The sequence below is a fragment of the Meriones unguiculatus genome, chromosome 3 (assembly GCF_030254825.1).
Source record: "Meriones unguiculatus strain TT.TT164.6M chromosome 3, Bangor_MerUng_6.1, whole genome shotgun sequence".
In the NCBI taxonomy this organism is placed as follows: Eukaryota; Metazoa; Chordata; class Mammalia; order Rodentia; family Muridae; genus Meriones; species Meriones unguiculatus.
Window position 1 is genome coordinate 10,436,150 of NC_083351.1, and position 559,773 is coordinate 10,995,922.

General features: G+C 50.3%; 18 protein-coding genes and 5 long non-coding RNA genes across 57 annotated transcripts in view; 13 read left to right on the top strand and 10 right to left on the bottom strand.

Annotated features, from left to right (window-relative positions):
• Window positions 1-1,063: 1,063 nt before the first annotated feature.
• Window positions 1,064-10,569, bottom strand: LOC132652949 (uncharacterized). Its single transcript, XR_009590507.1, has 5 exons — window positions 10,339-10,569; window positions 5,038-5,155; window positions 4,297-4,345; window positions 2,433-2,502; window positions 1,064-2,340 (listed from the first exon to the last, which is right to left on the bottom strand). It is a non-coding gene; the product is annotated as an uncharacterized LOC132652949 (long non-coding RNA).
• Window positions 10,570-14,952: 4,383 nt separating this feature from the next.
• Window positions 14,953-25,104, top strand: LOC110545075 (chymotrypsin-like elastase family member 2A). Its single transcript, XM_021630924.2, has 8 exons — window positions 14,953-14,999; window positions 15,329-15,417; window positions 17,208-17,305; window positions 17,677-17,805; window positions 18,114-18,250; window positions 20,430-20,575; window positions 21,485-21,637; window positions 25,013-25,104. Exons 1-8 carry the CDS (start codon window positions 14,960-14,962, stop codon window positions 25,028-25,030), a joined length of 810 nt encoding a protein of 269 aa, XP_021486599.1. The 5' UTR covers window positions 14,953-14,959; the 3' UTR covers window positions 25,031-25,104.
• On the bottom strand, window positions 23,441-39,793 carry Casp9 (caspase 9). 4 transcript variants are annotated; one of them, XM_060379139.1, is made up of 9 exons: window positions 39,520-39,790; window positions 36,968-37,367; window positions 35,051-35,085; window positions 33,508-33,684; window positions 33,042-33,131; window positions 31,934-32,081; window positions 28,125-28,259; window positions 27,525-27,634; window positions 23,441-26,322 (listed from the first exon to the last, which is right to left on the bottom strand). In XM_060379139.1, exons 1-9 carry the CDS (start codon window positions 39,649-39,651, stop codon window positions 26,233-26,235), a joined length of 1,317 nt encoding a protein of 438 aa, XP_060235122.1. In that variant the 5' UTR covers window positions 39,652-39,790; the 3' UTR covers window positions 23,441-26,232. The 4 variants fall into 4 exon arrangements, 3 of the variants coding, with proteins under 3 accessions (XP_060235122.1, XP_021486584.1, XP_021486591.2); XM_021630909.2 differs by having other exon boundaries at window positions 28,125-28,304; window positions 39,520-39,786; XR_009590506.1 differs by lacking the exon at window positions 23,441-26,322 and adding an exon at window positions 30,910-31,051 and having other exon boundaries at window positions 39,520-39,793.
• Window positions 39,794-42,086: 2,293 nt separating this feature from the next.
• On the top strand, window positions 42,087-74,124 carry Dnajc16 (DnaJ heat shock protein family (Hsp40) member C16). Its single transcript, XM_021630899.2, has 15 exons — window positions 42,087-42,340; window positions 43,895-44,079; window positions 49,161-49,227; window positions 51,064-51,397; window positions 57,772-57,956; window positions 59,692-59,796; window positions 60,463-60,621; window positions 63,432-63,562; window positions 64,446-64,629; window positions 66,418-66,600; window positions 66,732-66,808; window positions 67,728-67,808; window positions 67,902-68,000; window positions 69,418-69,588; window positions 70,485-74,124. Exons 2-15 carry the CDS (start codon window positions 43,913-43,915, stop codon window positions 70,858-70,860), a joined length of 2,319 nt encoding a protein of 772 aa, XP_021486574.1. The 5' UTR covers window positions 42,087-42,340; window positions 43,895-43,912; the 3' UTR covers window positions 70,861-74,124.
• A 1,321-nt stretch (window positions 74,125-75,445) lies between these two features.
• Window positions 75,446-87,774, bottom strand: Agmat (agmatinase). The gene is made up of 7 exons (XM_021630888.2): window positions 87,335-87,774; window positions 85,317-85,519; window positions 81,055-81,103; window positions 80,033-80,228; window positions 78,678-78,857; window positions 76,354-76,438; window positions 75,446-75,705 (listed from the first exon to the last, which is right to left on the bottom strand). Exons 1-7 carry the CDS (start codon window positions 87,616-87,618, stop codon window positions 75,632-75,634), a joined length of 1,071 nt encoding a protein of 356 aa, XP_021486563.1. The 5' UTR covers window positions 87,619-87,774; the 3' UTR covers window positions 75,446-75,631.
• A 4,719-nt stretch (window positions 87,775-92,493) lies between these two features.
• On the bottom strand, window positions 92,494-97,910 carry LOC132652950 (uncharacterized). 4 transcript variants are annotated; one of them, XR_009590509.1, is made up of 6 exons: window positions 97,835-97,910; window positions 97,192-97,374; window positions 94,226-94,602; window positions 93,863-93,990; window positions 93,144-93,341; window positions 92,494-92,975 (listed from the first exon to the last, which is right to left on the bottom strand). It is a non-coding gene; the product is annotated as an uncharacterized LOC132652950 (long non-coding RNA). The 4 variants fall into 4 exon arrangements; XR_009590510.1 differs by lacking the exon at window positions 97,835-97,910 and having other exon boundaries at window positions 94,226-94,551; window positions 97,192-97,765; XR_009590508.1 differs by lacking the exon at window positions 97,835-97,910 and having other exon boundaries at window positions 97,192-97,765.
• Window positions 97,911-107,354: 9,444 nt separating this feature from the next.
• On the top strand, window positions 107,355-150,572 carry LOC110545039 (protein DDI1 homolog 2). Of its 3 annotated transcripts, none has more exons than XM_021630874.2 (9): window positions 107,355-107,724; window positions 115,925-116,054; window positions 120,902-121,138; window positions 123,828-123,954; window positions 126,619-126,746; window positions 129,719-129,847; window positions 133,245-133,348; window positions 136,662-136,851; window positions 140,099-140,161. In XM_021630874.2, the coding sequence occupies exons 1-9, from the start codon at window positions 107,587-107,589 to the stop codon at window positions 140,113-140,115; spliced, it is 1,200 nt and encodes a 399-aa protein (XP_021486549.1). In that variant the 5' UTR covers window positions 107,355-107,586; the 3' UTR covers window positions 140,116-140,161. The 3 variants fall into 3 exon arrangements, with proteins under 3 accessions (XP_021486549.1, XP_060235123.1, XP_060235124.1); XM_060379140.1 differs by lacking the exon at window positions 140,099-140,161 and adding an exon at window positions 142,967-150,572 and having other exon boundaries at window positions 107,359-107,724; XM_060379141.1 differs by lacking the exons at window positions 107,355-107,724; window positions 115,925-116,054; window positions 120,902-121,138; ... (2 more) ...; window positions 129,719-129,847; window positions 133,245-133,348 and adding an exon at window positions 142,967-150,572 and having other exon boundaries at window positions 136,776-136,851.
• A 14,873-nt stretch (window positions 150,573-165,445) lies between these two features.
• Plekhm2 (pleckstrin homology and RUN domain containing M2) lies at window positions 165,446-204,317 on the top strand. 3 transcript variants are annotated; one of them, XM_060379142.1, is made up of 20 exons: window positions 165,446-165,727; window positions 187,320-187,426; window positions 187,652-187,761; window positions 188,389-188,488; window positions 189,000-189,087; window positions 191,470-191,656; window positions 193,494-193,568; window positions 196,267-196,492; window positions 197,606-198,478; window positions 198,613-198,682; window positions 198,819-198,909; window positions 199,199-199,263; window positions 199,604-199,692; window positions 200,249-200,381; window positions 200,642-200,832; window positions 201,200-201,265; window positions 201,917-202,076; window positions 202,353-202,532; window positions 202,610-202,726; window positions 203,340-204,317. In XM_060379142.1, exons 1-20 carry the CDS (start codon window positions 165,668-165,670, stop codon window positions 203,475-203,477), a joined length of 3,126 nt encoding a protein of 1,041 aa, XP_060235125.1. In that variant the 5' UTR covers window positions 165,446-165,667; the 3' UTR covers window positions 203,478-204,317. The 3 variants fall into 3 exon arrangements, with proteins under 3 accessions (XP_060235125.1, XP_021486518.1, XP_021486523.1); XM_021630843.2 differs by having other exon boundaries at window positions 165,447-165,727; window positions 193,494-193,553; XM_021630848.2 differs by lacking the exon at window positions 193,494-193,568 and having other exon boundaries at window positions 165,449-165,727.
• Window positions 185,355-202,475, bottom strand: LOC132652951 (uncharacterized). 3 transcript variants are annotated; one of them, XR_009590514.1, is made up of 4 exons: window positions 202,339-202,475; window positions 201,569-201,742; window positions 190,214-195,291; window positions 185,355-186,916 (listed from the first exon to the last, which is right to left on the bottom strand). It is a non-coding gene; the product is annotated as an uncharacterized LOC132652951 (long non-coding RNA). The 3 variants fall into 3 exon arrangements; XR_009590513.1 differs by lacking the exon at window positions 185,355-186,916 and adding an exon at window positions 189,057-189,188; XR_009590512.1 differs by lacking the exon at window positions 185,355-186,916 and having other exon boundaries at window positions 189,627-195,291.
• A 2,350-nt stretch (window positions 204,318-206,667) lies between the features above and the next one.
• On the top strand, window positions 206,668-211,357 carry Slc25a34 (solute carrier family 25 member 34). Its single transcript, XM_021631149.2, has 5 exons — window positions 206,668-207,236; window positions 208,010-208,075; window positions 208,159-208,311; window positions 209,091-209,225; window positions 209,649-211,357. The coding sequence occupies exons 1-5, from the start codon at window positions 206,850-206,852 to the stop codon at window positions 209,829-209,831; spliced, it is 924 nt and encodes a 307-aa protein (XP_021486824.2). The 5' UTR covers window positions 206,668-206,849; the 3' UTR covers window positions 209,832-211,357.
• A 138-nt stretch (window positions 211,358-211,495) lies between these two features.
• On the top strand, window positions 211,496-215,779 carry Tmem82 (transmembrane protein 82). Its single transcript, XM_021630831.2, has 6 exons — window positions 211,496-212,079; window positions 212,256-212,328; window positions 212,492-212,666; window positions 213,407-213,824; window positions 214,870-215,060; window positions 215,313-215,779. The coding sequence occupies exons 1-6, from the start codon at window positions 211,992-211,994 to the stop codon at window positions 215,436-215,438; spliced, it is 1,071 nt and encodes a 356-aa protein (XP_021486506.1). The 5' UTR covers window positions 211,496-211,991; the 3' UTR covers window positions 215,439-215,779.
• Window positions 215,780-226,953: 11,174 nt separating this feature from the next.
• On the top strand, window positions 226,954-252,454 carry Fblim1 (filamin binding LIM protein 1). 9 transcript variants are annotated; one of them, XM_021630808.2, is made up of 10 exons: window positions 226,954-227,088; window positions 228,192-228,280; window positions 232,789-232,842; window positions 233,235-233,493; window positions 238,649-238,833; window positions 239,599-239,716; window positions 243,330-243,499; window positions 245,123-245,301; window positions 246,641-246,758; window positions 250,630-252,454. In XM_021630808.2, exons 4-10 carry the CDS (start codon window positions 233,253-233,255, stop codon window positions 250,741-250,743), a joined length of 1,125 nt encoding a protein of 374 aa, XP_021486483.1. In that variant the 5' UTR covers window positions 226,954-227,088; window positions 228,192-228,280; window positions 232,789-232,842; window positions 233,235-233,252; the 3' UTR covers window positions 250,744-252,454. The 9 variants fall into 9 exon arrangements, with proteins under 9 accessions (XP_021486483.1, XP_021486453.1, XP_060235131.1 ...); XM_021630778.2 differs by having other exon boundaries at window positions 232,792-232,842; XM_060379148.1 differs by lacking the exons at window positions 226,954-227,088; window positions 228,192-228,280 and adding an exon at window positions 228,713-228,758.
• Window positions 252,455-252,937: 483 nt separating this feature from the next.
• Window positions 252,938-273,171, top strand: LOC132652952 (uncharacterized). The gene is made up of 2 exons (XR_009590515.1): window positions 252,938-254,757; window positions 272,276-273,171. It is a non-coding gene; the product is annotated as an uncharacterized LOC132652952 (long non-coding RNA).
• Window positions 273,172-284,623: 11,452 nt separating this feature from the next.
• Spen (spen family transcriptional repressor) lies at window positions 284,624-355,230 on the top strand. Of its 3 annotated transcripts, XM_060379149.1 has the most exons (16): window positions 284,624-285,064; window positions 294,251-294,387; window positions 301,967-302,287; window positions 306,276-306,752; window positions 328,005-328,165; window positions 328,797-328,997; window positions 333,447-333,598; window positions 336,193-336,318; window positions 336,747-336,860; window positions 339,533-339,646; window positions 340,645-340,745; window positions 343,898-351,899; window positions 352,437-352,937; window positions 353,073-353,267; window positions 353,536-353,694; window positions 354,048-355,230. In XM_060379149.1, exons 1-16 carry the CDS (start codon window positions 284,726-284,728, stop codon window positions 354,177-354,179), a joined length of 11,232 nt encoding a protein of 3,743 aa, XP_060235132.1. In that variant the 5' UTR covers window positions 284,624-284,725; the 3' UTR covers window positions 354,180-355,230. The 3 variants fall into 3 exon arrangements, with proteins under 3 accessions (XP_060235132.1, XP_060235135.1, XP_021486421.1); XM_060379152.1 differs by lacking the exon at window positions 306,276-306,752 and having other exon boundaries at window positions 284,625-285,064; XM_021630746.2 differs by lacking the exon at window positions 294,251-294,387 and having other exon boundaries at window positions 284,841-285,064.
• An 873-nt stretch (window positions 355,231-356,103) lies between these two features.
• Window positions 356,104-379,626, bottom strand: Zbtb17 (zinc finger and BTB domain containing 17). 3 transcript variants are annotated; one of them, XM_021630684.2, is made up of 16 exons: window positions 379,475-379,626; window positions 376,694-376,780; window positions 361,502-361,708; window positions 360,694-360,882; window positions 360,000-360,140; window positions 359,614-359,736; window positions 358,910-359,151; window positions 358,686-358,828; window positions 358,299-358,599; window positions 357,908-357,995; window positions 357,705-357,821; window positions 357,503-357,623; window positions 357,251-357,381; window positions 356,769-356,978; window positions 356,571-356,660; window positions 356,104-356,489 (listed from the first exon to the last, which is right to left on the bottom strand). In XM_021630684.2, exons 3-16 carry the CDS (start codon window positions 361,704-361,706, stop codon window positions 356,206-356,208), a joined length of 2,385 nt encoding a protein of 794 aa, XP_021486359.1. In that variant the 5' UTR covers window positions 361,707-361,708; window positions 376,694-376,780; window positions 379,475-379,626; the 3' UTR covers window positions 356,104-356,205. The 3 variants fall into 3 exon arrangements, with proteins under 3 accessions (XP_021486359.1, XP_021486406.1, XP_060235136.1); XM_021630731.2 differs by lacking the exon at window positions 356,769-356,978; XM_060379153.1 differs by lacking the exons at window positions 376,694-376,780; window positions 379,475-379,626 and having other exon boundaries at window positions 360,694-360,959; window positions 361,502-361,641.
• An 18,385-nt stretch (window positions 379,627-398,011) lies between these two features.
• Window positions 398,012-399,847, top strand: LOC110544789 (uncharacterized). Its single transcript, XR_002476209.2, has 3 exons — window positions 398,012-399,291; window positions 399,457-399,581; window positions 399,713-399,847. It is a non-coding gene; the product is annotated as an uncharacterized LOC110544789 (long non-coding RNA).
• Window positions 398,892-402,357, bottom strand: Hspb7 (heat shock protein family B (small) member 7). Its single transcript, XM_021630585.2, has 3 exons — window positions 402,168-402,357; window positions 401,514-401,647; window positions 398,892-400,312 (listed from the first exon to the last, which is right to left on the bottom strand). Exons 1-3 carry the CDS (start codon window positions 402,355-402,357, stop codon window positions 400,133-400,135), a joined length of 504 nt encoding a protein of 167 aa, XP_021486260.1. The 3' UTR covers window positions 398,892-400,132.
• LOC110544012 (chloride channel protein ClC-Kb) lies at window positions 402,252-419,569 on the top strand. 6 transcript variants are annotated; one of them, XM_021630315.2, is made up of 22 exons: window positions 402,252-402,382; window positions 403,500-403,726; window positions 408,548-408,647; window positions 409,146-409,338; window positions 409,976-410,104; window positions 410,516-410,644; window positions 412,061-412,200; window positions 412,533-412,610; window positions 412,687-412,765; window positions 412,834-412,959; window positions 413,494-413,578; window positions 413,663-413,764; window positions 414,274-414,358; window positions 414,613-414,786; window positions 415,407-415,476; window positions 415,631-415,741; window positions 416,088-416,301; window positions 416,552-416,685; window positions 418,335-418,423; window positions 418,578-418,661; window positions 418,885-418,971; window positions 419,263-419,569. In XM_021630315.2, exons 4-22 carry the CDS (start codon window positions 409,239-409,241, stop codon window positions 419,308-419,310), a joined length of 2,064 nt encoding a protein of 687 aa, XP_021485990.1. In that variant the 5' UTR covers window positions 402,252-402,382; window positions 403,500-403,726; window positions 408,548-408,647; window positions 409,146-409,238; the 3' UTR covers window positions 419,311-419,569. The 6 variants fall into 6 exon arrangements, with proteins under 6 accessions (XP_021485990.1, XP_021486035.1, XP_060235137.1 ...); XM_021630360.2 differs by lacking the exon at window positions 402,252-402,382 and having other exon boundaries at window positions 402,595-403,726; window positions 409,152-409,338; XM_060379154.1 differs by lacking the exon at window positions 402,252-402,382 and having other exon boundaries at window positions 402,595-403,726; window positions 409,232-409,338.
• A 6,432-nt stretch (window positions 419,570-426,001) lies between these two features.
• Window positions 426,002-439,068, top strand: LOC110545216 (chloride channel protein ClC-Ka). Its single transcript, XM_021631163.2, has 20 exons — window positions 426,002-426,047; window positions 426,664-426,768; window positions 427,395-427,523; window positions 428,151-428,279; window positions 428,974-429,113; window positions 429,407-429,484; window positions 429,569-429,647; window positions 430,055-430,180; window positions 431,916-432,000; window positions 432,091-432,192; window positions 432,682-432,766; window positions 432,999-433,172; window positions 433,940-434,009; window positions 434,160-434,270; window positions 434,898-435,111; window positions 436,186-436,319; window positions 437,054-437,142; window positions 437,236-437,319; window positions 438,194-438,280; window positions 438,574-439,068. Exons 2-20 carry the CDS (start codon window positions 426,669-426,671, stop codon window positions 438,619-438,621), a joined length of 2,064 nt encoding a protein of 687 aa, XP_021486838.1. The 5' UTR covers window positions 426,002-426,047; window positions 426,664-426,668; the 3' UTR covers window positions 438,622-439,068.
• A 187-nt stretch (window positions 439,069-439,255) lies between these two features.
• Fam131c (family with sequence similarity 131 member C) lies at window positions 439,256-455,217 on the bottom strand. Of its 2 annotated transcripts, XM_060379157.1 has the most exons (8): window positions 454,992-455,011; window positions 445,734-445,849; window positions 444,816-444,877; window positions 443,844-443,879; window positions 443,497-443,590; window positions 440,923-441,105; window positions 440,604-440,714; window positions 439,256-440,078 (listed from the first exon to the last, which is right to left on the bottom strand). In XM_060379157.1, exons 3-8 carry the CDS (start codon window positions 444,819-444,821, stop codon window positions 439,819-439,821), a joined length of 690 nt encoding a protein of 229 aa, XP_060235140.1. In that variant the 5' UTR covers window positions 444,822-444,877; window positions 445,734-445,849; window positions 454,992-455,011; the 3' UTR covers window positions 439,256-439,818. The 2 variants fall into 2 exon arrangements, with proteins under 2 accessions (XP_060235140.1, XP_021486865.1); XM_021631190.2 differs by lacking the exon at window positions 444,816-444,877 and having other exon boundaries at window positions 454,992-455,217.
• Window positions 455,218-479,306: 24,089 nt separating this feature from the next.
• On the top strand, window positions 479,307-480,953 carry LOC110545197 (ERV-BabFcenv provirus ancestral Env polyprotein-like). The gene has a single exon (XM_021631139.1). It carries the CDS (start codon window positions 479,307-479,309, stop codon window positions 480,951-480,953), a length of 1,647 nt encoding a protein of 548 aa, XP_021486814.1.
• Window positions 480,954-491,112: 10,159 nt separating this feature from the next.
• Window positions 491,113-518,632, bottom strand: Epha2 (EPH receptor A2). Its single transcript, XM_021630116.2, has 17 exons — window positions 518,425-518,632; window positions 513,575-513,642; window positions 511,210-511,885; window positions 503,848-504,003; window positions 503,440-503,772; window positions 501,930-502,045; window positions 501,445-501,598; window positions 500,017-500,116; window positions 499,554-499,609; window positions 499,242-499,367; window positions 498,936-499,124; window positions 498,767-498,828; window positions 498,475-498,684; window positions 498,166-498,315; window positions 497,304-497,497; window positions 496,497-496,652; window positions 491,113-492,080 (listed from the first exon to the last, which is right to left on the bottom strand). Exons 1-17 carry the CDS (start codon window positions 518,504-518,506, stop codon window positions 491,975-491,977), a joined length of 2,934 nt encoding a protein of 977 aa, XP_021485791.1. The 5' UTR covers window positions 518,507-518,632; the 3' UTR covers window positions 491,113-491,974.
• A 35,461-nt stretch (window positions 518,633-554,093) lies between these two features.
• Arhgef19 (Rho guanine nucleotide exchange factor 19) overlaps window positions 554,094-559,773 on the bottom strand; it is a 13,330-nt gene continuing 7,650 nt past the window's right edge. For all 5 annotated transcript variants that reach the window (XM_021630048.2, XM_060379161.1, XM_021629993.2 and 2 more), the window contains exons 13-16: window positions 556,671-556,829; window positions 556,310-556,389; window positions 554,894-554,998; window positions 554,094-554,571 (exon numbers count right to left, since the gene is read on the bottom strand). In XM_021630048.2, the coding sequence (XP_021485723.1) occupies window positions 554,414-554,571; window positions 554,894-554,998; window positions 556,310-556,389; window positions 556,671-556,829 (502 nt within the window). In that variant the 3' untranslated portion in view covers window positions 554,094-554,413. The remainder of the gene's footprint in view (window positions 554,572-554,893; window positions 554,999-556,309; window positions 556,390-556,670; window positions 556,830-559,773) is intronic.

The following is a 559,773-nucleotide window of genomic DNA, read 5'->3' on the forward strand; positions in this document are numbered from 1 at the left end:
CAGCACAACTGACCCCTTGTCAACCTGACATACAAACATGCAACTGTTAAGCCACAATCTCTCCTTTCTTGTTCATCCCCGAGAGCACACGTTAACGTGAACATCACGATGTAAAATATTCCAAGTCTTAAAGTCCCACAGTCTTTACAAATTCAAACACTTTAAAATCCAGTCTATTTAAAAATCCAAAGTCTCTTTTAAACCCTAGAATCTTCTTTAAAAATTCAGTCTCTCAACTGTGGGCTCCTATAACATCAAAAAAAATTAAAATAAAAAAAAGTGAACACTTTCTTACTTCAAGAGGGAAGGACCGGGGCACAGTCACAATCAAATCAAAGCAAAATCAAACTCCAATTGGAAATAACTCAGTATCCAATGCCTGGGGCCCACTCACCATCTTCTGGACTCTTCCAAAGGGTCCGGGTCACGTCTCCAGCTCTGTCCTCTGCAGCACACACAGCTTGTCTTCTGGGCTCTGGCTGGCTCCACTCCCCTGCTGCTGCTGTTCTTGGCGCTCATCCCACAGTTCTGGCATCTCCAAAATGCCAGGGTCTTGTGCCACAACTGGGCTGAGCCTCTCCTGGGCTCTCTTCAGGATCTCTAATGCTACCACACAGTGCCAAGCCTCAGCTGCTCTCCTTGATCCCTTCAAACCTTCAAAATCGTCAGCACTGGGTGACTCTTACCCTTCCAGTTTGGCTGCCAGCATGAAATACAACCCTGGCCATGTCTGGAACACAGCTTCTGTGTACTGGCTCTCAAGAAGCACTTTCCTGAGACTTTCCTCAACAACACTGCTCTCTTTTAAACACCTCTAAACTCTCAGCTTCAGCCGACCAGCATTGAGTATCCCAGCAAATCAAAGGCTTCGCTGAGCGCTCAATACTCAATGGCTTTTCTAACCCAACGTTCCAAAGTCCGTCCACAATCGTCCCCAAAACATGGTCAGGTCTGTCTCAGCAATACCCCACTATGCTGGTACCAACTTGTCTTAGGGTTTCTATTGCTTTGATGAAACACCATGACCAAAAGAAACTTGAGAAGGAAAAGATTTATTCGGCTCACACTTCTACATCACATACACCACTGAAGGAAGTCAGGGCAGGAGCTCAAACAGGGCAGGAACCTGAGGCAGGAGCTGATGCAGAGGTCATGGGAGGATGCTGCTTACTGGCTTGCTCCCCGTGTCTTGCTCAGCCTGCACTCTGATGCAGTCATCAGATGCAGACCTGAGGATAGCAATCATCCCCCTCTGAATTTCTTTGCTGTGTGAAAAGTAGATAGATAGATAGATAGATAGATAGATAGATAGACCTGCATTTGTTTTAGCCACTCTTCATTTTTTTTCTTTCTGTCTTTTTAGACAGGGTCTTACTGTGTAGCTCTGGCCAGCCAAGAACTCACTATGTAGACCATTGGAAGTGGTGTGGAACTCACTAAGATCTACCTGCCTTCTACCTTCGAAGTGCCAGAATTAAGGCATGCCTGGCTAGTTCTCAGTTTCTTGCAGCTCAACAGAGTCCTAATGGGCACCAGAGTGGGAAAAGTCTGGCGGGAAGGGGGGTCCCTGCTTCCTGAATGAAGGGAACTCCAGCAGCTGCTGTTGCGAAAGCAAGAGGCAGGCAGGTGTGGTAGGAGGCAGGCCAGCCTGGTTTGCCCTGGACTGAGGAGTTTTCCAAGATGCCAGAGTGCTAAATCTAGAACAGCCCAGGGGATGCTTGTCAGCCCAGCAAAGAGAGCTGAGCAATGGTATGGACTACCTGGCCATACCTGGAGCCATTGTGCTATGCTGAAGGTTGGCCGGGTCTCGGAGGGCGATGGGGGAGCCCACAGGGTTTTAGACAGAGGAGTGATTGCTGTGGTCCCAGGCACATACTAAAGTGCTCATCTGCTCGAGAGGAGGGGGTGTTTGGGTGGGTGGAGAGGCTGTTGTCCAGCACTATCTGTGGAACCAAACAGACGCCATTTTCATGAGTTCAGCTGTGCCCGATGCCAAATCTTCTCTCAGCTAGACGTGTTGACTGTCTATGTTCCCTCGCAGGAGGAGGTGTGAGGTGTGTGTGTATGGAGTTAGGAGGAGGTGTCATCTGACCCTCAGTGAGTAGCTAGCCTCTCCTCCATGCCATTTGAATGTGAGTCTGCCCTAATTGCTTGCGGGCAGCTTTGGCATCTCGGAGAGCAGGAGCAGGCAGGCTGGGGAGGAAGGTGAGGGGCTCCATCCGCACAGGTCTGAGGAAGCCATCATCCATGCCAGGTGCAGACTTTTCAGTATGGTCGCACTGAGGCGGTCACCCACTCACCTTTCACGCATGCTCTGTAAGTGAGCCCCAAAACTTCATTCTGTGTGAACACGGTAGAATCAAACTGTGGTTTGCCTTTGGGAAAAAATGATAGGCACTGCCAAGTTCCTCCCCCGAGGTGAAAATACTCACCATAGAGGCCAAGCTCGGAGGCTGCTGCAGCAGGCCTAAGCAAAGGGTAATGTGACCCGGATGGTGGCAACTGTGGAAAGGAAAATACCAGGTGACTGAGAGCTAAAAATGTAGCTCAGAGGTAGACTGCTAGCCTAGCATTCGTGGCATCTGTCCAGTCCCTAAAGCCACCCAACAGCCTGTCAAGTGTTGCTGAGTAGGGAGCATGCTCTCGATCCCAAGCCACTGTAAACCTCTAGACTGCAGCTTAAAAGTTCTCTATCTGGGCAAGGTGCAGTAGTGTTTGCCATTGCTCTCCACACTCAGGAGGCAGAGACTGGAAAATCTGAGCTCCAGGACAGACAGGGTTACAAGTAAGATCCTATCTTTAAAAAAAGAAAAATAAAAAGTGTTCTAGCACAGTGTTAAACAGCAGCCATTCCAAGCCAGCCTCAGCTACAAAGCAAGAGCCTGTCTCCAAAAACTGGTAGAGTCTGAGATGACTCAGAGGTTGAGAGCGTTTGCCATTCTTGCAGAGGTTGTGGGTTCGGTTCCCAGCACCCATTTGCAGCTCATAGGTGTCTGTAATTCTAGCTTCAGGGGATCCAAAGCCTTCTTCTGGACTCCAAGCCTCCTGCACACACAGACAAGCTTTCTAAAGGAATTCAACAGAGAGATTGCTGTCCAAGGGGTCACTTGTGATTACAATGGGGGAAAAAAAAGCAGGTGGTGGTGCTGAAGAAGAAGCAGGCCTGCAATGGGCTGTCGTTGAGCGGTCATGGGATGAGGAAGTAACTCAGCTAAGGATGAGCCCTGCAAGAGTGCCAGCCAGCTCCTGGAGCCACGGGGTCGGCTGAGCACCACAGGCTGACTCTCCTGGGTTTTAAACACTGGCTCTCTGAAGCTTAAGTGAGGATTTCCCTGAATGAGTAGACTCTCACTTCGGTGCCTTGTCACAAGTTTGAAAACCTCACAGCTTTAAGGAAGCCATTTGGGGTCCATTTTTAACTTGGGTTCCTGTAACTGCTTCATGCAGTCTACTAAAGAAAGGCATTTAGAAAGCATCACACTTTCCGGTTTGGTTACACAATCCACTTATGCTGCCCAAGAATCAAGGCCTGGGTTAAATAAATCATGCTCTGTGAAAAGTTCACAACATAATCCCCAGAATCTACGAACATGGACTTCCCAGGGCTAAGGGGAATTTTCAGATTTGATTTAATTTTGTTGTTGTTTTTGCCTCTGCCTCCGTTCTGGGATTAAAACTCTTGAGATGGAGTGATCTATCAGTGTGTAAGTTTTACCATCACGTTGACATGGTAGAAACAGCTTAAAGTAGGGAAAGAATTACTTCATTTATGGTTTCAGAGCTTTGTGGCAGAAGAGCATGGCTAGATAGCAGAACATGAAGCAGACAGGAGCAGTAACAGGAAGGAGATAAAGAAAAACACGCCTTAAGGGCAAAACCATCCCAAGACCTCCTTCTCCAGCCAGGACTCCATCTCCCCCAGTGCCACCCCTTCCTAGTTACTCATTGAAATTTTGAATGCACAGATGAATGAAACTGTGGATAAGACCAGAATCCTGGGGTTGGAGAGGTGGCTCAGAGGTTAAGAGCACTGTCTGCTCTTCCAAAGGTCTGAGTTCAATTCCCAGAAACCACATGGTGGCTCACAACCATCTATAATGAGATCTGGTGCCCTCTTCTGGTGTGTAGGCACATAGAAGAGTACTTTATAAGTTATAAAAAATAAATAAATCTTAAAAAAAAAAAAAGACCAGAATCCTCCTGGCCATCCAGAAAGGTGCAGACAATGCCCAGGGGTGTGCTTCTATAATCTCTTAGGCAGCTCTCAATCCAGTCAGGTTGACAGTTAAGACTGACCATCACAGCCTGAGGTACTGGGCTGGGCCTGGTGTAATCACTAGGGTCCCTATAAAGAGAAGACAAAGAGACATAAGACATCAGAGACATAAGGATGAAGGATGGCCCTTCCCCAGGGGGTCGGGGTCAGGGAGGCATGAACCGGGAGAAGGATACATGAGACAAGAGACGCAGGCAGTCACCAGGAGCTGGAAAGGGCCCAGATCTAGGTTCCCTGCAGCCTGCAAAGGAAGCCAGCCCCGCTGACGCCATGACTCAGGCCTGTGGGATAAGCTGGACTCCCTGTCTCCAGAACTTTAAGGTGAGAAATTGACATGATGTGTTGTAGCCTGCTGCTATAACCAAAGCAACCTATCACTGCCTGTCAGAAGGAACCTGTAGGAGTCAGGGATAAAGGAGGGTCATGAAGGACTCCCTGGGACCACTTGGATGATAGCAGTATTGGAGGGGTTGGTCTGAGAGGTTCAAACTGGTGGCTGGAAGTGAGGGGAATCTGAACTCAGGCTTTAACTGTCTGCCATCCTCCCCCCCCCCCACTGCCTCACATATTTGAAACAGGGTCTCTGTTACGTAGCCCCAGCTGTCCTGGAACTCACGATGAACCAGGCTGGCCTTGAACTCAGAGATCTGCCTGCCTCCGTCTGCCTCTGCCTTCCCGTGCTAGGATTAGAAGTGTACACTACCACGCCTGGCTTTATCCCCCATTTTCCTTGTGATGTTGATAAAAGAAACAGCTCTCACCTTAAAGGAATAAAATACATGATTTATTCTGGAGCCAAATATGAGTGGACCATTACCCAGGAACATTGATGTCGGTCTCCTCAAATATCATGCTTCAATGAGGTAGCAATTTCATGACCTTTTTTTAGTAACAAAACAAAGAAAGCCGCAAATTAAGACACCATTCAAATATGTTAGTGGTGACATCAGGTAGGCAGGTTATAGCAAGACAGGAGGACTCTGCCGTAGGATCTCTCTGACAACCCTTTGTTTTCAGTGGAAAAGCAGGGTTTTGTTCAGTTAGTACCTTCCAAGCAGTTTTCATCTATTTGTCAGGTGTCAGGTCTGGGTAGCAGCAGGGCATCTGCTTAAACACAGAGCTAGAGCCAGGAATGGCTATTTACTGGGGTAAAGACCACTCAAGATAAACATAATTAGGCTCTAGTCCCACAGCATTCCCACGTTTCCACATCGCTCCGGCTCTAACCAGTCGGCCAGACACTGCTTCTTTCTAGGAATTCCCACTGGGTTGAGGGGTGGCTGGCTTTGGCTTCGAGAGCCCTGTGCCATTCCCCATGATGCTGCCGATGGATAACAGTAGCAATTACTCTGACCCACACACGCTGAGAACCACCCAATGCTAGCTTATTTCAGCCACAGAGAAGCCTGGCCCCTATCCCTTCTAGATGAGAACCTTGGGCTCTGAGAGACTTAATCCCCACCCTCAGACCACACAGCCAGGAGCAGGGCACCGAGATTTAAAGTCCAGCCACACAGCTGTGCCCTGGATAGTCACACTAGTTCAACAGGAGCCTAAAGCCACACAGACCCCTTCCTGTGCAGATATGCTCCAGTAACCAGGGAGGGGTATAGGTGGCAGGAAGCAGCAGGGAACCCAGGGAGACAGATGCTAGGAGGAGAATTACTGCTCCCCAATGAGCAAGGGAGGAGTTCAAGTATCTCTAAATATAAATAGTAGACAGATGATAGATAGATAGATAGATAGATAGATAGATAGATAGATAGATAGACAGATACACATAGGCAGAGAGACAGACAAACAGAAATAGACAAACTTCGCAGAAAAAGAGTGATCATTGGAAGCCAGGCATGGTGGCGCTTGCCTGTAATCCCAGCACTCTGGGAGGCAGAGGCAGAGGCAGAGGCAGAGGCAGAGGCAGAGGCAGAGGCAGAGGCAGAGGCAGAGGCAGAGGCAGAGGCAGAGGCAGAGGCAGAGGCAGAGGCAGAGGCAGAGGCAGAGGCAGAGGCAGAGGCAGAGGCAGAGGCAGAGGCAGAGGCAGAGGCAGAGGCAGAGGCAGAGGCAGAGGCAGAGGCAGAGGCAGAGGCAGAGGCAGAGGCAGAGGCAGAGGCAGAGGCAGAGGCAGAGGCAGAGGCAGAGGCAGAGGCAGAGGCAGAGGCAGAGGCAGAGGCAGAGGCAGAGGCAGAGGCAGAGGCAGAGGCAGAGGCAGAGGCAGAGGCAGAGGCAGAGGCAGAGGCAGAGGCAGAGGCAGAGGCAGAGGCAGAGGCAGAGGCAGAGGCAGAGGCAGAGGCAGAGGCAGAGGCAGAGGCAGAGGCAGAGGCAGAGGCAGAGGCAGAGGCAGAGGCAGAGGCAGAGGCAGAGGCAGAGGCAGAGGCAGAGGCAGAGGCAGAGGCAGAGGCAGAGGCAGAGGCAGAGGCAGAGGCAGAGGCAGAGGCAGAGGCAGAGGCAGAGGCAGAGGCAGAGGCAGAGGCAGAGGCAGAGGCAGAGGCAGAGGCAGAGGCAGAGGCAGAGGCAGAGGCAGAGGCAGAGGCAGAGGCAGAGGCAGAGGCAGAGGCAGAGGCAGAGGCAGAGGCAGAGGCAGAGGCAGAGGCAGAGGCAGAGGCAGAGGCAGAGGCAGAGGCAGAGGCAGAGGCAGAGGCAGAGGCAGAGGCAGAGGCAGAGGCAGAGGCAGAGGCAGAGGCAGAGGCAGAGGCAGAGGCAGAGGCAGAGGCAGAGGCAGAGGCAGAGGCAGAGGCAGAGGCAGAGGCAGAGGCAGAGGCAGAGGCAGAGGCAGAGGCAGAGGCAGAGGCAGAGGCAGAGGCAGAGGCAGAGGCAGAGGCAGAGGCAGAGGCAGAGGCAGAGGCAGAGGCAGAGGCAGAGGCAGAGGCAGAGGCAGAGGCAGAGGCAGAGGCAGAGGCAGAGGCAGAGGCAGAGGCAGAGGCAGAGGCAGAGGCAGAGGCAGAGGCAGAGGCAGAGGCAGAGGCAGAGGCAGAGGCAGAGGCAGAGGCAGAGGCAGAGGCAGAGGCAGAGGCAGAGGCAGAGGCAGAGGCAGAGGCAGAGGCAGAGGCAGAGGCAGAGGCAGAGGCAGAGGCAGAGGCAGAGGCAGAGGCAGAGGCAGAGGCAGAGGCAGAGGCAGAGGCAGAGGCAGAGGCAGAGGCAGAGGCAGAGGCAGAGGCAGAGGCAGAGGCAGAGGCAGAGGCAGAGGCAGAGGCAGAGGCAGAGGCAGAGGCAGAGGCAGAGGCAGAGGCAGAGGCAGAGGCAGAGGCAGAGGCAGAGGCAGAGGCAGAGGCAGAGGCAGAGGCAGAGGCAGAGGCAGAGGCAGAGGCAGAGGCAGAGGCAGAGGCAGAGGCAGAGGCAGAGGCAGAGGCAGAGGCAGAGGCAGAGGCAGAGGCAGAGGCAGAGGCAGAGGCAGAGGCAGAGGCAGAGGCAGAGGCAGAGGCAGAGGCAGAGGCAGAGGCAGAGGCAGAGGCAGAGGCAGAGGCAGAGGCAGAGGCAGAGGCAGAGGCAGAGGCAGAGGCAGAGGCAGAGGCAGAGGCAGAGGCAGAGGCAGAGGCAGAGGCAGAGGCAGAGGCAGAGGCAGAGGCAGAGGCAGAGGCAGAGGCAGAGGCAGAGGCAGAGGCAGAGGCAGAGGCAGAGGCAGAGGCAGAGGCAGAGGCAGAGGCAGAGGCAGAGGCAGAGGCAGAGGCAGAGGCAGAGGCAGAGGCAGAGGCAGAGGCAGAGGCAGAGGCAGAGGCAGAGGCAGAGGCAGAGGCAGAGGCAGAGGCAGAGGCAGAGGCAGAGGCAGAGGCAGAGGCAGAGGCAGAGGCAGAGGCAGAGGCAGAGGCAGAGGCAGAGGCAGAGGCAGAGGCAGAGGCAGAGGCAGAGGCAGAGGCAGAGGCAGAGGCAGAGGCAGAGGCAGAGGCAGAGGCAGAGGCAGAGGCAGAGGCAGAGGCAGAGGCAGAGGCAGAGGCAGAGGCAGAGGCAGAGGCAGAGGCAGAGGCAGAGGCAGAGGCAGAGGCAGAGGCAGAGGCAGAGGCAGAGGCAGAGGCAGAGGCAGAGGCAGAGGCAGAGGCAGAGGCAGAGGCAGAGGCAGAGGCAGAGGCAGAGGCAGAGGCAGAGGCAGAGGCAGAGGCAGAGGCAGAGGCAGAGGCAGAGGCAGAGGCAGAGGCAGAGGCAGAGGCAGAGGCAGAGGCAGAGGCAGAGGCAGAGGCAGAGGCAGAGGCAGAGGCAGAGGCAGAGGCAGAGGCAGAGGCAGAGGCAGAGGCAGAGGCAGAGGCAGAGGCAGAGGCAGAGGCAGAGGCAGAGGCAGAGGCAGAGGCAGAGGCAGAGGCAGAGGCAGAGGCAGAGGCAGAGGCAGAGGCAGAGGCAGAGGCAGAGGCAGAGGCAGAGGCAGAGGCAGAGGCAGAGGCAGAGGCAGAGGCAGAGGCAGAGGCAGAGGCAGAGGCAGAGGCAGAGGCAGAGGCAGAGGCAGAGGCAGAGGCAGAGGCAGAGGCAGAGGCAGAGGCAGAGGCAGAGGCAGAGGCAGAGGCAGAGGCAGAGGCAGAGGCAGAGGCAGAGGCAGAGGCAGAGGCAGAGGCAGAGGCAGAGGCAGAGGCAGAGGCAGAGGCAGAGGCAGAGGCAGAGGCAGAGGCAGAGGCAGAGGCAGAGGCAGAGGCAGAGGCAGAGGCAGAGGCAGAGGCAGAGGCAGAGGCAGAGGCAGAGGCAGAGGCAGAGGCAGAGGCAGAGGCAGAGGCAGAGGCAGAGGCAGAGGCAGAGGCAGAGGCAGAGGCAGAGGCAGAGGCAGAGGCAGAGGCAGAGGCAGAGGCAGAGGCAGAGGCAGAGGCAGAGGCAGAGGCAGAGGCAGAGGCAGAGGCAGAAGCAGGTGGATCTCTGTCAGTTCGAGGCCAGACTGGTCTACAAAAGGAGACCAAGGACAGCCAAGCCCACACAGAGAAACCTTGTCTCAAAAACCCAACCAAACAAACAACTAACAATAAAGAAAAAGAATGAACACCTGCCAGCAGCTGGGATTACAGATGTGTTCACTATGTAACCACCGGGTCCTTGGTTACACACTGATTTTTTAAAAAGTTATTGTATGTGTATGATATGAGAGGGTACATACATGCCAACTGAGGAAGTCAGAGGACAACTTTCAGGAGCTGATTTTTCTCCTTCCATCTTTACACAGCAAGCGCTTTACACACTAAACTGTCTTACCTGAACTTCATAGTGACTTTGGGGCCAGCCTTCCTCACACACACACACACACACACACACACACACACACATGCATACACACACACACACACACACACACACACACACACATAAACACAGGCCAAACACCCAACTAAACACAAAGATGCACACACAGAGACAAATAGACACATACACTTAACATACAGGTCATACAGACACATAAGCAAGCATACACATGTACACACAAATATACAAAATATATATATATATACATTCAAACATACATGTATACATACTCATGTACACTCACATGTTCATATACACACCAATATGTATACATACATAGACACATACACATGTGTACATGCTACACACATATGCACATATGTACACACTCAAACACATTTGTACATACACAGATACAGACACGCATGTACACATACATGTATATATGCAGTCATGTATATAAACACAAACACTCATATGCCCACTCCCACATACACAGACACACACATATGTACCCAGAGACATGCATACATAGACACATACACATCTATATGCATATGCACACACGTATACAAACATGCTTAAACATACACACGTCTCAGGGCACACTCAGACACAGAAACATTCCTATATACATGCATATCCATACACACACACATATATACTGATACACATACACATGTACATACACAAAGACACACTAAAACACACATAGACAGAAACATACATAGACATCTATACACATATACACAAACACATACACATAGAGACACACATACAAACACACACTGCTTGCGTAGTTCCCTTTCTGAGAACCCAGAGTGTCTGCCACAGTCAGGATCAACAACACTGGCTTTCAGACTGTGTAAAACGAACAATGAGATGACACGTGTCCCAGTGCCAAGCCAGTATCTCACCCGAGATGATGTGCTCGCTGCAAACGCTGAATCCAGAGCCCAGAGGTCCGGATGAGAGTTCTAAGCTCCCAGTCTGCTCCAGTGCTCCTGGTCCCAGCCACAGGGCCAGGCCGGGACCCCCGAGCAGCATGCCCACACAGAAGTGCCCATGCTGAGCCCAGGCCCTGCGCCAGGGAGCCAGCCACCTGGCTCCTCGGAGGAGTTGTCCAGGAAGAGTTGTGAGAAGGTCACACCTGCAGCCCTGCTCCGCCAGCAGGAGCTCAAGGGCACAAGTCTGGTACAGAACACGCTAGAGAGCCAAGCTATCCAACAGTGCAGGGGGAGATGGGACGGGGACTGGGGGCTCCGGAGCTCCTTGCTGTTCCCTCTCAGCACAGAAGCCAGGACTGGATCCGTGTGCAGTCCAGCCTCAGTCCCGGGAAAGTGGTCGGGTGAAGCTACCCTGCCAAGGCAAGAATGGAGCATGTACTGCCAGCCCCACCAGCCCTGCACTGGGCCCCCACCTCCCTTCCCCACCAGGCATTGAGTTCTAGTGAGGTCAGGGGACCAGAGGCAAGCCAAATCAGCTGGCTGGGAAGAATTCCCTTAAGTTCTCACTAAATGATCTGAGACTATGAGCACAAAATGGAAAGGAAACGGCAGAGGGGCGGCTTGTTCTCCAGGGGACAAGTAGCAATGCATAGAGACGGGGGTGGTGGGACAAGGACACTTTGAAGGCTCCTACAATAAAACACCACACATCACTCAGAGTAAAATAGAGGTGGTGAGGAGGGCATGTGGGTCAGCCGGCAGAGTGCTCGCCTGGCAGGCTGGAATGGTGGTTTCAGGCTGGAGAGACGGCTCGGCAATATCCTCAGTACAGGATGGGAGTCTGGAACTCAGGAATGGGTGCCTGCCTTGCCTGTTCAAGTCCCAGGTTCAGCTTGAGAGACACAGAGACCGAGACAGAAACTGAGCATATGTTTGCTTCCATTTTGTAGATAGATAACCTTCAAGGAGAGAGCTTGCCTGCTTTGCCCAAGGTCACACAGCAAGCTCTGGCATGTGCCAAACTGCTGTTGGTTCAATGATTTCATCTAGAGAAAATTATTTTGATATCAAAGCCAACACCCAGAAGAGAAGGCCACCTGCACCTTGAGCTTTAAGGGAAAATTGACACTTCCAAAATGGCTGCTTTCGTGATCTTTGTGACCATAAGCAAAGGTCCTACCTACCCCAGGGTGTTAGGGGCAGAGCTAGCACCAGAACACAGGTTCCCTGATTCCCAGTCCAATAGGATTCTGCACTCCAGCACCCCTCAGCTTTGCAAGACTCTTTTGCTCTGAACTTCCCACCCACACAACACTTCCCAGAACCATGCCTAGATTCCTCCCTCCTTCCCTCGCCCTTTCTCTCTCTTCCTTCCCTTTCTTTTTTGTCATGGTTTCATGTAGCCCAGGCTGAAGTTGTTGCATAGCCAAAGATGAACAGTGTATCCTCCTGCCTCCATCCCCGAGAGCCCTGGGATCACAGGCCTGTGCCACCAGGACCTACTTTTCTTCAGTGCTGAGATTCTAACCCAGGGCTTCGCTGGGTAAGCCCTCCACTGGCTAAGCTCCACCTCCAGCCCCTTGTTGCTGTTTTCATGGATGACACAAGTTAGTGGTTAGCTCTGAGCCACCAATAACAATGTATCTAGGAAAGAAATAAAAGCACTTTCCCTTGGAGCCATTTAACCAAGGTGAGTCCAGGTTTGAATTCTCTATTTCATGCTCCTGGAGCCTTCTGTCCTCTGTCTAATGTCTAAGTCAGAATCTGGGCCTGCCTGGAGGTCATCTTATGAATCTGTCTGTCCTTGTGTCTGTTTGTCCCTGTGTGTGGGACTGTCTCTTTCCTGTGTTCTGTGCGTGTGTCTGTTGTTGTTGGGTGACAGTGTCTGTCTGTCCCTCACGACAGGCTTCACTCTGTCTTTACTGAGCAACTGGGAAGCATCACATGGGGAAAGAAATGGTATACTGGTTACTGAAATCTTTAATTGATCTTTAATCTTACAAAAGATTCTGTCACTGCACCCAAATCATGCCAGCTGACCCAGGCAGCAAACATTATTGCTTACAAACCAGTATCCATAACTGGGTGCTCCTAACCTTTATAGTGGATTTAGGAAGTTGCCTTTCTTCCTTCCTTCCTTTCTTCCCTTGTTTTTTGATTCTTTGCTTTTTGTTTTTCAAGACAGGATTTCTCTGTGTAGCCCTGGTTGTCCTAGAACTCGCTCTGTAGACCAGGCTGGCCTCAAACTCAGAGAACTGCCTGCTTCTGCCTCCCACGTGCTGAGATTAAATGTCTGTGCTACCACACCAGCTGGGACCTGAATTCTTAACTAGGGGACTAAAGTGCAGAACCTTGACAACTTGTCCAAACTATGGCTCTCAGAAGTCACTGGCAAGGACTTGAGTCCAGGTCTTAGGAGTTGAAGCCAAGAGGTTGGAGAGATGGTTTAGTGGCTAAGAGAAGAGGACTGGAGTTCCAAGAGATCTGATGCCCCCCTCTGGCCTCTGTGGGTACCTACACTCACATGAGCATACTCATACACAAATACCCATAATTTAAAAATAGATAAATCTTTTTTTTTTAAGGCTGTCCCATTAGCTCCTAGTCTGCTACAGCTGGGAAAATGATAGCCTAAGCAGAGGGATAAACACCATTGTTTCTACTTTCTCCCTCAGGAACAGGAGTTGTATAAGTGTAGCCTTGGAATCGGGGTTTACAGCTTCATTCTGACACTCAGACATTGTGTGTCTTCAGGCAAGGCACTTTATTTCTCTGAACCTCAGCCTACTCATCTGAAATAATGAGGCAGGCTGTCTAGGCTTTGGATTAAATAAGAAACACGAAGGCACCTAAAGGTTTCCTGCCTGTCTCTGTTCGTACCCTTCCTAAAACAGTCCTGCTGAATCCCATTCAGAACACAGAGAAAATCCAAGCCATCAGTGTCTTGGGAGCAGATAAGAAAATACACCTGAGCACAGTGGCATACATATGCCTGTTATTCAGCACATAGGAGGCCGAGGCAGGAGGATTGTTATGAGTTAGAGCCCAGCCTTGGCTAGGATGAGAGTCTGTCTCAAACCTCTGCCCCAACAAAACAGCAAAAATAAACTACAGGCTAGAAAGATGAATGGCTCAGTGGGTAGGAACAGAGTGCCGTGCAAGCAAGAAGACCTGAGTTCACATCCCCAGCCCTGTGCTCATGTGAAAAGCCAGCCACAGAAACAATGCCTGTAACCCCAGCTTTGGATGGTGGAGGCAGGCAGAGGCTAAGAGTTTGCTGACCAGCCGGCCTAGTCTAAATGGAGAAGTTCAAGTTCAGGGAGAGTCTCTGTTTCAAAAAAAAAAAAAAAAGAAAGGGATGTTGGTATGAGGGTGCACACCTTTAATGCCAGCACTCAGGAAGCAGAGGCAGATGGATCTCTCTGAGTTCAAGACCAGCCTGATCTAGAACAGTGAGTTTCAAGCCATCAAGAGCTACATAGTGACTTCCTGTCTCAAACAAAACAAAGCAAAAGTATTAAGGAGAGAGCAATAGCAGAGGACACCAAAAGTCCTGCTCTGGCCTCTGCGCCCTGCATGAACGAGCAGAGCAAATACATGCACATAAACCACACATGCTAAATAATTACCCAATGAACATACCTCCAGTTTATCCCAACAAAGCCTTCCTCTGGCACATTCTCCCTCGCTCAGCACTAGATGCCTTCACTTGGTTCTGTTAGGCCCTTCTCTTAAACAGGGATGCTCTCTGTGGTTTGAAAACCTCCCCAGACACTGAGTAGCAAACTGGGTATACATTCCTCCAAGAGTCAGCCCTTGGGCCTAGAGACCCACACGGCTCACTCAAGGCCATATAGCTAGCCACAGCCTGGCCTAGGGCATTCTCAGTCCCAGCATGCTCGGTGATGGGAGCATGACGGTTCCTTTGTTGTCCTGTGCCCTACAGGATGCCCAGCGGCATCCTGTTCTCCATCCTCAGATGCCAGTAGAATGCGAGCCCAGCTACATCAACTAAAAACACCATCAGACATCATCAGGCGTCTGCGGCAGCTACACCAGCCCAGTGGAGAGCCGCAGGCCTGGAATGCTGTGTGCTCCACCAGCTGGTTTAGTGTTCCCTTCGGAAAATGCAACTCCAGGAACGAGCAGTTTTATTCTCCCTCCCCTAATGTACAGCATAGTCTCTTGAAAGCAAATAGAATCTACATTTCTATTGTTGTTGTTGTGGGGAGTGGGGATTGGAGAAACAGTCTTGTGTGGCCCAGGCTGGCCTCAAGCACTCTAGGTAGCCATGGATGATCTTAACATCATCCTGCCTCCACCTCCCCGGTGCTGGGAATTCCAGGTGTGTGCTGACATACCCAAGAAGAGGCCAGGCTTCAGTCCTTATCTTTGGTATGTTTCTCAATATACTTCCACCATGACAGGTGGAAAGAAATGAGGAAAATTTTTTTGGACTAGAGCCCTTTATTCCACTGGGCCTTGGGAAAATCTACACCTTGCACACTCCTTCTGTTTCACTGGCTGATAAGCCCACTCATAAAAGCAAAGCTTGGCAAGGACCAGACCTACAGACATCCACAGACACACCATGATCCGGACACTGCTGCTCTGTACCCTGGTGGCTGGAGGTAACCTCTGACTGGTGAAGCTGGGAACCTGACACTCTTGCCCTTTCCTCGAACAGATGTCCCCTCTCCGTGCCTTCATTTATCAGAAGCTTGGAGCAGGGCATGAGGACACACTCCTATAATCCCAGTCCTTGGGAAGGCTGAGGCAGGAGGATCACAAATTCAAGGCCAGCCTCAGTTGCCTAACAAATTCAAAGCTAGGAAGTGGAGGGATGGACAGGACTTGGAGGCCTCTCAGATCATTCCAAAGCAAGGGTTTCGTTTCCTCTTGGGGTTTGGGTGTGTCCACAGATACCAAACCCGACCAACACAATACTCTCTTTTCACAGCTCTCGGGTTCCCCACTTATGAGGTCCAGGATGATTTGGGCAGGGTAGTTGGGGGTCAAGCGGCCTCACCCAACAGCTGGCCCTGGCAGGTGAGTCAACCATACTGGTAGGTCTATCGTGCAGGCCAAGATGGGCACAGGAGGGAGCGCAGAGGGGAGCACGGGCAAAGTCACCAAAACAATACACTCCTGCAACCTTGGCCAACATGGGAGCCTAGGGACAGGTAGCTTCTCCAGGAGACTTCAAAGGGGGGGAGGGGCACTAGGCTGAGACACATCTGCAATGCCTGCTCATCTAAAGTTAGATGCTTTAGCTGCTTGCCTGCACCTTTGGTTACCCTGAGAGGCATCACTTCTCCTATACAAATTTCTTTGATTGAAGGGACAAGTCACGGCTATTTATGCAAATTAATTCTTAATTACACTGTTACCAATGAAAACAGCTCTTTCCTTACACTGATATAATCATAGCCACATCAAAACTGAAATTTGGCAACAGGCACAAATCACTAGATCTTTCATAGGACATTGTGACCTTTGCAATTGATTTTTTTTTTTTTAAATCTCTCACCAGTGGTGCCTTTAATCCCAGCCCTTGGGAGGCAGAGGCAGGACAATCTCTGTGTTGGAGGCTAGCCTGGTCTAAGATCAAGTTCCAGGACGGCCAGGGCTGCACAGAGAAAGCCAGCATTTTCTCAGTTGAGGTTCCCTCTTCCCAAATGACTCTAGCGTGTGTCAAGTCGACACAAAACTTGCCAGGGCAGCACCGGTGTGCATGTGTGCACTGTTTTGGATGGCGTTGTCATAGAAACTCATGGAGGAGGTGGCGTCACGCAGCGACCGGTAGGAAGTGGAGAAGGTTATGTTAACAGACTGCAAACGCAAAGACCCCAAGACAGTGGTGGGTCAGCCTACCCAAAAAACAACTTGATGGAGGTCCCTGTGGCTGGCACAGAGGGAAGTGAAGGCCTCAAGGTCAAAGAGATGATGTAGGACCTCACTGCACCATGTCATGTGACAGCAGCGTCTAGGTGGCCTGGGCAGAGCACGGTTTTCATCTGACTTACATTAAAAAGGGATTTCTCTTGGCTGCTGCACACCAAGAAAATACGGATGTAAAAGGAACTTTTATTCTCCTGTTGTGGGCGACCAGGTGTGGTGGATCACACCTGCAGCCCTTGAGAGGTGGATGTAGGCAGGGTTAGAGATCAGCCTGGGCTACTTGCTGTCAGAGATGAAAGAAATGAAAACATAGGATGAGGGGTGGGCTAAGGGCTACAACACAGGCTCACTGGGTAGCCCAGGCTGGCCAGGAATTCTCCTGTCTCAGCCAGAGTTCTGAGTACTAAGATTACTCACAGGCATACACCATCACGCCCAACTTCGTGAAATGTTTAATATTTTGCTTATCATGGATTTGTGTTTGGTTTTTGCTGTTGCTTTGAAACAAGGTTTCATATAAGCCAGGCTGTCCTGGAACGTGCCTCATAGCTAAACTTGTCCTTAATCTCCCTGCCTCTCCTTCCAAGCACCGTGACGAAAGGCGTGAACAGCCACAGCCGGTCTTTGTGCTGAATTTTTTTTTTCTATAAAGCATTAAAATGCTTTTATCTTAACTGGGTTTGGTAGCTCCCATCTGTAGCCCCAGCACTCAGGAGGGTCAGAGGCTCTAGGTCGTCCTTGACTAGGTACCAGAACACCCTGTGTGGCAGAAAGGAAAATGCTTTCATCTCCATGGCTGGGGTCTGAGGATAGGCCCTTAAGGATGGGACCTGAGTTCCGGCCCCGGCCACCTTGCCTGCCCCTGCCCTGCTGTCAAGCCACTGGAGAACTGGGAAACCAGCTCCTCCCACCCATGCCCCTGTGCTTCCCCCCCCCAGGTCTCCCTGCAGTACCTTTCCTCCGGAAGATGGTACCACACATGCGGAGGCTCCCTGGTGGCCAACAACTGGGTTCTGACAGCTGCCCATTGCATCAGGTAACTGAGCACCTTTCCCTGCTCACCCTATCATTGAGTGACTCTCAGCCCTAGAGTAGGGATCCCCAAGCTGCCTGATCCAAGCGCTATAAAGGAGCCTAGTGAGCATCGTCATGTGACTGCCTGAGGCACAGGCGCAAGTCTGTGTATGGTTCAGTGCTATTGAGTGCCCCCGTCCGTACATGGCATGCACTGAATGCCTTATGCCAGGAGAATGTAGAGGAGGGAGAAGCCCAGCACCTGCCTTCTTGGGGGAGGGGGGGGGAAACAGTGATGGTTTTGTACAGGGAATTGTTTACTTGACAGCACTCTGTTCCGGGGTGTCCTTGCTCGCAGAGATTGGTCACTGACCTGTCACTCTGCCCTCACAGCAACTCTAGGACTTACCGTGTGCTGCTCGGCCGACACAGCCTCTCCACCGCAGAATCCGGCTCAGTGGCTGTTCAGGTCTCTAAGCTGGTGGTCCATGAGGGGTGGAACCCCCAGCTGATCTCCAATGGGTACGCTCTGCCCTGCCTGGTGCTCTCAGGGCTGGGGTTGGCGGCCGCACAGAGAGGGGTTAACCCACCCCTTCTCTGCCCTTTCTGTAGGGAAGGGGCTCTGCCCTCCTCGAGATGGAGGCGCCCTCATAGCTGCTGGAGCCAAAATGGGAATGGTGGGGATATCAGATAGAGGGAGCCGCAAAGACTGTGGAAGGGCCTGCTACGCAGCCTGGGATTATACATGGAAAAAATGACAAAGGTTGGAAAAGAGCAGGCAGGAGTAGTCAACATCCTTGGTGTCCTCTACCTTTTTCCCCCTTGCCCAGAAACGACATTGCCATGCTCAAACTGGCCAGCCGAGTCTCCCTGACCAGCAAGATCCAGACAGCTAAACTCCCAGCTGCTGGCACCATTCTCCCAAACAACTACCCCTGCTATGTCACAGGCTGGGGCCGGCTGCAGAGTAAGTGAAAGCAAGCAAGGGAAACCCAAAGCCTGACAGGGAAGGGAGGTAATGACACTTCTGTCCCCAGGGTGTTTGGCTGCCTTAGAGGGGAGGGCTGGAGGAGACTGGTACGTATGCCTGGGTTCGAATCTCAGCTCTAATAGTCGTGTGATTCAGGGGCATTGCGGGACCCCTCCGGTGGCTTCCTCACCTGTAAATTGGGCTAGAGGACAGCAAAGGGAGGAGGTGGGGGCAGCTATATATAGTTGACAAGATGCAGAGAAGGCGAGAGAAGACAGTCAGTCCATAGAAGCACTTACAGCTAGTTATAGGGCACAGTAGCCACTGTGGAGGTTGTCCCTGTCTCTCTGATGAAGTGAGAGATGTCCAGACCACACTATGTCGTTTGTATGGCCCAAGGCCAGCGCTCAGAACAACATGAGCTCCTCAGGCTTCTAGGGCTCCACGACATCCCCAAGGTCCTCCTCAGATAGTCTTCTCACTGTCTAAAGCTGGGCCAGGTTTGGCCATGCTGTGTAGTCACATTTGATTGGTTAGTGTTCTGCTCACTGGTGATTGGTTCAGGGATGAGCACCTGACTCAAGCTAAGCCAATAGGCATTGGGACTAGAGAAGATGCTCTCCCAGACCAAGAACTGTTGCGGCTCTACTGTGAAGAGAGGAATGAGGCCTGTGTACCAAGCAAGGAAAGTGGGAAGGGGAGGCAGGGAGGTAGCTCAGGCTTCGATTCACACACATTGCTCATGATGGGGCCTTTGGAAAACCACTTAGAGCCTGTTTCCTCATTTGTAAAGTGGAAAGTCTTCCATGAAAATCAAAGATGTGTAAAAAATGCTTTGGAAGTGTCAACCGTGTGCTAATGAGAGCAGTCTCGGGCAAGATTCTTAAATCCCCTGAAGTCCATGTCCCATCTGTCCAACAGGAATAAATTCCTGTGAGGACCGGCCTGTTTAGAGAGCCTGATCAACTGCAGCTGAAGACTGACGATGAGTGATGCAGAGAATAGCTCATTTGGAAAAGTGCTTGCCCTTGCGAGCATGGGGACACACATCCTCAGAAGCCGTGTGAAAGGCCAGATGCGGTTGTGTGTACTTACAGCCCCAGCTCTGGGACGTAGAAACAGGGAGATCTCTGGGGGTCAATAACCATCCAGTGGGTGAGCCCTAAGCTAATGATAGACCCGGACTCAGAAGTCAAGGTGGAGGGCGCTAGAGCAGTGGTTCTCAACCTGTGGGTCTCGACCCCCGCCTAGATTGTGTGTCAGATCTCCTGTTATCAGATGCTTACCTTTTTATCCACAACAAAAGCAAATTATAGTTATGAAGAAGCAACAGAATACCGTTATGGTGGGGGTCTCACAACATGAAGAACTATACTAAAGAGTCAGAGCATTAGAGGTTGAACTCTGGCCTCCGCGTGGACACACACACAGCATGAAAATGAATTTTATCCTGGCCAACTGTGACAATGATGTTGACGATGTCACTGCGGCCTTGAGGAAAGCTGCCTTCACCACAGAATAGTATTTCCCAGCTAGACGGCTCCCTGTCATAGCAAAGTAAGAGAAACCTGTGGAACCAGCCAGCCCAGCAAAAAGGGGAATTCTAACCCAAACACAGCTGGGTGTCAGGAACATTCTAGAACAAGGAGTTTGAAGCCCGAAAGGAGCCAGAAGCTCTCCCTCAGAGCATCTTTTCTGCCTCACTGTTCTCCACGCAAAATGGCAACCACTGCCCACACCAAAATCCCAGAGGAAGGAGCTCGTTGGCTTTAGATTGAGTCAGGTGCTCATCCTGAACCAATCACCAACAGCCAGAACACCAACCCCTCAAATGAGAACCAAATGCAAACTAATATGGCCGCCTCCACTGTAGCTCTGTGGATGGGAGGAAGTGATATGGTCCAAAAAGGAAGGGGTAGACAAAAGACTCAGCAGTGATGGCTTCTCCCCCCCCCCTTCCCCCATTTTGTATGCATGGCTAAAAATCTCCAGAGATCCTCCTGTCTCTGTCCACACCGCCACAGCCTTAACTACACTCAGCTCTGTCCACGAACAATGGGGATCTGAACCCAGGTCCTCCTGCTTTCACAGCACGCATTTAACCGACAGTCCTGTTGCTTCCTTTTAACTTGGGAGTCGCTTTGGCTGCTCACGCCTTCTCTCTGATCTCACTCAGCCAACGGGGCCAGTCCTGACATCCTGCAGCAGGGCCGCCTGCTGGTTGTGGACTATGCCACCTGCTCCAGCGCTAGCTGGTGGGGGAGCTCCGTGAAGACCAACATGGTATGCGCTGGTGGTGACGGCGTGATCTCCAGCTGCAACGTGAGTAGCCAGAATCCAGGGCTACAACCAAACATGGCGGGGGTGTGGCAGAGACGGGATGGGGGCTGGCAGAGGGTGAGGTGGGGGTGAGGGTGTCTCGGGGCTGTCCTAGGTTCCGTCTTCTCCCCCTTTCCAGGGCAGGAGCTTTGGAAACGGTTCTGGAGGCTTCCCGAACCTGACTTTTGTTCTCATCGCCCCCAGAAATGATGGTGTAGGCACCATCTCCCTGTAGCATCCCCTCTGCCTGACTAGTAGGGAGTCTTTCATCTTTCCTGGGATCTCATCACTGTCACCTCACTGTAATGCCCCAAGGTGGCCCCTCGGGTAGCTGCCCCAGAAGTCTTCTTAAAGAAGGTCTCTGTGTCAGGAACCAAAAGACTTACTCCAGGCAGATTCTGCCGAGGAGGACGGAGAGGGAAGGGGAGTGCCCACATCTTCAGGTGCAAACAGTGACTTGATACATAGAGTCAGCCCACCCCAACTCCATGGCCTCGTGGGGCAAGACTCAGCCTTTTCCAGTGAACCCGAGAAACTCATGCTGGCCTCATGGGCTTCCATGAGAGTGACAAAAGAAGAGGCTTAGAAAGCGCATAGCTCCAACTTGGGACACATACTTATTGTGCCAGCACTAGGGAGGGTGAGGCAGGGGGACTGTTGCATGTTTCAGCTCAGCCTGGGAAGACCCTGTCTGGGGAAAAAAAGAAATGTGAGCAAAGCCAGCATGATACCTCATATGTGTAATGCCAGCATTTCTGAGGCTAAAGCAGGAGAGCCGTATCGTGAGGCCCTACGGTCATAAGGCTGGCTTGAGAGGACAATGACCTCATGGAAAAAAATATGAATATGTTAAGAACCAGGACCAACTGGGCATCCTCTTCCTCTCTTCATGCCCAACTCTGGCTTCCTCAGGGGGACTCTGGCGGACCACTGAATTGCCAGGCATCTAACGGCCAGTGGCAGGTGCATGGCATCGTGAGCTTTGGCTCTTCTCTGGGCTGCAACTACCCCCGCAAGCCATCTGTCTTCACCAGGGTCTCCAACTACATCAGCTGGATCAACACGGTAAGAACAGTTGCCCCTGAGTCCACAGTCTGACAGGGGGGCCCGAGGGCTTTCCCAGGGTCAGCAAGTGTATCTCATTTCTTCTCGAGGGTCTATAGACCCAGTCCGCACCCTCCAGGTGCTGTCAGTTATATTTATTTGCAAAGCCTACACCTAGGTGGAGAACCCTCCAACCTTAGTTTTTAGCACTTAGTCCCACTGAAGAGTGTGCCCTCGTAAGATGACCAACTGTCCCAGGAAAACGAGGCTAGGTTTATCTTCCTGTGCCTGTGTGATTCCAGAGAAGCCTCTCCTGGAAGCTTGATTTCCCTTTTACTCTAATAACCACAGGTTATTAATGAGTAATAGGGGGAATGTTAGGCAGTAAAGTCATGCCTTGCAGCTAGAAGAACCTGAGTTCAATCCCCAGGACCCTTGTAAAGAGCCAAGCATGGTGGCCAGTGCTTGTAAATCCCAGTGCTGGAGAGGCACAGACAGGAGGAACCCGGAGACACGCTGGCCAGCAGAGCAGCTAAGGATATAGGCAGTAGTCAGGGAAGTGGCCAGAACAGCAGGAAAATGGCACAACCCAGGGCCCTGGGTGAGGATGGAGGTGACATGGAGTCTGGAGAGGGGTACAAGGAGGGGAAAGGACTCTACCCAGTGTGTATTTTAATCCACTCCTGTGTAGGCCCCTCCTCCATTTGCTTTTCTATAAAATAGACTTGAGCTGAGCCAGACTCCTCAGTGGGTACAGCCAGGAACAGCAAGGATGGTGGCACTTGTGACAGAGCCCACAAAGAAGGGAAGCTGGCACTGTCTCATTGTCTCTGGTTCAATTTGCAAGGAACCTTAAATTGAATTAGATTGTTAGAAAACCAAATACGAACTGGCAGCTGTGAGCATGTGCCTGAGGGAGAGGGCTGCCAAAGCCAGCCTGAGGCTGCTTGCAAGTTTGCCTGCTCACCCTTGCCAGCTTGCCAGTCATTTGCTGGTTCTGTTCGGCCCACAAGCAGACTCAGCCCCAGAACTTCTAGGCAAGTTTGTTAGGGCTCAGAAATGGATCAGTGGGGTAAAATCGCGTGGTGCCAAGCCTGACTGACCACTCTGGGGCTCACATGGTAGGAGAGGACAGGCCTTTTTTCATTTTGGTTTGTTTTGATTGTGAATTGGGGAGGGGAGCCATGACTAAATTTTGACAGAGGGAAATCTAAAGCCAGCTTAGAGCATTTCAAAGGAGCCTTAATGACTGGATGGAAAGATGCTTGTGGGCTTTGTCTCGGCCAAATCCTAGGATCATCTTTTGTGGTCCCAGCTGCTGCATTAGTCACCGTGCAGCTGAGACTGGCAGCACCTTTGGGACCCAATGCATGACTTGTTGTCCCAGCACCTGCTATTCTCAGCCACAGGCAGACACAGCAGGGCAGATGGCTGGGGGCGGGAGTCAGGAAGACCAGAAGGGGAAAGCAAACTTTGCGGGGTACCTGGACAGAGCCCTTCTGTTCTTGGGAGAGTGGCCAGTAAGCAGAACGCTGGGAGGCCGGCAGAGGTGGAGAGCCGAGGAGCCAGCTGTTCCTGGAGAAGCCTGCCCTAGCAGCTGTAGAGGAGCTATAGGGGCTCACATGGTCCCAGCCAAGGCCACACTGTGCGTGTGCGTATATGAGACAGTCAAACAGCTGCAACCCTGAGGGTGCCTGGGAGCACCTGCCTAGACAGCTGTAGGAGATGAGCGGAGGCTACCAAGCTGCCAACAAAAGGCAAACCCAATGGGATTTCATCCTTTCAGCAAATGTCCATTAAAAAAGGCAGCGGCAACATGAGAGCTTTCAGCAATCACAGCTTTATTGTTTTGTTCGGAAGGGAATACATTTATTAAACATATTTCTTATAAAAGGAATATAGGAATCTATCAAGCAAGCAATGAAGAGCCCCTCGCTCTAACCTTTGTTCCCACTCTACAGAGGTAATCCCTGTTAATTACATGCTATGTGCTCTTCTGGGCCTTGTGTGCATGTAAGACAAAAATACAAAACAACAAAAAATAATCCTACATTGCCAGACATGGTGGTGTAGGCATGCAATGCCCAGTGTGTGGAAACCAGGGGCAGGAGGACTGTTTTGAGGCCAGCCTGGGCTACATATAAGACTGTCTCAAACAAACAAAACCATCCAAATGTAGCCAAGCATGGTGGTACCACATCTATAATAAAAACACGTAGGCGGAGGAAAAAGAATTATAAATTAAAGGCCAACCTGGGCTACATAGTGAGTTCCTGTCTCAAAACAAAGAACAGCCTCCAACCAGAAGCCAGTCACATTTTACTTGTTTAATGCACTGAGATGTCCCGCAGTCCTGAGCTGCTGTGAGGGGTCTGCGACACAAACATGAGGGGTTAATCAGGTTGTGTTTAAGGCCTACACTGCTTTAGTGAGCGACCTGGGGCGCGGTTCTTGTACTCCGATCTGTGCTTGTGCTACAGACACCAGCAGCACAGCTGGCTGATAGGGCCTGTGTGTGTAACTCACAGGGAATCCCGGCACAGGCGCAGGTGGGAGGCTCAGGAATTCAAGGTCATCCTTGGCTGCAGAGCAGCAATGAGGCCATCCTGGACTATGAGAAACCCCCACCCCTGTGTAAAAAAAAAAAAAAAAAGACCAAGAGCAATTGTGTAAGAGCAGGTAGAGAGTGTGTCCCATCCCAGCAACCAAAACCAAACCAGACACACCCCAAAAAGAACCTGATCCTGCTAACTGGCCTTGAAAAGTAAGGGACAGGGGCTGGAGAGATGGCTCAGAGGTTGAGAGCACTGGCTGCTGCTCTTCCAAAAGTCTTGAGTTCAATTACCAGCAACCACATGGTAGCTCACAATCATCTGTAATGAGATTGGGTGCCCTCTTCTGGCCTGCAGACACACATGCAGGCAGAGTACTGTATAAATAATATATAAATCTTAAAAAAAAAAAAAACACAAAAAAAAAAGACTTCTATGAAGAAAAAAAAAGTGACAGTTATCAGTCCCTACCAATATACAACGTTAGTCCCTCAAATAGTCATTTTAAGAAACAAATTAGCCCAGAATAGTGACTTTTAATCCTAGCACTCAGAAGGCAAAGGCAGGCAGATCTCTGTGTGTTCAAGGCCAGTCTGGTCTACATAATGAGTCCCAGAACAGATAGAGTTACAGAGCGAGAACCTTTCTCAAAAACAAAAAAAAAAAGAAATTACATCAAATGCCACACTCACCTGTACATTTTGCATGTAATTATCAGCAATTCATGGCCTCTTGGCTTGAAGCCCAAGCAGGATTCTGGGCTAAGACCCCCGTTTACAGGAAGGGAAAGCTGTGCCCACACCCCTTTCTCCCTGAGAGCCACTGTCTCCCGTGTGTCCCGCAGGTGATGGCAAGAAACTAACCAAAGATGTCTTTGGAGCTGTCATCTTGGAGTCACCGAAGGAAAACAGAAATAAAATGACTATATGAATCACATCCTGGTATGAGTCTCTTATTAACCAGACACCCTAACCTCAGGGCCCTGAAAATGAGGCCCGTGGAGGAGCCTGGGGTGGTGGTACATGCTGTAATTCCAGTGCTCAGGAGGCAGCAAGGATGGAGATTTTGAGGCCAGCCTGGGCTACAGAGTTAGAACCCAGCTCAAATACAGACAAACAAGGCTTGGCACTCCTACCATCTAAGCTCAAGTGGATGTTCACAGAGCAAAGATGAAATCAGAAAAATAAGTGAAAATCAGGACAGCTTAAAAGACCTGGAGACAGCACCTCCTGCTGTCCAGCACTTCCTATTGCAAGGTCACTGCCATCTGGGGACCAGGTTCCCCTGGCAAGACAGACACTGGGAGACTCGGAACAGCGGAGCTCTGTCCGGGTGTCTCCAGCGGGGTAACCTTGATCTGTGGGGACTCCTGGCCCCCACCTCAGTCACCTCCTGGGCTCAGGCAGGGATCTTAGAAGACACAGAGAAATGAGAAAAAAGCAAGTCTCCTTTGTGAGAAAGAACAGAGTGGGGGTAGGGACGACACTCCTTTTGCCTAAGGTTTATTTTTTAAGTATAAGCAATGTGCAAAAGGAAGAATTAAGCCTTCTGGAAGCTGCAGTGAGACACTCAGGGCCAGCTGAACTGTGGGTCTGGGAAGGAGAGATGCCGCCACGCTGTGGACGAGTTCTCCAGTGAAGGCTGTTATGTCCCCAGGGCATGTGTGACAGCATCTGAAGGTATTTCTGGCTGGCTGAACTCAGGAGGGGTGCTCCTGGCCGGCAGAGACCAGAGATGGCTCAGAACACACAGGACAGTCCCGAGACAGGATTACACCAGCCCGCATGTGAGCAGTGCAGCAGTGGAGAAGCCCTGTTCCAGAGAGGACCTGGGTGTCACAGGCTACAGGCCACAGATGAAGAGGCCAGGTGGCGTCCCAGCTCTCTGTCCCTGTCCTCCCACACTGCATCACTCTCTGAGCCGGCAGCCGCTGGGAGCCTGATGGGGAGAGCAGCCTGCTTCAGTTACAAACTCCTTGCTTTGCAGGACAGTCCTGGCTTCAGCCACCTCCAGGCCATGAAGGTTTCAGGACAATAATGAGGCAGTGAGCAGGCCCCAGCCTCATTAAGTTTTAAAAAAGAGTTTTTTCCGGAGAAAGTTAAAACAGCCAGGAATCTGCTTATAAATTCCTTTCTCAGAAACAGCATTGGATACCTGCAAAACAGAACCACAGGGAAATCTGTGAGTTCAGTGTCCTTGACTGAGGTGAGGGCTGAGAAGGAGCCTAAGGAGTGGGGCCGTCTGAAGGCGAGCCCGCCTACAACCTCCCGAGGTGAGTCACAGGACAAGCACCTCAGCAACTGTAAAAGAATGGAAAGTTCAAGGGTCGTTCTTCGTTTTGATGGTGGTGGAGGTGGTTGTTTTGGTTTTTCGAGACAGGGTTTCTCTGTGCAGCCCTGGCTGTCTTGGAACTCACTCTGTAGACCAGGCTGGCCTCAGACTCAGAGATCTTCCTGCCTCTGCCTCCCAAAGTGCTGGGATTAAAGAAGTGAGCCACCACCACCTGGTCAAGTTTTCTAATACAGAAATTCACAAAATTCCAATCAGATCAAAAGGTTGGTGGAAAGGAAGATGGGGGAAGATGACCCAGGGACCGTGTGTGCTGCTTGGCCCAGGCTGTCCCCTGCCCTGTAGGGCCCCCAGCTCGGGATCAGAAGTGACTCCTATAGCCCTGGTGTGTGCACCTGAGCAGAGCAGTGGAAACCCTCAGGGTCCTCATGAGGAACAAGTGCCCTGAGTAGGGGAGGGGCTGTTGTGAGGCAGAGTGGAGCATGGCACTGCTGTGCCTGTCCCTGTTCATTCTCACTGAGGCCTCCAGGGAGGGGACACATGAGACAGCATCGCAATGCTTGGTGGTCGAGAGTCAGTGACATGGGACTGTGGATTTAGCACAGCTGACACCCAGCACTACGTAAAATGGGTGTGGTGATTAACACCTATAATCCCAGCACTCAGCAGAGGCAGAAGGATCAAAAGTTCAAAGTCACAGCCTACTACATGGCAAGTTCTAGGTCAGCCTGGGCTACATGAGACCCTGCCTATAAAGGGAGACCACGGGCTCAGGGCAAGGCACACATACAGGCTTCAGGTTACCATGCTTTTGCCACTGAGCCATCCCACCTAGCAGTCAGGACCACTCTCCTCTGGGAACTGGCTATCTGCCTAGGCCGTCTGCTTCTAAGTAATCAGGGGAAGATGGCGTTTTGCAAACAGGACAAATGTCATCACATTGTCACGTTCCTCATGAGAGACAAAGCACTCCCTGATTCTCTGTCAGAGCCCATCAGCCTCTGCATCTGGCTACGGCCTGCTGCCCTGTTCTCCGGGCCTCTGGGCTCTCAGGAAGATGTGCTCACCCTGAGAAGGAGGGACAGCAGATCTTCAGAGCGAGCCCACTGCTCCAGGACGCTGTCCAAGGTCTCAATGTACCAGGAGCCACTCTTCTTGTCTCGCCAGGAGACAAAACCTGCAGGAAGAGGAAGGCTCAAGTCTGCCACAGAGCAGAGTGGCACACTCCTTGGCAGAACATGAAGACCCAGGCTGTGGCTCACTGGTACGTGGCAGGGGCAGCCCCATCCCTGGGGCTCCCTGCCACTCTTCACCCTCAGCACCACCCGACTGGCTGTGGCTTCCATATCCTCAGCGTGGAAATCAAGGTTCGGAGAAGTCAGGGGTTGCAAGAAGGTTCCAGGCTGCACCTTATCGCTCCCTTACCAGGCAATGTGCTGAGGGAAAGGCTAGCCCCTCCCTTGTCTACTCTCTAAAACAACCCCAACTAGAATTACTGTTCTTAATCTGCACGACAGTCTGCCTGCGTGCCTTGCCTGCTTCACCCTGAGGGGGGCCTGGGAGAGGGGAAGTGACTTGCCGAGGACCCCACAGACTGTGCCCGGAAGAAACAAGACCTCGGGGCATAGCTGCCCCCGGGTTAGGGGTGGGTGTATGGATGAGCTCACCTGGGAAGGTGGAATAGGACACAAGGATGTCACTGGGAGTGGGCAAACTTGACACTGCATCCAGCTGGTCGAAGGTCATTGGGCCTTCCTGGTATGGGACAGCATCTGGCTCAGAGTCACTGTCGAAGGCCCTGCCTTTAGAGAAAGTGTGAGGCACCTCAAAGCCATGGTCTTTCTGCTCTGCAGGAAGTGAAAACAGACACCCAGTGTCACTGGTGTCACTAAAGCACACAGTACTTCTCCTGGAAAGGGAAACGCCTGGACCTGCAGGCTTCACCTCTGACCTCTGCCAACACCAGAAGGAAACTGAAGCCGGTATATGAGAGAGTGCACTTGTTTTGAGATAGGGTCTCTCTATGCAGCCCTGGCTGTCCTGGAACTCACTATGTAGACCAGGCTGGCCTCAGAGGTCCACCTGCCTCTGCTTCCCAAGTGCTGTGATTAAGGCATGAGCACAGTATTTATTTTTAATTATGTGTGGAGATGGACTATGTGCACAGGAGTGCAGCTGTCCACAGTGGCCAGAAGAGGGTATCACAGCCTGATGTGGCAACTGAACAGGTCCTCTGCAACAGTATGTACTCTGCATCTCTCTAGACCCTGGCCTTGAACTTTGATCACCCTCCCTTGGCTTCCGAAACGGCTGAGATTACAGGCCGAACTATTTGTATTTTTTGAACAATCCTAATTTTATAGTACCCCAAAGAGGGAATCCAAACTATACCAAATAAAGGGTTGACAAGATGGCTCAGTAGGTACAGGCACTTGCTGCCAAGCCTGGGTCCCACATGGTGAAAGGAGAGAACTGACTCCAAGTTGTCCACTGACCTCCAGTGTTGCAGGATATTTGATTCTGTTGTGAACCTCGAGATTGTGAACTGTAAAAACCTGTGTCTAGTTGTGGAGGGGCTCAGCCCTAGCACACGCCTTTAGCTGACTCCAAGTTGTCCACTGACCTCCAGTGTTGCAGGATATTTGATTCTATTGTGAACCCCGAGATTGTGAACTGTAAAAACCTGTTTCTAGTTGTGGAGTGGCTCAGCCCTAGCACACACCGTTAATCCAAGAGCTCTATAAATAAGAGCGAAATAAAGTTAACCCTAGGTCAAGAGACGGAGCAAGACACCAGCTAACGGACTGAGTGGAAAAGAGGGACCCTGAGAGAAGCGTATTTAAGACAGTATGGAGAAGAGATAGCCTTTTAGCCTTTAGGCTTTTGGTTTTTGACTTTTTCCTTCTGGGACGTGAACTGAATAGAAAAGCTTTTTCCTTCTGGGATGTTGGCTGAGGACAAAAGTAAGTGGGGTGCTTTCTCTGCCTCTCTGAGCCAGCAGGCTTTCACCCAGCATCTGACTCCTGAGTCTTTAATGTTAAAATCGGACGATTGGGATTCTCGTTCTTAATAACAACACTCCACCATGAGATTGATGTGTGTCATTCTCAGTCTGCAAACTGGATGTGCAGCCCAAGCCTGCAGTCACATGCTGTCTAAATGGTGGGGCTGATCCCCCATAACAACACAGAGCAGGAGGCAGAACGTCCCTGGCCTGTATGTGGCTGCCTTCTCTGCATAAGCTCTAAAATCTTGAAGAGGAGTCACCCCAAGATCAACAGCTGGGCCTCTCTGAGCCATAGCTGGGCTCTGGCCAAGAGTATCACACTGACGACAGCACACCTGCTCCTGGCTCTGGGAGAAGTTTTCCAAGCCTGGTTCTGTTCCCTGTGGTAACAAAGGGTAGGTGACATGCTGCCCTTGAAATCGGAATGGTGAATCTGAAAACAGCAACAGTGGAGCCACCGAAGCCCTGGGCCGTCATTAGATGTGTGTGAACAGGACACCCAGCCAGGCAGGGAGCAGGGCTAGGCAGGGAGCAGGGAAGTTGCTGTTTCTATTCCTAGGAGACAGGGCACCATTAGATAGCAACAGCATTAACCAGCAGGTCATACTTCCTGGTGGACACAGATCGGACAAAGAAGAGACTGCAATTCCACAAGGGGGAACAATTAGGAGGGTAGACAGGGTCTCATAGCCAAGGATAGCCTGAAACTATTTTTTGGTCTCTCTATATAGCTCTCACTGTCCTGGGACTCACTATGTAGATGGGCCTAGCCTGGAACTCACAGAGAGCCTCCTGCCTCTGCTTCCTATGTGCTGGGATTAACCTAGTCAAGGAAGGGGGTATCTAGGGAAGACTTTCTGGAGACAATGGCAATAAACTGGAAGTAGAGGGACGGGAAGAGTTGGGGGTTGGAGAGATGGCTCAGCAGGTGAAAGCACTGGCTGCTCTTGCAGAGGTTCTATTCCCAGCATCCAAATAACAGCTCCCAACTATTCCTAAGTGCAGTTCCAGGGGCTGTCATGCCCTCTTCTGGCCTTCACAGGCTCCTGCACTCATTCAGTGCAAAATACCAAATACATAACTTAAAAAAAAAAAAAAAAAAAAGCCAGTTATAATGGCGTATTCCTTTAATCCCATTATGGAGGCAGGTGTATGTCTATGAGTTTGACAACAGTCTGGTCTACAAAGTGAGTCTCAGGACAGCCAGGGTTATATCTCAAAATATTAAATAAATAAATAAAGATAGATAGATAGATAGATGGATGGATGGATAGATAGATAGATAGATAGACAGGGAGCCAGGAGGAAGCCAGAGCCCAGAGCACCCTGGGAAGGCTGAGGTGTTCTGAGGAGATCATGGGGAGGTACAGTAGCACGGTCCAGGCCACTCCTGCTAAGAACTCTGACAAGTAGCACCATTCATACGAATGGGACCAAAATCCTACCTGCTGCTGAAAATGTGTGGGACTGGAAGAAGCAAAGACAGGCAAAGTGCTGCTGTCCTGGGAGCTGGCACCCACTCAGTTCTGTTCCCAGTTCCCTCTGTGTCTTTCAGGGGTTGGAGTTGGAGCATCATCTCAGAACACTCTAGTGCAGGGAAGGGGTGAACAGGAGGCATCTCCATGGCCCGAAAGCACAGCTGATCCCTCTCCATCTTGTCAATATTATGATGAAAGAGCACTCCCAACAAGACAGGGTGAGTGGTAACCCTGAGGTAGTGGCGGGACTGTAGGATTTCAGGGGTTTTTTTGTTTTTGTTTGGTTTTGGTTTGGTTTGGTTTAGTTTTCCAAGACAGGGTTTCTCCATAACAGCCCTGGCTGTCCTCGAACTCAAGAGAACTACCTGCCTCTGCCTCCAGAGTGCTGGGATTAAAGGTGTGCACCACTGCCCCATGAATTCTGCAATGACTTTGGTGTTCCTGTCGAATTATAAATCCTAGGGGGCAGACACGCTCCCTTCTATTTCTAGTGCCTGGTGAATAACACAGGCAACAATAACCACTTCTTGAATGCCCAAGGCCTGCTCTCCTAGATGATCGCAACCACGGAATGGGGCTGAGCAGTGACCAGCTCACCAGTGTGGCACTGGCCTGGCTGGCTAGCAAGCTCAAGAGGTCCTCCTGTCTCCACCTCCCCAGCACTCAGATTACAGGCAGGCACCACTGTGCCTGGCACAGACTTGAGAGCTCCATGCTTTCATGGCAAGCACTTTACAGATGGAGCTATCTGCCCTATGCCCACCCCCACCGCCACCCCCCCAACTCTGGAGCTGAAGTCATCGAGGTCACATGAGCTAGTGATGTCACTGCACCAAACTCCTCTGCTGCTAGGCCTGTGGTGTGAGGTGGAAGTCCTGCTATACACCAGTGATGTGTGAAGAAGACCATGGATGCAGCAGGGGGTAGGAGCAGGCAGGGAGTGGCTCCTTCTCTAGCAGCTTTGCTTGCAGGAGGCTTGAGGGCCACTTACCGCCACCGCACGCCTGGATGAAGAACAACTTCGGCTTTCCGCCCAGGCTGGGGCAGCTGGTCCCATTGAAGATGTTCACAATTTTCTCAATGGACACAGGGTATCCATCTGTGCCATAGACAGCACCTGGGAACTGGAGGTGGCTGGCCTAAAGGACAAGGAACCTCTGTTACAAAAACACCTTGTTTACTGAAGACTTGGGAGAGAAATCCAGGGATCTGTCCAGAAGGGACAGGGCTTTGTGTGGGGAGGTCCATATTCAGAAGCCTTAGGTACAGGCACTGGATTGACCGAGATGGGGCAGGCTGGCCAGCATCTATTACAAGGGCCTAGACTATGGGAGCCAAGGAGCCGGAGAGTGCAGGCCAGCTGTGTCTAAATCAGGTGTTCCCAAACCACCACTGTCACCACCCACAGGCTTATACAAATACTGATTCCCAGGCCTCACCTAGACCTCCAAAGTCAGCCTTTTGGTCCTCCAGTCCCCCGGAAGCAGCTAAACACAAGAAAGCACTTATCTTGTTCTTCTGTGCACATGCATATGGTGCCCACGTGCATGTGGGAGTCAGACAACTTGTAGGAGGAGTTGGCTCTCTCCCTACACCACGTGGGTTCCAGGCGCCAGGCTTGGCAGCAAGCACCTTTATCTGGTGAGCCAGCTCACTGGCCCCCAACCCCTCAACTTAAAAGATGAAGGATCTGAGACCTGGATAGGGTTAGGGGCTTAGCCACAATGAATTAGTAGATCAGTGACCAAGCACAAGATAGATCCCAATGTCCTGTGTCCCACACAGCAGTATAGGGCCTGGGATGTAGCCCATGGGCCACAGCACAAGTGGGGAACTAGGATCCCTGTGTTTGGTTTCTCAACCAGGGAAGAGAGCTTCCTGGACAGGTGCGTCTTCTTCCTTCCCCCACTGGGATAGGGCTTCCCCAGCCTCCTCCCACCTACAAATGCTACTGCTTGGAGGACCACAGGGCCCTGAAGACACAGCAGGAGGGAGACAGGCCACACCACTTTCTCTCCAAAGCTAAGGGTGCCATGGTCACAAAAGGGACGGGGCTACTGTGGAACCCGTCAAGGATCGGGAGGAGAGAGGCCTCCTACCTGGCAGCCATGAGAGAGGATGACCACCACAAAGCAGTCCAGGGCATGGTGGTCCTGGTGCGCCATCTCCATCAGAGCTGCAATCATCTTCTACAAGAGAAGGCAGGGGCACCAATGGAGAGCTGACCTGCACGATGCGGCCAAAAGCTGTGACACAGCACTCTGCTCCCAGTGCTAAAGCTGGATGGACATGGTCAACATACGGGCACCATCAGGAGGAAAAGGTGATATGCTTGGTCACTGGCCATTTTAATCCCCACAATAACTCTATGAGAACAATTACTCTTGATTCTTAACAGGGAAACAAGCCATAAAGGTCAAGTGGTAGGCACTGGGAAAGCCAGTCCTCATAGCCTCTTTCTCTAAGTCTGATGCTTGAGCCCATAACCAGCTGCCATGTCAGCTCTACAGTCCTATGGACACAGAGGCTTGTCTGGGGAAGAGTCCCATGGGACAGCAATCGTACCTTGGCAGTCAGGTCATTCATCACCTCCACCATGAAATGCAGCTGGCGGAAGCGGTGCTGAAGCTTCTCACAGTCCAGGTTGGAGCCAGTGCGTGTGCTGAGCCCCGAGGAAGGGCAGAAATTCACATTGTTGATGATGAGGCAATGGCCGCAGGGGTCCGAATCCAGGACATACGCCTGTGCAATGACAGGTTCCCTATGTCATCAGGGGGGCTCAGTGCACCCCTCAGGAGAGGCCGGGACTCCTGGATATCACTTATGCACTCAAGTCTGGAGAGCCAGCACAGGACTCAGGGTCTTCCTTTCTACTGAGGGGGGCAGTGGGGTCTCCAGCCAGCATTCCAGTGAGAAAATCCACACAGCGGCCAGACAAATGCCAAGGGTGTGCTGCTTAGAGAGCTGAATGCCATCTCAGTATTTAGGGATGGAAATCACGACCCAGCTGGGTGACTCCCATACACAGCCCTAGCCAGGCACAGCAGCACACACCTTTAGTCCCAGCACTTGAAAGACAAAGGCAGGTAGATCTCTGTGTCCAAGCCTGGTCTATACAGACAGACCTTGTCTCAAAGGAACAAAACAAAACCCTAAACAACAACAACAACAAATAAAATAAAACATGTAAATCCACCACCAGGAAAGTCGAGGAAGATTACCACAAGTTCAAAATGATTAGGGGCTTTATATTGAGTTATAGGACATCTTGGGCTAAATAATGAACCCTAATTTCAAAAATACAAAAATAGGGGGCTGGAGTGATGCTGCAGCAATTAAGTGTGCTGGCTGCTCTGGCAGATGACTTGTGTTTAAATTCCCAGTGCCTCATGGTAGCTCACAGCTGTCTATAACTCCAGTTCCAGGAGATGAGACACCCTCTTTTGGCTTCTGAAGGCACTGCACACACAGGGTGCACAGATATACATGAAGTCGGAACACCCATATACATACACTAATTCCTTTAAAATACCAAACAAACAAACCCAACCAGCCCAGATACGTTCACCCAAAGGGATTTTGTAACTCCATGCAACTCGGTGGCACTGGCCCAGGGGACCCACTGAGAGTCCTACGATAAGCTATCACAGCTGTCTCAGGCCAGGACCCACCCTCTAATTTCCTGAGGCAGCTTTTGCCCAGGCTCAGGCCCCTCAGCTTCCTTTTCCATGGCCTGTTTCAGTGCATGGGTCTGAGGAGTCTACTTGAAGCCTCCTCCGCCTGACTTTTTCCTCCCCAGCAGAGGGCTCTGCAGGATATGTGGTTTTGTTCCTAGCAGCACCTGGGAGCCACAGAGTATACACATGGGGAGGACAACCTGAGTGACTTGCCCTGGAGTGGACACCCCAGGGGCTGTAGGCCTTCTTCAGGCTCCAGCTCTCATTTCATAGAGGCAGATGGGAGGGATGGACAGAGTGTTCCCTCTGGGGTCAGGAACCACGGAGAGTGGTGACTGTAACCCCAGCCAGGCAGAGCTCCTTCAGGCTCCTAGCTCAGCCCCAGGGAAGAACCTGGGGGAAAGACAAACCCTAATCACACGCGAACTCACCATATCTGCATGTTCCCTGATGGTCTCTGGCGCACCTGGGTAAACAGAGGAAAGAAGAAACATGAGTGTTGGGGTTCAGCAGAGAAAGGCCAAGGAGCTGTGAAGACAGCTCCCACAACAAAGAGAAGCAGGGACTTTGGAATAGGAGAGCCAAGTGACACAGCCACCAGAGAGAAGCATCTAAAAGTTGCCAACAACATCAAACACACACCTACACTCACCAAGGTCTTGTTCAAAAGCCTCACACTGAGATCCAACCATTCAGGGGGATATCCTCAAGAGCCAGCTGGCATACACACAATGCCCTGGGTAACCCAGACAGCAAAAGGCTATGTTAAGAGCAAACAAGACAGCCACTGAAATACAGACATGATTCCATTCACATGAAACTCCACAGCAGAATGGAGTAAGGGAAGTAGGGCTGAAGGGTAAAGATAGTTCAGCAGATAAGAGCTGTTCTTACAGAGGATCCAGGTTCGGTTCCCAGCAAAGTCACTACCTGATGCCCTCTTTTGGATTCTGATGGCACTGCACTCATATAAATATACCCATACATAAACACACATAATTTTAACATTAGGACAAAAGTAAAATCTCAACAGATAATCCGTATGTTTATCAACGTAAGTGTATTAAGTGCTAGTCAAACAAGGTGAGGACCTGAGTTCCATCTCCAGAGCCCACACACACACACACACACACACACACACACAGAGAGAGAGAGAGAGAGAGAGAGAATAAGAACAGGCAATGGTGGCACATAACTCCAGTACTGCAAAGGCAAGACAGGCAGGCAGATAGATCCCTGGAGCAGACTAGCCTAAACTCTTCTTAATGAGTTCCAGGTGAGACACTATCTCAAAAATCAAAGCGGGGAGGGGGCAGGAGAGAAGGCTCAGTGGTTAGGAGACATTACTGCTCTTACAGAGGTCTTGGATGCAGTTCCCAGGACCCATATGGTGGTTCACAACCACCCCTAAACCTAGTTCCAGGAGACCTGTCATTGTCTTCTGACTTCTGTGGGTTACTGAACACATGTAGTACATATAAAATACTCCAGGCACGCGTGTACATACATAAACACACATACGCACGCATGCACAGAAGAGGGATTGAGGAGGAGAAAAAGAATTTAAATAACTTCAGGTTCTTTAGAATAGGGACTACTACCCACCTAGCAATGGACAAGAGACCTGTAGTCTGCATGGCATCACGAATGAAATAGAGACATGACAGGTGAAAAACGTCAGACTAAGGTAGTTTTTTTATCTTCACTGCTGTACAAAGACCAGCAAAAGTGACACCTGTCAGTGAAACCAGAACAGCAACTACCTCAATTGCAAGAGCGGGTACTGACTGAATAAAGACACGGTCTCCTAGGCTACTAGAATGTTCTGTGGCAGTGTGGACAGTGGCAAGCTGTACACACACCCATGCAGCTGGGAGGGGAGCATTTCGGTATAGACTGCTGCCCTGTCATCTGAGGTGGATTGTCTCACCTTCCTGGGGCTGTCTCCTTGCTGACAGGGCTGAATCTAACAGTCTCTGCTTTGCAGAGTTGCGAGGAGGTAGGAATGTGAGTCATGAAGCATATGCGTGTGCAGGGCAGAGTCCTGACAGCTTCCCCACACCTCCTGTCAGGCGTGGGTAACTTCAGTCACCCACCAGAACCCAAAGGAAAACTTTGGGCAACAACTGCTTCTGCAAACACTCAGAGAAGCAAGAAGCATCCAAAACAGACTCTTGCTGTCAAAATTCCATCTCCTCTAGACTGACTGGAATAGTCTACTCTTCTCCTATGAGCATTCATGAAGACAAATACTAGAATTAAATTCTGAATCTCAATCCAAGCTGTACCCAGACTCACACTCCAACAGCCTCATTGCACTACCCACGGACCATTCTCTCAGTACTCACAGGCATCATGAGCTCCGCCAGAGCCAACGTTCACTGGCCTAGGTGTTTCTGGTCTGAGAACCTCTGGCCTGAGCCGAGCAGGCCAGAGCTCTTTGGGCCCCAGCACCACTGGCGTGAGGTGTCCCGGGGCAGGCTGTGATGGCTCCAGCTTCCCTACTTTCTGTTCCTCTGGTTTGAATCCCATTGGTCCCAGGACCACAGGTTCCAGGTGAGGTAGGGGTTTAACAGGCTCTGGATCCTGCTTGGCTGCTTGCCGACTGGTGCGTAAGAATGAAGCCAGGGCGTCTTGGCCTGTGTCCTCCAAGCAGGAGATGAAGAGGGGAAGGGCCTGCCTCCCTCGGGTCTCAAGATCTGTGACCAGCTGCCTGGCCTGATCCCGCCGAGACCCACAGCCTGCCCGCTGTGTGGATAGAAAAACCAGACACTCATTATCCAGAGACATTCATGTGGCTCTCGCCCTATCTCCCACTTCTCATCTAGCATAAACTGGTGGGCAGGAATGAATCAAGCTGTGCACTGAAAGCACATCCCTCTGCAGCCTTTGCTTGTCCATCTATGAGACCTGCTATGTGTCCAGCACTGTGCTAAGTGCTAATTAGCCCTACTAAAAGTAGCAAAATGGTGGCCAGTAGTTTGCACAAGGTGCTTAAAATTGTCTAAATTTACTAACCTTGAAAGTTACAATATTGAAAAAAATAAAATTTAAAAAGTAATGATATTGAATACAGAAATCAATTTTCCAGCCTCTCCTTCTTGGGGGGGAAATAAGTTGTTTTTGTTTTTATGGGGGGGGGGAGGAGAAGCTTTCATATTTGTTTGGGGGGAAGAAAAAGTTCTCAGGTTGCCAAGACTGGCCTTCAGCTGAGAATACCCTGTGAACTTCTTATTCTCCTGCATGCTGGGTCAGCAGGCTTGATGTACAACTGGGGATTGGACTCGGGACTTCATGCATTCTAGACAGGCACTCTCCCAAATAAGTTATATATCTGATCTCTTGCTTTGGTTTTGCTTTTAAATATTTTATTTTATTCATATGGATATTCTATTTGCATGTATGACAGAGAGGGCATCAGATCCCACTATAGATGGTCATGAGCCACCATGTGGTTGCTGGGAATTGAACTCTGGACCTCTGGAAGAGCAATCAGTGCTCTTAACCTCTAAGTCATCTCTCCAGCTCCTTAAATATTTATTTGAATGTATTTATTTGTATCTGTGAGTATCTGTATGTGTGTGTGTGTGCCCACTAGGTGCCAGTTGCCTAAGGAGGCCAGAAGAGGGTATCAGATCCCCTGTAACTGGAGTTGCAGACAGTTGGGGGCCACCATGTGGGTGCTGGAAACTGAAATCAGGTCCTCTGCAAGGATAGCAGCCAACACACTTAAATACTGAGGCAGCTCTCTAGCCCTTGGTTTTGGTTTCTGAAGACTGGCTCTCATGTAACCAGGCTGGTCTCAAACTCTGTAAGTCGCCAAGGATGGTCTCCAACACCTGATCCGCCTGCCTCTACCTCCTGAGTGCTGGGAGTCCAGGGGACTACCCCTGGAACCAGCCCCTCCTTTCAAACAGTCTGCCACTGCCAACACTAGGCCAGAGCAGTGCTCTAACCACACTTAGCTGGAGAAGGGAACAAGACAGAGGCTGCTGCTGCCTCCTTGGGCAGTTCAGCTTATAAGTCCTCCTAATGGGCCCTTGAAGACTAGGACTTTTCCCTTCAAACCCCTTCCCACACTTTCTGAGGTGTTCTTGAGACCAATTTTGTTATTAATTGGTAATCGCATGACTCTAGACCACTTTCTTCTATTTCTCCTTTACTGGAGCTCACCAGCTTCCTGGATGATAATACAGATGCTGGAGACAACCTTCTAGACAGTCCCCAGGGCCTCTCAGGAAGAAATATTCCCTTCTCAGACCTGTGGTGAGGGGTCAACTGGGACAACGATGCTAAGATGTTATTTTTTTAATCAAATGTTTGACTTTATTCTTCTGTTACTATCTTAAATCCCTTCTTTTCCAAACTCCTTTATAAAGCATACACTTGATATATGAAGGCCTGACCAAAAAAGACAGGGCATGCTGGGTCCTGGAGTTGTGCCCAGCACAGAAATGCTTCACACCCATTATTTCACTAGAATGAAATCCTAGAACAGGACGACCACTACTCCATTTCACAGCCCAGGAAACTGAGGCTCAAAGAGGGTAAGTGACTGGTACAATGAGCCACCCCAAGGTGTCTAGGACCCTTACACTAGAGAAAGAAAAATACTCGCCTCCTTTCTCAAGAGAAACACAAGTACTATCAGAGTGGGAGCTACACAGTTGCTCTAGCAAACACTCCGCAAAGGAGATGCTTAGGGTTCTTCTGTTTATTCTTCTGGATTCCGGAAGGTTTTGAAAATGGAACTACCATGCATGGTTTCCCAGGGCGTGGGTCGCACACGGTGCAAGGTGGGAGAGGAGGGCAGGAGGTCGGTTCAGCGAACCTCTCCGCAGTCTCCCAGTCCCCACCTACGTCGCGTGAAAAGCGGGGGACACAAGCGGGGCATGCGCACCTGAATATCCTCGATCATGTCTCGCGTGAAGAGCTCTCGACTCAGCAGAGCGTCCCAGAGCTCGGCGACTTGCAGCTCGCCCACCAGGCGTACCCGGCCTCGCCGCAGGAGCTCCCGATCAGCCTCGTCCATGGCTGACCGATTGCGGGACCCCGGGTTCCGTCCGCTTCCGGCCCTCGGGTCCCGCCCCGGCCCCCACGCCCCGCCCCCACATCGCCTTCTCAAGAGTGACCGCTCCGGTCAGCAGTCACCCGGTCCACTCGGCTCCGCCCCGCCCCCAGGACCTCGCGCCCCCTCGGCCCCACCTCCCCAGCCACCCCACAGCTCCCACGCCATCCCCCAACCTCACTACCAACCCACACACTCCGCCCCCTGCCCCCAGGCCCCGCCCCGGCCCTTCCGAGCGCCTTCGTCCCGAGGCCCTCCGCCCCCGCCGCTCCTCTGCTCTTTCCTCTCTCTCTCCCCCGCCTCCAGGACCCGCCCTCATCTCGCTCCTCCGTCCCTCCGGGTCCCGCACTCAGGCCCCACCCCCACTCCTGTCCCTACGATTCCGTCACGCCCCTCGCCGAGCTCTCAGGTCTCGCTCCCGCCCCCTCGCCCCGCCTTTAACGCGCGTCAACGTAACGTCGCCACGCCCCTTCGGGCCGCCCACGTGCCTTTCCGTCCCGCCCTCGTAGCCCTGCGGCTCTCTCAGGGTTCCGAGCGCTGTGGTTGCTTCGCTGCCTCGAGCTCTGTTCGTGGCTCGACCTAGCGCTTGGTTGTTCCTTTTCCCTCACGGGGCGATTACTCTACCAAAATTCACAATGATCCTACTTCTACAGACACTTAATGGGTCACAAGAGGGGAAGGGAAAGAAAACCATGTCATTCAAGTTTCTCGCTGGCTGTGTGCCCTTCTAATAAAACCCCATCCGCTGGGGCGAACAGAACCTCAGATCCCATCCTCGCCCCTCCTCCCTTCTCGCCGCCCGCTGCTTCTCTCTATCGTGCCTCATCCAACTAAACCCAAGACTTCCATCTCGCTCTCCTCTCCATCCCTCCGCAGCCCCGGCACCTCCTACCGAGAAACTGCCAGGAATCTAGTCCTCTGTTCCCTCAGTTTTGTACCACTCATTTTCATGCCTTGTTTATTTATCCCTGCCACATTCCTAACAGGGATATAGTTATTCTTTGTTTGACAGATGTGGGCACGCCTCAAGGATCGCACAGCTTGACCCCAACAGAGGCTTTCTAAAATTCAAACCCGAGCCGGAATAGACCCAGCCAAAAATCCACTTTGGAATATCTCAAAAGATGATATTACACTTGATTCCCGATTTTAGCATCAATCAAATCCGGATGAGCACCTGAGGTGAATTTACAGACAGGAAATCTGGGGAGAGCAGAAACAAGAAACTCAAAGGGGATTGGTTGACTCAAAGCAAAGATTTAGCGTGTTGGCTAAAACTGACCAGTTTGGGTGTTTGGCAGTTATCACGCTCACCTGATTTCTCAGACAGTTAAATAAGCCAGTTTCAGCTTGGGGAAAACTAGCATGAATCAGTCCGTATTGGTGTTGTTGGCGATAGGGCAGGCGCTCGATCCAAAGCAACCAACCATGCACTCAAAGCAAGTAGAACTCAGTGGAAGAGCACTTGCCTAGCATGCATGAGGTTCTCACTTTGATTCCGCACACGAGCGGGGTGAAACAGGCTTTAGCGTCTTTTTTTTTTTTTCATTTATTTTGCAAATATTCAAATATTCACCGGGAGCTTGTACAATCCAAGGTCTGTGCAGACAGTGACACAATGCTGAACAAGACAGGTAAGAGACCCTACCTATGGGAGCTTACATTCCTAAAGAGCTGGGCGACAGACAATATGGAATAAATACATAAAACACACAGCCGGGCATGGTGCATGCTTTTAAAAAACCCCAGCACTCGGAAGGCTGGAGCAGAAGGATCTCTGCGCGTTTGAGGCCAGCCTGATCCACCTAGCGAGTTCCAGGCCAGCCAAGGGTACACAGTGAGACCCTGTCTCAAAAACAAATAACAAAAAAAACAGTATGCTAGATAAGTGATAAAAAGCAAACGATTACATAAGAACTCAACACGAGGCATGGAATAAAAAATACATCCCCAAGAGACCTTGGTCACTGGCGAAAAAAAAAAGTCAACCTGTCAACCTTATTCACCACACCCCTTTCTGTGATTCTCGCCTAAATCACAGTCTAGAACTTTTTGGGTTGGTAAACAGCATTTGGAGTCTCGGATTCTAAGCTTCGGGTGAGCCTTTGGCCCTCTCTGAGCCTTAGTGTATGGATAGAATCCCTGAGGCCGGCTCAAACTCTGACGTTCTAGGGTTCTATGAATAGGGATAAAATGAACTGGGACCAGCGACTGCGTCCCCTTCTTAGCAACTGTTGTTAGACGTGGGCCATCTTCTGACAACCAGTGGAAACTGCTCCCCGGTGCCCGGAGGTCTTCCTGGTATCCCGTAATGCATAGAGACTCCGCCTCGCTAGAAGGCACGTTCCCGCCTCGCTGGTCAAGATCTAGCTTTCGGACCTAGCCGAAGAGCGCGCTCCGTTCCCATAGCAACCGCGCGAGACCCACGCGCCTACGGTGGATGGCTGGGCCAAAACAGGTCCGCGGAGTGCGCCGCCCAAACCCGGTCCGTGCGCGCGTGTTCTGGGCGCGGTGTCTTTAAGTGACACGTGACTGCCCCGGGACTGGGCCCCGCCTCTTTCCCCAGGTGCTCCGGTGTGGACTGGAAGCGCCGGCCCCGGCGGATTCACTGGAGCACGGACGCTGCGGCCGGTTGGGCCGGTGCCCTTTCCCGGTAACTCCTTCCCGGCGTGACGCGCGGACGCGGCGGGGCCCGGCAGGCTGAAGGATCTCCCGTCAGCCCCTCCGCGTCCTCAGCCCGCGCTGGGCCCGGGGGACCCGGGAGCCGACAGGAACCGGGGAGGCGGGGGAGGGGGCCGCCTCCCGGAAGGTCGCGACCTGGGCGGGCGCCCGAGGCGGGGCTTGGTCCTGCGGAGAGTCCGGGGAGCCGCCGCCTCCTGCTCTTGGGGACGCCGGGGGCTACCTGTTGGCCAGCGCGCCCCCTGCCCTGAGGCCGGCCCCCTAGAGCTGGAGAATGTCAGCCAAAGAACAACCCCACCCCACCCACTCTGCGGGGCTGACCCTTCACCCATCCTGCTTGTGGATTCTGCTTAGGGAACCCCTTACCCATTTACTCTCCCCCACCCCCGCCATGAAGTTCCTGCTAGGTGCCAGTGTTCAGTCACATCAAAAAAAGGCTAGTTTAGGTCCTAGAGTGGTGGTGGACAGACCGCCCCCCCCACGCCCAATCTGGTCCCAAAGCCGGGTGAGCTTAGCCAGTACTGCAGCACAGGTTGTGTTAAGGGAGCAACTGGCCTGCTTGTCGTTTTTATCTTAGCTTGTGTGCAGTTCTAAACGGTGGGCATCTGCTTACAGACTCCCAAACAGTGTTTGTGTCTTGCATCTGTCAAAATCCACCCTCACCGAACCTTAACACTGTGAGGTCAAGATAAAGGTGATCCTTGAAAACAGTGTGTGGTCTAAAAGATCATGTGTGTGTCTGCAGCACCTCGCTCCTCATCAGTCAGCCAGGATTATTCCAAAACCCACACTTGAGTTCAACCGTTCAGTCGAGTTGTAGTTAAAACATTTTAGACCTATGCCTATTCTTCAAGACTTTCTTGTTCTCTTTAGATAGAAAAGTAAGTTTTTTCCTTAACCATTTTTTCATATCTGAAGTTTCTGTGGTCAATAACCAGATTGCTAACTGGACTGAAGAACAGCTTCCCATTTTTGTTTTTGAATGAATGTGATGAAAAAATAATAGCAGGCTTGCTGAATTTTACTGCTATTTTTTAAAGTGTTTTACTTTCATGTTTATTTAGTGCCCAGAAATGCTACAATGAACCCAGACTATAATTTGATACATGATAAATCATGATGAATTCATGAGTTTATTTAGTACATTCTCAGTGAGCTACTCTGAACCCAATTATTTTTAGTTTGTTGTTACAATACATGAAATTGTGTATTTGAGATTTGATATCCTGGTTATCCCAAATATATTCTTATAGTCAATCCTTATTTCAGTTCATTCATTTCCAGTGATTTTTAAAAGGGCTCTTCTAACCTATCATGACTTGTCTTTTTTTAATCGATAATAGTTTTTATGTGTGATATTAAAAAACAGTGGCTTTTTGTTATAGATAGGGTCAACTACTTTGACACAGTCCCTTTTCAAAAATCTTTTATTTAATTCTCATCTTAATATCTTTATCCCTTACCTGAGAAAGCAAGACTATTCAGGTTTCTGCCTCTTGAACTTAAAACTACCTCTTAATCATTTCAGCTCTGGGAAGGAAGAGAGATGGAGGTGAAAAAGTTGAGCATTTCCTGTCAATTCTTGATAGTTCTGGTTCTGATCCTGCAAAGTCTGTCTGCGTTGGATTTTGACCCATACAGAGTCCTAGGGGTCAGCCGCACAGCCAGTCAGGCTGACATTAAAAAGGCCTATAAGAAGCTCGCTCGGGAATGGTAGGTGAAACCAGGAATGGAAGCTTAATACATGCTAAGCAGTCAGTGGGTGGCTGAAGCCTATGATGGCTTGTCTGTTTCTGTTCCAGTACATATGTAGAGCTGTCTAGATGTCCACAGCTAACAGCCCATTTTTAGTGACCCACAGTCCGTGTTTACTTTGACACACACGCCCCTCAGGAATGCTATCGCTGAGAGCATTGTCTTAGATACTGTTGGGACATTTAATGTTAAGAAAGATGTAACTTTGATTTAAAAAAAAAATAAAAAAGTAATCAAAGTGGACATGGTACCATACACTTACAATACCAGCATTTGGGAAGCAGAGACAGGAGGCTCACCCTCTCTGAGTCAAGGTCAGCCTGGGCTGCATGGCAAGTTCCACGCAGAGGTTCTCTACCTGTGGGTCACAACCCCTTTGGAGTTTGAAAGACATTTTTATAGGGATCACCTAAGACCATCTCAGATAGATCACCTAAGACTATCAGAGTACTCAGATGTTTATGTTATGATTCATAATAGTAGCAAAATTACAGTTATGAAGTAGCAACGAAATATTTTTATGGTTGAGGGTCCCCACATCATGAGGAACTGTATTAAAGGGTCACAGCATTAGGAAGGTGGAGGACCGCTGCTCTAGAGCAAATAAATAAGCAAAGTAAGCAGTGATGAGCCACCCTTCTTTCAGTGTGTTATTTATAAAATAATTCTGTTTTTTAAAGACTCTGTTTTAGGTATGGGTATATATCAAAAGAGACTGTTGAATAACCTAGAGATGGAGTAACAGGCAGTTGTCAGTTGCCTGACATGAGCACTGGAACTAAACTTGGATCCTCTGTAAGAGCAACAAGTGCTCTTAACCACTGACCCATCTCTCCAGACCCTAGAAAACAATTCTTTATGGGTATAAATGTTATAGGGAACAAACACAGTTCTGGTCTGTAAATCTCTAAGATTTTTTAAGGGAATAGGGTTTCAAGACAGGGTTTCTCTATATAGCCTTGGCTGACTTGACTTGGACCAGGCTGGACTCAAACTCAGTGATCCGCCTGCCTCTGTCTCCTGGGGTGCTGGGATTACATGTCTGTGCCACCACGTCCCCCTAAATCTCTGATATTTAAGAAAATTTAGAATAAGTACTTTTGGCCTCCAGTATTTTTTTGCAATTTATTTGTTTTTACTTTATTTTCATTGGTGTTTTGCCTGCATGTATATCTATGTGAGGGTATCAGATCTTGGAGTTACAGACAGTTATGAACTACCATGTGGGTGCTGGGAACTGAAGCCAGGTCCTTTGGAGTAACAGTCAGTGTGTTAACCATTGAGCCATTTCTCCAGGTCCCTTGGCCTCCAATTTTAAAAGATTCCAGAGCCAAGTTTATTACTTTTATTTAAAAAAAAAAAATCTTAAGAGAACTATCCGATTTTTTTTTTTTTTTTTTGAGATGGAAGTCTTATTGTGTAGCCCTGCCTGGATTAGAACTCACGATGAAGACCAGGCTGGTCCTAAACTCACAGAGATCTCCCTGCCTGTCAGGTGCTAGGTGTGCACATAAGGACTCTCACAGTTTTACCTGTTGCTATCAGGGTTGTAATTATCAGGAGGGCGATAAGTGTTAGACTTACTTTGGGCAGACTTCTCCCAGGACAGCTTCAGCTAAGCCAAAGAGGCACAGGTGTTGAGTAGCTGCAGAGAGAGTAACAGGAGTACCATTATTGAGCACCTACTGCATGCTTAACTTCCACATTCTGTGTGTATCATTGTACCCATTTCATTAGCCCTTGAAAGAGACGCTTCAACTTGATTGACAAATGGGAATGTCAGGCTCAGACTTGGTTAACCCGTATTGCCTCTCAGGCCCACAGTTTGTTCTTCTGCACCATCAGTCAGTTCACGTTGGTACTTGGCTTTGCAATCACTTATCCATCTGCACATGGGTAAGGTTGAGCAGGTTAGTGCTTTGGTGAGAAATGGTGTCAAGTTGGGCAGCCACAAAGCTGCCCTGAGCAAATGAATCTGTAATCTTGCATGGCTCTGGCTGACACCACTTTTCCTTACTGAGCAGATTTAGCTTTTTTAAACAAATTGTGGTAAAGGGTGTAATGTTATGAATAATATTTGGGGCCATCTATATACATAGCATGAGGAATCTAGAATTGGATGCTGAAAACACAGTGTCGAATAATGCATGGCCTCTTTCCAGCAATTCTCTGCCAAATTGGTTTTCAGTAATATTTCAAGGCCCTGCCTCTCTGTCTCTGTACTTAAAGCAAAATGACAATCTACGGTTAGTTCATAAATGACAGCCTTCTCTGGACAGGCTCTCTAGCCTTGGCTGGGCAGAATGGTACATTAAGGATATGGGTTTACTGCAGTGGAACAGCTGTGACCTTTCTGTCTGGAGTTTTAAAAAGTGTTCTGCTGTTAGCTAAATGAACTGTGCCCTTCTCTTCCTGTTGGAGTCTCTTAGAGTAATCCATAACCGTACAAATTAACAGTATTGGCTATGTGCATTGAACTCCTATTTTACGTGCATGTTTGTGCCATTCTCCTGTTTTCTACTGATGGGGCCCTGGCAGTGTCTTCTCATTTGTTTTAGTCTGTGCTACCTCTCGAAGGTTTCATTAGCAACACTGAAAGTAGCATTATGTCCTTGCTTTACTTCCAGAAGATCCGTAGCAGGGGAAAATGTTTAGCACTTGGATCATATTTTGCCAAGTGCTTCCCCATGTGTTTCTTAAACCCCACAAAAAATACTTGGTGAAGCCATGTGAAATGGCTATTTTTTCTGCTAGGGAAACCATATTTCTCACTCATGACTTAAGTTTTGTGGTGGGTTTGCCATCTGTGTGTGTTATAGAATACCAAGGCCCGCTAGGAGAAGCAGACTGGAGTAACATAGTTTGTTCAGCCAAGGCATGTCAGTCCGGCTCATTCATAGATTATTTCATTGTATTTTCCGTTTTAATCATTTAGAGGTCATGCTGACAGTCAGTTGAGCCCATCTCAGTATTTTCTTCACTTTGCAATGGAAAGTTTGCCTGGCGTGAGGCAACTCATGAATCTGTCTCATTCCCTGAACATAGCATTGGATGGTCCTCCACCTTCAGGAAAGAACTCCTTGTCAGCTGAAACTGTTAGGTGCCTCCTGAGGTTCTTAGCTAACTTGTTTCCTGCCTGGCTGCCACTGGCAGAGTGTCTGCAAAGCCTCCCCTCTCCTTCCTGCTCTGTACAGCTCCTTGTGTTAAATCATCATTTGCAGGCATGCACAGTTTTATCCACCCATCCTTTAACCTGAGTTTGAATATTAAAAACTCTTTATTTTGGTCAGCCAAAAATATGCTTTGGAACCCTTCCCTTAAGTCTTGCTGTTTTTGGTGTACCTGCTTCATGTTTACCTTGTTTTGTTTTGTTTTTTAAGAGAAGGTTTCTCTGTATAACAGCTCTGGCTGTCCTGAACTCACTTTGTGTAATAGGCTGGCCTTGAACTCACAGTGATCTGCCCATCTCTGCCTCCCAAGTGCCGGCATTAAAGGCATGCACTACTGCCCGGCTTTGATGTTTGCTTTTTAACCTCACTGGTATTTACAGCAAGGATTCATTGGTTACAGGCAGGGTATCCAAATGCAAGTATTTGAAGTTCTTTGTTTTTAGGATAGAATATGGGATAAAACCCACTTAAACATCCCTGCTCAAATAAGTTTACTGAGTTGTAGGGTTTTTGGTGTTTTTTTGTTTTTTTTTTTTTTTATAAATCTCAGTGTGTTTGGTGTGTTGTCAGTCTCTTCTGCTTTGCTGTGAATTGTGTTTTGTTTTGTTTTGTTTTTTCTCCCAGAATGTCCCCTAGAAGAAATGTCATAAGATTAGCAGAAGTAATTATATGAAGAATAAATGGGCTAGGGTTTGCTGGTACACACCTTTGATCCCAGTACTTGGGGACAGAAGCAATAGATCTTTGTTAGTTTGAGGCCAGCTTGGTCCACAAAGAGAATTCCAGGAATTCCACAAAGAGAATTCCAGGGCTACATAGAGGGACCCTGTCTCAAAACAACAGCAAAGAATAAATAAGGGTCTGCATCATAGAACAGGCCTGTGATCCCAGTTCTCATGACGCCAAGGCAGGAGGATGAAGGGTTTGAGGCTAGCCTGAGCTACTTACTGAGATTCTGTGTCAAATAGTCACTTAGAGTCTCTTTATACCATGACTATTGTAAGTCTGATTTTGATCTTAGGGCACAGCAAGGAAGCAAGTTTGACTAGTCTCTGCTCCAGAAAATTCCCTGAGCTGCCAGTGGGAAGTGGTACCCCGCTGCAGTCCTACACTTTGAGATAGAAGCAGGGGTTCCTGAGTTTAAAGCCTACCCGAGACCCTGTCTCAAAAACAGTTTTAGTTTAGATAGCATTACTATAGAAATGAAAAGGTGTAGAACAACATGGCTCCAAGTGGAAACAGCAAGTGCCAACTAGTTCTGAGATTAACCTAAATAACCTTGCATGGACTCTCAGCTTCCTCACAGTTTAAATGCGTGGCCTTGGAACCATTAATCATGCGTAGGGAAAAGTCACCAGTCAAAGGCAGAGTGGGACCAGCAGGGCTGTGGCAAACCAGGATTCTGATCCGAGAGTGAGCAGCAGGTGTGGGAAATGTGACTATCACCTGACAGCCACAGCTTTGCCTGCACCCGCTGCCTGTGCTCAGAAAAAAAGCCCAAACACCTGCAAGGTGGACCTGACGCAAGGGCCATCATGAATAACTGACTTAGCCTTGACCTGCTTGAGCCAAGCTTGGATGAGGATGGGGGTCCACACGTGTCACCTCTCCTCAGTACATGCTTTGGTGCTGTCTGATGCTTTGAAAGCGTGCCCAGCTGGAGCATCTTGAGAGGAAATTGCCTGCGTTAAGATTGTATTTTTTTTTTTTATGGTCAGATGAAGCAACTGATTGTTCTTAAACAATTATTTTAGGAAACCATCCTAACCATCCACCCTTCCCTTGGCTTCTGATGTTGTAAGCTGTATATATAAGGTTATAAAATGACTGCACATAAAAAATTCTCACTGGCTACCATCTGTGTTTCAGGCATCCTGACAAAAACAAAGACCCCGGAGCAGAGGACAAGTTCATTCAGATCAGCAAAGCTTACGAGGTACCGTGTCATCCACTGCGGTGCCTCCCTGAGCTCCTAGAAAATGGGATGCAGGGACTGAGGGATGGCTCAGTATCTCAGCCATGCAAACAGGAGGTGCAGGGGTCAGATCTGCCGAACCCACACAAATGCTGCCTGCAAACTCAGTTCTCAGAAGGCTGAGAAAGGCTCCCTGGGGCAAGCTGCCTAGCTAGACTAGCCTTATCTGAGAGGTCTGGGTTCAGCTGAGAGACTGTGCCTCAGTGAATAATAAGGTGGAGAGGGACTGAGCCTTGGGTCTTGTGTGGGTCACACAAGCATAGGAGCTCATATACATGCAAACAGAAATATGCACACATACACAGGCTGAAAGGAAAGTAGGCCAGAGGTGAGGAGTACTATACCATCCCCTCAGCAGGGCACATTGCTCATACTTGGACCAAGTTTCCTTATGATGTTAGAAAAAATATCTGTCTCCTCCAACACGTTGAAGCAAGTGCCTGCACATTGCAGCTCCTGGAAACCTGGCCCATTTTAAAACCTTTAATTAGAATTGTGTACTTCCCAGACAGATGTCTGTTGGGTTTGTAGAGACCCAACAGGTTAAGAATTTGACACCAGTTTTCCTGGTTACACAAAGTTACAAGTCACTTTAAAACATAGCATTTTTTGGTAAGTCTCCAACATGTCGGCTTAAGTAGCATGGCCTAGAATCCACAGAAGCTGTGAGTCCCTGGGTGCCTGATTTGTTAGCATAATGTGCTTCAGCAGACGGTGATGAGGCTGTACGTGACTCATCACCCTAGATTATCGAATTCTAGTCTTCAAAGCTACGTTTCAGCAAAACAAAGTCTGTGCGGAGATGGCTCCTTGGGTTAGGACACCTGCTGCACAGCCCAAAGACCTGTATTCAACCCAGGAACCCATGTAATGGAAGGAGGGAAGTGACTTCTACAAGCTGTCCTGTGACCTCCACACCTGTGCTCTGGCAGATACTAAATAAACATGAATGCAAATACATGTTTATGTATGTCAGCTCATACATAAGGCACTGGACTCTTCTCTTTGGTTACTTTTTGACTTTCAAGTTTACCATACCTTCGTCCAAATGAGTCTAACTCCAAAGGTATGGCCAGGTTAACGTTATGTGATGGATCCTGGTGATGTCATTGTGTCAAGTCTCATTTAGTATTACTAGGATGGCTTGGTGCTCTGATGTCAACATTACCATATGAAGATCTCAGCAAATGAAATTTGAGGTTTTAATGTTTCTGTTTGGAAGTTTGAGATTAACTTCTGTGTTTTTTTGTTTGTGTGTGTGTATTTTGTGGGCCTGCACGTGCCACAGTACTCATGTAGAGATCAAAGGAAAACTTGTGTGCGTTGGCTCTCTCCTGCCATGTGGATTCTAGGAATGGTCAGGACATAGTCTCTCCCGTCTTTCCTCTCTCCCCATCCCTGCAACCTTGCTGGAGGTTGGACCCAGCATCCCTGCTATACGTTGATTAGAAATCTACTTCTGAGCCAGGTGCAGTGGTACGTGCCTGTAATCCCAGCACTAGAGGAGGCAGAGGCAGGTGTATCTCTGTGAGTTTGAGGCCAGCCTGGTCTACAAAGTGAGTCCAGGGCAGCCTACATCAGAGAAACCCTACATCAGAAAAGAAAGAAAGAAAAAAGAAAAGAAATCTTTTAGGCTTGATACAGAAAAGCCATTTAGAGCTGGGGTGTGGCTCAGTGGTAAAGAGTTTGCCAAGTGTACACAAGGCCTTTTCAGTCCTCTGACCCAAAAGAAAAGTGGTGAGAAAGGACAGTCCTTTTGTAAGCACTTCATCCTTTAGACTTGTCTTCTTCTTACAGATTCTGTCCAATGAGGAAAAGAGGACAAACTATGATCATTATGGTGATGCTGGTGAGAACCAAGGCTACCAGAAGCAACAGCGCGAGTATCGCTTCCGCCATTTCCATGAGAACTTTTATTTCGATGAATCGTTTTTTCACTTTCCTTTCAATTCGGAGCGGCGGGACTCAAGTGATGAGAAGTATTTGTTGCACTTTTCACACTATGTGAATGAAGTGGTTCCCGACAGCTTCAAAAAGCCCTACCTCATTAAGATCACATCAGATTGGTGCTTTAGCTGCATCCATATCGAGCCTGTCTGGAAAGAAGTGGTCCAGGAACTGGAAGGACTGGGTAAGTCATTTTTCATTAGGATACATTTATAGGCGGTGACGTGTGTCACGCTTTTTTTTTTCTTTTTAAAGAGCTATATATTTTGTGTGTATTGAGTGTTCACCTACATGTATGTATGTACACTACATTCATGTGACACCCATGGAGACCAGAAGAGGGCATTAGATTCTGGGAACTGGAGTTAGAGGTGCTCTATTTACAAGTATATACATGTATGTATATATGCTCTATCTGCATGTACACCTACATGCCAAAAGAGGGCATCAGATCCATTATAGATGGTTGTGAGCCACCATGTGGTTGCTGGGAACTAGACTCAGGACCTCTGAAGAGCAGCTCTTGACCACTGAGCCATCTCTTCAGCCACAGCAAGTGCTCTCTTAACTGCAGAGGCATCTCTAGGCCATCATTCTTTAATTTGATGGGGTACTGAAGAAAGGGAACAATCGGTGTGCTTCCTTTCCATACTGATTGATTTTCCAGGGATGTTTATAGAGAGAGTCGATATATTAAGCAAGCTACTTTTTTTTTTTTTAATATGTTTGAATGTTTTGCCTACGTGTGTATCTGTGCATCACTTGGATGCCTGGACGTGAGAATGCCTGAAGAGGTGAAGGGTTCTTGGGAACTGGAGTTACAGTAGGTTGTGAGCCACCATGTGGGTGGTGGGACTTGAACCCAGGTCCTCTTCAAGAACAAGTATTCTTATCCACTGAGCCATTTCTCTAGCCTCTATTTTCTAAAAGGCATGCACCACTATGCCTGGCTCTTTTTTTTTTTTTTTTTAATTTTTAAACTTTTTATTTATTTGGAGGAAAGGATAGGAGTCTCCTGCTGTGGTATTCATGTAGAGATCAAAGGACAACTCTGAGGAGTCAGTTCTCTCCTTCTACCTTTTGTGGATCCTGAGGACCGAACTCAGGTTGTCAGTTGCCTTTACTGGCTGAGGCATTTTGCTGGCCCATCACTGTCCTTTTGCTTGATTGATTTGAAGCTTTATCTGTAGTATCCAGGTCCTTCCTTAGAAAGCTGATAATACAGGTGAGAAACTAGAAGGGCACTGGCTAACTAAAGCCAGGCTCAAGCACCCACTAGAATGCCAGTAGTGATTGCAGATGTATGGAACCTGTGGCCTTACTTTATGTAGTAATTTGCTAGGGCTACCATATCAACCCCGTCCTTCATCATTCTTCAGCACTTGGGGCCAGGACAATATTAGTGATTCAGAGAGAATATTTGTTTTAGTAATTTCTCAGTGTTGATGTTACTGAGGGGGCGTGTGTGTATTCTATAGCTACCTATAGAGAGAACCATTGGGTAGTTTTATAAAGGAGCAAACTCAATCCTAGGAGCCATAGTTCTCTGAAAAAGAGTAGATGTCTGGAAATCATGGGGTCATTTGTTCCTAAGTACCTTCAGCGTGCTGTGCAGAAGCACTTGTGCAAGGGCAAAGGCGTGGGAAGTTGTTTGCCCTCGTGTATAGCACCCGAGCAGAGGGGAGGGGAGGCGCTGACCTGATAGCTTCCTGTATGTATCTGAAATCTGTGTCCTTTGCTGTGTTGGGTGGTATAGGGAAACTGATCTGGGAGCAGTGCGGAAGCCAAACCTCAGCACTGTAGGACCAAGGGCTATATTACATTTCATCGTTTACATTTTCATTTTGCATGTGTGTATGTGCATACACACAGCACACGTGGAGGTCAGAGGATGGCTGTAAGTTCTCTCCTTCCACAGTGTGGATTATGGGCATGGAATTGAGCATAACACTTGGCAGCAGAGGTCAGAAAGATGTGAACAAAGAGTAGAGACCACAAGGCAAGAGATGCAGGCAGTCACCAGGAGCTGGAAAGGGCCCAGATCTAGGTTCCCTGCAGCCTGCAAAGGAAGCCAGCCCCGCTGACGCCATGACTTAGGCCTGTGGGATAAGCTGGACTCCCTGTCTCCAGAACTTTAAGGTGAGAAATTGACATGATGTGTTGTAGCCTGCTGCTGTAGCCAAAGCAACCTATCGCTGCCTGTCAGAAGGAACCTGTAGGAGTCAGGGATAAAGGAGGGTCATGAAGGACTCCTTGGGATCACTTGGATGGTAGCAGTATTGGAGGGCTTAGTCTGAGAGGCCTAAACTGGTGACTGGAAGTGAGGAGAATCTGAACTCAGACCTTGATTGTCTCCCATCTCTGTCTGGTTGTTTGTTTTTATGAGACAGGATGTGTCTAGCCCTAGCTGTCCTGAAACTTGCTATGTAAATCAAACCGGCCTCAAATTCACAGATATCTGCCTGCTTCCACCTCCCAAGTGCTGGGATAAAGGGTGTGTGCCACCACGCCCAGCAAAAGCTGTCCTTTAATCTCCACATCCATACCATGGGGTGCACGGGGAGGAGCTCATGTGTGTATGCACATATCAACAACAATAATAACAGTAAGTGACGGGGTGGAAGGCTATAGAGAAAGACACCCAGTGTCAACCTCTAGCATCCACATGTAAAGTGTTGGTGAGTACACGCACATATATGTACATCACATAAGACATAGGCACACACACAAATCTGGGCACAGAAGTGGGAGGATCCTGAGGGTTGCTGGCTGGCCAATGTAGCATAATCAGCAGGTCGGAAGCCAAGAAAGAAACACTGTCTCCAAAACTACAGTGGCTGGCACCTGAGGAATGACAAGGTTGACCTCTGCCCTCCATATTTGTACACAGGCTCTTATATATGTGCACACATGCTCACACACACAGTATTAAAATGTCAAGTGTGACACTAGGAAAGCAGTTGGTTTTTTCCTGTCTCCTGTACAGCTTCATGTGTAAGAAAACATTGGTAAGCCTTTAATCCCAGCACTTAGGAGGCAGAGGCACTGTGAATTCAAGGCTAGCCTGGTTTACAAATCAAGTTCCGGGCCAGCCAGGGCTGTAACACAGAAAAACCCTGGCTTGAAAAACCAAAAAGAAAGAAGAAAAGAAAGCAAAGAAGGAATTGATCAAATAAACGGATGGTCAACTTTGATTGAGCACCTACTATGTGCCTGGCTCTGTTCTGATACCCCCCTGACTTCCTTGGAGCCTTCATTCTAGAAGGGGAAGACAGCTTGGAAATAATAAGCAGAAAAGAACTTGTGCATGCTAAGCTAGAGGCCGAGGAGCAGGCGTGGGGTGCAGCTGAGTGGCAGCGTGCTCTGCTCAGGACCCTGATGCTGTCCTCCGGGACTGCTATAGAAACAGTCAGCTGTGGAAATACAAAGCAAGTGGGTTTGGGGGAGTGCTGCATGTGGGGAACAGAGCTTTAATACAGGCTGATGTAAGCCTCCTGAGGACGATTTGAAGTTGGGGAAGGTTACAGAGACGCCAGTGTGCCAGGTTGCTGTAGCATCCTTGCATTGTCAAAGATGGCCAAGGATGCTGGGGCTGGAGGAGGAAAAAGACAGGACCGAGAAGCATGGCACGAAAAGCAAGAATCACATTGTCCTTTTTGTAGACCATGTTTTCCGTCCGAGCGGAGTGAGTACTTCTTTGCAGGGTTTGCACAGAGTAGTGTGTGATTCATGTAAAGGGAACAATCTGCTCCTTATGTTAAGAACAGGCTGCAACCAGAAAGACTGGTCAGGAGGTCACTGTAGCCGCTAGCCAGGATGGATAAGGAAGCTGAGTGCAGTAGTACACACCTGTGGTAGTCCAGGTACCTGGGGAGCCAGAGGCAAGAGGATCACTGTGTTTGGGGTTATCCTTGGCTACATAGTGAGGTAGAAGGAGGGGGAAGAGGAGGACAGTTATAGAAATGATCAAAGCTGCTGCGTTGGCATCTTCTGAAGAGAGAGCCAGGAGGTTTGCTGGCAGATTGGATGTGGGTGTGAGGGGAGGGAAGGGTGGCTGTCTGTCATTTGGGCTGTGTAATGGGAGGAAGGGAACTGTAATATTTGGACTGGCAAAGGCAGTGGTGGACCTGCTGTGCAAGGAGACCAGGATTTCAGTTTCAGGTGCTTGGCACTCAAGTCTACCAGACAGCCCAAAAATGTCTCCTTCTGGCTGTTCATCTTGCATTTGGGAGATATACCGGCTAAATGAAAGAATAAGAGAAGACACTGGTGTTAAGCGAAGCAAGTATCAGGTGAAAAGAGAGCTGTCAGGTGGCCCCACTCTGTTGCATGTGTCCTCATGCATAGGCAGAAAGGAGTTAACAGGTAATTACCAAACTACTAATAGCTCGTATGGTATGTGGGCTCTTGATGGTGTTAACTTTGTTCACTTTTTTTTTTTAATTAACATTCTTTTTTATTTATACAGTATTCTGCCCACCTGTATGCCAGCAGACCACAAGAGGGTACCAGATCTCATTATAGATGGTTGTGAGCCACCATGTGGCTGCTGGGAATTGAACTTAGGACCTCTGGAAGAATAGACAATACTCTTAACATCTCTCCAGCCCTGTTCACTTTTTTTAAAGTGTTTTTTTTTTTTAATTAATTTTGTAGGTGTGTGTTTGTGTCCATCATGGTATGTGAAATGCCAAAGAATGTGTGTGGAGGTCAAAGCACACATTTTGGGAGTCGGTTCGTGCTTCACACCTTGTTTTAAGGCAAAGTCTCTCTGGCTTCTTCCATGCAGTGTGTTCCAGGATAGCTGGCCCACTGGCTTCTCTGGTTCTCTCCCTCCTCTCTCTCCATAGGAGCACTGAGACTACAGTGCACACTGCTACATCCATCTTTCCACCCAGGTTCTGCAGGTCTGAACTCAAGTCATTAGGCTTCTGTGGCAAGCTTTTTACCCTCTAAGCCATCTCCTAGCCTCTTCTTTCACTTTGAAAAGAATGTGTAGCCTTGCTGGTGGCACACTTTAGTCCCAGCACTCAAGGGGCCAGCCAGGTCTACCCTAGGCTTATATATTTGAATACTCAGTCATCAGGGATTGGCAATTCTTGAGAAGGTATAGGAGGTGTGGCCTGGTTCGAGTAAGTGTGGTTTTGTTGGAGGAAGTCCATCACCATGAGTGGAGGTTTCAGAAGCTCCAGTCAGGCTCAGTGGTTTGCTCTTCCTGCTGCCAGCATCCGAATATAGAACTCTCAGCCACTTTTCCAGAACCTTGTCTTCCTGCATGCTTCCATGTTCCCTGCTGAATGGGCTAAACCTCTGAAACTGGATACTTTATGTTCTGAGTTGCCGTGGTCATGCTGTCTCTTCACAGCAGTGAACACTGAGACACAGTGTTTCTCTACGTAGCCTTGGCTGGGTGGAACTTAATGTGTAGACCAGGCTGGCCTCAAACCCACAGAGATCCACCTGTTTCTGCCTCCTGTGCTGGGATCAGAGGTGTGCGCCCTCATGCCTGGCCAACATGGACATCTCTGTACTACACGTGTGCCTGGTGCCGGAGGGGACCAGAGACAGTGTTTGATTCTTTGGAACTGGAGTTACAGACAGCTGTAAGTCACCAAATAGAGGCTGGGAATTGACCCTACATCCCAGTGCAGCCAGTGTTCCTAACTTCTGACCCATCTCTCCAGCCCCCAAAATTGGTATTTATTTTTATTTTATTTAATTGTGTGTAGGGGTGTTGGAGGGGGACATACATGCAACAGCAAGCATGTGGAGGTCAGAGGGCAACCCTATGGAGCTGATTCTCTTCTCCCACCAATGAGTGCCGGGGATTAGACCCAGGTGATCCATCTCACATATCAAGCACATGTACCCACAACCTTGTATTTTTCAGTGTCTTGATAAAGTAATGCGTGTAAAGGGGGTGTGTTGTTCCCAAGGGTGAGCTGTGACTGTCTCCTGTTGCTAAGTCATAGGCAGTGGTGTCGGGTGTTGAGTCGTTGGACCCTTGGTTGTTCATACATGTTTTTGGATAGGAATATGGTATACAGATTGCTCTCTCTTTTTTGCACTTACTTACTCTGTGTGTGTGTGTGTGTGTGTGTGCATGCTTGTGTGCGCAGGAAAGTGTACAAAGGTCAGAGGGCAACTTGTCAGAGCCATTTTTCTCCTTATATCTCGTGGGCTCCAGGGATGGACCTCAGGCTTGACAGCAAGCTCCTTTATCTGCTGCACCATCTCTTTGGTTATTGGGTTTTTGGTTTTGTTTTTTGTTGTTGTTGTTGTTGTTGTTGTTGTTTTTAAGAATTTCCTTGTAACCTGCTTCCAAAACTAGAAATAGCAGGCTTAAAAGGTATTCAGGTTTGCAATTATTTGTAATTGATGGTTCTATAGAAAAGCTGACTACTCTAGAATTCTAAGAGTAAAAGAATGTTAAACAAGCTATTAGAAAAGTATTTATTCCAAACTAGTTGGGTTTCGGCTTCCACTGTAAGGGAATTGTCAGCATCCCTCCTGCCAGAGTCTCAGAAAGGCTTCATGGAGCTCTTCCATGCTTTTCAGGTGTGGGGATTGGTGTTGTCCATGCTGGATACGAAAGACGCCTGGCCCATCACCTGGGAGCGCACAGTACCCCCTCCATCCTAGGAATCATCAATGGGAAGATCTCCTTCTTCCACAATGCAGTGGTTCCTGAGAACCTGTGGCAGTTCGTGGAGAGTCTTCTTCCAGGGAACTTGGTGGAGAAGGTGAGTGTCCTCTGAGAATGTGGCTGGCTGCCAGCTGGAACCTCCCAATCTTCCCTCTGAGCAGCAGAGTCACGTACATTTCATTACACCAAATCATATGGTGAAGCCTGAGGACACTGAAGGCTGAAGCAAAAGAACAGAGCAGAGAGAGCTCACTGCTGTTAATAAGCCACTCACAGGTCTTACATCACAGGAGCCTGATCTGAAGCCACAGTTCATTTCCTAAACAACAACAAAGTTAGCTCAGGTGGTAGAATTTATGGCTCATGCATTTGTTCATATGTGTGTATTTGTCCAGTGAAAATATGAAAATCAGTTTATACTTTTACATTTTTTAAGGATCATATTTACCAAAACCACCAGATTCAGTAAACCAGATGTTATTTCTGGAACTTTAAAAGCTTAGTGAGGAACCAGTCATGGCGGACATGTCTTTAATCCCAGCACTTGGGAGGCAGAGGAAAGCAGATCTCCGTGTGTTTAAGGCTAGATAGGACCTATATATCGAGTTCCAGGACAGCGAGGACTACATGGAGAAAATTTGTCTTAAAAACAAAAACTAAAAGCTAATTGAGGGCTGGGGAGCTGGCTCAGAAGGTAAAGGGACTTGCTGCCAAGTCTGAACCTGAGTGTGATGCCCAAGGACCTGCATGGTGGAAGGAGACCCGACTCCTGCAAGTTGCCCTCAGACCCACATATGCTCACAGAGCTGTTGTGCCCACACACATACACAAAGTAAATAAATGTAATTCTGGTGGTGGTGTTTGAGACGTGGGTCCTCTACAAAACTGCACGTGCCCTTACCACCGAGCACCCTCCAGCACAGCCTGAGCCATTTTCACAGGAAGAGCACTGCGTGCCTTCTGGTAAAGTGTGCTCTGGGGGCTGATGGCACGGCTGTGCTTAGAGATGCCCTGGATTCAATCCCCAGTGCTCCAACCAAAACCAAACAGGAAAGAACCAACTGGAGAAGTGACTTTATAATATGGTCAAGTAAGTCTTTCATGCAGATTTTAATCTGTAAGAGTTTATAAACAAACACCTGTGTCTCCATTCTTCTAGTGGTTTTGTCAAATTAAGACAAACCAATAAGTGGCAAGCCAGGCACAATGGCACACGTCTGCAATCCCAGCACCTGGGGAGGCAGAGGCAGGTGGATCTCTGTGAGTTCAAGGCCAGCCTGGTCTACAAAGCGAGTGCAGGACAGCCACGGCTACACAGAGAAATCCTGTCTCAAAAAGTAAAAAAAAAAAAAAAAAAAAAAAAAAGGATGAGTGGCAGAGGTGAAAGGATCTCTGTGAGGTCAAGCCTGGTCTACTTAGCGAGTTTCAGGACAGCTAGGTCCAAATAGACCCTATCTCAAAAAAAGACAAAAGAAGTGACTTGTCTGCATTTTTAAATAAACAACCTTTATATATAATGTATTTATCTCCTGACAGAAGTATAATACAGTTGTTGAGAATTAAATATTGGATGAAAAAGATGCCTCAGCAGTTAAGAGCGCTGGCTATTCTTGCAGAGTACCTGGGTCCAGTTCCCAGCACCTACATGGCAGGTCATAACCATCGGAGCTCTGGTTCCAGTTCTGGGGAATTTGATGCCCTCTTCTGACCTTTGGGAGCACCAGACATGTGTGGTGCTCATATATACATGCAGGCAGAATGTTGGTATCCAAAATAAAAGGAAATCTTTTTTAAATTAAGTATTACAACTAACCTTCTATTTCCAATTTAAGGTTACAAATAAAAACTACGTGCGATTCCTATCTGGCTGGCAGCAGGAGAATAAGCCTCATGCCCTCTTGTTCGGCCAGACGCCGGCAGTGCCCCTGCTGTACAAGGTAACTCATCTCCGGGAGCAGCACCTTGTTTTGGCGGGGAGCCAGCTGTGCACCACAGCTGTAGCCTGCTTGTGTATAATCAGATAGTGGAGCATCTCTAGTTTAAAGAGCTGAAATCAGAAGACTCTTGAACATCAGTGCCTTGCCCTGACCTCATGTGACGAGTCACAGTCAAGACATAGGCACACTAGGATGTATACAATTGTCTTCACACCGTGTATAGGAGCTGTATGTGTGACATACAGCTTTTGTGTTTAAATTTGGTGCTGTCCCAAGAATACTTCATTGTGGATATGCTAGTATTCCAAAGTCTGAAGGAGCCTGAAACATTCTGGACTCAAGTGTTTTAGATAAGGGTGCTCAGCCTGTGGTAGTTTATTGCTGGGATGGACATGAACACACAAATACACATACCTGGACTTGCACACATATACCCAGGCAAGATTTCAGCCTATGATTATCTTATTTTATCTCTTGAGAAATTTATTTTTGTGCGTAGACTAGAATACCATAGAATGTCTGAAGTAGATGTGTGGGTGAGGAAGACTCACAGGCTCCATAAACTGACAGCTCACGCCAGCTGTTGACACTAACAGGTCCCGCTTGGTTTGTAAGCTGGATGCCAGGCTGTCCGTTTCATTTCTGTCCTCTCTTATGCCCTTACAGCTGACGGCCTTTGCATACAAAGATTATGTGTCGTTCGGGTATGTGTACGTTGGCTTGAGAGGCACAGAGGAGATGACCAGGCAGTACAACATCAATGTCTATGTGCCCACCATGCTGATCTTTAAGGAACACATCAACAAGCCTGCTGATGTGATCCAGGTACGTGAATGTCACCTCATGTCCTTCATTTTACCTCTGCCTTCATGTAAAAAAGCAACAGAATTGAACTCTAAAGCAAGTTTTTAGTCTCAGCACTGGAAGGATCAGGAGTTCAAGGTCATTCTCAACTACATAATGAGTCTGAGGTTAGCCTGAGCTACCATGATGAGACTTTGTCTCAGAGAAGGAGGAAGGAAAGGGAGGGAGGCCTCAGGATGGCTCAGTGGATAACAGTGCTTGCTGCCAGCCTGATCCCTGAGTTCTATCCCTGGGACCCACGTGGTAGGAGAAAACCAATTCCTGCAAGTCAGGGAGAAAGACAAAACAGCCAACAAACAAGAGAAACTCATTTGGCATTTTTCTTTCTACCAATGCAATAAATTTTGTTTGTTTTAATCTGACACAATGGTGTTTTGCTTTAAAAAAATTTTGTCTCATGTGGCACATACCTGGAATTTGAGTACTCTGAAGGCTAAGGCAGGAAAATCTTGGTTTGAGAGAAGAGGTGTTTGTAGATTTTTGGGTTTTGTTTTCTAGACAAGGTCTCACTCACTATATAAACCAGGCTGACCTAGAACTCACAGAGATCTGCCTCTGCCCCTACCCCAGCCCCCTCTGCCTCCTGAGTACTTGGATTAAAGGTATGCACCACCATGCCCTCTGACCCTTGACTCTTAAGTAAATCTGCAGTAAGTTTTATTATGTGTTTTATTTGGGGTCTGGAGAGATGACTCAGCAGTTAAAACACATGGGTTACTCTGGAGGACCCAAAGTTCTAGAGTTCATTCAGTTCCCTGCACGTGTGTTGGGAGGCTTACACCCACCTCCAGTTCCAGTTCCAGGTTATCTGACAGTCTGCACCTGTGGTTGCCTTCAATCACATGTACATACCCACACAGATAGACACATAATTACAAATGAAAATAATGTGCTTCATTTTGGTCATTTCATTCCATAAACACTGCGTTGCCTGAGTGCTGTGTAGTGGGTACAGTACTCATTGGGCCATCCATAGTTAGACCTCTACAGTGGTTCAGGCGAGGGAGAAGAGACGGTCTCTACCCACTATCATGGGCAACTTGTTCAGTATACTGGAGGGTCTGAGACTGGAAGTAGGAAAGTTCATTTTGTGAGGTAGAACCAGACAGGGAAATGGCTGATAGGGAAAAAAGACAACAGATTCATCTTAGGCATGCTTAGTTAGAGCTGCCTATAGCAAATGCTATGGGTGACTCTTAAACAGGTAGACAGAGGACAGTTAGGAAAGGCAGGTGGAAGCTGGGTTCATGGCAGCACCTATAATTTCCACACTTCGGGGGCTGAGAAAGTTGGGAATTCAAAGCCAGGTCAGGGGGCGATAGGACTCTGTCAGCAGCTGATTTGTTAGGCGCTGGCCCAGCACTGTAGAAGCCAGGAAGGGCTGGCCTGTGATCCCAGCATTCAGGAGGTAGAAGCAAAAAGGCAGAAGTTCCAGGACATTCTCAACTGGCACAGTGAGTCCAGGCCAGCCTGGGTTACTTGAGCCCCTATCTCAAAATATTTTAAAGAGGTAGACAGGCAGGAGATAGAGGTTAGAAGGTTGTGAGGTTATCAGTGAGTGGTTGGCTTTTAATGATTACAGTTTTTTTTTTTTTAAATTCACATTTGCTTATTTGTGTATATCTGGCACATTCGTGTGTTTGTGTGAAGGTCAGAGAATATCTTGTGGAAATTAGTTCTTTGTTCCACCCCGTGGGTTTGGAGAATCAAACTCACATTGTCAGGCTTGCTGTCAAGTACCCCTATCAACTGAGCCATCTCACTGTTAGCTCACCCTTCACACTGGTGAAACAGCAATTCTGTTATACTCTCTCTGCTGATTTAAGGAATACAGTAGGTTCTCAAATATTGACCTTGTAGCACCCAGCAGCTTTGCAAACACTTCCATAGTCAGTCGTTTATCTGCTCTGTCTTTAGGGTTTGCTAAGTACGCTATAGCCTCTGGAGGCTGATGTCAGGTTAGCACCTCCTATGTGATGTCTGCCCTTTGAAATGAATGAAAGCCGTAACAACGCAGTCTGCTCTTCATTCTTGGCAACTGTTGGGGGAGGGGCTGGGACGTGACTGTACAAAGCCCTGACTTCACTACTGGCCAGACATAAACTGGGTGTGGTGACACAAGCCTGAAATCCCAGAACTAGGAAGGTAGACAGGGAGATCAGAGGTCCAAGGTCATCCTCAGCTACATAACAAGTTGGGTTCCAGCCTGGGCTACATAGGACTCTGGCTCTAAAGGGGTCTGGGAACTGGACATGGTGGCACATGCAGAGACAGGTGGATCTTTGTGAATTTGAGGCTATCCTGGTCTACATAGTAAGTTTCAGGCCAGCCTGCCTACATAAAGACCCTGTCTCAAAAAACAAAAGCTACCACTGTGCTGTTTGGGTGTTTGTTTTATCTTTTTGAGGAGACTGACTCTAGCGCTTTGAGTGTTAAACCAGTGTTCTGCTACTGAGCCGCTTCTTAGCCCTGGATTTATTTTGAATTGTTTAGTTTGCTGTCAATCCTAGGTGGAAATATATTTGTGTAAAATTAAACCTGACTGCCTCTTTCGAGCTGTTAGTGTAAAACAGTCTGCAGAGTAGAAACCACCTGACTTCCCCCGAGCATGACCTGGCCGCCTCATAACCTACACCTGAGCCTTAACTGACAGCTCCACACGTTTCTTGCCTGGTGATGCTGCTTTAGCCAGGGTCAACTGCAGTCTTGAGAAGCTTGGGAGGAAAGTCCATGTCAGTGTGAAAACTGAGTGCTTGTTGCTGTTTCTCCAGGCTCGAGGGCTAAAGAAGCAGGTCATCGAGGACTTCATAGCCCAGAACAAGTACCTGATGGCGGCCCGGCTCACCAGCCAGAGACTGTTCCATGAACTCTGCCCTGTGAAGCGGTCTCACCGACAGAGGAAGTAAGAAGTCAAGGCTCTGCCTCTCACTGAAGTTGGGGGGAGCAGCGCTGTCTTGCTTCGGGGCAATCAAACCTCTAAGGTGGGGTGGGGTACCATAGTCCAGGGCACCTTTAGACCACATGGTAAAATTATAGACGGGGCCACATTATCCGGCAGATACCTGGAGGGCCCAGGGAGGCACGGGCACTCGCTGTTGAGCCTGACCATCTGAGATCTGTGTGGTGCAAGGAAAAGAGTGACCCCCACACACCGAGATAGATCACACACAGCTTAGCCTGAAACCTCACTAATTTACCAGTACTGCTCTGAGCAGGCCTCCGCCATGTCCTGTGCTCCCATGCATTCTTTTACCCTCTACCTTTGGTCTCTCTAAGCTCTGGTCAGATCAAGTTGCTCCGCCCTCTTTTCTTCTCCTACAGCACTTCATTTAAGTGTCTGCTCAGACATCAGGTGGCATTTTCCTGGCCTGCATGAGTACGACTTCTGCCCCACACTGACCTCGGTCCCTTCCTCTCCTTTTTCTCACAGCACTCGTCAATACCCATTCATGTGTCTGTGTATCTACTGTCTGTCTTCTCCCCTGGAAAGAGGGTAGGAATGTTGCCTGAGAGCGTGGTGAATGTTAGGAGAATAAATGGATGAACTCTAGGCTTTTATTAGAACCTTGCAGAAGCAGCCCTTCAGAACGAGGTTCGGTTGCCTCTGCCCTAAGATAAGTCCTAACACTCCTCCCTGAGACAGGAGATCTGGACAGGGGCCTCTAAAAGCTTCCTGGTAGACAGGCCTCCATCCTGCAGGTGTGTCTCTCTCCCTTAACAGCCGTCGCCAGCCCTGGCCAGGCCCCGGGATTGGTTTTAGGACCTCCTTTCTTGTTTGTGTGCAGGTATTGCGTGGTTTTACTGACAGCTGAGGCTAGCAAGCTGAGCAAACCCTTTGACGCCTTCCTGTCCTTTGCACTGGCAAACACCCAGGACACAGTGCGGTTCGTGCATGTCTACATCAACCGGCAGCAGGAGTTTGCCAGCACCTTGCTACCGGACATTGAGGCCTTTGAAGGGAAGTCAGGGGTGAGCCAAGGACCCCAACCCCCATTCCCATTCCTCCTGTCTTGGGAGTGCTGAGTATGGCGTCCAGACATCAGGAACGCTCTTAGACCTGGTTGGAATCTTAGACCTGGTTGGAAACAGAGCCCTGGCTATCCTGGACTCACTCTGTAGACCAGGCTGGCCTCCAACTCACAGAGAGCCACCTGCCTCGGCCTCCTGAGTGCTGATTTTAAAGGTGTACACCACCATGCCTGGCCCATGAATAAAAAAAATTTTAAGAAGCAAAAATTAATGAAATTATTGTTCTAGGAAGGCCAAGGTTTGAGGATCTCTTGAGCCTCGTTGTTTAAGGCCAACCTAGGTAACATGAGACATTATCTCAAACAAAACTAGTTAAAGAAGAATTTAATTCAAAACATGGCTGCTCTGGCAAGAGATCACATCCAAATACCTTCTAGATCCAGCTGGAAAACACTCCTTTAATCCAGGAGGCAGAGGCAAGCAGATCTGACTGCAAGGCCAGCCTGGTACAGAGCAAGTATCAGGTAAAGAAAGGCATGATGGTACACGCCTTTCATCCCAAACAATGAAGGTGAAGTTACTTTGTAGAAGGAAGCACCCATGTTTGAAAGTGATGTCTAATTGAGTGGCAGAAAAACTGAAGAATCAGAGAAAGATTTGACAGACTAGGATATGCCCAACTTCACGGAAAAAAAGAGGAAAGGGAAGCTACTAAGGGGCAATGCAGAGAGAGAGAGAGAGAGAAGAGACAGTTTTACCTGGACAGTATTAGAGAGACGGGTTGCAGAGAGAGGTTGAAGGCAGAATAAGTCAAAAGACATGGAGCCAGACTTTTAGAAAGGATTGCTGGATTTAGTTTGAGGCCAAGCAGACAATTCAGAGGCTGAAAGAAAAAGCCAGATTGAATAAGTTAGCTAGGAGAGGAGTTTGAGCCAGAATAGCTGAGTTGAACCAGCCAGCCCAGAGCTCAGAAAGGACAAGAAAGGGTGAGCTTATTTAGCAATAAGTCTCAGAGGCTGAAAATGTTCTAGGTCTAGGGTAAAATGTATGGAGGCTAGAAGCTTCCAGGACTAGGCTAGGTTAGCATACAGAGGCAGTAAGCCTCCAAGACAACAACTGAAACGGTCAAATAAAAGTCCCTTTTATGGGGCTGGAGAGATGGCTCAGAGGTTAAGAGCACTGGCTGCTTTTCCAGAGGTCCTGAGTTCAATTCCCAGCAACCACATGGTGACTCATAACCCCCTATGATGAGATCTGGTGCCCTTTTCTGGCAGTTGTATATGCAGGCAGAACACTATATTGATAATAAAATAAATCTCTTAAAAAAAAAAAAAAAGTCCCTTTTACAGCCAGCTCCTGGGCCGAGGATGAGGTTAAGTTGGTGGACTGCTTGTCTGACATGCACAAGGCCCTGAGCTCCCTACCTGGCAGGGATGCTGGCGAGATGGAGACAAGTTCAGGGTCGTTCTCACAGCGACACAGCGAGTTCAGATAGTAATGATCCCTTTTTCCAGAAAGATCTCAGGACCTCCCACAAATATCATAGATACATCAATATTTGTGTTTTAGCCTAATTGCTAACCTCATGAAGCCATTTTGCCCATCTTCCCTGAAAAAAAGCACAGGTAGTTGCAGCTTACCTTTTTATGTACGAGATCCAGCTGTGTAAGTCCAGGTTGGGCTCAAGCTCTTGATTCTCCTACCTCAGCCTTTGGGGGCTGTGATTACTGGTGTCATTCTGTCCTGCTGCTTTTGAGACTCCTAATGATTTTTCTCTTTTTCTCCCAGGTGTCCATCTTGGAGAGGCGAAACACAGCAGGGAGGGTGGTGTTTAAATCCCTGGAAGATCCCTGGACTGGCAGTGAAAGTGATAAGTTCATCCTTTTGAGTTACCTTGAGCAGCTGCGGAAAGATCCAGCATTTCTGTCCTCAGAAGCTGTGCTCCCTGACCTCACTGATGAACTTGCCCCGGTGAGCATCAGGGTGGGGAAGGATGGGCCATGGGGAGGAGCAAGCAGGGATCACAGAGGCGCCCTGGTGGGAAGTGTGGGGGCCTCCCGCTGGGCTCAGTCCTGACGCACTGCCTGTTTCCTCTCTGACAGGTATTTTTCCTCCGGTGGTTCTACTCTGTTTCTGACTCCCTCTCAGACTTCTGGGAGAGCTTGCTTCACAGTAACTGGTATGGCCCTGTGGGGTTCCTTTTTCCCTATTAGAGCCACTCTAGGATGTCAATGAGCATAAGCTGCTGGGAGCAGAGAGTTCACAGGGGCCCAGTGACTGGCTCCCTTTTTCTTTGCTTTGCTTTTTACCATTTGCTGACTGGCACTTCTTGCTGGCTTTCCCGTGAGCAGAGCTGGCCCTGGTCCCTTCTTCATGGTGTGTCTTCTGTTCAGCACAGGTCCTGACACATATAGTCCAGTGTGTACATGCACAAACATATCCATCCATGACCAAAACAAACCTGAGGAGGAAAAGGCTTATTTTGGCTTAGAGGCCAAGGTAGGAGCTGAAGCAGAGACCACAGAGGAGAGCTGCTTACTGGCTTGCTCAGCTGCCATTCCTACATTTCCCAGCCCTGCCTGCCCAGAGTGGGACTTCCCGTAGTGGGCTAGGCCCTCCCATATGGATTGGTAATCAAGAAAGTGCCCCACAGGCCAGTCTGATGGAGGCAACTCTCCTTTCCAGGTGACTAGTTTGTGTCCACTTGACAGTTGAATCCGACTGTGACACTCCCTGTTCTCTCTGGGCCACAACTGATCATTCTGGCCTCAGGAGAGTCAGTTCAATCAAGAGCATTCCACAGACCCTGTAGCTACCGATAGATACCTTGGTGTCAGAGAGTCCTTTCATGTGTCCAACTTCAGTCCTTCATCTCCTTCTGCAGAAGATATGAGACATAGCCTAAAGCCGCCCTCCAGCATGCAGTGCCTGTGACTTGGACACTGAGGAAACAATCTCCCCCACCTCAATAACAGCCTGTCTTGTGATCATGTTTCTTGGTGTGGAAGGCTTTTGGTGTAGGACTTTTTCCTGCTGAGACAGAGGGAGGAAATTCCAAGCCCAGCAGATGTGGGGCTAATATCTGCCTTTGCTTGCAGGAGGGAGATGATGCCCCTACTGTCCCTCATCTTCTCAGCCCTCTTCATCCTCTTTGGCACTGTCATTGTCCAGGCTTTCAGGTAAGCCTAGGGAGTATCAATAGGAGCCCCAATATGCCATGGCCATTAAAAAAAAGAAAGAAAAGAAAAGCAACTTCTCTTTCCATTCTGTAGTGACTCCAATGAGGAACGAGAATCACACCCTCCAGATAAAGAAGAAGTCCCTGAGAAGGCTGGGAAGACTGAGCCAAGCTTCGCCAAGGAAAACAGCAGGTTCTTCTCCACACCACACACCTGCCCTCAGCCTCAGAGCATTGTGGGATGCACAGCGCAGAAAGGCCTCCCCTCACCTGGCTCTAAACTCTGTTGGCTGGGGAGTGGAGGAGTTGCAGTGCTAGGGATCAAACCTGGGCCTCCCACGTGCTAGATAAGAGCTCGCACTGAGCAACATCCTAGCCCCCAGCTCTAAACTATCCTGAGTGTGAAGCCATGGCCAGCAACGTAAGGCCACATGCAAAGTGTTCTGTAACAGCGAGTCGTGGTGGCACATACTTTTAATCTCAGTTCTTGAGAGGCAGAGGCAGGCAGATCCCTGTGAGTTTTATAGAGTTCCAGGACTACATATTGAGACCTCATCTCAGAAAAAAAAAAAAAAAAAAAAAGTGTGTACTTCATCCGGTGAGTCAGTCACAGGGCACATGCACCCAGAGTATGTATGTGTGAAGTCACCTTCAGGCTGAAGTACATGAACAGACATAAATGCCATGTTTTGATGGCTATATCTCAATTGAATGTTTGCACATCTTATAAAATGGGAGGGGGGAAGAATCCAAAACTGCAAAGTGCTTCTATTCCCAGGCATTCTGAGTTGTTGTTGTTTTTTTTTTTAACTGTTATTTTTAAATTGTGTATGTGTATATAGGTTTGTACCCTCAGAGGCTAGAAAGAATCAGATGCCCCTAGAGCTGGAGTTCAGACTTGTGAACATCTGGACCCAGGTGCCAGGGCCTGTGGAAGATCAGTGCACACTCAGTTAACTGAGTGGTTTCTCTGGTCCCTTCCCACTTGAATAAAGGGAAGTCACTGCTGACTGGGGTTCACTCAGACCTCTGCACATGGAGGTACAGAACTGATGAGTGCTCTGTGGTTTCAGATTTGCGATCCCAGCTTCAGTAATGAAAGCAGGGGGAGAAAGGAGAAAGCACAAGGGAGGTGGTAAATGAGCCAGAAGCTGGGGTAGCCTGTCCCCATGACTCATAACTGCTAATGTCTCCAGCAAGGGACCAGTCTGAGTTAGCAATACACTGAGAATTCACAGCCTCCTTGGTTCACATCTGCAGCTGTTTTTGCAATGGATGAAAAGCAGCAAGAGAAGGGCTGCTGTGGGCCAGAGCCACCCTACAGCCAGAAGGTTGCAACCCATGTTGAGTGGCAGATGGGGTCTAGCCAGGAGGCATCTTGCTTCACTGGTTTTGTTTGTTTTGTTGGGGTTAAGAGGAAGTTGGCATGTTTGTTTACTGTCCTAGCCCAGGCTGTCCTCCGATTCATTACACAGTTGAGGCTTACCTCAAGCTTCTCATCCTCCTGCTTCTGCTTCCCAGCTCCTAGGATTACAGGCATGGGCTACCATTAGTGGCTTCCTCTGGTTTCCTCTCCCCCGTCCTGAACTAAACTCCATGTTTCTCCACAGCAAGATTCCTAAAAAAGGCTTTGTGGAGGTAACTGAACTCACAAATGTGACATATACCAGCAACTTGGTACGCCTGAGGCCAGGCCACATGAATGTGGTCCTCATCCTGTCTAATTCCACCAAGACAAGCCTGCTGCAGAAATTTGCTCTGGAAGTCTACACATTCACCGGGTAAGCAGGGTTGTGTGTATGTGTGTGTAGGTGCAAATGAGGGGGGAAGGAGGTGTGGGGTTGTGGTGTGTATCTAAAAAAGAAGAGAAAAGCTTCTTCACTTGGGATAAGAGACTGGAAGACGGCTAGACACTCCCACTAGATGAGCAATACTTTATACCCTTCCCAGCCAGGCATCTGCATCTCTTGACTTTTGTTTGGTATGTATGTATGTATGTATGTATGTGTCTGTCTGTCTGTGTGTGTGTATTTAGATGTTTTGGGACAGGTTCTCTCTGCATAGTTCTGGCTGTTTGGAACTCATGCTGTAGACCAGGTTGGCCTCAAACTCACCTGCCTCTGCCTCCTGAGTGCTGGGATTAAAGGAAGGTGCCAGCATGCCTGGCTTGATCTTGTACTTTCTGGATAGCACTGGATGCTCTTCTTTTGGTTGGTTGGTTGGTTGGTTGGTTGGTTGGTTTTTAGGTTTTTGTTTTTGTTTTTGCTTTTGAGACAGGATTTCTCAGTGTGTAGTCCTGGCTGTCCTGGATCTCAATTTGTAGACCAGGCTAGCCTTGACCTCACAGAGATCCACATGTCTCTGCTTCCCACGTGCTGGGATTAAAGGCATGCACCACCAAACCTGGCTCCTAGGTGCTCTCAAACTCAGAACAAACCTCCTGCCTCTGCCTTCCAAGTGCTAGGATTACAGGCTCAGCACTTCCCTCCTCCCCACTCTCCAGTCGCTTTCAAGTGCTGCTGCTTCTGCACAGAAGAGTGCGTACCCCATCCCACCCCCAGCTCCTCAGAATCCTTTCCTGAGCACAAGCTAGTCACCTGCCTCGGGTGCTGACTCCCTCGATGACCTGCAGCTAAACTCCCAGACCTTCCTGAGCCCTCGTCTGCTCTTCTCGCAGGAGCAGCAGCCTCCACTTCTCCTTCCTGAGTCTGGACAAACACCGGGAGTGGCTCGAGTACTTGCTGGAGTTTGCTCAGGACGCGGCCCCGATCCCAAACCAGTACGACAAGCACTTTATGGAACGGGACTACACCGGCTACGTGCTGGCCCTGAACGGCCACAAGAAGTACTTCTGCCTCTTCAAGCCCCAGAAGACAGTGGAGGAAGAGGCTGTGGGCTCCTGTGACCCTGACTTCTCCCGAGGGAAGCCTCCCCTAGGCCTCGGGCCCAAGCCCCTCAAGGGCAAGCTGAGCAAGTTGTCCTTGTGGATGGAGCGCCTGCTGGAAGGTTCCTTGCAGAGGTTCTACATCCCATCGTGGCCTGAGCTAGACTGAGACATGGACTCTTCAGGTTTTTAACGTGCCCCAGGAACAGGGATTTTCAGAAGAGTCTAGATTTTAGATTTCTCTTCTAGAGCAATGGCTAGAAGATCTTTCCTTTGTCACCTAGGAGCAAAACACCGCAGGTTTGATCCCTAGATGAAAATCTTTCCCTTTGGGTTTTCTCATCCCTGTATGAATGCCTCACTATTTAACAGAGACTGCTCACCCCCTCTTCTTTGCTGTCCCTGTAACATGCTCACACCACTCTGTCCTTATGTTGGAGAAACCCAGGGCTTGACCCTGAGCCGTGCCTGGACAAATCTCAGGATCCTCATGAACCTGTCATTCAGGGTGGGCCACTCACCCCACCCCCGCCCCCTGCAGCAGGCTCCTGGCCTGGCCTCTGGGAGCTTCTGCCACGGCACATGCTCTCAACACAGGACAGCCCATCAAGCTTCTAGGTCCTGCATCTTCAAAAGAGGCCTAGTTCTTTGCAATTTTACATGTGACCATGCTTCTGGGAGCAAGCATTAAGACATTTTGGGGGTATCCCCCACAACAGTTGGCCAGCCACAGATTTGAAAGAAAAGGGGTGAGCAGAGGTGAGGGTGCAGCGTTGACATGCGGTCTTCCCCAGCAGAAGGAAAGGTTGAGCACTGACTGGAGTTGCCCAGCCCTGTGATCCTTCGTGAGCACCCCTTGGTTGCTATCCCTGTCCCCTCATTACAGTCCATTTAAGCACCACCACAGCCAGGGCAGTGTGCCCAGCCAGAAGCACTGCAGTGTCTGAGCCGCTGACCTGTTTCCAGATGCTTTTCTGCCTCTGGATTTAGAGTTTGATACTAGGAGCCATAACCTGTGATCCTGTTCTGAGTGTAGATAAGCTGCTATAGAGCCAGTAGATGTAAGATGGCAGCACTTACTCTGTCTGCCAAGAGCCAGGTGCAGGAGCCTTTCCTGCGTCGCTCGCAAGTAAAATGCCAGGCGTGTCTTCAAACCAAGAAACCTGACCTCTCTGACAATTGCATTTTGAACATTGTTATCCCCAAAGTGCTGAATCTTCAAGTCGTCTCTTGTGACTGAGCTGAGACTTGTCTGGATTCCTGTGCAGCAGGCAATAGCTTCTTTCTTCTGGCCTGCATTTTAGCGTCTCTGCTTAATTGTTTCCTCCTTCCCTTATTGCTGCTTCCTGCTGCCAGATCAGACCCATCAGCTCCAGCTTGCCTGGCTCCACACCCCTCGGGCTCAGGGCTGGATCATGCTTGCCCACTTCGGGGCATACCCTTTGTTTTTAGGGCCAAACCTCGAGGGGAGTTTGGACAACTGTCACGCGCGGTGTGTTCTACTGTCAAGCAAGTGCCCTCTTGTAAAGTGAAGGGCACAAATCAGGGACCGGACATTCACTCAGTTAGTATTCTCCAATTGTAATTGCTTTGAACCAAGTACCTCGGATCCTGACTACTTTAAACTTGGAGCTCCAGTGGTAAGTGATAAATTATTTGAGCCCAGGAACTCTGTAGTTTTCATAGAGTCTTTAGCTTTATTAAAAAAAAAAATAAATCACTGCCAGGCTTCATTCTTCCATCTGACCCTCTAGAAGAACCACTAACTCTCCGTGCTGCTGCTCGTGCACCTGGCCCAGCTAGCAAGGGTCAAGGCAGCCTTGGCTCCTCAGTGCCCAGTCCTCAACATGCATTTCTGGAGCTGAGGGTGAGCTGGGGTAGAACACTTGCCCAGCATGTGCGAAGCCTGAGTTCCATCCCTGTTATCATACATACACATGTATTTTTTCCTTATATTTTTATGGCCGGGCTCCTCTTATGAGTATGTTTTAACTCACTGATAGATTTTTGTCTTTACATATCTGGAACTCATAAAATTCCTTGACATGTAATTTCTGAAAACCAAAAACTCCCCAGATGTTTGTTCTTTTCTCAAAACTGTACCAAGAAGATCAGGGCCCTTCATTAGGAGTGGCGGAGGGAGTGGTGGAGGGATTGACACGGCTCCTGGAAGGGCTGATGGGGATGAAGGCGGGTATCCACCAAGGATACCAGGGAACTTTGGCCTCCTTGCTTACTTGCTTTGAGAACAGGGTCTCACTACGTAGCCTAGCCCAGGATGGCCTCCAGCTGAAGGTCCTCCTGCCTCAGCCTCCCAAGTACTAGGATTACAGGGGTGTACCCCACGTCTACCTTTGATAGTCACAGCCTTTCTTCCTGAATATTGTTTCCATGAGTTGTTTATTTTCTGTGTCAAAGATGAGCTATTTCTGTGCTCAGCCAGATGCCAAGGTTTCCCATCCTAATGAACGTAATCTCACAGGACCCGATTTCAGTTCAGATACTGCCCTGTGAGGAGAGGGGTTGGTGTCTGCTCAAGGCAGCCTCTGAGTCATTTTCAGGAGCTGAGGTGAAAGTAGTCTGTCTGGGGTGCTCTCTTCCTGCCACTCAGGACCAACTGCAGAGGTGATGGGCTGCCAGAGACATTGCAGGAAGCTGCTCTCCCTGTCACCTGCCAGCACCCAAAACAATTTGCTTGTTTTCAGGTGGGTTAGTCTCCTCATTCACAGCCTTTTATGTAATTCATTTGCAGCCACCATCAATGTGTGTTTTCCTGTGTTTTAAAAAAAAAAAAAAAATAGATCTGACCCATCTGCTTTGCCTGGGCTAGGGACTGGAAGCAAGCACTCAGCCTCTGTCTCTGGTTTTGTTTTGTTTCAAAGCAGAACTCCTTCTGGGGCTGTAGTTCAGTGGTAAAGCATTTGCCTAGCATGTGCGAGGCCCTTGGGTTGACCCCCAGTGATGGCGGGGGGGGGGGGGGCAAATTAGGTAGAATCTGTCAAATGTTGTTGCAAGGGGCGTGTAGCACAAGTGAGGCCCTGTGTTCTTCGACCCTAGCACCACAAAATAAGCAAGTAAATAGTTGAAGTAGAGGATGCAGATGAAATACAGTTCATGTCCACGATTCTGGCCTCACCCTGGAAAACAAAGGCAGCGTAGCCATACTGAATCTGCCTGTTATGTGTTAGAGAACATGGCTGCCCCCGGAAGACAGATCTGAGAGGAAGGTGAATATTTTGCACTTTTGATACTATTAAGAACAAGTAACTTATTTGACAAATTGTGTCTTTTATGTTTTATGTTTTTACTTTTCAGTTTTATTTGGTTTGGGGTTTTTTGTTTTATTTTTGTATTGTGAACAGGCACTAAAATTAATGTTTTGTTTTAAAAATATTATGGACTGGAAACAAATAAACTATTTTAATGTGTGATGGCTCTGGGGCACCTCTGGTCTTGCAAGATGACTTCCCTATGGACACTGTTAGAATTTTATGTCATGCTTTCAGTCATGCGGGCTTCGGGGGTGGAGGCCACTGGAAGGTGTCAGCCTGCAGTCACAGCAGGCTTTGGGGCAGAGGCCATTGAGGGTGTCAGCCTGCAGTCACAGCAGGCTTTGGGGCAGAGGCCATTGAGGGTGTCAGCCTGCAGTCACAGCAGGCTTGGGGGCAGAGGCCATTGAGGGGTGTCAGCACAAAAGCCATTGGGGATGTCAGTCTACACTCATGGCAGGCTTGAGGGACGGAGCCATTGGGGGGTGTCAGCCTAAAGGGCAGATACTGCAAAACTGAGTTGTGCAGAGAGGATTGGGAGGTTCTCTTGGCACAACTGACATCACCTGGTTTAATCTTCAACCCTAGCATTTAAAGTGAAAGGCAGTGATTTGGTCTAACTTTTAGACCAGGTTAGCCTCAGACTCCCATGAATTCCCCTTGTCTCGGCTTCTCAGGTGCTCGGGTAGCAGGTGGGATCCACCACACTGAGCTCCCAGGCAAGTGTCTTTACTAGGTTCTGCATGCTGCTTGCTTCCCTCTCGTGTATTCGGGACAGCCTAAAACCAGATGCTGCCCTGCTCTCCTCTGGGGAGGTACGCTCTGAGCCAGATGCTGTAGAGATGGAGTGCTTGTACAGTGTCGGTTCACAGGCCTTTTTCATTTTGTCTCCTGCTGTGCAACCCTGTCATCTCCTTCCCCTGCATCCGCCACCTTTTTCCATCAAAGGAAACAAAATTAAAGCAATATAGATGGGCTGGGGGACAGGCTTTGGTTTTCTGAGACAGCCTTGTATCCTTGCTATATAGCACTAGTTAGCCTCAAACTTATGGTAATCCTCCTGCTTCAGCCTCCTAAGTGTGAGGACTACAGATGCCAGGGTGCACCATCAGACCAGAGGCTGTTGAATTTCTCAGGTCAACATCTCTGCTTAGAGATAGATGTGAATCTTGGTGGGGTAATGTATCCTTTAATCCCAGCATGCAGGAGACAGAAACAGATGCATCTCTGAGTTCAAGGCCAGCCTGGTCTACAAGTTCCAGGACAGCCAAGGATATACAGAGAAACCGTGTCTCAAAAGAAAAAGAAATTGCAAGAGGGTGATGGCTCATCAGTTAAGAGCACTTCTAGTCCAGAGGACTCAGGTTTGGTTCCCAGTACCTGCTGTTGGCTCACAGCTATCTGTAACTCCGTTACCAGGGGCTCCTACACCCTCTTCTGAACTCCACACATGTGGTACACGTATATGCACTCAGGCACACAAAATTAAATAAATGTTTTAATGTTAGAAAGGAAAGAGGCGAGAGCTGTTTGGGTAACATTCTGAGTTGTCCTTACTTGCAGCCAGAAGTGACATTTCTCAGAAAGTTTTCCTTGGTACTTGCATTGCTTGCTCACAAGTCCTTGAGGCTTCCTCATGACACCGTCTGTTTTGTCCTCAAGAACACAGATTCAGGCAGTTGTGACTTTGGGGAGAGCACACAGCATCTCAAACAGCAGGTTGGCTGCTAGGAGGGCCGTGTTGCCTAGGAAGGAGGAAGAGAAATGCTATGAAGATGGTACATGCCTCCCACTCTCCATGAACTGTAGCCTTCTGGCCTTCCCAGGTTCCTTTAGATTCCCGGCTTCTGAACTCGGGGTGCCATCTGCCTATGAGCCCATCTTTAGCTGCCACCAGGCATCATTCTGAGACAGAATGAGAATTCTGAGGGACCACCTTTGCTGATGGCAGGTGCTGCTCATGGCCCACCCTCAGGCCAACAGACCTAACTGGAAGCTTTATTATTATTATTTATTATTATTATTATTATTATTCCACAATTAAAATTACAGGATGGCAATGTGCTTTGCCCATCCATGTATCAGCTGTAGCAATGTCCCACTTCACATAAGACGTGCTTTTCAAATTCACTTTTCAATGAAATATCAAAGGGGGATGCCCCTGAGCCACCCTGTCACTAAACAGCAGGCTGCTGGCTTTCTCTTTTCACTAGTAACACCTGGCACCTCCCAGGGGCTTTGTTCAGGTTCATTAGCTCCTGCTTGTCAGGTCTGTGGTAACAGGCTTCTTCGCTGCTGGACATTATCCACGTGATTCCCAAGATGAGCCTGGAGAGAGGTGAATCTGATGTAAACCGGCAGCTACCTGTAGATCATTCTTCCTTGTTACTCACCGGAGAGGTCATATGGCGGGGAAACCTCCACAAGGTCACAGCCCACCACATTCAGGCCTTGACAGCCCCGGATGATCTCCAGAGCCTGTCAGAAGGAAAGTGACAGCCACTTCCAATGAAAAGCAACCAACAGAGGCACGGGTACCCGTCCTTGACCTAGACACGTGCTGGCTATAGCCACACTGGTGGGCCTCCCAGGGACAACTCACAACACACAGTCCCTCTCAGAGTGTGATGTGGGGTCACGCAAGCCAGGCAATGTCATGTGTCAAGAGCCTCGAGACAGCAATCTTTAGGAAACAGCATGGGGTACAGACAGTTCAAGGGCCTGGCGAAAGAGATGACCCCAAGAGCATTCTAGGCAAAGACACAGGCTAAGGGATGGAGACAAGGTAAGCACAAGTAGATGGATATGGCCCCAGGGGTGGGGCGGGGCGACAGGCACAGAGGCAGTTGCCTGGTCCAAAGAAGTTTCCATCCTGCACAAGAAAAGCATGGGGCTTAGGATTGCTCCAGAAATGCTTCCGATAGGACAGAGAGTGTCTGTGAGAGAGACAGGTATGAGCACCCTCCTTTACCTACATGGTGGATGACCTGCCGTCCTACCCTGGCTCCAAGGACACGGTCGTGGAATTTGGAAAAAGGCTTGTAGATCTCTGTAGGGCTCATCAGGCGTGACCATGAAACGCTGCTGCCACCTGGGTGGGTAGTCTCCATGTGTGTACTGTACAGATTTACCCACCAGCAGCTGAGTGTGTTGTGTTTTGTTTTGTAGCCGGGAATGGCCCTTAGGACTTTGTTCATGCTAAACATGTGCTACCACTGAGTTACCCCCTCAGCCAAAGCTCAGCGTTCCTAAACGGGGACATTACAAAATGATCCCCATGAGTTGACCGCAAGTGAACTAGAGGCAGAAAGAATAATAAACGGCCAGGCGGTGGTGGTGCACACTTTTAATTTCAGCCTTGGGAAGATAGAGGCAGGTAGATCTCTGAGTTCAAGGCCATTCTGATCTACAGAGCAAGTTCCAGGACAGCCAGGGCTACCCAGAGAAACTCTGTCTTGAAAAACCAAAAAGAGGAAGAAGGGGTGGAGGAAAAATAAAAATAAAAAGGAAGGATGAAGAAGAAAGGAAGAAGGAGGAGAAGGAGGAGGAAGAGGACTCTTAGAGCTCTCAGGATGGTACCATAGTCCTGAAGTAGAACACTTTAGCGTTTATGAGGCCTGGGTTTAATGCCTACCTTTGCTCAAAGAGTGCCTCTCCACTCAGTCCCCAGAACCACAATCAGCCCTGAGGACATAGTCAGGCCTGCCCAACCTCATGACATTGTGGAATGACATTATGGTCTATGAATTTCATGCTCCTGAACCACACAATCCAGTTGTTTGTTTGTTTTAATCTCTTAATGTTTTAATGAAGTTTACAATTTTGTGTTGGGCAGTACCCACAGCTGTCCTTAACCAAATGTGACATGCAGCCCTCAGGCTGGAGACATCCAGGTGCTGTCTTTAAAGTCCTGCCCTGGTGGTGAAAGTGCATAGTCGCAGCACTCAGAAGACAAGGTAGAGGCCACCGTGGGTTATATAACTCACGGCAAGCCTGAACTACACAGTGAGACCCTGTCCAAAAAAACTATCCCAAGCCTGAACTCTACAGAGCTCAGGAAACTGGAGCGTTAAGAATACACCCTCCAAGCCAGGCATGCCTTTAAAACCAGCACCTCGGGAGGCAGAGGCAGGAGCACCGCTGTAAGATGGAGGTCATCCTGGTCTACAGAGTGAGTTCCAGGACAGCCAGACCTACACCAAGAAAGACCTACACCTGTCTTGTGGGGGGAAAAAAAAAAAAAAGAGGGAACTAGAGAGATGGCTCAGCAGTTAAGATCACTGGCTACCCTGCTAGGGGTCCTGAGTTCAATTCCTAGCAACCACATAGTGGCTCACAACTATCTATAATGTGATCTGATGCTCTTTTCTGGAATGCAGGTATACATGCAGATAGAGCCCTCATCTACATTAAATATTTATTTAATACTTATTTAAGTTTAGCAAAAAAAGAATACAGCCCTCAGGACTGTGAAGATGGCTCAGCGATTAAGAGCACTTGTCACTTTTACAAAGAACCCTAACGTGGGTTCCCAGCACCCACATTAGGTGGCTTCCAGACACCTTAAATCCAGCTCCAGGGAGATCTGGGAAATTATACACACAGATGTACCCCCCACACACACACACAGACTCACACATACACACAGAGGGACGGGGTGGGAGACACATAAGTAAAAAAATACGCACTCCAGGAATCCACGGCTAAGCCCACTTACCTGACTAGGGGTAAGCCCAGCGATTTCTGGTGTCCCTGTTCCCGGGGCATAGGCAGGATCCAAGGCATCTATGCCAAAGCTGATATAAAGAGGCCTGCCTCCCATCTGCTGCCTGATCTCTGCCATCAGGGGCACCAGTGACTTCATCCAACAGTCTTCAGCCAGAACCACACGGAAGCCCTGAGCATGGGAAAGGCAAGGAGCTGGAGATCATCGCTGACTCCACGCTTACCTTTACATGCTCATATCACATCTGACCTCATCTTCCACAAGGGGAGCCCCTTCCCTGAGCTACTGATGAACTTATGAAGCAAGGTCAAAGCTGACCTGAGTGTTGAGATCAGAAAGGAGCTTAGCTAAAACCAAGTATGAGGAACTTGTCACTTAAGCTTCTAGACCTCTGCACTCATGCTGTAGCACTCACACACAGGAAATAAATGGATGTCATTTAAAACAAAGCAAAATTAAGGACCAGATGTGGTGGCATCACTCAGAGGCAGAGGCAAGTGGAACTCTGCCAGTTTGAGGTCAACCTGGTCTACATTGAGAGTTGGAGGACAGTCGGGGCTACCTCATGAGACCCTGTCCCAAAGACAGAAAGGGTCTGGGGTGTTCATGTGGAAGCCTTGCACCAAGTTCAGATCAGAGCCTTCCGTCTGCTGGGTGCTACAGTCAACGTTAGGAAGGGCCTACACTCAGGTTCACGCCTGGTATCTTCTAAGCCAGCGGCCCCCAGGGCTTGCTTACTGCTTCACTCTGCTGCATGACAATAGCCTGCTCTGCCTTGTTAATGTCTCCCAGGCACAGTGGCTCACTCCTGTAATTCCAGCAACTCAGGAAGCTAAGGTAGAAGGATCAAAATGAGTTTCATGCAAGCCTGGGCTACAGAATAAGATGTAGTGTGTGTGTGTGTGTGTGTGTGTGTGTGTGTGTGTGTGTGTGTGTCAGAGAGACAGAGACAGAGAGAGAAGAAGAGAGAGAGAGAGCATGCAGCACAGGCCTGCACAAGTCATGGTTCATGTGTGGCGGTCAGAGGCCAAACTTCCAGAGTTGTCTGGGTGATGGGGATCGAACCCAGGTCATCAAACATAATGGCAAGCCCCTTTACTCCATGAACCATCATGCCAGCCCATTTTTGGTTTTGTCCCCAAAATGGGGACAAGGTCTCATGTAGCCCAGGCTTGCCTGGAATTCAATATGAAGCTGAGAGTGATATTGAATTCTTGAAGATTGGGATTACAGACCGGGGCTGCCACATCTAACCCAGCTCCACTTTCTGAACTTTTGAGTCCCTCTCAATGGAGAGGACATTTTAGGGGAGTGAGACGGGGGGGGGGGGGCGTCCAGCCTGTCACCTGGCTCCGACTGTATCTGTAGGAATCCAAGGTCCTGGCAGAGCCCCGGATGCCGATCTGCACGACTCGCTTACAGTCCAGCAGTCCGTCGTCCACGCTTCGGCGGAAAGCTGTGCGATGGTAGACCTTCTCCTCCAGAGCTCTGTCAGTTGTGTTGGTGTGGGCACCTACGTGGACTAGACCCACGGGGCCATGCCTGAAGACAAAACCGCAGCTCAGAGGTCAAGGGTCCCGGCATCAGCTGCCTGCCTTGCATCTGTTCTCTGGGCTCAGCTCACTCGGCACTTAGGAGGAGACCAGGCAGAAGCAGACACGACTGGCCTGCCACCCAGGATGTCCGAGAGAGGGACAATGCCACAGGACAGAACTCAGGAAAGGCTGAACCGCTCAGAGGCACCAGCTAAGGCAGCAACAGGATGTTCTGACCCTGCCCCTCTCTCAGTCAACCCTGCCAGACAGTCCACAGGAGTGGGAGGCTAGCGCAGCAGCTTGAGACAGGATGGACCCCACCCACCCCCGGTCAGGATGCTACTACCCACCTGATCCCCCCAAAATTGAAACTCTCACCTACCACTTCCACCCTCTCCCTTCCTCTAACTAAACTGGGTAAAGCTGATCAATCCATGTAGACTTGCACCTTCTGAAAAATCTAGTTTTTGTTGCCTGGGCAAGGATAGAGTCTATGGGGGAAGGGAGGAGGAGCCTCCCCCGTCAATGTTTGTATTTGACTTGCAAAGATAATGCAAACAGAAGGGACCGAGGTTGCATGTCTCACTAGGGACTCGTGTCCTAACTCAGAGGCCAACTGGAAAGGCAGAGTGTGTGCAGCACAGCGGATCCAGGCCAAGGGAAAGGGCGCCAGGCTGATGACTGACAGGACCACCTGGCGCCCAGCCTCAGTTCTGAGCCACAGGAACAGCTCAGTGGGGAACTTCCAATAACCCCTCCGTAACCCGAGCCCACGGTGGTCACTCGCTGTCACACGGGCCTTAGCTCCGGAATGCTGCAGCCCTGAGACTTACTCCTTTGCCACCGCCTGCAGTATGGGGTATGTGATGGTGTGGTCTCCGCCTGCAGAGAGGAAAGGGCACACGTGTCAACAAACGTGAGCAGGACGGTCGCGTGCAACAGTCCTCAAGTTCTCAACGCTGCCAACCTCTCCGGCACGCTCTGGAACTGCACGCTCATGTCAGGCTGCTCACAGACCATGGTAGAACTCCAACGCCAGGTGAACCAACGCCTCTGGCCTTCCCGGGAACCTGGCACTGGTCAGATGCGCATACCCACACTTGGACACAGAGGGGGAAATTACATGAATGGAGGCTCAGGAGTTGTTCTACAAAACAGCCCTATCCTACACATCCTCCTGAGAGGCTGTGAACGGCCTGTACCTGCATCACCTGATACCGTCGCTGAGGAGCCTGCATTCCAGTTCCATTTGTTTTAGTTTTTGTTCGTGTGAGCATATAATGTGTGTGGCTGATGGCCTGTGTGTGGACTGTCAGTTCCCTGCTACAGCAGGTTCCAGGGATCAAGTCCAGGCCATCAGGCTTGCACAGCTTGCACTGTTACACAGGAGTCGTCTCTGTGGCTCAAAAAGTTTAACTTTTTATAAAGATTCATTTTTGTCTTCATGTGTATGAGTGCTTTGCCTGCATGTATGTCTCTGTCCCTCTTTTGTGCCTCATGCCCTCAGAGGTCAGAAGGGGGTGTTGGATCTTACTGACTTACTAACTTTTGAACTGGAGACTGAACTCGGGGTCCACATGTGCCAGGCAAGTTCACCATCACTCTAATCTCATCATTTGTTTGTTTGTTTCTCTGCACAGCCTTGGCTGTCCCGAAACAGACTAGCCCACATTGGCCCCTGAGGTAGGTCTACCCACCTCAGTCTTCCGAGTGATAGGAGTAAAGATGTGTACCACCATGCTGGCTTAAGCTCATCTTTTTTAAGAAATAATTTTGAGCTAGGCATGGCGGTGCACGCCTGTAATCCCAGCACTCGGGAGGCAGAGGCAGGCATATGTCTGTGAGTTTGAGGCCAGCCTTGTCTACAAATCCAGTCTAGGATGGCCAAGGCTACACAGAGAAACCCTGTCTCGAAACCCTACCAGCGCCCCCCCCAAAAAAAAGAAAGAAAAGAAATAATTTTGAGGGGGCTGGAGAGATGGCTCAGTGGTGAAGGGCACTGACTGCTCTTCCAGAGGACCTGAGTTCAAATCCCTGCACCCACACAGCAGTTCGTAACTGTCTGTAACTCGAAGATCTGACACCCTCAGAGGCAAAACAGCAATGAACATAAAATAAAGGTAAATAAATAAAAATATATAATTTTGAGGACTGGCTGATGTGTGTACTGAGAACTGAACTCAAGTCCTCTTAACCACAGAACTGTCTCTTCAGCCTTGTACAGAGTGTGTGGATCATATTTACCTCTCACTCCCTTCTCTCTAGACCCTCCCACACCGTCTGCAACCCGCCTTTCCAACACACCCTTCTCCTAGCTTTGTGTCTTTTTTTTCCTTTTTTATTTTATTTTATTTTTTTTTATCTCACCAAGTTTAGTGTCAAATCCAAAGGAAACTCCATTTCCCCAAATTCTGGCAGTTAGACAAAAGCCAAATTTCTTCAGGAACTTGTGAAGCCTGGTTCCCCGATACCAAGAGGAGCCACTTCCCTTCTCGCTGGCAGGAGGAAGAACAGCCCTCTGTGGTGCTGTTATCATACCAAAGCACATGCTGGCCTCCAGCCCCCTCAGCACCACAGGTACCTGTTACACACATCAGAGTCCACGCTAACCTCCCAGATCACCTCCTCCATCCTCCCCTCCCCTAAACCTTTCCGGCGCATCGGCTTCCCTCCCTGCAGCTACTACTCTCCTTACAACCCTGCTATTTCTTTGGCTATACTCCTCTTTTGCCCACTTTCTTTGTCTTCCTCTCCTGGTCTCCCGCTTTCACTCTCTCTGTTTCCCCTTCTTTCTGCAGGTCACGTTCAGTCTTTTTATCACTGCTCTGGACTCTTCCAGATGTCTCCGCATGTTTCCTCTCACCTTCCCCTTAAACATACCGCAGAGCAGTCACGTCATCAGTCTATACATTTAGTGTTGCTTGCACATATCTAGGTGTGGAGGTATGGCATTGTTTGATGGTACAAATACACTCTCTCTCTCTTCCTCCCTCCCTCTCTTTCTCACTTTTTAAAATCTGTGACAGGGTCTTAACTAAGTTGCCCAGGCTAGCCTTGAACCCATTCTAAAGTCCAGACTGGCTTTGAACTTGTGGTCTCCCTGCCTTAGTCTCAGGAATAAGTAAGATCGCAGGTTACCCAATTGAGCAGGACAGGCTCAGGGCAAAAGTGGATATTGATAGTTATTGATAGTAACAATAGCTGAGTTTTATTGAAGCAACAATAAAAGTACACACCCTGCCCACAATGCAATGAGATAGGCATTGTCACTCTACCTGTTGACAGATGAAGACAAGCACCTAGCATCATGGACCCTGAGGCAGCTTGTGAGAGCTGGGTTGAGATGTCAAAAACTGAAGCCTCCCTCCCCAGTGCTGCCACATCTGGTAACTAGGCTATCCAAATTGACAAAAAATTAACAAAAATTAATAATAATAATAATAATAATAATAATAATAGTCCAGCCAGGAGCAATGGCAATGGTGCAAGACTGTAATCCCAGCACTCAGGGAGGCAGAGGCAGGTGGATCTCTGTGAGTTCCAGGCCAGCCTGATCTACTAAGCAAGTCCAGGACAGCCTAGGCTACTCAGAGAAACCCTGTCTCAGAAAAACCATGTAAAAAAAAAAAAAAAGTCCCACTCACATTGTTTTTATTTGTGAACCAAAGAAGTAGAGAGGAAGAGCAGACCACAGCTCTATAGATTGATACAAATCCTGAGCAGTCCAGTATGCCCTCTGGAGGGCGTACAAGATGGCTCAGCAGGTAAAGGCACTCGCTGCCAAGCGTGGTGACCTGTGTTTGAGCTGCAGGACCTACGCGGTGGAAGGAGACAACTCCAAAAATTTATACTCTGACCTCTGTATGTGTACCGCGACACATGTGTGTGTATGGACATACACTAAATAAACAAATGTAAGAAAAAAAGTGAGGAACAAACCAAAGACTTACTAAAAACATTTTGTGTTTGTAAAGATGAGAAGCTACAACTGAGCCTCTGTGGATAGCCTTCTCCAGGTCTGAGATTGAGGGCCGGGAAGACGGTGAGGGAGGTGGGTGACATACATGAAGAGAGACAACATTTGAAAGAAGCAAAAAAAAAAAAACAAAACTACAACTTGCTTAACTAAGATCAATACTACTGTAAAATAGTAATTTGGAGGGGTGGAAATCAATGTAAAAAGAAATTCTTGGATGAACAACAGAACTAGTAACAATGATTCTCTGAGTCAAACTGGGGCTTGAAGCAAAAGCAGGGACTAGGTTACTTATCCTGGTTTATTAATCTTGACTGTTGATTGTTTTTCTGCCCCAAGACAAATGACTCACTGGCCTTGCCCTAGGTAACCAGTCCTGTTTGTTGTTACTGTTGTTTTGTTCTGTTGTCCTGAGACAGGGTCTTACTGAGAGAACCAGGCCTGATCCCCCACCCCAAAAGTCACCAATTCCAGGAAGAAGATTCCCTACCCAAGGAATAGCCTGGAAGTAACCACAAGAATGGGAAGGTATCTTATCTCAGAGTGGGGCATCTGTGCTGGGCAGCCCACTGACCTCTAGTTAGAACTTTCAAGCACAGAAATACCTAACATTCCTGAGGTCTATAGATAGATTGCTCAATGTTAGTGAGCCACAATCACTTTGTAACAACCTTGCCCTTGCTAAATGTCACCCAATTGTGTAATTGATAAAATGTAATTTCCCAGTCCTCCCTGTAACCCAATAAAAACCCTCCTCCCCAGCTCAGGGCTCTAAACTCCAGAACCACTGTCAGTGATGGTGTGGGCCCTCCAGCTCCAGCTTGTAATAAAAAGACCCTATTGTGTTTGCATCGGAATCAGCTCCTTGGTGGCTTTTGGGGTCCATGAGACTTGGGCATAACATTACTATGTAGAGCCCATGCCAAGCCAACCAAAATGTCAAATATCCTCTCCCTGGGATTAAAACAAGTGAATTTGTAGTTCATTTTCCTTCTGTGTCCATCTCCACAGTAGCTTCCCCCGGAGAAACAGCTGCTCATGGGCCTCTATTGAATAACCACCCTCCCCCAGCGCCATGAAAAGGCTACACTTGCCCTTGCCCTTGCCGGCAGCCATTACCCAAGGTCAGAGGAATGCAGCCAGTTGCTACGACGTTCTGATAGGCCTCTCGAATTAGCCGGCAGCTGTCCCGGAGGTTGTAAAGATTGACGTTCACGTTGCCTAGGTCTGCAACCCTGAGGGACTGGAAGGGGAGGGCTCCCGTGCTGGGGTTGACAGTCCCCAGCATCACCGATTCCTCCCGGATGCGATGGGGTCCAAATCTGGAGAAGAATCAGAATCAGAAGAGTCAACTGCTGCAGAGCTCAGAAGGTTCTCTGTGCCTAATGCTGCTTCTCTCTCAACTCTTGGTGGGATTGCCTTTTCAGTCTGGAACCACTAGCAGTCAGGAGCATCTCTTCCCCCAATCCGCAAAAGTATGTCTAGATGTTACCAGATAGCGGCCCTGGGTATAAAACAGACCCGCCAAGAACCATGCATCTATGCATATCTGAGTCTTTTTTTTTTTTTAAGTTGGTTTTTGTTTTGTTTTTTCATTGTCTGTATGACTGGGTCTTGCCATGTTGCCCAAGCTGGCCCAAACTCACTGCGTAGCCCAAGATCACCCCAAAAGCTCAATCCTCCTGCCACAGCCTCCTGAGTGCTGGGATTACCAGCATGTAGGACCAGAGCAGGCTGACCATATTCTGATCACACTCAGTTCATTATTTTTCTACTGCTGTGATGGTCTCTGACGGTGATTTAATTTTTTTTTTCTATTAGTACAAGGATAGCTCCATCAGTTTGAGCCCTTGCCGAGTAAGGGGAAGGATCCAGGTTCGATTCCTAGAACCCATATACAACTGTCAGGTGTGGAGGCCCCCATTTGGAATCCCATGACCAGAGGGTCAGTAAGGGCTCTGTGGTCACCACAGTAGCCTACTCTGTGAATTCAAGGCCAGTGAGAGAGCCCATCTCAAACATGGTGGACAGTGATCTACAAGATGACTCAGTGAGCTGTCCTCCAGCCTCCAACCCATGTGCAAGCACATGGGCACACATCTGAATAAAACATTTTTTTAAAGGGGCTGGAGAGATGGCTCCTTGTCTCTTTGGGGCACTGCCTGGATTTCCAGCACCCACTCGGCAGCTCACAATTGCTCCAGTTCTCAGGGGATCCAACAGTATATAACCCTGTCCCTTCTGACTACTCAGCACCAAGCAGAGATGTGGGGTACGCACATACATACCGGCAAAAACATGTGTACACATAAAATAAATACATGAAAGGCCAGGCACGGTGGCGCACACCTGTGATCCCAGCACTCAGGGAGGCAGAAGCAGGTGGATCTCTGGAAGTCCAAGTGGCCTGGTCTACCAAGTGAATCCAGGACAGCCAAGGTTACACAGAGAAATTCTGTCTCAGAAAGACAAAACAACAACAACAAAAAAAAAAACCAACTTGAGTTTCTGTTTCCTGCTCTTTAAAATAATGATGCTGTTATTTATTTCATGGTAAGGTTGCAGAATTAAATGAGGTCATGTTTGCAAAATGTCCTGGGTTCATTGACATTTAATAAATGACAGCTTTTAAAATTCAGACCAATACAGTCAGATGTAATGAGCCAAAGCAGAAACTCCTGGTGCTTTCTAATTAAGAAAAGAGATCCTATGTCTCTTTGACTTTGATAGCTAGAGATTTGGGAGAGAGACAACCAACCCCTGTTCTCAAACCAGTGGTCCCTGGGATGGGACTTGGAGTGTGCGCATGCCTACCATCCCAGCAAGGCTGGGGTTTCTAGAAACTCTCCTGGCTTGCTAATGCAGCTGACTTTCCCGAGCTGCCTTGGCTTTCTGAGGTTGCAGGAGTAAACTGAACCCGTTCTTGAGCACTGACGACCCTGAGATATCGACACTGGCCTCCTAACCCTGGGTTAAGTCCTTGGCATTGCTTGTTGTGGGAGGAGGGAAATCAGTTTCTCCAAGGCCCTCCCTGACCCCAAAGCGTCCTGGAGAAAAAGTTGCAAGCCCATGTGCTCGCTTCACTTCCGGTTGCTAAGCTCAGCCACGTGTCCCCAGCCCAGGTGCTTCGGCCTTACCTCGCCCCGGGCCGGTTGGAAGTCCCAGTGTCCAGAGGCACACCGATGAACGCAGCGTCCAGCCCCTCGGCGGAGGACTGCAGGGGCAGGCGCATCATGGAGCAGATGCCCACCGGCTGCAGCAGTGACTCAGAGCTGGGAGACGGCTGACTCGGGGCGTCTGAGGCATCTGAGCCCTGCCGGATCCCGGGGCGCCCAGGACAGAAGAGCCCCACAGAGGGACGCCACGTGACCACCCTGGACCCTGGGCCCCGGCCACACCTGGATGTCAGCAGCCGCAGCATGCCGCCTATTGAGGAGTCCAACCCGGCCAGTGCGCCAGCCCCTATTTGCAGGGTTCAAAGGGCAAGGACACCCCCCGGATCAAAGAGGTGGGGAGGGCCCCAGGGCCCAAGCGTTTCTCCATCTGCCAGACTCTGGACTTCAGCCCCTGGATGGTCAGAGCGCCAGGCCAGCGCTCCCTATTCATGCCCACCTGCCCCACTCCAAGTCTGACGACGTGCAAGGAGCCCCCAACACCTGTAATTTTGTTTTGCTGTTGTGTTGTTCTGTTAACAAAGGCTCACTCGGTAGCCCTGGCTGGCCTGGAAGTTGTGTAGCCCAGCTTAACCTTCGGTGCTGATGATAACAGGTTCAACAAAAGTAAACACTGTTTTTGTTGTTTGTTTGTTTTATCACAGGGTCTCACAATCGCCCTGGCTGGCCTCAGCTTGTCATGTAGCAGAGGATGACTCTGAACTCCTGATTCTCCTGCCTCTGCCTCTCAAATCCTGGGGAAAATGTTATATTAAGAAATGCCTTCGAGGTCCACAGAGCAAGCTCAGAAGGAAAGAGTCCTTGCTGCTCTTGCAGAGGACCCAGGCTTGGTTTTTACCACCCACATCCTCAGGAGGCTCATAGCTGCCTGTAACTGCAGATTCCATCGGCTTCTTCTGGCGTTCCAAGGCAGTCACTCACACACACGCACACACACACAGGCACAAGAACATAGACATAAATAAAAGACGAGAAGAAACGATGAAAGAAATGTTTCAGGTGCTGATTCCAGGGCCTTGAGATCTGGTTACCGCCCTGCCATGGGCATTGTTATGAATTATCTCCTGTACGTGATGAGTATAGCCAATTATCCTAATTGGCTGATTAAAGGCCTATCCCTGGGCTGGGCAGAAGGAGGTAGTCTTGGCTAAGGTTCGAGGGCCCTGGGGACAGAAGGATCACAGGAGAAACAGGAAGAGGAGGAGGAAGGAAGGGGAGAGCTGCCTTGGGTTAGGTGGAGAGAAAAAAGCATGGCCAGCACGAATGAAGGAAGTGGTCCAGATGAGAGAATAAGCAACTAATTATGGAATTATGGGTAGGAGGCAGCCTGGGAGGAAAAGGTATCTGCCTTGCCCCACATAAGATACGACTATTTTAAGAATCTATCAGATGTCTGTGTCTTTTATTGATTATAATAACAGGTTAGATAATACTACCATAATAATTATCAGGCTAATAATAAACATCATTAGACCATACCTTTAAATTAGCCACAATACTTTTTATTTTATTTTTATATATTTTTGAGACAGGGTCTCTCTCTATGTAGAGAGTTCCAGCCCCAGCCTGGAACTCATTGTGTAGACTAGGCTGGACCTGCCTCAGCACAGAATAAAGGCATTTGACACCAAGCTCAGCATGTATTTTTTTAAAGGGGTAGTCAGGGTTAGAACATTTGTATCATCTCTGCAAAGACCTTCAGTTGCATTCTGAGTAAAAATGTATTACAGTAAGGGGTGATGGTGTTAGCCTAATTGAAGTACTCAGGAGGTGGAGGCAGGAGGGTCTCAGGGAGTTTGAAGTCAGCCTGGTTTACATAGGGAGTACTAACCTAGCTAGAGCTACATGGTGATATTCTGTTTTGTTTGTTTGTTTGTTTGTTTTTTCGAGACAGGGTTTCTCTGTGTAGACCTGGCTGTCCTGGAACTTACTCTGTAGACCAGGAAGGCCTCGAATTCAGAGATCTGCCATTGTCTGCCTCCCAAGTGCTGGTAAATGCATCAGCTGGCAAGTCGAACAAACTGAGTTCGATCCAAAGAAAACACGCTCCTGAAAGTTGTCTTCTGACCTCCATAGGAGCATCATGGCACACATGCACACACATACGCAAAAGAAATGTGAAAACCCAAAAAGCCACAGACAGATGTGACATGTGTTTTGGGGTTTTTCTCTAGAAACTGAGACTGGATTTAGGGAAAAAAAAAAAAAAAAAAAGAGGATTGTGGCTGGGCGTTGATGGCCCATGCCTTTAATCCCAGCATTCAGGAGGCAGAGGCAGGTGGATCTCTGTGAGTTCGATGCCAGTGAGTTTGGGACAGCCAAGACTACAAAGGGAAACCCTGTCTTGAAAAGAAAAAGAAAAAGAAAAAGAATTGTATGGCTTTATGCATGACCTCTATGTAAAGGTCACACATTACACTCCACATCACACACTCTAGGATGTACTTTGGAAGACAGAGCAAAGTTCTCTGAGGTCAGCAATGGGTATTCAGTGTTGGAACTGGCCTCTTAGGTAGGTCTGGGTATTTTTCAGAACAAAGGGAGTAATCGGTTGCTCTCTACCCCATATTCTAACAGAGCTTTTCCCCCATCACTTGTCCTTGAACACATCACTTTCTCACTGCTGGTTTTCTTCTCATTCGTCTCATAAACACTTACGGGTGCCCACTATGAGTGAGGCACTCTGTGCCCATGACGGGGAGACCCTCCCTCCTCTAGAAAGAGTGCCTTCCAAATGGATGTTCTGGTGTTTCTCCACCCCTGTGCTTCCCTCAAAACAATGTCTTTTCATACTGAAGTGATGGTTTTCTTCTGCAGACAGACAGTTCCTCATGTGGAAGCCTCCACAGTCCGACCTCCTGCCCTAGTACCCGCTCCACACACACACACACAAGGAGGCACCAGCTTAGCCTCCATATCTGTTGAAATCACTTCAGAGGCCAAGAGAAAAATGGATCTCGGTCATCTGTGAGGAGAGCCCTCGCTCAGCTCTTACAAGTGCTTACTGCTCTTGCAGAGGACCTGAGTTCGGTTCCCATGTCAGTGGCTCACAACTGTCTGTAACCCCAGCTTCAGGGAATCATGCCCTCTTCAGCCTGCTCAGGCACACAAACACACATACAGACACATGATAAAAATAAAGGGGCTGTAGAGATGACTCAGTGCTGGCTGTGCTTTCAGAGGACCCAAGTTCAGTTAGCAGCATGGTGGCTCACGACCATCTGTAACTTTAGCTCCGGATATCTGATGCCCTCATCTAGCTGTACCAAGTGCACCTGCTTGCTTATGTGCAGACAAAACCTTCATATGCATAAAAACAAGTTTAAAAATAAACTTAAAAAAAAGCCCACCTCAAGGTGCTTCTTGTCACCATTTAAAATAAATTAAAAAATAGATAAAAAGTTCTTACAAAAATCAAACAAGCCGGGGGAGGTGGCACATGCCCAGCCTAGCCTACAGAGTCCAGGACAGCTTTTCCAATTAACTAACTACACCTGGTGTCCTGTATAGTTTTCTTTAAGCAACAGGGCAGGGAGGTGGGGAAGGCGCTGTCCCTGCAAACTCTAGGCCCCAATACAGGCTTCACGCTCACAGCTGGCCTCCGAGGGCTGCTTTGAACCATGTAATAAATGTTCTGTGAGTGAGTGAATGATTGAACAGCTCTGGGGCTGCACAGAACCCTCTAGGGGTGACTTCCGCTTTGGAAAAAGAAACAAACACCAGCGATAGCCAGAGAGTGAGGAAACACCTGTGCGTTTCAGCGCCTGTGCGGATCCCTCCAGGACCTGCTCGGTGAGGCCAGCGTTCTGTAGGAGTCAACACTCTGAGCTTGTCTCTGCTTGTGGAAGCTTAGACCTGACCCTGTGGCAACACCAGCTTGATGGGCAGCCCAGGACACGAAGGGCTTTTCGCCATGCTCTTACACCAACGCCTCCTCGGCTTCAGCACTCTTGCTTCGCTTTGGTGGTTTTTTTTTTTTTTTTTTTTTTTTTTTTTGCTTAGCCCAGGCTGGTCTCTAACTCTCAATCCAACTGCACCAGTTTCCTCAGTGCTACAGCTAACACTGACACCTTTTTGTTTTGGTTTTGGTTTTGTTTGTTTGCTGGTTTTTTCAGGACTCAGTTTCCCTGTGAGGCACTGGCTGGCCTGGAACTAATTGTTCTGTTGACCATGCTGGCCTCAGAGATCTGCCTCCTCCTCCTGAGAGCAGGGATTGAAAGTATGCATTACCACACCAGGATATGTGTACCTGAAGCTCTGGAGACCCAGAAGAGGGTGGCAGATCTTCTGGAATTGGATTTACAGATGGTTATGAGCATATGTGGGTGCTTAGAATGGAACCTGTGTCCTCTTGAAGCCCTCTTAAGCACTGAGTGGTCTTTCCAGCCCCAATAACATTAAAAAACAAACAAACAAACAAACAAAAACAAAAAACAAAAAACCTGTTCTTAGTTTATTAGTCCTTTTTCTGCTGCTATAAAAATACCTGAAGCTGGTTAATTATAAAGAGGTTTACCAGCCTTGAGATGCAGTTAGCAGAGCACTTGTCTTTAGCACAAGTGAAGTCCTGGATTTAGTCTCCAGCACAGAACAAATCCGGCTCTGGTAGCTTTTGCCTATAACAGCAGCCTCTGAGAGGTAGGGTTGGGAAGATATGAAGTTCAAGGTTACCCTGAGCTATAGAGGGAGTTTGGGGGTAGCCTGGGATATAGAGACCCCAAGAGGGAGGAGAAATAGGAAGAAAGGAAAAACAGGAGGAAGTTGTTTATTTGATCCAGTTTTGGAGTCTGAAGGTCCAAAATTGGACTACACTATCAGGTCAGGCCCTCAAAGAAGCCTTTGTGATGAAAGGGTATCCAATGGTGGGCAGCATGTGGGAGTGATCCAACGGGAAGCAGAAAGCCAAAGGGTAAGGAAGGGCAGGCACGCTCTATTCGTTCCCAAGTTCGTTCCCAAGCTTATTCTCTTGGGAACGAACTAGCATGCCCTGAGAAGTCGTCTAATCTTTTCATGAATGACACAAATGACACCCCAATAAATGACTTACTCATTAGACCTGTGCCTCATAAAAAGCCACAGAGACACAGGAGCCTTCCAAGGACAAAATACACGAAACCAGAGCATCATGAATACGTTTTATTGTTCCATAAAAGGAACCAATCTTATTTCAGAAGGCATGAAAGGAAGACACCTGAGATGGGTCTAGGACCTGCTTTGACAGCTGATCCAGCAGCAGGAGAGGTCAGTTCAAATTTCGATACAGCATATCAAGTAGGAATTACACCTCCCCAAGGAGTTGGGGTAGGGAGTGGTCACTGGAGGGGAATTACCAACAGGAACTGTCTCGGGTTGGTCTACTTTCTTGCTGTTGCTGGTATAAGTACTCTGACCAAAAGCAACAGAGAAGAAAGGATTTATGTCAGCTCACAGGTCTCAGTCCATCACGGAGAGAACTCAAACAGGAACTTGAAAGCAAGCCTGCTTGCTATTCCACAAAACATTACCACTGATCACCGAGTTCACTCACAGCCAAGGTGGCGTAACAGAAATCATGGCGGGTACTACTGCCGATCAGCTCACGAGGGCTCCTGCTCAGCTGCCTTTCCTATAGAGCCCAAGACCATTTGTTTAGGAATGGTGCTGCCGGTAGAGGGCTGGGGCTGGGCCCTCCCCTCCCACAGCCCACACCCACAGGCCAATCAGAGCTAAGGAATCTCTCAGCTAAGCAATCTTCTCGGGTGAGCGTAGGCTGTGTCAAACAGGCTGAACTGACCTGACGGGATTCTCGCTGAAGAAGGTCGAGCGGTATGACATCACCGCAGGATGGTGGAGGGGGAACTAAGCGCTGATCAGACCCCCAGGGCGGGAATCCTTACTATGTCATCAGGTTTGTAGTGTCCTTTGCCACAGTTTGGCTTTTACACCTGTCATCCCAGGCTGAGGCAGGAGAATCAGGACTTCCAGGAACTGCCTAGAAACGAGAGCGGGGCTGCGGCTTGACTTGGTTTTTTTTGTTGCTGGTGGTAGTGGGTTTTTTTGTTTTGTTTTGTTTTGTTGTTGTTGTTGTTGTTTGAGACATGGTCTTACTGTGTAATCTCAGCTGGCCTGGAATTCTTTATGTAGACCAGTGACCAGCATTGCCTCAAATTCACAAAGATCCACTAGCCTCCATTTTCCAAGTTCTGGGATTAAAGGCTTATGCCACCACTCCTGGCCAGGCCAGCCAACCACTTTATCCAGGTCCAGACACCAAGTAATTGGCCTCCCCTTCCTTGCTTAGTCTGAAATGAGCTTCCTAGGGCATGAGAAAGTGAGGGAGCATGAATTTACATACAGGAAAGACCCAACCAGTGACGGGGAAAGATCACCATAGTTAAACATTGTTGGGGTCAGACTGGGAAGGGGATACAAAAGTTTCTGCATGGTCATCTAACCAAGAAAAGGAGGGTGGACTCAGCAGTGGGCAGAGCTCTCCTTCCATCACTCACTCACCTGGCAGGGTTTATGTTCCTGTTAAGACAGTTGATGCATGCTCCTTTCAAATGGTAGCCAAGGGAGCCAGGTACGAGGCAGGCAGCTCAGTGGGCGAGCATGTGCAGAGAAAACTCATGCCCTAGTTTCTATCTCCAGCCAAGTAAAACAAAACAACACAAAATGCTTCTTATTAGAGGTAACAGATAATGTTCCTGAGCCAACTTCTGGAGAGCCCCTAAAGCTGGGAGCCGCAAGCCTCCAATGCCGCCCAAAAAGAGCTGAGTCATCAGACTTCACCCTGACACCCAAACAGGTGCGAGCGCTACATTCTGAGGCTAGAGTCTCTGTGGCGTGGAATCTCTCTCCACTGAACACGTTTACCTGGAATTCCTGGGCTCAGGCAATCCTGAAGCTGCTGTCCCTCATCTGGCTGCTGGGAATCAAAGCCAGGGCTTTGTGCGTGTAGGGCAAAGGGCTCCAGCTCTGAACTGCACCGCTGTCTAGACCTTTTCATACGTCATTACAGTGGCGAGTCACAAGTGGCCATTTTGCCCGGCTTTCATTTGCTGCTGGCAGGAAGAAGTTGCTTGTCAACAGATGCTGGAGGAAAACTCCACAAGCCGCTCAACAGCTGTTCACTCAAAATAGTTCACCCATAGAGCCCAGCTTTCGCTGAGTGTCAGCCAAGTGGCAGGTGTTGGTTAAGTCTGTCGGGGATAAGAAGCAGGGTAATAGGTCTCTTCCTGAGGAGTAATTGGCTGTAAGGTCAATGAGATATAGTCTTAAGTTAGAGGAGGTTTGGGCATTTGCTTAGTGTTTTATGTGCATGAACATTCTGCCTGCATGTTTGTCTGTGGACTATTATGCCTGGTACCCAAGGAGGCCAGAGGAGGGCGTCAGAGCTCCTGAAACTGGAGTTACAGCTGGGAGCCACCATGTGGTGCTGAGAACTGAATTTTGGTCCTCTGCTGGTGCTCTTGACCACTGAGCCATTTCTCCAGCCCTGAAAGAATTTTAATATTCAGTCATATGGGATGGTAAAAATGTCATAACTGGTGTAATATTTGGACTTCTGCTTCTAGAATTGGGAAACAGATTTGGATCAGGCACGGTGGTGTATTCCTTTAATCCCAAGCACTGGGAGGCAGAGGACCATGTGTGTCTGAGTTCTAAGCCAGCTAGAGTTACATGGTGAGACCCTCTGTGTGTGTGTGTGCGCACACACACATACACATGCATTTGTGTGTGTAGAGGGGAAAAAAGTTGATTTGCTTTTTGCTCCCTTTCGCCTGGAACAACCAAATATGGTCAAGACACTGGACATCAGGCCACAAAGGATGGAAATGTTTGGGAAACAGACAAATAAGAGGATCCTTTTTATTGCCCAGCTCACCATTTCCAGGTCAGAATGCAGAGAAGGAAAGACAAAGGTCCTTAGATCAGCAGTTCTCAAACTGTGTGTCAAGACCCCCTTGGGGGTTGACCATCAGATATCCTACACATCAGAGATTTATATTAGGATTCATAAAAGCAGCAAAATTATAGCTATGAGTGGCCACAAAAATAATTTTATGATGGGTTAACACAGCATGAGAAACTGTATGTGGGTATATGAATGTATGTAAAATATATACTGTTGTAGTAAATTTAAAAGAATGAGTGTTGGGCTATATAATGGCCATTATTAGCCGTAAGATTATCACGGCAGTATTATTTAACCTGCTATCACAAATAGCAAGACATAGACACCTGTGAGATTTTATAACTGCCTTATTTACCTTGGGCCAGGCAGCTATTCCTACCTGCACTGTCTGAATCACCTCACCATCCATCTCCCAGCCCCCATCCAGTGCATCCTCCTTAACCATCCTAACTTCCATCCATCTTATAAATACTTGCTTTTATTCTTCATTTGGGTATTTTCATGCCATTGTCAGAATCCTTCCTCCTGGCCCCACGTGGTTTCTTCTCCAAGCTAACATGGTAGCATCCTCTCTCGTCCTCTCTTCCTGTCCCTCTCTTTCCAGTGATTATTTCTTGAACCCCCAAATCCCAGGAACCTTAGCCACACCTACTCCTTTCTGCCCTTCCCAGGTATAAGATGTTTAATCAACCAATCAGGTATGTTTTAGGCAGGTTTACAAAACAAAGATAAGTGTAACCAGAACTTGAGGGCCAGTATCATTCATCAGACCAACAATATACATGTGTGTATGTATACATATATATTTTATACACAGACACACACACACATATATTTATATATTTGGAGGGTTTGAGACATGGTTTCCCTGTAAAGCCCTGGCTGTCCTGGACTGCTCTGTAGACCAGGCTGGCTTTGAACTCACAGAGATTCACCTGCCTCTGCCTCCCTGTGTGCTGGGATTACATGTGCCACCATACCCAGCTGGTTTTTTATCTAAAACTTCCTCTCCTGTTTTTTTTTTTCTTTTTTTAAATCAATAATGGCATTTTCAATGTATATTTTATGGGAATTGGTGTTTTGCCTACACATATGTCTGTGTTAGCAGTAGGAATGTTCAAAAATCACTGCCTTAGATGAACAGAAGGCTGAGAGACTAGGAAAAGGCAGCTTGAGTTCAAAGGACAGCCCACCAGGAGGAGAGGGCTGTACACAGGCCATGGACAGAAGACAGCAGAGATCTACAAAGGATCTTTTTTCAGTATTAAGCACCTATCTGGGAGAAAAGCAGTAGTCCCAGCTACTTGTGGGGGCAGGGAGCTGAAGTTGAACAATCACTTTATTATTATGTTTTTATATCTTTGGAGGGTTTGAGGCAGGGTTTCTCTGTGTAACAGAGCCTGGCTCTCCTGGATTTGTAGACCAGGCTGGCTTCAAACTCAGCCTGCCTCTGATCCACCAACCTCTGCCTCCCAAGTGCTGGGATTAAAGGCTAAAGGCGTGCGCAGCCACCACCCAGCTATTGTGTTTAAAAAAACTTTTTCATTTACATGTGTGTATCTGTGTCAGTCTATGTGTACCGTGTATGTGAGGGTGCCCCTGAAGCCAGAGGGTCACCTGATGTAGGTGCTGGGAACCGAACCTAGGTCTTCTGTGGGAACAGTAGCTCTTCCAGCAGCAGTTAAAAAGCTGATGCTCATCTCTCCAGCCCCCATTCCTTTGAGGTCTTGTTACTGTGCTTTTTTTTTTCCCCCTCTCTCTGTGTAGCTCTGGCTGTTCCAGAACTCACTATGGCTGGCCTGCAACTCACAGAGATCTGCCTGCCTCTGCCTCTGGGGTGCTCGATGAAGGGCAGTCCCAAACTGGCTCTTCAGCTGAGGGTGGCCTGAAACATCTACCATTTCCCCCAGAGGAGTAAACTTACAGCTGTCTGCCACAACGCCCAGTTTACGGTGTTCTGGGGATCGAGCCCAGGGCCTTCGGCATACCAGGCGTGGAGCTACTTCTTCAGCCTTAGAGGAAGAGCGCTCGAGTCCAAGCGTTGAAGCCCTGGGTTCCATCTGCAGCACTCCACATGTTGGAGCATGCCTGTAATCCCAGCACTTGCCTCAAAAGGTGCAAAAAAATATTTTTTTAAGTACTTGAGGTTTTTGTTTTTCCTTCTGGAAGTCTTCTGCTGTTGCTGGAAATCCAGCCAACCTAAGGACCTAATAGAGGCAAGCGTTCTATCACTGAGCCACAGGCCTCTCAGCACCTTTGGGCTGTCTTTTAAAATCAGATGATTATTCTTGATTTAGTTATGCTTCATAACAACCATTCACGACAAAACCTCATTTGGACAAGCGGCCACAGAGTCCCTACAGCATAGCTTTTTTGGGTATGAGCAACCTTGCCCCAACCAAAGCAGTAAAGCCCTTTCTTTGAAACAGGAGAGGAAGTCCCTAAATGGGCACAGCCCAGCCACACCCCGGCTGAGTCCCTCAGGATCCAGAGCTTTCCAGAATGCGGAGGGGGAGACGCGTGGGTTCCAGGACTGAGTGGAGAGCAGCAGGATGGAGAAGCTGTACCTCATAGGGCTCAGGCTGGACCGTTACTTCCGCAGCATCCGCCCCGACCGCGGTCACTTAGCAACCGGAGCCACACACTTGCAGAAGGTAGACAGTGGCAGGAGAGTCACGTGAGCAGACAGAACTGGCCATTATACGCGTGCGCCACAGGCTGAGGCGACTGCGCAGGCGCAGAAGGGCGAAGGCCACTGTGGACAAGCGCTCCCTTGGCAGATGTGACTGCAGAGAAGCCCACATGCCTTAAAGAGGCTTTTCGTGAGTCTGCGTGGGAAGCATTTCCTTTGGACAAAACATGGCAGACTTTATATTAAAATCTGTCTTCCCTGGGAAGAAAAAGTTCTCAGCAACCAGTTTTACACCAAAGGAACTTTGTTGACAGAGGGTGAACTTTAAGGATGAGGAGTTGTTTCGGCCTGGAAAAGCGACTGTATCCCGGCACAGGGCTTGCTAGGGTAGTTGTTGCACTCCAGTTTATTTCTGAATGATGTTTTTAATGTATTTGTTTGTTTGAGACAGGAGCCTTTGGATGTAACCCAAGCTGTCTCAAACTCCAGATCGTCCTGTCTCAGCCTCCCAGAGCTGCCAACAATTATACTGCATCCTTGATGAATTTTAAGAGTAAGTCTGGTTTATAACTGTACCCACCTGACTGGTATTTTGCAGACCAACATACATAGTGACTGATGTGAAAGCGATTTGAGATTGGGATAGGGCAAGCTTTTAAAAACTCACTCGTTGGAAGGATCACATGGTCCAGGCCAGAACTCCTGAGCCTCTTGCCTCCAGCTTCCCAGTTCTGGGATTACAGGCTTGTGTCACGACGCTACGGCAATAACATCCTTTCTGACACATTTCCCTCCAGCAAGTGGAGGCCTGCACTCAGGCAAGCGTGCAATAAATTAATACTTTTGGAAAAAATGAATAAACATTCTACTCTCAACAGGTTCTAGCCAGGAGTGGAAGGGGACATGCCTGTAATTCCAGAACTCAGGAGGCTGAGTCAGGGAAGTGGGCGATGATGAGTTCAGAACAAACCCAGGTTACATAGTAGCAGAGGCCAGTCAAGGCTACATAGAAAAGACTGTCTCAAAACGGTATATAGTCTGAGCCAGGCTGAGGTAGCACACACCTTTAGTCCCAGCAGCACTCAGGAGGCAGAAAATGGCAGACCTCTGAGTTTTGAGATCAGCCTGGTCTACAGCCAAGGCTACAGAGAGAAACCTTGTCTCAAAATACAAAACAAAACAAGCAAGCAAACTAAACGTAGTCTGGGTGCCGGAGAGATGGCTCAGCAGTTAAGAGTACTGGCTGCTTATCTGAGGATCAGGGTTCAGTTCCCAGCACCTGCATGGCAGCTCACAGCTGTAACTCCGATTCCAAGGATCCATCCCACCAGGCATGCATGTGGTGCACATATCTGTGCATGCAGCCAATACACACACACACACACACACACACACACACACACACACACATCTTAAAAAAAAAAAAAGAAAAAGAGAAAGAAACATAGTCTGGGGATGCAGCTCAAATGGTGGAGCGTTTGTCTGGCATGTCCAAAAGCCCTGGGTTCAGGTCCTAGAACCACACATACTGAAGAGGGTAAGTAGAAGACTGTCATCGAGTATGTGGGAGATGGAAGAGGATCTTTGAGCTGAGTTTGAAGCCAGCTGAACCCATATGAGACTATCTCAACAAAAAAGCTCTATTCTATTGTTATGCCAAGTAACTAAAAACTTTCCTTTATATGCAAAATGTTGGTAGAGTCCACTCTGCAGAGGTAACTACTTTGTATCTTTGAAGTTGTGTCTTTTTAACTCTGTATTAAACAGTTTGAGTTTGGGCTTTATAAGACAGGGTCTCACTTTGTAGTCCAGGATGGCTTGGAACTCATTTTGGAGCCCAGGCTGGCCTCAGATGCATCATGAGCTTGCCTCTGCCTCCAGAGTGCTGGAATTATAGGCTTGAGTTACCCCATCTGGCTTCTTTATAGTCTTAACTTTGAAATTCCTTTATACTTACAATCAGTTTTCCCTGTGTTCAGAAATACTGTTTAACTGTTACTCTGGCTGCCCTGGAACTTAACTCTGAAGCGTCAAACCGGGTTGGTTTCAAATCCGTGGTCCTCCTGCCTCTGTCCTTTGAGTGCTGGGATTATGGGCATGTGCCATACCATACCTCATAGAAAGTGTTTCTTTTTTTATTAATTTTTAAAAGATTTATTTGTTTATTTTATGTATATGAGTGCGCTATCTGCATGTACACCTGCATGCCGGAAGGGGGCATCAGATCACATTATAGATGGTTGTGTGCTACTTTGTGCTTGACTGGGAATTGAACCCACTGCTCTTAACCACTGAACCATCTCTCCAGCCTAACAATGTGTTTCTTGAAGAGAAAGAAAAATATAGATTTTTTTTTTTTTTAACCAAGGTGGGGATGTTGAAGTAGGAGTGTCGAGAACAGAGTAACAAACTCCTGCTCAGGTGTCAAAAGTAAGTAGGCTCTTCTCAGCCGAGAAGTTTCCTCTAAGCCAACCTACAGACCTGCAGCCTACAAGTGATCCTTTGATTCTCTTATCAAAATTCAAACAGCCTAAGAAAAAAACAAATTATCAGCAGCCATAAAGATTAGGGTTAGTTCAGATCCTTTCCAAAGAACAGTTTTGCTTTTGTTTGCTTTTGAGGCAGGGTCTCTATGTAGCCATAGCTGACCTGGAACTAGCTCCCTTTGTATGCCAGGCTGGCTTCAAATGAATGGAGACCCACCTGCCTCTTCCTTCTAAGTGCCGAGACTCAAGGCCTGTACCACCACACTCAGCAACAGCAGGTTTTAAAAATGGACCTTAAGGATAGAAGAGAACAAGGAGGAGCAAGCAAGGAGAGTCCAGGAGCAGAGGAAGGAGCAACAAGGTTGAGTTTGCCACAAACCAACTCTGACCCATTTTGTAGTTTTGCCCAGGGCTAATTCTTGCATTCAAAATATGGATCTTTAGCTCCAACATTGGAGTTCAGCAGCAAATGATGGTGCCTGCTATCGCAGGGGAGCAAAGTTCAAGCTTTCCTGAAATGTTTCCACAATCCAGAGTGCAGGTGCACTGGAGAGAAGGTCCCCGGGAGCATGGCGGGACTGGAGTCTGACAAGGATGCTGCTGGGGCCCATGATCCTGGCCAAAGAAACAGAAAACTTTTGTGTAAAATCACAAGAGAGGCAGAGGCACATGTAGTTTTGTGGGTTCAAGGCCCACCTGGTCGACATAGTGAGATCCTGTCTCAACAACAACAATGAAACAAAACAGAAAAACCGAATAAAAATAAGTTTTTTTTTCAAGCTAGGTTTTTTTTTAACTTGCTTTGTAGACCAGGCTAGCCTCAAACTCACAGCGATCCACCTGCCTCTGTCCCCCAAGTGCTTGGATCACAGGCATGCAGCACCACGCCTGGCTTAAAATTAAGTTCTATCTACTCATTTGATAAGCTAGAAATTAAGAGGAATAAGTGTCTGCTTTGAGCAATCTGTAGCTGGTTGGCTGTTTCAAGGAGAGAAGAGTTAGGCAAGAACAGAGGAGGAGACGGGAACCCTGTTGTCAGGGACCATGGAGTAGCCAAGCGGTTTGGGAGCACAGCATTGTGACAGGTGTGGGCCTGTGCTCCAGCTGAGGGAAGAAATAGACGCTTAGCTTATTGTTTTATTATTAATTACATACATATGTGAGTAGGTGCCCACAGAGGCCGGAAGAGGGTTTCAGATTCCCCGGAGCTTGCGTTATGGGCTATTGGAAGCTAGCCAGCTTGAGTTCTGGGAGGGAGCTGGACTTGGTCCCCTGCAGGAGCAGCATGTGATCCTAACCACAGAGTCACAGCTCCAGCCTGAGAGTTAGATTCTTAGCTTCTTCCAATTTGAAAAGTCTCTTAATTACTAGCTGTGTAAATTTAAATTAAAGTGCCTCCTCCCCTCCCCCCAGTTTCCTGTCTTGAAATGAAAACGAGGCTTTCTGGGAACATTTTAAAGAATAAATTCCTATCTGAGGCATCTTAATATAGTGGTTAATACCGTAGGCTTGCTGGGCCTGGTGGCACCACAGCTCCCGAAACAGACTGTAGGCTTAGTCAGGCAGCACGCTCATGCCTCTAATACCAGCACTCTGGAGGCTGGGGCAGGAGGACTGAGAGTTCCAGGTGAGGGTAAATGACATAGGTCCTGTCTCCAGAAATATGCAAGACTGTAGGCTCAAGTCAGACTGCCTCTTTCGACTCCTGGAGCTGCTGTTCAATGTTTTTTGTATCCTTAGGTGAGAGGCTGACCCCGTCTCTGTAAAATGAAGGTAATAAATTCCTCACGGCCTTTTCCTAAGGGTTCAGTGACTGGACACAAAGTACTCAGAAGAGTTCTTGGCACACAGCCAGCATTCAGTAAACGCAGCATCACTTGAAAGCTGCTTCACAGCAGCCATCAATTAATGGGGCCCATTTTTGGTGAGTCCTGTTATTCTGGAGCAGGACTCAGGTTCAGAGACTCCCTCTTCTAAACCTTCATGTCACTCCAGCCTAAGTAGGGATGGAGAGCAGAAACGTCTCCAGTCATTTGTGGCAACAGGGAGGGAAGTACAAAGTCTGTCTTGTAGGCTGAGTAGGCAAAGGTCCACACTCTGGATCAAATCCCAAGAGCCAGCTGACTAGAGTCCAAACGGGCTGAGGCAGGAGAGGAACAAGAGTTGACTGGAAGGAGCTAGGAGAACTGTGCTCCTGGAGTTGCCTTTTTTTTTTTTTTTTTTTTTTTAAATACAGGGTTTTTCTGCATATCCTTGGCTTCCTTGGAATTCACTCTGTGGACCAGGCTGGCCTCAAAGCTGGAGACCCCAGTACCTCTGCTCCCCAAGTGCTGGGATCAGAGGCGTGCACCGCTGTCTGGCTAAGATAGGGTTTTATTCCGGTGCAGGCTAGCCTTGTGCATGCGGTCCTCTCGCTTTAGCCTCTTTAATGCTGGGATTACAGGTGGGCACCACAAAGATAGCTTGGCTCAATAGGGTTATATGATTTTCACCACAATCTTGGAACATTTTCATCATCCACCCTCAAAAGAAACTCTGTCCTCATCAGCACTCACTACCCAAGTACTGTTTTTTTTCCACATTTTTTTTTACATTGGCATTCTGCATCCATGTATGTCTGTGTGAGGGTGTCAGATCCCCTAGAACTGGAATTACAAACAGTTGTGAACTGCCATGTGGGTGCTAGGACTAATGGCATGTGCCACCACACCAGGCTTTAAAAAGTCAACTTTTTATTGTTGTGACCAGTTACCTGGAAAGGCCAGCTTAAAGGAGGAGCAGTTTCCTTTGGCTTATGGTTAAAAGGGCTTGGATCCAGGGTCTATTTTTCCCATTAGCATGGGGATATGATAAACCAGAACACCATAGAGGCAGTAGCATGTGACAGAGAAAGCTGTTCCCCTCTTGAAAGAAAGCTGAGAAAAAGAAAGGGATAGAAGTGACTAGGGGGAGGAAGGGAAGGGAGTGAGACAAACCTGGAGCAAGCTACATTCTTCAAAGGCATGACATCACCAACTCACCTCATCCAACCAGGCCCCACCTTCTTCCACACCCACCATCTCCCATTCTTGTGTTTCAGTCGGTTCCCCCAAAGACCACCACTGAATAGGAGCCTTTAGCAGCTGGTGAGGACTCTTCATTTACAAGTCCCCCCTGCCCTCCTCTGCACTTGCCACCATAGCCACCCTAGTGAGTGGGACCTGTTTGCGGTTTTAATTCACAATTCCATTTTATGATGGTCACAGATTGTGTGAGCCAGAAATTCAGAGTACAGCATACAGAGGAGACGGCTCCGAGATGTCTGGAGCCGCAAGTGGAAAGTCTCAAGGGCTGTCGATGACTCAGTGGCAAGAGCTGAGTTCATCTGGAAGTTTCTAAACTCAGACACTTGCTAGGTCTTCCTGGTGAGCTGCTTTGTCGTCAGCTAAGCTGTTACCTGGAGTAGCTATGTGTTTTCTCCATGGTGTCCTCACTTGGAGAGAGAATGGGCACTTCCTCACTGGATCCAGAGAGCGAATTGTCTAAGAGAAGCGGGCTAAATCTGAGCTGCCAGTCAGACAGACCTCAGCTCAGAAGCCACAAAGCTTTACTTACCCAGAGTCAATCTACACCACAATTCAAACTCGGGGACTTTTTCTCCCCTGAATTAAACTCGTCTCGTACTCTCTTTTGAGCTGAGAATGGCCTTCATCTTCTGAGGCTCCTGCCTCTATCACATGCCTAGAATCATAGGCATGTGTGCCCATGCTTCATTGTATGCAGTTCAGGAGGTCGAAGCCATGGCTTCGTGCATGTTACATAAGCACTCTGCCAGGTGATCTATAGCCCCGCTCTGACCCTGCCTTGACACACAATGTCAGTGTGTGCTCAGGTGCCTAAGACTGGCAGTCCTCTCAGTTCTGCCTCCCCGGTGTTGGGATTACACACATGTTCTGCATGTCCAGCTCACATACCACTTCTTTTCCTTTTCTTTTAACACGTATTGTGTGTGTGTGTGTGTGTGTGTGTGTGTGTGCACCAAGTACATTCAGTACCCAAAGACACAAGAGGAGGCCATTGGGTCCCCTACCTGTTGTAAACTGCCCAACATGAGTGCTAAGCTGTGTCAGTATCTTCTGAAAGAGCAAGCAGAGCTCTTAACCACTGAGCCATCTCTCCAGCCCCACATGGCACTGCTTATTGGAAGAAAAAAACATAGAGGATGGGGGCAATTGTTATGACCACCTTCAAAAAAATATGTTCTTGAGGAACCAAGAACCTGAGCACTAGTAGCAAAAACATCACAGAGAGGCTAGGGAGGGCTCAGCCACTAAGAGTGCTTGTCCTTGCAGAGGACCCAGGTTCGGTTCCCAGCACCCACATGGTGGCTCACAACTCTCTGCAACTCTAGTTCCAGGGGATCAGATGCCTCCTCCTGGCCTTTGGGGCATCAGCAGACACATGGTGCACATACATACATGCAGGCAAAACACTACATGCTTAAAATCACACACACACACACACACACACACACACACACACACCTGAAAAATCAGTCATTAAAAACTCCACCTCAGCTGATTCAACACCACTTGGAAAGCCTCTGGAATTTGCCTCCCTTGCTTCTGCTATTCTAAAGCTTCTTTGCTTTAGAAAGCGTCATGTAGATTCTACCTACCAATGTCTTCACCCCCCTTTTCCTGACAGTGACCATTGAAGCTTGTCGAAAATGCTAAACACCTGCTGTCCTAGCCTGTCTTCTAGCTACTTGGCACAGGTCTGTTCAGCAAGATACAAGCCAAAAATCTGTTGCCTGACTTCTAGGCAAGCTCCAACCTTGGACAAAATGACTCATAGTACGGAGACTCTGGCCACACTGAAATCTCTGAGGAAATGCCAGAAGAATTTTTGAATCCTTAGAGGCAGGTCAAAGTACTGGCCCTCCTACCATTGAGCTACTGAACCGGAAAAGCTGCCCGTCTGAGCCTCTAGCCTGTGAGGAAACAAACCCTTACTTGTGAAAGCTACAGATAACATCTATCAATTCAAGCTCAGAAAGCTAAAGGATGTGGCAATTCAAGTGTAACAGGTTCATAGAATGCAGACTCCACTCCGGGTTGCAAATAAAGAAGGCAGGGAAAAATTGATCTGAAATGGGTGACAAGTGAACCTCCATTGAAACTGGGAAAGAATTGTTGTTGTATGAAAGGGTGGGTCAATGTGACATGCTTTCAAGACAGCATGGTGGTGCATTCCTTTAATTCTAGCACTTGGGAGGCAGAAGTAGGTGGGTCTCTCTGAGTTCAAGACCAGCTTGGTCTACGTAGTAAGTCCTGTGGCTACATAGTGAGACCGTCTCTCAAAAAAGGGTTGGGGCTGCTACAGAGATGGTTCAGCAGATAAGAGCATTGGCTGCTCTACCGGAGGTTAGATCCAAGTTTAATTCCAGCACCCATATGTCGGCTCACAACTGCCACTGGCTCCAGTCCTAGGGAATTTGACATCCTCTTCCTCCTCACCAGCACTGCACACACTTGGTGCACAGACAAGCATGCAGGTAGAACACATATATAAATTTGATTTTTGTTTGTTTGTTTTTGAGACAGGGTTTCTCTGTGTAGACCTGCCTCTGCCTCCCAAGTGTTGGGATTAAAGTCGTGCACTACCACCAGCCGGCTTAAATTTTTATATTTTTAAAGGAACAATTCATACAATAATGACATCTTGATCCCATTAAATGTCAAGGCACAAGGTAGTCGTCTCTTTCAGATGACACAGGTGAAGTGTGAGGGTGACTAGAGTTCACATCCTGCAAGGCAACTGGCGTCCTCAGAAACCTTCTTAGATTTCCTAACTCCATTTTGAAAGGCGTTTGGAATCTTTAAGTGTTGTTTTCATTACAATTTTCCTTTTGTTTGCACAGTGCCTGGGCCTTCTGTCATCTGATCTGTCATCTGACTGTCCTGGGGACCCAGCTTCTCCACTTCTTGGTAAAACCCTACACCTAGAAATTCTGTCTGTTCTGCAAACAAACCGAAGTTCTCGCGGATCTGCAGTCATCCTGCTTCCTATTTCCTTCCTGTTATGCTGGAGGAGGCTGTGGAGCCAGGATTGGCAATCCTTGTCTTTGCCAGTGATCTTCCAGCCTCTGCTTCTGCCATACTGGGATTACAAACGTGGACCACCCTAGTGGGTCCGGAGGAGTTTCTGCATTTTAACCATTCTTATGTCGTGGTCTCTATCTATATCTCTGAATTTACAAGTACTTTTCTTTTTGTACGGCAAGGGATTGAGTGTCGGGCATGCTAGGCAAGTTATCAATGAACTAGTTAGCAACCCCCTTCTCAACACGTTGTTCAGACTGGCCTGGAACTCACGGCCTTGAGTTTGGGCCACCAGTCCCAGTATACTGCGTAGATTCTAAACTGTGCCCAGTAAAGGTCAGTGCTGGATGCTGGAGTGCCAAAGCTGGGAGAGGGATGCAATCCGAGAGTGAGGTAACTAAGACAGGAGAATTGAGCTGTGTGGCTGCCAGCACAGAGGCGCACTGCCCTAGGCCTCCGCAGGCTGCGATGCGCCCCATCAAAGCAAGGATCTAGATTTTTGTCCTACATTCATTACCAAGACGAAAACGAGTTAATATTACCGAATGCCATCTTCCATTTCGAAAAATCTGTTTTTAGAAAGATCTGCTTAGTTAAGTCTCCCACAGCAGATGGAGCGTTGAAGGCGAGGACCCGTGTCTTTCATCCAAGCGCACAGTAGGTGCCTGTTGGATGAACAACTGGGATGGTGGAGTACTCGCGAATTCAGTTATGAAGGTAACCAGCCCCGGCTTTCGCTCACCCCCACATTCCTCCCAGCAGCTCTCCCTGCCCCGCCCCACACCCAGCGCGTCGCGAAGGCGGCCGCAGCCTGGCGCGCTTTACGGCAGCCGCGTTGCGGCGGGGCGGGGCGCCGGGCGGCCGGCGCGCTTGACGGCAGCTGTGGGAGGCAGGCCGGCAGGCAGACGGCCTCGCAGGCGGGTGGCGGCGGCCGCGCTGGCTGCTGAGGGCGGGAGCGAGTGAGTCACTGCGCGCGTGTGAGGGAGGGAAGGAGAGAGCGAGCGAGCGAGCAGCCCGCGCCCGCCGCCCTCCCGCAGCTCCCGCCAGGCCCCTCGCCGCCGGCTGCCCTTCACCCAGAGCCCAGGCCGGGCCGAGCCGGGTCGGGTCGGGCCCGGGCCATGCTGCTCACCGTGTACTGTGTGCGGAGGGACCTCTCCGAGGTGACCTTTTCCCTCCAGGTCGACGCCGACTTCGAGCTGCACAACTTCCGCGCGCTGTGCGAGCTCGAGTCCGGCATCCCCGCCGCCGAGAGCCAGGTACGCCGGGGCAGCGAGCGGGGCCTCCAGCCGCTGCGGCCGGGGAGTTGGGGGGCGGCGGGGACCGAGGCGTGCAGCCGCCCGTAGGTGCACCCACTGCAGCTAGAGGGGCACGTGCACGGGTGGGCAGCCCTCCCCACTTCTGGCCCTCGGGAGCCCCGGGTCCACATCTCCTGCTTCTCCAAACCAGAAATACCAGTTTGGATCACTGGGAGATCGAGGCTGGTCGGAGGTTCGCTTATTTGGACCGAGTGCCTGTGTCAGTATGCGCAGTTTACCTGGGAGCATGCAGATTTGCAGTTGAAAGTGAGGGGGAAAGTTTGAGACTCGCTCTGCCTTTGACGTCTCTGGAAATGCTTCCCTACGGCATGCGTTTCTGGTTATTATTATTTTTCTGTTAAGTAATGGTTAGGTCAGCTCAGTCTGTTTGCTTCTCTCAGACCAGAGCTCTCCTCTTTTCTGGTCCCAGTTCAGTTGGCTCAGTTCAAAGCTCAGTGGTTTCGAAGGACATTAGCTTGAAAATGGCCTACTGTCTGGAGACCTCCGAGGGACTCGGTGGCGAGGAGCTAAGTCTCTGTTACGTTTCTAACAAGAATGTGTACTCCTAAAATGCTTTGGAGCCTTTAGTAGTCTTCATCAAACGATAGGTGGGCTACTGTCTAACCATTGCACTAAAACACTTAAGATTCTTTCCAAAGTGGGCCTCGCTGGGTGTCGTCTAAACACCAAAAAATTATAGATGCCTCCCAAGGCCCCAGAATGTAAATCCTGATTTCCTTCTGCAGTTATGAAATAGTTCCAAAATCTATTGCCCAACCACTGCTTGTTCTGTCCTGACTTATGGTAAACATGTGTCAGTATTTTGTTCAGAAATGTGATTCCTTTACACAATATGAACTTTAGTACCTTGGCGTATAACTTTTTTTCTGGAAGGATCTGTCGTAAGGGGCGAGGTGTCACTCACAAATGCAGTCTGGCAAAAAAGCTAGGGAATAACCAGTTCTCCAATTTCCATAGAAAAATTAACCCACAAAAACCTCCTACCCAGTTTCTGTTGGGCACCCTCAGTGGCAAACTACAGCTAGAGACTTTTAGAGGATTTCTTGTTTGGTTGGTTGGTTGGTTGGTTTTTCCGAGACGTTTCTCTGTGTGTAGCCTTGGCTGTCCTGGAACTTGCTTTGTAGATCAGGCTGGCCTGGAACTCCCAAGTGCTGGGTTTAAGGGCACCATTGTTTTTAAAGGCAGCGTCTGACCTTATAGATCAGATTGGCTCCCAGATCTAAACTCATGGAGATCCTTGTTGACTCTGCCTTCCAAGTGTTTGGATTAAAGGCTTGAACCATCACAAGCAGCTGTTTTGGGTTTGGGGGACAAGGTCTCAACTATGGGGTCCAAGCTGGCCTCAAACAGCAGTCCTCCTGCTTCAGGTTCCTGTACTGCTGGATACACTACCATGACCAGCTTTACTTTTTCAATTTTTGAAGTTTTTTTCAGTTTTGTGTGTGTGTTGCTGTTTTGATTACCCAAGTTATAATTGCCAATTGATTCGGAATAATTGTGAGTTTGTTAGTAGGACTTGAGATTGAACAGGGGTTGACTTTTTTTGTCATCATCGTGTGTGTGTGTGTGTGTGTGTGTGTGTCTGTCTGTCTGTCTGTCTGTCTGTGGCTGGCTGTATCTTATGTCTGCCAGGCAAGCAACATGCTACCACTCCCTGGCCCATGGCACTCAGATGTCTGTAAAAAACAACAACAACAACAACAAAACTTTAAGTAAATTAAAGGGGTATCAAATTTAATGATAATTGTACGGGTAAAAAGGGCTCTGTCTTTTGCCAATTTGGGGTTTTAGAGATAATGTTTGAACAATTAGGCTAGCTCTAAATTCTGCCTCTGCTGGCATCACCATTTGGTATTTACTTTCTTCTTAACCCAAATGAGTGTACAGAAACCTGGACTCCAACTAGTGTTAAGCCTGTATTAAATAGCTGTAAACAGCACCCTGTTTTTCAAGTTAGTGCTGTTGGCTCTCTGTAAGCTGACAGCTTAGTATCTATTTTAAGAGCTGATTTTTAAGTGGGGGTCGCTTGTCTAGTTCACTGGCTAGCCCTCTCAGGCAGGAACAGGATCCATCCCAGACACGTGAGTCACTTCCTTTCATTTGATCCTGAAAGTAAACATTATAGTTTTTTGTTTTTTAATTCCTAATCATTTCTTCTTTGAGCTCCCCAACCAGTTTTTCTGATTTGTCCCTTCTCAGATTTTTTTCAGTCTGTTTACTTCACTGAGCTAAAGTTTTTTCTTCCATCCCCATTTCTTCACCTCCTGTTTCTGACTCCATTTCTTCAGGATCCTTCCTTGCGTTCCTCACCCTTGCCATCCAAACGTGCAAGTGTGTTACTGCTTGGCTACTGAGTCAGTTACATTTGCACTGAGATGGAGCGTGTCCCACGTTAATCACATGTGCAGGTGGAGATGGTTTCTGTTCTAAACTAACTATCCGTACGTCATAGCACCTTATACATACATGGCTGTTTGATGTACTACTTGTACACGTGTGTGCATATTCTGTTGTGTGACACATAGCAGTTAGAGCTAACAGGTATTGATTTGTGCATACTATACATCAGTTATTATGCACATTAAGTAATAATGTACATTATAAATAGATACAAAATAGAATTCAAGAAAGATAAGCTAAGCCTCAAAGGGGTTGTATGCCTTTAATCTCAGAACTCAGGAGGCAGAGACAGGCAGATCTCTGAGTGCGAGGTGAGCCTGGTCTACAGACTAAGTACAGGACAGCCAGGACTGCACAGAGAAACCCTGTCTAGGGATGGGGGTTAAATAAGGATAAACTAGAATGACTAGAAATGAGGTTGAGACAGGTAAATTAAGAGCACTTGTTGCTTTTATAAAGGACTCTTTCAGAGGTTTGCTTTCCAGCACCCACACAGTGCCTCACAACTGTCGGTAACTCTAGACACACGCACATGTATATACATGCGGCAAAGTACACATAAATAACGCATAAATAAATAAATGCTCTCATGCCTTCTGTTTTCTTCCTAACCCTTGAAGAACTGTCTTGCGTGCCTGTCCCATACAGGGGGCACTGGTTTGGAACACCATCCTTCATTAGCATCATCTGTACACAAGATTCTTAGAAAAGGTGTTAATTTTTTAATAGCTCTAGTCTGACTATAGTAGTTCTAATGAGGTGACAATAAATTTAGAAAAGAAACCATCTCCACTTGTACTGTGATTAAAGCAAGACCTTTTCGGTCTCAGTGCAAGTGTGGGCTTGGCAGCCAGGCAGGCTCAGGGTGATGCTTTGATGCTGGCTTGGCTGGGCCAACTTAAAATAATTATTAGAACTTAGCTCATATTAAATTAATGTCTTGAGACTTTTGAAACTTACTTCTGTAGGTAGCATGGAGTAAAAGCCTGTACAGAATGCAAAAACCCTCAATGAAAGGCATGTTAAAGGGCAACTCACAGCAGTAACTATGACCCTGGAAATGCCAGTGTGTGGTTTATAGAAATGCTGTTTTAAACCATGGAAACTGAAAGTTTCTATTGTGACTAGTTTTGGTGTGTTTATTTCCTTAAATAATTTTCATCTTTTTTCCCCCTTGGCAAATGCTGAATACTCGTTATAGTAACACAGAAAAGAATAAAAATGTTAGCACTCATCAGGCGCAGTGGCACTGGCCTGTAATCCCATTACTCAGAGAGGCAGAGGTAGGCGGATCTTGAGTACAGCACGGCTAAGGTTATATACAGAGAACCCCTGTCTCAAAAAACCAAACCAAACCAACAACAACAACAACAAAAATGCTAGCACTTTCTAATTCCTCATAATCCAGAGATAACTGCACATTGAGTGTTTATTAGTTTGGTTTTGGTGGTGGTTTGGTTAGTTTTTGTTTGTTATTTGAAATTCACAGTTTAAGGCCAGCCTGGTCTTCATTTCAGGTTTCAGGCCAGCCAGGCTATATAGTAAGAACCTGTCTCAAAAAACAAAGCAAAAGTTTTTGTTGGAGTGCTGAGCGTGGTGTCTCAAACCTGTAAACCCAACAATTGGAGGAAGGCACAGGTGGATATCTAAATCCTTAGGCCAACCTGGTCTACATAAGAAGTAGTGAGACCTTGTTTCAAAAAAAAAAAAAATTAAGATCTTCTGGGTTGGGATAGCTTTGGTAGAGTGCTTTCAGAAACTAGGAAGCACCCTTCCCCCCAAGCCCCCAGTTTTTTGAGTCAGGGTTTCTCTATGTAGCCTTGGGTGTCCTGGAACTCACTCTGTAGATCAGGCTGGCTTCCAATTCAGAGATCTGCCTGTCTCAGCCTCTTGAATGTTGGGGTTAAAGGCATGAGTCACCCACCACATTCTTCGAGACCAAAGACATTTGATGTCATGCTTAAAGATTTGGAGTTGTATTAATGAGTCTGTTAGGTGTTGATTCAGGTTGGAATAATGTCTCTAGAATGTTTCTCTGGTGTGAGTACTAGCTGCTGTGCCAATTCTTGAGATTTACACCTTAAAAATGTACGTTTCTCCTGTAGGCTGTTCTGAATAGCCGGGCTCAGGTTTTTCTCTACCAGCTTTTGAGGAGAGTAACAGATGTGGTAGAGGGCTGCACCAGAGCCATCACTGGCTCGCCATTTGTTTGCCTAATAGAGACTTGAAGTCATTGATCTAGTCATTCCTGTTGAGTTGGAAGATGACATGGGTTTGCTTGAGACAGGTCTCAGATAGCTCAGGCTGGCCTTGAGCCACTTACCCTCCTGTCTCTGCTTCCCAAGTACTGGGATTACAGGCTGTACCATAATGTCTGGCTATAGGGTGATTTACTTAAGGACTTAAGATCCAAAGTTACTGCCTTTCTTAAACTTTGTTGAGCTAGGATCTCAATAGCCCAGGCTGGCCTTACCCCTAACCTTCCTTCCTTATCCTCCTGAGTTTTGGGATTTACAGTGTGTGTCCATGTTCCAGTTACCTGCTGATTTTGGTTCCTGTGACTATGTTCTCTATCCAGTGTGATGGCTAATTTTGTTGTCAGCACAGCTGAATTAGGCTTCCCAGAGGATTAGTGAAACATACCTCCAGATGTGTCCATGACACTTGGGCCAACTAAGAAGACTCCAAGCATTGCAATATTTCTTCCCCCCCCCGCCTCATCCTGTTCTTTGCAGTATTGCACCATTGAGCTTCATCCCCCCCATCCCCAGTCCCAGTATTACTTGATTTTTAGAATAAGGCAGCAGTTGTATGTGTGTCCTGTACCCCCATATTGAATTGAACCCAGGACCTTCACATAGCAGGCACCTTCACTGTCAGTGGGGGTGTGGATCCTTAGTTGGTGGAGGATGGCTTAGAGGCCAGTTTAGTTTCTGAGACTGCTTTGGGAAACTGTAAAAGAATATCATTCTTAATGTCAAGCACATAGAAAACCAATTTCAGTTCTCTTAATAGTTACATGGCCTTGGAATATTCTGTTCCATAAAATTGGACAAATGATCCCTGTTAAAACGATGTGACAACCAGTGAGAAAGCTCGCGGGTTAAGTGGGAGAATGGGAGCTTGGCATGTTACAGCCTAGTAGCTTCACTCAGTGGTAGCAGGGTGCTCTTTTAAAATTTGAATTTCCAGCCGGGCTCGGGGATGCAGGTCTGTAATCCCAGCACTCAGGTAGTAGAGGGAAGAGAATCTCTGTGAGTTTGAGGCCAGCTTGGTCTACAAAGCCAAGTCCAGAACAGCCAAGGCTGCACAGAGAAACCCTGTCTCAAAAACCAACCAACCAAACAAAAAACATTGGATTTCCATATTGTCCCACTGGAGGAGGATTCAGTGGTCTTGAGCTGTTCCCTTCCATGACAGGCAGAAGCTCTCCTCCTGAACCACAGCCTATTCCCTAAATTGTTCTGTTCTTCCTGAGTTTGGTTCTCTATAAATAAATACATTTTCAAATAAGAATGTAGTGTAGCTGGGTGTGGTAGCACACACCTTTAATTCCAGCACTTGGGAGGCAGAGGCAGGTGGATGTCTGAGTGTCTGCCTTGGGAGCTAGTCATGTGTCCTTACACTGACAGCTGACTCTGAACCTGAGACGTTTGAGTAGGCCATGGGCTATTTGTGAGCTCACACGGTGGCTGAGTGGTGTTGATCACCCAACAGGTATACCTCAACCTGTGACTGGTTCATGGTTGTTTACCACTCACACCCACAAATTATATGTAGTATTACTCTCTATTATATTACCAAAAAGAAGAAAAGAATCAATAGTTTTCTATCTCCTTTAGGTATGAGATCTGCACTTAGGTAAGTGTTGTGACAAGATGGCAGTGATGGTTGTAGTCATTTTTAGTCACACATAAAACTTATAAAATTGGACAGACAGATTCTGTTATCTTGTTTCTGGAAGGAGTCAATTTGTGGTTGTTTGTTTTTTGTTTTGTTTTGTCCATATCATCGCAAACTTGGGAGCAAAATGACAGCGAATGCTTGGAATAGTCAGTGTAAATGCCATCTGTTTGTTCTGTGCCCAGGAACTTTGCTAAGAGAGTATGTGGATAGGTGAGGGAAGGCTGGTTGTACAGCTCAGTGGTAAGACAAGTTGCCTAGCAAGAACAAGGCCCTGAATTCAGCATGGAAAAAGAACTGGAGAAGACATGTGGTCTGATCAGTCCTTGTGCTTGACAACAAGAAATTTGACTCCTGGCCCACCTAGTGACAGGGCCCTCTCACAGTTCCTGGCTGAGTTAGTGCCCAGCTCAGGTTGCTCAGTTAGCTTGTGACCCAGTGCAGAGTAAACGCTTAGTGAGCAAGCTGTGCCAAGCCCCAGTTTGTTCTGTGGAGTACATGACATAGGGACGGTTTCCCATCCCTACGTGGCAAAGTCTCAGTGTGCTTATGTGTGCTCTGTTCTTCCCTTCCCTCTCACTACACTTTGCTTCTGTGTTTGACACCACAGAAAGCATTTCTGTTCATAGTATTTAATTCAACATGGTTTTCTTTCCTATTTATATTTTTCTCATAAACATGAGAGCAGTAAAACTTTAGGGATGGTAAAAGAGAAGACCTGCTAGTGTCTTAAAGTACTTAAGTACTTAAGATTCCAACCAACTACCATAGTTGTGGGTTTGTTTTTCAGTTGAAAAACACAATTATCTTTTTTTTTTAGATTTAGTTATTTATTATGTATATAAAGTTCTGTTTGCATGTACACTTTCACACCAGAAGAGGGCACTCGATCTCACTATAGATGGTTGTGAGCTACCATGTGGTTGCTGGGAATTGAACTCAGGACCTCTGGAAGTGCAGCCAGTGCTCTTAACCTCTGAGTCTTCTCTCCAGCCCCACAATTAATCTTTTTATCTCGAGTTTCTTTTTTTAATTTAAGATTTAATTATTATGCATGCAATGTTCTGTCTGCATGTATACCTGCACGCCAGAAGAGGGCACCAAATCTCATTATAGATGGTTGTGAGCTACCATATGTTTGCTGCGAATTGAACTCAGGACATCTGAAGAGCAGCCAGTGCTGCTAACCTCTGAGCCATCTCTCCAGCCCCCTAAATTTCTTTATTATCACCTTTTCTTTGCTTTTTTAAACATTTATCTATCTATCTATTTATTTTTTGATAACTTGATCTTTGAATACTGTGTTTGATTATTTCTACCCCCTCTTCTGTTTTATAATTATTGTTACACGTATACTGGGCTTTAGTTTTGTGGTTTTTGAGACAGTATCTCACTGAAGTTCTGGATGGCCTGGTACTCAAGGTAGTTTTTCTACCTTGGCCTTTCAGTGTTGGAATCACAGGCATGTACCACCATTGCTAGCTAAAACTATACATTATTCCCCTTGTAGTGAACATACCCAGAGCCTGTTTCCCTGGCTGCTAAGATTCCCTACTATATGAACCTACCCATCCTTTACTTGAGCAAACTTCTCTGTTGAGAGGCTTCTTGAGAGGCATTTGTTATGTAACAGGCCTTATCCTAAGCATCTGTGATGGGCAGCTGAAGAAAATCATTGTTCCACATAGCCTATATATCATTTGAGCAGAAAGACCAAGGAGCAGATCAACATATAGCATATTATATGAGGAAAGTATAGTTTACTTCAAAATACACTTGTTAGGGATGGTTCCATGTTGCTTCTCAGTACTTTATACAGCTAAATCTTCCCTTGCAGATTGTCTACGCAGAAAGACCTCTCACCGACAACCACAGGTCATTGGCTTCATATGGCTTAAAAGATGGTGATGTTGTAATTCTACGACAGAAGGAGAATGCAGACCCTCGCCCTCCAGTGCAGTTCTCAAGTAAGACTCACCACCTTCCAATACAAACGTCAGTACGTAGAGCAGAGTTTGTATTTTAGAATCAGACTAGCAGAGTGTAGACCTGACTGCAGGGACTCTTCTTTCATAAGGTAGGTAATCATAACCCAGCCACGAGAGCTGGCACATGGCAAGCCCTCAGTCAAGGTTAGCTCTGCTGTTCTCAGTGATGGTTCTGTGATAATGTTCATTCCTGGGAAGGACTAGGAGTCTCCTAGTCCTGGGTAAGCTTGTGCTGCCTTTTCACTGACTTACTCCAGTATATCTAGCCATCAGGCATGTGAACCCAAATCTCATTGCTCTTCATGCTTGGTTGTGGGGGAAGTGATTCCAGTTTACTTATCAAGAGATGAAACTCAAGTTTAAAGATGTCATCAGAGTTGAGTAGCTAGTTAGTAAAAATAGTGATTGAAATGTTGCCTTTTCTGTTATTTTCCTTTGGTTTTTTTTTTTAGTTTCTTTGTGTAGCCTTGGCTGTCTAGGACTCACTTTGTAGACAAGGCTCGCCTTGAACTCAGAGATCCACCTGCCTCTGCCTCTGCCTCTGCCTCTGCCTCTGCCTCTGCCTCCCTGAGTGCTGGGATTACAGGTATGTACCACTGTGCCCAGCACTTTTTTCTGTTATTTCAAATTTGGCAGATTTAAGTGGTTGCAGCATCATGTTTGGGTCCCTCCCTGACACTGCTACTAGTCTTGGGTGCACCATTCATATTGGGGAATTCTCTTCCTTTTGTAAATATTTTTAAATGGTTTTTATATGTGTGGATATTTTGCCCCTTTGTTTGTGTGCTATGTGTATACAGTTTCTGTGGGGGCCAGAAAAGGGTGTCAGATCTTCTGGAACTGGAGTTTATTATTTTAATTATGTGGTGGGGGGTTGTACTCATGAGTGCAAGTGCCCACAGAGATCAGTGGTGTCAGAGCCTATAGAACTGGAATTGCAGGTGGTTATGAGCTCTTATGTGTGTGTTAGGAATCATCAAGAAATCACTCTTTACTGAGCTATTGCTCCTGGATTAACCCCCTCCCCCCGCGCCCTTCTCCATGGAACTCTCTGTATAACCCAAGGTGGCCCTCAGCCTCATCTTCCCAAGGTCTGGAATTACAGACATGCACCCACACACCCAGGCAGTCGTGGTGTTCATAGTCTGGAGCCTGCATTTAGGTTTAGGAGGTTTCAGTGTCTCTAAATATGCAGGACTGTGTGGGAGCAGGCGCATATGTGCTTGGTGCTAAGAGGGCCCATAGCTTCCTTTAGCTACTCACAGGAACTCATGACTCAGAATTTCCAAGCCCTGATGTAGAACTACATGGTGAAATGTACCCCCCCACCATATTTTTTGAAAAATTTCAAATAGTATGTAGGTCTCCTGCTTCTAAGATTTATGGTAATAGGCTGAGAGGTGTGTTAGGTGACACACACTGCAGCCTGGAGCACAGTGATAACCATTCAGACTACAAGTCCATCTTCAGGCACTCACTGTGTCCACTTGATTTTAATCCGTCCCTTGGGCTTCTGCTCTAGAAAGATAGCAGTTCTCGTTTGCCAGTCGGTAGAAACCAAATCTTCCCTCGGGAACTTTATGAGGTGGTACTAGAGACGCTGTATTAGTTTTGTTTTAGTTTCTATGTTTTGCTTTTTTGTTTTGCTGTTTGTATATGGACAACACAGTATGTTGCTGTGAGGGGAGAGGTATATGTAGAGATCTGTTGTTTTTTGTTTTTTTTTAAAGATTTATTTATTATTTATACAACATTCTGCCTGCACATCAGATCTTACTGTAGATGGTTACGAGCCACCACGTGGTTGCTGGGAATTGAACTCAGGACCTTTGGAAGAACAGTGAGTGCTCTTATTCTCTGAGCCATCACTCCAGCCCAAGATCTGGTTTATTAAGTAAACAAGTTTTTCAAAATTATTTTGAAGTGAATGAACTGGCATGATGGAATGTCAGTTTCTCTACTTATAGAGATAGCCCCACCCATGTTCTTTTGGTGGTTGGTAGAGACCACAGCTCCTCAGGCAGCCTGCCACCACTCGCCTTTACTTCACTCACTTTCCGTTGCTTAAATGTTTTGTTCTGTGTGCCCCATCTCTCACTGCCTGCCAGTTGGCCTCTGTTTTAAGATAATTACTAGTTCAACTTATATATGAGGATGGAACCTTGGACATGAATTTAAGCATTCCCTTTTTGTAGTTGAGACACAAAGAACTTCAGGACAAAGTTGTCTCAGTCTCAGGACAAGGTTGGTCGTTAAATGAGTTTTAGGGTTGAACATAAGGTGGATTTTTTTTAGGGTCATTGTCTCATTCTGGCTCTAGTTTATTTTAGTTTGGTTTTTTTTTTTTTTTTTTTTTGAGATAGGCTTGTCAAACTCCTAGGCCTCTTGTCTAAGCCTCTAGTGTGCTAGAATTACAGACATAAGCCACCATACTATGTTTTACTTAACAGATTTATTGAGATGAAACCACATTCCACACGATTCACCCATTTAAAGGATAAAATTGAGTGGCTGTTGATGTGTTTGTGGAGTTGTGCCGCTGTCAATTTGTCTCTGTTTACTTCATTCGTTGTGTGTAGTCATTCATTGTTTTCCCTCACACCCAGCAAGTTTGCTTTCTGTCTTTATGTTTACTTGTTGTGGGCATTTCATAGCAATGAAATCATGCATTGTGTAGGCTCCTGTGTGAAGACTGAGGTTGTAAAACAGTCCAAACCTGGGGTCAAAAATTACTTACTGCTCTTCAGTTCTTCAGTCTGTAAAACATTGTTCCCACCTACTTCCCAGGACCATGTGTGTTTGGGATGCACAGATGAAACTAAATTCAGAGAGGTGTGAAGAACCTCCCCACATTTCCTCATACAGTGCCTACAGTACTTTGTTATGTAGAATTTGATATGAAGTATTTATGCTGTTCACGTGGTACATACAGTATTCCCTCCCTGCTTATGTAGTCCTGGCTGTCCTGGAACCAGGCTGGTCTCCATCTCACAGAGGTCTGTCTGCCTCTGCCTCCCGAGTGCTGGGATTCAAGGTGTGCATCACTGCTGACCAGCTCATAAGTGATGCTGGAACTAGAACTTGGGTCTTTTGCAAAGGGCAAGTGCTCTTCACTACTGAGGCATCTCTCTAGCCCTAGCAAATCTCTTAAGAACGAGGGCCAGTAAGATGGCCCAAAGGGTAAAAGGTACTCCTGTGTAAGCTCTCACCTACTGCTCCAGCACCTGCCTGCATGCCGCCATGCTCCCTGCCATGTTGATAGTGACTAAACCTCTGACACTATAAGCAATCCTCAAATTAAATGTTTTCTTTTGTAAGAGTTTACTTGGTCATGGTGGCTCTTCACAGCAATAGAACAGTGACTAAGACAGCAAGTGTGCTCTGGGACACATGCCCACACTTAACATCACACACAGTAACAGTAAATTAAATTATTTTTTTTGAGACAAGGTTTCTTTATGTAGTTCTAGCTGTTCTAGAATTCACTATGTAGAGCAGGCTGGCCTCAGACTTAGATCCACCTGCCTCTGCTTCCTGAATTAAAAGCCTGCACCATCATGCCTAGCTCAGTATGGCTCTAGGGCCATACTAGAATTAGGCAGTTGCAGTTACTGAGACAATTTTTTTGTTTGTTTGAGACAGATTCACTCATCCCCAAGGTGACCAGACGTTTATTTTGTAGCTGATTATTTTGAACTTCTTTGGGGGCGGGGGAGGAGGTCCTGCTGCTTTTATTTTGTATATAGAACCACTGGGGATCTCACTGTGGCCACCCTAGAGGTTACTAATGCTGGCCCAGTGCTTGCCCTTTCCATATCTTGAATTTCTAATCCTGTTGCCTTTACCTCCTGTGGACCAGGATTACAGATGTACTGTATCCCACATAGCTTTATGTGGTGCTGGGCCTTGAACCCCGGGCTTTGGCATGTTGGGCAGCTGCTCTGCCTACTGAACCACATCTCCGCCCTGGATTTAGTTTTCTAAAAACTAACTAAATAAAGGGCCAGAGAGATGGCTCAGTGGGTAAAGGAGCTTGCTGCCAAGTCTGATCACCTAAGTTTAACCCAGAAGTTCACATGATGGGAGGAGAAAACAGACTCTTATAAGTTGTCATCTTACTTGCAACCCCTCTCTCCCCAACAGAAATCAAATAAATGTAAATGAAATTTTTCCTTTTATTTATTTAGTTTGAGATGGTGTCTTACTGAATAGCCTTGGCTAGCCTGGAATTCAGTATGTAGACCAGGTTGCCCTGGAACTCATGGAGATCTGCTTGTTTTATCTCCCTAAGTACTGGGATTAAAGACATGCACCACCACATCCAACTACATTTTTTAAATAAAGCCTTTATTTGATGTGGAACATTTTGTAGATTCCAAATTTGTAGTTGTTACCATTGCCTGATACAGAGGTTGGTTTTTTTTTTTTTTTTTTTTTTAAGATATTAAAAAAATGTATGTGTGAATGTTTTGCCTGAATGTATGGATAGTGCACTGTGTGTGTGCCTGTTGGTCACAGAAGTCAGAATAGGGTGTGGGATGTTCCTAAAACTGGTGTTGCAAGTTGTTTTGAGCTACCATGTGGATGCTATGAACTGAACCCTGGTCCTCTGCAAGAGCAACCAGTGTCTTAATCTCTGAACTGTCTTTCCAGAGTACCCTCTTCTCATACTCTTTTCTGCCAATTTACTCTTAGAGGAAGAACAGAGTGGCATAGTGTGTCTACAGTTATCCTTATGTCGAATGAGTGAGTGTTTTGCTGTGTTTTTCAATGCTTATTTTGATACTATGCATCATTTGGGTAAACTTGTTGATTGATCTCAACAGACTTACCCCGGATCGACTTCAGTAGCATAGCTGTGCCTGGTGCGTCAAACCCCCAACAGCGCCAGCTGCCCAGAGCACAGGCTCAGCACTCATCTCCTGGGGAAATAGCATCGTCTCCTCAAGGCTTAGACAATCCAGCCCTCCTTCGAGACATGCTGCTGGCCAACCCACATGAGCTGTCCTTGCTGAAGGAGCGTAACCCACCCCTGGCAGAAGCTCTACTCAGTGGAGATCTTGGTAAGCTCACCCACGTGAGGGGTGGCAGGATGACCTGAGGGGAAGTAGTTGTGCCAGAGCAAATGCACAAGACCCAGGCAACTGTCTCAGTCCATTGGCTCTGCGGTGATTCTTGTACAGACCCTCTGTTGATGAGAGGTGAATTAATGTAATCTCAAAGACTGGGTTAATTGACAGTCATGTTTGTATTTCATTGAAATCGTCTTGATTGTGGGGGAGGGGTCTTTTCAACCATTAGGGCCTCTGCCTCCCGAGTGCTGTGATTAAGAGCATATGCCTAGCTTCTTTTTAAAATTTCTTAATTTTGGGGCTGGAGCTATAGCTCGGAGGTTAAGAACACTGGTTGTTCTTCCAAAGATCCTGAGTTCAATTCCCAGCAACCACATGGTGGCTTACAACCATCTATAGTGAGATCTGGTGCCCTTTTCTGCTATGCTGTATAAATAAATAAATAAATAAATAAATAAATAAATAAATAAATAAATAATTTCTTAATTTTACCTAGGCATGGTGGTGCATGTCTTTAATCCCAGCACTTAATGAGGCAGAGGCAGGCAGATCTCTGTCAGTTCGAGGGCAGCCTGGTCTAAAAAGTGAGTCCTGGACAGCCAAGGCTATGCAGAGAAACCCTGTCTTGAAAAATGAAAAAGGGAGAAAAAAAATCTTGTATGTATCTGTACTTGTGGCCACAGCTTACATATATAGAGGTCAGAGGACAACCTTGGGTGTCAGCCCTCATATTCCACCTTGTTTTTGAGAGCAGGGTCTCTGTTGTTTGTCACTATACTGTCTATACCAAGCTAGCTGGTATGTGAGCTTCTGGGGGTTCTCTCACCATAGGAGCACTGCTATACAGATGTGTGTGACTGCATGGGTTCTGGGGCCTGAACTCAGGATCCATTTTCCACACTATACACATTTTGTATAGCTGCACAGCACACCCCACAGCCATGGTAGAGGACAGCTCTCATGAGCATGTTCTCTGCTGCCCCCTGTGGGGAGCCAGGGGTTGAATTCAGAAAATCAGACTGGTTTACAAGTGCCTCTACCACTTGAGTGTTGCCATTAAAGGCATGTGCCACCAGGCCTGGCTTGGCTTCAGTCTTTTTAAAGTTGGAGTTGCATGTATAGACCATGTGGCAACCTCAGGTAGCACCCTCAAGAATGTCATCTAGCTCCTCTGAGGCAGGGTTGCTTCCTGCTAGGCTGGGCTGGCTGGCAGCAGGCCTCAGGAGCTCTGGAGCAAGTGTGCACTGTCATCTCCAGCAGTCTTACGTCGGTATGCTTTTCACACGAGCACAGGTCCTCATGCTGGCAAGTTAAGCACATTACCCACGGAAGCAATCTTGGCCAGAAAGTCCCCCTGTGTTTCTTCTAGTCAGTTTCCTCTTCATAGGCAACACTTTACTGATAATCATTGATCTGTTTTATCTACTTGCAAACTTTATGCATTTGAGGTAGGAGAGTATACTCTTTCATGTCAAGGTTTCTTTTCACTTAATATTTAGGTGCATCCTGTTGAGAATGTTTGTAGTTCACATGACATTGCCTTGGTGTCCTTCATTCCTTTCTTTCTTTTTTAAGATAGTCAACATTATAGTCCCTGATGGCTTCAAGCCTACAGAGACCTTACTGCCTCTGCCTCTTTAAGTGCCAGATTTAAAGGTGTGCACAGCCATGCCCAACTCCTTAATTGTGTTAGCATATTAATTGTCAGAGACTAGTTTGGACACATTTACATACTGATTTTTGTTGTAATTACATCCTATAGTAGTAAGCAGTGCTCTCTGTTACCTTTCCTGCATGTTTTCCATCAAGAGCATGAAATGTGATAGACTGATTTCTACTTTGCTGATCCAGCTTAAGACCGACTGCGGTACAAAGGAAATGAGCACAGATGAGGAAAAGGGAATTATACAGGGCTCTGTTTTGTTCTTCGTGGTAAGGTAGTGACTACAGTTGGGGAGTGGAGGAGAGAAGGCATCTCTGCCTCATTTGGGCATATAGAGAAGCTGCTAAACTGAGTAGAAACAATGTAATGGAACTTCTAATAATAATAAAAAGGGGCAGTAAGAGTTGGTGAGGCAGCTGATCTGGTGAAGATGAGGAAGCAGGTTGGAGGCGAAACCTGACAATGCAAGTTCAGTCTTTGGAACTGAACCCACATGGAGTAGAAGGAGGGAGCTGATTCCCACAGATCAATTCTCTTCTGATCCATTTAGAGCCTGTGGCTGCACAAAGATACACATGGCTACACAAACACAAATGTAAAGAAGAAAAGCCAAATTCAGTGTTTAGCACAAACAGGTAATCCTAGCACCCAGGAAGCTGCAGCAGAAGTTTGAGGTCAAAATGTTAAGAAACGGAGACACATTCTTATCTTCTGACTTTTAAGCTAAGGCATACAAGATTGTAGCTGCGAAAATTCTGTTCACATACACATCTGAAGTAAAAGGTTTTTGATGATACTGTTTTACGAGATAGGGTTTCTATGTAGTCCTGGCTGTCCTGAAACTTGCTTTGTAAGCCAGGCTGCCTTTAAACTCAGATTTGCCTGCCCCTGTCTCCTGAGTGCTGGGATAAAAGGCAGGCACCACCACTACTCAGCTGAAATAAAAGCAGTCTTAAAATTATGGATTAAAAAAAATGAAAGTGTAGAGCTAAATATGTCTCTCCCTTATTTTTGTAGAGAAATTTACTAGGGTCCTGGTGGAGCAGCAACAGGACAGAGCCCGGAGAGAACAAGAAAGGATTCGTCTGTTTTCTGCTGACCCCTTTGATCTGGAAGCACAGGCAAAGATAGAAGAGGATATAAGGTAAGGTCCATTGACCTAATGAGCAAGTTCACAGCCTCCAGGTCATCAGGCATTAGCTGGACCTCTGCTTGGAGCAGCTCCCCTGTCTCCAGGTTGAGATAATAATCTCAGTCTTTTCAGGTAAATCTCTTTCATTGTCCTAACATTTTGATCCAGTATTTCAAATATGCTTAATGACTTCCTGCTCTCAAGTTTTGTGAACGCTTTCTGATTAGCAGACAAAACAACTTAAAGCTAGGTAGGTGACCCTAGGACAGACAGGAGAAACCCCATCTGTTGAGATCAGACTGGTTATGAAGGCTGATTTCAATCCTGATTAAATCAGAGCTTGAAGGTGATTGAATTAGAGAGCTCTGCACAAGCAGAGTCTGGTAGTCCGGTGTCTGTCTTCTTTCTTTTGGTTTTTTTGCTGTCTCAGTTGGTGGATAAGCTCTCTGCCTGGCACATTTCCTACCCTGAGCCTCTGATGCAGTGGTTCCCTGATGGGCCCGTATTAAAAGCATACAGTATGCTTTTAAAACTGCAGGTGCTTGAGTCTTTTCTGTAGTCTGTGAGTCAGGATCTTCCAGAGTAGAGCCTAGGCAAGTACAGTGATCCTAATGGCAGTGCTGGCTACATTGTTATTCAGAACCAAGATACTGTCTGATGAAATGGCTATCTGCTCCCCAACCCCAATTTAGTTTTTGTTGCTAATTGTGAAAATCCTGTAACTAAGAGGAACAAATCCAGTGATTTCCCTATTATACCAAGTAGGGTGGGAGCTTTCTCTTGTTACCTAATTTACTTGCTTTATCATACTCATAGGCTCTTGCCCACTCTTTTGCCTACATTGAGGACTTTGTCATTCATACCTGCTAGACTAGTCCTTTATTACCAGGCTGCATCTCTGACCCGCTGACTGTACTTGAAATTGAAGAAATATAAATTGTATTCCATAATTAATTGAAAGCCCTAAGCTATTTGCTCATATTCTCAGGGTTAAGTGTTCTCATTAACTGCATCACAAATTGCTATTTTCCCCCCTTTCCTACACAGTTAGGCAAGTGTTCTGCCACTGAATCACATCCAGTTCTGCTTTTACATTTTATTTTTGAGACAAGATCTCACTGAGTTGCTAAGCTGACCTTAACTCAGCTTCCTTCCTACCTTGGCTTCCCTACTAGCTGGGACTTTAGGCCTTAATCAGATGTTTTTGACTGTCTATGGACATAGCTTAACTAGCTGAGTGTGCCCAGAGAAATAAACAGTTTGTTCTTGCTAGGTCACATTGCAGCTGTAATGTTCAAGCATTGTCACATTCATCCTGGGAAAGGAGGTGGGAAGGCGTCATAGACAAACCGAAAAACCCTGGAAGTAGAGTGTATCATGCCCAGACAAGTCGTTTCCTACAAGGCTATGGTAAAGGAAACTGGGTAGCCTGAGGAAAGCAGAGTGCCAGGTTACTTAGTAACCCGTGTTGGCCTGACAGTGCTGTGTATCTGGGGCTGCCCTGAAGCTCTTTTTGCTTATTTGGTTGACTCATTGGGTTTTCTTGTTGTTTTGAGTCAGGGTCTCACTATGTAGCCCTGGTTAGCCTTGAACTCAAAGGTTTTCTTACCTCCAAGTGTGCCACCATGCATGGTAAATATTTATTTTAATTTTTTTGCAGTGTGAGTGTGATTACACCAATTTGTTGGTGTGTGTATACATGTGACGTGTGGCAGTCAGAACACAGTTTGCTGGAGTTGGATATCTCCTTTTTCCTTGTGGTACCAGGGAATGGAACTCAGGTCTTTAGGCTTAGAGGCAAGATTCTTTACCCACGGAGCTATCTCATAGGCTCCTTGCCCTTAAACAAGTGGTTCTTAACCTGTGTGTGGGGGGGGGGGGATTGAATGACCCTTTCATGAGATTCACATATTAGATATTTATATTATGATTCATTATGGTAGATTCACATATTAGATATTTACATTATGATTCATTATGGTAGCAAGTTTACACTTAAAAATCAATGAAATAATTTTATGGTTGGGGGTCACCAAATCATGAGGAATTCTATTAAAGGTTTGCAGTATTGGGAAGGTTGAGAGCCAGTGTCTTGTTAGCTCTGTGTTGTGGTACATTCCTTTAACTCCAGCACTTAGAAGGCAGGGGCAGGCATATCTCATGATATGCCAGCCTGGTCTACAGAGCTAAGACAACTAGAGCTACCCAGAGAAACCCTGTTTCAAAAAAGTCCAAACCAAGACAATAACAAAACCCCAAAATATAGGCGCATTCTTGCAGGGCATGCTGGCACACATTTTAATCTCAACACTGGAAAGGCTTACACATTCAAGTCCAGCCTGGGCTATGGAGTAAGAACCTGTCTCAAGTAGTATTCATGAAATGTCAATGTTTGGTAAGATACAAAGAGCTGTGGCCTTGCTTTCAAGGAGTTTACTTTTCCATTTCTGAGCTTTTAAAGAAGCATAATTGCTTTGTAAGAGGATGGTTTGGTCTTAGGTCTTTTGCCGGCTGTTTCTCATCACCTCCTGCTGAGTCACCTGTTGGGGAAAAACAGAACCAATTTCCATTCTATGATTCAGCTGCTACAGTTAGAGCAGAAACCATTTACAAATGTGTTTGTGGTGTTCTTTCCTGGAAACGGAGCTTTCAGTATGCTACTCTGGCTTGTCACAGGCAGCAGAACATCGAGGAGAACATGACGATAGCTATGGAAGAGGCCCCGGAGAGCTTCGGCCAGGTCGCCATGCTCTATATCAACTGCAGAGTGAATGGGCATCCTGTGAAAGCCTTCGTTGACTCAGGTGATGATGGGGAGAGGGGGGATTTTCTGTCTTCGTGTTGGTGATAGATTTCTTTTCCCAGTCATTTCTTATCTTGTTTTATATTGGAGTATCTCTGTCTTCTATTGTTGCTTACTGGTAGTCAGGACCTGGGAGGCATTTCCAGGTTCTTGGCCACATACCCAAAGAACTGAAGATAGAAACTGATGCATATGTTTGAACAGTGCCTACCAAGGGGCTAGAGAGATGGATGACTCAGCGGTTAAGAATACTAGCTGCTCTTCTAGAGAAACAAAGTTTGGCTCCCAACACCGATGTTAGGCACTCATAACTGTGTGTAACTCTAGCTCCAGGGCTCTCATCTGCCCTCTGCAGGCACCTGAATGCATGTAGCACACATGTATACATACATGTAAAGAAAAATTAAGTATTTTTTCTTTTTTAAATGCTTATCTAGTGCTGGGTACAGTGCCTTGGGTTGAGTGCTTAATGGTAAAGCCACCTGTTGGAAGCTTCAGGACATATATGTGAGAAACGGACAAATGCATGGCTCCCCAGTGCAGTCATCCCTTCCTGTACACCAAGCACCATGCTAGATGCCTGGTGCATTTTACAGCATTGCATTTCTCCTCAGACCGTCCCTATGAGTCATCCTGTGTTCCTGTTTTATGAGTAAGGACATGAAGGCCTAGAGAGGTCAAGTCCTTGTCCCGGAAGTGACCATTAGACTGCTCCACTGCTCCACAGGCAGAAGATGTGTGGCTGCGAGCTAAATTAACTTTCCCCACATTCATTTGTGGGAGCAAGGACAGAATTGCCTTCTAGATTTCCTAGACTTAGGACCTCATAGGAGTTTTGGCTTTTTTTTTTTTTTTTTTTTTTTTTTTTTTTGTGGAGGTGGTCAGGGTAGAACCCAGGGCATTGCCTGCTAAGCAGTCACTACCACCATTTTGTAGCACCTTAGTCACTGCTCTAACTGCTTTTGTGTCCAAGATCTGCCAGTTCCCATAAGGTATGGGTGCTTAATGCCCAGAATGTGCAGTGAATTTAGAAAACAGGGTTGGCTGTTGAGTTTGGAGCCAGGCCTAAGCACAGCTGAAACTTGAAGAAAATGAGATTAGGGGAAGGATCCTATATAAGAGGCCAGAGTGACTAGGAGACACATTCCTCCTATCTAGAAATGCTGTCTGGGTATAATGAGACTGTAAGAGTAGAGCTAGGATTGTTGGTAGATAGGATCTGAGTTTGATCTAGCACTCTGTAAATTGAACATGATAGCCCAGACCTTAACCCCAGCACTTGGGATGTAGATGCAAGAGGATCAGAAATTTAAGGCCATTCTCATCATTCATTGAGTTTGAAGCTAGCCTGTACTGTGAGACCCTGTACAAAAACAAGATGGGAGAATGTACAGTTGAAGATGAACAGGATGCAGTGGGCCTGACGTTGGAGCACTGTGACTTGACCCTGTTTTATAAAAATGGACCCTTTGAAGGTTATTCAATAGGTGAAGAAATTATTTGAAGGTGATAGTTTGGGGTTACTGCGGGCAGAGTCAGAGTTGGAAGAATTGCATAACTCTGAGGAGGGTCATACTTGCTTTAAATTACATATGCAGTTCAGAGCCAGAGAAGATTCCACTCAGGAGGAAGACGGACGAAAGCCAGACCAACAGCTGTGATGAGATGAGAGAAGGTCAGAAATAGCAGGCATTGCAGAGACCTTACTTGTAGGTTCAGGACAGTCGAAGGGCAGAGTGAAGACAGTGGGAGTCACCATTGAACTACACCACAGTTTCAAGATCGTGAGAAGGTCATTTCATTGGCAGAGATCTAAAATGAGTTTGGGAGGAGACAGCAGTCAAGGAAGAGGCTAGGGCCAAACAAAGATTACTGAAGTATCAGCCTGCTACAATTGAGGACATGCACCCTGAGAGAGAAAGTGCTCTCAAGTACTGCCGGTAGCACGGTTGTCTAACATGCACACGGCCCTGGATACGATGCCAGCACTGTATAAAACTTCATAGGAGTACAGTGGAGCGTGTTTGTGATCTTAGCGCCTCAGGAGGTAGACACAAGAGTCCTGAGCTGGACAGCACTGGAGCTGTGGTGAGAACTTATGCCAAGAAGAAACCATCCTATTTGCCCTCAGCCTTAAAAGAAAAGGGGAGCCATGTGTAGTTCATTTCTAACTTTGGGGAAAAATAGAGACTTTTTGTTGTTTTTGTGGGTGGTGGGGAGCAGGTAGCGGGTATTATTTATTTATTTGAGCCAGGATTTCTCTGTGTAGCCTTGGCTGTCTTGGAACTCACTCTGTAGACCAGGGTGGCCTCCAATTCACAGAGATCCTTCTGCCTCTGCCTTCTGAGTGCTGAAATTAAAGGTATGTGCCACCATGCCCAGCTTTTTTCTAACATGGTTTTGGGGTTCCTTGTCCATGTTAGGTAAGTGGTCTACCACTGAGCTATACTTCTAACTGGAGGGTTCTAACCTTTAAGTAAAATTCACTTGAATTTGTGTGTTGAAGTACACACCGGTAATCCCAGGAGGCTGAATGAGGATTGCATGTTCAAGAATACTTTGGCTACATAGGGAAAGAGACTCTGACTTAAACAAGAAACAAAAAGATGAAAGGTTCTAAGTGTAAAGAACTGTTTAACATAACATCGCTGTCTGTGGACACAGTGGCAGCATTGCGTTTTAGAAGGTCACTTCCTGATAAGCTCGTTCTCTGTTGGTGAAATTGTAGCTTTCATTTACTCCATAAACAACATACTCTTTTCTCAGTCCTGCTTCTATGCTGTTAGGTTCTGGTATGGAAATGAAAATTGAATTGAGCAGGGGGTATTGGTGCACCTCTGTAAAGTCCTGGAGCATTCTGGTGGAAGCAGGAGGAAAAGCAGGGGTTTTAAAAAATAAATCAAAGATCAACTAAGCAGGATGATGTTACGTGGCATATATATTTTACAGTCTGATACTCTTCTCTCCCTCCAGGTGCCCAGATGACTATTATGAGCCAGGCTTGTGCAGAAAGGTGTAACATAATGAGACTGGTGGACCGTCGGTGGGCTGGCATTGCCAAAGGAGTGGGCACACAGAAGATTATTGGAAGGGTGCATCTAGGTGAGTAAAGGCAGGCAGGTTGCTGCTTTTTTTTTTTTTTTTGTAGGGTGGTGAGTTTTAAAGTTCTTTCATAAGTATCTCTTGATTGATGTGGCAGGTGTATTGTCTTTGGGTATATCCGCTTCTGTGCAGGTTAGAGGACAACTTTAGGAGTTGGTTCTGGCTTTACACCCTTGCATAAGTCCCTGGACTTGAATTCAGGTTGCCAGGCTTTTGTGGCCAGTACTTCACTTGCTGAGACATCTGCTGACCCTAGAATATGGCTTCTTTCCCTCTAGCTTGGCTAGGTCAGAGGTCATTTCCAAAACAATGTTAGACAATGCATTTTAATCTTCTTGTTGTCAGTATTGCTGAATGCTCTTGGAATATATAGTCCTTTCTCCTTTCAGCTCCCCTTTAGAGTGTTTCCATATGCCTGAGTATGGGTCTCTTCATTTCTTGTACTCATGTCTTGGTGGCTTTTTCAGTCTGTAAATGCATCTTTCAGTTCCATCATGTTACCCAGTGCCTTAGCACATGCTAAGCACACTCCACAACAAGGCTGTCCTCCAGCTCCTTGATGTTCTTCACTGTGATCCAGTCAAAATAGTCATCTGTGCTAGGCTTATGCTCCACATTCAGAGGTTCATCCAGTTTGTGTGTGTGAGTGTTTGTGTGTGTGTGTGTGTGTGTGTGTGTGTGTGTGAGAGAGAGAGAGAGAGAGAGAGAGAGAGAGAGAGAGAGAGACTGACTCCAGGAGAGGGGTCCAAGATATTGATTGATCTAGAAATTAAAAAAATAAACAAAGAAACCTTTCTAGAACCCCTGTAGATATAGAGCTAGAGGTATATTTCCATAGTGATTCTAGATCCCATCAAGTAGGCTATAAGACTACCTTCACAGACCCTTTATTGTAAGAACTGGCAAAATATAGCAAGGGTAGTTTCCAACACAGACTACATGTATTGCATGGACCCAAAATAGCAGACTTATTTAAGATGTGAAATTTTTGTGTGTTTGAAGTTCTTTCTGGTTTTGTTTGAAGATTTAGTTGTTGAGTGGTTTTTTTGTGCTGTGTGTGTCTGGTGCTCTTGGGAGTTCAGAAGAGGATATCAGATCCTCTGGAATTAGAATTCCAGGTGGTTGTGATCCTTCATGTGGGTGCTAAGAGCCTAATCTGGGTCCTCTGAAAGAGCAACAAGTGTTTAACCTCTGAGCCCAAGCCATCTCTCCAGCCCAATTATGTGGTTCTTGATCATCAAAACCAGAACACCCCTTTCTAGCTATCATCACCAAGGGGATATCTGCAATCTGTGGAAATTAACATGGAAATTTTGGAGCAAGACTGCTGTAGTAAATTTTTAGAAAAATGGCTGTTGAGCTATATATTGTTTTTATTTGTTGTGATTATCACAGTGGTATTATTTAACCTGCTATCACAAATAATAAGACACAGACAACTATTAAATTCAGAATTGCCTTATTTGCTTTGGACTGGGCAGATATTTTTCTTATACTGTCTCAGTATCCTCACCATCCATCTCTTAGCCCCCATCTAGTGCCATCCACCTTAAGCCTCCACATCTAGTCTACCTTTCATCCATAATTTCATGGTACTTGCTTATATTCATCTGGGCCTTTCCATACCATAACTGGAGTCTATCCTTTTGGCCTATGAGGTTTCTTCTCCATGGTAACCCATTGTAGCGTCCTACTTCCTCCTTTCTTCCCAAATGATGCCCAACTAATTTAAGTATCCTCACACTTTAAGTCATACTTTATCTTAATTTGGTGGAAGAAATAAGCTCCCAGTAACTACACTTAAAACCTGAAAAATCTCAGTTCAATTACTGTTTATTTTCTATTTACTACAATACAAGACAGAATTTTAAGGTGTTCTGAGATAGCTGAATATCCATGTAGAGAGAGGAATTGGAAACCAGACCAGCTTCACAGCACACATGTATCAGTTGTCCAGATTACAGCCCAAATGTGGGGTTGAAGGATGGTTGAATTGGCAGAGTGCTTTCTATGCAAGTATGCGAATAGACCGGAAGATCTTGGGGGCTAGAAAGCCATCCAACCCAGCCAAAATAGTGAGTCCTTTGTTCTCTGAGACCCTTTTTCAAAAACTATAGTAGAGCGCAATAGAGGAAATGACACTTGGCATCAACCTCTGGCTTCCACATACATGTCCACACGTGCACCTACGCATGTATATACACTACTTGCTACTTTATAGTAGCAAAGTAATTTTAATTTTTAAAATTTTATGTTTATGTCTGTTTGCCTGCATTTAAGTCTTTGCAGATGTATGCCTGGACTATGGAAGCCAAAAGAGGGCATAGGACCCCTAGACCTGGAGTTAAAGGTGATTTTGAGCTGCCCTGTGGATACTGGGAATTGAACTTGGTTCTCTGCAAGAGCAGCCAGTGCTCTTAACTACTGAGCTGTACCTTCATCCACTAGTAAAGTAATATTTGTTATTTCATGTACCTTGGTGTTTTTCCTATATATATGTTTGTGTGAAGATGTCGTATCTCCTGGAACTGAAGTTACACACAGTTGTGAGCTGCCATTTCAGTGCTGGGAATTGAACCTGGATCTTCTGAAAGAGCAGCCAGTGCTCGTAACTGCTGAGCCATATCTCCAACCCCTAGTAAAGTAGTTTTTAGCCTGTGAAGTAGGAGATTGCAAGCAAAGCCAGACCTTACTTATGACTCTGATTTGATAAGTAGAAACATGATTCTTTAACAGGCCTTTTTTTGTATGAAAGTTTACTTTAAAAGGTTTAAAATATGCTGGTTCTGCCACTTTTAGGAAACTGTTGTACAAATTGTGTCTGAGTGATACAGCTTCATCTTCAACAGCCCATGTACACACATAAACTCATAAATACGCAGAGACCTTTTTTGTTAGTTTCTTTTTTTTTCCAGACAGGGTTTCTCTGTGTAGTCCTGGCTATCCTGAAACTCACTGTGTAGGCCAGGTTGGCCTCAAACTCACAGAAATTGACCTGCCTCTGCCTCCCAAATGCTAGGGTTAAAGGTGTGTGCCACTAATGCCTAGCCCTGTAGATCTTTTATAAGCATATAGAAAGCAATTGGTTAACATAAGAGAACTAACCTTATTGTTACTGTTTTTTGTTTGTTTTGTGTGTGTGTGTGTGTGTGTGTGTGTGTGTGTGTGTGTGTTTAATTCTCATAACACTTGCTTTCTTCACCAGCTGAGCTTGGATCCCAATGGCATTCAGAACAGTGGCTCTGCCCTGTCCACTTCATTTGCTTTGTAACCTGTTCACTTGTTGTGCCTTCCTGTTCTTGACTGGTTCCAGACACAGAATGATGAGTTCATTTCCACAGCTTGCCCTGGGCTCGTGGAGCCGACATCAGTAATATCTTCTCTTCTTGTGCTTTAGCTCAGGTTCAGATTGAAGGCGATTTCCTGGCGTGTTCCTTCTCGATTCTTGAAGAACAGCCTATGGACATGCTTCTGGGACTGGACATGCTTAAACGGCATCAGGTAATTAAGAGCTTTTCTATGTGTCTATACATACATGGGCACACATGTGCATGGAGGACAGAGGTTGACAACAGGTTCTTCCTTGGTCAGTCTTTATCTTATTTGTTTTAGAGAATGTCTTCCACTAAACCTAGAATTTACGAATTTGGGTAGATTGGCTGGGTGGCAACTCTAGGGATCTTCCTTTGTCTACTTCCCCAGTGCTAAGGTTATAAATATACACTGTTGCACCAAGCTTTTTACATGAATGTTGGGAAGATCCAAACTTAGGTCCTCATGCCTGCACAGCAAACACATTACCAAGCAAGATAGCATCCCAGCACTCCCTAGCCTGTGCTTTTGGTTTGTGTTTTGTTGTGCTTGTTGTTGTTTTTTAGTGAAGGTTTTGTTATGTAGCCCTGACTGTCCTGGAGCTCACTGTGCAAAGCAGGCTGCCTCTTATACCTGGGATTATAGGAGTGTACCATCATACCTGAGCCCGCCACTTTTGCTGTGTCTTTGGTATTCATATCAGTTCTGTTGTATGTAATGACAAACTAAGAACCATGGAAATGTCCTTGGTAGATTCTGTCGTCAGACAGAGTTGAAATGATTTGTCATTACAGAGTCTGCCAGCTGGATGCGGTGGTGCGTGCCTTAATCCACGCACTTGGAATAAAGAGGTGCCAGGCATCTTTGAGGCCAGCCAGAGCTACATAATGAAATGCCGTCTCGAAACAATATAAACTGGGCGATAGTAGTACCAGCCTTTAATCCCAGCACTTGAGAGACAGAGTCAGGCAGATCTCTTGAGTTCAAAGCCAACCTGGTCTACAGAGTGAGTTCCCAGAACAGCCAAGGCTACTCAGAGAAACTGTGTCCCAGAACAACACAAATCTCTCTCCTTGTAAAACCTCTAGTGATAAGTTAAATCTTGTCTGTTTTGACATTATAATCAGTTATTTTTTTAATCTGAAAAAAGTAAATTTTATTTTATGTGTGTTCTGTTTGTAAGAATTTCTGTGTGTGCCACATGCCTACCTGGTGCACTTGAAGGTAAGAAAAGAGCATTGGATCCCCTGGAACTAAAGTGTATATGGTTATGAATCGCCACGTGGGTGCTGGAAATACAGGTCCTCTGTAAGAACAAGTGTGGTTTTTTTTTTTTTTTTTTTTGAAAATGGGTTTTTTTTTTTCTCACAAAATATATCCTGATTATGGTTTTTCTTTCCTCTGCTCCCCCAGTTCCTTCTCATCTTCCTTCTTGTCCAGACCCACCTTGTGTCTCTCATTAGAAAATAAACAGGCTTCTAAGGAATTATAATAAGATATATGATAAAACAAGAATTGGACAAAACAAACAGAAAGAGAAGGCACAAGAAACAGACCCACTGGTTCAAACACTCAGGAACCCTATACAAACAAGCTATAATACACAAACGACCTAGTGCGTGCCTGTGTAGGCTCTGTGCATGCTGCCTCCGTCTCTGAGTTCATGTGAGCTTTGATCATGTTGCTGTGGAGGTCATCCATCCCTTCTGGCTCTTACATTCTTTTTCTCTCCTCTTTCACTGGGTTCCCTTATCCCTGAAGGGAGAGATGGAGTCACCTTGTTGCAGAGCTGTAAGAGTCAAGTATTCTTAACCATAACTAAGCCATCAATCTAGCCCCAGCAGTTTTATTAAGTTGAGCAATTTTAAGATTCTGATTAAAAATCAAGAGTTTTTTGATGGTTTCCTGCAGATGGTTTACTGCCTCCTTTTCTTAGATGGGGCAGTAGTTAGAAGGACCCTGAGGTTCTGGAGAATGGGAGCACTTTGTTCTTACAGGGAGAGTTATCTGACAGTACATTAATCGGTGATGGTACATTCTCATGTAAAGACTGAGGTCTGTGACATTGAAGAACATTGCTTAGTGACTTCTGGGTAATGAAATACCACTGGGTACAGCCTGAGTCCCACTGTGGGATTTTATGTAAAGTCAGAACCTTCATGCTTTTTTTGTGTGTGTTTTTCCAAACAGGGTTTCTCTGTGTAGCCTTGGACTCATTTTGTGGATCAGGCTGGCTTCAAACTCACAGAGATCCACCTGCTTCTGCCTCTGCTTCCTTGAGTGCTGGGATTAAAGTCATGTACCACCACTACCACTATATTTTAAATATTCAACCTGAGGATGTAATCAGTGGAAGAGCACTTGCCTCGTGTGTGAAAGGCTCTACATTCAGGTGCCTTAAAAAAAAAAGTCTTAAAAAATGTGTATTATATTAATTTAGCACTGTAAATAGAGGGCATGAAGCCAAGTTATAAATTTGTCACTGTCTTGCTGTTGTTTAGCATACACTGGTATTTTCTAACTTTACGGACATAAATCTCATACGTGGGCAACTGTCATTTCTTAAATAGAAATAAAAACACACAGAAAGGGATATTGTAAATAAGTAAAGTGGCCATGTAGCCCACACCTGTAATCCCCGCTCTTAGGGGCCTCAGGCAGATGGATCAAGAGATGGAGGATAGTTTAGGCTGTCGACCCTATCTCCAAACAAAGCAAAGCAAAGAAGGGTAGGGACATGCAATGGGCAGATAAAGTGCTCTTATCTGCGGTGGCTGTGCGAGCCTGATGACCCATACTTGATCTCCAGAACCCTTGATGGTTGTAGTGTCATCTGTAGTCTTAGCACTCCTACCCCAAGGTAGGATGTGGAGACAGTTGCCTAAAAGTTCATGATCCAGCTGGCCTGGAGTACACAGTAAAACATCAGAAACAAGAGATCAAATAGAGACAAGGATCAGAAGTTCAAGGCCAGGGCACTGTCTGCTTTTCCAGAGGTCCTGAGTTCAATTCCCAGCAGCCACATGGTGGCTCACAACCATCTATCCAGGGGTCTGATACCCTCTCTGCCATGCAGGTGTACATGTAGATAGAGCGTTCACATACATAAAATAAACAAATAAATAAAATCTTAAAAAAAAAAAAAAAGGAAAACAAGTTCAAGGCTAGCCTAAGCTACATGCTGAGTTGAGGGCCTACCTCTAAAATCAGAAAAATTCTAAGGAGATGTAGTAGCACACCCTGGAGACAGGCAGGAGGAGGGCAAGTTGGAGGTTGTCTTAGGCTACAAAGTGAGTTCAAGGCCATCCTGGATCATATAGCAAGACTATCCAAAAACCAGAAGTATAAAATTGATGCTTTTGGGTATATGGTAAGGTTCTGTTTGTTTTTATTTTTAAGCCATCTCTTCCTAGAAGTGTTCTTTATTGGCTGAATGTAGAACTAAGAATTGATTTTTCTGTAGGATGCTTCACCCACTGTTCTTTGCTTTCTTCTTCCAAAGTGTTCTATTGACTTGAAGAAAAATGTACTGGTGATTGGCACCACAGGCTCACAGACCACCTTCCTTCCGGAAGGGGAGTTACCAGAGTGTGCCCGCTTGGCATATGGAACTGGGCGAGAAGACATACGGCCAGAGGAGATTGCAGACCAAGAATTAGCAGAAGCCATTCAAAAATCAGCAGAGGATGCAGGTACTGGGACTGAGCATTTGAATAATGCTGTGCTATTAGTGAGGTAACTTTCTAATTTAGAATTAGCTCCACTGTTCAGCAGTAGATATGTTCACTGTCTTTTTACCTTTTCCTTCTATCTCAATACCATGATGAGAAACTCATTGGACTGGAGATGTAGCTCAGTAGTATAATATTTGCCTAGCACAAGTGAAACACTGGGTTCAGCCCCTAGTACTGCATAAGTGGGTGTGGTGATACGCACCTGGAATTCCAGCACTCTGGAGGTTTGGTTGGAATGCAAGGTTAGCTTGGAATATTTGAGACCCTGTATCAAAAAGGAGGAGAGAGGGTGGGCAGGGGGTTGCATTGCCACGGCACAGCAGGTAAAGCCACTTACTACAGAAGCCTAAAAACCAGAGCCTGTGAAGGTAGAAGAACAGCACCGACTCTACAGTTACCCTCGGACCTAGGTGTGCCCTCATGTACCGTCATAATAAAAAACTTTGAAGGACTTCTATTTGAACAGATCAAGAAAAAAGTACCTAGGTATAATGGGACATACCTAGCATAGCCAACACTCCAAGACCGGAGCAGAAGGATTACAAGTTTAGGCCCAGCTTAGGCTGAACATTGAGTTCCAGGCTGGTTTGGACCATATAGCCATACACTGTCAAACTTGAGGAGCCTGGAATGGTGGCACACACCTTAATCCTGGCACTCAAGAGGCCAAGGCAAGGCTGGACATGGTTGCACACATCTGTAATCTCAGCACTTAGGGAAGCAGAGGAAGGCATATCTGTGTGAGTTTGAGGCCAGCCTGCTCTACAACGCAAGTTCAGGACAGCCAAGGCTACACAGAGAAACCCTGTCTCGAAAAACCAAAAAAAGAAAAGAGCCAAAGGCAAAGTGGGTCTCTGTGACTTCAGGTCAGGGTGGCCTGCAAAGTGAGTTCCTGGCCAGCTGGACTACACAGTGAGACCCTGTTTCTGAAAAAACAACAACAAAAACCCAAACAAACAAAAAAAATGAGAGGAGTAAGAATCATTGCCGTGTTCAAGATTAGGTCATTACTTGCTTGGATGCTTCTAAAACATCCTGTTTTATCCATAAAGAAAACTCTACAGTAAGCATATACTTTCGAGATTAGCAGTATTTCCCTGGAAATGTGTTTCATTTTCTCAGCCTGTTTGAAGGAATGCATTATCACTGTGACCACACAGTAAAAACATTTACAGAAAGTGCTGTCCTCAAAGAGAAGAACCAGTGATGAATATAATCTTGGATTAATCAAATGTAGTAGTTGTGGTCTCTGAGGCAGCAGTGCCTCTGAAAGCAAGCTCCCTTAACACCTCAGTCTGAGGACAGAACAAAGTCCTCTGAGAAAAATGGATCAAGACAGCTTTGCTGAAATCCCTCACCTGTTACAGAACAGTGACTCTGGGGAGCATTTTCTAAAAACGGAAAAGAATTAACTTTTTAAGTGAGTTATTTTGGAGTCTTGGGTCAGGATTATTCATCAATGTGCTGGTCTCACTTTGCTTTTTCTGGTCAAGTGTCTTAGATTACGGGCTCATGGGATAGTTTTCTCCTTAAGAGAAAAGATAGTACATTCAAAAGTGAACTACGAGGTTTTGGTATGTCCTGGAGAATCCATAGCCGTGTTGCCTTGAACCTCTGGAATGGGAGCGAGTAGCTGATGTAGCTTCTAGGTTGGCCTTGGTCACAGTGCTCCCTGGAGTCATGTTTTACTCTGTGTAGACTGGGGCTTTTTGTTGAAACTGAGGTTTTGTTTTATTTTGTTTTGTTTTTAAAGAGGGAGAGGTTTGAATTACTAGCAATCATTTTAGTCTTCCCGTAAGTTCAGTGTGAACTCATTCACGTCCTTAGCCTATGGAATATAATTTGGCATCTTAGTCGGGGTGCTGACTTTTTGAGGTGTCTTCCCCTTGCACAGCCATGGGCTGTGATTAGAGAAACACTAGCTGATGGCAACAGTGTTCCTAACCCAGTAACAGCCTCCTGACATGGGCCTCTCAAATAAAGTTCAAGCAGCTAAAGTAGGTGACACATTTTCAGGATCAACAGAGGGACTGGCCAGTTTATCCATGGAACCTTGCTGCTGACATGTGGGACTTTTGCTGATTTTTTGTTTGTTTGTTTTTATAGTGTTTTAATGGTATGATGATTCTACAACATTAATTTTGTTATTTGGGGGACTGACTGCTTGGGGTCATTAAAAGTACACAATTCTGGAGAATGATATGTGACAGTATTTTCAGGAAATTATTTCTTTAGCTAATTATGAGGGTATTTGAAATCAGTAGGAGTGCTATCCTAACGTCTGTGTGCTGGTTAACTGAAGGAGAAGACAGCAGACAGCAATTAGTCAGACCTGGCTTTTCTTCTTCAGAAAATGAACCTTGAGTTGGTTGGTGGTAGCACACACCTGTAATCCCAGTATTCAGGAGGCAGAGGCCAGTGCACTTCTGAGTTTGAGGCCAACCTGGTCTACCAACCTGGTCTACTAGTGAGTTCCAGAATAGCCAGGGTTGCACAGAGAAACTCTCTCTTGAAAAACCAAAGTAGAAAGGAAAGGAAACAAAAGAAAGGAAGGAAGAAAAAAAAATGTGAACATGAGTTAGGTGTGGTGGCACCTGCCTATAAGCCCCACACTCAATATGTCAACTTCTAGGCCAGTCTGGTCTACATAGCAAGACCTTGTCTCAAAAACAAACAACAAATAAGACTATTGGGAAATTTGGAAAGCTACCACACTATTTGCTAACTTTGTAGAGTGGTCTTCGAGCAGCTCCTTTGATGAATTGATTCTGCCTACAGCATATTTGTCTCCAACATCTGTGCAGAGTTTGGAATAATTTCTTCTTGGGTGCAGTTAAAATATCTGTTGACTTGCCAGGCGTGGTGGCACATGCCTTTAATCCCAGCACTTGGGAGGCAGAGACAAACTCTGTGAGTTTGAAGCCAGCCTGATCTACAGAGTGAGTTCCAGGACAGCCAAGGCTACACAAAAGCAACTGTGTCTCAAAAAAAAAAAAAAAGTTGATGTAGAAACCTTGCTGGTTGCATTTGGAGAGAACTGAAGCAACCAGCAAGTCTTTGGGATGCCCAAACTGTGGAACCTCTTCGATTTTGACTCCTAGCTCCTGGTTTTACGGATGAGAAGGAATGAAGACTGCAGCCCTGCATGCTGTGTGGTTTTGCATTGTTAACCCACGTTTGCTTGTCTGTTTCCTAATCCAAACAGAACGTCAGAAGCCATGATGCATGTAGTGTGTGTGTACTGCAGCTGGAGTGGGCCCCAGACCAGGTATTTATAGACTCCACATTAACCTTCCATCCAGTTGTCGCCTGTGCTTTGAACAGTCTCTGTCTGGAACCATCCTAGAAATTTAAGACTTGCAGTCTCTGTTTCTCCTGGTTCAATCTGGTTACAACTAGCCTGTATATACACTTATATATGTATGTTGTCATATATACATATAAGCATAAATTCTTGTAAATTTTATCGGTTATGGGAATAGCCCAGGGGAAAGTCTTAGTAAAAAGTATTCATTTATCTTCCACCTCTGCCAGTTGAAAATACTGAATCAAGACTATTGGAATCACAGCAGTTTGTTATAGATAACTGAATTTCTTAAGCCATTTACCTTTGGAAAGCTGGAAATCCTCGTATGTTGGAAGTTTATAGAAGGGCAAACTTTTGTCTGGAAAAATAAGCCAAATGACTTATACCGAATTATAGTTAGTAATAGGTAGTCTGGGCATGGTGATGCATTCTTGCCATCACCCTTCTTGGGAAGTTGAGGCAAGAGGATTCAAGGTTTGAAATAGGCTGGACTGTATAGTGAAACTCTGTATTTGAAAACATAAAAATGTTATCAGGGTACAGTGGATGATTTCATCTGATGAAGAGCTTTTATAAGGGATTGGAGGCTGGTTGTAGTTAGACTCTAGCATTTCATCCTCCCTCTGTTTCATCTTTAGGACGTTAGGCAATAGATATAGTTAATGTCCATTAGCCTCTTTTTCTAATCCCCTATGGTACTAGCTCTTTCAGCTTCAAACATATATGCTGCTCCAATATTAAGTACAAAAAGTCCACGAAGGCTTACCTTCACTCTCACCTCTCCTGCTTTTTTGGGGTGTGCAGGTGCTTGACACTGGACCCAGATGGTACATGTTTTCCCGTGGTGCTGACATGATTATTCTATATGTTAGCATTAGTCCAAAATTGAACGTCTTTCAAAGTCAGCTTTATTGATGAGATTGATAAAACTAAGAACTTTCTAGATTTAGAAAGTGTAGTTTTAAGTAAGACAAAACCATTATTCTATTTGACACTAAACTGTATGATAAGGTAGTTCCTTAAGAAGTGCCTGCCTAAGAGGTGGTGGCACTCAGCACTCAGGAGGCAGAGAGAGGCAGATCTCTGAGTTCAAACCCTGCCTGGTCTATAGAGGGAGTTCCAGGACAGCCAAGGCTACACAGAGAAGCCCTGTCTCAAAAAAAAAAAACAAACAGAACAGTCTAGACTACATGAGACCCTGTCTGAACCCAAAAAAGAAAAGCCAAAATCTCTCATCTTCTCATGCTGTCTGATTAGTGTCAGGTTGATTGCATCATCACTGCGTTCTGCGTGTCTTCAGGAGTGGACATCCAGCCCTCAGTTGAATTTAACCCAGGAGCCAATTGTTTCCCGTCTTGATAGCAGTCTTTGCCATTTAAATAAAGACATGGTTATTTAGAGGCCAGTTTGTAATAGTGCCAGAAGGAGCTGAACCATTGTGGCTTCTGCCTTGAACTAGTGTTTGAGCCCATGATCATGTTTGAAGAGTTGTCGAAGTACGACGAATCTGAGTTATGTTGCCTATCAAAAACCTACTATACTGTTCCCACCCTCCCTCTACTGTATTTAGTAAAGCACTGAAATCTTGTTAATTTTGTACTCTATTAGACTTGGAGTGTTTGGAAGCTAGGCATGATGGTGTATATTGTAATCCCAACACTCAGACTGAAGCAGGAATGCCACAAGTTTCAGGCAGGACAGAAACTACAGGGCTAGAGGTATAGTTGGATCCGTAGAGTGCCTGCCAGGCACACACAAAGCCTGGGTTTGTTTGTTCTACAGCACTACATAAACTGGGAACAGTGATGAACACCCATAATTCTGGCACTGGGAGGCATTATCCTTACAGATAAGTTAGAGGCCAGCCTGGTATACATGAAATCTTGCTCAAAAATGAATAGTTACAATGGCTGATGAAATAAAATTCTGTCTGCTTCATTTTTAGGTTTCTTGTTTTTTGAGTTGGGTGCTTAGTTTTGCCATGGTTTTGTAGAAGCGTGGCTAGAAATAAAATGCGCTGTTTTTCTTCTCTATCATCTGGAGATCTCCTGGCATGTAAACTCCATCTCTTTTGGTTGCCCACTCTGTCCCCAGCATGCTTGCTTTTGGACTTCACCCTGTGCTCACACTTGAAACATGAGAAAGCACACTGGATCCATGCAGTGCCCCGTGCTATAATCCCAGCACTCAGAATGCTGGTATGCGAGAATCACTAATGGTTCAAGGCTAATCTGGGTATGCTGTAGTGAGTTGGCCAGCCTGGACTACAGAGTGAGAATCTGGTATTTAAAAAGGAGAGAGAGAGAGAAAGAAAGCCTTGTCTGAGAATCATCCAGTGAAGATACAAAAATTCAACAGAAATAAAGACGTGTAGGTGCACAACGTGACGATATGCTCCCACAGTCCAGCAGTCTAGACGCTGGGGCAGGAGTCTGTAGTAAGACCTTGTCCAAAATCAAAAATTGCATCAGTAAGTGTCTTAAGTGTGAGCATTGACCCAGCAGTTACACAGTGCATGTTAACAGCGCTTTCTTACATGTGTACTTTAATAACCTTTATCAAGGACATGACTGTCTCAGGTTCAATGGCAGATGCCACTTGTCTAACACAATGGGAAAGAGTCTTGTATTTTTTTAAACCTCATGTTTGCAAGAGAGATGTGAATTGAAAGACCTGTTTTTAATTCTGTTGAGACTTTCATTCACTGATAAGTTAGTGGTCTGCTAACTACTCTTTTTTTTTTTCCTTTATTATATTTTATTATAGAGAAAAGCAGTAAAGAATCTACCTCACTGGGAATGTCATCATTGCCAACTTCAGATGGATTCAACCATCCAGCCCCTTCTTCAGGGCTGAGTCCTGAGGTTGGCAGCCCTACGAGTCTTGCTCGCTCTGTCTCTGCTTCAGTCTGCGCCATCAAGCCCAGTGACCCCAATAGCATTGAGTCTATAGCTATGGAGGCTATGAAGGCTTCAGCTGAATTCCAGACAGACTCTAAGAAAACAGATCCTCCTCCTCCTCTGCAGGATCTTCTTGATCTTGCTTCCTCAGCAGACCAGAGTCCAGCTATGCCTTTGCATAATTCACCTGAAGAAGCATTTGTTGCAGGCAATGTGGAGAAATCTGCTGAAAGAAGAACGCAGGACCTCAGAGTTTATCTCCACACAAGACAGGATGCTAGTTTATCTCTCACAACTACTGGGATGCATGAGCCACAGGTATTTGTGGAGGAAAAGAGTTGGCTTTCAGAAAATCTGAACCCAAGCCAAGTAAATGGCCTTCAGCACAGAGAGGCAGGGAATGTGCAGTGTGAGGTTGGACAGCAGAGTGCTCCACTTGACCAGGTGTGTCTCTCTGACACGGAAGACCTTGAGCTTCAAGAGGAAAATGAACGGGACCAAGAAGAAATTGTCAATTTGGAAGCTGTGTTGAAAGGAGATGAACTACAGACAAATATTCATCTTGCAAGTGCAGAGGAATATCTTCTGGCTTCAGGACACTGCAGCTGCTCGTGCTCAGAAACCCTGATGGAAGTAGAGGCGGTTGAACACTCTCTGGTTGCTGTGTGCAGTTCAACAGGCAGGCAGAATACTATCATCAAGAGCCCTGATGTATCACATCTCACTTCAGATAATCCCTGGATGGAAATGGAAGCATCACAGTGTAACCCCTCCTGTGAACGTGTGGAACACGCCGTCTCAACACAAGATTTGCAGCCCCCAGAAGATAACATTGAAATGTCTACAACGGATAAAAAAAATGGCAGTTCCTCTTCCCCTCTAAGTAGCCATGGTCAGCCCTCTGTGGAATCAGCAGAAGAATTTTGTCCATCCGTCACAGTGGCCTTGAAAGAACTGCATGAGCTTCTGGTCATTAGCTGTAAGCCAACTTCAGAAGGTCCACCTGAAGATGCTGCCTGTCGGTCAGAGACAGGAGCTGAGAGCCAAACAAGCATTTTGGACCTTTCAGGAAGGAGGGCCCAAAGAGAACATCTGATCCCCAGTGACCAGTACCCACAAGTCTCCTGTCTTCAGGACACCTCTGAATCAGAAAAGACAGAAATCACAGACACCACACCTTGTGCTGGGGCTGGGGTAGAAGAAGAAGCATCCACTAGCTTCAGAGGTCTGGGTGATGGCTTGTCAACTGGCAGAGAAGGTGTTCCCAGATCAACTGAGTCAGTCAGGAAGAGCTGTTCTGTCGCCATAACCACAGCTAAACCATCTGATCAGTTGCATTGCACCTCAGGTGTAGAAATTTCACCCAAACTTGCAGCAGGTGGGGAGGGTGCCCATAGTCAGCCTTCTGAACATGTGCAGAATTTAGGCACAGACAGGCCGGAGACCAGCCCTGGAGCAATGCTACCCCTCCATGGATTGGACCCATCTGCCACACAGCCCTCATCTCCTCCCTCCGTTCTTCCACCTTTCATCTTTCCTGCTGCAGATGTTGACAGGATTCTTGGTGCCGGATTCACTCTGCAGGAAGCCCTCGGGGCTCTGCATCGAGTTGGTGGGAATGCAGACCTTGCGCTTCTTGCTTTGCTGGCAAAGAACATTGTAGTCCCCACGTAATTGTGGGAGAGTGGGCCAGACCGTGTTCCAGTCCCTCAGAAAGCCCTTCATACGAACACACTCACCACACACACAGTATATGTAGAAACCTGCAAGCAAAATGTTGAGCCAGATTTTTTTTTTCAGCCAAAGTAATTTATGCTCTTTTGTCTGATGAATTTGTCTATTTTACTTGTTGAAATCCGGGCCTTTTAAAATGTATTGGCAGTCTGTGCATACAAAAGCTTTTAATTCTCATTAAGATGATGTAACCTGGAATAAAATGGATGGTTTTGTGTATAGCATAACATTTTAAAAATGAGTGAATGCTTTGAAAGCAGGAGCCATGAGGAGCCTGCCACCTGTGCAGCTAGGAACAAATCAGCTGCCCACTATGGCTCTGGCTGTGCTATGTGCAGAATGTGGCTTGCGACAGGAAGCTGGAGAGAAATTCAGTGACTTCTGGAGTTTTATGTTTTTATTTGTGTGCTCAGGGTTGACATTTAAATAGGGTGACTGGGAGGGCTTAAAACTTGGGCTATCTTGTGTATCATAGGCTGCTGCATGGATTGATTGCCAAATACTTCATGATGGCGGGTGGGGTGTGGGGGATTCACGCTAGAGTGAAACATGGTGCTACTTGTATTTAAAAAGGGAAGGGGGAAAAAAAACCCTGATCATAATTCCATTTTTAAATGTCAAGGACTGTGAGTAAAAGATAATGGCTTAGACAAAACACTGGAATGTACTGGAGATAGGGTGTGAGGGCATCTCACTGACACCCCAACTCTCAGTGGCAAATGATGAGTCCATTAGTTCATGGGTTGGCTGCCAGGAGCCTACTGACTTTCTAAACTCATCTGCTAAGTTTGTCCCATGCTCAGTCTGAGCTCTGAGCTGAGCAAGACAGTGAGGTGGGGGAGCCTTTGTCCCTGTTCCTCTTGGTGCTTGGATTGGTCAGTCTGTGAGTGTCCTTCATGACAGTGAAAATACAACTGAAGTTCTGATTACAGTGGCCTTGGTACAGTTTTCATCCCTTTCTTTCCTCAGGAGTTTCTTTTCTAAGCAGGATCTATGTTTGTGTTTACCACATTGAATTAAGAGTGGGGCAGGATGTGTAGATATGTTTATTGTGGCCTTTTTAGCGTAAGCTCTCACCTTTCAAATTGCTGTCCTGTGGGCCCCACTGTGCAATAATCCCTCCAGACAGGTTTGAAAGCATCCTTTCCTGGAACATAAACTGTTGTCTTAGGTGTCTGGCAGGAATCTTTAATCTTAATTTTCTTGAAAAGGATTTTGAAGATAATTCCTGGTTCCAGGTGAGAGTTTGCAGTTTGTTGAAATCGATTTTTTGAACTTAGCATTGACTGATTTTTGTCTAAAGTCAATCTCTCTCTCTCTCTCTCTCTCTCTCTCCCCTCTCTCTCTCTCTCTCTCTCTCTCTCTCTGTGTGTGTCTGTCTCTTTCTCTTAAAGCTTGTTCTTTCCATTAAAATTGAAGTCATCAAGCACAGATGGGTTCATATCTCAGGAGTTTTTGAAACTTTAGGGGCACTTACAGGGATTTCTGTTCTCTGGTCCAGTTCTTTTTGCCATATTGTTTGTGTGCCGAGACTCTCTTCAGTGACATAATGGCAAGTCACATGATCCTTTCTGGAATTAGGAAATCGTTGCTGGAGGCCTTGTGGTTTCCTGCTCTCCGTTGGGCACTCAGAACATCAGGCTATTCGAGTTATCTTTGAGAAGTTCTTTGTCACGGACAAAGAGCTTGTCCACCCTTTACCTATCCTACACCAAAGATGCATGTGTGATACACTAGGAAACTGCCCACAGGGTTCTGTCACCAACTCAGCTGGGACTGAAGCAAGACCACGTAGCTGCACACTGAGACCTGGTGTTTACTTTAGGGCGACAGGCTAGGCTGTATTTTAGGGTCACAAATCTTTGGGGCCACAAGGTGGGGTAGGTAGAAGAAAGCACTGACTCTTCCCAGAAGACTGTCTTCTGTGTGAGCAGAAGAAAGTGGCATCCATGCCCAGTGGTGCAGCTCTGACTTGATGGCGTGGATGTTTGGGAGACAGCCCTAGGTGGAGTGTAGAATACCAGTCTGAAAAAGATTGCATTACGATAGCTTTTAATGTATGTACTTGTGTGTTTATTTTTAGAAGTAAATGGATAGGCCAGTAGTTACACAAATACTCTTCTTAGGAATACTTTGAATGAGCTTGACTCACTTGCCAAATATTTTTTTCCTTTGTTTTATTTTCAACATATAGTTGCTTTTGATTTTTAAAATCTGTCAAACAATAAATGAAAGGCCAGGCATGCTGGCATACCTTTAATCTTAAAAAGCAGGCAGATCTCTGAGTTCAAGACCAGCCAGAGGTATATTAGTGATGTTCTGTGTACAAAACAATCTTTTGTCTAACACTTGTGTAAAGTTAGGAACTGATTGGCTTAAATTGAGCAATTCCAGAACAGAGGACATTAAGGAACACCATACTAGTGGACTCATTGTCAGCTTTCATTTAGTCGATAACTACAAGAGTAAGATCACATCGTAGGGAAGCCTAGAGTTCAGTGGGTGATTACAGCCATAACAGCCTGGGGCAACTCCTTCACCAAACCCTGTGAGGAGGTGGTCGGTCGGCCCTTCCCTGCAGTAGTTTTCTTCATTTATGCACCAAAGAGGATTTTCTTGTAAAACTCATGCTGAAGCTGGTGTGTTGTACAGGGCTTAGTAGCCAGACACTGTGACCGCACCTGGAGACCTGGCCAGTTCCAGATGAGCTAATTGAGGCCCCTACACAGCCAGAGCCTTTCCCTGGCACTCCGGGCTGTAGGTAGATATTGCTTGGCAAAGGAAGTTTAAGTAGATGGTGATCACTGTTTGAGAACTTCGGCCTCAAAGCCGGCTCCCTCTGAGCATCTCTCCCTCCATGCAGGAAAAGGAAGACATGGCTTGCTGTGTCTATCCAAAGCATTTCTCTGGCAAGAGGGCGCCTAGGAATGGGATAGGGGACCTGGCATCATGGCTTTTATGACTAGCTTGTGTAGCATCTGCCTGTTAGTCCCTCTCTACAGCTTTCTATTTCTAGTGAAAGCCATAAGAATTTGTTTCAACTTTTCAGCTCATGTCTATAAATAAATATGTAAGCTATCTCAAATATAAGGTTATTGATAAATATTTTACATAGGTTGGAAAACAGCTTTTAATGTCTACAGATGTCTGCACGTCTGGTGGCTTTTCCTCCTACTATGTATATAATAAACTGCCTTGCAAATAGCTGTGCAAGAGTGTCAAGGCAAATTTTCCTTTGTTGTTTTGTGGGTTATTTTTTTGGAGACAGGATCTTGCCATGGCCCAGGCTGGCCTCAAACTCATGGCAATTCTCCTGCCTCAACCTCTAGAACGCTAGGGTTATAGGTGCATGCCACCTTGCCCAGCTCACTCAGTGTGTTCAGATTGCTACCTGTGGTGAGCATGAACAATGTGGCTGAACTGACTGGTGTATCACTAGCAATAGCACAGGGCTTTGGGAATGTGGCTGGGTAACGCTTCTACATAGCGTGTGAGGTCCCTGATTTGATCCTTACCACCAAAAACTAGTGCAAGCTAGTCTTGGGATTTAGTGGAGTGTGTGGCTGGCTAGAAAGACAGCAGTTATAATTTTCCTCCTGGAGGATGATGGTGTCTAATTAGTTAACAAAATATAGCATTTTGTGTTTCCTGCATTCCCTGAGGGCTGCTACTGAGCCCCTATGAGTTACATAACCCACCTAGTGTTGGTAGAGCCACAGTAAGGACTTTAGGGCGAGCCTTTGATGTACTTGCTTTTTTTTGTGCCTTAATTATTTTGAATAGCAGAAGCATCACATCTTGGGAGTATGGGATAAGGTTGGGCCAGCCCTCCTGGAGAGGGCTTGCCGCTGGGTGTGGTCCTTGGCTCATCGTCTCTTTGATTTAGTCTTACCCTACATCAAACATTAGGTCTCCCCAGATAGGAGTTTCCAAAAGTGGTTTCTAGGTGTTTCTTGGGTTTTCTGTTGCACATTTTGTGCTATGATAGGGAGGGATTGAGTCTTAGTTCTTGATAGGAAGTTCGTTCCTCCCATCAAAGCTATGCAGTATGAGCAAGAACCCATCGATTTGTTCGTCAAACATTGAGTACCCCTAAAGCCCAGGAGTTGAGCAACAGCTGAACCAGACCAGAGCCTGACCTTCAGTCTAAGAGAGACATGAGGCAAGTTTTAACTAAGACCTGTTTTTACCTATTGGCATGCCACCCACCCCACCCCTGCCATGCTTTTGTTTTTGAGAAGAGATTTACTGTAGCCCAAGCTGGCCTTGAACTAGCAATCCTCAAGTGGCTGGGATTGTAAGCGTATAGACACCTTCTATAATGTCTGGGTAGCATGCTTTTATTTTGAAACATATATTTGGTAGCGAGCCCACAATGGAATCAAATGCTATAAATCTAGAGTTAGACTTTAAAATGGTAAGGTTTTGTTTTTCTCTTTTTTTCCTTTTTCAACAGTTAGGAGGTAATGTGGTGGCACATACCTTTAAGCTGTAAGTGCAAAGCCAGTCAGGGCTACAGTGAGGAACTATCTTAAATAAGTAAAAATAAAACCAACCATTTGTGGATGCAGTGGAAGGTAGGGTGTTTGCCGAGCTACAAGAAGCCCCCAGCACTGGGCAAGTAGAGGCAAGAGATCAGAAGTTCAAGGTCATTCTAGGCTACATAGTGAATTTCAGGCCAGCTTAGGTTACATGAAACCCTGTCTCCAAAAAGTGGAAGGATGGTTACTGCTGTAGCTCAGTGATAGGACAACTCTTCCTGGCATGTATAAGGCCCTGGGTTTTAGCACCCTCTCCCCAAAGCACAGCAAAGAAAAAAGAATTTTAAATAAAGAATTTAGTAGAAAGAGCTGAAAGGATGCTGAGGAATTGATGTGGAATGCTGTTGACCAGAAAGGTCTGGGCAGCATAGAAGTCCAGATAGTGGGAGAGAGAAGTGAGTTACCTCTCCTTCCTTCAGGACGTGTGCAACACTAAGATTGGCGGGTGTGCACCATCCTCCTCCATCCTTTGGTGGGCGCAGCTGCCCTGGAGTGCTGCTGGGGAAAGCAGAACTTAAGAGGCCTCTGCAGGATGTGCTATTTTAAGGCAGCTGAGTGCAGTACGTAGAAATGGGAATCCAGAGCAAGAAGAGTAGTTGAGTGATGGATGGGACAGGCAGGCAGGGTTGCTTTGCAGAACTCTGCCAGCTCCACAAAACATTCTTCAACCCTCCATTTAAGGTAGCCCAACTCCTTTTCCACAAGTTAGGCTGATGGCTTCAACCCTCAGCAAAGGTTCATTCACTGGTTTTCCAGCCACGGCTGGCAGATCGTAACTGGGAAACCCTCTTTTGCTTCCTGCAGTTGCCTCAGTATCATGTGGTTTTCTGGCTTTTCTTAGAGCTTTGACATTACATCTTTCGAGGTTGAGTCTGGTTGGCAAAATCTGCTTGCCAGTGGCCCAGTCATGCCCAGATGCTTTGAGAGTTGGGAAAACTCTGAAAACTTAAGGGAGCTGCACTCAGGAATCCCAGAGCTGGTCGCATTGTACTTTGGTTAGGACCTGCCTGCAGCTGAACGCACTAGATGCCTTTGAGTTTGATTCTTTTTTTTTTCTTTGTCACACTTTGAAATGTAAGTCAGCCCTGAATAATCCAAACATTTTATTTTATTTTTCTTCTTTAATAGGAACTTTCTGAAAAAGACGTGATGTGTAAAACCTTTGATATTTAAGACAATAAAGTTTTTATCATAAGACTTTTGTTTGATCTGCTTCTTCTAAATTGAGATGTTACTTCATTCCAGTCCTTGTTTCTGACTCCCTGGCCCTTTAAATTCTGTACAGGGCCCTTTAAATTCTGGGGCAACATTGCCTGTGTACCTGAACCTGGAAGGAATGAGCACAGCCATGAAACTGACTTCTAGGTTGCTGGAGATCGGTTCCCTGTAGTTGTAAGGTGAGCATTTTGTGTGCATGATAACAAACAATGGCAGTGGAGTGCAATGTTAAATAAAACTGGCCCCTCAAGCCAGCTGGAGCTCTGAATTCAAGGTGAGTCTGCTCTACAGGGTGAGATCCCAATAGAGCTGTAGGTCTCAAACACTCTGGGGCCAAATGACAGGAGTGTCTAAGACTATGGGGAAAAGTTTTTACATTGGGATTCATAAGAGTAGCAAAATTACACTTACGACGTAACAACAAAAATAATTTCAATGTCAGGGTCACCACAACTGTATTCATGAGAAACTATTAGAGGGTTGACACATTAGGGAGGTTGGGAACCACTGCTCTAGAGCCAGACTGCTTGTGAATGGTCCAGTCTTGCCACTTAATAGATTCAGGTTCTTCCTGTGTAAAATGAGGGTGATGAAGAGGCTGAAGAGATGGCTCTGTTGGTAAAGTGCTTGATTCACAGGGATGTAGGCCCAGATTCAGGTCCCCAGGACATGGCAGGCAGCGTGATGGAGACGGGCCAACTCCGGAGCTCACTGCCAGTTAGTGGGTGCTGGGGTCAGTGAGAACTTGGAAAGTGACAAGGAAGTGCAAACGTCTGTCCTGCACACGTACCCTCACATGCACATGCCATATACAAAATGATACAGTAAAGACCAACCAGGTTGATACATGGAAGGTGCAGAAAGAACACACTTAGGAGCCCAGTGCTGTGGTGCATGCCTGTGATCCCAGCACTCACAGAGGCAGAGGCGGGCAGAAGTGTGAGTTCGAGGCCAACCTGGTCTACAAAGGGAGTCCAGGACAGCCAAGACTACACAGAGAAACCCTGTCTCAACAAAACACACATGAGATCAATGTTTCAGGGAAATGAGATGCCAAGTGCCTTTTCCAGATGCTGGTGGCTTGGTAGTCATTTCAAGTCAGACCAGGTGCAGTGTCACTTCAGAACTCATGTCACTGGCTGGAACTGGGTCACGTGGCCATGTCAGCCTGTAAGAGGGGCTGTGAAGTCACAGTCTACTTGTTTGCTTTGAGTGTGGGGTGGGTATGGTCTCTTTAATTCTTTCATGACCTTTATTCTGTAAGGTGTGTGTGTGCATTCCAGGGTATGTATATGGAAATGGGGGGAGGGGGTCTTGTGGCAGTCTGTTCTTTCCACACTGTTGGCCCCAAGGACAGAATTCAGGTTGTTGAGCTTCATGGCAATACCTGCTGAGCTGTCTCGCCAGGCTCTTGTTTGGTTTTGAGTGAGGATTTCGGTATATACCCCAAGCTGGCTTCAAACCTGCCTAAGCAGCTTGAGCGTGGAGATTACAGGCATGTGCCAGCATACCTAGCCAGGAAATTGATTTTTTTTTTTCCAAACAAGATTTCTCTGTGTAGTCCTGGCTGTCCTGGAATTACCTAGACCAGGCTGGCCTTGAACTCACAGAGATCCTCCTGCCTCTGCTTCTAGAGTGCTGGGATTAAAGGCATGCACCACCCGGCTAGAAATGCTTGTGACCTACAAGTCACACACCAACATTACTTTCCAGCTTTTTCTGTGGCCTTGAACTTGAGTTCATATCTAATTTGCCACAGGAAACAGTTTTTCCATGTGCTTTGCACTCTTATTTTTTGAATTTTAGAATTTATGTGTATGAGTATTTTGCCTACATGTATGTGTGAGTATGCCACAGACTTGCCTGGTGCCCTCAGAGGTCAGAGGAAGGCATCCAACCCTCTGGAGAGACAGCAATTGCTCTTAACTGCTGAGCTGTCTCTCCAGATGAATGACATGGATCTCCATTTTTCTTCCCTGTCAGTTTCTTCCTTGACCAATAAACCAGGTGACACCAAATCTCACCTTGGCAATACACTCTATTAATTAGCCCAGGCTAACACTGCTATAATAAACCTGCCCTGACAATGGAGCCAAACCTTACTTCAGTACTAGTACAGTGTAGGTTTGTGGAAGGGGAGGGAAGGAGGGCTGGCTCCTCCCTCCCCTCCCTGCTGCTGTTCATTTCCATGGGGTTCTTCAGTTGCCCCATCCTTTCTCTGTTGGAGACAGTAGAAGTAAGGCAGGTTGGGTGAAGTGGGGTGTGGACCAGAAATAGTTATCTGGCCACAACCAGCAGAAAAGGGACACGGAGATTAGCTAGTGCCTGATAGTTGTGGGCTCTCCGAGCCTGTAATCCTAGCATGGGTTAAGACTGGAGGATTGCACTGAGTTCCAGGTCAGACTGAGCTAGAGTCTCTTAGGGAGAAAGGAATTGGCCAATACCATGTCATAGCATATCAGTTCTGTCACATCTGATTGGCAAGTAGCAGACTTGAGTTGACCCCTAACTACTCAGCTGGGCATTGTCTCATGCCTGTGTTCCCAGTGCTCAGGGAGGCCAAGGCAGGGGATCTCTATGAGTTCAAGGCCAGCTTGGTCTACAAAGCAAGTGCAGGTCAGCCAAGGCTGCACAGAAAAACAAAACAAAACAAAAAAACAACTCTGTACTCAAAAACTAAGACTCACAATTTGGACCTGTTGTTTTGTTCTTTGACATGGGATTTTATGTATCACAGCCTGGCCTCAAAGTGGCTATGCAGCTGAGGACAGTTTTGAACTCCTGATCTTCCTGCTTCTACTTCCAGAGTTCTGGGATTACAGGGATGCACCACCACCCCCAGCTTCAGAACAGTTTGGAGTTGAGTTTCTTATGGTTGAGTTTCAAGACAACTCCATTCCTATCTCGAGGCTTCTAAATGATGTATGTTTAATTAATTCATTTTAAGCAGGGTCTTCTCTGTTCTAGGCTGGCCAAGAAAATGACCTTAACTTTTGATCCCCCTGCCTCAACCTCCCTAATGCTAACATTGTAGGTGTTTCCTGCCTTACGAAGTTTATGTAGTGCAAGGGATTGAACCCGGAGCCTCCTGTATGTTGGTCATGCACTCTACCAATCCCAGCTCTTGCATATTTTTTCAAGGTAGAGTATTTGCCTAGCACTAAATACCCAGCACTGTAGAGAATGGTGCTTTATAGACTTGAAATGCCAGGGGAGTACCTGTCAGAGGGCTAGGGCAGAAATCCACATACACAGTTGTTTTAGAAAACCTGTGTTAAATGTGGGCTGGGTCGTAGCATAGTTGGTAGAGTGCCTACTAGCAAGCATGAGGGAGGCCCTGAATTCGATCCCCAGCACCACCATCAAATCGGGCATGCTGGTACATGCCCACGGTCCCAGCACTGGAGAGGTGTAAGCTGGAGAATCAGAATTCCAAAGTCATCTTCGGCTGTGCTACACAGCAAATCTAAGGTCACCCTGGGCTACATGAGACTAACAGCAAAAATGTGTTGCAAGCAGAAGATAGGGCTATCTCTCAGAAGAGGGCCAGCTCTATCCCAGATACTGCTCCTTTGTTCAGAGTCATTCATGTACTCTTGGGATTAGCCTGCCACCTGTCTATCTAGGAGGTCCCTTGTTCATGTGCTCATGGGATTGGCCAGCTACCTGTCCTTATCTATGAGGTCCCCCCCTCCTTGTTTTCCCTCTTCTACCCCAGATGAAGAAGTTCTTGAGCTGGAAGCACCCCATGTCCTTGCACCCTCTAAAAAGGAAGAGGCAGGGACCCACCTGTACTCCTCTCACACCCTAAACCCAGTTTACCGTAAATCCTATTGGTGCCACCCAACATGGCTGATCATGGCTAAGATCTGTCATGTCAGCCAGATAGGCCCCTCCCTCAGAGGGCAGGACAGAACCTTCTTAATGTCTCCGAGGCCCCTTTAATCCTCTGCTGTCACCCCGTCCCCAGCTCCCTCCCTTGATCCAGCTCTAAGCCATGCCTGGCTGCCATGTTCCTGAATATGCCTATATGCCTTCTTGTTTCCTCCTACCCCCAGGGCCTTAGCTCCCACCATTCCTCAGCCTGAGATATACTTACTCTTCCTACTGTCCTGGCCTTTTTTTTTTTTTTTTTTTTTTGGTTTTTCAAGACAGGGTTTCTTTGTGTATCCCAGGCTGGCCTGGAACCCAGAGATTCACCTGCCTCTGCTTCTGAGTGCTTGGATTAAGGCATACGCTACCACTGCCTGGCTCACCTTCCTGGCTTTTTCTAATTTGTTCCAGATCTTTAAACAAAAGTCACCCTTGGCATTCTGTGGCTAGTTTACCAGATTCGGAGCTGCTTCCCTTTTCTGTGTCATTTTCTTTTTTCTCCTTAGGACTGACCGCCTCTCACACAGTCTAAAATCCACTCCCAACTTTGTAAGGGGCTAGGGGTCAAACAGAGAGCTCCATGCGTGGTAGGCAAACCCTCCAACCAGCTAAGATCCCACGATTCAAGTGAATAAATTCATGAACACAGTTACGCTGCCTCAGTTTCCTCATCTCAAAGGCATAGATGGGGTGACAAAGCTCGTGACAGAACAGTGCCTGTCTGAAACCCAGCCAGACCCATGGGCTTGGTTCGCAGGCCTAGAGATGAGACCCAGGAGGACTGCTGGCTTGGAATGCAGCAGACTTAGACAGCATCGCCAAGCTTAGTGGGTCTGAGGGCGTCCGTGTTCAGTAGCTTTCACCACACCTGCTTAAGGACTAACTGAGAAGACGGGTGGGCAGCGCTGCTCTGTGATCAGTTGTATAGCTCTGTATCCAGTCCCTCATCAAAGGAAAGGCCCAAATCAGGTATGAAGCGCCTCAGCCTCACAGTTGTTCTCTGCATTTAAAAAATAATAACTTACTTAATTTTATGTGCATTAGTGTGAAGGTGTCAGATCTCCTGGAATTGCAGTTACAGACAGTTGTGAGCTGCTGTATGGGTGCTAGGAATTGAACCCAGGTCCTTTAGGAAGAACAGTCAGTGCTCTTAACCACTGGGCCATCTTTCCAGCCTCTTGTTCTCTATTCTTTCTGATTGGGTACTTCCAAGTCCAACTTAAAAAAAAAAAATTATGAGCCAGGTGGTTGTAGGCATATTTTTCTAGCCATTTTAGTTAGGTTCTTATATCTACCACCTTTTCCACCCCAATCTCTTCCAACGCCCCCCCAACACTAGGTAGGTAAGAAAGAATGTTAGAGGGGAAAGGGGCCGTAGACCTCTTTACACTACTTCCTGCTGATCAGGGTCCTCGGGGTTCTAGGGCCAAGTCCAATCTTCTTCCTCAGAATATCCAGCAATCCAGCAGCAGCAAACAGCAGGGAGCAGCAGCAGTGGGGCAGGGTGGGGGAGGCAGCAGCAGGGGAGGCAGCAGCCATGCTCTCCCTGGCAGCTCATGTTTGTATCTTCTCAAGAGTTCCCAGAACTAAACTCTCTGCATCTGACAAAAATCATGCCCCTGCCGGAGCGTGAGAGACATGACAGTTAGCTGTCGTAAACAATCTGAAGCAGCCCGTATCCCACACCTGGGACTGAAACAAAAACATAGTCACATAACATAAGTGGGTTTTAAAAGAAACCAAAATTCTCACTACATTTCTCCCTTTTAATCCAAAAAATGGCTTTTTCTCCAATATTAATAAACTATATACAATAAGAACAATTATGAGAACTATCAGGTAAGAATTACATTCACAATGTCCATTCCATTTTTATTTGGCAACCTTGGAGATAATATTCCACTATCAGTCCTGTCTTGGTGAGTCCAAAGTTCTGTACCTAAATCATTTTTTTAAAAGATGTATGTATTCATTTATTTATTTACACATTGTTCTGTCTGCATGTACACTTGCACGCCAGAAGAGGGCACCAGATTTCATTATAGATGGTTGTGAGCCACCATGTGGTTGCTCAGAATTAAACTCAAGACCTTCAGAAGAGCAGCCAGGGCTCTTAACCTCTGAGCCATCTCTCCAGCCCCCTAAATCACTTTCTTCTCATAACTTGCATTTATCAACCTAAAAACATCTTTTTATACCCTAAAACATTTTCTTAGATCCTAAACAACTTACACTTTGATGTCTTTAATCTCAATAAGGAAAACTGTAAGACTATAACTATGTAGTCTTCAGCCCTATCAGAGACCTGAGAAGGATACATATTACTTGAATAAAGAGGAAGCAAAGAGCAAGCAGCTTCCAAAACTATAGAAATGACGGAGACTGCTGGCTGCCTGCACAGACACCCAAGATTCCTCTGCAGTGTTGGGCGTCCAGTCTTTGGCCTGTAGGCCCAGAATATCTGACAGGCTTAATCTGTAAAGCAGGAATTTTGAAAGGACTGGCCTACCTTGTCTCTGCAAAGTTGGACAGTCGACTTTCCAGTGTCCTGTGTGTCCATAGTTTGGACAGCATGTCGTCAGCAGTTTTTTTGCCCAGTGGCTAGCTTTGCCATGTTTGAAGCAAACTCCACGTGGAGGTCTTTGGTGCCCATCGTCTTCTTTGAAGTAGACTGTAATCCTGCCAGGAGCAGATGTATCTCTCTGTCAGAAAAGTCTTTTATTATTAGAACATCTTAAGGGGCTGGAGAGGTGGCTCAGTGATTAAGAGCACTGGCTGCTCTTCCAAAGGACCAGGGTTCAAATTCCAGAACCCACATGGCAGTTTACAACTGTCTGCAACTCCAGTTGATGTAATGTCCATCCTGGAACAGACATTATATCTATAATATATCTGAATAGACAAATGTTGCTTGTTTCTAAGCTACTTATTATCTGATAACTTTGAAAACATATACAAGAGACTAAATAAAGCTTATTTCTCTAATTAACTAACAAGTACCTGACTACAAGCTTGATTACTTATAGGTGACTACTAACTTACATTTTTAATTTTCCCAAATAGTTTACTATTTGGTAGCTTTCAAGGACTAGAACTTTGCATCAAAGTTTTAAATGAGTTGCATATGTACAATACAGTAAGCAAGAATTGAACAAAATAACCTTAAATAATTTCATTTTTTATTATTTTTTATTTTTCTAGACATGGTTTCTCTGTGTGGCCTTGGCTATTCTGGAAACACTTTGTAGACCAGGCTGGCCTCAAACCCACAGAGATCTGCCTGCCTCTGCCTCCCTGCGTGCTGGGGATTACAGGCGTGCACCACCACGCCCGGCTACACAGCCTTCAATTTCTATCAATGTACAATAATCCATACCAATGTAAAATATTTGAGAATAGTTGCTGCTCTTTAGTCTAAAAGGAGATACAATAGCCCACCTTTTATACTATTGTCCCTACATCCCCCTCGCTTTTTTTTTTTTTTTTTTTTTTTTTTTTACTTTTTTATTTATTCCCTCTCCTCTTTTCCTCTCTCACTAGATCGGAGAGAAAGGGGGATAGTGGGGAGGAAGAGAAAGAGAGAAAGAGATCCCTGATTCTAACCTCTTTTACGTTGTTTTCTCTCTGACCATGACCAACAACAACTTGTAACCAATCCTGCTAAATGACAACAAACTTCATAACCCACCAAAGGACCAAAACCCACCCACCCCACCTTTTGGGAATGGGGACACCATGTTCTTAAAATTACTTCATGCTGTCTGGGACTGAAGGCATCTTTTGGGGAACCTTAGAAAATTGGAATATTAAGCCAAGTCCTGGGAGAGCTAGCTGTGTCTTTTACTGTCTAGTCTCTGTGGGATGGAGAGTACAGGGTTTAATTGAAGCCCTGCTGAAACGGTGTGAGAGGCTGGGCCGTCTGAACTAGCCGTTTTGAAGTTGACCTGGACGCCAACACTTGGGGAAACAGTAACTAAGGCAGTCTGTGAGCTATTTGGTTTGTCTTCATTGGTGCCTGGTCTTTTTGCTCTGAAAACCACAAACTTTTAAAGGTGACAGTATAGGTACATTCTGCATTAACCTATGTATGGAATGTGTGCTGTGCACAAATTAGCTAAAGATTAATTTCTGCTCTCTGTTTGAGCAGGTGAAAGGTATCTATCCACTTCATAAGTTCTTTTGAATTGTAACAGAAATCTCCTTTCATACTATAGGAAAGGATGGCATGGACTAGTAAGTCATGAGGACCAGGCAGCCAGAAAGATTCATTAGCTTTGCAGAGATATTCATATCTCAGCCAGCAGAAGGTCTTTCTTGGTTAAATCTAATCATTATAAGTTTTGATGGTAACTATATATTTTTCATTTCCTGTAGAAACATAAAGAAAACCGCACCCCCAACACAAAACCATTGCAAGCTTTCATCCTGATGCTAGCACATCCTCATAGTCTGTGGGTTCATTTAATCCCACAGTTTTTTTCTATAACCCACTGTCTCTCAGCTGCTGTTGTTCCTTTTTCCTTAACATTAAGAAAATTTAAAGTTAACAAAGCACCATTTATTTAGTCTTTCCCTAGGGGTCTTTACTCTTCTTTTTTGTTTAATAAACATCTCTTTTAAAGTACAATTAGCTCTTTCTACAGCTGTTTGTCCTGTAGGGTTGTTTGGTATAGCCATAATGTGTTGTATGTTATAATAAATATGCAAAGAATAAATATGCAGGGGCATTCTCAGTCTTAATTTGCGTGCTATCCCCATAGTTGCCATTATTTCCAATAAATGTGTAATTACACCATCAGCTTTCTCGGAACTCAAAGCAGCTGTTCATTGAAAGCCCAACTGTGTATCAATAGTATGGTGTACAAACTTCAGTTTTCCAAATTCTGCAAAACGAAACACATCCATTTCCAGATTTCATTTCTTTCGGTGCCCTAGGATTGATTGATTGGATTGATTGATAATGGAGTTTGGTTATGTAGAGAACAGGTAGGACATTTTCTTTCATATATGTGTGTGTGTGTGTGTGTGTGTGTGTGTGTGTGAGACGTGGTTTCTCTGTGTAGCCTCAGCTATCCTGGACTCACTTTGTAGACGAGGCCTGCCTTTGTAGACCAGAGATCTGCCTGCCTGTGCCTCCCTGATTTCCTTGTGCCAATGGACCTGGCAAACCTATATAAGGCCAAATATTGGTGATATATAATGGATAGTTTCTATTTCTGATTACCTATTTATTGCAGTTGAATAAATGACAAAATTAATTCTGAATTATCAGGAGTAAATTCAGCTGTTTATACATGCAAAACAACTCTTTCTGCATATTGAGAGTCAGTAATTACATTAAGAGATTCAGAGCCAGGCCCAGGGTTCACAGGGATACCTTGTCTTGAAAAAAACAAAACAAGAAAAAGATTCAGGAAAGTCTAATAATACCATAAGGAGTGCATACAACTCTGATTTTTCAGCTTAAGTATTATATGGGCTTTGGATCACTTTGCTTATTTTGTCTGACTTACAGCCTGCAATTCCCAACTTATTTGCGTCAGTATAGAATGTAGATGCTTCAGGGATTGCCGTTGCCTTTACAATAGGGGGGGGAAATCAGTTCTTTATTAAACTGTAGATTCTTGCTCTTAGGATATTTGTTATTAATTTCTCCCAAATAGTTGCTACAAGCTCTTTGCTGTCTTCATTGATCACCCATGATGACATAATCCCGGCATTAAGAAAAGGCTCTATAATTTTGGCCAGGTCTGTTCCTGACAATTGGTGTAGTCTTATTCTCCCTTTTATGATTAATTCAGAAACCTTTCCTATGGACGTGTTTAATTTTTTTATTTCATTTATGTGATAAGAAAATCCGTTCTTTAATACTGTCTTCTCTTTGCATAATGAGCCCAGTAGGAGAATGAGTTGAAGGCAAAATGACCAAAATACAATCAAGTTTAGGATTATTTCAATCCACTCATGGGTCTTACAGTCTCTGTTCTAGCTGTGTTAACTCTCTTTCTGCGTCAGCTGGAACTATAGGTTTGTGCCACTCTCCCTGGCTTTGAAATCCTTTCTTCTGTGTCATTGATTTAGAAACCAGGGCAAGTGGCTCGCCTGAGGCCCTGGCATGAATCAGCAGCAGGTTTTGATTTTTGATGCCTTTGACTCAGAGTCTCATGTGCGTCCCACATGACAGGGAGCTGTTGTGCAATGAAGGAATGGCTTTCAATTCCAGCTTCCTCGCTCCCGGCGGCAGGGCTCTCCTCGCCTAGGTCTCCCGGAGCCATTGCTGGTTATGGTTATTTTTGAATCTTTATTTTTATATGTGTGAATGGTTTTTTGCCTGCGTGTATGTCTGTGCTCCCTGTGCGTGCTTGGTGCCCCTTAGAGGCTAGAGGATGTCAGAGCCCCTAGACTTACAGTTAACAGATGTTGGTAAACCTCAATGTGGGTGCTGGGGATCGAACCCAGGACCTCTGGAAGAGCAGCCAGTGCTGAGTCATCTCTCCAGGCCTTCACCTGGTTTTTGACAGGACAGATCCTGTGTCTAAACTCCTAAACTCCAAGCGTGGTACAAAGCCTGCACAGGACACACCAGTGGTCGTGTCCCTCTCCTTCTAGACAAACACATACCCTGCACACCTTGAGGAGCTGGTCGGCAGTGAAAACATATTTCTCCAAAAGTTGTAAAATGTTGATTTTTTTTTTTTGAGACAGATGTTTCTGTGTAGCCTTGGCTAGCCTTGAACTCAGAGATCCGCCTGCCTTTCCCTCCATTAATTAAAGGTGTAGGCTACCCCACCTGGTTACTTTTTATTTTTTAATTTCTTGTATATGGGGAGGCCAGAAGAGTGTCAGACCTCCTGACCCTGGAGGTCTGAGCTGGTGTTCATTACCTGTCGTTGTAAGCCAATATTGGTGCTCGGACCCCAACTCCAGGTCCTCTATAAAAGCAGCAAGCACTTCTGACTACTGAGTCCAGACTCTTACACCTAGCACCATATAAATTAGATGTGATGGCACCTATCTGCCATTGCAGCCCCTGGGAAGATGGGAAGTTAGAAGTATTCCTCACATCACAGGGGCTTCAAGGAGAGCTTGCGCTACATGCATCGTGACACACTTCCATGTGATACATGGGAAGGCAGCAGCAATTTAGATTAATTGGTGAATGGCAGGCCAATGGGAGACCCTGTCTCAGGGGAGGTGGACAGTGTTCCTAAGGATGACACGGTAAATTGTTCTGTGGCCTCCAGGTGCGTGTGTGTGCACTTACACACAATCACAGTTTGAGTCTGGGGGCTGGAGAGATGGCTCAGCGGTTAAGAGCACTATCTGCTCTTCCAGGGGCCCTCAGTTCAGTTCCCAGCAACCACAGGCGGCTCACAACCATCTGTACTAGGATCTGATGCCTTCTTCCGGCCTGCAGGTGTACACAGAACACTCATATACATAAAAGAAATAAACCTTAGAAGTTGGATCTGCTCCGAGTCCCAAACAGGAAGCGGCGCTCGCTGGAGCAGGTGCAGAGCAGGGGGCTTGATGCGGGGAGTAACCACACAGCTTGTTGGTTATACTTGTGGTCTTCGCAGTTCTCACGGGCCAGGCTTGTGTCTCACAGGTCAGGGCGTGTAGGCAGCCTGGCCGGGAGGGCTGGAAGGGGAGTCATTCATTCCTGCTGATGATACTCCTCCTCCTCGCCACAAACACCTCTGGGCACCTGTCTCTCTCTTTCATCATTTAATGCAATGTGTCCTCTGCCCTCCATCTTTCCTTTACCTAGGCAACAAATACAACCTTGATCCCCAACCGTCCTTCTTTTGCTTTCCACCCAATTCCACTTTAACTCTTATTTTCCTGAATTCAGTATAAATGTATTTTATTTTTGTCTTTCGAGACAGGGTTTCCCTGGGTAGCCTTGGCTGTCCTAGACCTGCTTTGTAGAGCAGGCTGGCCTCAAACTCACAGAGATCCACCTGCCTCTGCCTCCCCTACTGCTGGGATTACAGGTGTGGGCCACCTTGCCCAGCAATTCAATATAAATTTGAAAAACACCCTGGCTTCCGTTGCTATAGAGACTCTGCTTTGCTTCATAAACGTTAGAGCAAACCCTCAGGGTGGCCTGCTCAAACAGTCCACAACACACAGAATGGGTCCTGGGTTCAGAAACACATAGCAGTGATTCCTGGAGTCCTAGTCTAGATTCTGTGGGAAACACTTGGTTCAAGTTGATCCTGGTAGTGTGTGTCTCAGTACTAGGAGCCGGAGGCAGGAGGGTGCCTCAAGTTCAAGGCCAGTGTGGGCTGTGGATCAGATTCAAGGCCAAGAAGAGTGAGCTATGAGACCCTGACTCAAAAACTAGTACTGATCTAGTGGTTGTGATTGTACATGCTCTTAATCACAGTATTGGGGAAGCAGGTGGGTCACTGTGAGTTTAAGGTCAGCCTGGTCTATACAGTGAGTTCCAGGCCAGCCAGGGTCACAGAGAGAGTTGTTTCAGAGAAGCAAAATAAAACAAAACAAAAACAGTACTGAAATTATAGACATGGCTTAATGTTTTTGCTTGTTTTTTTTTTTTTTTTTGTTGTTGTTGTTGTTTTGTTTTGGTTGCTTGTTTTTTGAGACAGGGTCTCTCTCGGTAGCCCAGGCTGGCCTACAATTCACTGTGTGGCTGAGAACGGCTTGGAACTCCTCCTGATCCTCCTGCTTCCACTCCCCAGGTGTTGAGGTAACAGGTGTGCACTGCCTGGCGAACACTTGATTTCAACATGACTAGTACTGGGGGCGGCTGCCCCTCAGGGCCCAGGGGGTGAGGAATGCAGGCACCCCAGATTCCCTTTCCTTTTCCAGAGTTTATTTTGTCTCCTTATATAGTCCTTGAGGAACAAAACTTTAAAACAATCATCGAATTTGGGCTCTCTTTGGAGGTCTGGGAAAGGGTGGGTGTCTTCTTTTCATAGGCTGAAGAATTAGTGCTTCCAAGGATGAATTTAGGAATGAGTTAGCCTCAGCAGACACTATTAAAAAACTAGGGAGCCAGAGGTGAGGATTTCGGTGTCCAAGTTAAAAAATGGTCTTATTGTTCTGTGAGGGTATGTCTATTTTGGGACCAAACTTAGAGAAGTGACCAGAGAGGCAGAACCCAAGTATAGACTTGGTGAGTATGGACAGGGTGTGAGTCCTATGTATGACCTGTTATGCTGGACCCCAAGCTGAGGGAGTGAAGCCCTTCGTGGCACAGGGTGGAGGAAGACGTCTTAGCTACTTTTCTGTCGCTGTGATGAAACACCATGACCAAAGCTACATGGCAGCGGTGGTGGTGGTGGTGGGACTTTATTTAGCTTATATATCCTGAATTACCACCTGTGGTGGAGGGAAGCCAAGACAGGAACTCAAACCAGGCAGGAACCTGGAGGCAGGAGCTGATGCAGAGGCCCTGGGGTTGGGGTTGGGGGGAGTGCTGCTCACTGTCTTGTTCCCCCTAGCTTGCTCAGCCTGCTCTTTCACAGACCCCAGGACCCCCCAACCCCCCCCCACGGGATGGGATGGTATTGAGGGACCACCTGGGAATGAGAAAAACAACTGTGATTATTTGAACTGAAGCCAGGTGCAGAGAGCTCCTGAAGGGCAGGGTGAAATATTCTGAGAAAAACCATAAACAACCAGCTGTGAACTATCTACAGCCAGCTATAGACTCTCTTCATGCTATTCTTGCTGACCAATCAATGTGTAGAGCAAAACTGGTCTGATTTTCAGGTACAAAAATCCTCTACTTCGCATGTTCGGGGTCGTCTCCTGTCTTTGGAGGGGCGACTTCATCGTGATTGGAATAAACCTCTTGCTTTTGCATCTAGTCATGGTCTGTGAGTGTTCCTGGGAAGGCGCGATCCTGAGCTCCTGAGTTGTGAAACTCCAGGTCTTACAGTATCACCTAGAAGGGACTTCTCCCACCTTCCCCCAAACAATCACTAATTGAGAAAATGTCCTACAGGCCTATCTTCCGGAGCCATATTTTCTCATTGAGTTTCCCTCCTTTCCGATGACTCTAGCTTGTGTCCCTGGGCAGAGTTGACATAAAATTAGCCAGAACGGAGGGTGTGAGAGCTGATAGGGAAGAAGGGTTTGCTTTGGAGGTAGGAAAGCCATCAGGGGTTTGCAACGGCCTGAAGTTAAGGACTGGACTTTGAGAATGAGTTGCAGCGTTGTGGAGGATTGGAGAGCTGAGCTCTGGAGTTAGGCCAAGTTTGGGTGCTGGAGTCTCTAAGCTGTCCAAACCCCTGAACCCTGGGGTGTGCGTGGAGGGGTTGGAAGGGGATAGGTAGGTGTCTCTGACAGGCCTGGCCTTGTCTCCAGAGTCTCTTAAGTATGCTGGCATGTCTGGTGTCCCTCGTGGGCAACGGTGAGGAATGCCAGAGTTGGAATGAGGGAGGGGCCCTGTCTGTGCGGGTTCTGAGTGGGGGTGAGGTCTCCAAGGAGTTGGACAGGTCCTGGAAGGAGGGTCTTTAAAGGTTGCAGGGAAGGGGAGCGGAGGAAAGGAGGGAGTTGTGGCAGTTTCCAGGCCTGTACAGGGCCCTGCTGAGGTGGTTGGGATGGGGGGAGGGGCATGACAACACGGCGTCTCGGAGGAGTTGGGAGAGGGCCCGGGTCTGTGAGGTTCCCGGGGTCTTTGAGCAGAGCGGCTCTGGAGTTCTGCGTGGTGCGGGGAGGTGCGGGGTGGTGGGAGTGGGGCCAAGGTTCCCGAGAGCCAAGGTGTTCGAGTCCCGAGTCTCTGCGATGCGGGGTCAGTGCGATCCCTTCCCTGAGACGTCGCGGGCCTGCGTGGTCGCGGCTGTGTGAGTCCCCAGGTCTCCGCGCCCGGATCGGATCTCCGGTCTATGAGCTCCCAGGTCGCCGCGGCCCCGGGTCTCCGCCGCTCCCGGCCTCGGAGGAGGCGGGCCCGCCGGTGCCCGCGGTCCCTCCCGGCCGGGGCTGGCGCCGCCCCGCCTGACATCAGTTCCTGCGGCCGCGCACGGCCCGCGTCTCCTTCCCGGCTCCGCGCTCGGGAGGCGCCGGCAGCGGCGGAGCGAGGCCCGGGCGAGGCGAGGCGAGGGCGGCGGGCGCCGGGGCCCGCGGCCGGCACGACGGAGCCCCCGTACGGCCGGCGGCAGCGGTTGGCGGCGGCCCCGGGCGCCCGGCGCGGGAAGCGGCGACGGGGCGGCGGCGGCGGCGGCGCCATGGAGCCGCGGGAGGTGAAGGACCGAATCCTGGAGAACATCTCGCTGTCGGTGAAGAAGGTGAGCGGCCTGCTTCGGCCCAGCCCCTACCCGGTCCCTGTCTCTTTACCCCTGGGTCGCCCTGTGACCCCCCACCCCGAGCCATCGTCCTCCCGGCGACCCCGGGCTCTGCAGGGGAAGCGGGTGGCTCCCGGGAGCGCCGCGGCCTCCTCCGAGCTATTTTTAAAGAACAAAGTTGAGGTCAGCGTCCTCGGAGCTCCCCTGTGTCCAACCCGGCCTTGCCTTCCCAGAAGGGACCGGTGACACCTCGGGAAGACTCCGGGGAGGACCCGGCCCAGAGAGCATCCCTGAGGAATGAAATCACTGCATCCCTCCTCCTTCAGGGCAAAGGCCGAGGACCAGCACTTGCTGGCCACCCCAGATGTGCCCCATGACATTGCCCGGGGGACCCAGGGAGTCCCCAAGTCATCCTACTCCAGGATGGCAGTTTAAGGAAAAGCTCATTACAGAGTTCTGATTGAGGACCTGAAGTGCCTAGGATTGTATTTATGGGTGGTGAGCCCTGAGACAGAGTGACACTAGGACACTGCGTTAGGGCTTGCTAGTATTGGTCATTGCCCCAATTCCTGGTAGAAATGACTACCTGTCAAGGGCACGCACAGGGGTGAGGAGACAGGTCAGCCTCGGAAGGCTGGGTGTGGTGGTGCTGTCTGGGATGTCCGTCATCCCAGCCTTCAGAAGGCCAAAGCAGAATCCTGAGGTCCAGGCTAGCCTGGATTGCATGGTGAGACCTTGTCTCAAATACAAAAAGTAGGAGCGGGCACAAAAAGACTCCCAGGCTAGGTGGTAGAATTCATATGCACAGAAAATGTATGTGGACAATCAGAATAGACTTACTTCTATCTACTTTTTTACTATTTGAATTTTTGCCTCGCCTGATTTGAAAAGATTAACCAGCCTTCCTGCATACTCTTTTGTATGTGTGTGTATGTATATTATATTTTACCTATTCGTGTATGCATCTGTCTATGGCTGGACGCCCAGGTGGAAAGTGGAGGTCAGAGGACAGCTTTTGAACAGTGCTTCTCTCCTACCATAAGAGTTTCAGGAATCAAACGCAGGTTGCAAGTTTTGGTAGCATGTGCCTTTACCCACTGAGCCGTCTCTCTGGTCCTCTTCTTTCTTGCTTTTCTTTTCTTTTCTTTTTTAAAACAGTCTCACTATGTAGACAAGGCTAGCCTCAAACTCTCTTTCCCTGGTGTTGGCATTAAAAGTGGGTACCACTATGCCTGCCTCCTTTAAGGTTGTTTCTGCTTCTAGGTGGTCACAGTGGTGCATGCCTTTGAGCCCAGCATTTGGGAGGCAGAGGCAGGTGGATCTCTGAGTTTGAGGCCATCCTGGTCTACATAGTGAATTCTAGTACAGCCAGAGCTATGTAGTGAGACTGTCTTGGAAAAAACAAACTAGAAAATAAAGATTTCTGCTTCTAATAAGACTTATTCTGAGACAGGACATTTTATCAGGGCTACTTAGTTTGAAGGCTAGAGATACACAGTAATATTCTATCTCAAAGCAACTATGAGCAGGGTCGGGGGGCAGCAGCAGCTCATACCTGTAATCCCAGCACTGTTGGAGGCAGAGGTAGGAGGATCTCTGAGTTCAAGGCCAACATGATCTACAGAGTTCCAGGACAGCCAAGGCTACAGGAAGAAACCCTGTCTCAAAAAACCAAAACCAACCTACAAACACAACAGTAACAGTAGGCACTGAGGCTTCTGTACCCTGGTCGTAGCTGTGCTCCAAGAACCAGCTATGGCAAGGAAGGGAAGATGGCGTAGCAGTAAAAGCACTTGCAAGCCTGAGTCAGTATACAAACTGGATGGCCTTGGTTCAATCCCCAGAAAGCATGATGGAAAAAGAGGGGGGAAAAGTAGTTGGGTGTGGTGGTGCATGGCTTTAATCCCACCCAGCACTTGGGGAGGCAGAGTCAGGCAGATCTCTGTGAGTTCAAGGCCAGCTTGGTCTACAAAGTGAGTCCAGGACAGACAAGACTACACAGGGAAACCCAGTCTTGAAAAACAAAAAATAAAAACAACTTGCCAGAGCAGTAGCTTAGTGGCTATGAGGACTGGCAACTTCTCCAGAGGACCTAAGTCAGGACCCCAGCTCCTAGCTTGGGTGGGCCACTACCTCCTGTAACTCCAGTTCCAAGTGACCCAGTGTCCTCTTCTGGCCTTCTTGCATACCTGCACTAGGTGCGCACACCCACACCGACACACATTAATACAAATAAGCATTTTAAGCAGCAGCTGTGACTCCCCCAGAGACTCTCTTAGTTGAGAGAGGGAGGCCCTAACCAAGCCTTGGCAGCTGGTAGCATTCTTGGAGAGAGAAGCGAAGTGGGGACCCCCAGGCGGCCTTCTGAGGATGACTGTCAAGGGTTCTGCTAGATTCCAGCCATAGAATGTGCAGGTGGAAAAGCTATTCAGCCTGTCACACAGGCCAGAGGTGCGCAGACCCGGGCTGGGCTTTGGATTCTGGGTCTGCCATTGGGTATAAGGATCCTAGCAGACAGTGGAGCCTCTGTTGACCTGGCCAGTCAGGCTCTGCTCACAATGTTAGAATGGAAATTCAGTTCCATGAGATAATATTCCCGCAATGCTTAGCACAATCCCTACCACACACTTAGGCCTAAACGCTGTGTCAGCTGCCATTATGACTTGCATTGTTTTCTTGTCTTTTACCCTTGAGGTAGGGCTGGGACCCAGGGCCTTGTGCCTGTTCTGTGAGACCCACAACCACAGGCCTTTTTTAGTTCATTATTTTATTTTACAGAATGACCTCCTGCTGACTTTTGATCTTCCCCTTCCACCTTGGAAGTGCTGGAATTACAGGCATCTACCGTCAGGCCTGGCCTGTGTCTGTTGCTGGGGATTGAACCCAGGGCCTCTTGCATGCTGGGTAGGGACTCCACTCACTGAGCTGCATCCTAAGTGCTTCCTTCTTCTTCTTCTTTTTCTTCCTCCTCCTCCTCCTCCTCCTCCTCCTCTTCTTCTTCCTCTTCCATTTCCTCCTCCTCCTTTGGTTTTTCAAGACAGGGCTTCTCCTTGGCTGTCCTGGAACTCTCTATAGACCAGGCCGGCCCAGAACTCAGAGATCCTCCTGCCTCAGCCTCCCAAGTGCTGGAATTAAAGGGGTGCACCAGTGCTACCCAGCCCTTTTTTTATTTTTCTGAGAGAGCATTTAACAATTGCCCAGGCTACTCTCGAACTTGTGTCCTCTTGCGTTAGCCTCCACAGTAGCTACAATTATAGACCTGCAGTACCATGCCCTCCTTCCTGTAAAGTTTTTCTTGAAAGATCAGGTGGTGAATATTTTTAAGTGTTACAGCCTTCACTGAAGTTACCTAATTCTTTCCTTTTTGCTCCCAAGCAACCGTACATTTATGGGTGAGGCTGTAGTCCAGAAAACCTTTATAAAAATAGGCTAAACTTTGGCCTGTAGGTAGTAGTTTATATAGGAATATGTGGGTATACCCAAAAAAGTTCCTGCCAAGGTGGCTGATGAGCACTTTCAGAGAAGTGACTGTGGCAAGGCCTGTAGAATGCCCAGCATCATGGCTGCTGCATCTTTATCTCAGGTTTGCAGGGTGAATGCGGACACGGTGAACCCCATCCACGTACTCAGGTTCCTGAGTACCTAGTCCAGGTCCTCCCTCTTTCTCGGCCCCAGGAAGGTCACATGGGACAGCGACAAGGCTCTGTCCTCTTGGAAGCGACATGCTAGTAGAAGATGAGGAATAAGTTAGTCACATCTCTGCCCATTTCCAATTCTAATGGCGTGGCGTGGGCTTCAGGTGGAAGGCAGTGAAGACACAGGCAGGCTAGTTTCAGCAGGGACCGCTCCTGAGGAGGAGAGAAGGAAGACAGAGTTATTCTAAGAGAACAGGTCTTTTCTTGGGTGAGGAAGAGAGACAGGGTGTCACTCTGTAGCCTGAGCTGACCTCAAACTCGCCATAGCCTAACAGGCCAGCCTCCCTGACAAGACAAGCCTGTGACGTGATGCCAAGCAGCAAGTACTGAAAATACACGCGTATGCCACACACACACACACACACACCACACACTGTACACCACACACATGCAACACTTACACCATGAATGCCATACATGGAACCTACACACACACACTACACAAACATGTACCACATGCAAACACACACACCACTAAACACAAACGTGGACTGGGGGTGTGACTCAGTGGCAGGCTGCTTATCACCATTGGCTACACAGACAGTTCTAGGCCAGCCTGTGCTACAAGAGACCGTGTCTCAAAAAAACAAAACAATAAAACCTAAAAATAAGCTGTGCGCGCCTGTAATCCCAGCACTTGGGAGGCAGAGGCAGGCAGATCTCTGTGAGTTCGAGGCCAGCGTGGTCTACAAAGTGAGTCCAAGACATCCAAGGCTCCACAGAGAAACCCTGTCTTAAAAAACCAAGCCAAACCAAAAACCAATACTCGGTGCTGGAAAGGCTGGGGTGGGAGGGTCACCATGAAGTTAAGGCTAGCCTAGGCTACATAGCCATACTCTGCCTTAAAAACAACTCACCATTACTACAATAATTATCACTTTAGTAATAATAATAAAGCCATAGACATCTCAAAAGCATGCAAGATGAAAAGAAGCCATTCCGTGTCTTCTTAAACAGGGCAAATAAATTCATATGACATTGACAGTAGCCCAGCGGCCGCTTGTCTGGCCTGCTTCTTCGCCTGTATGGTTGAGGTAGACACTGCCACCTGCTAAATGAGGCTCAGGGAGGCCTGTCCAGCTCCAGGCCCTATCAGCCAGAGGCCCCCGTCTGGGTCTGGATCCAGAGGCTCCAATGACCAGGCTGCAGCTGTTTCCCAGCCTGGCTGGTCACTGCTGCTTCCAAGGCTGTCCCGGGGAGTGGGCTTTTCCCCACTTCTGTTGTGCTTTTTGAGACCGGTCTATATATAATCTTCTTACAGAGACCCACCTGCCTCTGCCACCAGAGTGCTGGGATTAAAGGCTTTTGTGGCTACTACTGGCCTTTCCCCACCTTTCAACTCCTTCCGATAGCCTAGCTGGGCCTGCGCACTGACAGTGAAAGTCCTGGCCCTTTGCTTTAGATCAGTAGTTTCGTTCTCTCTGCCTTCTGGGAAAATATTCTGAAAACCCCCAAGGAATCACATAGTATGCGCCACAGGCTCTGACCTTGTGGGTCACCCCACTGACCCCCACGAACAGATGTGAGACAAGTGTCTGCTCTTCCTGAGCCCTGCCTGTCTGGTTTACAGTGTGCTTCTCTTTTTATGTGGTGTTTCTCTGACATCAGGTTTCTGTCAGAAGCCTTGCAACACAGTGGTCCTTCCCGCCCCATCACAGAACACTCTAGGCCTCGTCCATCCTGGGCTTGCCTCTAACTTAGAGCCATTCCTATTGAAAGGCTCTATGTGTCGGTTTGTGACCAGGCAGAAATTCACCTGCTCCTGGGCACTCGCTGGCAATAGCGGGCACCATGGAGGACTAAGGCTGAGTCCCTGTGGTTACTTAGAAGCCACATCTCACACTCCAGAGTTGGGTGGCTCTGGCAATTCTGCGATCTTCCTCAGAGCTTGTCTGTTTTGGAGTCCAGTGTGGGAAGAAGGTCATGGAAAAACTGGAAATCTGCTGCCAGCTGTCAGAATGTTAGTCCTGGAAGCCTACTGAGTGAGGGTGTGGATGCTAAGAGCGGAGCCGGGGGTGAATGCTGTGGGGAGGAGAAGCTGGCCTTCTAGGTAGCTTATGCCCCGATAGTTTGTCCTGCTGGAGTGCTTGTCACAGCCTCAGGAGTCATCGCCATGGCGTGTTGGTGTAAGAGCTGACAATGCCCCGAATCCTCAGGAAACACTGGGGCCTGCCTTCTGCAGAATTCTCCCAGTGGCCTCTTTGGTGGCACAGAGGGCTTCTAGACAAGCTTGGTGTCTAGAACCTGCCCTGCAGTGTGGACGGAGCAGCCCTTGCCTGGAGCTGGCCTCCTGGAGCGTCCTGCCTAGGCAGCAGTCCTGGTTGATGTGAGCGAACGCTCCTTGCCAGCCCGTCCTCCTGCTCATCCTCTTGGCTGCCTGCTGGGTGTGAGTCTCCTGGGTGAGACTGGAGAATGATGAGGTTTCAGGCCAGGCCTGGGAGTTCACTGGTCTGTTGGGATTCATGAGCATCTGGGTTCCTGAGCGCATCCCCTGTCTTATAGCCAGGTTGTCCTGCTTCAGTCTTCTCCATCTTGTATCTGTGATTTATCTCCTCCCCGTGCTTGTCAACATTAAACAGTACAGAAACGCAGAAAAGCACATGTCTGTTTCTTGCAATCTGTTCTTTTCCCCCAGACAGCTGTTTGTTTAATAGCGGGAACTAACAGAACCTAAGTAACCCAGTGGCGTGGGAGAACAAGGAAGGGACTTGTACAAATTAGAAATCCACAACCCATCTTAGTTTTTGGAAGCCATAGGCCACTGATCGGTCTTAGCACAAGTTGTCTGGTTGGTCTGGTGACACCCCACTTCCTACAACTCACTTCATAGCCAAGGATGACTTTGAACTTCTGGTCCTCCTGCCTCCGCATGGAGCACCTCACCCAGTTTTATGTGTTGCTGGGGATGGAACCCAAGACTTTGTGCATGTTGAGCAAGCTCCCTACCCACTGAGCCACACACCCCCAGCCTTACTCAAGCTCTTTGTTTTAGGGTGTTCTCAGGGTGCTGAGGCTTGAAGCAGCCAAACGCGGTGAGAGGAAGAGGCGAGCACACAGCTGGGTTCCTTACATCTCATCTCCTCGGAGCCAGCTCCTAGCTCTACAACTTTCCCCAGTCAGAAACACTCTAGGACAGTCCATGCTGCTGCCTAACTTGGGGACAGTGGGCTCAGGGAGGCAGCTTGTCCAAAACCATGAACCTCAGAAGGAGTGAGGTTGACCTTGGAATCATTTTTCTGGCTCCTGCTCTTTTCTCCATGTCTACATGACAATCATGTATCTCTATAGGTCAGTCTTTTTAATGTATGTAACAATGGGTCCTTCAGGCGCACGTGTGCATCATTACACTTTGCTCATGTCATCCCCTATTGCCCTCCTCCCCCTCCCTCCCCATAGGTCAGCCTTGTGGGCTGGTCCTCTATAAACTGTCTGTATTCTCCGTTTGTTGAGTGACTGCCGTGCACTCGGTGCTCTTGTCGTCTTTAGGAGACAATGGTGAGCCAATCCTGGGAGGCGGGTTACATTCTAGAGACAGATGTGAGGCAGATGGCAGCGGGGGCCTGGGGAGGTGGGTCCGTCAGTAAAGTGCACAAGGGCCTGAGTTTGATCTCCGGAACCCACTTTAGAAAGCTGCCCATCGTAGACCATGCTTGGTGAGCATGAGGCGGCGACAGCAGGACTCCTGGGGTTTGATGGCCAGCCTAGCTCATTCAGTGAATGCGGGGCCAAGTATGAGACCTTATCTCAAAAACCCAAGGTGGACAGTGTTCCTGAGGAGTGGACATTAGAGGCTGTCCCTGACTTCTGCATATATCACACACACAAACATAAAAAATGATACGAATTACAATGGGTGGATGTGGACCTCAAGCCCTCCTTTCTGTCCTTAAGTAACCAGGATTTGTAATCCAGTATGTCCCCGGCAGACTTCTACGCCCTGTGTTTTGAGTTTTCAGCCCGTAATGTACCTGACTAGACCTTGGCATTGCACGGGCCTCGGACCGGAGGCAAGGGTGCCGCCATGTCCCCCAGACTGGTAATGTAGTTCGCAGTATGACTTGGTGGACATTTTCCTTTATCTGGACACTGGTTGGGGAAGCACTCACGAGGTCATGTAGGCCCAGTGCACAGAGGGGAGAGGAACTGAAAGGACACAGGCAGCAAAGGGCAGCTTGGAAGCCTGGTATAGAGTAGGCTTTGAGAAATCCCTCCCCCGCATAAGCATGGCACACAGCACTGGTGGGCAGGGTTCTGCCAGCTCCAGCCTGGAAGAACGGGGAAGAATCCTGCTCCCTGTTTTCTTTCAGGCCAGTGTCTAACTTCTGGGCCTCTGGTGTTTGCCCAGGGGCTCTTGGCAGTTTTCTCTTCCCACTCTGAAAGGCATCCTTGGTTCCTCCGAAAGGGGTCAAGTCTTGCTCCCAAGTACTTTGAGGCTTGGGCAATCTCCTTCCTGGAAGGAAAAGTATTTAACTACTTTACAGAATGTTTTTCGGGCTGGAGAGATGTTAAGAGCACTGGCTGCTGCTTTTGCAGAGGACCCAGGCTTGGCTCCCAGCATGCATGTGGTGGCTCACAACCGTATGTAACTCCAGTTCTATGGGGTCCGACACCCTCTTGTAGTTTCTACAGGCTTAGGCATGCTTATGGCTACATACACAGATTCAGGTAAAACAATTCATACACATAACAATTTTTTTTTTTAGGAGTAAAACTTTTTTAAATACATAGAATTATCTGTGGGGAGACAGGCGTGTGCTGCCTTCTCTGCTGTATGTGGTGGTTCTGGGACACGAACCCAGGACCTCCTGCATGTCGCGGCCCAGGCTTCTAGAAACAGCATTCTGCCGAATTAACCTAAGCGACCTGTCCTCTTCAGCCAGCATTACAGCCTAAACAAGGCATACAAAAACCTCCAGAGCCTGCTTTCTTTTTCCCATGGGCGCTTCTCAGTACCTCTCCCAGCCTGGTGTCTGCCGCTGTCAGGCTGTGGGATCCACTCATGCTTTTAAGAGGCTTTAATTTCCCCAGTGTTGATTCCAGGACGATGCAGGCCATGGCAAACAGACCCTTTAGGACAGCTCAGGGGTTCTGTAGTGACTGCCCCACAGAGATGGGATGGTCATGCCCGTGAGGAAATGGGACGCCTGCGTCCGAATCTCCGGGTCTCTCCCTGGTTCTCACCCAGGGCGACTGTTGTACTCTCCAGCTCTGCAGGCCACTGTAACTAGTTGTCAGTCTGAACCAGGCTGTCCCAGGCTGAGGTGGAGCGGCATCTGGGGATACAGACTTTAAAACTGGGAGGCTCAGAAGCACTGTGGTGTTAGTGGAGCTGTAGACCGCCAGGACCTGTACGCTGATGCTGTCAAGAAAGGAAGCCACTAGAACATCCCGGCACTGTGACCCTGGTCACTGGGCACCTCAAAACCTGTGCTGCTTCATCTCAGGTGGGATGGAAACAGCGGAGCCGCTTCTAGGGTCTGAGGCATGCCTCGGTGGGATGGGAAGCCTTCGCCTCCCTCAGCCATAAAATGAGGGTTCTTCAGACTTTTCCAGTGTGCTGTGGCTTGCTGCTGCCACGCACTGTCCCCGCTTTCCGGGTCTCTCTCCCGTCAATGCCACCCTGCACTGGGCGTTCTTACCGAGACCGTGGGAAACTTCCTGATGGCCAGATGGTTGTCTTAGAAACCCTGGGATGTCAGCCTTCTCCAGCCCTGGCCAGCACCCGGCCCTGACTTAGACCCAGTGGGGGTTCTCTCCAGAAATGCTTTTGGCAGCAGTGACCTGCTCCTTGGACCATGTGACACGGGCATCATTCTCTTTTTTTCTTTAAAGCTTTACTTATTTATTATGTATACCCCCTGGCATTATCCTTCTGGAGATGCAGCTCAGTTCTAGAATATACCTGCCTAGCATGCACAAGGTTCACGTTGTGATCTCCAGCACTGTGTAAAGCCGGAGGTGACGATGGATACCTCTAACTTCAGCCCTTGGGAGCCTGAGGCAGGAGGGTCAGAAGTTCAAGGTCATCCTTGGCTGCATAGCCAGCCTGGACTGCTTGAGATACCCTTTCACTCCCCCAAAAAAGAAGCTTGCCTAAAGTGTATAATGTACCGTGCCCCTTAAATCTGTTTTTTAGGGGCTAGGTGATGGGCACCAGCCTTTTCCATCAAGACTCTGCCATCTGTACAGATGTCTAAGCATAAATATAAAGCTAGGTCCGGTCTCAAAAGCTTAATGCCAATTCTTTGGGAAACTGAGGCAGAAGGATCTCAAGTTCAAGGACAGCCTGGGTAGCCTATTGTATTAGTCACTGTTCTATTGCTGTGAAGAGGCACAATGGCCAAGGCAACTCTTATAAAAGGAAAGCATTTCAGAGGCTTAGTCTGTTATCATGGTGAGGAGCATGGCGGCAGGCAGGCATGGCATGGAGAAGTGGCTAAGGCAAAGAGAGAGACCTGGCCAGCATGGGCTTTTGAAAGGTCAGTACCCCCCCCCACACACACACACTTCCTTCAAAGGGCCACACCTCCTAATCCTTCTAACCCTTTCAAGGAGTGTTATTCCCTGGTGACCAAGCACTCAAATATAGGAACCTATAGGAGTCATTCTTTAAAATATTTATTTATTTATGTATTTATGTATTTATTTATTTATTTTATTATGTATACAATGTTCTGTCTGCATGTAAGCCTGCACGCCAGAAGAGGGCGCCAGATCTCATTGTAGATGGTTGTGAGTCACCATGTGGGAATTGAACTTAGGACCTCTGGAAGAGCAGCCAGTGCTCTTAACCTCTGAGCCACCTCTCCAGCCAAGAGCTATTCTTATTCAAACCTTCACACAGTAAGACCTTGTCTCAAGATGAAAAGTTTAAAAAGGGTGGGAATCATGGAGACCCTCCTGAAGGGACAGTCATATCAGCTCTTCTCCATCTGTCACTTTTTGGTCGTGTTCTCTTTTGGCCTCTTCCTGAGAAGTTCAGGAATCAGAATTTGAGGAAGTCCTGATTCCCAAGACAATAAATGGTGTCATGTGGTTCAGCCTCTGCTGTTCCTCTGAGGAGCTGCCTCAGAAAGAGTGAGTGTCTGTGGAGACCGCAGTGGTTGCTTGGCATGGTGGCACACACAGCAATCCCACCCAGCACGGGAGAGGCTGAGGCAGGACATTTGCAAATCTGGGTCAAGCCTAAGCTACCCAGTGAGACAGTCTGACTCAAAACTACACAAACAGAAGGCCCTGCAGTCTGTCCAGGCAGTGGCCATGCCTGGAATAGAATTCCAAACCGCAGGGCGGATGTTGCTCTGCCTCCTCTCCTGGGACACACGTTTGCTGAGGCACCCTGCAGCAGTTTCCGAGGGGAGCGGCACGGTAGGCCGAGGGCCCTGGAGATTACTCCATCTGCTCCACCACGCATTCGGGCTCATTCAGCCGTGGCCGCCGTCCATTTAGTTATTTAAAGGGCTGACTTGGGTGAGCCCATCCTTCCTTCCTTTGCTTCGGGACCTGGACTCCCGAGAGCTTCCCTAGCAGCCAGCCACCTGCATACCGGAGCTCTGTGTGAGGCCAGCAGGGAGGCTGCTGAGCCAGGAAACCTCCACCTCAGGCAACAGAGGAGACAGGCCTGCCTTCTGTGTTGCCAGGCTGTTTGTGTCATACTTCAGGTTTGTGCACTCGCTGAGTGAGCAGGGATGAGTCAGGGGGGCGACCGGCAGGTGTGGGGAAGGGCATGTGCTGCTGTGGAGCCTCCTAGCAGTGACGTGGTTAACACAGCCATTGCACGGCCCTGGACCCCTCAGGCCTTGGACGCTCTCCTGCTACTGTCGAAGCAGGGGTTATCCGGCCCTGTGAAGACAGGAGTATGACCCACCTTTCTCCCAGGACAGGTTCAGTCAGTGGTAGAGCTGGGACCCAGGTCAGATGACAGCATTGTGGCCTCTTTCAGTCCTCACTGACCAGGGCAGAAGAGAAAAGGTCACCTGTTCCCATCTTTGTACTTGGCCATTTATAATCTACAGCCACCTTTACGATAATGATTAGAGACCAGTCCAGAAGGGTTGCACGGTGCCTGACGTGGGATTCGGGTTGTTCTGAGTCACTTGTCTATAGGAGAGACAAGACTAGGCCTCAGAACTGAGCCTGGGACCAGCCCTGATCAGAATGCGTCAGACATTTCTTGGCTTGATGGCGAGTGCCACCCACGTTTCCCCAAAGTCATGGGATGGTGCAGTCATGTGATGGCTGGTCTCCCCAGGGCGCTCCTGGAGCACATCCTCCTGGCTTGAAGGCAGTCTGGGCTAAACAGGCAAGCTCACCCTGGGCCTGGTGCCTGAGCACACCTGCCAAAAATGGGGGCAACGTATGAGCTTAGCCAGTCCAGGATGTGGTCTGGGAACAGACGGCAGCTTTACAGAATCTAACATTCCGTCTCTTTCTTGTCCTGCTGGTCTTGGTATTTGTGTGTGTGTGTGTGTGTGTGTGTGTGTGTGTGTGTGTGTGTGTGTGTGTGTATTGTTTTATTTATGTATACGTGTCTATGTGAGTGTGTGCCATGTGTGTGCAGGTACCTGCAGAGGCCAGAATAAGGAGGTTGGCTCCCCTGGAGCTGGAGTACAGGCAATTGTCAGTCGCCTGATGCAGGAGCTGTAGATTGAACCTGGGTCTTCTGGCAGAGCAGGCAGTGCTCTTTACCACCAAGTCACCATGTCAGCCCCCTCATTTTGATGCTTTTAATAGAGTCAAACATACCAGCCCACCTGTGTCTCACCCCTCCACTCCTGGGACATGCCTATCCTTCTTGTTCCACCTGTTTTCCTACCGTCCTTTTAGCAAAACTGGTCAAAAGAGTTTTTGGTATTTGTTGTCTCCTGTTCTTTTGTCCCCTTCCTTCTCCTGTCTTTTTTTCTTTTTTAACATATTCATCCGTAGCTACCCCAGTGTACATTGCTTATAGACAACTCTTCCTCCCACAAGACCTGATACCCATTACCTCCTTTAAAAATTAGTCATTATAGCTTGGGGAGCGGTGGCGAATGCCTGTAATCCCAGTACTCAGGAGGCAGAGGCAGGTAGATCTCTGAGTTTGAGGCCAGCCTGGGCTACAGAGCAAGTTCTAAGACAGCCAGGGCTACCCAGAGATACCCTGTCTTAGAAAAGAAAAAAAGAAAAGAAACATTTCCTTAACATTATCGGGCTGGCTTGTAGCTCAGCTGGTAAGGAGCATGCTTAGCACACATGAAGTCCTGGGTACAGTCCCCAGCAACTGCGTACGCTAGGCATGGTGGCACACACCTGTGGTCTCAGCATGCGGGAGTTGGATCCGGAGTTTAAGGTCAGTGTCAGTTACACAGCAAGTTCAAGGCCAGCCTGGGGTACAAGAGACCTTGACTCAAAACAGATAGATCAAGAATCTGCTGAGTTTCAAGTTCTAATTCCTGCAGCCAGTTTTTAAGGCCTTGTTTACTCAAAATGTGTTCCATGAAACTTCCCTGTTCCTCACCCCAGGACCTTTCATTGAAGTCCTTGGCCTCTGTGACTCCAGTAACCCACGGTGCCCTCTCTCTCTGGAGATTCTTTCACATGGCTTCTGCAGCACATACTGTCCTACGTGAGCGGGCCCTCAGCCACCCTCCTGACCTTATCCTGCGTCACCCACCGCCTCAGCCTCTGGCTCCAGCCATATAGGATGGCTTATTGGTGGCCCTCCTCAGGACCTTGCACCGCAGTGCGCTGGCTGTATGTGGGATTTCCTGGGGGTGCTGAAAGAAAGGCTGTGTCTGGCCCGCCTACGGAATGTGCTGTCTTGGTCTGGGAAGGGGCCTGGTCATGGTTATATTTTTCAAGTTCTGTGAGTGTGTCTGTGGAGCCTGCTTGTGGGCAGCACTCAGAGACCCTCTTCCTGAGCTCAGTGCCCAGCATGGCTGTCTTCGCCTCTCAGCCCATCTCCCCACCACCCCCTGGACAGCTCCCCTTTAATGTCTCCTGGCAGAGGGCCACCTGATGTATAGATGGGACCGCTCAGTGGCTGGAACCGGGAAACCTAGAAGGCTATCACTTCCTCTTCTCACGAGTAGCACCTCACCCATTGATGAACCCCTGGACATCATTTCCAGATCCTCAGTCGGACCCCTCTCACTTCCTCCCCAACCACAGCTGCCCTGGTGCCATTGCCCTGGTTCCCCATCCGCTCACAGGGGAGCTTTCTACCTACATGTGTCGTCTGCAGTCTGGACCTGGCACCCAGAAGCCTGCGACAATGCATGCGATCATGTTATCTCCTGGTGTTCAAACCTTTAGCGGCTCCTCATCAAACTGCAAATGAAGTCCTGTACATGCTTTGGCCCTCAGCTGCCCTCATAGCCTCACCTCATACCACTCACATCCTTACTCCTGAGCTCAGCCCTATCAGCCTCCTCACTGTGGCTCCTGCCTCGGGACCTTTGTACCTGTTCTGGGACGTGAACACTCGTTCCCTAGACACCTCAGTGGTCATCCTTGGCTGGACCATCCCTGGCCCAGGACTAATAGCAGGCCCATGCCCTTCTTTGCTTTAAAATAGCCGCTTCTGGCTACTGCTGAACCAACCTTAGGAGACACTGCTCTCAGCCCAGCTGTCGTGGCTTGCTACCCCTCAAGACCTCAGGCCGTGGGCCAGCATCCTTTTCCTACACAGCCGGATAGTAAATCCTTAGGCCCTTCAGGTGGGTTACCCTGTTATAGCTCCTCAACCTGTCACCGTGGCACCAAGGCAGCATGGGTAGCACCAACAGAGCGGTGTTTTCTGCCAACTCTGACGTCTTCTGCCTTTTCCCAGAGGACAGCCTCTGAGCAGTAGGGTGAGTTCTTCCCAAAGTGGGGTGCTCCTCTGTGAGCCTCAAAGGATGCAAGAGGAAGAGTCACAGGCCATCATCCAAGAAACAGGCTCAAATCTACAGGCTTTGTTGTTTTTGCTTTGGTTTGGCTTTGGTTTTCTGAGACAGGATTTCTCTTTTTAGCCATGGCTGTCTTGGAACTCACTCTATAGACCAGGGTGGCCTTGAACTCACAGCATCCTCCTGCCTCTGCCTCCCTGAGTACTGGGATTACAGGGGTGTGCTACTGTGCTCGGCTATCTACAGGCTTTTAAAGATTGACTTATTTTCACTTGTGCGTGTTTTGCCTGCATGTGTATGTATATACCATGGGAGTGCCAAGTGCTCACAAAGGCCGGAAGAGGGCGCCGAGTCCCTGGAACTGGACTTACAGACACTTGTGAGCCCGTAGCTCCCAACTAAGTGGGTACTGGAACTGAACCCAGGTCCTTTGCAAGAGCAGCCAGTGCTCTTGAACACAGCCATCTGGCCATCCCTGCTAAGGACTTGTAAATTCTAGTTGGAAGGCCCGAGTTTTCCTTCTTTGGGCTCTCCTAGAACACATTAGAAAGGAGTTTAAACAAACTCTAGTTTTTGTTTGTTTGCTTTGTGTTGGTTTTTGAGGTAAGGGCTAGCTATATAACCCAGGCTAGCCTCAAAGGCAACCCTTCCTCAGCCTCTTGAGTGTTGGGATTATGGGCTTGTGCCACCACACATGGCAATTTGGACATTCATTCAGGGATTTTGAACCCAAGTGTGATGAAAATATTTGTGTCTAGAATCTGGTTGTGCCAATTACTAGCTGTGTGACCTGCGTTACCGTGTGGCTGTGATGATTAAATAGTCTGAGTCACATTGCTGTCATCAGCATTGAAGCCATTCATACCTGTAAAGTGTTTATGAGGCCCTTTGATTCGTGTTCGTTTGGCTTTTGGTTTTTCAAGACATGGTCTCCCTGTGTAGCTCTGGCTAGTCTGGAACTCACCACATAGACCAGACTGGCCTTGAACTCCAAGATTTCCCTGCCTCCGCTTCCAGAGTGCTGGCATTAAGGGCATGCGCCACCACACCTGGCTGGCCTTTGATAAATAAGGGGTTCCTGTTATCTGAAGCCTTCTGGAAGCCTGAGGAAACCAAGTCTGGAGCAGCTCGGTGACTTGCTGTGGTCACCCAGTGAGTAGCAGAGTCAGCATCCAACCATGACTGATGGCAGGACCCATCATGACTGATGGCACTGTGCTGCCTTCCTGACGCACATAAGAGGTGCTCAAGATGTGACGGGCCTGATTCTAGCAGGCATTAGTGCTAGCGAATGCAACCAGAGTCATAAAAGATGCTGACAGCACTTCCGGGCTGTGTTGGTTATGTCCTGTTGGCCCGGTCGGTCCATCTCTCTGGAGCCCTCATCCACTGTTTGCTCTCACAGTCGCGTGGCTGTGGGGGTGGCTGCCAGCTGCCTCTCTGTGACTCACCTCTGCTGTTTACCTTAGTGCCATGCTGTGCTAACCAGCCCTGAGCGTATGAGAGTCATGAGCATCTTCTTCCTGTTCTTAGCATCTGTGCCCGGCTCAGCACTGGCACCACACTTCTCCCTTCAGATAACGGACTCCTCCGCAACCTAAAGCATGCTTAGGTGGGAGAGTGCCTGCCATGAGCACAGAGTGCCAGTTCCCAGGACCCACATCCAAGCTGGACATGGTGGCTCCTGTCCATAACCAAGAGCTAATGGGACAGAGTCAAGTGGATCTCTGGAGCCCACTGGCCATCTAGCTTAGCCAATGGGTAAGCTCTCAGTTCAGAGACTCAGTCTTAAAAAATAAGGCCGGTGCCAGGTGTGGTGGTGCACACCTGTAATCCCAGCACTCAGGAGGCAGAAGCAGGTAGAGCTCTGTGAGTTCAAGTCCAGCCTGGTCTACAAAGTGAGTCCAAGACAGCCAAGGCTACACAGAGAAACCATGACTCAAAAATCAAACAAAACAAAACAGGCAGGTAGCCTGGCATAGTGGAGCACACCTTTATTCCCAGCACTCGGGAGTCAGAAACAGGTGAATCTTGACTCTGAGGCCAGCCTGGTCTACAGCAAGACTCTGTTTCAAAACAAGAAAGTTTTGTTTTGAGGTCTAGAGAAGCGATTGAGGAAGATAACACAAACCTCTGCCTTCGCCCCAGGCATACTCACTAATATGCACGCACGTGCACCGTGCATACATTCTGGGGTGGTCATTTTAACTGTCATTGTAACAGGATGTGGAATGACCTGGTAAGAGTTTCCACAAAGGATTTTCTAGACCAGGGTTGGCCTGTGGGCACACCTGGAGGATGGTCTCCTTTATGTCTCAGCTGATGTGCTACCAGCCCACTGTGGGCAGGACCATTCCTTAGGCATGGGGCCTGGAGCCATGTAAGAGTAAAAAGGGGGCTGAGCACAAATTAACACACATACGCATTCATGACTCTGGTTGTGCTGTGTCAAGTTCCTGCTGCCTTGGTTTCTCCCACTGTAATGGACTATGACCCAGAACTGGGAGTTGAAATGGGCCCTTTCTACCTAAGTTGATTTTCATCAGGGTATTTTATCACAGCAGCGGAAATAAAACTAGGACACATTCACACAGAAAAAAACTTAAAGTCTGAAGAGTAGGACCCACTGCTAATAAAGAACTGGTTGCTGGGAGCGGAGTCCATTGCCATTGCCCCTGAGTGTATGGGTAGCCAGACCCTACGCCATTGGGGTGACTGAGACTGTGGGCTCCTTGTTCCACGCAGCTAGTGTGTATTTGCCACTTGATGTTCAGCAGCTATGCTGAGCCTCTTTTTATTCCCTGATTCCCTAAACCGGCAGTAGCCAGCAGGACAGCATGCCATGATGCCGGTGCCGTGTGTCCAAACTGGACGGAGCTGCTAGCCCTCGGAGCTGCTAGTCCGTCCTTCCTTCTTTCCCTTCTTCCTTCCTTTCCTTCCTTTCTCTTTCTCTGTTTTTCTCTCCTTCCTTCTTTCTTTCCCTTCTTCCTTCCTTTCCTTCCTTCCTTTTTCTTTCTCTCTCTCTTTCTCTCCTCCCTCCCTCCCTCCCTCCCTTCCTCCCTCCTTCCCTCCTTCCTTCTTTCCTTCCTTCCTTTCTTATACAGTGTGCTGCCTAGATGTAAGCCTGCAGGCCAGAAGAGGGCACCAGATCTCATTATAGATGGTTATGAGACACCATGTGGTTTCTGGGAATTGAACTCAGGACCTTTGGAAAAACAGCCAGTGCTCTTAACCTCTGAGCCGTTTCTCCAGCCCCCTCACATTTTCTTTTTAAAAATGTGCATTAGGTATGGTGCTGCGGATTGAGCTCAGGCCCTGTGCATGCTAGGTAAGTGTGCTGTCACTGCAACTGCATTGCCAACCTCTTGACGTAATTTAACTTCGAATAACCACATAAGGCCAGCAGGGACTGTACTGGGCAGCTCAGCTCAAAAAGGCCTTTTAACTATTTTTTTTTTTTTTTTAATTTTTTAAATTGAGATGAGGTTTCTCTGTGCAGCCCTGGCTGTCCTGAAACTTGCTCTGTAGACCAGGCTGGCCTCAAACTCACAGAGCTCCTTCTGACTCTGCCTCCCGGAGTGCTGGGATTAAAGGTGTACGCTGCCGCCGCCACCTGACTCCCTTTTAACTCATTTTAAAGAAGAGAAAATGAGTAAGCGCCCAGTCACTTTCTGAGGGAGTGCCGCTGTGTGGCGGTGCCAGGCTAGCACGCTCGCTTCCTGCCTCAGCCTTCCGTGCCATTGCCGTCTGCTTTCCTTCGGTTTTTTATTATGTGTTTTTATTTATTTTTTTTGGGGGGGAGTGCACACATTCTGTGCCATATGTTGAGCTCAGAGGACAACTTAGGAGAGTTGTTTGTCTCCGTCTACCTTGAGGGTTTGGAGGACTGAACTGAGGTCATCAGGCTTGTTAGCAAGGGCCTTTCATGCTGAGCTGGGCTGTGCTTTCGTTTCCTTCTTTCCGAAAATGGTTTTGTGGTTGCAGATTGCTCTCTGAGTCATGGTACCGTGTAGATTTGCAGCTCACCTTGATATGTGCAAGACATATCTGAAGAGAGCAGTCGGCTTTCCCAAGGGGTATAAAGGAAGGCCTGAATGATGAGGATGGAGCCCGTGTTCCCCAGGTAGGAAGACTGGCTACTGAGAGACACCGTCTCTCCACATGAACAGTCTCTGGGTTCAGGGCAGTAAATCCAAGATGGGGCTGGAGAGATGGCTCAGCAGTTAAGATCAATGGCTGCTCCTCCAGAGGACTCGGGTTCCATTCCCATCACCCACATGGGCTCACAACTGTCTGTACAACCATATTTGCAGGCAAAACACCCACACACATAAAATAGTTTTTTTTGTGTGTGTGTTTGTTTTTTTTTTTTTTTAATCCAAAATGGAATGGTGATGGGTTGATTGTAAAAGGATGGCTTGAGGTCACGAAGTGGCTGAGCGTGTAAAGGTGCTTGCCACCGAACCTGGCAACCTTAGCCCAGTCCCCTGAGGAAAGGCACGTTGACTTGTGGATCGGGTGGAAAGAGGCTGGGCCATCAATAAATGTGAGAAAATGGGTCACCCATCTGGAGTGACCCTTAACTTCATGCTCAAAGGCCTAAGCACAGAAGACAAAGGGCTGGAGAGGTGGGTGGTCGGCGACCGAGTCTCTCCAGTGGCTGTGCCTTGCCTAGCGTGGACTCGGTTGTCAGCGGCAACCAGTAAATAAGAGAAGGGCTGGAAGGGAGCCTGAGCTGAGCCCTGAGACCCTGAGCTCAGATCCCAGCACCCACTTAACAAGCAAGGCATGGCCTGACACCCAGCTGCAACACCACTGCTCTAAGGATCTGAGGCAGGAGGATTGCTGGGACTTGCTGGCTGCCAGCCCAGCCTGAAAACATGAGCTCAAGGTTCAGGGAGGGAAAGGAACAGGGCAGAGAGTGGTAGAGGAGAACATGTAACACCTTTCTCAGGCCTCTGTGCCAGAGCATAAGCACACATGTATGTGAGTACATGTACTACACACATACATGACATCCATACACAAAGTAAACACTGAAAATATAAAAGATGTAACGGGGGGGGGACAAGAACTTTTAAAGGAAACTACTGACAAATTTGAGTATGTGAAATGAAGATTTTCTCAATAGGGGAAAAAAGCTCTGGAGACAATAATACACAACAACAAAGAACTACAAGAAGTCAATCAAAAAGCTGGTGAGGACCTGGAGAGATGGCTCAGCAGTTAAGAGCACTGGCTGTTCTTCCAAAGGTCCTGAGTTCAATTCCCAGCAACCACAAGATAACCATCTATAATGAGATCTGGTGCCCTCTTCTGGTGTGTAGGCCTACATGCAGACAGAATAGAACACTGTATGACTAATAAATAAATAAGTCTTTAAAAAAAAGCTGTTGAGGTGATGCACACCTTTGATCTCAGCACTTTGGAGGCAGAGGCAGGCAGACCTCTGTAAGCTCGAACCACCATGGCCTGATGAGTCCAGGCCAGTCAGACCTATACCTTAAGACCCTGTCAATAATAATAATAACAACAATAATAATAATAATGGCAAGCAGACCAGAAGTGGTGGTGCACATCTGTAGTCCCAGCACATGGGAGGTTGAAGCAGGAGGATCATGAGTTTGAGGCCAGCCTGAGGTATAGAGTGAGACCTTGTCTTGGTGTAGACAGGGATAGAAGACTGAGAGAGCATAGCGTGGCACTGAGGTGACAGTGTGATGTAACACTAAAGTTGGGGCTGGAGAGATAGCTCAGGGGTTAAGAGCACTGGCTGCTCCTGCAGAGGTCTTGAGTTCAATTTCCAGCACCAATTCTGGTCACCTTGGGCACCAGGCACACATGTGGTACGCAGACATACATATAGCTAAAGCACTCATATACATTAAATAAATAAATAAAGTTTAAAGTAGCCAGCTGGAAATCATTTAAAACAAAAACAAAACACCTTCAGCCATTGCCAACAGGCAGTGTGCCACATCGTGGGTTAGTCCATATGACCCCTCTAGAAGGCTTTCCTCTCTCTGCCCCTTCTGCCTGCATGAGAAGGGGGCTGACCCTTCGGGACTGACTTTTCTCTGGTCAGCCAGGCTGCTGGGCCTGCTCCGGGTCACAGAGAAGAGACTGTTTTTGTTGCAGCCTTGAATGGCTGGCCTCCCTCCAGCAGCACATGCTCCCCGGTGTGGCTGATGCATCTCGGCTGCCGCTTCCAGAAAACACTTGAGAACTTAGTGGCCCGGAGCTTCAACCCACCCCAGTGTTCAGGGATTGCTGCTCCTGCCTTACGTTTTCCATGTGGGTCACTGGAAAGGTGGCAGGGACGGAGGGTCGATTAGGCTGAGCTCCCTGACTACATCAGCCTGGTGGGCTGGGATGCTTCAGGACGCCTCCTCTGTGATTTCAGTCTTCTCTCCTTCCCCTTCTCTCTCCTTTCCCTGTCCCTTTCTCCAGCCCTGGGAAGTGTCCTTCTTGGCATAGGGCTTGACATGAACCTGGCACACACCTCAATCTGGCCATGTTCCTCATGCACATTCAACGTCCATGTCAGCCTCTGGCAGGAAAACCATCGGAGCAGGTGACCCACTGCCTTTCAGACCTCAGTGTGTACAGAGGGCAGCTCCAAGCAGGGCCTACACATTAAATAAATGATTTTTTCAAAAAGCTGATTTGGAATCTTTTTTAAAAGGCATTACCAGTAGGCTCTGTGTGTGTGTGTGTACATATGTGTGTGTGTACATATGTGTGTGTGTCTGGACTGTGCATGCTTGACTTACACAGACACCACTGTGTGTGCCACCCAGGCAGCAACTTCAGCCTATGGCCCTGCCCCAAAGCGTGGCACCCAACACTGTGAGCTGGGTACCCCTCACCAGCACAGAGCTGTCTACGCAAAGCCCTCCTGAGAGCCTTTGTCCCCGGGAGCCTCGAGGGCAAGGTCAGCACTCAGTAGGGCACTCACAAATGCTGACCCTGCTAACCTCGCAGGACGCCATATGCCCGGGGCTCTCCTGAACAGCATCTTCTTCCTTCCAGCTACAGAGCTACTTTGCAGCATGTGAGGATGAGACCCCTGCCATCCGGAACCATGACAAGGTCCTGCAACGCCTGTGTGAGCACCTGGACCATGCCCTGCTGTACGGGTGAGTGCAGGCTGCTCCGGGGGTTGATGGAGCCAGGCGCAGGGGCCAAGAGGCCCTCCAGAGAGACGCTCCCGTCCTTGCCTGCCTCTCGTCTTTGTCAACTCACCGGAGGAGCCCTGTCTCACTCAGGCTGCCCGAAAGCACCTGGGGCGGGGATGGAATGAAAGCACGTGGCTTCCTGAGGCAGCCCGACCCAGGCCCAGCTCTGCTGTTCCTTCCTCACAGACTGCAAGACCTGTCCTCCGGCTACTGGGTGCTTGTGGTCCATTTTACCCGCAGAGAGGCCATCAAGCAAATCGAGGTGCTGCAGCATGTGGCCACCAACCTGGGGCGCAGTGAGTAGAACCAGGGGCCAGCTGTGCTCTCCCTGTGGGGAGTTTGGGGCTCAGGTCCAGCCCAGGTCAGCCTGAGGCAGCTGTCTGTCTCGTAGTGACCAGTGGCAGTGGGGACTGAAATGCCAGCACCTTCCACAGAACCTCCATTTCTTTCCTGGCATGTGACAGTTTGGGGTGAAGGGGAGCGTGATGCACAAGGACTCCTTTGGAGTCCCAGGCCAAGTGCAAGAGATAGAAATTGTGTTAGTGGCCCAGCTCTGTGGCACAAGCCTGTAATCCCAGCACTCAGGGAGGCAGAGGCAGGCAGATCTCTGTGAGTTCAAGGCCAGCCTGATCTACAAAAGCGAGTACAGGACAGCCAAGGCTACGCAGAGAAACCCTGTCTTGAAAAAACAAAACAAAAAAAGGAAAGAAAAAGAAACCACTAGCCTGCAGCGTCAGGCAGCATCCTTGAATAGCTCACAAAGGCATCGACCACCACCATCACTGCCTTTCTTGGCTGATCACAAGCCAAGGCCTAAGGGCTGTTGGTTAGCTAGTTCCTCACAGGCCTTCGTTTGGCAAATGAACAGCAGCTGCTCAGCGGCTGAGCCACTCCTGCCTTACTTACTGAGTTACTCTCTGCAGGCCGCGCCTGGCTCTACCTGGCACTCAATGAGAATTCCTTGGAGAGCTACCTGCGTCTGTTCCAGGAGAACCTGGGTCTGCTTCAGAAGTACTACGTCAGGTGAGTGTCTGGAACAGTGTCTTGCCTGGTCTCCAGCTCCTTAAACCTCAACCCAAAACCTCCTGTCACATAGACAGAGGCCTAGCTTGGTGTCACTGAGGGCCTGACAGTGATGGCAGAGAGCCTCAGAGTCATGCTGGCCATCTGAGGCTTCCTCCAGGGTGCAGCTGGGCTGTGTGAACAGTCTGGTGTCTGCCCTGGCCTCAGACTGACTAGACACCCAATGCTTGCCTTTCCCTTTGCTGGGGACACTTTAGGGACAGAGCATTTATGGCAGCCACATAAGCTGAGAAGCCTTATGCTCCAGGCCTGTCTCTGCAGACACTGGCAAAATTCGCAGCCAAAAGGGAACAGGAGAAGCAGGAGATTGGGGCATGGCCGAATGAGCTGGGTGGCGCATCCAGGGGTGCGCCATCACGTGTCCAACTTCAGCACGGTGGGCTCTCTGGTGAGGGGAGCCAGGCTGCTTAACAGACTCAGCAGTCCTGGTGCTGTTTCTTCTGCCTGGCAGGAACGCCCTGGTCTGCAGCCATGATCACCTGACTCTCTTCCTGACCTTGGTGTCTGGGCTGGAGTTTATTCGCTTCGACCTGGATCTGGTGAGACGCCTTGGCTTTTAATACTAGAGGGAGGCGAAGAGAGGGAGCAGGGAGGGCTTCATTGTCTGGGGCTCGCTGGGCATGGCTGAGGTTGGCAATGTCTGTTCAGATAAAGGACAGGGTCAGCAGGATTGGGTAGAAGGGGAGTCCCTCTTGCCTTACTCATGGCCAGGATTCTTGCTTCAGTATCTTTCTGCCTTTCTACCCGCCTGGGAAAAAGCCATATTGCCTGAAGTGACTTGTCACAGAAGGACTCACCTTTGTGTTTAAGACACGAGTGTCCAAAAAAGAAAAAGAGAAAGAGCTGGGCATGGTGGCGCACGCCTGTAATCTCAATGCTCAGGGAGGCAGAAGCAGGCAGAACTCTGTGAGTTCGAGGCCAGCCTGGTCTACAAAGTGAGTCCTGGACAGCCAAGGCTACACAGAGAAACACCATCTCAAAGAAAAAAAAAGCTACCCTCAGTAAGACATAACAACAATTATAACAAAGCAGGACAATCATAACATTATAAGAGTTAAAACAACAACAACAAAAACCCTTACAAGTTGTGGAATTTATTCAAAGTAAAACAATAAGCCAGCATGGTGGTGGCGCATGCCTGCAATCCCAGCACTCAGGGAGGCAGAGGCAGGCAGAGCTCTGTGAGCTCGAGGCCAGCCTGGTCTACAAAGTGAGTCCAGGACAGCCAGGGCTACACAGAGAAACCCTGTCTCAAAAATAAAAACAAAAATAAAGTAATACAATAACAGCAGCAATAAAAATGGAAAGGCTCAGCGAGTAAAAACACTTGCCACATAAACCTGTCCCATCCACCCCCGATTCTCCCCCTACACCCTGGTTTAATACCCAAAACCCACCTAAAAGTGGAAGGAGAAAACCAACTCCACAAAACTGCCCTCTGACCTCCACACAGATCCTGTGGCATCTCCATCCTCATCCTCCCGCCAGCCACCAAACATCCGTCATGCACACAAAATAAAGACAAATAAATTGCTTTTGAGCCAGGATCTCACTCAGTAGCCCTGGCTAGCCTGGAACTCAGAGATCCACCTGCCTCTACTTCCCAAGTACTGGGATTAATGGCATGTACCACAATGCCTAGCTTCCAAGTTTTTGAAAACTTACCATTTATTTCTGGAAGTTCCCATTTAGTATTTTCAGACTATGGTAAGAAGTCAAAAACAGCAAGACTGCAACTCTGAGGAGAGAGATGGCTGTATGAGGACCATGTTGACCCCAGAGAGGCCAGAGCAGCCCACAGACCTGGGTTCCACAAGACTAGAGGAGCGGCCCCATTCTAGTCACACACCCCTCCCTGTTCCCTCCATCGCCAGGCAGAGGCTGGGGTTTGGCAGTGGTAGAAACCAGAGAAGGGGAGAGGTTCTAATGCCGTGATCTATCAAGGAATGTAGATGGTCCAGCTGGGCTCTGGCTGCTGTGGAGCTGATGGAGCTCAAGTCTTGCACGACTTCAGACAGGAGCTGCTCTGGCGGCACACCTCACACCCCCACTCCGAGGCTTTAGAACGGGTCTTTACTCCCGCGGCAGGCATTTCCTAGTTAACTCCTGAAGCACACTGATTTCCCTAAGAAAGGAGCATGGTCTCTCTGTCCATCTGTCTGGTGTATGGAGTGTGTGTCTGTGTATGTCTGTCTCTGCATATGTCATGTGTAGCTGTATATGGTGTGTCTGTCCATCTGTGTGTACCTGTGTGGTGTGGTGTATGTATGTGTATGTATGATGTGCCTGTCTGTATCTGTATGTCATATGTATCTGTGTGTGTGTGTGTGTGTGTGTGTATGATGTGCCTGTCTGTATCTGTATGTCATATGTATCTGTGTGTGTGTGTGTGTGTGTGTGTGTGTGTGTGTGTATGGTGTATGATGTGCCTGTCTGTCTGTATCTGTATGTCATATGTATCTGTGTATGTGTATGTATGGTGTATGATGTATGATGTGCTTGTCTGTCTGTGTCTGTATGTCATATATATCTGTGTGTGTGTGTGTATGGTGTGTGTGTGTGTGTGTGTGTGTGTATGGTGTGTGATGTATGATGTGCCTGTCTGTGTCTGTATGTCATATGTATCTCTGTGTGTGTGTGTGTGTGTGTGTGGTGTGTGATGTATGATGTGCCTGTCTGTGTCTGTATGTCATATGTATCTGTGTGTGTGTGTGTGTGTGTGTGTGTGTGTGTGTGTGTGGTGTGTGATGTATGATGTGCTTGTCTGTGTCTGTATGTCATGTGTATCTGTGTGTGTGTGTGAGAGTGAGATCCCCATTTTTCCCATCCTGATGCTGATGACTGCTTGCTTGCTAACCCTTGTTTCTGGCTGTCCCCCAGGTCTTACCCTCCTTCCCTCTCTTCCTCTGCTCTCTTCCCAGGATGCCCCTTACTTAGACCTGGCCCCCTACATGCCTGACTACTATAAACCGCAGTATCTGCTGGACTTTGAAGACCGCCTTCCCAGCTCCGTCCATGGTTCAGACAGCCTGTCCCTCAACTCCTTCAACTCTGTCACCTCCACCAACCTGGAATGGGATGACAGTGCGATCGCCCCATCTAGCGAGGGTAAGTGGCTCCAGGGCAGAAGGAGGCAGGCCTGTGCCCTGAGTGGTCTCTGGAGCTTCCTGAGCCTGGCTGAGCGATGACATCTCTCTGGTGTTTGGGATTTGTAGTTGCTATTTCCAAGATCTTCATTTCCTCAGTTTCAGTGCTAGCTTCTAACAAAAAAAAAACAAAAACAAAAAACAAAAAATGGTGGGTTGGAGAGATGGCTCCGAGGTTAAGAACATTGGCTGTTCTTCCAGAGGTCAGAGATCCTGGGTTCAATTCCCAGCAACCACATGGTGACTCACAAGCAGCTATAAAGAGATCTGGTGTCCTCTTCTGGTGTGCAGGTGTAAATGCAGACAGAACATTGCAGACATAACAAACAAACAAACAAATAAATAAATCTTAAAAAGGGGGGGGCAAAAATTTGGCTTTATGAACCTTGCTAACTTTTCCAAAGTTTCTAACCTCATGCCCAGGGGCAAGGAGAGATTCACAGAAATGTGCCCTAGAAACTCTTGCCTGAGTCCTGGCTGAGATCAGCTGCCTGGGGAAGGTTGTCCTGCAGCAGGCTCTCCAGAGAGGCTGAGCAAGCCTGGGAGAGACAGGCAGGCCATCTAAGGGGGCAGGAACCCTCATGGTTTCTTGGGTAGTCCCTCTTAGGGCCCCTCCATGGGCCAGAGAGGACTGCAGCTGTCCCTCCTGAGACTTCGGAGCCGCAGGCACGTCCTTTCATCTCGGATCAGTTTCTAGAAAGCCCTGGCTCTCCTTAGACTGTAGGCCTTAGCACTCATTAAACTGGCCATAGGCCCACTCCAGTGAGATCAAGGATGCCCTCATTCAGCCAGCCTCACCTCTGTGGGTGAGGGGAGTTCTGAACACTCACTCAGCTCACCTGAGACCTGACCTTCCTTGGTCTTGATTTCTGCTCTGCTGTGGGTCATGTGTCCCGCTTTCAGGCCTGCTGCCAGCAAGCTCTGCATTGCGGGTTCTAGCAGTGAAGCTCGGGGTAGGCCACTGGTGCAGTGCATATGAAGCCCTGGTTCAAGCCCCAGCACTGCATAAAGCCAAGCTTGGGCTGGTGAGATGGCCTCGTGGCTCAAAAGCGCTTGCCACCCCACACAAGCCTGACATCCTGACCTTGATCCTGGGAACCCACCACATAAGGACAGAACTGCCTTTTTAAGGTTGTTCTCTGATCTCCACACACATACCGTGGTGCATTCAATCCTGTTTGTACACAACACACACACACACACACACACACACACACACACACACAGGTGGCGCATACCTTTAACCCTAGCACTTGGGAGGTAGTCAGGAGGATCAAAAGTTCTAGGCCAGTCTCTATTATGGAGCAAATTCAACACCAGCCTGGGCTACGTGAAAAATGTGTTTCAAGATAATAATAATAATAATAATAATAATAATACTTGCACTGCTTATTTGGTGGTAAAAGTCTCCTCTGGTAGGCCTCTGGGCTACCCTGGAGGGGGAGTCAGAGGGACAGACCTTGAAGGAGCAACCAGGTCATCTATGAATGGAGGTGGCCCCCGAGCCCAGCAAGTCATACTGTCTAACCCAAGCCAGGATGTCATTACCTCAAGGGCCACATGGGGAGGAAGGCAGGGAGTAGAGAGCATGGTTAGTTCACGGAAACTCAGCTTCTCTGCCAGAACCGGCCTGGGTTAGGAAGGCGTGGCCTTCAGGACAGCTGAGGTCACAGGTGAACCTTAGAGACCCTGAACAAAGCTCTCCCCTCCTCTCTCTCCTCCCGTGTCTCCTGCCCCTTGCCCCCAACCACCTGCCTCTGCCGGTTTCTAATCCTGAGTTTTGTCCCTCATTTTTGTAGATTATGATTTTGGAGATGTGTTTCCAGCAGTGCCGTCTGTACCCAGCACAGACTGGGAAGGTGGGACAGAGTCCTGTGAGCCTCTTTTCCTGTTTGCAACGTTTCCACGCCAAGCTTGCTGCATGTTTCAGAATCAGCTCCTTATTACTTTAACAGTGCCTGTGGTCATAGCAGCGCCACAGCTGGTGCTGGAGTAGGTGGAATTCTGCAGTAGGGGACTTGGCCCTTAGCCCAGGAGCCCTTCTCTCAGGGAGTGTCCCGCCTTCCCACGGGGGCCCCAGGAGTCACTAAGTGCCTGTTTCCTGATTCCAGTCCCAGGCATTACACTAATGGTACATGTGAGTGGCCTGGCTCAGTGGAGTGTAAACCTGTTCTAGAAAAGTGACGCTTTGAGATGCAGGGATTGTAAGCTCACTTCTACCCCATGAGCAACCAGGGGAAAGATGGAGGCTTGATCCTGTCAGGCCACCCCTAATGGACTGAGGTCCAAGTGAGGAAACTGCCCACGCTAAGCTCAAACTCCCTACAGGGAGGAGCCAGCAAATGCCAGGGCTTGGCACGTAGAAGCCCTGGCCACCAAATGTGACCATGTGAATTCTGTCCGGGGAAGCCATGAGGTAGCTTCTGACCTCTACATCCATGCACAGCACCCCCTGACCTCTACATACATGCACAAGCTCCATAAGTATGTCAATGGATGGTGCTTTGAGTTTTAAAGTGGATTCGCTTCCTATGTTGTCCACTGGGTGTCAGCATTGAGCTCTTCTGCCTGTGGCCCACAGCTGGTTTGGACAAATCCACACAGCGACTCCCAGGTTGCAGGACTTACTCAGAGTAGGGTCTGTGTTTCAGACGGTATGTTTGTGCCTTCTGTCTGAGGCTGGCCTGGACTCCCTTCTGAAAGAGCTTTTTCCCTGGGGACCCCTTCTTGCCTGAGGTGGGGTTCCCTCTGAGCAGTGGATGAGAGGTGACTTCCCATATGATGAACTAGCTTAATTTTGAGAGATGTGGGGTCCAACATTTCAGTAAATTGTGTCATTTGGCCAAGAAGGTGGCACTGAGCAGTTTGTGTTTGAGGACAGGTAGCATGAGGCCGGAATTCCACCTCTTTTCTCCTCTTAGCCGCTCTGAAGCGTAACGTCAGCGTTGGTTTTTCCCCTCTGATTCTAACCACTAACCCATTCTACAGTCATCTGCCAGGCAGGCCATGACCTTCTGACCATCCTCCGGGGTCCTTACGTCCCTCCTTAAATCTCACCCAGGAACTAATAGCCCAGCTTGCTCGTGCTGGGCCAGGCCCAGGCAGGGCTAGATTCACCACGTTAGTGACTTCCCAAGTTGCCAGTCCTGAAGAGTTCCCTGGCCCGCTGTGTCAGCTTGCCGAGCTAAGGCCCACTGTCTCCTTGAATCTGGAGGAAAGCAGGACTTGGGGGGAACTCCAAACGTGGGGCCGTGAGCATGGTCGAGTAGGGTGCTCTCTGGTCTTAAGCTTCTATAGAATGGCCAGGCATCCAGGCTGAACACTCACTGTGTTCTGGTGTCTGGTCACTTGCCGCTCGTGAACCCCCACAAGCAGCTACAAGTGCTAAGGGGAAGAAAGGGGTTGAAGACCTCTGTCCCTGTGGGATTCCTCTGTGCGGTCTGTAGGCATGGTGCCCTTCTCCCGAGCGCTGGGCTCCGATCTCAGGAAAGCTGAGGCACATCCCTCGTGTGCCCCTGAAAGAGCTGTAATCACTTTTCTTCCTGAGGCAGAGCACTGCTGGTCATCCCAGGCCAGACAGGGCTACATAGTAAAATCCTATGTCAAAAATAAATAAAAACGAGAAAAGACAGCCACTTAAAACAAGAGAAACAAAGGAGGCCCTTCCAGTGGCCTTAGGGAAGGGTGTTCCTGCCACTTCTGCACAGCTAATGGCCAGGTAGATGTGTACATGCAAACAAATAGAGCATGACTGGCCATTAGCCCAGGCTATCCCATGCCTCAGCTCCCTGCCCACCCATTCCAGTGAGTTAGGATGAAAGGGTTTGGAGGAGGCCAGTTAGAAGAGCTCCTCACTGGAAGGCTGCACACTCCAGCTCACCCCCAGAGGGGTCCCTGCTCCGTTCCCCAGGAGTGCTGTTGGATTTGGTGGAGCAGACTCAGCATCCGCTGAAGAGTCTTGGGGGCAGCCCCTGGCACTTCTTCCTCTCTGCATCACCTATCTTTGCCCCGATCTCTGTCACGGTTCTCTGTCATGTTGGGTCCCCTCCCCTGTGCCCATGCTTTCATTTTCTCTGTCTCCTCTGCTTCTCTTGCTTCCTCTGTTCCCTGTTGTCTGTGGCAGAGCGGGAGAACTGTGGGTGTCACTTCTCACGGGGAGTGATGTTGAGGGGCGGCTGGGCACCCCTCGTCCTTACAGGAGAGGACTCTGAGATTATTCTCAGAAGTATGCAACCTGTCTCCTCTTGGGGCCCCAGCCAACCTGGGAAGCATCAAAGTCACCCTGCCCAGGGCTTAGGCCTTGACGCTGTTTCACATTGTGGACCCTTAACTGAACTTGGCTAAGTGTGAGTATTAAGGGTTCCCAGTGACAGGCAAGAGGGCATCCCATTCATTTGTCTCCAAAAGCACCAATTCGATGTCTTGTGGGTTGGGGCCTCTGCTCTTGAACTAGGGCCACTGTGGTCAGGGTTCCCTAGGAGGAACTTGCCCACCTCCCCCGAGATGAGGCATCCTATGGGTCCCAGCTGGTGGCTGACAGGCTGCCTGTGTCCTGCCCCCTTGTCTGTGCAGACGGAGACCTCACGGATACCATCAGTGGCCCCCGCTCCACTGCCTCGGACCTGACCAGTAGCAAGGCATCCACCAAGAGCCCCACCCAGCGCCATAACCCCTTCAACGAGGAGCAGGCCGAGACGGCTTCCTCTGACTCCACCCCTGTGCACACGACCTCGCAGGAGAAGGACGAGTCCCAGGCTCCAGACCAGCCGGATGCCTGTGCGGAGCTTGAAGTTATCAGGTCAGCAGGGAGGGAACTGGGACAAGCTGGGGTCACAGGTGCACGCCAGAGAACAGGCACAAAGTTCGCCTCCCTCTCTCCTCCCATGTCTCCCACCCATTGCCCTGACCGCCTTCCTCTGCTGGCTTCTAATCCTGAGTTTTGTCCCTCGCTTTACAAATGTGAAATCTAGGCTGGCCTCAAACTCACCATCCTCCTGCCCCAGCCTGCCAGTGCTGGGAAGTCAGTGCACATTCTGCGATCTCTCTAGGTTTGGGTCTAGTTGGGCCTGCTTCATGGTTCATGTCTTTGACACATGGACAGGAGCATACAAAGGACAGAGGAGAGGCCTCTTGGCCAGAGCCATCTCAGCTCTCTGACCTCCCTTGGGCCCCGCTCTGAGAACCCTCCACACCAAATGAGAGATGCTCCATATCCTATCATACCTGGCCTGAGTCGGGGGCATTTCTTTCGAAGATTTGGGCCTGGGACAGACATACACACACATACACACAGTCTTACACATACACACTTGCTCACACACACTATCATTTCAGCTGCTTAAAGTACACAGCAACTTCAGTGAACTCAGACCTGAGATGGCCTAGCCAGGCCCATCCCACTCACCTTAGAACCAAAGTGTAGGGGGAAGACGATGAGCCCAGAAACTCTGAGGCATTTCTGGACATAACATCCATTCACAGTGATACCTAATGGAAAGGGTCCGTTGTTCACCTCCTGAGGGGAGCGCTGGGTGGAGAGCCGCTGACCCAGTGAAGCTGGACAGGCGCAGCCAGCTCACGTGGGCTTGTTTAGCTTTGTTTTGTTTTCTGAGACAAGGTCTCGCTGTGTAGCCCTTTTTAGCCTGTAACTTGGTATGTAGACCAGGTTTGTCTTAAATGTCTCCTGCCTCTGCCTCCCGAGTGCTGGGACTATAAGTTTATACACCAGCAGGTCTGGCTGCTAGCTCAGTTCTATCACGTAGAATTTGTAGGCCTGCTCAAGAACAGTTCAGGCCTGTCTTGTGCTGTTGTTGCTCCTGCCCTGCACTGCCCAGGACCACATCCCCTCTCTGACCCAGCCTGTTTCCCTCTGTGGGTGCGTGTTAATGCCCTGTCTGTCACTGCCATGCAGGGTCACCAAGAAGAAGAAAACTGGTAAGAAGAAAAAGAGCAAATTGGACGAGGAGGCAAGCCCGCTGCACCCCACCTCTAGCCAGCAGAGATGCGGCAGGCAGGGGGATGGTGACAGACTTGTGGGTACCCCAGGCCTGGCACGGGACTCTTCAGACACTGCCCTTGCCTCCCCTCAGGAGCTGGGGGAAGGGCCGAGCAGTGCCGCTGAGAGCAGCGAGCCCTCAGAGCTCAGCCAGGTGGGCTTGCTGATCCCCGAGATGAAGGACACTTCCATGGAGTGCCTGGGACAGCCCCTGAGCAAGGTCATTGACAAGCTCCACGGACAGCTGGACCCCAGCACCTGGTGCTCCCATGTCGACCCCCCTGACCAGCCCTTTCGGACGGGCTCCCCCGGGGAGGCCCCGGAGAAACCACCATTTTGTGACTTTAGTGAGGGGCTTCCAGCCCCCATGGACTTCTACCGGTTTACAGTCGAGAGTCCAAGTACTGCTGCACCAGGTGGCGGCCACCATGACCCTACAGGGCCTAGCCAACCGCTGCATGTTCCTTGTGGCCCTGAGGCTGCTCTCCAAGAAGAAGAGGGAGGAAGAGGAGCGGGACAGGCATCTCAGCCCCTAGAGGACATGCAGGGGAAGGCTCAGGAGCCAGAGCCCCAGGAACCGGACAGCCAGTTGCCCTTGGTCAGCCAGGAGCCCTTGGTCAGCCAGGAGCCTGTGCCTGAACCTGTGTCCCAGGCCGAGCTTGGAACCCAGGATGCGCCTTGCAAGCTCAAGCGAGACCAGCCCAGTCCATGTCTGAGCAGTGCTGAGGACTCCGGGGTGGAGGAGGGCCAGGGGAGCCCTTCCGAGATGACGCACCCCTCCGAGTTCAGGTGAGGGCTGTCTACGCCGGGGGCTGCGGGATCTGCCGGTCGGCATGGGTGGGCGCTCTAACCTGCTGTGGGAGCCGGAGAGGAGTGTGCCCTCCTGCCTGACCGCGGCTCCCCTACCCTTGTTCCTGCCACAGAGTGGACAACAACCACCTACTCCTCCTGATGATCCACGTCTTTCGAGAAAACGAAGAGCAGCTGTTCAAAGTAAGTCCCCGAACTGGGGAACCATCGAGCAGACACAGCCAAGGCCGGTACCCCCCCCCCCCCCGCACTGCTCAGTGCGCATGCGTGTCCGGCAGGGCGGGCGCCCTCGCTGACTCCGGTGTGCTTCGGCCCTTAGATGATCCGGATGAGCACGGGGCACATGGAGGGCAACCTGCAGCTGCTCTACGTGCTGCTCACGGACTGCTACGTCTACTTGCTTCGGAAAGGTGCCTGCCGCCCCAGGCCAGGGTGGGTGGGGTTGCACTCCTCCCCAGCCCCCTCCCCAGCCCCCTCCCCGCCCCCACTGGAGGCTTGTACTGATGACAAGGTGTCTGTGGGGGGAAGGTATTGCTAGCTGGACTGAGCACCCTGTCTGTCTTTCTGCTTCGCTGTCACTTCACATTGCAGGGCAAGGAGGGGTCTACTCTGCACCCGGGGGCTGGGTCTTAGAAGATGGCGCTGGGGGAGGGAATAGAAGCCAGCCAGGGTAATAGGCATTGCGGTCTCCTCTCTCAGGGGCCACAGAGAAGCCATACCTGGTGGAAGAGGCTGTTTCTTACAATGAACTTGACTATGTGTCGGTGAGTGCTCTGCAGTTGGGGTACCCGCCGAGGTGCGGGGCTTCTTGGGCCGCCCCTGCTTAGAGCTGCAGAGCAAGGCCCATCGGGGGATGGGTGCCAACATTCACAGAGGCCTCTGTACATGTGCTGGAGACAGAGGTCAAGGGTGAAGATGCCTCCTCTGGCACCAGATCTCTGGTCATCTTCCCTAACTCATGCCAAACCCCAGATCCGGGTCAGGGGCCTTCCTAATAATGCCTCCAAACATGGGTGCTCCCTTCCCAGTCCCAGCCAGCCCTCGGTCCGGCCACACTGCCCCTTCTGCCGGGCAGCGGCCAAGCCCCTGTGTGGTTTCTGGCAGGTTGGCCTCGACCAACAGACTGTCAAGCTGGTGTGCACCAACCGCAGGAAGCAGTTTCTGCTGGACACGGCTGACGTGGCCCTGGCTGAGTGAGTGTCAGCCCCCACCCCTCAGCAGGACAGGAGAATCAGCTTCTGCCATGGCCATGGCCCTGGCTGGGGGTAGAAGGAGACACCAGTCTGTCCCCCCAAGAGCCTGCGGTCTGCTCTGAGAGGCAGGGAAGTGGACAGTCACTGACCGACTGACTCACGTCAGGTGACCTCAGCCCCTCAGGACCCATGGAGAGGAAGGGGGCTGGAGTGAGGTCCAGTGGGGAGGGGAAGCCCAAGAGCTGGGCTGCTGTCCTGGGCATGCCCTGGACAACGGACGTGGGAATTACATGTAATGAGATCGGGTCTGTACTGACTGGAATGGCCAGCACTCTGTGTCAGAATCCAAGGTCCCTTGGACACAAGGAATGGTCAGGCCTTTTCTGGGCAACCAGTAAGGTGGAGCTCAGACCCCGTCATTGCCCACTGCTGCCCTGCTCCCGGCAGCCTCAGCCCTTCCTTTCTGTGAGCTCTCCCGGCCAGGCCTTCTCAGGACAAAGCCCAACTGCCGAGGGCCTGTCCCCAGGCCTCTGACAGCAAACCGCACTCTGCACAGGCTCTTCTTGGCGTCTCTGAAGTCAGCCATGATCAAAGGCTGCCGGGAACCACCCTACCCCAGCATCTTGACTGATGCTACCATGGAGAAGCTGGCGCTGGCTAAATTTGTCGCCCAGGAATCCAAATGTGAGGTCAGTGGGCTGGGGAGGAAACTCCATTGACCAACATCGGCCTGCCGTGGTTTAAGGCTAAGTGACACAAAGGGTACCGCTGGCATTTCTCAGTCACCTCATGGGAGAGCTTTCCTCCTCTGGGCTCTTGCCTGCTTATCTGTGTCCCAAAGTTCCCTTGCTCTCACGTGGCTGTTCTAGGGGCTGGGTTATGGGGAAGCTGAGGCCTGGCCTCCGCTCTGCGGGTGCCTCACCCGCTTTTCGGTCGCCTCCGCTCACAGGCGTCCACTGTGACTGTGCACTTCTACGGGCTCGTGCACTGGGAGGACCCCATGGATGAGGCCCTGGGCCCTGTCCCCTGCCACTGCTCAGCCCCCGAGGGCACCGTCACCAAAGAAGGCGTGCTGCACTACAAGGCGGGAACCTCCTACCTGGGCAAGGAGCACTGGAAGGCCTGCTTCGTGGTTCTCAGGTGGGGGCGGCGCCGTGGGCCCCGGGGAGGTGGGGGTGGCGCCGTGGGCCCCGGGGAGGTGTCAGGCCCTAGCAGAAGCGGCCCAGGGCGGATGCCTCCCTTCTCCACACTGCCCTGAGCTCCCCCAGGCCTGTAGAGCTTTTCTGAATAGCCAGTTCTCTGGACCCAGGGTCCCCAGGTGCCTAAGCCAGCGCTGGTGACAGACCTTCAGCTGTGCCCAGGATTTCCGGGGACAGTGTTCTGCAGCCACTCTGATTCCTTTCTCAACCCCTCCATAGAAGACAGGTCCCTGGTTCCCAACCAGGATGAGGGGGGTTCCTGGGGTCTTCTTAGCCAGGCCTCACCTCACTGTATTGTGACCCTGTAGCAATGGGATCCTCTACCAGTATCCTGACCGCACTGATGTCACCCCTCTGCTCTCAGTGAACATGGGGTAAGTGTCCCAGGAAAAGAGGGCTGGACAGGTGTCCTGCCTGGAGGTCAGCACTGGCTGAGTCTGAAGCTGAGAGCTCGCTGTCCTTCTGCCCCGCACCTCACTGTATCCCCGTAGCCCAGACTAGTGCCTTGGGCTTTGCAAGATGTGAGCAGCCATGGAGGCAGCATGAACGAGGAGGCACCCTTGTGCCTGGAGAAAGGAGCCCCAGGAAGTCCCCCCCAATGAGGGGCAGACCTCAGGGGACGTAGATGAGTGGGCACTGATTCTGAGCAGGTGCTGTGAGCGGCTTGGAACTCTCACCTGGCTTTGCTTGGGTATCCAAGGCAGTCTTGGCAATTCTGGAGAGATGGGTTGTCATTATAACCAGGTGCACATTTCTAGTCCAGTGTGGGAGGTAGAAGCAGGAGAGTCAGAAGTTCCAGGTCATCCTCTGCTACATAACAAGTTCCAGGCTAGCCTGGGCTACATGAGACCCTGTCTCAAAAGGCAAACAAAACAAAACAAAAGCTGTTACACAAAAATGGTGGGGTTGCCAGGCATATGCAAACGTCGCTAGAGGCAGAGGCCCAGTGTCAACACACCTCAGCCAACCCCAGGGTTCCCACTCCAGCCTCCTCACTCCCATTTCACCCTCCTCCTCTGGCCCAGGGGGGAGCAGTGTGGCGGCTGCCGGAGAGCCAACAGCACGGATCGGCCCCACGCCTTCCAGGTCATTCTGGCTGACCGGCCCTGCCTGGAGCTAAGTGCGGACAGCGAGGCCGAGATGGCTGACTGGATGCAACATCTCTGCCAGGCCGTGTCCAAAGGAGTAAGCACCCGTTTCCACTATCATCACCCAGCCTGGCCCATCCAGGATCTCCAGGGTCCCGTCCCCAAACACCCCAGCCACAGAGACGCCTGGGAGGACCAAAATGGTAGACGCTGGGGGCCAGCCCAGGAATGAACCCAATCTCAGGGCACATTGCGGCCTGGACCGTTCCCCGCTCCCCTCCTCACACTGCTAGGGTAGGAAGCGTCTACAGGGGAGTCCTGCTGCTGGCCACCCTGGAGAAACAGCCTGCGTCTCTCACCTGCTGCCATCCAGGTCATACCGCAGGGGGTGGCTCCCAGCCCCTGTATCCCTTGCTGCCTGGTGATCACCGAGGACCGCCTCTTCACATGCCACGAGGATTGCCAGACCAGCTTCTTCCGCTCCCTGGGCACAGCCAGGCTGGCAGACATCAGCGCCATCTCCACGGAGCTGGGCAAGGAGTACTGTATCCTGGTGAGTGCACAGGGATCGGGGGACAGGCCTTGCCCGAGGATGTCCGTGCATCCTCACCCCGGACCTGCTGTCCCTAGGAGTTCTCCCAGGATAACCCCCAGCTGCTCCAACCCTGGGTCATCTATTTGAGCTGCCCTTCTGAACTGGACCGGTTCCTGACTGCCCTGAGCTCCGGGTGGAAAGCCATCTACCAGGTACCTCACCATTACGGGGACCCGGCCTCGCCTACAGGGTTCTGGGGACAGCGATTTGCCAACTACTCTGAGACAGACTAAAAATTAGGGACAAAGGGGCAAGCCCCAATGTCTGTCAAAGCTAAAATACGCCACCAGGAGTGGCCCTTCCTGGCCTGAGCTCCAGTCCCTGTGAGACTCATGGTGGGCGTGCACGGGGAGATGCAAGACAGGCCCTCCCCTTCCCCTGAGCTGGAGGCGCTCCTGTCCCTAGTGCCTTTTGGTTTTAAGACAAGGTCTTATGCAGCTCTGTCTAGCCTGGAACTCACGGGACCATCTGCCTGGCTCCTGGGATTAAAGGTGCCTGCCACCACACCCAGGAGAGCAACCATTTTTTTTACCCTGTGCCTCCAGGCAGCTCTAAACTTAGCCAGAGGTAGGGACAAGCCAAGGACAGGTACCCTGGTCCAGTGAAATCCAGGCAGACCAGCGAGCTGGGCCTTCGGCTGTCTGTATGCAGAGCAGGAGGGAAGCTAGCAACATGCAAGATGTCCCCAGAGGAATGTGCAGGGCCCTGACAGTCTTCCGGGAAAGCAGCCTGTACTCTGAATGCGCCCTGCTTGTCCCCACACAGGTAGACCTTCCTCACAAAGCAATCCATGAAGCTTCCGTCAAGCAGAAGTTTGAAGACGCCCTGAGCCTCATCCACAGCGCCTGGCAGCGGAGCGACAGCCTGTGCCGAGGCAGAGCCTCCCGGGACCCCTGGTGCTGAGGCGTGGCTGGGCAGCAGTGTAGGCAGGCAGGAAGGAGGCGGGCTGACCAGCATGTCCACACAGCGGTACGCTGTTTTGGAGCTGGCTATCCACAGGCCTCTACAGCCCACTCCTGCCTTGGGGCGGCGGAACCGCTAGTGTGGCTTGGGCCAGGAATCCAGAGTGGGTGCCCAGCGCCCTAGGCATCCGGCCCCACAGCAGTGACTAGAGGTCACTGGGGCAGAAGGTCTGAGCCCTGTGGGCTCTGTAGACACATGGTGTCCCCTGGGTCACCACCTTAGTCCTCACTGTCTGCTCAGGGTGGCCGTGAGGATAATAGTATCCAGTTAAGGGGGAGCAAAGAGACCAGGAGGGTGGGCGTGCCATCTCCCTCTCCCGGGTCAGGGGCCTGGGCAGATAGGTGGTCAGGGCCCCCTGGGGGTCCTGAGTGCCCAGCCTTCCTTGTTCGTTTTTGGAACACTGTCCTCCCTGCGCAGGGAACCGGGAACACTGGCTATTTGTGCATGCCTCCTCCTCACGCCCCCACCCTGTGCACAGTGGCCCGCCTTGCACAGCCTGGGCCCAGCCCTCCACAGCTGCCGGGAGGCCCCGCATGTCCACAGCCTCCCTTAAGTACAGCAGAGCTTGGGGGACCCAGGGATCAGTTGGCCCCTCTTGCGAGGAGCAAAGGAGAGGGGTGGAGAGAAGAGCAGGGCCTGTGAGCCTGGTGGCCACTTTGACACCTGACTGACCCCTGCTTGGCCGGAGCTAGCCCTTCCTGAGGTCTCTGTTAGGTCCCTTGGGGGACAGGTCAGGTGATTGGGTTTTGTTTTTTAAAATAAAATTGATGTTATATTGCTGAGACTTGTCACTGGCCCTCTTTAAGGTGAGGGCAGTGGAGGAGAGCGCCCCACCCTCCCTCACTACCGAGTCTCCGTTGTCCGCTCTGTGGCTGATGCTCCCACACACGGAAACATCACCAGCTCCGCCTTGGCTGCTTCCGTGGCTCCGCTAGCTGGAGGCTGAAGAAGGCCCTGGAAGTCCCTGCACCTCCCTGTGTCCTGCACGGCCACCCCAGGTGGGAGCCTGGTGGCCCGCTTGATAAAGGAAAATGGCTGGAACCGCAAAGATTATTCTTCCTGATGTCCCTTTTTCCACTCCATCCCACCCAGGGACCCTGCAGTGTTTGGGTGAGCGAGGCTGAAGTGCTAGAAGCTGGGGGCACAGGAGGGGTATGGAAGCAGGTTTTCACACATCAGTCTCCCACAGGCTGGAGTCAGACACAGTGCACCGGTTTGAATGGGGGTCGCAGCATGCACAGACGTGGCTCACCGGTGGTCCAGCGTGTCTGTGCGCTTGGCTTTCATACCCACTGGTGGCGGAGCAGGATTTGTATTCGAGTACCCCTTTAATTAAAAGTTGTCCTCTGGGCTGGAGAGATGGCTCAGCTGTTAAGAGCACTCACTGGCTGCTCTCCCAGAGGTCCTGAGTTCAATTCCCAGCAACCACATGGTGGCTCATAACCATCTATAATGTGATCTGATGCCACCTTCTGGCATGTAGATAGACCACTTCATACACATAAATAAAATAAATCTTAAAAAAAAGTTGTCCTCTGACCACCATATACATATGTGTCATATGTGTATCCCCCCCACACACACGTACATGCACACACACATACAGGATAGCAAGCTATATAGTGAGACCCTGTCTGGAAAAAAAAATAGACATTGACTTTAATGGTGTTTTCTGGGTGTGGTGGTGCACACTTTTAACCCCAGTACTCGGGAGGCAGAGGCAGATGGATCTCTGTGAGTTCCAGGCCTGCCTGGTCTACATAGTTCCAGGACAGGCAAGGCTATGCAGAGAAACTGTCTTTTTTTTTTTTTTTTTTTTAAGATTTATTTATTTATTATGCAGTGTTCTGCCTGCACACAGGCCTACACACCAGAAGGGGCACCAGATCTCATTGTAGATGATTGTGAGCCACCATGTGGTTGCTGACAATTGAATAAACCTCCAACAACCTTTGGAAGAGCACCTTAAGTGCTCTTAACCATAAGTGCTTTTAACCTCAGCCATCTCTCTAGCCCCTGAGAAACCCTGTCTTAATAATAATTAAAAAAAAAAAAAAAGACATTAATGGGGTTGGAAAAATTGCTCAGTTTGGAGCACTGGACTGGCTGCTCTTCCAGAAGACCTGGGTTCGATTCCCAGAACCACCCACGTGGCAACCCACAATCTGTGTAACTCCAGTTCCAGAGGACACAACACCCTCTCTGGTCTCCACGGGCACCTGACACACACACATGCAAGCATGGATATGCACATGTGAACCACCAGCACTGGGGGGGTGGTCAGAGGCAGATGGAGACTGCCATGAGTTTGGAGGTGGCCTGGACAGCACAGTGAGTCCCTGGGGATGTGACACCGTCTCACGTGAAACCAAACAATCTCACCAACAGCACCACAGGGCCCTGGCGTCCTCCCTTCTCTTCCCTCCTGTTGGAATGGAACTATAAATCCGGGCGTGGTAGCACACCTCTAATTCTAGCACTGGGAGACAGAGGCAGGTGGGTTCGACCACCTTGGTCTACATAGCTAGTTTCAGGCCAGCCAGGGTTACATTACCTGTCTCGAAAAGAAAAAAGACAAGACAGGGTGTGGTGGTGCATACCTATAATCCCAGCATGAAGGGAGGCAGAGGCGGACTGATCTCTGTGAGTTAGAGGCCAGCCTTGTCTATCAAGTGAGTCCAAGATAGCCATGGCGGCACAGAGAAACCCTGTCTCGAAAAACATAAATAAATAAATGGCCTTTTTTTTTTTTAAGAAAGAAAATGGAGCTATAATCTGAGGGAACCAGATGGAAGCCTGGAGACCCGAAAAAAGGGAGTCACACAGGCTGTGGCAGATGTAGAAATGGGACAGTTGCTGTTAGCCTATGCAGCCCATGCCTAGGCCAAGTCACCACATGCTGGGGCTTTAGCTGGAGCCTGACAGGGACTAGAGATAGGTCAGGAAGTCTGGAGGACAAGGAGGAGCACCCTCCCCTACTCTTTGGCTCTTTCTTCCTGCCCCACTCTCCTCCCAGTCCCAAGTGACCTTTCCCCCAGATCCCAGGGTCCAGGCCCGCCCTGGCCAGCAGCAGCTGGGATTGGTCTGAGCCAGAGGAGGTGTATCCAGATTCTCACAGCCCTGTCTGCCGAACAGCAGGTGGAGTTCCAGGACAGACCAGGGCCCTCCAGCAAGTGACGGGATCTCTGTCCTTTGGACATGGCGCTTGTCCCTTGATCCCCAGCCCTGTGGCGACACAGGGGTGCAGACATCCTGGACCTGCCACTTCTGGCCTGTGCCGTGACCCTGACCCGGGCACAGACGGCTCCTGGCATGGACACGGGAGAGATGGTGTCCCCGGCAGTGGACCTGGTGCTGGGTGCCTCAGCCTGCTGCCTGGCCTGTGTATTCACCAATCCCCTGGAAGTGGTGAAGACCCGTCTACAGCTGCAGGGGGAACTGCAGGCCCCAGGCACCTACCCACGGCCCTACCGGGGCTTTGTGTCTTCTGTGGCAGCCGTCGCCAGGGCAGATGGGCTGTGGGGCCTGCAGAAGGGGCTGGCCGCCGGCCTTCTCTACCAGGGTCTCATGAATGGTGTCCGTTTCTACTGCTACAGCCTGGCCTGCCAGGCTGGCCTCACCCAGCAACCAGGTGGCACTGTGGCCGCAGGTGCTATGGCTGGGGCTTTGGGAGCCTTTGTGGGGAGCCCTGCTTACCTGGTGAGTGTCCTCCTGCCTTTACCACTCCATGACCGGCATGACCAGTGGACTCTGTGGCTCTGGGTTGGGCAGGGCAGTTTGGGAGGGACTGCTCACTGGGAATATCCGGCTCAGACCTGGAATCTGCCCTCCTCCCTCTGACCCTTGCTCCTTTGGGGCCCATGCCCACTGGTTTTAACCGGGAGAAGGAACGGGTTACAAAGCAGGTAGACTCCATTCTCGATTGCACATGCTTACTCCTAGAGAGCCTGGCATACAGTAGGAATAAAAGCTGCCTCAGAGCAAAGGCTGTTGTGTCCTGGTGTGGGCAGTGAACGTCATTTTCCTCTGTCCCCTAGAGGGGCAGGACAGAGGCCCAAAGATCTCCTTAAGAAACCTGAGCCACCAAGATGCAAAGCAAGGCCTTGGGATGTGGCTTAGTTGGTGGTGTGCTTGCCAGTATGTACTAACCCCTGGGTTTGTTCCCAAGCACACATAAGCCAGGTGTGGCACCACCTGCCTACCCATAATCCCAGCACTTGAGAGGTGGAAGCAGGAAAAATCAGAATTAACGTCATGGTGGCAGAACTAATTTGAGGCCAGCCTGGGGTAGATGAGACAGTGTCCCACATTAGAAAATAAAAAAGCGAACGCTGGCCGATCCAGTCTGTCCCCAACCTAAGCTTCAGATGTGGGGTCAGGGATGCCCTGCAAGGAGTGTGGGCTCAAACATGCTCAGCTCAGCTCCCAGCCTCTATCCGAGAGCCCTCATCTGCCCTCATCTGTACTCCCAGGTCAAGACGCAGCTGCAGGCCCAGACGGTGGCCGCGGTGGCCGTGGGTCATCAGCACCAGCATCAGGTACGGCATCTTTCCCAGACCCAAGGCCCCAGACTGTGGGGGCCCGTGACTGTCTAGTGATCCATCTTCTCTCCTCCCTGCAGGGTGTCATGGGGGCCTTGGAGACCATCTGGCGTCAGCAGGGCCTACTGGGGCTGTGGCGGGGTGTAGGGGCGGCTGTGCCCCGAGTCACAGTGGGCTCCGCTGCCCAGCTGGCCACCTTTACTTCTGCCAAGGCTTGGGTACAGGAACGACAGGTAGGGGGCTGGGAACACCTACACACACTGGGGAGGGGTTCCCACTTCTTTCATACAGAAGTGGTAGATAGGATCCAAAACAAAGCCTAGTCCTGCTGGGACCCACTTTCGTTCCTAACATTTAGGCTGCTGAGGCAGGAGGATCAAGACGCTTAAGGTGGTCCTCAGCTACAGAGTTCAAAGTCAGCCTAGGCTGCTTACACGAGACCCTGTCAAAAGAGAAAAAGAGAGGACAACAGAAAGAGAAAAAGGAAAGGAGGAGGAAGGGGTAGAGGGGAGGGAAAGAGAAGAGAAGGAAGGAGAGAGGGATAGAGGGGAAGGAGAAGGAAGGAAGGAGGGGCTGGTAGAGGAAGGAAGGAGAGAGTTACAGCTAAGGAAAGCAATTCTAACCTGTAATCTTAATACTTAGAAGGTGGAGGCAGGAGGATTGCAAGTTGGAGAAGAGCATGATGCATAACTAGACTTGTCTCGACAAAAAGAGTTCAAGGAAGCATGGGATAGGAGAGGAGGAAGAAATTTAAGTTGTTGGCTCTGCTGCTATAGTTGTGACCTAGCCTACCTCATGTTCAACAGGAGTTTAGAGGTCATCAGTGAACCCTGAAATCATGGAGAAATGCAGGGTTGGCACTGGGGGGTTGAGAACAGCTGGAGAGGTCTGATGTGCTCCTCTGCCCCAGCCCATCCAGCCCTTCCAGCCTTCGTGGGCTTGGGGCAGGGAGAGCACACAGGGGTGGGGTAAGGGCGGTGGGTAGGGACAACAGCCTGTGCCGTTCCAACAGTGGTTTTTGGAGGACAGCTGGCTGGTGCCCCTGGCTGGAGGCATGATCAGCAGTATAGCTGTGGTTGCAGTCATGACTCCCTTCGACGTGGTCAGCACGAGGCTATACAATCAGCCGGTGGACGGAGCTGGCAGGGTGAGCAGGGGACAGGGGAACGGAAGATGTGGGGGGACAGGGGACACATACACAGCCAGTAGGGGACATAATTACAACACATTAACAGGCATGCCCTAAGCCTCTGACTAGGTTTTAGTCTGTTTCCTGATGAGGAAATCTGCTCAGAGAGATCAAGAGACCTGGCTGAGGTCGACCAGATGATCAGTGGAAAAGGCGGGGCTGGAATCCTGTGGTAATGCCAACAGGAAGTGTCAGGACAAAGGTGCCTTCGTGCTGATATCCAAGCTGCACCCCTGAAGGAGCCTATCTGCCTCAAGGAAAAGGCTCCTTTTTATTAACATCACAGCCATAATCCCCAGTGGGGAGAGGTGTTTCTTCTGACACACCAGTAGACCCCTTTGCCTCTGGGACCTCTCACCCCTCACCCATGTTTATCCCCAGGGCCAGCTGTACAGGGGCCTCGCTGATTGCCTGGTGAAGATCTGTCAACAGGAGGGACCCCTGGCCCTCTACAAGGGCCTAGGCCTTGCCTATCTGCGCTTGGGCCCCCACACCATCCTTAGCATGTTCTTCTGGGATGAGCTGCGGAAACTGGCCACAAGGGGCCAACACCAGGGCACCTAGCTCATCCCTCCTCCCACCGCCAAGCCTGCCATCTGGTGGAAGTGATGGCTGCTTCAGTAGGACTGGCTGCCCAGAGCCAGCTTGAGTCAGGCCCTGCCAGAGGCCAGCAGGAGGGGGCAGGAGACAACTGTGATCAACTGAGGCCCAGGACCAGTGCGTCCCAAGTTACCATCTTTGTTTCCTTACTGCCCCCTGGGTTACCTCGCCCTAGCGCACTGCCACAGCCATGGCTGCATGTAATGAGCCCCGTGAGCAGAGCTGCGCTGGCTCCTCAGTCCTCCACCTCTCTCACCTGAAGGCAGACATCACTCTGGCCAGAGCCACACAGCTCTGTGGTGACAGAGCCAGGACTGGAGTTCAACTCTGCCCACCCCCACCTCCAGAGATCCCCACAAGGGCACTGTTATGTCAGAACTGTTGGGCTGTGTATCCCTCAGAGGCCACTGCAGGTGAGGAAACCCTCGGCTGTGCCACAGCAGAGGCCTTCGTGTCCCCAGAGTCTGGTTGGCCAAGGCCGGTTACCCAACAAAGTTCTAAAGCCTTGATAGCTTGAAGGACAAAAACCTGTTTCCTTCCCTTCTGGCACCTGGAAGCCCAAGAAGAAAGGATTGGCAGCGCTAGCTTCACTCTTTACTTTTATTTCTCATATCTGTGGTGCTGTGGCGGAGCCAGGGCCTGGGCATGTTAGTCACGTGATCGGCCCAGGGCTGACTTCTCCGAAGTCCTCTCTCCTCGGCTTTGAGAAGAGCTTCTTCCTGTCTTCCCTGTCCGAGTCGAATCTCAGGCTGGGAACAGACCAGTTGGCAGAGTGCCTGCCTGATGCTCGTGAGATTTCCGGGTTCTATCCCCAGCACCGAATAAACTGGGCATGAGGGCACAGGCCTGTAACTCAGCACTGGGGAGGTAGAGCCAGGAGGATCAGAAGTTCAAGGTCATTCTCAGCTACATAGTGAGTTTGAGGCCAGCATGGACTCCATCAGAGCATGAGAGGAGGAAAGGGAGGGAGGGAGTTAGGGAGGGAGGAAGGAAGAAGAGGGAGAAACAGAAGAGAGGGGAAAGGGTCAGGGACTGGGACAGGGTAGAGAGACAGGCAGGGGAATCCAGTTATGTTGGATAGAGCCCACACAGGAAATGCATCCTACAGAGGGGCTACCACTATCTCCACAGTCACCTGAGGGACTGGGTTAGGACTTCAGCAGGAGTCTGGAAGTATCACCGAGTTCCGGCTTCCCTTTCCTATACATCCAGAGGGAGCTCAGACAAGGAGATGGAGGCCTAGGGAAGAGGGTACCTGCCCTCATGGGTCACAGGGCAGAGCCAGCTGCAGGGCCAAGGACAGACTCTTGGGTCCTCTCTCCAGACGACGCCACACGTGTGTGTAAGGCACCCAGCAGCCTTTCTACTAGAAAAGCAGACACCAACTCTGGGCCAGGCAGCTCCAACCACCCTCCCCAACCACACCCCAAGAGCAAAAAACTGTCCCAGGTGAACACTCCAATAAAGTTTTGTATTTTGTATACTCTCGATCCTCCCCCTCTGCTTTCCTGCTCCTGTTCTCAAGCCCTTTCTAGGAAGTGACCCAGAGAGCGGCGGCCACCTGCCCAGGTCAGGCCTGCCGCCTAGTGGACCCAAGAGGAACAGAATGACCCGGGGGCGGGCTGCACTCAGGTCTTAAGGGGATTCCAGACCCTTGGTTCCCTGCGGCCTGCAAAAGCTACACTACTTTTCCGAATTCTGGAGAGACAAGAGTCAGAAGAGACCTGCGCTGTGGAAAGACGCCCTGGCTTTGGGAACTTTGAGTGGCGAGGACTCACACTTCGGGGCACACCTGAGTCTGGGAAGGCCCGGCGAGCCCGCAGAGGTGGGACTTCCGGAAGGCATGGTGGGCTTGAAATCTATCGGGGACAGAGCAGCACCAGCTACCTGCTTTGCCTTTGAGGCCTAAATGGGAAGCCACTAGCAGCGGCGGGTTTACAGCGTCCCTGATTCCGCAGCCTAGAAGTTGTCTAAGGCCTCTGGCTCTCCTGCCCCGCCCCCAGGCCTCTGACCCCTTCCTAGTCCCTCCCCTGTCCTCCAGAGACACCTTTGACCGGTGATGTCATTGGGTCTGTCCCAGTGCAGACCCAGTCCGAGGCTGGGGCCGGGTTCCTGGAGGCTGCCATGTTCTCCCTGCCCTCCTTGTTCTCCTGGCTCCCCGGCCTCCCTTCGTTTGAGTGGGGTTCCAGTCTCTTCCACAGCCTCCTGCAAGGTGAGCGCCTCCGGGATGCACACCTGGAGCCCGCCCCTCCCTCGGGGGGGCGGAGTGCAGGGCTGGGCCCCACCACCCACGTGAGAGCCTCCGCACCTGCCCGTCCCCTGCGCTCACCCCGCCGCGACCTCCCGACGGTGCTAACGCCGCTTCACCCTCTCCTTTGTCCGGCTCAGGCCTGATCGGGGCCCTGGGAGTCTCTGTTCTCAACAGCCTCTTGAAGGTTTACTTCTTCGTGGCCTGTGTCAAGTGAGTGCCCACATCCGTGCCCCCCAGCCCTGCCCAGGTGGTTGAGGGACCCCGCGCGGAGGCCGGTCCCTCTTAGAGTGGGCGAGGAGTGGAGCTGGGGACCTGACACCCTCCCGGGACGGGACACCGTGATTCTCAGCCCGCACTCGTTCTGCCCCCACAGTGACCCCCAGCGGCAGCCCCAGAAGCAGCGGCTGCGGGCGCAGTGGGCCTCCTTGGAGGCCTTGCACCTGGCTGGCCTGGCCCTGTTCCTGACCGTGGTGGGGACTAGGGTAGCCGCCCTCGTGGTCCTGGAGTTCTCCCTTCGGGCTGTTTCCACAGTGCTGTCCCTGGGCAAGGTGAGACTGCAGGGTGGAGCCCTGGGCCGCTCTCATCCTCCGGATTGGGGTGTAGGGCCTAGAGGGGTCCTCTTTTCCTTCAGATGGAGACCAGAGATTGCAGTTTGTTACTTGGGAGTTTTGACTGCCAAAAAAAACCAACCAACCAATCAAACAAACAAACAAAAACAAAAATGGCAGCACAAGATCGTTTCCCTCCCCTCCCCCCCATCCCCATGTGTATGTCAGTTCTGTGAGCTAGGAATGTGGCTTAGTTGATAGAGGGCTTGCCTAACATGCACAAGGCCCTGGGTTTGATCCCCTGCACCTGTGTGAACCCAGGCATGGTAGCTCATGCCCGTAATTCCAGCACTCAAGAGGTGGAAGCAGAGGATGAGAGGTTCAGGGTCCATCCTTGACTAATTATTGGGTTTGAGGCCAGCCCGGACCACATGAGATCTTGTTGTCCCCCCCCTCAAAAAAAAAAAAAAAAAGGCTTATGTTGCGAGATCCCTGGCTAAATAGCTTGAGGGTTCAGCCCATTCTGTCATGACAGCCGTAATGATTAAGGGTCTTGTTGGAGCTCCACAAGTGGGGAAACTGAGGCTCAAAGGACATGGTTTGTCTGTGGTCAACAGTCATCGGGGAGTAAGGTGTAAAGTCAGGTCTTCAAGGCCTAGAGCCATCACGCTCTGGCAAAGGAAACCCCTTCAGGGGCATCTCCCGCAGTGCAGCCTAGCTGGGGCTCCCTTCCCCTGCAGGGCTCCGGGGACAAGGAGCGACTCCAGCTCTACCTGGTAGGCCAGTTCTCGCTGGGCTGCGGGCTCAGCTGCGGCCTGAGCTTCCTGCAGGAAGGTGCCCCACGCCGCTCCCTGAACCTGCTGCTGAGCCTGGGGCTGGCCGCGCTGCTGGGCTGGGCTGCGTGGCGCCTCCGCCGACACATCTGCAGCCTCTACGAGCTGCACAGCAGCCAGCGCTACTGTGGGGTCTGTTTGGGCCTGCTGGCCAACCAGCACAGCCTGCCCAGGCTCCTGGGCCGCACTCTGGCCGTGGCCTTTGCTGTGAGTGACCTGGCAGCCGTGGCCCTCATCAACCAGGACTTCCTGAACACGTCAGAGGCTGTGCGCTTCTGGATGCCGCTCACCATCTGCTACACACTGCTGGTCATCTACATGCAGGGTGAGAGCCCCCGGGCTGGGCTCCCTTCCCTTGGCCACACTCCCTTGTCCAGGGACAGGACTGTACCATGGGTGTTCCGTGGGCTGCTCGGAGTAGCGATAGGGGATCCCTAAAGAGCTGGTGCCTGGGTTGGTCTTGAGGACTAGGTGAGGTGAAAAGGATTGTGGGCAGGAGAAATACCCACCAAAGCACAGAGTGAATGAGGGCGTGGCCGTGGGGAACCACAGAGTGGTCCAGGGTTGTTACCCCATGGGCAACAGAGCAAGGCTGGCCAAGCTTAGAAAGGCCTGATCCAGTGCCCTGGCCAGTCAGTCTAGGCACAGTCCTAAGCAGGAGAGAGTGGCAGAGAATGGCTGGTCAGATTTAGCCTCTAGGAAGAACCTTCTGGGTGTGCACCAGGAATCGCTGGGAGGTGGCAGAGCAAGGAAGGGAGGTCCAAGCAGTAGGAGCAGCAAGTGTGAGGACCCTGAGGTGGGAACAAGCCTTGGCAGGCTCCATGTGCAAAATGAGAAGTACGGGAGCATGAGTGAGAGATTGGGTAAGGATGGGGGAGGGGGCTTGGGCCAAACCAAGTCTGACCTCGTAAGACAAGGCTTGGATTAGTACTCCGGAAGCCATAGGACATCCTGGGAGCATTCTAAAATGGATGACAGAGGAGTGGTGTCATCTTATTGACATGTTTAGGCCACTTTAGCTGGTTAGTAGTGCTTGGCCAAGAACAAAAGTCAGGGGCCCCGAGAATGAGCTTCTGCGAGAGGGGAGTGTGGCTGGGACCAGGATGGAACAAGAGAGTGGAGCACTTGGATTGGGCTGTGGATGGATCCAACCCACGGGTAGAAAGGCGTTAGATTCCTGCCACCGACTAACAGGGCTCTGTCCCCAACCAGGGGGGACTCAGGGGTGGCCGGTAAGTCCTGTGGGTGCCCAGGGAGGGAAGCAGGGGTGCCAGAAGGCAGTCAGGGAAGGTGACGCTGTCCCTGGGGAAAGCAGTTGAAAAGTGGGACGGGCTGGCCCCCGCTGACCTCCGGACAACCGCATCCCGCAGAGGAGCAGCGGCAACATCGCTTCAGCCTGCAGGGCCAGGTCCAGACGGTGCTGGTGCGCATGGGCGGCCTCTTCATCTTGTTGATGACTTTGGGCCGCTGGCTGGATCTCCTGGGTATCTTTTTCTCCTTTCTGGGCGAGCTATGCTGCTTGGCAGGCACTCGCACCCTAATCGACCTCTGCCAGATACAGGTGAGCGCCTTCATGTACCCTGAAGCTTCCCACCCTGCTCCAGAGATTCCCAGCACCTTCAGAGGCCCAGTTTTGATAAGAGTTGACTTGGGAGGACAGGGGACCCCATTGTCTTTTAGGTCACTAGGAGTGGGGAAGTGGGTGGCAGGGACCATTCCGGCTGGCACCCCAGGGTTCCAGAGGGGTAGGGAGGCCTGCTGACAATGGACCCGAGTTTGACTGGGGAGCTTGTCCCTTCTATCCCTCCCCCAGGGCTTTCCATCCCAGAGGCCTACAGTAACAGCAGCAGTAACACCAGGAAAGGGATCAACAGTGACAGATCCATGCGACGCCCGGCCTTCCACACCTGCCCGGTCCAGAAGTGCTGTCGGCTCCTGACCTGCCCCCACAAAGGACTTGAAGTCAGTCTCAGGCCTACACAGGCTGACCAAAAAGGCCTCTACCACAAAACGTGGCAGACCTGGTCCCCACCTAGTGTTCAAGGCAGGCCATGGGGCCCCTGGAGAAAGGGGATGGCTAGGGCTGGGGACCTAGGAAGGTAGGGACATGAAGGCCCCTGAGTAAAATCCCTTTTTCTTGAAGATGGGCAGCTTCATCAGGCCGGCCTTTCCCGGCCAGGCAAGGAGGGCAGAGGACAACTGTGACCTCAGAATGGTCCCCTGCCCCTCCCCCACCTTGCTCTCTCCACAAACAATAAAAGATGACTTTTTTTTTTCCAAGCTGTGTTGAAGATCACAGCGGCATAGAAAGAAAAAGAAGCTTCCTGAAGAGTGCGGGGTTTGGGGGCAGGATTCTGGGATATGAGCCTTAAGCCTGGCCCTGCCTTGAGTCTCTCCAGGGGACAAAGGACTCAGGCTAAAGCTACCAGGTTCTTCTGTCCCCAGACAAAGAATTTCACCAAGAACATGTGTTTGTCAGGATGGTGGGGAGCTGGAGAAGTTGCTCCAGGTCTGAGTGCAGCCCCTAGATCCCACATCAGGCACCTCACAGCTGTTTGTAGGAGGTTCCTTGGGAAATGATGCCTCTGGCCTCCTTGGACACTTGTGTTATGTTCACAGACATGCACAGAATTAAAAATCAGAAGTAGAGACAGTTAATAAAGAAAGGGGAAATGCATGGCCTAGTGGTGGTGGCACACACCTTTAGTCCCAGCCCTTGGGAGGCAGAGGCAAGTAGATCTCTGTGAGTTCGAGGCCAGCCTGGCTCACAAAGTGAGTCCATGACAGCCAGGGCTACACAGAGAGAGCCTGTCTTAAAAACCAAAAAAGAAAAGAAAGAAAGGGGAGACACTCTGGAAAATGAGAGTGGGCTAGTGATCTGGGAAAGGCGTTGGCTCAAAAGCCCTCAGGCTAGCCCGATTTGGTGGCACACACTTCTAATCCCAGCACTAGGAAGGCGGAGACAATAGAGTTAGAGGGCAGCCTGAGCTACATAGTGAATTCCAAGCTGGCCAGGGCTAAAAAAATAAAAATAAAAAAAGTACCAGGCCACATGGCTCATGACCATTATAGGTCACAGTTTTGCACCTGCCTTCTCCTTTTCCTCAAACATGTTTGTTGCTCGTGGCCCAGGCTGGGCAGGGCGTCTTCTGTGTTGACTGGCCTCTTCCATAGTTTAAACTTGCTGCTGCCGTTTCTGGTCTGGAATGTGGTGCACAGGTGCCATACCGATGTGGCGAGGGAGGGAGGGAGGGTGGTAGAGGCCTAGTACCCACCTGTCCCGTTGCAGGATGAAACTACCCTTGGGTCCCCAGCCCCTTGAGCCTAACTTGTTCAAGGTAATGAGGCTCCATCCTATCTCAGCCCTGCTCAGTGCCAAGATCGGGCAGAAAGGGCTGGGTACTCGCTCCCCCTACCTTCTGTGTGACTGTGGACAAGCTACTGACCCTCTCTCTGAGTCCATCTAAAAATTTCTACCGCTGAGGAGGGGAGCCTGCTGGTGCAGCCCTGTATTCCCAGCACTTGAGAGGCAGAGGCAGGAAGATCTCTGTGAGTCCAGGTCCAGCCTGGTCTACAGATTAAGTTCTAGGTCAGGTAGGAAGTTCCAGGACAGGCAGGGTTATACAGAGAACCCCTGTCTAGAAAAAAAAAAAAAAATTTACTGCCACCAAAAATGATGGCTCATGCTTTTAATCCCAGCACTTGAGGGGCAGAAGCAGGAGATCTCTCGTCAGTTCAAGGCCTGGTCTACATGGTAAATCCCAGGCTAGCACGACCACACAGGGAGGCCTGTCTCAAAAAATAAACTAAAATAAAATTAATACTATGTATTGAATGCTTATCATGCATTCAAGTACTGAAGATTTATTAACCTGTTTTGACCCTCTGTCTTCTTCTTTCCTATTCTTATTCTCTGCTTTGTTTCTGACACAGGGTCTCACTATGGCTGGTCTGAAACTTACTCTATAGACCAGGCTGGCCTCAAATTCACAGAGATCTGTCTGTTTCTACCCTCTGAGGAAAAAGGAAAAAGGTACTGGGGAAAAGATGCCACCACATCCAACTCTTTGATTTTTTTTTCAAGTTTTTATTTGTTTGTTTGTTTGTTTGTTTATTTTACAAATTAGTGTTCTGTGTGTAGGTCACTTGCATGCCAGAAGAGGGCACCAGATCCCAGAATAGATGGTTATGAGCCACCATGTAGTTGCTGGGAATTGAACTCAGAACCTCTGGGAGAGCAGACAGTGCTCTTAACCACTGAGCCATCTCTCTAGCCCCTCTTTGATGTTTTTGAAACAGTCTGGGTATGTAGCCCAGGCTGGCCTTGAACTCAGGGCCATGAGCTCTTCCTGACTCAACCTCCCAATTGCTAAGCTTATAGGTAGGGACCACTATGTCCTGGAGATTAAGTCCTTTGATTGAGGACACACAGAATATATATATATATAATTTGAGACAGGGTTTCTCTGTGTGGCCTTGGCTGTCCTAGGGCCTGCTCTGTGGACAGGGCTGGCCTTGAACTCACAGAGATCCACCTGCCTCTGCCCTTCCCCCTTACCCCCCCCCCGCTCAGATTAAAGGTGCGTCCACCACTGTCCAGTCAGACACATAGAATTTGAAGACTGTGTGTGGGTATGAGAGAGAGATTGTATTTGTACATTCCAGAGTCCTCAGAAGCCAAAAGAAGTCAGATCCTTGGAGCAGGAGTTACAGCTGTTGGGAAGCTGCTTCCCACGGGTGCTGGGAACCACGCCACAGTCCTCTGCAAGAGCAGCAAGTGCTCTTAACCACTGAGCCATCCTTCCAGCTCAGGCAGGATTTGAACACAGGCAGCTCTCTCCTTACCCGATTCCACCCCAGAGCTCATATTTTGCATGCTCCTTGCTCCCCTCCTCTGTCTGAAGGTTAAGTCCAGGGGACAAACAGGGCTGCACACGGAAAGTTGGCAGATCCACGCCAGGTGGCTCTAGAATGTGCTTCTGGCCTCCATGTGTTTCAGGCAGCCAGAGGCTCCCATCAGGCCTGTTCTAGGCCTGACACTGAGCAGTTTGCTGCTGTGGGGATTTCACTGGGGAGGCCTACAGAGCAGAAGTATCCTATCTGCTCAGAGACCACAAAGTTGGACTGTGTGGGAGTGACAGGGAGGAGGTAAGGCATGGAGAAGGCTCTTTGAGGACCCCAGGCTCTGTTGAGGTTCTCGTTCTCTCTCCAAAAGCCATCCTAGGCTGAGTGTGAAGAGGACCTGACTTGGTTAGGAGAGGGCCTACATGGAGCCCTGAGTTCAGCCGCCAGCACCTCGGAAAACAGGCATGGTGGTTTACACCTTGCAGGCCCAGTCCTCCTGAAGAGGAGGCAGGAGCTCAAGGTTATCCTCCACCACCTTCATGGCCAGCCTGCACTACATGAGACCCTGTCTCAAACACCAAACAAAAGACCACCATGACCACCCTCAAACCGCTGACCTCTGGTTCTCTCTTCCCAGCCAAGGTCAGGCTGCAAGCAGGCAGGTGGAACCCAAGGCTGGTCTGACCATGTCAGGGACAGATCACGGGCCACCGAAGCCCTGCACGGTCTAACACCGATGGCCCCGCTGTGTCATCTGCTTCCGCTCCCTTCAGCTTGCCCCGTCTGGAGGAAAAGAAAGCCAGTGTCCGCCAGACCCAGACTGGCTCTGGTTCCAACAGAATCCGCTGTTTGTGCTGGAAGGAATTCCAGTCTCAGCCCAGAGCCTGGCTGGGAGTCTGCTGGCAACATCTGGGAGAGAAGGGGACTCAGCTGTCCTTTACTTTTTATGGGCACAGGGACCATTGGCCAAACAAAAACTGCGACATGTAGGCTGGGAGAGATTTCTTTTCTTATCAAATTATTTTTCTGAAAAGTATTTTGTGTCTGACAAGAGTCTTAAAATTTTGGTGACCCAGGCTTGGCTGTGTAGCTCAGTGTTATGTTGCTTGCCTCTAATATATGAGCTCCCTGCACCCCCCCCCCAAAAAAAAAAAGGCAGTCTGTTGATAGACTGCCTGCCCGCTGGGTTGGATTCCCAACACTGTATAAACCAGGCATATGCCTGTCACCCCAGCATTTGGGAGATGGAAGCAGGAGGATCAGAAGTTCAAGGTCTTTCCCTAGGTACACAGTTGAGCAAGTTCAAGGCCAGATTGGGATGCTTGAGATCCTGTCAAAAAGAAGAAAGAAAGAGAAAGAAAGAAAGAAAGGAAGGAAGGAAGGAAGGAAGGAAGGAAAGAAAAAAGAAAGAAAGGAAAAGGGTTGGTGAGATCCCATTTAGTAAGCGTGCTTTTCACCAAGCCTGGTGGCCTGAATTCAATCCCTGAAACACACGTGGCAGAAGGAAAGAATAGTGACTATGCTCATGTGTGAGAACATGCACATGCTGAATAAATTTGAAAATGTGGAAATCTGTTTTTAAAAAGAAAGCCTGGCATGCTAGGCCGCAGCACTTGCCCTTAATCCCAGAGGCAAGTGGAGCAGCTGCAACGGGGCAGTACGTGAACTCGATGTCGCTAGGGAAGAAGTCCAAGCAAGCAAAAGGCAACCATCTTCCTTTTTATCTGGGCTGCTGCCAGAAGGTGCCATCCACACTGGGTCTTCCTGCATTCGCAGAGGTGACCAGGACAGCTCTTCAGCTCACACAATTCTAACTTGGGACAAGCTGACAGTAAAATCGACCATGCTAGTATGTGGCTCGGTGGTAAAGATCATGCAGAACTAGGTCCTGGGTCCCACCTGGAGCGCCACAACGGCTGGGCCAGGATCCCACCAACGCTCCTGAAGACCCCTCCTGGCTTTCCTTTTCTTTTTTCTTTTAGTGTTTTGCTTTATTTGTGTGCTGGGTAGTTTTATGTCAGCTTGACACAGGCTGAAGTTATCTGGAAGGAGGGAACCTTAATTAAGAAATGCTTCCAGCTGAAAGTGGTGGCCCAGGCTTTAATCCCAGCACTCAGGAGGCAGAGGCAGGTGGATCTCTGTGACTTTGAGGCCAGTCTGGTCTATAGAGTGAGTTTCATGACAGCCAGGATCTCTGTCTCTGGGGAAGAAAGAGGAAGGAAGGAAGGAAGGAAGGAAGGAAGGAAGGAAGGAAGGAAGGAAGGAAGGAAGGAAGGAAGGGGGAGGGAGGGAGGAAGGAAGGAAGGAAGGAAGGAAAGAAAGAAAGAAAGAAAGAAAGAAAGAAGGAAGAGAGAGAAGGAAGGAAAAAGGAAGGAAAAGAAAGGAAGAAAGAAAGAAGGAAGAGAGAGAAAGAGAGAAGGAAGGAAGAAAGAAGAAAGAAAGGAAGAAAGAAAGAAAAAAGGAAGAAGGAAAGAAAGGAAGGAAGAAAGAAAGGAAGAAGGAAGGAAGGAAAAGAAAGGAAGGAAGAAGAAAGAAAGAAGGCAGGAAGGAAGAAGGAAGGAAGGAAAGAAGGAAGGAAGGAAGAGAGAGAAAGAGCAAAAGGAAAGAGAAGGAAGAAGAAAGAAAGAAAGGAAGAAAGGAAGGAAGAAAAAAGAGGAAGGAAAAGAAAGGAAGGAAGAAGGAAAGAAGGAAGGAAGGAAGAGAGAGAAAGAGCAAAAGGAAAGAGAAAGGGAAGGAAGGAAGAAGAAAAAGAAAGAGAAAGAAAGGAAGGAAGAAAAAAGAAAGGAAGGAAGAGAAGAAAAAGGAAGGAAGAAAGAAAGGCAGGAAGGAAGGAAGAAGGAAGAGAGAGAAAGAGCAAAAGGAAAGAGAAAGAGAAGGAAGGAAGGAAGAAGAAAAAGAAAGAAAGAAAGAAAGAAAGAAAGAAAGAAAGAAAGAAAGCTTAACAAGCCATGTGGAGCAAGCCAGTAAGCAGCACCCTCCATTGCCTCTGCCTCAGCTCCTGACTCCAGGTGTCTGCCCTGTTTGAGTCCCTGTCCTGACTTCCTTCAGTGATGGGCTATGATGGGGAAGTGTAAGCCAAATAAACCCTTTCCTCTCCTGTTGTTTCTCCTCCTGTCTGGGGGCTGTCCCCCAGCAGCCCACAAAGTCAGGCGGGGTACAGGATGAGGAGTGTGCCTGCCTGGACTGGCCTGTACAGGGATCGCACACCCCAGGAAACACTGCAGGGAGCTAGCTCAACTTTAATTCCAGAGAACAAAGGCTATGTGACCCTGGGGGAGAGGGTAGGGAGCTCCAAGGAGGGGTGTAGATAATTGGCTGGAACTAGGCACTTCATGGGTGCTTGATTGGCATTAAACAGCACACCCCTATCATATGAACGAGAACACAGCACCTAATTATCTTATAGGCGTGGAGAGGGGAGAGCTAGCAGGGAGCTGTGACAAAGGCCATATATCAAATGTGGTTAGGGGCATCTGTGTCTAAAGACACTCTCCAGATGAAGTCAGACAGAGCAGGAGCCCTGCTGGGAAAGAGGCCGTCCTGCACTGTAACGCTGAGCTCAGAATGGCTATCCAGACAGAGAGGACTGCAACCTCAAGCAGTAGGGTTCCTCCAGTACTCCCCAGCTTGCTTTTGGTGCGATGAGAGTTTCGTCACAGCAAGAGTAACCCTGCCTAAGCCAGTGTTGCTTTGCGTTTGTTTGTTTCTGAAGCCAGGGCAGCACTGTCTGTCCTGGAACTTGCTCTGTAGACCAGGCTGGCCTTGAACTCAGGGATCTGCCTGTCTCTGTCTCCCAAGTGCCGGGATTGAGGGTGTGTGCCACCACTCCTGGCCCTTCCTAGGAGTTTGATGCTGTCTCTCTGGGTTTCAGCATCCCCACACCTATCTATTCAGCCAGTAAATCAGCCCCAACAACCTTCGAGGACTCAGAAACTGCTCAGGCTGGGAGAGGCCTGGGATAAACTTGCAGCTCTCACTTCAGGGAGGAAATACTCCAGAGGACAAGCCAGGGTGCTATCAAGTGACACTCAGTGCTGCTGAGGAAAAAAAAATGTAGGAATGAGGTGAATCTGAGGACCCTTTTGTGGACGGGAGAGCTGTGCACAGCTGTAATCCCAGTGCCAGGGAGGTTGCTGCTCGGCGAGCTCTAGGCCAGAGAGAAAAATACAGGTGAAGTCTGGAGAGATGGTTCAGTGGTTAAGAGCGCATAGTCGCGCTTGCGCACGCGCACGCGCACCTCAGTTCCCGAGTAGTACCTGGAGCTCACTAAGGCTTTTAACTCCAGTTCTAGGGAATCCTCTTTTTGGCCACTTCTCAGGTACCCTCATGCACCTGAAACACCCACACAGATACACCCATACATAGGAATAAAAATTAAAACTAAGTCTTAAAAAAACCAAAATGAGCCGAACTGGGTTGTAGTGGCCCACACTTTTAATCCCAGCACTCGGGAGGAAGACTCAGGCAGATCTCTGAGTTCAAGGCCACTCTACAGAGAGAGTTCCAGGGTTACACAGAGAAACCCTGTCTCAAAAACAAAAACGAAAATGAGGTAGCTGGTGCCTGAGGATTGACACTCCGGGTTAACCTCTGAGCACCCACGCACATGCGCGCGAACCCACACATGCGCACAGACCTTGGGGAAAAAGAGCGTGAACTTCACACAAATGGGGAGCCCTTATTTGGAGAAAGGAAAGCCCATTTAATCATCGGAGATGTGGTGCTGGGGTCCATTCTTCTGACATCTCTCTGGGCCGGCAGCCAGGAATGCTTACCCACAATGCTTCCTGCCTGTAACCTGGCTGCCCTCTCTGTCCAGTCTCCACACCCACACCCATGCCCAAACCCAACGCAGGCCCTGCCGGGGGAAGAGAGGAAGCTCACCCTGGGGAGTGCAGCCTGATTTGAACTTACTCACCTTCACACTGAACCTACCTGGGGCTCAGCGAGCTGGGGAGACCAGCAGGGCTGTGTGGGTACAGGCTACCACGGAGGGAGGGATACTTCTCAGCAAGAGAGGGCTGGGGCTGACTTAGTGAAGGGACAGGGTCTCAGCTCAAGAAAACAGCTGAGGACCTGGGGCAGGCTGGGGGACCCTTTCAAGAAAATGAGGCATGGATTGGGCGCCTGCCAATGGCAGGCTTGGCCAGAGTCAGCTCGGGGCTCCCGAAGCAGAGGACTAAAGCCCACCCAGCCTTTGTTTTCACTGTCAAGACACAGAAAAATGGCGGTCCCTGCCTGGTGAGACAGAGGCACACAGTGCTGTCCACAAGCCTCCTAGAGCGTTTCTATCTACTATTTTCTCATCACCTTGGGGAAGGCCACAGGCATGGGCTGCAAGAGAGGGTCCATAGAGGCAGTATGTCCAGGGTCACAGGCTACCAGGGCCACTCACAGACTGGTTGGCTTGATTCTATCTCCCCTCCTCTCTTTCTTCCCCTCCCTCTGCTCTCTTCCCACCTTCCCTTCCCCTCCTCCTCCTCCTCTCCCTCTCTCTTAATTTTTTTTTCCTTACAGCCAAGGCTACACAGAGCAACTGTGTCTCAAAAAACCAACCAACCAAACAAACAAAAGGAAAACTTTTTTTTGTGTGTGTGTGTGTATGAGTATTTTACCTGTATGTGTGTATGTATGTGCACCATGTGTGTGCAGTGCCCACAGAGGCCATAAAATGGCATTGGGCCCCTTGAAACTGGAGTTACAGACAGGGAGAGCTACCATGTGGGTGCTGGGAATCCAACCTGGGTCCTCGGTCGCTGCTCTTCACTGCTGAGTCATCTTTTCAGCCCCTCTTTGTGCTTTTTGGGTTTTTGTTTTATTGTATTTTGTTTTGGGGCAGAGTTTCAAGTCATCCACGCTGGCCTAAAACTCACTATGTAGCTAAGGCTGGCCTCTTGAATGCTTAATCCTCCTGCCTCCACTTCCAAAATACTGGGGTTGTCAAAGATATGTGGCATCACACTCACTTTCATGATTCATCACACTCACTTTCTGATGCATCACACTCACTTTCTGATTCAGGCTGACTGGGAACCCAGCAATATAACAGTGCGACTAGACCAGGCTGGCCCTGAACTCACGGCAACGTTCCGGTCTCAACCTGCCAACCTTCCAAGCACTGGGTTTTCAGGATGTGCTACCACACCTGGCTCAGCTCAGATACGGAATTTAAACTGGATTGGGGGCAGAAAGTAAGCTTTTTTTTTTTTTTCATTGCGAGACTGGGTATGTGCTTCACCTGGCAGGGTGCTCGTTTATTGTGTTCATGGCTCTAATTTCCATCCTCAGGCAGGGGTCAGAAGTTCAAGGTCATCTTTAGTTGGAGGCCCGTTTGGGATGCTTGAGACCTTCCCTCAGAACAGCAACAAAAAAGAAAGCATTGGCCTAGCCACCCCAAGGTGGATTTCAGGTGTAGCTGGATCCAGCTTAAGTGATGACGTCAGCTGTCTGTCCATCTTGCTCTGTGCTGTCACCCTCAGCACTTGTCCAAGGGAAGGTTACAAGTGTTCCCGGGTTCACATCCTGCCAGCCAACAAGCCCTCCAGGAAAATACAGCCTCTTTCCAGACCGTCCCAGCCACAGGCCAGGGACAGCTCAGGTGCTCATTTTGGATTTAATAGCTGCTATAATTGGCCAACCCTGAGTCATGTACACATGGCCAGGGGCCTGTGACAAATCCTTCTGGAACACTGAGATCGAAAGGGAGGGTTCCACCAAAAGAAGGCAGTTGCCATGTCAGCATTAGGGAAGGCAAAGTAGAGCTAATCCCTGGGTCTCCTATAAAACCACATCCCTGCCTTTAGCAGGCTGTCCCTCTCACAAATCCCCGAGTTTCTGTCCTGTACACACATGGGTCACAGCTGAAATGCCTTGTAGGTCCCGGGCATCTTTTGGTTACTATTGCTGTGATGAAACACCATAATCAAAGTTGGAGAGGAAACGGTTTATTCAGCTTACACTTCCACAGGGTAGTCCATCACTGAAGGAAGCCAGGACAGGAGCTCAAACAGGGCAGGAGCCTGGAGGCAGGAGCTGATGCAGAGGCCATGGAGGGTGCTGCTTACTGGCTTGCTCCCTATGGCTTGTTCCCTAAGGCTTGCTCAGCCTGGTTTCTTGTTCTTTCTTTCTTTCTTTTCTTTCTTTCTTTCTTCCTTCCTTTCTTCCTTTCTTTCTTTCTTTCTCTCTCTCTCTTTCTTTCTTTCTCTTTCTCTCTTTCCTTCCTTCCTTCCTTCCTTCCTTCCCTTTCTTCTTATTTATTTATTTATTTTGGTTTTTCAAGGCAGAGTTTTTCAAGACCTGGCTATCCTGGAACTCTGTACACCCAGGCTGGCCTCCAACTCAGATATCTGCCTGCCTCTGCCTCCCAAGTACTGGGATTAAAGTCGTGTGCTGCCACCACCTCCTGGCGCTGCTTTCTTACAGAAAGCAGGACCCCCACCCAAACGAGCTGGGCCCTCCACCATCAATCACTAATTAAGCAAATGCCCTACAGGCTCGCCTACGGCCTAAGCTCCTGGAGGCGTCTTCTCGGTGGAGGTTTCCTCCTCTCAGATGAGTTTAGCTTGTGTGAAGTTGACATTAAAACTATCCAGCACAATCTTTATCTACAGTTTTCCCATCGCTTATAAGAAAGCCACAGACATGGGTTGCAAGAGTGAGGCCCAGAGAATCGATTTACCCAAGGTCAAACAGGTTGCCAGGGTCACTCTCAAAGATAATGATAATGATGCAGCTGTGCCCCAGCCCAGTCCTGCCACTATCTGGGACCTATCAAAGCCCCGTGCCAGCCCCATGCCCACCAGGGCACCTGTGAAGCTGTAGGCAGGAAATGCAGCCTCCTTCAACTTCAGTCCAGACAGAGAAGCAGAGAGCTGGGGACAGGAGCTGGGGGCAATCAGGGCCTTCCCGGGACTGTTTGCCAAGGACTGGATTCCCCCCCATCCCCCACTTCATGCAGGTACACATGTGCTACCATACCTGGCTCAGAAATGTAGTGTTTTGTTTCATTTTCTCTTTCTTTTGGTTTTTTTGAGACAGGGTTTCTTTGTGTAGCCTTGGCTGTCCTGGACTCACATTGTAGACCAGGCTGGCCTTGAACTCACAGAGATCTGCCTGCCTCTGCCCCCCCCCCCCCCCCAGTGCTGGAATTACACTGTGCACCACGGAGGGGAACGAACAGGCCAGGCAGTTGGTTCTGGGTTGGCCCAGCAAGCTCACCAAGGAGAGACCGCCGAAAGGCCACTTCCACGTATCCCAGGCCCAGGGCACACACTGTGGCTCGGGGGACCTGGAAGCCATGTGGTCATCTTCCCAGAGACACTTCCTCTCTGCCCTCCAGTCAGTTGGTCTGAGTCCTTGGATCTTGCTGGGCTGGAGATGCTGTGGGCAGAATGTTCCAGAAACTAGGCAAGAGCGATGTGGAAATCCCCAGGCTGCCAATTGCAGAGCAGCTATGGTGGCCCTAACAGAAGACTCTCCCCTTGCCTGCTGGGACTTCTGAGGAGGGAAGAGAGCTGGCCTGAGGCTGGCAGAGGGGAGGAGGGGAACAGAGCCTATGAGCTGGCAGACAGAGGGCGTGTGTTCTCCGCCAGCACACTTCCTGGGTTTCCATTGCAGGAAGTTTGGCACCTGCCTATCGGTGCCATTGATACCCAGGCTGGGGCAAGCGACTTCGAGTCAGGACAATCCTCCAGCTGGGAGCAGCAGCAGGAGGAGGAACAGAGGCCAGGGGTACAGGACAGCAGGTGAGTGGACCCCCCCATACTGCCTCAGACTGCCCCAAGTGTATTCGGGGAGTGAATGCTGTGGGGAAGCCTGGATCCTAGCTTTGATCCCTTTGACCTTGGGTGGGGTCCATCAACCCTTCGGTGTCTCACTGTCCCATGGGACAGTGGGTAGACGAGTATACGGGGGGGACACGACAGGGTGGAGGTACAGAGAGGAGCTGGTTCCATTTTGACTTAGGGGGTTCTGGGGTTCTGCAGCTGGAAGGGCCTGAACACTCCTCATGGTGGCCCTCCCCACCTCTGGTGCCCCACTTCACACCTGTTGCAGAGAAGAAGCCCCGTTGCCAGGCTGGGAGTGCACCTAGGGGCCCTTGAGCACAGGAAGCCTCAGTGTAGTACTAAGCGCCATCCTTGGCGCTCCTCTGGGGATGGTGGCAATGATCCAGCCTCTGGGACTACAGATCCATGTGTCTGAGGGGCACCTGTGGTCTGGCTTGGATCCAGCTTTCCCTGTGCCCATTGGATGAGCCTTGATCCTCTCTGGCTTCAGCATCCGGTCTGTGGGGTGGGTCCTATCAGCCCCCTAGGAGAGTCTGGAAGGATTACAAGACAGGTTTCAAAGGGATGAAAGGAAAGCCTCTAGATAGGGCAGTCACTGCAGTGACTGTAGGCTTAAGAATCAAAGGGGAAGAGCTGATGGCAAAGGGAGGGAAGGCCATTAAGGGGGTATGGGGCTTCGTGGGGAGAGGGACGGTGCTGCTGACCGTTCGGGAACCCCACTCTGACCTCTCTTGGTATAGTGGTCCCTTCAGCTGCAATCCCAGGACCACCCTGAGGAGTGGTTGGTGTGGGGGGGTCTGGCCTGCCTGTCTTCCAGATGACTCTGGGACCAGCTCTCCCCTGCGCCCTCCCCCCATTGTGGCTTTAATCAAAAGAACAATCTGCTTGCCTGGGAATCAGACCCAGATTCCTTTCCCCAGCCTCCTGAGGCCTCCAGGGACCTGGGCAGCCCAGCGAAGCCCCATCCCAGGCCCCAGGGCTCAGGGCCCTGCTTTTCCAGGGGCCAGTAACAGGGCCAGGAAGCAAACAGGTGACCTGATTGTCTCCCCTGTCTCTTGCAGGGGCCTCTTTCCACCACAGGACCTGGGACCCACGTGGAGAGGGATTAATAGGCTCAGAAGGAAGAGACAGCCCAGGACAGCAGAGCCAGGTGATTGGCCTCACGGGGGTCTCTGGAGACTCCTACTCCAGGCGTTTCTTGAAAAAGCCCCACAACCCCAGTGTGTATCAGCCCCTGGTTCCCTCAGCGTTATCGCTCTAACTCCAGGCCAAGTTGCCGAGGTGGGCAGCGGGGACCCCATTTTAGGGATTAAAAAATCTGAGGCTTAGGAAAGCGGGGTGACAGTCCCAGGTCAAGCCTCACGCAGGACCCTGAAGGATCTCAGAGCCAAGCCGGTGTGAGTACCCCTCTCCACCAGATGGGGCAGGTAGGGCGGCTCATCCAGGTGACCTAGGTGGAGGGTGTCAGAGATCCCCCCCAACCCCGTGCACCGTGTGGGTGGGCAGCGGAGGAGGAGCCACCAGGAGGGGAGGGGAGGAGTGGCTGGAACAAAGGGAGGGGGCGCGGCCACAGGTGGGGGGGCAGGTAGGGCGAGCCCGCGCCCCCTCCCCGAGCGTCACCTTTTATGGTAAGGCGCGCGGGGCGGCGGGCAGAGGGAAGCTGGGGCGGGAGCGAGGGGCGGAGGCGCAGCGCCGGTGGAGGCCGGGGCATGGGGCGCGCGGCAGGTAAGCGGGTGCGGCGTGGGGGTCCAGGCTGGGCGCCCCGGGCAGGGTCACCCGTAGGTGGCCGCACGGGCAACTCTCTCGGCCACCGCGGTGGATCCAGCCGGGTGCTGCTGGGGGGCGCGGGGCGGGGACTGTTCCTGTGTTCTCTTGTCCCTGTGTGTCCCAGGATCTCAGCCGTGGGGACTCTGGGAGGCAGAGTGCGGGGACTGCGCGGGGGTCGTGTCCCCGCTCTGGAGTGGGATGGGGTGGGCGGAAGCTCCCGCACAAAGAGAACAGCCTCCCGCACATGGATCGAATTAAGAGTCACCGCGGTGACCCGGCCAGCTGCCCGCTCTGCGGCTTCTCCAGGGCGCGGAGTTCCCGAGTTCCTGCGACCCCCGGGCCTGTTCCCAGCTCCAGTCCCGAGAGGGAAATGAAGGTCCTGGGGTCTTCCCGCCTGGCCCGTCAGGGTGTGGAAATGGGCGGTCCCCGAGGTGTACGCAGCCACTCTGCCCCTCTCCAGCCCCGACCTGTGGTCCCAAGGGGAGAGGGGCTGGGCAGCGCCCAGATTCCTGCTCTCAACAATGGAAACCACTGTCCGCCGGCCCCAGGGCTCCGCCTGCCCTCTGGAGCTGAATGTCCAGCTGGCCTGTTCTCAGACACCCTCGGGGCAGACTTCTAGTCACTTAATGAATAAAAATCCAAGCCCAGAGAGGTTGGGTAACCGCATCAAGGTCACCCGGTACGAAAGAGCCGCGGCCCGGGGAGAACCGAGCTCTGTGCCCCTTCCCTTCACTGGAGTAGGAAAGAGACCTTCCGAGTACCCTTCTGAGGCCGGGTCTTGTGGGGGACTTACACTCCGACCTCCAGCAAAATTTAATTCTGGCCCCAAACTTAGATTGCTTTGTGAGTCTGTGTGGAAAGGGCAGTGCTTGGAAGCGACTCGGAGGTGGCGTTAGGAGTTCGGGCAAAGAGTGAGCGAGGAAGGAGGGGACTCCTCCGGGCCGCCAGCACGTCCCCTCCCAGGGGCTGTAGCCTAAAGCCGGCCCTAGCCGGCTAACTGGCCGGCTCTCAGCCTCCTTCCTTCCTCTTGACAGGAAATGACTTTCCTTCCCTTTGTTCCCACTTTCTCCGCTTACCCAACTGGATCTGGGTGTCTGATTTGGCCTCCGGGGGAGGAAGGATGGGGGGTGGAGGGTCGGCTGGGAAGTTGCCATACAATGCCTCCCCGCTCCAGGGTTAACTCAGGGGCGGTGGAGCCAAAGGGGAGCGCCAGCCGGCTCTCCTTATGGGAACTGACAGGGCTTTGAAAATCCCCAGCGCTGCCCTATCCCCGAGGTCCCCCCACCCCCGGCTCCATGACAACCTTAGGGGCGGGTATGGCTGCCCAGCTGTGAACATCTGGCCTCCACGCTGGATGTTTCCGAGAAAGCAGGCCGAATGGAATGGGGGTCAGAGTAGGGGCTAAGGAGGTTGGAGGAGGGTTCCTGAAGAGCCACAGCCTGTCCCGGGGGATTCGCCTAGGACGTGTGGACCGCCTGAAGCTGGTCTGGATTGGGTCATTTGGGGGAAGGGGAGGAGCTTGGGGTCGGGGGAGGAGGCTTGTGTGGTCCAGGGGAGAAAAAGACCAGGGTTGCCGGTCAGGTTGCATGGTTCTCTGATAGGACTCCAAGCCTGCTGGAGGGCCAGGGAGACGCGCGTCAGCTCTTGTTGGGACCTGTGACAGAGCCACCCTACAGCTGAGGTTTGAGGTCTGAGTTCTTGGTTTTATGAATTGTCAGCGTTAGCGTTTCTGCTTTACTTCTAAGATGTCCTCTAAAGACCACTTACAAAATAGGTTTTATTTATGGGGCTGAGGTTGAGATAGGATCTAACTATGTAGCCCAGGCTGGGCCTGAACTCCTGGTCCCTCCTGCCTACACATCCTGGCTCCAAAATAATTGTCTTTCTTTCTTTCTTTCTTTCTTTCTTTCTTTCTTTCTTTCTTTCTTTCTTTCTTTCTTTCTTTCTTTTCTTTCCTTTTCTTTCTTTCTTTCTTTCTTTCTCTCTCTCCTTCCTTCCTTCTTTCTTTCTCTCTCTCTTTCCTTCCTTCCTTCCTTCCTTTCTTCCTTCCTTCTTTCTTTCTTGTTTTATTTGTTTGTTTGTTTGTTTGTTTGTTGAGACAAGATTTCTCTGTGTAGCCCTGGCTGTCCTGGAACTCACTCTGTAGACCAGGCTGTTCACTAACACAGAGAGAGATCGGCTTGCCTCAGCCTCCTGGGTGCTGGGATGAAAGGCGTCCTCCACCACCATCACCTGGCCCAAAATAATTTTTTTTTTTTAAAGATCCTGACCCCCCATGCCTTGGAGACAGGGTTTTTCTACATAGCCCTAGCTATCCTGGAATTCACTGTGTAGACTGGGTGGGCTGGCTTCCAATGCACAGAAATCCCCCCATCTCTTCTCTGCCTCTGGAGTGCTAGGATTAAAAACATGCACCACCATTCCTGGTGCCCCCAGAGCTATTTTCTTGGCATTTTTCTCTGTCAGCCAGCAGGAGGGTTCCACATCTGCTGTCAGGGTTCCTGGGGCTGTCACCCCTCCCTACTATCCCGCCCCACGGCTTAAGACTAACCATCACTCCTCCCCCAGTGCCTGTGACTGGGCTTCAGGGTCATGTCATGGTAGCCCAGACAGAACCAGGAAGGGAGATAAAGGGCACATATTTAGCCAGGGAACTATATTTGGGTGCCAGGGATGATTTCTGTGCTATGTGGCCAGCTCACCGCCAGCCTGGACCTCAGCCTCAGAGGCGGCTGCCTCCATGCACTGCCTGCCCTTCCCTGCTTCCTCTGCCTGGATCTGTGCTTCAACACCCTCACTGTGAGCTGCTCTCTGGCTCATGATGCAGGCAGCTGAAGGCAGGCAAGGTTTCCTGAGGGCGTCAGACACGTGGATGGTGAGCCAGCAGGTCCCAGCATGGCTGTCCTCATCGAGAGGAAGCAGACATCGCTCCAGGGTGGAAGTCAGGGGTCGCTTCCTGGAGGAGCTGAGGTTTAAACTGGGCCTATGAGAGAGAGCTGAAATTGCCCTGTAGGAACAGAGAGAAGAAAGCTGGTTGGATCTTCCAACAGAGAAAGAGACTCTGGGGGAAGAAAGGGTGGCTAAAAGAACTTGAGGTGATGTGGGTGTGGCTTAGTGGCAGAGCTCAGCACCTCCTGTGTACCAGACCCCATCCCCAAGTCAGGGAGATGGGCAAGGTTGGGAGAGGTGAGACCTCAGAAGTGTAGGGTTATCCTTGTGAAGTAATGAGAGTCTTAAAAAAACCTTTTCTTGTGTGTGCATGTGTGTTTGTGTGTGTGTGCATGTGTGTGGTTTTTCAAGACAAGGTTTCTCAAGGCCTGGCAGTCCTGGAACTCACTCACTCTGTAGGCCAGGTTGGCCTCGAAATCAGACATCCACCTGCCTCTGCCTCCTGAGTGCTAGGATTACCAGCATGCACCACCGCTACCCAGCCATTAAAAATTTTAAGCAAAAGAGAAATGGATTTATGTTCTGGAAAGATAAGGGTTAGGAGGTGAGATAGGAAACTATCCTGCTCCCCACAGCTGCTACACACACACACACACACACACACACACACACACACACACACACGCGGAAAGGGAGGGAAGGAAGAGAGGGAGGAACCGAGAGCCTGATCCTGAACGAGGGCATGGTTTTGGGGATGAAGCAGCATCAAGGATGTGTTGGATGGGGGTGGGTTAAAGAGGGCAGAAGAGAATGGAGCGGTCAAGTGCAGGAAGTGCAGGGCTCTGGGCTGAAATGCCAGCTCTAGGGCTGGATGACCCTGGACAAGGGACTTGTCACTGCTGAGAGAGAAGAGGTTGGGTGCTCAGGGCAGCCTGGGAACAGAACGGGTTCTGTCCTTTTCCTCATCCTGCTGCTCTTACATTCCTGTTTTCTTCCTTCCAGTAGAGCTGGCCTGAACCCTGGACCTTGTCTTCCAGTGGGGATTCAGTATCTCAGGTGAGGGAGGGGCCTGTGTCTGTCAGCTGCCGGGCTGGGCTCTGGAGGAGGTGTCTAGAGTTGCTTGCTGCAGGGCTGTCCATTGCTCTGGAGCATAGGCCGCTGGGAGGGGCCTTCCGGGTGTGTGGGCCCCTGTGACCTGGCCACCTGGCCCCTCTGAAGGCCGTCCCCTGCCCCTCCTGCTTCCCTCCACTCCTTCCTAACTGTGCAGCACAGCACAGGCTGGCCTAGATCTCACCAGTCTCCTGCCTGGGTCTCCTCTCTGGCGAGGCTAGGTGTGGGCCCACCAGCACAGTGAGGTTGTCTTGTGGGAGACAGGAGGAGGCCCTGGGCAAACTCATCTGTGTGGCCAGCGGGGTGCCCTGTGACAACCTGAACCCCTCTGCTCCCAGCCCCAGCAGGAGCTGACCATGGCCTCCAAGCCGGAGAAGAGGGTGGCCTCCTCTGTCTTCATCACCCTGGCACCCCCACGCCGTGATGTAGCAGTGACTGAGAAGGTGGGCCAGGCAGCTTGTGAAGCCCGACATGCCCGGCCCTGGGAGACCCTTCCCACAAAGACGCCTGGCTCGGGCAAGAGCTCCAACGCTGTGGCGCCCTCTGGCAGGACCCCTGCCTCCATCCCAGCAGCCCCACCCCAGCTCTCCAATGGAGGTAAGAGAGTGGCCCTCAGGGGGCTAGGGCAGAGACAGCACCAAGGCAGGGAGGAAAGGGCAGGCTCTGGGTCACTCATTCACCAAGCACCTACTGTGTGCCAGGCTGACCCTGGAGCCCACTGGCCTTTCCCATGAGCCCCTGCTCCACTGCTCCTCAGCTCTGTGACATTGCAGGTCACTTAACCTCCCTCAGCCTGTGTTTCTGAGCCTGTAAAAAAGGAAAACTTCAAAGTGTAGATGGACCAAGAGCATTAATATAGGACCAGCAAGATGGCAGGTAAAAATGCTCGCTGGGCAGACCTAAGGACCTGACTTCAATCTGCAGAACTCCTGCAAGTTGCCCTCTGACCTCCACATGTACACACACACACACACACACACACACACACACACACTGAGTAAACAATAATTGAAAAATACGTATCGGGCTGGGGAGATGGCTCAGTGGTTAGGAGCACTGTCTGCCCTTCCAGAGGTTCTGAGTTTAATTCCCAGCAACCACAAGGTGGTCTGGGAGATGGTTTCAGTCTGTTTGTGGATGTTGCTGCTCATTTGCTCTGAGATTTCTTTCTTGCTGTGTGCTGGTGTGCGTGCGTGCGTGAGGAGTCATTGCTGTTCTCTTTCAGTCCCCATGTGGGTCCTGGGGTTAGAACTCAGGCTTGCTTTTAAGTATCTTTCCACATTGGGCCTTCTCACTAGCCCTGTGATTAATTTAATTTAGTTTATTTAATTGTGTGTGTGTGTGTGTGACATATTGTCTCAGTTAGGGTTTCTATTGCTGTGAAGAAACACCGTGTTTTATAAGGAAGACATTTGGGGCTGGAGAGATGGCTCAGAGGTCAAGAGCACTGGCTGCTCTTCCAGAGGTCCTGAGTTCAATTCCCAGCAACCACTCGATGGCTCACAACCATCTGTAATGAGATCTGGTGCCCTCTTCTGGCGTTCAGGTGTACATGCAGGCAGAACATTGTATATATAATAAAACAAAGAAATCTTAAAAAATAAAACTGGAACGTTTAATTGGGGCTACCTTACAGTTCAGAGGTTTAGTCCAGTTCATGGCAGGGAGCATGGTGATGTACAGGCAGACATGGTGCTGGAGAAGGAGCTGAGAGTTCTACAAATGGATCTACAGTTGGCAGGAAGAGTCCCAAGAGGCCTGGCTTGAGGTTCTGAAACCTCAAAGCCTTCCCCTGGTGACACACTTCCTCCGACAAGTCCACACCTCTTTTTTGGTTGTTTTGAGGGTTTTGTTTGTGTTGTGTGTTATCCAGACAGAGTTTCTCTGTGTAGACTTGGCTGTCCTGGTCACTCTGTAGAGCAGGCTGGCCTCAAGCTCACAGAGCTGCACCAGCCTCTTCCTCCCCAGCCCTGGGATTAAAGGCGTGAGCCACCGTGCCCCCCCTTAGGCCACACCTCCTAATAGTGCAACTCCCTATGGACCTATGGGGGCCATTTTTATTCAAACCACCACAGGAATGGAGGCAAGCTGGGGGAAAGCAGTTGGAGAGCTTCCAGCACGTGGGTCCCGGGGATGGACTGCATGCTGTCGGACTGGGCATAGCATCTTTACCGTTTGAGCTACCCCACTTCCAGTCCTGCTGATGCATCTCAGCCTGCTGTCCCAGGAGAAGACCCAGTAGGAGAGGGTACAGCTTCTTGGTGCCCGTGAGAGCTGAATCCTGACTCATGAGCTTTTGTAAAGCGCAGTTCCCAGGTTCCCACACTGGAGTCACCTCTGGGCTTGTTCTAACACAGCTGGGCCCTACCTCAAAGCGGGAGCTGAAACTTTAATTTGCATTTTCCTATTTTTCCGGGTAGTGATTACACTTTGTGAATCTTTATCTTAATTAACTTTTTTTTTTCACAGACGGGTTTCTCTGTGTAGCCCTGCCTGTTCTGGAACTTGCTCTGTAGGCCAAGCTGGCCTCTAACTCATAGCTCTATCTTCCTCTGCCTCTTGAGTGCTGGGGTTAAAGGCGTGCGACACTGTGCCTGGTTTACATGGCATCTTTTAATTAATTTTTAAAAAATAATTTTTATTATGGATACAGTACTCTGCCTGCAGTACACCTGCAGGCCAGAAGAGGGCACCAGATCTCATTATAGATGGCTGTGAGCCACCATGTGGTTGCTGGGAATTGAACTCAGGACCTCTGGAAGAGCAGCCAGTGTTCTTAAACTCTGAGCCATCTCTCCAGCCCCTTAAAAAAATTTTTTTTTAAAGATTCATTCTATGTGCTTGAATGTATGTCTGCGCACCACATGCATGCAGTGTCTGTAGAGGCCAGAAGAGGGCGCTGCATGCCCTAGAACTGGAGTTCCAGACAGCTGCGTGCCCTCACATAGGTGCAGGGAACCCAACGCCTATCCATCCATCACTGAGAAAAAGCAACCAGCGGTCTTAACTACGGAGCCATTTCTCTAGCCCCTGATTTTTTAAATTAATATTTTAAAACCCACACATTTATTTTTGCCAGGCAGTGGTGGCACATGTCCCCAGCACTGGGGAGGCAGAGGGAGGCAGATCTCTGTGATTTATTATGTGTGTGTGTGTGTGCTTTTCTGTATGTGCACTGTGCACATAGCTCTTGTGAAGGCCAGAAGAAGGTGACAGAGTCCTAGAACTGGAGTTGCAGGCAGCTGGGAGCTGCAGGGTACCTGGGTAGAAAACCAAACAGTAGAGCCCAATGAAAGAGCAGCACATTTTTGCTTGTTTTCCTGAGACAAGGTCTCACTAGTTAGCTCTAGCTATCCTGCAGCTCACCATGTAGACCAGGCTGGTCTTGAACTCACAGAGTCGAGGCCTCTAGGGTTAAAGTTGTGCACCACCATGCCTGAGTTTAGCAGCAAGTGTTCAAGCCTCCTGAGCTTGAGCCACTTTCCAGCCCCATGTGACTCCAGCCAGTCTTGAACTCCTGGGCTCAAGTGGTTCCTTGACAGGAAAATGCCACCTTGCCAGGCTTTTAAAAATTGGGCTGGAGGGGCTGGAGAGATGGCTCAGAGGTTAAGAGCACTGGCTGTTCTTCCCAAGGTCCTGAGTTCAATTCCCAGCAACCACATGGAGGCTCACAACCATCTATAATGAGAATTGGTGCCCTCTTCTGGCCTGCAGGCACACATGCAGGCAGAATGCTATATAAATAATAAATAAATCTGAAAAAAAAAATTGGGCTCAGAGGTTAAGAGCTCTGTCTGCTCTTCCAGTTCCCAGCAACCACGTGGTGGCTCCTAATCAGCTATAATGAGATCTGGTGCCCTCTTCTGGCGTGCAGGTGTACTTGCAGGCAGAACATTGTATACATAATAAATCTTAAAAAAAAAATAAAAAAAACACCTTCCTCCCCCCTCTTTTTTTTCCCACTCTCCTGGTCCCCTCCCTTTCCTTTCCCTCTCCGTATCCTTTTCCATTCTTTGGGTTGAATCCAAGGCTGCTGAGCCACATTGCACCTACTCAGGTAGGTATCCCAGGCTCCTGAGGGAGCTCAGCTGCACCCCACCCCTGGCCTCACCAGTATGAAAGCCTTGGTTTGCTTCCCAGACCACAAAAACAAACAAACCATTCGTGTGTCACCATGCCTGGCTTGCCACGGTTTTTCTCTTTCTTTCTTTTTTAATGATGTATTTTTCAAAACTGTTTATTTTTGTACCCTCACTAAAATTATTTTTATTATTTTTATTTTTATTAATTACAGTTTATTCGCTTTGTATCCCCCCATACCTCCCTCTCCCCTCCCCTCCCAATCCCACCCTCCCTCTTCTCCACCCATGCCTCTCCCCCAGTCCACTGTTAAGGGAGGTCCTCCTCCCCTTCCCTCTGATCCTAGCCTATTGACCACTGTCTTACATTTTCTCTTTCCTTTTTCTTTCCTTCTTTCTTTCATTTATTTATTATGTATACAGCGTTCTGCCTGCATGTGTGCCTGCAGGCCAGAAGAGGGCACCAGATCTCACTATAGATGGTTGTGAGCACATGTGGTTGGTAACCTTAACCTCTAAGCCATCTCTCCAGTCCAACTATTTTTATTTTAGAGCCTTTGTTTTGTTTTGTTTTGTTTTGTTTTTTCAAGACAGTGTTTCCCCGTGTAGCCCTGGCTGTCCTGGAACTCACTCTGTAGACTTTGAAAGCATTCCTTTGCTTTTACATTTATTTTATTTTTAGTTATGTACATGTGTTCTGTGTGTGCTCATGGAAGCCATGGTGCTCGCTCCCTCTGGTGTGGGAGTCACAGCTGGGTGTGACCCTCCCAGTGTGGGTGCTGGAAACCTGAGCCTGAGTCCTCTGAAAGAACCGCAAGTGCCTTTAAGCACAAAGCCAGCCCACAGCCCCAGATTTATTTAATTTTATTTGTGTATATATGTGTGCATTTGCCTGTGGGTTTGGACAGGCGTGGGTGCAGTACCCGCAGAGGCCAGAAGGGGGTGCAGGATCCCTTGGAGCTGGAGCTAGAAGTTGGTTGTGAGCTGCCTGATATAGTGCTGGGAATTGAACTCAGGTCCTCTAAAAGAGCAAGCAGAACATGGTTCTTAACTTCTGAGCCATCTCACCAGCCCACTTATTTACTGTACGTGTGCCGAAGCATTTGTATGTGGAGGTCAGAGGACAACTTGTAGGAGTCAGTTCCGTCCTTCTGCCATGTAGACCTTAGGGATGGAACTCAGGTCTCAGCCACAGTCTATGGCCATACCACCCCAAATGTGTCCATCCTGTCTGAGCTCTGGCCTTGGGCCAGCTTCTCACTCCCTCACAGGAGCCACAGGGTTTGTTTGTTTGTTTGTTTAATTTATTTATTTTCTCATTTTGTGTATTGGTGTTTTGTCTGCATCTATATCTGTGTGAGGGTTTCAGATCTTGGAATGATAGACAGTTGTGAGCTGCCATGTGGGTGCTGGGAATCAAACCCAGGTCCTCTTGAAAAGCAGTCAGTGCTCTTAACCGCTGAGCCATTTCTCCAGTCCAAGCCACAGGGTCTGAAGCTCACTTTTGCCTGAGGACCAACAGCAGGTCAATGGCAGCAGTTCAGGGTTGCCCCAAGTCTGGAGTCAGACAGACCTGAGCCTTTACTTACGTCCTGCTGCTTGGCTTTCTGGGTGATGAGACCTGCCTTGTGCCCTGTGCGGACTCTGGGAAACTCATCTCTTTCCCGTTGTAGGATGCTCTCTCCCACCTCCTTCCCTGAATGACGAGGACCTGGACCTCCTCCCACCTCCTCCACCGCCCCCGTCGGCCTACCTGCCTCTCCCAGACGAGGAGACTCCTGTCCTGCCGGGGACATCACTCATTTCTGACTTGGAGCAACTCCACCTGCCACCTCCCCCACCTCCACCCCTACCACAGGTCCTGACTGCCAGTGTCCCCAGCCTCCTCTGTTCCTGAGCAGGGATGGGCACGGGGAGGAGGACCTGGGCCTTCCTAACTGGCCAGAGCTAGTTTGTTCCCTTCTGCTTGAAGGCAGTTGGTCTTCAAAGCCCCTTCCGAGTCGCAGAGCCTGTAGAAACTGTTTGGGACTTCCAAGGTCCCTGGCAATGTCCCTCACCCCCTTTGTCCCTTTGTCACCTATGATGCCCCAAGACATGTCCTGATTCTGACCCAAATCTTCATATTACATAAGAAGCCAGTGTCACCTGTAGGCAGTGTTGGTGGCCAGGGCACATCCTTTCCAGGATGTTCTTAAAAAACTGGGAATCAAGCTTGGCCTGACGGTGATGGGACCAAACTTCCAGATACTGAGGAGGCCTGGGCAGTTTGATCACAAGGCCTAGCCTGAGCTACAAAATGAGTTCAGGGCCAGTCTGAGCAACTTAGTGAGATCCTATCTGGAACTAAAAGGAAGAAGGAGGTTAGGGATATAGTTGGTTCGGAGGTAGAGTGCCTGACTAGAAAGCAGGAGATAGTCACTTTGGTGGAGGGAGCGTCAGGCAGGCAGCAGGGAGCTTTCCTGCTGAGCTATGCAGGTGGGACACTTGCCTCTCTGGCCTCAGTTTCCTCTTCTGTACAATGGGGCTCATTGTAACTGGAGCCACCCAAAAAGTCAGGCTGAGAGGGTCTGGCGGGGTCCCCATCAGCAACCTCTATCTATCTTCTGGATCTGTGCCCCCACAGGCTCTATCAAAGGGATCTTCTGTCCAGACTCGGACTGGTCACCTCAGACCCTCGGAAGAGGAGCTGCCTCCTCCTCCAGAAGAGCCTGTCACCCTTCCAGAGAAGGAGGCATCCACAGGTATGGCCACAGGCCTGTGCTCCGGGTCTGAATGGGCCTCATGGGAAGCGGGGGAGCACTTGCCCCCTGACAAAACAGGTCACGTGTCACCGTGTGTAACCACTGAATGTCTGTTGCTGCCATGTGCTTGCTTCTGGTTGTTGCTGTAGCCGTTTTCGAGAAAAGGTCTCATGTAGTCCAGGCTAGCCTTGAATTCACTAGGTGGCCAAGGATGACCTTCTCTTGTTCCATCTGCCTCACCTCTTGAGTGCTAGGATTACCAGGGTGTGCCACTGTGCCTGGCTTACACGGTACAGCAGATAGAGGCCAGCGCTTCATGAACGAAAAGCACCCTGTCTGCCAACCAAGCTACAGTCCTGACCTTTCCTTTTGTGTTTGTTTGTTTTGAGACAAGGTTTCTCTGTGTAGCATTGGTTGTCCTGGACTGACCAGGTTGGCCTCGAATTCATAGAGATCCAACTGCCTCTGCCTCTTCTAGCAATGGGATTACAGGAGTGTGCCACTTCGCCTGCCTTTCTTTTTTTCTTTCTTTTTTGAAACAGGGTTTCTCTGTGTTTGTTTGTTTTGAGGCCTTACTGTAGCCAAAGCTGGACTTGAACTTGAGATCCCCCTGCCTTAGACTTCTAAGTGTCAAGATTATAGGCATGGCACTTCAAAAATTCTTTTTCTCCCTGGGTAGTGGGGTGGCCCAGCACAGTGAGGTATACACAGAGGCAGGAGGATCTCTGTGAGTTCGAGGCCCAGCCTGGTGTACAGAGCAAGTTCCAGGACAGCTAGAGTTACACAGAAACTCTGTCTTGAAAAGAAAAAGAAAACAGAAAAAGACTCTCTCTCTCTCTTTTATTTTATTTATTTATTTATTTGAGATGGGATCTTTCTCCCTAGCTGACATTGGCTGACTTGGAAGCCACTATGAAGTCAGTCTGGCTTCAAAGTTGTGGCAATTCTCCTGCCTCAGAGTCAGGGGGATTATGGATGATGTGAGCCACTATTCCCAACTTGACCCTTTAATTTTTGTTGTTGTTGTTGTTGGAGGAGAGAGTAGCAAGATGGCTCCAGGGGTAACGGCACTGGTCACCAGGACTGTTAACTTCACTTCTATCCCGTATGGTGGAACAGACTCTCAGAGGTTATTTTCCTGGTCTCCACTCAAAGTGTACACACATGCACACACAGTTAATCGATAAACCACACACATGCACACACAACCAATCAATAAATAAAAATTAAGTTTTAAAAATTATTATTATTATTATATTATTGGTATTTCAATACAGGATTTCTCTGTGTAGCCTTGGCTGTCCTGAACTCACTTTGTAGACCAGGCTGGCCTCGAACTCACAAAGATCCACCTGGCTCTGCCTCTCTGAGTGCTGGGATTACAGGCATGTGCCACCGCCCCGGCTGCTAGTTTGTTTTGTTTTCCTTATTTATTTCATGTCTATGTGAATGAGGCAGGAGGATTAGAAGTCAAGGTCATCCTCAACTACATAGTAAGTTGGGGGTTAACCTGGGCTACAGGAGACTTCATTTCAAGAACAAAAAACCAAGCCAACCAAGCATGGTGGCACACACCTTTAGTCCTAGCACTTGTGATGCAAAGACAGGAGGTTCTCTGAGCTTGAGGCCAGCCTGGTCTACATAGCCAGTTCCATGCCAGCGAGGGGCTACACAGTGAGACCTTATTCCCCCACCCCCCGACACACAACAACTTCTAATCTTGTCTTTTGAGCTTTGGGGCGGGATGCTGTGTGTAGCAGCTACCGGGCTGTCCTTCACTGCTGGTTTTCCGGGTCGTCTCTGAGCAGGCTTCCCATGAGTTAAGGCCGCGTGGCAGTCCTCAGTAGGAGGACACGCGTGCTGCTCCACACAGCCGTCTCCTGCTGGACTTGTAGGTGGTCTCTTGCCGTAACTGCGCCGATCTGAGTCACCTCACCGGGCCCTTTCTTTCGGTTTCACCACGTGTGGGTTTTTCTGGGGTAAATTCCGAGAAGAGGGAGTAACCTACAAAAGGGTTGGTACTTCTAAAGGTTGGCTTTCGTCAGCTCACCTTCCTCAGTCACCCCAGCCCACATGCGGCCCGGCAGGCTCCAGGTGTCTAGGCCTCTACCGAACTCCGCGCCTCCTTTAATTTAGCTGTGACGCACTTGCTCAGAGCCCTGCCCCAGGCACTTGAGACACAGTTGAGTTCCAACTCAGTGTCCTCCCTCCTGGGCCACATTGGGAGACCCAAGGGCCAATGTTTTCCTAAGTTTGTCAGTTATCTTTTAAGTTACGGTAGATTTTTGTCACTCACAGAAATTGATGTTTGTAAATTTTCCTTTTTTTTCTTTTTGAGACAGGGTTTTTCTGTGTAGCCCTGGCTGTCCTGGAACTTGATCCGTAGTACTGGGATTAGAGGCATGAACCACCAACACCTGGCTTCGTTTTTTTGTTTTGTTTTGTTTTTTGGTTTGTTTGTTTGTTTGTTTTTAAGGTACAGGCTTCCAGTGTGACTTGGAACTCTGTCCTGCATCAGCCTTCAGAGTGCTAGGATTACAAGTATGAGCTGCCACACACAGCCTCAGGATCTCTTAGGGGTTTTGTTTTGTTTTGTTTTCTTAAGATTTATTTTAGAGGGGTATGATGGCACATGCCTTTAATCTCAGCAACCGAGAGACAGAGGCAGGATCTCTGATTTTGAGATCATCCTGGTCTCCAGAGTAATTTATTTGAGGTTTGGTTGGTTGGCTTGTTTGTTTGTTTTCAGCCCTGGCTGTCCTGAAACTCACTGTGTAGACCAGGCTAACCTCGAACTCAGAGACCCACCTGCCTCTGCCTACCAAGTGCTGAGATTTTGTGTATGTGTGTACGTCTGAGTGTGTGTGTGCACATGGATGCCTTATCCTCAGAACCTAGAAGAGGACATTGGATCCCCGGAGTTCCAGGTAGCTGTGAGCTGACTGATGTGGGTGGGGAGAATTGAACGCAGGTCCTCTGCAAAGCAGTATGTGTTCTTAATTAATGAGCCAACTCTCTCTCTCTCTCTCTCTCTCTCTCTCTCTCTCTCTCTATATATATATATATATATATATATAATGTATATGACTGCTCTAACCCTGCATGCCAGAAGAGGGCATCAGATCCCAGGATAGGTGGTTGTGAGCCACCACGTGGTTGCTGGGAATTGAACTCAAGACCTCTAACCACCAAGCCATCTCTTTAGCTCCTCTCTCAGAATTCTATGACTTCCGTTTTTACATATGGATCTTGACAAATCAGGATCATCATGGCCCTCTCCACTCCCTCAGAGATGATAAGCTAGGTGCCAACTCTGCTTTTTCTTTTTGTTTTTCCTCTCTTGCCATGTAGAGAAGGCTGGCCTGGGATTAAAGGTGTGCTTCACCAGCTGGGCAGATCCCCCTCTCTCTGTTAAGTTTGAGGCTAGCCTGGTCTGCAAAGCGAGTTCCAGGGCAGCCAGGGCTACACAGTGAGACCCTGCCCTGAAAACAACAATATTTATCAGTTGAGCCCTTTGGGGGCTGGGCCCGGACACACTGGGCCATCTTATTCTGGGTGGTGACTGGGTTCTGCCGTCCAGGGCAGCCGACAGCCTGTGTCTCCTGTGTCCCAGATGTGTGTGGCTTCTGCCACAAGCCTGTGTCCCCTCGAGAGCTGGCTGTGGAGGCCATGAAGAGGCAGTACCACGCGCACTGCTTCACCTGCCGCACCTGCCGCCGCCAGCTGGCCGGGCAGAGATTCTACCAGAAGGACGGCCGCCCCCTGTGCGAGCCGTGCTACCAGGTACTCCCCTGCGTGGAGCCCCCGGGTTGCACCCACTGAGCTCGGCAGGTATGTCTTTCCCCACGGAGCTCCTCAGAGACTGAGCCCATTCCACAGCCGACGATGCTGAAAAGGACAGAGGTCACCCAGGGCAGGGTTAGGTTCCTGTAGATGTGTTTGGTTGAGAGGTTCCGTTTCATCGGAAGGTGGCCTTGCCAGTTCCAGCATGTGGTAAGGCAGGGCATCATGGCGGGAGCCTCTGGAAGGGCAAACTGGCTCCCTCGTGGCCAGCGAACGACGAAGAGGAAGAGGAAGGGACAGTTCCACAACCCAGTAACAGGGACCGCCATCAGGCCCCGCCTCCTACGGCTCCACCACCTCGCAACAGCGCCTCCTGGAGCCCAGGCCTGGTGGGTTGGTGGAGAAGCGTTCAGCGTGTAACTGAACCAGGGCTTGCCCGTTTCAAACGACACACATTTCCCTCCGTTTATAGTTATGGCGGTCTCCAGTTCAAACCTCCTTGGACCCAGATCAAGGGGCCTCCTTGCACTCTTCAGGCTCTAGGGGAGGAGGCGTTTTCTCGCCTTTTCTTTTTAGTTTTGTTTGTTTGGGTTTTGGTTTTTCCAGACAGGCTTTCTCTGTGTAGCCTTGGCTGTCCTGGAACTTACTCTGTAAACCAGGCTGGCCTTGAACTCAGACATCTGCCTGCCCCTGCCTTCCAAATGTTGGGATTAAAGGTGTGTAGCACCACTGCCCAGCTTTTTTTTTTTTTTTGGGGGGGGGGAGGTCGTGGGAGTTGGGTTTTGGGTTTTGAAGACAGGGTTTCTCTGTGTGGCCCTAGCTAACCTGGAACTCTTTTTTTTTTTTTTCCTTTTTTTAAAGATTTTTTATTTATTTATTATTTATGCAATGTGTGTTAGCATGTACACCTGCACGCCAGAAGAGGGAACCAGATTTCATGTTTAGATGGTTGTGAGCCACCATGTGGTTGCTGGGAATTGAACTCAGGACCTTTGGGAAGTGCTCTTATCCTCTGAGCCATTTCTCCAGCACCCTGGAACTCTCTTTATAGACCAGGCTGGCCTGGAACTCAAAGAGATCCACCATGCTTGGCCTCTTTTTTTTTGTGGGGGTGGGGCGGGGGGTAGTTGAGACTGAAACAGAAGGGGAGGGTGATCTTGACCTCCTGACCCTCCTTCCTCCACTTCTGAGGTGTCCACATGTTCTCGGCATTCAGGCAGGAGGATGAAGAGTTCAAGGATCCTGGGTTATTACATAGGCAGAACCTGCCTCAAAAAAAAATAAGCAAAGAATGTAGATACCATTCAACAGCAGTAGAGTGGAAAATGTAGGACTTTGTTAAGGGGGCTGAGTAGAGAGTCAGACTTAACTACAGAGCAAGTCCAGCCTGTGTGCTGCGGGACACAGCCTCAAAACCAGCCCAAAAGGGCGGGGAGGGGTGTGAGAAGGTTAGTCCCCAGGCTGAGCACATACTTCAGTTGCAGGGTGCTTCAAGGCATGCACAAGGCCCTGATTTCAAGCCCTAGTGCTGAAGAAAAGGAAGAAGGGAGGGAGGAAGGGAAAGAGACTCCTTTCAGGGCAGCCTGCTTGTGCACTGGCCAAAGCGGCGGCTCTCTGCCCCAGGACACCCTGGAGAAGTGTGGCAAGTGTGGGGAGGTGGTCCGAGACCACGTGATCCGGGCCCTAGGCAAGGCCTTCCACCCGCCCTGCTTCACCTGTGTGAGCTGCGCCCGGTGCATCGGGGACGAGAGCTTCGCGCTGGACGGCCAGAATCGGGTGTACTGCGTGGCCGACTTCTACAGGTGGGAAAGGAGCCTGGGCTGCGGGAGGACAGGGCGGGCAGCAGGGCGGGCAGCAGGCCAGGCCTTTCTATAGCTCCTGTGCTGACAGAGGCCATCCCCCGTTAGCTCCCCACCTAATTCTCAGGACATCTGCTGGAGGCCTTTGAGTCTCTGCACTCTGTCAGGCTCATCCTCCGAGGTGTCCACATAATCCTCAGAGGTGTTTTTTATGTCCAGGGGGTACAGTGAAAGAGTACAGTTTACTGGAAGTAGAAACTGAGGCACACAGTAGCCAAGGTAGAAGGAAGCTTCTGCTTAAGGACCTGGAATCTGGGATGTCAGTTGGGAGAGCTCCTGCCGAGCTTTTGCAAAGCCCTGGGTTTGAGTCCCAGCACCAGATAAACACGCTGTGGTGACGCACACCTTGATCCCAGCATTCCAAAGGATCAGAAGCTCACATCCCAGCTAGGTCAAGGCCATCCTCGGCTACAGGAGACCCTGTCTCAAGAAAATTACAGGGCCTGGAGAGATGGCTCAGTAGTTAAGAGCACTGGCTGCTCTTCCAGAAGACCTAGGTTTGATTCCCAGCAGCCACATGGCAGCTCACAACTGTCTGTAACTCCAGTTCTAGAGAATCTGACACCCTCACAAAGACATACCTGCAGGCAAAACATCAATGCACATGAAGTAAAAATAAACTAAAACTTTACAAACATTTCTAAGAAAATGAAAAGGATCGAGGCATGGCAGCCCGAGCCTTTAATCCCAGCACTCAGGAGCCAGAGGCAGTCACATTTCTGTGAATTCCAGGCCAGTCTGGTGTACGCAGCAAGTTCCAGGCTAGCCAGGGCTACACATGAGACTCTACTCAAGAAAAAGCAAACAACAACAACAAAATAAACAAACAGGATTATCAAGATGGCTCGGTAGATAAAGGAGCTTGCCACCAAGCCGGAAGACCCGAGTTCAATCCCTGGGACTCACAAGTGGGAGACCCGACTCCTGCAGGTCATCCTTGGGCCTCAGATACAACTAAATAAATATGCTAATTTATTTTAAAAAATTAAACAGTACAAGATCATGGGTGGCCAACAAAATACCCTTCTCGATTTCGGCACTCCCCAAGGAAGCACTGGCCTCTGGCTAGTTGCATCCTTGGAAGCTGGACTCGGTGCACTGATCCCTCCTCCTACTCCTACTGGAAAGAGTCTGTGGCTGTCTCTGCAGATTCTGTCTCCTAGCAACCCTGGGGGTGGAGGTGTCTGGGAGGTGAACTGCAGCCACCCCGCTTCTGCCAGCTGATTCTGTTGTCAGTATGAGTAGCTGACGTTCCTGGTACGTGTTCTCTCGCTCCTTCTAGGAAATTTGCCCCCGTGTGCAGCATCTGTGAGAATCCCATCATCCCCTGCGACGGGAAGGACGCCTTCAAAATTGAGTGCATGGGAAGGAACTTCCACGAAAACTGTTACCGTTGTGAGGTGAGTTAGAGCTGAGGTTTAAAGAGCTGTGGCCACAGGCAGCCTCGGGGCCTCGCTCTCTCCTGCTCACTATACCCCCAGCAGAGGCCAGGGAAGGTGGAGATAGGAGTAAGCTTGGTGCTGCGAGGTGGGGGTGCACGCCTTCAATCCCAGTGCTTGGAGACAGAGGCAGGTGGCTCTCTGAGTTCGACACCAGCTTGGTCTACAGAGCGAATTCCAGGACAGCCAGGGCTACACAGAGAAACCCTGTCTTGGAAAAAAAAGGAAAAGAAAAGAAAAGCACACACACACACACACACACACACAGCTCAATCAGAGATTGTGTGCTCATATCACTTACTATGTATGGAAAGAGAATGTTTGCTCAAGGTGGGTGATAACAGCATTGGTAACAAATGAGCAAACCATAGCCCCGGAGCTATCATTCTACCTCCTGGTCCTGCCTTTGCTTTCTTTTCTGAGTGTTGGCACAGCACATGGGCACAGATGGCTCAGGTTGACCTCCTTAGAACCCCCAAGAGAGTGAGCATGGACCCTATTATGGGAGGGGCATGCTGTCCCAAGAAGGTTCCTGGTTGGCCTGGAATGGGTCATTGTCTGTTGCTATGATAAATACTGTAACAGAAAGCAAATTGGTTGAGGAAAAGATTTATTGTGCAGGTTACAGTCAGGGAAATCAAGGCTGGAACCTGGAGCAGAAACGATGAAGGAATGCTGCCTACCGGCCCAAACCCTCTCTCTCCGGCAGTGAGATTTCTTAGACAGCCTAGGGACTCCTGCCTCAGGATGGTGCTTCCTGCAGTGAGCTGGGCTTCCTACATCTATTAGCAACCAAGAGACTGCCCCCACAAACATGCCACAGGCCGATCTGATCTGGGCAATCCCCCACAGAAGAGAGAAGACAGAACCCATGAAACAGGTCGGTCCATTCCCATCACTGCCACCACCACCACCACCACCACCACCACCACACACGCACACACGCACACACGCACACACGCACACACGCACACAGATAAAGTACCTCAGTGGTACCGCCTGTAATTCCAGCGCTCTGGGAGGCAGAGGCCTCCCTCTGTAGTTTGAGAAATCAGAGGACAACTTGGGTAAAGGGATCGAAATTAGGTAGCCAGGCTTGGTGGCAAGTACCTTCACCCACTAAGCCATCTCACTGCCCCTTAAAGCCCATTCTCTGGCACTCAGCAAAGGTCTGAGCCTGCCCAGGATCCATTTCTCTCTATCCTCTGATTTCCACACGCATGCCCTGCTGTGACACAAGCATGCCCACGCCCACGTGCACAATTAATACAATTAAATGTAATAAAATTTTAGGATGGGACTTAGAGGAAAGGGCAATAGTTACAGGCTTCCCAGGAAGTAGTCGAATGAAAACCGTTCTTGTAGCAGGGAGTGGTGGCCCGTGACTGTGATTTCAGCACTGGGGAGGCTGAGGCACACAGTGAGACCTCCTGAGGGAGAGAGAGAAGGAAGGCCGTTTTGTAGAGGACAGAGCATTTAGCCTCTTACATGAGAACCCAGAGGTGTTTGCTAGTTGCATAGAGGGAAAAGGCAGTCCAGAGAGAGGAAAGGCCTAGACAAACCTTGCAAGCAGGAGGACCCAAGTTCAGACCCCCAGAACCTGGCTAAAAAGCTGGGTGCACGCCTGTGATCTCAATGAGGCTAGGATGGGAGGAGGGGACCAGCTGCTCCCTGGAGCTGGCTGGCAGTCCTCAAACATGACCTTCAAGGTTATCTTCTGACTGTGCACACAGGAGTACCCACCCCCAGAGCACATACACATGAAGGATGGGAGGGAGGGCGAGACAGGAGGTTGGGGGTGACCCACTGTTGCAGGAGCCAAGTCTGAAGGCTCAGAGGAAATGGGAGTTTCTAGGTGTGTCTGGGGTGGAGAAGGCCTGAGGTGATAAGTGATGGAGCCAAGAAGGGGAGGGTCTAGTGAGCACTTCGGGCTGCGGGAAGGAACAGGCTGGGCTGCCTTGGGAGGCTGCTTAGAAGCTGCTACAGGAAATGCCAGACAGTGCTCACAGAGGGGGCAGCCATGGCGACAACTTTTTTCTTTTTTTCTTTTGGTTCTTTGAGACAGGGTTTCTCTGGGTAGCCTTGGCTGCCCTAGAACTCACAGAGATCCACCTGGGATTAAAGGCATGGGTCAAAACTGCCCGGCCATCTTGAAGTTCTTTGTTTTGTTTTTTTGTTTCTATGTAGCCCTGGCTGTCCTGGACTCGCTGTGTAGACTAGGCTGGCCTCCAACTTAACTCAATCTGCCTGCTTCCAGAGTGCTGGGATCACAGGCGTGTGCCACAGTGCCCGGGTCATCATGAAGGAAGTTCTTGTCTTGGGACTGTAGTCTTTCCTTGTGCCTGGACTCTGCGGGTGTTGTAGTTGGTCCTGCAGCGGGGCTCCAAGAATCCTCCCCACCCCCATGGCCAACCCCAGCCTGAGCTTTCTGTCCTCTGATGACGAAGCCCACATGAAGACAGAGATGGTCATTGTTACGTGTCACCTGCATACAGAGTTCCAGGGCAGGACCTTTTAGTCAGCCACTGAGTAATTCTAGACATTTATTCACTTGTGTTTATTTTAAAACATAATGTAGAAGCCCAGTGCGGTGGCGCACACCTGTAATCCCAGCACTCTGGGAGGCTGAGGCAGGTGGATCTCTGTGAGTTCGAGGCCAGCCTGATCTACAGAGTGAGTCCAGGACAGCCAGGGATACACAGAGAACCCTGTCTCAAATAAAAAAGAAAGAGAGAGAGAGAGAGAGAGAGAGAAAGAAAGAAAGAAAGAAAGAAAGAAAGAAAGAAAGAAAGAAAGAAAGAAAGAAAAATAAAATAAATACAAAGCCAAGAGGACCTTGGGAGGAAAGCTGATTGCCTCACATGGAATCTGACTTTGTCACTTAGTTCAAGGTCCATCTAGCTGATAATGCATCTTGAAACACCAATGAGGAAGAGCCGATGCTGTTAGCCCTCCCAGGGCCCTTGATACGGTCCACCAGGCAGCCGTAAAAGCTTGGCTAAGCCGATAACCCCCACTTCCTGTCCACCTTCACTTTCACCAGGCTTCCTGATAAGTCAGGATCTAGACTCCAGGAAGTCACGTTTCAGGAGGGGCTGAGTTAAACCCTGTCTTAAACTGATCTCTAAAACAAGCAAACAACCCCACAGAGGTAAAACTGAAACCATAGCAGTGTGGAACAGAACTGGGTTCCCCTGACTCTCCCAGAATGGAAGAGGCTCTCCACATACCCCCCATGGCATTTGCTGACTCTGTGGTCTGTGACTTTTATTACACTTGTGGGAAGAGTGTCTCCATTTTTATAAATGGGAAGTGCTTACTAATGATAAAAAGACTCATGTGCATCGCCTTTTTAAATCCTAATGACAGTCCCCTAATGACAGTTAAGCTTTGAAAACTGAAGCTGGCATGGTGCCATTCACCTGTCACCCCAGTACTAGGAAGCTGGGATGAAAAGATCAAGAGTTCAGGCCACCCTGGGATACACTGAGTTTTCCAGAATGTCCTGGGATAGTCAGAGACAGAGTCTCAAAAACAAAGCAAGCCGGGGCTAGGATCAGGAGCTCAAAGTCATCCTTGGCTACTTAGTTTGAAGCCAGCTTCAGCTTTAAGATCCTATCTCAAGGAGCTGGAGAGAAGGCTGCTCTTCCAAAGGTCCTGAGTTCAATTCCCAGCAGCCCCATGGTGGCTCACACCCATATATAATGAGATCTGGTGCCCTCTCCTGGCGTTCAGGTGTACATGCAGGCTGAACACTGTATAAATCATAAATCTTAAAAAAATGAGGTCCTAGTTGAGATTCCCCGGACCTCATGTGCGTCTTTCTCCCTAGGACTGCAGTGTCCTCCTGTCTGTGGAGCCTACCGACCAAGGTTGCTACCCGCTGAATGACCACCTCTTCTGCAAGCCCTGCCATATAAAGCGGAGTGCTGCTGGGTGCTGCTGAGAGCCTCGCTGACCTGCTGGCCCTTCTCTGACTTGGTTTCCCCGCCTGACCTTTCTTGCATACTTTCCTTTTCACTGGGTACCAGCACCTCTCCCTAGACTTTCAGCCCCCCCTCCTCCGCTGACCAGAAGGCCCCTCACCACCAGATTGGAACCCTGGCCCCTCTCTAGTGCTGGCCCTGACCTGTTTGTGGAGACAGGTCTCAGGATGATACCTGTGGAGCAGAGTGCTCAGCTGCCTGGCAGAAGGTGCTGGAACCAGCACAGTGTGCCAAGCTAAGCTGTTTGAATTATGTCTCCCCAGCTTCTCTCAAAAGTGCTTTTTTGAAAACTTAGAAATTTATGCTGGGTGTGCTAGTGCACCCCTTGAATCCCAGCCCTTGGGAGGCAGAGGCAGGTGGATTTCTGTGTTCTAGACCAGCCTGATCTACAGAGCGAGTTCTATTTAAACGATGTGAAACAACATTCTTTGGATTTGGGGGAGAGAAATCTCTTAATTTTTCTTTTACTTTTTTCTTTTTTGGTGGGGTAAGATCAGCAAACATTTTCCCTTGGTTCATCAATGTCTAAGCATGCAGCTTGGGAGGCGGGGGCTGGCAGGGTGGCTCAGTGATTGAGAGCACTTGCTGCCCTTGCTGAGGTCCAGAGTTCATTTCCCAGCACCAACATGAAGGTTCAGAACTATCTGACCTGTGCCTGCAGCTCCAGGAGATTTGGCGCCCTCTTCTGGCCTTTTCAGGAACCTGCATGCAGGTGCTGTACATATTTACACACACACACACACACCCCACACTTTTTTTTTTAAACAATTTATTTAATTTTATTTTCTGTGCATTGGTACAAAGGTATTAGAATCCCTGGAACTGAAGTTACAGACAGTTGTGAGCCGCCATGTGGGTGCTGGGAATTGAACCTGGGTTCTTTAAGGAAGAGCAGGCTGTGCTCTTAACCACTGAGTCATTTCTCCAGCCCCAAGGCACACTTTTTTAATCCCAGTACTTGGGAGGCAGGGGCAGGTGGGTCTCTGCATTTGAAGGCCACCAGAGCTGTACAATAATGCTGCCTTAAAAAAAAAAAAAGGGTGAAGAACTGGGGTGGAACTGGGGTCAGGAGGACAGGGGAGGGGGTGGTCAGCAGCATCCACCTGCTTCCTGACCTTCCTGTGTTTTTTCGAATGGTCCATGGACATGGATTAAGTGCCTTTGATTTGCTAGGGAGCAAGTACTGGGGCTGAGCCTCCTTCCTCCTTCACTGGGGCTATGGCCTTCACAAGTATACACACACACACACACACACACACACACACACACACACACACACACGCTTCAGAATGAGGCCAGGGAAGGGCACATCCCTTTAGCCTCCCATCCCCCACTTCAGGCCCTGCAGCTAAGCTGCCCCTAACCACTGCCTCCATGAGGCCACACCTAGAACATTCTTCCTTGTAAAGAAATTCACTTTAGGGCTGGGAAGGTGGCTCAGCTGGTAAAGGTGCTTGCCACCACACCTGATGACCTGAGTTCTATCTCCTGGACCCACACGGAAGGAGAGGACCAGTCCGTAAGTTGTCTTCTGGTTTACACACGCACATTTGCGAACACGTGTAATAGAAATAAAATGTCAAATACAAAAAAAGAGAGCGAGAGAAAAGTCACTCTTGTGCTTTGTAACTTCTAAGATGCATGTAGGAAAATTAAACATATTTTCTTTTCTTTCCTTGCACCCCGTCCGTTTTTGTTTGGGAGACGATTGGAGTTTTGTTTGCGTGAGATGGTGTTGTGTATCCCAGGCCAACCTTGTAGTACAGGATTGTCTTGACTTCAAATACCCCTGTCTCCACCTCCTTTATTTTAGGATTGTGTTTCTGGGGATCAAACATGTGAAGCCCTGTCTTGAATGTATAGGTGGTTTGAGTAGATTTAGCATGTACTTGAGACCCCGGCTTCCATCCCCAGCATCAAAGCAAAATAGATGTGAATTAATGCAGATGCTCAGAAACAGGGAGGGAGGCTGAGAAAGTGCTCATGGGCGCTGGGACTCAAGTGAGGGGCATGCGTTCCCTTGCTGGCTTGCTGGACTCCAGTTTGCGGCAGCGCGCCCGGAGCTCCAGCAAGGCAGGTGTTGCGCGCAGCCACTAGGGGGCAGCATGGGCCAGCGAACTGGCAGTGATACCAGGGCGCCAAGGTTCTCAGGCTTCTCACCAGCTTCTCTGCGTGGAGTTGGCAGAGTGCTCATTAGGTATGCCCACTGCGGGCGCTTGCAGGGAGGCAGAGGGAGAGAAAACATCAGCCAAAGAGTGACGTGGCCACCTGTGTCAGGCATGCGCCCTCTCAGAAGGAGACCCACAGCCGGAGATTACGCCCCTCGCTGCTCCAAACTCACCTGCTAGGAGAGGGACGCCTGTAAACCCAAGAAGGAGACCTGAGAACCTGGACTCTGACCCTGAGCGACCGCCAGGATTCGCTGCGGAGCCCTGAACTTTCCCATAGTCCTGTTCCAGGGTTCCTCTCACCGGAAGCCACACCCAGGTGTCTGGAGTATGACCTCACAAGAATGTGCCTGCCCCTCCAGGAGGGCCTGCTGCTGCGCCTAACCTTCAGAAGGGATCGGCCAACACTGCACAGGCCTGTGCACGCCCGGAACTCCCGGAAGCGGAGGCGAGAGGACCTAAAGTTCAAGGTTTTCTTTAGCACATAGTGAGTACCCGGTCGGCCTGAGCTACTTTGAGACCCAGACCCTGTCTTTAAAGGAGAGAGAGGAGGATGGCATAGAGTACAAGGCCATCCTGGATGTGCAGAGAGTCTGTGTCTCAAAAACAAGCCGGGGTTCAGTGGTGGCGGCGCACGCCTTTAATCCCAGCACTCTGGAGGCAGAGGCAGGCAGGTTTCCATGAGTCCGTGGCTAGCCTGGCCTACAGAGTGAGTTCCAGGACAACACAGAGAAACCCTGTCTCCAAAAATCAACCAACCAAACAACAAGGGCTTACAAGATGGCCTAATGGGCAGAGGCCGGAAAGCCTGACAACCAGAGTTCAATTCCCACCGTCGAAAAAGAGGGAAGTGACCCCTGGAAGTTGACCTCTGACCTCTGCTTGCAGGCTGTGGACTGTGTGGAGCCCCCCACACAAGTAAATGTAACTATTCACAATAACAAGGCGGAGATGGGGAATATATGGAGAACATAACAGACGAGGGTGTGGTGAGCTGGGAGAAATTCAAGTGATGTCACCAAACAACTCCAGAGCCAGTACTGTTAGTGCCCCGGTTCAAGGACAAGGAAAGACCCCGTCAGAGGCAGAACAAACACCCGAGGCTGCAACGGATGGAAGGAGCAGTGACATCTCCAAGGCCTCCTTGGTAGAGACACTTCAGAAACAGCCATGCTGTAGGATAGTCCAGAAACCATCATACAGCAGCCGAAATCACTTAAAAGGTCCCTTTAGCCGAGTATATGGCTCAGTTAATAGAGTGTTTGCCTAGCAGGCACAAACCTGATAAATTCTGCATAAACCAGGGGCAGGACTGCTTGTCTGTAATCCCAGCACTTGGGAGATGGAGGCGGGAGGAGCAGAACCTCAAACTCATTGTGGAGATTTTGAGGCCAGCCTGGGAACCAGGAGAGCAAACACAGAAACAAATAAATAAATGGACAAAAAGCTGAAGCCAGGTGCCTGTAATCCCGACATTCAGGGAGACAGAGGGAGAGGATCTCTGTGAGTTCGAGGCCAGCCTGGTCTACAAAGCGAGTACAGGACAGCCAAGGCTACACAGAGAATCCTTCTGTCTCAAAAAACAAAACAGCAACAGAAGTGTTTTGTAAGGTCCTCGGCTCCCTGAGCAAGGGCCTGGCATCCGGTGTGTGTGACTCATGCCACTTCTCCGAGGCTGGACTGTGGACTGTGGGGAAATGCCCAGGGCCTTGGTCATTGGAGTGAGCTGTCCACACAGCATTTTTCCTTCTGGTTGGCGGATTTCCTTCCCTTGTCTGAGCTGTTTTATACCTCGGTAAATCGCAGGTGGGTGAGAATTCTGTCCTGTCTGGTAGGTTTCTCAACAACCCTCTCCTTGTGGAAAAACTGCTGCCTGTTTGCACATGAACTCCACGACACCTGACCTAAAATGTGCTGTATGGCTGCTTTTTGAGCTAGTGGCAACTTCCACCCTGCTCCCTCACTTAAAGTGAGCAGGAACCCTTTAACTTTCTTTTTTTTTCCAGTACCAGGGCTGGAAGCAGGGTCTTGTTAGAGTCTGGTATCTACGAATGGGCTAGCTTGGAAAAAAGTCACTTAATGCTTCCTCTTCCCGCTGCTTACAGATGGGAGGTCCCCTGCAGGAAGTAGCGTAAAGTGGTTGTGGTTAAAAATCATCAGTAGGAGGCATCTGCCATCTGCCGCAAGGCAGTCTGGGAAAGGGAGGTGAGGAAAGAATGACAGAGAAGTGGGGAGGGGAAGATAAGGGAGGGGGGCTGTCACACTCCAGCAGGAGGGACAAGGCTAAGTTCTGGTTGGCTTCCGTTGGCTCCTAGGTAGTCACTGTTTCTTGAGAAACCCCTTTGGGCTTGGAGGGGGCAAAAAGAGGATGACTGACATTCCCTGCATTCCTGTTTCGGGTGAGGCTGGAAGGCCAGGAGAAAGGCAGCCATATTTCCCCAGGGGTTGGAGTGAGGCTTAGGGTCTGGCAGGTTCTTAGGTGACACAGACAGTTGACTACGCAGGAAGTCCTGCCAACAGGACAGACGCCATTTTGGGGGCACAACCCACATTTGGGAAGGCATTGCAGCCTGGCCTCCTGAAGGTGACTCTCTGAGCCTATCATCTGCCCAAGGAGGCAAAGACTCCAGGGGACTCCACACTGTGGCCTCCCATCCCTGGGGCCTCCCGTGTCTCCTTCCCATCTGTTCTGTTCAGGGTCTCATGTAGCCCAGGCTGGCCTCCAGCTCCAGCCGTGTAACATAGGTGCTGGGATTGTGGGTCTGTGCTACTATGTCCGGCTTTCCCATCCCCTTCGACTCCTTCCGTAGGCAGGGCGGTGTTGGGCACGGAGTTCAGCCGCACCGCACAGGGTAGGAACAAAGAGGAGCCATGTGCTAAGGGTCTCCTCCACTGGTACCCTGAAAAGGGAGCAGGAGAAAGGGGTGTGCCTAGACTATGAGGGGACAGCAGGGCAAGGAGCCCACCGAGCAGAGGGTGTTCGGGAGTGGACAGCAGCAGGACAGTCAGATCTAAAAGGTGGTGGCTGGCAGGGAGATGGAGTGCTCGTGAGCCTGGGAGAATTTCAGATGAAAACCGAACATGGTGGCATGTAACCCCAAGCACTTGGGATGCGGAGACAAGAAGAGGATGGCCACAGGGGGCCAACATGGTCTACATGGTGTGTTTCAGTCTAGCCTGAGCTACATAGGGAGCCCCTTTCTTGAAAGAAAAAACAAAACAAAACAAAAAAGACTCTAGAGGTGAGAAACCCGAAGGATATGGCTCCGTCAGGAGGTGGAGTTCAGAGTGGGTGGTGGTCCCTCACCAGCTGGCTGGAATTCACACCCCAGGTGTCCTGACCGCCCCCAACAGGGTCTTCCCACCCCTCACACACTATCACCTTGCAACACCCACTGACAGACAGTGTCAGCCTTGGGGTGTGGGGAGGGGTGGAGCTGTGCGGATGAACTGGGGGCAGCATTATGTGGCCAGGTGACCTGGGCTGGACGGTCCTGTCCAGGCATGCAGGACAGAGAGCCGATGTGCCCCAGATGAAGTGTGTCACTGGGTCCAAGGCTGACACTTCCTTGTTGTGGCCTTTAATCCTACTTCTCTGGTGAGAGAGAGACACAGCCCAGACTCCTGGGGAAGTGGGAGGGGCGTCTGCTGGCCTCCTCTCCTGGCTCTGCCCTTTGAGCACCCACTGCACTGCTCTCTCAGCACCCCCACACCCTCAGTCCTAGGCTGGTAAGTTTCCACTTTGGCTCCTTCATAGTCTGAGTCAGGCTCGGCCTGCCACCCAGGACGGGCTGCAGGAAGCAGTGAGCTTACTTCTCCTGGGCCTGAGCTCTGCCAGCTTCCCGGCTCTGACAGGATGTTTCGCCTCCCTTCGGGGCTGATCAGAAATAGCTAGAACAGAAATTGGCTGAAGGGCAGGGCTCCCCAGAGACCAAATGACCAGGGAACTCGTGGGCCAAGGGCCCTAGGAAAGAGCCCCAGAGGCGGTGACCACTGATAAAGGAGCCATCAGCTGTCAGGCACTAACGTGGTGGCTGCTCACCTGTAATCCCAGCACTCAGGGAGGCAGAGCCAGGCTGATCACTGAGTTTGAGGCCATCCTGGTCTACAAACCAAGTCTAGGATAGCCAGGGCTGCACAGAGAAACCCTGCCTCAAAAAAACAAAAACACACAAACACAAACAATGGCAGACAGCCCTGGAAAGGGAGTTATGTCCCCGTGTTATAGAGAGACTAACATGGGTGCAGATGAACATGATCTCCATGAAGGGCCCATCGGGCTCATCTGAGAGCAGGTGGGAAAGCAGGCAGAGAGCAAATTTTTCTCAGGTGAGATGACCTGAAGGTTATAAAACAACCAAAAGGGAAGCAGGGGGGCTGGGAAACTGGGGTGGCCGGCTACACGGAAGGAAAGGTGTTGGGCTGTGGGAGGTGAGTCCTTGGAAGGCATGAAGGAGGGGCAATGCCTGGTCACAGATCCTGAACTTTAGCTACCTCCCCCACCCCGGGACTTGTTTGTTTTGCTCTATTGTCAGCACGTACTCTGCGGCCTGCACAGGACCAGCCCTTAGTAAATATTTGTGGAATGAATGCATTTCTACTTGGGCTTTTGGAGACAGGTGACTTAAGAATTTTAGCCAAGAGAGTCACGAGGAAATCTGTTTTGGCCTATGGCCTTCTTAGAAATTTCAGTTGCCTTTCTGCTGACCAAATCTTCTCTGTAGGGTACTGGAGTGGGTAATCCCGGCACTTGGGAGGCAGAGGCAGTTGGTGCTCTCTCAGTTTGAGGCCAGCCTGGTCTACAAAGTGAGCCCAGGACACCCAGGGCAACACAGAGAAACCCTGTCTCAAAAAAAAACCAAAAAGGTAAAGTGGTGCGTACCTTTAACCACAGCATTCCATGAGGCGGAGGCAGGAGGATCAACCCAACTTTGAGGCCAGTTTCAGGCCAGCTACAGGTCCAGATTCTGTCTTGAAAAAGACAGGGGACCGCCTTTGTGACAGCTCTGTGGCGTGTAACATAATGTCACCGCTTTCTGTGGTGAGGAAATGATACTCCACTGTGAGAACTTACCCCTTCTGCTGCCCACGCCTCAGCTGACAAGGCCTGTCCCCACAGCGACCTAGTACAAAAGAGGGCCACTGTGGACTTTCACATGCAGGTTTTGGATAGGTTTTAGGTGTGGATAAATGTTTCCCTCCCTCCTGGGTATATACCACAGGTGGAATTATGCGGTCCTCCGGTCCACATAATTTATTTATTTATTTATAATTTATTTGTTTTTTTGAGACAGGGTTTCTCGGTGTACCCTTGGCTGTCCTAGACTCACTTTGTAGATCAGGCTGGCCTCAGATTCACAGAGATCCACCTGCTTCTGCCTCCCTGAGTGCTGGGATTACTGGCGTGTGCCACTATGGCTTGGTTCCTTTCGGCATTTCTTTATTATTTGAATTCCTTAGCACACACACAATACCTCTATAATTGTTATGGGTTCAGAAATAGCTGCACACTGACCACTCAGACACCAGACTCGGACTGATGGAAGTTCATCGAACACTGAACACAAACTGACCAGCCAGGGCCATAATCTGGACTCAGGAGCCAGACTCTGACGCCGGTCTGTTCCTAAGGCAGGATTATATCTATAACCATGTAACCAGGTGTAGGATTGGTGGGGAGGGGCAGCATTACTTCATTTTGACTAACTAAACATAATCACTTCTGTGTGTATTGTGTTGTATGTAGGTAGCTAGACAAAGCACTTTAAGCTGATTGGCTGGAGTTTAGGGTAGGGGAACTCTACCTAAAAACAGAAAAAAAGAAAAAAAAAATCAGAAGTGGAGAAAAAAAACCTAGGAGAGAAGGCCCTGGGTCTTCTGGGGAAATCCCAAGTCCTGTTTGTTTGCAACCCTGTTGAACTACATAGTGTCTCCCACTGGACAAGCATGATTGCAGGTACGTGGGAGGCGGGTGGGAGAGGGCCTTGTCTAGAAGGAGTTAATAAACGCAACTGCGGGGTCACAGGAAGGTCTCTGTGAGTTTGAGGCCAGCCTGGTCTATAAAGCGAGTCTGGGACAGCCAAGGCTATACAGTGAGACCATGTCTCAAAAAAACAAAAAACAAACAAACAAAAAAAACCCAGTGTGTGCTCTTAATCTCAGAGCCATCTCTTAAGTCTCAAGTAGGGAAAACGGTTAAAAATGTTCCTGCACCATAGGCCATGCCTGGGGGCAGGCCAAGAGCTAAACCCCAGCCAGGTTTACATCACTAATAGATTGAGGAGGAAAGGGGGAGGGGGAGACCTAAAAAAGCCACTCCAGGTCCCTGCCTTCTGCCCTGGGGCTCCCGCAGTCTGAGGAATCTTCACCAAACCTGCTGGCTGAGCCTGAGTCTTTCCCTACAGCCAAACTCAGCTGTGGCTGTCAGCCTTCCTAACTTGGGGACCCTCTAATACAGTTCCTCATGTTGTGGTGACCCCCAACCATAAAATTATTATTTTTGTTGGTTTGTTGGAGACAGGGTTTCTCTGTGTAGCCTCGGTGGGGTAGTTTTGCTAGTTATGAATCGTAATGTAAACGAGTGTTTTCTGATGGTCTTCGGTGACTCTTGTGAAAAGGTTGGCCAACCACTCTCAAAGGGATCTTGACCCATAGGTTGAGAGTCACTGCTCTAAGGGAATAAACACTCCCAAACATTTTTTGCTTAGCTTTCATTCTTTTTTCTTTTCTTTCTTTCTTGGTCTCTCCTTTTTTTTTTTTTTTTTTTTTTTGTTTGTTTGTTTGTTGACACAGGGTTTCTCTGTGTAACAGAGCTGGCTGTCCTGTAGACCAGGCTGGCCTCCAACTCACAGAGATCTGCCTGCCTCTGGCTCCCAAGTGCTGGGGTTAAAGGTGTGTGCCATCATGCCCAGCCCCTCTTTTTCTTTTTCTAATACACAGGGTCTCCTGTGGCCCCAGTTGGCTTCAAACTCACTATGAGGTCCAAGGTAACTTTTGACCCTTTGATCGGCAGGCCACCGCCTCCCAAATGCTAGGATACCCAGCTGTGCTACCAAAGCTGGCTTTCACTGCCTTTTCTAAGAGAGAGAGAGAAGTGAGGCTTTGTCATTCACTTGTTCCAAAGAACAGCAGGAATAGCTGAATCACAACGGATGGATTACAGCCCCGAGCAGGGCTGGCAGGAAACATTTCCCCACATTTAAAAAAAAAAGAAAGCTTTCTGTTTTCTGCTTGCTCATTCTTGTGCTTTCTGCATTCAGCCAAGGATGTATCTAGGGGAAATAGCAAACATTCCATACCTCTGTATTAGCATCTTCTTAGAACCACATTGAAAAAAACCAGAGTTCTTTTTAAAAAGGAAGAGTTTTTTTTTTTTTTTCAAATTATTATGTTTATATATGTATATGTGGAGGTGCGTGCAAGTGAGCGCTGGAGGCCTCCAGGCCAGAAAGGACAGCCTGCTGGGAGTCAGTTCAAGTTGTCTGTGACATCAGTACGTGCTCTTCTGCTGAGCCATCCCTCCAGCCTCAGAACCAGACTAATTTAGGGAGGAAACCCCAAACGGAAAGCCTTCAAGAGACCAAAACAAAAATTCTCAGAGATCTGGAGGGACGCAGTCACCTGGGGAGAGGTCCAGGCTAAATGCTTGGGAAGGCCCCCTCCACTTCTGCAGTGGTATGATCAGGCGCTTTCTACATGGACACTGTGTAGCGAGGGAGAGAAGCCCAAAACCTACACACATAGAGAAAGACCTTCGGGGCCCTGGAAAGAAGCCTCAGTGGGGAAAACTGTCTGGGAACAGGAGTTTGGATCCCATGTAACAGGGCAAGACAGTGCAGGGTTTCCTCCATCTTGTATTCATGTTGGGGCCATTTTAGGTTTAACTAGAATTGGATCTCCTTGATGAAGAATCCTGTGGGAAATTACACAGCTTTGTTCTAGGACCCGAGGTGCCCAGCTGAGGCCTTAGCTTCTGTTAAGCCGCCTGCTTGTGCAAAGCTTCCCCTGCAGCTGTGAGCAAGAACCAGGATGTGGGTGTGCCTCTAAACCCTCCCTGCCCTCCTGTGATCCCAGCACTCAGGGAGGCAGAGGCAGGTGCCTCTCTGTGAGTGCTAGGCCCTCCTGGTCTGCAAAGCAAGTTCCAGGATAGCCAGGACTGGTACACAGAGAAACCCTGTCTCAAAAACACTCCTTACCCTCCATCTCAAACTCCCAGAGATTCTCCTGCCTCTGCCTCCCCGGTGCTGGATTAAAGGTGCACACCACCACACCTGGCAAGGAAAAAGGTATTTTTAAGTGAAGTGTGTGGCTTAAGCCATACATTTGCTTCCTTGAAGCTGATTACGGGACAGGTATGGGTTACTGAGTCAGGCTATTTTGGACCAGCTGTTACTAATAAAATGGTGGGTCCCTTGGTTAGCAAGTGCCAACCAATCAAAAAGATTCTGGGGCAGTAGCAGCAACTATCTTGTAGTTGAAGGAAAGGGATAGAGCTTGCTAGCCAGTGTGAGCCTAGAGGCAGCAAGAGACACCATGGAGCTCCTGGCATGCTCCCACTATGCAAACCAGACTGGCCTTTGCTTCCCTGAATGCTGGAATTAAAGGCATGTGCTACCTCATCCAGCTTGGCTGTTTGTTTTTTGAGACAGGGTCTCACACTGTAGCCCAGACTGTCCCCAGACTGGAAGCAATTCTCCCATCTTGGCTCTCCCAGGACTAGGATTGCAGGAGTGAGCCACCACATGGCCTCGGAGGATACTTTTAGCCTTATGTTGAACACACTGAGAGTTCTGTAGCAACTTCATACCATGAGTTGTTCTTGACCTCTTGACCTCCTTGCCTCTGCTTTCTGAGTGCTGGGATTAGATGTGGGTGGCTATGCCTGGCTTGGGGGACAAATTAAGCAATTAATTTGAAATACAACTTTAGTTTCTTAGCCAGGCATGGTAGTTCACGTCTTTAATCCCAGCACTCAGGGAGGCAGATAGCGGTGAGTCGAGGCCAAGCCTGGTCTACAAAATGAGTCCAGGACAGCCAAGGCTACACAGAGAAACCGTGTCTCAAAAAAACCAAACCAACCAAACAAAACAGACTCTGCGTCTTATTTTGTGTGTGTGTGTGTTGGGGGGGGGGGCAGGTCATGAGCCACATATACCTGTGGAGGTCAAAGGCCACCTCTGGACCTTCTTTCCCCACCTTTGGGTGGGTCCCAGGGGTAAACTCAAGTCAAGAGACTTGAGAGGCAAGCACCTTTACCTGATGAGCCATCTCATTGACCTCCAACCCCTTAAATCTCCAGAGAGTTGCTCGGAGGAAGCAGAGAGAAAAAGCCAGGCCTCTTGAGTTAGGATCAGCAATGGAAATCTGCAGTAAACTGTGGAAAATGGGAAGAGGATTGTCTTCAGAGAAAACAGTGCAGAAGCCCAGAACAGCAGGGTGACATTCTTAGCATTTTTGGTCAGTGTCCAGAGAGGAGCTAGGGGAGGGTAAAGGAGAAGTTCTGAGTTGAGATGGCGCTCAGAAAATAAGTCAGGCCTAGGGATGAAACTGCTGACACGATGTATTGCTGTTGTTGTTTTAATCAATCAATTAATTGATTAATTGTGTGTGTGTGTGTGTACAGGTCAGATGAGGACGACGGGTGTCCTGTCCTATCACTGTCCATCTCATCCACTTGAGACAGGTCTCTCGCTGAACTGCTGAACCAGACTTAGCTTGGCCATCTCAGTGAGCCCCTGCTTTTGTTCACTGCATGCCAGGGTAACAGGCATGCATTCTTGCTGTTATTTGGGTACTGTGATCCGAACTCAAAATTTTATGGTTCTTAGCCACTGGACCTATTTTGAGACAGGGTCTCAGATCATTTAGGCTTGTCTCAGATTCACTTTGTAGCTGGGAGCGACCTTGAACTTATGAGTTTATTCTTGTGTGTGTGTGTATTTTTTTAATTTAATTTAATTTTTTGTCCAGGCTAATGGAATACACCTTCAATACCAGCAGAGGCAGGTGGATTTAAGTGAGTTCTGGTCCAGCCTGCTCTACATAGTGGGTTCTTGGACAGCCAGAGCTACACAGTCAGCCTGTTTTTTTCAGACAGAGAGGATTATGTGTGAATCTGTGTGTATATGGGCGAGAGTGCAGGTGCTCTTGGAGTCCAGAAAATGGATTCAGATTCCTGAAGTTGAAGCTACATGCAGTTGTGTTAGGATTATAGGTGTGACCCTTTAATCCCAGCACTGTGGAGGCAAAGACAGGTAGATCTCTATAAGTTCCAGGACAGCCTAGTCTACAAAATGAGTCCAGGACAGCCAGGGCTACACAGAGAAACCCTGTCTCAAAAAACAACAACAACACACAAACAGCCGGGTTGTGCCAGCCTTTAATCCCAGCACATGGGAGTTTGAGGCAGGCAGGTCTCTGTGAATTTGAGGCCAGCCTGGTCTACAGAGTGAGTTCCAGGACAACCAGGGCTAAGCAGAGAGATTCTATCTCAAAATTTAATTAATTAATTAGAAACAAAATCGATCGAACACACACAAAAAAGAAGCAGGGACTGGAGGGATGGCTCAGTGGTTAGAACTCGCTGCCCTTTCGGAAGACCCAGGTTCAGTTTCTGGGATCCACATGGCAGTTCACAAACAACTGTAAATCTAGTTCTAGGGGCTCTGATACTTTCTTCCAGCCGTTGAGGGAACCAGGCATGCATGTGGTACACATATATACATGAAGGCAAAACACTCATACGTATAAAATAATAAATCTTTGTTTCTCTGTGTAGCCTTGGCCGTCCTGGACTCATTTTGTAGACCAGGCTGGCCTTGAACCCACAGAGACTAGCCTGCCACTGCGTCCCTAAGTGCTGGGATTGGAGGGCATTCCGCATTACACCCGGCTTAAAATAATAAATCTTTAAAAAAACAGAAAAGTAGTGGATTTGGGCATGGCGATTCTTTCCTGAAACTCCAGGCTTCAGGACTTTGAGGTCAGGGGACGGCTTCAAGTTTGAGGCTAGCTGGAGAAATTACTGGGCTACCCTGTAAGTTCCACGTCACCCTTGAGAACTTGCCTCAAAAAAACAAAAAGTAGACGAACCAAGTGTCTTGTATCACCACGACAGCGACACCCCTGGGGTCTGTCACTTAACGCCTTCCTTCTTGGCCCTCAGTTCTTCCTCCCGCCTGCATCTGACCTCCAGAGGGCAGCACTGGCCGCTTGGTGCCAAAGTCCATCCTGAATGCCAGCAAAAGCTAAGAGTAGGTTGTCCTGTCCTGAGGGGAGGAAAAAAGGAAAGACAAGGCCAGAAAGGGCTGGAACTGCCCGTGACGGCGACATAGGCACACACGCTAGTGTAAATGTAAAGGCTGGTTTCTTTTTGACAAGAGAATTCAAGCACAAAAGACATTTTGCCAGACTAAAGGTGAACAGGCCGAGTCAGTGGCAAAAGCTAGCCCAGCCTTTCAGAGGCGCCCACAGAGTGCTCGAGAAACACGGAGCCAGGGACAGCAGCTCTCGGAAGGACAAAGCCAAGTGCTAGCCGGTGAGTGGAGACGCAGGTTTGCCCTTCGCCCGAGGCCTGAAATGTATTTGAGGGTGTCCAGTCGTAAAACGGGGCTCCTCCGCAGCGATGAGGTGTTTGGAGCATAATTAATGTTTGCAGAGGCGCTGAGGTCCTGCAGATGAAAAAGGGCCCTGTGCACAAGGCAGGGTGAGCGGGTGTTGCTTCGAGGGCAGCCACAGTCCGGGGGTGGCACCGGAGCGGCTGTTTGCAAAGTAGGTTAGGATCACGTGGCACCCAGAACTGGGCCACGGGAAGCCAGTGCGGCCCGCCTCTCTCATCAGGTGGTGGAGAGCAATTTCACAGTGAACGGCAGAGATCCCAGAGGCTAAGTGGCTGGCTTCACCATCGCACAATCGCCTAGAAAAATCTGCTGGGGCCAATTAGGAGAACGCACGGGGCTTTTGGCTTTACCGGAAGGGGACCCATCAGCGTTACTCAGCAAAAGCTCTTTCCTCAGCCCGCAATTGGCTTCGGCAGTTCTCTGGGAACTGAGCTTTTGTTTCTAATTAATCCTAAAAGGCCGGGTGCTGGGTAACAGCAGGGAGTCTAATTGCGCGTCCCCACGTTGCCACACTTAGGAACACATATGGGAACCCCAAAGAGTTCCTAATGTCTCATTCCTAAATTTAATCCTAAACTGTTTTATAGAATCCTCTTATGTGACTTTGGCTAATTATGTAACATCTTTGCTTGTTTGTTTTGGTTTTTCTGAGACAGGGTTTCTCTGTGTAGCCCTGGCTGGTTTGGAACTCACAGAGATCTACCTGTCTGCCTCCCAAGTGCTGGGAAAAAGGCGTGAGCCACAGCTGCCCAGCTCAGTTATATAACACCTTACTTTCCAATGGAAATCTAGAAATGGGAGAATGATGCCCTCAGTTGATTCTCTTCTTGTAGGATAAATCAGGACCCAAGCATGGCTCTTCCAGAGAACAAACTCAGCAGACAGGAAGCAGCCTGTAAAGCTCAGCTATAAGGACTGCTTTAGCCCCTGCAGTGCAGAATGACTTGTGTGTGTGTGTGTACATGTGTGCACAGGGGCACCCGGAAAGGTCAGACGAGGAAGTCAGGAGTCTTGCTATGTCACTCTGGCCTTACTCCTTTTCTTAAAGATTCACTGCTTAGCTGGTCATTGCAGTGCACGCCTTTAATCCCAGCACTTGGGAGGCAGAGGCAAGCGGATCTCTTAAGTTTGACACCAGCCTGGTCTACAGAGTGAGTCCAGGACATCTCAGGCTACACAGAAATACCCTGTTTCAAAAAAACCAAAACATAATAAACAAACAAAAAACAACAACAGAAGGGGTAATAAAACATGATAACAAGTGCGTGTCCCGAAGGATTGGTGCACTCTGGGACTTCATTCCTGATGCTCTCATTTCCCTGACTGACTTAAATGACTCCCTAACCTTTCACATGCTTTCGTCTCACGCTTCTGTTTATGGGGCCCAACCGTTTGTGTCCCCCCCTTTGCTGTGTGCCCATGGTGCCTGTATGTGCAAACACTTACCCATGAGGGTGGTTGTGTAGGCCAGAGGACAACCTTGGAGGCACTCTTGAGGAATGCTACGTGCCCCTTCAACAAAATTATCATCCTGTGAATGTGTGAAGGTAGGTGTGTGCCTGCCGGGGTGTGTGCAGAGGTCAGAGGGCAGCTCTGAGGAGCCAGTTCTCTCCTTCCACTGTGGGATCTGGGGTCAAGCTTAGGCCACACCTTTTGGTGTCTGAGACAAAGTCTCCTGAGCAGTTGGAATGCAAAAGTGTGCATCTACACACCCAGCTTTTCTCCTGGGTCATAGGGATGGGACTCGGGTCTCTGTGCTTGCAGCATTAGGGGTTTACTAGCTGAGCCATCTTCCTGGCCAGAGCCAAAGTATTTTAACTATTGCACTCTGTCCTCTAATTTCAAGTCAACTGACAGATGTTCGCATATTAGTATATCCCTTTAATCTGAAAAAGAGGGAAAAAAAATCAACCCCAGATATGGAGTCAAGAATCTCACCGAATGGTCTCCTTATGTTCTGTAACATATGGACATTATCCCAGTTCTCACAGAAATAACCAAATTTAAATAACATTTCTGTTATGAGAAAGCATTTTTACATGCATTAACTCATTTTCTTAGATTAAAAAAAAAAAACAAAACCCTGTGAGGTAATTGAAAATTACAGCACATAGAATATAATGTCATTTTTGTTGGAAACAGGGTCTCATGTAGCCCAGACTAGCCTGTAACTCACCATGGGCTCAAGGGTGGTCTTGAATTCTTTTTTTTTTTTTTTTAAGTACTCCAACAAGACCTTCGGGCCAGAAGGGGGCATCAGATCACGTTATAGATGGTTGTGAGCCACCATGTGGTTGCTGGGAATTGAACTCAGGACCTCTGGAAGAGCAGCCAGTGCTCTTAACTGCTGAGCCATCTCTCCACCCCGGTCTTGAATTCTTGATTCTCTGCTTCAGTCTCTGTTTTAGTTAGGGTTTCTATTACTGAGATGAAACACCATGAGAAAAAAAAAAAAGTTGAGGAGGAAAGAATTTATTAGGGTTAAAATTCTACATTGTAGTCCATCGTTGAAGAAAGTCAGAAGGGAACTGAATCAGGCCAGGAACCTGGAGGCAGGAGCTGAGGAAGGAGTGCCGCTAACTGGCTTGCTCAGCCTGGACCACCAGCCCCAGGATGGCTCCACCCACAGTGGGCTGGGCCCTCCCCCATCAGTCATTAATGAAGAATATTCCCTACCAGCTGGGCATGATGGTGCATTCCTTTATCCCAGCACTCTGGGAGGCAGAGGCAGGTGGATCTCTGTGAGTTTGAGGCCAGCCTGGTCTACAAAGCAAGTCTAGGACAGCCAAGGCTACTCAGAGAAACCCTGTCTTGAAAAACCAAAAAAGAAAAAAATATTTCCTAATGGGCTGTGGTGGTGCATGCTTTTAATCTGAGCACTGGGGAAGCAGAAGCAGGTGGATCTCTGTGAGTTTGAGGACATCCTGGTCTACATATCAGGTTCCAGGACAGCCTGGGCTACACAGAGAAACCCTGTCTCAAAAAACAAAACAAAAGAAAAAAGAATATTCCCTATAGGCATGCTGGCAGCCTGATCTTATGGAGGTATTTTCTTTTTTCTTTTCTTTTTCTTTTTTCTTTTTTTCTAAACAGGGTTTTCCTGTGTAGCCTTGGCTGGACTCCCTTTGTAGACCAGACTGTATCTCCAACTCACAGAGATCCACCTGCCTCTGCCTCCCTGACCTGGGATTACAAGTGTGGGACACCATGCTCAGCTGGAGGCATTTTTTTTTTCTTTTCTTTTTGTTTTTGGAGGCATTTTCTTACTTGAGGTTCCCTCTTCCCGGATGACTTTAGCTGTGTCAAGCTGACGTAGAAGTAGCCAGCAGTCTTCCGCGTCCTAGACTGCAGATGTGCACTGATACGCGCTGCTACAGTATAGCGCTTTTTGTTTGCTCTGTTTTGTTTTTGTTTGTTTCAGACACGGCCTTTTAAAATTACTTTCCGTGGATGAGTATTTTGCCTGAATGTGTATGTTTGGTGTATACCTGATACCTGCGGAGGCTAGAGGAAGGCTTCAGAGCCCTTGGAACTGACGGGACTCAAAGCTGTGAGCTGCCATGTGGGTGCAGGGACTCAAATCTTCAGGAAGAGCAGTAAGTGCTCTTAACTGCTGAGCCGTCTCTGTAACCTGAGATATAGTCTTACGTAGCCTAGGCTGACCTGAAACTCACTGTATAGCTAAGGATGGACATGAACTCGGGTTGTACACACACACATACATGTATATAAGATGTCTTATGTAACCCAGACTGCTAGCCTCAGACTTGCCGTGTAGCTTAGGCTGGCTGTTTTACCCTCCCTAGTGCTGCTGGCATTACAGGCTGCACCATATGCAGCGCAGTTAATGGTTCCGTTTCTAAAATCCAATGAATGTTTAATGAGTAACCACTGTTTGCCAAGCACTGGTCTAGAAGATGATCATTTCACGTGGAATAAAACACACCCAAACACAGCCAAAAGCACTTGCATAACCTACCCGGGGATAGAAGAGGAGATTCCAGCTCCTTTGACTGGGTGCTGAAGTTGGAGGAGTGAAGCACAGATCAGGACTCTCTCTCAGCCAATTAGTGGCATTTCTTGCGTGGACTCACTCAGCCACATCTGTTTGCCAGCATCTGTTTCAGTGTCTTCTGCTTTCAGCCTTTCATGAGAGAGAGCTATTCATAGTCCCTTCTGAGGCCAGTTCCTTCACTCAGACAGCCCCTCTTTCGGACAAGGACCACGTACGTAGCTAACGCCACTCTTTCCTACTCGGACCAACTTCCTTTGTCCTTGGCAGTGTGGCACGAATCTATTGTCTTTCTTTTGCATTAAAAGCAAACAGATGCTTATAGTTTCAGCTACTCCAGAGGCTGGGGTGAAAGGTCATTATTTCCTTGAAGTTTGATACTAGCCTGGGCAACATAGCAGGTCAAAAGCAGAGCCGGGTATGTGGAGGCTGCCATCTCAGCACCCTGGAGGTCAATGTATGAGGCTCCGGTTCAAAGCTACCGGGCTGGAAAGCACAAATAGAGAAATAAGATACTCTACCACAGAGATACAAGCCAAGCCCTAACATCCCAATTTTTACTTTTTCCTCTTTCTTTTGGAAACAGGGGTCTCCTATGAAGGACCTATTGCCTCAAAATTATGGTAATTCCTCCTGCTTTATCCTTCCCAGCACGAGGACTATGGGTATTTGCTGCTGCTACAATCTAATTTATTCTAACAATTTTTATGCTTTTTAGCAAAGCCCTACCAACAAATTTTTCTTTCAACAAATGCAGAATACTATTCAGGGATGTTTAGCATATGTGTGAATTCATTTAAATAGAGAGCTTGGCTCTAAAATAAAAAATTGGTCCAGTTTCTTCAGAAGGCCGAGTTAACCATGGTTAGAAAAATATCCAGGATGTTATTTGCACAAATGGTTTCAATTTCCCCAATATAACATATGTCACAGTTGTTGTTGTTGTTATTATTTATGGGGGAGTGTTTCAAGACAGGGTTTCCTGTGTAACATCCCTGGCTATCCTAGACTCACACTGTAGGCCAGCCTGACCAAACTCAGTGATCCACCTCCCAAGTGCTGAGTTTAAAGGCTCTTATTGGGGTTTAAAGGTCTGGCTCTGAAGGGCGCCATTTTCATTCAAAGCACCACAGGGACCAATCATATTCAAACCACCATACCCTCAGAACCATGTCCCTGTTTTGTTTAACCTTTGAGACAGGATCTCATACACCCCAGGCTGGCTTCCACCACTAGGTAGCTTAGGCTGACCTTGAATTCCTGATCTTTCTGCCCGTGCCCCTCCATCCCAGTTCTGGGACCAAAAGCCAGAGGCATAACACTTGGATGAAGAAGTGGTTTTTCTTTCTCTTGGATGTGGTGTTCCTGTGGGCGTGTGCAGTTGTGTTCGCCCACCTGTGTGGCGGGATCTCTGTCAGTGCTACACTTTTATAGAGCAGGCTGGCTGCTCTATAAAATTTCTGGAATTCACAGAAATCTGCCTGCCTCTGCCTCCTCAGGGCTTGGTTAGGCCCTCCAGCAGGTGCTGGTTCTAGTGATTTTGAGACAGGATCTCCCAGTTCATCAAACTGTCTGGCCAATGAGCTATGAGATATCCGCTTGCTCTGCTCCCCCCCACTATTCTTCCCCTCCTCCCTCCGCCCCCTGCCCCTGCTCCTTCACTAGTGCTGTTCACTCACAGGAGCTGATCTGCCATCCCTTTACAGGAGTGCTGGGCACCCGAACTCAGATTCTCATGCTTGTGCAGCTGGCCCTTTACTGAGTCATCCTCCCACCCTTCCGGAAGTGGCCTTTTCAAAACGGGAGCAAGCCAGGCACAGTGGCACATGCACGCCTGTGAACTCAGCACGTGGGAGGCAGAAGCAGGCGGAGGATGTCTGAGTTTAAGGTTAAGCCTTGCCTGTATAGCAAGAACCGGGACGGCTGGGATGGGGCTCCATCTCAAGAACAACAACATGGAAGCAAAAACCAAAGCTAAGAGGAATACCTTAGTCTGGTGGTGAGAGACCAAAAGATAAATTAGCAGCTATTATTAAGACCTAAAGTAGGTACTGTAAAGAAGTTTAGTAATGCCCTGAGGGGAAGAGCCACCTCACTGCATTCTTTCCCCACCCACTAGAGATACAGTTGCTAGGAAACTGGACCCTCCCCCTAGGGAGGGACACTTGGTCATTAATGGTCTGGGAACCTTCCTATAGCCAATCGATTCAAAATGTAGCATCTTGACCAATAGATGCTTGCCAGGCAGGAATTGCCCCTGCCTTGGGCATGCTGGGAGGGACCAGAATCTATAAATCACCCAACTAACCTGGGGACGTGGCGCACAGCTCCCACTGCTTCCGCGGTGGGTGTTGTGGGCCCAAGCTGCAGCTTGTAATTTACAATAAAAAGACCCTCATGTGTTTTGCAATGGAGTCGATTCCTGTAGACCTTTTGGGGGCTCGCAAACTGGGTATAACAGTAGCAGCAGACCACACCCTGAGGACGGAGCATTTCTTCCAGCCTGGCTCCTATGCTGCTCCAGGTGCTTTTCTGAAATTGAAGGAACTGCCCCGTATCGAAGGTTCTGCCATCTTCCTTTCCAAGCTCCTCTGTAGGACTTTACTGAAGAATTTTTTTTTTCCAGTGGGGGCTGGGTAAGGTGCGCATGCCTTTTACCCCAACAGTCTGGAGGCAGAGGCAGGCAGATCTCCAGGAGTTCAAGGCCAGCCTTGCCTGTATAGGGCTTGAAGGGCAGACCTACATAGCGAAACCCTATTTCAAACAAAACCAAGCCAAATGTCTACAGATTTCTTTTTATGTATGTGTGTATTGGGACATGCATGTGGGTGCCCTCGGAAGCCAGGAGAGGGTGTGGGATCCCCTGAAGCTGGAGTTACAGAGTTTTGAGCAGCCAGACCACGGTGCCAGATCCTCTGACTTCTCCAATGGAATTTTTTTCCATTCAGCTGATCCCAGTGAAGGTCTTTGCCTCACTAAATGCCATACCTGAGGAACTCATCACCGTCCCTTTGCCTAATACTATCCACTCCTTCCAGAAGGAGCTGCCGTAGGCCTCCTTGATTCTTCCCTTTATCTGTGTCTGTGATGGTGAGCTCACTCGGTTCCCAGGCCTTCAGTGAGACCTCTTCGCTGTGGACTTACCAGACACACACAAATACAGCCAGGCCTAAGGATGTTAGGTGTGGACATGAGGGTGGGAGTGTGTCTCTGTGACCACCGCCGCCAGCAGAGGAACAGTCCATGGGAGCCACAAAGGTAGTTTGTTTCTACTCAGGGACGTAGCTGGTGTTGGCTCAAACCTCAGGAGTCTGAGCCTGAGTAGTTTTAGTCGTAGCACAATTTGGTGGAAGTTTTCCTGATGATAAATGACTCAGTCCTGTGTTAATTCAATAAAGCTCAGGACCTGACTATATCAAAGTTCTTTGTAAAGTACACGTGATATCTTCTATAAAGATGAGATGGGTTCTATAGATGTACTACATGTGATAGCTTCCATAAATATAGGTTCTATACCTTAACAAGCTCACAGTAAGGGCCTGGGGGAGGAGCCAGTGTGGTCTCAGCCACACCAATGCTGCAAAGGTCACCCGGCTGTTTGCAGATCTGCACCCAGCCTTCTGGGCGGATGATAGGTCATGCATCTATCCTCTGACGGAGCAACCCTGTGTGTCTAACACTGCTGTTTCCCCAGGCACTTATCTACGAGCACAAGGACCTCCATGCCTTCCTGTTGGAATCGGCAAAGGATGCTTATGAAGGTGGTCCTGAAGATGGACGTGGTAGCTCACGAATTGAGTCCCAGCGCTTGGAATGCAGGACGATCTCTGTGAGTTTGAGGCCAGCCTGGTTTACATACTGAGTTCCAGGACAGCCAGGGATATGTAGAGAGACCCTCATAAAGCCGAGGGAAAAAAACGTGGTCTCAAAGATAGCACACGGGGACAGCCTTGCCATTCCAGTTTGGGAAGGGATATTATGATGCTTCAGGAAAGACAAAAGTAACAACACTTCTCAGAATGTGCACCTCCCACTCAGTGAAACATGAATTTGTGTATATATGACTGACATACACACATACAACATATCTGATACTTATGTAAAACGGACACATGTACATGTGTGGAACTTGCATCAAAGCATGGTGTGAGGCCAGGCACCATGGTGCTCTGTATTCCCAGCACTCTGGGAGGCAGAGGCAGGCACAACTCTTGTTGCGTTTGAGGCCAGCCTGGTCTACAAAGTGAATTCAGAGTAGCCAAAGCTACACAGAGAAACAAACAAACAAAAAACCTGGTATGTCTGTGCATGTCTATAATCCTGACACTTGGAAGGCAAAGCCAGGAGGCTCAGTTCAAGGCCAGCCTTCACTACTGGGCCCCCAAGTTGTAGCATCAAACAACTCCATGTCAAAAATAAAAACTTCCATCATATCCTACAGGCCCTTCCTTGCTTGTTGGGGGATGGTCTTGTGCACTGTGTATTCATATGCTAATTTTTGTGCCCCAAGATCTGGTCAAGACATGAGCATTATTATCTCTATGAAGAAATTTCCTGTATCAATGTCAAGTAAAGAATGCTCCCCAGTTATCTCTGATTGGTTAATAAAGAAGCTGAGAGCCAGTGACTGGGCAGAGGAGACAGTAGGTGGGATTTCTGTCTCCAATCTCAGGGTGGGAGGCAGTCTCAGGTAGGAGAGAAAAGGAGGAGTTCTCCACAAGAGGACAGACAGTTACAGCAGAAGATGAAGACGAGTCTGAGATGGCAAGTACAAGGGCATGTGGCTGATAGGTAGCCAGACGAGCATAATAGAATTAGATGAACAACTGCCCAGGTACAGAGCTTAAAGCTTGTTGAATAAGCTAGGTGGCAGCTGCGGCAGAGGTGCACATCCTTAGCCCAGCACTCAGGGAGGCAGAGACAGGCAGATCTCTGTGAGTTCAAGGCCACCCTGGTCTACAGAGGGAGTTCCAGGACAACCAGGGGTATTATACAGAGAAACCCTGTCTCGAAAAACCACAAAAACAAGAGCACTGGTTGCTTTTTCAGAGGACTTAGGTTTGATTTATAGCAGCTACGTGGTGACCGACAAGAACCTTCTACCTCTTCCAGGGATCTGATCCCAATCTTCTGTCCTCCATGGGTAGTAGACACACAAGTCATGCACAGACATACGTGCAACCCCCCCCCATACACACACAGATAAAATAAAACCGTTTAGAAATTTGTGTATTACTCCTCTATCGAAGCTGTGTAATTTCTAGGGATGACCATTTGCACTCAGACAGGACAAACCAGTGTTGTTTCTCCTGAGTATTTTTAATATTTATAGATGTGTTCCTATTATACTGCTGGCTATTAAAGATTTATGCCTTAACTTCAGGACTTCTGAAGTGCAGGGAAGCATTTTACAACTTAATATTTTGCCTCAAAGGGGAAAAACTATTACAGCACGTAGGAGTACTAACTGCTGCCAAAAATACTCTGAAGGACTTCCCATATTACTAAAATCTCTAAAAAGCTCATTTATCTTCATCAGGAAAAGGTTACGATTGTAGTTTTAAATTCCCTCCTCTGCCTAATTTGGCATGAAAAGTTGTCTTTTCCTAGAATAACGAGAAACTTAAGTGTTTCTAATGTTCAAAAGCACACAATATTTCACCAAATAAAAAAACAGAGAACCGAAGTAAGAATCCAAAGGCATGAGCTAAAGGACACAGCATTTCTGTCTTAAGAACCTGGGTACATGTTGGGCGTTGGTGGCGCAGGCCTTTAATCCTAGCACTTGAGAGGCAGAAGCAGGTGAGTTCCAGAGCAGCCTGGTCTACAGAGTGAGTTCCAGGACAGGGCCACACCAAGAAACCCTGTCTTGAAAAACAGAAAACAAAACAAAAACCAAACCAAACCAGAAAGACCTGGGTACAGGGGATTGCAAAGATGGGTCAGTGGTTATGAGCTCTTTCTACTCTTGCTCAAGACAGTGTTCCAAAGTGCCTATAACTCCAGCCCCACACCCTTCTCTGACCTGCAAGAACACATACATAAATTTTAAAAACTGACACAACAACAAAACCCTGGGCATAATCTAGAGACTGGAAGATCTTGAGTTCAAGTTTATCCTCAGCTATAAAGCTGAGTTCATGGCCAGCCTGGGCAATATGAGTCTGTCTCAAAAACAATAAAGTGTTCTAAAGGAATTAGAAATCAAAATATAAGACCCTTCTCATCTGTACAATGACGTACTGGGCAGTCATTCTCTGAAAGGAAATCCATCAATTAGTAGTCTATTTTGCTTGCCACAATATTTGAACTTCCCAGTGTAAGATTTTAATAATTTCCCAGGGCTTGTTACAGAGAAACCTTGTCTTGAAAAATAAGGATTTTAATGATTTTACTTGATTACAGGGAAAGAGAAAAGTGTGACAGAAACATATTTTAAGTAATCACTACTAAAGGTTTGTTTCAGAAGATTTACGTAATCTTAAAGACACAGTATACAATTTTATAACTCCACCAGCCCACCAACTCATAAAAAAAAAAGCCTTTCCTATAATTCTCTCATCTGGAAGTCATAAAATCCCGATCAGTTCCCTCAACAACGTTTTTGACCTTTTCATCCTGTCATAAGCTTTACCCCACTATTACAGAAAACATAAGCAGTCGCCATAATTATACATAGTGAGAAAACCAAAAAAGCCTACTGTAGCCTAGACGCAAATAGATGAGTCAGGAAGGGCTGGTTCCTTTATGATATCAGGCTGTTGTTTAGAAAAACCACGTAAACCATTAAAAGAAGAAACTGCACAAAAACAAGGCTGGAGGACAGATTTAGCAACACGTCTTTTTTAGATTTCCTGGCTTTGTTAAAATAGTGGCACACATTTGAACATCACACACTCCAACACTCGCATTTAAATATTCCCTAAGAAGCCAGACAATCGCTTTTTTTTTTTTTTTCCAGAAGTGAAAGGGCGATGCCAGGAACGTATTTTATTGTCCGCTTTTTAATAAACCCATAAAGCTTTTGAAAATAACTTAAGTGGAAGTTGATGTCGACAGAAGAAAGCCATCCCAACCTATTTATTGTTCCAGCTTCTGGGTCGGCAAGAACGGGCTTGGCTGGAGGGCCAGCCAATGGAGGCCGAGCTCGCGGGGCTCCTCCACCCGCGGGCTGCGCGAGACCCGCCCCCGCGCTCGGCCCCTCGCAGCCCCGGCCCCTTTGTTACACCATGCCCCGTGCGCGGGGTGGCCCCGGCCGCACTTGACTTTGTTTGCAGGGGTTCGGGATGCCAAGCTCGCCCGCTGCCCCTTCCCACCGCGGCGGCTCGAGGCTCCCCACGCAGGACGTCATCCCTGCACGGGGACACACCCCGCTGCCAATGGGCTCCGGGATCCCGCACGCCCCGGCGCTGCGTCCCACCGTTCACACGCCGCGCCGAGGAGGCGGCCGGGCCCGAGGGACCCCGCGACCCGGGGCGAAGAACAAAGGGGCCGGGGGCGCGCCTGCCGCCGGCTCCGCCCCCACCGGCCACGCCCCCGGGCCGCGCCCCGCCCCCGCCCCCCGGGCCGCGCGAAATGGCGGCCGCGCCACAAAATGGCAGCCGGGCGGGCCCCGCCGCGGAGACCCGAGGCGCCGTGGGCCCGGCGCCCGCGCTCCGATGCTCCGCGGGGAGCCCCTGCTTCCCACGGAGGGAGGGACGGGAGGACGCCGTTCCTTCCCACGCTGCCCACGCGCCCTCCCGGGAGAACTCGGGCGCACATCCCATCCCCGTTAGCGCAGGGGCGTCCGAGCGAGGACCGGCGCGTCGGAGGCCCCGCGCGAGCGCAGTTAGGGAGAGCGGGGTCCGGGGCCCCCAGGACGGAGCGTCCACCGCCACTGTGCCGCGCCCCGCGGCTCCGCCACCCCGCGTCCCAGCCCTCCCCCCGTCCGCGCCACGGGTGCTGCCGTCTCCACGCTTCCTCCCAGGGTGGGAGCGTGGCGCCGGACTCGGGCTCCGCTCAGGCCGGCGGCTGTGTACTTTGGTCTTGTCTACTTTCGAAAAATCCCACCCACTAGGTGCCCTTTGTATCCGCCTCTCCAGAAACTTCTCAGGGTAACTCGGCCATAAAGCCACGAGCTTTGCGGTCGTCCCCACCCTCCACACCCCAAAGCGCATGCGCCTGGCGCCCCGCAGAGACCACGGCGCGCGCCCGCGAGGCTGTGAGAGAGGCACGTGCGCGCGCGCGCCTGCGGGGGCGGTTCCCTCACAATGGACAGGTTTCCCCTCTCCAACGTTTCCCTCCGCGTGTCGCGCATGCGCGCTCGCGCAACCTCGTGCTCCTTGGAGGGGCGGGAGGGGGAGGGCTAGAAATGGGTGGCCTCGCCGCGCGCGTGCGCAGTCCGGCCGCGTGCGGTTTTCCGCGTTGCTTGGTGGGGAAGAGCGTTTGAGGACCTCTCTTGTTCTCCTCCCCTCCAGTCTCGGGGACGGTCTCTGAGGGGTGACGGGTCGCCTGCTGGAGGAAGGCTGAAAACCAAAGCCGCGGCGCTGGGGGCCTCTTGCTGACCCCTCTCCCGCGCCATGTTTGAGCGCTTTCCGACGGGCCTCGGTGACCCCGGGCGCCGCAAGCGAGGGTGCCCTGGTCGGCCGCGTGGGCGGCCGGAGGCCACCAGACCGCCAGCGTTCCCTCCGCGATGGGTTCGCCCCGCGGTAACCATAGTGACCGCATGTGCCCTTCCCTGGGAGCGGAGTGGACAGGACTGTCAGGGCTCTGGGTTCTTATTGGGGAAAAGACCTAGGAAGCCGCGAACCCCACTTGCCGTGCGGCCCCGAGTTTGAGGCGCAGCCGGGAAACTGCCCTCCGGAGTAGTGGCCGGGGAGACCTCGTGGAGAAAGCACGCTGGCTGGGGCTGCCCCTCGTCGGGGGGTTCCCAGCCTGCCTTCGGGCCCGGGGCTCCCCCGGGCCTGGGGTGGGGGCTGGCGAGGCGGCCTGCAGGTGCGTGAGCGCCGATGACCTCCGTGAGGTCAGCCGACATGGCTCTGGGCGGAGCCGGATCTGCCTTCCCGGTGGGAACCGAGAGCTGTGAGCGGTTCCTGCAGGAGCCAGTGAGGAAAAAGCTAGCCTAGAGCAGGTAGAATCCCAGCGAAGCTGTCATTTGCGGGTTGCAAAAGAACCCCAGGTCATACATTCTGTGAGCAGAAAATGTGTTGTTTAATCGGGTCTCTCAAAGACCTTCCTCCAGTGGGGGGAAAGCCCGACTTAAGGGGACATTTCTTTAAGGTGAGAGCTGTGAAGGGCAAATGCCTTTTACTGCCACATTTTTAGGACAAATTAAAAGAAAAATAATTAAAGGCCTGTGTTTGGGTGTGTGTTAAAAATTCAGACTCGTAAACCAGGTGTGATGGCACAGAGCTTTAATCTCAGCACTTCGCAGGCAGAGGCAGTATCTTTGGGAGTTCGAGGCCAGCCTGGTCTGCAGAAGGGTTACACAGAGAAACCGTCTCGAAAAACAAAATCCAAACCAAGCAAAACTCAGATGGGTGGAGAATTTTTAAATTCTTTTAAATTTTTAATAAATTTTTATTTAGGGCATTTTGTCAGTGAAATCGTCAGTGATAACTCACTGGACCTGGATGCTTCCTTTTTCTTTTGTTTTTTTTCGAGACAAGGCTTCTCTGTGTAGCCTTGGCTATCTCTGGGCTTGTTTTGTAGAGGAGGCTGGTCTTGAACTCACTGAGATCTGCCTGCCTTTCTCCCAAGTGCTGGGATTAGTGGCCTGTGCCACCACCGCTAGCCAGCTTCTCCCCCACCCCAAGTATTTTGAAATTCATCTAGGCTCTCAAAGTTAGTTATCTGAGGACTCCTCCCTTTTCAGTCAAAGTATTTCCCAAATATAAGTTAAATAGGTCCCAGGAATTTTGAGGCTTGAAAAAAATTTTTTGTTTGAATATTATTTTGTCTGAATATTTTCTACTAAAATACGAATATCTGGGTTCTGGGAGATGGCGTAGTGGGCATGAGCTCTTGCTCTGCAAGCATAAACACCTAAGTTTGAATCTCCATACACAGCTACGCACACCTGAGTGCAACGCAAAGACACTCTACCCCTCCCCAACCCACAGGCCCCATTCCAAGAGCTGCTCTTGCGCTTGGTATGTAGTGAGGCTGATGTTAAATAGTGTAGAAGAGCAAATGTTGAAGTGGCAGCAGTTCAAAAACATTTTCCTTCCTTTATTTTTTTCTTTTTGTCTTTTTATAAGTTCTTACTCTAGCCCTAGGCTGGTCTGAACTTCCTGATCCCATGTTTAGTGTCGGGAGTTACAACTTGAGCCACTCTGCCCAGTTCAAAAAACATACTTAGGCCTGGCAGTGGTGGTACAGACCCTTAAACCCAGCACTCCAAAGACAGAGACAGGTGTATCTCTGTGAATTCAAGGCCAGCCTGGTCTAGAGATCCAGTTCCAGGACAGCCAGGGCTACAGAGAGAAGCCCTGTCTGGAAAAACAAAAACACACACTTAGAGTGAATACATGAATCCTCCTTTATTTGCATCTTTAAAAGTAGAACCAGTTTTCTAAGAGTGCAATAGAGCTGAAAAACTCTAAAACCGGGGAAATTCAACACATTTGAAAGGCAGCTAACCACATTTTATTTGGTATTTTGATTTCTAATATCCTATCAATCGCTGGATAATCGCTGAAATTAGTCAGGTTTGCATTACTTATTTTCAACTTGCTTCCTGACAGTTTAAAAGTTGTAATTTTCTAGATCTAAGGTATTTGGATAATGTGTATCATTTATGGCAAAGAATTTCCTTACAGTTTGTTTCTTCCTGTATGTGTGTGTGTGTGTTTTCTGTTTTTTGGCTTTTCCAGACAGGGTTTCTCTGTATAGCCATGGAAGGTCTTCTCTAAAATTCACAGAAGTTCCCCTTGCCTCTGCCTCCTCAGTGCTGGGAGTAAAGGCATGTGTCACCATGCCTGGGCCCCCTTACTGTTTTTTAATGTGGATATGAACATTGCACTTGGGTTTTTAGTTTCCTTTTTGTCTTATTTTTTGAGACAGGATTTCTCTGTGTAGCCTTGGCTGTCCTGGACTCAGGATCTGCCTGCCTCTGCCTGAGTGCTAGGATTGCAGGCCTGTGCCAGCATGCCTAGCTGCACTTTTTTTTTTTTTTAATTTTTATTATTTTAATTTTTTTTTTAAATGATGAATGAGGCAGTATGGTGTCAAATGCCATTAATCCCAGCATTGGCAGAGGCAAGTGTAGGGAGTCCAGGTCAGCTCAAAAAAAAAAAACCAAAAAAAAACCCCATATATATATATATATATATGCTAATAACATCATTTTGTTCATATGGAATCTGTTGTATATGGAGATTTGTTGTAGTCAGGCACTAACATTTCAGAGGAAACTTTGATTCAGATACTGACTTGCAAAGAAATCATTTAACTGGGCTGGGGATGGAATTCAAACCGTACCATGAAACCTCTGGGTTGGACTTCCAGCATTACAGTACAAAATAAATAACCCAAAGTAAATTTGTTATTATGTTTTCTTTCCAATTACAAAAGTGAAGAGAAGTTTAGAAAAAAAAATAACAGAGAAATTTCTACTTATTTATTTTTGGCTTTTCAAGACAGGGTTTCTTTGTGTAGCACTGGCTGTCCTAGAAGTCACTGCCTCCCAAGTGTTGGGACTAAAGGTATGTGCTACTGTACCTAGCCTAATAATTTATTTTTTTAATTCAAATTTTAGCAGGTCAGAGTGGCTTACTTCTGTAATCCTAACACTCAAAAGGCAGAGGCAGGAGGATTACTTCAAGGCCATCGTGGACTACATGGAATATTTTAGGTCATTTCGAGTCATGGGAAGACTCAAACAAGAAAAATTGAGATTCTATCACTTAAGACAGCAACCATAATTTACATTTGTAAGTATCTAGTGTATTTTTAGTTTAATCCTACAAATATTACTTAATAATTCTGGATATTAGACAAAGCAGTTACATTTCTACACAGAAGTCTTGTGAGCGAGCCACTTTCCTGGGATAAAGAAGGGTAGAGTTAAGAACCAATTCTCTAAGAAAGTCAGTTATTCTATGTTTCCAGAGAACTTTGTTTTAAATTTATTTAATTTTATTTTATGTGCATTAGTGTGAAGGTGTCAGATTCCTTGGCATTGGCATTACAGACAGTTGTGGGCTGCCATGTGGTTACTGGGAATTGAACCCAGGTCCTTTGGAAGAGCAGACGGTGCTCTTAACTGCTGAGGCATCTCTTTACCACCCCCACCCCTTTTTGAGACAGGATTCCTCTGTGTAGCCTTGGCTGTCTTGCTTTGTAGACAAGGCTGGCCTCGAACTCACAGAGATCCATCTTCCTCTGCTTGGGATTAAAGGTATGCACCACTGAGTCTAGCTTCAAGTTAAAAACAGAGAACAAATTAGTTAGGTCTCTTAGGGTCATGAACTCTTTATAGTAGACTATAAAATGTTGCTTCTTGCAGGAGTCTACAGGACTAGGTAGACACTATCCAACTATTGGAGTGCTGGTAATTTATGCAGATAATTTCCCAGACTGCTTGCTAGTTTGGTAAGAGATTGCTCTCTCTCTTTCACCACTAGATCCTCAAAAATAGCAAGAATTCAAATACTTTTAAGTGTTTGCAATAAGATGAAAAACCAACTCTGATTATAACAGGCTGATCTGAAATTCTTATTGTCCTGTTCTCATGTGCTTTGGGCTTTGGTCATTTTAAAGCTAGTTAACATATTTTTATATAAAAATATTTTATATGATGGCTTATATGATGGCGTTTAAAAGAAATGCATATATTTTAAGTACATATCTTCCTGAAAAATAGCTTAATCTTAATAGCTTGGGATTCAGTTTGTAACTATATTTTTGTTAAGTATCTGGTGACTATTCTGTTCTTCTGCCTAAATAGGGATAATAATTTATCCGCTCTAGTGATGAGGTTTAATGTTCAAAGCCAGAGGTGGAGGCTCAGAAGCTTTCCCCATCGAAGCTTCCATTACGCATGACTGAACTCTTTGAGCATGTCTAGCATGCTAAATACAGCAGCTCTTCACAGAGTGAAAATAGGAGTTGATTAAAAGCAAATCTATTTTAATTCCCCTTTGCAAATGGCTCTGCTTTAATGTCACCTTTCTAAATTCTCTTTAATATTCAAATGAGATGCACCTCATCTATTTTCACAGTTAAATCACAACCTATATTTCTGTGGTTTGCAGTGATGGGGACAGGCCTGGTGCAGCACAGACAAAAGCTCCATCGTGGAGTTAGGGCCTGGAAACCTTCTGTTTATTCTTTTACCATGAGCAACTTCTAAGATTCTTTTATGTTTTTTTGAGGCAGGGTTTTACTATCTTACCTTGGCTGTTGTAGAACTCAGCATGTAGACTGGATTCCAGTTTATAGAGGTCTGCCTGCCTCTGCCTCCCAGCTGCTGTGATTAAAGCTGTATACCATATTACCCAAACATTACCACGATTTTTTAAAGTTTTATTTTCATTTTTTAAAATATACTTTTGAGACAGGGTCTCTCTGTGTAGCCCTGTTAGTGGAACTCACTATGTGGACCAAGCTGGCCTTGAACTCACAGAGATCCATCGGCCTCTGTTTCCTGACTTCTGGGACTAAGGTGTGCACCACTGCACCACCCTGCTATCTCAATTTTTTCTTCTAATTATGCGTATGTGTGTTTCTTGTGTTGGTTTGTGCAGGAGAGTACATGTGCCCTTAGAGGCCAGAGGCCTGGATACCTAGGGAGTTAAGACTTACAGGTGGTTAATTGTGAGCCAGACATGGGTGCTGAGAATCCAACTCAGCCTTCTGAAAGAACAGTGAGCACTCTTAACTGCTGAGTCATCTCCCCAGCCCTGACCTAAGATTATTTTTAAAACATCAGAAAATTAGAGTAGATTGTCTTCCTGTTGGTTCCTCTTTGTTTTGTTCTTCCCTTCTATGGAAACTTACAAAGACACAGGTTCATGAAGAAATCCCCCTTAAGTATTTTGTAACACAGATGGAAACAGAAAACAGCTTTACCAGTTTCCTGATGTGTTACCAGCAAAAATGCAAAGCACTGCGAAAATGAAACAAACACCCGAGCTGGGACTAAGCAAAAGGTGCTTGCTTGTCCAGTTTTACACTTTTTTTTTTTTTTTTTTTTTTTTTTTTTGCCAGACAGGGTTTCTCTGTGTAGCCTTGGCTGTCCTGGCCTAGAACTCACAACGGGTTGCCTGCCTCTGCCTCTTGAGTGCTGGGATTAAAGAAGTATACCCTGTGCTGGGCTCTATTTTATTCTTAAGGTATGGAAAAAGTTTTATACTTTTGTTGTTGAGACAGGGTCTCTTCTATCTCAGGCTAGCCTGGAACTCCCCATGTAGCTAAGGATAACCTTCACTTCTGATCCTTCTGCCTCCACTTTCCAGTGGAGTGCTGAAATTATCAGCACACACCATCACACCATCAGGTCTCCTTTATCCTGGAGATCAAATCCAGGGCTGCTTCACTCTGTTTTATTTTTTGCTTTGAGACAGGGACATTTTGCAGCTCAGGCTGACTTTGAACCAGTGATCTTGCCCACACCTCTAGAGTGCTGGTGTCACAGATATACACTACTGCATCTGCCTCATATTTGTATTTTATGATGTTGGCACTTGTTTAGCTTTGTGACTGTCCCAAGATTATTTCAGGTGATCAAATCGGCTGAAGTCAGTATATTAAATCCAGTATAGAGTATTAAACCAACACAAGACAGGTTAATGTGTCTTAGGTTCTGACATCAAGAAAGTGAGTCTACATGGCAGAAAATGAATAGAAAACAAAAACCCTAGTAATTCACCTTTTATGACACAAAAGAAACAATTATGTGCAATTGTTTATGTGCAAATGTGACATAATGTCACAATTATGTGACCCCAGATATTATTACTACCGTTTATGATTTTTTTTCAATTCAAAATACCACAAATTCAGTTGGGAGGTACTAGGAGGTGGGAGCAGAATTAAAAGTTTGAGGCTAGCCTGAGCTATATGAGAGCCTTTCTCCAAATACAAACGACCGATCTGAATTTAAGCAAAACAAAAACCACCACCAAGAACTGCGAATATAAATTAGTGATATAGAGCCCTTGTTAGAAGTGGGCGAGGTCCTTGATTAGAACCCTAGTCTGTGTGTACTGTGCACTTTGTAATACTTAAGGGCACTGAGACAAAAAGTCTAGGCTGTACCTAGAGCAACATTTTTGTGTGTGTATGAAAAACAAAGTTTCTGACGGTTTTAATGAGCTTTTTTTTTTTTTTCCTGTTACTATACAGATGGCTTTTGAGGTTTTATCTTTCTGCAAGCCGGCCTTATACAAAAGGTCAACTGCAGCTTTCAAAAGTCTGGAGGTGTAATCGTCCCTGCTTAAAAAACAAACTATACCAAACCCTGCGAGGAACAGTATGAAACGCCTGCATCATTTCAGCTCTAATTCTTGTGTACCGTAACGATGAGCAAAGACATCTTGCAAAAGGTTTCGCAAACTCCAGTATAAAAGTTGCTTAACGTTACAAGTCAATGATTCTTGGGCGGGATGGGTTTCTGCAGCGCTGGTCCCTTGTCTGGGCGGTGAAAAGGGCGGCCTGGTCCCGACCACTTTCCCAAGCAGGCGGGGAATCTAGGCGTCCGGAAACGGTCAGGGGCGGGACGTAGGGCCGCCAGGCATGGGGACTTCGGCCTCCAGAAGCCGCTTTGCCTAGAAACTAATCGGGCTCTCTTCTGTTTCCCCAGAACAACGCCTGACCGCAAGGAGCAGCGGCCCCAGCCTCCCCGGACGCCTCCGGCGGCCGGCCTCCCGCCCCGCGTCGCGCCTGCGCACTAAGCTGAATGCGCGGGCGCCGCTTCCCGGCTCCGCATTCCTCCCTCTCCGGGGCTCCGCGCGCCTGCGCGCCAGCTGGGAGGAACGCGGCGTCGGGGCGGGAGGACGCGCGCGCGCCCGCGGCCAGGGGGCGGCGGCCAGGCGGCGGGAGGCGGGCCGCGCGCGCCGGTGGGAAGCGTCCGGCAGCCACAGCGCCGGCTCCGTCGTAGTCGCGGCTGCCCGGGTCTCGCTCGCCCCTCCTCCCGCTCCCCCTCCCGCCGCCGCCCGCGCGCATGCGCCGCCGGAGCGCGAGGGTCGGCATCGGGTGTGTGGTGGCGGCAGAGCGGAGCTGCGAGGCCCGAGAGTCAGAACCTGGGGGAGAGGGATGGTCTCTGCACCGGGGGGAGCCGGAGGAGCCGCCGCCGCTGCCGACGCCACCGCCGCAGCCGCCGCCGCCGCCGCCCCGGCGCCCGCCTCCCTGCGCTGACGGCCGGGTACGAAGCCGGCGAAGGGGAGCCAGCCACCGCGGTCGCCGGCACACCGCCCAGCATGGTCCGGGAAACCAGGCACCTCTGGGTGGGAAACTTACCGGAGAACGTGCGGGAAGAGAAGATCATCGAGCATTTCAAACGGTGAGTGACACGAGGCCCGGGGCCGCGCTGGCACCTCGGGCGCCTCTCCGGCCCGTTGCTGGCCACCGGCAGAGCGGCGACGCGCGGCTGGCCCCGGCGCTCTGGGCGGGCGGCTGCCGTGCGGCCACCGAGGGAACCCGAGCGGTGAGCGCCGCCAGGGTTCGTCTTTGCGCGCTGCCTCGCAGCCCAGCGCGGCCGGCCGGGACCCCGAGCGCCCGCACAGCCGCGCCAGGCATCGGGCGGCACCGGGAGGTGGCAGGCACCCGGAGCAGGGACCGTTCTCGGCAGATTCGTGCAGCGGCAGCTGCTGCTGCTGTTTGCGCGGCTGGGTGGAGCGGGCTGCCTGGCGCTCGGCGGCGGCTAGGTGGGCTGCCCGTGTCCCGGGGCTCGCGGGGAAAGGAGCGCGGACGCCAAGGCGCCGCGGATGCATTCCCGTGCCGTGCTGGTGACCGAGCGGTTTCTTTACAGTAGATCCTCCACCCCCCAAATCGTTAACGAAGTAGCCAAAAAGTGCAAATCTTTAGCGATTAGGTGTGACTTTTCGGTTTCTCTGAATACTTTTTGCTCGTGAAAGATAAAAATAAAAAAATAAATGTTGCCTTTCATACGTCTTGGTAGCATTTAGCGCTTATTTGCTCCCAGAAAACGCGTGTCCCGTAACTGGTAGAGGTCTCAGCATGCAACCCCACTTACACTGAGGATTTATTCATACTTTCACACATTAGAAAGAACAGAGCAAATCTGTGATTACCCGTGGAAATTAGTTTCTTCTGATATCCAGTATCCTGAAAGGTTCCAAGTTAGCCTTACTCTGAATTCCCACTCTCCAGTGGGTGAAGGGAATGAAATTAGGGGAGCGACCTCATTAGAGTCAACCTGGGAAAATGGGCTGTGTCGCCCGGTCTGGAGCCTCTTTGGTGAGGCCTGGCAGGCGTGAGCACCTTTCTTTCTCTCTGATGGAGGGCCATTGATTCTGTTGGCCGTTGCTGTTACCGGGGCATTAAATCTTCGCCTCTGGGGCGCGCGTGTGCGCGTGCCCGCGTGTGAAAAGGAGCTGGGCATAGTGAGGCCATTCATAACCTGCCAGGGTGTCCTCCGCAGGCCTGGGGGAGGTGCGCGCTGCCCGGGACTCTTCGGGGTGTTTACTACGTGGAGCCTGAGACACTGGAGAGGGGGTTGGTCCGGAGACGCAGTTGGCCCCGGTGCCCCGGGATGAAGGGGGGACTGCAGCAGCTGAGTGCGAGCAGATGGGAACTTTCTCTGTCGGTGCTGCTCCACCCCTCACTCAGCCCGGGTCCCTGCCCTCCGGGAGCACAACCTCAGTGTGGAGGAGAAAACACTTAGCGGGTTTTTGGAGTGGAAACCCTCGGCGATGTACGCCCTTTGAATCCCGGGTGGATCTGTTGTGGGTCTCTGCTTGGGTAATTGGTTCGCACCGACGTGCAAACACGTGCATTGCCGCAGTCGCTGTGCTCCTGTGTTAGATGGTCAGACTTGACATTTCACGTTCTGCAGATTTCAGAGACCCTGCTCGCCTCACACCTGGAGTTTGACCCCCCTGTGCAAGATGAGGGAGAGGGAGAGCCGCCAGGAAGGGGTCGGGGACCTTGAGTGCCAGGAGGCTTGGGAGCGTGCTGCCGCGGTCCGGCTGGTGTGAATGACTCTCTAAGATGGCGGCCAGGACCCACTTTATGTGGGAATCGGCGGAGCCGCTCAGAATGCACGAGAGGGAGGGGGAGGAGGCGCGCAGGAGGGGTGTCTGGAGAGCCCGAGGAGCGCGGCGCTAGCAGAGGGCTCGCCGGCACGTTGCCGACCCTGCGTTTACAGCACTGTTTTTACCTGTTGTGGAGCAAAAGCAGATGCTCCGGGTACAAAGCAGGTTATTTGAAGCCTCTGCAGACTTGTCTCCCCGAAGCTCCTCTGTCCTATCGGAACGCGACGGTTCTCACTTTCAAACGAATGGCTTTTATTTGGGTAGTACACCTTTAATGGGCGCAGAGCATGACAAGGTGACAGAAAGTAATCTCCTCTTCACCCTTGACCCTGGAATTCCCAGTTCTCATGCCCCAGCCCCCACCCCAAACAGGTACTCTCTGTTTGTTGCTTATCTTTCTGCCTACAAGAAATGTTCTTGCCAACCCAGCTGTGGAGCTGAATTGACCGACAGCCCTTTATCCCTATAGTGGAATGTGTTTTGTTAAATATGCGATCACTACTAGAAAGGAAACTAGATTTTTGAATCATTTAAACGAAAGGAATGGAAAGGCGCTAAAATTATAAGAAAACTTAATGGCGTTCAATCTCTGTGCCTTGTAGACCTCAGAATGAGGAACACTGTGAGATGCCTGCATTAAACCGAACCCAAGTGCCTGTTTCTCCCCTTTTCCCTAGCTGATTACAACATTAACTAATAACAGTTTTACAGGATTAAGGGGTGTACTCTGGGAATACATTACATAAAACGCTTCAAAGATGAGTGTTCTTTTAACAGTGGTTAGGCTTTTGCAGTAGGTATTTGGATTAAAAGGACAAGAAAGAGCCATGGAGTCCAAATCAGACAGCTGCTGAGGCAGAGATAAAGGTCTCCTTCCCAGTTTGTGTTTTGATCAAGGCTTAGAGTGGGAAGGATGCTGATTTCCATCCCCAGTGCAAGAAAAAAAAAAAAAAAAAAAAAGCCGAACGGGAAGGACAGAGTATTTTTTTAAATTGGCTTTACCTTCTTGCATACAATATATCTATTGTGTTCATTCTCTCTACAGCTTACCATATGCTGAATTAAGAAAATTAAACGACTATTTCTGAGTAGGGTTTTAGTTAACAAAGATTCATTACAGGGTCACAATGGAGAAAGTCCTTTCCTTTGTATATTAGCTGAGTTGAAAGGCTGGAGGGAGGAATTACACAATTGGTTGCTGTCTTGTAGAGAGAGGTGTGTGCAGAGGCCTCTCCTTGAATTAGAAAACACATGAATAGAATCCCTTAAAGACCTAAACATTCTTTTTACCTCATTTTCAGGTTTAAGTAAATCACATATTGGATTTTCCCTGTCCACCCACCACTGGCACTTTACGTACAGGGTAAATATTACGTAGTAGCTCACTAGAGTAGCCCTTCTTTAAAAATTCTGTCAAAGGATGAAGCTGATTTAAAAAAAATTTTTTTTTTGAGCAGGGTTTCTTTGATAAATGTTTGTTTGTTTAATTTTGAAATGTTTTAGCGCAGTGGTTTCCCTGTTTACAAGCATTACATATAGCCAGATATCTTTTTGGTCCCCAAATCAAATAATACCAGAGCTCTTCATCCTTATTTTAACAGGATAATTTTAGATGCCTTCATTGCTATATCCTTTCTTTACTGGAGGCTGGATGATTTCTGTGAAGTTACCTCTAGTTTAGCATGTTGTGATTTTTAGTATTTACATGATAGGCTTTTTTTTTTTGCATATTTTTAAAATCTCAGGAAAATTCCGTTATCTTGAAGTAGCATTAAATTAATATAGAATGCTTAAAATTATTTTATTTCTTAGAAAAAATGTATGTGGCAGATTGGAGGAAGGAACGGGGCTCCTTTTAAGCAGGAACATTGTCTTTTTTCTTGGAGAAGGAACCTTTCCCGGCCACCATTGTTTCAGGCTCCTGGTTGCTTGGGATTCTACTGCTTAGTATGCTTATAAAAAGGGTTCAGGCTTGGTTTAAGATATATTTTTAGCCCTGTTAACACTGAAGCTTTGGAAATTTTTATGTAGAGTGCTATAAAGATAGTGGTGATGGCAGCAAAGCTTTTCTAAGTTACTTCCAAATCTCATTTTCCCTTTAGTTGGAAGTGTTATTTAATTTAAAAAAAAATTCTGTTTTAGTTTCTTTTTGTTTGTTTTTTTGAAACAAGGTTTCTCTGTGTAGATTTGGCTGCCCTGGATTCACTCTGTAGACCAGGCTGGCCTCAAATTCATAGAGATCCACCTGCCTCTGCTTCCCTGAGTGCTGGGATTACAGGCATGCACCATGGTCTGGCTAGTTGTTAATTTTTTTAATTTTAAGTTTTTGAATCTTATACCGAGCTATCTTAGTAGTCATTGTTTGACTGCATAGCCCATGCAGGTTTTCTCTCTCAGCCTGTCGGGTTCTGGGACTATAGGCCTGACCCATTTACACGCCACTGTCTTTAAATGTATTTAAACTATTTTATAAAAACTTGAGTTGGAGATTACGTATTTCTTTTTCTATTGTTTAACTCCCTCTCTTTATTTCAGCTGAGGTTGGAGCCCAGTATCTCATACATGACAAGTTCCTGATGTTGGATCTTTGGGTTTAACCACTAGTACCCAGCGAGGAAGGTGTAAAAACTCACCAGCATTGATGGTTTGAGCTGAGGTCGGCCATTCCAGTGTTTAGAATGAAGTAGGAAACTTGTGTAGTAACAAAGACTGAACAACTAGATTCAGCTCCTGAATGGTTTATATCATGATCATCATTATCATTATTATTTGTGCAGTTTTTTGTTTGTTTTTTGCTTGCTTTTATATTTGTACCACGTGTATGTCTGTGCCCATCGAGGCCAGGATCGGATGTAGATCTCCTTGGACTGTAGTTCCAGATAGTTGTAAGCCACCATGTGTGGTTGTTGGGAGTCCAACTCCAGTCCTCTAGAAGTGGAGCAAGTGCTGAGCCATTCCTCCACTCCCAGCTTGTGATTTTTTTTTTTTTTTTGAGTGGTTTGTAGCTGGTTTTCAGTGTGTGGAAATATGCTTTGCGTAGCTCAGCTTTTTCTCCTTCCTGTGGCCCAGTCCACTAAGTTAAAAATTCAGCGTGTCAGGGTTGAGTGTGGCTCTGAACTACTTTAGTCCCAGATATCTGCAGAGGCAGGCAGGTCTCTTGAGTTCCAGGTCAGCCAGGGCTGCATGGGGAGATTGTGCCTTAAAGAAAATAGGGTTTCTAAGTCATCTACAATAGACTGATGAAATCACTTTGTGAATTTTTTTGTTTGCTTTACTTTTTTAAAAAAAGGTTTGTTTATTTATTATGTATACAATGTTCTGTCTGCATGTACCCTGCACACCAGAAGAAGACACCAGATCAGGCCTAGTCTATGCGGTACTGGGCACCAAACGTAGAGCTTCATGCATGGTAGGTAGGCAAGCAATCTGTTAACAGAGCTACCTTTCTGACATGGCTATTTGGATTCAATTATTTATGAGTTAAGTCTAGAAACTCTTAACATGTCTCCCTCACTGTGTGGAAACAGGCAGGCTTTGAACGGAGACCCTCATTCCCCACCTCCTCTCCTGAGTGTTGGGATTATAGGTTTATGCCTCTATACGTGGCTTGTGTATTTTCATATTTCCGGAAGTTAGAACATTCTGAGATAATGCCTGGATAAAAAGGCCTGCGTGTCTCACCGTAGTCTTGTCTTTGAACTCCCCATGAGTCCCTGTCTTAGCTTCCTGAGTGCTGGAATTAGAGGTATGTGCAAACATGCTCATTGTATGTTCTGTTTTGATCCAGGATACTAGCTAGTAGGATTACATATTCTAGACTCTAGTTTCCTTAAGTTTAGGGCAGTATGCTTCCTCCTAGTGTGGCAGACACTCTTATCTCTGAGCTGTAGTTTTAGTCTCCATCTGCACCTTAGAGTTTTTTTCCTTTTTTAAAGAGATTTATTTATTTATTTATTTATACAGCATTCTGCCTGCACACGAGAAGAGGGCATCAGATCTCATTATAGATGGTTGTGAGGCACCATGTGGTTGCTGAGAATTGAACTCAGGACTTTTGAAAGAGCAGCCAGTGTTCTTAACTTTTGAGCCACCTCTTTAGCCCATACACCTTAAAGAGTTTTAAAGAACACAGAGTCTCCCTGGTCCTTCCTTATGACCAGAGAAAGCCATGCATTCTTGGAAAGAAAATGACAGAGGCGATGGAGTCCCATCCTTAGACTGTATCTGGGGCTAATAACCTGGCTCATCACTGTCCTTTTTTTTTTTAGATTTATTTATTTATTTTATGTGTATGAGTGTTCTGCGTGACTGTACGTGTGTGTAAACTCATGGAGGTCAGAAGAGAGGGTATCAAGTTCCTGGAACTGGAGTTGCAGGTGGTTGTGAGCCACCATGTGGATGCTGGGAATTGAAGCCAGATGTACAAGAGTGATAAGCGCTCTTAAGCATTGAGCACCCCTCCATCCTTGTCCTCTCTATGCTTGTAAATTTGCATGACTAGGTCAGGCGTGGTGACGCACGCCTTTGATTCCAGAGCTAGGGAGGCAGAGGCAGGTGGATCTCTTTGAGTTTGAGGCCAGTCAGGTCTACAGAACAAAAGTTCCAGGAACTTTATGTAGTTCTAGGTCTCTGCAGAGAGACCCTGTCTCAAAACAAAACAAAATTTGCCTATCTAGGCTAGTGGACGTGGTGTGGTGCCCCCTAGGAGCTGGTTAGTATTCTGTGAGGGATACTCTGGTGTTGTCCTGGTCATCTCTTACCAGTCTCCTCTCAGCATCCTTGTGCCCTGTGCCACCATGTTTACTTTCCTCTCCGGGCTGAGGCGGGACTCCAGGCCCAGGTGGACTCTACAGTGAACCTCCTCCTTTTGGGGCGTTGATTAGCTGCTAAATCCCTATCATTCTGATAAGTTTTTCAGGCATGGCAAAGGCTTATTTTTATACTACTTTGAAGCGTTTCTTGCTGTTGGTATAGCTATGTAGAAATCAAAAACATTTTTAGATTTATTTTAAATTATTAATTATGGCTCTGTGTGGGTATGTGCTTGTGCGTGAAGGTGCCTGTGGAGGCCAAAGGCGTCAGATTCTCTGGTGCTATAGTTACATGCCTGGTTGTGAGCTACCTGCCGTGGGAGCTGGGAATTGATCTTGGGTCTTCTAGAATACTGTGTGCTTGTTAACTATTGAACCTTCGCTCCAGTTACAGAAATGAAAAGGTTACTTGCTCAGTTCTGTGATTTTTTTCCCCCTAGAGCTGAGCTGTATGTCATCTGTACATGATGTATAATCGTGAACATGCTGCTGTGTCTTCATTTGCATGTCAGTGTGTGTGTATGCACAGCAGATGTGTGGAGGTCTGAGGGCAGCTTGCCGTTCTTTTCCTTTCACCAGGGGAATTGAACTCAGGTTGTCATGCTTGGTAGCAAGCACCTCTACTCACTGAGTCATGGCGCCTGTGTGTGCTGTATAGTTTAAACTTGAGTTTGCATGTTCCACCTAATCAGAATTTTCACTTTATTATTATTATTACTGTTATTATTCGGTGAGTGTATGGTGTGTCTTGAGTGCAGGCCAAGCATGCTGTGGGATGTTGTGTGTGTATGTGGTATGTAGATCAGAGGACAACTTTTTGGGGGTTGGTGTTCTTCCAGTGTGAGATCCAGGGATCAAACTCGATCATCAGGCTCCCCCAGCAAGGCCGTTTACCCATTAGTCCGTCTCAAGGGATGAGAAGTTTCTTAACCCCCCCTTTCTGTGTTTATAAATGTCTTCTGAAACTATGAGAAACCTGACTCCTTTCCTTATATGTATAACTGCTCAGTAGTTATGTCTTTTGTACTGATCTCACAGTTACTCTGCCTGCCACTTTGGCCACTTCTGAGGGTCTGACCCCTGGTGTTTCAGCAGTTCCCTGGAATCCACCATGGTGAGGCTGACAAGGAAACAAAGGTGGCATTGGAAGTGACTTCGCTGGTTTTGCCCTCCTCTGTCAGAGAAGTTGCCTCTGGTGCATTTACAGTGGACCCATTATCACCTCACACTCAACATCTGGGTTTTAGCTCTCTTGCACCCTGGGTTTGAGCCTTAACAGTGCATCAGTCTGAGGTAGTTTTTTTTGTTGTTGTTTTGTTTTTTTTTGTTTGTTTGTTTTTGTTTTTTTCATGCTGGTCATGTAATTCATTTATCAACTTCCTTACCTCATGTTCAGAACAAGTTTTAGGATTTGTTATGATGAAGTAGCCTTAACATTGAATAATGTAAGCAGCAGCCTTTAATGTGGACTTGGGAAAGCAGTTTTGAAATTTATTATATAGCCTATCCATAGCCCTAGTGTAATCTGAGTCTCCTCTTTTTTTTCAGTGGGGTCTCATTCTGTAGCCAGCAGTCACTTAGAACTTCCTCTGTAATTGAACATGAACTTTATAAATCACCCCTCCTCCCCTTGGACACAGGGTCTCACTATGTAGACCATCCTGGCCTAGAACTCCAGAGGTCCACTTGCCTGTGCCTTGGGATAAAGGTAAAACCACTGCAACAAGAAAGAGATGCTATTTTTAAAGATGTATTTTTTTCATGTTCTGTGTAAGTTTTGCTTGCATGTATGTACATGCACTCTGTGCATGCCCGGTACCTACAGAGGCCAAAAGAGGGCATTGGATTTCTGGACCTGGAGTTACAGATGGTTGTGACCAACCATGTGGGTGCTGGGAACCAAACCCAGGTCCTGGAAAGGAACAGGTGTGCTTAACTGCTGAAATCCAATGGACTCACCTTAACCTGGAGCAATTTTTCTGTCTCAGGCTCCCTTAGTGCTGCTGTAATTACAGGGGTTAGCCTGGGTGGGGGCTGCTTTTTTCTCCCTTTATATTGGTGCACCTGTTCCCTGGCATAAGCCTCATAGTGCTGGTTGTTGCTGCATCACCGTCATCACCATCAGTGTATACGTACGAGTGAGGTCAGAAGAGTTGTCAGATCCTCTAGAGTTGGAGTTGCAGGCAGTTGTGAGCTGCCTGATGTCTGATGTGGGTGCTGGAACTGGAACTCCAGACCTCTCTGCAAGAACAATGTGTGCTCTCGCTTTGATTTTGTTGAGGCAGGGTGACACAGTGTAGCTCTGCCTGGCCTGGAACCCAGTCAGTCTATAGAAATCTGTGGAAACCTCCCTCATAGAAATCCACCATGCCAGCCAGTACATGCTCTTAACCGAGCAGTCATCACTCCAGCCCGGTATAACTATTGTTTTGAAACGGATCTCAGATGTCTCATTTTATCCTTTAGTATTTCAGTACTTCCAAAATGTAAGACTATTTAAAGATACTACAGTACTATTATCATTATAATTATACCAAAATGACTAATTCTTCCTTGTTTTCAAACACCAGTTAAAAAGCTATAATGTCTAAAGATTCTTTTTTTTCTTTTTCTTTTTTTTTTTTTTTTCCTTAAAAAACAAAACAAAACATGCCACTGTAGGACAGGTGCCTGAAGAGGCCAGAAGAGGGCATCAGATCTGTGGGCGCTGGAGTGACGGCAGCAGCTGTGAGCTACCTGATGTGGGTGCTGGGAACTGAACAGGTGCCTTTCCCTGTGAATCATCTCACCAGCCCCATGTGAGCATTTTTTCCTCTCATGTTGGCGATCAAACCCAGAGCTTCATATGTAGGCAAGTTCACCGTCACTGAGCTTGAACCTTCTGTAGTCCTTGAACCTCTTCTGCAGATTGATTTGCTTAATCTTTTACTTCTTTTTCTTTGGGTGTGGGGCAGGTTGTCACTTTAACTGTAGATGTAAGGATTTTGCGTTATAATCAATCTTTGATACTTTTCCCAAGGTTATAGTACAACCCAGTAGTTTTGGTTTGCCTTGGCAGAGAGAAAACATACATCAACAAATAGTTGTGAATCTTTCTTTCTTTTCCTATCACTCCAAGGACAGGGAAAGCTTAGGGCTTTAGCTTTTTCATAGTGAGACCAGAAGCCCTGTGTCTTGGCTCACACATTTAACCCCAACATCCAGAGACAGTGAGAGGCAAGAAGATTGCTTCAAATTCAAGGAGAGCTTGGGCTCCATAGTGACTTCAGGGAAACCAGGGCTGTATGTCCAGATCTGTCTCACCACCCTGATCCCAAGACAGAAGGACTAGGGCTTTTCAGTAGACTGTTTTGCTGGGCTTACAGATTTTGAGGGTTTTTGTTTGTTTAATGATTTATTTATTAATTTTATGTATATGTATTTATTAATTTTATGTATATGGTCTTCATGCACACCAGAAGAGGGAATCAGATCCCATTACAGATGGTTCTAAGCCACCATGTGGTTGCTGGGAATTGAACTCAGGACCTATAGAAGACCAGCCACTGGGTTTTATTTGTTTGTTTTTGAGACAGGGTTTCTCTGTGCAGCCTTGGCTGTTCTGGAACTCACTGTGTAGGCCAGGCTGGCATTGAACTCAGAGATCCACCTGCCTCTGCCTCCTGAGTGCTGGGATTAGTGGTGTGTGCCATTACCACGCAACTAGCCCCTGTTCTTAACCACAGGCTTCTCTTTACCTGTTGAGGGTTGGGTTTGTTGTTGTTTTTTGAGCAGGGTTTCTCTGTGTAGTCCTGGCTGACCTGGAACTCTGTAGATCTTGCTGCTGGCCTTGAATTTAGAGATCTACCTGCTTCTTGCCTCCCAAGTTCAGGGGATTTTTTTTTTTTTTTTAAGATTTATTTATTATGTATACAATGTTCTGTCTGCATGTACACTTGCACACCAGAAGAGGGCACCAGATCTTACAATATAGATGGTTGTGAGCCACCATGTGGTTGCTGGGAATTGAACTCAGGACCTTTGGAATAGCAGTCAGTGCTCTTAACCTCTGAGCTATCTCTCTGGCCCCACTGAGTGCAGGAATTAAAAGGGTGTTGCGCCACCGCTTTCTGGCTGATTTTGAGCTTTTAGCCGTCTTTAGTAATTACAAATCAATTTCATATATAAATTAATAAATCAGTTTCATATATAAATTAATTATACATTAGATTTCCTTTTTTTATGATTTTTTGAGACAGGGTTTCTCTTCGTAGCCTTGGCTCACAGAGAAATTCACTTTGTAGACCAGGCTGGCCTCAAACTCACAGAGATCCTCCTGCCTCTGCCTCCCAAGTGCTGGGATTACAGGCCTGTGCCATCACACCTGGCTTCATGTTAGATTTCTTAACATCACCATGAAACAAATAGAGCTGGTTTTGGCCATTATCATAACAAGTTACTACCATAGTCAGGTACACTTGAAACAGAAGATGCCTTTCTTTATAAAGTGTGCCCAGGTTCAGAAAGCACTCCAGTTGATTTACGTTGAGGTAGTGTAGAAGCTTGCGCCTTTTTTCTTTTTCTTTTTCAGTTTCTTTTCCTTTTTTTTTTGTATTTTATGTGTATGAGTGTTTTGCTTGCATCAATGTATGTGTACCACGTATGTGGCTGGTGGCCTATGGAGGCCAGAAGAGGGGATTATGTTCCCTGAAACTGTAGTCACAGATGGCTGTGAGCTACCATGTGAGTGCTGGAGACTAAAACCTGGTTTTCTGCAATAGTGACAAGTGCTCTGAGCCACTGAGCCCTCCCTCCAGCCTCACAGGCTTGTTTGTAAAGGAGAAGAAAAGCCGTGGTGACTGCTGGGCTCACACTGGCACGCCAAGCATTCAGGAGGCTGAGGTAGGAGGTCGCTGGTTTGAAGCCAGCTGGGCTACTTCGGAAGATCTTGTCTGAAAAAAAAAAAATTAAACAACGGTAATCAAACCAAAAAGCAAACAAAAAACTTTTGTATTGACAGACAAGAGGATTGCTGTTGATTTGAAATGGGTTATCATGTAGCCTAGACAGACGTACGTTTTGTGTAACCAAGGACAGAATGGCTGACCTTCCTGCACATACTTTTTAGTGCTGCCATTATAGGTATATGGTGTATCTGGCATTTTGTTAGTTTGTTTTGAGGTAGTAGGGTCTCACTGTAGCGCTGCTCAACCTCAGAATGTTGGCCTGCTGCCTTAGCTTCCAGAGTGCTAGGATTGGAGGACAAGCTGCTGTGTCTGTGTGTGTTGTGCTTTTTAAACTTTGTATGTGTGTATGCTGGGATTTGGACCCAGGACCTCATGCATGCTGGGCTGACACTGTTAATACTTCCAGCTCCTCAGATGTGATCTTCTAGCTTCAGGCAAAGCAGGATTAGATGGAAAACTTGATTGTGTTATTTTCATTAGTGGGGTGTAGTTCTGTTGTCTTGTTTCAGGAATGAGTCAAGGAGGATGGTTGTATGAAGTGGGAGGACCATGCAAATGAAGTATGTGGCAATTCCTTGTTGTTGCCCATGAGACCAGTTTCAAAAGGTGGAGTTCAGTTACTGGTGCATTTCTGTTGGAAACCCAGCAAATGATGGAAGTGTTGAGAAATGGTTAAGTTTTAATGCACCGACACTGCTTAATTTTGAGTACTAGGGACTGAACCCAGGTCCTCGTATAGATGCGGTCAGCTTCCTACACTGCAGAGCTTCTGTGGCTGCCTCAGTTGATTACTGTTACTGTAGTTCTGGGGCAAATTGATCTTCAGCTTTGCCTGGTTAATGTTGCTCTAGAAATTGTGCAGTGAGCTTCTTGTGGAACTGAGGGATTTGTTTTAGCCTACTAAAGGTCTTCTTTTCATCCCTTAGAAAAGTGCAGTTGTAAATTTTATGAAACATTTGTTCTCAATATGTATCAAATCGCTAGAACGTTGCCTTTAAAAGTAATTTAATTTAATTACGTGTATGTGTAGGTGAGCACAAGTGAGTGAGTGAGAGCAGGCGCCTGTTGAGGCTAGCAGCGGCGGATCCTTGGAAGCTGGGGCTATAGATGTTGTGCTCCTGACGGTGATCTCCTAGGGAATGAGCCTAGGTATGAGTTCTCCCTCTCTCCCCCCCTCTCTCTTTCTCTCTCTCTCTCTCTCTCCCTGTATTTAGCTTTTTATGTGCAGAAGTGTTTTGCCTGCCTATATGTCTGTGTACTGCATGTGTGCCTGGTACCTGTGGATGGAGTTCAGAAGAAAGCATCAGATCTTCTGGAACTGGAGTTACAGATGATTTGGAAGGTGTTGTGGGGGTCCTAGGAACAAAACCCAGGTCCTCTGCAAGAGCAGTCTGTGCTCTTACCTGCTGAACCATCTCTCCAGCCCCTAAAGATTTTATTTTAAGTTATGTGTATGCATGTGTGGGTATGTAATGCACGTACAGGTGCCAGTGAAGACAGGAAGAGGGCATTAAATTCCCTGAAACTGGAATTACAGGCAGTTCTGAGTCATCTGACACAGCTCCTTGGAGCTGAGCCCCTGTCTTCTGCAAGAGCAGTGACTCTGACGACCGGGCCATTTCTTCAGCCCCGAGAACCTCACCTTTAAAGCCACACTAGCACTGTATCATAGCTCCAGCCTCTTCTCTTAGGCTTTCTTCTGCAGTGGAGTCTCCAATATATAAGTTGAGGTCATTAATATACTGAAATTACATTCTTCAAGGAATTTCTAAGGTCTGTTAATGTTTACTATAGACAGTTAAGAATGTTGAAAGACTAACTTGATGAATCCTGACAGTATTTTGGGTAGTTTTTCATTCTGTCCTGAAAACTTGAGATGATTAGTCAGCCTTCTGGGTCCAGCCAGCTGTGGATTATAACACAAACACAAAGAAAACGGGGGCTGGGGAGATGGCTCAGTGGTTAAGAGCACTGGTTGCTCTTCCAGAGGTCCACCACGGCCCTGGAGACTGACTACTTCCCAACTTTGGTGCTTTGCATATGTGACATAAAAACTAGATCCATGGGCTGGAGACATGGCTCAGAGGGTAAGAGCACTTGACTGTTCTACCAAAGGTCCTGAGTTCAATTCCCAGCAACTACGTGATGGCTCATCGATAATGAGATCTGGTGCCCTCTTTTGGTATGCAGTCATATATGCAAGCAGAACACTGTATCCATAATAAATAAATCTTTAAAAAAGCAAAACAACAAAAACGTAGAGGCTGGAGAGCTGGAGAGATGGCTCAGTAGATAGAGCACTTACTCTTGAAGACATCCTGAGCTTAACTCTCAACACCCACACAGTGGTTCACAACCATCAATAACTCCAGTTTCAACCTCTCTTCTAACTTTTGAAGACACCAGGCATGCACATGGTGCACATACATATATGTAGGCATGCACACAGTGCATATACTTATGTGCAGGCAAAACATTCAGACACAAAATAACATAAGGAAAAATAAAGCAAAACATTGCCGAGAGGTGGTGACGCACAATCCTAGCACTTGGGAGACAGAGGCAGACATATCTCTTGAGTTTTCTGAGTTCAAGGCCAGCCTGGTCTACACAAAGAAACTCTGTCTCGAAAAACTGAAAAGAAAGGAATTATTTGTTGGTGGGCGAGGTGTCACATGCCTTTCATTGCAGTACCCAGGAGGCAGAGGAGGCCTTGAGTCTTCAGAAAAGTCATGGGCTACCTGTATAATTGCAGTAAACTGTTTAGATTTCTCCCCTCCCCTTCCTTACTTTCCCTTCCCCTTCCCTCCCTTCCCTTCTCTCCTCCCTCCGTTCACGTCCAACAGGCTCACCTGAAGCTTGGTTAGGCTAGCCTCAAACTTATCTGTATAGCTAAGGGTAGTCTTGAACTTCTGATCCTCCCTGCCACTACCTCCCAAGTGTTGGGATTACAGGATCAAGATAATAGGTTTGTGACCCTGCACGGGGAGTCTGTTTGGTCAAAGCATTTTGACTATTTGATAAAAAAAGAGAGTTAGCTGGGCATAGTATAATCCCAGAGCTCAGGGAGGCAGAAGCAGGCAAGTGGCTGTGAGTTCGAGGGCAGCCTGGTCTACAAAGGGAGTTGAGGACAGCCAAGGCCATGCAAAGAAACCATGTCTCGAAAAACGAAACAAACACCAAAAAAGAAAAACAAACAGATAAATAAAGAGAATTTAGCCATGCATGATGACACATGCCGTTAGTTCCAGCACTTGGGAAACAGAGGTAGATCTCTGAGTTCAAGGCTAAACCTGGTCTACAAAACAAAATAAGTTCCAGTCCAGCCAGAGCTACCTAGTAATAAGTCCGTCCCTGTCTTTTTTTTTTTTTTAAGTTAAATTTATGGTGTTTTGTTTGTTTGTATTACAGAATCAAGACCCTTCTCATACATATTAAAAGATATTTTGGTTTTTTGAGAAGAACCATTCAAACTTCTATTAAACTTTTTTTTCTAAATTACAAAAAAACTTTTCTCTTGGTGAAGCTTATTATTTTCCTGTGTGTGTGTGTGTGTGTGTGTGTGTGTGTCAGTCTGTCTGTCTGTGTGTGTGTCTATTGAATATGGCATGTGGCACCAAGACTATTGCTTTCTGGAGTCAGTTTTCTCATTCTGTCTTGTGGTTCTTGGATTGAACTTGGGGAGATCATCAGACTTGGTCAGCCTTATCTGCTGAGCCATCTCATTGTCCCTCATCAGTCAGTTGTGACAAAGAATTTGTTCACCTGTAGAAGAGTTTTCTGATAAGACGGACTTTGGTACTGTGTTTCCTTTTTAAGCAGGAACTTAAATCATCCCAGGACTGGAAGGGCTCTGCGGTCTAGTAATGTAAGCCTTTTCAGGGGAAGTGTGAAATTATGTCTGTGGATTGACAGCAAATTCATACTGTGCTGTGCCTGCCTTTTTTTGTTGTAGTTTTGTTTGCGAGACAAGGTTTCTCTGTGTAGTTCTGGCTGTTCTGGAACTCACTCTGTAGACCAGGCTGGCCTTGAACTCAGAGATCTGCCTGCCTCTCCCTCCATGAGTGCTGGGATTAAAGCTGTGCACCACCATCCAGCAACTGCCTTTCTAATATGCCCATTAAAAGCACATAAAAGGCTGGGGATGTAGCTCAGTTGGTAAAGTGCTTACTTTAGCATGTAAGGTCCTGAGTTCAGTTCCTACCACTGCACAAACATTCGTGGTAGCATGTACATGACTCTAGCACTTAGGTAGTCATTTATTCTCCAGTGGGTTTGAGGCTAATCTAAAATTCACAATACTACTCCCTCCGTAAAGCAAACAAACAAAACAAAAGCATATGAAATACAGTTATTGGGCTTGTGAAATGGCTGAGTGGGTAAGGGGTAAAGCCTGATAGTCTTAGTTTGATCCTCAGAGGAAAACCAGCTCTGAGAAAGTTGTCCTCTGACCATCACCTGCCCACTGTACCTACACAGTTACATAAGATGAATAAATAAAAATGTTTCAGAATGAAATACACAGACTATCCATGAGTTCTAGAACTTGCTATGTAGCCTGGCCTGGACCCTAATTCTCAGTCTTCTGGCTGTCTCTCCTGAGTGTTGGGACTATAATTATGTGCCACCACATCCCACTGCAGCATCTTAAAACTACTTTGATTTTATTTTAGGTTTAATAATCTTTATTACAATGTAAAGATCACTGACGGGGCTGGAGAGATGGCTCAGAGGTTAAGAGCACTGACTGTTCTTCCAGAGGTCTTGAGTTCAATTCCCAGCACCCACATGGTGGCTCACAGCCATCTATAATGAGATCTGGTGCCCTCTTCTGATGTGCAGATGTACATGCAGATAGAATATTGTATACATAATCAATAAAATCTTAAAAAAAAGATTACTGAGAACTTTTGAGGGGGTTGTTTTAGCTAAGTGTTCTTGAAAGATTGAGTAGTTTCGTAGATAAAAATGAGAGCAATAAAAATAATGATGTGCAAATATTTGTTTCAGAGTGTAAAACATAAGTGCAAATGAGCTTTAAAAATTATGTGATATTGTTTGTGTTTTAAGCCATTTTGGGGACCGTGGAGTTAACTCAGTCTGTAAACTTGGAACACAAAGACCTCTCTTCAATCCCCAGTACATGTACAAAAGCAAGATACTCTTACTCATTCCTGGGACCCCACCTAGCCAGATCAAGGTCGGTGAGATACCCAGTTTTAGAACATGAGGGGGTGGAGCAAGGCCCCTGTCATGACTCTGTTTCTCCACACAGTGAGCATATGGAAACAGGTACCCCAACAAAAACCCACTTTGTAGGTCATGTCCTATACATATATAACGTAAATTATGTTAGAAACATTTTGGAAAATTATTGATATACATAAGTAACTTTACTTCTCTCTCTGTCTCTCTTTTTTTTTTTCTCCAGATATGGCCGCGTGGAAAGTGTCAAAATTCTCCCCAAGCGGGGGTCTGAAGGAGGAGTGGCTGCCTTTGTGGATTTTGTGGACATCAAAAGTGCACAGAAAGCTCACAACTCCGTCAACAAAATGGGAGACAGAGACCTACGCACGGATTATAATGAACCAGGCACTATTCCAAGTGCTGCCCGGGGATTGGATGATACAGTTTCCATAGCATCTCGTAGTAGAGAGGTTTCTGGGTTCAGAGGAAGTGGTGGAGGGCCTGCTTATGGCCCCCCGCCATCACTTCATGCACGAGAAGGACGCTATGAACGGAGACTTGATGGGTAAGTTCCAAGGTTTCGGTAGGCAGGTATTTTGTATTTGATGTGGTGAGAAACAGAAACTCATATTTAGGGGCCCCAGATGGATTTAAAGTTTTGGGCATTCTCAATGTTTCCTGTTTTGGGTTGGAAACGGAAGTGATTCTGTCCCAGTGACTGGTACCTCCCGGATCGTAGAGGATATTTCCTGCAGCGATTGGATATCTACTTGTGAGATGGCATGGTGGAAGAGCTCCTGTAGAGCATCCGTTCTGGAGTACCTGGCTTCTAGAAGGAAGTGTTCCTCCTTGTGGATATCATCAAGGCTTTCCTTGGATATATCCTTACTACCAGATGGAGCTATTTGGCTGCTGCCGGTTTTGTCTTCGGGCTATTTGGAATATTTCTGGAGTATCAGAGCCTTCAGATCTTTTAGAAGCTGATAAGCACCTCCCGGTTTTCAGTACGTGAAGTCTACAAACAAATTGGATTGTCACAAAATATCTCACAGATCATTGATTCAACCGATTGGATACTACAAACAATACTTTAGCATGGAAATGTGTACATGGGTGAGGAAGAGCAAAGGCAACGCTCCATTGTTCCATTTGGATCTACTCAGTTTCTGTGGAATTACACTGTGGAGTTGGGGAAATCGAGATGACAGACACTCGTAAATGCTGGAATATAGCTGCTTTCTAACTGCTGGGATGTATGGGATGCTGTGCTCTAAGACTCCCATCAGCTGAGGGGAAGAGGATTACTGCCTCACTTCTTCAGCAAGTGATTACCCCGCTGCAGGAACTTTAGCTCTGAACACAACTTGCTCAGTTGTGGATACAGCAGTCACTGACTGGGCTGGATGTCTACAAAACAGAACAGTTGTCAGCAACTTTGTTCCTCATTTGTTGGAATTGTAGAGAGATCTTCCTCGTTGCCAGCTGCCTGATTCCTTTTTAGGGATGCAGATTTTTATGAATGTGGATCAATTTATGATTGTCTGCTGTCTCAAGAAAGAAGTCTGGGGGTTTGAGAGTTACAGTCTGTCTGGGACTGCTTGCTTCCTGTGGAATTATTTGTCTGGTCACTAAGATTTTTTTTTTCTTGTGGTTCATCTAAATATCATTTGACACCCTTGCCCACTAAGAAGGTGGATTACCCCTGTAAGAGGGGCCAAAATTGGGGAAGTTATGTTCACAATTCTCTCCCTAGATTTAATTGGGATTATAGGTCGTGTTTCCACAGTTGGAAAAGGTTGGTATGTCCTGACCTGTGTATATTAGCCCCTCTTCTAACCCAAGCCATACTTTCTTTCCCCACTAACTCTAGATGCATTTAGTACTAACAGATGAATCTGAGACCAGCAGTTAGATTTCAGCTCTGCTCCTCTCGTGCCTGCCTCTGTATCTTCTTAATGGATAAGAACTGCACATACTTATAAAATATCAGCTGTAGCAGTAACTGTCTAGAACTGTTGCTGATTGCTTCTGTTACCTCATTAATTATGGCTTCACCAATTAACACTTGGTAGTGTGCAGAAACAACCTAGTATGATGTTTTCTTGTAAATCTCAAGGGAACCTTCTTGTTAGGCATTAAAATAGTCAAATTTTGGAATTGTAGTTAATGAAAAAGGAAAATAGTCATTTAACACACTTAGGAAAGGGAATATACTACACACACACACACACCCTTTGCCAGCTTAGAAGTTTAATATGATGGCAGCAGAACGAAGAAAAATAGCCTTTTGGAGTCTGAGGAAGTGGCTCAGCTGATACACAAAGTACTGAGCTCAGATCCCAGTGAAAGCCTGGCACAGTGATTTGAAGCAGTCACCCCACTGGGGCACTGGAGACAGGAGCACCCCTGCAGTTCATTGGCCAGCCAGCCCAGCCCAGTTGGTTAGTTCTAGGTTCAGTGAGAGGACCTATCTCCAAAAACAAGGGTAAGCTGGGTATGGCGACACACCCCTTTCATCTCAGCACTGGAGGCAGAGGCAGGTGAATGTCTTGAGTTCGAGGTCAGCCTAGTCTACACAGTGAGTCCCAGATGAGCCAAGGAAGACACCCAATGTGTCCTCTAGGTGGTCTTGGATATGTGCAAACGCACTTGCACACGCGGACACCCGCATGCACACAGCCTAGTGTAGTGGGATGGTGGGTGAAGGTGAGTACTGATGGAGATGGGGGAATCTGGAAACATATTGAGAAAGTGATGTAAATTGTCACAGAACTGTGAATTTAGCCTTGCTGGAGAGATTGTAATTCTGTATCTTGCATGATCCTTTGTTTCTTTTGATAGAGGATTATTGACAGAGGGTGAGGTTGCAGAGGGCTCCAGCGGTCTGTCCCCTGCAGAAGTAGAGAATTTCTTTAAAAGAGTAGGCTTTGTTCTTACTTTTCTTTTTTGTTTTGTTTCATTTTGTTTTGTTTTTGAGGCAGGGTCTCACTGGCCTCACACAGAGATTCACGTAACTTTGCCTCCATAAAAGGCCTGGGCTACTGTGCCTGGCACCTTTAAATCACCATGTAACTGCATGTGCGCTGTCATACATGCAGTACGTTCTGTATACTTGAGTTGCTGAACATTCACATCCTAACTAAAAACGTTAAGGGCACTGAGGATGTAGCTCAGTGGTAGAACACTTGCCCCCCGCATGTGCAGGGTTCTGGATCGGATCCCAGCACTGCAAAGCAAAACCAGTGATGTTAGGTTAGGTCACTGGTAATAGCTGCTGAGAGCAGCTCGCGATTGCCAGCATTCCCGCTTTGATCTCAGGCACCTTGAGTGCAGTCGAGAACCTATTTCCTGCAGTCATGGAGCACACCTATTAAGAAAATGAATCATGGAATAGCTGTTGAGAAATTATGTACAGTGGTTGAGAACACGAGTTAAGACAACTTTCATTCTTGGGTACAGTTGTGCAGACTTTGGTTAAGCAACATTCCAATATTTTGATATCTTAATTGCTCTTAATATTCCACTTTCATTTTTAAATATGACTTATTTGGGCAACTTACATAGCTTAGTAATTTATTTAGACTACCCAAGCATCAAAAATTTATAAGAGGCCTGATAGCAGCCTATAAAGTAGTATAAGCCTCATAGTCTGAATACTAGGGAGATTGAACCAGGAGGATTGAACACTACAAGTCTAGCCTGGGCTACATAGCAAGGCCCTATCTCCAAGGGAAGAAAAGTTCAGGAGTAAGAAAGTGTTGCATTTGAATGTTTTTGTTTTGTCGGCAATCCTCCTGCTGAGGAATGTGGGACGCCACAGGCTTCACAGCGTCTTCTCAGTGCAGGTGTGTCCCAAAATAAATCACAAACAATTAAAGTCTAATATGTTTTACTCAGAGGAAACCATAAAAAACTTTAACATTAAATCAGGCCTGGTAGGTGCATTCCTTTAATCCAAGTACTTGGAATTAGAGTTTCAGGCCAACCTTGTCTACGTTAGCCAGGGTTACATAGTGAGATCCTGTCGAAAAGCAAATACAAGTTTTATTTGTATTTAAGATACAAGTTTTCATGTTAAAATTGGGGTATAAGCTAGGCATTGTGCATTGTGGCACATGCCTGGGATCCTGAAGCTTAAGATCAGACATTTAAGGTCGTTCTTATCTGCACGGGGAGTTGAAGTTAGCCTAAGCCATATGAGACTGTCCTAAGACAAAACAAAAAAATAGAAAAAAGTTGGTGTTCACAACACACACCCACCCACATACCCTTTAGTACAAGTTTAATACAAATTGGAAAGTTCCCCAGGAAAGGCATCACTGCTGAGGAAGAAAAGGCATCACTGCTGAGGAAGGCCCAATAAAGTAAAGATGCTCATTAGTGCAGTTTTGGAGCCCAGTAAAATGTTGAGCATGTCAGTGTTTGCTTACTAAGGTTTGTGCTGTTTAGAAAGTGATGAGGTGCAAAGACAACTCTGGAGTGAATGTTTGCATGACTTGCACTCAGTTTTGCTTGCTCCTTTCTGATTAAATATTTTCCCCTCCTAAATGCAGGGCTTCAGATAACAGGGAGCGTGCTTATGAACATAGTGCCTATGGACACCATGAACGGGGGACAGGAGCATTTGATCGGACACGACATTACGATCAGGATTACTATAGAGACCCTCGAGAGCGGACTTTACAACACGGGCTCTATTACACTTCTCGGAGTCGAAGTCCAAACCGCTTTGATGCTCATGACCCCCGATACGAACCTAGGGCTCGGGAGCAGTTTACACTGCCCAGTGTGGTACACAGGGATATCTACAGGGACGACCTTGCCCGGGAGGTCCGAGGCAGAAGGCCAGAGCGCAGCTACCAGCACAGCAGGAGCCGCTCGCCGCACTCCTCCCAGTCTAGAAACCAGTCTCCGCAGAGGCTGGCTAGCCAAGCCACCAGGCCCACCAGGTCCCCCAGCGGCAGCGGCTCTAGGAGCAGGTCCTCCAGTAGTGAGTCCATCAGCAGCAGCACCAGCACCAGCACTGACAGGTAGGTTCACAGCCTTCATGTTCTCCCATAGTCAGTGGGGAGCAGTGGTGGTGACCACAGCACTTCATTTCTAAAGAAAGTGATCTTGGACTTTATGTTTAATGAGTAGCATGCAGACATCAGATTCACCACAGTCTAACTGATGCTTTGCCAGTGCTGTTTAATGTTAAAATTAAATTGCTAAAAAAGAAGAGAGAGTGGTGGGAGCCTGGTGAGGGGCAGGTTTGTGGCCGTGGGGCTCTGCAGTTCACTTTAACCTCTTAAGTGTGTTTGTGGAGTCAGCATCGTGGTGGGTCCAGATGTTCCTGGAAGCTGTTTGGTTAAATGTGTTGGTGGGAATACATTGTTTATTACCAGCAAGTAAACAACTTTTAAGTATATTTTAACACCACAGTGTGCTTTACCAATTTTATAAATGCATCCTTTCACCCAGGGTTACAGTATTGTTCTCCAAGGCTGGGTTAACTCAGTTACTGTGCTTTTTGGGTACCAAGGAGCTTTATGTTAGCAATAGCAGTAATTAATTGAGGCAACCTTAACCAGGAGGCTTAGAGCTTAGACTGTATTAAAGTACAGAGTTCAGTAGATGATACATTCCGTGGGTGACACGACACTGAATAGTTTCCTTGTGACTTCTCATCATTTATGTGAACCTTACTGTAGAAGTAGCTTTGGTGGCACATGCCTGTAATGCCTGCTACACGGGAGGCTAAGGCAGGAGACTCCGCACCCCACCTACCAAGCAACACCCTGTGTGGATCTGCCATTCCCCATAGCTAAAGAACCTGTAGTTCCCAGAAAATAAGCAACACTTATTTTTTGTGAATATTAAAATGAAAATGGATTGTAATGTGCGTACTGTGACCTCAGAATATAAACTCACCTTCTAGTAGGCAGCTGTTCCTTACTTCACAACTGCTCTTCCTCTGTTGTTACTCGGACTGGTAAACCAGGTGCCTGTGTTTAAATTTAGGTATGTGTGATAAATTTAGATCATGTAGCCTCTTTGACCTGATTTAAAAGTCCAGATTTTTCTTACAGTATTACATGCTTACACTTAAGAGAAGCAAATGCTGGCAGGTCAGTCTTCATGTGGGTCTCCAAGTGAGGGGAGCAGGGGCTGTCTCTATCGTGAACTCAGTTGACTGCTCTCTGATCACTCACCCCTGATGATGCAGCTTTGCCAGGCCACTGAGGAAGAGGATCCAGGCAGTCCTGATGAGACTTAACAAGCTATGGGCAGATGGCAGAGGAGGAGAACTCCCTCTTTCAGTGGGCTAGAGGAAGGGGATAGTGTGAAAGAGAGAGGGAGGGAGGGACCGGGAGAAGTTGATGGAGGGATATAAAATGAATAAATTGTGAAAAAAAAAAAAAACAAAAACTAAAAAGAGATAGAGAGAGAGACACAAATGCTCATGTGATTGAATATCTCTCTTAGGCTTCCTAAATTGTCTAATTCAAAATAATAAAATGGGAACTTTATGATCTAAGTATTTGGAAATTGCCACACTTAGTGAACTGGTACTCACTTTAGGAAGCCAGAGAAATCAGATTGGCTTGTTGTCTGGATGAAGGGCGATGAAGTTTGTTTGAATCTTATGAATAGATTATAAAATCTTGTTGTGTTTCACTTTCTTCTGCATGGAATTATTTCAGATACTTAACCTTTTATCATTTCTCTAAAACCTGCCCATTAAAGGAACCCAATAGCATTTCATTGGGTCAGAACTTGACTGAAAGAGTGTGTGGATGTTGATGTCAGGAAAGCCCATGAGGTCAGGCCCTGTGGTGACTTTATGCTGAAGGCCATGGTTGCACAGTCCTGAGATGCAGAGCTTACATGCACTTGTGAGCCTCTGGTGCTCATGGAGCTAATCTTTGCTCGCAGAGCTTTCCGATCTGTCTTCTGACAGTGTGATCTTGAAGAAGGGCAGGAAGTACCTGGAAAGGACCTGAGGACTAAATCTCAGGGAGAACTTGGGTGAGCATGAAGATTCTGGAGATAACTGCGGCAGGTGACCCTGTGAGGTTACCTAATGACACAGAGGACAGGAGGTAGAGGTTGGGAAGGCTACATCCCCCAGCTGAGCAGTTTAACTGCCTGGCTTACACGATGTTTTATGTGCTTAACATTTAGTACTTTAAGGCCCATTTGTGTTCCTTATAGTTCACTTGGCTCTGATTTGTCCTGGGAAGGCCACCTTAACAAGGAGCAGGGGATTCAAGCATGCTTTCTGAGGACAGTACTCCATGGCCTTGGGGAAGGGTCATTGATGATTCTTGTTCTGTTCCCCCACCCAGTGTATCCTAGGCTGACTTCAAACCCATTATGTAGTAGAGGATGACCTCCTGTTTCCACCTCCTCCATGTTGGGATTACATGGCGTGTGACACCAGGCCCAGTTTTATGGTGTTCTTCAAGTTGAAACTGGGCTCTCTGTGTGCAAGGCAAGCTGTGTATCAACTGAGCTGTGTTTTGTCTTCAGCCTTATTCCGCCCTTTAGGTGTTTGTTTTCTCCCTTTGAAGAGGTTCTAATACATTTCTTGGCTTACTGGTTTCCCTTCATATTTAGTAATACAGAAACACATACATCATACAAACACACACACACACACACACACACACACCACGATTTTTTCTTTTCCCTGAGCAGAGGAAAAGATTGTGTTCACAGTTCCATTGACTATGGGAAAGCAAGAGGGTTCCAAAGCTGCAGTATTTTCTGGACCTCGTATGTGTCACTTTTAGTTCCTTACCTGAGCCTCACATTAGCGTACTGATGTTCTTCTACTGTCAGCATTGTGACAGCTGCTTTGTGATGACGGCTTGCTATCCATGTATATATAGAACAGTGGGAGGACAGAAAGAAAATTACTTGACTGGTGAGACCTAAGAGGTAGCATTGGTTGGGCTGTGGAGGATATGTAGAACTTAAGAAGAAAGGCATTTTTTTAATGTAGAGGAAGGACTTTTGGGCAGAGGCATGATCTGAATGTTTTGAGACCAGCAGATTTATTTTATTTATTTATTTATTTAATTTTTGGGTTTTCTCCGTGTAACAGCTCTGGCTGTCCTGGACCAGGCGCCTTTGAATTCACAGAGATCCACCTCCCTCTGTATCCTGAGTGCTGGGATTAAAGATGTGAGCCACCAAGCCTGGCTAAGACTAGCATATAATTTAAAAATGGTTAAACATGTTAATAATTCAAGATTTTATTCTTTTAAATTTTAATTATATTTTTAGGGTTTACTTATTTTACGTGTATTAGTGTTTTGCCACATGTACCACATGTGCCTGGTTTTCACAAAGATCAGAAGATGGTGTTAGCTACCCTGGAACAAGAGTTATGATAGTATGAGCCACTGTGTTGGTGTTCAGAACTGAACCCAGGCCCTCTGCAAGAACAGCCAAGTGTTGTTAACTATGGAGCGGCTCTCCAGCCCCCGGGCTTCTGCTCTTTATGCAGAGATAAGCATTTAAAGGAGTTAGAAGAGAGGTAGCTTGTGAGATGTGTATTTTGAAAAGGCAGCTGCTGGGTCCGCTCGCCTGGTAGAGTGCTTGCCTAGCATGCATAAGGCTTTGTTCTGCAACACACACAGCAGCAACAGACACCAAAAGACCCCAAAACCCACAGACCTTCACCACCCTGCTCTCCAGACAAACCAAGCCCATCACAACCACAGAAAGGCGCCTGTAAGCTCAAACTAGAGTAGATAATGGTTAGGTCCTTGGGGGAAGGGAAACAGGCTGAGAGCATCGCACCTGGCTGTGGATGGTGGAAGGCAGTGTTAGGAGTCAGGCTGTGCAGAGTCATGAGGAAGAAACTGTGCCCATGTTGCACTCCAGGGCTCTCCACCATGAGTGGACCAGCTCTCTTTTCTCTCTGCTTTTCTCAGAGAGCTTCTTTCACCAGACTCAGGTGGGAGACTTTGATGGGATTCTTAGTTAACATGAAGGAGAAGGCGAAACCAGTGGAGATAGGTGGGAGCTCCCGGTCATGTGATCACAAATGAATTAGGTCCTTAAGTACTGAGAAGGGCCTCTTACCCTGTGTTCCTTTATCAGATGTTATTTTTTTTCCTCTATAACTAAGTAACATGAAAAGAGTCATATTTTAAAATGTTATGCAAAATTAGACTTCATTTCTTTTGGGAAAGAAATAGCTCTTTTAAATCAGCTGTGTTGTACACGTTTATCACTTTGACAGGAGGATCAGAAGTTTAAGCTCATCCTCAGCTACATAATGAATTTTGAGGCCATCTTGGGATTCATGAAACCTGTCTGTAAAACAAACCGAAGACACATGTATCCCTTTAATCCAGGCAAGGCAGAGGCAGGCAGATCTGAGTGAGTTCAAGGCCAGCCTGTTTTGCAGAGTGATTTCCGTGCTGGCAAGGCTACATAGTGAGACTCTATTTCAAAAACACCTTCCAAAAAATGCAAAACCAAAACACTAAATAGACAAAAAACACTAAAAATACAAGCCCCTCTTGCTCTCCCTTTTTGGATGATTTTTGGATGTCACAAAAGCTCTCTAAAGGTGTTTGATGCTATCACTGTATATTGACACAGGATAAGTTGTCCACCCCATAAAGAGTTTCTCTCCTGTCACCTTGGCTGATTGGGAGGCCAGCCTTTGAACCCGCTATGATTGACCCAGCTTCGGTGGCAAGACTTGTAGCAGCACACCTGAAGTGAGTGAGCACACAGTGACTGTGGTTGTGTGGTCTTCCTGAAGGACACACCCACAGTTTCTCACAGCTTTTCACAGTGCTTTAGCTGGTAAGAAATGGGCCCCTTGTATAAACTTCCCTGTGCTGTTGGGAGTACCTTTCTTTTGTCATAGTTGCTTTAACATATTACTTTTCCTTTAATGGAACATATTTGTTTTAAATTGAGTGAGAGAGAGCGTATGTATGTGACAACACTGTGGAGTTGGTCGTCTCCCTCCCCCCCCCAGACATGGTTTCTATGTGTAGTCTTGTCTGTCCTGGACTCAATTTGTAGACCAAGCTGGCCTCAAACTCACAGAGAGCCCCACCCTCCTCTGCCTCCCAGAGTGCTGGGATGATAGGCGTGCGCCACTGCGCCCTCCTCTTTCTTCCTTTTTGTGGGTGTGAGGATTGAACTCAGGTGGCTAGGCTTGTCCACTGGTGACCTTATCCACTGAGCCACTCTGCAGGGCCTCAAAGGAACACCCAGCTATTCATTCGTTTGTTCATTTATTCATTCATTTTTTAAGTTTCTCTGTGTAGCCCTGGCTGTCCTGGAACTCTCTGCAGACCAGGCTGGCCTTGAATGATGAGCTCCACCTGCCTCTCTCCTCCTAGTGCTGGAATTAAAGGCATGTACCACTACTGTTCAGCCAGAACGCTCTTGTTTGTCTGTCTGTCTGGTTTAGTCTTAGTACTAGTCTTTATTGCTCACGGCTGCTTGAGGGGATAAACCAAGAGGAGTGGATGGCACCAATTAGACCATACATACCAGCTTCAAGGACTTGTAGCAGACACTTTTAAATGCACTATATTTCCTGAGTGTTTGAAACCAGAACATGTATTATGTGACTGATACTTGAAATTCTCAAAGTGAACTGGATCCCACTGTCACCATCAAGTGGGGTTTGGGTGTTTCTTCCCTAGATCTGTGCTCGAATCTTCACTAGACAGCTTTTAGATGCCTCATTTTGCCTAGTGTGGTACTAGAGGCAGGCACAGGCCAACAAATCAAACTGAGACCACTAGGACCTGGGGTAGGTGTTTGCCAGATGTACAGAAAGTCCCAGTCCTGGGGTAGGTGTTTGCCAGATGTACAGAAAGTCCTGGTTTTGGTCCCCAGCACATTGTCCTGAGTGTGGCACTGTTGCCTCCTTCCTTGACACCTTTCCGTGGCATAAGGGAACAGTCTACTTCTTTTTGAAAGGGAATGAAAAAATTTTATTTTATTTTTTTTGGTTGTCTTAAATGGAGGCCAGGCTGGCCTCAAACTCAAAGATCTACAACTTGTCTTTAACTCTTGTGTGTAGGGATTAAAGGTATGTGCCACCACACCTGGTTAAAAATGACATTTTTAAAAAATGAACTTTCTTTATGTGCTTGTGTGTGAGAGCACATGGCCTGAGGAGGCCAGAAAGGAGCATCAGATCACTTGGAGGAGCCAGGGTTACAGGTGGTTTCAGAAACCTCTTGTTTATGTGCACATGGGTGTGGTGTTTGTGTGGACTTTGGAGGACAGCTTGCAGGGGTGTGGATTGTGTCTCTCCTACCATGTGGGTTGTCAGGTTTGGGGGCAAGGTCCTTTTAACCATCTTAGTCATTTTGCTATCTTGAAAAAAATTTTAAAGGGGTTTTGCTCGTGATATTAATGGGTGTATTTCGTTTAAATAAAAAAATTTTGACTGAGTTAAAAATTGTCCGTGAGTAGAAGTGGTCTTTAATGATGTTGTAATTCGTGGTGGAGGCAGGAGGATCAGGAGTTCAAGGCCATCCTCAGTTACATGACTGCTCTTGGGTCAGCCTGAAGGCTACACGAGACCTTGTCTGAAATGCAAAACAGAGTTGTCTGTACTATAATGCCACTAAGCTTCCCCTAATGTCAGACAGTTTGACATTTTATCTTACCTGAATTTGGGGTAAAAAGTAAAAACAATAATTAAAATGTTGAATAAATTCTGGACCCTTCTCCCACACCTGCTGTTTGGGATCAAATGAAGAGCTTGCTCTACCACTGAGATATACTTGTGGCCCCTGAATGTTCTTGCCACCAGACATAAAAAGATTATGAAAAAATAAAAAGGTCCCTTTTAATTAAAAGAAAACGTTAGCATAATGCAATCCTAGTACTTTGGACACCGAGGCAGCTTAAGTTCAAGGCCAGCCTGGCCTACATAGTGAGAGACCTCTGGTGAAACAACAGAAATGTTTCTGTGTAGTATGCTCTTGTTTATGTGTCTGCATGGTTTTGTGAGCATCTGTGTGTTCTCTACAGACCATAGGTAGCTTTTGTAGAAGAGGTTTTAACCTTACAAGCTCTGCCGTTCACAGAGTTAAGTTATGAAAGGCAGCTTTCCTCTAGTTCAAATGGAAACAGTCTCAAAATTGCTGTCACTTGCAGGGTTTGAAAGAACGTGTGAGGGAACCCTGGGGTTGGTAACGTGGTCTGTGTTGGTTGACACCTTCATTTTGCTTTTCTAAGTGTTAATTAGGAGAATGAATTCTCTGTAAAAATCTTAGAGTGAGTGAGTGTGTGTGTGTGTGTGTGTGTGTGTGTGTGTGTGTGTGTGTTTGAATGCAGGTACATTCCTGCCACAGTGAGCATGTCTGTCCTTGCCTTCATCTTGTTTAAGGCAATGTTTCTTGTTCCCTACAGCTCCTGCCAAACTGGTGAGCCTTACAACTTGCTGGGTTTCTCCTGCCCTCACCTCACAGCTGTCTTGTGATTACAGGCGCAGGCTCCCATAGGGATGGAAGCTAAAGGCCTCAGGTTTGCACAGCACTTGACTATGGTCTTTCCAACCCTTGTTCTGTTTTTTTTGGAGAAGGATCTTGCAGTGCTGCTAACTCCTATGTGTGAGGAGTATAGGTGTTTGCCATCATCCTGGGCTTGTTGAGAAGTTTTAAAGTTAGGGCAATGCATTTTCATAAATACATACCATTATAGTTTGTATAAATGCTCATTTTCTTACCTGTTTATGCAGTTTGCTATGATAATATATAATTTACTAGAAAGTACCACATGTGGGAGCAGCTTTCATACATACAGTAAGTAAAAGTTCCTTGCTGGGTGTGGTGGTGCGCACCATTAGTTCCAGCACACTGGAGGCAGAGGCAGGCGCAACCTACATAGTGAGATCCTGTGTCCAAAACCAAAAAAAAACCAAACAAACAAACAAAAAAATCAGATTAAGATGAATTCCTTTAGGTTGAAAGTTTTGTTTTGTTTGTTTTGTTTACCTTTTGAGTAGTATGGAGAAAAAGATGCCTGTGTTAAGAGACCATTGAAATGGACCATTGAAATCTTGTCAGTTGCAAAAAGAAATACATGTGAATTTGTGAAAGTCAGCAATCAGGTCTATACTGCTTTTTTAGAATAACAAATGAAACATGTTTTGGGGCATTCAGGAAGGTTTGAAGTAAAGGCTTAGAGATTTCAGAAGATTACAGATGTAGCTTGTTGAGATGGGGGTTCTGGGAACCCAGGCCCTTGCACGTGCTCACCTATAAGCTCCACCCCTAACCAGCACACACTCCGAAGAGGGACGGTTCTTAATTTGTCTTGTGGCTCTTGTTTTCATCCAAAATGCAAGGATTTACACTCTGATTTAAGCCTAAGTAAGGTGTTGCATTGCCTTACTTGTATTACTTGGTTCAAAAAACTGTCAGAGAAAATCTGCTGTGAGAAAAAAACTGTAATCTTTACTGTGGGCCCTTCTAGCTAGTTAGATGACGTTTGTAGTTTGCAGTTTCCTCCTGTTTGTGAAGGAATCCAGTAAAAGTCAGTTAATGGTTAATGGTGTTACCGGTCAGTTACGCTGCCTCCTTGAGGTATGTGTCCAGATTTTCTTGGAAGTCCTCAGAAATGCTAGTCAGTGGCCAGACCTGAGGGACAGCAACAACTTGCGTCCTAAAACGCCTCCCAGACTTTTTTTCCTTTTTAAATTTTTTTTCTCGAGTGAGTGCGCATTCCCTGCTTCATGTAGTTTAGGGCTGTCTAAAGGTTTTTTGTGTTTTGTAGAGTGTCCTGGTGAGAAAGAACACTGCGGGTTTTCTGCAGTCCCCTCTGTGGCAGCCTGCAGAGGTCACTGCAGAGCCCCGTTTGGCAAGCGTGCCTTTTTTTGGCTGCTGCATGCTTTGCTTTGTGGTTCCTCAGTGCCACACAACCGCAGATCTTAAGCCTGTGAGACGGCCGGGCTGGGCCAGGTGTGGAGCCGGAAAAGTGGCTGCTGATGTTCTGGTGGGCCTGCACAGTTCCGACAGTGGGGATCCGGCAGCAGATCCATTTTCTAGCAAAACGTTTGCCCAGAAACGCTGTCAAGTCTAGAATTTTAATAACGCTTAAAAAGGAGTGGGGGTTGGGGAGGAAGTGAGGCTTCTGGTGGTGCCAGGGCCAGAATAGGTCTCAGTTTGGGGCTCAGGTGCTGGGCTGTCCCGGGTTTGCTCTGCCCTGCGGCTGGAGAAAAGAACCCCAGAGTCCGCCGCTGAGTTTTGTTCGGGAAGCTAGAAACTGTTGTGTGTTTGTTTCTTAAACCAGCCTGAACTGGAATTATCCGGTTTGAGTTGGCTGTTTGCCACCTCTTGGAGGCTTTCTTGTTTTGCCAGCATTTGCCTTGTTTGTGGCGTTGTTGGGTGGGGGGCAGGGGGTGGGCAGAGGCTGCTGCCTGGACAGCAGGCCTGGTGGCAGGGGTGTGCTCGTGGGGGCGGGGCCGGCAGCCGCTGTCCCTTGGTCAATGCTCAGGCCTTTTGCCCCGCCCACCTCTACTGTAGTCCCTGTCCTGAGCCCCCAGCAAGTAAGGTGCGTGGTGTCTGTCCCCCTACCCCTCCCCACGCTCCGAGAGCTGGTAACTGATGTTCCTGGAGCTGCTTTTAGACCTGTCAGGCTCTCCGTTCTTTTCTCTTGGATTGTGTTGCGGTTTTAGTTAGGTTGAAAGGAATTTAAAAAAGTTAGGTTAAGTCTGTGCTTTGATAGTGTGTGGATTTTAACTGTGATGTAAATTTTTTTTTTCCTTTTTTGGGGAACGGTGGAGTGTTTCAAGACAGGATTTCTCTGTGTAGCCTTGGCTCTGCTTGCCTCGCTTTGTAGACCAGGCTGGCCTCAAACTCATAGAGATCCACCTGCCTCTGCCTCCCTGAGTGCTGGGATTACAAGTGTGCACTACTGTAATGGGACAGGGCCTCACTACGAAGCCCTAGCTGTTCTGGAATTTATTATGTAGACAAGGCTGACCTTTGAACTTCACCTGCCTCTGCCTCTGAGTGCTGGGATCAAAGGTGCTACTATGTCCAGCTTGTACTTCTTTGATAAAAGGTCTCAAGTAGCCCAGGCTGGCCTCTGCTTTCTGGAGGATTTCCTAGAAATTCTGATCCTCATCCCTACTCCAAGTCCTGAGTGTTGGGCTATAGGTGTAAGAAGGCTGGTTTTTGCCTTTTTATTTATTAATTCCTTGCCACTTATTTTTTTTTCAACTTTTTAAGATTTGTTTGTATCTTTTGTGCTTTGGTGAGAGGGTTCCAGATCTTGGAGTTACAGACAGTTGTGAGCTGCCATGTGGGTGCTGGGAATTGAACCTGGGTCTTCCAAAAAAGCAGTCAGTGCTCTTAACCTCTGAGCCATTTCTCCAGCCTCCACCTTTTTCTTTTTAATGATGGGGTGGAAACTAAGATTTAATACTTGCTGAGCAGGATTGTATCCTTAGGCCCCTAGCCCCCGGTTTTTTTGTTTGTTTGTTTGTTTGTTTGTTTTGAGACAGACAGAATTTCACTGTGTCTTACACCTTAGTTAAGTAGGGTTTGCAGGATTCCTGGCTTACATCAGTCCTGGATCCTCAAGCCAGGGCCGCTAACCAATCACTGAGTACCTCTCCAGGCTCTTGGCCTCACTTCTGGCCCACCATGCCTAGCTACACTTAATGGTCAATATGGAAAAGAAGGTTAATGTGAAGGTTATTTTAAAATGATGACTAGAGGTTCTTATGTATGTCTATGAACATACAGAGGGGTTGTGCTGTGCTGCTCCAGAACATGATTCAGAGAATGAAAACTGAGGACATTCTATGGCTCTTCCTTATTTCCATCAAGGAGAGCTGCTTTTGAATGTGCTGTGTCACAGTGCTTGCAGCCATTTTGCACGGTTGCTTTGTGTCTTTGGGTGAAAATTCTAAAGAAATGGTTTTGTTTAAAGGGAACAGCTTTAGGCCAAAGTTTCTTATAACTTGTAGACACTTAAAAATAAGCCACTGTCCCCAGGTTGTAAAAAGTTAAGGTGTCGCTGGGTAGTTAAGTGCATTTCAGACCTGAGACTGCTTCCAAGGGTGGCTCAGAAGCAGGCACTAGCAAGCTTCTCTCTTGTTCTGGGTAAGAGGGGGAGTCTGCCCCCAACGTTCAACTGGAAAAGGAGAAAATCTCAAAGTATATTGACTTAGGCATTGATACAGGCTCCATCATTTATACCTAGTTGGGATTTTATTTGGAATTAAAAACCATATGTTTTACTGAGTATAGTTAGTGACTGACATCTGGAATCATTGCACTCACAAGCCTGAGGAAGGAGGGTCTCACTCAAGGCCAGTTGGAGATGCACGATGAGATCCTGAATATTAAAAAACCACAGGCAGAGGCTGATGGATCTCTATGAGTTCAAGGCCAGCCAGGATTACATAATGAGACTTACTTGGTGGATTGAATGAGATTGTTCCCCATAGGCTCATGTGTTTAAATGTTTATTCCTCAGTTGGTGGAATTGTTGTTGGGGAAGGATTAGGAGAAAAGGACCTTGTTGGAGGAGGTATCTTGCTTGGGGTAGGCTTTGAAATTTCAAAAACCCACAGCAGGCCTACTCCTGATCTCTCTGCCTCCTGCCTGCTGATCAGGATGTAAGCGCTCAGCTACTGCTTCAGTGGCATGCATGCCTGCCTGATGCCATGCTTCCCACCATGTTTATGCACTCGTCTTCTGAAACTGTAAGCAAGCCCTCGATTAAATGCTTTCTTTTGTAAGTTGACGTGGTTATGTTTCATTACAGCAGTAGAACAATAACTGACACAGAGCTTGTTGCAAAACAAAACAAAAAGGCCTCTCAAAACAACCCTTAACCCCTCAAAAATAAATAAATAAATAAATAAATAAATAAATAAATAAATAAATAAATAAGATCCCTGTATTCTCTTTGGTTTGTGTGTTGTCTTGGTTCATACCTTTCTAAGCATTTTAGTTGATTTTTACATACTTCCCAGTTAAGTGACTAAGCAAATCCCACTATGATGTTATTGACACTTAAGACTTTCTCATTACTCTCCTGACTTGTCAAGTCCAAAGGAAACTCCCAATTCCTGAAACTAAATATCCAGAAATGAGCTCAGCCTGGCGTACAGGAGGATTTCTGGTGGTTAGATAAAGCCAGCATTCCTCAGGAACCTGTGAAGCTGCTGCTTCTCATCTACCAAAAGGAGTCATTTTCCTTACCTCTGGCCAAAGGGACACAAGGCTCTCCAATTAACACACACCTGTGTTTCCTATCAGCATATCAAGGTCCATGTTAGCCTCCAGGCTCCCTTTTCCTTGCCCACAAGTACTTATTGCAATTTCAAAGACCCCATGGCAGCCTCCTGGCCCCTCTCTCCCTCCCAGCTGTTCACTCTTTTTATAACCTAGCTATTCTCAGCTTCTGCTGTTCTCACTACAGCCTTCCTATTCTCCACCCCCTGCTGTTCTCCCCTTTCTCACAGATGGCTATGTTCAGTCCACCTTTTTCTCATTCTGCTTTGGACTCTCTCAGATGCCTCTGGCTCTTCTTTTTCATGTCTACAATAGAAACCTTAACCATGCTGTTAGCAGTCCTTTTTGCCGTTTCTTTCCTGTGTCCCCTGATGCACTGACTGCGATGTCTTTGGATGTTTTCAGTGCTGCGCTGTGAAGAAGGCTTTCTTGTTCTTCAGGTAGACTTGCTTTGGCTATGGAGAAAGCGGTTGTATTTGATGCTCTTATAACTTCATTTCTTTTACTTTTCTTGAGACAGGGTCTATCTGTAGCTCAGGCTGCTCTCAGACAATTCTCTTGCCTTAGCCTTCTAAGTGCTTGAATTCTAAGTGTGTTCCACCATGGTAGGCTTTATTTGTTCTTTTGCTTTGAAGGTTACCTGAGAAGGAGCTTTTCTGAAAAAGCACACTTGTGCAGATATGCACAGGCACGTACACACACATGCACTCATGCCAGGAGGGTATTGGGAGGGAACCTGGGGCCTCATACAGTCCAGACAGGTGTTGTGCCATGCTCTGTGCCTCTAACCTGTTTTCTGAATCTCAAGAGGGATTGCCAGCCTGTGGCAACTTGGGCTCATTCACTTTGGAATTAAACCGAAAGTACTCCAGGCCAAGGTTTGCAGAACAGTTTGCAGAACAGTTTTTCAATTTACCCACTGCATTTTGTACTTTGAGGCAGAATCTGATCACATTAGGACACCTCCTCACACACACATCAAACAGCAGTAGTACTTTTTCATAGTTTTTTTTAAATTTTTATTTATTACAGTTTATTCATTTTGTATTTCAGCAGTAGCCCCCTCCCTCGACTCCTCCCAATCCCGTTCTCTTTCCCTCTTCTCCTCCCATACTCTTCCCAGAGGACCAGAGTTCAGTTTCTAGCACCTGTGTGGTGGCTTTCAAGCACCGGTAACATTAGTGCCAGGTGATCCAACACCATCTCTGGCTTCCTTAGGCAGGCACCAGGCACACAGTCAGGCAGAGTAGCCCATACATATTAAATAAAGCAACTTTTTACAAAGGGCAGAGAGCGATTGAAGACACTTGATGTTGAACTCTGACCTCACATGTGCAGATAAGGGGCATGCTTACATAAGTGTAATAAACCGTTGATTGGTTTTCGAGACAGGGTTTCCCTGTGTAGCCCTGGCTGTCCTGTGACTCACTGTATAGACCAGGCTGTCCTCTGACTCCCAGAGCTCCACTTGCCTGCCTCTGCCTCCTGAGCACTAGGATCAAAGGTGAGCTCGGCCACCGCCGCCACCACCCAGCTTATTTCACGTAGCATCATTTCAAGATTCACCCACCTCGTTGTGTATCATTCCTTTGTAAGGCTGAGCAGTACTTTGCCGTTGTTATAGAGACACGATCTTGCTATGTAGGTCAGTCTGGCCTAAACTTGGACTCCTTTTGCCTCAACCTCCCCAGTGTCGTACTGTTACAGCTGTGCCTTGTTAGGAGATGCCTGGGTGCCTGATTCCTCCAGCCGTCTTGTTTGCTTCCTTTCTTTGACTTATTTCAGTCAGGCCTGATGGCATGGGAGGCTAAGACAGAAGGTCCAGTGTTTTGCCTATGTATATAGAAAGCTCAAAGCCAGCCTGTGCAGTTTAATAATAGTGTGGCTCAAAAAGGTGCATTTGGGATGATGGGGTGACAGCTTGGTGGCAGATCATTCCCTTAGCACACAGCCATTCCAGGCTCAGTACAGTGCTTGAGGACTTGGAGAAGGGTCATCTTACTTCGTTTTATTGTCTTGTGTTGCTGAAAGGTGAAATCAGGGTCTTAACTAGTCCAGGCAAGTGCTCTATTGCTGAGTTGCACTGTACCCAGCTTCTTGTGTTAAGTTTGTGGTTGGTTGCTTATTACCCAGCACTTTGAAATGAGCTGTTTCTATATTTTACCTAAAATCACAAGGTTTAAAAACCATCTGCAGCTGTCACTGTGCTGCGTTCTCAAGAATGAAGTCATGGTTAACCATTTTTTTTTGTTTGTTTTTGGTTTTTTTTTTGTGTGAGTGCTAAGTACACACTCAATTTAAAACAGCATTTTCTGCTAAAATCAGATACTTTTTTATTTTTATCATCCATCCATCCATCCATCCATCCATCCATCCATTCATCCAGTTTTTGAGTTTTTGAGACAGACAGCCTCAGTTGTCCTGGTACTCACTTTGTAAATCAAACTGGTCTCAAAGTCACAGAGGTCCTCCTCTCTCTGCCTTCCGAGTGCTGGAAGTGGTGTGCGCCACTTTGGGGTGCAGTTCAGGGTTCCAGCATGTGTGAGGCCCCTGATTCTGTCCCCAGTACCTGTTGAAAGCACAAAAACCTTAGCTCTAGGGTAAAAAGTTAGTATTTGTCTCTGTCTGTAGGGATTGTTGCAGGGTAGGTGTTTGTTTTTCTTTGCCTGACAGACAGCTTTGCTGAGTTTTTCTTTAATCACCAATCCTTTCCAGATCGCTGCTATATCTGCTTCCGACAAAAACACAGCTCTTGGTTTTAGTATGTCGGTTTCTTCTCAGTAAGGTCTTGGATGAGAAGCTGGGCTCTCAGAGACTTCGTTCCCATTGCTTAGGCCTCCTTGCTGCTTTTCTTGCTCTGCTGAATCACAGCTGACTCAGGGCAGCAATCATTCTAGAGAAACTCACCTGGAAGACAGTTGTGAGACTATGACTAAAAAGCAGTAGGTGCTACTTACGTTCTGAAGAGACTGTAGGTTACCTGGGGACAGGAAATAAGGGGACATTCTGCATTTCAGACATCTCTAGTGCCCAGGTCTGCGGCAGTATGAATTCTACACTAATGGTGCAGCTGTCATACGTTGTCTTCAGAACTTCCCATCTTTCCAAATGGAAATACTTTAATTTTTTTTAGATTTGTTTATGTTATTTTATGTGTATGGTTATTTTGCCTGCATGTGCCTGAACTTAGGGAGGTCAGAAGAGGGTATTGGATGCCCTGAAACAGAAGTTATGTATGGTTGTGAGCCATTGTGTAGATACTGGGAATTAAACCCAGCCCTCTTCAAGAACAATTCCTCTTAACTGCCGAGCCACCTCTTCAGCCTCCAAACTGAGCTTTAAGGGTAGCATCTGTTGAAAAACTTGTCTGGGCTGGGAAGGATAACTCAGTAAGCTTGCCATGCAAGCATGAGCCTCAGTTCAGACCCCGTGTAAAAAGTGGGCAGGGGCATGAGTGGAGGCAGGACCCCTAGGGCTTGCTGGTCAGCCACTGTAGCAGAATCAGTGAGTACCTAGCTACAGCAAGAGACCTCTGTCTCACCAAATAGGTGGAGAACAATTGAGGAAGGCGCACAGTGTCAGTCTCCACACATGTGGGCACGTGTGAATGTGTGTGCACACACACTGGATTCCCCCACTTGTCCTTCTCCCAGCTGCTGGAATTAGCTATTCTGGTCTCTGCCTACAACTTTGACTATTCTCAGTGTCTACTATGGAAACACCAGTATGCTTTTGTGGCTGACTTTTTTCACTTAGCACAGTGTCTTCCAGGTTCTTCATATCACAGTATGTGTCAGAATACTAGCGGGATAATAGTGGTAGTATTGTGCATGCCTCTGCACCCTACATTTTGTATACCCATTCAGCCGGCTCACGCTTGGTTTTAGGTTCCAACCTTTTGACTGCAGAATGTGCTGAGTAAGTGTGGGTGTAAGATGCCCATGAGTTAAGGGTTTTTGCGGGTGTATGGGCACAGTGGAAATGTTGGACTATGCAGTGTTGAATTTGGGGGTGACTGTGCTGTTCTACCTACCCAACACCTACACAGAAGGCTCCAAGTTGTTTACGTCCTGGTTGTTTGGAGACAGAACAGTGTAGCCCAAGCTGGCCTTGAACTCTCCATCTTCCTGTCTCAGCCTTCCAAATGTTGGGTATACATACACATGTGGTAGCTCATACTTGTAAATCCAGTCTTTGAGAGGTTGAGGCTGGAGAATTGCTTCAAGTTTGAGGCCAGTTCAGCCTAATGGACGAAAAATAATAACCTCTTGTAGTTTTTGTTGTTCTTTGTTTGCTTTTGGAAACAGGGTCTGGGTCCGTAATTAAGAGGCCTGGAACTTTCCACCCAGATCCTCTGCTCCTCCTCAGGTCTCCCAGGTGCCAGCAGCACAGCCACCATTACCACATTCATCTCTTGTACCACTGCTTTTGATTTCCATCTCAGCGTAACCACTGCTGTTGAATGTCTTTTTTTGCACTTGTTTCATTAGTTCAAATCCTTTGTTCATTTTGGGATTTCCCCCACTTTGGTTGTTTGAGTTGTATCATTTTAAAAGACAAATTGAAATATCTCACTCAGAGGCTGTATTAGTCAGCATTCCTACAGTAACAGGACCTAAATGAATATATAGGATTTATTAAGAATGATTTACAGGCTGCGGTCCAGCTAATTCAACAATGGCTAGTGGAGAACGGAAAATCCAAAAGTCTAGCTCAGTCTTTGAGGCTGGGTGTCTCCGCTGATCTTCAGTAGATGCTGGAATTCTGGAGAAGTAGGCTCTAATGCCAGTGAAGGAATGGGCTTCTAGCAGGGAGAGAGAGAACAGGCAAAGAGCAAGAGCTTCCTTCTTCTTTGTCCTTATGTGAGCTTCCAGCAGAGTATGTGGCCTGGATTAAATAAATGTGTGTCTTCCTGCCTCAAGATCTGGATTAAAAGTTTCTCTTTCTTTTTCAAATTGAGCAAAACCCCCTCATAAGTCTGCTGTCCAGTTTTGGACTTGAGTTAAATCCAGATGTAGTCAGGTTGACAACCAAGCACAGCCATCACAGGCTGAAGAGAAGGTGGTTCAGCAACAGAACGTTGGCTTTCCTGCAAAGCACTCAAATTCAGTTCCTAGGACCCACATTGCACAGCTCACAATTTCCTGTAGCTTCAAGATAGGACACTCTTTTCTGGCCTTCTCAGGCACCTGCACATATGAAGCATAAATGCGCTTATGCAACACGTGTGTGCGCGCACACACACACACACACAGAAATAAGGATAATCTTTGAAATGTCAGTTATAGGGCTGAAGAGCACTGGCTGCTCTTCCAGAGGACCCGGGTGTCCGTAACTCCTGTTTCAGGGAGTTACAGTCTCACACCCGACACCCTCACAGAAACATACATTTAGGCAAATAAATGCATATAAAATAAATAAATCATTAAAATGTCATTTATAAAGCAAAACAACCCAATAACCTTGATATACCTCATAGATACTTTATTACTTTTTATTTACATTTTTTAAATTGTGGGTTTGTGGCTGGGTAGAGGGCTGGGTGACACTTCTTGCACATGAAAACCAGAGGACAACTTGTGATACTCAGTTCTTCCACCACGTGGATTATCAAGCAAGTACTTTTACCCACTGTTTCATCTTACCAGCTCTGTTACTATTGGGCTTTGAGGGCTGGGTATGGTTGCACATGACTTAAATCCCAGCACTCGGGAGGCAGAGGCAGGTGGATCTCTTGAGTTTGAGGCCAGCCTGGTCTACAGGTTCCAGGATAGCCAGGGCTACACAGAGAAACCCTATTTTGAAAAACCAACATAATAATTAATAAAAGTAAAAAAATATTGTGCTTTGGTAAGGGGGAAAAATCCATTGCCTTAAATCCCTAGTTCAAGTGAAAAAAGCTTATTACAGAGTCCATCTTAAAATGATTGAAATGGTTTTCAGTCATGTAAGCCTTGTTAGTGCTAACAACAACAGTTATTTTGATCATTATTTGTTTCAAAATTACAAAATAAATTTATCTGCAAGCTGGTGTTGTGGTGCACAGGTTGGGGATGGGAGCAGAGGCAGGCAGATCTCTGAGTTGGAGACTAGCCTGGTGTACAGAGTATTAGGACAGCCAGGACTACACAGAGAAACCCCATGTTCAACAGACTATATCTGCTCCACCTTTAATGACAGGGTCTTAGTATGAAGTTGGAGCTGGCTTGGCACTCATTGGCAGTCCTCTACTGGAATTTATTGACACTTGAGCCATCATGCCTGTCAGGTTATATCTGCTTGTTTGTATTGTTTTGTTTGTTTGAGACAGAGTCTTACCATGTAGCCTTAGCTGGTCTGGCTGCAACTATCTTTGTAGATCAGGCTGGCTGCAGACTCACAGACATCCACCTGCTTCTGCCTTCCGAATGCACATACCTACGTGTACCTGGGTAGGTGAGGGCAGCTGGACAGTATTGAGCCTCTCCTTCTGTCATGTGCTTCTCCAGGACTGGACTCGGGACACCAAGCAAACACCTTTAACCCACTGAGCCGCCTCACCGACCCCACTCTGTTTCTTTAATGTGAACTTGTGTCTAACTTGCTGTTACCTGGTTATTTCCAAAGCCAGAACTTAAGTTCTTGTCCATGTTTAGTTGTTGCTTTTGTTTAAGACAGGATCTTCTTGCTTTGTGGATCAGGCCAGACTCAAAATTTGCCTATGATGCTTGCACTTCAGCCTCCTGAATAATCTACACATGTATGCCAGAACACTTGCTGTTTACATCTTTACTCATCATTGCTGAGGAATTTGGGTCTGTATACACTGAGATGAAAATGCTTCCCTTGGGGCTGGAAAGATGGCTCAGAGGTTAAGAGCCCTGGCTGTTCTTCTAAAGGTCCAGATTCAGGTCCTAGCAACCACATGGTGGTTCATAACCATCTCTAATGAGATCTGGTGCCCTCTTCTGGCCCGCAGGCACAAATGCAGGCAGAATACTGCATCAATAATAAATAAATAAATAAATAAAATTTTTTTTTTTTTTTTTAAAGAAAAGGGAAAAAATTTCCTTAATAGTTACTTTGTGATTGGATGGAATTCAGAGTGATACTGTGCAGCATATTCAGTATTGTGGAACCTAGTGGTGACATGTTGCTTGAAGAATTTATATTTTTTACCTATAAGGCAACTTTCTCCATTAGTTAAAAAGCTGTTATTTTACTTAATGTGGGTTTCCATGACAACGTATGGTATCCTATTCAAGAATACTGTATATGTAATGAAATAATATTTTTTGCTTGATGGTCTTAAAAGCTTCTTTAAAAAAAAGATTTATTTACTTATGTACTATGTATGTTCTGTCTGTCTGTATGCCTGCATGCCAGAAGAAGATACCAGATCTCATTATAGGTGGTTGTGAGCCACCATGTGGTTGCTGCAAATTGAACTATGGAAGAGTAGTCAGTGCTCTTAACTTCTGAGCCATCTCTCCAGGACCCTCTTTCTTTTCTTTTGGATGGGAAAACTTAAGCTTGAATATTATAGAAAGCCTGGTAGTGATAGCTTGTGCTTCTATCTTAAGTCTGTGAGTGCTGTGGTGGTGGGGGTAGGGCAGGCAGGAAGATCAAGAGTGAAGTGAGCCTCCGTGGAGTCTCAAGTGCTAGAGGCCTGTCCCACCACTCCTGGATTTCTCCTTACATTTAAGAAAATACACCCGTTTCTAAGTCTGTGTAAGGGATCTTTTTTGTTTGTTTTTCAATCAACCAGCTCCCCTTCCAGGGCTAGGGTTTTTATTAAAATGAAGGAGAATGACAAATTCCATTTTATTAACTGCATCCATTTTATTGTCTACATCCATGATATTCATGTCCTTGTGAATGTGTGTATATATTGCCCATAAATAAAATGCTGTTTGACACAGAAGGGGAACAGACGAGAGGGCAGAGCCCGCAGCGCTGCATAGGCTCCACATTACCTACAGGGAAGTCATGCTCACAAGACTCAAGGAAGTCAGTGCGCTTCACCAGCAGTCACTCAAGAGTCTAGAAAGCACAGTGACCTGGAACATTGTGTTGGTTGACAGTGCTCTTCCTAATGACATGTCCCTAATATGAAATCCAAACCAGGAATGTACCAAAATCTGAAACTTTGGGACCAATATGATATCACTTCCTGCCTGCCCTACCCCCACCACCACAGCACTCACAGACTTAAGATAGAAGCACAAGCTATCACTACCAGGCACACTTGTAGAAAACTGTGTTACGAAGCTTTGTTTCATGTATGAAATTGCTTTTTGTTTTTTTCGAGACAGGGTTTTCTGTGTAGTCTTGGCTCTCCTGTATTCACTTTGTAGACCAGGCTGGCCTCCAAGTCGAGAAAACAGAGGTCCTCCTGCCTTTGCCTCTCAAGTGCTGGGGATTCAAGGTATGTGCCACCACTACCTGCTTATGCATGACATTCTGAAATGTTCCCTATGTTGTTATCTTGAAGCTGCATGTAGTGTGTACTTGTAGTGTGTTCTGTGTTTGACTTGAGTCACATCTCTGACACTCAGCAAGAGATTAAGTGGTTTGTCCAAGGAACTACAGTGTTTTTGAACATTTAGATCCTTATCTGTGGCTCCAGAACTGTCTGTCACAATTATTACTGTTGCTATTCTGAGTGAATCATATGCAATAATGCGTTTCTTTTCTTTTTTGAGGTCAAGTCAATTCTTGCTATATAGTCCAGGCTAGTCTCAAACTCTGATATCTTAGTGCTACAGCCTCCCGGGTGCAATGTGCCAGTTGCAGTACACCTGCCTGCCTCTCACTGGACTTACTTGATCTGGGAGGGGAAAGTTGAGATCAGTCTAGAAGTTGCAGTTGACTTTGGTGGCCCATGTTGGTGAAAGAATGCCACGGTGTGAACTGCCTCTGCTCCTCTCTGAGGTCTGAGTGTGAGGCACAGTGTGGGCCTCAGAGTGGCCTGTTAGCCAGTTGTTGCTGTTCGTAGTTTGTCTGCACACTAACGTCTATGGGTCTTCCTGTGTTTTTGTTTGTTTGCTGTTTCCGGCTCTGCAGTACTGACTCGAGCAGCACCTCAAGTGATGACTCTCCGGCCCGCTCCGTTCAGTCTGCGGCAGTCCCTGCACCCACCTCCCAGTTGCTTTCGTCTCTTGAAAAAGATGAGCCCCGGAAAAGTTTTGGGATCAAAGTTCAGAATCTTCCAGTACGCTCTACAGGTAAAGATTTCTACCCAGTCACTCCCAGCTGTCGAGAGGGAGCGCAGATCTCACTGAGCTAGAATGGGCAGCTCAGTTTACTCTGCTGCCCCTGTAGCTTGTTAGTGCCTGATACCCTGAACAAAAAGCAAGGGATTATTATAATGGTACATGGCTTATTTCCTAAACTTTGAGAGCAAACAGCAGGGAAGACAAGACCCATCTCAGCAGGAGAAGGGAGAAAGAGGAGGAAGGAAGTCGGGCTTTGAGGAATTAGGCAGGGTCAGCCTGGATTGGTTGCAAGGTTGGGACACAGTGAGGAAGCAGAGAGGCTCAGGGAGAGCATGTAAAGAGATGGACAGAAAAGCAGAGGTTGGGCTTTAGAGTTAGAACTCAGAAAGCAGGCATACTGCCCATGTAGTGCCGCAGGCTCTGCCCTCTAGTTTCTTCCCCTTTTGTGTCAAGCAGCATTTTATTTATGGGCAATATATACACATACTCACAAGGACATGAATATCACGAATGTAGGCAAAACATGGTTTGCTTTTGAATAGATATTTTATTAGATTAAGTATTTTGGTTAGGGGGAATTAGTCTGCTATGGTTGTAGATAACATGAGAAAAATTTGCTTATTTTTGTTTGGCTATGTAGATACAAGCCTTAAAGATGGCCTTTTCCATGAATTTAAGAAGTTTGGTAAGGTGACTTCAGTACAGATCCATGGGGCCTCTGAGGAGAGGTACGGCCTGGTGTTCTTTCGGCAGCAAGAGGACCAAGAAAAAGCATTGACTGCATCAAAGGGAAAACTTTTCTTTGGCATGCAGATTGAGGTGACTGCATGGATAGGGCCAGGTAAGACCAGGAATCATGTTTCATTTAGAAATCACATCACTCATTTCAGTCCAGTTTGATAGGGATAATTAAGGGTAGACACAATTCTGGTTTCATTTCTTAACTGAAGGTCCAGTGTCTTAGCTGAGTTCTTTAGTCACCTTAGTGAAACACAGCAAGTTGGTCTGGGTGTGCATGCTGGTAGAGTCTAGAGTGTAACTTCAGGCCACCTGTGGAGTCAGCCTTCCCTAAAGGATGGAATTGATTGAGACACAAGAATGATAACAGAATTACCCTGCACTAGAAAGCAAACTACCGGGCACAGGGGTGCACGCCTGTAATTCCAGTGCTTGGGGAGCCAGAGGCCTGTGGAACTCTGTGAATTCATGGCTACCTGGTCTACAAAGTGAGTTCAGGACAGCCCAGGCTACACAGAGAAACCCTGTCTCAAAAAAAAGAAAGAATGCAAACACCACATTAATATAATTTGAGGCCTTCATTTGTATGTTTTGCAGCATAAATTAGGTTTGCTCTTCTAGGTGACTGTTACAGAATTTGGATTGTTGTGTTACTGGGCTTTAGGATCAGAGCCTGGACCCTGGCCGCCTTAAGCTAGGCCTAGCCATACCCCCTCTGAAGTTTAGTTACTGTGGTAGTGAACTTCAGAGGGGCCTCGGAGCTTCAGAGCACTTCCTGATCTTGCAGAGGCCCCTGGTTTTGTTCTCAGTACCCACATCAGGCAGCTCACAACTGCCTTAATTAAGCTTCAGTTACAGGGGATCCCACACCTTCTTCTGCCCTCTGGGCACGCATGTACACAGAGATACAGAGATAGAGAGACTGAGAGAGAGACAGAGACAGGGACAGAGAGAGACACAGAGAGAGACAGAAAGACAGAGAGACAGAGACAGAGACATAGAGAGACACAGAGAGAAAGAGAGACATACAGAGAGACAGTCAGGGACAGACAGACACAGAGAGACAGAGACAGAGAGAGACAGAGACACACACAGAGGCAGAGATGGAGATATACAGAGAGAGACAGAGACAGAGAGACACACAGAGAGAGATAGAGATAGAGAGACATAGATTCAGAGACAGGGTATACATTCATACACATACACAAAATAACAAGAACTTTAAAATGCAATAAAAAGCAGAGAAAGGAGACAGTACATTTTTTTTTTTCGGTAACTGTATTGAGAAGAACAAGCAAAGGATGCCCTATCACCCCAGTTTCTCTCCAGGGTCCTAATGTTAGGATTAGAGTTTAAATAGAGGGCAAAAGGTATGCATATCTAAGCAGTCTCGCTTATTCATGTCTCAGAGGTATGAGGACTGGTATGGCATGGGTGTGACCCCCTAGGAACCAAAAGGAATACACACTTTGTTCGCTTGAGGCTTCCTATTAGACTCACTGACGTAGGCTGGAGGGCTCTTGCTTGCGTGACTCTGGTTAGTGGTTGTCTCTTTCAGGAGACATGCAGTACTTGTCTTAAAGTGGACTGGCCCCACCACAGCTTAACTGATTCAGAGTTTGGATGCTCACATTTGGAAATCCCTGGTTTAAAACAGGCTGTGAGCAAGTTAATAGAAATTTTTGACAGTGAGTTTGTAAATCTGAGAAAAGAGCTTTAAGAGTTGAATAGAATTTATTGCCCATTTATATGGTAAATTTTATCTGATTTGATAAAAAGGAGCATACACTGTCCCCATGAATATGTAAATGATGTTTATATTAAATTAAACATAACATTGGCAAAGCGGGTATCATAAAGTATACATGATTTTTATAATGGAATTTGGGTTTATTGTTATTGCAACCATTGCTGACGAAGTTACGGAAGTGAGAAAGGGTTTACTTGGGCTCATGTTGTGGTGTCCAGTCCATCCTGGGATAAGGAGGAGGTGGTGGGGAGCATGTGCATCAGCCCCTGAATAGAGTGGTACCACCCACATGTAGGGTAACCTTCTCACCTCTACAAACCCACTCTCGAAAGTGCTCACTGACATCCAGAGATTTGTTTCCAGGATGACTGAATCCTGTCAAGTTGACAGTTGGGATTCATCATACCAGAATTCAGAGGAAACTTTTTCCAATGAATGCCTTCTCTCTGTTAGCCGAGTTTTAGGTGTGCAGCCCCAAATTAACTAAGAACAGCTCATGAGCTCTTTTTGTTTTGTTTTCTTGAGACAGTCTCACTCTGCAGCACAGGCTAGTCTAGAACTCACTGTGTAGTCCAGACTTAACCTGAACTCAGGGCAGCTCCCCTGCCTCAGCCCCTGCAATGCTGGGGTTATGAATGTGCATCACCACAGCTGCCCGGGCTTCTTGCTGAGTTGCTTTAGGGTGTGCAAGACCGGCCTGAAAGGTACGAAGTGTGTACCGAACCCATTAAGTCCTAAACATCAGTTAGTTGTTGAGCCCTGAAGACCTAATTCAGGGTGCTCATCGGTGATGGCACTCTGATCGCTAAGCATGTAAGGACAGTTTAAGGTGTTTATGATATAAGGCCTTTTAACCTCACTGTGTAGCTCTCAGGGACATTTGGCTTGTTATTCTTTTGAGACAGAGTCTGATGTAAGGCAGGCCAACCTTAAATTCAACATCTACTGCCTACACTTCCCACGTGCTGGGATTACAGATGGGTGTCACCATGATCAGTTCATCTTTTATTTGTTAATTTTGTTTAAGGCAGGGTTACATGGGGCCCAGGCTAGCCTTGAACTTGCTATGTAGCAAAGGCTAGTCTTAGACTCTTTTTCCTCCTACCTCCACCTGCTAGGGTTATGAGAATATGCCTTCCACCAGGTACACCTAGGGAGGCAGAGGCAAGTGGATCTCTGTGAGGCCAGCCTGGTCTACAGAGAAGTCCAGGACAGGTAGGGCTACACAGAGAAACCCTGTCTGGAAAAACCAAGAATGTACTTCCCATGCTTTGCTACATTGCATGTATGAGTGAGTGAGTGAGTAGTGTATGTCTGTGTAAGTGTTAGGATTGAGCTCAGAGCTTTGTGCTTGCTACACAGTACTCTATTTCTGAGCTGTATTCTCAGCCTGTCTACTTTTTGATGGGTTTGTTTTAAATTTTTAATAAGTAGAGAACATGTAGTGCTGAGCTATAATTATCATCAGAACCTTGAATGTCTGTGTCTCAGAATTAATAAGTGGAGCTTTAGCAAAAGGCTGTGATTAAATTAGAAGTTAAGCCAAGGCTTTTCATTATAAAGAATAGAAACCTTTCAGATGTCATTGGGGACTACATAACACCGAAAAGAGAGAGAGAGAGCTAGTTTACAGATGTTACTTTCCATAGTTATTCTTATATTTGAAAGTCTTTAAATTATTTTAATACCGTATTTATATGAGTATTGTATGTGCATATATGTGTGTGTACTATGTGTGTGCCTGGTATCCATGGAAGCTAGAAGGTATTGGATCCCTTGGAGCTGGATGATTTGTGAGCTGCCATGGATGATAGGAATTGATCCTGGGTCTTCTGTGAGAGTAGCCAGTACCTAACTGCAGAGCCATCTCTCCATCCCCAGAAGTACTGATTTAGACGTTTGATTTACTATGTTAATGTAGCATGTAGAATCTTGAAAGCGAGTGAAACTAATCCGTGAAGCGGAGCTGTTTTTTGCTGAGTTGTATTTTCGTTGTAGATTGTAGAGTGTTTGTGCGTTTTGTTTTGTTTTGGGCATAGGGTTGCCCTATGTAGCCCACACTTGCCTAGAACTCCCTGTATGGCACAGGCTGGCCTTATACACTAGGATTGCAGGTGTGTGTCACCGTGCCTAGCCAGATTATAGTTTCATGCTCTGTTAAGACCAGAGGATAAGAGGCACTTGTGTGGAGAAGTGAGTCTACCCCTGGAGCCATGGAGAGGTGAATGGAGAGAACCACTTACAAAGTAGTCCCCTCCCCTTTGTTCACACATGTCACACTCTCATCATGTACATGAATGTAGCACCTCATGGTGGTACACACCTGTAGTCCCAGCACTCAGACGACAGAGGCAGGTGGGTATCAGTGAGTTCAAGGCCAGCCTGGTCTACATACAGTTCACAGAATACCTTGAGTTGAAGACCAGTAGGACTGCATGGTAAAAGCCTATCTCAGACCGGTCAACCACCCCCACCCAACACTCTTCCCCCCTGGCCCCCTCGCAAAAAAAAAACAAAAAACAAAAAGATCTGGTTAAAGCTGTGTGTGTGTGTGTGAGAGAGAGAGAGAGACAGACAGACAGACAGACAGATAGGTCTTCATATTTTGCATGTTGCCGTGTTTGTCTGAGACAGTATCTACTGTGCTCTTCTTGAACTCATCACTGTTTCCTGAGTCCTGAGGTTACAGGCCTGTCCACCAAATCCAGAATGAGGCACTTCGTTAAGATTCCCAGATGAGTAAATGATGTATTAGAGAATGTATTAAAGTACCCTGTTCTACTCTGCCCCATCCACTCACAGAAACAGAAAGTGAAAATGAATTCCGACCCTTGGATGAAAGGATAGATGAATTCCATCCCAAAGCAACGAGAACTCTCTTTATTGGCAACCTTGAAAAAACAACTACTTACCACGACCTTCGAAACATCTTTCAGCGCTTTGGAGAAATTGTGGTATGTTGCTGTAGTGAGAAAATGCTATAGATCGTGTAGAATGTAAGCACAGAGTGGATGTGAATGTGCGGTATTTAAGGATAAATTAAAGATTTTCCCATTGCCCCATTCTGTTTTTATTTTTAAAGTTCAAGGTTACTTTGAACTGATACTCTTTTCTTCACCTCTTGAGTATGTTCTAGGTGTGAAACCTGTTTTCCTCATCCTCCCATTAACATTTTTTTTAGACTCAAAATAAAAAAATAAAAAAGAGTGTGTATATGCATGTTTTGCCTGCATGTATATCTATGCACCATGTGTGTGGGAGGTGCCTGTGGAGGTCAGAGGAGGTCACTGAACTCCCCGGAACTAGAGTTTCTGGTGATGAGGGGCTGCCATATATATACTAGAAACTGAACTCAGGTTCTCTAAAAGAGCAGCCAGTGCTCTTAAATGCCAAGTCATCTCTCCAGAACACCTCCCCTCCCCCAAATTTGAGACATTGTCTTGCTATGTAGTGAGGCTAGTAGAACTCTGTAAGTTCAAGGCCAGCCTGGACTACATAGTGAGTTCCTGGCCAGCTGGGGCTACACAGGTTTTGCGGGTTGTCTATCTACCTGTATTTAATTGTGATGTACGATTATGCATATGTCTATGTGGATGTGTGCATGAGAGTGCTGAGGCCAGAGGTGTCAGAGTCTCTTAGGAGTTAAAGGCAGTTAGGAGCTACCAGATGTGAATGCTGGGAGCTGAACTCAGCTGCTCTGCAACAAGAGGCTCGAGTGACTGCTGAGACATCTCTCCAGCCAGAGACTGTTCTTTTAAAACAGAAATAATACTTTTATAATTTCAAATGGGTTTTTAGAATTGCTGTGGATATTGTTTTGTTTTGTTTCAAGAATGGAGGCTGGAGAGATGAGTCAGTGCTTAAGAGCATGGGCTACTCAGGCAGAAGACTCAGGTTCCATCTTCTGCACCCACCGGGTAGCTCACAGCCATCTACAGTTACAGTTTCTGAGGATCCAGTGCCCTCTTTCAGCATCTACAGGCACTGCACACATGTGGTGCCCAGACATACATGCAGGCAAAACACCTATAATACATAAAATAAAAAATAATAAAGCTACAGAAAGAGTGAAGACTCGTCCTCTGTATCCTTTGAATGTCTTTGAATGTTATATGTGGCCAAGGGTGACCTTGAACATCAATAGCTCCTGCCTTCCAGAGTGCTGGGAACAGGCATGTGCTGCCATACCTTATCTTCTGTCTGTCTGTCTTTTGTTGTTGTTTGGAGAAAGATTTCTCCTGGCTGCACAGAGATCCGCCTGCCTCCGCCTCCTGAGTGCTGGTATAAAGGTGTGTGTCACCACTCCCGGCTTATACTTTGTTTTCTTAGGCATTAGAGAACAAACCCGGGGCTTTATGTATGCTTGGCACATACTCTCTATCAATTGAGCTGCACTCCTAACCTCCCCCCAATTTTTGTTGTATTTTTTGAGACAAGGTCTCTTTATGTATAGCAGACTAGTTTTGAACTCAGAGATCCTCCTGCCTCTGCCTCTGGAATGCTGTGATTAAAGGCATCTGACACCGGGCCAGTCATGTTTTTCTATATTCTGTAAGACAGAATCTCATTACGTAGTCCTGGCTGGCCCAGAATGAGCTGACTTTAAATGTGTGAGTCTCCCTCTGTCTCCTGAGTGCTGGGATCACAGGCTTGTGCCTCCTCGTCCAGCTCAAAACTCTGAATAGCACTGAAGAAGATGGTCTAAGTGTGGGCTTGAAGAGTAAAGAGTATATGATAGTAACAGCTCTTCTTTGTATGTGTGTGTTCTGTCTCCGTCTTTCTGATTGCTCCATGTCTCTGTGTGTTGGCCTGTCTCTTGTTTATACTTTGCACTTGAAGAGAAAGACCACTGTCTCTACCTACCTATCTACCTACTATTTTTCTGTCTCTCTCTTGCGTAGCCGTAGCCCTAGCTGTACTGGACTTGCTTTGTAGACCAGGCTGGCCTTAAACTCATAAATATCCGCCTGCCTCTGCCTTCCTGAGTGCTGGGATTACAGGTATGGGCCACCAAGCCTGGCTAACACCATTGTTTTTAAGTGATATAATCTAGTCCTTTCGTCTGAGGCAGGGTCTCTGTGTGATAGGCTGGCCTTGAGGTAGAGATCCCGATCTGTCATCCTCCCATGTGAGGACTGTAGGTATGTGTGAGCAAACTAGTGATCATAGTAATAGAATAAGCATGCACATTTTGAGAACTTGATTTTTTTTTTTTTTTTTTGTAGTGTAGTAAGGGGTTTGGCTCTACTAAATATTTTGACAGTGTCAAAAGGAATTACTTCTTAATATTTCACTTAGTAGGCAACCTTTTCTTTGTTATAGTTTCTCCTCACCATGATTTTAAATTTTGAGTTGCAGCACAGTTGTTCTTCTGTAGGGGCTTCACATGGGATAGCTTTGATTGTATGTGGTCTTTATACCATCAGTGTATTTGGATATATGATCCAACTAAGAAGTTAACTGGAAATCTGACTCGTAGAAATAAGAATTCTGTGTGGACGTGGCTTCTTCTGACTTACTGCTAAGTGATACCGATTGGCTCTTTCAGGACATTGATATTAAGAAAGTAAACGGAGTTCCCCAGTATGCGTTCCTGCAGTACTGTGATATTGCCAGTGTGTGTAAGGCTATCAAGAAGATGGACGGAGAGTACCTTGGAAATAACCGCCTCAAGGTAAGTGAATCGTATAGATCAGTATGCCATTACTGTTTGATTTGCTTTAGGATTGGGGGGGGGCTTTACCTTATTATTTTAGGGCTGCAGAAGGACAGTTAGTTCACTAAGGGCAGGCTTCTTTGTGTTCTTATCCTGTCACTCTGCACTGCCACTCTGGGCCAGGCAGGATTGCCCTGTTGTAAGTTTTGATTGTTCTTTTATTATATGCTCACTGTTTACACATTGTTTTGAACAGTTGAGGGTATGGCTTAGTAGTTGATGACATACCTTAGCATGTATAACCCCCTGCGTTCAATACACACACACACACACACACACACACACACACACACACTCAGCATTTCTATAGAAGACTAGATTTTGAAAATTTTGTAGTTGAATAGTAATTGTGATCTGTGGTGATAGAATTTTTCTTTTAATTTCAGCTGGGTTTTGGAAAGAGCATGCCTACAAACTGTGTGTGGTTAGATGGGCTGTCTTCAAACGTGTCCGATCAGTATTTAACACGACATTTCTGCCGATACGGGCCTGTGGTAAAGGTAAGCCCTTGCTTTCAACTTTGTTTTCTTTGTGTTCTGCCCTTCAGTTCTCACTTTACATTGTTGTCTTTTCCTTTTCTTTAATAATTTGTATCTGAAAGCGCTCTTCACTGGGTCTGCAGCGATGCCCAGTGCTTAAAAATGCTTACTGCTTTTCCGGAGGACCCAAGTTCAGTTCCCAGCACGCAGGCCGGGTGGCCCAGCCTGGGTCTCCAGCTCCAGGCATCTAGCACACTCTTGGGCTCTGCAGGCACCTGCATGTGTGTGCACCTACACATAGATGCACATGCATAAGTTTAAAAAAAAATAAATTTAAATTTATGGTACATTGGGCCAGGCACTGGGCTTAGTCACTAGCACTGCAAAATCATCAACAATAAAGCTGTTTCTCAAATCTGGGCAACTTTGAAACTCCTTTGGTATTTGTTACACAGTTTTAAAACATGAAAGTTTCATATAAAAATAGTTATTTGTCTTTATACTAGTGGGCTTTCAAATTAAGCGTCTGTATGTTGTTACCCAGTGTATACAGCATAGAAATGGTATATTAAATATTTAATATTTAATAAAACATTAAGAAAACAATTTTTGAATGGCTTCCACACTTTCAATTTGGTAATTCAAGTTTCATTAATACTTTAAAAACTATACATTCTCTTGGTATGAAAAGTTTTTATTTTATTATATTTTGTTTTTTTCTACAGAGCTACTGGAACTAGCTCTGTAGACCAGGCTGGCCTCAAACTCAAGAGATCTGCCTGCCTCTGCTTCCTGAGTGCTGGGTTTAAAGGTGTGTGCTTCCACTGCCCAGCTGGCATAAAAAAATTTCTAAAAATACCTTCCAGATTAAGTTTAAAATGCCTCCTAAAATAACAGTTTCAAATAGCGTTATGATGCTATGACAAATAACTCTCCTATAGATGTACTTAGCCAAAATAAGTTATTTTAAAATTTTGTAGTATGCTGGCAATATGATTTCTTTTTTGTAAAGATTTGTTTTATTAATATGAGCATTTGGCCTGCACATATGTCTGCACCATATGCATGCCTAGTGCCTGGGGAAGTGGTGAGCTCTCATGTGGGTACTGGGAATCGAACCTGGGTCCTTTGCAAGAACAACAAGTGCTGTTAACCACTGAGCCAACTTTCCAGCCCCCATAAGATGATTATTTTAGAAACAGTAGAGTGAGTTATTTCTTAGAGGTTTTTTTTATAATTTTCTCTCATGAAAATTAGATAGTCTAGAGCCAGCAAGATAGTTCAGCAGGTAAAGGAGTTTAGCCAACAATCTGGTAACCTGAATTTGATTCCCAAAACCCACATAAAAGTAGAACAAGAGCAGGAGAGATGGCTCCATGGATAAGAACAGTGGCTGCTCTTCCAGAGGTACAAAATTTAATTCCCAGTAACCACGTGGCTCCTCACAACTGTCCGTAATGGAATCTGGTGTCCTCTTGTGATATGCAGAGGAACATGCACTCATGTGTTTATATTGTTAAGGTGGAATGAGAGAACCAACTCCACAAAGTTGTTCTTTAATGTCTGGTTTGTGGTGTTCCTGCCTACATACATACAACATGCATGTAGACAGATAGTCCTGATAAAAAGAAATTTTAGTCTAGAGTTAGAGAGTTGCCTGAGGGGATAAAATTTCTTGCCATGCAAGTATGAATGCCTGACTTCAAATTCCTAGAGTCCACATAAAAGCCAGAAATAGCATCAATATCTGTAATCCCAGCACTCCTTTAGGTACCACCCCTTCCCTTCCAACTTGTTTGAGATAAACTATTGTTTTCTACCACAAGGTCCAAACTAGACACCCTACAGGTTTCTCAGGCCTCTCCTTTCTCCACCTCCCACCTTCCTGTAGTGTCCTTTGACCTCTACATACACTCTCTTGTACATACAGGCCAGTCTAGTAGCCAGAGATGGTAGCTCATGGCTGTAATCTCAGCATTAGGTAGGCTTAGGCAGCAGAATTGCCAAAAGCTCAAGTCTGCCCTAGACTATCCCAAAAGACTGTCTAAAATAATAACAGGAGGCTGCAGTAGGAAGAGGGGAGAAGAATTTACATCGAACCAAATGTAATCAAGTGTTTACTTTTACTAATTTGCTCTGGTATTGGGGATTGAATATTGGGTCTTGCATGTGCTAGGCAAGTTCTCTGTTACCGAGTTATATCCATAGATTTGGTTTATGTTTAAGTATTATGAATTTAACTTGTTCATTCAGCAGCAAAAATTTCATCTTACTAATATTTGCTAAATAGCACACCCATAGAGAGCAGGAAAAGGGTCTATGGCCCAGTTCCATCATCTTTTTGTTATTTTGAGCCTTAGATAGAAGAGTGGTCTCCTTACAGTAAAGACAGTATGAAAACAGTAAAATAATAGAAAAATAAAGGTGTAATATAATGGAAGTCTCAATACCATGAGTCTGTTGTCCTTGTAATGCCATACCTGTGTTTACTAAGACAATCCCATGATTTTAGTGTCCCTGCACAGGTAAATTAGTGTGTTTATTAAGACATGCCTCATCTGGAAAAGCCGAATTTTTGTGGAATAATCTAAATACAAATGCTTTTTTAGTAGCATCCTTGTGACTGAGGTTTTTGTTGGGACTGCATTCAAACCAATAGATAAAGCTCTTAAGTGTTGTTTTATTTTTTACAGGTGGTGTTTGACCGCTTAAAAGGCATGGCTCTGGTTCTCTACAATGAGATTGAATATGCACAAGCAGCTGTCAAGGAGACCAAGGGCAGGAAAATTGGTGGGAATAAGATTAAGGTGTGCATGGAGACTAACAAAAGCCTTTAATCCTGGACAGCCCACCTAGTATGACATGCCTGTAAAACAAAAGCAACAAAACAAAAACAGTCCAAACAAAAGTCTGTTCAGATCGCTACCCATAGTTACATATGTAGGTTGACAACATGGAGAATGGTTTACAGATCATGGTTTCATTTGTCCTCAAATTTTAGAGGAAATAATAGGATTTTCATGCTTGCTATTTGTAGACACAGGCCTTTTATGTCCTCAGCCATAGATCCTTCCTTAACAGTTCTTTTCAAAGCACTTCTCATTTTCCAGGGTGCCTGATGCTCAGATCTGTATCCGTGGTGCAAGGCCCTCCTTTCCCTATTACAGTGACTGTCTGTGTGCCAGTGGCACATTCAATCAGTCTGCTTCTAAAAGGAAGCGCTCTGTGTGTGTGTGTGTGTGTGTGTGTGCGCGCGCACTAGTACAGAACCATGCATGCTTTGGGTCTCTGCATCTGTTCCCATTAGCTGCCAGAGGCAGTCTCTGATGATAACTAAACTGGGCATATATGAGGATAGCAGAATATTGTTAGGCTCATTTCGGTTTTTGTTTTTGTTTTTTTAGGGGAAAGGGTCCAGCCAGGTTTGGTAATTCCCTAGGTATCTGGGCTATGTAGCCTCAGGTTCTTGGTCATGCAGGCAGTGTTGGGCATAGTCTCCCTGTCATGTTGTAGACCTCGAATGAGACCAGTCATTAGTTGGCCTCTTGCTGTATACCTTTAATCTCAGCACCTGGAGCCAGAGGCACGTGGACCTCTGAGTTCAAAGCCAGCCTGGTCTACAGAGTGAGTTTCAGGACAGCCAGGCCTACGCAGAGAAACCCCGTCTAAAAAAAAAAAAACTTTCCAAAATTGAAATCTGAAGCTTCTCTTTTTTTATAAAAATACTCATATGTTGTTTATGTTTGTTGTAGATATGCTCATCCTATAGTAATGGGTTTTATTGTGAATTTTTTATTTATTTAAGGTGGACTTTGCAAATCGGGAAAGCCAGCTGGCATTTTATCACTGCATGGAGAAGTCTGGTCAAGATATCCGAGACTTCTATGAAATGTTAACAGAGAGAAGGTAGGTGTTTCATTCAATTTTGTGTTGGACCATCGATTTTGGAGATGGACTTCAGAATCATGTGCATGGTAGGCCAGCATCTACTTCTGATTCACACCCCCTGCCTGAGATGTGTGCAGCAACCTGCCAGGATAGCTCGAGTTCAAATTTATATGGCCTTGCATCGTGTTTTTCTTTTTCACTTCTACTCTGTTCTCCGAAGACAGTGTTTAACCCATCATCTAGAAAGCAAAGGTTTATTTTTACAAATCTAGCTTTTATGTAGTTGAAGGTAGATTGGGTTACCTGGTCTCAGTCCTCAATGACTGCTCTTATATTGGAAAGAATTGTGAGGTGTCTGACTCTTTTAAATCAAGCAAGTCAGATAATTTATAAACTGGTGATTTGGGCAGTGCAGAAAGGAAGCCTTTTTTGTTGTTGTTGTGGTAATGTCATGAGGCAATCTCTGATCACTAAACTTGGCATATATGAAGATAGCAGAATATCATTAGGCTCATTTCATTTTTTTTTTCGGAGGGGGAAGGAGCCTGGCCGTGTTTGCTTTTATCCTAGGTATCTGGGCTATGTAGCCTCAGGTTCCTGGTCATGCAGGCAGTGTTGGGTAATGTTGTGTTTGATTTTTTTCTTCTTCTTTTGATTAGATAACCTATTAGAATATCCTCACATGATCACTAGGTTCCTCACATAACTGATTGTATTTGAAAATGGAAACTTTTGTTTAAACTAAAGCAAGCCTTTGCCAGACTGTCTTCTGTGGTGGTCTCCTGGAATGTTACCATTGTTCTTCATGCCCCACCCCCTCCTTCCGTGCATATCAGAAGCTTTATGAAGTTAAGGTCAAGAACCTCTAGAATCCTGGCAGGCTGCTAGAACCCATCAAATGTCTCTCATCTGCTGCCGCAGTTCCCAGTTTGTTGCATTGACATACACAGCAGTATCTCTTGCAGGCATTTCTTAGCTGGATATCCTGCTAAGTCACTGAACTCCTGCATTATTAAGTGAAAACTGACCCCTACTGCCAAACTTCAAAAAGCTAAGGCTTTGATAGTTTCTCATTAATAGATCAGAATCCAAATTGCAAACACTGAAAATGTACAATTCTTCAGCTAGAAGGCTAGTGTGAGGGTCCGATCTGTCACAGCTCCTATCCCCTACCATCAGAGAAAGAGCACACATGAGTGTGTGTGTGTGTGTGTGTGTGTGTGTGTGTATCAGTATGTCACTTTGAACAGAAGGTTCTCAATCCCACTTTCCAGAGTAGCAGTTTGAAGTGATTAATTGTAGTTTGTTTTCTGAGATAGGGTCTTATGTAGCCTAGGCTGGCCCAAAGGTTTTTTTTTATAGCTAAGGATGACCTTGAACTTGATGCTGGCATTGCGGGTATAGGTTGTTATACTTGACTTAGGTGGTGCTGGGGCTCTAATGCAAGCCTTAGGCTTGCCAGGCAAGCACTGTGCCAACTGAGCTCCTTCCCAAGGTTGCTGTTATTATATCAGTTCTTAAAGAAATTGTACCTGGGGCTGGAGAGATGGCTCAAGAGTACTGTCTGCTCTTCTAGAGGTCCTGAGTTCAGTCCCCAGCAACCATGGTGGTTCACAACCATTTATAATGTGATCTGGTGCCAACTTCTGGCCTGCAGATGTACATGCAGATAGAGCACTCATCTACATTAAGTAACTTAAATAAATGAATAGATAAATAAAATCTTTGGGACAAAGAAATTGTCCCTAAGAATGAGGGGAAGGTTTCTGTTGGAGGCTTCATTGTACTTGAGACATTAACAATTCTGTTACAACCTTCTATGTGTACATTAAATAGTTCTTGAAAAGCAGTGTAGGAGTTGAGTTTTGTATATTACTGCTACGATTCACTAATTTTAGTGGTGATCTGTTTGTGGCTTTGTTCTTTAATTCATTTTCATGGTCATTTATCCCCATCTAATGGTATTTATCGCCTACTGTAGGAAGCAGAAGGGAGGGAGTTTCAGATAGTTCTGTGTGTGTAGTACATTCCTCACAGGACCTTTTCTATAAAGTGAGGATGTCATCCCTCTGAGCAGGTAGTGTCTGATTGGAAAGACTGATTCAGCTCAGGATCATAACCCCTCCGCTCCCCTATTTCCATAGAGCTTGTCCATGTACAAAGCTCGATGCCATTTGGTCTTTACATCCTCCACCGGGAAGCAGCCCCGTCATTTGTTGTCACAGTGGTAGCTGAAGCTTGGCCAGCTTTTGGTGACTTGTTAGTTTCCCTGCTGCTGGGCACTGGACTCAGGATCTTGTGTTACTAGGCAAGCACACTACCCCTGAGGTAGATGTACATCCCTCTACCACTAGCAACAAAACATACACCTATTTTCTTTTTTTGTATTTTTGGGGACAGAATCTTACTATATACCTCAGTTGCCCTGGAGTTTGCTTTGTAGACCAGGCTGGCCTCCAACAACCAGAGATCTGCCTCCCAAGTGCTAGGACTAAAGGCATGTGCCCAGATTAAACATTTTTTAAAATATTTCCTTATTTTCATATTATGTCTGTGAGTGTTTTGTCTGTATCTATGTTTGCATACTCAGTATGTCTGGTACCCAAGGAGGTCAGAAGAGGGCATCAGTTCCCTCTAGAATTATAGAATTATAGAAGTTGCAGGAAGGTCTCAGTAAATAGTTGTTTTTTATTTGTGACTAGTGAGTTTCTTTTATAACTGTGTAAGTGTTGGTGCTGGGTGTTCATGGTTGCACATGCCTTTAATCCCAGCGCTGTAAGAGGCAGAGGCAGGAGACCTCTGTGGGTCGGAAGTAAGCCTGGTCTACTTAATGAGTCTCAGGCCCCAACTCCATGGTAAAAACCTGTCATTTTATATTTGAATTTTATTTCAGCCACCAACTTTTAAATTCTCAACACTTCATTTGGCTTAGGAGCTGCGGCTGAACACCTGCAGTTGGACAAATGACTACATAAGTGCTATAGGATTACAGAGGCACCTTGTGTAAGATAGTTTCACTGTGCACTGCAGGCTAGCCTTGAACTTGTGTAGTTGAGGCAGGTTTCAGGGGTGTTACTGCCTCTGTCCCTTGAATGCTGGGATTACGGAGGTGGGACTGCAAGGGATGAGAAGAAAGAAGCGCTAATGTAGTCTTTCTGATCGTTTGGCAGAGAGGAACGAAGAGGATCCTATGAGTACAGCCAAGAGCGGACATACTATGAAAGCGTTCGCACACCGGGCACCTACCCTGAGGACTCCAGGAGGGACTACCCGGCTCGAGGCAGGGAGTTCTACTCTGAGTGGGAAACGTACCAAGGAGAATATTACGAGTCCCGGTACTACGATGACCCCCGAGAGTACAGGGAGTATAGGAGCGATCCGTACGAACAAGATATTCGGGAATACAGCTACAGACAGAGAGAACGGGAGCGAGAGCGGGAGCGATTTGATTCGGACCGGGACCATGAGCGGAGGCCCATTGAGCGAAGTCAGAGTCCCTTGCACTTACGCCGGCCACAGAGTCCTGGCGTGTCTCCTGCACATTCAGAAAGGTTGCCCAGTGACTCTGAGAGGAGGCTATATCGCCGGTCCTCAGAGCGAAGTGGAAGCTGTAGCTCAGTGTCCCCGCCACGGTACGAGAAGCTGGAGAAGGCTCGGCTGGAGCGCTATACAAAAAGTGAAAAGACAGATAAGGAGCGGACTTTTGATCCTGAGAGGGTGGAGAGGGAGAGACGAATAATTCGGAAGGAAAAAGTAGAAAAGGACAAACCTGACAGGCAAAAACGAAAAGGGAAAGGTCATTCCCCTAGTTCTCAGTCTTCCGAAACAGAGCAAGAAAATGATCGAGAGCAGACCCCTGAGAAAACACGGGGTTCAACCAAAGTGAGCAGAGAGAGGGCTGATAAAGAAGGGCCGGCCAAGAACCGTCTGGAGCTTATGCCTTGTGTGGTTTTGACTCGAGTAAAAGAGAAGGAGGGGAAGGTCATTGACCACCCACCTATGGACAAGCTCAAAGCCAGGCTCGATCATGACGCTGCGAAGTCTTCAGCCCTGGATCAGAAGTCCCAGGCCTCTCAGGTGGAGCCTACCAAGTCAGACTCCTCTAAAGCGGAATCTGCTAGAGGGAAAGCGCTGAGGGAAAAGGCCCTATCAGGCCATGCAGAGGTGGTGGTGGATAAAGAGGGCAGGCCTAAGCTCAGGAAGCACCTCAAGCCAGAGCAGACGCCCGAGCTGAGTGCTCTGGACCTAGAGAAGCTGGAGGCAAGGAAAAGGCGCTTTGCAGATTCCAACTTGAAAGCAGAAAAGCAAAAACCAGAAGTCAAGAGAGGTAGTCCCGACACAGAGGGCACTCGAGTGCTCTTAAAGAAGCAGCCTGACGTGGCGAAAGATGGTGTGTCTCTGAGGGAAGGAGAGTCCGAAAGAAAGCCTGTCCGAAAAGAAATCCTTAAAAGGGAATCAAAAAAAATGAAGCTGGACAGACTTAATTCGGCTCCCAGTCCCAAAGAGTTCCAGGAGCCTACTGCTGTCTCTGCAGGGTCTGGCACTCGGCCCAGCTCAGATGTACACGCAGGCCTGGGAGAACCAATACATGGATCTGTGGAGAGTCAAGAAACGCAGCCCAAAAAAGCCATCCCTTCAAAGCCTCAGCCCAGACAGCTGCAGCTCCTAGATAACCAGGGGCCGGAGAAAGAGGAAGTCAGAAAAACCTACTGCCGTCTTCGTGATGACCCAGCGGAGCATAAAGCAGGCCAGGAAAAGCCACATGCAGTAAATGCTGAGGAAAAACTTGGCATTGACATTGATCACACACAGAGTTACCGAAAACAGATGGAACAGAGTCGCAGAAAACAGCAGATGGAGATGGAAATAGCGAAGTCTGAGAAGTTTGGCAGTCCCAAAAAAGATGTAGATGAATATGAAAGACGTAGCCTTGTACATGAGGTAGGCAAGCCCCCTCAGGATGTCACTGATGACTCGCCTCCCAGCAAAAAGAAAAGGATGGATCACGTTGATTTTGATGTCTGTACCAAGAGAGAGAGAAATTACAGAAGTTCACGCCAAATCAGTGAGGACTCTGAAAGGACTAGCTGTTCTCCCAGCATCCGCCACGGCTCTTTTCACGAAGACGATGACGCCATAGCCTCCCCTAGGCTGGTGTCGGTAAAAGGGTCTCCTAAAGTGGACGACAAAGGCCTCCCCTATTCTAATGTAACAGCGAGAGAAGACCCCTTAAAATTTAATCCTTATGATTCCAGCAAGAGAGAACAGGTGGCAGACACGGCTAAAATAAAGCTGTCTGTCTTGAATTCTGAAAGTGAACCAAACCGTTGGGACCCTCCGATGAAACAGGACCCCAGCAAGTTTGATGTCAGTTTTCCAAACAGCGTAATTAAGAGAGATAGTCTACGAAAGCGCTCTGTACGTGATCTGGAACCTGGTGAGGTGCCCTCCGATTCTGACGAGGACGCTGAGCACAAATCCCAGTCACCCAGAGCCTCCACCTTCTATGACAGCCCTCGGCTGTCTTTTTTATTGAGGGACAGAGACGACAAGCCACGTGATCGAGATGAAAGACTCTCCAGCTCTTTGGAAAGAAACAAATTTTACTCTTTCGCACTGGATAAGACAATCACACCAGACACTAAAGCTTTGCTTGAAAGAGCGAAGTCTCTCTCCTCATCCCGTGAAGAAAATTGGTCTTTTCTTGACTGGGACTCCCGGTTTGCTAATTTTCGAAACAACAAAGATAAAGAAAAGGTTGACTCTGCCCCAAGACCTATTCCATCCTGGTACATGAAAAAGAAGAAAATCAGGACTGACTCAGAGGGGAAACTGGATGATAAAAAGGATGATCACAGGGAAGAAGAGCAGGAGAGGCAGGAGTTATTTGCCTCTCGGTTTTTACATAGCTCCATCTTTGAGCAAGATTCCAAGCGGCTACAGCATCTTGAGAGGAAGGGTGAGGAGTCTGACTTCCCTCCCGGGAGGCTGTACGGCAGACAGGCATCGGAGGGTGCAAACAGCACAAGTGACTCAGTCCAGGAGCCAGTGGTCCTGTTCCACAGCAGATTCATGGAGCTCACACGGATGCAACAGAAGGAGAAGGAGAAGGACCAGAAGCCCAAAGAGGCTGAAAAACAGGAGGAACCAGAGAACCATCCCAAGACACCAGAAACTGCCACTGAGACTAAAGAGCCAGAGTTGAAAGCTCCTGTTTCCGTTGGGCTTACTGCAGTCCCCACTGTGTCACCAGGGCCAGTGTCAGCAGCACCAGAGAAGGCTGAGAAGACAGCAGAGGCACCTTCACTGGCAGGGGAGAAGCCTGTAGAGCCAGCCCCTGTCTTGGAAGAAGCAAAGTTTGTGTCTGAGCCGGCTTCTGTTCCTGTGGAGCAGCCCAAGCAGGTGGACCTCCCCACAGGAGAGGACACCAGTGAAAGTGCCAACGTGGCGCCTCCAGCTACTCAAGAAAGCTCAGCTGCTGACACTAGCCCTTGTGTGGATACAGAGCCTCTGACTCCAGGGCCTGCAGTTTCCCAGGTAGAAAGCACTGTAGACCCCAAACCTAGCAGTCCCCAGCCACTCTCAAAACTGACTCAGAAGTCTGAGGAAGCTGAAGAGCCAAAAGTAGAGAAGCCAGATACAGCTCCAAGCGTCGAACCTGAGGCCACTCAGAAAGCTGGAGCTACGCCTGAAGTTCAGCCTCCAGCTTCTGAAGATGTAGAGGCTAGTCCTCCAGTCACTGCAAAAGACAAGAAGACCAACAAAAGCAAACGTTCCAAGACACCGGTCCAAGCAGCTGCTGCAAGCATCGTGGAGAAGCCTGTCACCAGGAAGAGCGAGAGGATAGACCGGGAGAAGCTGAAGAGGTCCAGCTCTCCTCGTGGAGAAGCCCAGAAGCTGTTAGAACTGAAGATGGAGGCAGAGAAGATTACAAGGACTGCATCTAAAAGCTCTGGAGGAGAGCCTCAGCACCCTGAGCCTAGCTTGCCTCTCAGCCGAACCAGGCGCCGGAATGTCAGGAGTGTTTATGCCACCATGGGTGACCACGAAAGCCGCTCTCCAGCCAAAGAGCCTGCTGAGCAGCCCAGAGTGACCAGGAAGAGACTGGAGCGGGAGCTACAGGAGGCGGCAGTAGCTCCCACCACCCCTCGGAGGGGAAGGCCTCCTAAAACACGCCGGCGTGCTGAGGAGGAGGACGAGCATGATACAAAAGAGCCAGCAGGAACCCCCAGGCCAGCTGAGGGGTGGCGGTCTCCAAGGTCTCAGAAAGCAGCAGCTGCCAGCGGGCCCCAAGGGAAAAGGGGGAGGAACGAGCAAAAAGCTGAGGCTGCTGCTGAGGCCAGTGCCCAGGTGAACATGAGAGAAAGTAAGTCCAGGGGTGATAAAGAAGCAGCCAGTGAGCCAAAACGTGACAGGAAAGACCCCAGCACAGCCAAAAGTGTACCCGACCCCCTCCCAGCTGAGGTGGTAGAGAGAAAACCACCTGAGAAAACCTCCAAATCAAAGAGAGGCCGTGCTCGCACCAGGTCAGCAGTGGACAGAGCTGCACATCTGAGAAGCCTGGAGGTGAGCACCAGGGCAGCAGAGCAGGCAGTGGACAAGGAAGCTGGGCCTGTGGCAGTCTCTCCCGGGAAAAATGAGAGTCCCCAGAAGGATAGTGGCCCATCATCTCAGCTGAAAAATGACCCGGTTGACCCTGACAAGGAAACAGAGAAGGAAGGTACGGTGCCTCCACAATCCACCCAGCTAGCCAAGCAGATGGAGCTGGAGCAGGCTGTGGAGAACATTGCAAAGCTCGCCGAGCCCCCGGCTGCTGGGGCAAACAAGGGAGCAGCTGCAGCAGCATCTGAAGACCCTGCCACGGAGGATGGCCGAAAGCCCGCACACCAGGCAAGTGAAACAGAATTGGCTGCGGCTATTGGCTCCATCATCAGTGACAGTTCTGGAGAGCCCGAAAACTTCTCCACTCCTCCCTCCTTCCCCCCAGGATCCCAGACACACGTGCAGGAAGGAATGGAGCCGGGGCCCCACGAGGCCGTGTCTGGAGGCGTGGAGACAGAGGCTGCTACAGAGTCTTCTGCCCTGCAGGTCAATGCCTCGGACCCATCAGCAGGCTCTGCAGACACCAAGGAAGCCGGGAGGAACAGCAGTGACTCTGTGCAGGAAGCCAAGGGGGCGAAAGTGGAAGTCACCCCTCCCCGGAAAGACAAAGGGCGACAAAAGCCAACACGATCACGCCGGAAAAGGAACACAAACAAGAAAGTGGTTGCTGCCACAGAAACTCGTGTCTCTGAGGCTGAGCAGGCTCAAAGCGAGAGCCCCGCCGCTAATGAGGTGGCAGCAGCACCCCCAGAAGCATCCCAGGAAGAAAGGCAGAGTGAGAAGCCTCATTCCCCTCCTCCTGAGGAAAGCGCTTCTGACCCAAGCAAGACTCCACCTGCCGAGAATCTGTCCCAGGAAAGCAGTGTTGTGGAAAAGACACCATGCAAAGCTCCTGCACCCCCTGACCTCCCACCCCTTTCCCAGCCAGCACTGATGGATGATGAGCCCCAAGCCAGGTTCAAGGTGCATTCAATCATTGAAAGTGATCCAGTGACCCCACCCAGTGACTCAAGCATACCTCCACCCACAATTCCTTTAGTGACTATAGCAAAGCTCCCGCCCCCTGTCATTCCTGGGGGAGTCCCACATCAGAGTCCCCCTCCTAAGGTGACAGAGTGGATCACACGACAGGAGGAACCTCGGGCTCAGTCCACTCCATCTCCGGCTCTTCCCCCAGACACAAAGGCCTCTGATGTGGACCCCAGCTCCAGTACACTGAGGAAAATCCTCATGGACCCTAAATATGTGTCTGCCACAGGTGTGACTTCCACAAGTGTCACTACAGCCATTGCAGAGCCTGTGAGTGCTGCCCCCTGCTTGCACGAGACAGCGGCCCCTCCTTGTGAACCTAAACATCCTCCCTTAGAAGAAAAGTCAGCGGCTCCAGTATCAAACGCTACTGACACACAAGCCTCAGAGGTACCAGTAGCTGCTGACAAAGAGAAGGTGGCTCCAGTCATTGCCCCTAAAATCACATCTGTTATCAGCCGGATGCCCGTCAGCATTGACCTGGAGAACTCACAGAAGATTACGTTGGCAAAGCCAGCTCCTCAGACCCTGACTGGCCTGGTGAGTGCCCTAACTGGTTTGGTGAATGTCTCTCTGGTCCCAGTGAATGCCTTAAAGGGACCTGTGAAGGGCTCTGTGGCCACTCTGAAAGGCCTAGTGAGCACCCCTGCTGGGCCTGTGAACCTCCTGAAGGGGCCAGTGAATGTCCTCACTGGGCCTGTCAATGTCCTGACCACTCCGGTGAGTGCCACAGTGGGCACCGTGAACGCTGCCCCAGGCACCGTGAACGCTGCTGCTGGGGCAGTGACTGCTGCATGTGGTGTGACTGCCACAACAGGCACCGCCTCTGTGTCCGGGGCAGTGGCTGCACCAGCAGCAAAGGGCAAGCAGAGGTCAAGCAGCAATGAGAACAGTCGCTTCCACCCTGGGTCTATGTCGGTGATTGATGACCGTCCCGCAGACGCGGGCTCGGGGGCAGGGCTACGTGTGAACACTTCAGAGGGGGTCGTGCTTCTGAGCTACTCGGGGCAGAAGACGGAAGGCCCGCAGCGGATCAGTGCCAAGATCAGCCAGATCCCTCCAGCCAGCGCCATGGACATTGAGTTTCAGCAGTCAGTGTCCAAGTCCCAGGTGAAAGCAGACTGCGTCACGTCCTCCCAGTCTGCACCCAAAGGCCCTCAGACCCCTTCAGCCTTTGCAAATGTGGCTGCCCATTCTACCCTGGTCCTGACTGCCCAGACATACAATGCCTCTCCTGTGATCTCCTCTGTGAAGACAGACCGTCCATCCTTGGAGAAGCCTGAGCCCATTCACCTCTCAGTGTCCACGCCTGTCAGCCAAGGTGGCACAGTGAAGGTTCTCACCCAGGGCATCAACACACCCCCAGTGCTGGTTCACAACCAGCTGGTCCTCACGCCAAGCATAGTCACCACTAACAAAAAGCTCGCCGACCCTGTGACTCTGAAAATAGAGACCAAGGTCCTACAGCCAGCTAACCTGGGACCCACCCTTACGCCCCACCACCCTCCTGCCCTGCCCAGCAAACTGCCTACAGAAGTGAACCATGTTCCTTCTGGGCCCAGCACCCCGGCAGATCGAACCATCTCCCACTTGGCAGCCACAAAACCAGATACGCATTCTCCCCGACCTAGTGTGCCCGCAGCAGGCCCGTTCCCGAGGGCGTGCCATCCCAGCAGCACCGCATCCACGGCACTCTCCACTAACGCCACTGTCATGCTGGCGGCGGGCATTCCGGTACCGCAGTTCATCTCCAGCATACACCCAGAGCAGTCTGTCATCATGCCGCCCCACAGCATCACTCAGACTGTGTCCCTCGGTCACCTGTCACAAGGTGAGGTACGGATGAACACGCCCACCTTGCCCAGCATCACCTACAGCATCCGGCCAGAGACACTGCACTCCCCGAGGGCCCCGCTGCAGCCCCAGCAGCTAGAGGCGAGGGCTCCTCAGCGTGTGAGCACACCCCAGCCAGCCACAGCTGGCGTGCCCGCCCTGGCCACACAGCACCCTCCTGAGGAGGAGGTTCACTATCACCTGCCTGTGGCTCGAGCTGCAGCCCCTGTGCAGTCGGAAGTGCTGGTCATGCAGTCTGAGTACCGGCTGCACCCCTACACCGTGCCCCGGGATGTGAGGATCATGGTGCATCCACACGTGACGGCTGTCAGCGAACAGCCCAGGGCCACAGAGGGGGCAGTAAAGGTGCCACCGGCCAACAAGGCCCCCCAACAGCTGGTGAAAGAAGCTGTTAAGACTTCAGATGCCAAAGCAGTCCCGGCCCCTGCCCCAACCCCTGCCCCGCCCCCTCACGGTGAAGCCCGCATCCTCACAGTCACCCCCAGCAGCCAGCTTCAGGGCCTGCCCCTTACCCCACCTGTGGTCGTAACCCACGGCGTGCAGATTGTGCACTCCAGCGGCGACCTGTTCCAAGAATATAGGTATGGCGACATCCGCACCTACCACACTCCCGCTCAGCCCACACATACGCACTTTCCTGTCGCCTCCTCCGTCGGCCTGCCCTCCAGGACCAAGACTTCTGCCCAGGTGAGAAAGCCAGGTTTCTCCCCTACTTTCTGGGCACACACCCGGGGGCTGTGGTTTACGGAGACAGGCAGGCTGTCGAGCTGGTTTGGTGGGTAAACACATACGCTTAAGTATGAGAGGAAAGGACTCAGTCCAGAGTCATCCTCTGACTGCCTCATGGATACACAGAGTCACACCTGTGTGTCTTCCGGCAGGCACGTAGGCCTACACAGTAATGAAAACAAATGTAAACAACCGACCTTCCGGCAGGGATCATGAGCAAAGCCAGACAAGCTAGGCAGGAGGTATAGAGGGGCTCTGGACACTCGCCGTGGGGAGTGGGTCGATTCTACTACAGTTCTCGGATGTGGGGAAATGCTCTATGCGGGGGCTCCCGCCTGCAGGGGGCCGCTTCCCTCAGACAGGCTCCCCTGCCGGACTCCCGGACTCTGGGAGTCGTGCTACCTCCTCTCTCTGGGTCCACTAGCTCTTGTTCAGGAGCAGGGGCTTTTGCATAACCAATTCTGACTGTCCCTTTGTCTTCCTTCCCAACCCCAGGGCCCCTCTGAAGGTGAGCCCTTGCAGTCCACGCAGCCTGCACAGTCTGCCCCGTCTACGCAGTCCGCACAGCCTGCACCACCTGTCCCGCCCTGCCAGCCCTCCCAACTCAGCCAGCCCGCCCAGCCACCGAGTACCAAGATTGCTCAGGTCTCCCAGGAGGCAAAGGGGACGCAGACAGGAGGGGTAGAGCAGACCCGTCTCTCGGCTGTCCCCACAAACAGACCACCTGAGCCCCATGCTCAGGTTCAGAGGGCGCCGGTGGAAGCAGGCCAGCCGGCCCATCCCTCCCCTGTGTCAGTGTCCATGAAGCCGGACCTCCCAACTCCTCTTCCCTCTCAGGCTGCCCCAAAGCAGCCATTATTTATCCCTGCAACCTCAGGCACAAGCACCCCACCTGGACTGGCTCTGCCTCATGCTGAAGCCCAGCCAGCCCCCAAACAAGACTCTTCTTTACACCTGACTCCGCAGAGGCCTGTGGATATGGTCCAGCTTCTGAAGGTAAGATGGGCAGAAGCTGCTAGACCCCCCCCCCCCCCGGCCGTGTTCTAAGTGTACCCACGTCTCCCAGTCACTACAGAGCAGCAAGCAAGCCGCTGCCATGACCCCATTTCTGCTTTGTTTCTTGGTGAGCAGAAGTACCCCATCGTGTGGCAGGGCTTGCTTGCCCTTAAGAACGACACAGCCGCTGTGCAGCTCCACTTCGTGTCTGGCAACAATGTCCTGGCCCATCGGTCCCTGCCTCTCTCTGAAGGTGGACCCCCACTGAGGATTGCCCAAAGGATGCGGCTGGAGGCCTCGCAGTTGGAAGGGGTTGCCAGGAGGATGACGGTAAGACTTGTGGGCCGGCTGAGTGCCCACGCAGTTCACAGGGCGGGAAGACCAGGTAGCCTCTGCAGCTCATCTCCCGCCTTACGGTGCAGCGGTGATGCTCATGGCGTGGGCAGTGAGAGACAAACGGCTTGGCTGGAGAGATACCTCTAGACCCAGAAATACGTGCACACACTGGAGTGTGGTTTGACACAGCCAGCTTAGGGCACCTTGGGTAGGACACATGCTGTTTAGTCGGGAGATCCCTAACCACTCTCCTCTGCTTCAGGTGGAAACAGACTACTGCCTGCTGCTGGCTCTGCCCTGTGGTCGTGACCAGGAGGATGTGGTGAGCCAGACCGAGTCCCTCAAGGCTGCATTTATCACTTACCTGCAGGCCAAGCAAGCAGCAGGGATTATCAACGTTCCCAACCCTGGCTCCAATCAGGTTGGTCCATTGTCCCATCCGTACCCCACATTTGTACTCACAGGTAGGGCCAGTTTAGGGCAGGGCAGGGCTGGCCTGCCTGGTGACGTGGGTATTTCTAATACCAACTAGAGTACCCCAGGAGTTTCAGGAGGAGGTAGGTCCACAGGCAACATGGGTGGTAGCCACCAATTGCCCAGCCTGGAAAGAGGAACTTGGGAACAGCTTGACAGGTGTTGACCTGGAACTGTAGAGGCCAATGGCAAGGCGCCCTGGCCTGATTGATTGCAGGGGCCTGTCAAGGCCTGCCAGGTACAAGTATAGTGGGAGGGTTACGGAAGACAGCGGGTCCCACTTTCTCTCTCCTTCTCCAGCCCGCCTATGTGCTGCAGATCTTCCCACCCTGTGAGTTCTCTGAGAGCCACCTCTCCCGGCTGGCCCCTGACCTCCTCGCCAGCATCTCCAACATCTCTCCCCACCTCATGATTGTCATTGCCTCTGTGTGAGGCTCTGAATGGTCGCCACCTCGGGGTGTGTTCCTGAGGCTCTGCTGCAAACACATGAACACAGGACAGAACCGCCGACAGCCCGGCCAGGCAGAGGGGAAGCTGCTGAGGGGCAGACTGCCAGGCACCACCAGCTGCCCTCGCCCCCGCGCCCGCCCAGCTCTGTGGATGGACCTCCTCTGGGGGTGGTGCTGCTCGTATGTTTACATGAAATTCTCGCCCAGGACAGACCACCGACCCATGGACTGACAGGAACTTAGGGGCTGGGTTTCTCTCCTCATTTGGAGAAAAGGACCGGGGCAGTGGGATTCTTCTGTTTTTATTAAACAGAATAGAACAGCCTTTGCACTAAATTAGTGACTCGCACAGTGAACACAGGCTGTAATGCTCTGGACACGTGTACGTGAGCACGCCGTGGACTCTCACGCAGGACTTGGGACTTGTGCTGAAGCTTTGGGGTCAAGGAACATTTCATTGGTTTTTTTGTTTTTTTGGGTTTTTTTTTTTTTTTTTTTTTTTTTTTTTTTTTGCCCCGTCTCCTCCTCCCTTCCCCTGCTCATTGGACGCGTCATCTTTCTTAATTCTCCTGCCACCGCCACCACCTTCAACTCATCGGATGTACAGTTTACAGTTGAGCAAAAGCAAACAGAAGGCTTTTCTTTCTCGGTCGGATGTGCAGAACTTGGGATGTGAATATATAAATATATAATATATATAAATATATATAATACTGACTTAAATCAAATTTCCCTGACATACATTTTTTTTAATCTGTGCCAAAAATGTGTTTTCAAAGAAAATCTTATTTTCATACTCAGACTTTGTACCGTCACTCATTTGTATAAGTGCGCTTCGTTACAGCACGGGTCCTGTTCCCGCAACATGGAAGTGTCACATGGCACCTGTACAGAAGACCTGGCCACCCCTCTTCCTGTGACCTGGACCTCTCCCTGACTTCCTAACACTTATTAATTTATGAAACTGTTTTTCTCAGCGCAGTTTTGTTCTGTGTGTCCATTGGATTACAAACTTTATTAAAAAATACAAAACACCTCAAGTGTGCGTGTTGTTACTCAGGTGGGAACCACAGGGTTCCTGGCTTGCTAGACAGCAGATCCCACCTCCCATCTGTGAACAAGGGTCCTTCCTGCTGCCTAATCTTCCCCAGAGCATTTCACCATATCCTTGGAGACTTTTTCATCATAAGTGCAGGTCCAGGGCACCGGGAAGGTACTTCACACTTTGATACATAATGAAACCCTTCCTCTCCCCCTGTAAGATCCTGCCCTGTGCTCAGGGCTGGGGGCTTCTTCCCTTCTCCTCTCCCTAGGGCATTGTTCCCTGGAGGGGCAAGGAAGGAGCCCAGTATTCCTGGGGCTGTTAGTTCTGTACCCACTTCAAGACAAGAAAAAGCTCTGTGGCACCAAGGTCTGGATGAAGGATTTGGGGCCCGTCCAGCTCAGTGGGGCCCCTACATGGGAAAGCACAGCTCTGCCTGCTGTGACCCCATCATCAGAGCTCACGGCTGCTCTGTTCCCTCCCCTTGACAGCCTGGCAGTAGACTGTAGCAAGTCAGTGTTGTCACAGCATGGCACAGCAGGAGCCTTGGTAAAGAAGGTACTAGGCTCCAGTTTACTGAGAAGCCAGCCTGCCGCCTGTACCTCTGTATGGCTGCTTTCGCTGAGGGGCCTAGGCTGCTGTGCACACACCCTGGGGCAGGTCTCTCAGATGAGTAGAGCTGCGTCTCAGCCACAGGGTGCTGGCCGCACCTTAAGTGACTCAGGACACAGTATAGAGCTCCACTTCCCACGAGGGACAGCAGGGCGTCCCAGGGAGCCTGGTCCCTGAGCTAGCGCTAGCCTTTCTGCAGTTATCGGGACTGTTTCCCATCCACCCACTGGTGACACACAAGCCATAGGCAACATTAGAAAATAATCAAATTTATTCTCTCTAGGGAGTAGGGCAGGAGCACCTTGAGTCCTAGGGTGCCATCCATCCTTAAATAAACAGTCAGAGGGCCACCTGCTCACTCGGCAGGTGGTAGGCAATCAGGAGCTGTGGGTGGAGTTTCTGCCAGCGTGGGCTGGCCCTCAGTCCCATCCCTAGGACGGAAGACCAGCTCTCCAGCCTGCAGCATCTGCCCAGCTGGCCACGTGCTGCCCGGTCCATACTGCTGGTAGAAGTCCGCATCCGTCTGGAACATAACCAGTGCCTGGGCTGTGTGGATCCGAACGTGCTGGGCCAGGCTGTTGGCATCCAGGAACTTGTCCCCACAGGAATCACAGGCGTAGAGGATGTGGGTGTTGGGGTCTGTGGAGGTGGGGGCTGTGATCAGGGTGGGAAAGACCTTGAGGGTCCACCGGCGTTCATGCCCCAGACTGCCCATCTCACCTTCTTCCTGCACCTGCTTGACAGCCTTGCTGATCTCAGCTTTCAGTACTTCCGTCTCGTCAGCTGTCACTGCGGCCCCCACCGGTACCACTGTGGGCAGAGTCAGCAGGGCCTGAGGCAGAAGCCACAGGGACCTGCCCCACTGTTGCCACCTCGGCAAGCTGCCTCTAACTACCCTCTGCTGCCCACAGTCCACACCTGTGAGCTGAGTGACCGCTGTTGCTGCCAGTGCCTCAGTGGCCAGCGTGACCATGTCATCCACAGTGACCACGCTGACCTCGCCACCCTCTTCTGGCTCCAGGATCTTGATGCCCGCCTTGCCCTGATGCACGGTCTTTACATGAGAACGCAGGTTGTCTACCCGGTTGAAACCACGACCACACTTGTCACACAGGTAAGGCTTCTCTCCTGGTGGGGAGGCGAGTTACCATCCTGCCACCTGCAGGCCTCCTGCCACCTGCAGGCCTCCCGTCCCCAGCAGCCCCATCTTTCTAGCAAGAAGTTCTCTGAGACAGCCGCCAGCGCTGGCAGGTGCCTCAGGTGCATCCTCCTGGGAGCACAGTTGAGCTTCAAGGCTACCTGTGAGCAAGTGTGGCCCTGGCCTCCCTACCTCTACCCCTCTAGAGGTGTCCTGCAGGATGGGCTGGGAAGGGACACACGGGCGGGGCGCGCGAACTCACCAGTGTGGATGATGATGTGTTTGGACAGGTCCCCCACATTCACAAAGGCCTTGCTACACACACTGCACTTGTGCGGTCGGATGTTGTCATGGTGACGAATGTGATTGGCCAGCTGGCTGGACTGGACGAATCTACAGGGCCACAAATAACGGGCTCAGGAGGACCCACAGGAGGGAGCTCGGGGGTCCCCACCACTGTGCACACAGCCTGGGACTTGCCCTCATGCTCCCTGGGGTGGGGACGGACCACTACCTCTTGCCGCAACGCTCACAGACGTAGGGCTTCTCCCCCGTGTGTTGGCGCACGTGGGCGATGAGGGAGCTGGCCTGGGTGAAGGCCTTGCCGCATATCACACACTGGCACGGCTTCTCACCTGGGGCAGAGGCACACGGCACTTGCACCCACTCAGCTCCCTGTGCCCCTTCCACAGCCCACACAGGGCCTCCTCACCCACCCGTGTGGATCCGTACGTGCCGCTGCAGCGCGCCCGGGTCAGCAAACTGCCGCTGACAGTGGGTACAGACATAGGGCTTCTCCCCACTGTGTATCCGAAGGTGGCGCTTGAGGTTCCCTTTGGAGAGGAAGGGCGACACTGGTGTGCAGCACTGTGGGGGGCTGAGGGGCAGGGGTTGGGGAGCCAGGGTGCTCTGGGCCTACCTGAGGTGGTGAATTGCTTCCCGCACTCCCGGCACTTGAGAGGGCCATCGGCAATGTGGATCTTCAAGTGGGCCTTTAGGTTCCCCACCTGCAGCCAGACGGGGGCTCAGAACGGTCCCCATGGAGCCTGGCCTCTCCCCCACCTCTTAAAGCACGGAATAATGGGCTCTGGTTCCGGTTCCTCAGAGGGCCAGAGCTCCACTCCTGACTGAGGCCCTGGGTCCCAGCAGTAGAAGGAGAACCAAGCACAGCCCAGTCTAAGTCAGCTTGCCCTTCAGGGAACCATCCTAGGAGAGGCCCTGTCCACAGACAGTGCCGGTCCTGGTCCACGCTACCCCTGGGAGCTACCAGCAGGAGCCCCTGCCGTGCTGGCTTGGGGAGGGGCGCACACCTGGTTGAACTTCTTGTCGCAGTGAGGGCACTTGTGCTCCTTGTCAGTGTCGTGAGTCTCCAGGTGGCGCATCTTGGAGGTGGGGTCAGAGAAGGAGCGGCCACAGTAGTCGCACTGGTAGGGTTTCTGGCCACTGTGCACCAGCTGGTGGCGCTTGAGGTTGCCGGAAGTGGTGAAGAGCTTGCCACAGTCCCCGCACCGGTAGCGCGCCTCCCCCGAGTGCCTCTTCTTGTGCAGGTTCAGCAAGCTGATGAGCCTGTAGCTCTTGCCGCACTCCTCGCACCCATAGGGCTTCAATGGGCTGTGGGTCAGAAGGTGCTGGGTGATAGCAAGGGGTGCTTGCAGGGTCCCAAAGAGGCACCCACTCTGGGGAGGCAAGGAGGGTACCTGTGTGTCTTCTCGTGAGCCTTGCATGCTGCGGGGTCCGAGAAAGCCTTGCTGCACTCGCGGCACGAGAAAGGTTTCTCCCCCGTGTGGATGCGGATGTGCCGTTTGAAGTTGCCCGTGTGCGTGAACTCCTTCCCGCAGTCCTGCGGGCGAGCAGGAAGGAGTGCGTCAGGGGCTGCAGAGACCCCGGAGGCACAGGGCTGGCACCGCCCACGGCCCCGCACCTCACACTTGTGGATGATGGAGCCATAAGCCTTGGACTCAGTGCGATCGCCGTAGGTGCCCGAGCGCAGGTGCTGGCCCTCCATGCCAAGCTCCTGCCCTGAGTCCGTGCCCACAGACTCTTCATTCTCCTCAGGCGGCTCCCCGTTCTCCAGATGCATCCCCTCTTCCTTGACTGTGGCAGGCCCCGTGCCCTCTTCCTCTGGCTCCTCTTCTCCTTTGCTGGCTGGTTCCACTTCCACTTCTACACAGAAAAGGGCAGGTACTGAGGGGCTTGGCTGGGATCAGAAAACTTCTGGGTCTGGCCCAATTCCCTCCCCACTTCACAGATGCTTTTCTTTAGGTGACAGTGACTCCAGGACCTGTAACCTAGGTATTTGCAGCTTAGAGCATGTGAGGCCTCAGGCAGATGTGTGCGGCCACTTGAAACCAACAGGTCCTTGTGAGGTTTCTGGGCAGCACGGCACAGCTTGTGTCATGCCCAGGGCTGAGCCGAAGCTCTGGGGCTAAGTCAGGGTGCTTTCAGACTAACAGAAACATGGAGGGGATGTGCAGCTAAGACAGCTCAGGAGCCAAGAAAGAAAAAAGATCAAGTGAATGAGGGTCCACGCAGGACAGGCTAGGGACAGAAGAGGTGCTCCACGCAGTGGGAGACAAGCCCTCGGAGTGTGCACGCGGGGCCGGCCCTGGCTGGGTGGAGGGGCACCTTGCTCTGAGCTCTCTGACAGGGCCTCAGCTTCTGCAGCAGCCATGCCACTCGTGGGGTCGGGCTTGAGCTCCACAGGTGGAGGCTCCCGGGGAGCATCAGCCTTCTCCGTCTGCTCTGCACCTGAGGGGGGATGAAAGGCCAGATTGGGACTCTGTCCAGAAGTCAAATAGGTCTCTTCCATGGCTGGAACAGACCCTGCAGAACCAACTGTCTGAACTAGACATGAGCCAGAAAAGTACAGGGGCGCACGCCATCGACCTCCCAGCCACAAAGCCTTTACTGCTCCGGGGCTCAGGCTGCTGGCAGGTGACGGACAGGACCAACTTCCAACTGTCCATCACCTCCCTCCAGGCAGCCGGCCCATGAAACCAACGACAACTCACCACTGGATGCGCTCTCTGCCTGGCCACCCCACTCCTCTTTGAGCTCTCTGCCTGGGCTGGTAGAGGAACTGCTTCTTGCCTGGCCCAGCCTGCTCAGCATGGTGGCTGCGGCCTTCTCTTCTTTGGCTCTCTTGTCTCCTCCTGGAGCCAGAACAGGATAGACTTGTCATTTTCCATCAAGTGTCAACTGCCCGGGGGGGATGAGGGGCTCCTGCGAGTCGAGTCCCCCTGGGGCCTTCCAGGTACTTCACTAGTTTGTTCAGAGAACACCTTACCCCAGGACACTGGTTTCACAACCACTGCAGGTGCGACACAAGTGATGTGATCTTACCCGGGCAGGAGACACTGGGTGTGTGTCAGTGCTGAGCAAAGAACCTGACCCATGAGAGGAACCTGCAGGCTTCTGAGGACACCCTGAGAGCTAGAGGGCTTCCGGGGGACAGCTACAGGAAGCTTAGGCAGGAGCTCTGCTCCTGGGCACCTAGTGGCCCAGGTGGGGCTCCTGCCCAAGGTTAGGAAGGGGCGGGCACGGGGTCCCTTCCCAAGAGTGTTAGCCAACCCTTACCAGCTCCCACAGTGAAGGCAGGTAGATGAGGAATCTGAGACCCAGCGAGCTGACCCAGAATGAGGGGTAGGGCGGGGCAGGGACGCTGTAAGAAGCCACTTTTCAAGAATGGCCTGCCAATGACCTTACCTTCCACAGCTGAGGCCTCTGTATTTTCCCCAGTGGTGCTGGTTGGCTCAGCAAGTGACCTGAGTGTGTGGCAGGCTGTGATTATATCCTGCATCTGGAGGAAGCTGGCCACGGCTAGTACATCATCTACGTTCTCAGGGCTCAGGTTCAGCTTAGCAGTGTACATGAATTCCAACACCTGCCCCAGGCCTGTCCAGGAGTAGAATCAAATTTCCAAAGCTGAGTAGTAAGCCTCCACCACCTTTCTGCTGGGCTGGAGACAGCTTCTAAAAAGATACACAAAGGGACAAGACAGCCCTCCCTTCTGACAGCACGGTCCTTCAAGACCTCCTCACCTGCTCTACCTAACCTTCCATCATCTGACCCTTGTTGTCTGTTCCCACATCTATAAAATGAGAGAATGCCTCGTCCTGACCATCTCAAAACCAGGTCACAGGGCTCTGGGTGGAAATATAGACCTAGGACTGATCCATCCTTCCTCAGTTCTAGGCCCATCCCAAGCCTGTGCCCCAGCTAACCCATTGTCATTCTTGACACAGCTTGGCTGTCAGCTCCAGGACTGATCTGGCAACAGAGAAGTGTCAGGAAGCTCTAGGGCCAGCCTCACTCTGTCCCTGCTTTTCTTTTCTGCCCTAAGCATACTGTGAACCTGTGCCCCTGCTCACTCCACGCCTAGTCAGAAGAGGCTCTGAAAGGTGGGAGAAACTTGGGACCTACAGGGTCAGAGCTCAAACTCAGGAGGGACATGGCCTGCTGGCACTGTCCTAGAAGGGCCTGGCATGACAAGGCCCTGGCTTCAGCGGAGTACCTGCTGCATTACTGATGTCCAGGTGCACCACGTCCTTCTGGTCTACAAAGAGCATCTTGAAGTACTCGCTGCAGGCGGCCAGCACCGCTTTGTGGGCCTTGAAGTCAACACCGTCCACCACAAAGGTGCAGTCACAGAGAAGGCCCAGTTGCCGCTGCTGGTTCAGCTGCTCCAAGACACGCTGGCTGTGCTGGGGGAAATCCATGGCTGCAGAAAGCCAGAGCCTTCTGTGAGCAGCGGGAAAAGATGCCAGCCCAACTCTTGCTCATTGCCAAGCCGAAGGTTAAGACTCACCAGGGAGATGGGGAGAATTAACAAGAGGCTCTTCTACCACAAAAGGGTGGTAGATGGAGTCTAGATGGCTCCAGACCTTTGCTGTAAGCCAAGACAGCCCAGTCACTCCCAAAGCTTACTCAACAGGCAAGTTTCCCAAACCAAAAAGTGTCAACACCGCCCCACAGCAGAATCCACACTAGGTAACGAGCTAAGGTGTCAAAACAGCAAACAAACGAACACAAAATGATTGCTGTCCTTGTAGCACAAAACAGTTCAGCATGCTTTACAAAAGGAACACATACACTGTTAGAAGAAAATCCAAGTGCTTAGCTCTGGGCTCTATGTCCAGGCGGCTCTCCCATCATGAACCTACAGCTCCTGTGGCTCCCGGGGGGGGTGGGGGTGGTGGTGGTGTGTGCTCTGAGCAATTTCATTGTCCACACAAGGCTGGGCTCTCTAGGGTGGGGATCTTATTCATCTCCCCCTACTCCCCACCCCACCCTTGCTTAGTCCCTCCCTCTCAGGCTTAAGGAACTACATAATTCGGTTTAAGTCTGCTGCCTCCAGCAACCTCTGAGTGGTTACTCTCCCAGTAACTCCAATCCTGATCTAAGAGCCGCCTGGGCTGGCTTCCGTGCTCAGGGCTCACTTAATACCTGGAAATCCTACAACTGTCCCTAGGAAGTGCACTCAGAGATGGCCTGGTGCTCAGTCATGAACTACACAGACAGCGATGAGATAAATACCCAAAGTAGCCCATGCCAGCCCAGCCCCACTGCAGAGCCTTCAAGATCAGCATTCTCCTAGGGAAAACAAAAGGAGTTTTCTTTATAGAAAAAACCTGCCTCAGAACATTTTAAAATAAAACCCGGCACTCACTCAGTGAGGCAAGTGCACAGAGCAGGCTTCGGTGCCAAGTCCAAACCCCAATAACTTCCTGCCCTCCAGAACCCAGCTGCCCTGGCAGAGAGTGACTTTGAGGCATTGTGCCCTGATGCAGCAGCACTGGCTGCTCCTGCTGTCCCCACTCTGGGCTGTCACTGGCCTACAGCCTGGAGCTGCAGTGACCATGTGGAGCTGGCCACCTGAGGAGAGCCAACAGAGGCCATGCCCCTTCAAGCCAGCACAGGCACATTTACCACCCCGCGGTTTCTGACAACTCCTGAGCATGTGTCTGCAATCTCAGCACTTAGGAAGCTGATGCAGGAGGATGACAAGTTCCAAGCCAGCCAGTGTCACTGTCTCAAGCAGCAAGAAAATATGGGGTATGTACTTGCTGAACTAAGGGGAAATACTGAGGGGGAGCGTGGCAGCGAGCAGGCCAAGCACAAACTCAAATTGGAGACTGGGCCCTGTCCTGCCAGGCCCAAGCAGGAGCTTGCTTTTGTGCCTGCCGTGCCAACATCTACAGCTGGAAGACAGCCTGCAGCAAGAGGTGGGCAGAGAACACCCACAGCAAAGCCAATGCAGAACAGGACACCTCGTAACGACACTTCCCTCTAAGCCACTGGTTCTCAACCTTCCTAATGCTGTGACCCTTTAATACAGTTCCTCGTGTTTTGGTGACCCCAACTATAAAATTTTCATTGCTACTTCTTCATAACTGTAATTTTGCTACTGTTAGGAATCCTAGTGTAAACATCTGTGTTTTCCAATGGTCTAAGGTGACCCCTTGTGAAAGAGTCATTTAACCTTAGAGGGGCCAGGATCCACAGGTTGAGAACCATATTTCTAAGTCCTCAAATCCCAGGAAGAACAAACTCCCACTGTTGACCTGAAGGGAAGAGAGGGAGAATCTCAGTGCTGCTGTTCAGAGCACAAGATACTGAGAGGAAGCCATGTCCAAGCCTGGGGCTAAGTGCCCTTTCTAGGATACCCAGGAGCTGAAGGGTGCATACACCAAGGCACAAAGCAGAAGGCGTGGCACCCCACACCAGGCTGATCCTAGAGCTGTCTTCTGAGGTGAAAAAGCTGTGGGCAGACAAGAGTCATCGTCATCATCTCCACAGACTGCACCACCTCCTGAGTGCAGAAAGGGAGCCAACACTCCATGTTTGGTTTGTCAGATGAGGAGTGTGGCGAGTGCGAACACGGAGCCTGCATTCTTGGTGGAGCCCTGGCAGCCTTCCTTTGTCTAGAACAGTCACTTAGTCCTGGCCCATCGTAACCTTTTCACTGTTCCCCTGTGTTCTGCAGCCCCCACTTGGCAGCAAACTACCCCAACTCAGGGAGTGGAACCCTCAGTGGCGTCTGCTCCTTAGGGTTCTGTGAGCTGCGTGTGGGGTTGGTTGTTTCCTCCGTGGGGTGCTGGGCCTGGCTAACCTGGAACCTCGGAGACTTGCCTGCCTTTGCCTCCCAGGTGCGAGCAGATTAAGGGCATGCTCCATCACACCCAGCAAGTTCAAGGTTTTTAATAAAACAAATAAAAAGCAAAACATAGGGGCCAGTCACAGCAGAGGGCCCATGGTAAAGATGTGCCACTCTCAGCTCGGTTTCCTAAGGCCCTGGCGGTGGGGTAGGATGGTGAGCTTCAGTGGAGATACCAGCCTGACAAAGGCACATGTGGATGGGACACTAGAGGACTGGCAAATACACATCGCCTCAGTCCAAACCATTCCGGATCGGATACCCACTCTGCTCAACTCGGCAAGCCTCTCCAGCAATGAAGAAAGCGCGTGTACAGTGGCTTCACCTGACCGGCATCACAGTGCCGGGACACCACACCTGCTCACCAGCAAATTAAGCAAACAGCCAACTTCTCTGTTGCTGCCTCAGAGATGCAAGGATGAGGCAGGAATTCTCCAGGCCTCAATCCAGGGTCTGCGTCTGGCTGCCTGGGGCCCAGAGTGTCTCCAGTGGTGCGGGGGCTCACACATTCTTTACAGGGTTAGTCACACCAACTCAAATACGCCACTGGCATGCACCCTTAGCACCCAGCAGCCGTCTGTCAGCATGAAGCAGAGACATACTCTAAGTTAATCTTTTTAGGATCAGAATCCTGCATCACAAGGTCTCTACATCCTTTCACTTGGGCACTCTGGATACGACTAGACCCACCAGTCAAAACCATTATCCCTTCTAAATATAATCTGGAAAGTTTCTGTGCCATAATTCAAGGAGGGTAGTGAGACAAAGGGAGGGCATGCAAAGCACAGCGCCACTGGGGGTGGACTTTCTCTGCTGACAGGCACTTTACAGCAAGTGACTGTTAAACCCTGAGGGGGCACTTGTGTGAAGCCAACTGCCTGCCTGCAAGCACCAGGATGCCTCAGTGGCATTGCTCCCTCCCAAAGCCAAATGGGCCTGTCAAACACTGAAACATGATCCAAGTTATTGGCAGGCACTGACTAGCATGAGAGGCGGCGCCACATCCTAGGACGGAAAACAACCTCCCTCGAGCACACACTGAGCTTTGCTGGCTCCCTAGACAGACTGGCCAGCTCTGGCTTCCACACAGAGGTCACCGCTGGGAGCCACTCACCTTTCCCAGGAAGGACAAGTGGCTCAACAGGCCAGGGAAACAGAAGTTCACCAAGGCCAGTTCTGGGAGGTTGAGAGCTATGCACCCAGCCCTACTACCAACCTGTCTCTTCAAGTAAAACCTGGCAGAGAGACATTTGTCATCAAATCTGCCCTGCGAGCACAGTGCTCCTTGTCCAGCAAATGCTTGCCTTGTAGCAAGACTGTGTTTCGTCCATTTTTAGTGGTTTATCTAGTTATACAGACGTGTATACCCTCTCTCTATCTAGAAAGATAACCCTTCTTCCATGAATTAGAGGGGACAGTGCTGGGATCAACCCCAGGGCCTGGCAAACACTTGGTGTCTCCCTCTTTACAGAAACATCCAGATCTGCTTGGAACCACTCCACATTTTTGACATTCATCCTCTACTGACAGCGCTGCCCTGACTGAGGACCTGGCCTCTGTACCTGTCTACCAGTCCTCAATCCATACTGTTTTCTGTAATTTGTATTATATTAAAAAAAAAAAAAATTTTTTTTTCTTGAGCTAACACAATCCTTGAACTCACAACCCTCCTCCCCCACCTCCTGAGTGCTGGGATTGAAAGTATGCACTGTCCGGGCCAGCTTTCAGTTGGAGTTCTCACTTGTCCTCTGATACCCATCGTGCCAGGGTGCAACACGAAGGCCCCCAGGTGCTGGAACTTTTGTTCCCTTTTGCTTCTTGAGACAGTCATATGAGTTCAAGCTTTGAACTTGTGATGTAGCCAAGGATGACCTTGGCTCCAAAGTAGAGAAGCCAGCATCTTGATACCGCATGGCCCGGCCTCCAGGACTACAAGGAATACCTCTTTATAACTTGCCCAGCCTGTGGTACTATTATAGTGACACAGAACACACCAAGACCAAGATAAGCATTTGAGAAACAATTCTATGAACCTGGACGGGCAAAGGTGAGTACAAAGGTAGAGCTGCCTGATACCTGTAGTTAGGGCACCTGGTGACGCCACAGCTCAAAAATCAGACTAGGCACAGGGAGCAGCAGGTTCCATGCCCCTGACCGCACTCACCTGAGGTGAAGCACTACAGCTTTGAGCCTCCCCAGGTGGGCTCACCGCTGATCCCACATGTAACACAAGCACTGAGTGTGTGCAGTCGGAGAGAAAGGACCTCTCTGAGGGGGAGAATTTAAGCAACGACCTGGAAGAAGTTCAAGAGGGAGCGGTGCCACTCTAAACCCAGGAACCTGGAACCATTATGAAGGTCCCCTCTTTCAAAGAGACCTGTGTGATGGCTGAAACAGGTGGCTGGGCAGGAGAGGCTGGGTCATCCAGGATCTCAGGATAAGCTAGACTTTAGAATCAAATGTCCCCCCTCCCTCATCTCTCCCCTCCCCAGGTACAATGACTCTTGTCTGGGCTCAGCTCTGTTATGTACCTGTAGGTGAGCCTGCTGCCTCCACTGCCCAACTGCGGGTCTTACAGGTGTGTGCCACCACACAAGATGTACGTGGCAGTGGAACCCAGGTTTCAAGCACGGTAGGCAAGCACTTTACCCATGAAGCTACACCCAGGTTTCTTTTAAATACACTTTCTTTTAAAAAGCCTTGGGAGAACTGAAAACAGAACGACAACACTCTGAAAGGGCCACTTAGCCGTTAAGGGACTGTCAGCCATCACACAAGTCTCTTTGAAAGAGGGGGTGGGGTGGGGCAGGAAGGCCAAGCAGGGAAGGCCACAGACTCGGGGCCTCACAAGCTGGCAGCAGTACTCCACCTAAGAGCCTATGTTGGGCTAGAGGGAGGTGGCCCATGTCTTTAATCTTTAGCACTCGGGAGGCAGAGGCAGGCAGATCTCTTTGAAATCTCTGAGTTCAAGGCCAGCCTGGTTTACACAGCAAGTTCCAGGACAGCCAAGGGTACTCAGAGAAACTCTGTCTTGAAAAGCAAAACACAAAACAATAATATATGTTGGAGCTGACATAATTAGCTGTTAAAGCAGAAGTGGGCTGTGAGTGGGAAAAGGGGTTAGGGAAAAGCAGAGGATGATATAAAAGTTCTGTCATTAGAAGCTGGCATGGTGGTACCATTACCGAGAAGAGGAGACACCAGAGCCCATGGAAAATCAAAAACTCTATCAGACCAACTACAGACAAGACAGTAATAAAGGAGGCGATACTGGGGAAAAAAAGAAAAAGAAACAAGCCAGAATGATGGCTCAGTGGCTAAGGGTACCTGCTGCTATGGCTGATGACCTGACTTCCACCCGGCAAACACACAAGGTAGGACAGAACCAGCTCCTGCCTATTATCCTCTGACCTCCACATGTACATCATAGCACACACACAAACACAAAATAAAAACATAAATGTAAATTTTTTTAAAGAAAAGAATGAAGCCAGGCACAGTGGCACATGCCTGTAATCCTAGCACTCAGGGAGGCAGAGGCCAGCCTGGTCTACAAAGCGAGTCCAGGATAGCCAAGGCTACATAGAGAAACCCTGTCTCAACAAAAGAACGAGAGAGCAAGAGAAAGAAAAAGAGAGACAGAGAGAAAGAAGAAAGAAAGAAAGAAAGAAAGAAAGAAAGAAAGAAAGAAAGAAAGAAAGAGGAAAGAAAGAAAGAAAGAGAAAAAGAAAGAGAGAGAATGAGGTAAGAGTGGCAAGAAATGAACCAGCAGGGACAGACTGGGGCTGACAGCCATAGAGGGGCAGCTTATCCTCCACAGTCCAAAGAAGAGCCAGCAGAGATCAGAGGCTGGCAAAGTGCTGGCTGGAGATGCCTTGGTTGGCAAAGTGCTTGCTTAGCATATACAAAGCTCTGGGTTCAATCTCCAGCAATGCACAAACTGTGAGTGTTGGTACACACCTGAAATCCTCAGCTACACAGACTTTGAGGCAAGGCTGGGCCACGTAAGGCCCTGCCTCATAAATAAATAAATAAAGCTGACAAAATTAAGATGTTCTCAGTTGGACTGCTGGAACCTGAAAAAAACATTAACACTGCTAACACTGGAAGGGTTTACTCTCTGGGCCTCCCACAGAATACCACAGAACAGGGAAGCATTTCTCCCTTGAGGAGCTTAAGGCCCTGAGTGACATTCAGCACCACCCTGAGCACTTCAATGCTGAGTCACATCGTGGCTGACTCATGCTCTAGAGAAAACCCACATCCTGCAGGGCATGGAGGGAAACAAACAAACAAAGACCAGTAAAGAGCTCCTCTCAAAGGGGCGCATGGGGGTAGTTGTTAACCAAAACCTTTCTGTTTTACCACTCATAAATAATATCCATTCAAAACTAAAGCAGAGAAAGGAAGTAAAGTGCATTGGGAAGGAGGAGATTTACTCAGAGCCAGAGACCTTTTCCATGGTAAAACCTGGCTGTGGTGGAATACACCGGTAATGCCAGCATTAGGAGGCAGAGGCAGGAGGACTGCCGCTAGTGCAAGGCCAGCCTGAGCTATCTTGTAAGACTCTGTCTCAAAATAACAACAAAGAACATTTTATACAAGACCTGGTGACTAAAAACTTCTCAACAGAAAAAAATTATTTCATAAGGGAAATGGAGAATTACAAAATTTTTCATAAAGAGTGTGCCACTCAAGAAGATTCTGGGAGCAGAAATCCCTGAAGGGGATCCCCCTCAGCTTCTGGTTCAGATGACCCCGACACTGTGAAGAGCTGCCTGCCATTGCTGGGGCCACAGCTCCTAAAAGCCCGGCTCCACACAGCCTTCAGCAGAGCCGGTCCTTGGTCTCTAACCTCCACTCCTTTCTGTGAAGCAGCGCTAACAAGGGAGCCTTCCACTCCCTAAAGCTGCTCTTGGGCACCACCATCATGACCCAGGAAAACATGCGGGATCAGTGACAGCCAGGAGACCAGGGAGGAGCCCACTGTCCGGGAGCTCACTCTCCTCTACCAGATGGAACACAAGGCCTCGGAGCTTGAGACCCAACCCTGGGCCACCCCCTTTATACAGAGCAAGGAGGCTTCATTGAGAAGACACAGTACGGCCATCCCACAGAGAAAGGAGACCAACTGCTGCTGTGGCCTGACTTCATGGTCATTCAGAGCTGAATGGTTTTCCATCACACAGGCGCGCACTGTTACGGCTGTTACTGCCCAGCCAAGCTAGATGGCATGGTGCTACAGATGAAGGTACCACGTGCTCTGGCTGCAGGACAGGGGAAACCAAGCTAGACTTGAGCTAAGAGCCTCCTCCCTGTTGGCTAGCCCGCACGGTGCCAGGAGGTGCTGCGGGGCTGTTAGCAGCAGCCCTGCTCAGCACGCCCCCATGAGCACACTATTCACTGACCGGCAGGGAGTGCCCACTGCTGGAACAGTGGCGAGTCTGTTGCGGGGAACCAAAAGCTTCCTGAATGACTTGAGATGCTTCATGGAAGGGTACTCATCGTTGGTTCTGTAAACCTGGTCAAAAGCCTGTGGCCGCAGAGGTCAGCGTCTAGCAGGAAAGCTGCTGCTGCTGCTGCTGCTGTCTTACCAACTGGATCTGACATGCCCATCGGATTTCCTTCTGAATACTTATGTCACTGCTCACAGCTCGGTGCTGCCCTCAGAGAAGTTTCTTGGGAGTGGACAGCAGCAACCACAGAGGCTCATAACTTGTCCAAGTGAAGAAACCATAAATGGGTAACTCTATCACCCTTCCAAGCCTCAGGGGACATCTTGACAGGGGAGCAGAGAGGATGCAAGAGCCTGAGGAAGGGTGTGGACCACGACCTGGCCCCAGCATTCCTGCACTCACAGCAGCTCTGACCACTGCACAAGTCTGGACCCACCAATGTCCCGAGATGGAGTGAGAAGGGGCTCATGGGGGGCCACCCCTCTATGTTCCCACAAATAACTCCTCATCCATGCTCCTATACGCAACCTTAGTTAAACTCACTGGGTTAAAGAGAGAGGAGATGGGAGCTGGAGAGATGGCTCAGAGGTTAAGAGCACTGGCTGCTCTTCCAGAGGTCCTGAGTTCAATTCCCTGCACCCACTTGGTGGCTCACAACCATCCATAATGGGATCTGGTGCCCTCTTCTGGCATACAGGCATGCATATGGACAGAGAGTGCTCATCTACGTTAAAAAATACAGAAGTAAATAAAATTTGTGAAGCTTTCCCTTTTTCTAAAAAGGAAAAAAAGAGAGAGAAAAGAGGACATGGAAGTAAAGGAGGACTAAAGAGGAAGAAGGAAGTGTGATGGAGGAAACATGACAGATACAATATGCACATGTATGAAGTGCATTAACAAAATCATTATTACATATACTTAACATGTGCTAAAAACATTAAGATTCTTCAAAAGAAGGAACTTAACGCTGAGCAGTGGCTCACACTTGTACTCTCAGCACACAGGGTGAAGGCCAGAGAATCAGGAGTTCAAGGCCAGTTCAACTGCATACAACCCTGTCTCAAAAAAATAAAAAAAAAAAGACTTTGCAGACCTCAGCAGGACATGCACTCCTCACATGTTGGCCTCTCCTGGCTCTCCTTCCACATTAGGCTTGAGTACTAAGGTCCTTGTAGGGCTAAGATCTAATAAGGGTTAAATGTATATCAGCTCATGAGCTTGCCAGGTTAAAACATGCATCTCCAGTCGGACAGACAGCACAGTGACCACAAAATCAGGTGCTCCACCAGCACTTCACATGCTGGGTTTTTACTTTAAATTCTCACTACAATATTGTTTTAGGACTGCAACAGGTCCAGGCCACAGTGATGCACACGCTTAATCCCAGTGCTTGGGACGCTGAGGCGGGAGGACCAAGTTCAAGGTTAGTCCGGCCACTGAGCAAAAATCCTGTCTCAAAAGCAAAAACCAGGAGCTGGCGGTGGTGGTGCACACCTTTAACCCCAGCGCTCTGCAGGCAGGCAGATTCCTGGAGGACAGCCTGGTCTAGTTAGTTCTAGGAGACAGGGCTACACAGAGAAACCCTGTCTTGAAAAAAAAAAAAAAAAAAACTTTAATTAATTATTGAAAAAAAAAAAAAAAAAGACAACTGAAGCCAGTGAAGGCAAGACCCATCTCAGCAATGTTAAGTGTATCTACATGGGTAGATGTTGGTGTAATGTTCTTTTGAAATGTATACACCTTACCCTTGTTCATTCAAATGCTGCTTTCTCTCTCCCACTATCTGGTTTCAATCCTGACATTGCATTGTGATACTTATTCTAAGCATCACCTGTCTCAAATAAACATGCCAATATTTGTTTTCCAATTTGTCAATTAAAACAACCAGCCATGATGTTGAGCAAGGAGAGGATAGGGTGGGCATCCTGGTTCAGAGTGGGAGGAGAGGAAGCAGGAGGAGTAGGAGGGAGAGGGGAGGAGCTGGAGGAGAGGGAGGAGTAGGAGGGTGAGGAGGAGCAGAAGCTGGGAGAGCAGAGGCTGGAGGAGAGGTCTTGAAACACGTGGAGAGATGGACCAGACCTAAGATATCACTAAAAGCAAGTAAAATGGGTAAAATCTAAATGGTAGGAAACCACTTGAGCTTGGAGGTTTAGGATGGAATAACTATTATCCAGCACTGTGTTCTAGGTCACTAAATCCTAGTCTCTGTGTGGTGATTTGGTTATACAGCTGTTTAGAAGCCTTACTAAAAGATACATCAATAGTAAATATTAATAGTTTGTTACAACAGGTAGAAAACAAGTTCAAAGCTTCTAAGAAAAAAGATCTCAACAATTTAAAACTGTATTTATTGTATTATATCTGTGTGTGTGTCAGAAGAAAGAAGTTCTCTTCCCTCCACTGCGTTCTAGGGTCAAACTCTGACTGTCAGACTTGTGGTCAGCCCCTACCCCACCTCTTTTTTGAGACGGGGTTTCATACTGCCCTTCAACTCAATACATAACCAAGGATGATCTTGAACTTCTGATCTTCCTGCCTCCACCCTCAAATGCCACATGCCTGGTTTAGGCAGAACTGGAGATCAAACCTGGGCCTCTGTGATTGCTCTTCATGCATGGTACCCCTGAACTACAGCACCAGCCCCATCTCTTAGTTTTCATGGCTTGTCATAATAAGCATGACTTAAAATGAAGATCAGACCATGCCTAAACAGATACCAAGAGTGACCAATGATTCAAGTTCATGTGGCATGGCACACAGAGGAGGACACAGGGATAAAGTCACATGTCTGTAGATACTGAATAGATGTCACAGTTTCTGCTGACATGGCACATGAAAGGAGTATCAAGTTTGATAAGTGACACCAAGACAATGTGCTGTGCTTACTAAAACAGAAAGAAGGAGAGCAAGCAGTCCTCGTGTCTCAGAAACGGAACCATTAGGGACGGATTACAGGAAAGTGGGATGTTTGGAAGGAAGATTCAAATATGTGGAAGCAGAACTCAGCAGATGGAGAAATAGCTTTACCAACATAAAGAGGGAACAGCCCCACTCCCACCCCCACAAGGTCTCATTAAACCCCCAAATGCCTGATCCTTTTGCCTCAGTTTCTCATTATTGCCCTCAGTGCTGAAATTACAGACAGGCACCACAGCCATTAGGAATTTTTTTTTTAACTAAGAAAAAAAAAAATGCTACTTCCAGAAGAAAAGACTGATGAATTACAGGAAATCTGAGAACTCTTGTCCAGCTGGAGAGACGGTCCAGTGGTTAGAAGCTCTTGCAGAGAATGTAAATTGGATTCCCAGCACCCACGTGGTGGCTCACAGCCACCTATAACTCCAGTTCCATGGACCTGATGCCCTCTTCTGACCTCTGTGGGCCACCAGGCATGCATGTGGTACAGATATACATGCTGGCAAAACACCCACACATAAAATAAAATAAGTAAATCTAAAGAAAGAAAGAAAGAATTTCTTTTTATAAAGGGTGGAGGGCATCCCAGTGTAAAAAGGCAAGCCAAAAATCACAGGTGCATAGTGACATGTCTAAACAGCAAAGGATTAGTATACAGAACAAACACCACAATGTCCACAGAGGGCATTGTGGCCCAGGATGAGCACCCAGTCATCTGGGAGGAGGATGGGTTAGTGTCATAAGACAGAGCAAAAAAACCAAACTGGACTGGCAAGATGGCTCAGCCTGATGACCTGAGTTCAGTCTTTGGAACCCACTCCATAATTCTGTCCTCTGACCTTCACACACGCTCTGTGGCAGGCATGTGTCTACACTCTCTCTCACACACACACTCATGTTAACAGTGAAGTTTAGAAACCTCCTAAAAAGACAAGCAAGTAGAAAAGTGAAGGAAAAATTTAAACAGATGTTTCAGAAACACTGGGAGTAAAATGATTCTCAAGTGTAAGGCTCTTGCCTCACTAAGAATCAGGAAACTGCAAATCAAAAAGTCTAATATTAGAGAGGCAAGCATGGTGATTTCAGGAGGTGGGAGGAGTAGGGACATTGCCCAATGAGCTAGACAGTGGAGTAACAATTAATGTAGCCAACCCCCTAGCCCTAGGGAGACAGAAGCAGGAAGATTACCATGCATTTGAGGCCAGCCTGAGCTAGACAGGCAAACCTGCGCTCCTGAGCAAGACCCTGATTTTAACACATTTTAAAGGACTATGAGTTGAAGAAAACATTATACTGAGTTTTAAAACATATAAACTTAGCCAGTGTGGTTCCATCTCCAGTGCTCCAGCCCACCAAAATTAATGCAATGTTCTGAAACATGAAGGGCAGCTTGGAGAGTCCCTATGAGGCCTCCAGCCCTGGCTGGGACAGAGGTGTGCTTCCTTCTCCTAGCTCTGGTGTCTGCGCTGGGGGGCAGGGGCCGGGGAATCTGTGGCAGAGACTTCCATTAGGGACAAGACAGTCTGTAAGAGTGGCATGGTGGGTAGGAACCAGCTCCACTGCTAGATCTTTCAGGACCAGAAGCTGGGCCTGTCTGATGTGGCAATGAGGCCCCGACTGCTCCTGGCCGCACCTGACTCAGCTCCCTTCTTCATCCTCTGCTTCCTTCCTGTCTACTGTTTGTTTAGGGCTTTATTTTGTTTTGAGACAAGGTCTCTCTATGTAACCCTGGCTGGCCTGGAATTCCCTAGGAAAACTTCAAACTCACAAGAGGTGAGCCTGCCCCTCCCCACAAGCTCCTGGGTTAAAAGCTTATGCCACCAGGAAATCAGAGAAACTGCACCCAACTGGGGGAGGGGAGGAGGCTTAAGACAGGTTTCCAGATGGCAGGAATTAGGCCAAGAACCCTCTACTTAAGAGATTCCTGGAAGACCTCTCAGGGTATGTTCTCCAAGGTTCAGAAACCAACAGCTCTGATTAGGAAGCTGGGGAATCCTGGAAAAAACAGACAGGCACAGCACAGTCCTGACTCTGCAGATGACACTCAGCTAATGTCTACCTAGGGGAAGGACAGCACCCAGATTCCCTGCTCTGTCTGGGCTTTCCTCCCAAGATCCTGGCTAGTTTTTGGGGCTCTTAAGTCATTCTGCACCATGCAGCAGGAGGCAGAAGACATCTGGTAAGTACCCATAGCACACCCTATAGATCCCATACCATTCTCAAAACACCTGTGCGCTTGGAGCGCCTTAACCCTGTTTAATAGATGGGGAAACTGAGTCTTGACAATGACACAACTGGCCCTTGGACAAAGCCCAAGACAGGGTAGCGGAGAGTCACATTTCAGGGTTCTCACTGTCCCTACCCATCTCAAGTGACAGTTACCATTCCTTCAGTCTAAATTGCCACCACCTCAGCCCAGCCCTCTGACATCAGGCAGGTGCATCCTCACACTTGTGGCCCAACGTCTAGGATGCCCTGTACATGTATGTGACAACAAGTGCCCTGCTTCTGGAATCTGGTCATGCCCAGGACCAGGTAGTACAGAGCACACTTCACTGGGAGACAAGCCTGGACACTTGGGCCCAAGCACCACAAATCTACCGCCTACTCAGTGGCCTGGGAACACACCCAGCCCATTCTCACAGCTTCACTGGCCTTCCCTTGGGCGTGGCCGGGCCTGTCACTCTGGGACCGGGAGGAGGGCCTCACAGCTGGTTCTCCTCCAGCACTAGGGTATTATGACTCATTCTTTGCCTCCAGATTCAAGAGATGACCTACATTTGGACGCCATGTTATAAAATGCACCATTTCAAACCCCAGAACACTAAAAGGGTGCATGAGTTTTTGAGAAGTTCCTATATAACGGCAGGACCCAAAGGAGCCAGCATGGGCCATCAGATGGATGCCTGGCTTAAGCAGAAACACATGGTCAAAGAAACCCCGTCAGATGCAACTCATGGAACAGTGGCCTGCTCAACAGCTCTAGAGTGAGTGTTTCTACACTGCCTTTTTCTGTTTTGTTTTTTCGAGACAGGGTTTCTCTCTGTGGCCTTGGCTGTCCTAGACTTGTTTTGTATGCACAGAGATCCCCCTGCCTCTGACTCCTGAGTGCTGGGATTGAAGACATGGGTCACCATACCCAGCTACACTTTTTTTTTTTTTTTTAATGTATTTGTATCTTATGTGCACGGGTGTTTTGCCTGCATGTATGTCTGCGTGAAGGTGGGAGTTGCAATTGTGAGCTCCCATGTGGTTGCTGGGAATTAAACCCGAACCCTCAGGAAGAGCATTCAGTGCTCTTATCCACTGAGCCAGCTCTCCAGTTCTAGACTGTCAAGGGGTGAAGGAAAAAGAGCCACTGTATTTGGGGCTGCTTAGTTGGTGTGTTTTTTTTTTGTTGTTGTTGTTGTTTTGTTTTGTTTTTTTTTCATTGATCTTCAGCACTGGAGAGTTGAACTCAGGACGTCAATAGACAAGGTTAACACTCTACCACTGAGCCAGACCTCTGCCTTGTAGGCAAAGTTTAGATTTCACCTAATTAAAGTACAATAAAAACTGAGTATAGTGACACATGCCCTTAATCCCAGCACCCAAGGGGTACCAGTGGATCTCGGTAAGTGTGAAGCAGCAAGCTCTACATAAAAAAATCCAGGATAGCTAAGGGTAGAAAGACAGTGTCTCAAAAACAACAACAACAACAAAACATGCCCAATAATTAATGCACTTTAGTTTTTTAGCTTTGCTGGCAAAAATTGATAAGTAGATCAGCCATGATAGCTCATGGCTATCATCCTAGAACTCAGGAAGCAGAAGCAGCAGGATCACTTTTAAGTTCTACGCCAGTCTGAGTAATAGAGCAAGTACCATTGAGACTCTATTCAAAAGATAAAACAAGGTTTTACCAATGATGTCACAATAAAAGTATAACAAGGATTTTTGTTTTCACTATTTTTGAGACAAGAGTCTCACTGTGCAGCCCTGGCTGGCCTCAAACCAGAGATCCTCCCACTTCTGAATGCCGAAGTGCTAGGCAAGGTGTGCGCCACCACACCTGACTTTACTATAATTTAAAAGAAAAGAAACCCTGAAAACATGATCTGACCCACGCTGAGTGTAGATCATGACCAAAAGCAACTGGTCTCCTGGCAGCTTCTGTCCTTCAGGGCTATAGACATACCTCAGATCTCCAAAAAGCCAGGGGCTCTCTTTTCAGACAGTGTGAGTGTAGGAACTCCAGCTCGGCTCCCGTGCTCCAGCTCATCACCTGAATCAAAGATACCAGAGAAGAAGCTGCAGTGAGATGTGAGGGGCCCACTCGTCCCTCGGGTGGGCTCTCCCTCCCACGCAGCAAGCAGACAAATGCAGAGCTTAGTACAGAACCTGGCAGAAGGTAAGCCCTCAGCACATGGTGAGTGGGTTATGGCCTGCTGTAGAATAGACTGTGTGCTGGGCCTGGGAAATAGATGATCAGGACCCTAGGCTCCACACTCAAGAGCCCCTTCCTGAGACAGCCCTAGCCCAGTGATGATCTTGCCCGGCTTAGTACACAACACTGATTTTCACCCCACACACTTAGGCGACCTCTGGTGGATGACAGCCATAAAATCACCACCAGATAGCTTTACCTCAATGTTTCTGATTTTTTTTTCCTTCAGGGTGAGGCAGCGTGTCACTCTATATTCAGGCTGGCTCAAAACTTGTGATTTAGCTCCGGCTATATAGTGAATTTTTATCTATCCACAATTCTGTCTTGGCCTCCCTGGTGCTGGGACTCTAGGCATATACCACCACCCCAGGTTTCACTTGACTGTTTCTCAAGCACATATTTGATTTATTTATTCTTTTTGTTTTGGTTTGGTTTTGGTTTTTCAAGACAGGGTTTCTCTGTGTAGCCTTGGCTGTCCTGGACTCACTTTGTAGACCAGGCTGGCCCCAAACTCATAGCAATCCACCTGCCTCTGTCTCCCAGAGTGCTGGGATTAAAGGTGTGCACCACCACACCCAGCCAACCAGCTTTCAGGCACATATTTACAACTCATTAAAAGCTAAACCTTTCAGCCAGTTGTGGTGGCACATGCCTTTAATCCTGGTGCTCAGGGACAAAGGGGCAGGTGGATCTCTGAGATCTGGGCCAGCCTACTCTACAAATCAAGTTGCAGGACAGCCAGGATCTACACAAAGAAACTCTGTCTCAGAAAAAAAAAAAAAAAAAAAAAAAAAAACAATACACTAAATCTTTCCTCTTGTTCAATGTCTTCCTTGTCCTGCTTCCTACCACGCTGAGCAACACCAACATCTACCAGTCAAGGACAGGGGTCAGTGCCAAGGACTTGGCTTAGCAGGTCAAAGTGCTTGGCTTGCTATACAAGCCTAACAACCTGAGTCTGATTCCTCAGAACCCACAATACAGTGTGGGCACATCTGTAATCTCAGCTCTCCCAGAGAAGAGATGCCAGGCAGAAGAGAGAATCAGGTGGATACGGGCAGCTAGCCTGTGATACAGTACACAGCAGAAACAAGAGAGACCCCGACTCAACAAGGTGGAAGATGAGAACCAAAAAAGTTGCCCTCCGACCTACACACACACACACACACACACACACACACACACAAACTTTTAAAAAGAAACGGGACAATCCTAATGACTCTGCCTTCTAACTGAAGTTATCACCAAGTTTTATCTGTCTACTCTCTGCATCTAAGTTTCACTCATAAATTAGTCTCTCCCCCCTCCCCTCCCTCCTCCTCAGAGCTCCTCCGATCCTCCTGCCTCTGCCTTCCAGTGCTGGGATTAAAGGCCTGTGACACTAAAAGCATCTAGCAATCTCTTAATTGACTTCAGGCTCACTCTTTAATCCTCTTCAGCTTGCCCCGGTGATGTTTCTAGGCCACAAACCTGATTCTTAAATACCTTCCCACTACCGCAGAAGTGTTGAACTAGGTTCGCATCTTCCCAAAAGACTTCGGCTGAGCCTGCTTCCGTGGCCTTGCCGCCCACCGCCTACCTCTGATGGAGGGGGAGAGGCCCTTCAGCATTCTCACAGACACCACCTTCATCTAAGATAAACTGCCCTGTCCTGCCTCAGTCCTCTACCGATCCTTTAGGCTCAGCTTTCTGGGAGGCTGGGACTCCCTGGATTCACCTAGACTGTGCAGGGCTCCCTTCCAGCAGCAGCGCAGTAATATCTGAAAAGCCTGTTTCTCTCTCCAACGTGACTCTTGAGCTTAGAATGGTGATGACACAAATAACAGCAAGGGACTTTCCCGGCATTCACGCTCTTAACTGTAAGCATGCTAGGCCCTGGACACCTATTATTTCATGTAACCCATTAGACAATCTTAGAAGGCAGGTTTTAATATATCCCCCGCTTTTAGGGTGAGGAAACTGAGGTAGAGAGAGTCCCGGTTTGGAGCTGGAAACCCTAATCCCAATCGGGGACCTAGTCCATCGGCATCTCTTGCTCTGTCCTCAGATCTGTCAGCGGCGGGGGGTGGGGGGAGTAGGAGGGAAGAGGGATGGAAGGATGGATGAGTGTATGAATGAATGGTTTATCACGGGGAGGGATCAAGTGTCCACTCCTGTTCCGCAACACATCCAGGTCGCCCCGCCAACCCCGCGCCGTCCCGCACTTCGCCCCCGCGCGGCTGCAGCACGCCCACCCGCCGCGGCCGGCGCGCGCGGGGTCAAGGGGCGGTGACAGCCCGGCGGCGGGGGCGGAGATGCCACCAGCCGCGGTGTCACCCAGCCCCGGAGGCGACTCGTGCCCCGTCGGCCGCGCGGGTGCACCGCCACCCCTCCGGGGCCGCTCCCGCCGCTCCCGGCTCCCGGCCCCGCGGCGCCCTCCGCCCCGGCCTCCCCTCCCCCACGCAACCGTCCCGGCGTCCCGCGTCACCGGCTCCCGCCGCCTCCGTCCTGCCTCCCGAGACTCCCCGGCCGCCGGCGCTGGCCCAGCCTCACCTGCCATGTCCCGAACCCCGCCACAGATGGAGGTGCATCACGGCCGCGAGAAGGCCGGGAACAGCACTTCACAGCAGACAAAGGGCGCCGCCATGTTAGAGCCGGGCGGAACCGACCTCGCCGGCTTCCCGGCTGTAACTTCCGTCGCTTGCGCAGCGCTCGCGCTAGGTGCGCGACCGCCGAGAGGCGCATGCGCCGAGCCAGCCGAAAGTTCGTTGGCGCACTTCTGGAGTCGTAGCCCGTTTTTAACTCTTGGTTCTCCGCTCCGAATAGCTCTGCAGCGGTGCTTCCTGTGTACCAGACACTACGTTAAGCTGTTTACAGTTCGTTGTCTCATTCCTCACGCCACAAAACCGTGTTGTTTCTCCTCTTTTTTTTTTTTTTATGAAGGAGTAAAACCTTAGGTGCTAAAAGGCTTAACAGATGTGAACCTAGTTGTGAGTTCCATTATGGTTTCGGAAATATTTCCGCAGTACTGGCGATCAAATCCAGCAACTTGGACCGGGAGATGGTTCCGTGGGCAAAGTGCTGGCTATGCAAGAATGAGAACCCAAGCTCAATCTTAACAGTCACATTAAAAGCCAGGAGGCTGCAGAGATAGCTCAAAAGTTAAGGGCATATTTGCTCTTGCAGAGGACTTGGCTTCAGTTGCCACATGGAAACTCCGATTTCAAGAGATCTGATGCCTTCTGCTATCTGCGGGAATTAGGCAGGCACATGGTTTTACATACATGCAGGCAAAATATAAGTAAATCTTAAATAGATAAAAAAAAAAAAAAATTAGCTGTGGTGCATATCGGTATTCCCAGGGACTTACTGGCCAGTCAACCAACCTATTCAGGCTTCAGTAGAAGACCCTGTCCTGAAGGTTGGAGGTTCAGAACTGAAGGTGTAAGTCCGTGGTAAAGTACTTCCCTAGCAGGCCCGAGCACGTGGAGTCCCCTTTCCCCGGAAAGGAACTGATACGGGAAAGTGCCCGAAGATCAGAGCTGGCAGCTGGGCTGGGTGCTATGCATCCTCATTATGTCAGAACTGAAGACTATTAGTGCTATTTATAATTTTTTTTTCTTGGTTCTTCCTTTTAATTTTTTTATTTTTAAATAATTTTATACATTCACTTGTATCCCAGCTGTAGCCCACTCTCTCTTGCCCTCCCAGCTATTTCTAATTTCACTGAAAACTTTCAAAGAACAAAGACTTAGCTGAGTGTGGTGCACACCTCTAATCTCAGCACTCAGGAGGCCGAGGCAGGCAGATCTCTGACTCTATGCATTAAAGATTTGTGCTTTAATTACTGTATCGGTTATACTCATAGCCTGGTCGGGCGTGTGGACGTGGAAAGAGTTGTGCTTAGGAATTGGAAACAGAGAAGACTGAGTAGAACAGATGGATCAGTTGAGTCCTGAGTCACTAAGGACAAAATTCAATGATACACGCCCCCTCAGTAAAAGCTGTCCTCCTCCCACTGAGGACAGTTACTTTACAAGCTGCTGCTAATTCCATGAGACCAACCCATCACCTTTCACTTTTATCCAGGGCCGTATGAAGAGAAGATTCTAGAACATGCTTTGGAGCCAGTACTGTGTCTTACCAGAAGGAGGTATCTTTTTGGACTTGCTTTGTAGACCAGGCTGGCCTCACACTCACAGCTAATCCACCTGCCTCCACCTGCCTCTGCTTCCCAGAGTGCTGGGATTGAAGGCATTTGCCAGCACACCCAGCTATTTAGTAAACAGGATTCTTTGTTTTTTTGAGACAGGCTCTTTCTGTGTAGCCCTGGCTGTCCTGAAACTCAGATCTCTAGACCAGGTTGGCTTTGAGCCCATAGAGATCCTCCTACTGGGATTAAGGGCCTGGGTCACCACACTCATGGAGATAGAGAGTTTAAGGCCAGTTTAACTACATAAGTAAAATCTTAGTCTTAAAAAAAAAATTAATGAAGAAGAAAGAGGGGTGGAGAGATGGCTCAGCAATTGGAGAGCAGTTTGAGAGGTGCTGTTGCAGAGGATTTGGGCTTGGTTCCCAGTGCCCACATGGCATCTCATAACTATCTGTGTGCCTATGTGAATTAATAGGCAACTGCCCACAAGTGGTACACATAAACTCATGCACACACACATACCCATAAAATAAATAAACCTTTAAAGTGTACGGTTTAGAGGTATTAAGACCAGGCACAGGCTGGAGAGCTGGCTCAGAGGTTAAGAACACTCGCTGTTCTTCCAAAGGTCCTGAGTCCAATTCCCAGCAACCACATGGTGGCTCATAACCATCTATAGTAAGATCTGGTGTGCAGGCAGAATGTTGTATAAATAATAAATCTTAAAAAAGAAAAAAAAAAAAAGACCAGGTACAAAGTGCTGCAAAACAAATGTCTGGCCTTTGACATTGCAGAATGACGTTATTCATCATTCATCAACAAAGTTCAGGGTTGAGATCCACTTAATCGCGTTTCAAAAAATAAATAACTAATGGGTGGTATGGTGAGGGAGGGCCTTAACAGTTTAACTAAGTTTTGATTCGTCTTAGGAATGCCTGAGTCTGGCCAGCAGGTGACAGCCCAGACGCACCTGCCTAAATCAATACAAAGTCTCCTAAGCCCTGTAGCCAGCTCTCAAAAATAAGCTACACCTGAGTCGTAGGACACTCAGCTTATAGCTGGCGAGTCAGCAGCCCAGGGAAAACCACCTGAGGCTGGAGGTTGGCATGAGAAGCATGAGGAGCAGTCTTCAGGGCGGAACCCTCAACCCATGAGACCTGCCATCAATTCCAGATCTTCTGACCCAAACAAAAGGGGACAGACAGGAATTGTCTACCGAAAAACTGACCCCCTCCTTGATGTGAGGAGTCTGTGAGAAGCATAAGAAAGGACTATAGACCAGGCGTGGTGGCTCACGCCTTTAATCCTGGCATTCAGGAGGCAGAGGCAGGTGGATCTCTGAGTTTGAACCCAGCCTGGTCTATTTTACAGAAACCCTGTATGATAACCCTGTCCCAAAAAAACAAAAAGTGACTGTGGTTGAAATAACTCAGGGTATGCTCTGGGTTTTTTCCATGTTCTATGTAAAGCCAGAGTGACAAGCAGAGTCCTCACTTCCTGTCTCTCTGGTTTTCCTGTTCCACCCCACCTTTCTTTCTCATCAGGAAGAGTTTTTTCAAATTCCAGGACTCAGATTTATATGGGGTTGTTCCATGGATTTAGATAACCAACTCTGAAAGGCCCTATCCCTCAACCAAATATGCGCTTTTATGTGGGTAGGAACCAAAGCACAGGGTCTGATGGTTGGTGTAGACATCTTTAGTGGGACATTCCTGCTGCTCATCAAACATGACCACCCTGCCAGGCACGGTGACACATGCCTTTACTCTCAGCACTCAGGAGGATAGCCAGGGCTACACGGAAAAACCCTGTCTGGAGGAGGAGAGGGGACATGGCACTCCCTACTTACAGAAGAACATCACCTCTAAGCAGCTGAGGTGGAAGGTTTTTTGTGCCCCGGGCTGACTTCTAGCAGGTGACTTAGAGGTCATAGCTTATGCCAAGCCAGGTCTGTCCACACTTCCACAATAAGCCAATTAAAAGAGCCATATTAAAAGTGGGAAGCAGAGAAAGATTTATTCAGTGTGGTCACATTAGGAAAAAGGGACAAAGATTCAGTGAACCCCTCAAGTTCATCTTTAGGGACCTGAAGTAAGATCAAAGTTTAAATAGAAGGGCCAAGAACATGCACACATGAGAAGCTGAAGTCAAGATTCGGTCATGTTCACCACTGATTTGTCCCTCCTGGGTGCTAGTCTCATCTTGTCAGCTGAAATCTCTGTCAGGGAAATAGTTCACCATCTGGCTTTTGATGCCTCACACTAGTAAAACTTGAATGCTTTTTCCCATAAACCATTTTTTTTTAATTTTTATATGCATTAATGGTTTTGCCTGCATGTATGTTTGCATAAGGATGTCAGATCCCCTGTATCTGCAATTACAGATAGTTGTGAGCTGCCATGTAGGAGCTGGGAATTGAACCCAGGTCCTCTAGGAAGAGCAGCCAGTGGTCCTAACCACTGAGCCATCACTCCAGCCCCATGATAAACCATTTTAAATCACATGTTAGAACAACTTAAATCTTCAATAAGTAATTTAAAGAGCAAAAACTATTGATATAATTTACTTTTGTTTATACCAGTTAGGTATACCAGTTAGGTCCCATATGTTTTCCATGTTTTAGATGACTAAGGTAATGCCACCTCGTTCTAACTCCATTTTGTGTTTGTTTAGACAGTCCTCACGTCTCTGCGCCAGCCTCCCAATGGTCATGTCTGCCTTGGCAGCACATTTGAGATTTTCATGATTTTGACCACGGCCCAGATGTATTAACCACAATAAAAATAAACTAAAATAATTTTAAAATATAGAACTAAAAAATAAATGTCATCTTATGTCTGAAATGATTACTATGCTCTGCCAGAAATGAACATTTCACACTTACTCGGGCCTCATCTAACTTTGATGTGAGTTATGATCTTGTAGGTTTTGCCTTTAAAAGCACCATTCCAAGAGCCAGGCACAATGGCACATACCTGTAATTCCAGGACTCTGGGAGGCAGAGGCAGGCAGATCTCTATGAGTACGAAGCCAGCCTGGTCTACAAATTGAGTCCAGGACAGCCAAGGCTACGCAGAGAAACTCTGTCTCGAGAAACAAAAAGAAAAGTGCTGTACCCCTGAGCTTGGGGGCCAAAAGACTTTCCAGCGTCGTTGTCTATAACGTGGGTCATTTCACAACCTCCTGAGCTTTCCTTTAAAATCACCTCATTGAAACCAACTGCTAAATTTTGTAACAATGGTAATGTTAACATTAAAATATACTGTGGAGCCAGGTGGTGGTGGCACACACCTTTGACCCCAGCACTCAGGGAGGCAGAGGCAGACAGATTGTTGTGAATTCAAGGCTAGCCTGGTCTACAAATCAAGTACAGGACAGCCAAGGCTACACAGAGAAAGCCTGTCTTGAAAAAAACAAAAAAAAAATTAAAATTAAAATATACTATGAACACTATTTAAAAATAAATATAGTTATAACAAAGATACAAGTGTATTTTTAAAATTAATTCGGTATTCTGAGATAAAATTGTTTAAATTTTTATAACAACATTTCCTTAAGTATTGATTTTTTTCTTAGTATCCTTTTACTAAATGAACATTTAAAAACCTGTGATTAAATATATCTTATTAGACAAAGTTTTTGCTTTTTAAAATAGTCATTGTCACACTGGAAAGATGGCTCAGTGGTTAAGAGCACTGTTTGCTCTTGCAAAGGACCCAGGTTCAAGCCCCAGCTCACAACTGTCTGTAACTCCAGTTCCAGAGGATCTGACACCCTTACACCAATTCACACAAAATAAAAGACTGACATCTTTTGGTAATAGACAAAAGCTTTTAGAATCTATTGATTTAGCAGACTACTAGCTTCCACCGATCCAAAAGCTAAAATGCCGTCAGATAGCATCTTGAGCCTGTAGGAAAGCTTCCCCCATCTCTCTGTATCCCCTCTCTGGTGATGCACCCACCAATGTATGTTAAACTTGCCCTGATACGACTTTCTCTGTTCTGTAAAGCCACAAAAATGTCATGAAACTGCTCCACATGGAAACATGAATTTAGGGTAACCTAAATCTGTGTTCCTGGGGCCAGGGTCACTCAAAATGGCTCCAGAATAAAATTTTATTCCATTTAAGATGAGAGCTGTGAGCCAGATGTGGTAATGCACACCTTTAGTCCTTTAGCACTCAGGAAGCAGAGGCAGGCAGATCTCTGAGTTCAAGACCAGCCTGGTCTACAAAGAGAGTTTCAGAACAACCAGAGCTGTTACACAGCCTGTCTCAAAAACAAAAACAAAAAAAGTTGAGAGCTGTGTTTTCTGCGGTTTGCTTTGCTTTTTTGTGTGGCCTGTGTCTGTCATTCCTTCACTAGGAGGCTGAGGCAGGAGGATCAGAAGTTCATGAACAGCTGGCTGCATATTGAGACCCTGCCTCCTCCCCCAAAACAAAAATAAATAAAAAGCCAAAGCAGCCAGGTAACAGTCCTGTATCAACCAGCAAACCGGAACACAGGTGTCCTCTGAGCTGGGCAGAGATTGAGATTAGGTGGGGAAGAGATCATACATTTTTTGTTTAATTTATTGTGTGTGAGCACATGCATGTGTGCCTGCGTGTGTGCATGAGCACCAGATCTCACTATAGGTGGTTATGAACCACCCTGTGGCTGCTGGGAATTGAACTCATGACGTTTGGAAGATCAAACTTAACCTCTGAGTCATCTCTCCATCTATTGTTCTTTTTGTTGTTGGTTGTTGGTTTGGTTTGGTTTGGTTTGGCTTGGTTTGGTTTTTAAGAAGCCAAAATTCCAAAATTTTCACTCCATGGAAGGCCAGGCTGGCCTTGAACGCAGAGATCCACCTTGATACTTTATTCTCTCCTCTGGTGAAATGAGCTAATTCAAGACACGTTAAAGTATATAAATGTGGTTTTTTTGGGAGCAGCTCTCTGAAGGTTCACTGGTCCCAAAGAATGGGGCCAGAGAAGTTGCCATGTAGGGGGAGGCAGAAAGGTGCATCAGCAGAGCGGGAGAGAAAGAACACAGAAAAAAGAGGGTGTGGGAGCCAAAATGTATGGATTACATAGTGAAGAGGCTCTGGGAGGGAGGAAGCCCAGCTCCTGGGCTGGAGAGTTCCCAGTGGGGGCAGGGGTGGAGGTCAGGTGTATGCCAGCCATGGCATGCAGCAGGCAGGGTTACTGGGAGAAACTGTAGGTCTGGTCCACCTTGGTTCAAAGGACACTTTAGCTTCTTGTCCCAGATCTAAAGCCCAATACGCCTGCCTCTGCATCCCGGTGCCGGGATTGAAGGGGTGCACATACCCGCCTCCCCACCCCCACCCCCGCTCTGCTTCTTCCTTTTTTATTTTTCATTTTTCCAAACTGAATCTCACTCTAGTTTAGCCTGATCTCAAAATGGCATTCCTTACAACTCAGCTTCCCGAGTGCTGGGATTACAAGCCTGAGGTCTGACTGACCTGAGCCACCGTGAGGCTTTGGCCAGACAGGATGGCACACATTTGTAATCCCAGAACTGGGGAGGAAGAGGCAAGAGGATCACCAGAATAAAGTTTAAAGCCTACACAGGAGTCCATGTCTACACAGGAAATAAATAAAGTCTACACAGGAAATAAAGTCTACACAGGAGACCATGTCTACACAGGAAATAAATAAAGTCTACACAGGAAATAAAGTCTACACAGGAGACCATGTCTACACAGGAAATAAATAAGTAAACAAACAGGAGGCACAGGCTTTCGATCCCTGCTGCTTTGAGTGTTTCTTTATGAATAAATCCATTATTTACTTCATTCATTCACTCCTGCAGCGTGTGCCAAGCTGGGAACTGGGGGAGCATGGTAGAGCACAGAGAGGATCCCCAGGCAGAGTCCTCAGGATATCAGCATCATTACTGTAAACTGGGGGTGAGGGCACTGTGGGGCTCCGTGCAGGACACCAGCTCCTGTGCTGGCTGGGCCTCCTCTCCTTCTCTAAGTCCCCCAGCTTCCCTCTTGGTTCTAGATGTTGCTATTTACAATATGGTCCAAAAGCCTGGTCCCAGGCTATACGGACTGTGTGTGTGTGTGTGTGTGTGTATGGAGGGAGAGAGAGAGAGAGAGAGAATATGTAATGTCTGACATAGCATCAAGCGCAATCATTTTTCTAACTTTTCATTTATTTATTTCTTTTATTATTTATACAGTACTCTACCCACATGTGTGTCTGCAGGCCAGCAGAGGGCACCAGATCTCATTATAGATGGTTGTGAGCCACCACATGGTTGCTGGGAATTGAACTCAGGACCTCTGGAAGAGCAGCCAGTCCTCTTAACCTCAGAGCCATCTCTCCAGCCCTCTACCTATTTTCTTTTTTTTTTTTTTTTTTTGAGACAGAGTTTCACTGTGTAGCCTTGGCTGTCCTAGAACTCTAGACCAGGCTGGCCTCAGACTCTGAGATCCATCTACCTCTGTTTCCCAAATGCTGATTAAAGGTGTGTGCCATCACCACCTGACACTACTTAACTTTTTTAAAAGTTAATTTTTTTTAATTAAAATTTGTTTTAGCTATAGTCACTTTATTTTATATAGGAGCATTTTGCCTGCATCTATGTATGTACACTAGGTGTGTGCCTAGTGTCCACGGAAGTCAGAAGAGAGCGTCATATTCTCTGGAACCGATGCTCTAGATGGTGGTGAGACACTATGTGGGTGCTGGGAACTGAACCCTGGCCCTCCACCCACTTTCCACCATTCTCTTTTGAGAGAGGGTCTCATTGAACCCGGAGCTCACTGATTTGGCTGGGCCAACCACCACACTCCGGGCATCTGCCTGTCTCTACCACCCCACCCCCAGCACTGGGACTGTAGACTTAAATTGTGCCACCACACCTGGCATTTTATATGGAAGCTGTGGGTCTACTTGTGCTCAAAGTACCAACTGAGTTATCTCCCAGCCCCCAGCCCTGTGCTATAATGTAAGGATACTCCCTGGGCAGTTCATGAGCAAGATAAAGTCAAGACACACTCGTGGGCTAGGTTAAGGGCCCCCAAAAGCTGGAGAGAAAGGGAGGACACAAGGTTTAAATATAGGTTGTAAAGAGTTTAAGTTAGCCTGGGTGACTCCATTTTGAAATAAGGAGCCATCTTGACTAGGAGCTGAACTCAGGCACCAGGAAATATCACAGAATGTGCCCGTGGCAGAAAACAAAGTTAGCTCTCTAAGCAATGGCCTCCAGGAAATATTACAGAATAAATGTTTAGTAAAAAATAGAGACAATCTCCCTGGCAACTGTGATTATGTAAACGGTCACCTCTCCCCTATGGCTTTTCCCCAATTCTGTAATATCAAGGCATGAACCCCCCCTGCTTTCTCTCATGGAAACATGTACCTCCCTGCTGGTGTCATGGAAACCCCCTTCTTACAGTCTTTCCCTTTAAAAACCCTGCTCACTCAGGGCTCAGGGTCCCATTTCTCTACTGCTGTGTCAGTGAGACTTGGGTTGATCACTCTCATAATAAAGCTCTCTTGCTATTGCATCCTGGTGGTCTCTGAGGGTCCCGTGATCCTGGCATTACAGTTGTAGGCCAGAGAGATAACCGAGTGGGTAAAGCACTTGCTACGAAGACTGATGTGTAAGAGTAACTTTTATTCGTTTATTATAATTGTCATCTCAGAAAATTACTGCCTCTGTCTGCTAACCTAGGCCCAGTCCTGGAAGCTTCTAGCCTCTGTAAAATCTAATCTAGGCTCAGAATGTTTTCAACCTCTGAGACTTACTGCTGAATAAGCTCACCCTTTCTAGCTCTATCTGAACTCTTGCTGGCTGGTTCAACTCAGCTGTTCTGGTTCAAACTCCTTTCCAAGCTGACCGATTCAATCTGGCTTCTCTCAGCTTCTGACGGAACTGCTCTGCTTGACCTCAAATTAACTCTAGCAATCTGTTCTAATCTTCTTTTCATTCTCTGGCTCGTTCTGTCTTCACCTTTTTCTAGCTTCTTTTCTATGCAACCTACCTCCGTAAAACTCTCCTGGTAAAACTGCCTCCCTTCTTTCCCCCTTCTCTCCCCCCACCACCCACTCCCTCCCATTCTCTGTGCTGCTCCCTTAAGTAACCTCCCTTTTCTCTCTGTTCTCCTGAGAGTTGGGCACATCCTGTCAGATCTTTCTCTGATTCATCACTTTGTCTTCCACTCTTTTCATACATCACTTTCAAATATGGGTGCTTCCTTCTACAGACTAACTTTACCTTCAGTGTTTGGGACTAAAGGTGTGCACTAAGGATGTGTCTGTGTCTGTACTCCAGCCAGAGCAGACACGCTACTGGATTAGAATTCCTCTACACCGATGATCTGAGTTCAGTCTTCTAGACCCACAGGGTGGAAGGAAAGAATAGACCCCACAAGCTGTCCGCTTACCTCCACACGCAGACCACGGCACATGTGTGCTTATACACATGCTCAAAATAAGCAAACAGACTTAGTTGGCTGCACTAACCCAAACGTCGGGCCCTTTTCTTCCTTTCAGGCATGCAGCCAGCCTTCCCCCACAGGGCCATCCCCACAGCTCACACCACTTTGGTTATTGATTGTGCCACTGGGGAACAAGTCTTCCTGGCAGCACCCACAGTGCCACCCAAAGCATCAAGACCCAACCCGGGATGTATTGCTCCTCCCATGAAGATGTTTGTTAATTTCTATGGGAAAAAAACATACTGCATGGGACACCTCTCTCAGTTGCAGACCCCTGGGGTCAAGGATATCTTGCCACCCTACAGAGGACTTGTGGCTCCAGCTTACCTCCCTGCTACCTTGTCCCCTGAATGACCCTAAAGCCAAGAGGAGCCCCCGTGAAGGCTGAAGCTACTGAAAGGTATTCCATTCGGGAGACACGATCAAGGTCCTCCCCTGTCTCTGTGGGCCGGTTGAGTAGTTTGGTGGGGGTGGGGGCCCTGAGAGTGCAGGAGTCTTTGGAGCTGAGCCCCGAAGGCATACCAGATGCACTGAAGGAGCCAGCTATGTTTCTGTCCTCTTCCTCCTTCGCTGCCAAGCTCTCAGCTGAAGCCAGGCATGGTACCAGCCCAGTGTGTCCTGCAAGGTGCTGCTGCTGACATCACAGTTTTCTTGAAGCTTGGGAAGGGAGAAGGGTTGAACAAGTGACCAAATAAATTTAAAAAATGATGGTTTTGAGTAGTGCTGAGTGAAGAAACTGGCCAGCTTGAGCACGGCTCTTACAGGCCTTCCCCTTTTCCTCCATTCCCTTTGCCTTGCTAAAAACCTTTAGATTACGTTCCTAAAGCTAGCCACCAACATCTATTCCCTTATTTGGCCACTTCCTCCTCCTGAGGCTGAGCTGACCACCAAGATCCAGCTATCAAAGTCCAGCAATCAAATACCCCCTTTGGCTCACCTAATTAACTTGCCTAATTACAATTAAACACCTCATCCTAACACTGGGTTTCCCCTTTTACCTTTATAAACCACTGTTTGCCTATGGGCCACATCTGTCTTCTCTCTATCCAGAGGCAGCCCTTTGTCCCCCAGGGGACAAGTACCCCTTCACCCTCTCCCTTCTTTCCTTCCCCTTCATTCTCTGTCTGCTGTCTTTGTCTCTTATTTCCTGCCTCTGTCCCTTTTGGGCAAATAAATCTCCTTTGTGCTGAGAACATAGTCTTGGGGGTCCTGAGCCCACAGTTGCCCTTTCTCTGAGCAGATCTGTGGCACAGTGCAGAAGTGTCTTTCATGGTGCAAGATGTGGGGAAGGGCTGGTTATACAGGTAGCATGATATGATCTGAAAACCAGAAAGAGCCAGCCCTGGGGAAGTTTTTCCTCCTTTCAGAACCCTTTCTACGCCCCAACAGAGATCTCATCCCAGAGCAAGCCATGTCAGGGCCTGCAGTGGATTGGATATTAGACTCTCCCTACCTAGTTCCCAGGGGGTAGTTCCCAAGAGACAGAGACCTTTTGGTTTTATAAAAGTTTTAAGGCACCATAACTGGACAGGTATCCACCCTTTAAGCTTTTTTTTTTTTTTTTTTTTTTTTGCTATTTCCCAGCTACATACCCCAAATTTCTTGTCACTATTGTTCCTGCCTGGGCTGCTTCTGTTCCATTCTGTTCCATCGGGTCAACCCTCATGGCCACGTGCTTATGGTCTGCTTTGCCCCACAGAGACTTCCTTCTCCCTGCCTTCTCCTGCTATCTCTTCTGCTTCCTCCTCTTCCTCTCTGTGGTCCCCCTCGCAGGCCCCAAGCCTGGGAACCTAACCTCTGCCTACTTCTCTTCTGCCCAGTTACAGGCTGCAGCAACTTTATTAACCAATCAATTTTAAATTAAGGAGAGCAAGGTTTGAACATCAAAGACTGGTGTGCAGGAGAATGTACTTTTCCGGGAGGCAACCAGATCTTGGGGGCCAGTAGTTAGCATTAGGCTACATAGCACCAGACCAACCCCCAACCAGGCCAGTTTATTAATGACTGTCACCTAGGCACAGGTACAGTCCTAGAGGTGACTGGAAGGATATAGGACAGTAGTGGGGAATATGAGGCTCAGGGAAACTAGCCTCAATGGAGGGCTGGGCTGGGGTGCAGCTCAGTGAGTGGACTCCTTGCCTGGTAAGTGGTGGCACTGAGTCTAACCCCCAGTACCAAAGAAACCAGGCACGGCGGCATACACCTGTAATCTCCGCGCTTGAGAAATGAGGGCAGGACCAGGAGCGTAAGGTCATCATCCTCAGGTACATTCTATCTTCAAAAAGTGAGGGGAGTAGTATGCAGAAATGCAGTGGAGTGTCATGCCAGACATGCTGACCTCCAAGTGCCTGTCCTCCCAGCACTTGAGAGGTGGAAGCAGGACCACCAGGTTCAAGGTCATCCTTGGCTACATACAGAATTTGAGGTCATCAGGGATGACCCTGTTTTAAGAAAGGATGAAAGACAAGCAGCTCGGTCAGAAGAGTGCTTGCCTGGCATGCATGAGCCCAGCGATCAGAAGGTAGACACAAGAGGGTCGGGGGCGCAAGGTCAGCCTGGGCTACGTAGGAAGTTTGAGGTTGGCCCGGAGTATCTCAAAGAAATAAAAAGAAACCGGGGGAGGGAGGTGCTGAGACACAGCAGGCTAATGCTGTCCCCTAGGGATACGGGACAAACTGAGCTTAGTTCTCAAACCAAGCGGAAGTGGAGACAGGGGTGGAAGTGAGTTACCAAATTTTCAAGGCAAAAAACTGCTATAATGTTTGCTAGTTTATTCAATGACCACGTTGTTTATTTATTTAGGGTGTTTATGGGGGGGGGCAGAATTTTGCTACATAGACCTGGCTGGCCAAAATTCATGAAATGAACCAGCCTGCTCTCCCTCTTGGACAGTCCTCCTGCCTCCACCTCCTGAGTGCTGGGACTACAGGCCTGTTGGCATGCTTGGCTATCCAATGACTTTTTAAAACCAGCAGGTTCTTCATCCAGCAGAGAATAGAAGGTGAGCGTTGACTATACTCCAGGGAAGAAAACAACATTTGGATCACCAGGACAAGAACCGCACCCCCTGGTTTGTTTTTGTTTTTCAAGAAACAGGGTTTCTCTTTGTAGCCCTGGCTGTCCTGGAACTCACTCTGTAGACCAGGCTGGCCTGGAACTCAGAGATCCACAGGCCTCTGCCTCCCGAGGCATTTATCTTACCAACAGAATCCAGAGGCCCACTGTGACCTGCCAAGACTTGTGTGACGGGGCCTTTCCACCTTTCCATTGTGATCTCTTCATTTTGTTATCTGTGTGTTTGTTGCCAGCTTTGCCAACTAGAAGGTAATCTCCGGACCATGTTAGGCCGTGAAACCTCCAGGGTGTTCCTAAGTATCCTTTTGCCTTTAATTTCTACTCTGTGAAACAGGTACAAAATAGTGCTTCCACTGGGGTCTGGATGCGTGGCAAGGTATGCTAAAATGCATCACTCACAAAAAATATTAAAGTGTTTCCTAGTGGCACACAGCTTTAACTCCAGCACTCTGGAGGCAGAGGCAGGTAGATCTTTGAATTCGAGGCCAGCCTGCTCTACAGCTCAAATTCTAGGACAGCCAGGGCTACACAGAGAAACTGTGTCTCAAGAAACAACATAAAACAACAACAACAAATGAAAAGGACTATAGAATGCTGGCCCTCTTGACTATAGGACAAGTGTAGTCCTCTTTTTTAAAACTCTATTTGGGATGTTCAGGCCTCATCCTCCCTTCCAACCTTCCAGTCCTCCTAGGAGAGAAAAGGTTAGTGGGGGAGAGAGGGCCCCGTTACTTCTCCCATCTGTTTAGGGTTGAGGGGTTCTTTTAGGGCTATCCCAATCTCTGTCAACAGCACGACATCGTCTGTCTCTCAGGTCTCTCCAAACCGCTACAAGCCTTACACCAACACCACACCCCACACAGAGAAACTGAAACTTCCATTACAGACATGGGCAGGCAGAGAGGAAGCCTAGGGGCCAGACATTAGCTCAGGCCAAGGAAAGAGATGGTTTGGACTAGGTATGAAATGACAGTGTAATAAAGAAGACTCATGTTTACTGGGTACACTCTGCTCTCTTCCTGCTGGGCATCTCTGAGTTAGAACAGAGAGGGCTACTTGGGGGCGGGGCGGGGTGGAGCGGGGTGGTCCAGGGCTGCACATCTCCCTCCCACCAGCAGGTGTCGTCCTATCACCAGCTGGACTGCATTTTCCAAACGCAAAGCTTTCATTCTCTCGCCCCACCTCAGTGCAGAGTCATGAGCGTTTACGCTGCGTGCCGACTTTTCTGAATTTGACTGCTTGGGGAAGGTTCAGGACCCAGGCACTGTTCTGGTGCTCGGTACAGGAAGCTGTCGCTGTAGCTACTGGCTAAGAGGTGGCATGCCACCTCAGGCCACTTCAATTCCGTCTGTGCATAGACATGACTTTTACTGCCATTTTACGAATGAGGAACCTGAAGCCAGAGAAGGCGAACTCTTTGCCCGTGCTCACTAATTATTAAGGAGGATGAAAGAACAAAAGGAGATAGGAAGGGAACTGGGGAGGGGGGGGGAAAGGAGGCAGGGACAGAGGAAGACCAGAATGCCAGAGGACCAGAGAGGGAGGGAGGAAGGAGGAAGGGCAAAGAGGAAGAGGAGAAGCAGGTCGGTTTGCAGCCCTTCTCTCTCCCTTCTGGCTCCCGGGATGGGGGCACTGGCGGTATGCTGGGACTCAAGGAGACCCCTTTCCATGGCTCCCAGACTCCCACAGGACTGTTCCTAGTTCCTACCTCTGCCTGCTGCAGTCAGATGCTCAGTGTGCTCCCATCCTCAGAGACTAAGTTTCTGTCCTTGCACTTCAGTCCAGCTGACACAGGTCACTGAGTTCCTAAGACATTTTTGGTCTCAGAATAGAGCCTGGGTGAACGGGATAGGGTCCTCATTCAGCAGGGCACCCCAGAAATTCTCACCAAGGGTGACACAGCAGCAGTTAAAGCCCATTAAGGAAAAACTAATTCCTTCTGGATGAAATCTCTGGCCCTTGTGGAGACCAAAACATAAAGGAATTAATCCAGCTGGGCTGGTCAACCACTTAGCCGAAATATGAAATATTGCTTTTAGTATCTTAGTTAGGGTTCCTGTCACTGAGAAAAAAAAAAAAAGAGGAACCTGGAGTCAGGGACTGAGGCAGAGGCTATGGAGGGGGGCTGCTTACCGTCTTGCTCCAAGAGAGAACCAGGGCACAGCCACAATCTGAACAAAGCAAAACCAAACTCTACTCTGGGCCTCTCTTCCAGAACTCCAGGCCTGTGACACCTCCAGGCCTGTGAGCCTCGTTGCGCTCCATGACCCCTCCATGACCCCTCCATGCTGTCAAAACCGGTATCACATGGAATACTCTTACATATTACAAAGTTTGGCTGCAGCATGTGGTAGGGCTTTGGTCCCTTCTGGACCAGAGCTTCAGTATGCTGACCCAGATCTAATCTCAGTGGTGCTGCTCTTCTAACTTACAGCTGGCTTCTTCAGCCCCAGCGGGCCAGTATTAATTGTGCCAGCAAAGCAAAGGTTTCACGTGGTATTTCTTGTTTGGGGACAGTGCCTCTTCCCTGGACTCTCCTGGAACTCACAGAGCTCCACCTGCCTCTGCCTCCCAAGTGCTGGGATCTAAAGATGTGCACCACCACACCCAGTATTTTAGCGGTTCTTAATTCAAAACTTCCCTTTGCAACTCCACAAGCCAGGCCTTCATCTGCTGACTCTGTGTCTGCATTTCTCTCAACGTCGTCGAAGCTCGCACAGAACAGCCCGCTGAGTACTGAGCATTCCATGGCTTTTCCGGCCCAAACTCCAGACACTGCTACAGCCCTCCCAAATACACACCATCAGATCCAACACAGCAGACATGGGATCATTTTGTTGTTGTTGCTGGGGTTTATATTGCTGTTACAAAAACACCATAACTGCTGGGTGGTGGTTGCGCACACCTGTGATCCCAGCATTTGGGAGGCAGGCAGGGCAGAGGCAGGCAGATCTCTGTGAGTTCCAGGCTGGCCTGATCTACAAAGCAGGTTCCAGGACAGCCAGGGTTGGAGAGAAACCCTGTCTAGGAAAACAAACAAGCAAAGAAACAAACACCATAACCAAAAGTAACTTGGAGAGGAAAAGCTTTATGCTATCTTGTAGTCCATTATCCAGGAGAGTTGGGGCAGGAGGCCTTGGAGGGGCGCTGTACTGCCTGCTCCCCATGGCTTGCTCAGCCTGATTTCTTATGGCTCCCAGGACCACCTGCCCAGCAACGGCCCTGCCAAAGTTAGCTGGCCCTCTCATATTAATAACCAATTGAGAAAATGCACCTCAGACTTTCGTATTGGCCAATATGATGGGGGTGTTTTCTCAACTGACATTTTTTTCCCACCAAAAAATGTAATAACAAACAATTATTAGCCCTAGCCCTGTAATTATTATGGTGGTATTTTCTAACCTGCTATCAAAATCAATAAGACACAGACACGCGATAGATTTTATAACTGCCTTATAACACCTTGGCTGGGCAGATATTTCCACCTATGCTATCTCAATAACCTCCCCATCCACCTCCCAGCCCCCATCCAATTCCATCTGCTTTAACCATTCCTGTTTGCTCCATCTCCCATCCACAATCTTATAAATACCTGCTTATCCTTCATCTGGATCGCACCTTATCTTGCCACTTTCAGAGTCCTTCCTCCTGGCCCAGGTGGGGTTTTGTTTTTGTTTTTCATGATAACCCATAGTGGCTTCCTCCTCTCTTCTTCTTCTTCTCCTCCTATCTCGGTCCTTCCTGTGATTCTCCTGTCCCTGCAGCCCAGGAACCTTAGCCACGCCCACCTCCTTCCACCCTTCCCCGTAATCAGATCTTGAGAGCCAGTAATTAGCATCAAGACAGATGCGTTGGACCAAGCACCAACACTCCACCTTCAACTGCTTTTCCCTGGAGGGAAGGACCAGTCCAAGTCCTGATGGTCTAGGGACAGTGTGGTTATGTGCAGCTGCCGACAGGACAGGCACGGAGAGGTGAAGCTGCTTAGAGGCAGCAGAGCCAAGATTTCCAGCCTAAGGTGGTCTGCCTCTAAAATCGACAAGGGACCCTCCCCCCTCTTTACTGAGGCTTGGTTGATCCTTTCTGTGCCTTTCTGTGTTGATCCTTTGGGAGGGAGAGGAACAGACTGGAGAACAAATGGAGAACGCCCAGAAGGGACGCTGGTCTGGGCGATGAGAGCTGTTCCAAGGGTCAGGGGTCTCATTCCACATCTGTTACTGAGCTATGTGAACGCTGTTACTGTGTGACTTCGGATGAACCCCCATCCCTCTCTGAGCCTGGGCCTCATCATCATATAAAAAGTTTGGACGCCAGGTGGGGGCGGCGCACGCCTTCAGTCCTGGCACTTGGGAGGCAGAGGCAGGCGGATCTCTGTGAGCTGGAGGCCAGCCTGGTCTACAGAGTGAGTTCCAGGATAGCTAGGGGGCTACACAGAGAAACCCTGCCTTAAAAAAACAAAGCCAAAAAGCAAGCAAACAAACAAAAGAGTTCGGACTACATCCCTGAGACATAGGTCAGGTTGGGCAAGCCAGCGGATGAGTCGGCTTCCCAGCACCAGGCGTGTGCTATTTACACAGCTGAAACTCTGCTAGAGACAGTCTGCAAGGAGGTGCAAACGCCTCAGGCCCCGGACTCTGTGCTGGTCGGTTTTAGACAGGCTCTAATGTAGTAGCCCAAGCCTCAAACTACGTAGCCAAGGATAACCTTAGACTTCCAATCCTCCTGCAGTGCTGGAATTGCAGACATGCACCCTCACACCCCAGAACTTGGAAGGCAAGCACTCTCCCAAGCTACCCCCAGCCAGGACTCCGAGACTGAACGTTCGGCTCTGTCTGGCTTATGGAAGCCTTGTGGTACTCTCATCCTCTGGCGCCCAGGGCAGCACCTGGCTTGGCTTCTCCATGGATCTTCCAGGGTTCCATCTTTTCAACTTCTCTTGGCTGATATACAGGTCTTTCCCCAAAGTTAAAAGACATAGACACCCCCTTTTCTCCAGATTCTGCAGAGAGCTCCGGGAGAAGAGGCATGTGGGCTGACCCAACACAGAGTTTCTCCTGAGCCACAGGCAAGGGTTCAAGTCCCAGAGATGGCCCTTCCAAGCTGGACAACTTCAGGTCACTTGATTGACCCCTCTGAACCTCCAACATCCTTCTTTGTGAATGACCACAGCATCCTGCTTTCAAGATTGCTGGGGTGCCTGGCACACACTGGGCACTCAAGGAATGGGGCTCCCAAAATTGAGCTTGAGCAGTGAGAGCCAGGGTACGGGGCCAGCAGCCAGGCCTATATTTAGTCTACAAAGGGTGGGCCAGCCTTGGTGCCCCAGTGGGCGGAGCTGAGAGGAGTCTCGTGGATGACCGCCCCCGTATCCCCGCCCTCCTGGTCAGCAGGGTCACCTTGGCTGGAGTGACAGCCCAGGGCTTCCTCAGACCAGAAGAACCTGGTTTCCAGCGGCAGGAGCCTGCGCAGGGGCTGTGCCCTGCGGAGCAGCCTACTGGAAGCTGCTGCGAACCCACCTCCGGGGACAGCCCGCCTTCCAGCACGGGCTGTCGTGGTCTTTTTGCCAAGGTGAACCTGACCTCGGGTGGGGGGCGAATGAGGGAGGTTGTCAGCCCCGCCCCCCGCCCCAGCCCCGCGCCGATGAGTGTTGGGGCTGCAAATAGCCCATCGGAATCCGTGACTCACGAGGCTGGAAATACTGCGCCCCCATCTCCCCTCCCTGCTCCGACTGTGGCCGCCAAGGAAGCTGCCCTGGAGAGCAGCCTGGTACTCTGATTTCAGTAGTTTCTGGGGGCTGGGAGGAGCGAGGGGACCCCCAGAACAATCCAGGCTCACAGCCACCCAGCACCCTACCCTGCGGTGGCCCTACCCCATGGTTCCAGTAGGCTGTGTCTTCGGAGCTGTGTGACCTTGGGCTAATTACTTTGCTTCTCTGGGCTTCAGAGGCCCTATCCAGAAGGACTTCCAAAGAGTGACGTTGTGGCCCTTGGCTTAGGACAGTGCAGAACACAGTGCTGGGTACAGAGTCCAGCTCAGACATTCCTCTTGAACTAAACCATGAACACGGAGGGAAGGGCAGGCGGCCAGAAGACGGGACGCTATTAGCGTCTCTGTAGGATAAAGCCAAGATGTCTGTGCGCAGCTTTGGGGAGGCAGCCTCCCTCTCCCCCAGGCATGGAAGCCTCTTAGACCTCTCTCCCCAGCCCAGAAGTCCTTTCTACCCACTCTGCCCCTCCACCTGGGTGGAACTTCAGGTGAGGTCTCCACGAGTCTGTCATACTGTCCTTTTATTGTGTACAGGTTATAGAGACCAGATTCCCATGTCCCCCCACCCTCCCTGTGCCCAGAGCCCCAAGACAGCAGGAGACAGAGGCCTCAGGGACCCCAACCAGCTCTCTCACACCTGCTTCTACAAGTGGGAGACCTAGTTAGAGCCCAGGTCCCCCAGGGTTAAGGCTGACAAGGATCTTTGCCCCGGATTTGGGAGGCCAGAGGGGGTCTGTGTTGGGGCCCTTCCTGTGGCCTCCCTCTGCATTGCGACAGGTGAGCTGGCCATGTGGCTCTAGAGAGGAGGAATGAGGGAGACTCTCCCCAGTGCAGCGGTGAGAGGCTGAGAGTGGCTGAGGCGGTGCTGGGTTCAAAGCCAACCTTCAGGGACAGAGTCAAGTAGCCAACTGGCTCAGAGGTGCGTGTCTCCCCCGATGAAAATAAAGGTGCTACGTCTGATTCTAGGGTGTTTTGGATTGGGCTCTAACCAGCGGAAATGAGCATTTAATGACAGGACAACGGCACGTGTATGTGTGTATAGATTCGTGGTTAATAAGTCCTGTGCTTGCTCTCCCTTCCGAAGTCACCCAGGAGCCTGGAGCTCTGGCGAGAGGGAGAAGGACCTGCTCTCCTCACCCCATCCGGCCCAAGGCACCAGCAGGTGGAGGGAGACAGGAGCCTCGCGTCACCTTAATGAACTCCATCTGGGTAAGGGCACCCTTGCCTGGCGTAAGTATCTGTTGGGAGGCCCAGGGTGACAGGAAGCCCTGGGTTTGAGGCTTGGAGAGTTGCAAGGGGAGGTGACAGTCACGGCTATCTCTCTGGCTTCTCTGAGGCAGTCCACCAAAGTCAACAGCGCTGCCTGTGGCCAACCTCTCACATAACACTCGCCAGGAGGGACCCAGGTCCCCTGCCCCACAGAAATGCCACTGGTGTCGCTCTGTCCTACAGATCATTTCCTCAGAGGCTCAGTCCTCATCTTGCTCCCCAGGTCTGTACCTCAAACACTGTGTTGTGAACTAAGATAGGGAGGGCCTATCTGGGTGAAGGCAAGAGGGTCTCTGGACTGCCCTGGGTGGGGAGGAGGGCCCTAGTTGGGGGTGGGGGTGGGGTGTTTGACCCACCTGGGGCCTAAGAGTACGTGGAGTGACTGGGGCCTAGGCTGAGATGTTCTGGGGGTCATTGTCAGGGGTCAGGGTGACCTCACCAGCAGGCCAGTTGGGGAGGAGATGGGGGGAGGAGGGCCGGGGAGGAGAGCCTCAGATTTTTATCTCCGTCCGGAAGGTCTGCTGGACGTGTTCTGTGTGGGGGTGACGCCTCGCCCGGATGGTGAGGCTGCCATCTTCCCGCAGGGCGGAGGTCACCGAGGTAGGGTCCACATCCTCTGGTAGCTGGCACTTGTGAGCAAAGGTGTTCATGACCGTGCCATCAGCTGCCAGCTGGGGAAGGAGTGACAGGTTAGGAATGGCTGCCCCAGTCCTAGCCCCGTCCTGGGTCCCGGTCACACCCAGATCAAGCCAGAGTCTCTATGCCGCCCTCTGTCCTCAGCTGCCCCCTACATGATGAGGGATTCATCTCTCAGATCTGTGGAAGATCTGGCCAGGGGCGTGGGGGTGGCCAGGAGTCATGGGCTGTGCCGGGGGCTCAGGCACTCTAGGGGTCCCAAGGGAAGCTGGTGGGAGATGGGGTTGGATAGGGCTCAATAAAGGCTGCGCCTCCACAGCGGTGGCTGCAAGTCTGAGCCTCTTGAGCCATGGTGGGGAGACGGCACAGCCCTCTGGATCCCCAGACACCGAGTGTCCACCACCAGGGCCACCGCCCTCCCCCACAACCCAGCTAGCACATAGTGTCCATGGAGTCCGCTGGCTGAGTCACCCTTGGGACGTGGGACTGGCACGTGCAGCCAGCGTCCCACAGTCACAGAACCCCTGGCAGGGCTCCCCAGTGTCCTGCCTGAGTTAGGGGAGCCAGCCAGGCTTTCGGGGGGCGGGCAGGAAGACATTGGCAAATATCCTCCAAGAATCGGCATGGCCCTAAGGGCTTGGCAGCCCCTGTCTATGCTGGCCGTGCCATTCTCTGGTGATCTAGGTACCCTGACACTCTGGATGGGGCTGACTCTGAGCTTCAGGGCTTTCTGCTCAGCCGCAGGCCCAGTGTGGAGGTAACAGGACAGGCTCACGCTTCCGGCTCTGGGATGGAAGAGAGGCAGAGGTGTGGCCAGGTTGGGTGTGCCGTTGCCCCCTTTCTCTGCCTTCTGCCAGGGAGCTGTCCTTACTCCACCACGGTCGCTTCCCCCCTCCCCTCAATCACTTATGTCTCAACCACTGTGGCTCTTCTCTGCCCACATCCCGAGATCCCTCTCCCATCCCTGAAGGGTCCTCGGGTGCCATGGCATGGGCTCCCAAAGACAGGTTCTGTAAACCTTAGGTTGGAGAGGAATATGTGAAGCTCTCTGGTCAGTGAACCCACAGGGAAAGGGCTGAAGTTTGCCCCCCCGTGAGTACAAACAGGGAAGGAACATTGGTGAGGGTATGAAGTCTCAAGAAGGTGACAGTGGGGGACACAGAACCAGCTAGACTGGGCAGGCAGTGAAGGTGAGTGAAGGTGGGGACGCTGGGGTGTGGCAGGGGCCAGACTCACCTTCTCAGCCCGAACCTCGATGTGGTTGTTGGAGGTGGTGACAATGATGTCCTCAGGGGAGAAGTCCCTCATGTCCACTGTGAACTCATAGGCATCCCCCAGGGTCTTGATGCTGCCTTGTCCCCCGGGACGGGCTGCGGGAAGGGCTGCTAGGTGAGCCAGGTGCCGACAAGTCCTGAACCTGAAACCTGGGTCCCCGCTCTTGTCTTGGGGGAAATGAGTGGCTCTCTCAGACAGCAGCCCCTCTCCTCACTCATGCAGCCTTCCTTGTCCCTGGTGGTGATGGTGGTGTGTGTGAGCCTCACTCAGCTCAAGGTGTGTATCTTTGCATGCAAGTCCCTCCTTTAGCAATTCTGCCTCGGCCTGGAAGCTCTGAGGGGCCAGCTACCTCACACCCCCAGCGCCAGCCCTCTAGGACTCCCATCAGGACACTGGCCATATAGGACTACTGTAATGCTCACCCCTAGGGTCACCATTGCCCCCAGGAGGCCCACCTGTATCACAGCCACATCTGTGCTGGTGGCCAGGCCTATCTTGGCAGCAGCCACGTGTGGCTATAACCCATTCGGCACCTATCCCTAGCAGGTAGGGTGGCCAACCTCAGCAATGGCCCACCTGAGGCTCCTCCCTCCCCTCAGAGCCTCCCGCACTTGCCTGGGAAGGCCAGGGGCTCCGAGCGGGGCATCATGAAACTGCCAAAATCCTCTGAGAACATGCTCAAGGCCTTCTCCATGGGTGGGTCCTGGGCTGGAAGGGCACGAGAGGCTGAAGAGGAAGAGGAGGAGGACGAGGAAGAACGGAAGCTTCTCTCCGCTCTGAAGGCGGAGGAGGTCCGGTGGCTCATCCACAAGCAGCAGGACCCTGTCCAGGTGGGCAGGGGCTGGGCTGGAGAACCGTGTGGGTGCTGGCCTCCAGGGAAGCGTGCCGGGGCCCCAGACTGCCAGCGCTTTATAAGGCCCGGCTGTCCCTGGGCTCAAGGCCAGCCCCTTGTCTGCTGGCTAAATTTAGGCCTCTTCATGGCCCAGAGGGGCCTGGAAATCTTCTTGGGAGAGACAGCCCTGCTGACAGCCTGACACACGAGGGTAGGGTTGGAGGGCTGAGCTCACCGCCTGGCACTCCAAGCCCAGAGCTCCAGCCCCAAGGGCCTCAGGACCCGGCACGGCAGGGGGTGGATCCTGCCCTGTGCTTGCTCCAGGACTTTGTGGTTTGCTGTTTCCCTCACTGGGCTGGGACACTGCTCTCCTTTCAGACTGGTTCTCAGGCCCTGTGCTTCCCTTATCAGACTCCTGAGGAGACAGGGTACATGCAGGCGCCCTGTTGCTGAGCTCCAGGTTCAGCTATCTCTTAGGAATGGTTGAGAAAGTGCAGGGAGGGGAGACAGAATGCATGGGTGACCCCACAGGGACCCTGATCCCCAAACTCAGAACCTTTAGCGTCAAGAAAGCCGGCTGCTGGGGTTGGGCCCAGCTTCCGGGCAGGAGCAGATAATTCTATAACTCTCCTTAAAGTCTAGGAGGCAACAGTCCAAGCTACCTTGGGAGCAGAGTTAATGCCTGCCCAGGGGCACAGTAGTCACAGGTTTTCACATCCAGGGAGAGGAGAATGCCGGTGACAGGTGTCTTAGCTCTGGCTTCCAGGATGTCTCTAGGCACTGCTGTCCCTTTCCTCCTCCACTGCTCAAAAAGAGGAGCAGGCCAGTTTCTAGACCAGGAAATAGAGCCTCCTAGAAAGGGAAGGGCTGGCCCTAAGCAGACTGGAATGGCTGGGATTCCATCCAAGATGCGCCTGACCCTTGTGTCCAAGAATCTCCCTTCTTCCCACTGGCTACTGAGTAGAACCCCAGATTCCATGATGCTGAGCAGGAGGCCGAAGCCAGGCGAGGCTCTTTCAGGAGGGGCATAATCCATCAAGCAGTTTTGGAGAATAGTTCTCCAAACCTCACCCTTTCTTCCCATATAATTGCCTCCTTCCTCTCTCCCATGGAAGCCTCTGGTTGCTCCGATGCACACAGGGCTCCTTCTGTCCAGAGTCCCCAGCGCTTGGCAGTATGACATAATCTTTCTGTGTTCTGAGACCTCTCCGAGGTGCTCCCTCAACCCTGCGCCTGGGAGCATCAGCTGTCTGACCCCGTTACCCTGGGAGTTCCTGAGGGTGGGGACTCTGCCCCCTGTCTCTGAATCCACAGAGCCAAGACCGGAGCTGCGTCCCTGGTGGTACGTGAATTGAGAACAAAAACAGGCACAGTTGGGGCCAGAGTCACGGCAGGAGCTAGAGGATCTGTCACCCCAGGTTCCTGCTGGTAGTTTAGTTGCCCATCCTGGCTGAGGTGGGCCTGGCAGGGCTTCAGAGAGTCAGTCACCAGGACTGAGGTGAGTCGGAAAGAGGTGGGGTCAGGTGGGGGGCGCCCCCCAGAGCAGCCTGCCCGGGAAACAAGAGCCACCAGCTAAAAGCAGATACACTGTCATGGTGCTGAGGGCCTGAGTCACTGCTGCTGGGTGTCAGCTCTCTTCACTCCCCCACACCCGCCCACCATTCCCCCTCCTTCCCCCCTCCCATCCCTGAGGAGTCATCCACATAAATATTGAGTCCTGGCTTCAGTGGCCAGACAGGACCTCAAAAGGTCACCAAGGTTATTCTTCTGACACCAGACATGCTTCTCTGTCATATCACAGAGACAGGAAGAGTTTCAAGGATGATCCAGTCCATAGCTAGGTGTGGTGGCACATGCCTGTCATCCCAGGAGGATCAGGAGTTCAAGGCCAGCCCCTGCTTCATAGGAAGTTGGAGGTCATTATTCCAGAGGCCCTGCTTGCAAAAATCTAAAACAAGCCAAGCGTGGTAGCACACACTTTTGGCCCAGCACTGGGGAGGCAGAGGCAGGCAGATCTTTGTGAGTTTGAAGCCAGCCTGGTCTACACAGGAAGAATTCCAGGGAAGCCAGGGCTGCACAGAGAAACCCTGTCTCGAAAAACCAACCAACCAACAAAAAACCCAATGGCCTTAAATGGCCTCTGCAAAGCCCATGGAACATCACAGGAGAGGGGATGGAAGGACAGTGGGAGTGGAAGGAGGGGCGGGAGGATGTGGTGGTGGTGGTGTGTGGTCACCTGTGTATGTACGGCATGACCTCACAAACGTGAACACACAGCAGCTGTGGCTGTCTGCATGGGGTCTGGATAAAAGAGGGACATTCAGATAGCAGGGTAGCGGCGAGTTAGCAGGAAGGGAGTGAAGAAGATGAGAATGGAATGGATGAGAGAGGGTCACAGAGTGGGGTGGGGGGGGAGCCTGGTGGGTGACTAGGACACAAGTATGAGACTCAAAACACAAGAACCTCAGCGCTGAGGACATGGCTGCTGGTCTAGAGGACTAGGGCTTGGTTCCCAGCATGCATATGGCGGCTCACAACCCCCTGTAAGTCCAGGTCCAGGGGATCTTGCGCCCTCTGCTGGTTTCCACAAGCACCAGGAGCCCATGTTGTACACAGACAGGCAGGCAAACATGCAAGTGCACACACACACACACGTATCAAGCACTCAAAAAAAAAAAAAAAGATGATGGTTCAGTCTTTTGTATTTGGGGCATCTTCCTCTCTGAAAGCATTTTCACAAACGTAAGTGCTCCCCAAGATTCTGATCTAGGCCCCTGGAGAGATGACTCAGCATACTGCTTTTGCAGAGGACCTGAGTTTGGTTCCCACACCCACAACAGGCAGCTCATAACCACCTAAAGCTCCAGTTCCAGCGGTGCAACCCCCTCTTCTGACTTCTGTGGGCACTCCACTCATGCACCCACATGATGAAAAAGAAAATAAAACTTTTAATTTTAAAATTAAATTTAGTATTTATTAAAATTTTTTTGTGTGTTTTGTCTGCATGCATACATGTGAACCACGTGCATGCTCTGTGCTCATGGAGGCCAGAGGAGGATATTGAATCCCCTGGAACTGGAGTTATGAATGGTTGTGAATTATCCATATGTTAACTTTATAAAACTGTTTGTTTCTCAGTTTATCTCTTAATGCGGCTATCACACAAATAATTGACTTTTTTATAATTGTTTAGTAATAAGCTTCATAACACAATAACTGAGCAGTTATTGCTCTATTCTTAACCCTTTAAGCTAATTTGGTGTCCTCCCAGCATACATCTCCAAGAACTTGCACTTTGCAGCTTTCCAGCTCTCTCTCCTGGTGTCTCCTCTGCACATCAGCTCAGTCCCCTGGCTGAATCCCCCACTTCCTCCTCTAACTCCTCCTTCCCTGGCTGGCAGGAAGTCCAGCCCTATTCTCTTCCCTGCTCAGTGACTGGCTGTAAACTGCTTTATTATTTCAGGGGACAATTAGGGAGCAGTGTTTACACAACACTGAGACAGGAGATTCTCAGAATTAGGATTGCAACCAGATACTGGTGTGGGTGTGTGTGTGTCAGAAGTTAGCATTTGAATCACACAATATAACCTTATGCTTACAGGGACTAAAATCCAAACCGGGGTCCTCTGTAAGAACAAAAGCTCTTAACTCCTGAGTCATCTCTCCAGCCTAAAGTAATTGTGATGATTTAATAAACAATCAAACAAATAAATAATAAATCTGACTTGGAGTTCTGAGGACCAGGAATTCTTTCCCCTCAGTTCTCTGCCCAGCCAGCCTGAAGGCCAGGTCAGGAATCCGTTTACAGAACATCCTCCTGGATCATTTTCAGGCCTGGGAGACTTGGATGAGAGGCAGGCAGGCCCATGCTGCAAGGTGCACAAGACAGAAGTGAAAAGGAAGGAGCTGTGTGGCAGATCCAATCTGGCTTCGGACCGATTCTAACATAATAGATGTCTCTGCTGCTCCAGGCACTTAAGCACAACAGAAAGACCTTGAAGGAGAGGGGAAGATGGCAGGCAAGATTAGTCTACACAGCCTGGTCTTCACAGGAAGAATTCTAGAAAAACCAGGGCTGCACAGAGAAACCCTGTCTCGAAAAACCAACCAACCAGCAAAAAAACCCAATGGCCTTAAATGGCCTCTGCAAAGCCCATGGAATATCACAGGAGAGGGGAAGGAAGGGCAGAGGGAGTGGAAGGAGGACGGGAGGTGTGTGGAGGTACCGAGCATAGGAGGCCCTGACACCCGTCTCAGCTCCCTGGTGCGCACGGCGGGGTGTGGCATGTGAGGCCAGTTGTGACACTAGTGCCAGCTAGCTGCCCAAGATCAGAGACATGTTTGGGTTGTCAACAGAACAGCTAAGCATCAGTTGACAGGTGGGTGAGGGAGGGTGGCTCTGGCAGCAGAACAGGCTCCCACCTCCTTCTACAGCACAGAAAACATACCTGCTCCTGTTCTGAAGTGTCTAGGATAGAGGCAGTTAGGAGTCTTGGATTTTAACCAGTCACCAAAGGACCATGATCTTCAGAGTGGCTGCTCTGATGGGGGGGGGGGGGGAATTATCCATTTTCTTCTTCCACCTCCTTTTTTTTTCCTCCTCCTTTTTTTCCCACTTGTAAATTAATTATTTTTTCACTTTACATCCTGTTTGTAGCCCCATCATTCCTCCTTCCTGTCCAGTCCTCCCTCCCTCTCTCCCCTCTCCCCTCGCCTTCTTGACACAGGGTCTCATGTAGCCTGGGTTTCGATCCAATTTGCTATATAGTGGAGGATGACCATGAATTTCTGGTTCCCCTGCCTCCACCTCCCAAGAACTGGGATTTCAGACATGTGCCACCACAGTGGGTTAGGAACTGAACTCGGGGCTTCGCGCATGCTAGGCAGGCATTGTACAAACTGAGCTGCGTCACCAGCGCCCCAATCTTCTGAAAGGGTCACCGAGCACACACCCGTTATATTGTGTCCACTGCCCTGCTAAAGCCTCAGGAGCTTGGAGATGGGACAGTCTAGGCCTGAGCTCAGCCTCTGCTGTGTGACCGTGGGTAACTGAGGTGACATTCCTCTGACCTTCCGCCAGGCATTACTCTAGACCACAAGGGTGCAGAGGCTGTACTGAGTTGCAGAACAGTGCTTCCAACACACGCATACTCACACATGTACACACACATGCACACACATATGCACATGCATAAACACATATGCACACACACATCTACAAACACATACATGTATGAATACACACATGTACACGTACACACACAGATGCACTCACACGTGTATACACATAAACATACACACATACACCACACATATGTATTTCCAAACACACACACATGCACACAGCACACGCACACACTTCTTTGTCTTCTCCCCATGACATTTTCTCAGAGGGGCCAGCCAGAGCCACAGCTCCTAGGAAACTGGGTGTTGAGGGGCAGCTTACTGAGATTTCGGGGCTAGGTGAAAATCCCATCGCCTTGCTAGGCCGTGGCTGCCGCCAGCCCTCCCAGCTCACCACTCTTGCCTTCCTCTCCACCCCTGACCAAGATGAGACTGTCAAAGCAAGCCCAGAGCTCAGTGTGCATGCCTGGGTGTCAGGCAAACCAGGGTGGGGGTCCTGGTTCTGGCCCTCAGGCTCTGGGGTCTGGGTGGTGCTGGTCTAGGGTATGTGTCATTGGTAAGTGCCACCATGTCAGCTGGCCTCTGTGTGATCTTGGACAAGAAGCCTCACAGTTCTGCGGTGCCGTTTCTTTGAAACAGGATAATGGGCCATGTCCCCGGCTTTGGAGAGGACGTAGTCATTGGGGCAGTTCTGGGCACTGCGGGCCAGCTATGGTGACCCCATTGCTCCTAACCCAGTGTGATTTTTGTTGTCCCCTCCCCTCCCACCCTCTCCTCTCCTACTTTGAAACCCAGGCCCAGCTGAGAGCCCAGGCCCTCAGGCTCAGACCCTCACCATCCTGTGTTCAGCGGCTCCCGTCCTCAGGCTCAGACCCCAGGAGTCCCCAGGGACCTATAGCATTGGGACAGGGTCCCTCTGCCTCGCCTTCTAGTGTGGGACAACCTGCCCCGCCTGGCTCCCCAGTAGCTTCCTGGTCAGTCAGTCGGGGAGTTCTGACCAGTTTCTCAAGGACATTCTTAATAGCTTCCTTAACCGCAGGAGGGGAGGGGACTGGTGGAGGGCACACCTGCAGAGGCTCAGAACAAAGAGACTGTGCTGGAGGAGGCCCTGCTGGGGCTTCAGCGGGTCGCCCTAACAGGTGAGGGACAGCTGGGTGCTGAGTAGGAACTTGGGCAGCATCTGCCAGGGCCAGGGCAGACATGGAGAGGGAGGGGGTGGGACTGTGAAGGATTTGCCCTTGAGGGTCTCCTTCAGGACTTGGGGTCTTCTGATCCCCCGAGGAACATAGCACAGAATGCTGAAAGATGGCCATAGGGCATCACAGCTTCCCGTGGTGACCCCACAGGGCTAGGACCATCCCTGGGCAAAATGACCACTCTGAGCAGTAAAGAGCCCAGTGTCTCAGGAGGGTAGCAGCGGGAGTTAGAAGAGGGGGATGGTTCTGATTAGGACTTCCGGACATGGAAGGACACTATAGAAGGACCACCTTGTCCGTAAGACACAGGGGAAGCTTCCAGATATCATACATGTGCACCCAAATGCCTATGGGTCATGTGGGCGCATGCTCACGCACAGTATACACACACACACACACACACACACACACGCAAGAACACAGCTTTTCCTTTTCCTTAAGGGACAGTGTACACTGGAATATTCTAGAAGCGGGCACGGGTGCACAGTGGCTCACCAAGCAACCCTCCACCTGTCGTCTGTCTTCAGAGAAACCATGGAGGAACTAGTGGCTCTGCGGGACGGCTCCTCCAGGAAGCCGGAGACTCTGCAAGAGCTCTGGGGTCCGTGTCCGCGCGTCCGCAGAAGCATCCAGGGTAAGAACCGGGCCCCCTCCCTCCTGGAGTCCCCACGGACCGACTCTCCCTCTAGCCCCCAGATCTACCTCCTACTTTTGTCCGCTCCCGGATGATACCTGCAGACTCTCTTGGGTGGCAGGAGGGAAGGCTCTGTGCTCACCTTGAATCTATCTTTGTAGCCAGAGGGCAGAGTGAGCAGGGACCCCCAGAAAGAGGCAAAGTACACAGGCCCGGGCACTGGTGGCCACAGCCAGAGAGAGGGAGCTTCCAGGTGAGGCTGGCATCTGGTGACCGGGGGTATAGCTGGATACCCCTCCCCCAGTGCAGTAGGATGCAGACCCCCCCCCCCAAAGGCTGACTACAACTGCAATGTCAGGCCTTTCCAATCTGCTCAGCCCCCTCTAGCCATTCCTCCATGAGTTCCCAGTGTGGGAGAAGATGGGGGGGGTAGGTCAAATGCCTTCTGTAGGGCACAGGCGGGCATGGTACTCACAGTACCTCCACACACACCCGCCACAATCATGCTTGATCTTGCTGTGTGAAGTAGAGTCCGGCATCTTCACTTTGGACTTTGGCCCTGGGGTCCCTAGCCTGTCTTGCCCAGAAGCCTGAGCAGGCCCCAGGGAAGGAGCCCTGACCCCAGTGTCCTGCCCAGGGGGCCTGGAGTGGCTGAAAGAGCGGCTGTTCCGTGTGGGCGAGGACTGGTACTTCCTGATGGCTCTCGGGGTGCTCATGGCTCTGATCAGCTATGCCATGAACTTCGCTATTGGGCGTGTGGTCAGAGGTAAGGCCTCCCGGGCAGGCACATCGTCGCTCAGGGCGATTCGATCCCTGTACACCCTTGGGATGCCAGCTGGACTGCCAGGGACAGTGGGGTAGGAACAAGGCTGTGAGCAGCCGGGCCTGGAATTGACCCTTTCTTTGTTCTTGACATGCATGCAGTATGTGTCTGGGCAGGCATTGTCCCCTGCTGGGCTTCTGTCACCTCACCTGCACAGAGGGTGGGGCCTCTCTCATCTGAGTTTGGCCACACTTGTCCTTCTCTCAGCTCAAGGGTCCTCGAGGCCAGAGTTTTCTCGTCCCCTATTCACTGGGTGGTCTCCGGCCCCTTCCTAGTCTATAAGTGGACATCATGGTGTCTGCCCCGAGGGCTGTAGAGGCTCTGGGTGGCTCCCTGACTGCTGGCCATCTCCAGCACACAAGTGGCTGTACAGGGAGATTGGCGACAGCCACCTGCTCCGGTATCTCTCCTGGACCGTGTACCCCGTGGCCCTTCTGTCCTTCTCCTCTGGCTTCTCACAGAGTATCACGCCATCCTCTGGAGGTGAGTCGTGGTCGCCTGGACTCTGGTTAGCCTGCCCTGTCCTGAAGCCCCCATCCTGTAGCTCTTCATTACACATCCTGTAGTACTTCTGAGGAGGGAGACAGGCAACAGTGACCCCATGTTAGTGCTGGGGAAGCAGGCTTGGAGGAGCTGAACCATATATCCAAGTTACTCAGGGAGATGGGGAGAAGGGGACCAGGATCATCACCAGCTCTGTGTGACTTCCCTGGCTCCTCTGGGCCAGGAAGGAGAATTGGTTCCTATTCAGGACGGTAGCCAATGGCCAAATCCCTCAGGCCTCTGGAGCTACCTCCAGCTACAGTCTGGGGGAATCTTGAAGGTACACCTGGCCAGGCAGTGGTGGCTCATGCCGTTAATTCCAGCACTTGGGAGACAGAAGAAGGTGGATCTTTATAAATTTGAGGACAGCCTGATCTACAGAGAGAGAGAGAGTTCTAGGATAGCCAAGGCTACAACAGAGAAACCCTGATTCAAAAAAAATAACAAAAAAAGGTAATCTGATCCCCAGTTTCTTCCTTTGGCAGCTGTTATGAATCCTCCTCATAGGGAGGATGAGGCTGTTTTGTGACTTTCTCCACATAGAAAATCAACAGCAGACCAAAATGACAATGACTCCACCCAAGTCCAGATTGATGAAACCATGAGTTTATTTGGCTTACAGAGTGTGGGAGAGGGATGAGTTAGTTACCAGAGCTTAGAGATGTCACAGGCATCTGCACCAGCAAAAAGCCCACCCCAGCGTGGGTAGCAAGTGATGAAAAGTGGGCCTTGTAGATGCTTTCGTTGCTGTCAGAACATTGCCTCTCCCCTGCAGCTGTCACCACTGATACAGCCTTGAGGGAGGAACCTTGTAAATCTTGTAAGTTTGAGGAGTTTCCTGTGCCTTGTGAACTTACTTCTTGAAAGAAAAAAAAAAAAAAGTCAAGGTCTTCTTATATTCTTATATAGCTCTATAGGGCCTGCAATTTGCTTCATACACCAGGCCAGCCTAAAACTCAGAGAGATATGCCTGCTTCTGCCTCCTGATTGCTAGGATTAAACGTGTGTGCCACCATGGCTAGCTTCTTTCTTGGATCCTAACCAGTCTCTCTCCCTGGTCTAGGAGGGAATGTTTGAATTCTGAAGAGATAGATAGCTACACAAGAAAGGCTCCATAGGAAAGTGAGAGTGCTGTGTTCACAGGGTGATAAAAGAATTGATGCAGCCAGGCTCTGTGCAAGACTGTAATCCCAGCACTCAGGAAGGCAGAGGCAGAGGGATCTCTGTGCGTTCAAGGCCAGCCTGGTCTACAAAGCGAGTCCAGAACAGCCAAGGATACACAGAGAAACCCTGTCTGGGGGGGGGGAGAATTAATGCAGACCCGTTCTCCCTCTGTCCTCTGCCCACCTGGGCCAGGCTCCGGGATCCCAGAGGTGAAGACCATCTTGTCCGGTGTGGTCCTGGAGGATTATCTAGACATCAAGAACTTCGGGGCCAAGGTGGCGGGCCTCTCCTGCACCCTGGCAACCGGCAGTACCATCTTCCTGGGAAAAGTGGTATAGGCATGGAGGGCCGGCCTGCCATCCTGTCATCCTGCCCTTCCTTCCGTAGCCCATACCACAGCCAGCAGAGCCTTGGAGAGCCCAGTCTCAGGGGAACACACCCAGGGCCCCAGATGAGACAGAAAAATGTCTTGGGATGGTGGAGAGTTAGGACAAGGATGAGATGCTGGGCTTGCCTGGGCAAGGCTTATACTTCTCTTCCCTAAGGCCCTGAGAAGAAAGAGGAGGGCGAGGGAAAGGTGGCAGAGGAAGGGAAGGGGAGGTAGAGGAGAGGGGAAAGAGGAAGGGTCCAGCTTCTCCAGCAAGCTCACTGCCTCTCCCTGCAGGGCCCCTTCGTGCACCTGAGTGTGATGATTGCTGCCTTCCTGGGCCGTGTGCGCACCAAGACCATCGGGGAATCTAAGGTGAGGGGTACAGGGTTGGGGCTCCTTGGGGAACAGCTGTAAAGAGCAAAGCCCAGGATGCCCGTTTTTTTCCCAGAACAAGACCAAGGAAATGGAAATGCTGGCCGCCGGAGCAGCAGTGGGCGTGGCCACGGTCTTCGCAGCCCCGGTCAGCGGTGAGAGCGCCCTCACCCTCCTGCCCTCTGGGTCCCGCCGCCAGGGGCTAGAGCCCTGTGTCCCCTAGGTGTCCTGTTCAGCATCGAGGTCATGTCCTCTCACTTCTCCGTCTGGGATTACTGGAGGGGCTTCTTCGCTGCCACCTGTGGGGCCTTCATGTTCCGTCTCCTGGCGGTCTTCAACAGTGAGCAGGGTGAGCGCCAGATAGGCACCCGGTCTCCACCCCCGCCCCACACTTCCGGGACTCCTCCCTCCTGCTCCTCTCCTCCCTCCTTTCCCTCTCCATTTCGGCTTCCTCTTCCTTCCCTCTGATCCTCCTTCCTCTTCCCTGTCCTGCAGTGCTTCTCCACCTTCCTAATGCTGCGGCCCTTTACTGCAGTTCCTCATGGTGTGGTGACCCTTGACCAGTCAGTTAGCTCGTGGCTACTTCATAGCTGTAATTTTGCTACTGTTACAAATCCTCATGTAAATATCTGACAAGCAGATCTGAAGTGCGACCCACTCCCCAGGGGTCGCAGTCCTCAGGTGGAGAACGGATGTTCTAAGAGACCACACCGGGGTCTGACCTGTGTTTCAAGCAGGGGCAAAGGGCAAGCGGTGCTGAGATTAGCCAGGTCGTGGTGCCTAGAATAGCAGGGACGTTTTGGGGTTAGGTGTGATGCTGTCCCCACCCTAGCCTGCGTTATTCTGAGGCTGGGTTTGAATCCCCACTTTCTCCCTTCCCCAGAAACCATCACCTCCATCTACAAGACCAGCTTTCCGGTGGACATACCCTTTGACTTACCAGAGATCTTCTTTTTTGTCACCCTGGGGTGAGATGGGGTCTCAAACCCTGAAAGCCACACTTAAGCCGGCTAGGGCGTGGTGCGGGTCTCAGCGCCTCCTTCTGCTTCCAGGGCCATCTGCGGCATCCTGGGCTGCACGTACAACTACTGCCAGAGAACTTTCCTATTTTTTCTCAAGGCCAATGGGGTCACCTCCAAACTGCTGGCCACCAGGTGAGCTGGGCCCCCTCAGGGATGCGCTATGTCCATCCTTCCATAGTGTCCGACCCCTTTCACTGAACCCCTCTTTCCACTAACCCTCCAAAGCGCTATCGCCTCACTCATGGTCACCTGTGAAGTCTTACAGTGCCTCCCTCACTGAGTCTCTCTGACCCCTAGATCCACTCCCCTCCCCCAGCCCTGCCTCCTCCCCTCTCTCAGCCTCCTGCATACCCAACTTATGTCCCAGGCCAGGGAGGCCAATTCCCCCATCTTGATCCTCATCTTGACCTGGCTAGACCCTTTTTGTACCAAACTCTCCTCTCATCCCCACCCTTATCCTCACGTTGGGTTTCCTGTTCTCACTCCATCTCTTTCTTCGAGGGTGTGTGCTCCGGTGGGGGGATGGGGAGAGGGGGTTAATCTGGCAGTTTTCCTGTTGTTGTCCTTCCTTCTCCGTAGTCCTTTCTTCATTGTGAACCCCAAGGCTGTTGGGTAACTAGAGCTCTTCCCTTCCCCCACAGCAAACCCTTGTACTCAGCTCTGGCCACCCTGGTCCTGGCTTCTATCACCTATCCCCCTGGTGCGGGCCGCTTCATGGCTTCCCGGGTAAGGGACACTGAGCTGGGTGGTAGCTAGTTGTCCCCATTTGTTGACCCTTCTGTGTGTCTTTCTTTCACCCAATCCCCTCAAAACCCACTAAGGAATATGTCTGTGGGTCGTTTTTCAGGATCCCAGGTTGTAGCTGAGCAATGGCAGAGCCGTCCTTAAGGTCCCTAGCAGGGAAGGGGTAGAGTAGCCGTGGATCAGGTGGGCAGCGGGACGTGGGCGTGCGGTCCATCTTACCACCATCTCTGCCCCAGCTGTCCATGTCAGAGCACTTGGAGACTCTGCTTGACAACAACTCCTGGGCACTGATGACCAAGAACGCGTCCCCTCCCTGGCCAGCAGAGCCTGACCCCCAGAACCTGTGGTGGGAATGGTGTCACCCACAGATGACTGTCTTTGGGACGCTAATCTTCTTCCTGGTCATGAAGGTGGGTCCATTGTATGGGTAGAGTCCCGGATGGAATGGGGCTGCTTCCTAAGCCGGAGCCCGGAGCATGCCTGCTATGCACAGGTCCCTGAGCTGAGCTTGGCCCACTGCGTCCTCAGACGCCCTCCCAGCCCCAGTTCTTCCCCCTCTCTTCTTCCTCCTCCTTCATTTGAGAGGTGCAGTCTCACTGTGTAGCCAAGGCTTGTTAGGAATGTGTGCTCCCCCTGCCTCAGCCTCCCGGGTGCTGGATGAGTCATGACCTACTTTCCTTATTCCTTACAAAAATAGGTGTGTGTGTGTGTGTGTGTGTGTGTGTGTGTGTGTGTGTGCGCGCGCACGCATGTGCACTCTGGCCCTCTTTATTCTTTGAGATGGGAATAGTTGTTCTTTCTTAACAGGCAGGCTGAAAGAGAGGAGTGGAACAAACCCAGCATGAGCCCGCACACAGTGGGTGCTTTATTGAGGCTTTATTGTCTCCCGGTTGGTGTCATCTCTAGAGCCAGATGCTGCCGTGGGCCCCGGCCTGGGCACCCTTTTCTCTAGAAACCTCCCGTCCCTCCCGTATCCTTGCCCTCCTGTGTTGGTTCTAACTCCTGCCATGTGGGTACAACCTCCCTACAGTTCTGGATGCTGATTCTTGCGACCACCATCCCCATCCCAGCTGGCTACTTCATGCCCATATTTATCTACGGTAAGACTCGGGTCCTGAATGTCTGAGGGGAGCTTTGGGGCCGTGGCATCCCCATACCCTCTCCCTCCCAAGGTGGTACTGGGCACGGGGCAGGGTTTGAGGGCCTTGAGGGTCAGGTCAGCATGGTGTTTCCTTCATCCTGAGTCTGTGGCAGGAGCTGCTGTGGGGCGCCTCTTGGGGGAAGCTCTATCTGTCGCCTTCCCAGAGGGCATCGTGGCTGGAGGAGAGGTCAATCCCATCATGCCTGGGGCCTACGCTCTGGCAGGTGAGAGGATCTGCAACCATCTGGTGGGCAGACCTCAGGGGTTAGACTCCGACAAGGAAGTGCATGGAGTAATCACTGAACCATCCGGTGGGTCCCCCACCCCTCAGTAGGCCTGTCCACTCCCTGAGCCCTCCCATCCCCCAAGCCTTCCAGCTTTCTTTCTCTTGTGCTTCTCTCCCTCCTCCCCCTGCTCTGTACCCCTTTCCTCTTGCCATGATCAGGTACCCACAGCAGTTGTGGTATGTGCTCTTTGCGCCCTGCTGAGCCTAACCATGGTCACACTATGACCACCTCGCCCTCCGGGTGAGCTTGGCCTGAGTCACCCACAGTGATTCTGTCCCTGCAGGTGCTGCGGCCTTCTCGGGGGCAGTGACCCACACCATCTCCACGGCGCTGCTGGCCTTTGAGGCAACGGGACAGATTGTTCACGCGCTGCCCGTGCTGATGGCAGTGCTGGCGGCCAATGCCATCTCTCAGAGCTTCCAGCCCTCTTTCTACGATGGCACCATCATTGTCAAGAAACTGCCATACCTGCCTTGGATCCGAGGCCGCAAGATCGGGTGAGCCTCAGCCTGGGGTGATGGGGTGAGGGAAACCCCAGGACAGGTTTCTTTGAACTGTAGGGTCATAGGGCTGATACACAGCTGCCCTCGGTTTTCAGCATCCTCAGAGCCTCATGTGCTGGGGGAAGAAGCTGGGTCTCTATCAGGCAAGGCTGACAGGAAGTGAGCACCAGATGGGAGAGGCCCGTTCCTTCCCCTCCCCTGCTCTGATGGCCTTTCTGTGACCGATGCCTCCCTCTGCCCACAGTTCCTTCCCCGTGACTGTGGATCACTTCATGAACTGTGCCCTCACCACGCTAGCCAAGGACATGCCCCTGGAGGAAGTGATCAAGGTCGTGTTCTCCACAGATGTGACCCAGTACCCCCTGGTGGAGACTACAGGTATTCAGCGGTGGGTGAGGAGAAGGTGGCTGTCTGGGAGGAGAGCTCCCTGCTTCCCTCTGAGGCCCTGAATGTCAGTGCAGCCTGGGCAAACAGGGCCTTAGATCTGCTCCGTAATCCAAGCTCTGCAGTTGGATATCTCTGTGGCCTGGGGCAAGTCCCTTGATTTCTCTGAGCTTTGGTTTCTTCATGGAGAAAATGAACCTAATAATCACGTACTTCTGGAGGAAGTGTGCTTAATGAAAGATGAGAGGTGCCCAGGGTAAGACTGCCCAGGACTGGTTCTTTGGATTCTGGGAAGCAAGCCTCATGCGCTAACACTCATGACGGGGGTCCGCCAGAAGCTTTCCCTGAGTGCTGCCCTCCCCCCAACTTTCACTTGTCAAGAGGAAGTCACCCCTTTAAAGATAGACAGATGGTGTTGTTTTAGGGAGGGATCTAACCTCTCTGGTTCGCAGAGCACACACAGTACCTAAGTGGGGAAGATAAGCCGGGGGGGGGGAGCTGTCTGAGCCTCACTGGGGCACCTGTCCATCCTCGTGTGCCCTCTGCGCACACTCAGCCGCTGCAGCACTGTTGGTGTCTGGTGCCCATTTGCCCTCGGGCAGGCCACTGGAGCAGTGAGAGAGTGTGTGACCAAGGTCACCTAGATGCCCACATCCAGTAGGATAAAGTCAGTAGCAAGGGAAAGGGCTGTGGAGACTGCGGATATGGCTCCCCGGCTCCGTGACCGACAGTGTCCTTGTGTGGAAGACGGGGTGTGTGTGTGTGTGGCCCCCATAGGTTCCCACCCAAATGCCAGCAGCTTTGCCTTCACTGCTGGGACAACTTCAGCCTTAGGAGAGAGATCACAGCAAACACTTCAAAACAACAACAAAAACGTATTTCACATAAGGGTGGCCCTGCCAAGAGGCTTCCCCTCCTAGAACCAGAACTGGTTCAGGCCACAGAACTCCCAAGGAGACAGGACCTGGCTCCAGATCCCCGCAGTCCACCCAAAGGATAGCTGGTTCATGAAAGGACGGAGGGGAGTCTTATTGTGTTATCTGGTTGTCTGGTGTGTCTGTCATGCTAGGGACTGAATCCAGGCTCTGGGGTATGCGAAGCAAGCCCTCCGCCACTAAACTACAGCCATTTTTACTGACAAGGTCCTCCGTGAGGAATACCTACCAACCCTCGAGACATCCGTAAACTCCCTCCAAGTATCCAGGCTGCTGAGGCTGGCATAGCCCGAGCGCACAGCAGGATCTCAGCTTACGGTGAACCTCTGGGTTCATTCTTCTGCTGACCTGACTCAGATTTTAAACAGCTGGAAGGAAAACAGGGGAGAAAGCCAGCAGATGTGACACCCAGATGCCACGAGGCTGATGTCCCCAGCTTCCGCCTCCTATAATGGAGGCCAGAATGTCCGCTGGCCCAGGGGCAGCCTTGTCATTATGGAAGGGAACGGTTTGGGGTCACAATTAACCAACCAGATTCTCAGTTTCCTCTTCCGTAAACCGGGTGATAAAGATTCTAGCAGACCACGTACAAGCTTATGTCCGTCTCCTCAGACACAAGCATAGCCAGTGTGTTCTTGGCACATAGTAGGTGCTCAGTGAATGTGACTTCTGTGTTTATAATGTGCCCTTCCCTCTGTGCTTGTTAAGAGTCTCAGATCCTAGTAGGCATTGTAAAAAGGACCCACTTGGTGCAAGCCCTCCAGACGGAGTCAGCTTCGTGGGCTCCAGGCCAGCAGGTGGGTCCTCCTGCCAGGTGTGGGGACAGGGTGGGGTTGGTGAGCAGCTCTGTGAAGGGAGGAGACAGCTAACCTCCCAGAGGGAGTTCAGAGACCAGGATTTAGAAGCCGGTGGCTAGCCCGGGTCTCCATCGTCCTGTCCCCCTATCCCCAGACCTGTCTCCAGGACATCTTGGCTAGTGGCTGCCCCACCCAGCCAGTGACACTGCAGCTGTCCCCAGAGACCTCCCTGCATGAGGTAAAGAGTTAGAGAGTGGGGGTGGGCGGTGAGGGCCTGATGGTGGAGGCTGGGTAATTAATAGCGGATCACCAGATCCCTTCCAGCAGAGGCTCCATCCAGCTCCTCGTGTGGACTCTGGCGACCCCTAGTGGTCAGATTGCATATTGCCACCTGCTCACCAGACACAGAGCCGGGCATGTGGGCAGAGGGGTGTCCGCCTTTCCTCTCAATCCCCCTCCAGGCACACAACCTCTTTGAGCTGCTGAACCTTCAGTTGCTGTTCGTGACATCTCAGGGCAGAGCTGTGGGCTCCGTGTCCTGGGTGGAGGTAGGTACTGTGGTCTTGAGGGTGGACAAAGGGGAGGAGGTAAGGGCACCAAATTCCTCCCAGCCAAAGCTCAAGGTCCACATAGGACTCTGATGAGCGTGGCCGCTGGGCCTGGGACCGCCATCGCCAGGCTGCCACTCTCTGGGTTCATTGATCCCAACTATGCTCGGGACAGGACCCTCCCTGCTCTAAACCTTACCTAGGGAACCACGAGTACTTAAGTCCCTGAGTCGGTGTGTCTTCACCTCCCCCAATCTTTCCTCCTGCCTCCCCTGTGCTTCTCTGTCATAGCTGAAGAAAGCAATTTCAACCCTGACCAACCCGCCCACCCCCAAGTGAGTCTGCATGGGGGTCGGCAGCCTGGCATCCAGGGGCTCAGCTGCGCACAGTTCAGTTTCTTGGCTCAGCAAGGCATCTCCACTCAGCCGAGAAGAGAATCATCCCCTATTCACCTCCTCATCCTGGAGGACCTGAGAGTAAATGAAGACAGTACATACTGTCACCAACGGGGATGGGGATACATGTGCCTTCTGGGGTCGTCTGCTGACAACCAAGAGCTTCCGAGAAAAATAAAACTGATGTACAGAGCCATTGCTCACCCTCTTCTCTCTCTCTCTCTCTCTCTCTCTCTCTCTCTCTCTCTCTCTCTCAATTTTTAAGATTTATTTATTATGTACACAGTGTTCTGCCTGCATGTCAGAAGAGGGCACCAGATCTCATTATAAATGTTTGCAAGCCACCTGTGGTTGCTGGGCATTGAACTTGGGACCTTTGGAAGAGCAGACTGTGCTCTTAACCTCTGAGCCATCTCTCCAGCCCCCTCTTCTCTCTCAAGGGCACTCAGCCAGGCTTGGGCACAGGCCTGTGATCCCAGCACTCATGGAGGCAGAGGCAGGCAGAGCTCTGTGAGTTGGAGGCCAGCCTGGTTTACAAAGCAAGTCCAGGACAGCCAAGGCTACACAGAGAAACCCAGTCTCAGAAAGAAAAACAAACAAACAAACCAAAACTGAAAAGGGTGTGCAGAGTGAGGGGAGGGCTTCCTCTCTTTGTGGCCCTTCTATACCACAGTCATCAATGAGTCCCCTTTTTTCTATCCTGCAATTGTTCGGTCTGTCCAGATCACGCGCACAGAATGGTCTATGTCCTCTAAGGACCAAGCTTCAACCTTGAGCCAGGTTCTCCCTCCCTATCCTCAACTCGGGTACAGTGAAGCCAGCCTCACTCAGCTCATCCTCCTCAATGGACAGCGATCACTGGATACTCCAGCCCTTCCGCTCAACATGGTGGGACATTTGCCCAGGGGCCATAGCCTGTGGGCTTTGTAATGTGGGCACAGGAAGCACTCAGGGGACTGTATAAACATAAGTCCAGGATACCCCAATACCTCAAACCACCCCACAGCTGTACCCCAACCTGTATATCTATTCAAAGCCCCTGAGTACTGAATGCCCTGTACCTCAAATGCCACACATAATCCATAGGCCTGCGCCTGCCCCACGGCCACAACCAATGAATACCTCACCTTGCTGTGCCCACATCCTGCCCTTTGCCCTCCCCAAGTTTCATGGCCCTACTTCACTTGGATTCCCTACCCACTTTCATGCCCCTCACCCTGCCATGTCCTATTCCTAGAAGACATTCCTGACCATGGTGATTTTGTCCTCAGAAAAGCCACAACCTTCATTTCCTTTCTGACCTGATTCCCACTACCACCGCAACTCACCCCAGTTTCTGAAAGGGGGTGAAAAAAGAGAACAGAAAAAAAGAGAGTGGAAGGAAGGAAGGAAGGAAGGAAGGAAGGAAGGAAGAAAGGAATGAAAACTGAGCAGTGGTGGCTCATGACTTTAATAATCCCAGCACTTGGGAAATAGAGGCAGGCAGATCTCTGTGAGTTCCAAGCCAGTCTGGTCTACATAGCGAGATCCCAGTCAGCCAGAGCTACAAAGTGAATCTCTGTCTCAAAATACAAACAAACAAACAAAACACAAAAAGACAGAGACTGAGGAAGACACTTGATACGTCTCCCCGCACATGCGTGTGCACACTGACAAACCCCCATGCACACACATGAAGACATGAAAAAGTAAAAGAAGCCTGCATACACAGCACAGAGGTAGAATGCTTGTCTAGCATAATTAAGAACCTGGATTCAGTCCCCTGTACTGCTCCACTGAAAACAGGAAGAAGAAGAAGAAGAAGAAGAAGAAGAAGAAGAAGAAGAAGAAGAAGAAGAAGAAACAGTTTTGTTTTGTTTTGTTTTGTTTTAAACACTTTGTTGGTATAATGATCTTGTGGAATGTATACAATTTACCCTTGTTAATTCAGATGCTGATTTCTCTGCCCCACTATCTGGTTTCTATCTGGACATTGCATGTAGTGCTTATTCTAAGCATCACCTGTCTCAAGTTTGTGTAAACATGCCATTATTTGTTCTCCATATTGTCAATTAAAACAACCAGCCTCATTGCTGAGCAAGGGAGAGGATAGATGGGACATCCCGATCTGGAATGGGAGGAAGAGGAAGGAAGAAGGAGAGAGGAGGAGGAGAATCCGTGGAGAAATGAACCGGATCTAAGATATCACTAAAAGCAAGTATAATGGGTTAATTTGAATGGCAAGAAAATATTCGGCTTGGAGGTTTAGGATGGAGTAACTATTGCCCAGCATGTGTTCTAGGTTAATTAAATAAATCCCTGTCTCTTTGTGGTGATTTGATTATACAGCTGTTTAGGATTAACTGCTGCTTAACTAAAAGATGTATCAATAGTAAATATTAATACAATACAACACACTTAAACTTATTCAGAGGGAAACCAACCACAATCATGAATCTGCAAATAATAAAATGCTAGCAAAATAGTTTTTTTTTTTGTTTTGTTTTGTTTTTTTTTTTATAAATCCAGACATGATGCTGCACGCCTTTAATCTCAGTGCTCCACAGGCAACATCAGGTAGATCTGAGTTCAAGGCTAGCCTGCTCTACAGAGCAAGGCCCAGGACAGCCATGGTTACACAGAGAATGGAGCAATCTTTATGACGGAAATCAGAAAACACCAGTGAAAGATGTTGAAGAGAAACCCTCTGAATGGAAAGACATCCCATATCCATGGGATGAAAGAATTAATTTGTCACAATATCCATATTACCAATCTATAGATTCGATTCAATTTTCTATTGAAATACCAATGACATCTTTCACAGAACAGAAAAGGATGCTTCAGGGATGGAGATGGCTCAGGAGTTAAGAGCCCTCACTGCTCCTGCAGAGGATCTGAGTTTGGTCCCAGCAACCAGCTGTGTCATAACTGCCTGTAACGCCAGCTCTAAGGGATCTGATGACCTCTTTTGGCCTCCAGGGGAACTTGCACTTGCATACACATAATTAAAAATAAAGAGCCAGAAGGTAGAGGCGGGCAGATCTCTGCAAGTTTCAGGCCAGCCTGCTGTACAAAGTGAGTCCAAGGGAGCTGGAGAGATGGCTCAGTGTTAAGAGCACTGGCTGCTCTTCCAGAGGTCCTGAGTTCAATTCCCAGCAACCCCATGGTGGCTCCCAACCATCTATAATGAGATGTAGTGCCCTCTTCTGGCCTGCAAAGCAGAACATTGTATACATAATAAATAAATAAATCTTAAGAAAAAGAAAACAAAATGAGTCCAGGACAGCCAAGGCTACACAGAGAAACCCTGTCTCAAAAAAAAAAAAAAAATCAAAAAAGTAAAAATAAACTATACCTCATACAAAAATAAAAATATGCACACACAATTAAAAATACAGTAAAAATTCCCCCAGTTTGTACAGGGTTTCTCTGTTTATCCCTGGTCATCCTGGAACTCACTCTGTAGACTAGGCTGGTCTCCAATTCGGAGATCCACTTGCTTATGCCTCCTGAGTACTGGGATTAAAGGTGTGCACCTCCATCACCTGGCAAAAAGTTTTTTGTTTTTTTGTTTTTTTTTAAGAAAGGAAGGGAAAATACTCTAAAAGTTTAATAGACCCTCGAAATGAAAGGAATCCTGATCAGAGAATGAAAAGATGAAGGGATTTTAACACATGATCTCAATGACACACACTGAAGTTGCATAGTTCTAGCATAAAATGACCGTATGGCCGGGGCAGTGGTGGCACACGCCTTTAATCCCAGCACTCGGGAGGCAGAGGCAGGTGGATCTCTGAGTTCGAGGTCAGCCTGGTCTACATAGTGAGCTCCAGGACAGGCAAGGCTACAGAGAAACCCTGTCTCGTAAAACCAAAACCAAAACAAACAAAAACACTGTGTGGACTGCTGGGCCACGGAGAGAAACCAGAAGCCAACCCATGCATTCATAGCCAGTTGATTAATGACAAAGGTACATTGAAGAAGGGGCTTGGCCATAAATGGTGTCTTCAGTTGAAACTGAGACCCCATGATTGAAGAGGTCATGGAGAGAAGCTGAGCCCTGGTGGCAGGGTCAGAGACCGTGAGGAGAGACTAGGAGGTCATTGGTGAAGCCTCCTGTGGAGAACCCAATATATTGAGACTCAAGGGCCTTGGGACACCTGTCAAGGACAGTGGCAGAGCTAGAGAAGAGAAGCTGCCCAAAGCCCATGGAGTCCAGAAGACCATGAGTCGGAGACATCAGAGGAGCTAGTCATACTTCTGGACTTTGATTGATTGTATTCTGGTCCTTCCCTCATGTGACTTACTTATGATTTTACAGGAACCCATCGTTATTTTATAGAGACCAAACTTTTAGACTGTTTAATTTTTTTTAAACAATGGGATTTAAAAAAAAAAAGGTATACTAAAATTTTGTATTGGGATATCAGCATGGGATCTTGAAGTTAAATAAAAAAGAAAAGTTTATGGTTTAATAATGATGTATCCTGTCTTGTGTTGGCAAAGGGTCAACTGCAGTGGTTAGTTTTTCCATTTTGGTTTGGTTTGATTTGGCTTTTTGAGACAGGGTTTCTCTGAGTAACAGCCCTGGCTGTCCTGGAAATCACTTTGTAACCGGGAACTCAAAGAGATCTACCATGCCCACAGCAATGGCTAGTTTTTAATCCACTTGATACAAAGTAGAGTTATCTGAGAAAGGGGAAATTCTTTTTTGTTTGTTTGTTTGGCTGTCTTTGTGTAGCCTTGGCTATCCTGGAACTCCGCAGCCCAGGCTGGCCTCACAGGGATCCGCCTGCCTCTGCCTCCTGAGTACTGGGATTACAGGTGTGCGCCACCGCCTCCCGCTTTGGAAGACGGAAATTCAATTAAAAATAAAGTTCTCCAATCAGGTAGGCCTGTGGGTCAGTCTCTGTGGCATTTTCTGTCCACAGTAGGCAGGTCTGTACCTGCCCGGGCTCCTCAGAAGCGGGCATCTGCCCCTCTTCCCACTTCTCGTTCCTTGGTTCCAGAAGCCGCACCTTCTGGACCTCAGGATCTTCATGCCGTCACTTTCCACAGGCTCCTCCCACCCTCCCGTCATGCTCAGCGGAGCTCCTGGGCCGCTCCTCAGGATTCCCCTACGTGGATACCCAGCCTCTTTCACTTTAATGTCGTCGGTGTGGCCCGGGGGACCTGACTGCACGGGCATTGTAGGCTTCACACACACCGTGCGCTTGGGCTACAAGTGATTGATTTCTTTTTAAAGGATATCTATTTGCCTTCGTGTGCATGTGTGTATGTACACGCGTGTGCCAGGGTCACACACGTGGAAGGTAGAGGACAACCGGCAGGCAGGACTCAGTTCTTTCATTACCTTTATTCATTTGTTAAAATGTATATATATAGTGTGTGTGTGTGTGTGTGTGTGTGTGTGTGTGTGAATAGGATCCTCTGTGTGTGTGTGTGTGTGTGTGTGTGTGTGTGTGTGTGTGTATAGGATCCCCTGGACCTGGACATACAGGAGGTTGTAACCTGCCTGATATGTATGCGTGTGTGTCAGGGGTGGGGGTGAGAGTGGAGCAGAGGAGGGCCTCAGATCTGGAGCTGGAGCTACAAGCAGTTGCAGGAACGGAATTTGGGTCTTCTGCAAGAGCAACAAACACTCCTAAGCACGGAGCCATTTCTCCAGCTCCTCTCCCCACCCCCAACCCCGCACCATTCGATTTTAAAAACTCTGTTGGTGGGTAGTGTGCCCATGCCTGTAATCCCAGTGCTTAGGGAGCAAAAGCAGGAGAATTTGAGGTCTGACACCAGCCTGGGCTACACAGTGAGACTCTGTCTCAAAAGCTCAGGGCTGGCAATGCAGCTAAACCAGACCGTAAGTCCTAACGTAGGCTGCCTGCGGCCTCCCGTGTTCTCTCGCTAGCCCCTTCAAAAGATAGAAGAAGAAGAATAACAAACAGCTTCTCAGTTTATTCTAACCTTTTTTTCTTTTTTTTTTGAGATGGCCTCTTGCTATATTGCTCAAACTGATCTGCAACTCTGGGCTTCAAGAAATGCTCCTGCCTCAGCCTCCGGAGTGGCTGAGTGGTATAGGTGTGTTTCAACGTGCCAGATGGCTTCTGTGATCTTGAACAGGAAGAGCCACCGTTCTACCACGTCATTTCTTTCAGGCAGGGTGTCTGGCCATCCTCCTGGGTCTTGGAGACTCTGAGTTGTTTTGGGGCGGGCCCAGCTCCCAGGAAGGGGCACCCACAAAAACTCCCCTCCCCTGTTCTGTGCTCTGACACCATCACCTGCTGTCCTCTCCTCTCCGATCTGCATCTCTTTGCAATGCCCAGCGAAGAGACCACCTCCCAGGCTCAGCTACAGCAGAGGAGACCACCCGCACCCTGTGTGTTCTTCAGCTCCTACTTCAGGAACCCAGGAACCCCCAGAGCCCTGCAACACAGATGGGGGCCCCTCTGCCCAGCTCTCCCAGGTAGGATGCCCCCAGACCCCTTCCTCACCTCTCAGAAGCCGTGTCCTTCGTGCTCTGCTGGCTGGGGTAGTTCTGGTTGGTTTGTCTGGAACATTCTCAGTGGTCACGGTAAACTCGAGCCTGGGAGGGGGGAGGGTGTTGATTGGTGGAGTGCACACCTGTCCCGGTGACTGGAGATGCAAACAAAGAGGCTGTGTTAGAGGAGCTCCAGACAGGACCTCTGCAGGGTGGACCGAGAGGTAAGAGGCTGAGGGGGCTGAGGAAGCCGTGGACTTGAACTTGGGTGGGGCCTGCCAGGATCAGGGCAGACTGGGAGGGTGCAGACAGCAGCAGTGACAGAAACCCATCGCTTTCCAAGGACCTCTTTCTGGGCCTGGGGCTTCCTGTTTCCTGGGCTGAGGAATACAGGGTACTGGGGGATCTGAGGGATGGATATGGGACATGAGAACTGTCGATGAGGACCAAGTGGCAGGATCATCCCTGAGTTCAGGGCTGCTCTGAGCAGCTTAGAGTCCCAGGAGGGCGGCAGCAAGGAGCCCCAGCAGGGAAGAGCTTCTGAAAGGAAGTAGGATCCTGTCCCCATCCCCCATCTGCTTCTGGACATGGATGGGATTTAGGAGTCCCACTCCACACCTACAGGGCACAGGCACCCCCTAGGTAACGGAAGCCTTTGTAGAGAGAGCACACAGAGAACACTGAACCTTCCTGATAACACCCTACACACCAGCAGCCCCCACCCACCCAAGGGCACGGGGCTCTGCCTTCAGTTCCGAAGGTGGGGTATCGGGAGAACCTAGAAGGGGGACACAGGCACAGAGCGGCTGTCACCGACAAGTCATTCACCTGTCATCACAGAACGGATGGAAGAGCTGGTGGGCCTGCGTGAGGGCTCCTCCGGGAAGCCAGTGACTCTGCAAGAGCTGTGGGGTCCGTGTCCGCGTGTCCGGCGAGGCATCAGAGGTGGGAGCCGGCTCCCCTCCCCCTCCCCCTTGCCCATGAAGTCCCCTTGGGCCATCCCTGACCCTAGCTCTGAAATCATTCTCTTCACTCTTGTCTGCCAGCTTAGAACCTGACCATCCTTACTGTTAGGGGCCAGAGAAAGCAGGGACCCCAGAAAGTGGCAGAGCGCAGGCCCAGGGGCTGAGGTCCATAGACAGAGAAGGCCAGCTTCCAGGCTGGGCTGGCAGCCAGCGGCCAAGGGCATAGCTAGGGGCCTGAAGTGCAGATGGCCTGTAGACCCTGGGACGACACTGGGTCCTTCCTGCCTTTCATGGTTGTTAAGTGTCAGGTGCTAATGAGATGTCAGTGAGGCGGGTAGTGTCAGGCTCCCCATTCTCCCCTGCCCCCTTGACCAGCCTTCTGTAAGGCCCCAGTGTGCGCTGAAGTGGAGGGATACCCACCTGCCACCCACCATGTGACTATTTCACTTTCAGTACTGCACAGATCCTTGCTCAGCCCCTTGCATGAGGCAGAGCCCTTGCTTATCACCCCAGACCCTAGATCTGTGTGCCCCTAGCTTGCTGTCGCTACCCAGAGCCTCAGCAGCCCCCCCAGGGAAGGAGCTCTGACCCCAGTGTCCTGCCCAGGGGGCCTGGAGTGGCTAAAAGAGCGTCTGTTCCGTGTGGGCGAGGACTGGTACTTCCTGATGGCTCTCGGGGTGCTCATGGCTCTGATCAGCTATGCCATGAACTTCGCTATCGGGCGTGTGGTCAGAGGTAAGGCTTCCTCAGCTCGCACATCGCTCAGGGCTGTGGGATTCCTGTACACGCTTGGGATGCCAGCTGGACTGCCAGGGGCAGTGGGACAGGGCGGGGCGGGGCTGTGTGTAGCCAGGCCTGGAGCTGGTGCTGGCTTCATATGTCACCAGCTGTGTGACCCTGGCAAGGTCCCTTCCCCTCTCTGGGCCTCAGTCATCTCATTTGCACAGAGAGGGAGAGATCCTGAAGGCTTGTGGGAGGCTCCACTTATGGCTACTGCCCCCATCTTTTTCTCCCTCCATGCTGTCTGCTCAGCAGGCACTCCTCTTCTTCTGGACACTTGGCTGCATGGTGAGGCTCCACAGTCTCATGGAGTCCTCACCAGGCCACCTTTGGTCTTTCAGGGACCCGGGGTTGGGGAGAGTTTGGGGAGGCACCATCACTGGCTACTGGACAGACGGGAAACTGAGGTTCAGTTAAGCCACTTAACTGAAGTCCCTCAAGTAGGAACTGGAAAACTGAGATGTGGACCTAGGGCCTGACCATCTGCCTCTCTCTGGGTGGCTCTGGGCTTCTTCTTGGTCTGTGTCTGCCCCGAGGGCCGTAGAGGCTCTGGGTGGCTCCCTGACTGCTGGCCTTCCCCAGCGCACAAGTGGCTGTACAGGGAGGTTGGCGACGGCCACCTGCTCCGGTATCTCTCCTGGACCGTGTACCCCGTGGCCCTTCTGTCCTTCTCCTCTGGCTTCTCACAGAGCATCACACCTTTCTCTGGAGGTGAGTCGTGGTCCCTGGCCCTGGCCCACCTGCCTGCCTTGTCCTGAAGCCCCTATGGGTCCAAATCTTTACACATCCTGTAGTACTTCTGAGAAGGGAGACAGACAACAGTGACCCCATGTTGGCACTGCTTGGAGGAGCAGGCTTGGAGGAGCTGAGCCACGTAGCCAAGGTCACACAGGGAGAGGAATAGCAAATGGCTTCCCTAGGCTCCTCTGAGCTAGTAAAAAAGATTAGAGGCTGGCCACCTGCATGGGCACAGCCAATAATGTCAGGGCTGGGCTGAGGAAGTGGGAGGGCTCCCGGGCCTAAGAGCAACCTCCAGCCGAGGCCTAAGGGGATCTCCCAGGTGTCTCTGGTGATGGCCTGATAATTCCCGGGGGTCCCCACCTTGCCGTTGCCGCCTTCAGGGCCCCACTCAGACCCTCAGCGCTCTCTCCTGACAGCTGAGGTTATGAAATCTTCCTCTCGGGGTGAGGTCGGGGTGAGGTCCCAGAGCGCTGTGTGCACTGTGGCTGTGTAGTCTGTGCCGGGCACGGAGGCACTGGCTCAGAGTGGCAGTGCTTGGGAAGCAGAAGCAGGAGAGTAGCTGCCAGTTCCAGGCTAGCCTGGGCCTGCACAGTGAGACCTTGCTGAGGGGGGGGAGGAGAGTGGAGGAGAGAGAGAGCGTATGCCTTATCTTTCCCTTGCCCAGGGTCTGGACTCCCAGAGCTGAAGACCATGCTGTCCGGTGTGGTCCTGGAGAATTACCTAGACATCAAGAACTTCGGGGCCAAGGTGGTAGGCCTCTCCTGCACCCTGGCAACAGGCAGTACCATCTTCCTGGGCAAAGTGGTACGGACAAGGCGAGCCCCCCCCCCGGCCTTCCTCCCTGCCTCTCCATGCTTCTGGAAGCTGGGTCTTCTGGACCCACAGCTAAGTGTGACAAGATGCATCTCAGGCTAGCCCCGGGGTTTGGGGTTAGCCTAGGACAAGGGTGTGAATGAGGATGCCACATTGTCTTTGGGCCAGGTTCCTGGCTCCCTTTACCCTGGGCCTTAGGGAGAAAGAGAAGGAGGATGAACAGGGGAGGGAGGACTCAGCTTCCAAAAGGCTCTCTCCGCCTGCATCCCTGCCTCTCCCTGCAGGGCCCCTTCGTGCACCTGAGTGTGATGATTTCTGCTTACCTGGGCCGTGTGCGCACCAAGACCTTCGGGGAATCTGAGGTGAGGGCTACAAGACAGAGCAGCCCCTTTGAGACTAGAGGGGGAAATGCGCTGGTTCTGGACCCCGGGTTCTGTTTTCCCCAGAAAAAGGCCAAGGAAATTGAAATGCTCTCGGCAGCAGCAGCAGTGGGCGTGGCCACAGTCTTTGCAGCCCCCTTCAGCGGTGAGAGCTCTGTCACCTCATCCACCTTGTCCCTCCCACTGGTCCTGTCCTCCCCAGCTTGATTCCCCCCACCCAACACAGACACACAAGCTGGGTCCCATCCAAACAAGGAAACCTTCAGTCTTGCCCTCTGCGCTACCAACCCAGGGGGGTGGGGCTGGTTGTCCAGCGGCTGCAGGCTTCCTTTGAACTCATGTGGTTCTGGGCCTGGTTTCTTGGGCTGGAAAATGGAAATCCTCACAGTCCTACCCCATCGGTGGGCATGGCAGACATGCTGGCCTTCTCAGCTTGAGCCAAGGACCAAGGCAGCAGGGCCTCCAGCTGTCCAAGCAGCAGGTCAGGGGGAATGTGACCCCATATCCTGCAGCTAAAATGAACGGAGTCCCCCTGAGCCCTGTGTCCCCTAGGTGTCCTGTTCAGCATCGAGGTCATGTCCTCTCACTTCTCTGTCTGGAACTACTGGAGGGGCTTCTTTGCCGCCACCTGTGGGGCCTTCATGTTCCGTCTCCTGGCGGTCTTCAACAGTGAGCAGGGTGAGCGCCAGATAGGCACCCGGTCTCCACCCCCCCCACTTCCGGGACTCCTCACCTCATGGTCGTCTCCTTCCTTCCCCTCTCCGTTCACCCTTCCCTTCCCTTTTCCCTTCTTTCCTTCCCTCCCTCTTTTCCTCCTCCTCCGCCCCCACCTTGGTTTCTGGAGCATCTAGCCATGATGTTTAGTTTGGGGTCTGAATGCTTACCTGTAATAAAAGAAAAACTCTGTGTGTGTGTGTGTGTGTGTGTGTGTGGCCATGCTTGTGCATACGTGTATACACATATGTATACACCCATAGGTGTGTGAATGGGTTTGTTTATTGCATTTGGTGACACTGGAGGAATGCTCTCAGTCTGTCTCCACCTTGGTGTCACGGAGAAGGTTAAACAAAAGCCAGGAAACACGTGCGTACCGACAGTCCTTCTTCAGGGTTTAGAGCTTCCAAGGGAGCCCGTCTTCCAGCCCAGCATGGAATTTAACTATAGGAATCTTCACTGCTATGCTCCTCACTACAGTTCCCTCTTCTGTGTCTTCGATCTTGAGGGCCTGGAGTGCTGTACTGTCAATCTCTGAGCTAGTGTGTAGATTCCACCAGGATCAGCTAAAGCATACAGGCTAAGGGAAGAGCCCCACACCCTCTGTGAGCAGAACACACACAGCAGTCAAGCCTGGAAGCTACTGAAAATTTCCTCTGGGTAGAAGGATGTGTAACATGATCGGAAAAACCTCCATGTGGGTCTTTCAGAGGGACACTACAAGCCACTCCTTCTGTTGTTTTAGTTTTTAAGATTTGTTTATTTTGTGTATGAGGGCCCTGTCTGCATGTACACCTGCATGCCAGAAGAGGGTATCAGATCCCATTGTAGATGGTTGTGAGCCACCACGTGGTTGCTGGGAATTGAACTCAGGACCTCTGGAAGAGCAGACAGTGTTCTTAACTGCTGAGCCATCTCTCCAGCCCCCAAATGACTGCTTTTGGCCCTGGCGTTTTCCCTCTCCTATCTCTGAACAAACTGTTCCTTCCCAGCGTAATGGATGGATCATGCTATGCCCTGGTCTATTCTTGATTGCCAAATTGCTGCCAGAGCCATAATGTGAACCATAACGTGGCCAAACCCTCACCCGCCTCAAGAGGAAATGACACAATAGATACAGAAATGGAAAAACGAATCAACTCATATTTTGAAGAACTACAGAAGGGCCATTACTGCAGAAGAGGGAGGACACAGGCATGTGTGGACTCTGCCTGATGAGTTAGCGTTCCTGCAGTACTGCATCTTCCTGTCAGACGCTGAGTTTTCTTGGGGAATCCTAGTTGCTGGGACCTCCCTCCTTAAGCACCTAGGTGGACAAAAGGTCCAGTGCTGGGTTGAGAGATAGATTCTAGGGGACGGGAGAGATGGCTTAGTGGTTAAGAGCACTGCATGCTCTTCCAGAGGTCCTGAGTTCAATTCCCAGAAACCACAACCATCTGTCTGTACTGGTATCTGATGCCCTCTTCTGGCCTGCAGTTGTACAATGCAGATAGAGCACTCAAATAAATCATTTTAAAAACTGATTTTAAAAGGAGAGAAAGAGGTTCTGAGGGTGGAAAGAGCTGTGGCCGGCTGAGTGATGGCCCAGGTTCAGGGACCCGTAGAGCCAGAGATCTCAGGGCATCGTTGTATGAATTACTCTGGGAGATGCTTTGAGTGGGGAGTGTGACCTCCAACCCCCACTCCCGCCCTCCCCCAGAGACCATCACCTCCATCTACAAGACCCGTTTCCGAGTGGATGTGCCCTATGACCTGCCTGAATTCTTCTTTTTTGTGGCTCTGGGGTAAGTGGGGTCTCAGGCCCTGACAGCCCAGCTGGGCTCCTCCGGGCATGAACTGGGCCGCCCTGGATTCACCCTCCCCGACACCTCTAGGGTCATCTGTGGGGTCCTGAGCTGCGCTTACCTCTACTGCCAGCGCACTTTTCTCCGCTTCATCAAGACCAACCGGTACACCTCCAAACTGCTGGCTACCAGGTGGGCGAAGGCAGCAGGGAACTCCCAACCTCTTACAGAAAGCCCCAGGCCTGAGTCAGTGTCTTACCGACCCTGTCTGTGTGACATCTACTCTCCCTGTCCAGTTTCCTCACTAATGCCCCACTTACCGGAAACCAGTCCCACCAAGGAACCCCTCCCAGCATCCCCCGTCTCCTCTCCTCTCCTCCTGATCTTGGAGTTCCTCTTCCTCCCTCCTGACCGAGCAAGGCCAACCTCCACCCTGGTCTGTCCTCACTGTCCCCTTCTGTCCCAAACCCTGACTCTGCCCTCCCCTTACCTCACCCCTTCTCCTGGGCTCCCCACCCTCTTCCCGGGAGGACTCTGTTGGTTTTTCTGCCCCTGCCCTTCTCCATAGTTTCTTTCCTCACTGGGATCCCTGGGGTTGTGAGCTTGCCTCTGCTAGGGGGGCTGGGGCGTCTCCCTACATCGTGGGGAAAGGGGGCAAACGGAACACCCTTTCTCTCATAGCAAGCCCTCGTATGCAGCTCTGGTCGCCTTGGTCCTGGCCTCCGTCACCTATCCACCCGGTGTGGGCCGCTTCATGGCTTCCCGGGTAAGGGGCACTGAGCCAGCGGGGTGGGCAGTGAGCCCCATTTACCGTCTCCTCTCTGTACAGCACCTCCTTCACCTACCCCAGACTCCCCAGGGGAGACTCCTACAGGTGGTTTTCTGATGTCGAGGTTGTATCTGAGCAACGGCAGGGCCGTCCTCATCTGGGAAGAGGTAGAACGGGTGACAGCTCAGATGGGGACAGACATGCTCACCTAGCCCTGCCTCTGCCCCAGCTGTCCATGGCGGAGCATTTGCACTCTCTGTTTGACAACAACTCCTGGGCACTGATGACCCGGAACTCGTCCCCGCCCTGGCCCGCTGAGCCTGATCCCCAGAACCTGTGGTTTGAATGGTACCACCCACGCTTCACCATCTTTGGGACTCTGGCCTTCTTCCTGGTCATGAAGGTGGGTCCCTTCTGTATGGAGGTCTAAGGGGGATGGGCTTCCCAAGACTGGGCACTGGAACACTGTCCATGCACTGAGCCCGGCCCGCTGTGCTCCCTGACATTGGCTTCCTCATCCTCAGATTCCTGTTTCACTTTTAACTCGGTTTCTTTATCATTACTATGAAGTAGGGGCTGAGGCAATGGCTCAGTTAACAAAGCACTGGCCTCACAATCGTGAGTCCTGTCCTCAGTGCCCACAGAGAGAGCTGGGCATGACGGCAGTCCTCGGCACCCACATAAAAAGGTGGGCCTGGTAGCATGCATATACTCCCAGCACAGAGAGGTGGGGTCAGGAGGCTCCCTAGGGCTCCAGCCTGGTTGGTAAACTCCAGGCGAGTGAGAGATTCTGTCTCAAAGGAGGTGGACAGCCGTTCTAAGCACAACACTAGAGCTCGTCCTCTGACCTCTACATACATACATACATACATATTTGCACATATATTTTTTTAAAAATGAAAAGATGGCATAGTTACTTTTTCTACCCAAAACGCAGGCTAAGGGCAAGAAAATGGATGGCGTAATGTGTGGCCAACACGCAGTGGGCGCTTTAGTAGGGTTTGGCTACTTGTTTGATGTCATCTATAACTCCAGACAGTGCTGCAGACCCAGCATGGGCATCCTTTCCTTTGGGAACTTTCCACTTCTGTCCCATCCCTCCAGTGCTCACTCCTGCCCCTGTTGCCTACAACCTCTGCCCTCTGGTCCCCTCTTCCATTCCTGGCACAGTTCTGGATGCTGATCCTGGCCACCACAATCCCGATGCCTGCTGGGTACTTCATGCCCATATTCATCATTGGTGAGTCTGGATTCTGGGGGGGTCAAGGGCATGGGGTGTAACCATGCTTCCCACACTCCGTCTCCAGGGTGGTATTGAGAATGGGGCAGGGTTCGAGGGTCCTGGGGGTCGGGTCAGCCTGACTGCCGCTTCACTCTGAGTCTATGGCAGGAGCTGCCATCGGGCGCCTCTTGGGAGAGGCCCTGTCTGTTGCCTTCCCAGAGGGCATTGTTGCTGGAGGAGAGGTCAACCCCATCATGCCTGGGGGCTATGCTCTGGCTGGTAAGTGAACCTGGACCCGTCAAGTGGGAAGACCTTGTGGGTTCGAACTTGGCTGAAGGAGCCGAAGTTTGTGTATGTGTGGAGTGAAGTGTAGAGTATAGCTCCCAACGCCTCATACAGGCCACTCCCCAGGTGCTGTCATCCTCTGAACCTCCTCTTCGTGTGTGTGTGTGTGTCTGTGTGTGTGTGTCTGTGTCTGTCTGTCTGTCTCTCTGTGTATATGTCTTTCTCTATCTCTCCATCTCTGCTCTCTGTCTCTGTGTGTGTGTGTGTGTCTGTCTGTCTCTTTGTCTCTCTCAACAGGGTTTCTCTGTGTAGCCCTAGTTGTCCTGGAAGTCACTTTAAATCAGGCTGGCCTTGAACTTAGAGATCTGCCTGCTTGTCTCTGTCTCCCAAGCACTGGGATCAAAGCATGCACCACCGTGCCTGGCTCCCAGCTCTCTCTTAGGTCTGCCTTTTTCCCATTCCCCACCCCTTCTGTATATCTCTTGCCATACCTGGGTGGTTTTAGCAGTTTTCTGTATGTGCCCTCCAGACATCTCTGACCCTTGCCATGGTCATGCTATGCCCACCTCACCCTCCGGGTGAGCCTGGCCTGAATCACCCACAGTGATCCTGTCCCTGCAGGTGCTGCGGCCTTCTCGGGGGCAGTGACCCACACCATGTCCACGGCGCTGCTGGCCTTTGAGCTGACTGGTCAGATTGTTCACGCGCTGCCCGTGATGATGGCAGTGCTGGCGGCCAATGTCATCTCCCAAAACTGTCAGCCCTCTTTCTACGATGGCACCATCATGGCCAAGAAACTGCCATACCTGCCTTGGATCCGCGGCCGCAAGATCGGGTGAGCCTCGGGCTGACTAATGGGGTGTCCAGGATGGTCTGGAAGTTAAGGGACACCCCCCAAATGCCACTGCAGTTGTCCTCAGGCCACCTTCCGTCCCTCAACCTCCCCAGGGCTGGGAGAGAGCCGGAGCTTGGCCGTTGAGGTTGAGCACTGGCTAGGAGAGGCGTCTCTCTTCCCTCTCCTCCCTCCTGGCTAGGTGGTCAGGAGCTGCGATGCAGATGGGGTCTGAGGTCCTGCCTTGACCACAATGCACCCAGCAGATTCTGTTCCCACAGCAGCAGGGCCAGAGGCTCAAGATCCTCTGTGTCTACAGCCTGCTCTAAACCCATTACCTTGTTGTCATATGGGCGTGCCTTTCCTTGTGCTCTCAAACCTGTTATAAAATTCTCTCAGGCGCAAACGAACAAAAAAAACCAAAAGAAATTCCCTAGAGCTGAATCCTGCTAGGCGGTCCGGCCCTGTGGAGCCGGTGTTGGAAAGCTGAGGGTGCGGAATCTGCCCAATAGTGAGTCAGTCTCTATGCTCCTCCCTGCGGCAGAGTCCTGTGTGTTACTCATTCCTTCAGTCCCCCTGATCTTGCACTCATCAGCCAAAAGTATTTGTTCTTGGTACACTAAAACATCTGACAAAAGCAACTTCAGGAAGAAAGGGTTTATTCTGGCTCACAGTTTGAGTGTGCACAGTCCATCATGGCGGTGGGGGGTGGGGGTAGCAGGGTCGGGAAAGGCATGGCTGCAGGAATGGGAGGCAGCTGGTCATAGCTACCATCAGGAAGCAGAGAGAGAGACAGAGGGAAGGATGCTGGTGCTCAGCTCACTTTTTCTTTTAGTGTTAAGTTCAGGACCCCAGCTCATGGGACAGCACCGCCCTCGCTTAGGGTAGGTCCTTCTACCTCTGTTGATACAGTCTAGAGAGTACTTTGCTGAGGTCTCATGACTCTATATCTTGTCAAATTGAAATATTAACCATCAACTATCACACATGGGTCCTCTCCCAGTAAGGTTCCCTGTCTTGTCCTGGGGGCTGTCACCCCCACTGCGGGCCCTGATATATCCCTCCGTCTGCCCGTAGCTCCTACCCTTTGACTGTGGAACACTTCATGAACTGCACTCTCACCACACTGGCCAAGGACATGCCACTGGAGGAAGTGGTCCAGGCTGTGACCTCCACAGATGTGGCCCAGTATCCCTTGGTGGAGACCAGAGGTACCTAGCTGGGTTAGGGGGTGCTGCCTGGGAGGAGGGGTGGAGATCTCCCCTGAGTGTCAGGGCAGAAAAGGGCAGGTGGGGTGTTGGCTCTGCCTCTGAATCCAGACTTTGCCGTGTGACCAGGGACAAATCCCTTAGCTTCTCTGTGCTTTGGTTTATTCATGGATGAAATGGACATAAAACCCACTGCTAACTTCCATGTGTGTGTCATGTTTAGAGATGGGAAGGCTCTTGTAAAACAGCCCAGGAATGGCTATTGGGTTTCTATTCAAGGATGATGCAGCCATCCGCAGCTGCCTAATATCCATGTCTAAAACTGGGTTTCTGTAGCCAGGACAGTTAAATGCTGTGCCTCTCAGCCTTCATTTCCTCCTCTGTAAACTGGGTGTCAGGTGTTCCAGGACATGGAAAGTTCTGTAAATTTCCTGAGACATAAGAACACCCAGCATGTGGCTGGAGAGAGATGGCCTTGGTTCCTAGCACTCTCATGGTGGCTTACAATCATTCCTAACTCTAGTTCCAGGGGCTCTGGCACCCACTGTCCTCCGTGAGCACCAGGAACATAGTATGCGTGGTGAAAAGATGCAGGCAAAACATTCATATACATAAACTAAAAATAATAAATGTTAAAAAGAAACACCTAGCCTGTTCTTGGCACACAGTAGGTGCTCAGATTATGTGATGTCTATCTTTATAACCACCCACCCCCCCCGAACCCCTGCACTTCCTAGAGTCTCAGACCCTGGTGGGCATCGTGGAAAGGACTCACTTGGTGAAAGCCCTCCAGACTGAGCCTGCTTCCCGGGCTCCAGGCCAAGAGGTGGGTTCCCCTGCCAGCGGTGGGGACAGAGTCGGGGTGGGAGCCTGGGAATGTAGGCTGGCTCACGCCCCATTGTCTTTCCCCAATTGCCAGCGCATTCTCCAGGACATCTTGGCTAGTGGCTGTCCCACACAGCCGGTGACCCTGCAGCTGTCCCCAGATACCTCTCTGTACCAGGTAAGGGAGAAAGTGGGTGGGGAGGGAGGACTTGATGGGGAACTCAGGCTCCACCTCCTCCCTCTGCACAGTGTTGTATACACTCACATACACACCACACACACACACACACACACACACAGACACACACATATGCGTGCGTGAAGTGAGAGAGCTTGGGAAACACATGCTTCTGGGTGGAAACACATGCTTGTTAGTTAGAAGCATCCCATGGGGCTGGAGAGATGTCTCAGTCTACTCTTCCAAAAGACCCGGGTTCAATTCCCAGCACCCACAGGGCAGCTCACAACTGTCTGTAATTTCAGAGAGCTGACATCTTTACACTAATGCACATAAAGTAAAAGTAAATAAATTATTTTTAAAAATCTGGGTGTGATGGCAAACACAAAAAGCCCAGCACTTGGAGGCAGAAAATCTCCATGAGTTTGAGGCTAGCCTGGTCTATAAAGCAAATCTGATGACTCCAGGACTACACAGAGAAACCCTGTCTAAAAAGACTAAACAACAAAAAAATTTTTTTAAAGATTGTGAATATCACACAGGGACCCCGATGTGAGGCCCTCCCCCTGTCCCCCTGTGTGACATCTGGTACATCGCCTAGCCTCTCAGAGCAGGCACTTGGGGTGGGATGGGGGTGACAGACACAGCCTAGGGACCTAGCTATGGTCCCAAGTTGTCTCTCCTTGAGGCTGGGCTGCCCGGACCAAAGGCTTCCTTCTCCCCAAAGCCTTGCTTCTCACGTGGAATCTGGCTCCCCCTAGTGGTCAGAGCAGACACTGCGGGCTGGGCTCTATTCTTCCACTCACCTGGCACAGAGTGTGTGGGCAGGGGGCTGTTCCCTGACTCCGACACTTCCTGTCAACTCCCCTTTCAGACGCACAGCCTCTTTGAGCTGCTGACCCTGCAGAAGCTGTTCGTGACATCGCGGGGCAGAGCTGTGGGCTCCGTGTCCTGGGCGGAGGTACTGGAGTCTTGAGGGCGGGGCAAAGCGGAGGAGGCGGGGGTACCAACGGTCTCCCTTTCAAGCTACACAGAACGCTGATGTAATCCCGTTCCTTGGATTAGAGTGGCCACTGAGCCTGGGACACCAATGACCAGTCTGCCACTCTCTGGGTTCAGTGTCCCTTAACTATGCCATGGCTCCGGCAAATCTACAGACTCGGCCATTAAAGGGGTGCTCCCAGTGATGGGGACCAGAGGTGCCTCCATCCCCGCTAACCCTTCTCCTCCTCCATCCTTTTTTCTCTACTCTAGTTGAAGAAAGCAATTTCCACCTTGATCAACCCACCGGCCCCCAAGTGAGCCAGCCTTGGGATCCGACCCAGCTGAGGGCTCCGGAGGCTAAAGCCCCGTCCCTCCTCCCTCCCTGTCCCTCCACCGAAGCTCCTCAGTGCAGCAGGCAGCTCTACCCAGCCTGAACAGGGCTCTGTATTCATTTTGGCTCTCCCACCCTAAGAGGACAACATCTCTTGTTTGGAAGGAAAAAAAATCACTCTGGTAGATGTACTTTCTGGGATTATCTGTTCTCAACCAGCAGCTCCTGAGAAAATAAAAATAAAGCCAATTCCCAGACCCACTGTTCACCCACCTTCTCCCCCAAGGGTTTGTGCTTGGCCCCTTGTGTTGGCCTAGGTTAAGCCCTTGGGGCAGCTGGTGCTCACAGGCTGCGCCTGGGGCCCCTCAGCCTCCACGCCTTAGCAGGGAGATGGAGAGAAGAGTCCCTACCAGGTCTTCTGTGTGTGTGTGGTCCTGCCCTCCAGACTTGGTCTCCCGACTGTGGTACACTTGTAAAGTGGGGCCCCTGGGTGTGGCTCTTTGCGGCAACTGGTCTCCATTGAGGCCCCTCAGGTGTTTGTGTGTGGGTGGCAGGAGCCCTCCCTAACCCCTCAGACCCTCACCCAGGGCCCAGCAACATGCCTTCCCCGGGGAGACCAGGTCAAGTTCATCCAGAATGAACACACTACTTTAATGTCATCAGAGATGTCTGTAGGAGAAGAAGGGGGTGTGAGGGAGAAGACGTGGGTCCTCTTGGCTGGGGAGCTTGGGGGTCACAGAAGAACCACGTAAGAGGGGGAGGACAGACAGACCGTCCAGAGACTGAAGAGAGTCCAGGAATGGCTTGACCAGAAGAAAAGGTCCCACCTTCCATGAGACAAAAGCACAGGGTGACTGGGGAGGGGCTGAGCCCAGGTTGATGATCCTCCCCATCTTTCCACGGTGTCCTCCTGGGGGCCTGACTGTCAGCTCTCCTGGGGCTTGTTGCCCTGGTATCCGATTCGAGTCCTGGAGCAGGCTGTGGGCAGAGACCCTGGAGGGGCCAAGCACAGAGCAGGGGCCTCCCACGGTTGAGGGCAGGTCCACGGAGGCACGACGGCCGCCATCCCTGCCACACCCCACCCGGTGTCTGTACTGAGGAGCCAAGAGATGCTCGGCTAGACGGGTGCGCTGGTACAGCTGGCTCCCAGCAGGGTCTGCAGACACTGGACTGGCCAGCTGGCCTCAGTTATAGAACACTTCATCCTCTTCTTCTGAGAGAGAGCCACTGTCCACTGACGGCAGGGAGCCGTGCAAGTGGGCTCCGCCGACGTCAGGCCCCTGAGCCCCGGGCAGCCGCTGCCGGTGCTTCTGGGTGGGGCTTGGGGGCTCCTCTGGGGAGGGCCAGCCGTCATCAAGGGTGAGGCCAGGAGAGCAGGCTAGGAGACTGTCGTCCTGTGAAGGGCCACTCAGGAGGCTGTCCTGAAGGTAGATGCTCTCTAGGTCTAGAACACCAAAAGGGGGTGCAGAGGAGAGATGAAATTCTGCACCCTGTGCCCTACCTCCCTGGGTGTGGGAGGCCAGGCAAGGGTCGGGAGACCTGCTATGTCCCTGTTAAGCTGTGTGACCTCAGACAGGTCTCCAAATTTCTGTGAGCTCAGTTTTCTCCCTAGGACAGGGAGATAACAGCAGGGAGAGAGAATTGGGACAACAGATGCTCCTTCTGGTCCTCTGTCCCCTACTTATCAAATGAGATAAATCAATGGACCTTCGCCAGGACCTAAGTTTGAGAAAGCAGCACCCACAATGCACCTCAACTCAAGCCACACCCCACCCAGTCTCTCCTTTCTGCTCAGGGTACACACACACACACACACACACACACACACACACACACCCACACCGGGGACTGTGCAGGCTGGGACTGCCAGCCCCAGGTTGCTGAGGACCAATCTAAGCCTTGGAGAAGGGGAAAGAGGAGTGGCCTGAGGGTCATTCCACCCACCCTGCTTGAGTGTCCCAGGCTGTACCTTGGAGCTGAAAGGCACCCTGGGTACTGTCCTCCGGCTGCAGTTCCTCGTCATCCAGAGAGGACCAGGCACTCAGAGTGGCCTCCGTGATGGCAAACTGCTCAGCGACACCTGGGGACAGCAAGATCAGGCTCAGCGAATGGGAAGGGGGCACTCTATGCCCCTATGGGCCCCTCTGAGCTGGCCCTCTATGCCCAGATGATGAAGGAAGCCACCTCGCACCCCGCCCTCCCTCCTGTGCTTTCACTGCTGAGATCCAGCTTCAGCCCTGTGGACCCAGCCTACGGCCTCTCTCCCCATGCCTCCCCTATCCACTCACCTGCAGCAAAGCGCGCCTCTCGAAGCTCATCCGGGAGGCAGCAGTAATGTTCATCCTCCGCTGGCGACAGCTCCCAGCCCGACTGCTGGGCGCTCCAGCCTTTCCACTCGATGAGGTGGGCCACTCGGCCACGGGCCATGGCCGTGGGCTTTGTGATGTGGTCCTTGATGCTCTGCACCACGCCTGTGAGGCCACGGATGGCTATCGGGTGACCGTCCCAACACCAGCCCCAGCTCAGTACCACGTGCTACCCTGTGCCCTCCCCAGCCTGACGGCCACCTACGTGTCCCAAACCCATTTTTATCCCGTTTCCTGCCTGTCTTGTTGAATCTGGATCGGGTTTAGAAACCAGCCATTCTTTTTTCCAACTGGCCATATCCTTCCATTTCTCTCTGACCTGGCACCTTCCACTCATGAATTAACTGTCCTGGAGGAGTTTCCCTATGCTCCCAGCTCTGCGGGTTGAGAATCCTGTGAGTGGAGCACTCAGGGAGTGCTGCCTGGAGGAGGTGGCCTGGAGTTGGGCTCTGAAGTCCTGTCTGGGTGGGGCAGAGGGTGGCCAGGCTGGCAGCTTTGTTTCACAGATGAGAAGAGGTTGAAACACAGAAGAGCTGGCACACACCAACACAAGCAAGGGTGAGACACAGGGACAAAAGGTGGGACCTCAGGGGCCAGGCTGGGGCTAGGGAGCCGAGGTGAAGGCTCCATGTTGTCCATACAGCCATGGAGAGCCGCAGCCAGACACAGACCAGGGAAGGGGTACGTTAGATCTGTTCCTTGGGATTTTGGTTACATCCCAACCGAAAGACTAAAAGTCCAAGGGTGGAGATGGGAGATGAGGGACAATTAGGGGCCATTGCAGGGACCCAGCAGGAGGAAGGGCAAGGGCTGGACAGGAGCAGGGCTGTGGGAGTTTGTGAGTTGACGTTGAAGAGGAGGCGGCAGGAACAGCTCAGTATCTCCACTAACTGAGGCGGGGACAGATCTGAGCATCCCCAAAGCCTCCATAACCCTGTGGGCATGAGTCCTTGGGGGCTAGGAACAGATCTTAGCATTCCCCAGTGCCCCTAGTCACAGGAATGGGGGGCCGGGGACATGGGAACGATGGAGTGAGGAAGAAGGGGAGACCTGCTCCCCCGGTGGGGTGCTGGACCACAGAGTATCTGGGGGGAGGTGGTGTTTCAGACTCTTGAGGGCGGGGGAATGGATGGCAGGTGTTTCAGGAGGAGGTGAGGGCTGCAGACACAGGATGGAGGGAGGCAGCCAGGGCCCCTGGGAACATGGAAGGATCTGGTGTGGTGGAACCCGGAAGTGTGGGGCAAAGCTGTGAAAGGAGGCTGCTGGGCTGAAGGCCATCTGGAGCCCAGGGGTACAGCAGCCTAGATCCCCTTCCCTGCTTGCAAGCCCTTCCCCTAGCTACTTTGGGTGTGCCGCTCCTGGCTCACTCCCACACCTTCTTCAGAGACATACCATAACTTTGGGTGCTACCTCATACCCTCAAGGTGGCAGAGTCCTCCACACAGACATCCGAGGACTGAACAAGGACCACAGTCAAGTCCAGATACTTGGTCTTCAGGCTACTGTAACAGCATGGTCCGGGGCTTTGTGTTTGGTTGTTAATTAATTTGCTCCCTGGGGTCTGCTGGCCGTCTTTTACAGACACTCAAGTACCTCAAAATAATGTTTGCAACCTTGCCTAAGAGAGTTCCTGATTAGCTGATCAAAAGGCCTAAACCTGGGCAAGGCCGAATGGGGTAGGTTTGGTCAAAGTTCGTGGGCTTTTAGGAGAGAAGGATCATGGGAAGGAGAAGGAAACAGGAGCAGGAAGAAGAAGGAAGAGGCACACGGACACGGGTTAGCATGGGAGAAGCACGTGACTGGCATGGATGGAGGAATTGGCCCAGATGAAGAATAAACAAGTATTTATGGAATTATGGATGGGAGGTATACTGGATGGAGCTGGAGGCTGGGATTTAAAAGTGGTCTAGAGAGCTAACAGCTGCCGTGCCCCAGGTGAAATAAGGCTCTTTAAAAATCTATCAGGTGTCTGCGTCTTTCATTGATTGTGACAGCAGGTTAGATAATACCGCTGTAACAATTGTAAGGCTAATAATAAACATTATTAGCCCAACACCCTTTATTTTCTGCAACAGGCTACCATGAAGCAGAGCTTCTAGTGGGCTGAGGCAGGGAGAGTCTAACAAACCATAACGGAGTCTTCACTGAGCAAAATCTTCAGCCTCCCCTTGCTTCCTTCACTCCCCAGGGAGCCCCTAAGAGCATTTCCCCCGTGGCCACAGTCCCCACCTCAGGCTCTGCTTCTAGGGAACAAGCTCCAAGGTGACGTGGGAGACCACGCAGTCAGACACCCAAAACCTGCACCCTTCCCTCTGAGGCATCCCCAGGGCCTAAAAACTCAGCAATCTAACTCCTGAGAGACAGAACGAGGAAGCCTGAATCTGGCAATTAGAAAATGTTAAACCCAGCGTGACGGTGTCCCTTTGCCGCATGCTGCACATGGCCGGGGAGGAGCCTACAATCTCTAAGGGCTGGAGGGGAGCTGTGGGCACCTACCCACAAGGGAGGAGGTGGCCAGGGCAGCCACACTGTAGTTGCTGGGGCAGGCTCTCGAGTCGGATATGTAGCCGTTGGTGGTCTGGAAGCACCTCTGTGGAAAAAGAGAGAGGGGTAGGCAGGAAGGACAGCCAGCTAGAGCACAGCCCCCTTCCCAATCCATTGCTATCACCCACTCATCAGGTGGTAGCCAGTGGCCAGGCATAAAAGGTAGGGAGATCCTATCCATTCCCACAAGACTTCCTTCCCTGGGTGGGCAGGACTGTGGGCCGGGGCTGGGCACAGCAGAGGAAGGGGCAGAGGTGTCAGATGGGCTGGCTGGACTTGAGGAGAGCAAGTGCACTGACCTGCCAAGGATCCCAACAGAAATCCATCTGCTTGTCCTGAAGCAAGAGGAGAAAGGGGATCAGTCAGGGCCAGAGGGAGGGGCACATGGCTAAGTCCTGAAGCCCCTGCAGGGTGGGTGGATCCTGCGGTCCTCTGAGAGGGCAGGGCCTACCCACCCTACAAGTCATGCCCTGATGTCCCCTAGCACTCAGAAAAGGAAGAGGGACACTGTGGCCTTCGGAGGAGAGGAAGTTGGTACAGTTAATAGGTATGACCTAGGGCAGAGTGTACCTTCACCATTTGCTGATATCTGGAGATTAGGGACTTTTAAAATTATGTGTCTGTGTGTCTGTGCACATGAGTGCAAGTGCCTAAAGAGGCCAGAAGAGGGCATCAGGAGCTAGAATTTTACAAGGTAGGGAGCCACCCAATATGGGAATTGAACTCAGGTCCTCTGCAAGAGCAATACACTCTCATTCTTTCCAGCCTGAGCCTAGAGGCTTAACTCAGAAAGATGGCTTCTTTTCCTGGCGATGCTGCCATTTGTAAGAGGTGGTGGCAAAGCATCAATGGTACAATTCACATTATATGAGCACAATGCTTATATGTGCTTTAAAAAAAGGACCTAGCTGGCATGGTGTCACACACCTTTAATCCCAGCACTAGGGAAACAAAGGCAGGCTGATTTCTGTGCATTCCAGGCCAGCCAGCACTACATAGGGAGACCCTGTCTCAAAAGAACCCAGTAATAATAATGATGAAACACACAGCTTGGGAGCCAGGCTTGGTGGTGCACACCTGAAATCACAGCATTCAGGGACGCAGAGGCAGGCAGATCTGTGTGAGTTCAAGGCCAGCCTGGTCTGCAAAGTGAGTCCAGGACAGCCAAGGCTACACAGAGAAACCCTGTCTTAGAAAACTCAGAGGTTAATAGCACTAGCTATTCTTCCAAAGGTCCTGAGTTCAATTTCCAGCAACCAAATGGAACTCACAACCATCTATAATGAGATCTGGTGCTCTCTTCTGGCTTGCTGGCTCACATGCAGACATAATACTGTAAAATAAATAAATAAATATCTTTTAAAAATACATTTGTTAAAAAAAAAAAGATAAACCAACCAAACAAACAAACAAAATTCCCACACATCTTGAAGTAGAAAGGTGGCTCAGCAGTTATGAGCATTTGTCTTACTGGAGGACTTGGGTTCAGTTTCCAGAACCCACAATGCAGCTCACAAACATCTGTACCTCCAGTTCCAGGGGATCCAGTGCCCTCTTCTGGCCTCCACAGGTACTTCACACAAGTCATGAACACATACACACGCAGGCAAATACTCATACACGTAAATTAAAAGGAAATCTGGGGCTGGAGAGATTTATGGTTCAATGGTCAGGAGCACCAACTGCTCTTCCAGAGAACCAGGTTCAATTTCCCAGCACCCACATGGCAGCTCACACCTGTCTCTTCAAGCTACATCCCTGGGGAGGGATGGAAACTATGCACCAGGACCCCTCGATACACTAGGACCCCTCGCTACAGCTTCCTGATTTACACAGAGACTCCCCCGCTTGTACTCTTGAGACGCTCTTGCCAGCAGCTAAGCATTCTGGGTTGGTAGCAGAACCTACTATCTGCAAGGCTGCACTAATGTGGGTGGGAAGACCTTTGAGGTGGGGTTGTATTTTCTTAAGTCTGGCCTAGTCCCTGTGCCCAGCCCATTGCAGACCCTCATTCACCTGAATACCAAGCCTTTGGTGCCCCTACTGCCCAGGGAAAAGTTGGGGTTGGGAAGGAAGAAGAGAACTGAGAGTGGTTCTGCTTGCCCTGCGGAGATGAAAGAGCAGCTTTTATCTCCAGGATAAAACCAGGAACCAGGGCAGGCAGGAGAAGGGTGACAATGGCCAGTTACCTTGCCAGTGACATGATCTGGAACAATGGCGGGTGGGTGGGTGGAGGGCAGGTCCCGATTCAGGAGGTCTGTGCCCTGGGGCCTGGGGCAGTCTTTGTGGGCACTTGTGAACAGATCTGGAAATAATGATGACAGAAGAGATTGAGAAAAAGTCCTGACTTAGCCATTGCAATATGACAGGAAAATAAACAGGGGCCTTTGAGCAGAAAAGGAGGAAGTCACCACATCCCTGCTTTACGTGCACAAAATCTAAGGACTACGCCAAAAAATAGGGTAACTGATGAGCTAATCAGTAAAATTAGTTGCAGGATACAAAATTAACACACACACACACACACACACACACACACACACAAAAGTAATATTAAAAACAATCGAGGGATATACTGCATACGCACTGTCATAGCTATCATGGTGAATTAGAAACATCTTTAAATCCCAGGAGTTGGAGATGAGCCTCGGCTACAAAGGATCGTATTAATTGTATGCTTTTTGTTTTGTTTTGAGACAGGGTTTCTCTGTGTAGCCCTGGCTTTCTAGAACTCACCCTGTAGACCAGGCTAGCCTTGATCTCAGACAGAGATCGGCCTGCCTCTGCCTCCCCGTGCTGGGATTAAAGGTGTGTGTCACCACTGCCTAGCTGTAATTGCATACTTTTAAAAACAAAAAAGAAAAGGATGGGCTTGGAGATGCGGCTGGGTAGGTAGAGTATTTTACCTAACATGTGTAAAATCCTGGGTTCAATCTGTAGCACACGTCTGTAACCCCAGCACTCTGGGGCGAACTCAGGAAGATCAGAAGTTCAAGGTCACCCCTGGATATGTAACAACTTTGAGGCTGGCCTGAGCTACGTGAGACTCTCTCTCTCTCTGTCTCTCTCTCTGGTTTTTTGAGACAGGGTCTCTCTGTGTAACTCTGGCTGACCTGGAACTTGCTCTATAGACCAGGCTGGCCTTGAACTCAAAGATCCACCTGCCTCTGCCTCCCCAGCCAAGTGCTGGGGTTTGAGATGTGCACCACCATGCCTGGCCTTAAATGTTTTTTTTACCCTTTTGTAATAACAATTAGATTAATGTGCAAACACATTGTACAACTATATAAAATATTTTCTTCTTACTTTGAGACAGGGTTTCTGTGTTTGTGTGCGTGAGAGAGAGAAAGAGAGAAAGAGAGAGAGAGAGAACGTGTATGTGCAGGCCAGAGGACACTTGGGTGTTGCTCTTCAGGCGCTGTCTACTATGTATGTATGTACGTATTTATTTACTATTGAGGCAGGGTCTCTCACTGGACTAAAACTTGCCATGTAGGCTAGGCCATCTGGCCAATGACCCTCTCTCTGCCTCTGGGCCCCCATGCTGGGATCACAAGGGCAGGCTTTCCATGCCTGGCCTCCTAATGTGGGCTTGGGGGATGGAATGCAGGAAGACTGCCAACTGAATTCTCTCCTCAGCCCCCACTTGTCTATTTTATTGGCTGCAGCAGCCCCAGCACCTGCCGCAGGGCCCAGCACACAGCAGGATCTCATTAGAGGCTTTCTCAAAGGGGAAAAGCAAGGGGTTCAGACAGCAGCACAGCAAGCCAGCCTTAGTTAGAACTCCAGACAGATCAAAACAGCTGGGCTGTCTTCAGCCATGCCTCCAGACACCAACAGGTCAGGGAAGGAGAGGGTCCCCACAGAGGAAGGGCCACAGAGCTAACTCCTCAACCCTGCTGGAGGGAGGGAGGTGAGCACAGGCCTGTGTGGTCAAGGTGAAAGTTTTCAGCCAAATTGCATTCCGAAAGAGGCCAGAGGATCTGGGACCCGCCCAAGGCTGGGATGCAGGGCCAAGGCAGGGAGGCGGGAGCCAGGCTGTCTGGGACACTACAGGAGAGGAAGGCAAGGTGAAGGTCAGTGTCCTCTCCTGCCCCAGAGTGACCCAGGCATGAGGAGGGCAGGGCACGCTCGGAGAGCCACACGGGCTCTAAACCATGTGCTCGAACTCTGCAGTGTCCGCACAGCCTGCTGCCCACCAGTCCCTGCTGTGTGATCCTGAGCCAAAGGTGCTCTTCCCTGGGCTCCAGGGAACCTACAAAGGAAGGACTCCATGGCGGGGGCTGAGCGCGCCTCCTGCAAGCCGCTCACCAAGCTTATTTTTGGTTTGGTTGCTGCTTAATTACTCATTCATTTATCTGAACGATCTCCAGCTGGAGATCGAAACTGGGGCCTTATGCTGCTGGGCAAGCACTCTACCAGGCAACTTCGTCCTCAGCACCCTTTTCACCAGGGCAATTTAAACAAAACAAACAAACAAAAAAGGAATTGAAGACAATGGAGGTGATCAGAGCTTGGGAGCAGCCTGAGATTCAGTCTTGTGTCATGAATCGTCTGTGTGTCACAGGCACATACGCATGTACTCATGTGTGTGCATGTGCATGTATGAGAGAGAGAGAATTCCCACAGGAGAAAATTTTCTAGGTGTACACACTGGGTCAAGGTGCAAAATGCATTTGTTCCCACTGCTACTTTTCTATTGTTGTGCTAAAGAGACCATGGCTAGGGCAGCTTATAGAAGAAAGAGTTAACTGGCAGATTACAGCTTCAGAAGGTCTGCCCACAACCATGTGGGGGCGGGGGCGGGGGCGGGGGCGGGGGCGGGGGCGGGGGGAGAAGCAGGGCAGCAAGCAGGCAGGTATGGCACTGAAAGTGTGCCTGAGCGCTCACAATCCTGATGTACAAGCAAAAAGCAGAGAGAGAGAGAGAGAGAGAGAGAGAGAGAGAGAGAGAGAGAGCGCGAACTGGCAATGGCTTTTGAAACTTTGAAATACATCTCCAGTGACATACCTCCTCCAGCAAGGCCACACCCCCTAATCCTTCCCAAACAGTTCTAACTAGGGACCAAGCACTCAAATATATGAGCCTATGGGGGCCATTCTCATTTACCCAGAGGAGCAAAAATAAGTTTGAAAGGTTGATCAGGGTATAATGCCTGCTGTTGATGTGGGTTCCCTCCCTGGGAGCCCTCAGGTGACAGGAGAGAACAGACTCCCAAAAGCTGCTCTATGACCATGATACATGCAATGTCACATGCATGTGTGTGCGCGCGCACATACACACAAGTTAAGAAATACCACTTTCAGTGTGCTGGAATTCTGCATGTCATTTAAACCTGAGTCTGTCTAGCTGCAGGGTGGTGTTGGTACTTGCCTGGATTCTGGGATCTTCTAGACTCCCTGAGCTACCCCTGAACCTGTGAGCTCTTCAGCTACAGAGCAAGGACGGGAAGGGAGCCAGCACAGCAGGCGACACCAGATGTCTGCCACCGAGGTGGAGGTGGGCAGGTGGCCTCCTGGCTCCGGCCCCTCCCCTGCTGGCCTGACCTCATCCCATCTGGGACCCAGGCATTTCTACCAAAGTCTCCTTCTCCCCCTGAAGACTTCAGCCCCGTGATGTCATGGGCTGGTTGCCATAGAGACGTCAGGTAATGAACCAGCCCAGGGTGAAATCACAGGCTGATTTCAGTGAGCCCAGCTGGGACCTGGCCACATCATGGCCTTGGTGACTAGAAAAACACAGTGTCCTGTAGGGTGGGGTTGGGGACAGCCCAGGGACCTCCAATGCCTGCTTTTTTGGATGCCTCTCCCAGGGGAGTCCTGGGGTGACACTTCCTTTCTTACACAGTGTACACCCCACTCCTTCGACCTCAATGTCGGAGGCCCCTTCTTGAACCTGTTCCTTCCCTCACCTCCTCCAGCTACATGAGTGACAGCCTTCTAGTTGCTATGGCAACCCGAAGACCATTTTGATCCTTCCAGGAAAGGGGTGTCATCTAGAGGTCCCCTCCACTTCTCCGCTTATCCAAGATGCTTCATGTCTTTCTACCAAAGCTCCCCAATCAGACTGTCAACCTAGCCACCCAGACAGTTCTCCTTGATGTCTAAACTTAAACTCTTCATGCTTTGGAGCTCCCCTCCAGCATCTTTTCTGAAGTGTGGCTGCTCAGGTTCCTCTCACTTGCTGCAGAGCTGTCCAGAGCCTATAGTTATTCACTGGGGCTCTGGGTCCCAGCCCATTAGTCAGCGTGGTTGCCACCTGCACCCAGAGTGTTTCTCGGGAGTGAGAAAATGAGCCTGCAGCCCCCTGGGAGGAGGCGGTGCAGAGAGAAGAGGGCTCTTTCCCAGCAGCAAAACAAAGCTGAAAAACAAGTGAGCAGCAGGCTGGGCCCAGAGCCCCTGGTGCTGCACTCTGGGAGCCGGCTTCCCCAAAGAGGCTCCGGCCACCTGTGGCAAGTGGATGCCTCAGGTGGTCGCTCCAGCTTCCACATGTCAGCTGCCCTTGGCTCTGTAGAGAAGCAGCCTCAGGCTTAGCTCTCTGGAGCACAGTCCCATGTCCCTCATGTGTGCCCCACTTCTCATCCACGTGTACTTAGGGCTACACTGTGGTGGCCTCAGAGACTGCTCTGTCTCCTTCCCTCAGTTTGTCTTTCTGGACAGTGGGACTCCTGTGTCCTGTTCCTGGACTGGAGTTTGCCTTGGGGTTCCTACAGAGGGAGACCAAAGAGTGTGAGTCATTGGCCTCTCTGCCTGGTCAGTCCTTGCCAGGAGAGCAGGGCCCAGAACTTGGCAGAGGCCCATTCTCCAGTGTCCTCCCAAACCACCTTGGGCCATGATGGTCATGTAATGCTCTGGTTGGCTGAGCTCAGAGGTACTCCTGGGGATTTCTATCCCGACCAAGGGCCTCCACTTACCCCAGCCCCTTCCCATTCCACCTCCCCTGCTGGGGCCTGGACCACTCCAATCCCCCTTGGCTCTCCAGGTAACTTGTTAGGCGAGTGCGCAGGGCATGTTCAGCCCACTGCAAGCACGTATGTCCCTTTTGCTCAACAGGCTTCTGTGACCACAGTGGCCAGAGACAGCCTCACAAGGAGCTATACTTGTGGCTGCCTGCTCCTTCTCCCCTGACCACTCAGCCCTAGTCCCTGGGGGCTTTCCCTTCTACCTCTACCCTGGGGAGCTTGCCAGGTTGGTCTAAGCCGACCAGCGGACCCCCTTGAGGGAGAAGTCTAGCCTATGAGGACAAGATGCCTGTTTATTAAGCATCTGCTCTGGGCCAGGCTCCAAGCTGATTCCTTACCTATGAGTTAGGTTTGAGTCCTGCAAAGGAGGTGGCAGCATGCCCACTTGGCAGACGGCAAAATGAAGTCCCAGACAGTCTAACCGACTTACCCATGGCATCGGGTAATACTGTCAAGGTTCAGACCTTGGGGGCAGTATACAAGCCCAACCACCAAACAGTGCTAATCTGTAGAAAGGGACCTCCAGTCATCTTTTTCTGTGTGGGTGTGTGTGTTCCCTATCCCCCCACTAGACTTTATCAAACACAAAACTGTGTCCCACCCCTGGGACTGAACTCCCAGAGGGCAAGTCCCGCCTACTCTGTCCTAAGTGTCCCACAGAGCCCGCTGCCAGGTTGCTCCCAGCAGGAGCTCTGGCAGGCCCTCTCAGGACCTGGCCTTCTAGACACAATCAGAGATTTTACTCTTCAGAAGGAAGTCTTCAGTGGCCAATGTCTGCTCTGGCACCAGACACCAGGGAGCCCCAGGACCAGCCTGGAGGCTAACTGGCCAGCTGGAGGAGGGGCTGTGGTGGAAGAATTAGACAGAGAGGCTGTCGAACCAGAGCGCATAGGTAGGTACAGAGGGACCTAGACACTTCCCGTCTGTCCCACTCTGCCAGCCGCTGCCAGTGCCAGCAAGACCTAGCCAGACATGAGGCCTCTGGGTTATCCCAGAAATTTGTTCTGGGCGGTTGGCCACGTACCGAGTGCTTCAGGGGAGAGAAGCGAGTCTTTGGGAGCACGAAGGGCAGGGGCTCCTTACTCAGCATTGGGGTCTACAGACCTCTCTGTACTGCTGGGGGGTGTGTGTGTGACCTGGGGTGAGAGCCTGCTCTTCCCTGAGCCCACTGCCCTCCCAGGTTCAAGGAGAACTAACTAGGTCAGGAGAGCAAAGACCTGGCCCAGCCTGCCTCAGGATAAACATCCAATGAGTGGCAGCTTAAAAATAGATGAACCCGAGGCTCTGGTTGTGCCTCAGTTGACAGCATGCTTGCCTAACATGCGTGAAGCCCTGGGTTCAATCTCTTAGCATCACATACATGAGGCATGGTGGCACATGCCTGTAATGGTAGAACCAGGTAGAGGCAAAAGGATCAGAAGTTCAAGGTCATCCTCAGCTACACAGCAAGTTCAAGAACTCCTGGTTAAACAACAAACAAAAAAAGATAACTAGGGCAGAGATGGTTGCTCAAACATGAAATTCCAGCATTTGGGAGATGGAGACAGGAGGATGACCTTGAGTTCAATGCCAAGCCAGGATATGGAATAAGACCCTGTCTCAAAACTAATAAATAATAGCCAGGTGTGGTGGTGCACACCTTTAATCCTAGCACTTGGGAGGCAGAGGCAGGCGGATCTCTGTGAGTCTGAGGCCAGCCTGGTCTACAAAGTGAGTTCCAGGACAGCCAGGGCTACACAGAGAAACCCTGTTTTGAAACAAACAAACAAAAACCAAAAATAAAAAAAATAATAAATAATAATCTATAAATTTAAATCTTGAGAAAATTAGAAATAGATAAGGGACACATAACAGTTTTTAGAGGTAGTGTGTGTGGTCAGTTTTCCACTGTCTCCATGCAAATGTCTGGCACCTACTGCTTCCTCCAAGGCAGGAGGGGTCCCCTTTCCACCAAAAAGGCCTGGACAACTGTCTGCAGGAAGGCTGATACACTGGCCCCATGGGTGTGAGGTGATGGTGCCAGAATTGGTGATGAGGGTGTCTTTACATTGAGCCTCTCCCGCCAGCTCTGTACTCCCACGCCACTACTGTTCCCGCCCAAATTGCTAAGATCGCATACAGTGGAGCCGGGACTGAAGGCTGATTCCCCAGCCTGGCAGCAGAGGCTAACTGAAAGGTAGGGTGGATCTCTCAGGGGGGGCCTGGACCTGGAGTAGCGGGACTGGGTAGCTCCAGTTAGTTGCAGGCTCCAGGCTTCATGAAGCATTAGTGCAAAGTTCATGAGCCCTGGCCTCCACTTCAGGCTCTGAAGATGGCCTATGCCAACCCTTGGCAGCTGGATACTGTGGCCAACAACTGACTCAGGCATGCAGAAGGGGGGACTGAGGAGCCCAGGAAAGCCTGAGTTCCACAAGGCCAAGGGCTGGTGCTGGAGTGAGAGGATGGGAGCCCTGCCTTGACTGTTTCCCAGCTTACGGCCCCGGCAAGGTCATTCATGGGGACTACGAAAGTACATAGCCCATTAGCATTTGTGCCTTCAGCTTTCCGAGTAGAACCCGATGAGCCACACAGATGCTGTCAGGACGCGTGAGAAGCATGTCACCTCCGCACTGTGGCTCCTCGGCTGTGTCTCTAGAGGAACGGCAGTCCTCTGTCCATGCACCCGTATCGCTCACCTCCTACTACAATTAGATGATACAGTCTAATCTGGGGGTGGCACTCAGGAAGCCCAGGAAGCAGCAGGCAGAATGGAGAGTGTCTCAGCCAGTGTGACCACAAGCTGCCCTGGTGGAGGGGGGCCATGGGAGGAGTATAGGAGTCGGAGGACCCAGGCCTCCAGCTCACAGAGTGACCTCGGCAGGCAGCCCTGCCTTTCTCATATACTCTGTGCTCCTGTGCTCACAGCTCAGTGCGCTCAGGCATGGGTTGGCCAAGGGATGGAGAAAGGACCTGGTCACTAAGGAAACGTCCAGAGTCCTCACTCCCGAAATTGCCTCCATGGGAGACCGCCCCGAGACTTCAGGGTTCCTGGGGATAGACTCTGAGAGTCTGGAGCTGAAAGACCGTTTGTCACTCTCCACTCCGAGAACTGCCTCACTGGCCGGGTGCTATGCTGGGTTCCTCAGGTCTCACCAGACAAGGTGCTGTCCTGGATTCTCCACGCTACGTCTGACACAGTGCCTGACACCCAGGAGGTACCATGTTACCATCCATCAGCTTGAACCGGCTTCAGGGAGCCTCCCCTCCCCCACCCGCGATCCCACTGCTGACACCTTCCAGGGACACCCTGAGTGACCTCTCTGAATACACCCCCAGGAACCTGAGAGCAGAACCCCTTAGAGCCCAGAGGATGGAGGATGGGTGCTTTCCAACACTCCCCAGACCGAGGTCTCCTCCTGGGGCTGCCCAGCCGACTCTAAGGCCAGTTTACACTTCTCCACCTGGGTCAGTTACTGGAGTGATCAGTGAAATGGCTCTCTTCCAAGACCTTGGGGTTAGGGTGAGTAGACTTGGCCTCTACGCACTCCCAGCCCTGACCCCTGCTCCCACAGTGAGTAAGAGTCCCAAGTGGGACAATGGCCCAACCTCTTTTTGGGGGGGGGTTGTTTTGTTTTGACACAAGGTCTCATGCTGTGGATGCTGATCTTCCACCTTCTGGGTCCTGGGATTACACGCCTGTCCCCATCCGTCCCAACCTCTTTTCTAAAATACTACTCCAAAGACAAATATGCCCTCCCCCGCCCAGCCTCTATGAAAGATCCCATGCCCCCCCTCCCATTTACAGACAGGGCCCCTCATAGCCCCCAACAGAAGAAAGAAAAAAATCATCCCAGTTCCCTGAAATAACCTTGGAATAACCAAGGTGCCAGGTTGGAGACAATCGCCCAGGGGTTACTGGGAACATCAGCTGTCTGTATCCTCCCTCTCCTGTCCCCTGAGCAGGGGTGGGGGTGGGGATGGAGTTAGGGATGAGGCTGGAGTAGAGCGAGCCATGATAACCTGTTCATCCCCACTGACCCCTTCCTGCTACGGGGGGGGGGGGGGGGGAGGTTGGCTGTGGGGCTAAAGACACAGGCACAGGGAGCAGAAGGGATCCCGGGCTAGGAAGGCCTGCTTCTTGAGAAGGTCCGCCTGTCTTCCTGGAGCTCAGTGGCCCAAAAGCGGACCAGAAAGAACCGGAAGCCTCCCTCCCTCCTTCAGGCACACTGCAGGAGGCGTGTAGCTGCAGGGAAGAAAGCATGGCACCGGGACCTTGCTTCATGCCACCTGCCGGGTGTCGAGTGGCGCGTGGGGTGCGGAGACCTCAGCCCGCTCTGCGCGCTGCCTGGCCCCCCTGCCGAGTCCCGTCCCCGTGGAGCGCCGTGTCCTCTGGGGCGCGGCTGGTCCGTGAAGGGCGGACACCCACCCTGGGCTTCCCCGGGCTGCGCGCTGGTGCCGAGCCACCGCCCCCAGCCCCTTGCTGCGACCCGGGCCGCGGGGTCCTCACCTCGCGACACGCAGGATCCCATCACGGGGCGGCGGGGCCGGGCCACTGCGCCTGGGGTGCGGCGGGCGGCCGCGCGCTCATGTCTCCACGGGCCGGGGCTGCGCGGCTCGGCCTCCGCTCGCGCCTGGGTCGTCGTCCCCGCCGCCGCGTCCCGACCGCCTCGCGCCGCGCCCGCTGCTAGGGCCGGGCGACACCGTGGCGGGCGGGGACCCGGGGAGCGCGGGGGGCGGGGCTAGGGTGCGCCCCGCCCCCTCCATGCCCGTGCACCTGTTGTTGCAACCCCGAAGTAACCGGACTCGCTCGGCCCTGTAAGGAAGACTTCTAGCCTCAGACCTGCTGTCTGGAGCTCAAGGTCAGGGGAGAGGGCTGGGGCTGGGGAATTCTGCAAGGATCCTCATCCGCTTCCGCTACGTGGGTCCTAGCCTTTGCCTGCCGAGCCATCTCCCCGGGTCAGGGCTTTTTGATAGCCACCTGCTCGTAGGGGATGCTGGCCCAGCGTGGGCATCTTGATGGAGGACCAAGACTTGTAGCTGGTCAGAGGTCTCATGCAAGAAGGTAGGCTACCTCTCAGGGCTCCTCTAGGGCAAAGACATTTAGGCACAAGTTTTTTGCTCCACCTGGGGACTTCTGTCATGGAGCGGCCGTGGCCCCGCTAGTGACTGGCACTCACACCCCCACCCTGCGTGTGTGGTCCCCTCCTCTCACTCATATACACTCAGAGTTGAGAGAAAGCCTTGCCAGGCCCGCAGCACCCTGCGTCTGAGGTAAATTTCATCTCACTCCATGCTTGGACATTCCTGTTCCCAGGCAGAGGAGTCACTGGATCTGTTTACCAGTCACTGGAGACAGCCCTGCGGGATGGATACCGCTTAAAGCAAGGGTCTGGGCTGGGGCTGAAGGCTCTGTGCAGAGAAGAAGCCAAGCCTGGTGGGGCTGCTGTGGGGTGGGCAGTTGAGTTATTGGGGAAAGTCCTGTGCTGGCCCTGGAGGGGTCATTCCTAGGTGCAAATGGAGACTCAGCTCCCATAAACCGTGTTACTTAAACACACAACCAACACTGCTCCCTACACAAGGCAGGGCAGCCCCATCTGCCAGACAGTGGGCGTCACAGACAATCCCGAGACGGTTGGCTTACAGTGTACAGGACCAGGGGTGACACCACTTCTAGGATGCCAGCCCTCAGAATTAGGAGGATCAGAAGGTCAAGGTCATCCTTGGTTACATAGTGAGTTCAAGGTCAGTCTGGGCTCCACGGGACCCTGCCTCAAAGAAGAGAAGGATTAAAAAAAAAAAAGTATATGGAAGGTTGTAAGGAAATACTGTACCATTCTACCAAGGGGCTGGGACTGACCCCTGGGGACCAATCCCTAAAGGACCCCATGGGTTGGCTGTTACAACAGCAACACAGCCTCCCACATTCACAGAGGGAACTGAAGACCAGTATTTGTATGAAGCACCAAGTACATGCCAGTGTGAGACACGCTTGAGAGTCTGCCCTCCAGTGGGGTGGACACAGTGTTCTTTTCAGCTGCTCAGGGCCTAGCACTCCTCCCTCCAAGCCTGGCCTCGATGCGGCGGCTGTGAAGGGACCATTCTTTACCACAAGGACTTCCAGGTGGCTCACTCGGAGTCAGGGGTGCCCCCGCCCCTGTGTGGAGGAGGAAAGGCGGACCTGCCTGGGGCCAAGGTCCGGTTCTGTCCCATGCATGTGGCCTGGCACCAAGCAGGCAGATGTGACTTGCCTGCCCTTCTTAGCCCTCTCAAGAACAAGTGGACATGGCTTGGAGGCAGGGCTCTGACTCACCGTGACGTAAGAGCAGGAGCTGGTCACAGCTGCTGGTGCTGCTGCTGGCAGCATTACAGCCCCGGGACTGGGGTGGTGGTGATGAGAGAGGACCCCTGAGGAGAGGAGAGAAGGGGCCATTCTCAGGTAGGGGATGTCTGGGCGGGGGAAAGGTTGATGGGATGAGCAGAAGCATCTGTCTGGCCAACTCAGAGACACAGGTGGGGCGGGATGGAAGCTCCTGCCTCATGTGTTTCTACTGCTGATTCAGTCTTGTCACCGTACAGAGCTGCTAGCATCCCGAGACCGGGCCATACTGGGGGAGGCATGTGGCTCTCCCTTGCATGTCCATATTCACCTTCCCAGTCCTTGGGATTCTGCTGAAGCGGAAGATGTCCAGACAGCTCCAAGATGTGTGGCCGTCCTCCCTGGGAAGGTCTGTCCTTTCCCAGATCACCCCACAGTCCATCTGCCCTGTGACCGTCCACTGCCTGCCTCGTCACACCCACTCGTGGCGGAGAGGGGAGGAAACCTGGGAGGATAGTGCCAGGATGATGTGCCCTTCACCCCTCATGTTCTGTTCTTCTGGCACACTCCTGAGGACCCAGACAGAGCCCCCCTCCCACGGTTGCCCATCAATGAGCAGACACGGGCAGCTCTGAGAGCCTGCCCTGCTGTGGGCATTGAGGCGTGGAGAGGGCACTCTGCAGGGCTGCACAGAAGGAAGATTAATCTGCAGTAGCCACTACAGCGATGAATCAGACCAGAGCCTGCCTGGCAGTCCCAGGGTCAGCGGGGACACTGTGGAGAGCCATGTGTGAGATGAGCTCGGGGTCAGGGTGGGAAGTGCTGTTTCCATAGCCGGTAGAACCTTGAGAGAGGAGAGCTTCTGCCAAGGGCCAAGGGGACATGGGGACAGCTTCAAGTCTATGACGGCACTGAAGCCAGATTTTGAGGGTTGGGTAGAGCGCTGGCAGCTGGAACTGGCGGAGGGCTCTCTGTACACAGAGGCTTGAGAACAGGGATGTTTGGGGGCCCTCGGGGCACATGGGACATCTGGGGAGAGGTAGGAGGTGAGGCTGTACCCCTCAACGTTGTAGAAGATGCTCTACTGAGCACCACAGCAGCCATCTTCATCAGCTTATATGTGCCCGCTTGTAAGAGGCCATTGGCTTACTGACCACTGAGCCTTCTCAAAGGACAGGGCGGGGAGATGGAACCCTCGCCTGGGATTCCAGTTACTCCTCTCAGCTATCTGGCTGCAATTCTGCCCTCAGGAGCAGCTAAAATATATAGGCTAGGGAGAGTTGACTGAAGGGGATTCCGCCTATATGGACATGGGGAAGCCATCATCCACACTGGGTGAAGAAGCTGATGCATGCTGCCACTGTGGAGTTCCCTGCCCCCAGGCTCCTGCAAGTAACTCCTCACCCATACGCTGTAAATGAGCTCAATACATTCACAGGCTCCCCAGGGCGCACTGTGGTGGAATGGCACTTGCGTTTGTCGCCCAGACCTTGCAAGGAAACTCTTCAAGAAAGGCAACGCCTCACAGCAGAAGAGACAGCAGAGGGCCTGGCAGACCTGGGTGGGCATCTTGCGGATGGGAGGATCCTTAGCAGGTGCTCAGTTAACAGGTGGTGACTAAAGGTGACCAGGGGACACCTGCCCTAGGTCCCACATCTGGAAGACTGAACAGGGCCGAGACCTGCCCCCTCGCCAGCCAGCAGGTACTTGCTGAACCCTGGTGTGTGAGGCAAGGGCTGTGTGGTTCAGAGCCCGGTGCACTGGAGTCTGCAGTGTCAGTGGAGGAATTCAGTGCCGGTGTTTCTCCAGCAGTGACTGGCGGCCACTTGGGACCACAGCGCTGGCAGCACAGGGCAGGGAAAGCCCGTGAGAAGGAGAAATAATTTGGCCTGGTCTGGGGGCATGCACACTTTCAGTCTGATGGGGGAGATAAGAGTCTTGACGGGGGTTCAGTCTGATGGAGGCAGAGACAGCCACTGTGCTGGGCCCTGAGACGCCAGCGAGAGACGGGGAAGCCTCCAGGAGATGAGAATAGAGGTAGATTAGAAAGCCGGGCGTGGTGGTGCACGCCTGAAATCCCAGCACTCTGGGAGGCAGAGGCAGGCGATCTCTATGAGATCGAGGCCAGCCTGGTCTACAAAGCGAGTCCAGGACAGCCAGGTCTACGCAAAGAAACCCTGTCTGGAAGAACTAAAAAATAAAATAAGAGGTGTATTAAGTTCACCTCTCAAATGCCTAGTGCAGGCCTGGTCCATGATGGAATCCCTGCTGCTTCATGACAGAATCCCTCTCTCAGCGCCCAGGGACTGGTTTGTAACTCTGGTTCTGAAGATCTCTGCAGGCAGAGAAGCCCCTGTCAGAGCCAAGGACTAGAGGACAAGGTTGAGGGGCACATGTCACACAGCAAGTGACCACCAGGGGGCAGCCTGAGATGGCATCATTCTAAAAAGGTTTCATGTTTGCCTTTGGCCAATTGACACAGAAAGTACCACGCTGGCAACTCTGACCCAGGTAGGGCTCAAGGTGGTGCACACTGAGACCTGAACTTGGGGCTCGGTGAGGGGGAGGAACCGAAAGAGTGCCCCAGCTCTGGTCACTGGGCCCTGAAGTTTACCATGGAGCTGTGTCTGCCCCAGGACTGTGTCTCCTCCACTGAGCTATGCCTACAAGGCTGCGTCCACCCAGCAGGGGGCCTTGTTCTAATAGAACATCTCTAGAACACAATCCCCACAGTCTGCGATCCGCATGGCCCTGAGTCCACGGTATGGATGTGGAGGCTGAGAGCCAAGAGGAGCGCTCAGGCTAGGTAGAAGAAGAGCTCAGACTTGAACCCACAGCCATGGGATCTCTGATCCAGTGAACACACAGTGGGAGGGGCCATGTAGCTAGGTGCAACTATTGGAGACCTACCTGGCTGGGAGTCCCAAAGGCCAGAGGAGGAGGCTGAGGAGCCTGGGAATGTCACAGTCTGACCTAAGAAAGTCACACTCAGCTACAGACTTGGGGCAGGGGACTTCCAGTGAGAGTCAGGTGTCAGTCCGAGTCCTCCTCTCACACCCAAGGGGGCTAAGTGGAACAAGAGGTTTCCGGTGTGGCAGGAGGCCACCAGAACCCTCAGGCAGCCCAAGTCTGACGGGAGAGACACAGCTGACGGCTGAGACCCCGTCCTGAGCACTGGGGACGTTAGCATGAGGTCACCCAGCCTCGAGGTTCACATGCACGGTGACACCTGGTCATGAGAAGCCCTGCTGAGCCACACGGGACCTTGGCGGGACTTAGGGGCGCAGTTCAGGCACGGCGCATTGCATGGCGTGAGCCCATTTTTAACCCTCCAGTAGCCCAAGAGGTGGTGAGTCCATACCTTTGTCAGGGAGGCAGCGCATAGAAACACCCACCACTGAGCTACACCCCAGCCCAGTTTCCCTTTGTCATGACCCGGGAGATGATTCCAAACCTGGAAACTCTGGGACCAGCAGCGCCCTCTCCATGCCTGCTTCTGGATTATTGCCCAAGCCATACAGTCTCTGACCACGTCACAGCATACACGCCTGTCCTTTGAGTCCAGCCCATCCTGCTCCCTCGTCTTCATCTTCATCCTCACAGGCACGAGTCGGAAGTGTTAAAGACGGAAGTTGGTGTTAGTGAATTGTGGCCCACAGCCTGCTTCTGTCAATAAAGTTTTATTTAAACACACACCTATTTTCTGTAGCTGTTGTGCTTTGTGACCATGGAGGTGTGGCAGACAGGCCGTGACCCTCAAGGTGGAAAATGGCGAAGTTTGCCAGTATCTGGCTGACGGGATAGATAGCAGATCGCTGGGATAAATGAGTGGACGGCTCATGAGAAGTGCCAGGTGAGGCGGAACAGAGGGGTGGGTATTGAGACTGTGGGTGAGACTGGATTTTTTTTTCTCATCCCCACCCAGGTGTCCGAGTAGGTCAGGAGGAAGGCAAAACACACGGCTTGGCCTCCCTGAAAGTCAGAGCGTCTGCTTCCCAGCTGATGTTCCTGGCAGGCTGGTACAGAGCGGTGTTGGCATCTGCCCTTTGGGAGCTGCGTGGAAGCTACTAGACATGGGGAGCCTTTTTTCTGGGAGCGCACAGCAAATTGTGGAGTGATACCCACACTGAAGCCCAGATCAGAGGTCAGGGCCAATGGGGTTTGTTCTCCCTCTCCTCCTCACGTACCTTCCAAACACTCACCAACACCGCAGTGGTCCGGGAGCAGGCCATACACCCCTTTTATAGACACGTTAACAGAGGCCCGTTTGATGAATTGGCCAAGCCCTTGGTCCTTGTCTGCAGGCGAAGCTCTGATTGTCGTGGGAAAGCCCCCGGTGGAATTTAGGACGACGGGTTCTAGCCCAAGACTTATTCGGGCAAGTCTGTCCCCGCTGGGCCTCTGTGTGGTCGTCAGAAACCCGGAGGGCTGGGTGAATGCACCTAGAAGATCCGCCAGCGGCACACGCCATGGCTCGCCTCTTCCCTCTTCAGGCCTCAGTTTGTCTCTGTAAAATGGGGAAATGACTGATGGCCCTCCCACACTCTTGCGGCTGGTCCCAGTCCAGGGAGATCACAGATGGGAAAGCGCTTTGAGCTCAGTGGAAGAAAGAAAGTCTATAAACCGAGGGGCTTATTATGCTGCTGCTCTGGGAGCAAGCATGGGCTCGCACCCTGAGGCCTACAGGAAGTTTAGTTTGGCCGGTAGAGGGCGCTGTGGGAAGCTAGCTGGCCCTGGAACTGGAATCCTTTTGGTCCGTGGAAGATCAAGCCTGCAGTGGGGGTTTGGCTGTGAATACAGGGGACCCAAGATGCGTCGGTTTAGTGGTGGGGACGGGGCAGGGTGAGATGAGGACTAGGATGGGCTCTAGAAAGGCAGAAGGACTTTCTTGCCTGGGAGCCCGTGGAAAGTTGAGAAGATGCCCAGGCTCAAGCAGGGTCAGGGGTCTGGGCTTGAGGGCCTCCAAGAGCATGGGGAAGTGTCATCTTCCACTCCAGGTTAAGTCTGTGCCACCTGAGGCAAGCTCCTTCCCTTCTCAAGGTGTTTGGTCCTCCCCCATAAAATCAGAAGCATCATACCCTCTCTCCTGGAGCTGCTGTGCATCCAGTGACTAAACCCGAGTGACAGCTCTTAGGATACGCAAACCCTATGGTGCCATTATGGGCTACTGGATGGTGTAAATGCTGTGGTAGGCCCTGCCCACTCTTGCCTCCTCAGCCTGGATAGAGCCGGAGCCCCTGGAAAGTGTTTTCCCAGCACAGCTGTGAGAGAGGGTAGCAAAAGGGACCATGATGGGCCTTGTGGGGGCCCCAGCACATGTGTGAGAGCTGATGGCTGTTTCCAGGGGTGGAGAGTGGGCATCAGGATTATGTACTGGGAAGAGCTTTCCCTCCACACTGGTGCCCTACATGTGTGCCCTGGGGTGGCAGGGACCCTGGTGAAGACACAGAAGAGAGAGGCAGGGGCTGAGGTTCGGAGAGGGGGATATACAAGCTGGTAGGGGATGGGGAGGAAAGGGATTTGAAGAAAGAGGGAACCCAGCCAGTCTGATCCAACTGACCCTCACATACCTTCCTCTCTAAGACTCCGCCCCTAACCTTAGTCTCATGCTCTGTGAACTGGAGAAGTTGCCCCTTGGATTATGGGCTTCAAGGATTCCATAAGATGCCATGGCTCTTCCAAAGATCTGGCCCCTGTTATCTCTGGAAAATCCCCTCACAAAGGCCTGAAGCTGGCTCTGTCCCTGTAGCCACCAGACCTTTTGTGTAAAAGACCAGTTTATGAAGAAAAATCCCAAAACAAACAGAGCCCAGCTGACCTCCCCGGCCCAGCCTTGCCCTACCCAGCCCAGCCCACTTTTGCCTTCCCAGCCCTGGAAAGGAAAGGGTAGGGAGGGGAGCCAGAGCCCTGGGAAAGTGGCTTCCCAGCACAGGTGTGGGAGGAGAGTAGCAAAGAGGTCAGTATAAGCCTTTTGGGGGCCCCAGACATGCAAGAGACCGATGGCTTGTCCAAGAAGGCAGTGGGCATCAGGAATCTTAAGCTGGGCAGCAGGTTAAATAAGCCAATTCCAGAAACTTCCTTATGGCTAATGAAGGTCAAGAGTCCCTCTGGGAAAGTGACCTAGGAGGTGACCCACAAGGTCCCTCAGTTGGACTTAGAGCCCCCCCAAAGGACAAAGCCAGTTGGGGGAGGGGGAGGGGCTTGGGTGGGTGGGAGGCTCTGGCTGAGGTTGGAGGCACTTACAGGGTCATCCAACAATGGAACTAAGGAAACCAGAAGTGCAGGAGGGCAGGGCCTAGGCAGACACACAAAGAGCTGTTAACACCACTAAAAAAAATCAAAATCCTGAGCTGGAGAGATGGCTGAGGGGTTAAAAACACTGGCTTCTCTTTCAAGGTCCTGAGTTCAATTCCAAGCAACCATATCTATAATGAGATCTGGTCCCCTCTTCTGTCATGCAAGCACACATGCAAGTATTCATTTACATAAACACATGGATCGTGTTTTTAAAAATTCAAAATTCTGGAGCCTGTTAGGAGCACTGACTCCATCTAGCAGAGGACCTGAGTTTGGTTCCTAGCACTCACATGGCAGCTCACAACCATCTTCAGGTCCAGAGACTCTGACACACTACACATTGGTCCCCTGGGACACCAGGCACACACATGGCGCACATGAACGCAAAACACCCACATGCATTAAATCAAATTAATTAAAATTTTGAATTACAATTCTTGCTGGATGTGATGACAAATAATCTGTAATCCTAGTGCTTCACAAGCAGGATTATTGCAAATTCAAGGCTAGTTTGCTCCACACAGAGTTCTTGACCAGCCAGGGTCTACACCCCCATTCTACATGCCTAAGTTAATGAATAAACAAGTGGGCTCATGGCTAGGAGCCCGAGTGCTGCCAAGCATGTGCAAGGACCTGGTTTTCACCCCCAGCATTGAAGGAAGGAAAAAACAAAACAAAACAAAATAACCCACAGGACTCCGCACCCAGAGTGAGAGCGCCCGAGAGCTCAGGGTCCTCTTGGGACCTGAGTTCCATAGACATCGAGGCACCTTGCTGGGTCAGAGCAGTCCAGGAACTGAGCTGATGCTCAAGAGGGCCTGGAAGGCTTGGGTGACAGGTCAGGCATGTGAACAAAATGGCTGGAGGAGGGAGCTGTGTCTCTGGGGAACGTCAGTAAGGCCAGCCTCTCTGCGTCTCCCTAGCCCTAGCTGAAGGGCCTGAAGGGCTCTAAAAAAAGCCCTTTTTTGGAGACCCAGTGTTCTGGTGTTACATGTCAAAACTTTTCACAACACACACGTCTACCCACCCCAGATAAAGAACTCATGGCAGACCAAAGTGCTGATCCCGCTAAAGGCCAGCTTGGTGAACCAATGAGTTTTATTGGGCTTTCTTACAGGAATATGGGTGAGAGGTTACTGAGAGGAACAGAAGTGACTCAAAGACAGAGAGCTGTGTCACCTCAGCCCACCCCAGCATGGGTGACAGCTCACACTGGGGACCCGGAGCACACTGCACAGCCTACAGGCAGGTCAGCAGCTTTCCAGGTGCCTCAGTTGGTGGAAATTACCTCCAGGCTGTTTGGCTGGTGTCAGTTTCTTCCAGGTAGCTGGTTCTGGTCTCAGGGTCTTCTTTGCACCTCAGTTTCATGAAATGGGGACCCTTGACTTTTATTGCAAAGAGGGGCCTAGTGAATCTGGTTAGTTTCAGGGACTTCCTGTAGCTATTTTGAGTTGCTTTACCTTTTTGTTTAAAAAAAGTTTCTGGCAGGGTGGAATGTTTCCATCTCTGAGGAAACTGTCACACAACATCTGGGACCATCTGCCCCCTGAGTTATACCTCATGATGCAATCTGGGGTGCAGGAAAGTCCGGGCAGATCATCTGCTGATCCTGGCAACTATGCCAGTGTCCCCAGCTCCCCCTCACCACCAGTAACGGGCTCCATCTGGGGTTGGGCCTTGGGAGGAGGGGTGCTTTGTCACCTTCCAGGAAGGCTAACAGGTGGAGAAGAGCTCAGACAGGGTTGTGTAACCTTGGCTGTCCTGGACTTGCTTTTGTAGACCAGGCTGGCCTCAAACTCACAGCTATCTGCCTCTTCTTCCCTGAGTGGTAGGATTAAAGGCACGCCTGGTTTAGATTACATTTCTAAAGCTAACCACCAAATTTAATTCCCTTATTTGGCCACTTCCTCCTCCTGAGGCTGACTACCTAGGTCCAGCTAACCAAAGCCCTCTTTTGCTCGCCTAATTAACATACCCAATTAAAATTAAACATTTCATCCTAACACATTTCCCCTTTTGCCTTTATAAACTGCCATTTGCCTTTGGGTCAAATCTGTCTTCCACCTCTTTCCAGAGACCTTCCTCCCCCCTCCTCAGGACAAATACCCCTTCCCCTCTCCCTTGTTCCCTCCCCATTTTCCCTTTTCTGCCATTTCCTGTCTTAGTCTCTTATTCCTTGTCCTTTGTCCCTCTGGAGCAAATAAATCTCCTCTGTGCCGAGAATTTGGTCTTGTGGGTCCTGAGACAATTCCTGTCGCTTCACAGTCAGTGCTCTTAATCACTGAAGACCACCAGCGGGGCCCATGTGCCCTGGGATCCAACTGGACCTTCCAGCACTTCCTCCTGTGTGTCCCCAGCCCAGGCCGGGATGTCTGTTTGTGTGTGTGTATGTGTGTGTGGGGGGGGGTGGCTGTTTGTTAGAGATACAAGAACCTCAGAGATGTTGAATTGAAAAAGGAGAGTTGGGCTGGGGACACTGCTCAGTCCTAGAGTGATTGCATAGCATGACCCTGGGGTCAATCCCCAGCCTATCGCGCCTATAATCCCAGTGCTTAGCAAGTGGAGGCAAGAAGTTCAGAAGTTCAAGGTTGGCCTTGACAAAATAGCCAGTTTGGGCCTAGCCTGGGATGCCTGAGCCCCTATCTTGAAAACAGATGATAGATAGGTAGATAGGATGATGGATAGACACACAGATGCATAGATGACACTTAGTACATAGGCTGTTGAGGTGGCGTGGTAGGTAAAGGTGCTGGCAGGACGCTCAGGTCGGAGGAACTAGAATCTTTCCACATTGTGGTCCTAACCTCCACACCAATGGCAGAGCGTGTGCCCCGCCCCGGTCACACACACCGTGAGGATTGTCTAGGAGGGAGAGCCGGTGCAGCCAGGGGAGCTGACGTACTGGACCTGAGTGCTTAGCTCCCAGGGAAAGTTTGCCGCGGCTGTTATTGGACCTTCACTCACCCCCTCACTTCTCATGAGGGACAACCAAGCGCAGAGAAGGCGTGGCCCTGTGCAAGGTCGCACAGCAGTCCCCTCTTGCCAGAGACTCCGGGGCTGGCGCCACCCCAGGGTGGGTCCCTTGGGGCAGCCTCCATTGTGCAGTCTCAAGCAGGAAACCGCTGTGCTCAGCAACCTGGGCAGCAGAGAGGACGAACGGGTTTGGCTACGTGACTGGCAGGCCCTGAAGGCTGAGCCTGGAAAACAACCTGGAGTGGGCTCGGGTGGAGAAAGGAGTGGCTGAGGGCAGCTTTTCCCCAGACAAGGCTGGGAGGCTCAAGGCTTGTTCCTTGCCTTTGGGGGCGGGGGTGGCTGGAAGGCTCAGCGTGTGCCTGGGCTGCAGGGGGCTCTGGGGAGCTGTGCGGAACGTGGGTGGGCAACAAAGACAGTGGGCGAGCATAACCCTCGGATGACCCATGTACCATCCTGACTTTCGAGAGCCCTGGTTTGTGGAGAGAAAGCCTCATCTACGCCTGTAAGCTGCTTCATACTTTGGGGACTTCAGAGACCCAGGCCCACTGCACAGGGGCTTAGGTTTTCTTGCCGTACAACTCAGAGCAAGGTGGAAGCCCTCTGGGCCCTCATTGCCATTGCCAGCTTTGCCTCTGCTCTCTAGCCTGCCTCAGAGCCATGACACCATTCCTGAAAAGGCCCTGAAGGCCCAGGGAAGCCAGGGACCACAGAGAGGACATGGAATGCCACAACTACCAGGGGGCAAAGGGAAGCCATTCATGGTACAGCACAGGGGAAGGTGACAGGTGGGGCTTCAGGAAGGGCGCAGACCAGAGGCCAGAAGCCAGATGCAGGAGGGGAGACCAGATAACAAAAGAGACCCTATCTGGACCTCTACATGGGGCTGGAGGATGTGAGCGCAGGCGTGGAGATTCCCTGCCTGGGCTCCGTCTGGGTCCCTCCTCTCTGCAGCTGTGGAGATAAGCACACCTTGTCCCTGAAGATGTGCCAACCACCACCTGTTTATCCCTCTATGCATGAAGACAGGGGAGGGCGGAACTGGGTCAGAACCTAAGGGACCTCCCACCTCTTTCCCTGAACACTCCAGCACTAACTGCCCCAGGAAAAGGGCACCCCGAACCTGGCGCAGGGCACAGTGACAAGGCTCATGTCCAAATACCTGCCTGGACATCAGAGAGTCAGCCAGGGAGCTGGACCTTGGGGAAGGTCCAGGGCCTAATGCAGCCCTGGGAGCTGGTCATGGTGGGCACTGGGCAGAGGACGAGCTGTACTTTAGAGTTGTTATGTCCTTAGCAGAGGCGGCTGACTCTGCCACAGAGACTTGTGGTGTAAGGAAACGAAACTCAGGAAGGGTGACCAGGAGAGCTGTTCTCTCTGGTTTCAAGAACTGCCCAAGACAAGACGGGGGTGCCACAACCCCAAATCTGCAGCCACACTCTGTGACCGGGAGCAAGAAAAGACGCCAGCACCAACATCTCCTGCTCTACCTGCATCTCTCTGGCTCTCCATTTACTTGTGTGTAAATGTTTACTTGGGGCTCTGTTGATGTTGCCTCCGGGACTAATGCAGGAATTAGCAAGTCTAATGCAGGGGCATGGCATATCATAAGTATTTTCTGTTGTTGTTTTGCTTTTTTCTGTTCTGTTTTTGAAGATTTATTTATTATTTATGCAGCATTCTGCCTGTGCACCAGAAGAGGGCACCAGCTTTCATCATAGATGGTTATGAGCCACTATGTGGGTGCTGGGAATTGAACTCAGGAAGAACAGCCAGTGCTCTTAACCTCTGAGCTATCTCTCTAGCCCCCCACCTCTGCCCTGTAAGTATGTTTGAAAGACAGCAGACACTGACTGTGTTGAACAAACCCCAACAGGCAGATGCATGAAGAAGGGGAAACTGAGGCACCAATTGGCCAAGGCAGTGATTCTCAACCTGTGGGTTGTGACCCTTTCATGGGGGTCCCATATCAGATATCCTGCAAATCCGATATTTATATTACAATTCATAACAGCATCAAAATTACAGTTGTGAAGTAGCAACAAAAATAAATTTATGGTTGGGGGTCATGATAGCATGTGGAACTGTATTTAAGGGTCACAGAATTAGGAAGGTTGAGAACCACTGGGTTAAAGGGACTTAGGATCATCTTATGATTTTAAGCACCAAACCTGGTGTCTTGGTAAAGGTCACTATTGCTGAAACACCATGACCAAAAGCAACTTGGGGAGGAAAGGCTTTATTTCACCCGAGGTTCCATATAAAAATTTGTCATCAAAAGTAGCGAGGGCAGAAACTCAAACAGGTCAGGAGCCTGGGTGGCAGCAGCTGATGAAGAAGCCATGGAGGATGCTGCTTACTGGCTTGCTCAGCCTGCTTTTCTATAGCACCCAGGACCACCAGTCCAAGGATGGCACCACCCACATGGGCTGGGCCCTTCCCCATCAATCACTATTAAGAAAATGCCCTACAGCCAGATCTTATGGAGGCATTTTGAAGTTCGTTCCTTCCTTTTAGGTTGAGCTAAGCTGACATAAAACTAGCTAGCACACCTGGATTTTCTGCACTGAGAAAGGAAACGGAAATGTGAGTGGGAATGAGATATGGCCACCTCTTGGCTGGAGCCGCCTTCTCCCATCTCTTCTGGCCTCTCTTCCCATCTCACTCTCTCCAGAGGCAGCTCTCCCTCTTGACCACAGCCGCCATTCTGGGTGCAGTGACCCTCTAGGGTCCAACCTGGGTTCTTCCTGCCCAGTGATAACTCACTCTGCCCCATTGATGTGGAATGAAAACCTACCAAACCCACTTCTACCTGCCTCCTGCCCATAGGCCCCAGGGCTGCTGGGCTCTGCCTGCCTGCCCTGCATGGGAACTGAGGCATACCCCCTCCCACATCCACTCGAGTCCGCTCTGGTATCTACACCCAGCAGAACCAGGAACTGGAACCAGGCAGAAGCCAGCCAGCCTGTCCTGGCACACCTGGCCAGGTGAGGAGGCAGTGAAGCCAGGAGCCAGCTCATCGCTTGGGTGTAAACAGCAGGGAAGTGGGAAGTTGGCAGCTGCCTTCTCTGCCCTCTCCCCAGCCCCCTCCCTGGAGCCCCACCCTGGGGACAAAGGGTGTCCCAACTTGTCGGAGGAGTTTCCATCCCACACCCGTACCCACGCTGGAGGTGTAGGGAGGGTCACAGACGGCCGGGGGCAGACCATGTCTTCTAGACCCCCAGTTCACCAGTGCTGGGCTGGTCCCATCCTCCCACATACTTGGAAGCTTTGGGCCACTTGTCCCAGGTCCTATCCCCAGACAGAACAGGGGCATTATGGGAGCAGAAGCATGCCCTGAGGGAGGCCTCGTGGTTCCCAGTTACTACCAGCTGAGAGATCTGTCCCTGTCCAGAAGGGAGAAGAAGACAGAGCTCCACCAAGCAATTGACCTCGCTCCCCGGTACCCTCCACTTAGAGCTGGGGAAACTAACCACTGGCCTGTTATTGCCTGTCTTGGGGTATACTTTGTTTTTAGTTTTGGGATTTTTGTTCATCTGTTTTTTGAGACAGGGTTTCTCTGGATAGCCCCGGCTGTCAAGGAACTCACTCTGTAGAACAGACTAAACTTTAACTCATGGAGATCCACCTGCCTCCGATGGTGTGTGTGTGTGTGCCGCCACATTTGTACACAGAGGACAGTGGTGATTAGATCCCTGAAGAGTGGGAGTTATAGAGAGTTGTGAGCCTTCTGACGTGGGTTCTAGCAACCAAACTTGGATCCTCTGAAAGAGTAAGTCCTGAGCCATCTCTCTAGCCCCAGTAAAGGTACAATATCGTGGAGCAGAAGAATAAGGCTCAGAGAGGGCAAATGACCTGGCTTAGATCACACAGCCAGGAAAGAGCTCAAATGGTAGCTGACCCAAGCCGATTTGAGCCATGAACCCAGGCCCACCTACCAAGGCTAGAGCAAGGCACGCACACCCACAAATTACAGGCACCTACCCTCCTGGCAGAATGCTGCCCCCACACACGTCCACACCTACCCATTAAGGGGCACAATGAGTACCCTGCCTGGCCACATCATGGAGGCCCGTGTCATGGGTGCTCCCCCTGACATCTCCAACAGATGTACACATTTCCTTCTATGCCTGTCTCATGCTGTCCCCTCCTCCAGGCCTGCAGAAGGCAGGCTAGCACATGCCCTCCTCCACCCCCACAGCCTATGCCCTTTCTGCCTCTCTGGGCCCCAGCAGCTCCCTGGGATGTTTTGGAGAGACTAGAGAACCCCCAAGACACCAGTTCTGCAGGGCCCCACGGTTTGCAGAGATAAGGTGTGGGTTAGAAGCAGCAGCCTCCCTTCTTGGGTAGTCAGTCCTGGGCCTGAATGGTGTCAGGGGCTGGGCGTTTACAGGGTAGTTTCAAGATGTGGGGCCCTCTCCCTGCCATATCCCATGGTACAGTTTTTGGGGAGTTCAGGGGAAAGTATGGGTCCGAGAGGCCAAGACCCCAGGACCCCCAGCTCCCAGTCTACCAGCCCAGGCCTGTGTGGGAAACCACTGGGGTCTCAGGTCTCTCTTCTAATATGAGGCCTAGGATAGCAGAGGACAAGCACGTTTCCACACTTTGACACCCAGTGTGTAGTCACAGCAATTCTGAGCATTGCAATAGGCCTTCCTCTGTCTCAGGCACCAGTATTGCTCCCATTTCCCAGAGACATAAACTGAACACTGAGAATTAAGGCACTGGCCCAAGGCCCTTGAGTCTTGCCATAAAATGAGTGTTCCTTCGATGTTTATTGAAAGAACAAAGCTGCAAGGCATGTCGGACAGCAAGCCTCGTCCAAGGGAGAGCCTCAGGATTGGAACTCAGGTCCAAGCTTCCCTTGCAGCTACAGAGCAAGCCTGTCTACCTGGCTGGAACCTGTACCTCAGGTCCGCCCCAGCACCCTGCATAAGGCTGCTGGCTCTCCTTTCAAATAGAAAAAGCCAGAAGGGTCCCCTGAGAGCCCTTCCTGGGTGCCTACGTCTCGCACAGAAGCAGTGTTGCAGAAGGAGCCAACGTCTATCCTGGCTGGGTGAATGAGAGCAGCTTTAGCCTCAGCTCCTGTCTCTTCAGATAAAAATCTCTAGGACCTCCAGTCACCTCCAGTCTGTGACAGCACCTGACTCCTCCAGCAAGGCTGCCCTTCCTTATGCCCCCAAGGCCCCCAGCACGGGCCGAGGCTAAGTCCTTTCAAAGGGGTGCTCAGTCACCCCGGGTTTTCCCAGTGCGCCTACCCTGAGCTCCACGCAGCAGTGGAATCTGTTGCATTCTGTGTCTGGAACAGTCCTACAACCAAACAGGACCTGTTTTGTCCAACCCATTCTGTTGATGTTCTTGGAGCCCTGAAGTGTCAGCCTCTGGTGAAGCATGACGGAGTTGGAAAGGAGCCTTAATCTCTGCTGCCGCCAGGAGGCCCGTTTCCAAGATGCTGGACAAGGAGGGGTGGTCCTACAAGCACCCGCCAGCCCCTGGCCATCAAAGTCCAAGTGTGCGGTTCCCATGGCAGGCCCTGTCCCCTGCGGCCATCAGACACAGGAAAGGAGGGAGCATAAGGCTCCCTCAGGAGTCAGGAGATCTGCGGTTCTCCTCCTGCGTGGGGGGCTGTTTCCCACCAGCCCACGAAGGCAGGAGAGGCAGGGGGCACAGAGCTTGGAAGGCCGGAGAGTATGACAGAGATCAGACACTCCAGGAACCACTGCAGGGACCTAGTTCAACTTTAATTCCAGAGAAGAAAGGCTATGTGCCCCTGGGGGAGTGGGTAGGGAGCTCCAAGGGGAGGTGTACATAATTGGCTACAACTAGGCACTTCAAGGATGCTTGATTTGCATTGAACAGCATGATCTTATATGAACAGGAACACAGTGCCTGGTTATCCTATAGGCAGAGGGAGGGGAGAGCTAGCAGGGAGCTGTGACAAAGGCCATGTCTCAAATGTGGCTAGGGGCATGTCTACAGACACTCTCCAGAGAAAGTCAGGCAAAGAGCAGGAGGCCCTGCTTGGGAGAAGGAGTCCTGTACCTTAATGCCGAGCTCAGAATGGCTATCCAGACTGGGGAGACGGCAACTTCAAACAGCAGGGTCTTTCCAACAGAGCTCTGGTTCTGTTTCACCCCTCTGAGTCTTTCTTCTTAAAATCTACACCTTAGTTTTCCTATCCAGACCATGGGCAGGGTGGGGTTAAGTGGGATATGTGATTGATAACGCCCCACCCGGCTCTATCACTGGACTTCTCACCCTGGAGCTGGCGGGTGGAAGTCTGGCCTCCTCTTCCTGACACTGGTTCTGTGAAGGTTAGTCCAAGCTGACTCTGGGCTGACCCGAAGAGCAGATGAGGACTCAGGTGGGTCTCACAGGGCCTCAGTCACTAGACTCGTGGCTGGGAAAGCATTATGGCAGAGACCATTGCTAAGAGCTCCGGGTTCAGGGCTGTGTCCTTCTACCCTGTCCCTTGTTCCTACATCAGGGCTCATGTCCAAGGCAAACAGGACGGAGCGGAGGTGCCACAGGAAAGCCCGGCAGAGCCTCAGGGCTCTATGGCAGAGGGCGGTGAAGGAAGCTTTTCTGTAAGTTCTTTCAGCTCTAAATCCTGCCGGGGGATGTGGCATCCTCTGCTCTGCCCTGGGCAAGAGGGAAGGAAGGAGTCTGGCTATGGGACAGAGGTGTGAGCCAAGGACTGTGACCTTTCCAGAAAGGACGGGCCCAGCGCAGAGATGGAGGGAGCTGGATTTCCTTGGAGCACAGGGCCCTCCACCTTCCTTCCTGTCTAGAGGAAGGAAGAGGGATTCCTAAAGCTTGACAGTCATCTTCTCTGCCCCCTCCCCCACACCGACATATATTCTTCCCTCTCACAACCCTGTTGGCCTGATTGTTCCTCATTCTTGCAAACTCAGCTTTAATTTGCCTCCTCCAGGAACCTTCTGCTGGTAGGTTCCTGGTTGCAAGGACGGCTTGTAGCTTCCTGTCAGTAACCATCCTGGTGTGTGTGTTGGGGGATGGCGGGGTCAGGGGCACCCTGTCTCATTCACAGCTGGGTCCCCAGTGTTCCGTGAGGCACCTGGTATACAGTGGTACCATATGAGTGCCTGATAATGAGCAAATGCGGCACTGGAGATGTGGACCAGATGTCCCCAGGGAGCTGAGAGCAAGGGGCCTTCAGGGGATGGCTTGTCACGATGGCATAGTCATGTGTAGGCTTGGAAACTCAGGTGCTGGAAGTAGTCAGATAGAGGGAACACGCTGGCTGAGGCATAAGCTGGGCAAAGGTGAGGGGAAACTACTGTGAGGTTACAGTTTCCAATCAGGCCTTCAAGTCACAGAGCTGCCTCTGGAACCCACGTCGATGCTGAGGAACACGAAAATCCCAAGATCCAATATATACATACTAAATATATATATATTTAATTTACTCATTTTATTTTACATACATGGATATTTTGTCTGTATGTATACATGTGTACCACAAGTAGGTGCTGGCAACTGAACCTGGGGCTTTCAAATCTCTGAGCCATCTCTCCAGCCCGCCCAAGACTCAAGTTTTTATTGTTGTTATTATTGTTATTTGCTTTTTTTTTGAGACAGGTATTTTCTGTGTGGCCTTGGCTGTCCTGAACTCTATAGCCCAGGCTAGACTCGAGCTCACAGAGATCCGCCTGCCTGTGTCTCCCTGAGACAGCTGGGGTTACAGGTGTGCGTCACCGTGCCGTGGGCTTAGGACTCAAGTTTTTCAAACATTGTTTACATTTTGCCTGCATTTATGTCTGCGGGATATGTGTGTATCTAGAGTCCTTGGAGGCAAGAAGAGGGTATCAGAGCCCTAGGAATGAAGTTACAGAGGTTAAGAGCTGCCATGTGAGTGCTGGGAACTGGACTTGAGGCCTCTGTAAGAGCAGCAAGGACTTTTAACCTACGAGCCGTCTTTCCAACCCTGTTCAATTTCATTTTAGCAAGATATTAAGAAAATTCTATAGCCGGGCACAGTGGCACACACCTTCTGCTGTCATCCCAGAAGAAGCAGGGGGATCTCTGTGAGTTGGAGGCCAAGCTGGTCTACAAAGCGAGTCCAGGACAGTCAAGGCAACCCAGTCTTGAAACAAACAAATAAACAGGCAAAAATTTGTCTCCAAACTATAGCAGCACGAAAAGGCATGTGAGCTCATCCATCATCCTCATTACTCCAGCATCCAGCATGAAGACAGCTGAAGGCCCCCCAGGGAGAGGCTCTCACCAACGCCAGCTACGCTCCCAGCTCAGCCAGGACGTCCAGCTTCCCGAAGTCTGAGGATGTTTGTTTTTTAATACATGTGTAAGTCAGGTGACAGCTTTGGGGAACTGGTTCTCTCCTCCACCTCCTGAGTCCGGGGATCAAACTCGGGCCATTAGGCTTGTCGCTAGGCATACTTACCCCAAAGAGCCATCTCGCTGGCCCAAGTGTGAGAAATTTGTTTCTGCCGTTTGACTCACCCAATCTGTGGTGTTTTTGTTACAGCAGTCTGAGTGAAGACCGTATCATTAGTCACTAGGAAATGTAAACCACAATGAAATTCCACTTCACACCCACTAAGATGGCTGCAACCAAAGAGACAGACAATAACAAGTGTCCCTAAGGATGTGGGAAAAGCAACCGGAACCCTCTGTATGCCGATGGGATGCACGAGGGGCCGCCATTTTGGAAATCAACTGACTTCCACAATCACGGGATCAATGCCTCTTCCTGAGGAACCTCAGAGAATGGAAAACGTGTGTGAGATTTAGACACCTGCAGGTGGATCGCTCACCTGTGATCTAGCACTTGGGAAGCCGAGGCAGGAGGACAGAAAGTTCCAGAGCGCTCTGGATCACATAGTGGAACCCTGTCTAGTAACAAAAACCAGGCCTGGGGACGACGGCCAGGGAGTGAGGGTGTGTGCCACACAGGCCTGGAGAACCAAGCTGGGTCCCAGAACCTGCTAAGCAGAGGCACAGAGCCAACCTTGGAGGATTATCCTCTGACCGCCACACAGACACACACACACACACACACACACACACACACCACATGTAAGAGACAACACATACAAACACACCCACACATACACATTCACACACAGACACACATACTCATATATCTGCACACACATTTACACACACAGCACATACAGAGACACAGAGACACATGTATACACTTTCACACACTCATTACAAACACACACAGAAGCCCACACAGAAGCACTCACACACAGACATTCACATAAACAGACACACACAGAGGCACAGAGACAGAGACACAGACACACACAGAGACAGAGGTACAGACACACACACACACAGAATGTCACGACCGCTTAATTATGCCAGAGGACTTTAACTGAGACGCCACAAAGGGTGGCAAGGTGTTGATAAAAGCCAACGCCAGAATGATTTTTGAATGCTGCTTTAATCACACTAATCACGCAGATATCTAAGAGTTGCAAAGCACATTATACATCCTACGGGGAATACAACCTGGCCGCAGGTACGGGCTCGGACACTTTGCCTCCAGCTTCGGGTGTCTTCTAGGCCCGGAACTTCGCAGTTCCAGCTGGACCTTTGACTCGTCTTCTGATGACTTGACAGGCCTCGGAGATTCTCTGCTCCTGCCAGGCCTGGGTGCGAAGGAAGCTGCGGTTGCTTGGGAACCGCCTTCCAGGGCCAGTCTGATAAGGTGGTCCTTTCAGAACCGGTCTGTTAAGGTGGTCTGGGCTTTTCAAGCAGCCGTTCGGGAATTGGCTGGTTAGTGGCGGTCTCTCCGCGTACTCACCAAAGAGTCTGGCCTGCCGCGCCTGATGGGCTCTGACTCGTTTTTGTACATTTTTCAGGGCATAGCTTTAACTTAATCATTCTTTCACACGCTCACACGCACGCACACACGTCAGCTGCCTTAAGAGCGTTCTTACTTACTATTGCTACGAATATTTTCTTCTCTATCCTCGACAGCTCTGATGTCTGACAAGCTCTCAATGTCTTAGGGGTGTTGCCCAGTCACTGTCACCAAAAACGTCTCTTAACTTTGCTCCTGACAGCTCTGCTGTCTTACAGGCTCATTACACACACACACACAGAGGCACAGACACACACAGAGAGACAGAGGCACAGACACACAGACACAACAGTTGAACAAAAACAGCCGGGCTTGCTGATACAAGCCTGTAATGAGACACTCAGGCTGGAGGCAGGAGGCTTGGCAGTTCAAACCCTGCCAGGGACATAGAGCAAGTTCAAGGCCAGCCTGGGAAACTTGACGAGACCCTGCTTAAAACGAAGTGTGAAAAGGAGGCTGGGACACAGCGGTTGCCTCCCCCGAGGTCAGGCCCAGACCCAAAGAGAAAGCACAGCAATGACAGCAGAACGGGGCTGGCTGCCGAGCCCTCGGGGCCAGCGAAGTCACGCTGCAGACTGCATTTCCCTGAAGTGTGTACGTTGGGAGAGTCTCAGAGAGGGAAGGTAGACCGAGGGTCTCCCACGGGGCGAGGCACACCCTCCCCCTCGGCCGCAGTGCTGGTCTGGGATCTTTGAAAGGTAAATGCTTCTTTCTGCTGTCCTCGGGAGCAAGGCGTTCTGCCTGGGGCCTTGGAAGCTGCTGTCACCTCTGCCTGGAACACGCTTTCCTCAAGCGGGCGGTCACCCAAGCCTGAATGTGCTGCAAATGTCGCAAACCTCCTGGCGCTTGTCCCTTCAGTTTTTGTTATGCACATGAACGTGTGTGATGTTTATTCACAGACATGTTCATACACCCATGGGTGCGGTGTAAATGTGTACTCTGTGTATGTGTGAGTAGTGTAGATGTATGGTGTCTGTGTGTGTCTGTGCATGTGTGTTATACATGTGTGTGCTATCTGTGTGTGTGGTATGGTGTGTGTGTGTGGTATGGTGTGTGGTGTCTGTATGTGCCTGTATGGTGTGTGTGTTGTGTGTGTGTGGGAATGAGTGGCATATGTGTGTGGTGTCTATATGTGTCTGTGTGTGTGATATGGTATGTGTTTGTGTGGTGTCTGTGTACACGTAATTGGTTTTGGTGTTTTGTGTGTGTAGCCTTGACTATCCTGGAACTCGCTCTGTAGACCAGGCTGGCCTTGAACTCACAGAGACCTGCCTGCCTCTGCCTCCCAGGATCACAGGTGTGCACCACTGCCTGGTTTACTGAGTAATTCTTTTCTGATTAAACTTAGCAGCGACACCAGATCTCTAGGTGCAGTCAGTACACAAAGGGGGCGCCCCCTCACCCCTAGATGTGAGGAAAAGCCTCTGGACAGAGCCGAACATCTCCTCTGGGGAAGTAAGTTTAAGTTGAAATTCACTGCTGAGGGAGAAAGTAGAGGTCGTAGGTGGACGGGCTGAAGTGCAGAGGCACCTTAAACCACGCCCAGGAGCAGAGGACTGCAGGGCCAAAGGTGGGTGGGTCAGGGAGTGAGGTGGGGGTGGGGTGGCAGTGACCGTCTTTAATCTCAGCTTTTGGACGGTGGAGGCGGGAGGATCAGGAGTTGCAAGTCATCTTGGGCTATATACAAGTTCAAGGCCAACCTGAGCTACTTATTCCCTGTCTCAAAGAATGGGGGGAAGAAAAGAGTGGCTGGGAGGTGGCCAGTGAGTAGACAACCAGTCCCTGGCTCAGTCCTGCCTATGGTAGACCAAACCAAGCTCTATGCTCTAACAACAGCATTTATTCTTTTTTTTTTTTTAATTTTATTTTTTTTTATCAGTTACATTTTATTAACTCTGTATCCCAGCCGTGTCCCGATCCCTCATTCCCTCCCAGTCCCTCCCTCCCTCCCTCAGCATTTATTCTTATTTATTTATTTGCTGTGTTTAAAATTTTTTTCTTAATTTTTATTTATTTTGTTTTGTTCTTCGAGACAGGGTTTCCCTGTGTAGCCTTGGCTGTCCTGGACTCACTTTGTAGACCGGCCTCGAGCTCACAGAATTTCCCCTGCCTCCTCCTCCTGGAGAGCTGGGATCACAAGCGTGTGCCACCATGCCTCGCTCTCTTTAATTCTTTTAAAGTACGCTTATTTGCTTTACTTATGTCTGCGTCTGTGTGTGTCTGCGTGGTGCATGTGCGTGTAGGCGCCCGCAGAGGTCAGAGCTGCAGTACGAGGCTTCCAGGGATGAAATACAGGTCTTCAGGCTTGGCAGCTAGCACCCTCCAGTGCTTGAGTCATCTCACCAGACCTCCAGTTTCCTTCACTCTCCTCCCCACCCCCACCCCACCCCCTCTGGTGCGGCCAAGGAGCCCTGGGAACTGGAGGAGCAGGCCTGGAGCAAGAGTGGGGTCAAGGAGTGTCCAAACCCCAGAAAGCTCATCCTGAGGAGGGCAGGAGTGGGATCATTGCCCCCAACCCCCTGCAGGTAGTCCTGTGACACCGCCCACCTTTGCCCCACTGGAGACAGTCACCGGTAGCCAGGTTAAGCTCCTTGCCCTAAGGTCAAGTCCAGCAGCAACAGGAATTCCTCCTCATGCAAATGAGGCATCCTCAGGACCCTTGCTGCAGCCAATGACTCATCTCCCAAAGGCCTTTCCGTCCCCCACCCCCCATCGATTAAATAGGCTCTCCCAAAGAGGCCAGTCTCACTAGCTGCTTGAGGTCTTCACCCCCTGCAGCCACAGCCCACCCTGCCTTTCTCCGCTTCCTCCCTCAGGACCCACCAGGCTGATCCGGTAAGGGCTTCTTTCCTCTGGATCCATGGGTCTGACCCTGTGTGAATGGGGAAGCAGGGCGGGAGCGACCCCTGAAGGGACCAGGGCCCTGTCTTGGGTACTCTGCTTGAGGTCTCCATCTCCTGCGGCCCTTCCCACCTTGCTTGCTCAGGCATCTTCCCCGCCTGCTCCAGGCACCCATTGCCAGCAGGATACTACGTCATCACTAGCTGCCAAGATGCGACAGAAGTCTCGCATCCTCCCCACCCCCCACCCCATCATGTGCTACATCCCCTTGTAAAAGGCAGTCCCCCTCCCTCTGCTCTCTTCCCTCCCCCACCCCAGAGGCAGCCTCTGCATACCCCTCCCCAATAAACCTCCCACGTGAGGGTGACTTTATGGCCTCTGTCACTTAGATACCAACCCCGCTTCTTTCAGAGTCTGTGGGTTAGGGTGGGAAAGCAGGGTGGAAGGACAGCTGAGGAGACCCTTCTTTACAACCAGGAGGGGTTTTGTTTGTGTCTTTCTACAGGACCTGCTCAGGCCTATTTGGGTCCCAGCCAGAAATGTCCAACCCCACCCCACCAAGCAATAAGTTGGCCCAACCTTTGCTGACGGGTCAAGGACTGAGGAGGCCAAGGAGATGCTGTCCCAGACGGGACAACAAGATCTCCAAGGACATCCACAACCTGGGGGCCCCTGCTCAGGCCATGTGCCGCCTGCGGGCTCCCCTTTCCTCTATTTTCATGGCTGCTTTTGTTGTTCTTCATTCTAACTCCGCTACTGCCCAGCCTCTTCCTCACCCTCGCAATGCCCACTGGAGATTCTTTGCTAGGGAGATCTACCACGGACACGACAAAGTCATAGGAACCCAGGACTGCCCACTGGAAGGATGCCAGACGGCCATTGAGATCCCTTTACGCCCTGATTCCATCTCCACCACGACCGACCCTTTCCTCTGCTTTCCTTACCGCAACGCAGGCGCCTGCCTCCGGGAAGCCTCCTCGTACGGAGGTTGCAGGTACCGGAGGTGCCAAATTGAATCCGCCGGCCGCAGCGGCACCATGCTCGCCAACCTTAACACTCATTTTCAGCTTTCCATCGGCGATCCCTGGCACGAGCGATGGCAGACAGGAGTGGTGGGGAAGCTCTACCCTAACAGCCACGCCAAAGCCCCAGTAGCCGACCTGCGCGTGTCCCGCCTGCTCGTCCCTGTGTCCGAACCTGTCACTGACCAACGCGTTAAAGATCTTCAGCAGAAGACTCACACTCGAAAGCAGGACCAAGCCGCCGTCTCCTGGCTACAATACATCCAATACACCGCCGGCCTCCTGTCCCTAACCACCCACCGAAACGCCTCTGAGTGCTTCCTCTGCGCCTCCCTCTCCCAGCCGCCACTGACAGCTATTCCTGTTAACATCTCCATTCACGAACCCCTCGGGCCCTCGCCCCCAGGAAAGTTAGAAAATGTTCCTCTCTTCGATCTGTCCTTCCCCCTTTGCCTCGTAAGCCCCTCTTCAAGGTCCCATCCTTCATGTTCCCGTGACGTCACCATCACCGGGCCAGTATGTGTTCGCCCTCCGGCTCTTCTCTGGTGCAACAATGTTACCAGTGCCTGCATTAACCCCCCCTTTCCAGGTTTCTGCACCCCGGTAATAGTTGTTCCCCGGGTCTATCTCTATGAGCCTCAAGAGCTCCCTTTACAGCTGGGAGGAGACGGAAAGACAAGAGAGGGCTTCGTTCCTCTGCTCATCAGAATGGGTCTCAGGGACTCGCTGGGCACCACCGGAGACCCCCGGGCAGCCTTTGTCCAAATGCACCATCCTGCTGGTGACTTCCAGGAGAACTTTGACCAGGCCATGGCTTCCTCTACAATCGACAGTCTTGATTCCCTCCAGCCACAGGTCACCTCCCAAGCAGGGGATTCTCTACAAAACCGAAGACGTCGGGACTTGGCGGCTGCTGAGCAGGGAGCCACTTGCCTTTTCCTAGGGGAGGAATGCTGCTTCTATGTGAATAAATCCGGGCTGGTAGAACAAAACATACGGAAGCTCAAAGAGCTCCAGCGAGAGCTCCAGGAGGGCAGCCTTACCTCACGGTACTCCACTCCCCTAGCGGCTTGGCTCGTCCCCCTCCTTGTTTCTACTTTGGTTCTTGGGGCCCTCCTGACAGGCTACCTCATCAAATATCAAAAAACCAGAAATGACAGATAAGTAACACTGCAAAACTCACTGCCCATTGGCTAACGATTGTGGTGATGCTCCCCTGTTCTAAAACAGAAGAGCAAATGTGGGACCAGGATGAGCAGGCCTGGAGCAAGACTGGGGTTGAGGCGTGTGCAAGCCACTGAAATCTTATCCTGAGATGGTCGGGAATAGGATCTCTGCCTCTTCCTGTCCCGGGCCTGCACGTCCCGGCTCTGGTAGCCCTGTGTCCCCCACCTTTGCCACACTGGAGGGCGTCACATAGTCGGTAGCCAGGCTAAACTTTCCTCTTATAAGATCTTGTCCAGCCGGGCATGGTGGTGCATGCCTGCAATCCCAGCACTCAGGGAGGCAGAGGCAGGTGGATCTCTGTGAGCTTGAGGCCAGCCTGGCCTACAAAACGAGTCCAGGACAGTCAAGGCTACACAGAGAAACCCTGTGTCAGAAAAGAAAACAAAATAAAAAATCTTGTCCAGCAGCACCTGGGATTCTTTCTCTTGAGAACGAGGCCCCCTCATCACCCTGGTCCCAGGCAGTGATACACACCTACCCCAATGGCCACTGCTCACCCCAAAAGGTTTAGCCTTTGTTCCCCCAGTTAAACGTGCTGTCTCACTGAAATGTGTTTCCCAAGAGTCTGTTCTCGGATCCACCTGTCTTTCGGGGTTGGGAATCAGGACTAGTGTCTGTCTTCTGTCTGGGCTCTCTCTTGACATCTGGAGCAGGCCTCTAGGGTGGGTGATTTCCGAGCTACCAAGAAGCTCTTCTTACCCTAAGAGGGTGGTATGGAGTCTTTCTCGGGATCCTCTCAGGCTGAGCAGCCCCTCCCATGCATACACACGCCCTCAACTATGCTAAGGGGCTCTCTGGTCACTTTGCCCCCAGCCCACCCTCTCTCTGGGACTGTCCCTTTGTCTCCCACTGTTACTGACATGACATCCCCCATCCTCCTGTCTACATCTCTTTCCCTCCCCAGCCTCCCTCACCCCGGCCCTCCTCCCCTTGGAGTCTGTCTCTTCCCTGGTGGCTCCAGTGGTTTGGACACCCTCAGCTCCAGTTGCCCGCATGACCTCACTTCCCCCACCGCATGCACACACCCACGGTCACACACAAAGTCAGTGAGCTCATACAAACACTGGAGAACATACACAGCATGTACGCACTGAGGCACACACACACCCGTTCTGGGTGCCTTGCTAGATCTGAGGCACCCTTGGCTCCTCCCACGGGCCCCAGCCAGGAACTGCCTACCCCATCAGGTTCCCCAGGGAACAGAGGGTAAACTCACATGGGGCCAGACAGGCTAGGCCTGCAGAGGGCCAACTCTGCACGGGGCATGGCCAGCCCATCCCCTGCCTGGCCTCTGCACGGAGGCCCCGGACCCCTCTTCCAGTAGCCTACCTTGCACTGGGGAGCTGAAGAACCTGAGCTTGTGGGACAAGGTCTTTCCGCTCCCTGGAGGACAGACTGGCAGGCTCCTTTGTTCTGCACTCAGCCCTCTGCCTTTGCAAAGGAACCAAATCCTGGCTGGGAACTGGAGACTTGGGTCAAGCCAACTCAGCCATCATCGCCCAGGGAGGCTTTGGCATCTGCCTCAGTTTCTTCCTCTGCAAACCAGAGTCCTGGCGCCAGTCTGGTGGTGCTGCTGGCACATTACAGACACCAGGCAGAGACTCCTGCTCTCCTCTGAGCCCCCAATTCTGGGCCCTGGGTTCCTCTGTAAGTTAGCCCTCCGCTTGTGGCCTGTGTCCAGGCCGGCTTCCCAGCATACTTGGGGGCTCGGAGGGAAGGGGTAACCGGCCTTCTGCCTTTTAATTTAGATTCCTGGGTTTATGGCAGGAAGCACGGACGGGCTGACGCTGTAATTAAGGCGATTCCTGAGGCCAGAGGAGGCAGAAAGAGAAGCCCTGTAGGAGGCTGCTTCCCACATCTCCCTCTCCAGCCCAAGCCCCCCACCTCCAACCTCCGAGCTTCAGCAGCATCCTCTGCCTCAGCTCTATGGCACAGACACTCCATTCTGCAACCCAGAAAAGCAGAGCTGGGTGACTGCACACCAAAGGTCACACAGCACACGGAAGCTCCCCTCTGTGGTCTATCCTAGGAGTGTTCAGACTCTGGAACTTCAGGACTCATCTTACTGAGTGCACCCCACCCCCCAGTCCGCATTCCTGAGGAGTCTGGGCAGAGCTTGGCCAGGGATACGGTGGGAGGGTCAAGACCAGGGCAGCAGCCCAGGGCCCAGCACCCTGCCTGCTACAGAAGCCTGCCAGCCAAGGCCTGGGGCAGTGCCGAGCTCTGCTGGGCCATAGCTGCTAGGAGACTGGGGACTCAGCTTTCCCATCCATGGGCCCCAGAGCTAGAGCTCAGATTGTCTGCAGGTCACTGGTCCCCCCCCACCCCGTCCTGAGTCTCTCCTGCTTCCTCCACCTAAGACGCACCTAAGAGAGCGATTGTCATCAGGGAGGGTGTTCGCTCCCAGCAGAACAAACACAAGGCTTTTAGCTCCCGACTCCTCATCCCTTCTTCCTTCACTGCCCTCCCAGGCTGTGCCCTTTAGCAACCCCTGCCCTCTCCGGGCCTCTGAGATAATAATTAGTGGTCTAGGCTAGTAGACCTAGAACCCCAGCTACCTGGAAGACTGAAGCTCGAAGAGTCACAGGTTCAAGTCTTGTCTGGGCTACTAAGAGAGATGCTACCTAAAAACAAAGGTTAAAAAAAAAAAAAATAAAACAGGGCAGAGTAGCTGGCAAGATGGCTCAGCAGGTAAAAAGCGCTTGTTACCAAGTCTGATGACCTGAGTTCAATTTCTGGAACCCTCAGGGTGGAAGGAGAAAAGAGACTGCCTTCCCCAGGTTGTCCTCTGATCTTCACACATGCACTGTGGTAATAAATGTAATTTTTACAAAAAAAAAAAAAAGGCTGTGAAAGTTTAGTGTACATGAGGTTCCAGGTTCAGTCCCTAGTATTGGTAGTATTGGACTGTTAGAGGGGACATTTTTTATTCACGATGGGGCTGGGGGTTCCGCCCTGAGGGTGAGCTGTTTGGGGAGAAGTGTCCATGTGTGTCATGACAGGCATGGTCTGCTACTGTGGAGGTTTGGCATCTTATAGGGTGCCTAGTGGGCAGCCAGCCTAAACCCTGAGGAGTGAACCCTGGGGTCTGGGTCCTGAAATGGAGGCTGGAGGGGGTGCTAGGCATTCCACAGCTGGGGAGAAAGGGGGCTTTGTTCCCTGACACTGAGCTACCCCCAGCCTTCTCGAATGCCCAGGCACCCTGCCAACGACAAAGAAGCCCACGCAGTGGTGCTGGGGGAGCCAAGGCCCCTTGCTGGAGCCATGGACCACCCTGGCCTCAGTGTCTGTCATGAGCCGCGTCCTCCTCGAATCCTAGGCCTGGACAGGTACCACACAGAGTCCAGGCGCTAGCCAGAAGACGGGAGAGAGAGAGATGGGAGTTGGGGTGATAGAGACTGGAAACACCTGCTGTCAGCAAGGGGTTGGAGTGAGGACTGCTGGCCTGCCTTGTCCAGTTCCACACCCTCCTTGGTGCACAAATGGTAAACTGAGGCTCAGAGAAGGACCAAGCACTAAGAAAAATGCCGCAAGGCCAAGCCAGAGACCCGGAAGTCCCACCGGCCCCTCCTCTCAGCCACGGGAAACAAAGATTTCTGGGAAAGACAGGATATGAGCCTTGCCCTTCCCTGAGCACTGTCAGAGTGGCCATGTCTGGGTTGTGGGGTGAGTACCCTCTACGCTGATATAGTTAGCTCTCAGGGAATGTTTTAAAGTGTTATTGATGTTCTGGGTAGCAGGTCCCTGATACACTGCCCTGCTTCTCCCTCCTCCTGTGACTCAAACCTGCCTGCCCCAGGCCTTTTAGAGACTTCTGCTCTCTGCCTCTTGACTTTCCCTTTTCATGACCCAAGGGCTGGGATTCCCAGGGGGGATCCCCTGTTCATTCCACAGGCAGAGTATTGGGGAGCCGGTGCTGGGCTCTGGACGCGGCCTGCAGCCTCCTCCTCAACTCTGGACCCTAGCTTTGTGGGTGATGTGTGCTGGGAAGCTTAAGATGGCCCACAGTGGCAGCAGCCAGGCCTCGTCCTGACCCGGAGGCCCAGCTGGAGGTGGGGAGAGCATGCTTTGGAATGCATAACCCTGTGCCCACCCCTTACTCAGACACGGTTATAACACAAAGCGCCTCCCTTTGTCCAGGCCCCTGCTTAACAGGATTGGACGGGGTTGAGAGTGGGCCTCTGGTGAGGCAGGACTCCCCCTGCATGGCCACAATGGGGCCCTGTGACATCACACTGCCCCCTGCCGCGATGCCAGCGGCTGTTACAATGGCCCTTCCCAGGCTAGATGGCTGGGGACTAGGCCCTGGGGGTTGGGATGGACACCTGCACCTTGGAGCCTAGGATAACAAGAACAGCAATGCATCCTGTCCACCCCAGCTTGGTTTGGTCAGAGTCAAAAGTTCAGGAGAGGGCTGAGGAAAACACAGACATATGTCTAAGCTGCCTGTCATATAAACATGGCTGACAACAGAGGAATGCACAAAAGCTTCTTGGAGGAGTGCAGTAGAGGTTATTAGGGTACAGGACCATTTCCAGGCCTGAGGGGGCCCTCGCAGGGAGAAGGTGGGCCTGGGGAACTAGTGTGATTCAGAGGACAGTGAGGCTGAAAGCAGTAACTATGTACAGACACAGTGACTGGCCAGAAGCCCCTGGACCTGGTCCCTGGTGGAGACAGGCCTGGACATCCAGTAAGAGACCTGGTCCTGAGCTGCCAGTCTCTGCCAGACCAATGTGGAAACTTCATGGCTTGGCCTGGGATGCAGAGTGGGGAATGTGATGAGGCTGCTGAAATGGGGCCTGAGCCCAGTGGGAGCCCACCCTCTGTCCTCAGCAGGGTGCCTGCAGCTTCCCAGAACCAGAGCCTGGTTCACCCATGGCCACAGTTTCAGAAAGAGGCTGGAGTGGGGCCTGCTAGGCCTGGGTGTCGAGGCTAGGCGTGGCAAGTCCAGGGGGCCACCATGCACTTCCTCAGGCTACAACACAGACACCAAAGACCCAAGAGAGCGCTGCGGGACCCCTTGACTAGGAGGCCATGCTTACAGACACTATCATGCTCTACCAGCCTGGGGCTGTTTCCACTGTGTTGCAAGAAAAACCACCCAGGCTACAAATGTCACTCGGAGCAAGCGAAGGGGTTGACATCTCCCAAAGCCTCAGTCACCTTCCAGCTGAGGCATTTTGCTCTGATTTGTTACCTCACCAACACCTTGGTATTTCTCTGACCTTCCTGCTCTGATGGAAGAGTGTGCTGGGACTCGGGAGCCCAGGAACCACACAGCTCTGACAGGACACCTCAGCAGTGATGTTGCAGCTCCAGGGGGAAGGGGATCCCCAGCTGAGCTGAGGAACTCAGGAGCCCCAGCCCAGCTCCTCCTCTTTGCTTCTCTTCTCTTCATTGCTTCTTGGCTTCTTCTGATTACAGAGTCACAGCAGGCAGCAGATCTCATAAAACACATTTATGGGGAGAGTCCAGGGTATGGCAGGAGGGTTTTGCTTAGGAGACAGCAGTGAGCTGAGCAGACACAGTCCTTATATAGTATTTCTTAAGGGGTGGAGTTTTCTAGGGCAGAGATTTCCAGGGTGACGATTGGTGGGATTTCAAGCCTTAAGCTTGGGGGAGCTCCAGGATTGGTGGGTTTTTCTGATCAGGGATTGGAGGCCTTTTGTTCAGACTTTTCACCTAAAATTAGCATAATCTGGGAAGGGTCCTATTGAGGGGCTGGAGATGACCTTTGTTACAGTTAGAGGCTGGAAATGCCATTATGACAAAGGTCTCAGGGAGGGTCCTGGCTGCTGGATCTCCTCAGGCTGGCCATTTTCCTGCCCTGAGCATTTACAAAGTATACAAAGTTTGCAAAGGGAGTCCATGCCTCTTGGGTGGAATGAATAACTAGCAGTCTCCATCTGTAAAATGAAGCAGATGTGTTCCTTGTGGAGAGGGGCTGAGGGTGGAGGGGCTGGAGTGGAGGAAAGCTGAGGATGGAGGGGAGTCTGAGAATAGAAAGGGGCTGAGGGCGGAAAGGAGCCGAGAGTGTAAGGTAGTGTGTAGACTGCTTGGCCAGCATACAGAAGGCCCGAGTTCAATCCCATTAGTCCGTAAACCAGGACAGGGTGGGCGAGCTGCACACCTGTCACCCAGCACTCAGGTGGGGAGAAAGGAGAGTCATAAGCTCAACGGCATTCCAAGTTAGAGGAGAGAGTGTGTCTCGGCCTGTCTAATGACAGGCACAGAAATGCTAATAGTTGACTATGGCTCTAACCAGCCAATGGGAGCTGGAACAGGTGGGACTATCGGAGCAGCATTTATACCCAAATCATCAATGACTCCTCTGCATGATACCACTAAACCCCCAGGTACCCAAGTCTCCAGTCTTTCCCCTCTCATTTTGTTACTCATCGGGCAAATGGAGTCCTGGCGGGTGCTGGCATTGTTGGGGATGGCGGTACCCCAGACATTGCACATAGCATGGGTGTACACGATGAGACGAGGGAGGGGGGTGCCTCAAACTCCAGAACTTCACTCTCCAGGCCAGAGCTGAAGGGTGGGAATAGGAAGGGGCAGAGCGCCTGCCGGCTCCGGCTTTACTAATTAACTGGGAAATCTAAGGCGCGCGATGCCTTAACTTGCTTCCAGACCTTGGAGGAAGGGGCTTCCCACCCAGCATCCTCTAATTGTAGCCTTGGTCTCTATCTGGACTTTGTTGGGCCCATCAAAGGGCTGCTGCAGTCATGCAGCCTGGAGCCCAGGAAGGGCAGCTGGCTTCATGCTTAGCGCCCAGCTGAGAAGACTGAGGTTGGAGATACGGCTCCTCTTTGGGTGGAGATGAGCAGGCTGGTGACACAGGGCAGTTGGCAGCAGGGTCACCAAGGAGTCAGTGTGGTGGAAGAGGTTTATCCCAGCCAAATGAAGCCCAGGTGTGGAAAGGGGCTCAGCCACACTCATAGATGATGGATGTCAAGCCAGGGCCAGGTTCTTCGGGGGGACACTCTTGTCCCCTCACCTTGCTGGCTCTTGCTACCTTATTTAGCCTCAGATAGTGGGATATCCCATGGTGGCACAGGGGGCAACTTCCTGTCATGGTGGTTGAAGATGGCAACAGGGAAGCTGGGCTTGACTATTCCCCCCAGAGAGCTGAGGGGCTCTGGCAGGTTCCACACTACCCTGGCCTCAGGATTCAACAGTTCTCAGCCAGCAAGGTTGCTGGATGGATTGAGCAGCAACAGAGCAGGTACCTAGAGCGGTGGGTGGTGGCTGGCAGCCAGGGGGTTCCCTGCTGTGCACTGATATGTTTCACCCATAATGCTCTTGCAATATTTATTTGCTTTTAACTGGTGGTATTGACTTTGATCCTTGGTTACAGCAGCGCTTGCCAGCTTTTCCCCACTGGGAGCTTGCTTTTTTTTTTTTTTTTTTTTTTTAAATTGTGTGCCTTAATATTCTTCTCACTTCCTTTCTAACATTTTATTTTTAAGCTGGGCACACGCCTTTTATCCCAGCACTCGGGAGGCAGAGGCAGGCAGATCTCTGAATTCAAGGCCAACCTGGTCTAGAATTAGTTTCAGGACAGCTAGGGCTACACAGAGAAACCCAATCTCGGGGAGGAAAAAAAGTGTTGGTAAGTACATATTGTGTGTCTGCGTACATAAGTGCAGTTGTCCATGGCAGCCACAAGAGGGTGTTGGATCCCTAGGGAGCTGGGGTTACAGGCGCTTGTGAGCTGCCTTGTGGGTGCTAGGAATTGAAGTTTCCTGCAAAAGCAAATACCACCGAGTCACCTCTCCAGAGCCAACAGTCCACTTGCAAGGGAGCAGGCACATGCACTCTACTCAATGTAGAGGAAGAGAATCTGTATGAATTATTTGGAAACCTGTAAGATCAATGTCTATCAATCTATCATCTATTTTTGAAACAAGGTCTCTATGCAGACCAGGCTGGCCTCAAACTCATAGTCCTCCTGTTTCAACGACCCCAGTGCTGGGATTTCAGGGTGTGTCACCATGCCTGACTCTCCCCCACTTGTTAACCCAGCTGTTTATTTGTGCTAGCATGAACTCATGTGTGTTTCTTTTGTACTTTGGGCCCTAAGGTGATGTCACCATGTTTGTTCGGTTGCTCACCTCGCCCTAGGTCTGCTCACTGGAGGCTCTGTCACCTTGTCCCTGTGTGTCCCCAACATGGTCTTTTTTGGAGTTCTCCCTCAGTCTCTGTAGACACTCCCAGCTCACGCTGAAGCTTTGCTGCCTGAATACTGACTAGGGTTTTCTCTGAGAAACCACGGTTATTTTTACTGGAGAATGGAGCCCTAAGGCTGGGCTACTAGTGGCTATAGGGGTGTCACTACATCCAGGCTTCCTAGGGAATGCCCTTGGGTTTGTTTTCATTGAAAAATGGGAGTTCTGGAAGGATGAAATGGCTCTGTGTGCAAAAAAAAAGTACATACCCAGAAACCCTGATGATATGTACTCAATCCCAAGATTCCACGGTTGAAGGAGAGAATGGACTCTCAAAAGCTGTCCTTTGAGTCTCACACGAGCTGTGTTATGCACACACCTGTGTACAGACACATACTACACACACATAAATGGTAATAACACTGGCATAAATAGTAATTCAGTGGCATTTCTACTTTTGCTGATGAAAGGGTTGGTTGGGATGTACCATCTACTTGGCCTCTTGAACCCTGGGCCACCTTCGGCCCCCCAGTTGGTGCCACTATCTTATAGGTCTTTAGGAAAGCCTTATATCCATCAGGTTCGAGGGAAAAAGCACAGCACATGATGCAGATCACCTTCTGTTTCCACATGTGCTCACGGAGGGGCACATCAGGCAGTCACTCGGGAAAGGACCCTTGCCAATTCTTCAGACTCTCCCAAACCTAGACTGTCAGCGATGACCCTGGCTCAACTCTTCCAAAGTGACAGTGGCCACTCTGGCGTGGAGGGTCAGGCATGGAGCTCCTGACTCAGCCGCTGTGCCTTGAACACTCAGGTGGCCTAGCCTGGCCCTCAGTGGCCCACCAGTAGCTCTGAGTGCCCGTGTTACCCGGACACATCTCAGTGCTCAGTGGGCCAGCTAGAGCAAGGAGTCAGGGCAACACCTCGGCAAGTGGGGTGCTTTCTTGTCCTGGATAGTCTCCCCACAACTCCAGGCTGAGAGTGCAGGGGCCCGAGTTTCCCAGTTTGCCTGACTCTGATCATACCACACCCTGCTTAAAACCTTCCATGGCTCCAACTTAAAGCCCTCACTGCTGGCCCTGCCTTACAAGGCCCTGGAGAGCTCTCAGACAGCCCACGTCATGCCCTAATAACATCAAATTGCTTGTGGTCCCTTGTACAACTGTGTGGTTTCACACCCCCGCACCCAGCTCTGCCTGCCCTGCTCCCTCCAGCGGCTTCACTGGTTGCTTCCTCCTAGTCCCAGAGGTAGCACAGGAGGTGTTCCCTCTTCCAGGGAAGCCTTCCTCAGGAAGCTCTGCTCACTCAGTTGTTCTGTGTGCAACACTCCCCGCTATGAGCGTGAGCTGCAAGTCCGGTAAAGGCGAACGCTTGGGATTTGAAATGGGGGTTCTGATTTCCTTTGAGGCTTCTGCTGTGTGACTTCTGCAAGTTGCTGCCCATCTCTAAGATCCAGTTTCTTCATGAAAAAATGGGGGAGGGGCAGGGCTCCTGGCCCTTCTTTCAGTTCTAGTCTATGTCTTGCTATGTGGCCTCAGGCCAGACTGGTCACTGGGCTCAGCCTCAGTTTTCCTCTTACATAAAATGGAGAGGTCCACACAATTCAGGAATGCATGACAAAACCTGTGAAAGCCTTTGTAGCCAGCCCCCACCCCAACCCCACCGGCCACACTCCTGAGTGGGAGGAACACTGCCAGCTGCTCTCATTGCCTCCCAGCCCTCAGAAACCTAGAGATCAAAGGTGATCAGGCCGCCAGTGGAGGCCAGAGCATGCCTCCTGGGCCCTTTCCACTCCTACCCACTCTTCCCCTGTTGCACAAGCAGGTCTATTTAATAAACACTTGTGTACAGGGGCTCTCTCAAAGGAGAGCCACAGACTACCCCCACCCCCCCGGGAAATCCAGGATCAGAAGCCAAGATCAGTTTGAACCATCTGCAGCTTTATTCCAGAGCAGAAATAAGTTGTTTTCTAACAATAAATATAAAAAAAAATAATAAGTTAAGGTTCAAAAAAAAAAAAAACCAAAACGGAACAAAAACAACCCAATAAAACAAATCAGTAACACTGACAGCGACAGTCGTCCAAAGGGGCTAGAGATGGGGTGACTGAACGGTGAGTCTCTTGTGAGTGCAGCCGATCCCCAAGCCCAGGAATGTCTGTTGCAGGGTACCCTCTCTGTCCCCAGCCCTGGCAAGGTCTCTGCCACACACTCATTCTTTCCACAAGTACAAAATATATATTTAAAAAAACCTCAACACAACCAAGCATCCTGAGAGGCCCTAGGAAAGCAAGAAACTAGCCCTTGAGGGCAGAAGGCAGGGCCCTGGGTCTGTAGAAGGCACTGGAAGATTGCCATGGCTCCACCCAGCCAAGTCCATAACAACCCTCTAACTAGGGCTGGGCCTTACAGTGCCCTCCTCATACGGTCCTGGGCTGAGCGCTCGCCTGAGGTGGCTCGTTGGGGAGGTCCATTTGGAAATGTCCTGCATCGAAATCAATGGTCTTGGTGTCACTCTAGCCAAGGGATGCTGGGAATGAATGGCAACTGCTAAGTGCTTAGCTGGGTCCTTGAAAAAGGCAAGAGGTACCTGCCCAGCATCCACGCGTTCCCGTAGGCCAGGGTGTCGTTCAAGATCCCCCTGCAGAGTCCTCACGGTGGCACGGAAGAAGTAAAAATAAATAACGTCCTAGCAGTGACCCAGCAAGGGTCGGCAGGGAGACCACTGGGTTTTTTTTTTCAAGTATTGTTGGTCGAAGTGGGCACCAAGGCCCTGTCGGACTCAGATAGGAATCCCCACCGTGTTCACCTGGTCCTTCAGTCCCAGCAGGCTGTAGGCAATGCGCTTCTGGTGGCCAGGAAGACGCACCCCAATCCTCTTGATGTCTCTGTGGGTGTGGAAGGAGAGAGGGAGGGTTAGGGACAGGGCCGTGCCGTGCAGACAGCTGGGGAAGTGGGCAGAAGGAGAGAGCAGAGTTAGAGACAGGGTTGGAGGCAGAGGAAAGCAGGGAGGGGGCTGAGGACCCGTGGTGAGGCGGGCCACGGAGGCTGGCAGTTCACATCCTAACGTAGCCTGCTACCCACAGAGTTGAGGAAGCGAAACACTCTTGTTTTCTGAGCCTCTTCAAGCAAATCTTCACAGTGGATCTGGGGTAGGTGCTCATGTGTGTGCAGGTGCATGCACACACACACACACACACACACACACACACACACACACACACGGGGAGGGGCAAAGGACAACTTCACTGTAGGAGCATGCCCACTTTACTTTGAGACTGGGTCTCCTCCTTGGCAAGCTCCAAGATTCTGCCTGTCTCCTCCTCAGCCCTGGGATTCCAAGCGGCTGCCACCGTGGCCAGCTTTTTTGGTGTGGGTTGTGGGGATCGAACTCAGTTCCTCACGCTTGCCAAGCTACACTCTACCGGCTGAACTACACAGCCAGCCATAGCTGCCCTTCTTAGCCCTGCCCTGTAGATTAGAGAACTGAACCCCAGTGATGTATAGACTTTTCTGAGGCACACGGCTAGAAGGTGTCACGAGTGAGAATTACAGCACCAGAAATGTATCCCAGTCTCCTTCCCTTGCTGGGAAGCTAGGCCCCCTTCCCTAAGCAGCAGGAGGCATCTTCAGGTAGTGGCTCTTCAGGGACCCTCTAAGGAGTTTTATTGAGGTCCTCCATCCAAGGAGGGCTGTTCCACCCCCCAATCTCCATTTGCTGATGAGGAAAACGTTCTGCTGGACTAGTGGGTGAGGCTCGCAGGTCCCCAGAGGCAGGTTGCCTTTCCTTGCGGGAACCTGAGGGACACCAGGACTCAGCATGGGCTGAGAACAGGTTTCAGGGGCTCCACAAGGAAGGGAGAGTGTGCTGGCCTTTCCACCTCCTCCATTCTGGGTAGAACCATGCAAGGTTCTAGGAGGCATCAGCAGGATGCCTATTGCTACTTCAGGAGATTTCTACCGTCCTCACCCACCAGCCCATAGCTCAGGAAAACACCCAGGTTTTTACAGGCCGGCTCTTGGCTGTAATTGGAGCTAATTATATGGTGCAGGCTCCAGGAGCTCGCAATGCTGCAACTCGGGAGACAGGACTTTCCCACAGGCTCGGGGAGAGCCAAGCATCAAACAGGGATGAGCAGACCCAGGTCGGGAGGGAGGCCAGGACTGCTCAAGCTGCAGCAAGAAGGCTGGAGGATAGACACGGGGGAGAACCTCCAAGCTTACTTCCACGGGGCTGGGACGCACACCGCTCAGGGTCACTGTGTGCGGGCCTGAGCAAGTGCCGAGTAACCAGAGAAGCGGCTTTTACGGTTAAAAGGCTGGGTGCTGGGCAACCCCAGCCTCACTAGGCCCAGTCCTTTCCTGCATTGCTGAGTAAACGGGTGTGTGTGTGTGTGAACACCATGGTCGGACCTAGCCGCCTCGCCTGGAGGACCTCTCTCCAACAGAAAGGGATTCCTTTCACAGTCTGGCCGTGCCTCCCACGCCTGTTTCTTTTAGGGCTTGGATGACGTATTCCTGAGCAGTGAGCGCCTGCCCCAATCAACCAAGCTTCCTTCCTTCCTTGAGGCAGGATGTCACTGTATATACAGCCCTCTCTGGCTTGAACTCGTATGTAGATGGGCTCGCCCCGAACTCAGATCCCCATGTGCCTCTGCCTACCCACCCAGTGCTGGGATGAAAGGCCACACCCGTGTGAGAGTCACAGACAAGCCAGGGTCCAGGCTGGTTCCTGTTCCCACCACAGTTTTCCCCTCAGTGATGCTGAACAGGCATCCCATTAACCCTTGTGCTGGAACAAAGAGGCACAAGCCAGGACACTTCTGTACCCTGTCTTTCCTCTGAGCCAGGAATCTCACAAACGTAAGCACCCATGAACACCTATGGTGCGTGGGAGTCAGGGTAGAGGCATAATAATTCCTGGAGACGTATCATTTGCACCTAGGGAGTGGACTCCCATCCTTAACACCCATCTGGAGAGTGTGCCCGCAGCCTGCACGCAGCACGCTGCATTCTGTAGCTTTGACGCTGGGCAGGGCTGGCCTTTAGGCCTGCTGTTTGGTTCAAGGTACGCATAATAAATAAAACAACTTTCTGTATTTTCTCCAAAAGCCATTTTGATCCTATCCAGCTAGAAACCCAACCAAGTACAAAACAGCATGGCGGACACGTAAGCTGAGAAGAGATGGGGGCCGAGGGGAGAAGGGACTGCCAGGTCCTCAGAAAGAGAGGCTCAAGGAGGGGAGGGCGGGGTACCAAAGTCGACATCCTGACCCTACCAAGAAGGGAACAGATTTCTCCTGTCACCAGCTCCTGTCGGGCTCCATGGTGTGGTCAACACAGTCTATGGGTTTAAAACGTTCTCAGATGTGGCAAAGCATCAGGAGTCTTGTGGAAAAGTGTGTGTGTGTATGGTGGTGGGGTGGATAGAAGAACCCGAGAGGGACAGGAGCTCCAAAGAAGACCCACTGAGCCAACTAACCAGGCCCAGAGGGGTATGTGGAGACTGAAACGCCAACTAAGGACCATGCATGGACTGGATCCAGGCCTCCTACACAGATGTAGTAGCCGATGGGCAGCTCCGGCTTCATGTGGGTTCCCTAGTAAGGGGAGCTGGGGCTGTCTTTGACAAGGACTCTGCTGTTTGTTTTTTAATCACTCCCCCCTGGCGGAGCTGCCTCACCATGCCACAGGGGAAGAGGATGAGCTCAGTCCTCATGCGTCTTCATGTGGTGGTGTGGTTGGTAGGGGCGGCTCCCCTTTTCTGAGGAGTAGTGGAGAAGGATAAGGGGAAGAGGGGGTGGGAGGATGGGATTAGGAGGAGGGAACAGGCTACAATCTTGAGATGTAAAGTGCATGAAAAAAAAAGTGCTTAGGTTTAACCCACATTCCCTTGGGGTATCAGAGGCAGCCTTGAGCCAGTGGGTCTGAGCAGAGGAAGGAGCCCGAAAGACTTCCGGGCTTTATCCAGATACTTTCCAAATAATCCGAGTATACACACTGCCTGCCTGTGTCCAGGAGCCTGTCTCAGCTCGTGGGAAAGGACTTCGCAAGGGGCGCCCGGGCTATTTCGGGATGCTCCTATGGCCATGTGTTTCCTGTAAACCTGCTTCATGCCCTGAGTGCTGGTCATAGAAAAGCTGTGCTGTCCTGGGGGTGGGGGGTGGGGGAGGACCTGAAGAAACCCAGGGGCTGACCCTGGTTGCCAGGAAAATGGTGAGGGACTCAGGAACCAGGGCATAGAACCATGATTTCTGGGATCCCGGGAACAGCAGAATGGAGATGTGGATCAGGACATCCTAGGCATGCCACTGAATCACACCCATGCAATCCCCACGTGGAGAAATGGACACCACGGTTAAAGTCAGACCAGATTGCTCACACGGCAGACACAGGACATGAACTCGGGTGTTGTCTGCAGAGCTGAAGTGTGAGCCCAGCTGCTGTCTGGCAGCAGGTGGACCTGATGTTTTTCCTCCATATTCCTGCACCCTGCCTCTGGTCAATTTTCCCTGTCCGATTCCCATGACCCACCATTTTCTCGGCCTGGCCACATTCATGGCCAACAGGTCAGAAGCCCAGCGGCTCCGGAGAATGTTTGTGTCTAAGCCTGGGTCCCAGAGGGTCTAGATCGCAGAGACATGGGAGGCTCAGGTCATCTCCTCCAAGCAGTTCCCAAAACCTCCCCGCCCTGGGGCCTGTCTCCACCATGGCCTTGGACACTTGGATACTGCACTGTTAGGACCCACAACTATTTTTAGAAGCACAGAGGCTAAGAGGACAATGTCGTATCCCTCCAGGGACGTGAAGAGATGGCCCTGCCAAGGCTGTTCTGGGAAGGTTCAGTGATGGAGATGGAGCCGGGCGGGTAGGGAGGAGAGCACTGAGGAGGAACAGCCCGACTGAGGCCCGGACTCAGCAGGGGCTGAGCAACCATACAGGGGGAGTGACCCGGGAGGGGTCGGCAAGGCTCAGGCACCAGGAAAGGAAGGCAAGGCCTGGTCTGGGTGCTGCTTGACCAAGGCCAGAATCTCTGCCCCTGGTGGCTGCAGGATTCTGGGCAACAGGAACCTTCTGAGTCTATGTGAACAGCAGCTCCCTTCACTGCAGCCCAGGGTGTGCAAAAAGCCCTCCATACACGACAGCTTTGTGATAACTATTATCTCCTAGGCAGGAGGGCGAGGGGGCACTTAGGAGGAGAGGAGGAGGGGAAGGAAGGGAAAGGAGAAAGGGAGACAGACAAGACACACACACATCAGAGGCTCTCCCCACTGGGCAACAGCAGGCTGAGGCCATCTACTCACTCGTTAGACATCTGCACCACTTTCTCAATGGCTGTGTAGCCAGCCACCATGAAGTGCTCCGAGTACTGTTGCATCTTGATGCTTTCCAGCCACTCGGACACTGTACGGAAGGGGACTCCCTCTGAGCCGCTGGTGCTGGGCAGCCGGATGGACACTCTGGGAATGGAAATCCACAGGCTACGGGTGAGGGGCCGCCGAACATGACCCACCCCAAACCTCTACCCTCCTAACATGGGCAGGGCATACAGCTGGCTGTGCCTCAGTTTCCTCTTGAGTCAATGAGGAAGCCCAGCAGGGAAGAAGGCATGAGATGTCCTGGCACCCTGGCACTACTGCTGTTGCCACTCCTACCAGCAAGATCATGGCCAGAAGCGCACGCACAAACACAAACAAACACACACACACACACACACACACACACCCTCATTACTGCTGGGACTTCAAGTCCTGAAGTCACAGTCCCGCCTGGCCAGCCTGTGTCTGTTTCCTCATCTGCATAGAGCCAACCTCAGCATACTTCAGTGAGTTAGGAACACGGTTGTTGAGCTCAGTGCCTGCCCACACACCGTTTAAGCTGACTTCCTACTGGTATTACTGGACCATGCCCAGCTGGTCCTTTTCCTTTTTCAGTTAATGAGGACTGAACCCAGGGTTTCTTACATACCAGGCAAACAATTTACTACTCGGCTTCATCACCAGCTCTGATGATGTCGCTTCTGAGCCCCTAACACCCCCACCCCCACTCCAGCCATCTAGTCAACCCGAGAAGCCCAGGCAGGACTCCACAGGCACAGACATGAGACTCACCGGGGGTCAAAGTCAGCCAGGGTCTTGAGGGAGTCGGGGGCTCGGATGAGCTTGTCCAGAATGCTGACAATGTCTGCAAACTTGGGCCGGCGGGACCGCTCCTGCTGCCAGCACTGCATCATGAGCTGGTAGATGGCGGAGGGGCAGTCCATGGGTGTGGGGAGCCGGAAGCCGTCGTTGATGGCCTTCATGACCTGGGGGACACAAGCATCACGGTGGCCTTAGCAGAGAGCCAGCCCTTGGAGGTCCCAACACAGAAACAGGGAGGAGAGCCACAGAAACAGGCAAGCACCCTTTCTTAAGGACTCAAAGCCATCCATGGGGCGAGTGCTGAGGGGCTGTCTCCGGGGCCAGGTCAGCCTCATGTGTCTCGAAATTCAGCCCCCCTCTGTCTCCACCCACCAGAGAGACAGGGGCTCTCTCCCTGCCATTTCTTAGCCTGTCCGCCTTATTTACTGTCTCCTCGGTCCCTTCAGGGATGTGACCCCTCCAAACAAAATCCCAGGCCACCAGACTAGGCAAGGCACTGGGTACATGTAATGTGCACACATACATGTATACACACATAAACATACATATTCACACAGGTGTGTATACGTACAGACACATTCATATACCTACATGCAGACATATGCACACATGCACACACAATCAGCGTGCATGCCCGCCCACACACCCACACACGAGCATCTGCATTCACTCTTCCCTTCTGGCTGCCTTTGTATCCACTCTAGGCAGAGGCTGTGCCCTCCCTAAGACAGACTTGATGCAGATCGCTCCCAGAGATCATCTGTCAGGGGCCCAGGGTTTGGGGAGGAGGGAAATCCCGACACTGCTCAGTTCAGGAGGCAGAGGGGCCTACCTCGTGGTTCGACAGCTCCCAGTAAGGCCGCTCGCCGTAAGTCATCACCTCCCACATGACGATTCCATAGCTCCACACGTCACTGGCCGAGGTGAACTTGCGGTAGGAAATGGCCTCTGGGGCCGTCCATCGAATAGGGATCTTGCCGCCCTGCAGGAGGAGACCCAGCCCTAATTACCCCTGTCCCAGCCACAACTCGGGGGCCCCTGCTCTTTGGGCCTGGCGTCATCCTTGATGCCTCGATCCAAGCAAAAGCTGCCTTCCAGCCCTCCACACCCCCAGTCTGACACCCCCCCGCCTCCGACTCACACTGGTGGTGTAGGTGGCCTCAGGGTCATCCTCCAGCACACGAGACAGCCCGAAATCGGACACCTTGCAGACCAGGTTGCTGTTGACCAGGATGTTGCGGGCGGCCAGGTCCCGGTGGACGTAGTTCATATTGGCCAGGTACTTCATGCCGGACGCGATGCCGCGCAGCATGCCCACCAGCTGCAGCACGCTGAACTCACCGTCCTTCTCCTGCGGACCATGGGCCCTTAGTGCTGACGGGCCCAGCCGCCACCCCAGCTGCCACCCTCCCCACCACAGACCATGGCCTTACCCTGAGGAACTTGTCCAGGGCTCCATTCTCCATGTACTCCGTGATAATCATCATGGGCTTGTCTGTAGGACGCGGACACAGGCGTGAGTGAGCTCACTGAGCATAGCCAGGATCAGGGGGTCCTTCCCCTGGGCACCGGGGCCACCCCTGAACCCCTCCCAGGCCTCACATTTGGAGACTACACCCTCCAGGCGGATGATGTTGTGATGGCTGAATTGGCCCATGATGCTGGCCTCACTCAGGAAGTCCACACGCTGCTTCTCCGTGTAGCCGGCTTTCAGCGTCTTGATGGCCACGGGAATCTCCTTCTTCCCCGAGGAGGACTTCAGCGTCCCCTTGTACACCTCTCCAAACTCTCCTGCACGCAGGCCAGGTGTGGGAAGTGTGGTCAGTTAAGCAGAGGCACTGGGCGGGCCCTGTCTGGCCCACCCATCACCCGCCTCCTCCAGGTGCACGGTACGTGGGCCAGCCTCACCTGCTCCGATCACCTTCTGCCTTGCGACACAGGATGGGTGGATCTCGGTGGTAAACTTGAGCACAGCCTGGTTGGGGTCTTCGTAAGTGTGGGGGTCCACATATGTCTTCAGGGGCTTCAGTTGTTCTGGAAGGGGGAAAGAGAAGCTTAGTCACAGATTGCTCGGGAGCCCTAGAAGGGGATGCAATGTGACCAAAGGAAGATTTGGATCAAGGGGGTACAACCAGAGATGCTGAATGGACGCCTCTAGGTCCACCGCAGAGCTGGGGAAGCTCTGGTAAGGGTTGGGGCGGGGTGGGGGCCGCATCTTACCTGACTTGGAAAAATAGACATCCTCAGAGGACTGGCGGGCCCGCAGTTTCCTCCTCCTGGAAGAGACCCCCGAGGACCAGACACACATGGTCAACACAGTCTGTAGTGGCCAAAAGGACGTCCCAACCATTCTCTGACCTCACTATCCAGCAATCCACTCAGCCATGGCCTTGTGGGGCAGAGAGTGAGGGGCAAATCCACAGACACATTTGCAGATTTTCCACAATGGCCACAGCAGCAGCCATAAAGAGGGCTTCCCTCGTTTGAACTAGCCAGTGTACCCACCCTGCCCCATGTCCAGAGGAGGAAGCATGGTCGCACAGTTGACAAGCAGCACAGTGACCATGACCCACTGTGGCCCCTAAAGCTCAGCTCCCACAGGCTTGGATTAGAGTAAATTAACTGCAGCATGCCTGGGCATCTCTGGCCTTCTGTGTCCCCCAAGACCCTTGCGGAGACGAACCTGCGATGGATGAAGAAGCCGACTCCTGCCAGTGCTAGAAGCAAGACGACACCAACAGCCACACCGCTGATCACTGCCAGGTTGGCAGAGCCTTCCGTGGCTGTTGGGAGAGACCAGATGATGAGAGGGGCCACCCCAAGCCCACAGACACAGCCTGCTGCACCCACAGCTCTCTCAAAGGACCTGAGAAGCCTGGGCACTAGCACCACGTTGGGTGCTTTACCTTCCAGTTTCCTGGGAATTATTATCATCACGATTATTATCATCATTACCATTATTATTATTATTTTGAGACATGGTTCTCTGTATAGCCCTGGCTGTCCTGGAACTCACTCTGTAGACCAGGCTGGCCTCAAACTCACAGTGATCTATCTGCCTCTGCCTCCCTGGGTGCTGGGATTAAAGGTGTTCACCATCACTCCCGGCTTCAAAACCTTTTTTTTTCCCCAATACAATATATTCCGGTCACACTTGCCCCTCCTAAATCCTCCTCTCTGCCCCGACCCCCACCATCCCCAAATCCCACACCCTTTCTTTTTTCTCTTTAAGAAACAAATAAAACCACAAAGAAACAGAAAATAAAGAAAAACACACAAAAATACCTAACAAAAAAAAAGGGGGGGGGATCCAAAATATACAAGCAAAACAGCATAGATTTATTTCTTATTTCCACTATGTAAGTGTTTACATGGGGGTGGTATATGCGCATGTGTGGGTGCAGGGGACTAGCAGGTGGTTGGGAGCTGCCTGACAGGAATCCTGGGAAGCTGGGTCTTCTTCAAGAAGAGTATTCCTGCCTGAACTGAGCCACCTCTCCAGACTCTCCTGAGGATGTTAACTCCTGCTTCACAGGCAGAGACGGGCCTTTCTGGTGGTCTATGGAAGAAGAATTAGGGACCCTAATCTTCTTAAAAAATGGTTTTATGCATTTCTTTCCTTAAATATTTCTCTATTTTGTTTTGTGTGACAGGGTACCTCTGTGTAGTCATGGCTGGCCTTGAACTTAGAAGATCCACCTGCCTGAGTGAGTGCTAGGATCAAAGGCATGCGCCACCACCAATTTTTGAGGCCGACAGTCATGTAGCCCAGGCTGGCCTCGTCATGTAATCAAGGATGACCTTAAACTTCTGATCCTTCACAGGGACACAGCATGGGGTTTACACATGGGTTAGGATTGAACCCAAGACCTTGGAGAGGCTAGGTAAGTACCCTCCCAACTGAGCCAAACACACACCAACGTCAGAGCCACAGGGGCTCTTCACCTCTTACCACTACCCTGAATACAGACCCCTACCTGCCAGTCTCAATCCCAAGCCTCCTCACATATGCCTGTCCCGTGCCCCGGCTAGAAGAAAGGGGCGTTTCTAGACTCTTGGAGCCACTTCCTCCCCAGCAACGTCCTGATTAGTGCAGGGTCCCCTGACTCACACAGTGTCTGGAACTCGTGAACCTTGCTGCCGGCGCCCTGGCCCTCCTGTGTCAGTGCCTGCACCTGCACCAGGTAGGTGGTATCGGGAGCCAGGTCATCCAGGGTCACGGAGAAGCCTTCCGTGCGGCGCACATTATAGCTGTTGGCATCCCCCTACGGTGGGTAGAGGAGTGTCCAGTGAAGGAAGGGCAGGGTCTCCACTAAGAACACAGACCCTAGCCAGAAAGGTGGTTTCCTGTTACCCACCAGATAGATACTCTCGGGAACAGGAAACTGAGGTGTAGAAGAACAGACTCACCAGAGGCCAGGAAGGGAGCACCCCTCTCCAGGCCTGGCTTAATCCCAAACAGCCCACCTTGTCTCTAAGAACCCCCACTCTCCCCTATAACCTTCTGCTGTGCTGCCCTGAGACACCTTGGGCCTCAGTTTCCCTAGACGCAGCCAGGAACCTCTCCCTGGCCTGTGCCGACCCTCGGTGACCTACCTTCTTGCGGTAAGTGACTTCGTACTTCCACACTCGGCTCTGCTGTGGCACTGGGATGCTCCAGGTGACGCTCAGTGAGGTGGTGCTGCGGTCCTCCAGCCTCACCTTGGGGGGCTCTGGGAAGATGCGGGAGGGGAGAGAAGCCATTCAGGGGTGAAGGATGACGAGACAAAGCACCACACTTACGCTCTTCAGGTCCTGCCAGCTCTCGGATTTCCCGTTACGGATGCTGCCCTAACCGGCCGGCCACAGAGGCTAGCCCGCCAGAGGAGCTCTGGGGACATTCGTGATCACACCAGTAATAGCTAAGACATAGCTGACTGCCACTGAATCTTCATGGAGATCAGGCAAGGCTAGAGAAGCCTTAGGATACATCCTTTCTCTTCATGGTATATGTGTCAGTGTATTTACATGCATGTGTGCGCGTGTGCATGTTAGCAGGTATGCATAGACGTTAAGAGATAAAAAGTGTCTTCCTCGGCTACCCTCTCGCTGCCCTATTTTTTATTTATTTATTTATTTGGAGACACATGATCTCACCAAACCTGGAGCTCACGTATTTAGTTTGGCTCGCTGACCAATGAGCTCCAAGGATCTGCCTGTCCCACCACCCCGGTGCTCATATCGCACACGCACTGTGCCGGGTGTTGACCTGAGTGCTGAGGAGTCAGGTGCAACCGCCATACTTGTGCAGGAAGCATGACACCAAGTGAGCCGTCCTTCCATTCCCTGACACAATACATTTTCAACAGCCCTCTACTTCTGAGAAAAAGAAAAAATTTCCAGAAGTAACTAGAAGTCTCTGGGCTGACTAGTCCAGATTGCTTTTGGTGTGTGTGTTCACATGTGTGTGCGTGGAGGTCAAAGTTGTCCTCCTTCATTGCTCTCCACTTCCTAATTTGAAGCAGAGTCTGCTGCTGAGGCCGGACCTGGCTTCATCAGCTTCGATTCCCTGTCTCTGTCTCTGTGGGTCGTAGGGTCCAAACTCAGCCCTCACGCCTACGCAGAAAGCACTAGGCACCTCCCCTCTTCTTGCTTTGCCGCACACAGGCCTTGAACTACTGGGTAATTGAGGATGAGCTCCCTGCCCCCACCCAGAGAACATGAGTGCTGGGTTTACAGGTATGTCTGCCACACTTGGCGCGCGAGCCCTACTCTATTATCTCTGGCTAGCCTGGTACTCACTACACAGACAGACGAGGAAAGACAGAACTCCTTTTTGGTTGATGTTGTTTGTTTTTCAAGACAGGGTTTTTCTGTGTAGCCCTGGCTGTCCTGGACTCGCTTTGTAGACCAGGCTACAAAGGCGGATCTTGAACTCACAGAGATCTGCCTGCTTCCGCCTCCCTGAGAGCTGGGATTACAGGCGTGCACCTCCGCTCCCAGTTAGGATGGAACTCTTAACTACTCCCGGTTGCCTCTCTCCAAACACAGTTGAGTCCCCGGGGCCTGTCCTCTAGTCCCACCCGAGCAAGTGCTCCTGGACAGTCATTACCATGCCTGGGCTCACCTGTTTGGTTAATGCTGACGCTGGCAGTGCGGAAGCTTCGGCTCGTCACCATGCCTGAGACGCCATTGCGGGCCTCAACGGTGAAGGTGTAGTTCATGTGAGGTTCCAGGTCACTGACTGTGACGCTTGTGCGGGTCAGGGCGTGAGGAGGTTCTGAATAGCGCACACTGGCCTCACAGGGCCCACACTCGCCAGACTCTGGCCAGCACTGTTCGCAGGCGACACTGTAGACAATGTCCTTGCGGCCGCCGCTGTCCTGGGGAGGGGTCCAACGCAGCTCTACCTTGGCACCCATGCCGATGGCCGTGAGGTAGTGGGGGGCAGAAGGTGGACCTGTCAAAGGAGTGGGAGGTCAGAGGGGCCACCCCCTCACTCAGCCACCCCTCCCTGGATCTCTGCAACACTCACGTGTGCAGGCCATGGACAGCGGGTCCTCGGGTGCCCTGAAATAGCCTTCTTCGCACTGGCAGGAGGTGGCACCCTCAGTGGACGGCAGGGTACGCTCCGGACACTCCAGGCAAGGGCTCTCGGACGCCTCAGACTTGAAGAATCCTGGCGAACAGGCTGAGAGGAAGGGAGAGAGACAGGAGGTCAATTCCAGGTGCCCCCCCACAGGTGTATTCTCACCGACAGAATAATACACCCATGGCCGGTGCCCACCAAACACCAAAATAACCTGTCCTGAGCGCCCCCAAGTGCTCTAAACCGCAGCACACAGAACACCAGCTGCCTCTTACAGGAAGTGTGACACCTCAAAGCCTAGCACTCAAGGACCACACAGCTTGTCTTCCTGTAACCTGATTTGTGCAGACCGGTCCGGTGGGATCTCTACTTATCCAGATGCGCACTGACCCAGGGTGGGGACCGTATCTGTACACCCCCACACCCCCCGACTAACCGGCTGGCCTTCTCTAGTCAGGATGCCCCCTACCAAGGCTGCTCTACCCTAGGACGCCATCTCTTTCCTGTTCCGGGGCTGGCCTCCAAGAAGCAGGAAAGGCCGGGCCTGGCTCTTTCCCTGGAATCGTTTCCAAAGCCATGTCATTTCTGCTTTCAGGGAGCCGCCAGGAAGTAGCTTTTCCTCCTCTGGTGGTCCATCCTGGCCAGCTGGCTAGGAGCTCAGGCACCTGACTCTGGAAGCTTCTTCCTCCCACCACCTTACCCTGCTCCCGGTCCCAAGCTTTCCTGGTGTACAGGCAGGAAACTGCTCAGACACGAGGCTCGCCTCATGGTGTTGGCCAGGGATGGGGTGGCTTTGGAGGAGGCCAGAGCATGCCGTCCCGGGGGACCTTTTTCTGCAGGAAGGGTCCTGAGACTCCATTGACTTTGCATTGATTGTCTCCTCTGCCTAACCGAATGTGGTTCGTGGACCCAAAGGTGAAAACTAATACTGTCAAGTACAGAACACTGGAGCGTGTGACATGGCTATGGTGAAGTGGCCGGCCCAGGGCAAAGAGGGTGGCCAGGCATCTGAGGAGCCAGAAGGGATACTTCACCTGGGGTTTAAAGGCTGTGTAGAAGTTCAACAGGGCAGAGGTCCCAGGGTAGGGAACTGGGGGTAAGCAAGAGCCTGTCATACAGGAAAGCAGCCCTCTGGACACAAATAGAGGGAACAGCAGCCATGGTGCAGCAGAGAAAGACCTTGAATGGCAGGCAAAGGCGTTTGAATTTCACCCTGAGAGCAAAAGGGTGCTACTCAGTGTCTGTCACAGAAAATGACAGTCACATGGGGACTGCAAGGAGGTCCCCCTGGACAAAGGCTGTGTGATATGGGGCAGATCTGGCCCTAATGGCCTGAGGGTAACCCCTCCAGGTAAGCCCATTTCAAGTCTCCCGCCCTCAACAAACCTTTGACCAAGCCAGGCTGGGCAACAGAGCAGAGGTGGAAGGGAGATGGGACCGAGGGCAAGGCAGAGCTCTGTCAAGGACCAGCCTGAGCCCTGTATTTGCTAGAAGTCAGGCAGACAGCATCCTAACATTCTGTGGCCCCTTGAGGTAGCCCAGACTGGCCCAGCCATTGGACCATTGGACACACACACACTCACCACACACGAATTTGGGTACCTATTGCAAGACAAAGGTAACCAGGACCAACTCTTAACCTGCAACAAAGCTTAAGTTCCTAAGGAGGAAGCACCTACTGTGTGCAGGGCCTGGACCTGACAGTCTATTTGTCCTTTTCATGTGGGTGTGGTTAGCATGTACCCCATTCTGCAGGTGAGAAAACTGAGGCTCTGATAGGCCAATTTGTTAAAGGTCTCAAAGCCAAAGGGTAAACTGAGGTTGACAAAGGCTGAGCACCTCTCCTGTCACCCCCTCCTGTTTTGGGAACACCTCAGTTTAGAACGAACTGGTGCAAACCATGAGTCCTGCTGACCTGCTCCACCAACCAGGAAGTCCAGACAACAGCCAAAGCAGCCTGGAGGGGAGTGCCCAGATCACGGGGACCACCCCCCGGGGGGGGCTATGGAGTCAGCTACCTACAGCTTTTCCATGCTCCACAGTCTTTTCAGCCTCCTAGTGGGTTTGAGAGAGCTGTGTGTCTCTGGCCTCGCTCCCATTACATAGCTGTTACAATACAAAAATAGGTCTCGCTTTCCCCTAGCTTTCACACAAAAACGAGACGCCAGAATGGCAGGCCCCGCTGATGCCAGCTTTCCATTTCCCTAATGCTCTCACCTAAACCCAGAGACGCCTGTGAGTTAAGTGTGGGTTCACCGGGGACCAAGGTCAGGGGACTGACTGGGAGCTGGAGGGCCCAGCACTCCAGTCACAATTGCCTCTTCCTAGCCCCGGGCTCAGTACAGGGAGGGGGTCACAAAGGCCTGAGCCACCTGCCAACCTTTCCCTGCTCCCCACCATCTCATGCCAGGAGAGGAAGTGGGGGAAGAGATGGGTTCTATTCTTTGGCCCCAGAGCCTGGGGGTGGCCTGCCTGCCGGCAGGAAAAAGGGAATTTGGAGAGATTTCCGCTGCGGATACGCCAGATAATGCAGGAGAGGCGGCGTCCACAGGCATGCGCTTGCCTGCCGAGAAAGCACTGCCCCCTCCTCCTCCAACCACAGAGCTCTGGGGCACCCCCAGGCCCTGCCCGCCAGAGTTTGCAAGTGTCTGAGAAGTCCCCAAAACATGTGGGGTAGACAACCGGGACCCCTGGAATTGCTTGAATTTCCCTAACATCCAGGGCAAGCAACAGGGCTCTCACACACACAAACACACCCAGTACCCACCCACTGCCCAGCAGCTAACCAACTGCATAACCTTCACCAACTGTTCGGCTTCAGGCCTCCTGGTGCTCCCGTGGAGCATCTATTACTCAGGTCCAAGTTTACCAAACAGAAACAAGCCCAACCTACGTGTCTGGCACTAGGCTGGGAACTGGGATGTGGTGGAGTGACGGGCAGATTAGCATCTTTTCAGCGCCAGAGGAATTCACAGCCTAGCTTTTATGCCTCATTTGAAATTATCTGTGCACATATGAGGATCCTCTCTCTGCCCTCCCTCCCACTCGGAGACTGGCAGCTTCGAGGGAGCAGGAAGAATCTGGTTCATCTGCCCCGTGTACGGGTTTAGCACAGGGCCTGATGTGAAGGAGGTCTCTACGTATCAGGCTTGAATACATGGAGATATGAATGAATGAAGGAGTGAATGAATGAATGAATAAATGAGTGAAGGAGTGAATGCAGAATGAAATATGCCAAGGGCTGCAGAAGTGAGTGGTGTTCTGTCCCCCAGGGACACACACCTGGATGGCACAAGAGCCTGGCTTGGGCACTCCTGGGGCACCTGTGGAGTACATCTCTGGCCCCAGTTGCCTGGCAGGCCTGGGCCACTCCGAGCAGAACTGGGGCACACAGCTAGGGCTGCACCCCGGTTTTTCCAGTTCCCGATGCCCGCCCCTCAGGTGGCAGTTGCAGGGTGACTCAGGGACAGACGCCCTCTGTGTGGCGCTAATCCAGCTCCATGTAGAGGCCCTCCCCAGGCCCAGCCACCTCCCAGGCTTTGGGTGGTAAGGTCGTGGGGTCAATAGGTCAGTCCCCGGTGGTAGCCAGGCTCCCCAAGCCAGAAACAGCTGGCGACCAGACACCACCACCTCACCACACTGGTCCTGCTACACCTGGAGCCTAAACTTTGTATCCTGACAGCAGACACCAACCTGTGAGTTACCAACCTAGGGCATGGAGGGTGCCCCAACAGGACCTGTGGTGCCTCTTGAAAAAGGGAGCCCCACTCCCGGCTCTCAGGGCCCTGCTCCTGTCACATATAGCATGGAGGGTGCCCCAACAGGACCTGTGGTGCCTCTTGAAAAAGGGAGCCCCACTCCCGGCTCTCAGGGCCCTGCTCCTGTCACATATGTCCCGGGAGCTATCTGTGGGCATATCTGCCTCCCAGCAGATAAGCTAAGCTAAGTGCTCCCCTCCGCCCACCCAGCTCTCCCACCTCCAGCCTTTATCTTGTTTGCTTTCTCCGCCTGCTCCTTCCTTCCTTCCGTTTGGGGGACCCGCTTACCTCCTTACCTCCGGTAACTAGGGAGGGGCCAAGCCTGCTTGAGGGGGGTGCTAGAGCCTAGACCTGCTCTTTGGAGCACAGAGGTCAGAGTATAGGGGTGAGGCTGGGGGATTGTCACTATGGTCCTAACCTCTGAAACACACAGAAGTTAGACCTCATATCACATACCAGGGGAGGCATAAACCTGAGAGCCACCAGCCCCATCACAGTCCAAGCAAGATCATTGCTTGTGGGCCGTGGGCTCAGAGTCCCTTTTCTCACCATCTGTGGTAAAATGAATATCTCAGAGTGAACTGACCAAGAAAGTGACAGCTTCTAGGACCTGATCAGAAGGTGGCCAGGTCCCTCAGGAGGATAAAGCCCAGAAGGGCTTTGCCATAGTCACACCACTCCACAGGCAAGTGAGGACTGTGTATGGACATTGGGCCTTGAGCTCCTCATCTGTAAAATGGGAGTGAACTCATCCTCTCTGGGGGCTTTGCAGACTATAGATTTTGTCTGATATCTGGAATAAATGTACATGAAATAAATAAGGGAGCCATGAAACTGGAGCCAGGCAGGGACATCCTCCTGAAGCTGGCCTTCCAGCTGCTGGGCTGAGCCTCTGGCCTAGGCCGCTGGCCACCTGCTCACCTGGTCCCTGTCTTCCTGGGCCTAGTAGGCAAGGCGCCAGTCGGGGGCCCTGCAGAGGCCAACACAGGAAGCAGAGACAAAGCAGCCCCCAGGGAGATGGCGGTCAGCCTGAGTGACTCCACTGTCCCCTGGACAGAGCTGGGGGTGGGCTAGAGGGAGGCTGGCTCATTCCTGACATAGCTCTGGGTAGTGCGGGCTGGGCAACATGCCCACCTGTCTACCTGGAAGGCACCTCCTTTCCGCTGACCACTTAACTCTTTCCTGACCAGCTCCAGCCTCCTTCTTGGGGGGAGGGGACCCCCAGGAAAAACAGATACACAGCCTGATGACTCTGGAAATGACCTTGACAAGGTGCAGGCCGGCCTCAGCATGCCACACCCCTGCCCCACCAGTGAAGGGCATAACAGAAGCACCTGAGGCTACAGCCTAGGAAAAGCCAAGAGGGTCAAGAAGACCCTGAGCTCACTCGTGTCCCCAGCAATGGCCCTCCTGTCACCCCATCCCTACCTCTGATGGAACCCAGCCCTGGTGCCAAGACCTGCCATCCTAGAACTGCCCAGAGAGCCCATCTCAGTGCCAAGAGCTGAGTCAGGGATTCCATGGGATCTGGTCATTTCCTGTCCCACTTCCTGACCCATGGCAGCCTGGGCACTGCTGTGCACCGCGAGTTAAACCCCAACATAGCTGTGTGATTCCAGGCAAGCCTCTGGGCCTCGGTTTCCTCATCTTTTCAATGGGACTAACAAGATTCCCAGCCTCACAGAATGGAAGCGTAGACTCAAGGAGAGTATCGACCCCTCAGCGCCACCGTCACGGTCTGCTGAGCAACGTGGAGAAGAAAGGATTTTGAAATTAATTGTATTGTGGAGGTCAACTTTGTGGAGCTGGTTCCTTCCTTGCACTGCGTTCTGAGAACTGAACGCAGGCTTGCCAGTCTTGCATGGCGAGACCCTTTACCTGTTGGGAGGAGGTGCTGGGAGACAGAGCCAGGGCAGTGGGTGGCTGGAACCGAGAGGGTTGTGCCAGCTAAGTCAAGTGTCCCTCCTGGGAACTGGTCTTCCCCCTGGGGCTGGGCTGATTCCTCCCAAGGGGGAGCGCTGGAATAGCTCTTTAAAAACAAAGTTTACCAAGAACCCGGATCCCCACAGGAAAAGGGAGCTGCCCAGCTGCATGAGGACCCCCCCCACCCCCAGCAGCCCCCACTTATCTCCGCAGGGTCTGAATCACCAGGGTGGAAAGTTTTCGCCCGCCCCTCCTCCACCCCCGCATTCTTGTATTAGGATGTCATGGAGGAGGAGCTCCCGGCCCCACTCGTTGTCCTGTCCAGCAACCCCCCCCCAACCGCCATGGTCATTGTCTGAAGCTGAGACTGTACACTGAGGTCACCTCAGGGCCACCTAGGAAAGGGGGCGCACTCAGCACAAGGCAGCTGGGAGGAAAGTGGGGTGATGGGAACGCACATGGCCAGAGAGGCTGGTAGAAACCCCTCATGCAGGTGCTTAGGCGCTGTGTTTGTAAGAAGCAAGGTTCTAAGAACTGCCTTGGGAGCCACACAGAACGTCTTTCGGAAAGGCTTCAGGGTCTTCCGGCTGATCTGCAGGTGGAGGCGATTGCCCCTGACCCCCATTTTGTTCAAAGGAAAGCTGAGGCCGGAGACGAGGCCGGACCTACCCAGCTAGGGTCATCCAGCAGGTATGTGCACCTGTGCGGCACAGAAGGCCCTGGCCCCCAATTTCTCAACACCCGGCTTATCTCTGCAAAAGCAGCTCCCAGGGGCAGATGACGGGTGGCCTTCCAAAGGTCAGCTGCATTCCCCACACGCCCCGCCCCCCGGACGATTCCAGAGTCATCTACTGCAAACACGAGGCGGTTGTACATTTCCGTTGTCACGGGCCCCCGCTGTCCCCACAGCTTCCCCTGGGTGAGCTCACTAATGCCCAGACCTGTGCCCAGATGGCCTCCCAAATGGGGCGCTTTGCAGTCTCAATGTCACCAATACACCCCAACTGAGGATCTGGGTCTGTGGCTCTAGGGAGAGCCAACCGCACCCCACTTCACAGTTTCTCCAATTCACTCCAGGTGACTCACGGGTACCCTGAATCAACAAACTACTGAACTCTATCAAATGAGAAGCTGAAGCCCAGAGAAGTTGGGCAATTTACCTGAGGCCACACAGCAAGAGAACCAGAAATAGTTCCTGGGAATAGACTGCAGAAGCCCGGGAGGGCAGGAACTATTTATGGGATGAATCAAAAACTAACAGCCACACTTACCGGTATTTATGTGCCAGGCGCTGACCTAAGCACTTTACGAGCATGAGGTCATGTGATTCTCACAACTACCCCCCAAGACAGATACTATGACCCTCTCCACTTTACAGATGATGAAACTCAGGTAGGGGAGTGAAGGAATCGGGTGAAACGAGAAGGGCTGGGAACTGGAACCCAAGCCTAGTTGTGCTAGAACCCCGTCTCAGTTCTCCAGGCAGCTTCCGGCTGCAGGGCCACTGGCCACTAAAGCAGCAGACATCCTCAGCAGAGACATCCCCAATGTTCTCACTAAGATGCTCCAATCCCAGAGCCACCTCAGCTCGGCTTTCCTGCCACCCCCAGGATCCTCCTCCACTCACCTTGGCAGGCCTCCTCAACCTTCTCGTAGCCTTCCTGGCACACGCACTGCCCGATGGGCACCAGCCACTCTCCATCCACCGTGCAGTGCATGAGGGGCCCCTCGATCCCGGGAGGCACCACGGCGTGGTCCACGCAGGTACCAGCCACGGTGGCCAGGGGTTGTGCGTCCGAGACGGCCACAGCAATGGTCTCGGGGAAGCGAGCCAGGCTCTGCAGCATCTCAGGACACTTCTTGTAGTAGACGCGGACGGAGAGCAAGGCCACACAGGCGCCGATGTCCTGGAAGGCGAGGTAGAAGCCCTTCTTGGTGAGCGGCCCCACCATGCGCTCCTCCACATTCAGCTTGACGTTTCGAGCCTCGAAGTCGCTGCTGACTGTGATCTCGTCGGGGGCAATGGTGTCGATCTTGGTGAACTGGCGCTTCTGGAAGTTCGTGCCATAGTCCACATCCGACTCCGCATAATAGAGATTGAAGGTCTCTTTGCAGGAGCTAGCACCGCCCGGGAAGCTGTTGCAGTCTCGCACGGTGAACTTGAGCTCGATAAAGATGCGTTCGGCCTCCTCTCGGTACACCCAGTTGGTACGGAGCCAATTGTCCTGGTCACCGGACACCACGTTGCAGACGGAGTACATGTAGATGGGCATGTCATTCATGATGTTCTGCATCAGGTCCCACTGTGTGTGGGTAACGGGAGGGTTAGTGGGAGGGCACAGACTGACCCCAGGAGGCGTAGCCTCACAGGTTTCCCTGTTCCTATATTGCAGTTTTGTTCTAGTGAGACAGTGTCCCATGTAGCCTGAGCTGTCCTCGAACTCACTGCGTCATCTCAACGGTTAAATATAAGCCACCACACCCAACTCTTCCTTCTTTTCTGGGTTTTCAAGCCAGGGTTTCTCTGTGTAGCCTTGGCTGTCCTGGACTCACTTTGTAGACCAGGCTGGCCTCAAACTCACAGAGCTCTGCCTGCCTCTGCCTCCCTGAGTGCTGGGATTGCAGGCGTGCGCCACGGCAACCTGCCCTGACTCTTCGTGCTCTCATTCTACACAGAAGAACACTAGGGCCGAGAGAAATGCAACCACAAAACAGCTGGGCCAAAGACACGCTGTGGGTCCTTCTGGCTCTAATGTCTGGGTACTGCTTATCATTTGAGCTCTCTGAACCCGGCGCCCTCACCTCTACAGTGGGGGCAGGGCCGCTGTGAGGATAAATGACAGAATGTCTGCAAAACGCTGAGCACAGCTCATGGCGGGCAGGGCTACAACCATAGGAAGCAGCGGGCATTGTGTCATCGTGGGCTAGGGTCATTCCTCCAGGATGCCTGGGTAGAGCTGTGAGCCCCTGCTTCTCCACATCGCCTTCACCATCAGAGGAGCTTGGCATATGGGGACACAAGCCTGCCTCCCAGGGCTGTGTTCTGAACTTCTTTGGCATGGCAACAGCAAGTGACTCAGCTTTGAATCCCCAGGGCCTCTCTAGGTACTTAGGATCTTAAATGGATGAAATGTGTCCATAAATGAAACAAACAAACAAAGAAGTAAATAAATGAATGCAAGTAAAGGGGCGGGGGGAGGAAACAAGGAGCCCTGACCTACGTGACACTGGCCAAGACCTACATTCCCCTAGGGCTCAGTTTCCCACTGTATATAATGACTGGGTTGGATAAGGCTGTCTGCCTCCAGCTGGACATTCCGGGGTCCTGGAAGTCTGTTCAAAACTGTACGGCAGACCTCACTGGAGCAAAATCACTCAAATCTGGCCAGGGGCAGGAATTCCCTGGAGACACACCACTCTCCCCAGCTCAGAGTCCCAGGACCAACTTATCAAGTTTGTATTATTGTATCAAAGGGAAACTGAGGCCCAAAGCACAGCAGTTATCTTCCCCTAGTTCCCCCGCCTGTGACTCAGAATCTTCTGAGGTCAGGCAGGGTAGGCCCACTGGAAAGCACAGCAGAAAGGGAGATGTGCCAGAGGGGGTAAGGCAGAGTAGGAGGAACAGGGAAAGAAAGGGGCTCCAAGCAGGGAGGGAGTTAGTGAGTGTCCCTTATCTGCCTTTCACTCTTCACCTCCTAGGCTTAGACCTCCAAGACAGGGCAGCCTTTAACCCTTCCCTCCCAAGAGGCAGACAGAGCCCCTTTCTGTAGCATCATCCTATTAGGCTGGGGTCTTCAACTGTTTCCCCAGAGGCCACCTGAGGTCCCTTCCTGTCCAGCTCCAATCTGCCCTGGCCTGGGTCACTCACTCAGTCCAGTGTAGTAACAGTCTGAAACTCGGTTGAGCTGTTGAGTCTGATCCGGGCCCCCATCCTCCATCTCTCCTGGGACCCACAGCACTCTTCCTACCCTCAGCCCTGGAATCTTACTTACCCCTTTGCCATAGGGGTGCGTGAGCCAGCCGAGTTCCCCTTTCATCGCTGCAAAGTCCAACAAAACAACTGCAGGAAAGATGGGGAAAGGACCAGTGAGCTGGGGCTTTCCCAGGAGCACGGCAGCAGAACTACTATGGGGTGGCGTGTTCCCCTGACCCAGGCCCCCAGCCCGAGCCACAGGACTTGACCTGGGAAGAGGCGGGACTCAACGGCCTGTCACCAGGGTTTCAGCTATGCTGTCCCCTCAGCCCCCAGCTGGGCAGCACTCAGCACAGCGGGAGCACAGCAGCTGGGCAGTGTGCTGAGGTGAACAGAATAAAATGACACCCCACTGCCCCATCTGCTTCCTCGAACAAGGGAACACTTCACACGGACTGTCTGTGCTTCTGCCACGTCCCTCTGGCATAGAATTCCCTGACCCAAACCAGGCCACCCGGCACACATGCCAGCAGTGGGTACATAGGCACTGAGGTGCTCCGTAAGACAGGGTTGTTGGCCAGCCCTGGCAGTGCACAGCTTTAGTCCTGGCACTCGAAAGGCAGAGCCAAGCGGATCTCTAGGAGTCTGAGCCCACCCTCCTGGTGTACATAGTGAGTTCCAGGCCAGGAAGGTAACGCGGTCAGACCCTGTACCCCACCCCACCTCACCCCAAACAAATGAAAAAGAAGAGAAAGGTCTGCTAGCAAGTGTGAGCAGATGTGGGGAGTCTGGAATCCCATCTTCCCACCACAGCGTCAGTGATTAGGAGAAGTGAGGCCTCGAAGGCGTGGAGGTCTCCAGGAGGGGCTACATATGGCTGGCCAGGTCACCTCCCTGTGGGGAAATGAACCCTTAAGGGACTTTCCAGGCCCAGAGGGACCAGGTGCCAAGACCACACTATCCTCCCTCAAGAGGCATCTGAAGGGGGCTGGAGAGATGGCTCGGAGGTTAAGAGCACTGGCAGCTCTTCCAGAGGACCAGGGTTCAATTCCCAGCATCCACATGGTGGTTCACAAATGTCTGTAACTCCAAGAGTTCCAGGGGATCTGACACCCTCACAAAGACATGTATGCAGGCAAAACACCAACGCACATGGATTAAAAAAATAAATAAATAAAAGGAGAGATATGGAGCCTCTGCCAGAGCCTGGCCTAGTCCTTGAGCTCCTTTCAGCCAAGACCAAAAGTTTCTGTTTCTCCCCCATTTCCAAGTAAAGGCTAAGTCACGACACCCTCCCCAGAGAGCAGGGTATTGGGGAAACTGAGGCTTTGGACCCATGAAAGTTCCCCAGATTCCGAAGCCAAGGCCTAAAGTGGAGGACAAAGGAACTGCAAAGGAATGACCTGGGGCAAAAGCAACATTGCTCCAAGACCTAGAAGAACAGCTCTGTAGGAGACCAAGGTTCCAGATGTAAAACAAACGTGACTAAGGACAGCATGGTCCAGCAGAGGAGTACATGCTTAGGAGGTGATTCCCGGCACGCACGCGCATGCACACACAGAACAGCAGTACTTGTCCAACAAGGGCAAGGCTTTGGTTTGATCTCCAACACCACATAAACCAGATGTGCTGGCAGGCCTTTAATCCCAGCGCGCTCAGGAAGCAGAGGCAGAGCGATCTCTGTGAGTCTGAGGACAGCCTGGTCTACAAGGTGAGTTCCAGGACAGCCAGGGCTACCTATACAGTGAGACCCTGTCTCATCGTAAAATAAACTAAAAACAAACAAAAAACCCAGCTGTGTAAGAGGACCTCTGTGAGTTGAGGCCAGCCTGGGCTACACTGTGAGATTCTGTCTCAAACAAAGAAAACCCTTTCTGAGGTTAGACAGTCTCCATCCTAGGGAAGCCCTGAGGCCTGGTGAAAGGTTCTGCCACCCTGGCTCTGGCCTCAGACACATCTCCAGCAAGGGTCTGGCAGCCCAGACAAGGAAGAGGAAGTCTGAAGTGGCTCAGACCCAATGTCCCACAGCAGGTGGCAGAGACTGTAGGTTAGAGAGAGTGGAAGGTATGGTGGGTGACAGCAGGAATTTGTCCAGACATGCCCAAGGCCTAAACTTGGCAAACTCACTATCCCCACAGGAATGGTTCTGGGGGTTCTGGACTTCAGCTGCATAGGAGGTAGGGGAGAGCTGCTCTCAGTGAATCTAACGCAGCACACACACACACAGCATACACAGCCACACACACATACCAAATATACAAGCAGTGTGGAAAATGCAAGCTAAGTCCCCCTTGGGGAGGGGCTTTGAAAGGTTAAGCTGACAGGAGGATCAATCCAAGCCTGGATCTAGAACTATCATCAGGTTCTATCCGAGAGGAAGAAGACCTATGCACCCCAAGTATCCACAGCCCCCTCCCATGGAAATTCCCTAGACCCAACCACCAGGAACGGGGAGCGCCCAGACGTCCATCTGCTGTGACAGGGGCCCTGGGCTCTGGTAATCAAAGGTTCTGGTTTGTTGGAAGCAGGGAGCGGAGCTTTGGGAGCCCATCTGCAGGACCCCATAAATCCTCTGTCCTAAGAGATCCTCTCATGGAGGGGAAATCTGCCATCATAATGTCACCCTCATGGGCTACATTACGTTACAAGCTTTCCCACAAGGCAATGTCCCCCCTGCCACCTCCCTGCTGACCTCATCACTCTTTACCCAAGATCAGCTTACACCTAAAACCGGAGGGACTCCCGGTGCACCCAGCAAGGCCCCTGCTGGACTAAGAAACCCAGCCCTTTCCAGACCTCCTGCAGCTCTAACCCCAACCCGTCCCAGCAACTCAGTCAGTGGCCAGCAGTTCTGGCGGGGTGAGATAGGCAGACGTGTGGATCAGAACCTCTGTGCAGAGGGCCCTGGCTGAGCTGGTGTTGGACCTCCCTCCCTCCCTCCCTCTGTCTAAGGAAGTTTGAAAAGGCAGTGATGGCTCAGCACTGGCCTGTCACTTGAGTTCATCCCAGAACCCACATGGTGGAAGGAGAGAACGGATTCCGCCTTCAAGTTTGAGCCCCACTTGTGCTCGGACACTCAGATACACACACACACACACACACACACGCACACACTGTAATAAAAAGTAAAAGTCACTGCAGGAGGCAGATTCAGCAGCTGTCGAGAACCTTGCTGGTTCCCACTGGGTTTCCAAACCCAGCAAGGAGCAGAAGGAGGCTGCACAGCTGTGCCAAGGCCAGAGAGGAGACAGATCATACCTGCCCTCAGCTTCCCCACCCCCAGAGAAGTGAAACCAGCTGGGTCACGACCCGCCCCCACCACACAGGCAGAGCGTGCCTGGTAGCTGCTCCCGGGGACTCCTGAGCCTAGACAAGAATTTTCCACAACCACTGGCAATGTGCACTCCTTTTCTCCTCCATCCCGCGCAGAGCGGGATTAATCACAAAGGCTGGGATGAGGGGGACAGATGCACCCAGAGGCACAAGTACGAGATTGTTTGAGGCTTCCCTGCCGGGGGCCGGGGGTCAGGAGCCCCCACACAGGAAAGCAGACGTCTAATCCTCAACTCGGTGGCAGCCCGGGAAGGCCTGTAGCACTTCCAGCTGTCTCTCCCTTCTCCCCAACCACGGTTCCCAGGAAGCGAGAGCCGAAAGCTCAACCAGGGAGAGAGGGAGAATGAGGGTCGCAGAATCCCTGCCCTGCCCACACCTTGACAAAAGGAACTTCGGGAAGGAGAGAGGGGCTTTGTCTGTCCTGGGATGGGGCTAAAAGACCCCTCAACCCTAAACTCCCCACCCTCCCTCCAAGACCTCCAGACTGGCCTTTTACCCTCCCACTGTGGAAGGCGAGAGAAAGCATTAAGGAAACTTCTCACCCACCGGGTTTCCTCCACGCTTCCCCCTGCTGGAGCCGGCCGGAGCCGCGCAATGCCCGAATAGTTTTCGCTGTGGAAAACGGAAGCCAGCCCAGGGAGGGTGGACAGGATGGTCTTCGCCGAGGGCAGGGCAGGGATCCCGGTCCTCGCCGAGACCCTAGCTGAAGGACAACGCCCCCACGCACACCCCCTTCAGCGCCTTGAGCAAAGTCTTAAGCCCGCGGCCCCCTCGCCTTGCGTGGCTCCGGGACGCTGGGGCGGGGGAAGGTGATTCACTCCCCCACCTCCAGGTGCCCGGACTCCCCGTGCCCCCGAGATGACGGCTCCACACCGCGAGGCCGCAACCCCACCTGCCGCATTTCCTCCTTCTGAGTCACCCCTTGCTCAGAACACTTGACTTTGGGACTTCCTGTCTTCCCTCCCGGCCCTTAACCTGTCTCCCGAATCTGGGATGTGGTAAGGAGGGGAGGTGTGCGCGGCCAGGGTTTGACCCCAGGCGCTCCCTATGCACACTTCTGGGACCCCAGTAAAAAAGGGAGGACGCAGAGAGGCCCTCTAGATTCGGGGTTCCTAGAAGCCCCCTCCCCAAAAAGCAGGGCCTGCACCCAAATGCCTTCCACGCGAAACCGGGGCAAATTGGTTAAGTGAACTCGGGTTACTAAGGAGCTGAACGCCCGGAAAAGGCCACTTAGACGCCTCCTTTGCTCCCAGGGACCCCGCGCGCCCTGCGGGGGTCCCGTTCTAGGAGCCGCCGCAGAGCTGCAACCGCGTGGCGGTGGCGGGAGCCGCATCCCCCTTTCCGCGGCCTCCGGCTCTGCGCGCCGCAGGCAAGATAAGATCCCTTAGTTCCAGAGATCCTGGGATCCCAGAGGAGGGGACCCCGAGACCGTCCGCGATCACAGCCGGCGCGCCCTGCCCGAACTCAGCGCGCCGAGACCCAGCATCCACAAGTCGGTGTCCAAAGGTGCGCCCCGGAGGGCGGCGTGGGGCTCCAGCGTTCGGGGTCCCGTGGCCCGCGATCCCTGGTGGCCGCGGCCACCGCGCAGACGCTCACCTTCCTTCCCCTGTGCCGCCGCGGCCGCCAGCGAGCAACCCCAAAGCAGCGCCAGGCAGAAACTGGCTGCCCGGAGCTCCATGCCGCACCCCTCGCTCCCCGCGATCTCTGCTGTCCGCACGCGGGTCTCGACGGCCCGCTCCTGCCCGCCACCGACAACTTCCACCCTCCTGCCCCAAGTCCTTAATGGAAGTTGGGTGAGAACCCGCTCCTGTTCATTCATGCCCCGCGCTGACGTCACCGAAACCACGCCTTCAGGAATGTCTTTAAAGGGGCGGGACTGACACCCTGACTGGAGGGCGGGGGAGTGAGAGGGAGGTTGGGGCAGGAGCGGGGGTAGAGCTGGAGTTGGTGGGCTGGGAGGCAGGAATTTGGGGAGGACGGTAGGGGCTGTGTGCACTCGCGGGCGCCTCCCCAGCCCCAAACCTTAAGAAGTTTGCGCCCTTGAAAGTCTTTCTAAGGGTTAGTGCCCAGTTATCTGATCTTTGAGCCCAAAGGTGCGGAATGAATCAGCGCTGAGCGTACGTATTCTAGCCTTTTGCCCTAAAAGACCTGAGAAATGAGCTGTAAATTGAAGTAGACGCCTCCTTAGCAACAGGACTGGAGAACACCTGATCTCTCTCACTCTCTCTCTCTCTCTCTCTCTCTCTCTCTCTCTCTCTCTCACACACACACACACACACACACAAACTTTCCTGAGACCTCCAGAAGAAATGCCACAGCAAGGAAGGTCCTTTAAGCTGTGTTCCAAGCGCAGTGCCTCTGGGGACATTTCAGCCATACAGGTGTCTTCACCTTCACTTTAGAAGGGAGGGTTTAAGGTAAAGGTCAAAGGTTTCCTAGGATGCCCAAAGGCTACACAACTCACAGGTCTAGACTCTCAACTTGAGTCTGGGCCGGCTATGTTTTAACCACCGCTCCATCTGGGGACCCACCAAACACCCTCGTGGTTAACTCTTGACCTCTGCCTCTGGATTCCAACGGGACACCTTGTCCCCTGGCACTTGGATGACAGAATGAGATTATGTTTTGATACTCTGGAGACGCTTGCCTCCTACCCACCCTTTCTCTGCCAAGGTTCCTCAGATCTGAGTTCATCCTCTCGCTTGGCGCCTAGCGAGACGCCGAGAGAAACAAACGGAAGGCGAGGTGAGCTAACTCAGCAGCCAGCCTGGCCCACAACCAGTTGGCCAGTGCAAAAGGAACAGCCTTAGTGGGTTTGGTTCTGCTAACCTTTCTGCCCACCTCTCAGTCCCTGGCCCCGCTCATCCTGGGGTCCTACCCACCAGCTTGGCCTTGGCGCCTGCTTTTGAGAAGCGGGTCCAGACATCTCCCCTGGAGGGGGAGAGAAAGGGTTAATTACAGGTGTTGGGGTTAATTAAAGCCTTTGATCAGGATGATGGGAGGGGAGCCTCCTTCTTTTGAGAATGTGGGCACACGAGTAGCTGAACATGTATGTGTGAGCATGTTTGAGTGCTAAAGAACTGGAATATACGGGGGGGCGTAAGCATTGGGGTGCACTGTGTACGGTACTGAGTGTGGATGTGTGCGTGAGCGTGTGCTGGCGTGTGAGAGGTCCGGGGTGTGCCACCCTTCACAGCAGTGGGGAGCACAGAGGGTGGAGGAGGTATAGTGAGAGTCTGGACAAGTCGTTTCGCTCCCGAGTCTCCCTCTGGCCCCCTGAGACGCTGAGAACCTACTCGGGAGAATGGCTGTGAAGATCAGATAAGGTCACGCACAGAAAACCGCACAGACCGGGATGCGGAACGGAACGTGCCAGTCAGCGCTCAGCTGTTATCACGGTTACATTCGGTTCGGCAAGACGAAGTCGCATCTGGGGAGGCAGGGAGTGTGGTGTGCCAGGGTCCTGTGGACAGGCACGTGCATGGGTATCCAGATGAGTGGGGCATGTGTACAGAACACACATGGTATGGGTAAGTGTTCTGTTGGACACGCTAGGCTGGGGACACTGTGGTTTGTGTTAAGACTTCCTGTCAGTTGCTTTTGTTTTGTTTTGATCTTCTTCTTCTTCTTCTTCTTCTTCTTCTTCTTCTTCTTCTTCTTCTTCTTCTTTTCTTCTTCTTCTTGGTATGTGTGTGTTTCAGAAGCCTCTGGGGCCAGCAGACTGCACAGGATCCCCTGGAGCTGGAGTTGGAGCAGTTGTGAGCCGCCAGATGTATGTGCCTGGAACTGAGCTCAAGTTCCCTGAAGAGCAGGAAATGTTCTTAGCCTCTGAGCCTTCTCCAGCTCCTTGGTGTGACTGTTGAGACAAGGAATCACAGGGCTGAAGCTGGCCTTGAACTCCTGATCCTCCTCCCTCCACCTCCTAGGTACTAAGATTACAGGCGTGAGGAGACATATTCGGCCCCACGAGTTATTTGTACGACCCTGTGTGTGTGTGTGTGTGTACTACAAATACTTCCTTTGAATGAATGAAGCTGCCAGTTCTCAGATGCACTAGTTTCTGTGCTGTGTTAGCTGTTTCAGCTTGTGCCACGTATGTGTTTTATTCATACCCCCCAAAAGTTGAGCCCCTCAACAGGCCAGGGTGATAGTGGGCTTCAATGTTGGGGCTGTATACTCAGAGCTATGTGCTGGGGTCAGGGCTGAGCAGAAGGCTAACTAACTGTCCTCACCCGTCCACAGCATGCAACTTGAGCAGAAGCTGCTGTGAAGAAATGATACTACAGTGGCAGGAGGCAGGGGCTCTACTCACCCATTTGCTGGCACACCCCTCCCCTCTCCTGACCGGCTCTAGGTGACTGGATGCTAAGGGGAAAGTTCCCTACTGAGTCTCATAAATTGGCCCTGGAACGTGGTATTTATTGCGGCGTAATCGGCTGTAATGAAGATGGAATTACCCTGTAAAGGCCCCAAGGAGCCCTGGGGCCTAAGTGCCACTGCAGCGGGCTAGGCTTCCAGGACAGGCAGGTGGAACCAGAGAGAGAGAGAGAAAGAGAGAGAGAGAGTCTGCACGCTCACCTGCCGCCTCAGGTGCCCACCTTTGCTAGGGCTCTGCTTCAAGCTGGGCAAAAGCCGACCACCCACCAGAATGTCGACACCTCAGTTTCCCCACCCAGCTTTGATGTACATCTGCCTTTGGCCAAGAGCCAGATAGCATCAAAAAGGGTGACTGGAGCCAACCGTGTCTAAAGGGCTGAGTGCCAGGCTTTGTTCTAAGCAACTTTGTCACGTCACGCTGACCCCCATAAGGTGGACAGTTTTGCTCCCATGAGCTCAGGGAAGTTGGAGACAGGATCTCAGCCAGTTGGGACCCAGGACAAACCCTTCTGTCCCATGAAATCCACAGCCTCTCACCTGGATGAGCCTGGGGTTGGCAGTCAGCACTTCCGGGCCAGTGAAATGACCGTCCCCTCAGAGGCTTCCAGGAAGAGGTCTTCTCCCAAGCCCCTGAGGCCTCAACAGAGCCTAAGGAACTCTTTCTCAGGTTCCTGATCCTCTTAACCGTCTCCCTAGGAGGCCTCTCCCTGAGGCGGGGGTGGGGGAGGGTGGGGGTTATTGTTGAATGAGATGTGTGTGCATCTCTGAAGCCTAGAGAAAGGTGGCCTGCATGCAGGAGTCATTCCACGATGCTCGTGCCTGATGGTGCCATTCTGAACCCTTTGTTTTCTTTTCACTTTTTAAAATTTTTATTATTGTTTCTGTTTTTGCCTTTTATCCTCCTAGATGGGGTTTCTCTGTGTAGCCCTGGCTGTCCTTGGACTCTGAAATCCTCCTGCCTCTGCCTCTGAAGTGCTAGGTGGGGTTAAAGGCGTGCCTTCTTTTTTTATTTTGAGACACTGAGTCCCCCACGAAAGCCTTCAGCTCTGCATTCTTGTGCTTCAGTCTCTCTAGAGATGTCAACACAACCAAGGGCACCATACACTTTCCTGCCTGCATACAGTCCAAGCTGTGCTCCCTTTGAGGTGTCCTTTCCATTTGGACAGTTGCTACCCATTCATCCTGCTGGAGCACCAGAGAATGCAGCCCTAACGGGCAGAGGGATGAATGAGTGAGGAATGATGTAAGGTGACGGATGGATTCAGGAAGAGGTGGGTGGGTATAAATGAATGTGAAGATGGAGGGAGAGGGGTCCTGAGGATCTGCCTCTTGCTGCATAGCTTAGCTGTGTGTGTGTTTTTTTTATTATTATTTATTTCTTTATTTTACATATGAGTGCTCTATTTGCATGTACATCTGCATGACAGTAGAGTGCACCAGATCTTATTATAGATGGTGGTGAGCCACCATGTGGTTGCTGGGAATTGAACTCAGGACCTTTGGAAGAGCAGATCCAGGGTCGCAGCTAAGACTCCGTCAGATCACATAGTCTGTTGCCCTTGGCAGTCAATGTACCTTCAATCTCAGCTGTTCCTCTCTCTACATTTCTGAAGGCTAATGGGCCAACTAACTATCCTCCGAGGACAAACCCAAGGTCAGGAATACCATAGCACCCACTTCCTCAGGCAGGGAGGTCCTTGAAGGGCAGGGGCCTAATTCACTCCCTCTTCCTGGACCCAGGGGTGCCTGGCATACAGTAGGTGTTCAGCAAATATTTGTGGACCGCACACAGGCTTTGACTAGAGCCTACTTTTCAAAAGAACGCACTTTTCAAGCGCAGGGGGAAAATGAAATTGGCTGCTCAGCTTTTCGGGTGAGGCTCTGCGATGATCTAGGAAAAAAAAAAAAAAGCTTTGCTGAGCACCGCTTACCGCCTCCCCCAACACACACCCACCGGGAATAAGGCGGCTCGAGGCAAGGGTCGGGGACTCACGTGTGGGCTCCGAGATTTTAGGAGGGTGGCACAAGAGGAAACCCTTGTGTAATTGCGGGGCTTCCCCCTCCCCCAGAGCTGGATTAGAGGCTGCACCGCTTCCTCTGGGGCTCGCAAGCGCTTCCTGGGACCCTTTGAAGTGGGTTCTTCGCAAATCCTGCCCGCGGGGCCCGGGGCGGGGCCTCCTGGAGGGGCGGGGCCTCCGCTCAGTCCCCAGGGTCACCGGGGTGCCTTCCGCCCACCTCCAGTCTGGCTTCTCGGCCCCCTCCTCCAGCCCCCGCCCCTCATTCCGCTGGGCCTTCCCACCCCCATCTGTCCACATCCTCCTGGCCTTCCAGCTGGGTTTAGATCTCCGGTCCTTACCCTTACTTCCCTTTCCACACCCCAGGACTCGGTCAGGCCTCAGTGTTGGGTCTGTACAAACAAGTGTTTTTAAATGTAAAGCAAGCCAAGCCACAGTGACGCAGGCCCGCAAAGTCCAGCAACTGGGACTCAGAGGTAGGAGAGGACTTGCCCTGAGTTCAAGGCCAGCCTCAGCTTCAAAATGAGAAATCTTTATATTTTTTTTGGGGGGGGGGCGGCTGGAGGGTGGGAGGGAAAGAGGGCACCAGTCTCATTTTGGGACCAGTCACCAGCTTTGGCTGACCTAGAACTTGCTATGTAGGCTAGGCTGACCTCAGACTCCTGCAGCTCTGCCTGCCTCTGCCTCCCAAGTGTTGTGTGCTGTGGGAGTGTTGGCTCTCAGGTCCTCAGGCTGGGAAACAGCTGCCTTTACCTACTCAGGCATCTCTCCAGCCCTGGGTTGTGTCTTTTCTATGCAATGGGGCAGGGGGAGGGAGAGGGCTTTCGGAACATTCCAGAGCCAACACCACAGTCCTGACTGACTGCTAACCTGTGCTCTCATCTTGTTGGGTGATAGCACCTGAAGGCTGTCAGCTCCAGGGAAAGGCCTTCCTCACCAAGCCTGTGTGATCTCTGCAGAAACCAGGGCACCCTGCTTCTCCTTGGCTCTGGCATTTCCTGTCCTCGCTGGCTGTCACCCTCGCCAACCCTGCACTCACCACCCCAGCAGCGGTGGCTCTTTGCTCTTTGCTCTTTGCCCACACTTTTCCCCATGGGTACATGCAAGGCTGGCTAACAGTAGCTCATCCTCTAAGAAACGTGTGAGTTTGGCACAAGTGTGCCTAGCACGAAGCCTGGCATTCTGCCTAGAGCCCATCGGAGGTAAAGAAAAAAAAAAGAGTGGGGGATTCCCAGTGCTATAGAGGTGGGGCAGAGGGGTCTCCAGGAAATAGCCCTGTCTGTATCCCAGAGCCTTCCGCTCAGACCCTGGGGCCTTCCGGTCTAAGTGGTTTCCCTAGATTGTCTTGTTTCATCATCCTTATGGCTCCACTTCACAGGCAAGGAAACTGAGGTGCGCACAGGTGAAGTAAGCAGCTCAAAGCTGCACCGTACTTCTGTGACAAAGGTCAAGTTTCTCTGGCCCCATTGTCCTGGTTCTACTACCCAGGTGGCCTTCTATGCCCTCTCCCTAGTCTGGCTCCCTACCCCCAACCCAAAAACGCCAGTGTCCCCTGAAATATCAGAAGATGGAACCATGGATGGCTCTCATTGACTGTGAAGAGGTCAAAGAGGTGGGTCTGGGCTCCAGGCGTGTTTTCTCCTGTGTCAAATGGGGATAAAAATATCTCAGTACCTGCCTTGTGGGGGTAGATTTGAAAGTGTGAAAAGCTGGCACGATGCCTGGCACATGGCATGTCCTCAGAACACCAACTCTGCTTATTTTTATCACTAACACCCTACTTGGGTGCCCTGGGTTGAGAGATGGGACCTGACAAGTATCACCTCCTTCCTGAATCCTGACAGCTGGGCCAATGGCCTGGGTGGAAGCCTAGAGGGAGGAGGAGTAGAAGGGTAGGGAAAGCCATGCTGTGGGTTTGAAGCCTCTGAAAACCCCCAAACCAGCTCCCTAACTCCTCCCCTCCCCAGGCTCAACAGGTACCTGATTCAGCACAGTGGGTACCTGGGGGGAGGGTCCACAAAGGTACCTAAGGGCACACACACTCCTACCCAGTGCTTGTCTATACCAGGAAGCATGTGATTAGTGGCGAGAACCTGAAAGTGGTCTGCATGATGGATGGGCTTGGAGACAGATGGATGGATGGGCTGGTGGACAGACAAACAGATGAGCAGCCAGGAGGAGACTACCTGGCAGGGTAGGGCTGTCAGTGAGTTGATGGATGGGACACAGGGGGAGTTGAGAGAGATGGGGCCCAGCAGGGAAGGAAGGAAAGAATGGTGGATGGATCGGTGTTCAGACAGACTGACTGACAGATTAGGGAAACAGATAGGAGGATGAGGGAGGGGCGGGTGGGGGTCTGGATGAGTGATGAGAGCCCCTGTTGAGGACGGGAGAGGGGTCTTGCTGGAGTAGGTGTGGCTGAGATGAAGGACCAGAGCCAGTGAGGAAGGGCTCTCCCTTGCCTGGACAGCTGCAGATGGACATGGATTCACACCTCACACCTGATGGATGGGTGGAGGGGGCTGGGCAGGAGAGATTTGGGTTCCCCTGAGACTGGCTTAATGAAGAGACACAGAGAGATGGAGGGAAATGGGACAGGAAAGAGGAACAGGGACAGGAGGGGGGTCCAGGACCCTGATCCACGTTGATTCATAGGGAGTCCTTGAGGTTTAGTCATTAGGAAAGTTTGTGTTTCAGGGTAGTTTCTCTTGGGTACACACGGTGGGTGCGTGGACGTGTGTGTTCCGATAGCTGTGCTCAGCTCTGGCTGGACACCGGGCACTTCTCAGCGTGTGTGTGAGCTTGTGAGGGTGCAAGCCTGGTGAGGAGTATAGGAGTTGGGGGTCCTCCCCTCTCTCGAGTCTAGGAACCTGGGCACCACCTTGCTTGAGGACCAGGCGTTAAGTGTTTGGAAACTAGGAAGCTCCTGGGGTGGGTGTAAGCAGCTAGTTTACTGTGTGTGCTTCCTGTGTGTTGTTTGGGCTTCTCACCAGGTCCATCAAAGGCTTCTTCAAGATGACACACATAGATGGAGTGTGGTGGCTCACACCTGGGATCCCAGATGTTGAAACAGGAGGATTACTCTGAGTTTGAAGCCAATTTGGGCTACATAGTGAAACTGGTCTCAACACACACACACACACACACACACACACACATTTTGATGTGGTGTTTTAGGCCTATAACCCCAGCACTAGAGAGGTAGAGGCAAAAGGATGAGGATTTCAAGGACAGCCTTTGCTACTTAGCAGAGATGGCAGCCAGCTTGGGCTACATGAGGATCCATCTAACCAAAATAAAACAAAACCATAAGCATAATTCCAGATGATCGGCGGGGCCCCACCAGTGCCCAGGCGACCCGGTCCGGGAACGCCAAACCCAGCCCCCAGGCCTCCCCAGGCCGTTCCCTGCCACCCTCGGGGCTCCCGGAGGCTGCGAGGTGTGCCAGGCAGCAACAAGCCTAGGGCGAGGGAAGAACGGCCAGGAGCCCAGCAGCACGCGGGGCCACATGGAGCGCAGGGCCGGCCGGTCCCAGGCTCTGGGGAAGGGGAGGCCACAGGTCCTGGGCAGCCGCCCCGCCCCGTCTCGTCTCGCACAGGCTGTCCCCGCTTCCGACCCCGCAGGTGCCGCCTTTGAGGGTCTCCACGTGAGGTTTATGGAGCGGCCCGGTCTGCGCCCCGCGGGGAGGAGCCGGCTCTGCGCCTCGTAAAGGGGGTCGCGGCCTGCAGAGTGGCTGCCTCGGTTGCCTTGAAAACGGGGCACATTCCCGCGGAGGGCGAGGCGGGTGAGACCGGCCCGGGGTCACCGGACGCTCCTGCTGCGCGCTCTGCATACCTCCACCAGCTCCTCCGGGTGGTCCCCGCTCCCCTGCCGCCCTTCTCCGCCCCCTCTTCCCCTAGCGCCTTTGAGAGCCACCTCCTCCAGGAAGCCTTCAGCCACTGCCACCTGCAGGGGGCCGGGGTGGGCTACTGGCGTTTTCTAGCAATGCCACCAATGGTCATAGCTCGCACTTGTAAACATTGACCTAAAGCCAAGCACCACGATGCCCTTTGGAACCGTCATCTTTTGTCCTCATACCAAAGACCAGCTGGCAGAGGGGGGGAACATCACCTGGCCTCAGTTTCCCCAAGTATAAGAAGGAGGGACTGGTGCGATGGCTCCTCTAGTAGACGCTTACTGTTGTGCCATGATTTCCTAAGTTCGATGCCTGGAGCCCACATGGCGAAAGGAGAGAACTGATTGTCACTAGTTACCCTCTGACCTCCGCATGCCTGCCTCTGTGGCTCGTGCTGCTGGCTGCTGTGTGCACACAAAATAAATAAGGGCTAGGCACCCGACTTTAACCCCAGCACTTGGATGCAGAAGGGAGAGGATCTCTGTGAGCCTGAGGCCATCCTGGTCTACAGGGTGCGTTCCAGTCAAAGCTACAGAGTGAGACTCTGTCTCCAAAATAAAAATAATTTAAAATTTTTTTGTTTTAGAGGGAAGGGTCGGGTACCAGACTCTGACAACTTGACACCCAAAACGGGAAGGAGATAGCAGACAGCTGAGTACCACACCTTCATGGACCCCTTCCACTGAACTACACCCGGCTCAGGCTCTGAACGTCCTCAGATAGGCTCCCAGGCTCCTGCTGGCCCTTGGCATGGCCTACCCCCACCTGGCCTGCTGCACCAGTGAGCCCCACCCTTGTGGCCCCGAATGGACCTCATCTCTAAGGGACTTCCAACTCCTCCCCCCCTCCATGCTGAAGCGCCAGGCATGGTCTGTGACCCCGCCTCCCCACTCAGCCTCTTCCTGCGGACACAGTTGGAAGGCCATCCCTGCCTTTTGCCCAGGTCTGTGGTCACTAGAAATGCCCAAAGCCAGCCTGATCAGGCTCGCCTTATCTTACCAGGGACAGGTGCATCCAGGACTCCTTAGCCTCCTCCCTGGCCTTCTGACCTGGTGACTGACTCCAGGGCTTGACTCCGCCATGGGAACAGACAGTCTTGGCCGTACTGAGACCCTTCCCAACAAAGGCTTAAAAGGAGAGAGGGGGGTCGAGATGACACCCCTCCAGCATGGCGACCACCCACAGCCATCATCCCTACTGCTGCTGAGCCCAGCTGCGTGCCGGTAGCTCTGGCACGTGGACAGCAGCCCAGCCAGGTAGTCATTCCATGCCCATTTTCTGGATGGGAAGAGTGAAGCATCAGCGGCTGGCAAGTGGCAGCACCATGCCTTCCCAGGCACCCTGCAATTCCCAGTGTACCTTGCACCAACTCAAAACTGCCTACTGATGCATTCCTGGTGCAGGGCGAGTGCCAGGAAAGGGAGGGAATGGAGACTGCTTTACTTTGCTGTCTGTCAGTCTGAGGCTCCAGTGCCCCCAGCTCAGGGCCTAGAACATAACAGGCTTGCTAAAGGCACCTGGCAATCGTGCCTCCTTGCAGCTCCACAGAGGCCCCTGTCTTGCAGTGACGACACGGCCAGCGTGTGTTGAGCATGTGGCTTTGACCCAGAACTTGACACAAGCCACACTGAATATGGGCCCTGTCACAGAGCCCATCCTGATGTCTGTTCACCTCCCCTGTTTTACAGGTGAGGGGAGACTGATTTGAAGCCAGCTCCGTGGAGCTCACGAGAACTTCAAACCCTGTGGGGTCTGGCTGACCTGGGGTCGGCCCTGGAGCTAGCTTGCTGCTGGTGGAGGAGCCACGGCTTCCCTTGGAGGGCTTGGAGGGCTGGTCACGGTTCTTCCGCGCTGTAGACACAGGGGTGGGCCTTGTGGGAAGGCACGTGACGAATGAGCCCTGAGGGCAGGGTTGAGCCGGGCTGCGGGGTCAGGTGAAAGTGTGGTGCCTCACAGAGTCTGCATGTCTGAGGCTTTGGGATACAGGCTGCATCAGACAGGCCGCTGTTAGCAGCCTGCACTGCCGGAGAGACTGAGAGATGAGAGGGGCGCCTAGAGGCAAAGGGTTTGCTCAGCCTTCAGCTAATGCTGGCAGTGGAGGGCAGGAGGTCCAGTGCTTGCCTAACCCGCACAAAGCCCAGGGTTGGCTCTGCCCGAAGTGGGGCTGTGTGCACTGTAATTCCAGTGTTCTGAAGGTCAGGGCAAAGGGATTGTCGAGAGTTTCAGGTTAGCCTGAGCAACATAGTGAGTTCCAGACCAGCCTAGTCTACATAGTGAGGCCCTATCTCAGTAAACCAAAAGAGCCAGGTTTGGCAGACACACTGTTGTAATCCAACTTACCTGAGAGGCAGAGACAGGACCATGAGCTGGAGGCCATTCTGGGCTACATGACAACCTGTCTTTTCTTCAGCTTTATTTATTTTATTTTTATGCATTTTTAGCCTACATGTATGTACATGTACCGTGTGTGTGCTGGGGGCCCTCGGAGACTGAAAAAGGACATTGAGTCCCCTGAAACCGGAGTTACCGATGCCAGGAACAGAACCTGGGTCCTCAGAAGAGCAGCCAGTGCTCAGAACCCCTGAGCCATCTCTCCAACCCTGAGCTCTTGTCTTTAAATATATGTTATAAGAATGTGAGAGGAGTGCTGGAGAAAGAATTCAGTTGAAGAAACACTTGCCTTGCCAACATGAGACCCTGAATTCAATACTCGAATCCACGCCAAAATCCAGGTGTGGTGGAATACATTTAAAATCCAGCACCAGGGACGAGAGGGCAGGGGCTAGCCTATGCTACTTGTCAAGTTTCAGGCCAGGGAAAGACCCTATCTCAAACACAAGGGTGCAAACCTGAGAAAGGACATCCCAGGTTGTCCTCTGACCTCCACACATAAGCATCTGAACATACGTGAACATGCACACACACACACATACACCACACACAGAGACAAAATGATACAAGCAATGTCTTCCTGTAGCAGTGTGCGAAGGGCCCTGTGTCTGTGCAGGAGGGTGCGTGGTGGGGAGCGGGGGAGGAAAGAGTCTGCTTGGTAAGAGATGCTCTGTCATGGCCCTCTCTCCCCAGGGAGCAATGCTGATAACTGTTTTGCACAGAGCACCTGCCTGTGTTATGACCTGAACCTAAGCCTCAGGCTCACCTGGAGGACCCTCCCCTCCTGTGAACCTGTCTTCATCCAGGCCTGAGCCAGGGTCCTGAGGCCCCACCCTACCTTCTTACCTCCGGACCAGCCTGGCCTCCGTCCGTGCTGCCTGCCTCCACCCGGTGGTTGTGAATTCCCCCATGGGGGAGGGCAATGCCCCCCCCCACAGCAGAGAACAGGGGTTTCCAGGGATGGAGCCGTTGGCCTACACGAGCGCCAGGGATGTGTCCAAGGGCTGAGGCCTGCCTTGTCAGACTTCGACAACTCTTAGCCTCTCAGGGAAGGGGGCATTAGCACGGCAGACACTGCCACCTCTGGCCTGGACTCAAGTCAGTGTCTTCTGTTCTGAGAGGCAGGCATGGGGCATCAGGGCCTCAGAACCGGGCTGGACAATGGAGTAAAAAGTGCTTGGCCACCTTAGAGTTTCCCCTCCCCTCCCAGCCCATCATGGTGGCACACATGCCTCTAATTCCAGCACTCGGGAAGCAGAGGCAGACAGATCTCCTTTGCATTCGAGACTATCCTGGTCTACAAAGTGAGTCCAGGACAGCCAGAGCTGTCTCAAAAAACAAACAAACAAAAAAAGTACCCCTACCCCATGTCCTGATGACTCTGCCATTGCTTTCTTCTCTTATCAAAAGTCACCAAAACCAGCCATTGAAACTCCTGGCCTCTTGACCCCCAGACTTCACCCTGTAGGCCCCACCCTGGCACCCAGTGCCCACACCCTGACATCCTGCTGTCAGCAGGCCTAGACGGAAAAGATCTGACCCGGAAAGCCAACATCCCAGACTTCCGATATCTCTTGGCCCTGTGGCTTTGGCCTTCTGCTCCACTCCTGTTTCTCTCAGGAGGGAGCTGTGTCTCACCCTCAGGATGCCAGGCCGGGGTGGGGAGGCAGCAGGCCAAGGGTGCTGCCCATAAAGATAAGGGGAATCTGAGGTAGCCGCGCTGGACGATCAAAGGCGGCCTCAGGGGAGAGGCCAGCCAGGGAAGTCTCTGTCCTCCAGAGCCCTCGGGCCACTCTTTCCTTCCTTCTAGGATTGAAGACCTTCTGTGACCCTTGGCCAGCATAGGACGCTGAGGACCAGAGGGAGACAGACCAGAGGGAGAGGGGCCAGTCCAGGCTCTCATTGCCAGTCCTGGAATACATCTCAGTTTCCCCACATGCAAAACCAAGGGCAAGAAATGGCTGAATCAGTTTTATTACATGAGATAAGGGACCGGGACACAGCAGCCTGCCCGGCGCCGGTCACGGTCATAGGCAGGTGCCCAGAAAAGCAGTCCCTTTCCTCTGGGTCCAAAATCCTCTCCTTGGTTTCTGAAACACGCACAAGTGTCCTCCAAGCTCTTACAGCCCGGCACCCAGACTGCTGGGCCCCGCTTCGGCCAGCCCTCCCTGCTTTCAAAGTCCCCCCTTTGAGCCTCAAGGCACCCCTCCCTCCTCCGGGGGTGGGGGGAGAAACAGAGCCTCCTGCCACTTCCTAACTGGTGACTGGGAATGATGGGCACCGAGCTTGCTGACTCAGCACCTGGAGCCAAGGCTTACTTAGCAACCAGGCCAGGCCTTGGGCAAACAGAGCTGTGGGCAGCCACACCCCACCACAGGAATGCAATAGCATTCCTGGGGGTGCCACAGCAGCAGGGTTGGGACCTGGGGGCCAGGTAAGCCTCTTCGCCTTCCTTCCCCTGCCACCCTGGCACTGGGCAGGAGGGAGCCTCACTCTAGGGCTCAGCATTCTGTGGCAGCCTTGGCTCTGGGTCCCCTCAGCAGCAGCAGACCAGCAGCAGGCCTCAGGAAGGGGGCCAAAGTGGAGGTCCAGAGACTCTGAGATCTTCTCAGCCTATGTGGCCTTGGACAAGGCCTGCCTGAACCTAAGGTTTTGTCTGAAGAGCAGACCTGGCATGAAAGCTTCTCCTGAGATTCCACTCAGCGAGGGGACCCTCAGTTACAGCTTGACCCCCGTGACAGGATGAGGGGAGCCTTGAGGTTTTGAGTTAGTTCCTGGATAGAAACCCGCTTCAGCCCAGAGAGGGATTTATATCTCCCTGAGGCAGCACTGCATGGCCGGATTCCAGCATAGGCCACTGGTGACAGCCTTCCTCCACCTACCATATCTCCCAGAGCCCAGCACACGGCCACTCTCTTTCTGTCTTAGGCAAATCTGAGTCCCAGGTCAGGGTGACCCCAGACCCCTTCTCACAGCAGACATCGGGGCTTTAGGTAAATAAATCTTGGTTCCCATTTCCCCTCTTCCAAGAGCTCCATCCAGTGGGGACCCTTCTCCTTCCCTCAGGAAAGCCTCCGTCTTTCCTTCCTCTGGGTCAGACCCTCTCATGTGCCCTCTCCTTCTGGCTGCCTTTGTCCTTTTCTGTGTTTCCCTGGAAACACAGAGACTCCAGGTTGACCCCGGGTTGGACCTGCTCTGGATTCCTCCTGGACCTGCTCACTGATTCGACTTGTGTGCTGCTGGGTAGACCTCCCACCCTCTCTGGACCAGAGCTAGAATATCTGGACTTCTTCGAGGCTAAGCATTCGTCTTCTGAAAACCCGAAATTCGAACTTGGTTGGGCATCCCCGTGCCACTCACAGACACTGAGAGTTTTGAATTTCTGAATGAGACTTCACTGAGCTGCTGCCGACACCACCCAGAGGACAGAGTGTGCCCAGGTGTGCACCCCAGCCCCCCACAGCCTCCTTTAATGTCCCAGGGCTTTGCAGCCCCTTAGGACACCGAGCCAGACTCTGTGAAGCAAGGTAGGCTTTCCAGGCCCTGGAGGAGCTGCCAGCCCGGAGCTGCCAGCCCAGCCAAGGGAGGGGACCGCAGCCTCTACTCACCATTCACTGCTAAGCCTGGATCCGGGGGCCTTTGTGCCAGGAACAAAACCTGAGGATCAGCTGTTATCTGAGAGGCCCCCTCCCGGAAGCCGGGGGGGGGGGTGCTGTGCCCCTTCTGGGCCTTGCCATGGGGAGCCATACCCCAGGCCCTCCCCACTCTCCTGGGTGTGAGGTTGTGGTGGGCACACAAATAAACTAGGCTTTTTTTTTTTTTTAAATAATGTATTTATTTTTATTTTATGTGCATTTGTGTTTTACCTGCATGTATGTCTGTGTGAGGGAAATTACAGATAGTTGTAAGCTGCCATGTGGGTGCTGGGAATTGAACCCGGGTCCTCTGGAAGAGCAGTCAGTGTTCTTAACCTCTGAGCCACTTCAGCCCCATAAACTAGAATTCTGACTCCACTTTCATCATCAGGAGACTGGGGAGTGGGTTTGATCCTATTATCAAATTTGAGGGTCACAAACTGTACCCCAAGTCAGGTTCAGCCACTGTCCTGAGTAAGACACCTAAAAATGGAAAACAGGCCAGCCTGGTGTACGGATCACGTTCCAGGATAGCCAGGGCTAAGCAGAGAAACTCTGTCTTGAAAAAAACAAGCTGGGCACCGTAGTGCACACCTTTAGTCCCAGCACTTGGGAGGCAGAGGCAGGCGGATCTGTGTGTGTTCAAGGCCAGCCTGGTCTACAGGGCAAGTCCAGGACAGCCAAGGCTACACAGAAAAACCTTGTCTCTAAAAACCAAAAAGAAGAACAACAACAACAGCAAAATGGAAAACAGAAAAAGGTTGGTTCAGTGTGGCCCCACTGGGAATAGGGACAGGGAACTCACAAACTCCCATGTCTGCCTTGGGGTCCTAAAGTGGAACAGAAGGTTAAATAGAGGGCCAAGGATATGCACTTCTAAGCAGTCTGGGTCAAGGTGTGGCCCCGCCCACCACCAACCCATCATTGTCTGGGTCTCAGCCTTATCCTGTAAGGTGGTCTGGCAAGTTGTCAGAGTTGTGTAGACTCTCTCCAGGAGACAGGTTCCCTCCCCGCCCGGGTGGGGCTTTTTCCTACTCCCATTATGAGATTCCTGGGGAAATTCCTATTTGTGACATTCCTATTTATTTGAGTCCAATGTTTCAATGGGGTTCAACTTTTCAAATACTCTTTAGAGTGTCCTCATTTCTGCCAGGCCTGTTTTGGTCCCTGTCTCACTGTCCACTAAAAGGGACAAGTGTGTGCGTGCTTACGTGAGTGCCTGGAAAAAAAAGACATGGTAATGGGTGCCACCAAGGGCAGGTTGAAGATTCTCTGAGATTCCAGTGTGTGGGGCTTAGCCCATAGCAAAGGTTGGTCTGAATGTAGAACATACATGTTTGCCCTGTGTACAAGTGTGATGCGGGCTCAGAACAAGCAGAGCTGGTGCTTAGGGCCAACCTGCTGCCCACCCCTCATCCTCACCAACACCTCCACCACCTGGGAACATGCCCCTCACTTCCAGCCGAAGCCCCCTGTGTTACAGGGCTGGGGCCTGTGTCTCTAGGGAGAAATGAAGACCTTGCCTGCTCTGGTCTCTGCTCCAGGCCTACTGGTCAGACTCCAAGTTAAAGCTCAGAGCCTGGGCCTCCCAAAGCCTTCCTTCCTGCTGCCGCTTTGCCAGGTTTCTGGTGGCTGAATTCTCCCAGCCAAGAGTGACCAACAAGCTCAGCTCTGGATCACCTCTGGGGGCATCTGAAAGCATCAAGGTCTCTCTGGGGCAGGGGTTGGGGTGGTGGCTCTCTCCAGGAGCCCTCAGACCTGAGCCAGGGTCAGGAGACAAGATTCCCAATTTGAGGAGACTAAGGCCAACAGCCATGACTTCATTTCCAGGCAAGGGGTTAGGAGACCCAAGGACCCACTCCTGGGCTACCCAGATATCAACAGCAGAGATCATCCCATTTAACCAGAGAACCCTGAGTGTGGCATGGTGCGTCTTTTCCTCTCCCTCTCCTTCTCTTGTTCTCTCCCCTCTCCTTCTCTATCACAATCTTCCTCTCCTGGCCTTCTGGGCCTCCCTTTGTCTCTCTCCCTATCTCCTTCTGTCTGTCTCTCTCCCTATCTCCTTCTGTCTGTCTCTCTCCCTATCTTTCTTCCTTGCCTCCAGGTGACAATGGAAGACAACCTCCCAGCTTGGGAGTCTCTGGTGAGGCCCAGACCTCAGCCCCCAGGCGGGTGTCCAGGCCCTCACTGGATCGGGTGGGTGTCTGAGAAGCCCTGGCCTCTGCCTGTACCCCAGGCTTCCAGTCGTCTCTGCTCCTCCATGCCTCTGGTCTACACTGAGCATCTGGAATGTGGCTCTGAGGCTGGGAGGAAGTTTTAAAACAAAATGGAGAGCTTGCGCATCAGGGAGGAAGGGAGGCCCTGGCACATCCGCAGCGCCAAGCAAACGCAGCGACTGGCGTGGTATGCATTTCCATTCTGCAATCAGAGAAGGGTACCAGGGGCCCATGGCTGCCTAAGGCTGCATGGGAGTGAGGGGCAAAGCCAGGCAGACACAGTGCCCCCACCACGAAGAGGAGGGCCTCCCCAACCTGGACTCAGGGCCACAGCCACAATAGTTTCTATCCTTCCTGGGTCCTTGGGCCTCCCAACAGGGAGCTGTGCTTCCTAACAGGAAGACAGAACCATCCTGAGGTGGTCACCTAGCACCAGGGACCCCAAGAAAACCCCAGGCCTCGGCTGTTCTCCCCTTCCCCCAGAACAACACATCCTACTCTCTCTCCCTCTCCTCCTCTGTTTTTTTGTGCCAGGCCGTGGAAAGAGAGCTGGACAGTTCAGGGACTGAGTCACAGGTCTTCCTGTGACTTGCGACACAACCTTAGTCCTCCCTGACCTCCTCTTCCCCATCTGTGCAAGTAAGGCTTGCCTCAGCACGGACCACCACCTTCCTGTGCCTCAGCACGGAATACCACCTTCCTGTCCTTCCTGTCCTAAGACTTCATGTTCCATCTCCTTCCTCGGAAGGAAATTCTGAAGCATCTAGGCAGGAATGCAGGCGGCCCCTGAAGTGAAGAGGTACCCCCTCAGCCTGACCTCAACTCCCTCAGACCTGAGGCACTCGGGAGGCGATGGGTAGGGATGGGCATTCAGGGACCTTGGATGCCTTCATTGAGAGGAGGGGGCACAGTGGTGGGAGGAGCCCAGTAAGTTGACACCACCGTCCAGGCTGAACTCCCTGGGAGCCCTGGAGTCACACTAGGGCTCGGGGAGGCGTGGGAGGGGTGCCTGGCTGTAAGGGGACTTCTCCCTCCCAAGCCAAGGCAAAGGAACTACACACAGTTCAGGGCAGCCTGTCTCTCCAGCCCGCAACACAGCCTCTGCCTGCTCTCTGCTGCTCTCTGAACGATGCAGAGAGGGAAGCTGAGGAGGCTACATGGACACCTCTGCCAGCTAGCAGGAACCTGGGGTCCTCCCTCCCTCCCTCCCTCCCTCCCTCCCTCCCTCCCTCCCTCCCTCCCTCCCTTCTTTCCTTCCTTCCTCTCTTCCTTCCTTCCTTCCTTCCTTCCTTCCTTCCTTCCTTCCTTCCCTCTCCTCTCCCTCTTCTCTTCTTCCTCCCCTCCCTCCCTGCTTCTCTTCCTGAGAACCTGGTGTTAAACATTTACCAGCCCCTGGCTGGAGGCCACCACTTTCTCAATGTCCCCGACAACCGACAACGGATCCCTGCCTTAGAAAGTCTGAGCTCAGACACACTGATCCCTGTCTCAGGCCAGGTGACAGATCTAAGCCTGTGGCCCCAAAAACCAAGGGGGAAAAGCCACACCTTCCTCATCCTTGTCGCTAAGAATTAGCTTCTCTTTTGACTCCATCATGACAGTTTCCTGTCCAGGGCAAGGAATGGTCCTGACTGTCCCTTTGGGGCAGAGATTAAAGGGCTTCCAGGTTCAGAGCCCCTGGATGGGACAGCAAGCCGTGCCCTGTGACACTGTGTCATCAATTACGCAAATATTTGCCAAGTCCTCACTTAACCTCTGGGGTCTGTTTCCTCAGCTAGAAAAGGTTCATTTGACAACATTCACTACTCACTCATTCCTTCGATCACTCATTCATTCACCTCTCATTCGCTCATTCCCTGGGTGGCGCCTACCTGTCAGCTGGTATGTAAGAAGATAGTGACATCTGTGACATCTGGATTTATGCTTTGAGCCCTGGTTCAGCCCTGGCTCTGCCCCGCCTAATATTCCCTGGGCCTCAGCCTTTCTGCCTATACAATGGCATCATACGAGGGAGCTTTCCAACTTCCCTCCCCATCTACCTGGTGCGGCCAGGCCCCAGCAGAGGTCACTGGTCATCAGGGTGACTGGGCCAGCCAGAGCTCAAAAGGTCAGCAGCTCATACCCAGGGACCAAAGTTACATACTCGACTCCTACCAGCAGCAGTCACCTTCTGCCATATGGAAGGCCACAGAACCACACACTTAAACCTGGCATGGTGGCTCATGCTAGTAACCTTAGCCCTCAGGAGGCTGAGGCAGAAGGAGGGTAAGTACAGGACCACCCTGGGGTACATAGCACGACCCTGTGTCAAAAGATTAAAAACTGAAAATGGCCAGTTTTATAGTGTTTATTTTACCACAGTAAAGACCCAAACTGGACTGGGGGATGGCCCAGTGAGTAATGGAGCTTGCTGCCAAGCTGGACTGAGTGGCATCCCTGGTACCCACAGGACCCACATGGTGGAAGGACAGAACTGACTCTCCTTATTGTCCTCTGATCTTGACCCATGCCATGGCACACACAGACACACATACAATGTAATAAAAAATTTATATATATATATATATATAGAGAGAGAGAGAGAGAGAGAGAGAACGAGAAAACAGAAAGCTGTTTGCTGACTTCTAACTATTTTGAGTGCGCTTCACTGGATACCACAACACCAGCAACGATCAGATCAGGCAACCATCCCGGCTTTGTGAAAGTGACGTTCTGGAACAGTGCTGTCAGGAGAACTCTCTGGCTGGAATGCCAGGTGATGGGCGTGTTCTGTGTGTGCTTCACACAACCCGTTGACCACTCACTTCCCTGGCCGTTAGCATTCCAACCGGAGGGGAGCGACAGCAAACAAAGAGAAACCGCCTTTAATTTTGTTCACTCTAACGGACTCAAACAAATGCTGGATGTGTTGCTACATACTTCGAACCCCAACACTCGGGAGGCAGAAACTGGCTTATTCCAAGGGGCTGGCCAGAGCTTGCACAGCTAGACCTTGGCCTAAAAAGAAAAAAAAAATGTTAAGGTACTGAGGTGTAGCTCAGTTGGCAGAGTGCCTGCCTAGGAGACACAAGCCTGGGATTCCATCTCCAGCCGTGCGTAAACTGGCTGTGATGGCACACACCTGTTATCCAGCACTTAGGCGCTTGAGGCAGGAGGAGCAGGAATTCCAGGTCATCTTCAAGTACATAGTGTTTGCCCTTTCTTTCTTTGTTTCTTGGTTCCTTCCTTCCTTCCTTCCTTCCTTCCTTCCTTCCTTCCTTCCTTCCTTCTTTCCTTTTCTCTCTCTCTCTCTCTTTTTTTTTTTTTTGTTTGCTGAGGCAGGGTTTCTCTGTGAGGCCTCAGCTGTCCTGGACTCACTTTGCAGAGCAGACTGATCTTGACCTCAGAGACCCACCTGCCTCTGCCTCGCAGAGTGCTGGAAGAACAGGTGTGCTGACTCAGCTGCACTGGCCTTTGCAACCTTCCAGTTACTGCCCTTCAGCTTCTTGGACACCCTCCGTCAGAGCCCTCTGGGAAAATGCAGATTCCCAGCCCTGGCTTAGACCCATCTGGGACTCATGGTCCAGGACACTGTTTTTATCCAACTTCCCCGGTGATTCTGACATGAAAGTCTAAGAGCCGGGGTCCAGCTGCTTCCAGCCTCCCTGCTGCGAAGGACTTGTCTGAGGTCTTTCTTCCTTACATCGGGGCTTCCGGTCCTGACCAGGTCATGCTTAGAGGCTGGGGGACAGTCTCTCCCCGACCAGGGCGTCCCCAGCCCAGTTCACTCTGGCCACCAGCCCGTGAACTCCCTGCGAGCCTGTACTGTTCCCCCAGAACAATTAAGTTGGCATTACCATGCTGTCCCCAGAGGGCTTGAAGGTCTCCTGGGGCCCCTCTCCCATATCCCACCAACCTCCCGTCTCCTTGGCTCTCCAGCTCAAGGCTCTCTGGTCCTAACTGGCAGGCAGTGAGAGGGAGAGGCTTGGCCTGCTGCCCCACCCTACAGACCAGCCTGGTCAAGCAAGTAAAGGAAGGAAGTGAAGGCAGGCCCGAGGCCAGCGGACTCCACTCCTGGTAAGGCTGACACAGGCCTCAGGAATTTGAAAACAAACATTGGGCCAGGGAAGGAAGAGGCTGCCCCTGGCTGCTGAGCCAGGGCTGGCCAACCCTTCTCCGGGGCAGCGGTAACTTTCAACCCTGCTGATTGTGGCCCAAGGCAGGGGTTTGTGTCTGGAAACTTTCCACTCCACAGATCATGGGAAGCCAGTAAGGGATGTCAAATCCTCTACCAGAATGTCCTGCCTGGGAAGAGAAAGGGCCAGGGGAGCAGAGAGGACCAAGGGAGCTGGAAGGAGGCCCGGTACCAGGAGTGATGCCCACTAAGCATTTATTGATCAGCTACTGTGTCCCAAGAGCACTCATTAATTACCTACTGTGTCCCGAGAACTCCGTTGCACTGTCTGGGGAGAGAAGGGAGGGAAGAGTCTCAGGGAGCCAGGCCCGGAGAAATTCCACTCAAGAGATCATGGATGGGATACGAGGAGAGGATGTCCAAATTGCAGAATTTGGACAAGGTTTTCCAGAGAAGGCAGAATCTAGTATGAGCCCTGGAGGGCTCTTTAGCCAAGCAGGATGGGATCTTATCAAGGTCCTCCTCCACAGCCCCACGGCCAGCATGGTGAGGGGATGACTTAGCAGATGGCCGGGGACAGGTAGAATGGATGGAGGAGTGAAGGAGAGGTTACACCCATGATCCCATCCCTTGTGTGTGTCCGTTCCTCTCGGCCCGCTTGGAGACTTTGTCCCTCCCCAACCTGCCTGGGTGCAGGCCTCACTCCGACAGCTCTGAACTGTGTTGCTGTGGGCCAGTGACTTAACCTCTCTGTGCTTCCCACCCAGCGATGAAGAGGGTAATAGCTGTTTCTTCATAGGGCCTTTGTGCCAGCTCAGTAAATTCACACAGGTAAAGAGCTTGGGACAAACCCAGGTGTGCTTAGTAAGAACCATAAAAGCCTTCGATGACGTCATCACTCAGGCGCTAGCTCACACATTCACATTCATTCATTCCCTCCTTCACTGATTCACTTCCTCATTCGGCCGCCACTCCCGACCTCCTCCCTCCTCGCCAGCCCTACATTGGGCAATCCCCAGGTACCCAGCAGCTCCGCCTCCCAGGCCACTCTCCCATTCCCAACTGTGCCACCAAAGTGCTGATGACTGTTATAGTTCCTTAATTCCTCCAAACCTCAAACAGTAAAGGAGCTGTCTGGACCAGAACCAGGGTGTGGGCTCTAAGCCCCCTAGACAGCTCCTTGGCCAGGGCCAGCAGAGGAGCGGTGAGAAAGGAGAAGAGAGAACCTCCCACATTCGGGGTAGGTACTTTTCCATGGAGCCATACTCTCCGTCTCTTTTCACTTTTTGTTTGGGGCAGGGTCTCACTAAGTTGTCCAGGCTAGCCCTGAATTTTTGATCACCCTGCCTCAGATTCCCAGTAGCTAAAACAATAAGCCTGTGCCATCGGGCCTGGCTGTACCACCACCACCACCACCTTTATCATTATTCTTTGACAGGGTCTCATGAAGCCCAGGTTGGCTTTGAACTCTGTATGTAAACCAGGCTGGTCTTGAACTCAGAGATCTGCCAGTCTCTGGGATTAAAGGTATGCACCACTACACCTGGCTGACATTGAACTCTTGATTGACCCTCTGGACCTCACCTGCTGCATGATGGGTGTCCCCTTTTTGTTGGGCCTTCTCCTATTTCTCCTGACACTCTCTGTACCCAGCCCTTTCCCTTTTCTCTCTCCAGCCAAGATGCTCTGGGATTTGACAAAAGAGGGGCAACATCCTCTCCTCGTATCCCATCCATGATCTCTTGAGTGGAATTTCTCCAGATACTGGCTTCTGCCGTCGGCCGCGGTCAACACTGTCACATGAGGTGCTGGGAATTGAACTCAGGACCCTGTGTATGCCAGGCAAGCACTCTGCCAGTAGAGCCTACACCCCCCCCCCCCCTTTTCTTCTGAATCCTCGGAAGTTCCAACCCTATTTCCCACACCTCAGGCTCTAGAAAGCCAAAGCCTCAGACCTGCTACTCAGGCCAGCTGTGGCACAGCTGGAAACCCAGCACCTGCTGAGGGAGGGCAGAAAGTCCCTTGCATTGCTTCCTCCTTCCTCACAGGCCCTTGGAGAACAGGTTGGGCTGGGGAAGAACCCGCCACGACTCTGTAAAAGCCATATCCTGTGTGCCCTCTGTTAGTATTTATTAAAACAATGCCACACATGCAACACATCTAAGAGGAAAGAGTTTATTGAGTAGAGGTGGAGAGAGAAGGAGAGAGACATGGTGAGGGACCTCCAGGAGAAAAAGCAAGGCAGAGAGAGAGAGAGAGAGAGAGAGAGAGAGAGAGAGAGAGAGAAAGCAAAAGCATCAAACTGTCCAGATTACATGGTGATGATCAGAGGAAGCCCCTGGCCTGGAAAGTTTAGGGTACAGGGTGAGGTTGCCAGGCATGCCCAGCAGCAGATAGGGACTGAGGAATGCTGGGAGAACCGGAGCTCTTTGTCCCTGGCCTGAAGCATACCACGCTCCATATAGAACACTTTATATACTTTCCCTAGCATCACATGGCGGTCAAGATCTCATCTGCAGAGACACCGTGGCTTAGAAGAGTCAAGAGGCTCGCCCAAGACTGCACAGCAAGGAAGCATGGCCCTGCCTTCACACCCAAGCTTGACACCGCAGCCTACCCAGGGGCAGCAGGGTTGGCATCTGGAACTAGAGAGATGCTGGGCTGGGCGTGAGGTGACACTAGGGCCACAGGGTGGGACAGGAGACAAGGAGAGGGAGGGAAAGAGGCAGGTCCTCCTGGAGCCACAGTACAGGGCGGGTAACGGGAACCTGGCCAGGCCAGGGCCCCCGGGCAGGCCTGAAAGCAGCAGGCTTGTCCTGTGGGGCCACTCGGGCGATACCAACTCCATGCGCTGACTCAGTGATTGCACTGGCTCTTTCCTGGAAAACAGCAGCCATGGGGGTGGGGGGCGCCGGGGAGGGAGGCACCTGTTCAGGGAGAAGGAGGCGTGGACGTCCCTCGTGCTTTGCTAAGTTGATAGAGTGCCTGCTTGGCACACACAGAGCCCGGAGTTCAATTCCTCTCACTTTCTCACACACTCCGGGTGCCTTAGCACCTCCTCTGCATACCCAGAACTGCTGTGGATTTATGAGGGTGCCAGTGGGGGCCGGGTGCCCACCTCAGCCGCACAGCAGAGCCTCTGGGGCCTGTCTCCACTTGCCTGCTGCAGAGACTCATCCGGCCCCACCCTGAGGGGCAGTTTAGAAGGCGTCTGGATGACAGACTCCTGTGCCACCTCTTAGGGACCTCAGAGCTACTTTGCAGTGGGGACCAACTTGACTCAAAGGCCTCCGGCCTCTGTGGGGTTGCCCCCCCAAGATATCCCATTGCCCAGCTGGGCCCAAGCAGGAATAGAGTTCAGGAGTACCCCAGTCCTCAGGCACCTGGCCGGGCCAGTCACAGCCATTTGTCACACCCAGATGGGATAATGGGATCAGGGACTGTGGCCTGTTGCAAATTACCCTGGTCCTCACACCCAGCTGGGGGCAGAAGCATTCATGGGGCTAGCAGAGGAACTAAAACCAGCAGGTGTGAGCTGGGAGCTCGGGCTTCCCCACACTCATCACTTGTGGCCCTCAGCCCCCGGCGGGCTGCTGTTCATAGGACCCCGTGCTGGTCACTGTGGAAGCCAGCTCTGCTGCAGGGCTGGGAGGGCTCGGGGAAACTGACGGTGGGGCATGGCGGAGCTGATGATTGACAGGCATGGGGAAGCCGATTTCCCTGGTATAATATCCCCACCATGGCCAATCTGCAGCATCACATAACTCCGAAGCAAGGGCTGCTGGGGAGGGCTACTCCTGAGAGCCCATCTGAGGGGGCCGCAGCTCAGCGCTGGCCGGTGCGCTCCATTTCAGCTGCCAGCCTTACAAAGCTGCTGTGGGAACCACATGCATGTGCTTCTGAGAGCTAGGGAGGAGGGGAGAGGGGGTGAGCTCATTACAGGAGAGGAGGGCTCTGGGCCGGGAGATGGCTCAGTGGGTAAGAATGCTTGCTATGCAAGCATGAGGACCTGAGTCTGGGTGCCCAGGACCCATGTAAAAAGCTGGGTGTGGCTGAGCAGGTAGCTGTAACCCCAGATATATGGGGGCGGAGACAGGAGACTCTCTGGGGCTTCTGGCAAAGCAGTCTGGGAACTCCAGGGTCAGTGAGACCCTGTATCAAGGGCACAAGGTCAAGAATGAGTGAGCGGAACATCTGTGGCCTCCACAAGCTCACCTACCTGTACAATACACATACACACACACACACACACACACACACACACACACACACACTTACACAAAGAGCTTCACGGGAGACAGTATGTCAGGTCGGCCTTGATTCCCAGGAGTCATTTGCTGTGTGAGCTCAGGCTAGTCACAGTCCTTTTCTGAGATTTAGTTTCCTGCTTGGTCGGATTTGGATGATACAAATAGAACGGGCTCCTGGGGCTTCTGCTAAAGGAGGTGCTTTGGAAACAGCCTGATACACTCACTGGTAAACCACTGTCCATGTTGGCAACTGTTCTGCCAAGAACTTGGGCAAGCTTCTGGGGCAGCCCAGGCCACGGGTCACGAGCCTCTGGAAAAAGCTTCTTCCAGGTTTTGAGGCGAGACCCGTGCTGAGTACACATTCCCGATCCCAGTGGTTCTGCCTTCCCTTTGCCTGTCTCCCTCCCACACCCTCCACACCCCCTACACCCCCACACACAGCCAGCCTGCTGCGGGCTGCCTCTGCCCTTCCCCACAACAGAATTCAGCATCAGGCTGACTCCAAACACCAGCGAAGGGAGACCACAGGGTGTGGCGCGCTCGTCCTCCCTCCCAGCTCCAGCCTCTGCTGCCCCCTGGTGGCCGCCTCGGACAGCTGCTGCTCCTACAGGGACACAGCCAAGGGAGCCTTAGAGTTTTTGGACTCCATCGATAGCCACGGTGCCTAATTCCTGCTGTGAGTCCGGGCGACACCTCCCCTTCGCACACACTTTCTCAAGGTCTTAGTTAGCTATGGTTGTGTGGATGACGTGTGTGCGAGTGCAGGCACAGGCGTGCCACTGTACGACTGTGACGGTCAGAGGGCAACTTTCAAGAGTCCGGTCTCTCCTTCCACCATGTGTGCTTGTGCGAGCTCTTTAACCTGCAGAGCCATCTTGCCGGAGAGGGGATCAGATGCCTGCGTGGTGCAGGGAACTGAACTCGGGTCCTCTGGAGAGCACCGGGTGCCCTCAACTGCTGGGTCGTCTCTCTAGTTTTCTCTTTTCTTTTTTTGAGACAGCCAAGGGTGACCTTGACCTTCTTAACTGCCCAAGAGCATGCGCCACCACACCTGGCTTTATCAACGGTTTTTGAGACCGGGTCTCACTGCGTAGGCCAGGCTGGCCTCAAACTCTCCGTCCGTCCGTCCTCCTGCTCCGGCAAGGCAATGGCTATCCTGTTCATCCCCCTGCACCCCGCCCAAGAGGATGACTGTATATCCTGTTCAGTGGTGCGGGTTCCACAGCTCCACTTCCTCCACCCAGCCAGCTCTGTGTGACAGTCCCCACAGTCGGCAAACCCTGCCCAGCGTCAGGCTATCGCCCCTCCCGCTGCCCTGTCACCGTTTCCTTTTGTTCCTTTTCCCAGGAGTGTCAGAAATATGACCTGGGGAGGACACTAGAGAAAGGTATCTTGGAACAGGAAAGAGCGGCTCAGGAACAGGAAGTGAGAGCTCAGCCCAAGTTCAAACGCAGGTAAACGAGGCAAGAGTAGCCGAGCTGGTCTCTCAGTGCTCAGGTAGGACAGCCTCCACCACAGCCTGGGGACACTCTTGCCACATGGGCACCACGGTGCTTCTTTGGGGGAGGAGGCTGCGTGGGAAGTGGGGAGCAGAGGCCCTGAGAAGGGATGAGTGGCTCAGATCGTGTGGGTTCGGGTGTGGCTCTTGCCCCAACAGCTCTGGTCTACATTTTCCTCTCCATGCGGAGGTCCCTGCCCTCACGGACCTGCACACCTGTAATCCCAGTCCTCAGGAGGCAGAGGCAGGTGGATCTCTGTGAGTTCGAGGGCAGCCTGCTCTACAGAGTGAGTTCCAGGACAGCCAAGGCTACACTGTCTTGAAAACAAACACACAAAAAAAATTATTCTTGTCTGCAAAAGCCAACAGGTGATGTCTGCCCAGAATGAGACAGTTGTAGAGTTCTAATAGGTGTCTTCCTGTGGAAGAAGGCTGTGTTCTTGCTGTGAGTAGCTCTTGTCACAGTTCCATGGGCACCAGACTCCTCTTCCAGTTAATTAGGAATTTTATTTATTTATTGGTTGGTTGGTTGGTTTATTGAGGTGGGGGGGGTCTCACTATGTGGACTAGACTGGCCTTGAACTCACAGAAATCCACCTGCCTCTGCCTCCCCACTGTTGGAATTAAAGGTGTATGTGACCAGACCCAGCGCTCCGCCCCATTTTTTTAAAATATTGGGCAAGATGGTTCAATAGTTAACAGTCTCTACCCCCAAGCCTGATGACGTGAGTCTAATAGTCTCCACGTGACAGAAGGACAGAACTGACTCCCATAGATTATCCTCTGATCGAAGACACGCACGGTAGCATGTGCACGCAAGAACACAGATAAATAAGTGTAAGAGATAGTAGTACTATAAAAGCAAGGGACCGCAGGGATGGCTCAGCAGTCACAAGCACTTGCTGCTCTTTCAGAGGAGCTTCAGTGCTCACGCTGGGTGGCTCACGATTGCCTGTAACTCGGGCTCCAGGAGGTCCGATGCCTTCAGCGGCACCTGCACACACATGGCACAGGAACACACATCTACGGAAATAAAAGTAAGAATGAAGCCGAGCGGGAGTGACACACGCCTGTAATCCCAGCACTCGGGGCAGAGGCAGGCAGATCTCTTCGAGCAGTGCCAGCGGGGTCTACAGAGTTAGTTTCAGGACAGCCAGAGCTACACAGACAAACCCTGTCTCTAAAACCAAGCAAACAAGCAAACAAAAAGTAAAAATGAATCTTGAGAAAGAAAGAGATTGGCCTATTGGCTTGTTTTAAGGACAGAAAAAGAGAGAAAGGGACAGGGTCGCCATATCTCCAGGAGACGCCACAATGAATTGTTAATGACAGTTAATTTTCCTCCCTGCTGGCTCCACCTCCCCGAATGACACACCTTGTACAAAGCCTTCGGCCCATGGCCTTTGGGAGATGTTTCAGATCCAAATTCATAACAATCAGAAGTTAGTTTACTTTATTTTTAAAAGAGGTTCTCTTTTGCCTGCATGTATGTTTGTGTACCGTGTGTGCAATGCAGAGGGTGTTGGATCCCCTGGAACTGAAGTCACGCACAGTTGTGGGCCGTCATTTGGATGCTGGGAATTGAACCCATGGCCTCTCCAAGGGTAGCGAGTGCTCTTAACCCCCTCTGAGCCGTCTCTTGGGCCCTATTTATTTTCTTTTTGAGATAAGGTCTTGCTGTGTTGCTCAAACAATTTCTTGAGCGGCTCAGAGTGCCTCTCTGTTATGAGTTCTCTTGTGTCCCATCCATGTCCGTATGCACTGCTGTGTTCGACTCTCATCTCTCTGTTTTGCCGTGTGTGACACCATAATTGTCATTTTAGCATTGACAAGCATCTGGCGGTTTCTCCTATTTTGACAGTCAGCGGTTAGTACTGAACAGCCTCTCTGTGGGGACGTCCGGACCCCGTCTCTGTTGGGTGCACGCCAAGGAGGGTAGCAGACGCTGACTCACGGAAGGCTTGGGCTCAGCCCAAGACTGTTCTTAAAGAGGTCCTTCCTATTCACAGGCCTTTAGGAATATCGCCCACTGCCTCCATGGAGTCCCTGCCCTTCCCTGCGTGCCCAGCAGGGGGAGCTACAAAGGCTGAGATGAAGACCTGAGTCCTCTGGCCACAGAAGACACAAATGGCTGGTGGATAAAGAGAGAGAGAAAGAAAAAGACAGACAGACAGAAACACACACACACACACACACACACACACACACACGAGTATGAGGGGAATTGGAAAGCTAGAGAGAGGGAAGGCAGGAGGGAACAAGGAACAGTGCACAGGGCCTTTTGCTGCCTGATGCTCTAGAGCCTCAGAGGGCTGAACTAGGACCCACTGCTTCTCAGAGCAGCTGTGGGGAGCTATGGGAATGGGCTGGGCTGGGTTTTTTGGTTTCTTTCTTTCTTTTTTATTATTGTTCTTATTTTATTTTGTTTTTTATTTTTATTTTTTTTCAAGACCAAATTAAATTTGGTTTTCTTTGTTTAACAGTCCTGGCTGTCCTGGAACTCACTCTGTAGACCAGGCTGGTCTTGAACTCACGTCAAGTTCAAAGCCTACCTCTGTTTCCCAGGTTCTGGATTAAAGGCATGTGCCACTGAAAGGGTTAGGCTAACTTTGTAACCTATATGTCTTCTAAAGCCTATAGTTTTGAGTTTTAGGTCCAGGTTAAGCTAAAGCCTCTTAGTACCTTTCCAGAGAGTAAAGGAATGTGACCCTATCTGTGAGGACAGATATAAAAAAAGGGCAAGCAAGCAATGACCTTCACTCAGCAAAAGAAGGACCAGACCCTTGTCCTTGAGATAGCGTTTCTTAGCAACGAACCTAGACTTCTTCTGAGTAGCTTTTGACCTCCAGCCAAAAGTCTGTAGCCCCTAATCTTCAAGGATGAGCTAACCACCCCCACCTTAAATTGCAGCTGCATCCACACTTGGCAAGACTGGCCAAGCTTGAACACCTAAGACTAACCAATTATCTTACTTTATAACTTCCTCATCCAATCCTAAATTGCCAAAACTGCAACTTCAAATTTCCCGCAATTTTTCTTTTAAAAACCTAAAGGCCTTTGTCTCCTGGTGCCACTCTTTGCTGACCAGCAGGGGTGACCCCGTTGTACAATGGTTAATAAACCTCTTGCTTTTGCAACGAGTCTTGGTCTGGGGGAGTTTCTGGGAAGGGCGCGATTGAACTCCTGAGCTGTGAGACCCCAGGTCTTACACCACCGTGGCCTGGCATTTGTTTGTTTGTTTATTCTTAACAGAATCTTTAGCGCAAGCTGGGCTGGAACTTGCTACCAAAAATGACCTTAAACTTGAACTTGCAACCCTCCCCTGCCTCCACCTGAGTAGGGAGATTACAAGTATGCCTCACCACTCTCCATTTGATGAGGCGCAGCGGGTTGGACCCGAGGCTTCACCGGGTGCTAGACAAGAGCTGCGCCAATCCAGCTACACTCTTGTGGGACAGAACTTCTGGGAGATGTGACACACATCTACTCCCAGACAGGGATCCTACAGCAGATCAAAGTACGGGGAGCAGCCAGGGTCAGCGTGGTAAGCCAGTGCTACCTACAGGAACACAGGTGAGGCTTTACTTCAGGGGCAGGAACGACTCAAGGACAGCTTCTGTCTGAGAGGAAACTTCAGCTTTTTTTTTTTTATATAATTTTATTTTATATTTTACTCTGGCAGAGAAAGGTACAGTGAATTTGGCCAGAGTTTTTTACTTTCTTTTTTTTTTTTAAAAAAAAAAAAGATTTATTTATTTATTATTTATACGTATTCTGCCTGAATGTGTGCCTGCATGCCAGAAGAGGGCACCAAATTCCGTGGTTGCTGGGAATTGAACTCAGGACCTTTGGAAGAGCAGCCAGTGTTCTTAACCTCTGAGCCATCTCTCCAGCTCCTTTCCTATTTAAAGAGCTTCCCGGCAGGATGGAATGTTTCATTCTTGGAGGAATTTGTTACATGCACATCCCCCAGTTCATGTTTTTCAAATTAAAAGTCATTACTTTATTACTTTCTTATTTATGTATGTGTGCACATGTATGCACATACATGTATGAAAAACACAGGACGACTTGACTTGCTGGAGTCAGCATCTCCTTCCATCCTGTCCTCCACCCCGTTTGTTTGGGAGCAGAGATGGAACCTGGGGCCTCCTGTGTGTGAGCTGAGCTCTAATCGTGGGAAGGGTCCTACCCAACAGCTCCACTTAAGGACAGACTTCTGAACAATGGGCAGAGTGTGGTGATCAGGGCAGGGCAGCAGGTCCCTAGGCAGAGGCAGCCATGAGTGCTGGAAGGGAGTAAGTACCAGGAGCCTTTGAAGCTAGCTCCTGACGGCCAAGGCCTGGAGACCAGCAGGACAGACAATGCTGGAGCCAGACCTCTGTCCCCAGCGTGCCTTCCCCATCGCCCGCCCTGCAGACAGCAGCCTGTGTGCATCCTTCTGCAAGCAGAGGCAGAGCCCTGGGTCCTTAGCCAAGGCTGCTTGCCAGGCCGGGGGCCTCCTGGGCAGAGGCAGGTGAACCCCGTGATGTGATTCTGCCTGGAGGGGGGAGGGGGAGAGTTGGGCATGGGCCCCTTGGAGATCTTCCTAAACATTGCTCGCTGTCTGGCTCTGTGTGCCAGGTTGGCTCCGGCTCCCGGTGTGTAGCCTGGACCCTCTGCCAGCTGAGTCCAGATGTGTCGGGACAACCCAGGTGCCAGGAGCTTCCTTCTCCTACTTTCTTTCTCTCCTTTGTTTTTTGAAAAGAGGATCTCGCTGTGTGACTTTGGTTGGCCTGGTACTCACCCTCTAGACTAGGCTGGCCTTGAACTCACAGAGCTCCGGCTTGCCTCTGCCTCCCCATGCTTGGGTTTATGCTTGCAGCACCATGCCCCGCTTCTCCCTCTACTCCGTGAGAGGTGCCAGGATCACAGGGGCCTGGTCCACACTTCACTCCGGACCTGTGACCCCCACACAAGTCCTGTGCCACACACGGCTCCTCTGCAGAGAATCCCTGTCTCAAAAATAAAAATGAATCCTATAATAAAAATGTGTACTGTATAGATGAGTTCCCCTCTCTCTGCCTGAGGACTGCAGAGCCTCCACAGCAATTAACACTCACTGCTCCCGAAATCCACTGTGCACATTTTCAGAAGAGCCATACTATTCTCTGAGTCTCTACTCAGGCAGGATTTGAACCTGTAGCATCCTGTAGTGTAAGCCCCATGGTCAGGACAAACCCCAGAGAGAGCGTCTGGTCAGGGTCTCTCCCACAGCCCATGGCTGGCCTTCAATCAGGATGTGGCCAAGGACGACCTTGAATTTCTTATCTTCTGCCCTTGCCTTGAGTGCTGGGGTTTATGCAGCCCAGGGCCACTTCAGGGCTGGCAAGCACTCTGCTGACGGCGCTATGCCCCTCCGGACCCCCATTCCTTCTTTTGGGGACAGGAGGGTCTTACTATGTAGGTCGGGCGGGGGCGGGTCTCCGTCCTCCTGATTTAGTCCCTCATCCTCGAGGGCGTGGAGGGAGGGCTGGGATTATAGGTGTGCACCACCACACCCAGCTAGCCAGACCTCCGTGAACAAAAGTAAACGCTGCGAGATTGATGGATAAAGTAGTCCACAAAGCAGTCCATGCTGACAGACGCGACAGGCTGAAGGATGAAGGCGGTGAAGGGGCGGACCTAAAGGCGGAAGAGCACATTATGTGGCCCACTGGGGGGCTTTGGGGGTGGGCCAGCACTGCAGTGTTTGCCTGGTTTGTGTGGGCCCTGGGTTCCATCCCCAGAGGGGGGAGGGAGAGACAGACAGACAGAGAGAGGTGAGGTGGGGAGGGGGGGCGGGAGGGAAGAAGGAAAAGTCAAAGTCTCTAGCAATTCCCCCCAAAATGTGTTTTTTTTTTTCTTGTATATTTTTATTTCATGTGCATTGGTGTTTGGTCGGCATGTGTGTCTGCGGGAGGGGGTGTGTTACAGGCAGTTGTGAGCTGCCCTGGGGTTGCTGGGGAAGAGCACCAGAAGAGCAGCCAGTGCTCTTAACTGCTGAGCCATCTCTCCAGCCCTGTCAAATATGTTTTTTAAACATGGGGTGTGATGGCATCTATCTATTATCCTAGCACTCAGGAGGTGGAGGCAGGAGGATCAGGAGTTTAAGGTCAGCTTGGACTATGTTGAGACCCTCTCTAAAACTTTTTTTTTTTTTTTTTCTAAATTAACATCAATGGGGCTTGGTGGCTCACCTCTGTCATGCCAGCACTTGAAAAGAGAAAACGTTTGCCTTGAGTTTGAGGCCAGCCTGGGCTGCCATGTGAGACCTGATCATTAAGAAGAGGAGGGGGAGGAGGAAAGAAAAAAATCAGCCCCAGTGGTGACCCGTGGGCCCTCACGTGCCTCCTGACGACATGCGCTGAGGACTCTGTTTACCTCTGTACTGTTCTTGCCCAAAGCCGCAGCAACTCCGGCTTCGTCATGAGAAAAACATCAGATACACCCAAATTGCAGGATCGTCTACAAAACACCGACCAAAAGGCCTCAAAATTGCCCAGGTCAGGAAAAACAAGGAAAAACTGAGCATCTGAGTCAGACAAAACAGGGAAGTAAGAGGGCGGAAGGCAGAGGGCACGTGCGGGCTGCGCGCGACCCAGGCGCCGCCGGTCACATGGGCACGGTGGCGAGAGGTACCACCTGGACCCCAGCTCCATAAAAAGCCAAACCTTAAACCCCAAATTGATCCTGGGGCTGAGGATGCGGTTCATTTGGGAGGGTGTGCCCTAGCACGACGCCGTGTTCCAGCCGCGTGAACATTTTGTGGTAGCACACGTCTGTAATCTCAGCACTGGGAGGTGGAGGAAGGAGGAGGACTCCTGTTCAGGGTCATCCTTGGTTACGCTGTGAGTCTGAGCCAGCTTGGACTGCACGGCCGAGCTTAAAAAAAAACCACCAACGATGCACACAGAGACTGGGGTGTGGCCTCGGAGGTAGAGTGTATTTTTCGAAAACAGAACAGTCAGGAGGAGGAAGAAAGACTAGCCCACGCTACCCGAAAGCCTGGGCCAGTATTCCTTCCTGGCCACCCACGGCTGAGGCCACTGCTTTCTTCTGTTCCTTCCCCTTTCCTTCTCCTTTTTAGGGGAAGCGGAGTCTCATAATGTAGCTCTGGCTGTCCCAGAACTGGCAGAGATCCACCTGCCTCTGCTTCTCTGGTGCACCACCACACCTGGTCCCCTTCGAAAAGCCCTGAACAAGGCCATGGATCCCAACTTTTCCCACTGATCCCGCCAGGCTCTGCACAACTTTGGGTCAGCGGAGATAGCCCCAGCAACCCATGGACTCTGGGGTAGACCCCACCCAGCCCAGCCTGGTTCTCAGGCCTCTGCATATGGCTTATTGCTACCGTTTGGGTCCCCAGACACCAAGGTACTAAGGGGTCACAGCCCCAGGCAGTGTTAGAGGTGGCGGAGAATAGCAAATCCACCTAGGAGGTGTTAGGTCATTGGACCATGCTCTTGGAAGGGATAGAGACATATACCCCTCCCTCTGTCTGCCAAGTACACCCACCATGAATTACCCGGCTGTCATAGGCCCAAAGCATCAGGGCCAGGTGACCCTGACCGAAACCTCGGGGACTCAAAATAAACTTTTTTTTCTGTTTTCTTTTTTGAGACAGGGTTTCTCTGTGTAGCCTTGGCTGTCCTGGACTGGCTCTGTAGACCAGGCTTAAGCTTTCCTCCTTAGGTTGCTTATTTGAGGCATTTCGTTGCAGTCACAGAAAGCTACCACACTCAGTAGGGCCTACCAGGACACACGGGCCCCGGATCAGTCCAGAAGAAACCATGACTCAGGCCGGTCCAGTCACAGAGAAGCCTGTGACTCCCCGTGGGAATTCTGACGATTTTCTTCCGTGCTGGGCCCTGTGGAAGCCTTCGGAAGAAGCTGATGGTAAGAACTAGAATGGAGAGGTGGGAAGAGCTGGGTTTTCACTGGCCGCAACAAGCCCCTCGATCCAGCCTGCAGCTCAGTTTCCTCCCTCACGTTTGTTATGTGACGGGATAACACACGGGCTGTGACGGGCTGAAAAAATGCCTGCGGTGTGTTTATGCTCCTATTCTTCGGACTTGTGTTTTGTTGCTGTTGTTGTTTGTTTTGTGTTGTTTTCAAGACAGGGTTTCTCTGTGTAGCCCTGTCTGTCCTGGAACTCTCTCAGTAGACCAGGCTGGCCTTGAACTCAGAGATCCACCTGCTTCTGCCTCCTAAATGCTGGGATTAAAGGTATGCGCCACCACCACCCGGCTAGTGTTACATATTTTAAATTGTGTGTTGGGGGCTGGAGAGGTGGCTCTGGGGTTCATGGGACCTGGCTTTGGTCCCCAGCACTCACATGGTGGCTCACAACCAACTGTAACTCTCGTCAGGGAATCTGCCACCCTCTTCTGGCCTTCCCAGGTACTGCATACACAGGGTGCACAAACCTAGCCACAGGCAAAACACCCATACACATAACATAAACTGGAAAAAAAAAAAGTTTTAAAACAAACAACCAAAACAAAGCAACAGAAACACGGAAGACATATGTCTGTAGGTGGTTTTGCCAGGACTGTGATGGGAGGCGGTCTGGGTGGACTCCAAATGAAGCCACAGGCTCACGGCTCGAGGCAGACAGAGGATGCGCAATGGGACTGGGATTTGCCTGCAAGTGCAGCTCACTGGCAGCCACTAGGTACACAGAAGCAAAGAACAATTCTCTCTTGAGACCCTGTTTGGGCCCAGTACGACCTCCACCTGAAGCTCAGCCCAGGAGGCTCATTTTAGAGCCTGGCTTCTGAGCTGTGGTTGGATAGTTTCAAGGCCCCCCAGTTGGCGGTGCTTTCTTGGCACAAGCCTCAAGAGGAGACTACAAAAACTCATGGAGTCACTTTAATATTCAAGCCTGCTTGGATCAGACACTTTGCTACTTGGAGGGGAAAGTAGCAGGTTGACACACAGCCCCTCTGCCCTCAGGGCACCTGGAGACAGGTGACCACAGACACAATGGCCAGCACACTCTTGCTGGGGCTGGGGCGGGGCTCTCCGAGAAGAGAAGCCAGTGCAAAGGCCCCGGGCTCAGAATGTGTGTGAGCCCAGGCCGCCAGGTCGTATTTACAGAACAGTCGCCACCCAGCGCCCAGACACACAGAAGCCCACCAGCACGGAAGCGGACCGAGCCGGGCCCCAGTCCAGCGTCAGGCAGGAGGGTCTCCCAGCTTGCTGCTGGCATTGCTGACCCTCTTGTTCTCTCGGAGGTTACGCAGTCGGGCGCTGAGGCTGCTGATCTCCTCCACGTGGGCCTGTGGCACCCACCCCTTCTCACCATCAGCCAGACGCACGCCCTCCAGCCAGCCTAGGGACACACAGCAGTCAGTTTCATTGTCATGGAAGGGGTGCTGGGCAGGCCTGGGAGGGGACACCTGGGCTGGGGGCTAGCCTGGGGCCAGGTGACATTACCACAGCATGTCACCAGTTCCTGGGAAGGACCCCACCTCTCTGAGAAGGGACTTTCCCACTCTCCCCCATCACTCTCCAATTCCAAGCAGGAAGTTCCTCCTCTGGTCTAACCAGATTCCCAAAGGCTGTGGCTGATTGTGTATAACCTTCCCCTGTGACGGGTTGACAGGACAGGGTCCTGCCCCTCAAAAGGGCTGTCGGGAAGGCCCAGCTCTCACCATCGCTGGTCCGGGTCTTCACTGCCAGGATGTCTGTCTTCTCCAAGGTCAGCTCATCGGGCTGTAGGGCCTTGTAGGTCCTCACACACTGGACCTGGGGGCAGTCTGAGAGCCGAGAGAGGGTCCCGGAGTCCCCAGGTCAGAGGTGGGAGGCAGCGGGAAAAAGAAGAAAATAGGGGAGGGGACCACAGTGGTGCCTCTGCCCATCCCAGACAGGAGGCTCTGACCTCCCCAACTCACTGCAACACCTTGTACTGATCTCTAGGCTCGCCCACAAACCCCAGATGCCCCACCCCAGGCTCCAACAGTCCTCTGGGTGTCTAAAGTTCCAAAGACCTCTCAAGACCCACAGGGCTTCATGTGAGGCAGCCGGAGCTGGCTCACCTCCCCATCCAGCCCGCTTCCCCTCAGGCTTATGCAGCTCCAGCCACACAAGGGCTGAGCCACTGGTGCCCTCTGCCAGGAGGATCTCTCTCCACCCTCAGGATCATTTCCCAGCAGCTTCCGTCCACCACCTGTTTGGAGGAGTGGCCTGGTCCTCAGCCTCAGTGGGACTCAGAGCTCAAGCAGAGAATCTGTCCCATTCCAGGCCTCAGCTCTGTGATGGAGTTGAGGGGCAGGCAGGAGCATGGCAAATAAGTTTGAGCCGGGTGTGGTGGCTCATGCTTATAATCCCAGTACATAGGGAAAGCGAGGCAGGAGGTGTGCTGTGAATTCAGTGCCAGCCTAGGCTGCTCAGCAAGATTCTGTCTCAAAAAGGAAAAAAGGAAGGGAGGGAAGGAGGAAAGAAGGAAGGGAAGGAGACCAGAGCTGGCCCAACCGTAGCTCTGCCAGCTACTGGCTGTGTGACCTTGGGCAAATTACATCACTTTTCTGAGCCTCAGTTTTCAGAGACGTGAAAAATGAAGACAGTGAATCTAGCTAACAAGATCACTATGAGGATTAAATAAAGTGAGTGAGAGTCCAGTCCCCAGCCTGACCCACAGCACATGCTTGCTGGAAATGTGTCTTCCTAGCCACCCCATCCTCTCAGACCACAGCTGTCCTCAAACACCTTCTATGGCTACCATTGCCAAGATCTTCTCCAATTAGATGTAGCCTGACTTTCCAGCCTCATATCACACCCAAGGGAGCTGCCTCCATCCTTCACCCTGCTACTGCCATCGTGCTAATGCCACTCCCACACCCTATATGCACCAAGCCTATCTGCTCTGTGACTGATACAGACAGACAGACAGTCAGCTGTGGGCTTCAGACCCAGCTCAGTCTAGCCAGGAGGACCCAGACTAGGAGCTTGGCCTCTCTGACTCTTTCATAGTCTGCAAGATGGGTTGTCTGTGCCTATGAGGTTGGCCTGTGCAGCTTGCCCAGCTCTGAATGGTCTTCAGAGCCACTGCAGATGGTCCTGGGTCCTACCTTCCCCATCCCAGGTGACCTCCTTGTCCTCCTGGGGGCTGGATGGACGCAAGGCTGAAATCCACCGTTGCTTCTCACTTCTAGGGAGGGGGAGGTGTGGTTATAACAGACTAGGTACATAGGCCCAGAGCAGGGCTGGGAACCAGAGCTGGGAGAGCTAGGGTTAGCCCGAGCTACATGCAAGGCTCCTTTACCCCCTGCCCCCCGCTTCTCTGGCCACTCCGACCTCATGCCACTTCCCTGACAGAGGGGCACAGCAGCCGGTGCCACCTGCCAGAATTCAGGCCCTGCTCTGCCCACCCAGCCTCGCTCTCCGCCCCGGGGTGCCGTGCTGCCCTTGCTCGGGGCTTGGGGTGCTTACTCAGTACGAGCTCGCAGCAGCAGCTGGTGCCTGGCACGCTGCCCGTGCAGCAGCCTGAGCAGGAACACGTGGCCTGGGATACCCTGAAGCTTCAGGCTCAGGTCTCGAACCTGCAGCTCAGCCATGTTGGCATGGACGAAAACGGCAAACTTCCCAAGCCTGGAGGACAGACAACAGGGCAAGAAGGTCAACAGAGCCTGGTTGCTGCCCTCAGAGCCACCTCAGGATTAGGTGAACTGATGGAGGGAGAGGGAAGGGTTCTTTGCTCTCCCAGGCCTGACTTCACTGGGTGCCATTTCCCAATACGCAGTAAGGTTCCCATCAGGGCATCCAAACAGAGCTCAGGAGGCTAAGGCAGGAGCATGGCTGTGAGCTCAGTTGCTGGCAGAAGATAATGGAAGCCAGCCCCTTGCCCCACATACACTCTCAAAGTCTTTCTGCACCCTCCCTGGCACCAGCTGGACTCCCATGTGGCTTTGCATTAAGTCAGAGCCAGGTGCTGCTGAACCTGCAGGGGAAGAGGCGGGGCCTGGTTTGTTATCCCAGCCCAGAAACTTGGCCTAGCTTGCCTGCAGCTCTGCGCTGTGCAGAGGGACACCGTCCTGTCCACCTCCCCCGTACACTCGCCAGTACAGTGGCTCCCAACCTTCCTAATGCCGCGACACTTCACTGCAGTCCAAGTTGGGGTGACCCCCACCATAAAATTATTTTGTTGTTCCTTCATAAACTGTAATTTTGCTGCTGTTATGAATCGTAATGTAAAGATCTGTGTTTTCTTAGGCGACCCCTGTAAAAGGGTTGTTCAACCCCCGAGGGGTTGTGATCCATAGGCTGAGAACCCCTGCACTAAAGGGAGCAGGTCCCTCCTTCCTCGGCCTTCCTGCTCTGGCGTCTGTCCGTCCCGAAGCACCTGCCCCTCTTGGCCATCTATGCTCACCTGGGCAAGAGCTTCTGGTGTCTCCCGCCACTCTTCCCTCTACCCCTGCACACCACACCCCTACCCTCAGAACAAGCGCAGGCTCTACTGTGACCTCAACATCTCCACTCCCTCCTCTTGGCTTTCTCTTTTATTGTTTGTTTAGAGACGGGATCGCACTATGTAGCCCTTGTTGCCTGGAATTCGCTATCTATGCAGACCAGGCAGGCCTCCGTCTCTGCCTCCTGAGTGCTGGGACTAAAGGTGTGTGCCACCATCCTGGCATACTGCCCTTTGTCCTCCAGTCCACAGCCTGGCTTCACCACGCCCCAGACATACACTGCTCTGCCACAACCTTTCTGTCTTTTCCAAACCACTTCTCTTACTCTTCAGAACCCAGCTCAGGGGATAGGGAGATGGCGCCATGGTGAAGAGCACTCATGGCTCCTCCAAACTCACAACTCTCTGTAACGCTGATTCTAGGGGACCTGATGCCCTCTTTTGGACTCTTTGGGCATTGCACACACATGGCAGTGCACAGATATACATATAGGCAAGACACCCATACACATACAATAAATCTTAATTTAAAACAAAAACAAAAACAAAAAACAGCTCCTCTGTCTCTTCTTCCGGCAAATTTACTCATTTTTAGCTCATGCTACTGGTTAGTGTAGCACATCTTTTCCTTAAAACAACCACCTGCAACTCCAGTTCCAGGGCCTCTCCCTCCTCTGGCCTCAGAGGGCACCTGCACATACCCACAGCCAGACATGTAATTAAAACAAACCAAAACCACCAAATGGCAGCTCACCCTCCTAATCCAAACACACTCAGGAGGCTGAATGTTTAAGTTTGAGATTGAAACAAACCTGAACCATGGAGGGGGTTTCAGGTCAGTGTGGAATACAGAATGAGACCCTGTCTTATAAGCAAAACCAAACAAGAGCAAAGTAAATAACTAGCCAGGGCTTGGTGATGCACACCTTTGGTCTTAGTGCTTGCGAGGCAGAGGCAGAGGCAGGCAGATCTCTGTGGGTCCTAGGCCAGCCTGCTCTACATAGTGAGTTCCAGGCTAGCCAAGAGTTACTTAATGAGATCCTGTCTCAAAACTAAAATTTTGTTCAGCAAAAACAGTGACACAGCTATCAAGATGTATGTCCATGGACCTAGGGCTCCCGTGGACAGAGAATAAATCCCATCCACATTCACATGCTCAGAAGCCAGCACACAGCATGGCAGTGCAGGGGCGCTTTACCAACTGAACAATCAGGAATGGACTTTTCTCTTAGTTTAAGATTCCTTGGGCTGACCAGGTAGCTCAGTGGGTAAAGGCACTTAGTACCAACTCTGGTAACCTGAGTTTGATCCCCAAGATCCACATGACAGAAGAACAGAAGTGACTCCTACTGGTTGTCCTCTGACCTCCACAGGTGCACCGTGATGTCACACAGCCACACACAAAACACTAGAGCTGGGGGGAGGGGCCTTTAATCCCAGCACTTGGGCGGCAGAGGCAGGCAGATCTCTGAGATTGGAGCCAGCCTGGTCTACAGAGTGAGTTCCAGGACAGCCAGGGCTATGCAGAGAAACCCTGTCTCCAACCCCCCCTCCCTCCAAATCCTCAACTTAAAAACAATTTTCAGAAGAGATCTTTCCTTTCACCCTCTCCCCAGGCTTATGCCCCCCCCCCACTTTTCCTCTTCATCTTCCTCACTAGTAAACTCAGCTGTGGGGTGCTGTCCACTGAGAAAGGCAGGGCAGTGGGTACCAGTCTGGGGTTTGTCCATCTCCTGGCTCCTTTACTTGCTAGTGCCCTGACCTTGAGACTGACAAGGGGCCTGTTTGCCATGGAGAGGCACCTTCTGAACAGACGGGGACATGACATGCCTGCCCGGGAGAGCCTCCTGAGTGCTTGCTGTTTACTTTCTCAGAACTAAGGGCAGAGTTGGGCCTGGCTGTGTGTCTGCCCTAGGCTCGGGAGCAATAGCAAGTCCCCTGCACACAGTCCACCCCTCAACTCTGCCTGACAGATGGGCCCACCTCAGTGCTTCTGTTGCAGAGCCTCCGAGGCCCAGGACACCATGTAGCTCAGCCTGGTACCAGCGGAGGTGCTGAGGTACCCAGAGGCAAGCCCCGCACAGTGGACAAAGGATGGACTCTCTGTTCTCCTGGGCCTCTCCCACC

Coding starts and splice junctions, on each gene's coding strand:
- LOC110544012 (XM_021630227.2), top strand. CDS start 407,935: ATGAGACTGTCAAAGCAAGCCCAGAGCTCAGTGTGCATGCCTGGGTGT. Junction 412,960..413,493: donor GGTCTTCAACAGTGAGCAGG/GTGAGCGCCAGA, acceptor TCCCTTCCCCAG/AAACCATCACCTCCATCTAC. Junction 414,787..415,406: donor TCTTCTTCCTGGTCATGAAG/GTGGGTCCATTG, acceptor ACCTCCCTACAG/TTCTGGATGCTGATTCTTGC.
- LOC110545075 (XM_021630924.2), top strand. CDS start 14,960: ATGATCCGGACACTGCTGCTCTGTACCCTGGTGGCTGGAG. Junction 17,306..17,676: donor ACAGCTGCCCATTGCATCAG/GTAACTGAGCAC, acceptor CTGCCCTCACAG/CAACTCTAGGACTTACCGTG. Junction 18,251..20,429: donor AGGCTGGGGCCGGCTGCAGA/GTAAGTGAAAGC, acceptor GATCTCACTCAG/CCAACGGGGCCAGTCCTGAC.
- Hspb7 (XM_021630585.2), bottom strand. CDS start 402,357: ATGAGCCACCGGACCTCCTCCGCCTTCAGAGCGGAGAGAAGCTTCCGT. Junction 401,648..402,167: donor GGAGCCCCTGGCCTTCCCAG/GCAAGTGCGGGA, acceptor CCCTTCCCGCAG/CCCGTCCCGGGGGACAAGGC. Junction 400,313..401,513: donor TCGAGGTTCGGGCTGAGAAG/GTGAGTCTGGCC, acceptor CTCCTTCCCCAG/CTGGCAGCTGATGGCACGGT.
- Tmem82 (XM_021630831.2), top strand. CDS start 211,992: ATGTTCTCCCTGCCCTCCTTGTTCTCCTGGCTCCCCGGCCTCCCTTCG. Junction 212,080..212,255: donor CTTCCACAGCCTCCTGCAAG/GTGAGCGCCTCC, acceptor TGTCCGGCTCAG/GCCTGATCGGGGCCCTGGGA. Junction 212,667..213,406: donor CAGTGCTGTCCCTGGGCAAG/GTGAGACTGCAG, acceptor CTTCCCCTGCAG/GGCTCCGGGGACAAGGAGCG.
- Zbtb17 (XM_021630684.2), bottom strand. CDS start 361,706: ATGGATTTCCCCCAGCACAGCCAGCGTGTCTTGGAGCAGCTGAACCAG. Junction 358,600..358,685: donor GCTCACGAGAAGACACACAG/GTACCCTCCTTG, acceptor TCTGACCCACAG/CCCATTGAAGCCCTATGGGT. Junction 357,822..357,907: donor GAAGCAATTCACCACCTCAG/GTAGGCCCAGAG, acceptor TCCTCTCCAAAG/GGAACCTCAAGCGCCACCTT.
- Agmat (XM_021630888.2), bottom strand. CDS start 87,618: ATGCTGCGGCTGCTGACATCCAGGTGTGGCCGGGGCCCAGGGTCCAGG. Junction 85,520..87,334: donor TCCAACCGGCCCGGGGCGAG/GTAAGGCCGAAG, acceptor ATTCTTCTCCAG/ATTTGGACCCCATCGCATCC. Junction 81,104..85,316: donor CTGCATTCCTCTGACCTTGG/GTAATGGCTGCC, acceptor TCCTCTCTGCAG/GCGGAGACCACACCATCACA.
- Fam131c (XM_021631190.2), bottom strand. CDS start 455,013: ATGGGATCCTGCGTGTCGCGAG. Junction 440,715..440,922: donor AGAGGCGCGCTTTGCTGCAG/GTGAGTGGATAG, acceptor TGCTGTCCCCAG/GTGTCGCTGAGCAGTTTGCC. Junction 440,079..440,603: donor GGGTGCCTTTCAGCTCCAAG/GTACAGCCTGGG, acceptor TTGGTGTTCTAG/ACCTAGAGAGCATCTACCTT.
- Spen (XM_060379149.1), top strand. CDS start 284,726: ATGCGCCGCCGGAGCGCGAGGGTCGGCATCGGGTGTGTGGTGGCGGCA. Junction 328,998..333,446: donor GACTGCATGGATAGGGCCAG/GTAAGACCAGGA, acceptor ATCCACTCACAG/AAACAGAAAGTGAAAATGAA. Junction 353,268..353,535: donor GGGTTGCCAGGAGGATGACG/GTAAGACTTGTG, acceptor CCTCTGCTTCAG/GTGGAAACAGACTACTGCCT.
- Casp9 (XM_021630909.2), bottom strand. CDS start 39,651: ATGGACGAGGCTGATCGGGAGCTCCTGCGGCGAGGCCGGGTACGCCTG. Junction 35,086..36,967: donor TGGCGGAGCTCATGATGCCT/GTGAGTACTGAG, acceptor CTGTTTACCCAG/GTGCGCCAGAGACCATCAGG. Junction 32,082..33,041: donor TCCTCTCTCATGGCTGCCAG/GTAGGAGGCCTC, acceptor CTTGTCCTTTAG/GCCAGCCACCTCCAGTTCCC.
- Plekhm2 (XM_060379142.1), top strand. CDS start 165,668: ATGGAGCCGCGGGAGGTGAAGGACCGAATCCTGGAGAACATCTCGCTG. Junction 193,569..196,266: donor GGAAGGTGGGACAGAGTCCT/GTGAGCCTCTTT, acceptor TTGTCTGTGCAG/ACGGAGACCTCACGGATACC. Junction 202,077..202,352: donor GCCAGGCCGTGTCCAAAGGA/GTAAGCACCCGT, acceptor GCTGCCATCCAG/GTCATACCGCAGGGGGTGGC.
- Slc25a34 (XM_021631149.2), top strand. CDS start 206,850: ATGGACACGGGAGAGATGGTGTCCCCGGCAGTGGACCTGGTGCTGGGT. Junction 208,076..208,158: donor GTCATCAGCACCAGCATCAG/GTACGGCATCTT, acceptor TCCTCCCTGCAG/GGTGTCATGGGGGCCTTGGA. Junction 209,226..209,648: donor CGGTGGACGGAGCTGGCAGG/GTGAGCAGGGGA, acceptor GTTTATCCCCAG/GGCCAGCTGTACAGGGGCCT.
- LOC110545039 (XM_060379140.1), top strand. CDS start 107,587: ATGCTGCTCACCGTGTACTGTGTGCGGAGGGACCTCTCCGAGGTGACC. Junction 123,955..126,618: donor AAGATAGAAGAGGATATAAG/GTAAGGTCCATT, acceptor GGCTTGTCACAG/GCAGCAGAACATCGAGGAGA. Junction 136,852..142,966: donor AAAATCAGCAGAGGATGCAG/GTACTGGGACTG, acceptor ATTTTATTATAG/AGAAAAGCAGTAAAGAATCT.
- Epha2 (XM_021630116.2), bottom strand. CDS start 518,506: ATGGAGCTCCGGGCAGCCAGTTTCTGCCTGGCGCTGCTTTGGGGTTGC. Junction 502,046..503,439: donor CGTCAGCATTAACCAAACAG/GTGAGCCCAGGC, acceptor GCATCTTCCCAG/AGCCCCCCAAGGTGAGGCTG. Junction 500,117..501,444: donor TCACGAGTTCCAGACACTGT/GTGAGTCAGGGG, acceptor CTCTCCCAACAG/CCACGGAAGGCTCTGCCAAC.
- LOC110545197 (XM_021631139.1), top strand. CDS start 479,307: ATGTCCAACCCCACCCCACCAAGCAATAAGTTGGCCCAACCTTTGCTG.
- Dnajc16 (XM_021630899.2), top strand. CDS start 43,913: ATGGAGGTGAAAAAGTTGAGCATTTCCTGTCAATTCTTGATAGTTCTG. Junction 44,080..49,160: donor AAGAAGCTCGCTCGGGAATG/GTAGGTGAAACC, acceptor TCTGTGTTTCAG/GCATCCTGACAAAAACAAAG. Junction 67,809..67,901: donor GTCATTGTCCAGGCTTTCAG/GTAAGCCTAGGG, acceptor TCCATTCTGTAG/TGACTCCAATGAGGAACGAG.
- Fblim1 (XM_021630808.2), top strand. CDS start 233,253: ATGGCCTCCAAGCCGGAGAAGAGGGTGGCCTCCTCTGTCTTCATCACC. Junction 245,302..246,640: donor TGCGTGGCCGACTTCTACAG/GTGGGAAAGGAG, acceptor CGCTCCTTCTAG/GAAATTTGCCCCCGTGTGCA. Junction 246,759..250,629: donor AAAACTGTTACCGTTGTGAG/GTGAGTTAGAGC, acceptor CTTTCTCCCTAG/GACTGCAGTGTCCTCCTGTC.
- LOC110545216 (XM_021631163.2), top strand. CDS start 426,669: ATGGAAGAGCTGGTGGGCCTGCGTGAGGGCTCCTCCGGGAAGCCAGTG. Junction 426,769..427,394: donor TGTCCGGCGAGGCATCAGAG/GTGGGAGCCGGC, acceptor TGTCCTGCCCAG/GGGGCCTGGAGTGGCTAAAA. Junction 435,112..436,185: donor ATCCGCGGCCGCAAGATCGG/GTGAGCCTCGGG, acceptor GTCTGCCCGTAG/CTCCTACCCTTTGACTGTGG.